The following is a 543,515-nucleotide window of genomic DNA, read 5'->3' as shown; positions in this document are numbered from 1 at the left end:
AAAGTAGAAAGAGCCAATCAATTCTTAAAATCAGCGATAAAAAAGATAACCCAGGAGACCTCCCTGGGATGGAAGGAGGCTTTACCAATAGCTCTCCTCCGCACCCCAATTGCCCCTAAGGAACAGGTTGGTCTTAGTCCTTACGAGATGCTATATGGGAGACCTTTTGTTTATGTTAATGACCTCTTCCTAGATCCAGAGGTTCAGACCCTCCAGTCTTATACCATGGCCATTGGACAATTCCAACAGGATATACGCTTGTGGGGTATGAACCAGGACCCAAAAGATTCTAAAGAGTCACCACTATATGCTCCAGGAACTCAAGTCCTAATTAAAGTCTGGAAAGATGGGTCCCCAAAGGCTCAACTCCAGCCCACATGGAAGGGCCCCTACCCTGTAATACTTTCTACCCCCACAGCAGTCAAGGTACCAGGACATGACTCCTGGATTCACTACTCACGAGTCAAGCCATGGAAGAAAACAGAAGAGGACACTCAATACACCTGTGAGCCCCTGGGAGATCTCAGATACCTATTCAGAACTACCAATGAGTGTCATTCTAATGAACACTCCCAAAATCTGGTTTCTGGGGCTAAGATTTCTCAGGATAACTCTAAGGAGCCAACACAGCTTGACAGAGACTGTACTCCAAAACAGACAGGAGATAGATCTTCTGATCCCTGAACAAGGAGGGACTTGAGCCATCCTGGCGATGTGAATTTAAAATTGACCAATGTCCCTACTAGTCCTTGTTATGCTATATTGATGATGCCTATGATTATTCCATGTACTATGAATTGTCTAACCTGTTTTGTCTCTGCCCAGGTCAACCAGCTACAACATGCAGTGCCAGTTCAACAAAGATATAAAACTACAGCTGACCACGGAAAATATCACACACCCTTGGACACTGCTATAAGGACTCAGGATTGAGACTAGCAAGAGGGGGAGGCCCAATACCCCTTGCCACCCCAGTTCAGCAGTAAGTAGCCAGAAAGACCTTGACGCCCCTATTTCCAAAGAATTGGGCCTCCCATCTCTTGAGGGGGGAATGTTAGGTAGGTAGAATAGGGAAAAGGAGTCCAAAATGGCAGTGGCTAAAAGACAAGGAAGGTCAAAGGAAGGTCCGAGGACCAGAGTGAAAACTTCAGGCAGAACAAACAGCACTCCTGGCTAAGCCCAGTTTGCATAGGGCAGGCCCAGGTGGAAGAAAAAACATATAAAAGGAGGAGCCAAAGCGCTTTCTCTCGGACTCTCTCTCCCTCGTGCATGCGCACGCTCTCTCTCTCTCTTTCTCTCTCTCTTTCTCCCTCCCCATGCACTTCTCCACTCCCTTCTCTTCGAGTCTTGGATTCTCCTGCTATCTTCTAAATAAAATGGAGCTGTAACACTGATTTGCCTAAGAGCTGTAACACGGTTTGTCCAAGACTCAAGAGCTGTGATGCACCAAGGGCTTTAATGTCCTTTGCTCTAAATCTTTGTTGTGACGAGACAAAGAACCGAGGAACATACACTTGCGTGACAAAAGTAAACCATCTCTCTGTCATGGGATTATGAAAAAGTAGCCTCTTAGAAAATCTTGTTCATCATAACCATCCATTGTGTTTCTTGACAGTGGTGGTGATGAGCCAGTGTTCTCCTAGAAAGACTCATTGACACTGCAGCCTGTGCATTTCCTGAAATTGGCATAAACTTCACTGCCCAAGGAAAACCCAGTCTCTTTTCTTTTCCTGGCTCTCCTGCAGCAGAAAGAACTGACTTCTTTAATGCTCTATTTCCCTCTATTATTCTGCTACCCTTTCCATGCAGTTCCCACAGGAACTCAGTTCTGGAAGACTCCGTTCTTTCTCCAACAGTGTTTTGTTGGATCATGAGGACAGGGGGTGTTATTGCTTTTCATGGGACAGGAAAGGGAATTATGACTGTCTCAACAGGAAAATAAAATTTTATGGTGGGTAATATTGGTTAGAGAACAGCATAAAGAAGAAACAGCACTCAGTTTTGAATGCAATTCAAATATGTTGCCAGGGAGAAGACATTCTCAGTCTGTACTAAGATAAAAAGGATGTAGACAGTATATACAAAATAATTGCATTTGCAAAAGTATATTTTTATGACTATCTTTGGTTTGAATAACCCTAAATATTTTTGTTGTTGTTGATTAGTGTTTATAGCCTTTTTTTTTCTTTCTGTAAATAAACTTTTGTTATTTGACACATTAAAACTGTAAAAAGATAACTGCAGGTGGGTTACATATTGGCAAGAAGACACAACATACACACGAATACCCTGCTGTATCTCCTCAATTTACCAAGCCAGGATTTCAGAAGTCATGGAAGTGAAGTAAATGCATAGAGCAGGAAAAGATGCATCTCACCTTGGCCTGGGTTTTCCCTCACCCCTGAGTTCCCTACAGGGTATGCAGATGGCCTACAGCATTGCTAGCCAGAGAGATTCCTAACAGAGCCCGGAAAAAATAAAAAGAGTTAAATTCTTGCTGTGCCACTGTCACACTTGATGTGACTCTGATCATTAGTCTGGTCCTAAGACACGGTCCAGAAATCCATTTCCCCCAGTAACACTGACACTGAATCCAAAAGCTCCCTTAACTTCATTGCAGCCATTTATAAATACGTATAGCACCTTTAAACTTAATCAATCTAAGTGTTCCATTAACCTCGGGGTACGTACAATACCATCCTAGATAAAAGGTTACCTAGATTATCCTAGGTAATACTACTATCTAGATACATTATCCTAGATAAAACAGGGTGGGGGCCAATGACTTTCCCATGTACCCCTCCATAAAACCTTGCCTCAGCTTTTACGGAGTTTAGACTGGGTAATCTTTACTACCCACAGTGAAATCCCAGGATTCCTCGTACCTGGCATGTCTCCTGACCTGACTCTTCAGTACTTCATTCCCTTTGTGCTCTTCTAAACTGTCAAGTCAGAGAAGGCAATGACACCTCACTCCAGTACTCTTGCCTGGAAAATCCCATGGACGGAGGAGCCTGGTAGGCTGCAGTCCGTGGGGTCGCTAAGAGTCGGACATGACTGAGCGACTTCACTTTCACTTTTCACTTTCATGCATTGGAGAAGAAAATGGCAACCCGCTCCAGTGTTCTTGCCTGGAGAATCCCAGGGACGCTGGGGCCTGGTGAGCTGCCGTCTATGGGGGCTCACAGTCGGACACAACTGAAGCGACTTAGCAGCAGCAGCAGCAGCAAACTGTCAAGTGGCTCCAGCGGGACTTTGAAAATTCATCATGCCCCTGGAAGATAGAGCAGTCCTTGCCTTAATGCACCATCAACTGGCAACGGTACGCTTTCACCTGAGGATAAGTGCAAGGTAGTGATTGGCTGGAGACAGAACATGGCTGCCCATCCATTACTTAAACATCTTGACTAATTCATAGTGGTTAAACACAATCAAAGTTGTTATGTACCTCAAAAGTGATGCCACTAAAGTGTGCTATAGCTTTTTTGACGTGAATGATGTGATTCCGCTAATGTAAAATAGTGAGTTAATTATTATCTTTTGTCCATCTGTGTTTTCTACTTTTTCTTAAATAAACCTCTATTCCTCCCACCATTTTGAAAATCTGAAAGATAATATCATACATTCGAAAGTGAACTTGATATCAGTGCTGCCATTAGCTAACATTGGTTATTTCTACATAACATTAAACATACAACTATTTTTGCAGTGCTTGGAGCATACACCCTCCATCAGGAAATGAATGGCACCATCCATACCAGATGCTGTGGGGACCAGGGCAAGGAATGAACTCATGACTCTGCCATGTGCTCATATAAAATATCTTGCTTTTCCTCCTTTTTAAAAACTCCCATGGCTTCAGTAGCCTTCACCACTAAACAGAAATCCCCTACTCCCTTTTTATGTCTCTTCCCTAATGCAGCAAGATCTACTCCTCACTCCCCTTTCAAGTATTCAATTCTTTCTGATATTCTGTAATTCCCTACAGTTACAGCTGTTTTCCTTTCTTTCTTTCTCTCTTTCTTTCTTCTTCTCCCTCTTTCTCTTTCTCTTTCTTTCTTTCTCTTTTGTTCTTTCTTTCTCTCTCTCTTTCTAGCTTCCACATGCCCCTTTTGGTAGTCCTATTCTTTTCTCTAACTATGTGGAACCAATGCTTTTTACTGGATTCTGAAGGCACATCAAATGGCAGTGACTGACCAGAGGCATGAAAAGGATGCAAGACTGCTTCCTCTATCAAGAAAATGTCTTAATTTCATTATCTGAGGTTAGAATTGAAGATAAGAAGAGACATCACCAAATTGTCAATACACTCCCCAAAAGCTATGCTACTAAAAAAATATTTATTTATAGATGACTCATATGGAGAAAGCCAAGACACCAATAGTAAGAATATATCATGCCATTTTTATAAAAAGAGATACTTTTACATTTTTTAAGTAAACACATAATGAATAAATTTATTTCATTTCTATTATCTACATTTTCTAATTATCTTCAAATAAACATGTATCATGGATGGTTTTAAATTTCAATGGTGAGATGTTACCTCTGAATAGAGCACATCATATCTGGTTATGATGATAATCACAAATAAATGGCCTATTGAACAGATCATGACCAGCAAGCATTTGTTAGCCTCAGGTTGCTGGCAAAACCTGAGTGCCTGGCAGGGGAGTCTAGTAATTCCACATCTAAGCTCCCCTAAACTTTCCTTTCCTTGGCTTTCACATTTTCCAGGTCAAGTAGCCTCTACCACCCCAGTGAAAGTCCGGGCTTCCTTTTTTTATCTCTTTTCATTCTATAACAAAACCAAACTCTCTCTTCCTCGTTTCACATTTCTTCTTGATTCTCTCCTACCATTTCCAGACAGATCCACTATAATTTTTAAATGTCCGTATGTTCCTTTAGGTGAGATCTGGTGCTTTCTGTCTCATATAAGGTCAGTACTGTTTGACACTCGGATAAAATAAGTGGAAGTGCCTGCTCTGAACTAGAAACAGAAGTGTTTCCCCTGTGTTTTCTCCCAAGAAAAAAAATCTTAACATGATTAAATTTGTTTACAGCAGAACATAAATAAAAAATAGTACCTCATTAACAGATCATTCTAAGCAGACCCCTCCGAAATATATTTCCAGCTGATTGATTACAGGAAAAAGCAGAACACAAACTATAGTCATCAAAAAAGTGATTTCATGTTTTTTAAAAAGAAATACTAACAATGCTATCTAATCTATGTGGAAAATGAATTAACTTTGTCATTTGTTTGTTTGTTTTTTAATTTTTAATTGGAGGATACTTGCTTTACATTGTTGTGTTAGTTTCTGTCATACAACAACGTGAATCAGTCATAGGTGATACATCCTCTGTATTGCTCTTCATCCTGTTCACAACACCAATTGCCTCACTGTCCACACTGTCCACACCGTTCGTGAACCGGGGGTAGGCAAGAGGCTGGAAGGAGACTCAAGGAGCCAGAGGAACTGCAGACACATTTATTCTCTTCTGTTTGACGCAGTCAGCTATAGCAGCAGACATAGCATAACACAACATAACCGCATACAACCTCTCTGCTGGCGGACGCAGCAGCTGTAGCATAAAACGTGCTATATTCTCTCCCTCCTGGAGGACCCATCGGACACAGCCCTGATGCAGCAATAACGCTGCTGCTGTTTAAGGTGGAGCTCATGCATGCGGACAGCACAAACTAGTCCTGACTAAGCTGTTACCTCATGATGCACATACACAGTGCTCTAAATAATCTCAGCTGTTACACAGTGTTTTACAAAATGTGGAACAAGAGAGCCTGAACCTGCCATCTTGACTAATTTGCTCTCTCCCCAACCCTCCCTCTTGAGCTTCCTCACACCACCCCTGCTCCAGCCCTCTAGGTCATCACAGGGTACCAGGCTGAGTTCCTTGTATTATACAGCAACCTCCCACTAGCTATCTATTTTACGCACAGCAATGCATTATTTTTCAATGCTGCCCTCTCAATTCATCCCACCCTCTCATTCCCTGTGTCCACAAGTCCATTCTTTATATCTGGGTCTCTATTCCTGCCCTGCAAATAGATTCAGCAGTACCATTTTTCTAGATCCCATACATATGTGTTAATATGTGAAATTTGTTTTTCTTTTTCTGATTTACTTCACTTTGTATAAAAGGTTCTAGGTTTGTCTGCTTCAGTTCAACTGACTCAGTTTCATTCCTTTTTATGGCTGAGTAATATTTCATTGCATATATGTACCACAACTTCTTTATCCATTTGTCTATTGACAGACATCTAAGTTGATACTCCATCCTGACTATTGTACATAATGCCACAATAAACACTGGGGAATAGGTATATTTTTGAATTATTGCTTTCTCAGGGTATATGCCCAGTTGTGGGATTTCTGGGTCATAAAAATCTACAGATAATAAATGTTGGAGACAATGTGGAGAAAAGGGAACCCTCCTGCACTTTTGGTGGGAATATAAATTGATCCAGCCACTACGGAGAACAGTACAGAGATTCCTTTGAAAACTAGGAATAAAACTACTATATACACTCTTATTTGTTGATTTTATGTAAGTAAAGCTGGGGATGGGGAAGAAAACAACCAAATTTTTGGTGTGCTACTGCCTTTCACACACTGGCATAAATCACCATTCACACTAAAAAATAATGATCCATGAATTTTTTAATTAGTAGACTTTATAAAACAGTCTTAGGTTTACATAAAAATTGAAAACAAAGAGTTCTCCAATCCTTACATTTTTGTTTAAAGAAATATTCAAACACATCAGCTTCTCCAAGAGAACTGAAAATATATGTTCACATAAAAAGGTTCATAGCAGCGTGATTCATTAAAGCCAAAGAGTGGAACTACCCAAACACCTGTCAACTGATGAATGGAAAAACAAAAGGAATATTGTTGTCTAGTCACTAATTTGTCTGCCGTTCTTTTGTGACTTTATGAACTGTAGCCTGCCAGGCTCCTCTGTCTGTGGGATTTCCCAGGCAAGAATGCTAGAGTGGGTTGCCATTTTCTTCTCTAGGGGATCTTCTGGACCCATGGATTGAACCTGCATCTCCTACATTGGCAGATGGACTTTTTAACACTGAGCCACCAGGGAAGCCCAGTATTAGGACTACTGTCACGAATTTATGGAAGCCTAACTAATCCCTTTGAATTGGTGTCTCTGTTCCAAGGAACAGCTTCTTTCCCACTCCTGGCATCTCTGCCCCTGAACCTGTGCTTGGAGAGCAGGGGAGGTTAGTGTCTGTGCTGCTTTCTCCAGAATACCACATTCTCTCTCTAATGAAGCTCAACTTTTCCTTGAGGTTTTGGCAGTCTTTTGTGTTAGCTAGACATTTAAACTTAATCCTGCTTTAGGTGAACTCATTTCTTTACTATTGTGTCTAATATGTGTACTAGTATATCACATGCAGAACTGATACTGTCTGCCGGATCTCAGAGGCATAATAAATGGCAACGACTCATTAGAAGCAGGGAGAAAACTGCCAATTTTAGTAAAAAAAAAAAACTTCAGTAGCTGATTAATCTCCATTAGAGTATAAGAGATAGGCATTACATTAATAGAGCGCTTCTATAATCACTTCACAAGAAAAGATGTTCACAGTTTGTCACAAAGGGGAAAACAGGACACAAACAATGTGCACAGTGTGATCCCATTTTTGTACAGAGCTATCTATCTTGCTATCTCTAATTAGTGCCATAGTGAATTATTTTCTTCTTTTGATCTTACCTATTTTCCACTCTTTGTAAAGTGCACATACATGTTTCACATAATTCTTAAAATTCAAAAATAAAATGATACCTACCATATTTCTGAGACATTTGTAATGACTCTAATCTGACCACCCTACGCAAACGTTTATTAGGCTGGGAGTGGATATACAACCCTTCCTCAGTACTTGCAGGTAGGAGGGAGTCACAACAGGTAGGGAGAGGAGGGAGAAACTAAAATCACACAGGTGAGCTCTGCCTGCTCAGATCTTACGTTCTGACAAATTGATGCTCTGCATCAGAGATGTTGCTGACATCTTAGCAGACTAATCTGCCTGCCCTTGGATTTAGTCATTCTTTTATTAGGATTTCCCTGGTGGCTCAGATGGTAAAGAATCTCCTACAAAGTGGAAGACCTGGGTTCAACCCCTGGGTTGGGAATATCCCCTGGAGAAGGAAATAGCAACCCACTCCAGTATTCTTGCTGGAAAATCCCATGGACAGAGGAGCTTGGTGGGTTACAATATATCAGGTTGCAAAGAGTTGGTCGCAACTGAGAGACTAACACTTTCATTCTTTTATTTATTTTTAAATATTTATTTGGTTGCACTGGGTCTTAGTTGCATCATGTGGGACCTTTTTAGTTGCAGCATGTGGGATCTAGTTCCCAGATGAAGGATCAAATCCTCGCCCCCTGCATTAGGAGCTCAGAGTCTTAGCCACTGGACAACCAGGGAGGTCCAAATTTTCATCCTTTTCTTCAGTGCAGTTCAGTCACTCAGTCGTGTCCAACTCTTTGTGACCCCATGAACTGCAGCACACCAGGCCTCCCTATCCATCACAAACTCCCAGAGCTTACTCAAACTCATGTCTATCAAGTCGGTGATGCCATCCAACCATCTCATCCTCTGTTGTCCCCTTCTCCTCCCACCTTCAATCTTTCCCAGCATCAGGGTCTTTTCAAATGAGTCAGTTCTTTGCATCAGGTGGCCAGAGTATTGGAGCTTCAGCTTCAGCATCAGTCCTTCCAAGGAATATTCAGGACTGATTTCCTTTAGGATGGGCTGCTTGGATCTCCTTGAAGCCAAAGGGACTGTCACAGTTCAAAAGCATCAATTTGGTGCTCAGCTTTCTTTATAGTCCAAGTCTCACATCCATACGTGACTACTGGAAAAACCACAGCTTTGACTAGACTGACCTTTGTTGGCAAAGTAATGTCTCTGCAAAATTTTTAATAGGCTGTCTAGGTTGGTCGTAGCTTTTCTTCCAAGGAGCAAATGCCTTTTAATCTCATGCCTGCCGTCACCATCTGCAGTGATTTTGGAGCCCAAGAAAATAAAGTCTGCCACCGCTTCCATTGTTTCCCCATCTATCTATTCATCTGTTCTTTTCTTAAGCAACATTTATTGAATGGTCACTCCTGAGGATATTGTCCATATCTTCAAGCAGTTCACATGAACACCTACTTTTTTTGCCCACTTTTCATGTGAGCACAAGATATGGCTTGCTCTTCTGGGGTTCCCAGCTTCATCTTGCTGTTCATTTATGACTGCTGTTAGATCCTGAACAAGCTGCCAAATCTGGATGTGTTGTTAAAGGTAGATCCTGGTAGAGAGACAAGACCCTGAGGAAAAGAAACTCCTTAAGACACATGTCCTAGACATCCCCAGTTCCTCCCCCACACTCACCTTGTCTGTGGGGACAAGTGAGAGGATAGTAACATCAATAAGAAATAGTTTTTATTCATATCCCATACCTGCCCACATGAGATCCCTAATGACTGCCCGACCCCCACCCTCCACCCCCATCCCCTTCCACACCCCTCAAGTCAGGGCTGGCCTCGGGTGAGCTCAAGAATAGGTCTGCATCCGCCCTCCCTGTCTACTGTCCTCCACTGCCCATCAGGTGCTGGGGGCACCTCGATACTGTATGCACCCCCAGTGTCCTCTGAGGAAGCTCCAGGTTACTAAAAATATGTCAAGACCAACTTTATGTAACTTTAATTTTTAAAACTATGCTGAAGAAGATTTAATATTAGAGCAATTCATAGTGACACTTTTATAAACTGGAAAACATATTTAGTATTAAGAAAATAATATTCCAACCCCAATTTACAAGTCTGCTCAAGATAGATTGTATAGGAGGTTTGCTCAAAATAAGGTTCACTCAGGGTTAAAACAGCAAAAGAGCAATCACAGAGAGCTATAAGCCTGTACATGATTCTACTGCAGACCTGCCCTGAGCCATGCTCAGGGGATGAAGAATAAATAAGTCATTTGGGTGATGCTCTCTAAATGTGTCCCTTTGGAATATAATCCACATCTGCGAAGGAGCAGTTTTATGTGTGCATTTAGTGTTTATGCATTTTCTCTACTTGTAGGAAAAACCAGTGGAAACTAAAATGGCAAGGGTCAATTATTCAACTCTCTCCTTCCCACAACATAAAAATATAATCCCAAAATGACATTTCTCACACAGATTTATCTCACAGACATCCAGCAACTTACCCAAACTTGCACAATCCCCAACCTAAACAATTTTCTCACTTGTGGCATTTCGTTTCTTTGTTCCTCTAAAAAATTGTATTGAATTTTTCCTCTGGAAAATAAAATATACTTCCAAACTGAAAGCTTCAATGTTCAAGGCTATGCAACTCCTTTGGTATAAAAATGAAATTTAAGAAAATTCAAGACCCTTCTAGGCTGTATTGTTCCTAGAATAACACATCACAAAAGTTTCTCAATATCTTTGATGTTACAAAGCAACTCTAAAACTGCTGTGAATTTGCACATGAACTAATTACATGTGCATGTGCCTATCAACTGTGAAAAATAACAAAAAGGTATATTTTAATCACATCAGATATAAAATTGTTGGTGCAAGATCACCAAATTATGAATTCCAGAACAGGCAGTTTTATAGCTTTTAGCTAACCATGCACCTTCAGACTGTCAAGAATTAGAGTAGGAGATGGTATTTGTCAGAGCTTTCCCTACCCATGGGAGGGGTGGGGTATCCTTTCCCTGAGGCCCAGTGAAGAATGGCTTCTGGAACTAAATATACCTGCTCTGAGTTAGGAAAACATGGTATTGGCATCCTACTCATGACTGAAGAATCTAAAAACTGAGATGCTGGTTGGATTGACTTATAGAGCAGTGCAGTCTCTGGAAACATTTGGGGAGTAAGTGAACTCCCATTCATGCTGTGTCAAAGTTGCAGATTTCCTATGGACCATGTAAGAGAATGAGGAAGCACAATTATAGCTTCCTTAAGATTGTATCCTACAAGTTCTGCTTTTTAGTATGCTAGTTAATCTGTGTGTGTGTGTGTGTATGTATGTATGTATGTATGTCGGAGAAGGCAATGGCACCCCACTCCAGTACTCTTGCCTGGAAAATCCCATGGATGGAGGAGCCTGGTGGGCTGCAGCCCATGGGGTCTCGAAGAGTCAGACACGACTGAGCGACTTCACTTTCACTTTTCACTTTCCTGCATTGGAGAAGGAAATGGCAACTCACTCCAGTGTTCTTGCCTGGAGAATCCCAGGAGCCTGGGAGCCTGGTGGTCTGCTGTCTATGGGGTCGCAGAGAGTCGGACATGACTGAAGTGACTTAGCAGCATGTATGTATGTGTGTGTGTGTGTATATATATATATATGGGGGGGTATATATATACATAAATAGTAAGTGTTAGTCCCTCAGTTGTATCCAAAGTTTTAAGACCCTATGCATGGCAGCCCACCAGGCTCCTCTGTCCATGAACTTCTCCATGCAAGGATACTTGCATTGGTAGCCATTTCCTTCTCCAGATATATGTATACATCCCTCTAGTGCCCAGGTCTTTTCTGAGACCCTCTTCCAGTTGGAATCTATCACAAATAATTAAGGCTTCAATTTTCCTCTAACCCCTGGCTGGCTGGCTAACTCTCTGAGGCTGAGTTTAGTATTGGATAGGACTGGATAGGAGTAGATTGGATTTCACTCCCCCTCTTGAGGACAGAATTCCTTGGCTCTTGTTGTTCTCACCTACCCGATCATGAGAAGGGGCATTCTCCAGCAGTCCCACACTCGTGTTTTCCTCTATGTTTATCCCAATCATTTCTTGTCTCTTTACATTGCAATGGTAGGCTGCCTCCTGCTCTAGTATTTGCACGGAGATAAACTATAGTTCTATGAGTTTGCTCTGGTTAGTAAATAAGTTTCAGAAGCGTCTGACCAGGACTTGCTTCTGTTTGATACTTTCCTAGCCTGTTGCTTCAGAGATGGGAAGTAGATCATGCATTTCTCCCTGTCAACCTGTTTCCTCAGCTGTTTGAGTTCTCCAGACTTTAAGAAACCTTTTCTATGAAATGCTTCTCTTTTTCCAAACATTTTTCCTCCTGTACCTGACTCCTCTATGATGTCCATTTCCCATGGTTGTTTCTTTGCCATCTTCTCAGGGTTAGGTGAGTTTGGATTCCTCTTTGTTTTTAATTTCTACTTGCCTTACTAGCAATCCCATTCCTTTACTATCCAATACGAAATTAACACTTTGCCAGATTGAAGCATCATTTTCTCTCTCTTTCCCATTGTTTTATGTATTAGTTACGCTTTATTTGTTGCAAGTTATAAATTCCCATATATTAAGAGAAAAGAGAGATTATATTAGTAGGATACAGAGTAATCCCTAAAATTGAAAAGGAATTGAACTACAAAGCCGAGGAAAGAAAAGAGTATGGGCTGCTCTGGGCTCTCAGCAGCAGCTGTTGGGTGTGTCTACCCTAGAGCTCAGTGGGTGGGAGGAACTCTATGCACAGACAATTTCATCACAGAGTTATCTGCAATAGACGGAGGTCGGGGGGTGGAAAGGACCCAAGTGTGCAACAGTCACCCCTACTGGTTAAGTCCATTTTTGCAAATATATAACAGTGAGTTACTGTGAGACCATTTCAAATATTTATAAAAAGCTCTATGAAAACATGAGAAATGCTTTATGGTAAAATATAATGTGGAATGTACTTTATAAAATGTAAAAACATATGCATAACAAAGCTATCATTTGTGATAAAAGTGGAAAACGTATACACATCATATTTATGTGACTGTATTTAAAGTATCTGTTGAAGGATACACAAAAATTAATCAATGGTTATCTATTGGGATTAGGGGTAGAACTGAACAGATATCATGCACAAATGGGCAAAATAATTTATCATATATCTTTTCTTAATTTTTTAACTGTAAGACTGTATTACTTATTCAAAACATCATACACTGTATATATATGTGTGTGTGTGTGCACATATACATGCATATATTAATGAAAGGCAATATACCAAGATAGTTAAGAGTAGATAATTTTCTTATTTCCACATGTCATCTAGATATCCTCTAAAGAAAAAAAAAAAAAAAAAGTTTCTTGGACAAGAGAGGAAGCCAAATATTTTATCCTTTTAAAAAAAAAAAAAAACTAACTCCTTGTCAGACAAGCTAGAGTGAATAAAGTTCTAAGAAAGGAGAAGAAAAGTATCATTTGTGGAGTTTCAAAGAAGTGTCAATAACTATGCCAAGGACATCACAAGCTTTTCTCTTGGGCAGCCAAGCCAGAGCATCAGGAAGGACTCGAAACAAAACACTGTTTCCATGAGTCTCTCTCATATACTACTATAGACTGTGCTCCTCAAACCTGATTATCTGCATCAGTTACTTGAGAACCTGGTCAAAATGCAGATTCCAGCTCTAAAGATCAGGGCGGGGGGTGGGGGCGAGGTGGGGTGGTGCTGTGATTCTGTATTTCCAACAAGCTCCCAAGTGATACTGGACGCTGCTGACCAGCAGACCATGCTTTTGAGTAGCAAAGTTCTGCTGTCAGTACTCCTAACTGCTGTAGCTGCTGCTGCTCCTAAGTCGCTTCAGTCGTGTCCGACTCTGTGCGACCCCAGAGACGGCAGCCCACCAGGCTCCCCCGTCCCTAACTGCTGTAGGAATATATATAAATACTTCTAATGCAGCTGAGTCCCCACTTGGAACTGGACCTCAGAGCAGCCCACAGGCAGAAATGATTAGCGATATTATTTTACTTAAAACTTTTAATTTAGAGAAAAATAAAATAAAAATAAATAAGAGATATAAAACAAAAAGATGTATTTTTATGGCCCTTGAAGCATCTTGTAAAACACCTCAGTAAAAGTTGACTGCTTTGGAAAAACAAGTACCTTGCCATTCCAGCCTGAACTGGGTCTTTAACAGCACTTAGGTAGAAGAAGAAATTCTCGTTCCCATGGAATTAGGGGTCCTCCGCAGCCAGATATGGTGCCACTGAGACATTTAGCTTCCAGTCTAAGCTCGGACATTTGGGAGCAGCATTCCTTAGGCTGGTCATTTCCGCCTCGGAGTATCAAGATTCCTCATGTCTGAAGTGTGGCTACTGAGCTACTGGTGAGAGTGTCTGGGCGGGGACTTCTGAAGCCGATGCAGCTGATTGGACACTGTGGAGGACTTCCACGCGTGCGCTTTATCCTCAGAGCCTACGGGAGGACTGAAGGCTTCAACATAGGAGAATAGCACAAGGCTACGCCGGGGGACTGGCGCAAGAGGACGAGGAGAACCCTACAGTTCACGTTAACAATTGGCCAAATGATGTTTAACTCTGTGCAGCTGCCAGAGTTAAGGCAAATTTCAATTACTGTCACCAGCAGAAGAGAGTCATTCCAAAAAGCCAGGCAGGACCTCTGTTTACTCTTCAAACAAATGGTTGGGTTTAGCAAACAAAGCTTTGATTAGAGGCCATTATGGAATATCGGTTATTGCAAGTGTTTAAATTTTTATAGATCTGCTTGAATTTTATTACATAAGCATTCCACGTCTGTGACTAAAACTCAGGGCTTTCATATGCTAAGGCCTGTGATCAAAGCATAAAATGTGATTCTCATTAACACTTCCTCTTGAAATTAATAATTACTACTATTACTTATTATGTAATCCCTTCTGTACCAGGTGCTTTACATGCATTGTCTCCATTTACTCTCACAGCAACGGCAATGAGATAGATATTGCTATGCCCATTTTATAAATAAGAAAGCAGACTCAGGAGGTTAATTAACTGGGCAGAGGTTGTATGGTTGGTTGAGCTCGATTTTGAACTCTGCTCTGACTTCTTGGCTCTTAACCTCTTGCTCATTTAAAGCAGAAACAAAGGACAGACGTGAATTTGTCAGCTGTTCATCACTCAGAAATCACCTGGTATTCCACCTATAACTACCACACACACAGAGTAAAGTGTGAACTCAATCTGTGAGCAGCCATGACTGTATCACATACTTGGTGAGAAGAGTCACAGTGTGAGTGACACGTCAGGTACTTTTAGAATATTTGTCAAAGAATGCATAATCTGGTATACAATCTTTTTTATATTATCAGTTTATACTTCTCTTTCGATGCGTATAGTTAATGTTTCAATATGTATCCAAATAAGTATGTTTGCTGTCGTATGGTAGATATTGGATATCTATGAATTCAGTTATCTCCTGTGCATGCTTAATTTGAGGGTCATAGGTCTGTGCATAGATCTTGTCTGATTGTTTTTTAAATACAAAGTTAACAGACTGATAAATAATCTGTGATTGTATTTCATAGGTACCATAGTGACATCTTGTGGGAAAAACATGGTGAGTTGCCACTGTGCATTTCTGAATGTTGCAAAACTACTTTGTCTCTTTATGAAGTGGAAATGGTCATCAGACTCCATTTGATCATAGAAATACAGTTTGGTCCTATACAAATTTAAGATAACAGCATTTCATACCCATTTCAGATACATTGAAAAATAAAAAACTCTTTCTGAATCATGAGTAGTCTAAACTGATAGAGTTGTGGGACATGATACTGAAAGAAATACTGCATGAGTTTTATATCTGTAGACATTTAAAAAGTTATCTTGTTTCTGTTTTCAGAATGTAAATGAAAATTTCCTCTGGGGATGGTTCAAAATAATTTAATGTAAAAGCAGAGAGTATTAAATTTTCTCCATGATAGAATTCTTATTTCCCCAGGATATCTTTTAAAGGATGCAAAAAATCAAGACATATTAGCACAAGATTGTCTACCAAGTACAAAGCAAGTAACCAAATTATTTATTGAGTGCTCACTATGTACAAGGTATTATGAAAACTTGCTCTTTTTTTCCCCTTACTAAAATCTATTGCTTTTATCAGCTGGCTAGAGAATGTTTGTTAATGAGGCTGAGGGTTGATTTTATTCACATGGCCATGGGTTTTCTTGTTTTGCTTCCTGGTAAATACAGTTGAAGAAGGCAATGGCAACCCACTCCAGTACTCTTGCCTGGAAAATCCCATGGATGGAGGAGCCTGGTAGGCTGCAATCCATGGGGTCGCTAAGAGTCTGGCACGACTGAGCAACTTCACTTTCACTTTTCACTTTCACACATTGGAGAAGGAAATGGCAACCCACTCCAGTGTTCTTGCCTGGAGAATCCCTGGAACAGGGGAGCCTGGTGGGCTACCATCTGTGGGGTCGCACAGAGTCGGACGTGACTGAAGCGACTTAGCAGCAGTAAATACAGTTGACCCTAGGTAACTAAGAAGGACTGATTCCAGGGCGCGTGCACACACACACACACACACGCACACACACCTTCCCCCATGGATACCAAAATCCACAGACACTCAAGTCCCTTATATAAAATGACAAAGGACAGTTGGCTGTTGATACCTGCAAGTTCAACACTGCAGATCAAAATCCACAGATGGGGAAGCTGCAGTTACGGAGGGCTGACTGTAGTATGACATCGTGGAAAGACAGTGGTCTTTTAAATCAAATATTGAATGTTTTTCTTTTCTCTCTCTTTTGACTAGATCCTAGATACACACACATTTTTTTCCTTACTCTCTTATTTATCCATTATATGTGTGTATTCTTTGACTAGTATTTTTTAATACTATGAGATATTTTTAAAGTTATTACCTTAACCTGGGAAGACAAAGCAAATATTCTTTTTATTATATTTAATCTATATAATGTCAGAACAGATGTATTTACTGACTGTTAAAGGGCCACTTCCAGATAAACTCATTTTCACCTCCTTTACTCTTGCCTGGAAAAGCCCATGGACGGAGGAACCTGGTAGGCTGCAGTCCATGGGGTTGCTGAGGGTCAGACATGACTGAGCGACTTCACTTTCACTTTTCACGTTCATGCATTGGAGAAGGAAATGGCAACCCACTCCAGTGTTCTTGCCTGGACAATCCCAGGGACGGCGGAGCCTGGTGTGCTGCCGTCTGTGGGGTCGCACAGAGTCGGACACGACTGAAGCGACTTAGCAGCAGCAGCAGCATTCAGATCAGATCAGATCAGTCGCTCAGTCGTGTCCGACTCTTTGCGACCCCATGAATCGCAGCATGCCAGGCCTCCCTGTCCATCACCAACTCCCAGAGTTCACTCGTCCATCGACTCAGTGATGCCATCCAGCCGTCTCATCCTCTGTCGTCCCCTTCTCCTCCTGCCCCCAATCCCTCCCAGCATCAGAGTCTTTTCCAATGAGTCAACTCTTCGCATGAGGTGGCGAAAGTACTGGAGTTTCAGCTTTAGCATCATTCCTTCCAAAGAAATCCCAGGGCTGATCTCCTTCAGAATGGACTGGTTCTACTTACTATTTATCACCACTAGAGGGCATCTGAAAACTGAGCTAAGTACAACGTAATGCGGTGAGTAAAATAAGCCAAAAATAAGACTACATGTTCCACCAAAAACACTAATTGTTTTGCGGCATAGATATTCAAAAATTGTTTGATGATAGTTTTATAATAAAATTAGTAAATATGCATGCACTTCCTACTAAAATGTTGAATTAAAACACTTCCTTTTCAATAAAATGCAACAGTTAATTCTATAATTAGAATTAAATTTGCAAGTGCCAAGTATAAGAATGGCAATAATGCATCAAATTGCATTTTCGACTACACCTGCCTACATTTTAAAAGTTGGTACACAATTACAAACAATTAAACATATAGAAATGAATGCAGAATTAGCACCATAGAGGATTGCTGGGAGGACCAAAGATAACGTCTGTGATGTGCCTGATACAACTGGCACACAATTTTTGAGAACTGTCATTACTATTATTACGTTCATGTTATGACCGATAGACTTAGAACAGACTCCATAGTCCCAAGCTGGAGACGACCAGGATGACACAGAGAGCACTAGCTTTCACTGTGTCGTGACAGATGAGATCTGGTGGAGAATACCAGCACCCTCTGCATCAAGAAGCAGACTGATCTTTACGCACAGCAACGGAGCTTCGATCGCTTGCAACTCTAACCAATGTATTTTCGTGCCTTTCTCCTCATTACTGAGTTTCTGTCTTTCTTCCTTTCTTTCCTTTCTTCTTTCTTCCTTTTCTTTTTGTTTGTTTTTTTTTTTTCTTTCTTTCTGTTATTGTCATTGTTAAGAGTATCACGGTGGGGTGGAATAATCATTTTTCTCTGTTAAAGATAGCATTCAAGAATGATATACGTCCATTTTGTCTGCATATTGGTTGGGGTATTTAATACATGAGTCTCAAGGATATTATCATACTCAGGCTTGATTTCCTAAAAATATATTTACTTAGAGGGTTGAACTGGATGAGATTCACAAATCATATTGTGTTTTTATTTTCTTAATCTTCCTTTTTATTACATTTGCTCAGAGCTGAAAAAGCAACCACAAAACCAAAACCAGATGGGAAAAACTAAGCCAAAGGAAAACCAACTCCTGATTACTAACAACTATTTAGATCATATTTTATCAATCTGTGATTCAACAATAATGAGCACGTATTTTGATAAGAGTATAATGTCTCATACCAAACTTCTCTATCTAACATCATAGATATTTGTATCATGACAGAGGATGAAATAATCCAGCAAACTGAGGTGGAGAGTTTATAACTCTTTTCCTCCCAGCTATAAAATTGTGTACTTTAGCAGATAAGTATCATGTGTACCCTGCCTACCAAGAAAGTCACAAAACAGATTCCTCCCTCGGAATCTCCTGGGGGAGAGAACCTACTGGAAGGTCTCACCTTCTTTTGTCCTAAACTGGCATATCAGGGCTTTATTTGGGAAGCAGCAAAAAAAAAATTCTAGAGTGATTTTTGACCTCCAGCTGGTGTGTGGATGAGGGGCTGACCTTGTTTTAAATGGAATCCAAGTGAAATGTGATGGGAAGACCTCAAAATTATGATGTCTTTCTTCTGTCCCCATGACAACTATCATCTCAGCAGCCATTTTTTTCATATTAAAGACAAAGCATTCTTGACACTCCAGATCAAATAGATTTGTTTTCAGCTGACATATTCCAAGTTGATCAAACAGCTTCTTTGATAAAATAAACTACCCACAAAGAGATCCTGGGTTGAGCACAATAAAGAAGGAAAGCTGGGATGGGAATAAAGAAGAAGAGAGTGTTATTTGATGATCTATCCTGTTGTTTATTTTTTCCCCTGTAAATACAATTGCAGTTAGAGCTATGTCTCTGTCTCAATGCATAAACTAGCTTTTCACAGGCAGTTTTATTTTAGTCCTCTACATCAGGAATTTGTTTCTGGCAAGAGCTGCGAACTCCAGTTGAGACAGGCTGCAGAGAAGGCAAGCCAGAGCTTTCCCTGACTGTGACAGTGATTAAGTGGAATCACACTGGGTGGAAATGCCACACGCATGCTGCAGGATTCCTGTTCGTCCAGGTGACACAGGAGAGGACCGAGGAATGTGTGACCTCATGCCACTGTCTGCGAGGGAGCAACAGAGGCCATGACTGTGTCCTGAGCCCACGGCTTCGGGAACTTGATCTATAAAAGCAAGGAGGGGGTTAAGCTTCACCTAGAAAATGTTGGTGGTAGTAGGCATCCTGCTGGGCTGTTGTTTACTCTTTGTCTCAACACTCCTTTAGATATTTCTTTGATCCACATCATTCTTTAGAAACTCATCTCATTTCTGAGATTAGCCGACTTTTTCCTATGATCAACATAGCCCAGCTTCAGAAATTTAGGACTCTTTCCTTTAACCAAAGAATGCTTCTTCCTTGGTCTGTATCATTGGCTGGCTGAGATCTAAGAGAAAACAAGGGCTAAACGTCAATACACAGTAAGTCCCCTACGTATGAACCTTCAAGTTGTAGACTTTCGAAGGTGTGAGCATGCACTTGCATTTTCAATCATATAAGTTAGTTCACATGTCTGGCGCATCCTGTCACGCATGTGCATCCTCTCCAAGAGGTTGTGTGTTTGCATATTTTACTATTCAGTACTGTATAGAGTCCAGGAGTACAGTATCTTTATTTCAAGCCCAGGGTATCCAGAAACAAGTGTAAAAACAGTGGTGATGTAGCTGAGACTGCTGTACCTTTTGAAGTACTGTACGGTAAGATTAAAAATGTTTTATTTTGTGTATTTGTTTTTTATGTACTATTTGTGTTAAAAGTATTATAAACCTATTGCTGTACAGTATTCTAAGTCCGATTGTGTTAGTTGGACACCAAGGCTAACTTTCTTGGACTTACAAATGTGCTTTTGGAATAGAACCCGTTGGTATGCTGGGAACTTGCTGCATAGCCATCCACCTCTGCTCTGAGAAGCCTCCCCACACTCCAGAGGTCACCTAACAACTCAAGGCTCAAGAGGCCTGCCTCCTTTTCTACACACCCTTACAAGATAGCACGACTTTCATGTAGTAGCTCATCAACATATCTGAATGTCTTCTCCATGCCAGGGAAGGCATTAGGCACCACTGGGACACAGAGATAAGAAAGGCAGCCCCTGGTATTGGCTGGCGCTCCGTACTGAATGTCCTTTCTAGAGAGTGTGCTTGTGCGTGCTAAGTCACTTCAGTCCTGTCCAGACTCTGCAGCCCTCCAGGATCTTCTGTCCATGGGATTCTCCAGGCAAGAACACTGTAGTGGGTTGCATTTCCTCCTCCAGGGGATATTCCCGATTCAAGGATGGAACTTGAGTCTCCTGCATCTCCTGCATTGGCAGGCAGATTCTTTACCACTAACACCACCTGGGCAGCCCCATATAATATCTATAGTTATTAAAGATTGCATAGATATTATATAACGCCTATCTAATATTTAATGTTCTCATGTGCTCAGTCGTGTCTGATTCTCTGTGATCCTATGGACGGTAGCCCTCCAGGTTCCTCTGTCCATGGGATTCTCCAGACAAGGACACTGGAGTGGGTTGCCATTTCTTCCTACAGGGGATCTTCCCTACCCATGTTGGGGTGGGAATCAAACCCACTACATCTCTTATGTCTCCTGGATTGGCAAGCAGGTTCTTTACCACTAGTGGCACCTGGGAAGCCTCTAGAGGGACTTAATTTGGGAGCCTGAGATGGGATTTGAGGAAGTAGATTGAAGGCAGAAAGCATGTATCTTCTGAAATTACGTGTGTGCATATGTATGTGGCCATGAGCCCTGTAAACATTTTTCTGGGCAAAGGGTCTATACCTTCCATAGTGTATGGAAAAGGTTACCATGAAATACCAGATATGTCCTTTGCCCTCTGGGGGGTAAGGAAGGGAACCAGAATATTGATGAGCAGGAGACTGGACAGGGTCAAGAGATATAATGAAATGTATAGCAGTTATTATTTAAATACATAATATCAAACTACTGACGGGTAATCTACTTCCTCCCTCGTCCTCTTCCCATCATCTTAGTGCTGTCAACTGTTTAAAAAATTAAGCAAAACATTTGATGAAAATAAAATTCCATTTTTATATAAAAGTATTTCAAAGGCCTATAATTAAAAACATGTGTTATACTTCATGTCTGGCAGCTTTTAAAAATAAGTTTCATAATTCCTTATGGGTTATCCTGTTTCTGAAAAAGATGTTTCAAATAGCATTTCCCCCAAAGTGAGCACTTCCTCTTCATCGAATCACCTCACACAATTATGGCAAAATGAATGCTATATACAGCATTAGATCAGATCTAGAACAGAAATAATACAGTAATTAAAACCCTAACTCCAGGGGAAAAAAAAGGGTGAATCAAGAACAACCATCCTACCTCTATTCTGAGGATGTTTTCCTAGTTTCATTTCAAGTGGCAAAGTTGGACAGTAACATGCCTTTTTCTTTTGAGCCAAAGCTGTGTTTTAGTTGGTCCAGCCTGGAGGCTAGGGGCTGGACTCTGGGAGTGTCTCTGGGTTTGCACATGGCGCTGGTCCCAGGGTCCTGCGGCACTCCAGCTGGATCTACTGACCATGACTCAGGATCCTTCAGCCCAGAACCGTTCCTGGAAGGTGAAACTAACACAACACCGAGGTAGAATGACCTCCTGCTCCACCGCCTTGCTTCATCCAGTTTCTTTTCCTGGCATCCTTCCTGATCAAAAACAATGTTTGCTCACTACCTGATGGAGAGAGAGAGCACCCTGGAGGATCTGCGCCTTGAGCTGAGGCTGGAAGGATGAGTGATCCCCCTGAGCAGATGGCTTCCAAGGCTGAATTCTCATCACCCTTGCCATCTCCTGAGGGATGGAAACTTTCCTTTCCATATCCTGCTTAGGGCCCCACAGGGAGGCCACAGAAGCTTCCTGGGGCCCCTTCATCTGCAGTTCAACCTTCTCTCCACCCGGACATCAAGATCTTAGGATCCGCAGATCCTTCTCATGCCTGAGATCCTACATCTCCTACAACTCCACCTGAATGCAAACCTCCAGGGTCCTCTCTTTCCTCTTACTGCCTTGTACTTCCACTCTTGGTTTTTTCTTTCCATTGCCATTTATCCCTCCCCAAAGCCTTTCCCCAGCATCTGCAGAATTTTAGCTTCATTGGAAATAAAGTCCTCTAAGACCCCTCAAACAGTGCACAATCTATTGTCTTTCCCTCTTCCTTCTTTGAATATTCTGAAGCCTGCTTTACATATAGTCCCACTACCACCTTGGAGATATCAAGTTGGTTCTCTTCCTCCCTTTGTTGCCCAAACCCTGTGGTTTGTCTTTTCAACCATCCTTCCAGCACATTCATCAGCCCATTCACCTACCTAACTTTTCCACTGTGGAAATTCTGCAGACTCTCAATCTTGGGTCAGCCCAGCCATTTGTCTTCTCTGCTCTTTACACATTGAATATGGGTGGAGAAAATCATCCAGCTGTTCAGATTAGCACCATTATGAAAACAAGTCTCCAGCCACAATTTCTTCAAACTTAACCACTCTTCTCAAGCTCCCTTCTCCTATTTTAATTTAACTTCCTAATACCCTAGGAAAAACCAAAGCTATGGTTCATATGCTCTCAAATATTTGCAGCCACAATGCAAGCTCCACTCCTGCAAGGTCCAAGAAAGACATGTCCCTTGTGTTCGGGGCTAACCCTCTTTCCTGTACTCTGGTCATCTCTCCTCCTACTCTTCAGAGACGATTCCGGTACTTATCCCCATCCCACCCCCTTCCTATAGCTTTAATATAGCCACTTTCTTTCACGTGTCTTTTATGTCAACTAATGAATGTATCATCTTTTCCAGTTTTGTGAGGAAAGCCTGACAATTCTTATTAGTTCTGTATGGTTCTCTCCCTAGCTGCTATCCTTTCCATTCCTTCCAAGGAGACCTTCCTGAAAGAGTAGTGAATATGTATTTCATCACCTCTACATTCTCACTTCCTTTCACTCCTTAACTTGCTACAAACCACATCATGCCCCAGGAACCACACTGACACTGTCCTCATTGAGATCATCAGTTATCTCCCAATGATATCAGTGGAGAGGGGTTTTCTCATTGCATGGAACCTCTCTATGCCTTATGACACTCTCTTCCTCCTTCAGTTCAGTTCAGTTCAGTTCAGTTGCTCAGTCGTGTCTGACTCTTTGCGACCCCATGAATCGCAGCACGCCAGGCCTCCCTGTCCATCACCAACTCCCAGAGCTCACTCAGACTCACGTCCATTGAGTCAGTGATGCCATCCAGCCGTCTCATCCTCTGTCATCCCCTTCTCCTCCTGCCCCCAATCCCTCCCAGCATCAGAGTCTTTTCCAATGAGTCAACTCTTCGCATGAGGTGGCCAAAGTACTGGAGTTTCAGCTTTCGCATCATTCCTTCCAAAGAAATCCCAGGGCTGATCTCCTTCGGAATGGACTGGTTGGATCTCCTTGCAGTCCAAGGGACTCTCAGTCTTCTCCAACACCACAGTTCAAAGGCATCAATTCTTCGGCGCTCAGCTTTCTTCACAGTCCAAGTCTCTCATCTATACATGCCTTATGACACCGTGAACCACACTCTCTTCCTTCTTAGCTTCCTTAATATCACACTCTTCTTATTTGATACCCACTCTTAGGCCAATTTTTTTCAACTTCATTTCCATAGATTACTATTTTTTTTTTAACTCATCCCTTAAATGTTGGTGTTCCCAGGTCAGTCCAACTTTTATTACCTCATAATGTACAAGGATAATGAAACTATTTCTAACCTTCTAGGATAAACTGGACACTATTTGGAAGTATCTATGGTATTGGTGAAAGAAGTAATTGCCTTCTCTTTATATTGTGTAATTTACAAGGAGAAAAAAGAGTTAGGAAAGATATTAAATACTATTTTTTTTTTTGCAATGCTGAATTTTTTTAATTTTTTATTCTTGAAATGGCTACTCACAATTTCTTGTCAAGGCTTTATAGTGGCAATTGCTTTATATTTTTGAGAAGTCACCATCAATAAGCAACTTTGTTCACACAAGTAGGTGATAAAAATATTTTCTTAATTTTGACAACCATTTGAATATGTTCAACAGTTATCATGTTTCCATAATCTAAGAACCCTTTCTTTTCTTTCCTTGAAAAATGGAAATGTTAAAATTTCTTGTGAACATGAGTGAATTTATAATCTGATTGACTGAACTTTTTCACATCAAGGATTTCAAAATGCTGATGCCTTCATCTGAAGTACTTGTGGTATCACTGATCATTTGGGTGCCACCCTGGCCAGAATCCAGCAGGCCTGCCCACTGTTTCTGAATCAGAGATTTGGAGCCACCACTTGGAGCTGCACCTGCCATCCTGTCTGCCTTCCTACCATCGTCCCACCTTTCACACTCCAGGTTTGGGGATTAGTTCCTCCAGAAATGCTATAATTGGCCACCTCCACTCTAGAATAGATACTGGGGTGGTGGATTATATGCCTGACTGTATTCTGGGTTTTGCAGCTTTGGAAGGTACAGAAGATTCTCATCATGCTAGGCAACCTCAAGACCACAACCCAGGGGACTGGGATGCTATGTCAAAGATCCCATTGAGGGTCCCTGGAAATGGCTGCCACACCTGGAGGCAATCTGCCCAAGGACTCTGGACATTGTTAATCCCATTCAGCTCTCCTACATTTGAAGGGCTCAATGTCTCATTGAAAATCAGTGCCATATTACACCAAAAGAAAAAACTCTGCCACTGAACTCTATTTTAGCCCTCTTTCCAATATATATACCTTTCTAGAAAGAGGACACTTGTTTCTATGACTGCAAAAGCCATTCATATGATGACAATTTCCTGACCTGTATGTCTGTCTTCTGAACCATAGACTAAATCTGGATGCTTCCATTTGGATGTCCCATAGACCAAGACTGTCTACAGTTGGACTTACTATCCTGAAACCTACATTCACGAAATTCTCCTTTTCAGTAAATGGCACCATCAATGCCTCAGCTACAGAAACTCTCGAGTTGCTTTCGGCCTGTCCCTGTCCTTTCCCACCTCTATCTAATCAGTCATCAAGTTGTTAGTTTGCTCTCAAATTTATACACCCTACTCTTCAGGATCTCAGAATGCCTCTACTGGATCACAGAAATAACCTCCAAGCTCACGCTATTGACTCTAACCTGCCCCTCCAGAGAGTTACCATGGGAATCTTCCTAATATACAAATCTGATGGTGTAAGTCTTCAGTTTAGAATTTTTCATGATTCTCCCATTGCCTCTGTGATAAAGACCAAATCCCTTAGTGTGAAATACAAAACCCACTCTGCTCTGGGCCTTAAATCATGTCTCCTCCCTCATTGTTCTCCCTTCCTTCCTCATGGTCCACAATGAACTATCTGTGGCATCTTTCTTTTTTAAAACAAATTTGGCTGCATCAGGTCATAGTTGCAGCTTGCAGGCTCCAGAGTACAGGCCCAATAATTTCAGCATGCAAGCTTAGCTTCCCTGCAGCACGTGGGATCTTAGTTCTCTGACCAGGAACTGAACCCTCGTCCCCTGCTTTGCAAGATGAATTCTTAACCACTGGACCACCAGAGAAGTCCCCTATTTGTGGTTTTTGGGGCAAGCCTGGCTATCTTACTTCCATGCCCTGGTTCAGGGTGATATCTCTGCCAGGATTAGCCTTCTATGTGTTCCTATTCATTTCCATAAGCTTCTCTCCAGACTCAAAATCATCTGCTACCTCCTCTGGGAAACCTTTCCTCATCATTGTAATCTCAGCTGCTTCTGATAGAATCACCCATTATACTCTGTCCTATCACAAGACGTACTGTTATAGCATTTGCTTTCCTGAATGTTCTAAAAAAATTATAAAGATTTATCCACCTAGTATGCAGTTCTTAGCACCAAGAACCCAGAGCATAGTGATCAGCCCAGACTTCTGAGTGCTACAGAAAGTGACAGAAATCTCTCGACTACAAGCATGGGGATAGGCTGACTTGAGAACTGCGTGCTGTGTGCTCATTGCAAGATCCTGCATTGCCAGGAGAGGAACAAGCTCTGGAGCTCTTCACCAAAAGAGTCCATTCATCCCACCTTTTGCCAGGCTCCAAATTAGGCCATTGTCCCCATGCAAGGCAATCCCTCTACAATTTTTTTTCTTCTCCTGTACCAGAGTCACTTTCCTATGAGTAAGGTCATTGTCAGACAGCCCAAGGAGTTTATGCTCTTTGTGACATGAGACAGATAGTGACTGTGGGTGTCATCAAAGCAGTAGACAAGAAGGCAGCTGGAGCTGGCAACATCATTGAATCTGCCCAGAAATCTCAGAAGGCTGAATATTGTCCCCAAATACCTGCCACCCCAGTCTTAATCAATGGAGGAAGAATGACCTCAGAACTGTTTGTCTCAATTGGCCATTTAAGTTTAACAATTAGAGACTGGTTAATGATAACAATGCATCGTAAAACCTTCTGAAGGAAAGGAGAATGCTTTGTGGACCATTTGTTTTGTTTGTGGCAGTTTTAAGTTATTAGCTTTTTAAATCAATGAGGGTTCAGGATGGGGAACACATGTATACCTGTGGTGGATTCATTTTGATATTTGGCAAAACTAATACAATTATGTAAAGTTTAAAAATAAAATAAAAGAAAAGAAAAGAAAAAAAAAAAAAGAAATCAATACTGTTTTTAGTGGCAACAACTTGACCAAAAATCTGTCACAGGATTTAAGACCCATGAAAAAAAAAAAAAGTTGAATGAAAACAAACTCCCTGGATACCTCTGGGTCAGTTGAGGACAGGCAGTCATCAGGATCTCGATAGTGATTTTATCAAAAAGCTTCAAACTGTGGCCATCCCCTGCCTCTGGTTGGCCAGATGTTATCAGAAGGCATGCCTACCTCAGAGCTCTGACCAATCTCACTTTGCCATTTAAACTCAGAACAGAACAGAATTGGGGGTGTGCGTTCAATATCCGTTCGACTCGCACTTTCTTTTTGGCTTTAGCCCTTTTCATTTGCTAACCGAAGCTGCACTCAATAAAGTGCTTGTTGATTGAGTCCCTTTGCTAGACAAGGTGGAGGGTAGATGCTACCTGAAGAAGGCTCAGAGGAGAGTCTGGAACCATTCTCTGAGCTAGGAAAGACAGGGGGAAAAGTAGGTTTGGAGGTAGAAATTAGATCAGTTCACAACATCTGGGGCTTGCTGTGCTTTTAGAACTCCCACACAAGCAAAGAGTATAGCCTAAATTTAGAGAAGTGACTCTAAACGCAGCTGACATTTCCCATCACCATGGCATAACCTCCCTGGATAATAACTACTTCACCTACTGTGAACCTGAATCATGAATTAAGAAAAAAAGTTTGAATTTAGAGTTACCCGATACAGAAAGAGACTATTTCCTGCTGTGGTGGGTGAACATCTGATCAAAAGGATGGAAAGAGGAATTTTACACAGAGGAAAGACTGAGCTCAAAAATTGTATAATCCTGTAATCATATTATCCAGTAACGTGTGTACTAAGTTGCTTCAGTTGCATCTATCTCTTTATAACCCTGTGGACTGTAGCCCACCAGGCTCCTCTGTGCATGGGATTCTCCAGGCAAGAATACTGGAGTGGGTTGCCATGCCCTCCTCCAGGGGATCTTCCTGACCCATGGATCAAACCTGCATCTCTTACATCTCCTCCATTGCAGGAGGGTTCTTTACATCACCAGAGCCACTTAAGAAGCCCTACCTATCCCGTAACAACAGGCTATATTCTTGGCTAATCTTAGAATCACTCGTAAAAAATAAATAAAAAGAAGCCTCAATTAGAAAGAGTTGGGAGACCAGAAGACAGTGCTCTCCCAGAGTCCAATAACAAGAAAAAAGACTTCTCTTTGCTAGCAAGGACTCAGCCAATGAAAAGCCATGCACTCTCTGTCTACTATAGCCCTCCCTATCTTCCTTTTCCCCTCTATAACAGCATTCTCCTTCCCCTACCCTACAGGGGCTTACACACTGCTTGATATGGTTGGGGACCCCAAATTGCAATTCTTGGCCGATTCCAAAGAAACCCATTTTCAGCTAAAGAAATAACTGGTAATGTTCTAATTTTAGGTCAACACACCTTATACTCACAGAGTTCTAATTAGGAAACAAATGTAAATTTTCCAGAATTGTGGCTTGATTTAATGCTGGTATCACATGCACTTACATTCAGGACAAAGGGATTGGAATGGAGTGCAGGGAGGATTTACAACAGTTTCATTAAATCATTCAAAAGGTTTTCTTGAGCATTAATCCATTGTTTCAAGACAATAATTTGATGACTGAAGAATAAATAAATCAGAAACATATGGATTAAATTTTCCTTGAAGTACACTTGAGTCCCAAAGTAAGGAAAAAGGCATTTGGCAAAATCCAGTCTGCCTTTGCCAAACCTAAAGTGTTTGAAAAATAATTTGAGAGGGTTTGCCAAACCCCAAATGCCACTGTGTTCTTCCATCCCACCCAGATCTCCAAAAGTGCAAAGCTAATACATCTACTCAGCATTCTAAATGAGCATGGGCATCTTGGTAAGAAATAAAACTACTTCATTTAGAGCCCCTGAAGAGATTCCTTAACATTTTTAGAAAGAAATCATTTGACTGAATGATCTGCTTCCTATCCATACTCTGATCTCTAAAATATCCATCTAAGATTTTTTTTAAAATTGTCCAGTAAGTGTGCTATGAAATCATTTTGAACCTTTAGCAAAAAGAATTTAGAGCAGAAAAGTTATTTTTAACTAAACTATCGGTGACTGCAGCCTGGAAATTAAAAGACACTTGTTCCTTGGAATAATAGCTATGTCAAACCTAGACAGTGTTTAAAAAAGCAGAGACATCACCTTGCTGACAAAGGTCCATCTAGTCAAAGCTATGGTTTTTCCAGTAGTCATGTATGGATGTGAGAGTTGGACCATAAAGAAGGCTGAGTGCTGAAGAATTGATGCTTTCGAACTACGGTGCTGGAGAAGACTCTTGAGAGTCCCTTGGACTGCAAGGAGATCCAACCAGTCAATCCTAAAGGAAAGCAGTCCTGAATATTCATTGGAAGGACTGATGCTGAAGCTGGAGCTCCAATACTTTGGCCACCTGATGCAAAGAACTGACTCATTGGAAAAGACCCTGATGCTGGGAAAAATTGAGGGCAAGAGAAGGGGGCAACAGAGGATGAGATGGTTGGATGGCTTTGTTGATTCAATGGACATGAGTTTGAGCAAACTCAGGGAGAGAGTGATGGACAGAGAAGTCTGGTGTGCTCTAGTCCATGGGGTCGCAAAGAGTCGGACACAACTTAGTGACAGAACAACAACAACAAGAACAAAACTTTATCAGAAGTACAGCAATATCTTCCTATTGGAATTGTGTGGGGGGGGGGAGGGGGGTGTCTCTCTTTCTATATGTTCATAGTACTGACAACCTGAACAATCAAATTTTATTCAAATCCTCTTTAAACTAAAACAAATTTTGCAGTTGAAGCTGCCAATGGGGAATTCCCAGTGACCTGAATTTGGTCATGATTGAACCAGTAAACAAAGCCTTTGGAGAAATCAAAAGCAAGTATCGGAATGTGGGTGGTACAAGCAAGTCTTTTCACCCTGCAAATGTCTCTATTTTTGAATGGTAATCTTAGCTATGTTGAATTTTCACCTAAGGGGTGCCTCTTTCTGGAAGGTTAACAGTAAGTGTCTGTCTAATGCACTTTGTGTTTGCAAAATGACATTTGCTCACCTAACAATGGAAAATCAATGTGGTACAGATCAGACGCTTTTCAGTTCCCAGGGAAACTATTCATAGGCTTTTTATTCTGAGGCTGAGGCAGTTGATATTCTTGTTTTCTTGCATTTTATTTATTTTTAATTGTAGTAAATCCCTGAAATTGTTATGAATACTTCATATTGTCATGTCTCAATATTTGTTGAAATTTAGATGAGAAATCCCAGAGACATTTTGATTATTCAGAAATATCTTGTATAGTTTTTAAATAATTTTTGCTTGAAATCTTTCATCTAGAGCACAATTTAAGATTGCTTAGAAACATTTTACTCAAGAAAAGAGCATACTTTTATTTTCTTTAAACTCAGATATGAAACAAACCTTCTTTACCTTGGACTTATACCCTGAAGCCCTCCAAGAACAGCTTGCTTGTTAGGGGTTAGCTTGCTATAAAATAGTTCTTTCTATAATAAGCATTCCATGTATGCTGTCCAATCTCATGTTGTAAGAACTAGCCTTACTGAAAATATGATCTTAGGGGCAACAGCTTCTGCTCCCTGGATGCTGTTGTAGAGAAGAAACAAGGCATCAGCAACAAACCCCTCAGATGCTGTTTCACAGAGATCATTTGGTTGCAAGGCAGATGAAACTATTCCAACTATCTCAATATAAATAGAGCAATTAGAAGGGTACAGCAGAATCTCATAGAGCCTAAATGCAGAAAATACAGTGTGTCCTCCTGAAAATTAAGGTCTTCATGTAGCTAATTCCCCTCTCTCTGAAGGGGCAAATAATCTCAGCTCCATTCTCCCTGCTTGTCTCCACAGACTAGCTTTTATATGTTGGTTTGTCATAACTGAATACAGGCATAAGTCCTGAAACAGCATGATGAGTCCATGGTTTACATCATCAAATACCAGTCTCCAGAGGCCAGGCTCCCATCAACCACAGAGCAAGACAGAAGAGGAAATGTTTAGAAAGGTCCTGGTAGCCTACAGGACCCATAAACTGGGGTGTGTATTATCATCTCACATTTTGTTTAATATCCCTGTTGTACTAGGTCCACATGATATACTCTTTGGCAAGTAAGCAGATTCATATTCCTTTATTTCACCAAATGTTATTAAAACAAGCCCAAGAGTCCATGTCTGGATTAACACATATACTAGTTACCTATTGCTGCATAACAAGTTTCTCTAAAATTAAGGTAGGGGGCTTCCCTGGTGGTTCAGTGGTTAAAGCTTCATGCTTCCAATATAGGAGGCACATGTTCAATGCCTGGTAGGGAACTAAGATCCCACATGCTGCCTGACATGGTCAACAATTTTTTTTTTAATTAAACTAAATTGATGTTTAAGATCTCTGAACATGTATTATTTCACAGTTTCTCTGAACCAGGAATCTGAGAGTTGCTTAGCTATGTGATTCTGCCTCACAGACTCTCATGAGGTTGTAGTCAGTTGGCTGGTGAGAGCTGTAGTCATCTGATGGCTAAAGGATTTGTTTCAAAGTGACTCATTCACATGGCCATTGGCAGCATGCTTAGTCTAGTTCTTTGCTGATTCTTGACAAGGACTCTACTCCTTGCCACATGAACTTCTCCGTAAGGTTGCTTGAGTGTCCTCATGACTCAAAGCATTAGTGATCTGAGAGAGAACAAGGAGAAGGGCACAATGCCTACTGCAGTCTCAAAAATCACAAGTCTTCACTTCTACCATACTTTCTTCATAAGAAACAAATCCTAAGGAAGCCCACGTCCAAGGTGAGGGGAATTGGATTCTGCCTTTTGCATGGAGTAGTGTTAGATAATTTATCAGCATATTTTAAAACCACCACCTCAGAAGATGCATTTTCATCCTTTTATGCTTGCCCTTGTCTTCTGTATCACATAGTACCCCCAAACAACACAATACAAGCATGAAGTCCAGGAACGGTCTAGTACAAACTGGGAAGAACCCCGGCATCTCCCTGGCTACTATGATGGTTATCTCTGCCCCCTAAAGCTTTGTAGAACCTCTGCTGAATGTTAGACTGGCATCACTGCGCCATGCACAGCACCATCTCTTGGCCCCAGGTCTCCACAGGGCCGTCTTCAGAGAAAGTGATGGCCACATTCCTTCTCTCAGTGTTAACAATGACCCAGTGGGCTTCTTGTAAGCTTCCTCATCCTCCTTGTCCCTTATCCAGTATTTCTCCTCCAGGAAGGCCCACTCTGTGCATGCTCAGATTCTTCAGATTGCATAAGTGCCCTCTGCTCCCCCATGGAATCTTCTGCTATTATTTTTTGAAGTTCCTGGGATATCTAGGACAAAAGAAGATTCCTTTTCAATATTAAAGTGTGTAAGGAGTCATACACAAGGCTTCCCTGGTGGCTCTGTGGTAAAGAATTCATCTGCCAATGCAGTAGACCTGGGTTTTGATCCCTGGATTGGGAAGATCCTCTGTAGAAGGAAATGGCAACCCACCCCAGGATTCTTGCCTGGAGAATCCCATGAACAGAGGAGCCTGGTGGACTACGCTCCATGGGGTCAAAAAGAGTCAGACACGACTGAGCAACTAAACAATAACAACGAAAGAGTCACACACACACACACACACACAAGGGCAGTTTCATACAAAACTTCTTCTGGGCTAGGTAATAATTTGTTCCTTGGATAAAATAATAAATCTTTTTTTGTTGTTTAAATGATAGGTGGTTAGAACAGTTATTTTATGTTTTTGGAAAATCCCATATAGACTACAGAGAAAAAAAAAAGACCTAAATTTTTTTTCAGGCAGGCAAGAGTTAGACTAAAAGTCCCTTTTGTGGGCCATGAATTGATGCAAGATATTCCCCTTATTGCACTGATGCAGCTTTAGTAGTAACGTTTACTGACTAGTCTCAGCTTACCAATTATTGAATCATTTTTGCAGCCACAACTCAAAAACTTAAGTCACAGAATTAATTTGGGGCTGGGAAGGAATTTAGGATACATCTGCTTTAATTATTTCATTTCAAAGTTGATATTAACTACCCTGGTGATTAAACTGTTGCTATCTGCCATGCTCATTAACTCATGATTGTGTGTCAGGACAAATAATTTTTTATGATGTGAATGCACTTTATATTGTGACTAACAAGTAGAATAATCAACCTTCCTGGTTTGCCCAAGACAGAGGGCTTCCCAAGACATGGGACTTTCAGTGCTAAGGCCAGGAATATTAAAGGCAGAGCAGGATTATTTAGTCACCCAACTAATATGTTGTATTTGTTAACAACTGCTACATAATAAATTATCCCCAAATTTAGTGAGTTAGAATAATGCAGGAGACCCATGTTCAATCCCTAGATCAGGAAGATGCCCTGGAGAAGGGAATGGCTACCCACTCCAGTGTTCTTGCTTGGAGAACTCCATAGACAGAGGAGCCTGGCAGGGTACAGTCCGTGGGATTGCAAAGGGTTGGACATGACTGAGAAACTAACACTTTTACTTTCTTTCTTATTTATCCTTTTCCTGGTGACTTAGATGGTTAAGAGTCTGCCTGAAGTGTGGGAGACCTGGGTTTGATCCTTGGGTTGGGAAGATCCCCTGCAGAAGGAAATGGCAAACTACTCCAGTATCCTTGCCTGAAAAATTCCATGGATAGAGGAGCCTGATGGGCTCCATGGGGTCACAAAGAGGCAGACACGACTGAGTGACTTCACATTCTTTTATGAGGGTTAGGAACTCAGGAGCAGCTTTCCTGGGTGGTTCTGGGTCCAGGTTTCCCATGATATTATTGTCAAGTTGAGGACCAGTACTGAAGTCCTCTGAAGTCTCATCTGAAGGCTCAACTGAAGGTGAAGGATTTACTCTGAAGATGGCTCACTGCTATGACTGTGGCTGAAGGTCTCAGTTCCTCACTGCATGGGCCTCTCCCTAGAGCAAACGATCCAAGAGAAAGAGACAGAAGCCATGACATTAGGGTTTTTTGGTTTTTTTATGATCTAACCTAGGAAGTGACATAGTGTTATTTGTCACATATTCTATTGGTTACACTGACCAATCTTGCCACAATGTGGGAAGAGCTAGCAACAGTGATGACTTGAGGATGTCAGTGCTCAAAAAGAATAAAGAAGGTGTCCATTCAGGGGAATGTGATGTTAGAGATGGGAGGTTGGTACATATAGGACATATGGATCCACTCAGGAAACTTGTTTAGGAGAATGGGAGCCAGGATTCCTAGTGTTGTGAAAGCAAGTTACAAATATGGAAAATGAAAGAATGAGACAGAAGGCTGTGGTGTTAGATTGAAATCTGAGATATCACTGTGAACTCATGGTTTTCAATAATACAAATATATAGGTATCAGATCAGATCAGATCAGTCGCTCAGTCATGTCCGACTCTTTGCAACCCCATGAATTGCAGCACACCAGGCCTCCCTGTCCATCACCAACTCCCAGAGTTCACTCAGACTCACGTCCATCGAGTCAGTGATGCTATCCAGCCATCTCATCCTCTGTCGTCCCCTTCTCCTCCTGCCCCCAATCCCTCCCAGCATCAGTCTTTTCCAATGAGTCAACTCTTCACATGAGGTGGCCAAAGTACTGGAGTTTCAGCTTTCGCATCATTCCTTCCAAAGAAATCCCAGGGCTGATCTCCTTCAGAATGGACTGGTTGGATCTCCTTGCAGTCCAAGGGACTCTCAAGAGTCTTCTCCAACACCACAGTTCAAAAACATCAATTCTTCGGTGCTCAGCCTTCTTCACAGTCCAACTCTCACATCTATACATGACCACAGGAAAAACCATAGCCTTGACTAGCCAGACCTTTGTTGGCAAAGTAATGTCTCTGCTTTTGAATATGCTGTCTAGGTTGGTCATAACTTTCCTTCCAAGGAGTAAGCGTCTTTTAATTTCATGGCTGCAGTCACCATCTGTAGTGATTTTGAAGCCCAGAAAAATAAAGTCTGACACTGTTTCCCACTGTTTCCCCATCTATTTCCCATAGGTATATATAGGCATAAATGCAGTTTGTATAAATTTCTTATGTCCGTGCACTTATATCCTTTTCTTATATCCGAGGAAGTATAGGAATAGCAGGACCCATAAATGACATAATGACATAAATGACACCCCTAGAATAAAGACCATCATATCATAAACACAAGCCACCATTAAAATGAAACAGAGCTCCATGGAGAAGTTACTGACTCCTGGGCTGTAGCAAAGGAAGTGTAAGATGAACTTGGATATCTTCTTATGCCAGAAAATAAAGAAATGCTCAAATGATGTGGACGTCAAATGTACAGAAAAGTCAGCTTTAAAGTGCTCCTACTGGCCAAATATGGGCCACTTTGTGCATCCAAATAAATGATAGTAATGAATTTTAGTCTGTAAAAGAAGATAGAAAACTATACTGAAAGACAGACAGAGAAAAGTTGTTGAGAAACAAGATATTACATTGTTTCAAAGTACCTCTCCAAAAAGCTCTTACAAATTACAAAAATCCAAGGGGCCAAGGTGGGGCAGGGGCTGGGGGGAGTAACTTTACAGTAGAGAAGACTGGTAGACAGATTGAAGGGCTGCTCCAGACTGAAGGAGACTAAGAAGTCATCAGAGCTAAATGCAACTTGTGATTCTGGACTAGGCTGGATGTTGGAAAAGTTTATCCATACTTGAATGGGACCTGAGAATTAGATACCAACCCGACTTAGTTTTCTATTTAATTTTTTTAATTGAAGTATAGTTGGCTTTCAATATTATATTAGTTTCAGGTGTACAATATAGTGATTTAAAAATTTTATAGATTATACACTATTTAAAGTTATTGCAAAATACTGGCGATAGTCCCTATGCTGTACAATATATCCTGGTAGCTTACTAATCAAGTTAAGTTTTTGATTCTCTGTATTACATTATGTTGAAAGGTGCCCCTTTTTAACAATCTGTTATTAACATGTTTTTCATCTTAGCCCATTTCCTTTAAGTTTCTTAAGTACTCTCTAAATTTCAAGGCAAATGTATATTGAAATTTAAAGGAGAACTTGTCATTTTAAACATATAATTTTATTTTAAATAATCAACCATGACTTGTCTATTTTTTTAAATAAATAAAGCAACATTTTTATTGTTCTTTTTGTTGCTACTTGTGAAATATGACTGAGGTAGGGTTCTAGAGGAAAATGCCCTTTAAAAAGATACACAAAACAGTATTTGGAGATGATGGAGCATTCAACCAACAATTTACTCTCAGTGACTCAATACATAAAAGTTCTTTATGTTGTCCTTGAAACATTTCTGTAATTAAGATTCTTTTAAAATGAACTACTTTTTAAAAGTAAAACATTTCCTCCAAATATTTTTGTTTCACCTCTTTTATGACTGATTTCTTTAGCATCATGCCAATGCATCATGTCAACTTTTGGTGTTCTTAGGCCGTTGGGGAGTACACTTATTTGTTCATTTCGTTTGTTAAATAAACAATTACTGATCACCCATTATGTCCCAAGTAACTTGCTGGACACTGAGAATTTAACTACAAATGAGATCCAGCACTTGTCTCTAGGGAGTTTCAGACTAATGGGGAAACAGACAAATAAGCAGATAGTCATCATAATGTCATGTGACATGTGTTATGTTCGGGGAAATACCAAGCGGAAGAGGAAAACAGAGGAGAGACATCTTAAGAGGTACTCAGGGAAAATTTCCTAAAGAGAGGGATTTGACGTCCTATCACAGAGCATTTCTGAGACCTGGTGGAAAACTCAGAATTATGTGAGAGGAAAAGCATAGCAGGTGTGTCCAGGCAGATGAAACAGCATATAGAGAGGAGCTGGAGGGGAAAGCAGGAGCATGGCCTGCTGGAGATACCCTGAGGAGCTGAGGATAACTGAAGCAGAGAACATGAGGCAGAATCTCAGGACATGATGCTGGGGAGGAGGAAGCCCAGAGGATGACATTTTGGAAATTCCTAAAGTACCAATCGCACCTGAAACCCCTGTATCACCCAGATTATTACTGCTACCTCCAGTAATCTAGTCACAGAGCTTGTTGCAGCCACGTCTTTACCTACACATCTTCCAAGAAGGCGACTCAGAGGAAAGCATGGTTTAGCCAGCTCAGGACTGTTTGATATTAGCAAAGACAAGCACATCATTTGCAACAACTTCCTTGACAATGTTAAGTTTCTTAGCCAAGTTTAGACAAGTGTTTGTTGAAAAGAGTTATTGGCGTGCTTGTTTGCATATAATCTTTCATCCCTGGATGGAAAAATATTTACAAATGATGTCTCGCAAAATAGAACGGGATATTTTTTCTCTTCCTAAAATACTTGCTGTATTCTAAACAGCCCCTCACAGTGCATTTCTCCTTGGCAACCTCATGGTTCCCTGAGTACATGCGTCCAATTACCCCAGTCTTTCTCTTGCATTGTGGCCTGTTTTCACTTTGGGTGGCAGACCTCAGTTCCCCGCTGCTCACCCAACAACACATGTACTAATTCCAGAACTCCTGAGCAAAGAATTCCTCCAGAACTGTGAGCTTTATTGTTAATGTAAAAGATGTTTGCTGGGTAGAAAGATTGCTTCATGTTCCTATAGTTGTGAGAATGAGAAAGAGACAATACTTGGTGAATTGATCCCTCCATCTGGTGAGGGTAGGATTATTCCCTGTGACAGATTGGCTGTGGTCAACTACACAAACTAAATGAAGTAAAGCCCAGACCATCTGTGCATGAAGCCATTTTCTGAGGAGTTAGTATGGACCCCTGGATAAGCACTTGCCCTGAGCAGCGAGGCTGGGAGCACCTGATGTCCATATGGAGCATCCATCCAGCAGCTGCAATCAGTTCCTAACTGGATCCAAGACAGAATGCCCTGGGTTTCTTCCAGCTCAGCTTAAAACATGTCAATAGTTCGTTTCTGGCTTCCTCTTGTTACTATTTAACCTATAGGGTATCTATGTGCGTCTTTGCAACTCCATTACTTAAGTTTTAAGAATAAAAGGACAAATCATAAAGCAAATAATAAGAGAAATAGCTACCTCTATTTTCTTTTTCCCTACAAGATGGCAGAGTAGAAGGACACGCATTCATCTTCTGCGAGAACTCCAAATTTACAACTCACTGCTGAACAACCATCGACAGGAGAATGCTGGATCCCATCAAAAAAAGATATCCCATGTCCAAGGGCAAAGGCAAACCTCAGAAAGATGGTAGTAAGGGCAAAATCACATTTAGAATCAGAGCCATACCTGCCAGAGACACTCAGAGGGCTCAAACAAAAGCTTGTGTGAACCAGGAGACCCCACAAAGACTGAGCCAGACCTGCCCCTCAGTGTTTGAGTGTCTCCTGTGGAGGTACGTGTCAGCAGTGGCCTGCCATGGGGGAAGGGGCTCTGGGTGCAGCAGACCTGGGTATGGCATAAGCCCTCTTGGAGGAGGCTGCCGTTAACCCCACCATAGAGCCACCAGAACTTATACAGGACTGGGGAAACAGACTCTTGGAGGGCACAATAAAAACCTTGTGCACACCAGAACCCAGGAGAAAGAAGGAGTGACCCCACAAGACACTGAACCAGACTTTCCTGTGAGTCCAGGAGTCCCTGGCAGAGGCATGGGATGACGGTGGCTTGCTTCAGAGTTGGGGCACTGAGAACGGCATGCACTGGACCTTCTAAAGGACGTTGCCATTTTCTTCATTACCTCCACCATGGTTTGGTCTCTGGTCAAATAACAGGGAGAGAACACAGCCCCACAGAAATCAAGAGAAAGCTGGATTACAGATTTACTGAGCACAGCCCCGACCATCAGAATAAATCCACTTTCCCCCAGTCAGTCTCTCCCATCAGGAGGCTTCCATAAGCCTCTTATCCTTATCCCTCAGAGGGCAGAAAGAATGAAAACCACAATCACAGAAAAGTAATCAAAATGATCACAGAGACCACAGCCTTGTCTAACTCAATGAAACTATGAGTCATGCCATATAGGGCCACCCAAGATGGACAGGTCATGGTGGAGAGGTCTGACAAAACGTGGCCCACTGGAGAAGGCAATGGCAAACCACATCAGTATTCTTGCCTTGAGAACCCCATGAACAGGATGAAAGGCAAAATGATAGGACACTGAAAGATGAAATTCCCAGGTCAGTAGAGGCCCGATATGCCACTGGAGATCAGTGAAGAAATAACTCCAGAAAGAATGAAGAGATGGAGCCAAAGTGAAGACAACATCCTGTTGTGGATGTGACTGGTGATGGAAGTAAAGTCCAATGCTGTAAAGAATAATATTGTAGGAACCTGAAATGTTAGGTCCATGGATCAAGGCAAATTAGAAGTGGTCAAGCAGGAGATGGCAAGAGTGAACATCAACATTCTAGGAATCAGCGAACTAAAATGGACTGGAATGGCTGAATTTAACTCAGATGACCATTGTATCTACTACTGTGGGCAAGAATCCCTTAGAAGAAAGTCGCTATCATAGTCAACAAAAATGTCCAAATGCAATGAAAGTGAGGTTACTCGGTCATATCTGACTCTTTGACACCCTGTGGACAGTAGTCTACCAGGTTCCTCCATCGATGGGATTTTCCAGGTGAGAATCCTGGAGTGGGTTGTCACTTCCTTCTCCAGTGCAATCTTAAAAACGACAGAATGATCTCTGTTCGTTTCCAAGCCATTTAATATCATGGTAATCCCAGTCTATGTCCCAACCAGTATTGATGAAGAAGCTGAAGTTGAACAGTTCTATGAAGAGCTACAAAACCGTTGAGAACTGACATCAAAAAAAGATATCCTTTTCATTATAGGGGACTGGAATGCAAAAGTAGGAAGGCAAGAGATACGTGGAGTAACAGGCAAATTTGGACTTGGAGTACAAAACAAAGCATGGCAAAGGCTAGCAGAGTTTTGTCAAGAGAACACACTGGTCATAGCAAACACCCTCTTCCAGCAACACAAGAGAAGACTCTACACATGGACATCACCAGATGGTCAACACTGAAATCAGATTGCTTATATTCTTTGCAACCAAAGATGGAGAAGCTCTATGCAGTCAGCAAAAACAAGACCGAGAACTGACTGTGACTAGATATGAACTGCTTATTGCCAAATTCAGACTTAAACTGAAAAAAAGTAGGGAAAACCACTAGATCTTTCAGGTATGACCTAAGTCAAATCCCTTATGTTTATACGGTGGAAATGACAAATAGATTCAAGGGACTAGAACTGATAGACACAGTGACTGAAGAACTATAGACAGAGGTTTGTGACATTGTACAGGAGGCAGTATTCAAGACCTTCCCCAAGAAAAAGAAATGCAAAAAAGCAATATGGTTGTCTGAGGAGAACTTACAAATAGCTGACAAAAGAAGAGAAGAGAAAGGCAAAGGAGAAAATTTGAAGTTGCACCCATTTGAATGCAGAGTTCCAAAGAATAGCAACAAAGAGATAAGAAAGCCTACCTCGGTGATCAATGCAAAGAAATAGAGGAAAACAATAGAATTAGAAAGACTAGAGATTTCTTCAAGAAAATTAGAGATACCAAGGAAACATTTCATGCAAAGATGGGCATAATAAAGGACAGAAATGGTATGGACCTAACAGAAGCAGAAGATATTAAGAAGAGGTGGCAAGAATACACAGAAGAACTGTACAAAAAAGATCTTCATGACCCAGATAATCATGCAGGTATGATCACTCACCTAGAGCCAGACATCCTGAATGTGAAGTCAAGTGGGCCTTAGGAAGCATCACTATGAGCAAAGCTAATGAAGATGATGGAATTCCAGCTGAGCTATTTCAAATCTTAAAAGATGATGCTGTGAAAGTGCTGCACTCAATATGCCAGCAAATTTGGAAAACTCAGCAGTGGCCACAGGACTGGATAAGTTCAGTTTTCATTTCAATCCCAAAGAAAGGCAATGACAAAAATTTTCAAACTACTGCACAGTTGCACTCATCTCACATGCTAGCAAAATAATGCTCAAAATTCTCCAAGCCAGGCTTCAAGATTACATATACCATGAACTTTCAGATGTTCAAGCTGGATTTAGAAAAAGCAGAGGAACCAGAGATCAAATTGCCAACATCCGTTGGATCGTCAAAAAAGCAAGAAAGTTCCAGAAAAACATCTACTTCTGCTTTATTAACTACACCAAAACGTTTGACTGTGTGGATCACAACAAACTGGAAATTTCTTGAAGAGATAGGAATCCAGACCACCTTACCTCCCTCCTGAGAAATCTGTATGCAGGTCAAGAAGCAACAGTTAGAACTGGACGTGGAACAACAGACTGGTTCCAAATAGGACAAGGAGTACGTTAAGGCTGTGTATTGTCCCCCTGCTTATTTAACATGCAGAGTACATCATGCGAAATGCCGGGCTGGATGAAGCCTAAGCTGGAATCAAGATTGCTGGGAGAAATATCAATAACCTCAGATACGCAAATGACGCCACCCTTATGGCAGAAAGTGAAGAAGAACTAAAGAGTCTCTTGATGAAACTGAAACAGGAGAGTGAAAAACCTGGCTTAAAAACTCAACATTCAGAAAACCAAGATCATGGCATCCAGTCCCATCACTTCATGGCAAATAAATGTGGAAACAATGGAAACAGTGAAAGACTTCATTTTGGGGGGCTCCAAAATCACTTCAGATAGTGACTGCAGCCATGAAATTAAAAGACGCTTGCTCCTTGGAAGAAAAGCTGTGACCAACCTAGACAGCATATTAAAAGGCAGGGACATTACTTTGTTGACAAAGTTCCATCTACTCAAAGTTATGGTTTTTCCAGTAGTCATGTATGGTTGTGAGAGTTGGACTATAAAGAAAGCTGAGCTCTGAAGAATTGATACTTTTGAACTGTGGTGTTGGAGAAGACTCTTGAGATTCCCTTGGAATGCAAGGAGATCCAACCAGTCCACCCTAATGGAAATCAACCCTGAAATTCATTGGAAGGGCTGATGCTGAAGCTGAAACTCCAATACTTTGGCCACATATTGTGAAGAATTGACTCATTGGAAAAGGCCCTCATGCAAGGAAAGATTGAAGGTGGGGGGAGAAGGGGATGACAGAGGATGAGATGGTTGGATGACATCACCAACGTGATGGACATGAGTTTGAGCAAGTTCCAGGAGTTTGTGATTGACAGGGAAAACTGGCGTGCTGCAGTCATAGGGTCACAAAGAGTCGGACATGACTGAGTGACTGAACTGAACCCTTTTTATTGACTACATACTACCTACCAGGTTTTTTGCTTAATGACTACCTCATGTCTAATTTCCCTAACAAATCTGTAAAACAATAATTACCCCTACTTTATAGAGAAGGAAATGGAAGTTCAGAGAGGTTAAGTAGCTAATCTGAGATCACAGCATTAGCAATCTGATTACCAGCAGTGTTCAAATTCAAAGCTGCCTTTAAACCTAAGGTCTTTTCACTATGCAATTACATCTCAGAGTTACCAATTAGCAGCTCTCCTTTGTTTATTTGTATGTTTTTTTTAAAAGTAAACATTATTGACGATTATTATATGATAGTCTCTAGTCTAAGATCCAAAGACATTTAAAACATTGTTGCTCTGCCCAAGGGTCACACAAACTAAATGAGGATGGTAGACATGCAAACAATCCACAAAATAATATAAAACATGTTGAAGCCCATAAAGGTTGTGCATAGTATCAGAAACATTCAGAAATGAGAGACCTATTCTCAGTGAAGTGACAAGAGAAGGCTTCTAAGGGAGCATTTGACGTAGATCTTAATGATGTTCAGATGGTAAAAAGAAGGAAATTCTGGGAGAGAGACAAAACAAGGTCCAGAGGCAGGAAAAAGCAGAAATTTTCCATCCAAAAAAGAGTAAATCCATTGATGTGGCTGGGATGTAGAAGATTCCTTGTCCAGCACTATCAGACTTTCCTACCCCTGTTTCTCCATTTCTGTCACGAAGGCATTCTACTGCTAAGCACTGCTACTAACTGTGAGACATAGCCATGATAAACTTGGAAACCATGAATGAGTTGAGAAATATACATTATGTAAAGTGGATGCAGAACACAAGAAATGAGACGTATGGTGGCAGCTGTCAGATCACTGTCTTGGTCTTCCCTTAGTCTTTCTTTCCCCAACAGTCAACTAAACCCTGAAAAAGCTTTTTGAAATAAAAATGCTGAGACATCTTCTATGAATTCATGCTAACTGATTCCAAATGTGTGCTTGCTCGTGCTTGCAATGCTCTCAGCCATCACTCACTGACTCCCAGTCATATCCCCCAAACCACTAAACCAAACTGCTTGCATGAGCATGAGAGTGTCCCCAGGAGATGGACACTGTTCACATGAGTTGCTGGGACTTCTTCTTGCTCTGCCTCTAAACTCTTCCATAATTCCACTAGTCTTTCCATACAAAACTCTTTTACCTTTCTCACATCAACATTTTTCTGTCCTCCTGACTTTGAGAAAAGGATTCATTCATGGTCATTTTTCCAAATCCAAACCCACCATTTTTTTTTTTAATATCTCCAACTTTTTCTGGCTCTTGTGGGCCTTTCTTTAATTTTCCTAATTCCTCTTTGTTCTTCCATCTCTCCCTACTCCCACTCAGTCTAAAAGCATGCATAGATCTCATTTATAATTTTTTAATTAATTGCAAAACCTCCATTTACCCTGTAATTCCTTCCATCAACCATTTTGTTTCATGTTTCACCTTCATCTCTCTGCCAAAAGTCTAAAAAAAAAAAAAAAAAAATTCTGGTCTAAACCAGATTTTTCCACTTCCTCACTCCTGCTCACTCCTTGAAGCCCTTATAATTTGGTTTACAGTATCTCTCACTTCACTTAGCTCACTCCCTCTAAATTCTCTAATGGCCATCAAACCCAGGGGCCTGACCTCATCAATTTCCTTCACTGCCCCTTGAAACTGGTCATGCTAAATCAAGAAGGGTCCTTTCTTCAGCCATTTATATGCTAAGTTACAGCACTATTTTCTCAGTTGCCTAAGGCAGAAACCAAGTACCTCTCATTTGCTGGGCTCCTAGAACCACCACATCTTGAATCCTCCATTCTCAGTAACACTGCAGTCATTTAATACTCATGTCTTCTTGTTGGATTATTGTAGCTGCCTCCTATTAATAATTGCACTCTTGCACTCTCTGCTTCTTGTCTTGGCCTCTAACAATCCATTATTTTAAAGTCCACTGCAGATATAGATATAGATAAGATCATGTCATACCCCTTGGTTAAATCATTTACAGATTGCCGAAGGCCTTCATGAACTCTTAAACATGGCACATCAGGAACTTCACATTCTGGCCTAGGCCAGTCCAGCTTCATTTAAACTCCCTTGCCTCACTTTGTGTACCATATTCCATAGCTTAATTTACAGTTCTCTGAAAATGCCATGCTCGCTCATATCTTCAAGCCTTTACACGTTCTGCACTCTCTGCCTAAACTGCTCTTTCTAATCTCTTTCAACTGAGTGATTCACTCTTGTTTTGTAAGCCTCAATTCAGATGTTATCTCCTCCATAATAGCTAATTTGATCCCCACTCCACTCTGTCCCAGAGCCTCAAAAGGAAGGTACCAGTCCTACGTAAGGATTTCCCTGGTGGCTCAGTGGTAAAGAATCACCTGCCAACACAGGAGACACAGGTTCAATCCCTGGGTTGGGAAGATGCCCTGAAGAAGGAAATGGCAACCCACTCCAGTATTCCTGCCTGGTGGGCTGCCATCCATGGAGTTGCAAGGCATCAAACATGACTTAGCAACTAACCAGCAGCAGCTGTCCTCTGTAATCCCAGGAATCTCACTGGTTATCTCTGCTAGCAATCATCACTCTGAAGTTTTGATCATCTGTAAAGGCTGGTAGTTAAAGCCATGCATAATGGGTAAGAATAGGCTTCCCAGGTTCGCTAGTGGTAAAGAATCCACCCATCAATGCAGGAGACATAAGTGACATGGGTTTGATCCCTGAATCAGGAAGATCCCCTGGAGGAGGCCATGGCAACCCACTCCAGTATTCTTACCTGGAGAATCCCATGGTCAGAGGAGCCTCCCATGACCATCCATGAGGTTGCAGAGTCCAAAGCGACTTAGCATGAATACACAAAAATTTCACTTGAAAAGAGATTTGGTGAGGGATAGGTTTGAAATTATGGTCCATAACAGATACTTGGTGCAAAAATTAAGGATTCCCATCTATCCAGTCTGAGTTTTGGGGGGAAGTGGCAGGGCCAGGGGAGAGATAATATACCCATACTCATGACTGTCTTCTCGGGTGGAGCAAAGAAGTGTCCTAACCTAACATCTAGACTCTGTGAAATGAGTACATACTTCATGTAATAATGAGTCATCCTATATGGGTTATTTTGATCTGGGATTTCTTGGTACACTTTGAGCCCATTTTCAAAGTGCTGAGATATTGCAACAGATTACTCTGATAAATTAGGCATCTAATTCATAAGCACCACCAAATAGAAATGGTGTTATATCTCTGCACATGGTGACTGCTTGCTGGACAAGTTAATGTTGGTGCTTCTTACTTCAGCAGAATACTGGGGTGGGTAGCATATCCCTTCTCCAGCAGATCTTCCCAACTCAGGAATCGAACCAGAGTCTCCTACGTTGCAGGAGAATTCTTTACCAACTGAGCTACCAGGGAAGCGCAAGTCTCATAAGGCTGTCCCCAGTTCAAACACCACTTGCAAGTACTACTTTCTCCAGGTTAACCACAATTCTGACTTGACTACAATTTGGGGATCCCCACAACCTCCTCATCAGGTTCAACATTTACTGTAATGGCTCAAGAACTCAGGGAAACACATTACTTATTACTAATTTATTTACTATGTATTTACTATTACTGGTTTATTAAGAGGAGCAACCCACGTCCAAGGAGCGGTGGCTGCACAGGCGCAGTAGGGCTGAGAGGAGATACTGAGAAGGAGACCTTCTCCACGTTCAAGGTCAGGAGGGGGGACCATTAGGAGATACCTCTCGTGCAAGGTGAGGAGATACCTCTCGTCCAAGGTAAGGAGCAGCAGCTGCTCTTAACTGCAGCAGCCATGAAGAGATAACCCACGTCCAAGGTAAGAGAAACCCAAGTAAGACAGTAGGTGTTGCGAGGGGGCATCAGAGGGCAGAAACACTGAAACCACAATCACAGAAAACTAGCCAATCTGATCACACAAACCACAGCCTGTGTAACTCAGTGAAACTAAGCCATGCCATGTGGGGCCACCCAAGATGGACAGGTCATGGTGGAGAGGTCTGACAGAATGTGGTCCACTGGAGAAGGGAATGGCAAACCACTTCAGTATTCTTGCCTTGAGAACCCCATGAACAGTATGAAAAGGCAAAAAGATAGGATACTGAAAGATGAAATTCCCAGTTCAGTAGGGGCCCAATATGCTACTGGAGATCAGTGGAGAAATAACTCCAGAAAGAATGAAGGGATGGAGCCAAAGCAAAAACAATACCCAGTTGTGGATGTGACTGGTGATAGAAGCAAGGTCCAATGCTGTAAAGAGCAATATTGCATAAGAACCTGAAATGTTAGGTCCATGAATCAAGGTAAATTGGAAGTAGTCAAACAGGAGATGGCAAGAGTGAATGTCGACATTCTAGGAATCAGCGAACTAAAATGGACTGGAATGGGTGAATTTAATCCAAATGACCATTATATCTACTACTGTGGGCAGGAATCCCTTAAAAGAAATGGAGTAGCTATCATGGTCAAAAAAAAGAGTTTGAAATGCAGTACTTGGATGCAATCTCAAAAACGACAGAATGATCTCTGTTCGTTTCCAAGGCAAACCATTCAATATCATGGTAATCCAAGCCTATGCTCCGACCAGTAATCCTGAAGAAGCTGAAGTTGAATGGTTCTATGAAGACCTCCAAGACCTTTTAGAACTAACACCCAAAAAAGATGTCCTTTTCATTATAGGGGACTGGAATGCAAAAGTAGGAAGTCAAGAAACACCTGGAGTAACAGGCAAATTTGGCCTTGGAATACAGAATGAAGCAGGGCAAAGACTAATAGAGTTTTGCCAAGAGAACGCACTGGTCACAGCAAACACCCTCTTCTGACAACACAAGAGAAGACTCTACACATGGACATCACCAGATGGTCAACACTGAAATCAGATTGATTATATTCTTTGCAGCCAAAGATGGAGAAGCTCTATACAGTCAGCAAAAACAAGACCAGGAGCTGACTGTGGCTCAGATCATGAACCCATTATTGCCAAATTCAGACTTAAATTGAAGAAAGTAGGGAAAATCACTAGACCATTCAGGTATGACTTAAATCAAAATCCCTTATGATTATACAGTGGAAGTGAGAAATAGACTTTAGGGACTAGATCTGATAGAGTGCCTGATGAACTATGGATGGAGGTTCATGACACTGTACAGGAGACAGAGATCAAGACCATCTCCATGGAAAAGAAATGCAAAAAAGCAAAATGGCTGTCTGAGGAGGCCTTACAAATAGTTGTGAAAAGAAAAGAAGCTAAAGGCAAAGGAGAAAAGGAAAGATATACCCATTTGAATGCAGAGTTCCAAAGAATAGCAAGGAGAGATAAGAAAGCCTTCCTCAGCGATCAATGCAAAGAAATAGAGGAAAACAACAGAATGGGAAAGACTAGAGATCTCTTCAAGAAAATTGAAATACCAAGGGAATATTTCAAAGATGGGCTTGATAAAGGACAGAAATGGTATGGCCCTAACACAAGCAGAAGATATTAAGAAGAGGTGGCAAGGATACACAGAAGAACTGTACAAAAAAGATCTTCATGACCCAGATAATCACAATGGTGTGATCACTGACCTAGAGCCAGACATCCTGGAATATGAAGTCAAGTGGGCCTTAGAAAAAGCTTCACTATGAACAAAGCCTGTGGAGGTGATGGAATTCCAGTTGAGCTATTTCAAATCCTGAAAGATGATGCTGTGAAAGTCCTGCACTCAATATGCCAGCAAATTTGGAAAACTCAGCAGTGGCCACAGGACTGGAAAAGATCAGTTTTTATTCCAATCCCAAAGAAAGGCAATGCCAAAGAATGCTCAAACTACCAGACAGTTGCATTCATCTCACACACTAGTAAAATAATGCTCAAAATTCTCCAAGCCAGGCTTCAGCAATACGTGATCCATGAGCTTCCAGATGTTCAAGCTGGTTTTAGGAAAGGCAGAGGAACCAGAGATCAGATTGCCAACATCCACTGGATCATCGAAAAAGCAAGAGGAGTTCCAGAGAAACATCTATTTCTGCTTTATTGACTATGCCAAAGCCTTTGACTGTGTGGATCACAAAAGAAATGGGAATCCAGACCACCTGATCTGCCTCTTGAGAAAACTATATGCAGGTCAGGAAACAACAGTTAGAACTGGACTTGGAACAACAGACTGGTTCCAAATAGGAAAAGGAGTATGTCAAGGCTGTATATTGTCACCCTGCTTATTTAACTTATATGCAGAGTAGTACATCATGAGAAACGCTGGGCTGGAGGAAACACAAGCTGGAATCAAGATTGCCGGGAGAAATATCAATAACCTCAGGTATGCAGATGACACCACCTTTATGGCAGAAAGTGAAGAGGAACTAAAGAGCCTCTTGATGAAAGTGAAAAAGGAGAGTGAAAAAGTTGGCTTAAAGCTCAACATTCAGAAAACGAAGATCATGGCATCTGGTCCCATCACTTCATGGGAAGTCGATGGGGAAACAGTGGAAACAGTGTCAGACTTTATTTTGGGGAGCTCCAAAATCACTGCAGATGGTGACTATAGCCATGAAATTAAAAGAAGCTTACTCCTTGAAAGGAAATTTATGACCAACCTAGATAGCATATTAAAAAGCAGAGACATTACTTTGCCAACAAAGGTCCATCTAGTCAAGGCTGTGGTTTTTCCCGTGGTCATGTATGGATGCGAGAGTTGGACTGTGAAGAAAGCTGAGCGCTGAAGAATTGATGCTTTTGAACTGTGGTGTTGGAGAAGACTCTTGAGAGTCCCTTGGACTGCAAGAAGGTCCAACCAGTCCATCCTAAAGGAGATCAGTCCTGGGTGTTCATTGGAAGGACTGATGTTGAAGCTGAAACTCCAATACTTTGGCCACCTCATGCGAAGAGCTGACTCATTGGAAAAGACCCTGATGCTGGGAGGGATTGGGGGCAGTAGGAGAAGGGGACGACAGAGGATGAGATGGCTGGATGGCATCACTGACTAGATGGACATGAGTTTGAGTGGTCTCCAGGAGTTGGTGATGGACAGGGAGGCCTGGCGTGCTGCAATTCACGGGGTCACAGAGTTGGACACGACTGAGCAACTGAACTCAACTGAACTGAACTGATAAAGGATGCAAATGAACAGTCATGTGAGAAGGCATATAAAGTAAGGTTCAGAAGGGTCCTTAGTACAGGTTCTGTCCCCATGGACTTTGGGGTGCACCACTTTCCTTTCCAAAGGAGAGCTTATGGGAGCTCTCCTTTGTTTAGAGTTTTTATGTAGCTTCTATTGTGCAGGTATTATTGATTAAATAACTGGTTGTTGATGATTAACTCAGGGGATGCAGTGAAAGTTCTAATCTTCCAGTCACACAGTTGGTTCTTCTGGCAACCAACCTTCACCCTTCGCCACCTCACTAGCATAAACTCAGGTATGGGTGTGTGTGTGCATATGTGTGTGTGCACAGGTGCTGAGTCTCTCAATTGTGTCCAATTCTTTGGGAGCCCATGGACTGTAGCTTCCCAGACTCCTCCATCCATGGGATTTCCCAGGCAAGAATACTGGAGTGGGTTGCCATTTTCTACTTCAGGGGATCTTCCCGACCTAGGGATTGAATACACGTCTCTTGCATCTCCTGTATTGGCAGGCAGATTCTTCCCCACTGTGCCACCTGGGAAACCCAAGGTATAGTTAAAAGGAACTTATTATGAAATAACAAACATACTCCTCTCATCTCTATCATTCAGGAATATCAAGGAGTTTTCTGTGCCAGGAACTAGGGACAGACACCAAACATATATATATATTATATCATAATATCACAAATGGCATTTGATAAAAGATTTTATGCAAAGCTCAATTTTTATTTTTCAATAGTTCAGTTCAGTCACTCAATCGTGTCCAATTCTTTGTGACCTCATGGACTGCAGCACATCAGTCTTCCCTGTCCATCACCAACTCCCAGAGTTTACTCAAACTCATGTCCATTGAGTTGGTGATGCCATCCAACCATCCCATCCTCTGTCATCCCCTTCTTCTCCTGCCTTCAATCTTTCCCAGCATCAGGGTCTTTTCCATTGAGTCAGTTCTTTGCATCAAGTGGCCAAAGTGCTGAAACCAGCATCAGTCCTTCCAATGAATATTCAGGATTTATTTCCTTTAGGATCGACTGGTTTGATCTCCTTGCAGTCCAGTGGTACATATATATACATATATCGTACATGAAAGCTCTTATTTTTAAATCTATTCAAAAAGATAGATTTTTTAGCAGTAGTATGAGAATTGTACCCTCAAAAAGTCAATAAACAGCAGATATTTCCAAATTAGAAAAGTTAGATTCCTGGAAACCTCAACTTTGGCAAAGACAAAAAATGATGGAAAACAGTGCTAGTGAAACAGAAATCACAAATGATTTTGTTAAAGTAAGTATAGACGTACAAATGTGATAACATTTATTCAAATAAATTATTATAGACAACACATTGAATAAAAAAACACTGACACTATTTTATATAATCAATGACTAACAATGGAAGGGTTTCCCTGGTGGCTCGCAATGGAAATATCTAAGTTAATTATTATTTAACATTTCATTTTTAACAAGAAATTTTATAAACTTCTCCTCTACAATGTCAATAAGATGCTTAAAATTTCTTTGCTTTTTGTAATGAATAACATGACAAGAGGCATTTTCCCTACCTCTGGCTCTCTATGTAAATGTTTATTTCTTGTCTATTATGATGGCCACCTTGATTGCTGTTTCCTCGATTTCAGCTTTTTAAAAATAATTCCTTACAGAATTAAATCATGCTTTAATTATAATAACTGTGAATTTTTAAAGGCTACTGAAATGGTATACTGACTTAAAAGTAATATGCTATAATTTCAATAAGGTAGGCATCTTAGAATGGATTGCTGCCACCCTTAAAGTCCTGGTGTCAACCACTGATCAGCCATGGTTAACCAATAAGAATGGTGATATTTAATAGACTAAACTGAATTATTCTGGGGAACTACAGAAATGTTCATGGGTCAGAACTCAATTCTGGCTTTAGATTTGCATCAAACGAAACAGTGCTAGGACTTCTCTTGTGGTCTGGTGGCTAAGGCTCCAAGCTCCCAATGCAGAGGGCCTGAGTTTAATCCCCGGTCAGGGAATTAGACCCCACTTGCTGCCACTAAAAGTTTGCACATCACTGCTAAGTCCCTGCATGCCACAACTAAGACCTGGCACAGCCAAACTGTTGCGTCCTTCAGTTGCTAAGTGGAGTCTGACTCTGTGCCCCCATGGGCAGCAGCACGCCAGGCTCCCCTGTAAATGCACATAGAACTCAATTTTGAGTTCTGTAAATTCCTAAGAAAATATACTTTCAGAGAGCTAACTGGCTCAAACATATCTCAGGGTTTTATCACATAGTTAGAAATTCCAGTGTAACCCAAGGATTTGTAAACTTGGTCTGAAAATTTATGAAAACTGTTTCTCTTTGATGAACAGAGATCTCCTTCAACTCTTTCAAATTTTCTTGAAAGTAAGTTATACTGTTTCAAAAGACGTATAGTAATTCAGAAACATGCAGAGGATTGCAAAATAATGTAATAGTGTGTCTTTTACTCTTCAAAATCTGTAACTTCTGAAATTGTAAGATTATAGTTATCAAATAATTCTACATTAGTTCAAAATCCATTTCTTCAGAGGAGAAATGGAATTATCAAAATGAAACTTCATTTCCATCTGCCATGTGTTCAAATCTAAATGACCAATTTGAATATATGTACATTCACAAATGAATTATCACTGCTCTTTTGTTCGAATGTAGTACATTAAGATATTTTATCAGTTAGGATGCTTTGGGCCGTAAATAAAAGAAAACTCAAATTACAATAACTTTAAAAACCTAGAGAATTCATTATGTCCTATAAATTATATATAACAAGGCTCCAGCATTGATATATTCTAGACTTGTGATAACATCAGGGTCTTGAATTCTTCCCATCTGTGACTGCTATCCTCAGAGAACTGGCTTTGTCTTCTGTTAAGATCAGACAAAATAGCTAGGAATAAGAAAGCCTGTTTCTTACTAAGGGTTTCTTTTTATGTGAGGAAACTTCTTGCAAAAAAAAAAGAAAGCAACAACAAAACAAAACTAACAATACTCCCTTTTATATTTCACTGGCCAAAGTTATATCACATGCCTATCACTAGGACAAACATTGGCAAGGGACTGGCTTGGACTAATTAGAATTTATCGCTGAGTTGGGACTAGGATCACCTACCCTTAGCAAAAATCTTGATTTCATGAATAAAAACAAAAAGTGGAAAAAGAAGTTATGTCAGCTACAAGTGTCATGAGCCAGTTAAGACCTAACAAGTTGATACTTTCAAAGCAGCTTAATTTTCTTGACATTGTTTATTTAGTAATGTTTATTGATAGCAACTTTCAACTAGCCATTTGACCTACCAATATGACTGCATTAAAATGAACCAAACCCTTATATTCTGATTCAGCTACCTCCAGTTATCACCATTAACTCCTTATGTTGATTATAGAAATAGGAGGAAAGGTTGCAATCTTGATTCTTTCCTTTCTCCTATCAGCAGGTAAGCCTCACAGGCAGCAATCACAGTAGAGCCTATAAGAATGATGCCAAGAAACAGAGAAAGAACTCTTCTCTGAAGAAACTCTTGAAATCTCTTTTGGTTTCTTTCTTTGCAGTTTCCTTGTGGCAAGTGAACTGATTTTCCAATGTTCCAATTAAAAGCTTCTCATTTCTTAGGTGGTTAAGTGGACTAATTCATGTGATCTAGCCAATCTTGTAAAACATTATTTTGCCAAAAATCTCAAACAAATTATGACATTGGCTTAGATGGACAGAACTTGAGTGCAGGCTCCATGAGACATGCCTTTGGAACAGAGAAGAGAGTCTAGGGAAAGCCTCTGTTTACCAGCCTTCTTCTGAAAATAGAAAGAGAACATCCAAATCTTGCATAGCTTTCTTATAATTAAAAACACTAAACACTTCTGTAACTCCCATAATTAGACTTGTCATTTATCTTTTTCTTTCAAGATGTCAGGATCATGGAATCCCTGAGGTCATCTGGAAAAAAAAAAAAAACACAGTATACAAAAAAGAATATGACAAATGTTCTTTATCTTCAAAACAAACATATTACATGTAAATGATTCTAGAAGGAAAATCACACCAACTGGCTCCAACTTTCCCAAACATGTGACAGTTAAAGAATAAACACTGATAGACTATGTATTATAAAAAGGTATTAATACTTCTGAGGAAAGTCACAATTTATCAACACAATTTAGAAACTACCATTAAAACACTGTCTTCTACTAATAGAGTAGAATCTATAGGACTATCAAAAAAAGCAAGAAAGCCCTTTATGTCCTTAATATAAAAGGATCTCTAAAATATATAGCTAAATGGAGGGGGGAAGATCTGGAGAGTGTATTTATGTATAGATATAGATATATACACACATGTAAGACAACAATGAAGTTTGCTGCAGGATGGACTCTTCCTTTCATTTGATATAATATATATGTGGCCACTTTTTATGTAAAACAGGAGGGGTAAAAACTTTATCATTTCTTCACATACATATAAAGAAACTCTGAAGGGATAAAAGGGAAACTGGGTGAAGTCAGAGTAGACATATGACAGAAGATAAACAAGAAAAAGTGACTTTTTACTATATAAGTCGTTATACTTTGTTGGTTTTAAATCAAGTTAATTCACTACATGTTCTAAAAAAAACAGTGAATTAGAAAATTCTCAGACTTCAGTTTCCACAAAAATGGAGCAAAGGTACATTTTGCTATTCTTTTCACTAAGTGCAACTGAAAAGTGTCGATATATGCAAAATGCAGGCATACCTTGCAGATATTACAGGTTTGGTTCCAGATCACAACAATAAAGTGAATATTGCAATAGAGTGAGTCACACTAATCTTTCATCCAGTGAATATAAAAGTCATAGTCGAACTACACTGCAGTCTATTTTATGCAAAACGTTTTGTCTAAAAAATAGTGTACATGCCTTAATTTAAAAACACTTTAGTGCTAAAAATGCTAGCAGGTGAGCCTTCTCTGAGCGGTCATCTTTCTGCTGGAGGAGAGTGTCTCCTTGAAGTTGAGTGCTGCTGACTGACCGTGGTGGTAGTTGCTGAAGCCCTGGGGTGGCTGTGGCAATTTTTTCAAATAAGACAACAATGAGGCTTGCTGCATGGCTTGTTCTTTCATGAAACGTTTCTCTAGAGCATACAATGCTGCTTGATAGCATGTTTCCCACAGTGGAACTGTTTTCAGAATTGGAGTCCATCTTCTCAAACTACTGCTTCTTCAACTTAAGCTTATGTAATATTCTACATTTTTGTAGTAATTTCAACAATCATCACAGCATCTCACAGCAGTAGATTCCTTGTCAAGAAACCATTTTTTTAATCATCTATATCAAGCAACTCTGCATTTGAAATGGCAACATTAGGGTGCAGGAATACAATCATATCTTCAGACTCCACTTCTAATTCTAGTTTTCTTATTATTTCCACTATATCTGAAATTAATGCCTTAACCAAAGTCTTGAACTGCTCAAATTCATCCATGGGTCTTGGATTATTTCTGAACTGTCTATTCTATTCCACTAGCCTAAGCATCCGGAGAAGGCAATGGCACCCTACTCCAGTGCTTTTGCCTGGAAAATCCCATGGATGGAGGAGCCTGGTAGGCTGCAGTCCATGGGGTCACTAGAGTCGGACACGACTGAGCGACTTCACTCTCACTTTTCACTTTCATGCATTGGAGAAGGAAATGGCAACCAACTTCAGTGTTCTTACCTGGAGAATCCCAGGGACGGGGAAGCCTGGTGGGCTGCCGTTGATGGGGTCACACAGAGTCGAACACGACTGAAGCGACTTAGCAGCAGCAGCAGCAGTAGCAGCAGCCTAAGTATCTATTTTTATGTTAAGTGTCAGACTGTTTTGGTAACTAGAGATTTATAATATACTTTGAAATCAGGAAGGGTGATGCTTCCAATTTTATTCATCTTTCTCAAGACTGCCTTGTCTACTGCAGTTTTTGTAATTTAGCTCTCTTTTCCAGAACTCCCCCTTCATTATCCAGTTGCTGTGGTTTCCTAAATTCTTACTTCTAATTCTTCAGGCTATAAGGACTATCTATGGGTTTTCAATAAACACTTTTAGTCACCGACTACGGCCTTGGGTTAAAAGACATAAGAACAGCAAAAACTCTCTACGGTAGTTTCCTTTCCCTTTGTTCAGGTGCTGATTTCCCTATACCTTTTAATCACTCTCCAGTACCTTCAGGTACTTTTTTTTGTTTGTTTATTTGTTTTATTTTGTTTTGTTTTTTGCATAGAGTTTATAGTTGGTATCTGCAGGAGAGTCACTATAATAGGGGTGAATTAGCTATCCTGGAAGTGGAGTTTTAAGGAATATTCTTTGAGGAATGAAATGTACTCAAAATTTTAATTTCCTTGACATCAAAGTACTAAAAATATATTTTGATGAGAGACAATAGTTAATACCTATAATTACCCAAAATCAAAGTCTTTTTCCACTTCAAGATTTTTTTTGGCCTTATAGAATTAAAAATTATACAATAGTTTCATAATTTATCCTTTTCTATAGCTTATTAAATAATAATTTCATTACTTGGTCTTATTCAGTGACTATTACAGAAGAGCATAGTTTTTGCCTGTGGATACATTGAAGGGTAAATTAGAGTATCTACCTTCAAGAAGCTCTATTTAACAGAGGAGACAAGTATTTAACAGAGAAGACTCCCACAAACGTTGTATCAGAGGTTATTAACTGCTATATCATTTTCATTGTTGTTCAATCACTAAGTCATGTCTAATTCTGTGATCCCATGGACTGCAGCACATCAGGCTTCCTTGTCCTTCACCATCTCCTGGAGTTTACTCAAAGTCATGTCCATTGAGTCAGGGATGACACCCAACCATCTCATCCTGTCTTCTCCTTCTCCTCTTGCCTTCAATGTCTCTCAGCATCAGGATCTTTTCCAATGAGTTGGCTCTTTGCATCAGGTGGCCAAAGTACTGAAGCTTCAGCTTCAGCATCAGTCCTGCCAATGAATATTTTGGATTGATTTCCTTTAGGATTGACTGGTTTGACCTCCTTGTTCAAAGGATTCTCAATAGTCTTCCCCAGCACTACAATTCGAAAGCATCAATTCTTTGGCCCTCATCCTTCTTTATGGTCCAACTCATTCATTACTATTGGGAAATCATAGTTTTGACTATACAGACCTTGGTCAGCAAAGTGATATCTCTGCTTCTTAAAATGTTGTCTAGGTTTGTCATAGCTTTTCTTCCAAGGATCAAGCATCTTTTAATTTCATGGCTGCAGTCACCTTCCACAGTGATTTTAGAGCCCAAGAAAATGAAGTCTTTCACTGTTTCCATTGTTTCCCCATCTATTTGCCATGAAGTGATGGAACCAGATGCCATGATCTCAGTTGTTTTAATGTTGTTTTAAGCCAGCTTTTTCACTCCCATCTTTCACTTTCATCAAGAAGCTCTTTAGTTCCTCTTTGCTTTCTGCCATTTGGGTGGTATAATCTGCATATTTGAGGTTATTGATATTTCTCCCAGCAACTTTGATTCCAGCTGAGATCTATCTAGCCCAGCATTTTGCATGATGTACTCTGTATATAGGGCTTTCCAGGTGGCACTAGTGGTAAAGAACCTGCCTGCCAATTCAAGACACTCAAAACACATGGGTTCAATCCCCATTTTGGGAAGATCCCCTGAAGAAGGGCATGGCAACCCACTCCAATATTCTTGCCTGGGGAGTCCCATAGATAGAGGAGCCTGGTGGGCTACAGTCTATGGGGTCACAAAGAGTCGAACATGACTAAAGCGACTTAACACAAAACATGCCTTCTGCATAGAAGTTAAATAAGCAAGGTGACAATATACAGCCTTGATGTACTCCTTTCCTGATTTGGAACCAGTCTGTTGTTCCATGTCTGGTTCTAATTGTTGCTTCTTGAGCTGCATACAGGTTTCACAGGAGGCAGGTAAGGTGGTCTGGTATTCCCATCTCTTTAGGAATTTTCCACAGTTTGTTGTGATGTACACAGTCCAAGGCTTTAGTGTAGTCGATGAAGCCAAAGTAGATGTTTTTCTGGAATTTCCTTGCTTTTTCTATGATTCAACAGATATCGGCAATTTAGTATCTGGTTCCTCTGCCTGTTCCATATCTAGCTTGAACATCTGGAAGTTCTTGGTTCTTGTACTGTTGAAGCCTGGCTTGAAGGATTTAGAGCATTACCTTGCTTGCATGTGAAATGTATCACAGATAAGTCCAAAGTGCCTTGGGAACACAAGGAAAGGTAAAATTAACTTTAGCTTGTATACTAGATGTGGAGGGATCAAGGAAGACACCATAGAAAAGATAATATTTATAAACCAAGTCTTGAAAGTATATAAACTTATGAATCTTGGAAGTCTTCAAGTTTTCAAGGGTATTTCAAAAAGAATACATATATATTCCATTTTATATATATATAGTATTTAAATATATTATATGTATTTACACTGAGGGTAAAAACTATAAATAGTTTGGACTTACCTTTTAATACTCTGATCATACTGTGTAGCTATAAAGTCAATCGATTTAATACTGCAATTAATATTTAAGGAGAGATGTGATTTCTTTAGGGAAGGCAATGATTTTTAATTCATTCAAAAAAACTTTTCATTTTAAAATATATATTTATAGAGAGTTGCAAAGATAATATAAAGAGTTTCTGTGTATTCTTCACCCATCTTCTCCTAATGGCCACATTTCATCTAATTCTCAGATCAGATCAGATCAGTCACTCAGTCGTGTCCAACTCTTTGCGACTTCATGAATCGCAGCACGCCAGGCCTCCCTGTCCATCACCAACTCCTGGAGTTCACTCAGACTCACGTCCATCGAGTCAGTGATGCCATCCAGCCATCTCATCCTCTGTCGTCCCCTTCTCCTCTTGCCCCCAATCCCTCCCAGCATCAGAGTCTTTTCCAATGAGTCAACTCTTCACATCAGGTGGCCAAAGTACTGGAGTTTCAGCTTTCGCATCATTCCTTCCAAAGAAATCCCAGGGCTGATCTCCTTCAAAATGGACTGGTTGGATCTCCTTGCACTCCAAGGGACTCTCAAGAGTCTTCTCCAACACCACAGTTCAAAAGTATCAATTCTTCAGTGCTCAGCCTTCTTCACAGTCCAACTCCCACATCCATACATGACATTCGAAAAACCATAGCCTTGACTAGACGAACCTTTGTTGGCAAAGTAATGTCTCTGCTTTTGAATATGCTATCTAGGTTGGTTGTAACTTTCCTTCCAAGGAGTAAGCATCTTTTAATTTCATGGCTGCAGTCACCATCTGCAGTGATTTTGGAGCCCAGAAAAATAAAGTCTGACACCGTTTCCACTGTTTTCCCATCTATTTCCCATGAAGTGATGGGACCGGATGCCATGATCTTCGTTTTCTGAATGTTGAGCTTTAAGCCAACTTTTTCACTCTCCACTTTCACTTTCATCAAGAGGCTTTTTAGTTCCTCTTCACTTTCTGCCATAAGGGTGGTGTCATTTGCATATCTGAGGTTATTGATATTTCTCCCAGCAATCTTGATTCCAGCTTGTGCTTCTTTCATCCCAGTGTTTCTCATGATGTACTCTGAATATAAGTATAATCAGGGTGACAGTGTACAGCCTTGGCATACTCCTTTTCCTATTTGGAATCAATCTATTGTTCCATGTCCAGTTCTAACTGTTGCTTCCTGACTTGCCTATCAGTTTCTCAAGAGGCAGGTCAGGTGGTCTGGTATTCCCACCTCTTTCAGAATTTTCCACAGTTTACTGTGATCCACACAGTCAAAGGCTTTGGCATAGTCAGTAAAGCAGAAATAGATATTTTTCTGGAACTCTCTTGCTTTTTCCACGATCCAGTAGATGTTGGCAATTTGATCTCTGGTTCCTCTGCCTTTTCTAAAACCAGCTTGAACATCAGGAAGTTCACGGTTCACATATTGCTGAAGCCTGGCTTGGAGAATTTTGAGCTTTACTTTACTAGCGTGTGAGATGAGTGCAATTGTGCGGTAGTTTGAGCATTCTTTGGCATTGCCTTTCTTTGGGATTGGAATGAAAACTGACCTTTACCAGTCCTGTGGCCACTGATGAGTTTTCCAAATTTGCTGGCATATTGAGTTCAGCACTTTCACAGCATCATCTTTCAGGATTTGGAATAGTTCAACTGGAATTCCATCACTTCCACTAGCTTTGTTCGTAGTGATGCTTTCTAAGGCCCACTTGACTTCACATTCCAGGATGTCTGGCTCTAGGTCAGTGATCACACCATCATGATTATCTGGGTCGTGAAGATCTTTTTTGTACAGTTCTTCTGTGTATTTTTGCCATCTCTTCTTAATAACTTCTGCTTCTGTTATGTCCATACCATTTCTGTCCTTTATCGAGCCCATCTTTGCATGAAATGTTCCTTTGGTAGCTCTGATTTTCTTGAAGAGATCCCTAGTCTTTCCCATTCTGTTGTTTTCCTCTATTTCTCTGCATTGATCGCTGAAGAAGGCTTTCTTATCTCTTCTTGCTATTCTTTGGAACGTTGCATTCAGATGTTTACATCTTTCCTTTTCTCCTTTGCTTTTTGCTTCTCTTATTTTCACAGCTATTTGTAAGGCCTCCTCAGACAGCCATTTTGCTCTTTTGCATTTCTTTTCCATGGGGATGGTCTTGATCCCTGTCTCCTGTACAATGTCACGAACCTCATTCCATAGTTCATCAGGCACTCTATCTATCAGATCTAGGCCCTTAAATCTATTTCTCACTTCCACTGTATAACCATAAGGGATTTGATTTAGGTCATACCTGAATGGTCTAGTGGTTTTCCCTACTTTCTTCAATTTAAGTATGAATTTGGCAATAAGGAGATCATGGTCTGAGCCACAGTCAGCTCCTGGTCTTGTTTTTGCTGACCGTATTGAGCTTCTCCATCTTTGGCTGCAAAGAATGTAATCAATCTGATTTCAGTGTTGACCATCTGGTGATGTCCATGTATAGAGTCTTCTCTTGTGTTGTTGGAAGAGGGTGTTTGCTGTGACCAGTGCATTTTCTTGGCAAAACTCTATTAGTCTTTGCCCTGCTTCATTCCGTATTCCAAGGCCAAATTTGCCTGTTACTCCAGGTGTTTCTTGACTTCCTACTTTTGCATTCCAGTCCACCTAATTATAGTACAATATAAAAAACAGAAATTTAACATTAGTATAATATGTGTGTGTGTGTACGGCTCTATGCCATTTTAACACACATATAGATTTGTGTAGCCACTACAGCATCAAGATGACAGGACTATTCCATCACCACAAAGACCTCCCTCATGCAACCCCTTTATATCACATGCACCCACCCCCGCCAACCAGCTCTAACCTCTGAAATCCACCAATTTCTCTTCCATCTCTATAATTCTGTCTCCCTGAGAATTCTATCCAAGTGGAATCATTGTATGTGCCCTTATGAGACTGGCTTTCTTCACTCAGCACAATGTCCTTGGGATCCAACCAAGTTGTTGCATGTATCTGTATTTATTGCTATATGGGTTTCTCTCAAGATTACTTTAGCTGCGTTCCTAAATGTTAATAGGTTGCGTTCTCATTTTCATTAAATTCAATATACATTTTTATTTCCCTTTAGACTTCTTTTCAAACCCATGGATTATTTCAAAGTGCATTATTTAGATTCCAAATGTTTGTAGATTTTCCTATAACCTAACTGTTACTGATAGTGATTTAATTCCATTGTGCTCAGAGGACATACTTTGTATGGTTCAACTCTTTTAAAATTTGTTGAGGTATGTTTCATGACTCAGAATAGGGTCTGTTTTAGTGTATATTCCACAGGTGCTTGAAAAGAGTGTGTGTTCTGCTGTTGTTGGGTACAGTGTTCAATTAAGTTCTCTTAGCTCCTGTTAGCTTATATCTTTGTTGAGTTCTTCTCTAGTCTTACTGATTTCTGTCTAATTATTTAACCAATTACAGAGAAAGGAGGTTTAAAACTCTCTATACCTGACTTGTCTATATCTCCTTTCACATCTATCAGTTTTTTTTAATTGAAGTATAAGTGAGTTACAATGTTGTGTTAGTTTCAGCTGTCCCACAAAGTGATTCATATATATATATGTATATATGGGTATGTACATTTTTTTTTCATTTTCATATTCTTTTCCATTATAAGTGGGGAGGGGCATGCTGTGAAGGAACAGAATAGAGGGGAGGAGGAGATATGAATGGATGTAGAGCTTTTCATACTAAAGTAAAGGAAGTCAACTGCAAACAAACAAATATCATATCATATTACTCATATGTACAATCTAAAAATAATTGTACAAAGGAACTTGTTTACAAAACAGAAACAGACATAGAAAAGAAACTTATGGTTAACCAAAGGGGGAAGCGGAGGCGGGCAGGGAGGGATAATTTAGGTGTTTGAGATTAACAGATACACACTACTGTACATAAAATAGATAAACAACAAGAGCCTACTATATAGCACAGGGAACTAGAGGCAATATCTTGTAATAACCTGTAATGGAAAATAATCTGAAAAAGTATAGATATAGATATAGTTAGAGACACATAGAGAAAGAACTGAATCACTTTGCTGTACACCTGAAACTAACACAGCATTGTAAATCAACTATATTTAGTAAAAAAAAAAAAAAATTACATATTAAAGAGAGGGTGGGTGAGAGGGACATACATTGTAGTGTTGGATTAGCCTATTGGCATTATCTCATTGTAAAAATACTTTTAAGTGTGAGGGAAACAGGAAAAGGATAGTATAGACCTCAGGGTGGTAAAACACTTTGAAGCCCACGGGCCTTAAATTAGTTGTTCATGAACCCAGAGGTTCCTCACTGACCTTGTGCTTGAGAGAAGTCCATATAGCAAAAAGTATAGACACATGCAACAACTTGGTTGGATCTCAAGGGCATTGTGCTGAGTGAAGAAAGCCAGTCTCATAAGGGCACGGTACGGTGATTCCACTTGGATAGCATTCTCAAGAAGACAAAATTATAGAGACAGAAGAGAGATTAGTGGCTTTCAGAGGTTAGGGCTAGTTAGCGGGGGTGGGTGTGTATGATATAAAGGAGTTTCATGAGGGAGGTCTTTGTGGTGATGGAACAGTCCTGTCATCTTGATGCTTTAGTGGCCACACAAATCTATATGTGTGTTAAAATGGCATAGAGCCATACACACACACACATTGCTGCTGCTGCTGCTAAGTTGCTTCAGTAGTGTCCGACTCTGTGCGACCCCATAGACAGCAGCCCACCATGCTCCCCGGTCCCTGGGATTCTCCAGGCAAGAACACTGGAGTGGGTTGCCATTTCCTTCTCCAATGCGTGAAAGTGAAAAGTGAAATTAAAGTCACTCAGTCGTGTCGGACTCTTCGCGACCCCATGGACTGCAGCCTACCAGCCTCCTCCGTCCATGGGATTTTCCAGGCAAGAGTACTGGAGTGGGGTGCCATTGCCTTCTCCAACACACACACATTACACCAATGTTAAATTTCTGGTTTTTATATTGTACTATAATTATGTGAGATATGACCATTGGGAGATGGGTGAAGAATACACAGAAACTCTTTGTATTATCTTTGCAACTCCCTATAAATATATATTTCAAAATGAAAAGTTTTTTTGAATGAATTAAAAATCATTGCCTTCCTAATGAAATCACATTCTCTCATTAAATATTAATTGCATATTAAATCAATTGACTTTATAGCTACACAGTATGCACAGAGTCATTAAAAAGTAAGTCCAAACTATTCAGTTTTTTACATCCATTGTGTGTGTGTGTGTGTGTGTAGCTTTTTAAATTCGTGAGTGCTTATATACTTTCAAGACTTGGTTTATAAGTATTATCTTTCCTATGGTGTCTTCCTTGGTCCCTCCACACCTACTCTACAAGGTGAAGCTAATTTTACATTTCCATGTGTTCCCAAAGCATTTTGGACCTATCGATGATATAGCAGTTAATAGCCTCTGTTACAATATTTGTTGATGTATTGGTCTGCTCTCTTAATAGAGCTTCTTGAGAGCAGATATTCTAATTTACCCTTTAACACATATCCACAGGCATGAACTATGCCCTCACATAACTGTCACTGAATAAAACCAAGCAATGAAAATAGTATTTAATAAGTTGTGAAAAAGCATAAGCTCAACAAAGGTCCATCTAGTTAAGGCTATGGTTTTTCCAGTGGTAATGTATGGATGTGAGAGTTGGACTGTGAAGAAAGCTGAGTGCCGAAGAATTGATGCTTTTGAACTGTGGTGTTGGAGAAGACTCTTGAGAGTCCGTTGGACTGCAAGGAGATCCAACCAGTCCATTCTGAAGGAGATCAACTCGGATTTCTTTGGAAGGAATGATGCTAAAGCTGAAACTCCAGTACTCTGGCCACCTCATGCGAAGAGTTGACTCATTGGAAAAGACTCTGATGCTGGGAGGGATTGGGGGCAGGAGAAGAAGGGGACGACAGAGGATGAGATTTGGACGTGAATCTGAGTGAACTCTGGGAGTTGGTGATGGACAGGGAGGCCTGGTGTGCTGCAATTCATGGGGTCGCAAAGAGTTGGACACGACTGAGTGACTCAACTAACTAACTATGAAACTAATCTATACTCTTTAATTCTAAAAGTCCAGGCAAAGTCTTGAAGGAAAAAAAAAAAAACAACTTGGTTTTGGATAATAATAAACAGTAACTATTGTCTGTTATTAAAATACATCTTACACTTTGATATCAAGGAAATTAAAATTTTACATAAACTTTATTTCTAAAAGAATATCCCTTAAAACTCCACTTCCAGGATAGCTAAATACATCTCTATTATATTGAATCTCCTGCAGATACCAACTATAAACTCTGTGCAAAAACAAAATAAAACAAATAAACAGACAGAAAATAATATACCTGAAGTTGCTGTAGAGCGGTCAAACAGAAGAAGGAAATCAGCGCTTGACAGAAGGAAGGGAGACTACTGTAGTCTTTCCTGTTCTTTTGACTTTTAACCCAAGGGTTAAGGCACTCAGTATCTAATGGATTTACTAAAACTATTTATTGAAAACCTATAGATAGTCCTTGTAGACTGAATATAAGAAAGAATTTAGGAAACTAAAGCAACTGGATAGTAAAGGGGGAAATTTGAAAAATAGAGATAAGATAGAGAGGACCCTCAGCTTCTCTCTCTCTCTCTCTCGCTCTAGTTGCACAGTTGTGTTTGATTCTTGTGACCCCATGGACTGTAGCCTACCAGGCTTCTCCATCCACGGGATTCTCCAGGCAAGAACACTGGAATGGGTTGCCATTTCCTTCTCCAGGGGATCTTCCCAACCCAAGGAATCAAACCTGGGTCTCCTGCCTTGCAGGCAGATTCTTTACCAACTGAGCTACAACTTCTCTCTATAACTGTGCTCAAATCTCTGTAACCCCTGAACCATGCAACCAAAATTCACCCACCTAATAATAAGGGAATATGCTTGAAACTGGAGCTTTCACCCAAGAGAAAGAGTTTTCCATTTTAATCCAAACAAGTTAACTGTCTGCTTAACCAGCAAACATTTTAAAAAAATAAACATCAAACAAACAAAAATCAACATTTCTCATAAGGAAGTAACAGAATTTGGAGCCACAACACATAATATGCAAAATGTATAGAATATAATGCCAAATCACTTTACAAATGAAGAATCAAGAACATATCAACAGTTCTCAAGAGGAAAAAAAAAAAATCGACAGAAACTATTTCCAAGATAACCTATGTGTGAGAATTAGTAGACAAAAATTTTATGCCTGCTGTTACAACTCTGCTCAGTGATGTAAAGGAAAATATGCTTGTGATGAATAAGAAGATAGAAAATATGAGCAAAGGAATTGAAACTATAAAATTAAACCAAATGTAAATTCTAAAATGAAAAAACGTGAAAAATGAAAAATATACCAGATAGGCTGAAAGCAGAAAGGATACCGTAATGGAAAGGACCCAGCAAACTGAAAGACAGATCATTCAAATTATATCCAATCTGAGTAACAGAAGAAAAGAATGAAACCAAATGATCAGGGTCTATAGAAAGAAAACAAAGTAGCTAACATGTATAATTGAAGTTCCAGAGGGAGAGGAGATAATAGAATAGAAAAAAAAGTTTGAAGAAATAATAAATTTAAAATTCTCAAGTTTTATAAATATATATATATGGATTCAAAAAGCTCAGTACACTCCAAGTAGAATAAGTGCAAAGAAAACCATATGTTTAGGGACATCACAGTCACACTGCTAAAAAAACAATTTTTTTAATCAGAAAAAAAAATGCAGTAAAAGCATCTGGAGAAAATATTATACATTATATATGCTGCTGCTGCTAAGTTGCTTCAGTCATTTCCTACTCTGTGCAATCCCATGGACTGTAGCCTACCAGGCTCTTCCAGCCATGGGATTTTCCAGGCAAGAGTACTGGAGTGGGTTGCCATTTCCTTCTCCAGAGTATCTTCCAAATCCAGGGATCAAACCCAGGTCACCCGCATTGTAAACAAGACGCTTTACCATCTGAGCCACCAGGGAAGGGGACAACAATTTTTCCATAATTCCTCATCAGAAATAACAGAGGAAAAATTGTTACCAAAAGGAATTTGTGGGTTTAGATGCTCACTGCCAATAAACAGGCCAAGTTGATGGAAAGGAAACTTTGCTTTATTTCAGATGTAAGCACTGGTCAGCGAATGGGGTGGAGACAGACATCTATCCAAAGGCCAATTCCCCTCCCTTGACAAGCCAGGGGTCAGAGCTTTTATAGACAGAGTGAGGGAAGGGTGTTCCATGCAGAAACAGCATAGTCATCTCCGACAGTCAACTCCAAATTGGTCATCAGTGATCTGACCAGCATCATCTTGATTGGTTCAGATACAATTACTCTTCAGTTTGAGGGTCCATTTGTTCCCATTGCTTTGTGGTCAATTCTCAGAATTGTGGCAGCTCATGTCCTGGGTACAGTCTGGTCATCATGTAGTTAATTTCTCCAACTGGCGTTTCAGTATCTATAAGATGACTCACAGGACATGACTCAGAATATTATCTTTAGCCACTGAGAAAGAGCTAAAGGTGCTTGACTATGCCTAATGACTGTATTATTATTATTTCATCTCCTTTGTCTGTTTTCCTTTGTTCAAGCATTTCACACTTCTTTGATTAAACTTATTCTTTGACTAAAGTTTTCCACAGGTAAAAGGCAGACAGAGGACATGGTATGTGTGGGGTGGGGAGGGAGGGGGGTTGGTTGTGTGTGCAAGGACCATATGGTCCTGCTCTGTTTCAAGAAGACAGGAGAACAAAACTCACAGATAAAGAACCAAAATCACCAAAAACTAATCAAACTGATCACATAGACCACAGCCTTGCCTAACTTAATGGAACTATGAGCCATGCCGTGTAGGACCACCCAAGATGGACGGATCCTTGTGGACAGTTCTGCCAAAATGTGGTCCACTGGAGAAGGGAATGGCAAACCAGTATTCTTGCCTTGAGGACCCCATGAACAGTATGAAAAGGCAAAAAGATAGGACACTGAAAGATGAACTCCCCAGGTCAGTAGGTGTCCAATATGCTACTGGAGATCAGTGGAGAAGTAACTTCAGAAAGAATGAAGGGATGGAGCCAAAGCCAAAACAACACCTGATTATAGATGTGACTGTTGATGGAAGTAAAGTCTGATACTGTAAAGAACAATACTGCGTAAGAACCTGTAATGTTAGGTCCATGAATCAAGGTAAATTGGAAGTGGTCAAACAGGAGATAGCAAGAATGAACATTGACATTGTAGGAATCAGTGAATTAAAATGGACTGGAATGGGAGAATTTAATCCAGATGACCATTATATCTACTACTGTGGGCAAGAATCCCTTAGAGGAAATGGAGTAGCCCTCACAGTCAACAAAAGAATCCAAAATGTAGTACTTGGATGCAGTCTCAAAAATGACAGAATGATCTCTGCTTGTTTCCAAGGCAAACCATTCAATATCACTGTAATTCAAGTCTATCCCCCAACCAGTAATGCTGAAAAAGCTGAAGCTGACCAGTTCTATGAAAACCTACAAGATCTTCTAGAACTAACACCAAAAATGATGTCCCTTTCATCATAGGGGACTGGAATGCAAAAGTAGGAAGTCAAGAGATACCTGGAGTAATAGGCAAATTTGGCCTTGGAGTACAAAATGAAGCAGGGCAAAGGTTAACAGAGTTTTGAAAAAAGAATGCACTTATCATAGCAAACACCCTCTTCCAACAACACAAGAGAAGACTCTACACATGGACATCACCAGATGGTCAATACCTAAATCAGATTGATTATATTCTTTGCAGCCAAAGATGGAAAAGCTCTATACAGTCAGCAAAAGCAAGACTGGGAGCTGACTGTGGATCAGATCATGAACTCCTTATTGCATAATTCAGACTTAAATTGAAGAAAGTAGGGAAAACCACTAGATCATTCAGGTATAACCTAAATCAAATCCCTTACAATTATACAGCGAAAGTGACAAATAGTTTCAAGGAATTAGATCTGCTAGACAGAGTGCCTGAAGAACTATGGTTGGAAGTTCATGACATTGTAGAGAAGACAGTGATCAAGACCATCCCCAAGGAAAAGAAATGCAAAAAGGCAAATGGTTGTCTGAGGAGACCTTACAAATAGCTGAGAAAAGAAGAGAAGCTAAAGGCAAAGGAGAAAAGGAAAGATATACCCATTTGAATGCAAAGTTCCAAAGAATAGCAACAGAGAGATAAAGTCTTCCTCGGTGATCAATGCAAAGAAATAGAGAAAAACAATAGAATGGGAAGCATTTAGAGATCTCTTCAAGAAAATTAGAGATACCAAGGGAACATTTCATGCAAAGATGGGCACAATAAAGGACAGAAATGGAAGGGAACTAACAGAAGCAGAAGATATTAAGAAGAGGTGGCAAGAATACACAGAAGACCTGTAGAAAATAGATCTTCATGACCCAGATAATCATGGTGGTGTGATCACTCACCTAGCCAGACATCCTGGAATGCAAAGTCAAGTGGGCGTTAGGAAGCATCACCACAAACAAAGCTAGTAGAGGTGATGGAATTCCAGTTGAGCTATTTCAAATCCTAAACGATGATGCTGTGAACATGCTGCACTCAATATGCCAGCAAATTTGGAAAATGCAACAGTGACCACAAGACTGGAAAAGGTCAGTCTTCATTCCAATACCAAAGAAGGGCAATGCCAAAGAATTTTCAAACTATTGCACTCATCTCACATGCTAGCAAAGTAATGCTCAAAATTCTCCAAGCCAGGCTTCAGCAGTATGTCAACTATGAAGTTCCAGGTGTTCAAGGTGGATTTAGAAAAGGCAGAGGAACCAGAGATCAAATTGCCAACAACCATTGGATCACTGAAAAAACAAGAGCGTTCCAGAAAAACATATACTTCTGCTTTATTGACTATGCCAAAGCCTTTGACTGTGTGAATCACAACAAATTGTGGAAAATTCTTCAAGAGATGGGTATACCAGACCACCTTACCTGCCTCCTGAGAAATCTGTATGCAGTTCAAGAAGCAACAGTTAGAACTGGACATGGAACAAACAGTCTGGATCCAAATTGGAAAAGGAGTACATCAAGGCTGTATATAGCCACCCTGCTTATTTAACTTACATGCAGAGTACATCATGTGAAATGCCAGGCTAGATGAAGCACAAGCTGGTATCAAGATTGCTGGGAAAAATATCAATAAACTCAGATATGCAGATGACTCCACCCTTATGCCAGAAAGTGAAGAACTAAAGACCCTCTTAATGAAAGTGAAAGAGGAGAGTGAAAACGTTGGTTTAAAACTCAACATTCGAACAGTGAAGATCATGGCATCTGGTCCCATCACTTCATGGAAAATAGATGGGAAACAATTGAAACAGTGAGAGACTACTTTGCGGTGTTGGGGGTGGGGGGCCTCCAAAATAATTGCCGATGGTTACTGCAGCCATGAAATTAAAAGATCCTTGCTCCTTGGCAGAAAAGTTATGACCAACCTAGACAATATATTAAAAAGCAGAGATATTACTTTGCTGACAAAGGTCCATCTAATCAAAGCTATGGTTTTTCCAGTAGTCATGTATGGATGTGAGAGTCAGACTATAAAGAAAGCTGAGCGCCAAAGAATTTATGCAGTTCAAACTGTGGTACTGGAGAAGACTCTTGAGAGTCCTTTGAACTGCAAGGAGATCCAACCAGTCCATCCCAAAGGAGATCAGTCCTGGGTGTTCATTGGAAGGACTGATGTTGAAGCTGAAACTCCAATACTTTGGCCACCTGATGCAAAGAACTGACTCAATGGACAGGACCCTGATGCTGGGAAAGACTGAAGGTGAGAGGAAAAGGGAACAACAGAGGATGAGATGGTTGGATGGCATTACCCACTCGATGGATATCAGTTTGAGCATGTTCCGGGAGTTGATGAGGACAGGGAAGCTCGGCATTCTGTAGTCCATGAGGTCGCAAGGAGCTGGACATGACTGAGTGACTGAACTGTATTGAGAACAAAACTTTAAATGTTATAAAATTCCCTGAAAACATTATTTCTTATAGTTATCCAAGGAATACCAAATAATTGTTAATAATTATGTTAACATGCAATTACATATACATGAAAATAATATTTTTCATTTCTTTTCACAAATTTTCATGTCTCATGTCACAGAACTCTTAAGTGAATATTTAGCACACTGTTAGGAGCTAGACACACAGTAGCATGTCTCCATATCAATTAAAACTGCCTAAGCTATAGATTCTAAATATCATGTGTCCTTGTTACTGTCAACAATCTAAAGTTTAACATTCACATAAGACTCCAACAGGGCATGCCAGTTTACTTTCTACATGTTTTTCACTAAATTTTCTAGTACTCAAACTACAATAGTTGTACTAAGCATTCCCTTTCTTCATGTTCTTTATCTTTCCTCTCCCTTTACTCCTGGTGCTTGATTTCATTCTGACATCAATACAGAGGAATTCTGAAGGAGTACAAACTTAAGGAAAGAAATATGAATTTATTCAGCTTTATCTGCTTGTTCATTCTATTATTTAATAAACATTTGCAATAAATTCCAAATGAAATTCCAAATGAATGAGGAAACTGCTAAGACAGCTATCTGAAATAAGAGGTATTGGGGGGAGTACCTTCCAAAGAGAGGCACTGGAGAAAGCAAAGACCCAATATGAAGAATGAGCCTGGTGTGTCTAAGGAGTGAGGGCCTGAATGCTGAGTCACTTCAGTCAAATCCAACTCTTTGCGACCCTATGAACTATAGCCCGCCAGGCTCCTCCATCCATGGGATTCTCCAGGCAAGGACTGGAGAATGGAATGGGTTGCCATTTCTACTCCAGGTGATCATCCTGACCCAGGGATTAAACCCATGTCTCCAGCGTTGGCAGGTGAGTTCTTTACCACTAGCGCCACCTGGGAAGGCCATGTGTCTGAGGAGACTCAGCCGTTTGGCTAGCAAAGTGTAAACAAGAGGAGACTGGAGCAGATCAGGGCTGAGAAGTAAACAGAGGCCCGCAAGACAATGAGAAAGGGTTGGGTTTTATTCTAAACGAGATGACAAGCCTTGGGGTTTAGGCTGAAATCAGTGTTTAAGCATTTCTAAAAATTCTGCCAGTTGCTGTATGACAGCAGATTAAAGAGGGTCCAAGAGTCAAGGCAGTATACCCACTAGGAGTGTTAAAGACCTCTGAGGTTTGGGTGTTGTAGACCTCCCTGGTAGTAGTTTATATTGACATGACTCAGCAAAGAGCCGCACATTAGGGTTGAGAAAAAGAGGTGGACTCCACTAGGAATCCCAGATTTTTGGCTTAAATCTGCATGGATGGTGGTGGAACAGGGTTACAGAGATGCAGGGGATAGAGAGAGGTACAAGGTGTAAGGGAGGGAAAGTTTTAAAAAGAAAAAAGAATGAAAAAATGTGATGAAGAACAGAGAGTTTATAAAAGAGACCTTTGCTGGTAGCTTATGTTGAAATATATTGTCATATGGGTGTAGTTTAGAGGAATGGATATGATTACCCAGTGAGTGTGTGTATATTGAGATTGTGTGGAAAATCAACATTTAAAAAGACTGAGAAAAATCATCTAGATGAGTTAAAGAAAAATTAGGTATTGGAAACAGAAGGAGGGTGCTTCAAAAAGAGAATAGAAAACTTCCTATAATTCTGAACACCCTATTATTTCCAGCTTGTAACTGTTTAAACCTTGTAACTACCTTACCTGCTTCCTGAGAAACATGTATGCAGGTCAAAAAGCAACAGTTAGAACCAGACATGGAACAATGGACTGGTTCAAAATTGGGAAAGAAGTATGTCAGGGTATATATTGCCACCTTGCTTATTTAAATTATATGCAGAGGCCATAATACCAGGCTGGGTGAATCACAAGCTGGAATTAAGATTTAAGGGAGAAATATCAATAACCTCAGATATGCAGATGACATCACCCTGATAGAAAAAAGCAGAGAGGAACTAAAGAGCTCCTTGATGAAGGTGAAAGAGGAGAGAGAATAAACTGGCTTAAAACTCAATATTCAAAGAGCTAAGATCATGGCAACCAACCCATCACTTAATAAATAGATGGGGAAACAATGGAAACAGTGACAGACTTTATTTTCTTGGGCTCCCAAATCACTGTGGATGGTGACTGCAGCCATGAAATTAAAAGATGCTTGTTCCTTGGAAGAAAAGCTATGACCAACCTAGAATTAAAAGCAAGGACATCACTTTGCTGACAAAGGTCTGTAGAGTCAAAACTATGATTTTTCCAGTGGGCATGTATGGATGTGAGAGTTGGACCATAAAGAATGCTGGCACCAAAGAACTGATGCTTTGAACTGTGGTGCTGGAAAAGACTTTTGAGAGTCCCTTGGACTGTGAGATCAAGCCAGTCAATGCTAAAGGAGATCAACCCTGAATATTCATTGGAAGGCTGATGTTGAAGGTGAAGCTCCAATACTTTGGCCACTTAATGCAAAGAACTGAATCACTGGTAAAGACCCTGTTGCTGGGAAAGGTTGAGGCAGAAGAAGAAGATGAAGTCATTGGATAGCATCACCAATATACTCAATTAAGTCCGTTGAGCATGACTCAATGAACATGAACATGGGCAAACTCTGAGAGATAGTGAGGGATAGGGAAGCGTGGTGTGCTGCAATCCATGGGATCGCAAAGAGTCAGACATGACTTGGCGACTGAACAACAACCAGCAGGACATGTCCAATTTGAAGTATTTCCTACTGGACAAAAATGTAATAATATAAAGAATAGTATTGAAACATATACATTGCCATATGTAAAACAGAGAGCCAGTGGGAGTCTGATCTATGACACAGGGAACCCAAAGCCAAAGCTGGTGCTCTGTGACAACCTGGAGGAATGGGGTGGGGAGGATGGTGGGAAGGAGGTTCAGGAGGTAGAGGACAGCTGTATGCTTATGGCCAACTCATGTTGATGTAGAGCAAAAACCATCACAATATTGTAATTATCCTCCATTAAAATAAATAATTTGTTAAAAAAGAAAAAATGTGATAATTTTAATATCAAGAAAACAATACTTTAATTGATAAAAACATAAAAATATTTTCAAATCCCTAAGTTCTTGATCATACTAAAAACAACCTCATTGCTCAATTTTGGAGGATGATAGAGAATCAGTTGTTCGATTCTGTACACTGGCAAATAAAACAAAAGTATCCATATTCAAGATATTGAAAGAGGCTGTCCAATTATCCACTGAGAGTCTTGGGGAGATATAATGGATATGCTAGGCAATTTCAAAAATGGATTTGGGAACATGAAAAATGTGAAAGAGAGCTTAGGTGGGAAAACATAGGATAACACATGGGGTTATGCTCATTTGCTCAGTCATGTCCAATTCTTTGCGACCCCATGGGCTGTAGCCCATCAGGCTCCTCTGTTCATGGGATTTTCTAGACAAGAATACTGGAATGGGATGCCATTCTCTTCTCCAGGGGATCTTTCTGACTCGGGATAAACCCTGGATATATGTCTCCTGCACTGGCAGGCAGATTCTTTACCAGTAGTACCACCTGGAAACCCCATATGGTGTTGATACTTTTATTCTGAGAAGGTTTTAGTTACTTGAGGTACTCATTAGCCATATTAGGAGCTGACCAAACATGCAATGGAAATTTTTACAACAAATGCACCAGAGAAAAGAAAGAAAACAAGGATTTCTCAGTGGAACAAGTAGTTGAAGATTTCTCCCCTCTCTTTATTTAAAAAAAAAAACAACTCTAATTTTGACATCTTTTCTTCTGACATCCAATTAGTTAACAATGGCCTCCATTTTTTTTTTCCTTTCTGTATAGCCTGTATTCCATCTTTATTCTCTTCCTTGTTGAATTTCTGGTAATGTGCAGTAGTGGTTGTTTATTTTTGTGATGTATACATCTGAAGGATCTACAAATGTGTGGTGTCATGTATTTACCATGGATCCATAGAGAAGAGTTCTGATCCCCAACCCACGCCCAGCCCCCCTGCCTCCAAATTCCCATGTGCTACACCATTAAAGACAACTCTTCTGCCCACCCAATGGTTCCAGACATCATTTGTTTGGACTTGATTTCCTTCCTATAGTTTTTCCTTTTGCAGAATGTCATATAATTGTAATATACGGTGTAGCCATTCAGATCTGAGTTCTTTCACTTAGCAAAATGCATTTCAGATTCATCTATGTTTACACATGAATTTATAGTTCATTTTTCTTATTGCTGTACAGTATTCCATTGTATGGATGTACCTCAGTTTTACTTTTCTAGTTACCTGTTGAATGATACCTATTTGTTTCCACTTGTTACTATTACAAGCAAATCTGCTATAAATATGTATAGGTTTTTGTTTGGGTCATATGGTAGGTACATGTTTAACTTTATAGAGATCTGCCATTCCACTTTCTAAAATGGTTATACTGTCTTACATTGTCACCAGCAGTATATGAGAGTTCCAAATGATCCACATCCATGTGAATACTAAAAAAACTTTTCAGTTTTTTAAATTTTAGATCTACTTTAGGTATGTTGCAGTTATCTTATTTTTGGTTTGATTAACATTTTCCTAATAATTACTGATGTTGAGCACCTGTTTTCAACTTTTTAAATTGTGAAGTACAGTTGATTTACAAGTTTATATTAATTTCAGGTATGTAACATAATTGTTGGAAATTTTTATAGGCTATACTTCATTTAAAGTTAGTATAAAGATACATCCTTGTATCTTACTTATTATATATATATATATGTGTGTGTGTGTGTGTGTGTGTGTGTATAGTAGTTTGTATCTCTTAATCCCCTTCCCCTTCTTCTGTTTTACCATATTTTTTCATTTCAGTTATAAGGTTTCCCTGGTGACTCAGATAGTAAAGAATATGCCTGCAACGCAGGAGACCTGGATTTAATCTCTGGGTTGAGAAGAACCCCTGGAGAAGGGAATGGCTACCCACTGCAGTCTTCTTGCCTGGAAAATTCCATGGACAGAGGAGTATGGCAGGCTACTACAGTCCATGGGGTCACAAAGAGTCAGACATGATTGAGCAACTAACACTTTCACTTTCACTGTATTCTTCAGTTCTCATTGGTTCTTTTTTATATTTTCTAGTTCTTTGTTGAAATTCTCACTTGCACATATACCGTTTTTCCAAGTCACTTAACATTCTTATTGCTATTTCTTTCAACTTTTTATCAAGTAAATTATTTATCTCTCTTTCATTAGGGTTTTTCAGGGTTTTTTCCTTGCTCTTTCATTTGAAACATATGCTTATCTCTTCTCATTTTGTTTACTTTTCTCTGTCTCTATGAAATTAGGTGAAACAGTTATCTACCCCAGTCTTGAAGGCATATCCTTGTGTGGGAGCATCCCTTTGCAGCGTATGTATGCCCAGCAGCTTTGGCAGGACAGCTGAATCTGAAATGATCTCAGACTGAATCTTCCCTCCTGGTGATCTGGCAACCATCTTGCTGGGAGGTTGGCCTGGATTCAGAAGGGCTAGAGTCAGAGCCAGGTATGAGCTAGGGCTAGAGGGCAACCACTGCCCTATCAGGTGTGGGGCCAGGGCCCAAGGAGCTGGAGCAGGAGCGTGGAGGGTGTTGGATTTCCTCCCAGATGTGATAGCCATCTCCATGATGATTGAGGCTACAGCTGGGGCCTGAGATCCTGGGGCTGCACTTTTGCACTCGCTTTACTATTTCCCAGGTGCACCATCTTTGTTCGAGACCAGGTCAGGACTGAAGGGGCTGGAATCACACTACTGAGCTGTTTCCACATGTTCCCAGGTCTGCATGTGGATGCGCATACCTGTGGTGATGGCCTCCACCCTGGAGCTGGTTCCACTCCCTCCCAAGGCTACACAGACTCCTACTCTGGTCAGAGGCAGGGTCAGGGCCCAGGTCAATTCCATTCCTTTCAAATATGCACAGTCTTCCTGGCAATGGCTGCCTCCATCTTAGCAGGAAAGCAGGAGATATTGGAGCAGGAGCCCAATTGTGCTGGAGGTCATGTCCAGGTGGTCCTGCAAGCTGGCCAGAACGGGAGGCAATTTTCAATATAGGCTCCAGTGTTCCCAGGAGGAAGCAAGACTATGCATGCTCTCTGAGAACAGATTCTGGGTTTCTTACAACCCTCTCGTAAATCTCTCTGGTTTGCAAACCAACTAAGGGGCTTGTCTTCCTGGTGTCAGATCCCTTGATTGCTGTGCCTAGTGTGTGCCTTGAACTCCTCAGTCCCCGGGGGGGATTCTCTGAGCCTATGATGCTCCTATTTTCTTTGCGTCACCCACCGGGAGTTCAGGTCCCAACTAGATCACTTCTCCCCTCCTATCAAGCCCAGCGTGGTTCTTTCTTTACAACCTCAGTTGTAGAGAGTCTGTACCGGTCTGCTTGTCTTCAGGTCCATTTCAGTGAAAGTTGCTCTATGTGTAGTTGTAGATTTGATGCCGTCAAGTGATATGACCTTCATTTTAAAGACTCTCTCTTCCTATGACTTACCTGCATCCTTTTAGACTGTTCCAGACCACTGCTCCCTTTCCTAGTCCCTCACTCACTTGCATCTTCCAGCCGCCTTCCTCCTGTGGTGCTTTCCTCTGGGCTTATAAGCATGCACCCCTTCTTTGTGCTGCCACTGAATGTAATTGCTTTCCAGAATTCTGCTCCTGAATCTCTTTTAAATTCTGTGTCAGTGAAATCAATGCACCATAAGGCAGGCATTTTCAAAACATGCTCCCCTGACTAGCAGCATCAGGATTTGCCTTGTTAGAGTAGTAATTTGTCTGGCCCCATGGTCTGCTGCATCAGAATTCATAGAAGTGAGGCCCAGCAATCTGTAGTTTAACAAGCCTGTCAGTTAATTCTGATGCATGTTAAAGCTTAAGAACCACTGCCCTAAAATGTAGCACACAGACTTTCTGCATAAAAAATCCTAGGAGTGCTAGTAGAATATATGAATGTCTTTGTCCCATGTGGATTTCTAAATCTACTGAATTAGAACCTCTGAGGTCAGAACCACCAACTCCAAAATATTCTCATTCCCACTAAAGTCTAAAAATCTGTGCTCTATGCTCTCAGAGATCTACTGAAAAGGCTTCTGCACAAATAGCACCTCAACATATACTGCCAGGCTTTGCATTCAATTTCTGTCAGACATGTCCACAAATAACTTTTCTACCACCTCAAAGTCATATATTCTAATACTGTGCTCATTACTCCACTTTTCCCTTCCTCAAATGACTTCCGACTTTATTTCTGCCACAATCATTCTGGCCTGAATCTTATTAACCAGGAGTTGTATTAGTCAAATATAACTCCCTTGATCACAAATCCAATTGGTCCTATTGATTTCTGCTTCATAACTTTTCTAAAATGCATTTTGCTTTTCATGAATACTGCTATTACTTTATTTCTGGCTAGAAATTACATCATGCTTTCTTTCAAGAATATTTTCCTCAATGAGTTAATATAATGCTATGATTCTGAGTCAGTTGGACCCAACTGGATTTGGGTACAAACTAAGAATTGTTGAATCCAGAACTGAAACTCAGGTCTTGCCTTCCAAATCTCAATTTCTTTGTAGTAATCAATGTTCTGCAAAATGTTTAATTTCTGGATAACTGCTCTTCATTTATTATTTGATGGAGAACAGAGTCTGTTATATAGCCAATCAATTATCCATGGGATTTAATAACTGCAGTACCTACCAACTCTCTGAATATTCTTCCACGAGAAATGTTAGCATATATTATTAGTGGCCAGAGTGACCTTAAATTTTGAATACAGTAACATATGGTGATTAAAGGAAAAAAATAGAGTACATTTCCCCATTGACAAATAGTTTGGGGGGTAGGGGGAGAAAAGACCTTCATAAAAATATAACAAAATTAATTCACATGGAGTGTTCTACAGCATTCATGATATCTCTGTAGTATTACCAAAAAAGCACTTCATATTTTTGAGCAGTTTTCCTTTAATTATACTTCTTACAACTGTTATAGTAATTACTTTCCAGGTTTGGTAGAGTTACACATGTCAGAGTTGAAGGGTACCTTGGAGGTCACCTGTTTCATACTCCACTTTGTAATGATGAAAGAAATTTAGGGTAAGGAAGGTAATAGGGTTTGCCCAGTGTTAATGCAGTTAGTCAGTGACTGAGCTGAGATTATAAAAATCCAAGTTTCTTGATGGTCAGCTTTTGCTTCATTGATCTTCCTTTGTGAGCAGGCCAGGAAATATGACAAGCAGAGAAGATAGAGAAGGGGTCAGGAGGAAAAGCTGTGAGGCAGAGCGAAGGGCTGGATAACCAGAGCAAAGAAAAAAGGAAATGTCACTGACGTCATCAGTAAGAATATAAATTGAGGGAGGGCAACACCAACATCTCCAACAGCTCTGCATTCAATTTCACAAAGTAAATAGATAAGACAACAAACCCAAATCACGTGCCTTTTTTTAAAATTGAGAAGCTTTATATGCAATATCTGGACTTCGCCCTAAAAATATCCTGACATTTCCTTGTGACATGTGATTGTGCCTATTTGAGAGGCAGTGAAGACTGCCACCAGCCCTCAGCTCTGTGTTGTGGTCAACAGACCAAAATTAGAACAATAATTTGACCTTTCACAGACAGCCTCAAAGGAGTTATTGCAGGTAGTCTAGGAAATAATGCATTTCATGGAATGAATATAATTATAGTGTTCCTTATAAATAATATGTGCCTTTTTAAAGTCCACAATTATGCCTAGAGTAACACAATATAATTGCTAGATATTTTACTTTCCCCGCGTGTACACAGATTTTGTTTTGCAATGTTCTCCAGGTTCCCAAATTAGATCCCAAAAGTAACTGTCTTTACCTCTCTCTCCCTCTTTCTGCTTTTTAACAGCTCCTTCAGGACAGAGTCATACTGAAAACTGTTGCTCTCTGCCCCTCACCAAATACTGTAGATAGTAAGCAGGGTTCAGATTTTCAACATCTGTGTATTCGATATCATACACACACCAAAAAAACCTATTGCCAAAACTCCGAAAACCAAAACATCTTTTATGACATCATATGGGTTCTGCATTAACAGGTCTGGACATCTTTCTGAAGGCAAGTGTCTGCTGAGATAATGCTGCTATTCCTCTGCTATATGTGTTGTATAATGGTAGACCTAGGGGCCAGCATTAAACTCACCATTTGTTTTTCTACACATGACAGTCTACTTTCCAACTAATAATTTTTATTCCACTACTGTGAAAGAATTGGGGCTTTCCAGGTGGTGCTAGAGGTAAAGAAGCTATCTGCCAATACAGAACACCTAAGGGATGCTGGTTTGATCCTTGGGTTGGGAAGATCCCCTGGAGGAGGAAATAGCAACCCACTCCAGTATTCTTGGCCTTCCCTGGTGGCTCAGAGGGTAAAGCATCCGTCTGCAATGCAGGTTCGACTCCTGGGTCAGGAAGATCCCCTGGAGGAGGAAATGGCAACCCATTCCAGTACCCTTGCCTGGAAAATCCCATGGACAGAGAAGCCTGGTAGGCTACAGTCCATGGGGTCGCAAAGAGTCGGACATGACCGAGCGACTTTACTTCCAGTGTTCTTGCCTGAAGAATCCCCATGGACAGAGGAGTCTGATGGGCTACGGTCCATAGGGTCAAACAGAGTCAAATATGACTGAAGTGACTTAGCATGCACATGAGGGAGTTGTGAAGTTAAGTTTCAGAGGCAGGAAATTTGAAAGACTATTCAGCTTCTCTATTGGTCAATAACTAACTAAAATTCACCTTCGATTTTGCTACTGAAGTTGGTGACCTAAAATACAGATCTAACCAATTGTGTCATTTTCATGCTCACAAATTCAAAAACTTGCCACTACCTGCAGGATAAAGTTCTACCTCCTTACATCAGTTTAGGTCCTCCTAATCAACCATAGGCCCTTGTCTCACAAAATCCCCACCAGCTTCCTCACCACACCATTTTCTCACTCACACCAGCATTCAATCTCTCCTTCACTTCTGTCCACACCTCATATATATTTCCTCCCTTCTTTCCCATTCCACTGTTGGGAGTTCATATCTTAAATGCCCTACTTGCATGAAAACGTTCCACCAGTTGGAAATAATCTCATCCTTATGCATATTCACAAGCCTTTTCTAAGAGTTTCCTTTCTAACGTATGCATCAAAGCCTGGGGACGCCATGGCAGAAATATTCAAACCTCAGACTTGTGGGCAAGATGTCCACACACAGACAGGCCAGATACCTCATAGTATCGGATGGTGCCAAGAGGAGGGGGAAAAAGCATAGTTTTTTTTAGCCTAAAGGATTTATTTTAAATATTTAGGCACATAGTATGTGGGCTTCTTGCTCTGGGTCCCCAGAATCTTAAAGATGGGCATGAACTCAATTGGGATTTTGGAAAAATAACAAACTCCTTACTTCTGCAATTATTCAAGCATAGATTAGGCAACCACTAGGCTAGGATTGTCTCCTTTCTTCTTCTTTCTTAAAACTTTAACACTATAACACCATGGGGAGGTTTGAATTTATAAATAAATCAGGTTTGAATTTATAAATCTCTTGCTCCTCTGTGGTCTGTGAAAATATGACCTGGCCCTGGGCCCTGACCATGACGTCCCTTCATTCTCTTGCCCCCTTTGCTGCCAGTCCACAATGTGTGTGTGTGTGTGTGTGTGTGTGTGTGTGTGTTGAATCCACAGACTATATGTGTGTGTTTTAAACGTGGAGAATTTCACAGAAGCATAAAAAATACTTGCAATCCCTCCATCCATAAAGATAGATATATACAAATATTACTGAAATTTTTTTCTTACAGTGCAAAAATGAAAATAACAAAATACCTATCAATAGAGAGTTAGATAAAAGCAGCCATTCAATGGACTCTTATTAAAATTATAAATATATATTTGATACAAAAATATTGAAATTACATTTAAAAAATATTTATTTACTTGGCTGTGTCATCTTAGCTGCAGCACGTAGGATCTTCTTTGTGGTGCATGGACTGTGGTGCAAGGGCTCCAGAGTGCACGAGCTTACTCGTCGGCTTGTGGGATCTTAGACCCCTCACCAGGGATTGAACCCACATCCCCTTCACTGCAAGGTGGATTCTTAACCGTGGGTCCAGCAGGGAATTCCTAGTATTTGGTTAGATATAATATGCACTGTGAATCCATGCTTGTAAAATGAATATTTAATCTGTGCCTCCCCAGTGGCTCAGGGGTAAAAAGTCCACCTGCTAATGCAGGAGACATGGCAGGAGCTGCGGTTTCAATCCCTGGGTCAGGAAGATCCCCTGGAGAAGGAAATGCAATCTACTCCAGTGTTCTTGCCTGGAAAATTCCATAGACAGAGGAGCCTGGCCGGCTACAGTCCCTGGGGTCACAAAAGAGTTGGGCATGACTTAGCGACTTATCAGCAATAACAAGCATAAAGTAGTCACATTTCTTGTGTGCACAATGTGCTCCCATGGTTGCGTTATCATATGGTGATGAAGGCACAAACCTTGGGATTTATCAGACTTCTTCTGTTCCTCCATTTAACTAGCTACATAATGTTGTAGGAGTCTCCGAGACCCAATTTATTCATCTGTAAAATGAGAATAATCATATTTGCCTCATGGAAGTTTGTGAGTATTTGAGAAGATGATATATGTAAACTGCCTAGCACGGTGCCTCTCTCTCTCTCTCTCACTCTCTCCTATACATGCACACATACACATATTCATAACTTGGAAAAAGACTGATCAAAAGGTCTAGAAAGTTGTGTTAGCTAAATGAGATTAAACAAATCCTATATAACAAATAGAGCAGTGGAATTTAAGGGTTATCTTTAGCTTGTTTATTTATTTTTGTTTAACTATACTTTCTAATTTTATGATAAACCATTTTAATTATGTACAAAAGATATGTGTTTGAAATAAAAGAAAAATCATTATGCACAGTGACTATTCTGATTAATTAGATGGGGAATCATGAATGTTTGAACTCAGGCTGTGGCAAGGAGAGTGAAAAATAAGGTAAAAAGTAAAATAAACATTACTTACAAGTGAGTGTGAACAGAGGGAAGAAGAATGATTGATTCCAAGAATAGTGGGAGTAAAGAAAGTAGAGATTGACTTGAGAGTGGTGAAAACATTAGCTTTGGTTATGAATATATTGACTAGATAAGATGACAGAGAACCAAGAAGAAATGAATTTTATATTCCTGAGCTTTAGATGTGGTGTCACACTGGAGATAGAGACTCACAAATTTAAATATATAACATATGTATATATTTTTAAATATTTATATATTTTACTGCAGCCATGAAATTAAAAGATGCTCGCTCCTTGGAAGAAAAGCTATTCCAAATGTAGACAGCATATTAAAAAGCAGAGATATCTTTGCTGACAAAGTCTGTATAGTCAAAGCTACACAGTAGTCAATTGTGTGTGTGAGAGTTGGACCATAAAGAAGGCTGAGCACTGAAGAATTGGTGCTTTTGCACTGTGTTTCTGGAGAAAACTCTTGCCAGTCCCTTGGATAGCAAGGAGATCAAACCAGTCAATCCTAAAGGAAATCAATGATGAATATTCACTGGAAGGACTGATGCTGGAGCTGAAGTGCCAATACTTTGGCCACCTGATGCTAAGAACTGACTCTTTGGAACAGATTCTGATGCTGGGAAAGATTGAAGGTGGGAGGAGAAGGGGAGCACAGAGGATGAGGTAGTTGGATGGAATCACTGACTCAATGGATGTGAGTTTGAGCAAACTCTGGGAGATGGTGAGGGACAGGACAGCCTGGCCTGCTGCAGTCCATGGGGTCGCAAAGAGTCAAACACAACTGACCGAAGGAACAACAACAACAAATACACGTATGCATGCTCAGTCACTACAGTCGTGTCCAACTCTTGGCAACACTGTTGACTGTAGCTCTCCAGGCTCCTCTGTCCATGGGGATTCTCCAGGCAAGAATACTGGAGTGGGCTGCCATGCCCTCCTCTAGGGGATCTTCCCAACCCAGGGATTGAACCCACGTCTCTTAAGTCTCCTGCAATGGCAAGCAGGTTCTTTACCACTAATGCCACCTGGAAAGCCCATAAACATGTATATCTACACACTTATGTTATGTATATATAAACACCCTTATGGCAGAAAATGAACTAAAGAGCCTCTTGATTAAAGTAAAAGAGGAGAGTGAAAAAAAACTGGCTTAAAACTCAACATTCAGAAAACTAAGATCATGGCATCCAGTCCCAGAACTTAATGGCAAATAGATGGGAAACAATGGAAACAGTGAGAGACTTTTTTTTGGCTCCCAAATCACTGCAGATGGTGACTGCAGCCATGAAATTAAAAGACGCTTGCTCCTTGGAAGAAAAGCTATGACCAACCTAGACAGCATATTAGAAAGCAGAGACATTTCTTTGCTGACAAAGGTCTGTCTGGTCAAAGCTATGGTTTTTCCAATAGTCATGTATGGATGTGAGAGTTGGACCACAAAGAAAGCTGAGCACCAAAGAATTGATGCTTTTGAACTGCGGTGTTGGAGAAGACTCTTGAGAGTCCCTTGGACTGCAAGAAGATCCAACCAGTCAATCCTAATGGAAATCAGGCCTGAATATTCATTGGAAGGACTGATGCTGAAGCTGAAGCTCCAAAACTTTGGGCACCTGATGCAAAGAACTGACTCATTGGAAAAGACCCCGATACTGGGAAAGATTGAAGGCAGGAGGAGAAGGGGATAACAGAGGATGAGATGGTTGGATGGCATCACTGACTCAATGGACATAAGTTTGAGTAAACTCTGGAAGTTGGTGATGGACAGGGAAGCCTAGTGTGCTGCGGTCCATGAGGGTCACAGAGTTGGACACAACTGAGTGACTGACTGATAGTAGGGATCCAAGAAGAAAGAAAACCTGAGCCATGAAACCAACCTTTGGGCCAAAGCCAAATATATATATTTTTTTTTTTTTTGCTGTGCAATATATCCTCGTACTTATTTATTTTATATACAGCAGTCTGTATCTCCTAATCCCCTACCTGATCTTCTCCCTCCCCTTCTCTCTCCCACTGGTAACCACTAGCTTTTCTTTATGTCATTTGAGTCTGTTTCAGTTTTACTATATTCATTCATTTGTCTTATATCATAGAATCCACATGTAAGTGATAACATAGATTATTTGTCTTCCTCTGAGTCATTCCCTAAGCATAATAACCTCTATACCTGTCCACATTGTTGCACATAGAATTTCATTTTTATGACTAATATTCCAGTGTGTGTGTGTACACATATTTTTTTTAATTACTGTAACTTACTATATGGACTTCCCAAGTGTCTCAGTGGTAAAGAATCCATCTGCCAAGCAGGAGACACGAGTTTGATTCCTGGGTCAATGCCCTGGAGAAGGAAATGGCAACCCACTCTAGTATTCATGCCTGGGAAATCCTGAGGACAGAGGAGTCTGGTGGGCGACAGTCCATGGGGTTGAAAAAGTCGGACATGATTCAGTGACTAAATAGCAGCAGCAATTTGCTGTATAGTCTAAAGACAGGGAGTGGCATACCTCCACCTTTGTTCCTTTTCTCAAGATTGCTTTAGCTATTTGACTCTTTCGAGGGTCCATATACATTTTAGGTATATTTGTTCTAAGCCTCTGAAAAATGTCACTGGTACTTTGATAAGGATAGCACTAGATATGTTGATTGCTTTTAGTAGGAAACACATTTTAACAATGTTAATTCTTCTAATCCATGAACACAAATCTCTTTCCACTTATTTGTATCACCTTCAATTTCCTTCATCAATGTTTCATATTTTTTAGAGTACAGGTCTTTGGTTAAGTTTATTCCTAGGTATTTTATTTATTTATTTATTTTGAGGACTTCCCTAGTGGCTCAGATGGTAAAGTGTCTGCCTACAATGCGGGAGACCTGGGTTCGATCCCTGGGTTGGGAAGATCTCCTGGAGAAAGAAATGGCAACCCAATCCAGTACCCTTGCCTGGAAAATCCCATGGATAGAGGAGCCTGGTGGGCTACAGTCCATGGGACCACAAAGAGTCGGACACGGCTGAGTGACTTCTGTCCCTCACTTTTTTATTTATTTTGATGTTATTTTAAATGGGATTGTTTTCTTGCTTTCTCTTTCTGATAGTTCACTATTAGTACATAGAAATGCTGTATCCTGAAACTTTACTGAGTTCACTTATTAGTTTGAACATTTTTTTGGTGGAGACTTTAGGGATTTCTATACATGGTGTCATGTCATCCACAAATAGTGGCAGTTTCACGTCTTCTGTTCCCATTTGGATGTTTTATATCTTTTTCTTATCTGGCTCTTGTGGCTAATCCTTTCAATACTACGTTAGATAAAAGTGATGAGCGTGGACATGCTTGTTGTGTTCCTGATTTTAGAGGAAAGACTTTCAGCTTTGCACCATTGATTATGATGTTAGCTGTGGGTTTGTCATAAATTTCCTTTCCTATATTGAAATATATCCCTCATACCAGCTTTGATGGGAGTTTTCACCAGGAATGGATGTTGAATTTTCTCAAATGAGATGATCATGTAATTTTATCCTTACTTTTCTTCGTGTGATGTATTACATTGATTGATTTCTGACTGCTAATCCGTCCTTTACATCCCTGAAATAATTTCCACTTGATGGTGGTGTATGATTTTTTCTATATCTTGTTGGATTCAGTTTACTAATAACTTGTTGAGAAATTTTGCTTTTATATTCATCAGAGATATTGGCCTGTAATTTTCTTTTTTCATAGTTCTTTACCTGGTTTTCATATCAAGGTAAGGGTGACCTCATAGAATGAATTTGGGAGTGTTCCTTCATCTCTAATTTCTTGGAATACTTTGAAAAGGATAGGTGTTAACTTTCCTTAAATGTTTGGTAGAATTCCCCTATGAAGATGTCCACTCTTGGATTTTTATTTGCTGAGGGTTCTTTTATTTTTCAGGTTGTCTATTTCTTCCTGATTCAGTCTTGGAAGGTTGGATGCTCCTAGAAATTTGTCTATTCCTTCTACGTTGTTAAATTTATTGGCATATAACTGTTCATTCCTTGCTTGCTTAGCTGCTCAGTCATATCCAACTCTTTGTAACTCCATGGACTGTAGCCCATTAGACTCCTCTGTTAATGAGATTCTCCAGGCCAGAATACTGGAGTGGGTAGCCATTCCCTTCTCCAGGGGATTTCCCAACCCAAAGATTGAACCCAGGTCTCCTGTATTGCAGGCAGATTCTTTACCATCCGAATCACATTCTCTTATGGTATTTTTGGATCTCTGTGATATCTACTGTTAGTTCTGCTGTTTTATTTCTTACCTTGTTCATTTGTGCTCTTTTTTCTTGATGAGCCTGACTAAGGTTTATCAACTTTGTTTGTCTTCTCAAAAAAACCTGGTCTTGCTTTCACTGATCTCTTCTTCTCTCTTTTCTTTCTTTTCTTTTTGTCTCTACATATTTCCACTCTAGTATATCCTTCTTCAGACTTCCCAGGTGGTGCTAGTGATAAAGAATCTGCCTGCCAATGAAGGAGGCACAAGAGATGTGGATTTGATCCCTGGGTCAGGAGGATGCCCTGGAGTAGGAGTTGGCAACCCTCTGAAGTATCCTTGCCTGGAAAATTCCATGGACAGAGTAAGAGCTTAGAGGGCTATATTACATGGGGCCACAGAGAGTCAGACATGAATGAATGACCAAGCATGTATCCTTCTTTTGCTGACTTTGGACTTTTTTGTTCTTCTTTTTCTAATTCCTTTGGATGGAAAGTTAGGTTGTTTATTTGAGATTTTTCTTGTTTCTTGAGATAGGCCTGTATTACTATAAAATTCCATCTTAGAACTACTTTTGCAACATCCCAGAGTGTTTGGAAAGTTCCATGTTTATTTTCATTTATCTGTAGGTATTTTCTGATTTCCTCTTTGATTTCATTGCAATTCATTATTTTTTTTTAGTATCATATTTTTAGTCTTCAGTATGTTGATACTTTTACATTTTTGTTTCTATAACTGATTTATAGCTTCATACCATTTGGTTGGAAAAGATACTTGATATAATTTCTATTGTCTTAAATTTGTTGAGACCTTTTTTTGGCCTAAAATGTGATCTGCCCTGGAGAACACTGCATGTGTACTTGAAAAAGAATGTGTATTGTGCTATTTGGGGATGGAAAGTCCTTTAGATATCTGTTAAGTCCAACCAGTCTAATGTGCCACTTAAAACCACTCTTTCATTATTAATGCTCTGTCCTGGTGATTTGTCCATTAATTTAAGTGGGGAGTTAGAGTAAAGTCCCCTGCTATGATCATATTACTGTCAATTTCTCCCTTTATGTCTGTTAATATTCGCTTTATATATTTAAATGTTGCTGTGTTAGATGCATATATGTTCAGTACAGTTCAGTCACTCAGTTGTGTCCGACTCTTTGTGACCTCATGGACTGCAGCACACCAGGCTTCTCTGTCCATCACCAACTTCTGGAGTTTACTCAAGCTCATGTCTATTGAGTCTATTGATGCCATCCAACCATCTCATCTCCTGCCATCTCCTTCTCCTCCAGACTTCAATCTTTCCCAGCATCAGGATCTTTTCAAATGAGTCAGTTCTTTGCACCAGGTAGCCAAAGAGTTGGAGTTTCAGCTTCAGCATCAGTCCTTCCAATGAATATTCAGAGCTGATTTCCTTTAGGACTGACTGGTTTGATATCCTTTCAGTCCAAGGGACTCTTAAGAGTCTTCTCCAACATCACAGTTCAAAAGCATCAATTTTTCAGCACTCAGCCTTCTTTATGGTCCAACTCTCACATCCTTACATGACTACTGGAAAAAGCATAACTTTGACTAGATGGACCTTTGTCAGCAAAGTAATATCTCTGCTCTTTAGTATGTCTAGGTCGGTCATAGTTTTTCTTCCAAGGAGCAAGCGTCTTTTAATTTCATGGCTGCAGTCACCATCTGCAGTGATTTTGAAACCAAAAAAAGAATAAAATCTCTCACTGTTTCCATTGTTTATCCATCTATTTGCCATGAAGTGATGGGACCAGATGCCATAATCTTCGTTTTCTGAATGTTGATTTTAAGCCAGGTTTTCCACTCTCTTTTTTCACTTTCATCAAGAGACCCTTTAGTTCTTCACTTTGTGCCATTAGGGTGCTATCATCTGCATATCTGAAGTTATTGATATTTCTCCCAGAAATCTTGATTCCAGCTTTTGCTTCATCCAGCCTGGCATTTCGTATGATGTACTCTGCATAGAAGTTAAATAAACAGGATGACAATATACAGCTTTGATGTACTCCTTTCCCAACTTGGAACCAGTCCATAGGTCTTACTGAAACTCCCAGGATCTTTCTATGCCATTTGGGATCTAAAAGAGGTCCAAACTTTGGCTCAGTGTCTGTAGGAATTTGCCACACCACGTTTTTATTCCAGCTGGTACAGTTGATATAGTGATGTTTTCCCAGAGGTCTGACCCATAAATGCTGCAAAAACCCTTCACTGTGACTTTTCCTCATGGCAGATACACCGATCAATCCTCTGCCACAGGGTCTTAGTCTAAAGGTAAAACCATTGACCACATTTGCTCTTCTGACCTTTGACTCTATTCATCCCATATGCCTCCATTTAGAAGACTCAGGCTTTCTTCCGTAAGGTAAGAACTGCTGCTGCTGCTGCTGCTAAGTTGCTTCAGTCATGTCCGACTCTGTGTGACCCCACAGACGGCAGCCCACCAGGCTCCCCCGTCCCTGGGATTCTCCAGGCAAGAACACTGGAGTGGGTTGCCATTTCCTTCTCCAATGCATGAAAGTGAAAAGTGAAAGTGAAGTCGCTCAGTCGTGTCCAACTCCTAGCGACCCCATGGACTGCAGCCTACCAGGCTCCTCTGTCCATGGGATTTTCCAGGCAAGAGTACTGGAGTGGGGTGCCATTGCCTTCTCCAAGGTAAGAACTACCTTATAACATCTCTTTAGAGCTCTCTCCCTGTGGCATATAGGGATCTCAACTTTTAACAAAGCCTGCAGCTCAAGACTATTTCCCTCCTAGGAGCCAAAAGCAAATGCTATTTGACAGCCAGAATTGAATAATGCCTTTATCATTCTAGTTCAACCCACCCTGTGTCTGAAACTCCAAAACTCATTGCTTCAAAAGGTGGGAACCTTGGAGCAGCAATATTTTCAAATATGGGAAAATAGCTGTAAATATTTTGTAATATCATTTCATTTAAGCAAGTTTTGGAAATGAGCTACTAAATAAAGTTAAAAAGATTTCTTTCATATGCAAAATTTTAAGATGGTTAATATGCTAGTGTGCACACTAATTCCAAGACAGTGATACAGTATACAGCATTTCTCAAATCTATCTGGTTAAGGAAACTTTTAAAATTATCATCTTGTGGAATCAATTTTCTATGGAATAAATTTTTGGAGACACTGAGTTACTCAGGAGAACCACAGTAGCATAGTATCCAGAGAGAGAAGACAGGAGAATTTTCTAGAGGCAAAGAATCACTTGATGTTGGTAGTTTCCATTTGTCTCCTCTTTCTCAAAACCCAAATTATTTTTATTAGAGAAAGTAAACTGACATTGACTAAGCAGATCCTCCAAGTATATATATGTGCTGCCTTATAGTAGCTTCACATTTTTTTTTTTTCTGCCATGAAGACGTAGCAATTCAGTAAGTTATCCCTTAGAGCATTAACAGTAACTTCACAGATTGAATATGTTAATGGAACTTTAAAAGTGCTTAGTTTAATTCTGTTGAGTAATTTATGCAGCAAGAAAATCTGAAAGAAAGCAGCTTTGTAAAGGATTATACTAAGCTCTCAATTATCTGCTTTATGGATTACTTTCCTGGAGCCAAGATCACTGTTTTGCATTTATCTTCTTTGACTTTCTCACTTGCTTCTTCTTTCTGATATCTACAACCTCAGAGGCACTATAAGGGGAGGTGTTAGTTGCTATTATGGCAGATTTTTATTTCAGTAGTGGGAACTATTCTATTCTCCTGCTGATATTTAAATTAGAGTATATATCCCCATAAAGTGGTCAAACATGGGCAAGCCCAGGGAAGCCTAGATTCTGTGGCTGTGTAGTGTGATCATGATATTTCCAAAGCAGAAGTCAGAATTGAACTTTACTGAAATCTCAACTTTGCTATTGCACTAGGTCTCTCCTTCTCTCAAAAGAGAAGCATCTGAGAGAAGCATCCAAGCCATAGCACTCATTTTCTTCTAACTTCAGCTCTGTTGTGTATCTCAGATTGACCAGACACGTGGTACAGCTGCCTCTCACCCACCTTGCTCCCAGCAGGTCACCATGGAGAGATTATGCTGGCTATAGGGCCAGGCTCAGAAAAAGGGACATTGTAGACAGGATTACACAGTTTTATGGGAACAATCAGAAACCAGTATAGCATGCAAGGCTATACTGGTTGAATAAAAATACTAATAAAAAAAAAAAAAACTGCCTCTGCTACTCTATTGCTAGGCTTTAAAAATATCAACAGAGCATCAATAATTTTGTAATTCTAATCTGTCCACCTGGAAAACTCTGACTTCCAATGGTATAAATAGTTCAACCATGTGATTTGTATACAGATTACACAAGCGTGACATAATATACATTATATATAACACTAAAAACATGTAAATAAATACCTGCATGACTGTGCAAGTGTTAGGTATATGTGTTTAAATGCTTGCCTAGGTCCTTAGCATATACAAATCTCTAGCTCAATGACACAATATTGCATTTTTTAAAAAGAAAAATTGTCAATCCAGAACACACAAAGGACCCTGAAAATAGGTGTTACCAAACTCAAAATGTAACCTAGGCAAAATTCTCTGTCACACATGAACTACTATTTTTCAAAAAAACATGGGTAATGTTGTCATGAAAAGAAATTATTGATTTATTTAAAAGCATTGCTGATGTCATAGTGATTTTTTATTCATTATATACTTGTTCAATCAAAATATTGAAAGTATAACTATTTTGTGGAGAATCCATAAAATGTTTTTATGTAAGAAGCAGCAGCTTTATAAAATGATAACATTAAAGTTGATCACAGTTTTCTTCCTTTAATTTTTTTTCATTTTCTCATTTTTCTAAAATAAATATGTGATACTCTTAAAACTTTACTCAAATATTTGGAAATCTATATGATAGATGTCAGGACTTATGTAATTAAGCACATTAGGTGCAAAGATTATTTGGTTTGAAGGTATTCCAAGCCTAGACAACAGGTCACCAAGATGTGGGGAGTAGGTAAGACTAAAGAGGAACTTTTAAGGGAAGGAAAAATTTAGCAACTGGAGAATGAAAAGAGTAGATGAAACAGTGACATCTTCAGTAAATGAAACAATGACAAGAAGGTGAGGTTCTGCCTGGAGACCAAATGATTTTTGGAAATTGTAGCATACATATGTTCTTGTGGGAAAATAAAGACACATGGGTTAGGAATGAACAGATACAATTTAGCCATGAATGCATAGATTTTAGGGAAAGATTTGTTGTTCAGTTGCTCAGTAATGTCTGACTCTTTGCAACCCATGGACTGCAGCACACCAGGCTTCCCTGTGCTGGGAAAGAAGGGCTACTGGAAATGCTTTTATTCAGACCTAATATATATATAATTTTATATATTTTATATTTTTATTTATAATATATAATCAATATATAATATATATTTATATAAAATAAATAATATGTTTATTTTATATAATTTTATATACATATATATGTAAATTATAAGGTCAGTGGGATAATAAAGAACAAGAACAAGAGAGAGCAGCTCCAGCCAGGCTGCTATTTCTCATACATGAAAATTGAAGCAGGCAATAACCCACATTGCTTTCAGGACATATGCAGGAAATTCCAAGTCACCTTTCAGTTAAGTTATAGAGCCTTTTGTTCTGCTGTAAGACCTTCATTGACTTGCCCCCCACAGTCTCCAATACCCTCAAATCTCCAGGGTGCCTCTCTCTATTCACCTCAGGCTTTAAATTAATCATTCCTGGCCATCCTCCAGCACGCTTCCCTTTCTGGAAAGCCACCTCCTGTGTTTTCATCAGGAGCTGCACAATTTCAAGAGCTCTCTGAAGAATGGAAAAAGCAGTCTGGAGAGCTGAAGCCAGGAAGGTGTTCCAAGCAGGTGGTCTAGCCTGGAAAACAGATCAGAAGAGGGAGAGGAGACTTCTGCATCTCAGACAATCAACTTTGAGCAGATACTCTGAAAGAGAGACAACTTTTCATTAGTGGTGGAGGTGGAGGTGGTGGGTGGGGAGGCCAAGCAATTGCCATTAAACCACCAAAGAACAAAGTTAAATGTTATTTCATATCACTTTCTTTTTCTCTTTATTCTTGTATTCATTCATGCATTCAGAGTACATTTACTAAATATTAGAAGTTATTTACAGAACATAAAAACTAGCTAGACATGGGAATAAACAGAGCAATGCCTAGAAATAGTACTCCTGAGTGACTTTATTTTTAATGCATGTTCCTTTCTCTGCAATGGCAAGCTTCATAAATCACAATCATATTTGTGAAATTCTCTTATATATATATAGACATGAGTGCATCCCTGTTGGAATGCAAAAAAAGTAAAATGAACATCAAAAAATAAACTGTGTTTCATGCTGAGGCACCACACAAGTTCGCAGTCCTATTCACATCACATTCTATGTGGTACGTAGAAAGTCACACCATGCAGCAAAGCCATGCGACATTTTATGCAAGAGAAAGTTGGATATCTTCATGAATTCAAGGATATTCTTCATGGATTCAAGGTAAAGTTTTTAAAAGGAGCAAAGTACAGGACTTCATACTTCTTTGTGAAAGAAAACCTTTTTTTATATTCTTGAGTGTTTTGCATATGGTGAGTCTTCAGATATTGATTAAATAAGCCAAATTGAGTGCAAGGAACTCAGTTGCAAGCAAAGGAAAGGAGTTGAGAAAACCCCAAACTGACCAAAATGAAGTTTCTGTTATTAGAGGGAATGGAGCTTGCAATGAAAAAATAAATTTCTTGCCCCTTGACATTTGGGACTGAGAATCATACCTGCTATGACACCTACTATGTTCATTTCCAAGGCAAGCCATTCAATATCACAGTAATCCAAGTCCAGGACCCAACCAGTAATGCTGAAGAAGCTGAAGCTGAACGGTTCTATGAAGGCCTACAAGACCTTCTAGAACTAACACCTAAAAAAGATGTCCTTTTCATCATAGAGGACTGGAATGCAAAAGTAGGGAGTCAAAAGATACCTGGATTAACAGGCAAGTTTGGCCTTGGAGTACAAAATGAGCAGGGCAAAGACTAACAGAGTTTTGCCAAGAGAACGCACTGGTCACAGCAAACACCATCTTCCAACAACATAAGAGAAGACTCTGCACATGGACATCACCAGATGGTCAATACCGAAATCAGATTGATTATATTCTTTGAAGCCAAAGATGGAAAAGCTCTATACAGTCAGCAAAAACAAGACCAGGAGATGACTGTGGCTCAGATCATGAACTCCTTATTGCCAAATTCAACTTAAATTGAAGAAAGTAGGGAAAACCATTAGACCATCCGGGTATGACCTAAATCAAATCCCTTATGATTATACAGTGGAAGTGACAAATAGATTCAAGGGATTAGATCTGATAGAAGCCTGAAGAACTATGGATGGAGGTTCATAACATTGCATAGGAGACAGTGATCAAGACCATCCCCAAGAAAAAGAAATACCAAAAGGCAAAATGGTTGTCTGAGGAGGCCTTACAAACAGCTGAGAAAACAAGAAAAGCTAAAGGCAAAGAAGGAAAGTAAAGATATACCCATCTGAATGCAAAGCTCCAAAGAATAGCAACAGAGATAAGAAAGTTGTCCTGTGATCAATGTAAAGAAATGTAGGAAAACAATTGAATGGGAAAGATTAGAGATCTCTTCAAGAAAATTAGAGATACCAAGGGAACATTTCATACAAAGATGGGCACAATAAGGGACAGAAATGGTATGGACCTAATAGAAGCATGAGAGATTAAGAAGAGGTGGCAAGAATACACAGAAGAACTATACAAAAAAGATCTTCATGACCCAGATAACCATGATGGTGTGATCACTTACCTAGAGCAACATCCTGGAGTGTGAAGTCAAGTGGGCCTTATGATAGATCACTACAAACAAAGCTAGTGGAGGTGATGGAATTCCAGCTGAGCTATTTCAAATCCTAAAAGATGATGCTGTGAAAGCACTGCACTCAATATGCCAGCAAATTTGGAAAACTCAGCAGCAGCCACGTGACTGGAAAAGGTCAGTTTTCATTCCAATCCCAGAAAAAGGCAATGGCAAAAAATGTTCAAACTACGACACAGTTGCATTCATCTCACACACTAGTAAAGGAATGCTCAAAATTTCCCAAGCAATGCTTAAATAGTACATGAACTGTGAACTTCCAGATGTTCAAGCTGGATTTAGAAAAGGCAGAAGAACCAGAAATCAAGTTGCGAACAACCACTGGATCATTGAAAAAGCAAGAGAGTTCCAAAAAAACATCTATTTCTGCTTTATTGACTATACCAAAGCCTTTGATTGTGTGGATCACAATAAACTGTGGAAAATTCTTACAGAGATCAGTATACCAGACCACCTGACCTGCCTCCTGAGAAACCTGTATACAGGTCAAGAAGCAACAGTTAAAACTGGACATAGAACAACAGACAGGTTCCAAATTGGGAAAGGTGTACGTTAAGGCTCCATATTGTCACCCTGCTTATTTAACTTACACGCAGAGTACATCATGAGAAATGCCAGGCTGGATGCAGCACCAGCTGGAATCAAGATTCCTGGAAGAAATATCAATAAACTCAGATACACAGATGACACCACCGTTACGGCAGAAAGTGAAGAAGAACTAAAGAGCCTCTTGTTGAACGTGAAAGAGGAGAGAGAAAATGTTGGCTTAAAACTCAACGTTCAGAAAACTAAGATCAAAGCGTCTGGTCCCATCACTTCCTGGAAAATAGATGGTGAAACAATGCAAACAGTGAAAGAAATCACTCCAGATGGTGACAACTGTAGCCATGAAATTAAAAGACGCTTGATCCTTGGAAGAAAAGCTATGACCAAGCTAGACAGCATATTAAAAAACAGAGACACCACTTTATCAACAAAGGTCCATCTAGTCAAAGCTCTGGTTTTTCCAGTAGTCATGTAAGGATGTGAGAGTTTGACTATAAAGAAAGTTGAGTGCTGAAGAACTGATGCTTTTAAACTGTGGTGTTGGAGGAGGCTCTTGAGAGTCCCTTGGACTGCCAGGAGATCAAACCAGTCTATTCTAAAGGAAATCAACTCTGAATACTCATTGGAAGGACTGATGCTGAAGCTGAAATTCCAACACTTTGGCTACCTGATGGGAATAACTGACTCATTGGAAAAGAACCCTGATGCTGGGAAAGATTGAGGGCAGGAGGAGAAGGGGATGACAGAGGATGAGATGGTTGGATGGCATCACTGACTCGATGGACATGAGTTTGAGCAAGGTCTGGGAGTTGGTGATGGATAGGGGAGGCTGGTGTGCTGTGGTCCATGGAGTCGCAAAGAGTCAGACACGACTGAGCGACTGTACTGAACTGAATGTTACATTCATATGTCTCATTTAATGCACTCTTTATAGAAACCCTGTGAAGAAGGTATGATACATATTATTACTACAGAAGAAAAAACTGAAGTTCAAGTACTCAACTCTAGAAATTCTACCTATTTTTTCATTTTGGTCTTGCTTATTTTTGTCCTACACTAATCATGTACTTCTTCCAGGAGCCCCACCTTCATGGCACTTTATGTTCTCTTGTGAATGTACAAATTGTTTCTCTCCAATTGTAGCCCAAGGTCCCAGTTTCATCCCTTGGATCTCTAGAAAAAGAAGCATATGACAGCCAAATCCTCATTCGCCAAAAGAAATAATCAGGTATTGTCAAGAAGTAATAAATCAAAAATTATAAATATAAATTTTAGAAATACAGAGGTGAATAACAGAAGAAAATTAGTAACAAGTGGTTAACCTTAAGGATTGAAATGAAATTGGGAAGATACATGGAGGGAGGCAACTATTAACAGTTTTTATTACATGCCTTACAGTACTATTTTTTAATGTGGAAACTACCACACAATTGCACTCATCTCACACTCTAGTAAAGTAATGCTTAAAATTCTGCAAGCCAGACTTCAGCAATACATGAACCGTGAACTTCCAGATGTTCAAGCTGGTTTTAGAAAAGACAAAGGAACCAGAGATCAAATTGCCAACATCCTCTGGATCATCGAAAAAGCAAGAGAGTTCCAGAAAAACATCTATTTCTGCTTTATTGACTATGCCAAAGCCTTTGACCATGTGGATCACAATAAACTGTGGAAAATTCTGAAAGAGATGGAAATACCAGAACACCTGACCTGCCTCTTGAGAAACCTCTATGCAGATCAGGAAGCAACAGTTAGAACTAGACATGGAACAACAGACTGGTTCCAAATAGGAAAAGGAGTACGTCAAAGCTGTATATTGTCACCCTGCTTATTTATCTTACATGCAGAGTACATCATGAGAAACGCTGGGCTGGAAGAAGCACAAGCTGGAATCAAGATTGCCGGGAGAAATGTCAATAACCTCAGATATGTAAATGACACCACCCTGTGGCAGAAAGTGAAGAACTAAACAGCCTCTTGATGAAAGTGAAAAGAGGAGAGTGAAAAAGTTGGCTTAAAGCTCAACATTCAGAAAACTAAGATTATGGCATCTGGTCCCATCACTTCATGGGAAATAGATGGGGAAACAGTGGAAACAGTGGCTGACTTTATTTTTCTGGGCTCCAAAATCACTGCAGATGGTGATTGCAGCCATGAAATTAAAAGACGCTTACTCCTTGGAAGGAAAGTTATGACCAATCTAGACAGCATATTAAAAACAGAGACATTACTTTGCAACAAATGTCCATCTAATCAAGGCTATGGTTTTCCCAGTGGTCATGTATGGATGTGAGAGTTGACTATAAAGAAAGCTGAGCACTGAAGAATTGATGCTTTTGAACTGCGGTGTTGGAGAAGACTCTTGAGAGTCCCTTGGACTGCAAGGAGATCCAACCAGTCCATCCTGCAGGAGATCAGTCCTGGGTGTTCATTGGAAGGACTGATGTTGAAACTGAAACTCCAAACTTTGGCCACCTGATTCGAAGAGCTGGCTCATTTGAAAAGATCCTGATGCTGGGAAAGATTGAGGGCAGGAGGAGAAGGAGATGACAGAGGATGAGATCATTGGATGGCATCACCGACTCGATGGACATGGGTTTGGGTAAACTCCGGGAGTTGGTGATGGAAAGGGAGGCCTGGCATGCTGCAATTCACGGGGTCGCAAAGAGTTGGACACGACTGAGCGACTGAACTGAAACATAAAATTTACCATTTTGAATGTACAATTCAGTGGCATTAGTATATTCATTACTACTATTTATTTACAGAACTTCTTCATCATCCCAAATAGAAGTTCTGTACACATTAAATAATCACTACCCAGTCCGTTTTATGGGCCTCCCAGGTGGTGCAGTGGTAAAGAATCTGCCTGCTAATTCAGGCAATGCAAGAGATACAGGTTTGATCCCTGGGTCAAGAAGCTCCCCTGGAATAGAAAATGGCAACCTGCTCTAGTATTCTTGCCTGGAAAATTCCAGGGACCGAGGAGCATGGCAGGCTACAGCCTATGGCATCCCAAAGAATCAGACATGACTGAGCACACACACACACACACACACATACACACACACACAGCCGCTTTTAATCTAGTCCAGTCTCTGTCTCTTTGAATTTACCTATTCTAGGTATTTCATATCAGTAGAATCATACAATATTTTTCCCTTTATGTCTAATTTATTTCATTTTATTTTAAAAGTTCATCTTGTTGCAGCATACATCTTAAATTCATTCTTTTTATAAAAGGCTAAATAATATTCTATTGTAGCATTATCTAAGTTCAGTTCAGTCGCTCAGTTGTGTCCAACTCTTTGTGACCCCATGGACCACAGCACACCAGGCTTCCCTGTCCATCACCAACTCCTGGAGTTTACACAAACTCATGTCCATTGAGTCGGCGATGCCATCCAACCATCTCATCGTCTATCATCCCCTTCTTCTCCCACCTTCAATCTTTCCCAGCATCAAGGTCTTTTCAGATGAGTCAGCTTTTTGCATCAGGCAACCAAAGTATTGGAGTTTCAGCTTCAGCATCAGTCCTTGCAATGAATAGTCAGGACTGATTTCCTTTAGAATTGACTGATTTGATCTAGCAGTTCAAGCGACTCTTAAAAGTCTTCTCCAACACCACAGTTCAAAAGCATCAATTCTTCAGCGCTCAGCTTTCTTTATGGTCCAGCTCTCACATCTGTCAGATCAGATGAGATCAGTCGCTCAGTCGTGTCCGACTCTTTGCGACCCCATGAATCGCAGCATGCCAGGCCTCCCTGTCCATCACCAACTCCCGGAGTTCACTCAGACTCACGTCCATCGAGTCAGTGATGCCATCCAGCCATCTCATCCTCTGTCATCCCCTTCTCCTCCTGCCCCCAATCCCTCCCAGCATCAGAGTCTTTTCCAATGAGTCAACTCTTCACATGAGGTAGCCAAAGTACTGGAGTTTCAGCTTTAGCATCATTCCTTCCAAATCCATACATGAGTACTGGTAAAACCCTAGCTTTGACTGGATGGACATTTGTTGGTAAAGTAGTGTCTCTGCTTTTTAATATGCTGTCTAGGTTGGTCATAGCTTTTCTTCCAAGGAGCAAGCATCTTTTAATTTCATGGCTGCCGTCATCACCATCTGCAGTGATTTTGGAGCCCCCCAAAATAAAATCTGTCACTGTTTCCATTGTTTCCCCATTATCTGCACTGTATTTATTTGTTGATGGACATCTGGGATATTTCTACCTTTTGGCTAATATGCTGGTGTACAAATATCTATTTAAGTTCCTGCTTTTTTAAAACATATGTCCAAGTGTCACTTCATTTAAAATACTTTTCAGGGACTTCCTTGGTGGTCCAGTGGTTAAGAATCTGCCTTCAGTGCAGGGAAAGTGGGTTCAGTCCTTGGTCAGAGAACTAGGGTCCCACATGCTGAGGGGCATTAAGCCCACACATAGCAAGCAGAGAAGCCTATGCACTGCAACAAAGACACAGTGCAGACAAAAAAAAATTTATTTCTCAAAGAATAATTATGGAAGAGAGCAGAAACTAAGGAACAAAGCAATGAAAGGACAAAGGAAGAAATGAATGAACCTGTAAGAGAAAGACTCAGCAATGAGGTTGGATGCTGCAATGTGTTGGAGAGAAGAGGGATTGGTGACCTGTGTTCCTTCCAGCCCTAGTCCCTTAACTCCACCCAAAGCAAACCAGGGACTTGGGCTTGAGATCAGCTATCTCAGTTTTGAATCTACATAGTACCTGTGGGAATACAAGCAAATTTACTTAACTTCTGTCATACTTTCTTCATCTGCTAAATGTTTGAACCCTTTTTTTTTTTTTTTTTTTTTTTGGCCAAGGCTGCATCCAGTCCTCTCTGATATTTCTCATGTTTAGTGTCAGTAAACATTGAGAATCTCTGTGTGCCTTTATTACCACTAGGTTCTAGAAGTAAAGAAATTAATAAGTGTGGTCCATGCTCTCATGAGGCTTACAGTCTCGGGGGAAGATGGCCTTGGGAACACACAAATGCAAGACTATGTCTACGGAGTTCAGGGGACACATCACACAAGAACGGGCAGATCCACTCAGGACAGCCGTGCTTTATACCATTGTTTCCACCCAGCATCTGTTCTGACTGGCTAGAGCTCATGTGTACCATCTGTTAAGCTCATTAGTTGACTCTTTTTGTTGTTGTTCTTTTTTTCCCATGCCATGTGACTTGTGGGATCTCATTTCCCCAGCCATGGATTGAACTTGGGCCATGGAAGTGAAAGCCCAAAATCCTAACCACCAGACCACCAGGGAACTCCCAAGTTCAGTACTTTAAATATTACTGATTTAACCAGTGTATTATCAAGTGAGAACTGTCAGAGAAGGAATATGATTAGAGTGTTAAAAGACAAGCGTCATTAGACAGAAGAGGGAAACACCACGTGGGTACTTTCTAAGCAGGGAGGTTGGCAGTGTTCTGTGCAGTTGAAAATGGTGTCAAAGAATAAAGCTCACCAAGTGAGGATGTTGGAGAGGTAAGTAAGTACAAAGGGCCCACAATGAACCACCTTCTACTCCAAGTTAATACTCAATATTTTCCTAGAAAGTGCAGAGGAGCCTCAGAAGTCTTTGCCTGCAAGTTATGGAATGTCTGATGAAAGAGGAGATGGCAGCAGGAGTTTAGAGGAGAAATGAAAGGTTTCCTGCTACTGCTAGAGCAACAACAAGATGCATATCAGGCGACTCCTAAAAAGAGTGTTGGGTCTGATAATTGCAGAGTCACTGTCAACCTTGACCAGCAGTGAAATGGAAGGCATACTGCTGAAGACTGTTGATTAAACTGCACAAAGCTCATTTCATATGTTCAACCTTGGGTCTCTTCTAGTCTTTTAAGAATTCTAGTGGTAGCTTACATATTGCCTAGTAAAATTTAGCTCTGAGCACCTACTTGAGTTGAAGTAGACCTATTTACTCTCCTGTGTACATTTTCACACTGCACCAAACGTCCACTTCTCTATAAATAAATCCTGACCTCGCTTTTCCTGATCCAAGGCAGTGCCAAGGCTCTGTCGAGGTGAGGTGCTTCCTCACTGTGGTAAGTGATACACTCAGTTTTGTCTTATCACAGATTGCATTAGTGATATTTGGGAACCCAGAACCTGACTGCACTGGCTCAGCCATAGAACTGAGACTCTTCCCGTCACTCACGTGCACACGTCACTATTCCATGGCATTTGAATAAATAGGCAACGTCGCTAGCTTGTATTTTGCATCATCATGCTGCTCAGACCTTACTGTCCTCAGAAGTCTCTGATAGCCCACTTACCCTGAACTCTGGAGACAAGCGTCTCCCCTCATGCTACCTTTGCAAATCCAAGGACCTCTTTTTAATTAAGAGCCTTGCCCAGTAACAGTTCTCCATTCTTTAACAGCCCCGAGAATCTGTCAGGGGTCTTAAGAAATTTCTGCCCCGAGTTTCCTTACAAGGCAAAAGAGTAGCATGGATATTTATTTTCCCATTCAGATTTACTAAATTCAGTGGGGAACCTTAAACAAAAGTGGCTTTTTCGGTTTAAACTATGAGACTGGTATTTTTTTCTGTTATACCACTCAGTATAATTGCTCTAATAGATGTATGCACAGGCTCAAAGGAGCAGCAAAGAAATTATCCAAGGCAGTCTGTGAAAATCTGGAAACACGTCTAGAGGAACTGCGATGTGAAAGGTGAACTGGCCATTTGTAGCAGAGGCAAAACACTCAAAAGAGTGGAGAATGTAATAATAATAGCTGTTAATAGATGCTGGACACTTCAAGTGTCCACCCTGTTCTAAGCATTCCATTTTCACTCTTTTAAGCAAATCACTGAATTTTCTCAACCACAATGGGAGGTCAGTATTATTTTATAATTTTCACTTTACAGATGGGAAAATTGAGGCACAAAGTATTTTGTAACTAGCTCAAGATTATACCTCATTTCTAGAGTCTATGATTCAAACCCAGGAGATTAGAATACACTGGATCACAATGCAAATCTTCCTTCTACTGAAAAACAAGATGAGATAAAAAATGAGTGATCTTGCTAAGGAGCTGGAGCATCAAGCACAAGAGACATAAAGGAGGGAGATGAGGATTTACAGAGTTGTCTTCCATCTTTGGGATTTTTGTCATTTATAGATTTCTCAGAATTTTCCTTGTGATTCTTCTCAGTTATCTTAGAAACAGAAAAGCTCACAATTCCGGATTGTTATGTCACACTTGCCTGGGGAAAGGATTCCTGTCACAAATTAGGTCCAGGAAGAGACCCACAGGATATAGGAAAATAATTGACCGAGAGTTTAGTGCTGACATAGAGCAGGCTCTGGGACCATTGGCAAATCTCAACCCTCTGCCTGCAGTGTTTAACAAAAGGATAAGGGTTGGAACTCAACAGTCTCTAAAATCCCAACAAGTTCCATGTCCCATCGCCTCCTACTGGCTTGCACTTGGATCTCCGCTTGCCAGCTGCCCGCCGAGTTCCCCACGTTTGTACTTTCTTACTCCTCCTCTCCCTCCTCTTGCTCTCATCTGCTGTCTCCCACTGGTCTGGCACCGTCTGTTGTTTTCATATGTCCTGAAAGCTCAAGAATGAGTTTTTACATGCAAAGTTTCTCTTTGTAGGAAAGACACACTTAAACAAAAAGAATTATGAACGTAGTCTTTCATCGTGGTCATTTTTTGTCCTTCAATCTCAATTTTTCCTCTTTGTAGTGGTTGTGGTATTAGGCACAATTGTACGTATTTACTGTAGCAAAGTTAGAAAAAAATACATAAGCAAACATTTTTACATGTGCCTTTGCAGACTCATATACATTGTCTTTTATTTCCAAATCCCAATTCCTGAGAAATTTGTTAAAACTCCTATTTTAATTGTGAGCAGGGTGCCTTCTGAGAAGTTATAAGAACAGTTGAAAAGTCAAACAAACTGGTAGATGAAATACATCAAATCTTGGATAAAATTGTTTCCCTCCAAAATGGATGAAATTTTAGTCTTAGAAACTCAAGCCTCACTTCATTTCATATTCATTATAGTTTTGTAAAAAACTAAAACTGTGTAGTACTTATGTGTGAATGCCCTGTACCACTTTCAAGAAATTCAAAGCACAGATATAATCTCATTACTTTTCATCAAAACCCCATAGAGTCCCCCAATGAAAGTGCTGTTCTCTCCACATCAGAAGTGTGTTATGAAGCTAAAAGTCACCAAACCTGTTCATGGCCTCCCATTTTATGTAATTTGGGATTAAAAATCATCTAAAATTCTATTCTGTCTATTATTACTACCCTATTGTTAACATAACCCTGATTCTATATTGTCTCTCTTTCAAAGGAAATAAATTCCATCAAACTGCAGGACAAGAGACAGCTCCCCAAATCATTGCAATTTTGTTTCTCTCCCTGGGAATACAGGGGAGCTATCAATGTAAATGTCACTAAAGCATTCCTAGGTCCTTATATGAGAAGTGTTAAATAGACATGTTTTCATCTGAGTCTGAAAAATGTGTTTACTTACAAACTTCCTATGCTGTTCTGATTGCTCTCCCAAAACCAGCTCCCTTCATCCCCACAGGGTTTCCTAGGGAGCCTGCCTGCTCTTGTTCTCGGCATTCTCGACAAGTGACCCACTCTTTGAGAAGGTTGTTTGTTTGTGCTGTGATGTATCATCAATTTTCCCACTGCAAAGCCTGCCTCTGCTCTCCCCATGACTCAGAGTGTGTTGAACCACCCCCGACCCAGAAGTCTTCCCTCCCCAACATCTCCTTCATAGAGGGTTTGCTTTTAACTAGTCTTTGACTTCTCCCCCGGTGCTCTTTCTTTAGGCCCAAACTTTTCTACCACTCCTGTCTCTTGCTTCACCCTACTTTAATCACAGAGAAACGACCCCTCTTTTCACCTTTTAAAAGGAGCAAATTAAAATTTTGTACTTATCTCCCCAGTCTCTCCCCCAAACAAAAAGAAGAAAACAATTGTATAAATCTCCCCAAGGGCAGAAACAGTAAACAAGGACCTATTCAGCTTTGCATCCCAGAAGCTCTTTGTACAGTGACTTGCAAGCAGTAACTTACAGTTAATTAGCTCTTGAATTGCATCTGAAGGCCTCAGTTTGGCCAGATAACAAATTCACAATAAACATAACAGTATAGATTATAATCTGGCCTCTGTAGTTCTACTCCCTCCTTAGTTAAAATCTTCATCTGCATGTAATTCACCATTTTCTGGGCTCCATTGTTGAAAATGAACATTTTACACTAAGGCATAAAAAGATTTAATGTTTATTCCTGTTCAGTTGTGACCCTATCCAGGATCCTCTGTCCATGGAATTCGCCAGGCCAGAGTACCGGAGTGGGTGGCCATTTCCTTCTCCAGGGGATCTTCCCTACCTAGCGATCAAACCCCTGTCTCCTGCATTGCAGGCAGATTCTTAACTGTCTGCGCCACCAGGGAGGCCCTAATGTTCCTTGGAAAGGGAAAGGGAAAGGGAAATTGCTCAGTCGTGTCTGACTCTTTGCGACCCCATGGACTGTAGCCTACCAGGCTCCTCCATCCATGGGATATTCCTGGCAAAGGTACTGGAGTTGGTTGCCATTTCCTTCTCCAGAGGATCTTCCTGACCCAGGGATCGAACCCAGGTATACCTTCATTGCAGGCAGATGCTTTACCCTCTGAGCCACTATGCTATGCTATGCTATGCTAAGTCACTTCAGTCGTGTCCAACTCTGTGTGACCCCATAGACAGCAGCCACCAGGCTCCCCCGTCCCTGGGATTCTCCAGGCAAGAACACTGGAGTGGGTTGCCATTTCCTTCTCCAATGCATGAAAGTGAAAAGTGAAAGTTAAGTCGCTCAATCGTGTCCGACTCTTAGCGACCCCATGGACTGCAGCCTACCAGGCTCCTCCATCCATGGGATTTTCCAGGCAAAAGTACTGGAGTGGGGTGCCATTGCCTTCTCCGTCTGAGCCACTAGGGAAGCTCAAATGTTCCTTAGGGAGATAAAATCTCCTACCAGTTCAATGTTCACAATTTCCTTATCATCAAAAGGCATCGAATGCCACATATTTACAATACTAAGACATATCTTTCATGATGTAGCTTTTCTAAAATAGTGGGGTTTTTTTCTTTTTAACTTATTTATTTTTGGCTGCAGTAGGTCTTCATTGTTGCACATGGGCTTTCTCTAGTTGCAAGGAGCCAGGCAACTCTCTAGTTGCAGTGCTCAGTCTTCTCATGTAGTGGTTTCTCTTGTGGAGCAGTGCTCTAGGGTGCTCAGACTCAGTAGCTTAGCTGTCCTGAGGCATGTGGAATCCTTCCCTGAGGCATTTGGACCAGGGATCCAACCCGCCTCTCCTGCATTGGCAGGCAGATTCTCAACCACTGGACCACCAAGGAAGTCCTGTGATGAATTTTATAATTGATGATGGTGGTGGTGATTTAGTTGCTAAGTTGTGTCCAACTCTTCCAACCCCATAGACTACAGCCCACCAGGCTCCTCTGTCCATGAGATTCTCTGGGCAAAAATACTGGAGTGGGTTGCCATTTTCTTCTCCAGGGGATCTTCTTGACCTAGGAATTGAACCCAGATCTCCTGCATTGCAGGCAGATTCTTTACCAACTGAGCTTCAAGGGAAGCCCAACTGATGCATACATTTAACACAATTATCATTGATGCATACATTTAACACAGTCATGCTGATCTTTCCCCTCAAGTATTAGTGTTGTTTCTTAGAAATACATGGTAAAATTTGGATTTCAGTGTTTCAAAATAGCATTTTTGAAAGAATGTTGCTTTTTTTGTTTTTTATTCTACCCAATGAATATTTTTCTCAGCAGTAAGAGAATAAATTTTTAGTCCTTGATTAATTTATCCTGCAGTATGGAATTAAATGCTACCTCATCATAAAATAACCAGTGACACAGCTTCCATTTAGCACCATCAACTGTTTTCTGCACCTTCTAACTTTCCAAAGCATGTTATGAACTGATATACTTGTTAGGGCACTTGCCAGGTTATGTTCCTTCTCCAGTTACATTTGACATTTAATTTAGGAGTTGAGCAAATGCCAGCTACTGCAGGCTGTGACTACCTATAACACTGAAACTAATTTCGATGGAATCAATAGCTTTTGCTTTTTACTTCCCAAAGAATTATCAAAAGTACAGGGATTCTAGAATTAAATTAAGGTATTAAAACCCTGCTTCAGCCTCTCGCTGATATAAAATGGGTATCATGGTGCCCAGAATATTAAATTTTAAAATAGTATATTAAAGGTATTTTCTTTTGTATTTAGAAAGATACATATTAAAAGACAGACATTATTATCCTCCTTCATAAAAGAAATACACAAATTATTAAGAAAAGTTTGAATGCTTTTTAAAGGAAAAGAATGAGAGACACAACAAATAACTCACCAAAGAAAAAAAAAAGGAACAATACATGTGTGTGTTGGCGGTGGTGGTGGAGCAGGGGGGAGTGCAATATCACTGTTAATGGAAAGCCAAATCCCAGAGCTACTGTTTTTTTTTTCCTTCATTGGTCCAGTTTTCTAGTAACTTTAGAAAAAAATAGCCTTACTGAGATAAAAGGAACTACAGTTTACAATACAGTGGTTTCGGTACATTCACAGACTTGTGCAACTATCACCACTGATTTTAGTGCATTTTGATTGTCCCCGAAAGAAACCACACACCCATTAGCAGCCACTCTCTGTTCCTCGTTCCCCCCAGCTTCTGGCAATCATTAATCTACTTTCTGTTTCCAACGATTTGCCTATTTTGGACATTTTACATAAATGGAATTATACAACATGGGGTCTTTTGTGATTGCTTTCATTAAGTGTAATGTTTTCAAGTTTCAAGCATGTGCTTGCTTGAATCAATACTTCATTCAGTATTTTGGTGATTAAACTCTCCCAACATTATTGTTAGGGCAATATATTGATATTTTAAAAGCCCTTTATGGGGAGCAATTTAGCTATCTATATTTTAAAATATATTTTAAAAATATTTAACTTTTCAGCCTGGAATTTCACCTCCAAGAAATCATTCCAGAGAAATAATCATGGATATGCGTGTAAATTAGTCTCAAGGGTATTGTTTACAGCTCTGTACTTGATTAGGAAATACTTGGAGCAACATAATGCTCAACAGTAGTGAAAATGTTTGATAAATCATGATGTGGCAATATCATGGATACTGCACAGCATTTGAAATGATGCTGGGGACTGTACAATAGGAACTTGCCCTGGAGCTGTGGGGTTGTCATCTTGTGGATTACAATCCCTTTTCTAATTAAATCAGATCACTAATTTTTTTTTTCAAAATGTAAAGTAAAATTGACTACATAATAGATAAAAGGGTTATGCTGCTTTGAAAATTAATTTTAAAACAACCTAACAGATGAATATTTTAAATTGCAGAAAGAGATTAGTGATATATAGCTGAGTGACAAATGAGCAGTTGGTTCCCATTTTTTTCTATAAAAAATTGTAGATGTGTATGTTAAAGGCATCATATACATATATGTTTTTACTTTTTGCCTCTGTGTTTCCTGTAACAGTTATGACTACTTATATGATAACAAAAACTTCAACTTTTTTTTTTACTCTGTACACAGATTTACAGCACATAATGCTTCTTTTTTTAAAAACATTTACTTTGTACACCATAAAGAAGCTTCTTAGTTTATTGCCTTAGAAGAAATTGAGCTACAACATCATTTCTATTTTGAATCAACTGGCTGTACTGCAATCTCTCCTTCATATTCTGGCTGATGATAAAATATTACTCAGTCAGATTCATAGATAAAAGTAGATTTCTCCCCTCATTCCATAAAATAGTTTGTACACCCATCTTAAAGGGAACACTGGACCCCAGAATCCAGGCCTGTGCCCTGACATTGCCAAAGCTTTTTCAGTCTCTTTAAAAGAACACGGAGGTTAAACCAGATTCCAAAATAAAGCAAATTCAGGTGGCTCTTAGTTTATGTAGATAACAAGACTACTCTCTGTATCCATAAAAAATGTGGAACACCTATTTTTTTCCAGCAATGAAAAATTCACTCAATCAGCCGATCTTGCCAATTACTTTGATATTTGTACTCCAGACATATATTTTTTAAAATAAATTATAGATATATGTGCAAATTTTCACTGAGCATCTTTAGTACAATATGTACCAAAAGATTCACTCTTTACTCCTTCAACCCAAGCAACACACACCATTAATCAAATTCAAGTTAATGATAACTATTGCAAACAAATTCTAAAGAAGCAAAACAACCACTTCCTCTTCCACAGGGCCCTGTGGATGCTCTTGAAGATCTCAAAATTGCATGCATACAATTTGTAATTAAAAGACTAATAAAGTTAATCTAGTCTGTTTATCCTTTCAAAGGTTGTCCAAAGCAAATGTTCCCCAGTTGACCATTAGCAGCTAAAAGCACAGGCACAACAGTTAAAGCCAGAGAATGTCATTGGTGATGGAAGTCAAAGACCTCAAAAGAAGATATGACCAGTAAATACTTGCAGGTATAAAAATGACATTTAAGCCATAGGGTGATTATTTGGGGAATGATTTCTTTCTTTTTCTAATTTCATTCATTTAAAAATACAAATCCTGGTTTACTTTCCACTGTGAACTTATAACATCCTCACTCTTTGTTTACTCTGCTAATGGCACCAGTAATGAAAAATTATTGTTTAAAAAGAATTTAGGAGATCATTGTTTAAAAAGAATTCTTCATGCAGTTTGAGTTTTGTAAGATTACAAATGCAGGAAAAAAAGTATGTGTCTCAACACAAAAATAATTTTAAAGAAATACTGGTTGCTATTTATACAGTTTTCTCTGTGAAATTACAGATATGGTTTCATTTTTTGTAGACCCCTTTTGCAATTAATAATATGTTTTGCCTATCTAATAAGTTACCCAGAGCAGATACACAATTATATAATTTACTCAAGATTACATAAATGAAAATTCATAAACATTCAAATAAATTGTTTTCATGAACTATATTTTAATCACATTTGCTTGTCTGAGGTAGTACAGAGATGGTGTAAACTGAGTAGAGTTATTGCTGCTGTTCAGTCACTAAATCACGTACAGCTCTTTGCAACATGTGCTGCTGGACTACAGCATGCCAGGCTTCCCTGTCCTCCATGATCTCCCAGAGTTTACTCAAATTCATGTCCATTGAGTGAGTCAGGCCATCCAATCATCTCATCCTCTTCTGTCCCCTTCTCCTCCTGCCTTCAATCTTTCCCAGCATCAGGGTCTTTTCCAATGAGTCAGCTCTTCACATCAGGTGGCCAAAGTATTGGAATTTCAGTCCTTCCAGTGAATATTCAGGGTTGATTTCTTTTAGGATTGACTGTTTTGATCTCCTTGTTGCCCAAGGGACTCTCAAGAGTCTTCCCCAGTATCACAGTTTGAAAGCTACTCAGCATTGATGCTATTATTATTGTGACTATTACTAGACTATTATTTATGAATGCTATGAACCAGACATTTTGTGCTGTCAAAAGGCAAGCAACCAATTCTGCTGACATTGAATTTGCCATTTTTCAAGGAGATAAATGTTTATCCAGAATTACACAAAAAAAATCTAAATTTACTACATTCCTATGAAGAAGAGGCATATAGTGCTGTGAGAATGTAAAATAAAAGACCTGAGCTATTCTTATCAGGAAGGTCAGGCCTCAGGGGAGGCCTTCCAGAAGTAGTGGTGTTTAAGATGAGATCAGAACAAAGACCAAACAAACAAAACAAAGGACAAAGATGGTGTGAAAAGGGGCTCCTAGAGAAAATAAAAGCACATTTGAGGCAGTGAAGGTCAGTGGGACACAGAAGAAAAATAAATGGATTCAATAAATATTTAAATAGTAAAATCCACATGAGGAAGTCAAGAATTGAACACAGAGGAAGAAAGAAAACAATTGTCAAGTGATGACTCCTAAAACCTTGCAAACATCACCTTGTCCAAAGGTTTGAAGTTATCCTCAGAAATGAACTAGCTGACTGAGAAGAATCCATTATCACGTCTGTGAAATTCCTATGCAGCAACATTTGAAAAACTGGATATCTATATACAAAATAAAGAATTTGGATACTAAACTATGTATCATATATCAAAAATGGCTCATAATGGATCAAAGATCTAAACATAAGATCTAAAACTATAAAACTCCTAGAAGAAAACAGAAAATGTTTCAAGACATTAGGTTCGGAAACAAATTCTTGGATATGACACCAAAAGCACAAGAAAAATCACAAAGCAAAAGAAAAAAATCAACAAACGAGACTTACATCAAACTGAAAAGCTTCTGCACATTAGAGGCAGAAGAAGATAGTGGAGGAGTAAGATGGGGAGATTGCCAACCTCCCCACATATACACCAAAAACTCATCAAGGCATGGAACAACTCCTACAAAGCAACCTCTGGACGACAGCAGAAGACTCCAGGCCTCCAGGGGGACAGGCTAAGCTCCCTGGAATGAGGTAGGAGAGAAGATGGAGACATAAAAAGGGAAAAGACAGAGAACGTCTGGGCAGGAACTTGTGCCCTGAGTGGGGCACAACAGCAGGAAGTGGAGGAGATCCCGGCATAGGGAAGCTCCCTGGCAGGCGGGCCCATCGGGGAGCTGCAGAGTCTTGGAAAACCCGGCAAAGCAGGGACTTGAGGGCAGAAAACAGAGAAAACTGCACTTCTCAGCCCGTTAACGGCTCATGAACTGTGGCCCCAACCAGATGGCAGGCTCCGAAACCGAGAGTGGGGAAGCATGCAAACCCCTCTAGTGCACACAACCCATGTGGCACAGAGGGCGGGCCCGGCTAGCTGAGTGTGGCGTGGCATACAAACCCCTGGAGCGCACACAACACTTACAGCCCAAAGGGCAGGCTGGGTGCCCTGGGAGGGGAGGCACACAAACTTGGGCAGTGCACACAACCCACGTGGCACAGAGGTGGGCCTGGGGAGCAGAAAGGAGAACACTTGGCCCTGTGACAAAGTGGGCAGGCCAGTGAGATGAAACAAGTGCACAAAAGCCCCACGACAAAGAGGGCGGGCCTTGGGAACTGAGACAAGTGCACACAAGCCCCGTGCTGAAGAAGGCAGGCCCTGGGAGCCAAGACAAGGGCACACAAGCCCCGTGACATAGAGGGTGAACTCAGGGGGCTGAGGGAAGCCCACACAAGTCTCCGTGATGCAGAGGGCACAAGAAAAGATCCACACAAGCCCCTACCCAGCCAGCTTCAGTCAGCGGTACAGGGCGGGACAACAAAACAGAAGCACCAACGAGGACCCCAGGGACAAGTAGGGGGCTTGGCAGCACTTCAGATATGCTTGAAAAGCAGAGACATTACTTTGCCAACAAAGGTCCGTCTAGTCAAGGCTATGGTTTCTCCAGTGGTCATGTATGGATGTGAGAGTTGGACTGTGAGGAAGGCTGAGCACCAAAGAATTGATGCTTTTGAACTGTGGTGTTGGAGAAGACTCTTGAGAGTCCCTTGGACTGCAAGGAGATCCAAGCAGTCCATTCTAAAGGAGATCAGCCCTGGGTGTTCTTTGGAAGGAATGATGCTAAAGCGGGAACTCCAGTACTTTGGCCACCTCACGCGAAGAGTTGACTCATTGGAAAAGACTCTGATGCTGGGAGGGATTGGGGGCAGGAGGAAAAGGGGATGACAGAGGATGAGATGGCTGGGTGGCATCACCAACTCAATGGAGGTGGGTTTGAGTGAACTCCAGGAGTTGGTGATGGACAGGGAGGCCTGGTGTGCTGTGATTCATGGGGTTGCAAAGAGTCGGACATGACTGAGCAACTGAACTGAACTGAACTCTGCCAAAACCAGAAGGACTGCCTAAAGGCATACTGAATCCATAGACACCCCAAGACCTACTACTGGACACTGCCCTGCTCTTCAGAGAGATGAGATCCAGATCCATCAACAGAACACAGGCACAAGCTCCCCCAACCAGAAAAATGTCAAGGACGCTAATCCAACCCATCCACAGGGACAGACTCCACAACCATGAAGAACTACAACCTTGAGAACCTTTTTTTTTTTTTCTTATAAATGACACTGTTTATTCCCCTAAACATTTTCACCTTCACATTAGCCTTTTGCAGTGCTGTGGAGTCTTTTGTGGAGCTCTTTGTGTCTCTTGTCAAAAGATAATTCATTTTAAGATTTTTTTTTCTTTTTTCTCATTTTACACCCTTTCTTGATGAGTTTTTTAATTTTGTTTTTGACTGATATTTGTTGATATCAATATCAATTGGTTAAATTGGTTGATATCACTTTTGGTTTTCCTTGTTAACCAAGTCAATCTCCTGTATTCTTTTCTATAGTCCTTTACCAGCCATAGCTTTTGCTGAATATATATAAATCTTTTCCACATACATCTATTCATCTTTGCTTTTCTATATTTTATTTTCTCTCTCTTTCTTACCCCTTTTCCACCTCCTCCTTTTCTCTTTTCCCTCCCTTCTCCTCTTTTTATTTTCTCTCACTTTTTTTCTTCTCCCTTTTTGCCTTCACTCCTTCTTTCTTCACCAAGTAAGTTAAATTGTTGAGCTCTCTTTGCTATATTCCCCAGTTGGCCCTCTGCTCATGTTCAGATTTCCAGATTCACCATTAGTTAGCTCTGCTTTTAACTTGAAAACTTTTGGTTTTCCTTGTTAACCAAATCAATCTCCTGTACTCTTCTTTAGAACACTTTCGTTATAACTGTGTGTGTGGAAATGTGTGTATATGTCCCGTTATTTCTGTAATTACCTGTTTGATCTGCTTGATCTCCTCCCACTAGAAAACAGGCACAAGTGACCCCTAACAAGAAATCAACAGAAACCACCACACAAACATTTCCTTACAAGGGAAAAAATCAAATGGAAGAAGGAATACAACCCTAAAGTCTGGGAAAAGGAGACATTAAGCAGAGCAAGTTAAAAAAAAAAAAAAAATGATGAAAAGACATAGAAATACAGTACAAATGAAAGAGCAAGGTAGAAACTCACAAGACCAAATAAACAAAGAGGAAATAAGCAATCTACCTTTAAGAGAATTCAGAATAATGATAGTAAAGGTGCTCCAAAGACTGAATATAGAATGGAGAAAATGCAAGAAGCATTTAACATAGTTAATACAGTCACCAAGGACATAGAAGAAATAAAGAATAAGCAAACAGAGATGAATAACACAATTACTGAAATTAAAAATATTCTAGAAGGAACCAATAGAATAACTGAGGCAGAGGGATGGATAAGTGAGATAGAAAACAGAATGGTGGAAATAACTGCTGAAGAGCAGAATAAAGGGAAAGGAATGAAAAGAATTGAGGATAACCTCAGAGACCTTTGGAACAATTTTGAATGCACCAACATTAGAGTTATAGAGGTCCAAGAGGAAGGAGAAAAAAAAGAAAGACACAGAAAATTTTTGTAGAAATTATAGTTGAAAACTTCCCCAACATGGGAAAGGAAATAGTCAAGCCAAGAAGCACAGAGTCCCTTACAGGATAAACCCAAGGTGAAACACATCAAGACACATATTAATCAAGCTAACAGAGATAAGCACAAAGAAAGAATATTAAAAGCAACAAGGGAAAAGTAGCAAGTAACATACAAGGGAAAACCCATATAATTAACAACAGATATTTCAGCAGAAACTATGCAGGGAATGAAGGATATATTTAAGGTAATGAAAGAGAAAAATCTGCAACCAAGCTTACTATACCTGGCCAAGATCTCATTCAAAATTGATGAAGAAATCAAAAGCTTTACAGGCGAGCAGAAGTTAAGAGAATTCAGCACCACCAAACCAGCCTTAAAACAAATACTAAAGGGACTTACATAGCCAGTAAACACAAGAGAAAGGAAAGACCTACAAAAACAAACCCAAAACAATTAAGAAAATGCCAATAGAAACATATGTATCAATGATTACCTTAAATGTAAATGGAATAAATGCACGAACCAAAAGATACTGACTGAATGGATACAAAATTAAGACCCTTATATATGCTGCCTACAAGAGATCCATTCAGGCCTAGAGACACAGACAGACTGAAAGTAAAAGCATGGAAAAAGATATTTTATGGGAATGGAAACCAAAAGAAAGCCAGAATGGCAATCCTTATTTCAAAAAAAAAATAGACTTTAAAATAAAGAATGATCAAGGGATCAATCAAGAAGAAGACATAACAATTGCAAATATTAACACAGCCAACATAGGAACACCTCAATATATAAGCAAACACTAACAGGCATAAGAGGGGAAATCAACAGTAACACAATAATAGTAAGGGACTTCAACATCCCACTTGCATCAATGGACAGATTAGCAAAACAGAGAATCAATAAGGAAGCACAAACCTTAAATTAAACATTATACCAAATGGACCTAATTGATATCTTCAGGATTTTCTATCCAAATACAGAATAATACACTTTCTTTTCAAGTACACGTAGAACATTCTCCAGGGTAGACCACATCTTGGGCCAGAAATCAAGCCTCAGTAAATTTAAAAAAAAAAGTTGAAATTGCTTCAAGTAACTTCTCTGACCACAACTCTATGAGACTAGATACCAACTATAGAAAAAAAAAAAAAAAACTGCAAAAAATAAACTCATGGAGATTACTAAATAACAAAGAGGTAACTGAAGAAATAAGAAAGGAAATCAAAAAAGTCCTAGACACAAATGACAATGAAAACAAAACAACCCAAAACATATGGGATTCAGCAAAAACTGTTCTGAGAGAAGTTCGTAGCAATACAATCATACCTCAAGAAACAGGAAAAGCATTGAGTAGACAATCTTAACTATTCATCTAAAGTTGCTGGAAATATAAGAGCAAAAAAAAACCCAAAGTGAGCAGAAGGAAAGAAATCATAAAGATCAGAGCAGAAATAAATGAAAAAGAAATGAAGGAAATAATAGCAAAGATTAATAAAGCCAAAAGCTGGTTCTTTGAGAAGATAAACAAAACTGAGAAACCACTAGCCAGACTCATCAAGAAAAAAAAGGGAGAAAAATCAGATCAACAATATTAGAAATGAGAAAGGAGAGGTTACAATAGACAACACAGAAATACAAAGGATCATATGATAATATGAGCAACTATATGCTAATAAAATGGACAGCCTAGAGGAAATGGACAGATTCTTAGAAAAGTTCAGCCTCCCAAGACTGAACCAGGCAGAAATAGAAAGTATGCACAACCAAATTACAAATACTGAAATCGAAACAGTGATCAAAAATCTCCCCCCACCTCTCAAAAAAAAAAAAAAGCCCAGGGCCAGATGGCTTCACAGAGGAATTCTGTCAAACATTTAGAGAAGAGCTAATGCCTATATCCTTCTAAAACTCTTCCCAAAAATTGCAGAGGAAGGAACACTTCCAAACTCATTCTATGAGGCTACAATCACCCTGATACTAAAATCAGGCAAACACAACACACACACACACACACACACACACACACACACACACACAAACTACAGGCCAATATTACTGATGAACATAGATGCAAAAATCCTTAACAAAATTCTAGCAAAACAGCACATTTAAAAGCTCATACATCATGATCAAGTCAGGTTTATTCCAGGGATGCAAGGATTCTTCAATATATGCAAATCAATCAATGTGATACACCATATTAACAAACTGAGAGATAAAAATCATATGATAATCTCAGTAGATGCAGAAAAAGCCTTCAAGAAAATTCATCACCCATTGATGATTAATACTCTTCAAAAAATGGCCATAGAAAGAATTTACAAGAACATAGATAAAGCCATATATGAAAAGCCCACAGCAAGCTTTATTCTCAATGGTGAAAAACTGAAAGCATTCCCTCTAAGATCAGGAACAAGACAAGGGCGTCCACTCTCACTACTATTATTCAACATAGTTTTGGAAGTCCTAGCAATGGCAATCAGAGAAGAAAAAGAAATAAAAGGAATCCAAGTCAGAAAAGAAGTAAAACACTCACAGCTTGCAGATGACATGGTACTATACATAGAAAACCCAAAAGAAACTGTCAGAAAATTACTAGAGCTAATCAGTGAACACAAGGTCAATATACAAAATTCACTTACATTCCTATAACTAACAATGAAAAATCAGAAAGAGAAATTAAGGAATCAGTCCCATTCACCATTGCAACAACAAGAATAAAATATCTAGGAATAAACCTACCTTTGGACTGTGAAGAAAGCTGAGCACCGAAGAATTGATGCTTTTGAGCTGTGGTATTGGAGAAGACTCTTGAGAGTCCCTTGGACTGCAAGGAGATCCAGCTAGTACATTCTAAAGGAGATCAATCCTGGGTGTTCTTTGGAAGGACTAATGCTAAAGCTGAAACTCCAATACTTTGGCCACCTCATGCAAAGAGTTGACTCATTGGAAAAGACTCTGATGCTGGGAGGGATTGGGGGCAGGAGGAGAAGGGGACGACAGAGGATGAGATGGCTGGATGGTATCACCAACTCGATGGACATGAGTTTGAGTGAACTCCAGGAGTTGGTGATGGACAGGGAGGCCTGGCGTGCTGCAACTCATGGGGTCACAAAGAGTTGGACACAACTGAGTGACTGAACTGACTGAACTGAAGGAGACAAAATAACTGTATATAGAAAATTATAAGACTGATGAAAAGAAATAAAAGATAACATAACAGATGGAGAGATTTTTATGTTACTGAGTAGGAAGAATCAATATTGTGAAAATGACTATACTACCAAATGCAGTCTACAGATTCAATGCAATCCTTATCAAATTACCAATGACATTTTTCACAGAACTAGAACAAAAAATTTCACAATTCATAGGGAAAAACAAAAGAACACAAATAGCTAATGCAGTCTTGAGAAAGAAGAATGAAGCTGGAGGAATAAGCTTTCCTGACTTCAAATTATACTACAAAGCTACAGTCATCAAGAGAGTATGGTACTAGCACAGAAACAGAAATATAGACCAATGGAACAAGATAGGGAACCCAGAGATAAAACCACACACCTATAGGTACCTTATTTTTGACAAAGGAGGCAAGAATATACAATGGGGCAAAGACAGCCTCTTCAATAAGTGGTGCTGGGAAAACTGGACAGCTATGTGCATGAGAATGAAATTGGAACACTTCCTAATGCCATAAAATGATAAACTCAAAATGGATTAAAGACATCAAGATTCTGTAAGACCAGAATCCATGACTCTTAAAGGAAAACATAGGCAGAACATTCTTTGACATAGATTCCAGCAACATCTTCTATGATCCACCTCCTAGAGTAATGGAAATAAAAACAAAAATAAACAAATGGGGCCTCAGTTCAGTTCAGTTCAGTTCAGTCGCTCAGTCGTGTCCGACTCTTTGCAACCCCATGAATCGCAGCACGCCAGGCCTAATTAAACTTAAAAGGTTTTGCACAGCAAAGGAAACTATAAACAAGGTGAAGACAATGCTCAGAATGGGAGAAAATAATAGCAAAAGAAACAACTAACAAAGAATTAATTTCCAAAATATACAAGCAGCTCATACAACTCAATACCAGGAAAACAAACAACACAATCAAAAATTGGGGAAAATACCTAAAAAGACATTTCTTCAAAGAAGACATACAGATGGCTGCTGCTGCTGCTGCTAAGTCACTTCAGTCGTGTCCGACTCTGTGCCACCCCATAGACGGCAGCCCACCAGGCTCCCCCATCCCTGGGATTCTCCAGGCAAGAACACTGGAGTGGGTTGCCATTTCCTTCTCCAATGCATGAAAGTGAAAAGTGAAAGTGAAAAGTGAAAGTGAAAAGTGAAAGTGAAGTCGCTCAGTCATGTCTGACTCTTCACAACCCCATGGACTGCAGCCCATCAGGCTCCTCCATCCATGGGATTTCCCAGGCAAGAATACTGGAGTGGGTTGCCATTGCCTTCTCTGATACAGATGGCTAACAAGTACATAAAAGATGCTCAACATCACTCATTATTAGAGAAATGCAAATCAAAGCTACAATGAGATACCACCTAACACCATCAGAATAGCCATTATCAAAAAGTCTACAACTAATAAATGCTGGAGAGGGTGTAAAGAAAAGAGAACACTCTTGCATTGCTGATGGGAATGTAAACTGAAACAGCCACTATGGAAGACGGTATGGAGATTCCTTGAAAAGCTAGGAATAAAACCACCATATGAGCCAGCAATTCCACTCCTAGGCATATACCCTGTGGAAACCAAAATTGAAAGAGATACATGTAACGAAATGTTCATTCAGCACTATTTACAATAGCCTGAGCATGGAAGCAACCTGGATGTCCATCAATAGATGAATGGATAAAGAAGCTGTGGTACATATATACAAGGAATACTACTCAGTCACAAAAAGGAACGCATTTGAGTCAGTTCTAATGAGGTGGATGAACCTAGAGCCTATTATACGAATAAAATAAATCTGAAAGAGAAATATTAATATCATATAATGATACACATACATGGACTATAAAAAAATGGCACTGATGAATTTATATTCCAGGGCAGTAATGGAGAAACAGATATAGACAACAGACTTATGGACACAGGGAGAGGAGAGAGAGCATGAGATGTATAGAGAGGGTAACATGGAAACTTACTATATCATATGTAAAATAGATAGCCAATGAGAATTTGCTGTATAACTCAGGGAATTCAAACGGGGCTCTGTGACAAGCTGAAGGGTGGTATGAGGAAGGAGATGGGAGGGAAGTTCAGGAGGGAGGGGACATGGGTGTACCTATGGCTGATTCTTTTTGACGTATGACAGAAAACCACAAAAAATCTGTAACAATTATCCTTCAATTAAAAATTTTAAAAATCTCCTGCAAATTAGAGGAAAGAATCAACAGAGTGAAATCTGCACATTAATGTGAAAGGATCAATACAGTGAAATGCCAGCCTATAAAATGGGAGAGATTAATTGCAAATCATATACCCAATATGGGTTATTATCCAAAACTATATATAAGGAACTCTTACAGCTTGACAGCATGAAACCAAGTAATTCAATTTTAAAAGAAGCAAATGATTTGAAAATATAACTTCTTCAAAGAACAAACTGTTGGAAATTTTTAAAGAGATGGGAATACCAGACCACCTGATATGCCTCCTGAGAAATCTGTATGCAGGTCAAGAAGAAACACTTAGAACTGGACATGGGAAAACAGACAGGTTCCAATTTTTTTTTTCCCCCTAGCACTTGTCCCCCTCTGTACCCATTCAGCTCCAACCATATACTGCTGGTCAATGGTCTGACCTTCCTGAGCTGAGCCACAGGGGTGCAGGGGTGCCTCCCTGCCAGAGGGCAGGGACTGCAACTCAGGAGCTACTTTATCGGGCCTTTGAGACCTGCTCAGAAGCCATCTGGTGGGATGAATGTTGGCCCTGGGCCTCAGCCCAGTGGTTCCAATTTTGGAAAGGAGTACATCAAGGGTGTATATTGTCACCCTGCTTTTTTAACTTCTATGCGGATTGCATCATGCAAAATGCCAGGCTGGGTGAAGCACAAGCTGGAATCAAAATTTCTAGGAGAAATATCAATAACCTCAGATATGCAGATGACACCACCTTTATGGCAGAAAGTGAAGAGGAACTGAAGAGCTTCTTGATAAAAGTGAAAGAAGAGAGTAAAAAAAAAAAAAAAAACTGGCTTAAAATGCAACATTCAAAAAACAAAGATCATGGCATCTGTTCTCATCCTTTCATTGCAAATAGATGAGGAAACAATGGAAACAGTGACAGACTATTTTTTTGTACTCCAAAATCACTGTAGATGGTGACTGTAGCCATGAAATTAAAAGATGCTTGCTCCTTGGAAGAAAATCTATGACCAACCTAGACAGCATATTAAAAAGCAGAGACATTACTTTGCCAACCAAGTTCTGTCTAGTCAAAGCTATGGTTTTTCCAGTAGTCATGTACGGATGTGAGAGTTGGACCATAAAGAAAGCTGAGTGCTGAAGAATTTATGCTTTTGAACTTTGGTGTTGGAGAAGATTCTTAGACTGCAAGGAGATCAATCCAGTCAATGCTAAAGGAAAACAGTCCTGAATATTCATTGAAAGGACTGATGCTGAAACTCCAATACTTTGGCCACTTGATGTGAAGAACTGACTCAATGGAAAAGACCCTGATTCTGGGAAAGATTGAAGGCAGGAGGAGAAGGGGATGACAGAGGATGAGATGGTTGAAAGGCATCACCGACTTGATGAACATGAGTTTGAGCAAGCTCTGGGAGTTGGTGATGGATACGGAAGCCTGGAATGCTGAAGTCCATGGGGGCCCTGAACTGAACTGATGCTTTGATTTGGCTTTCAGGTGCCTAACCTGTACTGTTCATCAGTGAATTATGCAACATCCCTGATCTTGAGTTCTCCATCTGATGACCCACCACTCACCGAATCATAAATGGACTAAATCAGATCTGCCTGGTCTTTGTCAGAGGTCACATTCTATTCTCCTCCTCCATTCTATTCCCAACTTAGGTATTCTTTTCTACCTGCAGAGGCTACATATCTGCCTCTATTCTTGATCCAGTTTTATTGCATATACAATCTATATCCTATTTCCTCCAATGCAAATCTTTATTCTTAATTTTCCTAGAAACATACTTCCCTGTGGCTCAGACAGTAAAGAAACTGCCTGCAATGGGAGAGACCCAGGTTCAGTTCCTGGGTTGGGAAGATGCCTGGAGAAGGGCATGGCTACCCACTCCAGTATTTTTGCCTGGAGAATCCCCAAGGACAGAGGAGCCTGCCAGGGTAGAGTCCATGGGGTCACAAAGAGTCAGACACGATGGAGTGACTAATACTTCACTTCACTTCATGAGGAGATCAGAGAATGTATAGGCCATGATATTTTGAATGATTATAGTCAGTAACTGAAGAAACTTTTGTTTCAGATGAGTTTTTCAAGGATAAGAGCAGAGCGAGAAGACTAGAATGCCTTAAGGATTTCCTAATATTTAACATATTAAATATTTAACTATTTATTAAGTTATAGAATTATATATATTTTAATATTAAAATTGAAATCTTCTTTAGGACGTTTAAAGTCCTTTACAACCTAGAGATGCTATGATTTTCTGAGTTACTGAAAATTACTTTTACCCTTGAGGAGAAAGAATTGATCAAACAAATGAACCATACCAAGAGTTCAGTTGACTTAATGACTTATTTTGATTATTATACAGCTGAAAGTTGCTGATTCACTAAATCACAGGAAAGGAAAACTCATCCTGTGATAGTGGCAAAATTAATGGCATTAATCCGGGGACAGTGGAAAACTTCATTTTTTCCATTACAAAAATAAAAAATATTCTTATTGAAACAAAAAACAGAAATGTAGAATATTATGAAGGCAATAATAAAAATCATCCATAATTTCCCTGACAGAATAAAACCTCTTAACACTATTAGCCATTGTTCTTTAATGATATAACCCAAAGAAATACTTATCTAACACATCCACAATCAGAAAAGATAAATATATGTTATATATTAGTAAAGAATCCACCTGCAATGAGGGAGACCTTTTCCAATCCTGTGGTCACTGCTGAGTTTTCCAAATTTCCTGGCATACTGAGTGTAGCACTTTCACAACATCATCTTTTAGGATTTGAAATAGCTCAACTGGAATTCATCACCTCCACTAGCTTTGTTCATAGTGATGCTCCCTAAGGCCCACTTGACTTCACATTCCAGGGTGTCTGGCTCTAGATGAATGATCACATCATCATGCTTATCTGGGTCACTAAGAGCTTTTTTGTATAGTTCTTCTATGTATTCCTACCACCTCTTCTTAATATCTTCTGCTTCTTCTAGGTCCATTCTGTTTCTGTCCTTTATTGTCTTCTCATCTGTTAGAGAGAATTCTACCCAGCTGTGATTGTAACTCTCCAGCTTGAAGGAGGGGACTGTGAAGTGAGAACATTATGTTTATTGTTTTCTAGGGTTTTTGTGTGGATTAAATAAGGTTACACATGTGAAGCTCTTAGCTATTATTATTGGTGGAGGTAATACAGGCCAGTATTAAGCACAGGAACCTTAAATCAGACCACCTGCATGCAAATCTCATGTATAAGAAATACAAGCTGTTTGTCATAGAAACTCTCTTTGCTTTCTTGTTATCACGACTGTAAGATGTATTGGAATTTATTAAATCTTACTGGAATATCAAACTGGACAATTTATAATAAGATGGGTGTAAATTCTCAAAACAACCTTAAAATGTAAATAGTATTCTTTTCTCCATTTTACAGATTAGAAAACTGAGGTACAGAGAGGTGTGCTAACTTTCTGAAGATCACAAATTTCGTAAGTGGTAGAACTTGTATTGACTCAGGATTCTCTGTAATATTTACTACCATATATAACATTATATGTTTTCTTTATCTCTCCCTGCCCACTAGAATATGTGTCATATGAGAACAATGATTTTTTGTTGTTGTTGTTAGCTTATTCACTAACAACTAAGAACTAACAACTCAGTCCTTCAAACAGAGCATGGGACATAAGAGGCATTGAATAAATATTTGTTGAGTGAAAATAAAACACACAGAGAGTCCAAAGAAGAATAACCATATTTATATATAATCTCACTTTGTGATGACCACGATGTTGATAAATAGGATAGGTATTATTTTGCCTGCATTTGTTATTTTAAAAAAAATGTTAAACAGGTGAAATCAGTGTATTGTTTACTACTAAGAGTACTATTGGCCTTCATTCACCCAGGTCATAGCTGTATTCTATACTTTTAATTTGGGTCAGAGTTCAAAAGAAAGAAGCCAAGAAAGTGTAAAAGGAGGAGATAGGTTCATGACAAAACCTTTGTGAGACCAGTGTGCTCTGTGGGCCAGAGTCTGAAGCCTTAAAGGCTGCTGTGGAACAGGCATAGTAGGAAATAATGTGTCGTGGGAAATAATAGGAAATATAGGAAATAGTGTGAATAATGCTGTGTCACCACAACGGTTGTGGCCGACTGAAGATGTCAGCATAGCTCTCTCACTAATCTGAAAATACGTAAAGATATAGGGTCAACTCTAAGTCAAAATTACTTAGTCAAGTTTTCTCTTTCCAGAAATCATGAATAAAACCTTAATTTGAAATCCATGGGAACAAGATAAAAATGAGTCTACTTCAAGTTTCCCAGACAGCGACAGAGTTATAATCACTAGTTAAACATTCAAAGACTTCAAAGCAGCATTTAGAGAAATAAGTGGTTAAATATAACCTGGTCATTGTACTTGGAACTTCACAGAGTTTTGTAAATCTCAATTAATTAGTGTTTATAAGCTACCATGAGATCATTGGATAAATAGTAGATAATAATAATTAAGCATTATTATATTTAAACTCTCATGAAAATTGCTAAAATGAAAAAGAATGTCAAATGTCAAAGCCTATAAAAATAATATTTAAATGCATATAACTTCTTTAGTTTGAGCCCTGGAAGATGTTTGAAAGTGGTTACTTGCAATGAAATCCTGAAATGTTTTTGTGGATAGTGAAATAGAAGCACAGAAATATAGAGCACAGCAAACAGAGAACTAAAGTTGGTGCTCTGTGGTGACCTAAAGGAGTGGGATGGGGGAAGCAGTGGGAGGTTCATGAGGGAGGGAATATACATAAACATATTGCTAATTTACTTTGTTGTACAGCAGAACTCAACACAACATTGTAAAGCAACTATACCCCAATAAAAAAGAAAAGTATTTTCCCTGATACCAGTCTTTAGCTAACACACAATTTCACTCATCTCACACAATAGCAAACTAATACTCAAAATTCTCCAAGCTAGGCTTCAATAGTACTTGAACTATGAACTTCCAGATGTTCAAGTTGGATTTAGAAAAGGCAGAGGAACCAGAGATCAAATTGCCAACAACCACTGGATCATTGAAAAAGCAAGAAAGTTCCAGAAAAACATCTACTTCTGCCTTATTGACTATGCCAAAGCCTTTGACTATGTGGATCACAACAAACTGTGGAAAATTCTTCAAGAAATGAGAATACCATACCACCTTACCTGCCTCCTGAGAAATCTGTATGCAGGTCAAGAAGCAACAGTTAGAACTGGACATGGGACAACAGACTGGTTCCAAATTCGGAAAGGAGTATGTCAAAGTTGTATATTGTCACCCTGCTTTTTTAACTTCTATGCAGAGTATATCATGCAAAATTCAGGGCTGGATGAAGTACAAGCTAGAATCAAGATTGTAAAGAGAAATATCAATAACCTCAGATATGCAGATATCCACCACCCTAATGGCAGAAAGTGAAGAGGAACTAAAGAGCCTCTAGATGAAAGTGAAAGAAGAAAGTGAAAAAGCTGGCTTAAAACTCAATATTCGATCCTCTCCCAGCTGTGAGCTTTGTACCAGTTACATAGTTCCTTCACCGAAAATAGAGATGCCACTACATACCTCCCTGATAACCATGTATATATGCATTTTGATGTTGGACTACATGCTTTCTTGGTCAGAGATCAAGCCCTGAGCCTTTGCAGTGGGAGCAAAGACCCTAGACTACCAGAGAACTAACCCTCAGTTCAGTTCAGTTGCTCAGTCGTGTCCAACTCTTTGCGACCCTGTGAATCGCAGCACGCCAAGCCTCCCTGTCCATCACCAACTCTCGGAGTCACTCAGACTCAAGTCCATTAAACCAGTGATGCCATCCAGCCATCTCATCCTCTGTCGTCCCCTTCTCCTCCTGCCCCCAATCTCTCCCAGCATCAGAGTCTTTCCCAATGAGTCAACTCTTCACATCAGGTGGCCAAAGTACTGGAGTTTCAGCTTTAGCATCATTCCTTCCAAAGAAATCCCAGGGCTGATCTCCTTCAGAATGGACTGGTTGGATCTCCTTGCAGTCCAAGGGACTCTCAAGAGTCTTCTCCAACACCACAGTGCAAAAGCATCAATTCTTCAGCGCTCAGTCTTCCTCACAGTCCAACTCTCACATCCATACATGACCACAGGAAAAACCATAGCTTTGACTAGACGGACCTTTGTTGGCAAAGTAATGTCTCTGCTTTTGATTATGCTATCTAGGTTGGTCATAACTTTCCTTCCAAGGAGTAAACATCTTTTAATTTCATGGCTGCAGTCACCATCTGCAGTGATTAACCCTAGGGACTATCAAATAGTGAGAACTCACACAAAGGAAACCACTTGAATACAAGACCCAACATCACCCAACCACCAGTAGCGCCCTGAGCAGGATGCCTCATCTAAACAAGTGAAAGTGAAGTCACTTAGTCATGTCTGACTCTTTGCAACCCCATGGACTGTAGCCTACCATGCTCCTCCATCCATAGGATTTTCCAGGCAAGAGTACTGGAGTGGGTTGCCATTTCCTTTTCCAGAGGATCTTCCCAACCCAGGGATCAAACCTGGGTCTCCTGCATTGGAGTCAGATGCTTTACCATCTGAGTCACCAGCGAAGTCACAACAACAAACAAAACAAAAATACAAATCCTATCAGCAGATAGGATTACCACCTCACTCAGTCGTGCCCAACAGAGGAAAAACAAACAAACAAACAAAAACTTAGCACAAATCTCACCCTATACAAGCTTGCACAAACCACTGGATCAAACTTAGGAGGGCAGAAACCAAAGGGAGGAAAGAATTCAACCTTTAAACCTGGGGAAAGGAGACCTCAAACAGAAGAAGTTAAAGAAAAATAATGAAAAGGCAGAGAAATACTACACAAATGAAGGAAAACCAGAAACACAGAAGTCCAAATAAATCAAGAGGAAATAGGAAAACTACCCAAAAAAGAATTCAGAATGATAGTAAAGATGATCATAAACCTTGAAAACAAAATGGAGAAAATGCAAGAATCAGTTAACAAAGACCTAGAAGAATTAAAGGATAAACATACAGAGACAAACAACACATTTACTGAAATTAAAAATACTCTAGAAGTAATCAATAGCAGAATATCTGAAGCAGAAGAACGAATCTGTGAGCTTGAAGATAAAATGGTGGAAATAAGTTCTGAAGAGCAGAATGAAGTAAAAAGAATGAAAAGAACTGACGACAGTCTCAGAGACCTCTGGGACCATATCAAATGCACCAACATTCAAATTATAGGGGTCCCAGAAGAAGAAGTGAAAAAGAAAGGGTATGAGAAAATTTTCAGAGATTATAATTGAAAATTTCCCCAACATGGAAAAGGAAATAGCCAATCAAGTCCAAGAGGCAGAAAGAGTCCCATACAGGATAAATCCAAGGAGAAACACAACAAGACATATACTAATCAAACTAAGACTAAACACAAAGAAAGAATATTAAAAGCAGCAAGGGAGAAGCAACAAGTAACATACGAGGGAAACTCCATATGCTTAACAGCTTATCTTTCAGCAGAAACTCTACAGGCCAGAAGAAGATGGCAGGATATAGCTAAAGTACTGAAAGGGAAAAATCTGCAACCAAGATTACTGTACCCAGCAAGGACCTCATTCAAAACTGATGGAGAAATAAAAAGATTATCAGACAAGCAAAAGTTGACAGAATTCAGTAACACCAAACCACCTTTACAACAAATATTAATGGGACTTATATAGTCAAGAAATAAAAAAGAAGAAAAAAGATCTACAAAATTAACTCCAAACAATTGAGAAAAATGGCAATAGGAACATGTATATCAATAATTACTAAAAAAAAAATAATAATAATAATAATTACTTTAAATGCACATGGATTAAATGCTCCAACCAAAAGACACAGACTGGCTGAATGGATACAAAAACAAGACCCATATGCTGTTTGCAAGAGACACACTTCAAATGTAAAGACACACATAGACTGAAAGTGAGAGGTTGGAAAAATATATTCCATGCAAATGGGAAGCAAAAGAAAGCTGGAGTAGTAATCCTCGTATCAGACAAAATAAACCTTAAAATAAAGAAGATTACAAGAGATAAGGAAGGACACTACATAATGATCAAGGGATCAATCCAAGAGGAAGACATAACAATTGTAAATATCTATGCACCCAACATAGGAGCAACTCAATATATAAGACAAACACTAATAGACATAAAAGGAGAAATTCACATTAACACAACAATAGTAGGAGATTTTAATGTCCCACTCACACCAATGGACGGATAATTGAAACAAAAAGTTAATTAGGAAACACCAGAGGAGATGGATCTCATGGATATATTCCAGACATTCCATTCAAATGCAGAAGAATACACCTTCTTCTGAAATGCACATGGAACATTCTCCAGGATAGACCATATCTTGTGTCACAAATCAAGCCTCAGTAAATTTAAGAAAAATTGAAATCATATCAAGCATCGTCTCTGACCACAACACTGTGAGACTAGATATCAATTAAAAAAAAAAAACTAAGAAACACAAACACATGGAGATTAAACAACATGTTTCTCAATGACCAACAGCTTACTGAAGAAATCAAAAGGGAAATCAAAAAATTTCTAGAAACAAATGACAATGAAAACACAACTCAAAACCTATGGGATGCAGCAAAAACAGTTCTAAGAAGGAAGTTTATAGCAATACAATCCTACCTCAAGAAACAAGAAAAGCATCGAATAGACAACCTAACTTTACACTTAAAACAACTGGAAAAAGAAGAACAAAAATACCCCAAAATCAGTAGAAGGAAAGAAGTCATAAATATCTGAGCAGAAATAAATGAAAAAGAAATGAAGGAAACAATAGCAAAGATTAATAAAACTAAAAGCTGTTTCTTTGAGAAGACAAACAAAATTGACAAATCTTTAGCCAGATGCATCAAGAAAAAAAAAGAAAAGAATCAAATCAATAAAATTAGAAATGAAAAAGGAGAGGTTACAACAGACAATGCAGAAATACAAAGGATTATAAGAGACTATTATGAACAACTATATGGCAATAAAATGGATACTCTGCAAGAAATGGACAGATTCTTAGAAAAGTTCAATCTTCCAAGACTGAACTGGGAAGAAATAGAAATTATGAACAACTCAATTACAAGCACTGAAATTGAAGCTGTGATCAAAAATCTCCCAAAAAACAAAAGCCCAGGACCAAATGGCTTCAACAGGAGAATTCTATCAAACATTTAGAGAAGAGCTAATGCCTATTCTTCTAAAACTCTTTTAAAAATGGGAGAGGAAGGAACACTTCCAAACTCATTCAATGAGGCCACCAACACCCTGATACCAAAACCAGACAAAGACAACAGAAAAAAAGAAAACTACAGGCCAATATCACTGATGAACGTAGATGCAGAAATCCTCAACAAAATTTCAGCAAACAGAATTCAGCAACACATCAAAAAGCTCATATACCATGATCAAGTTGGGTTTGCTGCAGGGATGCAAGGAGTCTTCAGTACACACAAATGAATCAGTGTGATACACCATATTAACAAACTGAAAGATAAAAACTGTACAATAATCTCAATAGATGCAGAAAAAGCCATTGACGAAATTCAGCACCTATTTATGATTCAAACGCTTAAAAAAATGGGTATAGAAGGAACCTACCTCAACATAGTAAAGGCCATATATGATAAGCCTGCAGCAAACATTATTCTCAATGCTGAAAAACTGCAAGCACTCCCCCTAAGATCAGGAACAAGACAAGCGTGTCCACTTTCACCACTATTATGCAAAATAGTTCTGGAAGTCCTAGCTATAGCAATAAGAGAAGAAAAAGAAGTAAAAGGAATCCAGATTGGAAAGGAAGAAGTAAAGCTCTCACTGTTTGCAGATGACATGATACTGTAAATAGAAAACCCTAAAGATAGTAACAGAAAATTACTAGAGCTAATCAGTGAATTTAGCAAAGTTGTAGGATACAAAATCAATACACAGAAATCACTTGCATTTCTATATACTAACACTGAAAAATCAGAAAGAGAAATTAAAGAATCAATCCCATTCACCAATGCAACAAAAAGAATTAAGTATCTAAGAATAAACTTACCTAAGGAGACAAAAGAACTGTACACAGAAAATTATAAGACACTGATGAAAGAAATCAAAGACAACATAAACAGATGGAGAGATAGTCCATGTTCCTGGTAGGAAGAATCAATATTGTGAAAGTGACTATACTACCAAACACATTCTACAGATTCAGTGCAATCCCTATCAAATTATCAGTGGCATTTTTCACAGAACTAGATCAAAAAATTTCACAATTCATGTGGAAGCATAAAAAACCCTGAATAGCCAAAGCAGTCTTGAGAAAGAAGCATAGAGCTGGAGGAATCAACCTTCCTGACTTCAGATTATACTACAAAGCTACAGCCATCAAGACAGTATGGTACTGGCACAGAAACAGAAATATAGACCAATGGAACAAGATAGAAAGCCCAGAAATAAACCCCTATACCTATGGGTACCTTATTTTTTGACAAAGGAGGCAAGAAGATACAATGGGACAAAGATAACCTCTTCAATAAATGGTTCTGAGAAAACTGGATAGCCCCATGTAAAAGAATGAAATTAGTACAATTCCTAACACCATACATAAAGATAAACTCAAAATGGCTTAAAGACCTAAATGTAAGACCAGAAACTATAAAACTCTTAGAGGAATACATAGGCAGAACACTCAATGACATGAATCAAAGCAAGATTCTCTATGACCCACCTCCTAGAATAACAGAAATAAAAACAAAACTAAACAAGTGGGACCTGATTAAACTTAAAAGCTTTTGCACAGCAAAGGAAACTATAATCAAGGTGAAAAGACAACCCTCAGAATGCCAGAAAATAATAGCAAATGAAACAACTGACAAAGGATTAATTTCCAAAATATACAAGCAGCTCATACAACTCAATACCAGAAAAACAAACAAACAAACAAAAACAAAAACAAAAAAAAAAAACAATCAAAAAGTGGGAAAAAGAACTAAACAAACTTTTCTCCAAAGAAGACATACAGATGGCTAACAAACACATGAAAAGATGTTCAACATTGCTCATTATTAGAGAATTGCAAATCAAAACTACAATAAGATATCACCTCACACTGGTCAGAATGGCGATCGTCAAAATGTCTACAAAAAATAAATGCTGGAGATGGTGTGGAGAAAAGGGAATACTCTTGCACTGTTGGTGGGAATGTAAATTGATACAGCCCCTATGGAAGATGGTATGAAGATTCCTTTAAAAACTAGGAATAAAAGCACCATATGACCCAGCAATCCCACTCCTAGGCATATACCCTGAGGAAAGCAAAATCGAAAAACACACATGTATCCCAATGTCCATTGCAACACTACTTACAATAGCTAGGACATGGAAGCAACCTAGATGTCCGTCGACATATGAATGAATAAAGAAGTTTTTGTACATATACACAATGGAATATTACTCAACCATAAAAAGGAACACATTTGAGTCAGTTTTGATGAGGTGATGAACCTAGAGCCTATTAAAGAGAGTGAAGTGAGTCAGAAAGAACAATAAATATATTCTAATGCATATATACAGAATCTAGAAGAATGGTACTAAAGAACTTATTTACAGGGCAGCAATGGAGAAACACACATAGAGAATAGAATTATGGACATGAGGAGAAGGGAGGAGAGGGTGAGATGTATGGAAAGAGTAACATGGAAACTTATATTACCATATGTAAAGTAGATAGCCAAAGGGAATTTGCTGTATGGCTCACGAAACTCAAACAGGGGCTCTGTATCAACCTAGAGGGGTGGTATGGGGAGGGAGATGGGAGGGAAGTTCTGAATTGGAGAGACTGATGCTGAAGCTGAAACTCCAATACTTTGGCCACCTGATGCAAAGAACTGACTCATTGGAAAAGATCCTGATGCTGGGAACAGATGAAGGCAGGAGGAGAAGGAGACAACAGAGGATGAGATGGCTGGACGGCATCACCAACTCTATGGACATGAATTTGAGCAAGCTTTGGGAGTTGGTCTTGGACAGGGAAGCCTGGCGTGCTGCAGTCCATGGGGACCCAAAGAGTTGGACACAACCGAGCGACTGAACTGACTGACTGAGTCCTTAAGTGAATCTAGGACAAAAGCTACAAAACCATAATTGAAGCAAGACCTACTTACCAAAGACAAGGAGGAAACGAGTTTGAAACTGTTGTAGGATCTAGTTGATAGCCAAAAGTATATGTTTTCTAGGCAAAAACTAGAAGGCTCCCAATTCGTCCCTCCTGCCCCTTATGTAAAGTAGATAATTACTGGGAACCTGCTGTATAGCACAGGGAGCTCAGCTCGGTATTCAGTGATAACCTAGGTGAGTGGGATGGTGGGCAGGTCCGAGAGGAAGGGCATATGTGTATAACTACAGTTGATTCACTTCCTTGTAGAGCAGAAACTAACACAACATTGTAAAGCAATTATGCTGCAATAATAATAAAGAAAAAACTAGTAGGCTCTTGTTCTTAAGATAGCTGCTTCTACTGCTACAGTCAAAGTCACTCCAAGTTTTAGTTTAAGTCATCTGAGTTTCCAAATTGGAAACAAATGACAGTGTAATCAGGTTTATGAGCTGAAGCTTGAAAGGTTTTCCAGTTTTGTTAAACCAAATGCAATTGTCTCAGTGTAGCTCTAAGATCAGAGAAGGCAATGGCACCCCACTCCAATACCCTTGCCTGGAAAATCCCATGGACAGAGGAGCCTGGTAGGCTGCAGTCCATGGGGTCGCAAAGAGTCAGACATGACTGAACGACTTCACTTTCACTTTTCACTTTCATGCATTGGAGAAGGAAATGGCAACCCACTCCAGTGTTCTTGCCTGGAGAATCCCAGGGACGGGGGAGCCTGGTGGGCTGCCATCTATGGGGTCACACAGAGTCAGACACGACTGAAGTGACTTAGCAGCAGCAGCAGCAGCTCTAAGATGGTTTATAGATTGAATAGTGAGGGTATACTTGCCACACTATTTCCTAGTCCCTCAAAAAAATCCTCATCACACATAAGCTTTTGTCCCTGCATCACTTAGGAAATAAAGAAACTCCTCTATTTTCAAACAGATGAAATACCAAGAAGCATATAAAAGTTGTTTTTGTTAGTCCATAGAGGTTTATACAAATAATAGCCAACACTGTGTTCCACGAGGGATCAGGAATCTTTGTTCCTACCTGGAAATTGGTGAGTTGAAAGTTTATCAAAGAAGGAAGCATTGAGCAATAGGTGAACATATTGATCCTCTGTCAATGCTTTTCCCTTGGGCCCTTCCAGGTGAGCCACTTGCTGGGCGCATCGGTCAGCCACTACCCAGTTGCCTGAATAAGCATCAAAGAACTTTCTGACTATACCAGAGTGCAGATAAGAATCCAAGGATGAGAGTGAGAGGGTCAACTCTTTTAAAAAAACCTCTGGCACTGTGTTTTTTACTCCTGCTGCTCTTGAAAACAAAAACTCATCTGATTCACACAAGAAAAGTTGGTGTAGACTGCCATTAGCTACTAAAATGTACAGTATTTCAGAAATATTTTTGAAAAACTGATAAATAAAAGATGAAATAACCAAGATTAGTATCAAATGTCCACTCCTTATTTAAAGATAAGTTATATTCATGAAGATTTTAGAAATATTTAAAAATATTGAAACTAACACATCTGTTATTTGTTGTTGCATATAAATTTGCAGACATTGTCTAATCTCCACAGACATGGGGTCAGTGTATTCCCCACAAATGATTTTGAAAATAGTGCTTATTTTAAACACATGTAGCATTTTTTAATTCTCCAGTGCCTGTTTTTTCTCTTTTTTTTTTAACACCAAAAACATTGTCCCATCTTCACAGTAAAAATCCACAAGGCTATTTTAAGTCCTAGGCTATTTTTGAGAAGCCTCTTAATTATGTGGTTAAAATTTTTTATTGCTTACAGAATATTTCTAAGTTATGGTCATTTTTTCTTGGTCAGACCTCAAGATATATAACACATGAATTTGCTTCCCTAAAACCATATACTTACAATTTATTTTGGTTATCTTATTTAATAAGGTTTCCCATAAAATCTAACACATTTTTCTTTACAATCAACATTGTAAGCCCACGGCAAAAAGTTGTACTTTTTTTCTCCTCAGTCCAATCTAATACTAGTGTTCTTCTCTATTTTCTTCACAAAACTTCTATCAATGATTTTGTAGTTTTTATTTTTAACTTCCTCATTTCTAGAGGGGCTATCTTGATGCTTCTGATACTTGTTAGGAAACTCTATAAGGCAAGAAAACTTATGATGAAATTATACAATAATCAATTGCTAAATTTGAAAATATGCCTTCATAATTAGGCTTTAGAAATTCTAGGATTTAAGGGAGAACAATCCACTGGGTTCATTGTTTGTCTCCATGAGCAGACAAAATATGTCAGGTGTATACACTTAGCTTTTTGACCAGACAGCTTGATCTCTACTGTGTGTGTGTGTGTGTGTGTGTGTGTATAAGTTGTTCAGTTGTGTCTGACTCTTTGCGACCTCATGAAAAATAGCTGGCCAGGCTCCTCTGTCCATGGAATTCTCTAGGCAAGAATACTGGTATGGGCTGCTGTTCCCTTCTCCAGGGGATCTTCCCAACCCAGGGATGGAACCCACACTTCCTGCAGGCAGATTCTTTGCCATCTGAACCACCAGGGAAGCCCCTATTACTATGACCTCTATTACTGCCTTTGTTCTCCTGGGCTTCCTCTGTCATCAGACCTGTATGGAGCTACCCCTTAACAGAAAGACTGCTTTCTTCACCTGGTTCTGCCCTTTCCCCATGTCATTTTGACTCAACTCTTTCTGACACCTCACCTAGATATCTCATATGAATATATATGGGAAAATGGGACAATGCAACTGCATTTTTAAAAGCACATTGTACTCCATTTTAAAGGGTTTTTTTCTGATAGTGGTGTTTTTTCAAATTTATTTTGAAATGATACCAACAGTAAAACTTTATAATTATTTTTTAGATTGTTACTTCCAATCAGGAAAAAAGAGTTACAGAAAAAGTTTGTACATTTTTGTATTTTGTTTTTACAATGCTTACCAGAAGCAGAAGATATTAAGATGAAGTGGCAAGAATACAGAGAAGAACTATACAAAAAAGATCTTAATAACTCAGATAACCACGATGGTGTGATCACTCACCTAGAGCCAGACGTCCTGGAATGCAAAGTCACGTGAGCCTTAGGAAGCATCACTACGAACATACCTAGTGGAGGTGATAGAATTCCAGTTGAGTTATTTCAAATCCTAAAAGATGATGCTGTGAAAGTACTGCACTCAGCATGCCAGCAAATTTGGAATACTCAGCAGGGGTCACAGGACTGGAAAAGGTCTGCTTTCATTCAAATCCCAAAGAAAGGCAATGCCAAAGAATACTCAAACTACTGCACAATTGCACTCATCTCACACGCTAGCAAAGTAAAGCTCAAAATTCTCCAAGCTAGGCTTCAACAGTATGTGAATTGAGAAATTCCTGATGTTCAAGCTGGACTTAGAAAAGGCAGAGGAACCAGAGATCAAATTGCCAACATCCATTGTATCATCGAAAAAGCAAGAGAGTTCCAGAAAAACATCTGCTTCTGCTTTATTGACTACACTAAAGCCTTTGACTATGTGGATCAAAACAAACTGTGGACAATTCTTCAAGAAATGGGAATACCAGACCACCTTATCTGCCTCCTGAGAAATCTGTATGCAGGTCAAGAAGCAACAGTTAGAACTGGACATGGAATACCAGACTGGTTCCAAATTGAGAAAGGAGTATGTCAAGGTTGTATATCACCACCTTGCTTATTTAATTTATGTGCAGAGTACATCATGTGAAATGCTGGGCTGGATGAAGCACAAGCTGTAATCAAGATTCCTGAGAGAAATATAAATAATGTCAGATACGCAGATGATACCACCCTTATGGCAGAAAACAAAAAAGAACTAAAGAGCCTCTTGATGAAAGTAAAAAAGGAAAGTGAAAACGCTGGCTTAAAACTCAACATTCAAACAACAAAGATCATGACATGTGGTCCCATCACTTCATGGAAGATAGATGGGGAAACAATGGAAACAATGACACACTTGATTTCTTGGGCTCTGAAATCACTGCAGATGGTGACTGCAGCCATGAAATTAAAAGATCCTTGCTCCTTGGAAGAAAAGCTATGACCAACCTACACAGCATATTAAAAAGCAGAGACATTACTTTGCCGACAAAGGTCTGTCTAGCCGAAGCTATGATTTTTCCAGTAGACATGTATGGGTTTGAGAGATGGACTATAAAGAAAGCTGAATGCTGAAGACTTGATACTTTTGAACTATGGTGTTGGAGAAGACTCTTGAGAGTTCTTTGGATTGCAAGATCAAACCAGTCAATCCTGAAGGAAATCAGTTCTGAATATTCATTGGAAGGACTGATGCTGAAGCTGAAGCTCCAATACTTTGGCTACCTGATGCAGAGAACTGACTCATTGGAAAAGACACTGATGCTGGGAAAGATTGAAGGCATGAGGAGAAGGGGATGACAGAGGATAAGATGGTTGGATGGCATCACCAACTCTATGGACATGAGTTTGAACAAGTTTTGGGAGTTGGTGATTGACAAGCCTGGTGTGCTGCAGTCCATGGGGTTTCAAAGAAGCGTGCATGACTGAGTGAGTGATTGAACTGAACTGAACTGAAAAGGAATATGATAGATTAGAAGATTTACTTTAGCTACTTGCCAGCTGCATGAATTTTAGCAGATCAATCTCTCTGAGCTTCTAAAATAGGAAAAACAATACCTCTTATATTATTTATGATAACAGAGTGGATATCTATCCTCAAATTCCCAGCAACCCTTTTTCCATCAGGGAACTGAAACTCTCTACCCCATACAGTTGTTAATTCCCAGAGTCCCACCAATCTCCTGATCATAAGTTTAGCAAGTGACAACAGTCTGGCCAGTTAGAATAGCTCAACCTTCTCTCCACTGTGATTGGTCCCAGAGGAGGGCAAATGACCTACAAAGGGCTAATTGGAGTCCTTCTTTGAGATTTGCTCTATAAAGACACAAAGAGAATCTATCCTCTAGGGTAACAAACACAAATATGTGAAGCTAAAGTTATGTGACTTTGAGTTAGCAGAGAGAAAAGCTGACCTGAGTTAGACACCTTAGTTCTGCCAGGTTCAAAGTCAGAACTATTCCTGAGGTTTTCAAGTGTGCCCTTGCCCTCCAAAAAGATCTCCCTTTAATTCTTTACTGGTTCAAAATGGTTCTTATCTCTTATAACTGAAGAAGTTGAGACTAATATAAAGGATTATAACTAAGATAAAGTATACAAAGTATAAAGATGTGTGCAGACATTACTGTTCAAGGATGACATCCCCCCAAATTATCATGGCTAGAAATTGGTGTCAGTGAAGTATAGTCAGGACTGGACCATGTGGGGATCACTTGGTAAATATGAACATCCTCATTACATGGTTTACAATCACATCCCATAACCAAAAATAAGCAGGAAAGGGGGTGAGGACTTTCCCTTCTGGAGATCACTCTGAATTTCTGGTGATAACATATGGATAAAGAAAAATCAGGCTGAGCTCTGATGAACCTTACCACATGATGTAAGTTTCAAAAGCTGGTCCTCAAAAGCAATCACTTAGATAGACTATCTATCACAGAATTGCTCCTGTTCCCTTAAATAATATTGTGTAAATATTGTTTTAGTCTTCAATGTGAATGTTCAAAGAGCACAGATTGCTATGATATTTTGTGTTTTTGTTTCTCCTATGACTATGATGGCTCTCGTCCTTCTCCCAAGTATTAAATTGGGTTGTTACCTTAAAAGGCAAAAATTAGTGACTATATTTGTCCCTGTTGTAATACGGGATAAACAAACTGTTGTGGTTAGTGCGTAGGCATTTAAGATGTTCAGAATGCAGATTGTGGCTTAGATATCTGTCTCAAAAATGGGATTCCCAGAATAAGGAGTCTGTTTGGAAATGAACGCAGTGTACAGGTGAAGCAAAGACATCAAGCAAAATAAAGTCTAGAAGGCTCACTCAGTTCTGTTATAAGTATAATGCTAGACAGTAAAATGCACAGTGATGTTAAATAGCACTTCTGTTCTGACATGTGGGTTGAACAATTTTCTGACACATCAGAAAATAAATGGGACAAATCTGTTTTTGTTCTGAGAGTTTTCCTCTTTACCTAATGGAAAAGGGCCCACGGTTTTTGTACCAAGTTCCTGTGTGTGAAACACAGATGACAGTGTTGGTGCAATAACTAGAATGACAAGTCTAATTTAGCTCAATTTAATAAATATTTGAACACACACTATATGTCAGGAATGGGGTGAGAGAGTAGGCCTGCAAACTCATTAATATTCTACCCCCAAAGAGAAAAATCAACTACAGAAGACCAATGTATAAGATGCAAGAATGATAAATTTCTCTACTTGGCCATATGGAGAAGGAGGGCTTGATACCACTTCTTTTGACTCCTAGTCAAGTGCTCTTTTCATTGCACCATGGGTTTAATATTCCACATGCCTACATTTGTCTATTCCTTCCCTGTTTAGATCAAGTCAACTAATAGAATGTTGTATATTAACTAACCTCATAAAAGATGTGAAACGAGTCCAGAGGAGAAGTTGAGTAATTCCCCCTGGGAATCGTTGGGAAGTTTTCTGAAGGAAAAACCCTGGTTAGGGTTTTGAAAAAATTATTTTCCCTTGGACAATATTTTAGTACTCTTCAGGGAAACCAAGAAGATTTACATAGAGATTTATTATAAGAAGTGGCTCATGTGATTAAGAAACTGAGAAGTCCCAGAATCTGCCATCTGCAAGCTGGAAAACCAGGACAGTCTGTAGTGTAATTCAGTCTGAGTCTAAAGACCTGAGAAGAGGAAGGAGAAGGGAAAGAGAAGGAGCAATGGTGTAAGTTTCAATGGAGCCTGAAGACTTGAGGGCCAGGAGGACCAAAGTCCAAGGACAGGAGAAGATGAATGCCCCAGCTCAAATGGAGAGAGCAAGTTCATCCTTCCCCAAGAGTTTCTTCTTTTTCCTTATGGCCCTCAGTGAATTAGATGATGTCCACTTACATTAGCAAGGGGCATCTGCTTATCTTTGTTCACCAGTCCAAATACTGATCTTTTTTGGAAATGCCCTCGTAAATACACCTGCCTGTAATGTTTTACCAGCCATCTGAGCATCAGTTAACCAAGTCAAGTTGACATAATATTAGCCACCACAGATAGGAAGGGCCATTCCAGGAAGAGGTAAGAAATTCTGATGAGCTTGGAGTACACTGTGATACTACTAGAGAGTCAAATAATAACTCAGAAAGAGTCGGAAGAGAAATCCCCAAGACTGTTTATTCTAAGTAGACAAATGTCCAATTGAAGCCATAAATGAATTAATTATACTCCAAAACCATTGAGTTGTACAAGTTTCCATGGCTCTGGGATCAAAAGAACATTGTTCTGATAATGACGTGGCAATGGCTATGCAGAATGAAAACCTAGTTCTGAGCTGTACCAGCCCAAATTTGTTCCATCAGAGCCATTCTCTCAAACAGTGTTTGCATAGCGCTACTGAAAGTGAAACTGTTAGTCGCTCAGTCGTGTCCAGCTCTTTGCAACCCCACGGACTGAAGCCCAACAGGCTCCTCTGTCCATGGAATTTTCCAGGCCAGAACACTGGAGTGCGTAGCCATTCCCTTCTCCAGGAGATCTTCCCAACCAGGAATCAAACCTGGTCTCCCACATTGAACACAGATTCTTTACCATCTGAGCCTCAGAGAAGCCCCATATTTTTATTTTTACATATGGACAGAAATGGTTGGAACTCATTTTGTGGTTTTTAGCTCTTTGTGCCAACCCCAACCCCAACCCCAATCCCACACTGTACATCATCCTGGTTAATTTAGAGACGGTCTTATTGGGAAGTAGGCCTCTTGCATATAGGCCAGAAAATCGATTTCACTGTCAAAAAAATAAATAAGTCAGGCTTTTTCCTGTTCTTAAAGGCATACTGGGCTTCACTCCCTCTTCCAACTCCAATGAAGGTGGTAACCAAAGCTGAATGGCAAAACCAAAACATGAGGAAGCTAGGGTCAGGAGTCTTAATGGGCTGCAGAATTTGTTCTGCATAACTGGAAGTTGAAAGTCAGCCACAGTTCCAGCTCACCCATAAATGTTTAACTGTTCTTTGGCTGGATGTTTGAGTGAAGATTTTTCAGTCTTTCCATTCTATTTTTAGTTCTGATGATGCATCGCCAAAATGTAATCAGTGTTTTTTTTTTTAACATAATTTTAAAACTCTCTAGGCTTTAACCTCAACAAGCAGGTCTCTGAAAAGTTAGTAAAAATACAGACTCATCAGCAGACACTCTAGGAACAAAGCTTTTCAGTTACTACATGGAAAGCAAATTGCATGTAGAAGAATATTATAATTATTTTATACTTTTAATTTTTTCACCCACAAATGTGAACACATGGTATGTTGACATATTCTTTCTTTCTCTCCAAGCAGAAGCAAGCCAAGTTTTGTATCTATTCATGCATTCAAAAACATTTACTGAACAAGTGTTACATCCCAAAAATTGAACAAATATGAAGAAGACAAAGACAAGGCCTTTTTCTTGGGATAGAAGAGACAGTCAACAAAATAAGCAAATACTTGCAATCAAATGTGCAGCAGCGTGTTAGAGAGGTTGTGAAAGAGATGAAAATAAGGCACAGCTGTAATATGACACTGACCACAGGTTTCTGAAAAAGAGCCATAAGGAAAAGTAGCTGTTTGCTAAATGGACATGGAAGGGGGCAAGGTTGGCAAGGGATTAAGGAGGGATTCCAGGTAGAGGTGACAGCAAGAACAAAGGCAAAGAGGTATAACTTGGCTTAGTCCAGTGTTTCTCAAACTTGAATAATATGTAGAACTCATAAAAGTCCTATTGTACCCTAAAGTCAAATTGTTTTTTTCTTAAGTGTAGACATAAAACTAAGTATAAACCCTAATGTTTATGATATTATATAATTATAAAGAAAAATACAAAAGTAATATCATTCCAAATATCAATTGAATGGTGTAAGTAATAATTTTTACTGTGACAGAGTTGTCTTAATTGCTGTGACTTGAGATTGACGTGCCTATACCCTATTCTGTATAAAATGATGATTCAGTTCTTCCATCTTTTTTTTTAACTAGAACCATTGCTAGATCTTTATTCATACAAGTTGCAACATCACTTGGTCTTCATTTGTAACCAATATGTCATTAAAAATATTAAATCTGCTTTCCTTCTTTGTTCATTAATCAATAATAACAAGACAATTTTGTGGTCGTACTCAATTAGAAAGTGATCATTCTAGACCCTTATTACTCAAAATATGGTCCACAGTGTAGCAACATTGGCATCACCTGGGAGCTTATTAGAACTGCCTTGGGCTACACAGGACTTACTGACTCAAAGTCAGCCCCTTTATGAGACCTCTAGGTGATTCCCAGACACATTAAAGTTTGAAAAGCACTATCTAGATGACTCAAAATGTGCTTATATTGTTTTTGAAGATAATGATCAGAATTAAAACAGGAAATAGAAAACTTCTCATAGGGACCTCTTGACCTCCTGAGGGTCTCTCTTGCTAGTCCATGAGTGGAATTTAAACAAATCCATAGGACTCCCCTGGTGGTCTGTTGGTTAAGAAATCCACCTGCCAATGCAGGGGACACAGGTTCAATCCTCGGTCCAGGAACATTCCAAATTCACAGAGCAACAAAACACGTGCACCACAGCTACTGAGCCTGTACTCTAGAGCCTGCGTGCAGCAACTTCTAAAGCCTGTGCTCTACAACATAGAACTCCTGCAAGAAGAGTCGCCCCCGCTCGCTGCAACAAGAGGAAGCCTGTGTGCAGCGATGAAGACCTAGAGCAGCCAAAAATAAAAATAAAATTTAAAAAAGCACAAAATCCAGTTTGACTGAAATGTGTTTACAGGGTTAAAAGATATGGCATTCAATAAGGTTGGCCTGGTGTGGCAAATTAAGGAGTTTGGACTCTATCCATTAATCAATGAGGAGCCACTGAAGGACTTTAAGCCCTGGAGAGAATGATGAGATTTGCTTTTTTCAAAAGATTACTCGGGCTGCAATCATGGATTAGAGGACGGCTGGCTGGAGCCATGGAGACAAGCTAAGGGCTTACTTTAATTGCCCCAGCAACGAGGGCTGACCTAGCACAGAAGCTGGGGCTGAAGGGAGGGCGGGCACCAGAGATAGCAAGGAGGCAACTTGGTGACTGATAGCATGTCAAAATGCTTTCTCAGCCAACTAAGGCCGGAAAAGCAATTCCAAGGGCAGGTTTAGGAAAAAGGATTCAACATAGAAAAATGTACTTACTGGATTCGAGGAAACTTTGGAATATCCACTGCAGAGATGTCCAGTGAGCAGCTGTGACAAAGAGTCTGCCTGCATATGTAGGTTTGGGAGGGGTGAAACGATTACAAGCAGAATTATCAGGAAATAACTTATGGAGAAGCGGTGGAATTTAAAATTATTGCCTTGCTGCCATATAATCTACATATTAAAATGGACTCCCAGTGTTTATGAAAAATCTACTTTAGTTCTACACTCTTGGACATAATTATGATTCTTTCCATATTGTCACAGCTAAGGGTCTTGACTCCTACAATAACAAGGATAAACGCATTTTTAAAGAAAGGATTTAGCTACCAGTTGTTTTTCTCATTTTTGAAAGTATCCTGAAATGGCTTAGAACTGTGAGGTCTTTTCTTATTTGAGGGAAAAAAAAAATTATGTTTTACGTAACACTCTTCCCTGCTTTAGAGAAGGTTCATCTTTAGCCATCTTCTTTGTACAAAGTAGCAGTCTCCTTTGTTCATACATCAGCCACTACAAACTCTCTAGAAGGGCAGAAAGAAGCTATAATCAGAAACAAAATCTCACCAACAGGTGCACATGGCTTTTAAGAAAGACGCACAACCATTCTTCACTTTTCCTGTTCCGTCACCCTCAGTCACCTGGAGTCCACCTGAGCGGCAAAGATGTCTTGGAAATCCCTCCTCTCTGCTCTCCCACTGTTGTCAAATGCACTCTCAATATTTTTTTTTCCCTCTTCCACTGACTTCATCTCTAGCATGAAAGAAAAGTCAGGTCATTCAGGTCTTGAGCCTTCTGTCTACTTTTTGAGTAAAGCATCTATAAGACAAGATGCCAGCATACCTGTTTCAGGCTGATACTGCCCTTAAACCTAATCCAGAGAGTCATTGTGGAAACGAAGGCTGTCCCTCCCCTGTCTTAACTAAATTTTATCCCAAGGGAAGGGACCGGACCAGGAAAAGAAGCTCATCCTGTCAGGCAACTATGTCTGTCTTTCCTGCCTAGTCCCATTCTTTCTGTGCCTTTTTGGCCTCTCCTCCAGAACAAGTGGAACCCATCTGGATGATATAGCAGGTGTACCAGTGCTTAATGGTTCATAGGGAGACTTCTTCTTCACACAGTAGGCTGTGAGTCCCTGGAGAGGGGCCCTGTCCATTTTTTTGGGAGTAACTTAAAACACCTGCAGTGTTCCCTTGGCTCGCAGTGCTGCACCTACCCCTCATCCAGAGCACTTCCTCATGTTGTCTCCATGCTTCTCCTCAATTAGAGAGAGAGAGAGAGAGAGAGTGTGTGTGTGTGTGTGTGTGCGTGTGCATGCGCTTAGTTGCTCAGTCGTGTCCGGCCCTGTGAGTCGGCAGAGGGACTGTAGCTCGCCAGGCTCCTCTGTCCACGGAATTTTCCAGGCAAGAATACTGGAATGGGTTGCCATATTTTAACCCCCAAGGCAATTTAAAATTTGGCACATTGAGAAAGATTTAAAAGAATGAAAATCGTAGCATTAAATTTTCAGGTAAATGTGCTGCTGCTGCTGCTGCTAATTCGCTTCAGTCATGTCAACTCTGTGCGACCCCATAGACGGCAGCCCACCAGGTTCCCCCGTCCCTGGGATTCTCCAGGCAAGAACACTGGAGTGGGTTGCCATTTCCTTCTCCAATGCATGAAAGTGAAAAGTGAAAGTGAAGTTGCTCAGTCGTGTCCGACTCCTAGCGACCCCATGGACTGCAGCCTACCAGGCTCCTCCATCCATGGTATTTTCCAGGCGAGAGTACTGGAGTGGGGTGCCATTGCCTTCTCCGCAGGTAAATGTAGTTTGATATTTTATATACCTGTAATGTTTATGAAGTGAGTTTGAGTGAACTCCGGGAGATGGTGATGGACAGGGAGGCCTGGTGTGCTACGATTCATGGGTTCGCAAAGAGTTGGACATGACTGAGCGACTGAACTGAACTGAACTGAACTGAATGTTTATGAGAATTTGTTTTTCTGGAGCCTATTATACAGAGTGAAGTAAGCCAGAAAGAAAAACACCAATACAGTATACTAACGCATATATATGGAATTTAGAAAGATGGTAACAATAACCCTGTGTACGAGACAGCAAAAGAGACACTGATGTATAGAACAGTCTTATGGACTCTGTGGGAGAGGGAGAGGGTGGGAAGATTTGGGAGAATGGCATTGAAACATGTAAATATCATGTATGAAATGAGTTGCCAGTCCAGGTTCGATGTACGATACTGGATGCTTGGGGCTGGTGCACTGGGACGACCCAGAGGGATGGAATGGGGAGGGAGGAGGGAGGAGGGTTCAGGATGGGGAACACATGTATACCTGTGGCGGATTCATTTTGATATTTGGCAAATCTAATACAGTTATGTAAAGTTTAAAAATAAAATAAAATTAAAAAAAAAAAAAATAAAAATAACTTCATTTTAGAAAGTTTAAGTTGCACTGAAATTTTAAAAATTTTATGAAAATACTAGGATATTTAAGAGAGCTTGTGATCAGCCATTTTTAAGTTTATGGTACTAAATTTATATAACTGTTCAGATTCAGAAAGATTTTGTTTAGGTAGAAGACTGAAGATCTAAACAGGGAAAAATGAATATTAAATGTTTAAATATTGGTCCATTAAATTGTTGTTAATTAGAAGGGTGTTTACATTTGTAAATGAAATCAAATATTATTCAAAGTTTCCTTAAGAATGATTGCTAACATTTGCTATACTTACAAGTAGAATACTGCCATTTGTAATTTTAACTCAGAAGCCTATGACAAAACCATTTTTAAAAAATAAATCATACAAGCACACCTTGAAGATATTGTAGGTTCGATTTCAGACCATTGCAATAAAGTGAATATCACAAAAAATAAAGTCACACAAATTTTTTGTTTCTCAGTGCATATAAAAATTATATTTATACTATACTATAGACTATTATGTGTGCAATAGCATTGTGGCAAAAAACAATGTATATACTTTAAATAAAAATTACTGTATTGTTAAAAATGTTAACCATCATTCGAGCCTTCAGAGAGTTGTAATCCTTTTGCTCGTGGAGGGCTTGAAATATTGTGAGAATTACCAAAATGTGACATAGAGACACTGAGTGAGCAAATGTTATTACAAAAATGGTACTGATAGACTTGGTCAATTTAGGGTTGCCACAAACCTTCAAATTATAAAAAATGCATTATCTGTGAGAAGTAATAAATGCAGTAAAACAAAGTATCCCTATAATTTTAATAGTGTCAGTTATTAACATTAAGAAGTAAAACACTCTGATCAACTTTTCTGCAGATAAAAACTACCTGCAAGTATACCAAAAACTCACATCAACAGTGAGAGTGAAAGCAAGATCATTAGATATAAACAATGTCACTGAAACTTGGCTTCTTTCTTGTCAGCTACCAGCAAAGGCCCTGAGTGCAGAAGATATTGGCATCTTTAAACATCTGCTTGTCATTTCATTTATCTTTTCTCCTAAGGCTACATCCTCCACTCTGTTTTCTAAGACTCCTCTTCCATCTTATGCCTACCAGGAATAGCTCCAGATCAGCTGTTCTCAAATTTCTGTGTGTGTGTGTGTGTGTGTGTGTGTTCAGTCATGTCCGACTCTTTGTGGCCCCATGGACTGCAGCTCACCAGGGTCCCCTGTCCATGGAATTTCCCAGACAAGAATACTAGAGTGGGTTGCCATTTCATTCTCCAGGGGACCTTCCTGACCCAGGGATTGGACCTGCATCTCCCGTGTCTCCTGCATCGCCAGGCGGATTCTTTACCACGGTGTCACCTGGGTTCCCTCTCAAGCTTTAGCCAGCATCAATCCTCCAGGTAATATTGATGCTCAAATTCTAGCCAGCATCAATACTACCTGGAGATTTTGTTAAAATACAGATGCTAGGTCTCACCAGGAGTTTCTGATTTCATAGACAGACGTGAAAATTTTGTATTTCTAATCAGTTCTCATGCAATTTTGATTCAGTTTGTCTTCTGTCTGCCACAGTATTTCACTTATTAATTTAGTCAAAAAATATTTACTGATCACACACTGTATGACAGACAGTGTATTTTGTGTAGCATTCTCTTCCCCTGGGGCAGTCCTCTCCCAGAAACCCTCAGTGACAAATTCAGGGGCTTAGGGATTTTTGACATGGTTCTCTTCAACACAGTCTTATTCCACTAATATGATTAGCCAATGATTAGCAAACAGTTTCTTCTGGACAGTGAGAAGGGAAACCTCATATAATCTAGGCTCAGTTATTTCAAATTATGAATTAGTGAAATGATAATTGATGAGCTTGTTTTCTGTCCTCCAAAATAGTATTTTGTGGCTATATGGGCTGTTGATTATGACTCAGTTTGGAACACTGGTTAGATCCTGTTTTTTTTTTTTTTTTTTCCTTAAGCTATAGAGAATATTTATGGAACAATGGGATATTTGATGATTTTTTTAATAATATATTAATTTTATTTAAGTTTTAGTCATTTGGAGAATGTCTTCATTCTATATGTCAAGATATCTAATATTAACTTTAAATCTTTCAGAAAAATATATGTATACATTATATTGTTATATCTATTTATATATAGATATCTATTATATTATAAAAAATTTCAAACATACAGAAAAGTTGAGAAAATAACATTATATATTTATATATATATATAGTTGGTTGGAGTGCTCAAACTAATCTATATATATGTAAAATTAGGAAAGAGAAACAAATATGGCAAATGTGAACATTCTTTGAATATAGGTAGAGAGCATGTAGCATTATACATATAGTTACAATATATATAATCTATTTATAGTATCTATATGTTATGAAGAAGTATAACTTTTTACTTTCTGTTATATATAGTGAGTAAAATGTTTTATATATAGATATTGTAGATAGATAAATAGATTATATATATTACAGCTGTATGTATAATAAATACCTACATGCTCTCTACCTGTATTCAAAAATTGTTCACATTTTGCCATATTTGTTTCTCTCTCCTAATTTTATATATATATAGATAGATAGTTTGAGCACTTCAACCAGCTATATATATATAAATGTAGTCTTATTTTTTCAACTTTTCTGCATGTTTGAAAATTTTTATAATACAAATGTGAGTGGAAAAGCAGGTTTAGAAGAGTTAAAATAATTAATCAAATATGTGTCTCTCATACCAAAGAGATTTTCAGTACATGGTAAATGTTGATGTACTTGACACCATAATGTAACACAGTTCAGAGACCTTCACAAATCTTTGCAGCATTCTGCAAAAGATCACAGAGGAAAGGATTAGAAAGGCAAAATGTGCTGGAGCATTAAGTGAAATCCAGACCAGTTAGACGACTTTTATTTATCTAGTAAACTAAAGTCTAATCTTTGTAAGTCATGTCTGTCTCAACAAAAATGTATAAACTGGCGGCTGGAGGGGGAAAAAGAATTCATTAAGAAGTGTAAAAATAAGAACTCACCCCTTCTGAAAATAACTTTGTCATTATTACATATATGATTTTGTAAAATTTTCTAATTCCATTATCAGATACAGTTCACTCTGACAGAATGTAAGTGAATGTACATTTTCAGGAATAGTAGCATACACTTCCTCATAAACTTCGTTGCCACTGGGACCACAGATTGCAGATTCTCTTGCAGATTTGGTCTTTTTTTCCATCTGAAATGTTCGACCTATGGAGAGGGTGGGTCTGTTCTTTTTCAATTACCCTTCTTATCACATTCGTTAATATGGTTCCCTCTGATTGAGTTATGACTTCTCCCTGCGGGGTGTGGACTCATTCATCTGAGTTAGTTTCCTTAAGCTCCTTCCGCGCTTGTTTTCTTCATCGCATTTTTCACCGCATTCGCCCGGGCCTGTTAGAGCGGGCTGGGCCCGGTGGTGGGAGCGCGGACACGGGGGACCCAGGAGCGTGGACGATGAACTCCAACTGCCTTCCACGCTCAGGGAGCCCTCCGAGCCAAATGGGAGGACCCTTCATCTGTGTCCCTACAGATCTGCGCAGGCACCTCTACCCCAAAAGTCAAGACACTATTTAGAAGAAGGTATAGGTGTTCTCTGTGGGTTGCTCGTGTGTGGAGTGCAAGAGATACAAACGAGAAGACATGGACTGAAAGTTTAGAGTCTAAAAACAGAGGATGTCAGTGTGGAAAAAGCTATATACAATTTATATACCCCAAACGTGTATCATAAGCATCCTAACAGAGATGTTCACAGTTGTGTGGTCTGGGAGTCAAAGAGCTGCTTATCCCAGAGGGTTGGCTTGTTTGTGGGTTTTCTGAGTGTCCTCATCTTCATTATAAAATTCTTACCTCCAGAGGTGGAGAGCAGAGTGGTAGGCTGAGTGGGTCAGCACTGCTGCAGCTGCTCAGTCGAGGCTTGCTGTGTGCCTTCCTCTGGGTCTGCTGGTTGCTGTGAAAGCCAGAACCACCACCTCTGCAGGGGTTGCAGTGAGAGAGAAGGACATTCAGAACTTTCTCTCCAAACAGCAGTAAGTCTCTCAGGACACATGGGTGAAGTTTCAGAAATACTCTACCCATAATTTATTCTTTGTGAAAGTGTGGAGGAGATTGCCCATCTTAACTCTGAGGCCCAGCGATGTCTCTGATACAGAGCTAAAAGGGACCTAGGTCAAACAGTGGATGCAAAGGAATCTAAGTGAAACAGTGAATGCAAAGAGGTTAGGACGGTGACTAGCCTGTTGCAAGTGCTCAAAATAACCACTATCACTCCTGATTTTATGTTTAGGGGACACAGAAAGCCTGACAGGTAAATTTGCCTAAGTAACATTGCTAACAAATGGCCTTTATGCAACCATGTGACTAACGTCTCTACTATAATTCTCTAGAGCAGGTATGAGCTGAGTTTATGTTTATCCTTGTATTCTCAGCATCTATGACAGGACAGGTATATAACTGATACCAAAACTTCCTGTTGAGGCCATTTGGTTCTTTAAAGATGGCCCTTGGGTTGAAATCCCAATTCTAGTACCTTCTAGCTATTTCACCACTTTTAGTCATGATTTCTCCACCTATTAAAAATGAGACTTGCTGTTGTTGTTGTTGTTCAGTTGCTAAGTTGTGTCCGACTCTCTTCAACCCCAGGGACTGCAGCATGCCAGGCTTCTCTGTCCTCCACTATCTCCCGGAGTTTGTTCAGATTCCTGTCCATTGAGTCAGTGATGCCATCCAACCAGCTCATCCTCTGCTGCCTCCTTTTCCTTCTGCCTTCAATCTTTCCCTGCATCAGGGTCTTTTCCAGTGAGTCACCTCTTCAAATCAGGTGGCCAAACTATTGGAACTTCAGCATCAGTCCTTCCAATGAATATTCAGGGTTAATTTCCTTCCAGATTGACTGCTCTGATCTCCTTGCTGTCCAAGGGACTCTCAAGAGTCTTCTCCAGCACCACAATTTGAAAGCATCACATCAATTCCTCAGCTCTTCTTCCATAAAGAAGATATCCACACATAACTCCTGAAAAAACCCATAGCTTTGACTATATGGACCTTTGTCAACAAAGTGATATCTCTGCTGTTTAAAACACCATCTAAATTTGTCATAGCTTTCTTCCCAGAGCATGGCTGCAGTATCATCTGCAGTGATTTTGGAGCTCAAACAAAATAAAATCTGTCACTGCGTCCACTTTTTCCCCTTATATTTTCCATGAGCTACCCACTCTATTATTCTTTCCTGGAGAATCCCATAAACAGAGGAGTCTGGTGGGCTACAGTCCATGGGATCACAAAGAGTCAGACACAACTGTGTGACAAAGCACACACACACACACACACACACACACTTGCCATAAAGTGATGGGACTTGTTGCCATGATCTTCATTTTTTGAATGTTGAGTTTTAAGTCAACTTTTTCACTCTCCTCTTTCACTTTCATCAAGAGGCTCTTTAGTTCCTTTTCACTTTCTGTCATTAGAGTGGTATCACCTGCATATCTGAGGTTGTTGATATTTCTCCTGGCAATCTTGATTCCAGCTTGTGATTTATCCAGCCCAGCATTTCTGTATATAAGTTAAATAAGCAGGGTGACACTATATAGCCTTGTTATACTTCTTTGCCAATTTTGGCATTTAATGGATCAAGCCTTATCAGGACAAGGGGCTTACATAGCTCAATGAAGTTATGAGCCATGCCATGCAGGGCCACCCAAGATGGAAGGGTCAGAGTGAAGAGTTCTGACAAAACCTAGTTCATTGGGGGAGGAAATGGCAACCCACTCCATTATTCTTGCCACAAGAACCCCATGAACAATATGAAAAGGCAAAAAGATATCATACCAGAAACTGAGCCCCCCAGATCAGAAGGTGTCCAATATGCTACTGGAGAAGTTGTTCAGTTGCTCAGTCATGTCCGCCTCTTTGCATCCCCATGGACTGTAGCACATCAGGCTTCCCTGTCCTTCACCATCTCCCAGAGCTTTCTCAAACTCATGTCCATTGAGTCGGTGATGCCGTCCAACCATCTCATCTTCTGTCGTCTGCTTCTCCTCCTGCCTTCAATCTCTCCCAGCATCAAGGTCTTTCCTAATGAGTTGGTTCTTTGCATCAGGTGGCCAAAGTATTGGAGCTGCAGCTTCAGCATCAGTCCTTCCAATGAATACTCAGGACTGATTTCATTTAGGGTTAACTGGTTGGATTTCCTTGCAGTCCAAGTGAGTCTCAACAGTCTTCTCCAACACCGAAGTTTGAAAGTATCAATTCTTTAGCACTCAACCTTCTTTATGGTCCGACTCTCAAATCCATACATGACTAGTGGAAAAACCATAGCTTTTACTAGATGGACTTTTGTTGGCAAAGTAATGTCTCTGCTTTTTAATATGCCATCTAGGTTGGTCATGGCACCCCACTCCAGCACTCTTGCCTGGAAAATCCCATGGATGGAGGAGCCTGGTGGGCCGCAGTCCATGGGGTCACTAAGAGTCCGACACGACTGAGCGACTTCACTTTCACTTTTCACTTTCATGCATTGGAGAAGGAAATGGCAACCCACTCCAGTGTTCTTGGCTGGAGAATCCCAGGGACGGGGGAGCCTGGTGGGCTGCCGTCTATGGGGTCGCACAGAGTCGGACACGACTGATGTGACTTAGCAGCAGCAGCAGGTTGGTCATAACTTTTCTTCCAAGGAACAAGTGTCTTTTAAGTTCATGGCTTCAGTCACCATCCACAGTGAGTTTGGAGACAAAGAAATCAAGCCTGTCACTGTTTCCATTTTCCTCCCATCTATTTGCCATGAAGTGATGGGACCAGATGATCTTAGATTTTTAAATGTTGAGTTTTAAGCCAGGTTTTTCACTCTTTTCTTTCACCTTCATCAAGAGGCTCTTTAGTTCCTCTTTGCTTTCTGCCATAAGGGTGGTATTATCTGCATATCTGAGGTTCTTGATAATTCTCCCAGCAATCTTGATTCCAGCTTGTGTTTCATCTGGCCTGGCATTTTGCATGATGTACTCTGCATATAAGTTAAATAAGCATGATGACAATATACAGCCTTGATGTACTACTTTTCCAATATTGAACCAGTCCATTGTTTCATGTTTTGTTCTAACTGTTTCTTCTTGACCTGCATACAGATTTCTCAGGATGCAGGTAAGGTGGTTTAGTATTTCCATCTCTTTAAGAATTTTCCAGTTTATTGTGATCAAGACAGTCAAAGGCTTTAGCATAGTCAATGAAGCTGAAGTAGATGTTTTTCTGGAAATCTCTTGCTTTTTCTGTGTTCCAATGGATGTTGGCAATTTGATCTCTGGTTCCTCTTCCTTGAAGAGTGGAGGGCAAAAGTGAGGCTATCAGTCCATAGACAATACCTATCTCAGAGGCTCATGGAGAAGTTTAGATGAGGTGACACGCGTAAGCACTCTGTGATACATAAATTCATTCTTCTTATCAAACTCAACACATGGAGGTGCACAGGACATTTTTGTCCCTTTAGCGTTTGCTCTTTTTATGATTTTCTGTCAGTTTTTGTCAGCAAACATAATGGTTTGCCACAAGGGGGCAATACTCAATGGAAATTGAAATCTTTACGAAAAGACCCCAAAACACAAATAAACAAAAAACCCATACCAAAAAATCTCCCTGAAGTAGTAGTCAGTTTCTCCCCCAACTCCCATGTCTCTCTTTCTGTCTCTCTCCCTGTATCTTCTCCCTGGTAAAATCTTCTCCTGGTAAATGTAGTTAGTTGATGATAATGGTCAATTCATATTAGAATTCTGTTCTTTTCCTCCAGCCTGTTCTTCAGAAATCTGTCATTATCATAAAATCTTAATTTTATTCTAGAAGGGAATTTTAGAAGTCATACTATTATGTGGGACAAATCTACCATCTGCAGTTATTCCTGCTTCCTTAGTTGGTGGTCTTGACTTTGCTGCTTCCACGGCCCCACTAACTGAGTCTTGTCTTCCTTGCTTCTCTAATTAATAGTGAAATTATCTAAATGAAATAAGCCAGACACAAAAGACAAATATTGTGTGATTTTTGCTTATATAAGGTACTTAGAAGTCAAATTCATAGAGACAGAAAGTAAAATGGTGTTGACCAGGGGCTGGGGAAAGTGGGGCATGGAAAGTTGTTGAATAACAAGTTTCAGCTGGAGAAGATAAAAATGTTTAGGAGTTGGATGCTCGTGATGGCTGCACAACAATGTGAATGTATTTAATGCCACAGAAATGTACACTTAAAGTAAATAAAATGGTAAATTGTATGTTTATATATATACGTGTGTGTGTGTGTGTGTGTGTGTGTGTGTGTATGTTAAAAATTGAATCATGCATTTTGCATATTTGGAGTGAATGTTGTTTTTCTAGACCTTACAGAAAGTTGAACCAGAATGATATAAACCCATTTCCAAGGAGTATGCTTTGAGAAAGGAGAACACCCAGATGTGAATGCAAACAGGAACATGGAGAGGGCTGAAGGGTGCATTTAGTCTTCTTGGGTGCATTCCCCTTCTATTTCGTCATCTCTTACTAAGCCATGAATTTAGCCTCAGAATATCTTAGTCTAGAAGGCCCATGTCTACAAAACTAATTACAATTAATAATACCCAACAGTTTCACTTACTAAGTACAAATTAAGCACCAGGCTTAAGTGCCTGACATAATACAGGTCAACAAAAATGTTTTAGGTAGATTTACAAATACATATTAGTTTACTATCCTTACCTCATTATTTTGCTCTTTAAAATAAACAAACAAGCAAAGCCCACATACCCCATTTCGGGATTAAGCAAACAGCCATTTCTCTGAGCCAGTAACCATGCCAATGTGTATGTCAGCCAGTAGGGTTTGTGAAACTCACCATGCAGTTGACAGGGTCACATACCATGAAGTAGAAATTTCTGGAGAGGCTACATTTCAGTCCATTAAAATTTCCTATGAAAAAGAGCTTGCAGATATGGACACTCTTTTTTTTTTTTTTTTTGGAAAATTAGAAAGAATCTGTTTTTATCATTATGATAGGGAAATAGAACATGAAAACAACTACAGTCAGTTCAAAACTGACTGTAAATCCACCTTAAAGCAAAACCATTTCTGGTGTCTCTCAAGCGTCTGGGTTAATGTGGCATATGAGAAAGCCTGACTAGCAGGTATAATTAAAGTATGAATCACAGGAATAAGTCATGGGTAACTCTGAAAATACAGGGGAAAAGTCCATTATAACACACTAAACTTTAGAGGTTAAATGATGGAGGGTGGGAGGAAAAAATCCAAACTCTATATAAACGAACTGATGATGAAATAAATCATTTCTCTGCCCAGATCCTAATAATGTATACAGTAGGCATAAAGCATGAAATTACATACATGAATGGGTAAATGGTAATGTATATCTTAGAATCTAGATTAAATTTGTCCTGACATATAAGACTTTTAAAGAAAAGGTGAAAATTGACGTCCAACTTATGTAATGTTACATATCAAGGACTGTTGATGCATTTTTAAAGAATTAATCATAGGACTTTCATTTAATGATAAGCAGGAAGAGATTATTATATTTTATCCTATTTCATATCTCAGCAGTTGGCATTGGATTTAGTTGCTTGTAACAGCAACATGGCAAAAGTTGAAGGGGAACTATTTGGCCCGACTAATTTTTTCTTTCAGGCTGTGCGATGAATAGATGTAAAATCACCTCAGGGGAAAATCAGTCCCACTGCAGCTTGTATCACACCATTAACTGACAAATAAATTGTTGCTCTCCACCCCACCCCACCTTCCCAGAAGAGAAGTATTCAACTGACAGGTCAACTACTAAACGTTAAAAGGATTCTAATTGTGACTGGCCATTCTGCCAATATTTTGACGTCTAATGATGCAAACATGGATGGAAAGTTAAAGTCCAACTTCCTTGGCTCAGAAGAATTAAAATCAAAGCCATCAAATACACTGTTTACATCATCTTATCTTGGTTTAGTTTCCATGCTATTTTTAATGTTCATGTGTATTTAAAAAAATGAAACTAAAAGTCCTGACAGATTCTGAAACTTAATTGGGAAAAATGTAAAGCACTTTAACGGAATTTTTCCCATGATCTGTAGAAGATTTTCTTTTAACAGATGGTTCAAATGGACAAAGCAATGAAAACATAGAAATTAAAAGCAGATCCTTAAGAAAAATAACTGAGTTCTCAGAAATCCTATAGATGATGGCAGGACTAGATGTAAGGCAGTAGTTTCTTTCGCTGTCAAGGTTTTCAGAGAACGGAAATTTATTAGGTGAGCCTGTACCAGAGGAGAGGTAACTGCCTCTTGGTACGAATTAACTTTTCATTTGGAACTTCAGCCAACTTCGACAGTTTGAAAAATCTCCGTGCTTGTAGGCTAATTCCCTCCAGGTGAGGCGACCATAAAAGATATAGTATTGTGATGCAAATAGTTCCTCTTCTAGAGGAGGAACACCTAAGTCCTAGGTGCTTGTTTGTGGAATAAAAACGACCTAAAATCCTCCCACCTTCACAGCAACTAGGAAAAACAACAACCACAAAACAGCCTTTGGGCCTCTGTAGCTTTTCGTTTAGAGTATTAAAAACAAACAAACAAAAACCAAAAAACTTGACTCTCTTAAGATCAAGGCCGTGAACGGTGGGAAAGAGAGGAAAACTTTTCAACCTGGAGTATACATGCATTGCAGTGCAGACGTGAGAAGTAAAATCTAAACGAACGCTCCAAAGTAGCATCTTCAAAACCTAGCTTTAAACTTTAGGGAAAATTAACGCTGGTTCAAGTCAAGGGAGCGGGTGGTGAAGGGCAAAGAGGCGTGTCGGGAATGGGGGATCGTTTTGTGGACTGGAGGAACCCGGAGTGTTACCGCGGGGCGAGCCCCCACCCCCAGGCAGCGGGAGTAACGCACGGGAGCAGGCGGAGGGCAGAGCCGGGAGCGCAGAGCGGGCGGGGCGGGCGGAGGGCGGGGCGGCGCGGGCCGGGGGCACGGCGGCAGGAGGAGGGTCTCGGAGCCGGCCCGGCGGCCGGCGCGCTGAGCCTGCGTCCGGCGCGGGGGCGGGTTTAGGCGGCCCGGCCGGAGCGGCGGCTGGGCGCTGGCGGCTCCCGGCGCAGAGCGCTGTCGAGTGGGCCAGCGGGCGGAGTTGTCGGGAGCGTTCCTGCGCCGCCCGAGCGCGTTCCTCGCCGGCCGAGAGCGTCCCTGCGCCGGCCGAGAGCCTGCCTCCCTGCGCCGCCCGCGGCCCGGGACCCCGCCGCCTCCGCGCTCGCGGCGACGATGCGCCCGGAGGACGGCGAGCTGAGCGGACCCGCCGCCCGTGCGTGCGCGCGCTTCCCCGCCGGCGAGGAAGCCTGAGCCCCGATCCCGGCGCGGGAGGCGCGGGACCAGCTCCCCCTGCGCTCGCCCGCGCGGCCCGCCTCGCTCCACGCGATCGCGCGCCCCGGCGGCCGGCGTTGGTCGCCGGCTGTGCCCGCCTTGACCGCCGGCCCCGACGCGTTCCCGGCGGCCGGTGGCCGTGCCGCTGCCATGGGGCTGCCGACCCTGGAGTTCAGCGACTCCTACTTGGACAGCCCGGATTTCAGGGAGCGCCTGCAGTGTCACGAGATTGAGCTGGAGCGAACCAACAAGTTCATCAAGGAGCTTATTAAGGACGGCTCCCTGCTCATCGGCGCGCTGAGGAGTGAGTGCGGCCGGCGGGAGGACAGGGCGCGGGGACCGGGGGAGCCCCCGCGGGGTGGGGGGTCTCAGGGCTGGGTTGGAGGAAGCGGAGCTTCTTTTGTTTGAATGGGTTTGGGGACAAAAGCTGAAGAGCTCCCCTGCTGGTGGCCAACAAAGTTTGTTCGGAGGTGTTCTTCACTTATTTACTTCCAAGGCTGCAGAGAAGCGAGCGGTCTCTGCTGGACCCCGGAGCGTATCCTGAGGAACGTTGTTCGGCATCTTTTTGTTTAACGCTCCTGGAACAGTATTGGGGACTGTTGTCATTTTTGTAACTTTATTCTGCCTAGTTTAAACGCTTAAAAAAAAAAAAAAAGCCCTTGAGGAAGGACTCAGGAGTTTATCTGAAGGATAAAAATGAAGCTAGCTTATTTAGTGATATTAAAAGAAATGATTAAGTTCTTAGGTACATCAGCGACTCATCATTGCAATAAATCATTGCATTGGTACTTTATAGATTTGTAGCTTTGCAAGATGAAGACAGCATGGCACCAGTGGATTTTATCTCTTTTCAAGGTTTTTTTTGGTGCCTCTTAATTTTTGGTTTGCCTTCTAACTCGGGTGTGGTGAGTCCCTAGTGGCTAAAGACCAATCAGAACTTCTGATGATCTATAGAAAGTAAAGACTGCCTCAGTTTAGGAACTTTTCCCACCTCCTTTCCCACACACCTCCCGTTCAGATTTTCTGTGCATCTTGCATTCTCTGAATCTTCACTTTCAGTTACTAGCACAAAAGAGAGCCTTGGGCTTTCCAGGTAGCTCGGTGGCAAAGAAATCGCCTTCCAATGCAGGAGACTCTGATTCGGTCCCTGAGTCTGGAAGATCCCCTGGAGAAGGAAATGGCAACCTACTCCAGTATTCTTGCCTGGAAATTCCCACGGACCGAGGACTACAGGACTACAGGCAGGCTACCTCCATGGGGTCCCAGAGAGTCTTAGTAAAAGAAACACTAGAGCTTCTCATAGAGAATTGACTGACTAAAGGATAAGGCTTTATAGGTTGTTTTTCTGAGGACCTATTTGCTTTTTAATAGAAAGCCTCTGAAATGCAGCCCTGGAAATTCCGGTCTCTCTTAGATGAGTGAGGTATTTTTGTTAAGGTGAAGAGTCCTTTGGTTGACATGGCTACCCTAGGAGATAGGTAGGGGAAGCATCATTGTGTATGTCATTAACAACATTATGGATGTGTGTGTGTGTGCCAGAAACTAAGACGACATTAGCATCTGATCTCTATTTAGAAGCATGTATTCATGGTAAAGATGAACCTTAGCAAAATGTCTTGAAATTAGTATGCTCCAAATCCTGTCTATTTAAACCATCCTAATTGCTAAAACATTTACTTATTACTTGTGTTAACTTAGCCAGGGTAAAGAAAATATGTTCTGTACCTACATTCATTTAATTTCTGAATTTGACGCTGCTACTGATAATAATAGTATTTACTGATTTGTAAAAAAAATACGAGTTTATCTGTAGTTCTGTCCATCTTGTGTATACAAAGGTGAACTTAGCTTCCATCTGATTTACAAAGCCCACTTGAGCCTCTTTGCATCTTGGAGAGGATGATGCTTCTTTAAAAAGAGTTTCCCTCTCTCAGAGCACTGATTCTTGCTCGAGCTGCCAGATGGTCTACAAATGACATTTTCTTCTCGTTCTGCCAGAGATCAATTCCAGTGGTTCAAAAGTGGAAAACACTTCCATAGCTGTGGTAAAATCTCTGAAATGTACATCATTTTACTAGTAATCTTATTAACTGTATTATGATTGAATCTAGCCTTGCAACTATCAGGTGCTTCCGTTGTAGGTTTGTTCTTCCATTTATAAGTGAGGATATCTCGAGAGTGTAAGTTCCTTGAACACACAGACCCTGCCTCATAAACTTGACCTTCTACACATAAAATGTACAATCTGTCTTTCCAGGATTTGTGAGGAGAGTGCATTATATTAACATTTGGTTATTGCTTTTCTTGTAGTGGAAAGAAAGCATTTATTAAAAGAATATCCAGCATTAGCTGCCAAGCAGGACAGATCTGGAGCCGAGAAACCCTTTAAGTCATATGAGGGCACTTCTTTTTTTCCCAGCAAATGACCTCTGTCCCTTGGGGAAGATGCTCTGGGGTTCTGCTGCAGCTGCTAAATGCCTGCTTTCTGAAGCTGGTCCTGTAGGAGGACAGAGTGTGTCTAAAGACTTGAAGCTGCCATAATTCTATCCCACATCCACCAAGGAGCCCTCCTTTCTTCAGTTCTGCCCCTTCTGTTTTTCCTTTCTGCCTTAGGAAGCCTTCAGTTTTCCCCAGCCTTAAACTATGCCTTTCTATTCTCCATACCTGTTGTTTCTGTAAGTGTATCCATTATCCACTTCAGATTTATATGTAGCACTTTGCCGTCGTTTATAATGAATGGTTTCTTAATAAAACTTTCCTGAGCTGACAATCTTCCATGCATTTCTAAGCATCTTATATTATTTCCAACCTACTTAATAAGTTTTCTGCTGAAAGTCTTGGCGAGCTCTCTTGGGTAACACATGTTTTACTGTTTCAGTGAGAGTCACATGTGCTCCTTCAGCTTGGGTTCCGAGTGTGCATTTTTTTAGGAGCGAATTTTGAATGATCATTATAAATGAGGACCTTGACTAGATGATTTGAATTTTAAATGTGTAAGGCATTTAACATATTTTTAAGATGGATGTGAGAGTTGGACTATAAAGCTGGGCACTGAGGAATTGATGCTTTTGAACTGTGGTGTTGGAGAAGACTCTTGAGAGTCCCTTGGACTGCAAGGAGATCAAACCAGTCAATCCTAAAGGAAATTAGTCCTGAATATTCATTGGAAAGACTGATATGAAGCTGAAACTCCAATACTTTGGCCACCTGATGTGAAGAGCTGACTTACTAGAAAAAGCCCTGGTACTTGGAAAGATTGAAGGCAGGAGGAGAAGGGGACAACAGAGGATGAGATGGCTGAATGGCATCACTGACTGGATGGACATGAGTTTGAGCATGCTCTGGGAGTTGGTGATGGACAGGGAGGCCTGGCGTGCTACAATCCGTGGGGTCGCAAAGAGTCAGACACGACTGAGCGACTGAACTGAACTGAACTGCATTTCACTCTCACATCCACTCAGAGAAAATGGATGACAGTAAACGAGTTAATATAGGGATTAATGTAGACCTGAGTTTACGTTCTGATGCTGTCAAATGCTGTGTGATGCTTCGCAAGTAACAACCTCTGGGTCCTACCTTTCCTTACGGGGAGGGAACAGCTATAAAGATCTCACCACTAGGACTGTTTGTTCATTTCGTTACATGCCATCTAGTCATTTGGTGAGTGGTATTTGAGAATATATGACACTGGTGAATTGGGTTTTAGTTCATGCTGTATGACTCACAGTCTCTACTCTTCTTATCAAATGTTAGTCTGTGAACTTTGTTCCTTTAACAGGTGCCAGTTTTAAATTTTGGGTTGTGAAGTTATAGGCTCATTTTGCTTATTAATTTTCTCCTTTTATAGACCATATCCAAAGAAACATTTCAAAGTGTCTTTCTCATATAATTCCCCCTTTACTTCGTATAAAATATAATCTCCCCTTCAAATAAAATTTTTGAATTCAAAACTTTGTATAAAACCTTTTGAGTTCAAAGAACCATCTTTAAGTAGAACATAGTCTTTCCAAGACTAGACAGACCCTCCCTCCAAAGAAAAGAAGAGGAAAAGAGGGGGAAGGGTTGAAATGCAATTGTACTCATTAAATAGAATTGATTATGTGGAGAGCTTATCAATATTCTTTCCTCCCATCTAACCTGCAGCATCTTGGCCATCCCACCCTTCTTGTAACTATCTATTATAACACTTCCTCTCATCACCTTAAAGTAGAATTGGTCAGTTTTTCCCTCTACCTTTAAAAGAGTGTTTCTTAACCTTGTGTGGCTGAGCTTCTTTTAAAGAAAAAAAAGTTAATGGACTCTAATATAATTTATTTTTTATGACAGTTAAATATATTCATGAAACTAGTTTTCATGCCATCTTAAAGGCAGATCAACTTACAAATTAAATATAAATAATACTGTGAATACAATATAAAACTTACAAAACTACATTTAATCAACCTGGGATTTCTTTGGAAGGAATGATGCTAGAGCTGAAACTCCAGTACTTTGGCCACCTCATGCGAAGAGTTGACTCATTGGAAAAAACTCTGATGCTAGGAGGGATTGGGGGCAGGAGGAGAAGGGGACGACAGAGGATGAGATGGCTGGATGGCATCACTGACTCGATGGACGTGAATCTGAGTGCACTCCAGGAGTTGGTGATGGACAGGGAGGCCTGGCATGCTGCGATTCATGGGGTCGCAAAGAGTCGGACATGACTGAGTGACTGAACTGAACTGAATGGATGATATTATTTTGCCAAAATGACATTTTCTCATCTATAAAGACTGCTGATAATATCTTACATATTGTTGATGATTCATTTTCTTATCGCTTTTCCTGATTGAAAGTGCAGGTTTTCAAAATCTACTTGTCTGTTTGATGGCCTTCTCTGACTCATAAACCTTATTTCTTCGTCTGTTCTTAAAGTGGTTGTTCTAGCACTAGTGATCCATGGCACAAACAGGGGCATGGTAGAATGGTAGGAGTTGGTTGCTCATAAATTGCTACAGAATATGCAGTTTATTAAGACATTAGCAAGAGGAAGCACACAATTTCTTTTTTTTTTTTTTTTTCAGATTTATTCAAGTATAGCTGGTTTACCATGTTGTGTTACTTTCTGCTGTACAGCAAAGTGATTCAGTTATACATTCATATGCATTCTTTTTCACATTCCTTTCATTATGGTTTATCACGAGATAATATAGTTCCCTGTGCTGTACAGGGGAAGCTTGTTATTCATTATTTTCTGTGTAATAGTTTGCATCTGCTAATCCCAAACTCTTGGCGCATCGCTTTCCCAGCCTCTCCTTCTCCTTGGCAACCACAGCTGTGTTCTCTGTGTCTGTGAGTCTGTTTCATAGGTGAGTTCGTCTAGGAAACACACACAGTTTCTTAGAGGTGTCTGCGTTCAGTGTCCACAGCCTCAGTTGGAAGCATGCTGCTGCAGTGCACTTGCAGTCTGGGGATAAAGTAGATGTTTAGCGTGAAAGGAAACCCTGAGTGCACAGGCTGCATTCAGAGATCTTGGAGAGGCTGAGATTGAGAGACTCCTGCCTTCCATTTGCTGTGTTTGACTCGGTTTTTCACTTTAAGCCCGTCTCTATTTTGTGTGTGTTCAGGGTCCACTTTGCTACCAGTGTTTGGTGGCACAGGGAAGGAGTTAAATAAATGGAAGGAACAGTGACAAATTTAAGGAATTTGAAAGATGTTCTGTAGTTACTGCACTTTTTATTTGGTCATCCTTGAGATCTTAGTGAGAGCTGCTATTGTTGCAGGCTATTTTTGGTGTTTAAATTTGGACCTAGATTTTGTTTGGTTTACCACAACTCAGTGCAGATTCCCGTTTACCCTGCAAGAGCTCCTTCACTCTTGCTTATTCCACTAACGTTATTTTGCTTGTTGAGCTGGGCAGCCTTGTCAGAGATGTGGATGTGTAATTACTTCCACCGTTTTTCTGGTTCTTACAGTCATTCATTAGAATCTGAGTTAAATGAGCAGAAATAATTGTATCTTTCAGATGAACTGTAATTAATTTAGGAACGGGTAGATTAAGAATGAAGTGCTCTAAGGTTCTGCTTCAGAGCCCTGTACAAGTAAGAGCAGTTCGGTTTGTGTTCATTTAAATGGGAGCCTGGGCATTCATTAAAGTGGAATTAAATTCAGCTGGCTGAGAACTTCCGTCTACCTGTCTTCTGATTGTCTACATGAGCTTGACAGGTGTCCTCTAACAGTATCTTTAGCTCTGCTGAATGTCTTTCTCTTTTTAAAATGACACCTTATTTATTTGTGGTTGTGCTGGGTCTTGCTTGCTGCACTCGGCCTTTCTCTAGTTGTCCTGAGCCGAGCTACTGTTCATTGCATTCACTGGCTTCTCATTGTGGTGCCTTCTCCTTGCAGAACACAGGCTCTAGGCGCATGGGCTTCAGTAGTTTTGGCTCCTGGTTCTAGTGTGTGGGCTCAGTAGTTGTGGAGCATGGGCGTAGTTGCTCCGTGGCATGTGGAATCTTCCCAGACCAGGGATCAAATCCCTATTCCCTGCATTAGGAGGCAGATTCTTATCCACTGTACCACCAGGGAAGTCCTGGATTTCCTTTTTCTGCAGGTAGTAACTGAGGAGCTGCCTTGTTAGGAAGGAGTGGGTTTCTGGGAGAACAGAACCTATTTCCTGTCTAGTGGAAGAGGCTGGTGTGGCAGTAACCACCTCTTACATTGCCTCCTGTGATAGGGTACTCTGAGATGCAGAAAACTCAGGTAACCACAAAACTTTGAAATCACTGAAAAGCTGCTTCAACAGACATGCTTTCGGTTACTAACATTTCTTAGAGCCCAGTGTTAATCATGTTCATGATGATGCTGAAGAAGCATTTCTCAGATTATATAAAAAAAAAAATAATAAAGCTTACATTCAGTATTGCTTTGGTGCCAAGTATATTCAAGTAATGTATGCATGGAATGGCAAAACTTCTCTAGATTTATAAAGAGAAATGCTAAAATGTTCAGGCTGTTAAGCCACATTCAGTAAATGTTATGCATCAATGAAATGTTTATTGTGGACAGATGAGAAAGGGTGAAGAAAAGGGGGTTATTTAGTCTTGAATCTTTTTCCAGAGTATTGTTTCTTACCAGAGCTGTGGTTGCCACCTGTTCTGGCCCCAGCCATCCCTGTTGTCTTGTCTGGATGGTAATTTCCACTCATTCCAGCCTCTTGGCAGGTGCCAGACTCCCTGTTGGTCCACCTGCCGCCCACCCGGTTCAGTTGGCAGCCCTGCCAGCCTTCCCTTTCCCTCCAGCCTCCTGAACCTCTGCCCAGCATCTCAGCATCCTTGGAGCATATCCCCAGCAGCTCTGGCCTTATCAGCTGAGGACTTGCTACCTGCTTCTTGCTGACTTTCATCATGAAAATGAAAACCAGTTGCTGAGCTCCTGGCTCTCCAGTTCAAGGAATCTGTGCGTCAGCTTTTGCAGCTGCCAGTATTCTGACTTTTAATGGCTGGGTTTCATATAAGTGTAGTGACTTCCATTGAATTTGTTAATTTTAATGGCCCTTCGGGTAGGATAATAACAAGATAGATAATGGAAGTTTAGTTATTTTAACAGATTTGTTTTTGGCCAGGCATATTTAAACACTGGCTTGGATATTTCCTGTATGGTGGAACCTCCTCTCTAGGATTCCAGCTAACTGGAATGTTTGGTTCATCAGAATGTGCCATTGTTCATATCTGCAGTTTTCCGATTTTATAATCAAGAATCTAGTTATAATGTTGAAGAAAATGTTGCGGCAAAACCTGCATGTATAATCCTCTGTAAGGGAAGTGATTTGTTTCAGGAAAAATGAATTGCAGACTAGTAAGGTGCCACACAGGCATCCGTGGTGGCTCAAGAATCTGCCTGCAATGCGGGAGATCTGGACAGCAGAGCCTGGTGGGCTGTGGTCCGTGAGGTTGCAAAGAATTGGACACAGCTGAGCGACTAAGCACACATACAACATACCGTACGGTAGCTGATCATCTGTCAGTTTTTCCAACCTTTTTCTTTTGTTGCTGAAGAGTATATTCATAAAAGAAGAAAACATAAGCCCTACTTCTCTAGAATTTAAAATTTTTTATTTGAAAGTAATTCACCTACTTGTAATTTTTACATGGAATATGGTGGGGAAAAAGGTTAGGATAAGACTAATAGTTAACACTTTGTAGATTATTTTATATTATTTATTATAGATTTTTGACATGCAGTTTTTAGATTTTTAATGGTAAAAGTCTCCATGCCTAATGGTATTTCTAAATATACATTTATTTATTTGGCTGTGCAAATTCTCCGTTGCGGCATGCAGGATCTTAGGTTGTGGCCTGTGAACTCTTGGTTGTGGCCTGTGGGAATCTCATTCCCTGACCAGGGATTGAACCCAGGCTCCCCGCATTGGGAGAGCAGAGTCTCAGCCACCGGAGCATCAAGAAAGTTCCCCAAATGTTATTTTTAAAATGTCCAAACATGACATTTTATATATTGTCATTTTATGTAATTTGGATGATTATCAGGTGCAATATATTTTGTGAAGGATGGGGAACTATCCTGGGATGATTCTCAGTGTTGGGTGGTAAGAAAATATTGGGAAGAAATGCACAATTTACACACATTTGTTACATGAATAGTACTCTCTTGAACCTTGGCTTTATTCTGGTAAAAAGTGGATAGACACAAAATGACCCCTTTCGTTTGAAAGTCAGACACATTTCTCAGTAGTGGAATTTCTGTATTTCCTTGCACAAATCTAAAAAGCCATACTGCTTGCTAGTTTATGAAAGACATGCCAAAAGTATTCCCTCATGTGTAAACATATACTGGAGTTTATCCAGATGAAAGCCCCAGCTTCAGTTGTCTCTTTAGTACACAGGAAAAGTGATGATTTAATTTAGAAAACTGATATGTGTTTGTAAAATGTGAAATGAGTATTGTATAGTGTATCTCCTTTCGAATGGAAGCTATGTAAATTGATTACTTTGCTGTGGTGAGACTTTTTTCTTTTTCATTTATTTAATTTTCTTATTCCTTAACATGTTTGAAAGATAAGGCCTCAAACAAAACAAATACAAAAGGAGTGGTGGTAGTGGTGGGAGGGATTAGCAAGGAGTGGCAGATTAAAGTGAGTTGTGAAAACAATTTAAATAGTGTGGTTTTGGAACTTGTATCAGACTTCTTTGTGCCTTCTGTGAGCAAGTTCTTATGTGACACTGAACGGTCAAAGGAGTAAGAGGTTACAATTGTTTTAAAGGTTGGTTTCAGAAAGTTTGAGGGCCAGTGTAAAAATTGTCAAATAAGAGAGAATTGGTGTGAATTTTTAAGGGGTACACCATTTGGGGAAGATTTGAGAAAGTTGTGTATTCCTGAAGACATGTCAGCATAGGTGATAGGAAGGGACGGTCCTGGTTTTCCTCAGGTGATCCTTTTAAAAATGTTATTACTGCCTCTAGATCCCAGCTGCTTCATGGCCTCTTTTTTTCCACAGTGTACACTGTTGCAGAATCCTTCTTCCTTATTGCGTCTAGCCTTCTCTTCAGTGTTGGTAGTGTGCAAGGGGTCCTTCTGCTGTTTGCTTTCCTTGTGTGACAACATCTGCCCGCAGGGCTCCAGCTCGGACCGTCTTCAACCAAGCTCTGAGTCTGATTTTCAGCATCCTGCTACCTGTCCCCACCTGGGCGTGCTGCGGGCCCTTCACATACCACGTGTCCAGCCAAAGCTTGTTCTTTGTGTTCCCGTTCGGTCAGTTATTTGCTCACCCACCTGGTTGTCTTAGAGAGAAACCACTTTCTAATGCTTCTGCTTTCCTTCTCCTCTGGTTTGTAAACTCCAGTTTTAAGCTAGCGTTTTGTTTTTTTTTTTTCATTCCACCCAGATTCCAGCATTTGGTTGGTCCTGCAATTTTCTGTGCTTACACTATCTTGAATGTGATGTTCTCTGCCTGCACCAATAGTCCTTAAGTGTGTGCGTCTCTGTGTATGTAGATACGAAATAATTTTTTTCTTAGCATAAAATGTTAGAAATATTTCCTCTCACAGCTCTGGAGGCCAAAATCCGAAGTCAAGGTGTCAGCAGAGCATGCTCTCTCTGAAGGCTCTAAGTGAAAGTCGCTCAGTTGTGTCCAGACTCTTTGTGACCCCAGGGACTATACAGTCGGTGGAATTCTCCAGGCCAGAATACTGGACTGGGTACCCTTTCCCTTCTCCAGGGGAATCTTCCCGAACCAGGGATCGAACCCAGGTCTCCCGCATTGCAGGCGGATTCTTTACCAGCTGAGCCATCAGGGAAGCCCAAAGGCTCTAAGGGAGGATGTTTTTTTGCTACTTCTATCTCGTTCTGTTGTCAGAACGAGACATCAAGTCCAAGACATCCTTTGCCTTGTAGCTGTATTACTCCAGTCTCTGCCTTTGCAGTCACACAGAGTATTCACTGTGTATTTTTGTTTATTAAATTTTACTCTGTCTTTTGAGTATAAACTTGGAGGGGGCTTGTATATCTGTATTCTAATTTGACTGCATTGTGAATAGTCAGTAATGGTGAACATGAATCAGTTTACATTTTACTAAGAACATGATATGGAGAAGGATTTTGATTATCTGTGGAGCAAATGAGCCAGGAAATGGGGACTGCAAGTTTGCTCTTGAATATTTCTCCTGTCAGGGTCATACTGACTTTTAGGTCTGGGTAACCTGGGGACGGCAGATGGCATCTGGATTTGGGGCTTCATCCTAGTCCTGCTGCTGACACTAAGTAGTGTCATGGGGAGAAGCCATTTGTCCCAGGCCCTATTTTCAGAAAAAAATGGGAATATATTTGCCATAGATTCCTTGTAGGATTTTTATGTGGCCAGTAAACAAAATGCCTAACAACATGATTTAAAATGTGGTATTATTTTCACTTGCTTTAGGCAGGATCTTTGTAAGCCAGATAACTTCAGCTTTTTTCAAGGCTTGACTTGAATAGGTTCTTGTCAGTGTTATTATCGTAGTCCATAGACAAGATGATTCAGATAGAAATGCTTTAATGGAATGTTAAAGCATGTGTTTGTCCCCAAATTAAATCTTTTTGGTAGGAAGTGATCATGAGATGTGGCATGGTTTTGATTTAGCTTTTTACTTTTAAACAAATAATTATCTACTGTGATCTGGGAACCAAGGAACAAGGACACACTGGGTTGGCATTTAGGGATAATCATGAACTGGTAGTGTAGATTTTGAGACTTTATTGATGTGTCTGCTGCTGCCTTGATGCTGTTGGCTTAGGTCATTGGTCTGTAAAAGTTGTTAAAAGTGATGTTGTCAGAAGTGAAATAAATACTTGGGTCATTTCATGTACTATAACAGGTCAAAATGGAGAAGGGAGGTTTTTTTCCCCACATTGATTCATGCATTGCAGGCAGACAGTGGCTTAGAAAAGTGCTTTCTGAGGTATTTCTTATGCTACACAGATGTTTTGTAAATGTAATTATGTTTGTGGTGATATCATTTTAATGGTTATTGGTAAGAAAAGAATGATGAGATTGGTAGGGTGTTGCTGGAGGGTCTAGGAGCAGGAAATTATGGGAAAAGACAATGTTGAATTGGGAATTGAAGAGGAAGATTCAGTTGGCTTAGTGAGAAAATTAAATTGAACCTGTAAGCCAGTTGATCCAGGAAAAAATGGTGTGAGTGAATAGGTGTCAGAATTGCTGGAAGAGGCTATTTAGATGGTACCCTAAAGATAAGACGGGGCTTCCCAGGTGGCACAGGGGTAATAGAATCCACCTGCCAGTGCAGGAGACATAAGAGCTGTGGGTTCGATCCCTGGGTTGGGAAGATGCCCCGGAGGAGGGCATGGCAACCCACTCTAGGATTCTTGCGTGGAGAATCCCGTGGACAGAGGAGCCTGGCGTGCTACAGTCCACAGGGTTGCAAAGAGTCAGAGACGACTGAACTGACTTAGCACAGCACATAAAGACAAAATAGATTATTTAAAGTGTGTATGTGTGTGTGTGTTTTCTCCTTAAGGAATCTGTGAGCTTAAGAGAAGCTCTACCCAGGGGCTGCAGCAGGAAGTCTGGACTTTGGGGACAGTTTGGAAAGTAAAGCAAGGGCTGAAAAAAGCCAGTCTCAGGGGATAAAGAAAGAAAATAAAGATCCTGAATAATCCTGAATAAGGAATAGTTGTAGCAAGTGAATGAGAACTTTCAGACTTGTCAGGTTTAAATCCTGTTGGATGCATTTTTTTTTTTCCCTGTCAGTGTTGCCTTGGCTCTTCAGACTGCTCTTATGGAAATGAGGATTCAGTGAGTATCTGTGACTGGCTGACCTTGAGGTTTTGTGACACTCTCTGATGAGGGGAGGAGCAGGGAGAAACAGATGTCAGTTTCTCTGTACTCGTCCCACTTTGAGTCCTTAGGTTACAGCTTAGGCCCACTTGTTTCTTGTTTGAGATGGAGTTTTGCATTTCTGTCAGAACAGATATTCATTTAAGGTAATCCCAAAATATCCAAATAACCTGAATATTAAATCTCGCTTAAAGAAACAGGAATGGGTGAATTTAACTCAGATCACCATTATATCTACTTCTGTGGGCAGGAAACCCTTAGAAGAAATGGAGTAGCCATCATGGTCAACAAAAGAGTCCGAAATGCAGTACTTGGATGCAATCTCAAAAACGACAGAATGATCTCTGTTCCTTTCCAAGGCAAACCATTCAATATCACAGTAATCCAAGTCTATGCCCCAACCAGTAACGCGGAAGAAGATGAAGTTGAACGGTTCTATGAAGACCTATGAGACCTTTTAGAACTAACACCCAAAAAAGATGTCCTTTTCACTATAGGCGACTGGAATGCAAAAGTAGGAAGTCAAGGAACACATGGGGTAACAGGCAAATTGGGCCTTGGAATACTGAATGAAACAGGGCAAAGGTTAATAGAGTTTTGCCAAGAGAACACACTGGTCATAGCAAACACCGTCTTCCAACAACACAAGAGAAGACTCTACACATGAGTTGCAAGAAGATGGATCCCTTCCAGGGCCTGAAACTGGGCTCTTGTCTAACAAGAAAAGAAATGAATTGTCCTCAGAGACACATGTGCTGACAAAGCAAGAGATTTTATTGGGAAAGGGCACCTGGGTGGGGAGCAGTAGGGCAAGGGAACCCAGGAGAACTGCTCTGCCGCGTGGCTCGCAGTCTCAGGTTTTATGGTGATGGGCTTAGTTTCCAGGTGGTCTTTGGCCAATCATTCTAATTCAGAGTCTTTCCTGGTGGCGCACTGCATCGCTCAGCCAAGATGGATGCTAGCGAGAGGGATTCTGGGAAGTGGACGGACATGCGGTGTCTCCTTTAGACCTTTCCGGAACTCTTCTGGTTGGTGGTGGCTTATTAGTTCCTCATCCCTTATCAGGATCTCCTGTCATAAAACAACTCATGCAAATGGTTACTATGGTACCTGGCCAGGGTGGGCGGTTTCAATCAGTGTGCTTCCCCTAACAACTCCCCCCGAGAGACTTCATACTCAACATACTTCTTGGGAATTGGGGCGGAGGTCTCTTTCTTCTGTAACTTCTTCCTGCTGTGCATGGGCGTAGGCCTGCCTAGCAGAGCAGAAGCCTCTCTCTACCTGATCTAAATTGGGGTTTTCCACATCTGAAACCAGCTTCCACCCTTGTAGTAACAGCAATTTAGTTTGAAACTGTTGGCCCCTCTCAGAGATAAACTAGACAAGGGCCAAACAGGAGACCTAACAGGATGGTCATCTCTGGTCCCCGGAAACAGAAGGCAACATTTAGGGTGAGGGTTGCAGGATTTGTGACCCTTTTTGATTGGTTGGTGGTGAGGCAATAGAGCTGTGCTCCAGGAATCTTGTGTTCAGTCTGAAGTTACCATCCTCCACCTGGGTGGGGGCTCAAAGACACTGTTATGTATATTTCTTTGGGTAGGAACCGGGACTCTGTCTGGAGGCTGTACCAACCTTTCATTGTTTCTCCTGTTTCTGTATCCCCTCCCTTCCCTGATTAGCAATTGTTTGAATCCACACTTTGGAACTCGGGGAAGGTCAAGGAGGCTGAATGAAGCCTATATCCTACAGGCAAGAAATGTGTGGAGAACACAGAACTGATCTCTACTCCAGAGCCCCATAGAGTTCTACTCAGTTTTAATTTAGGGAAATAGGCAACTATGACTGTGATAACTTCCTTTCAAAATGGAGCATAGGACTGCCTCAGCTTGGAGTATAGACACTGAATTGGAAGTATTTCTGAGTTCCAAGTTCTAGATCTGAGTCTTGTATGATTAAAACCTCAATCCCTTGGTCTACCATTTTGGTGTAACAGACCCAGTTAGAAGTAGTTGGAGGAGTGATAACTGGAATTTAGTAGACAAAATAAATCTCATTTCTTTTTAGAAGAATAGGCCTGAAACCCAGTCTGGACCTGGCACTTCAGGGAGACTTGTAGCCAGTTGCCTGGTTTTATAAAAAGTAAGGTTGCAGCTACTAGCTTCCAGCAGACATTGTTTTGAGAATGGTGGCATCCAAGCCTGACACGACTCAGAAAACTCAAGTGTTTAGCAATACAAGGTCTAATCTGAAAGTACACCCATAGCATCACCTAGTTATTTCCCAGGATATCTGAACAATAGCTACTCTATTTTGACTTTTAATTGTAAACTTTTCCTTAACAGCCAAAGCAGATTTCACCGTTAATGATGTCAGTGTTTCTCTAGGTATGAGAAGATGCAAGAATTGGGACTCATAAAATCTTCTCCTGAAAAGATCTAACTATCTGAAGGCCTTTTCTGCCAGTTTTTCCCAGAGCACAGAGTGCCTCATTCCTGGTTTTCATCCTGAACTCCTTTCAGGGGCATTGAAAGTCAGCAGTTGCAGCGGCCATGATTTAATCTTTGTAGATGTAGATGGCAAGTGTCAGTCTTCAGTTGGCAGAGCCCCTTTTTGCTCATAAACTTGACCATGATTTTGAGGGGGGCATTTCATGACCATTTTATCTCATGGTGCTGAGAATGTCCATTCTCAGGTTTGGCAAAGATTTTGTTGACAGGCCACTCAATGTGCTGTTACTGGACTAGGCCATAAAACAGTATCCAAAATTCTCTGGACCACCTGTTTTTCTAGCCTCTTGGTCCAGGAAAATATTCCCTCTTTTTGCTTCTTCCCATATATAGAGTTACAGTGTTACCATCATTGATCTCATATGGGGCTATATATTATTCTATTAGAGGCCTCAGACACACATTTGACAGTGTAAGAAACAGCAATTTTGTAAAACAGGTGAAATACAAATAACATAGCCAGCAGTATTAGTAAAGTCACAAGTAAGACTTAAGAGCTTCCATTAAATGTAGCCCAGTATATCTCAGGTCATCTGACTTAGTCTGCTCTGTAGAATCTTTATCTTCCAGGGAAATTATATATTGGCACCATCTATAAGGCACATAGCCCCGTTTTCTAGTGTTACTAGACTGATTGTCCTTAGTATGATTTAATTGTTTCCAACACAGAGGAGACTTTAGACCTAAATTACCATAGCCTGGTGTTATCGATATAAATCCATCCCATAATTGTGGGAGATTTTTTTCCTCCTTTCCTGAAACCTTTCTTGTTGCCCTGATTGAGCTTGAGTAATAGAAAAAAGCTCAAATTTATGGCCAGAGTCAGAGCAGGCAGTATTAATTGTCCCGGTGAGGGGATCCCATCTAGTAATATCACAGTAACCTGAATATGACTATAATTTTTTTTTTTTTTAATTAAATTTTCTCAGGGCCATCCAGTTAGAGTCTTGTAGTAGAGAAATTTAACAAAGTAACCCAGAACTAGACACAGGTAATTGACCACAAACCCAACAATTGAATTGATTTCTAAAACTAGCATAGAATCAGGCCTATGATAGAAAAGCATTTGATTTATATGCAAAGGTCTAAGAAGTCAAGAAAACATAAATGATCATACAAATCAGGTCCAGCATCTTGGGCAAGCTGTCTACCTCTGATGTCGTCATCTTCTCATCCTGGTGTAGTGTAGTTTCTCCTGCTTGAGCATCATTTTAAGGTGAAATCAGGTCAGCTGTCCTCTCTATAGACCAATCCACTGTAGGGGCCTTTGGAAGTGGGAATTAATCTAAGAGTTAATTTCCCTTCAGTTTCATTGTGCATGAGCTAGTTAAGAGTACCTGGTAAAAAAGTCCTTCCATCCAGGTTGGAGACAGTCCCTTAAATTATGTCTTTTTCCAGTCCTGGTTGCAGGTCATGAGGCATCTGGTCTTCATCCAAAGATAGATTACTGAGATAAGCTTCAGAAACAAACTTAGGGTGTTCTTTAAGAATTCAATTAAATTTTACATTAATATCACATAACAGCAAAGAACTATCTAAGAGATGAGTCTTACTAGATGCAGACCTGCATTAACAAACTGGGATTTAATATTTTTTGAAATATCTTTTTCTCCCTAAAGTTACCCTCATTTTAATCAGATATAACCAAATTAAGGCTAGCTTGTTTGCAAAATAGGTCTGTTCTCACTAATTTTGGTCTGATGGTTTATATAACCATAATTGATCATAGACTTTTTATTTTGCTGAAACATTTATAGAGTCTCAAGCTGAACATTTTAAATAAAACAGGGCTGGGAAACTCATACCAAAGGCTTATCACAGATTTTGCCTAACAAATCTGGGTGATTTCTTCCCTTTTTAAGGTCTCAAAAATTTCTTGAGATTTTTGTACCCGTGAGATAACTTTCCTAACTCATTTGATAAACTTACTCGAAACCTAAGAATTTCCAATTTTTGGAGGAGTCAGATACAGAGAAAATATAATTATTTTGTTTATAACGTTTAATTTTACCAAAGTGTTGTCATAAGTTTGAGAGGAAGGTTTTCCCTACTCCCTAAAAACATAAGATTCAAACCCATAATTTTTCAGATAGAAACCATAAAAGTTATAAGCATATTCGCTGGTTCATTCAGTCCTTTTTTTTTAACTTTTGTGAAGTCATCAGGTTTTCCATTAGAATACTAGGACATATCAGAATGTTAAGAACTCCATATAATTTCTAGGATATCTGTATTAGTAATTTTACCATACATTATAACATGAGCAGATTTACTACTCATTTGATAATCTTTTTCATGTAATTTAACCAACCAAATAAACACAGTTTAATATCTCTCTTTGGGATGTTTCAGGGGCCCTCTGAAGCATCCCAAAGCTAGTTAGAGGTCAAAAGAACTTCAGAAGAATTCTATTTAAGAAGTTTTATCGAAAAGATCAATTAAAAGGGTTTAGAACATTTGTCAGATTTAGTCAGTGTTGATGGGTGTATCATTTAGCTTGTTGATAAGTCACAATAGGCCTAAATACCAAGGCTCAAGGTCTAGTGAAAGTCAGCTCCGCCATCTTGGACCTAGTTGACTCTAACCAGTTTTCTTATGGCTGTGTCATGTCTAACAAAATCCATTTATCTAACTAATTGTAATCCAGTTTTAGAAAATCCTGATCGTGCATAACTCTTTTTAGTATTTTTCATAACTTTTTCTTTCTTTCTTTTTTTTAACTGAAAACACACTTCCTACTTTCATTTAGCAACCAAGAACTAACTTTTATATTAGCATTTTACAAATTGGTGAGCATAAATGCCAGTGATAATTTCTAAAACCCTTGCTTTCTTAGAACATTTTAGGATGGCACCAAACATTATTCATTTATAGTCCCAAATCTCTTTAGTTTCTCTGTAAAAGGAAACTAGTGTTTAGTAGTAAATGTTTCAAAATCTTATTTTATTTGGAAATGACCTAACTATTCAGTAGACTTCCCACACTTAGCACACTTAAGCACAACCGTTAGAAACTTAAGTTACGCCAATCTGGAGAGACTATTTTAGACAGATATTTCTAAAGAATAATTATTCTTAATAGAGTTTATATAAAAGCTCATATCTCATTTACATTTTTAGAAGTTTCTTCACTCGAGGTAATTTCCTTATGACAAACTTGTAACAGATATAATATTTAACTTATATTAAACCTAGGTACAATGAAAATATTCTACTTAATGTTAATTACTCTAAGACATGTCTATATTAGATAGGTCAACAAACAAACATTAATATTAGGTATTTAATACTGAATATTTCCCAGTTCACATGAACCTGGAATTTATTGTTTAATTTAGAATTATTTGATTTGTAAGCGCTTACCTCTTTTAAGCCAGTTAAATAGAGCTCATTTACAAATTAACCTCAAAAATATTACCCAGAGACAAAGACATACCAAAACATATTTAGACAGACACAGGGCAAGATCTGGCTTCATTTTCTAAGTTTAGTCATGAATTAGATATTACAATATAAAATTTACTAGTTTATAAAAAAAGAGTTGAAATAAATAAAAATTTTAAACTCTTTTTCCCCTTTTCCCTCAGTCTCAGGACTTAGAGATGGTCTAGATAAGTGTTCCTGAGAGCCCTGGTCTCAAGGCACAGGGAAAGAAAATCAAGTTCTAGCAAAATGGCAGCAGGTCTAAACCAAATGGTGGCCAGACAAAGCAAAATGGCCATAAAAAATCACAACACAGAACACAGAGTTAAAACACACACGTGTAAACCTGGTAGTCCTCATCAGACACTCCCTTAAATACAAGAATTCAGTCTCTCAGAAAACCTCCTATAGAGACACAGAACTTCAGATCCAAGTACTAACATCAAAGATTTCAAAGGGAGGAAAGGAAGCCAGGTTGAAAGAAGAAGGGGGAGGAGGAGGGAGAGGGGGGCGAAAGAGGTGGCCTTACAGATGTCTCCTGCCACCTACAGATACCCAGGCATTATGGGACTTTTCCCTGGGCCTCCAGAGAAGGGAGGACTGAAACTCGGCCCTACCAGAAATCAGACCAGACCAGAACCAGAATTTGAGTTCTCTGCCAAGAGGAGGTGATCAGTCTCCAATCCTCAGCTCAGGCTGAGGGCCCTTTGACCAGATTCCTGCGTCCAGGACCAGGGGACTAGAAAATCAGAGAAGGCTAGCAAAGGTTAAGGAGAGGAAAGAGAGGGAGAAGAGGAGAGAGGTCAATAAAGTCTTTCGTTCCTTACTGGTCGGGGTACTCTGGCCAGTTGTCCACGTCAGGAGGAGACCAGGGACAAAAGGGTTCCAGTTTCTGCCACTGGGTCTGGTCCATTGGCAGGCAAGCTGGCCCCTGAGTACCCCGAGTGGTCAGGATGTCAGTCTCAGCGAAGAAGAGTCCCCTCCAGAGTCGCCATTTGTTGCAGGAAGATGGGCCCCTTCCAGGGCCCGAAAATGGGCTCTTGTCGGAAATGAATTGTCCGAGGAGACACATGTGCTGACAAAGCAAGAGATTTTATTGGGAAAGGGCACCTGGGTGGGGAGCAGTAGGGTAAGGGAACCCAGGAGAACTGCTCTGCCGGGTGGCTCGCAGTCTCGGGTTTTATGGTGATGGGATTAGTTTCTGGGTGGTCTTTGGCCAATCATTCTAATTCAGAGTCTTTCCTGGTGGCACACGCATCACTCAGCCAAGATGGATGCTAGCGAGAGGGATTCTGGGAAGTGGACGGACATGCGGTGTCTCCTTTAGACCTTTCCCGAACTCTTCTGGTTGGTGGTGGCTTATTAGTTCCTCATCCCTTATCAGGATCTCCTGTCATAAAACTACTCATGCAAATGGTTACCATGGTACCTGGCCAGGGTGGGCGGTTTCAATCTGTGCTTCTCCTAACACATGGACATCACCAGATGGTCAACACCGAAATCAGATTGATTTATATTCTTCGCAGCCAAAGATTGAGAAGCTCTATAAAGTCAGCACGGAGAAGGCGATGGCACCCCACTCCAGTACTCTTGCCTGGAAAATCCCATGGACGGAGGAGCCTGGTAGGTTGCAGTCCATGGGGTCGCTAGGAGTCGGACGCGACTGAGCGACTTCACTTTCACTTTTCATTTTCATGCACTGGAGAAGAAATGGCAACCCACTCCAGTGTTCTTGTCTGGAGAATCCCAGGGATGGGGGAGCCTGGTGGGCTGCCATCTATGGGGTCGCACAGAGTCAGACATGACTGAAATGACTTAGCATAGCATACAGTCAGCAAAAACAAGACCGGGAGCTGACTGTGGCTCAGATCATGAACTCCTTATTGCCAAATTCAGACTTAAATCGAAGAAAGTAGGGAAAACCTCTAGACCATTCAGGTATGACCTAAATCAAATCCCTTATGACTATACAGTGGAAGTGAGAAATAGATTTAAGGGACTAGATCTGATAAATAGAGTGCCTGATGAACTATGGACGAAGATTTGTGACATTGTACAGGAGAAAGGGATCAAGACCATCCCTGTGGAAAAGAAATGCAAAAAATCAAAATGGCTGTCTGGGGAGGCCTTACAAATAGCTGTGAAAAGAAGGGAAGCAAAAAGCAAAGGAGAAAAGGAAAGATAAGCATCTGAATGCAGAGTTCCAAAGAATAGCAAGGAGAGATAAGAAAGTCTTCCTCAGTGATCAATGCAAAGAAATAGAGGAAAACAACAGAATAGGAAAGACCAGAGATCTCATCAAGAAAATTAGATACCAAGGGAACATTTCATGCAAAGATGGGCTCGATAAAGGACAGAAATGGTAGGGACCTAACAGAAGCAGAAGATATTAAGAAGAGGTGGCAAGAATACACAGAAGAAATGTACAAAAAATATCTTCATGATCCAGATAATCACAATGGTGTGATCACTGACCTAGAGCCAGACATCCTGGAATGTGAAGTCAAGTGGGCCTTAGAAAGCATCACTACGAACAAAGCTAGTGGAGGTGATGGAATTCCAGTTGAGCTATTTCAAATCCTGAAAGGTGATGCTGTGAAAGTGCTGCACTCAATATGCCAGCAAATTTGGAAAACTCAGCAGTGGCCACAGGACTGGAACAGGTCAATTTTCATTCCCATCCCAAAGAAAGACAATGCCAAAGAATGCTCAAACTACCGCACAATTGCACTCATCTCACACGCTAGTAAAGTAATGCTCAAAATTCTCCAAGCCAGGCTTCAGCAGAACGTGAACTGTGAACTTCCAGATGTTTAAGCTGGTTTTAGAAAAGGCAGAGGAACCAGAGATCAATTGCCAACATCCACTGGATCATGGAAAAAGCAAGAGAGTTGCAGAAAAACATCTATTTCTGCTTTATTGACTATGCCAAAGCCTTTGATTGTGTGGATCACAATAAATTGTGGAAAATTCTGAAAGAGATGGGAATACCAGACCACCTGACCTGCCTCTTGAGAAACCTATATGCAGGTCAGGAAGCAACAGTTAGACCTGGAAATGGAAAAACAGCCTGGTTCCAAATAGGAAAAGGAGTACATCAAGGCTGTATATTGTCACCCTGCTTATTTAACTTATATGCAGATTACATCATGAGAAACGCTGGGCTGGAAGAAGCACAAGCTGGAATCAAGACTGCCTGGAGAAATATCAATAACCTCAGATAAGCAGATGACACCACCTTTATGGCAGAAAGTGAAGAGGAACTAAAGAGCCTCTTGATGAAAGTGAAAGAGAGAGTGAAAACGTTTGCTTAAATCTCAACATTCAGAAAATGAACATCATAGTATCTGGTCCCATTACTTCATGGGAAATAGATGGGGAAACAGTGGCAACATTATTTTTTGGGCTCTAAAATCACTGCAGATGGAGATTGCAGCCATGAAATGAAAAGACGCTTACTCCTTGGAAGGAAAGTTATGACTAACCTAGATAGCGTATTAAAAAGCAGAGACATTATTTTGCCAACAAAGGTCCATCTAGTCAAGGCTATGATTTTTCCAGTGTTCATGTATGGATGTGAAAGTTGGACTGTGAAGAAAGCTGAGCACCAAAGAATTTATGCTTTTGAACTGTGGTGTTGGAGAAGACTCTTGAGAGTCTTGGAGAAGACTCCTTGGACTGCAAGGAGATCCAACCAGTCCATTCTAAAGGAGATCATCCCTGGGTGTTCATTGGAAGGTCTGATGCTAAAGCTGAAACTCCAGTACTTTAGCCACCTCATGCGAAGAGTTGACTCACTGGAAAAGACTCTGATGCTGGGAGGGATTGGGGGCAGGAGGAGAAGGGGACGAAAGAGGATGAGATGGCTGGATAGCATCACCGACTCGATGGACATGAGTTTGGGTGAGCTACGGGAGTTGGTGATGGACAGGGAGGCCTGGCATGGTGCAATTCATGGGGTTGCAAAAAGTCGGACACAACTGAGCAACTGAACTGAATTGAAAGAAACAGAGGGCTTGCTCTTCAGCTAAGTTTAGCATTATCATTGACACATGTGCAGTGCTAAAAATGTTTAATCTTTAATTATTAGAACAATTAAATGTTAAGTAGGTTCATTGCAGATTTAACATTAATAGCAGTCAGCCCGGTGTAGTTTTAATAGAAGGAGCCTGGGCTTTAGAATCAGACAATGCTTTTCAGTCCCAGTGCCATCACTTATTCGCTACATGGCTGTGAGCGAGTTATTTGGCTTCTTTTGTAGTTTTCCTTGTCTATAATATGGAAGGAATGTTTGGTTCGTATGCATATTTGCAGAATTAAGTAAGATAACACATGTAAAGTGTCTAGAACCATGTATGATACTTGATATTAAAATTAATCTTCTCATCTGTCTCATTTGTAGCTCATGTTGAGATCAGGTTATGAATAACAACTGTCATTATATTTTATTCAAAACAGAATGTGAGGTGGTTTTTCTAAGCAAAATCTCTACCGTACCGGGGAGATGTACAAGATATGTTGAGAGAGCACTGTGCTTAATGTTGATGGGAGAGCTGTGGCCGTGGAAATTTATCATGTTTCCTGACTTGGTATCATTCATGCGGCTTGCAGTGCGAAGTAAGTCGTTGCTTCCATGGAATGGTGTAGTTATCTTTTTAAGACATCTTTTCCATGTCAGAGATGTTGTGCTTTCGTAGAAAACATGGCATCCATCATGCTTTAGTTTGCTCATTTGATTATTTGCTTGTTTTTCTCTCTAGGAGGTCAGCTGTGTAAGAACTGGTAGCAAGTCTTTGGGACTCTGGAGCTGGACACATGATCTGTTTTTTGTCAATGCCTGTTATATGACCGAACTTATAGCAAGTGGTATCAAACTAATGTTTGGAGATAGAGAAGTCCACAGGTTGTCACTGCATTTAATATTGAAATCAATTCCAAAACTTTCTATTAGAAAATAAATATCTTAATGAAAAAGCCAGTTGCATGGGATGTAGATTTATCAGAATGAGAGTGATTTGAACAGGCATATTCAAGGAATTGATATTTGTATTAAAGAATGAATTTTCTCTTCAGCAGTGACATTAATATGTTAGTGGCTCTAATACAAAAGATGTTGCTAGGAAAGTGTAATTGCACAAATGATTTATGTTGTCTCCTATTTGTAACAGAGTATTGCATGTGTTATTTTCAAGATGCCATTTCAAAGTGTTGATTCTGTGTGGAAATGCTTTCTTTTAAAAATGTCATTTGCTTTTTAAATAGTATTATTGAAATACAGTTCACTGCCGTAAAATCCATCCATTTTAAAAGAATACAATCTGGTGGGTTTTCTTATGTTTACAGAAATGTGCAACTATCACCAATGTCTAATTTTATTACATGTTTTCATCTTTATTGAGGTACAGTTGACAAGGTGTATATACTTCTATTTAATATGTATATGCACTGTGAAAAAATTCCAACAGATCCCTGCTTGCTAGTTGTCCGTCATCTTGCATACATGTTTATTTTTCATTTTTTTGTGAGACCATTTAAGTTCAGCTCTTTTAGCAAATTTCAGTTGTCCAGTAGTGTTACCAACTATGTTTTATGTTATATTCTCATAGTTGATTCATCTTATAACTTAAAGTTTGTATCCTTTCACCAGCCTCTCCATATTTCTTCTACTCCCCTAGTCCCAGGCAGTCACCAATTTGCTTTCTATTCCTATGAGTTTGATATTTTTTTTTTTGTTTGTTTAACATGAGTGATAACATGCAGTATTTCTCTTTCTCTGTTTGGCTTATTCCACTTAACATACTGCCTTCTCTGTTCATCTGTGTTGTCACAAATGTCAGACTTTCCTTTTTTCTCATGTCTGGGTAATATTTCACTATGCATATGCATCCTCTTTATCCATTCATCCATTAATAGACAACTAGGTTTTCTCATATCTTGGTTACTATAAATATTGCAGCAGTGGAAATGCAGGTACCTCTTGGATAACTTGTTTTCATTTCCTTTGAATATGTACCCAGAAGTGGGTTTGCTGGATCATATGGTAGTTCTGCATTCAGTTGGGTATATCTTTTCTTTTCTCTTTAAAGTGCTGCACTCAATATGCCAGCAAATTTGGAAAACTCAGCAGTGACCACAGGACTGCAAAAAGGTCAGTTTTCATTCCAGTCCCAAAGATAGGCAATGCCAAAGAACGTTCAAGCTACCATGCATTTGTGCTCATTTCACATGCTAACAAGGTCATGCTCAAAATCCTTAAAGCCAGGCTTCAACAGTACGTGAACTGAGAACTTCCAGATGTTCAAGCTGGATTTAGAAAAGGTAGAGCAACCTGAGAACAAATTGCTATGTTGGATCATAGGAAAAGCAAGAGAGTTCCAGAAAAACATCTACTTCTTCTTCATCGACTCTGCTAAAGCCGTTGACTGTGTGAATCACAACGAACTGGCAAATTCTTTAAGAGATGGGAATACTGGACCACCTTATCTGCCTCCTGAGAAACCTATATACAGGTCAAGAAGCAACAGTTAAAACTGGATGCAGATCAATTGTTCAGAATTGCAAAATGAGTACATCAAAGCTGTATATTGTCATCCTACTTATTTAACTTCTATGCAGAGTACATCATGCGAAATGTGGGGCTGGATGAAGCACAAACTGAAATAAAGATTAGCAGGAGAAATATTAATAACCTCAGATATGCAGATGATACCACTCTAATGGCAGAAAGTGAAGATGCACTAAAGAATCTCTTGATGAGGGTAAGAGAGGAGAGTGAAGAAGTTGGCTTAAATCTCAACACTGAGAAAACTAAGATCATGACATCAGGTCCCATCACTTCATGGCAAATAGATGGGGAAACGGTGGCTGACTTTATTTTTTTGGGCTCTAAAATCACTGCAGATGGTGATTGCAGCCATGAAATTAAAAGACGCTTACTCCTTGGAAGGAAAGTTATGACCGACCTGCTGCTAAGTCGCTTCAGTCATGTCCAACTCTGTGCGACCCCATAGACGGCAGCCCACCAGGCTCGCCCGTCCCTGGGACTCTCCAGGCAAGAACACTGGAGTGGGTTGCCATTTCCTTCTCCAGTGCATGAAAGTGAAAAGTGAAAGTGAAGTCGCTCAGTAGTGTCTGACTCCTAGCGACCCAATGGACTGCAGCCTACCAGGCTCCTCCGCCCATGGGATTTTCCAGGCAAGAGTACTGGAGTAGGTTGCCATATGATCAACCTAGACCAGCATATTAAAAGGCAGAGACATTACTTTGTCAACAAAGGTCAATCTAGTCAAGGCTATGGTTTTTCGAATAGTCATGTATGGATGTGAGAGTTGGACTGTGAAGAAAGCTGAGCGCCGAAGAATTGATGCTTTTGAACTGTGGTGTTGGAGAAGACTCTTGAGAATCCCTTGGCCTACAAGGAGATCCAACCAGTCCATTCTAAAGGAGATCAGTCCTGGGTGTTCATTGGAGGGACTGATGCTGAAGCTGAAGCTTTGATACTTTGGCCACCTAATGTGGAGAACTGACTCATTTAAAAAGACCTGATGCTGGGAAAGATTGAGGGCGGGAAGAGAAGGGGATGACAGAGGATGAGATGGTTGGATGGCATCACTGACTCAGTGGACATGGGTTTGAGCAAACTGCCAGAGATAGTGAAGGAGAGGGAAGCCTGGAGTGCCGTAGTCCATGGGATCACAGAGTCAGACGTGACTTAGCAACTGTACAACAATGCTATTTCTATTTTTAATATTTTGAGGAACTTCTGTAGTGTTCTCCATAGTGGCTGAACCAGTTTACATTCCTACCAAAAATGCCCCGGTTCCCTTTTCTCCATATCTAGCCAGTGCTTGCCCTCTCTCTTCTTTTTGATGATAAATATGCTAACAGGTGTGAAGTGGCTTTGATTTGCATTTCCCCAGTGATTAATGATGTCGAGCACCTTTACATGTACCTCTTGGCCATTTGTATGTCTTCTTTGGAAAGATATCTGTTCAGGTTCTCTGCTTATTTTTGTCCGATTTTGATTTTTTTGTGTGCTATTGAGTTGCATGACTTTTTTGTTTTTTTCCTTAATGTTTATTTTGGAACTACTGCCTAATTTTAGAATAGTTTCATTGCCCTCAAAGAAATCTCACACGCATTGGCTGTTACTCCTTTTCTCTGTCTTCCCTCTGTTTCTACAGATTTGCCTGCTCTGGACTTTTTGTGTAAATAGAATTATACAATTTGTGGCCTTTCGTGAATGACTTCTCTCACTTAGGATGTTTCCAGGGTTCTCCTGTATTTTGACATGTATTGGCACTTTATTCTTTTCATTGCCAAATATTCAATTGTTAATGTACCACCACATTTTGTGTATCCATCCATGAGTTGATGGACATTTTGGCTGTTTCCTGCTTTTTTTTTTTTTTTTTTGCCATTATGAATAATGCTATAAACATTCGTGTACCTGTTTTTGTGTGAAAGAAAGTTAGTCTCACAGTTGTGTCTGACTCTTTTCGATCCCATGGACTGTAGCCTGCCCTAGCTTCTCTGTCCATAGTGTGGACATACGTTTTTATTCTTTTGGATATATCCCTTGGCATGGAATTGCTGGGTCATGTGTTAACTCTGCGTTGGAACTCACCATTATAAATAGAAATGTAATAGCTTTATAAGCATTTATGTTACATTCTTATGATAGAAAGCACTTTGAGATCTAAATGTATATTTAAAGCTAAGGTATAAATTCCCATAACAAATTCAGTGATGGCCTTTATGTTTTGTTGGAGAAAGCAGAATCATTTGGTGGATGTTTAAAGAGGAAATGTTCCCTTGTGCTTTTATTTTTCATTATAGGTGAATAAGTATTTAAAAATCTCATAATGTAAATACAGAGTAATAATACTTTTTGTGTATATGCAAAGAGTACACATATACATAAAAAGTATTATTCTGATATGCAAAGAGTGGCGAGAGAAGCAGAGGGAAGAAAACAAGGAGAAAATGTAAAGGTCACTCTGATAAGCCAGAGGAGGTGTGGAGAAGAAAGAGGAAATGGAGTTTTACTCACATATTCATTCAGCATGTTTATTTAGCACTTGCTGTATCTCATACTGTTCTAGGCCCTGGAAATAGAGCACAGACTGAGGCCCAACTCTTCTGGGTTCTTCACATTGCCAGAGATGTGCTGCTGATGCTGTGTGCTGTGTAGCTTGTTCCTGCTTGGACTTGGTGGTACCGTGTATACACTTTGTTTCCTCTAGACACCGTTTCTCTTTCACAGAGTGGTTTTTCCAGTGGTCATGTATGGATGTGGGAGTTGGACTATAAAGAAAGCTGAGCGCCGAAAAATTGATGCTTTTGAACTGTGGTGTTGGAGAAGACTCTGGAGAGTCCCTTGGACAGCAAGGAGATCCAACCAGTCCATGCTAAAGGAGATCAGTCCTGGGTGTTCATTGGAAGGACTGATGCTGAAGCTTCAATACTTTGGCCATCTCATGCAAAGAGCTGACTCATTGGAAAAGACCCTGATGCTGGGAAAGTTTGAGGGCAGGGGGAGAAGGGGACGACAGAGGATGAGATGGTTGGATGGCATCACTGACTCAATGGACATGAGTTTGAGCAAGCTCCAGGAGTTGGTGATGCACAGGGAAGCCTGGCATGCTGCAGTTCATGGGGTCACAAAGAGTCGGACACGACTGAGGGACTGAACTGAAGTGAACAGTTATAGCAGTCAATGCAGCATAGGGATCTCATGTGAGACTATGGGTGTCCATTCTTCATTCATTCGGATCTATTCAGGAAACTTAGGGATTGTCTACCACACTTCAGGCACTTGATACTATGTTAGATATTGTGTGTGTGTGTGTGTGTGTGTGCGCGTGCGCACAAGCACACGCATGCCTGTATGCTGACTGACTGTAGTAAGTCACTTTCCTTCTTAAGCCCTGGTTTCCTCATTTTAATAATGGGATTAATAGCAGTAATAATAATCCCTGCTTTTGTTTTTTTATGGGGATTGAAACTCTTGTTAGATATACCTAGCCATAATGCCTGGCACACGGAAGTCAGCCAGTGTTGGTATAGTAATCACATTATATCTTTTAGCAGAAAAAAATGAAGTAATCCTGATATGAAGGATGTTTAAAATGGAAATGTTTTCAGTGCCTTTCTAGGTCAATAAACTATTTTTAATTTTGCCTTCCATGTCCACATGAATATACTTAAAAATATACAATAATGTACATACCATTTATATATAAATTAATACCATAATGTCAGATACTTTCCTTGCTTCTGCATATTTTTATTATTACCATATTTATGGCCAAAAGTCCTTAGATTGAAGGTGATGCTTATGTGTAAGTAATTTAGAGCAGTCTACATTTGAAATGTAAGTAAAACCAGAGTGGATTTCATTTTGTATAAAGAAACATCTGCAGTATACTGCACTTCACTAAAAAGAAATTGGATCATGTATTAGCTGTGTGATAGAATAAGACTTTCATGTTTTAAAGAATTTTTCCTGTCCAAAATCTGCATTCATCTATTGTTCTGAAATGAAACCTGTGATATATACCTTGTGACATGAATTTGGGGAGCCCCCACGTACTCTGTCTTTGAAGTGTAACTGTGGCATCTGCTGAACTTGACTAGAAATAAAAATTAACTATTTTAAAATCTTCTTCAGACATTTAGATTGCTTATTTACCTTAATGTGGAGAACTTAGTCTTGTATGTTTCTTTTCAGGTCCTAAATTAATTAGTGTATTTGAATGATAAATTACTTTATCTTTTTTATGTTATAAATGCTGTACATTTTAAGGGAGTTAACTTCCTAATTAGAGAGGAGAAACTCATTCCTTTGGGTATTTTTTGGCTTTTCATAGTCTTTCTGACCACTTGTTAAATTTTCCCCTGCTGCTCCAGCACCCCCCTCAAATTGTACATGTGTACACGTTTCTATCTAGGACCCTCTAAACTACGGTCTATATCTCTTTGTGTCTAGTACTCTGCCAGGTACATATTTATGGCCAGGTAACTGTTGAATGAATACACAGTTATGTTAAGCCTGTGGAAATTTAACACTGATACATTCTAAAGCTTAGAACTCTAGTGACCACTTGTGAAATCTGAAGGACACTGTGGTTGTCATTGTACTGGATTGTGGTATATTTAACCCTGCCAGTCACTTTTTGCTTCCTGAAGCTTCTTCTCGCTTGACTTTTGTGGAGCCTTATTCTCTTAAGAATCTTCAGTCTTCCAACTTTTTCTGTTTAGTTTTTCAGAGTTCCCTTACCTCTTCTTTCCTCTTGAATGTAGGTGCTCATATTGTACAAAGAAAGCTTTTTTCAGTAGGTGTAAATTTATGGTAAGGAATATATATCCAAAGCCAGATGGTTTGTGTTTGTAAGATAAAAGGAGGGAGAAGGTTAGGAGGCTTGTAGATAATTGAGCACTAGAACTCAGTATGGTTGATTAGCTGAAGGATAAATACAGTTGCTAACCTTTATCAGGAGGAGTCAGAGAAATACAAATGAATATGAGTAAGGTATCCATTTTCTATTAGCTAAAATATTAAAAAAAAAATACCTTGTTTTAATTAGGGTGTACTAAGGCACTTACTTTCATTATGCTGCTGATAGTATTGTAGATTAGTAATTTGCTTTAAGACCCTTAAAGGATTTAGTGAGTACAGTGTTACAGTGATCCCAATTTTGCTTTTTTTCCTATAGTGGGTAATGTTGATTTCCCACCCATTGTCTGTGCTGTAAACACACACTGTCTGTGTGTTTCTTTCTGTAAGAACCCTTTATTTATTGGGTTTATTCTGGAACACACCCCTCTCCCCCAATCAGGGGTAAATCCTGATTTGTTGAGTTACACATCTGCCCTTGCCCATAACCCATTTCTGACTATTTTGACTTAAGGGACATCAGCTCTGTTTCTCTCAGGTTTCAGTGACTAACAGCGCCCCCCCTGAGTTTTTGGTGGTACTGCATGCAGTTGGGGAACCCTGATCACAAACTTCGTCAGTAATTATGATTTACTTAGAAAATAATTAGCAATGACTTAACTAAATTTGTAAACGTTGACAGTCATTACTTAAATAGCGAATTCAAGAGAACCCTGGGGCTATAAATCTAAGTTAATGAAAAACAAGGTACAGAAATGTGTGCTGCTTTCATCATTGTATGAAAGAAAAAGATGCTTGTGATAGTATAAGAAAGAAATGGCTGTACATAAGCTTACTAGGGTGGTGAGATGAGAGAGAGTCCCTCGCGGGAGGTGTTGGAGAGCGAGTCCTAGGCGTCTGCACCGCTCCTTCCCGAGAGCTTTGCAGCTGAAGTTGCAGGTGTCCTCGCCGTTTTCCAGGGGTCGGAGGTCGAGTCAGAGGCAGCCTGCTCTCAAGCTCCAGCCAGTTACCAAGAGCTGATGAGGTAGTGGAGATAAATACTGTCCTTACTCTTCAACTGCATTTCTTTCCAATCCATTAACAATTCCCTGTGAATAATTGGCTGGTGACTTCTTTCGTTTATACTCCTCACATTCTTTCCCTCCCTGCTTTCCCACCCTGCAGTTTCTGGCTATTTCATTTGCTTTCTCTACATTTATCCATTTGTCTTTGAGCAGCTTCTCTCTTTATTCCTTTAAAAATAGCATACTGAGGCTATCCTAAAATACACATGGGCTTCCCACAGAGCTAAGTGATAGAGAATCCACCTGCCCATGCAGGAGACTCTGGAGACGCGCGTTTGATCCCTGGGTTGGGAAGATCGCCTGGAGGAGGAAATAGCAACCCACTCCAGTGTTCCTGCTTGGGAATTCCTGTGGACAGAGGAGCCTGGAGGGTTATAGTCCATGGGGTCACAGAGTCAGAGGTGACTGAGTACAGCACAACTAAAATACACATGTACAAGCCTGGCCTGTTTTGTTTGGTTGAGCTAAACACACTGTTTTTATGGACAAATTAATTATGCCTCAGTTCTGTTCAGTTGCTCAGTCATGTCCGACTCTTTGTGACCCTATGAATTGCAGCATGCCAGGCCTCCCTGTCCATCACCAACTCCCAGAGTTCATTCAAACTCATGTCCATCGAGTCGGTGATGCTATCCAGCCATCTCATCCTCTCTCGTCCCCTTCTCCTCCTGCCCCCAATCCCTCCCAGCATCAGAGTCTTTTCCAGTGAGTCAACTCTTCGCATGAGGTGCCCAAAGTATTGGAGTTTCAGCTTTAGTATCATTCCTTCCAAAGAACACCCAGGACTGATCTCCTTTAGAATGGACTGGTTAGATCTCCTTGTAGTCCAAGGGACTCTCAAGAGTCTTCTCCAACACCACAGTTCAAAAACATTAATTCTTCGGCACTCAGCTTTCTTTACAATCTAACTCTCACATCCATACATGACCACTGGAAAAACCATAGCCTTGACTAGACGGACGTTTGTTGGCAAAGTAATGTCTCTGCTTTTGAATATGCTATCTAGGTTGGTCATAACTTTCCTTCCAAGGAGTAAGCGTCTTTTAATTTCATGGCTGCAATCACCATCTGCAGTGATTTTGGAGCCCCCCCAAAAATAAAGTCTGACACTGTTTCCACTGTTTCCCCATCTATTTGCCATGAAGTGATGGGACCAGGTGCCATGATCTTCATTTTCTGAATGTTGAGCTTTAAGCCAACTTTTTCACTCTCCTCTTTCACCTTCATTAAGAGGCTCTTTAGCTCCTTTTCACTTTCTGCCATAAGGGTGGTGTCATTGCATATCTGAGGTTATTGATATTTATCCCAGCAATCTTGATTCCAGCTTGTGCTTCCTCCAGCCCAGTGTTTCTCATGATGTACTCTGCATAGAAGTTAAATAAGCAGAGTGACAATATACAGCCTTAATGTACTCCTTTTCCTATTTGGAGCCAGTATGTTGTTCCATGTCCAGTTCTAACTGTTGCTTCCTGACCTGCGTATAGGTTTCTCAAGAGGCAGGTCAGGTGGTCTGGTATTCCCATCTCTTTCAGAATTTTCCACAGTTTATTGTGATCCACACAGTCAAAGGCTTTGGCATAGTCAATAAAGCCTAGTGTTGTGTTAAAAAAAAAAAAAAAAACAACAACTAGTATTAGCAGTAAGGGTTCTCCTGAAAATAGACTCAGCTTTTAATTATGTTGGGAGTATATTTCTGGTCAAGGTTTAAGCATTAGAACCTGGGCTGAGTTTGATTTCTTTTGTAACATTTTATAAACTATAAGAAACAAATCTAGTTCCTGTGAAAATCCCGTAGAGGAACCGTAGAGGAAAAATGTGACTTTATTAATCTCTGAGGTAACAAATATCAGAGCAGATGGGTCAGAGTTAAAAGGAGAAAGCTTGATAATTAAATCCATTCATTTATCAGATAACTGTTAATCATCCACTGTAGATCAGGCATTGTGCAAGGAACATAGTATTTTAAATTAAATTCAGATTATCATGTATAGAATAACAGTAAAATGATAACTTGGTTCTCTTTAGTTTCTGCTAAAAAATTCTTGGAAATTTTAAAGCATGTAGTTGAGAAGAATTTGGAATAATAAAACATAAACAATTTTTTGGCTATACTTTGGGGATTTCTTTAGGGAATCTGTGAAAATTTGTTCCTTTGGAAGTATTACTGTAAGTGGTCTGCTGTGTTCATTGCCTTTCTGTGCCAAGCTTAAATTTAAACAAATTTGTTGCATTCTGTTAACTTTGGTAATTCATGGGTCTTTTATTTTTAATGTGATTTGAATTTCATTGTATTTATTAGTCATCCTTTCTAACAAAGTTATGCCACAGTTGTCTTTTCTATACTTTTTTTTTTTTTTAATGAAAAAGAAAAAATAATCCAAGGCAAGAATTTTGGCTGATGGGCTCTGTCTGGCCACTCTGGCCAGGTATGGTTTTGTAATATGGTATCAATATCCTGTGAATTCTGTTATTTAAATCATGAGTAACCATAGTGGGCAGAATGATGCAAAGATTTCTGAAATCCTGTTTTTGTGGAAATAAGCGGAATCTTTTTAGCAGAGGTTTTAAATGATCTAGAGAGACTACGAAGTGATCTGCTTAAAGAGGTTTAAAACGTGTTTACCTGTGAAGTCGGTTCTTCAATGCTGCGTTGTGAAAAGGCTTTTGTTAATGGCATTTCATTTTCCCAGATTTGCTAAAGTTTATAAAAACACTTCAAAGGATGAACACAGAAGTGAATTTTATGTCCATTTATATGTAAAGGTTACAAATTATTGTGTGTTTTCTCTTGTGTGATATTTGAGATCATTTACTGCCATATGAAGCAGCCATTCCCACTGAGCCCCTACTTCCAACGTTGCTGAGGTCCTTTAGCTTTCTTTTTACCACTGGTGGGAATGGGAATTCAGAGTTCCAACTTGAAGAGAATTTTCTGGAGCAGATGTGACAGTCAGCCCTCTCATCTAGAGGTGATTCTTGGGCCTGATGAAGAGATAGCAAACATCACTCAGAGAAGACAGGAGATACCTTCTAGGCTTCTCAGATTCTTTTTCTTTTTCCTTGTTCAGGTTGAACTCCAGGAGACAGATCTAACCCAATTCTTATTTAATTTTGACTTTGGATCCCAAGGTAATTGTACCCTTGTGCAGTCTTGTTGAACTCTTGTCTCTGGTTTGAGAATAGGGGGACCCAACTTTTCTCTTTTTGTCCTTAAATGCTCTGGGCTGGGACAAGACTTAAAACTTGGTGGAAGCAATGATCTGCTTGTGAGGGGACTCCCCATCTCTATTCCACTTCCTCTTCTGCTTGCTGCTTGGGAACATGTTTATCTGAAGATGGTAAGAAGAATAAACAGTGCAGGTCCTTATGGCTCTAGGTAAATGTTTGTTTTGATTTATGAGATTATTACTTCTTTTTCACTACTCTGCTGCTGCTGCTAAGTCGCTTCAGTCGTGTCCGACTCTGCGACCCCATAGACGGCAGCCCACCATGCTCCCCCATCCCTGGGATTCTCCAGGCAAGAACACTGGAGTGGGTTGCCATTTCCTTCTCCAATGCATGAAAGTGAAAAGTGAAAGTGAAGTCGCTCAGTCGCTACTCTGGGCCCTACTAAAAAGTTTTCTTTTTTTTTTTTTTTTAAATTAAAACTATAATTGAATGGGTAAGCTAAATATCAACACAAGGAAAGCTAAATGTCAAGAGGATTCACCTGCTATTTACCAGGGAAACTACAACTATACCAGTTGTTAGGGGCTTTATAAGCATTAAGAAGCAGTGATATCTGTTCCTGAAAAGCTTACAACCTAAGCAGAGCAGAGATGTGAAGAGAACAAAGTGGATTCATTTTGGAAGGTGAGAGGTCACTAGGGGAATTGCAGTCAGCATGTCTCGGAGAGGGTGCTGTGTTCAGGTTGGACAAGTGTGAAGAGAAAGGCCAGCTGTGCACGGATAGTGGCACTGAAGTAGAGAGGAGGGCTGGCAGATTGATTTCTTACATTAACTGAAAAGTGAAAGTGAAGTCGCTCAATCATGTCCAACTCTTTGCGACCCCATGGACTGTAGCCCGCCAGGCTCCTCCATCCATGGGATTTTCCAGGCAAGAATACTGGAGAGGGTTGCCATTTCCTTCTCCAGGGGATCTTCCCGACCCAGGGATCGAACCCAGGTCTCCCGCGTTGTGGGCAGACGCTTTACCATCTGAGCCACCAGAGAAGCCCCTATATTAACTGAAGCAGGTAACAAATAAGAAAGGGAAGAAAACTGGGGAGACGCATATTGTGGATGTTTTTGAAAATGACCCTGACTAAGAGAGTCCACTAGATGTGAGCTCCTTGGGAACTTCGCTTGCTCTGTATTTTGATTCACTGCAGTTTCCGTCTTTTGAACTGAGCTGAATCCTCGAGGGGTGTGGAGTCAGATGTTGAACACTGGCCCTGACCAGCAATGTGGCATGTATCAGTGTATGCATTTTAGTTAAAACTCCTTTGTGGTGTGTTACAAGGGATATTTTTAGGCTTAGATAATTAAGGCACAGAAACTTAATATATGTAAGTGAAAAAAGTTGGTGGATCCTGGGTCAAAGCAATGCTGTAGTTCATTAATGAATATAATAAAACTGAGTACTTAAGTCAAGAAGTAAACCAGTAGAAGTTTTCCAGTTAGTGAGTTTACTGTTGATTTCTGAAGCATCAGCTCTTTCTCCTGACTTACTGGTTGATCGGGTCTTCCCTGGTGGCTCAGCAGTAAGGAATTTGCCTGTAGTGCAGGAGACACGGAGACATGGGTTTGGTCCCTGGGTGAGGAAAATCCCCCGGAGAAGGCAGTGGCAACCCACTTCAGTATTCCTGCCTGGAAAATCCCATGGACAGAGGAGCCTGGCGGGCTATAGTTTGTGGGCTCACAAAGAGTCAGACAGGTCTGAGTGGCTAAACAACAACAACAACAACATGTTTATGACATGAAATAGAACTGTATTTTTATGATTTTATATCCTTTGGGGTTAAAGTGTGTTTCACTGGGGGAAGATAACTGTCTCAAGGTTATTTTGAGAATGAATATGTTGAGTGGAGAGCAACAAGAAATATTAAATAAGCAAAGAGAGAAAGACAGTGGTTATCAGTGCAGAGCCCCTGAAGTGAAGGAGAGAGCCAGGAAAGAAAATTCCAGGATGAGCTTTTAGGGACTTCAAGCTATAGAATTAAGTATTCATGGGGGATTTCAGCAGCTCAAACATCTGTTGAATAACAAATATCACTGAACATTTATCATCTCAGGATGATTCTAGATTATGTAGAGGACGTGTTGATAAAAGGAAACCATGGAGAACCAGTCCTGGTTTTGTTTCTTGCAAATAGTGAAGGAAATATAATTTTAGCTTAATGTGAATTTGGTATTTACTCTTCACAGAGCTGCCTTGAGTGTTAATACTGGCACTGAAGTTCACTCATGTAAAATATTATATATTCAGATTTTCCTTTGGTTTTCTGACTGTGAGTTGGGATCCTAGAGGGTTCTTAAAATAGATTTGGTGATTGAACTGGTATTAGGAAAAAAATAGAACAAATAAGATATCACAGTGTGTTGAATGTATTATGGGAAAATATTGTTTAATGAAACTTATTTCTGTTTTATAAGTACATGTGAATGAGTAGACAATTTTGGATTCTAAAATATGTTTCTTACTGTGAGTCGTGGACACAAATGTAAAAAAAAATCACAATGTTTTTTCAAGAATTGTAAAAAAAATGAGAAAGCTATTTCATGAATTAAGGTGCGTCTGTGTAAGATGTATGTGGTGAAGGCTGATTAAGTTTTCTTTAGGCAGGTGAATGGTCAGGTGCAGGGGGAAGAGAAATGCTTTGTTGCTCCCAGGTGTTTTGAGGTCACAGAGATCTTGGCAAGTGGCACATCGCTTGGGTCCTGTGAGGCTCTTTAAAGCAGATCCTGGTCAACTCCAGTGCAAATAGCTCTTGAGGGCGGTCACAGCTACAGTACCAAGCTACTGACATGAAGGGCAAGAAAGAGAATATATTTAGTTCTTGAAAGCAGGTATTTTCTGTGTGAATGCCTATACTTCTAAAAGAAACCATGTCTTTTTATTTTGTCCTATTGAGCATATTTCACAGTTTTGGAGGAGCATAGCTTGGTTGTTAGAAGGAAGATTTATAAGTGAGTGAGTCAGAAACGGTGAGCAAAGGTGATCTTACAAGGTTAGCAGAGGATAATAAATTAGACACAACTTGAATACATCGAGTAAAAAAATTAAAGTTACATATAGGTAGGATATTTAAAAATGGATTTCAAAGAGGAAAATAAAAGTGTCTCTGAAGAATACAAAATTTGATAAAACTGAAATCATCTACTATGTGGTACATAGTAATTTCTCACTTAGGGATATGTTTATATATTGATGCACATATTGGCAAAAAATATGAGTTAAATTGAATCTTATATTGAATAAACTATCATGTAAATTAGTTTCTTGTGCAAATAATGGTTCAGTATTTTATTTAGCATAACTTATTTAAACATTCATTGCATTTGGTAGATCCTGTGGTACTTGATTCAAACTTCAGAATGGTGTTTGTGATGGAGGAAATTAGGGGAGGTTGTAATGATTCATTGCACATTTTTATTTATGTGACTTATTGAACAGAGTGACTCCATAGTAGGTTGAAAGGACTGTGAAAGTGAAAATAAAAGTCGCTCAGTATTGTCTGACCCTTTGCGACCCATGGACTATATATAGTCCATAGAATTCTCCAGGCCAGAATACTGGAGTGGGTAGCCTTTCCTTTCTCCACGGCATCTTCCCAACCCAGGGATCAAACCCAGGTCTCCCACATTGCGGGTGGATTCTTTCCCAGCTGAGCCACCACGGAAGTCCAGGAATACTGGAGTGGGTAGCCTATCCCTTGTCTTGGGTTCTTCCTCACCCAGGAATCAAACCGGGGTCTCCTGCATTGCAGGCGGATTCTTTTCCAACTGAGCTATGGGGAAGCCCTGAAAGGGCTATGCATCTTTCAAAGAAAACCGGTATTACTGGAAAAGTATTGGAAAGACCTTTGAATTAATTGAAAAACTAAAAATAAATACTTAGTGCTGGATGAACTTAAATGTCAGGACAGAGCTAAATGAACTCAGATTTCTTGCTTCCACTGGATGTTGTCCTTTTCTTTTTGCTGAAATACCAGCCATGTTGCATATTATCAGAAAACAATTGAGTGTTCAATGATAGTTTCAGATTAGACAGATCTTATTGCAGATGAAGGCTATGACGATAGGATTTGGTCCCTTTGACCTCGGTTGGCAATTTTGGCCATGATAATTATTTAACATCAGTCTGCATGGCAACAAGGAGGAAACATCTAGGCAGGCAAATAGATTGTTTCAGGGGAATGTAAGTGGTCCTGTCCAAGAGGAGCTGGGAGCTGGCCTTCTCTGGGCATCCTATTAGCATTTTCCTTAGCTTACGTGCGTCTGCCTGAACTCTGCAGCAGGCTGGAGGGTAAGTCTGTGCTGCAAACATAGCCTTTCGCTCCAGGTTCTGGTATTTGCTCACAGGCAGCCTCACCCATGTCTCTGCTTCCCTCTCTGCCCTCCTCTTTGTGTGTGTGCTGCCCACGTGTGTGTGTGTGGGCAAGTTCAGACTAACAGACGGTGAAATTGGCAGCAAAGGGACACTCTTGGCTCATACCAACTCTGCCTGTCGTTCAGATATTGCACGTCCTAAATCTGTTTTTTTACAAAGAAGAAAAACGAAGCCATCTTTTACACTCATAGAGACAGGTGCTTGAAAAAGAAAAAAGAAGCCGAAAAAGCCTATAAACAAAGTTATTTATTACTTCTGCATCCCAGGCTCTATTCCAAGCCATGGTTTCACTGCCAGCCTTGCCTCTTGTGATGAATTTGGCTGGTGCAGTGTCTGCTATGGGATGAGTCATCATGCCCCAGCTGGCTTGGTGTTGCAGTCAACATTTATAACCTTGGAATCCTTGCTTTAGAGCAAGATCACTGTTCTTTATCTGTCTCTCTGGGGGAAGTGGTCTCCATGCTTTGGTTGTGATGGACCTATATTGTGGTTTTCCTAAATTGGACACACAATGGTTGCTGGCTGTGTGGTAAGATGACCTGGTGTATATGAGGCTGGGAAGTCTAAACAAATCCCCTTGATTCAGCTCCAGTCTGTTACTGAGTACCCAGAAACCAGAATGACCTGATTAATTAAATGGATTATTTTGCTTAAGAGCTAAAGTGAATGGAAAGTTTAAGTTGACTTTCAGGGATTCCTTATTTAAATTATTAATGTGTAACAGTTGTTAATAATGTTGGGGAAAGATTGGAAGGTAGTTCTGATGATGAGAATATAATTTACTTTTGTTTTTTCCCATTTTTCTTTAATGTTTCATATTGCTTATGTAATAGTAGTAATAGTTCTTAATAATAACAGAACTGGTTTTTTTCTTGTAGGAGAAAAAAGCCCAAGATGAAAATTACATATTTATTAATATAAAAGTAACATGCTTAGATTCTTGATCTTGAAAAATCTTTCTAAAAAACAAAAAACCCAAGAAACTTAAAATGTTGACTTTTTAAGGTTAATTTTATCTGAGTGTTGTTTGAAGTAACATTGTTTCTTTTCTGACTATCTGATATTACGGAGCACATATTGCTTTTAACAATTTAAAATGTAAATGTAAATGATCTTCTAACTAGGATTTTGCTTTATTAAAATTTTTTAGTACTTTTTATCTAAACATTCAAGCACACTGAAAATTAGAGAGGTTGTTATAATCAACAACCATATAATTATCATTCAGTTTTTATGCACATTTAAAAAAGCCTATTTACTAAAATTGAGCACATAATATATAGAGTTCCTGTATTATTCACCCCTTTCCCACATCCACACACACATACAGGTACCTGTATTATTAACATCTTTCTTTAGTGTGGTACTTTTATTTGAATGAATGAATTAGCATTGATATTATTATTAACTAAAGTCCATAGTCTATATTTTCATGTGCTGTTTATATGGTATGGTTCTAAGGATTTTGACAAATGCATAAAGTCATTTATTCATCATTATAGTATCAGGCAGAGTAGTTTCACAAGGCTAAAATATGCCCTGTGCATCCCTTAATAAAACCATTTGTTTCTCCTTTTCTCCCAAACCCCTGGTAAGCACTGATCTTTTTATTACCTCCATAGTTTTACCTTTTCAAGAATGTTATATATAGCCTTTTCAGATTGGCTTTCTTCACTTACCAATATGCTTTAAGGTCCTTCTGTGCTTTCCTGTGGCTTGATAGCTCCTTTCTTTTCATTGCTGAATAATAGACCATTGTATGAATTTATTACAGTTTGTTTATCCATTCATCTACCTGAGGACATCTTGGTTGCTTCTAAGTTTTGGCAATTATAATAAAACTGCTATAAACGTGTGTGCAGATTTTTGTGTGGACATAGTTTTCACATCCTTTGGGTAAATATTAAGGAGTGTAATTGCTGGATTGTATGGTAAAAGTACGTTTAGTTATGTAAAATACTGCCAAACTATCTTCCAGCATGGCTGAACCACTCTGCATTCCCACCAGTAATGGATGAATGAGTGTTTCAGTTGCTTCACATTCTCTCTAGCATATGATGTTGTCAATGTTTTGGATTTTGGCCATTCTGAAATGTACGTAGTGGCATCTTGTTGTATCTTTTATTTTCCAATGACATGATGTGGAGCTGTCTTTTTTTTCCTTCCTTCCATGTGTGTGTTTGCCACCTGGAGATCTTCTTTGCGGAGGTGTGAAGCTCTTTGGCCCATTTTTAAAAAACTGGGTTGTTTGCTTGTTGAGATTTAACAGTTTTTGTGTATTTTAGGTATGAGTCCTTTGTCACATACATGTTTTACGAATATTTTCTCCCAGTCTGTGGCTTTTTATTTTTCTCACAGTGTCTTTCACAGAGTAATTTTTTTTTTTACTTTTAATGATTTCAAACTTACCAATTTTTTTTTTTAATGGATTGTGCTTTGGGTGTTGGATCTAAAACATCATTGCCAAAGCCAAAGTCATCTACTTTTTCTCGTATATTATTTTCTAAGAGTTTTATGTTTAGGATACACTTTGAGTTAATTTTTGCTAAGCATGTAAGATCTATGTCTAGACTCTTCAAAAAGTTTTTTCTTTTTCTTTTTTTGGCATATGGATATCCAATTGTTTGAGCATCATTTGTTGAAAAGGCTGTTCATATTCTATTGAATTTCTTTTGCTACTTTGTCAAATATCATTTGAATTTACTTTTGGGGTCTGTTCTGGGCTCTCTGTTCTGTTCGGTTGATCTATTCATCTTTTGTTAATGTTACACTGTCTCAATGTTAATGTCTCTTAACAGTCTTGGGCTGGACTGCCAGCACTTCTTTCCCTTAACTCCAGGTCTGTAGTCAGTTCTAAATTAGAACCAGCCCTGCAGTCTGAAATATATTGGCCTAGAACATTTTATCCCAAGTAAATAGCTTTATACTAGTCTTGTATAGCTTTATACTAGTCTTGTATAGCTTTATTTGTAGCTTTATACTAAGTCTTGAAGTTGGCTAGTTTCAGTCCTCTGGCTTTGTTCTTCTCTTTGAACATTTTGTTGGTTATTCTGGTTGTGTTGCCTTTCTATATAAATTTTAGAATCAGTTAGGCAAAGTTACTTGCTGACCCTTTTGATTACGATTGTATTGAATTTATAGATCAAATTGGGAAGAACTGACATCTTGACAATATTGTCTTCCTATCCATGAACATGGAATATCTCTCCATTTATGAAGATCTTCTTTGATGTCTTTCATTAGAGTTTTGGGATTTTCTTCATTTCTAAATGAAGGAACGTGTGGTGCATACACGCTCTTCATTTAGAACGTGTACATTTTTTTTGTTTGTTTTTAGATTTAATGCTTAATATTTTACTTTTTGGCATTAGTGGAAATGTTTTTTAATTTCAAATTCCAGTTGTTCTTTTCTGTATATGAAAAAGCAGTTGATTGTTATATATTATTCGTGTATCCTGCAACCTTGCTCTGGTTTCTTATTAGTTCTAAGAGTGTCTTTGTTAATTATTTGGAACATTCTACGTAAATAGTCATGTTATCTGTAAACAAAGTCAGTTTTATTTCTTTTCAAATTGTGTACCTTTTATTTTCTGTCTGTCTTATTGCACGAGCTAGGATTTCTAGCATGATGTTGAAGGATAGTGAGAAGGAACATCCTTGTCTTGTTTCTGGTCTTGAAAAGTCTATACGTTTCTTACCATTAAGTATGATTTTAGCAATAGATTTCTTTTAGATGTTTTTAAACCAAGTTGTGGGAGTTCCCCTCTATTCCTAGTTTACTGGGTTTTTATTATAAATGTGTGTTGGACTTTGTCACATGCTTTTCCCACACCTATTGATGTGATCATATGATTTATTTTTCCTTCAGATATTGGTGTAATGGATTACATTAATTTATTTTCAAATATTGAATAAGTCATATATTTAGGATAATCTTAAGTTGTTATTTTATAATTATTGGATTCAATTTTCTGATAGTTTGTTGAGGGTTTTTACATCTATATCCATTCAAAAAACGAAGATCATGACATCTGGTCCCATGGCAAATAGATGGCGTAACAATGGAAACAGTGACAGACTTTATTTTCTTGGGCTCCAACACCACTGCAGATGGTGACTGCAGCCATAAAATTAAAAGACACTTGCTCCTTGGAAGAAAAGCTATAACAAATCTAGACAGTGTATTAAAAAGTAGAGATGTTACTTTGCCAACAAATATCCATCTAGTCAAAGCTATGGTTTTTCCAGTAGTCATGTATGGATGTGAGAGTTGGACTATAAAGAAGGCTGAGAGCCGAAGACTTGGTGCTTTTGAACTGTGGTGTTGGAGAAGACTTGAGAGTCCCTTGGACTGCAGGAAGATCCAACCAGTCCATCCTAAAGGAGATCAGTCCTGAGTGTTTATTGGAAGGACTGATGCTGAAGCTTCAATACTTTGGCCACCAGATGCGAAGAGGTGACTCATTAGAAAAGACCCTGATGCTGGGAAAGATTGAAGGCAGGAAAGGGGATGACTGAGGATGAGATGGTTGGATGGAATCACTGACTCAATGGACGTGAGGTTCAGCAAGCTCTGGGAGATGGTGAAGGACAGGGAAGCTTGGTGTGCTACAGTCTATGGGGTTGCAGAGCTGGACACGATTGAGTGACTGAACAACAACCATGAGAGAAGTAATTTGATTTTATCCTTGTCTGGTTTGGTTTTATGATAGTGCTGGCCTCATGGAATGACTTGGGAAGTATTCTTTCAGCTTCTATTTTCTGGCAAAACTTTTAGACAATTGTTACTATTTCTTTCTTAGATATTTGATAGAATCCACCAGTGAAACCACCTAGGCATGATGTGTTTTTTTCTTTGGGAGGCATAGATTTTAAATTATTGATTTACTTTCTTTGGTATTTATAGCTCTGTTCAGATAATGTTTCTCCTTGTGTGAGATTTGGTTGTTAGTGTCTTTCAAGGAATTGGTGAATCTCATCTAAATTACCAAATTTGTAGGCATAGAGTTGTTCATATTGTTCCTTTATTATCCTTTTAATGTCCATATCATTAATAGTGATTTCTCTAATTTTATATTTGCTCAGCTTTTGACTTTATTTTTTTCCTCTATTGATTTTTTGTTTCTAATTTTATTTGTTTCTGTATAATATTTATTATTTCGTATTTTCTGCTTGCTTTAGGCTTATATTGCTCTTCTTTCTCTAGTTTCCTAAGGTGTCAGCTTATTTATTTCAGATATTCTTCTCTAATATTTGCATTCAGTGCTATAAATTTTCCTCAGAGCATTCATTGCTTTCCACAATTTTTTTTTTATTACATTGTTTATTTTCATTTAATGGGAAATATTTAAAAATTCCTCTTGTGACTTCTGTGATTCATGTGTTATTTAGAAACGTGTTGTTTAATCTCCAAATATTTGGGGATTTTATATGATTCCATTTTCCCTCCTCTATTGCATGCCATTATATTTTTTTAAATTATTTTTAAAGTGTTTGCCCCTGAATCTACAGTATACAACTAGTGCAGGTCCACTTTCAAATAACATTATCCTGCATCATTTGTAGTACATGCTAAGTCACTTCAGTTGATTCTGTGATCCCATGAACTGTATGTAGCCCACCAGGCTTCTCTGTCCATGGGACTGCAGCCTACCAGGCTCCTCTGTCAATGGGATTCTCCAGGCAGTTACCTTATATCTGAGTATTCCCAATTTCTCCTTCTTTAAAGAAAATAAATGTTTTGTTTTATGTTTATTTCTTCTTTTTTTTTTATGTAGGACTAAAGAACTAACATTTCTTGCAAGACTGGTCAACTGATGACACAATCCCTCACTTTTTGTTTAAGAAAGTCTTTATTTCCGTTTCACTGTTGAAGGATAATTTCATTGGATTCAGAATTCTAGGCTAGTAGTCTTTTTCTATTAATATTAAATATTGAAGGTAAAATTGTTGTTGCTGTTCAGTTGCTGAGTTGTGTCTGACTTTTTGCAACCCCATGAACTACAGCACTCCAGACTTCCCTGTCCTTCACTATCTCCCTGAGTTTGCTCAAACTCAAGTCCATTGAGTCAGTGATGCCATCCAATCATCTCATCCTCCGTCGTCCCTTTCTCCTCCTGCCCTCAATCTTTCCCAGCATCAGAGTCTTTTCCATTGAGTCAGCTCTTTGCATCAGATGGCCAAAGTATTGAAGCTTCAGCTTCAGCATCAGTCCTTCCGATGAATATTCGGGATTGATTTTCTTTAGGATGGACTGGCTTGGTCTCCTTGCAGTCCAAGGGAATCTCAAGAGTCTTCTCTAGCACCGCAGTTTGAGAGCATCAGTTCTTTGGCACTCAGCCTTCCTTATAGCCCAACTCTTACAGACATACATGACTACTGGAAAAACCATAGCTTTGACTAGATGGACCTTTGTCAGCAAAGTGATATCTCTGCTTTTTAATATGCTGTCTAGTTTTGTCATAGCTTCCCTTGTGGCTCAGCTGGTAAAGAATCCACCTGCAATATGGGAGACCTGGGTTTGATTCCTGGGTTGGGAAGATCCTCTGGAGATGGGAAAGGCTACCCACTCCAGTATTCTGGCCTGGAGAATTCCATGGACTGTATAATCCATGGGGTCACAAAGAGTTGGATATGACTGAGCAACTTTCACTTTCACTTCACTTTTGTCATAGCTGATCTTTAAAGGAGCAAGCATCTTTTAATTTCATGTCTGCAGTCACCGTCTGCATTGATTTTGGAGCCCAAGAAAATGAAATCTAATGCTATTTCCACTTTTCCCCCATCTGTTTTCCATGAAGTGACAGGACCAGCTGCCATGATTTTCATTTTTTGAATTAAGCCAAGCTTTTTCACTCTCCTCTTTCACCTTCATCAACAGACTCTAGTTCCTGTTCACTTTTTGTCATTAAAGTGGTATTATCTGCATATCTGCAGTTGTTGCTATTTCTCCCTACAATCTTCATTCCAGCTTGTGATTCATCCAGCCCCACACTTCACATGATGTACTCTGCATATACGTTAAATAGGCAGGATGACATTATGCAGTCTTAATGTACTCCTTTCCCAATTTGGAACCATGTTGCTTGTCTCTTGTTCCATGTCTAGTTCTAAATGTTGCTTCCTGTCCTGTATACAGGTTCCTCAGGAGACAGGTAATGTGGTCTGGTATTCCTATATCTTTAAGAATATTACAGAGTTTGTTGTGATCCACACAGTCAAAGGCTTAACATAGTCAGTGAACCACAAGCAGATGCTTTTTGAAATTCCCTTGCTTTTTCTATGATCCAGGGTATGTTGGCCATTTGATCTTTAATATTAAATATTAAAGGTAATATTAAATCACCTTTTCATTCAGTTCATTTAGCAGATAGAAAGTACCATGACTATGCATTCGATAGAATAATCAACTGGATTTTGAATAAATTATAGTTAACTGGGTAGAGAGTACTCAATTTTTATCAGTGTGACATATATGTAAGTGCTTAACTGTCTATTTCATTCTAATTTCATTTGTAAATGAAACTTAGTATGTTTATACTGCCATTCTTCCACATAACATTATAGTTTCCAAAAATAGAAATTGTGGAAAACCAGTAAAGGTGGGACCTTTTATTGTCCATTCATTCATTTAACCTTAGTGTTATTGAGAGGGGACCACGTGATGAAACCGTAGCTTCCAGTATGCCCAAGTGTTTGCTGTTTTAACATTTCTTGCTAGTGTTTCACTTCTGAATGTGTTCTATGTAAATGTGTATCTATTGCTTATTTAGTATGTATTTCTACTGGATTTATAGATTTTGATAATTCTCTTTAAACTATTATATGCAGGTTTTATTTTCAGAAACAATGTAAAAGCATACCACTGAATCTTCCATTTTAAAATGTAAGCAGAATCATTATATATAAATGAGTAGGAGGCATCAAATCAAATATTTGATGTGAGATTGAAGTAAAGTGAAAAGTTAAGGCACAACATACAAGCTGATAAGCATAAATAGAAAAACAAGGTATGTCATTGTCCAGGGTTAATGGCTGGGTATAGTAGTGGGAGCTGTGAATTGAGCGGGTGGATAGATCACTTTGGCAGCGGAGCTAGTCCCCATAGACGGATTTGAGAGGCCCTAAATCAGGGAACCTCACCACAGTATCAAAGTGCTGAAATTACAATACAAAGTGCTAACAACTGATTGACTTCCTTTTCCCGAGTTTCTTTCTCCAAGTTTTCTGAACAGTCTGTCCAAGTTGTTGACCAAATGATTGATTAATTATTTAGAATTTAGTGGAATGGAGAATTAACTGCAGCCTGAACTAAGGAGTAGAAATGAAAGGTTCTTACCTTACAGATGAAATAAATGTACTCTGAGGATCTTAGAGTAGTGAACAAAGTCTCTGGTTTTGTCCACTTGAGAAAGTATCTCCGAAGTCTTGACAGGTAAGGCAAGGGGATTGAAATCCAGGCCCTTTACGTCGCTGGCTCTGTTCTCTGTTAAATGTAGATGTACGGATGATGCTGATGGGTTATGGTGATTAAATGGAGGTAAAGTAATTAAGTCAGTTTGTCACCCAGCAGGTACTCAGTGAATGATCACTGCTATTCAGCAATTGTAATAAAACCCAAACTCGTGTGTGCCACATAACTGCTTTGGGTAAAAGATATCTTTTTTGTTCATTTTTAGTGAATGTAAACTAATGAGTTAAATGGCAGCTACTGTTTTGTTTAGAAAAACTGTGTCATGCAAATGAAAAAAGGACCAAAACTTTTTTTTACTTCTAAGGAAAATTGAGTTTATTTGCAAAAGAAAGCATTATTATTTGGGAGCTGTATTTCTGTATCTGTAATTTACATGGAACTCTACCAGAGAGTCTTTATAGAACCTCACCAGGAAAGCCCTGCATATTTCAGCTCCTTCAGAGCTCTGCTGTCTCCGTTGTTGTGGAAATGATTGGAGTTGCATTCTCTTAAGTGGCTGAGCTCAGCTGGGTGACCATCTCATGGTACTTTTGTGTAGAATTGTATCGTGCTAGCTGGTCTTTATTTGGCATTCATCTGAGGTTGCCCAGTTTGAAGTCATCTTTGCAAGGGGGAGGTGAGGTGATCCAAGAGGGATGGAAAGTTGAGGAATGCTGCAGAATTGTCTTGTCAACTTAGGGGCATGATTTCAGTACAGGTTGATTTTAATTCCTCTGCTCCTCAGCAGGGATCAGTGAAAATGAGTGCCTGCCTGCTGCTGTGTGTTTGAAGAGCTACAGATGAAAGAACGGAAGACTAAGAGAAAGTTATTGTTTTATTCTGAAAAGCTTTTTTGTTTTTCTGATAAACAGTTTGATTTGAAACAGTTTTGTGCAACATACCTGAAAATCACTAACATTTATTGCATGGGTTGATACTGATATATGCTATTGTTGTTCAGTTGCCCAGTCATGTCCAACTGTTTGTTACCCCATGGACTGCAGCATGCCAGGCCTCCCTGTCCCTCACTATCTCTCAAAAGTTTGCCCAAGTTGATGGTCCATTGCATCTGTCATGCCATCCAACCATCTCATCCTCTGACACCCTCTTCTTCTGCCCTCAGTCATTCTCAGCATCAGGGACTTTTCCAATGAATTGGCTGTTCACATCTGGTGACCAATATACTGGAGCTTCAGCATCAGTCCTTCCATTGAGTATTCAGGGTTGATTTCCTTTAAGATTGACTGGTTTGATCTGCTGTCGAGAGGACTCTCAGGAGTTTTCTCCAGCATCACAATTCAAAGGCATCGGTTCTTTGTGCTCTGCCTTCTTTACAGTCCAGCTCTCACAATAGTATGTGACTATTGGGAAGACCAGAGCCTTGACTATATGGACCTTTGTCAGCAGAATAATGTCTGCTTTTCAACACACTGTCTAGGTTTATCATCGCTTTCCTGCCAGGAAGCAGTTGTTTTCTGATTCCATGGCTGCAGTCACCATCCACAGTGATTTTAGAGCCAAAGAAGAAGAAATTGGTCACTGTGCTGTGCTACGTCGCTTTAGTCATGTCCGACTCTTTTGTGATGCTATGGACTGTAACCCACTAGGCTCCTCTGTCCATGGGATTCTCCAGGCAGGAATACTGTAGTGGGATGCAGCGCTCTCCTCGAGGGGATCTTCCCAACCCAGGGATCAAGCCTGTGTCGCTTATATCTCCTGCATTGACAGGTGGGTTCTTTACCACTAGCACCAACTGGGAAGCCCAGTCACTACTTTGACTTTTTCCCCTTCTGTTTGCCATGAAGTGATGGGGCTGGATGTCATGATCTTAGTTTTAAGCCGGCTCTTTCACTCTCCTCCTCCGTCCTCATCAAGACTCGAGTTTCTCTTCACTTTCTGCCACTGGAGCGGTTTCACCAGCATATATGAGGTTGTTGATGTTCCTCCTGCCGGTCTTGATTGCTGCTTGAGACTCATCCAGCCCAGCATTTCTCATGATGTGCTCAGCATATAGGTTGAATATGTGAGAGCAGACAGCCGTGTTGTACTCCTTTTTCAATTGTGAACCAATCAGTTATTCAATATAGGGCTCTAACTGTTGCTTATTGACCTGCATACAGTTTTCTTAGGAGACAGGGAAGATGATCTGGTATTCCCATCTGTTTAAGAGCTTTCCACAGTTTGTTATGACACACTCAACGGCTTTAGTGTAGTTGATGAAACAGAGGTAGATGTTTTTTCTGGAATTTCCTTGCTTTCTTTAGATCCAGTGAATGTTGGCAGTTTGATCTCTGCTTCCTCTGCCTTTTCCAAACACAGCTTGGATGTCTGGAACTTCTTGGTTCGTGTAATGTTGAAGCCTAGCATGCAATGATATATGCTGGTAATTGCTAAAAATATACATGGGCTTGGTTGATAAATTTTGTTCCTGTCTGAGAAGACTGCATGTATTGATGCCTCTGTCAATGAGCCTGCTAAGATTGAAGCTCCTTAATCATGCAATCAGCTGATGAAAAGGCTACACCTGGGTTTCCACCTGCAGGAGAAGTAGGGGTGGGATAATTATATTAGGTGGTGATTTGGCAGAGAGGTGGAGGTTCATGGATAGGAGTTCCAGAGCTTTCCTGTTTAATCGTTGATTCAGGGGCTAGAAGCATTTTTGTTGAGAGAGTAAGAATGACTCAGGAGAGAAACAGTAACACTGAAGAATATGGAGTTGCATCTTCTCCCTTTTCCTCTGCAGGAGTAGCTGCCAGTTGTGGCACTTACACCGTGCATTGCAATTGTTTACTTCTCTGTTGTCCTCACTGTAAGCTCCATGGAAGTAGACAACTATGTGCTTGGTACATAGTAGGTCTAAATAAATCTTGAATAAATGAAATTATGTGAGCAACTTTCTTTATATATATATATATTTTACCTCCAATAATAGAGTCAGAAAATAAAGAGTTAAAGGTTTCTCTTGGTTGCATGCATGCTAAGTCACTTTGGGGCTTCCCTGATAGCTCAGTTGATAAAGAATCTGCCTGTAATGCAGGAGACCCTGGTTCGATTCCTGGATCAGGAGAATCTGCTTGTAATACAGGAGACCCTGGTTCGATTCCTGGGTCGGGAATATCCGCTGGAGAAGGGGCTGACTACTCACTCCAGTATTCTTGGGCTTCCCTTGTGGTTCAGCTGGTAAAGAATTCTCCCACAATGTGGGAGACTTGGGTTAGATCCCTGGGTGAGGAAGATCCCCTAGAGAAGGAAATGGCAACCCACTGGAGAATCCCATGGACAGAGAAGCCTGGCAGGCTACAGTCAATGGGGTCGCAAGAGTTGGACACTGACTTAGCTACTGAACCACCAAGTTGCTTCAGTCATGTCTGACTCTCTGCAACCCACTGGACTGCAGCCCACCAGGCTTCGCTGTCCATGGGATTCTCCAGGCAAGAATACTGGAGTGGGTTGCAGTGCCCTCCTCCAGGGGATCTTCCCAACCCAGGGATCAAACCCATGTTTCTAACATCTGTGTTGGTAGCAGGTTCTTCGCCACTAGCGCCATCTGGAAGCCCTCTCTGGGAAGCCCTCCCTTAATTAGCCCAAACATTTAATTTTCTGGTAACTGTAACAAAAAATAGACCAGTGTCTATATCATTAATATATTGGCCAAAGGATGTTTGGTGACTTTAAGATGACACACTCACTTACTGAGGAGGGGTAAACCATGAATCATGACATTTCAGCAGATGTTAGTAGGCATATCCACATTTCAAGAGGCAAAGGAAACCTGGGCATCAAGAAGTTGAAAATTAAAGCATAAGAAAACCATAGCTGTTATCCGTTAAGGAGATTTTGCCCCTGTCCTGGATTTGGCCTGGTTTTAGGGACTATGCCAGGTGAAGTTACATTTCAGGTCTATGAAGAGAGTCTGTGCTGCTTGATCATCATCCTCCAGCTGTGCTTCATGTGAGTTTGCTCGTCACTAAGAGAAAATGGTGTCTGTGCACGTACATTTTATAGATAAATGAAGATAACTTTCAAAAAGTCACAGTTTAAACCTTTCTGAAATGATGTACTTGTGTTCATGTTAGCTAACGCAGAGTCTATGAATAGATAAAATCTTTGGTTTTGATGCCAGGTAGGTGTGCACTGGGCTTCACTTTTAGCTCAGTTGGTAAAGAATCTGACTATGATGCAGAAGACCCAGGTTCAATCCCTGGGTTAGGAAGATACCCTGGAGAAGGAAATGGCAACCCACTCCAGTATTCTTGCCTAGAGAATCCCATGGACAGAGGAGCCTGGCAGGCTACGTCCATGGGGTAGCCTACAGACTCAGGCTACAGTCGCAAGAGTTGGACACAACTTAGCAACTAAACCACCACCACCATAGAAGCGCCTGAGCCTCTCTGCACCACGCCGCCCCCGCCCCCAACTCTGTGACACTGGTGATGCGCAGCAGAGGTCTCAGAAAGCAACGGGGACTCATGGCCTCCCGCTTCTGAGCCCACAGTTTACTCTTCCCTTTTCTTTATGTCTGGAGTCATCTATAACACTCCACTGCTAAAGAGTTATTTTAGAGAGTAAACAGAGCATCTCATGGAGGTGTGCTTTCCCCTACCTCTCACTATACCGTGGCGGTAGCTTTTACCTTTATAAAAAATGTATTTATTAATAATTAGTAACAGTTGTTAAATGTCAAGACTCAGAGTTTACAAAGTCAATAAAACCACTGACTAGTAAATTTGTCATGTACATTTCAAGATTAGTGTGACCGAATACACGAGGTGGCAGCTTTCTACTTTGGGAAGGTTTGATATATGGTGGATTGTGTAGCTGCATTTTCCACCTGGGTGTCATGATTTCCTTCATCAACTGCACAGCAGGGAGACAAACTCAAAAACTGTGTCATGGGTTTGCTCTCTGCGGTACATCTTTCTGTTCACTGCTAAGCAGCTGCAGTTGAATTCTCTTTAGGCAACGATCAGCTGTCTTGCATTTGAGCTCAGAGGTACTTTTGGCTATTAAAGCTTGTATATTAATGCTGCTGAGTTTGTGGGTGAGTGCAGAGAAGTCCTCTGACCAAGAATGGCCTCTTTAGCCTGGAATTTATTTACAGCTGGAAAGCCAATCCTGCTTTCTCACAAGGAGATTTTTAAGAAACACTGAAGATGCACGTCAAAGCTTGAATTCCTTTCCTCTCAAGGACTATCAGAATGGCGTATGTCTTTGATTAAACTTCATGCAAATGCTGACAAAGGCCATATCAAATAAATTAGTTTGAATTGCAATTTTTTCCCTTCAAATGGGTTGCTTCAGTGATACTTGGTTTTTACTTTTTTTTTCTGTATCATTTCATGCTGTCTTTCAGTATTTTTTTCACCTTTCAGTATAAAGGCATTTTGAATACCCTTTAAAATAAGAAATGATGCTTTGCCTTACCATATAGCATGTACTTAAATCTTTGTGTACTTTTAAAGATTTGAAGTCAAGACTGTAAAGAATTGTATTTTAGTGACTCTAAATAACTGGGAAGATCTCTTCATTTTGCTGGATATCCAGCTCTGGTCAATGGGAAGGTACTATTTCTGAGAAATGGGTTCTTGAACTTGGAGAGGGGGGACTGGCTCTTTGTGGGGCTAGTCTCAGGGCCCAGGGAGCTGGTATGGTTGGAGCTGTCTATTGAGGAAGCTGAGAGCATAGGGCTGACTTATGCTGAGTCTCTAAATAAACTGCTGACAAGAAAAGAATCTTTGTGTAGCCAGTTGCCCAGTGCCGTGAGCAGTTATATGAATGCATAGCTTCTATTTGGTGAATATTGTATTTTATCAGATCTTTGTTCAGAAGTTGCTTTCTCAGAGAGCCCTTCACTTACCATCTTATAGCTGAGTAACTTTCTCTCATCATCCACTTTCCTACCCCTCCCATATAGCACTTAATCACCAGCTGACACATTATGTGTTTCTCTTTCTGCTAGAAGGTAAGTTCATGAGGGCAGGAGTTTTTATCTTTTGTTTACTGCTGGATTTCAGTACCTAAACAGTGCCCAATAAATGTTTAATGAACGATGATTGATGATTAAATTGATGTCACTAGTTAGAAGCAGATGGAGTCAATAATCTCCACTCTTGCAAATTTGTTCAGTTCAGTCACTCAGTCATGTCCAACTCTGTGACCCCATGGACTGCAGCACGCCAGGCTTCCCTGAGCATCCCCAACTCCTGGAGCTTGCCCAAACTCATGTCCATCCAGTTGGTGATGCCATCCAAGCATCTTATCCTCTCTCATCCCCTTCTCCCGCCTTCAATCTTTCCCAGCATCAGGGTTTTTTTTCCAGAGAGTCAGGTCTTCCCAACAGGTGGCCAAAGTATTGGAGTTTCAGCTTTAGCATCAGTCCTTCCAATGAATATTCAGGACTTATTTCCTTTAGGGTGGACTAGTTGGATCTCCTTGCAGTCCAGGTGACTCTCAAGAGTCTTCTCCAACACCACAGTTCAATAGCATTAATTGTTCGGCTCTCAGTTTTCTTTATGGTCCAGCTTTCACATCTATACATGACTACTGGAAAAACCATAGGTTTGACTAGACAGACCTTTGTCAGGAAAGTAATGTCTCTGCTTTTTAACATGCCGTCTAAGTTTGTCATAGCTTTTCTTCCAAGGAGCAGGCATCTTTTAATTTCATGGCTGCAGTCACCATCTGCAGTAATTTTGGAACCCAAGAAACAAGTTTGTCACTGTTTCCATTGTTACCCTATTTACCATAAAGTGATGGAACCAGATGCCATTATCTTCATTTTTTGACTGTTGAGCTTTAAGTCAGCTGTTTCACTCTCCTCTTTCATCAAGAGGCTCTTTAGTTCTTCTCTGTTTTCTGACATTAGAGCGGTGTCATCTGCATACCTAAAGTTATTGATAATTTCTCCTGGCAATCTTGATTCCAGCTTGTGCTTCATCCAGCCCAGCATTTCGCGTGATGTACTCGGCATATAAGTTAAGTAAGCAGGGTGATAATCTACACCCTTGACATATTCTTTTCCCTATGTGGAACCAGTCTCTTGTTCTATGGCCAATTCTGTGCTTCTTGACCTGCATACAGATTTCTCAGGAAGCAGGTCAGGTGGTCTGGTATTCCCTTTAAGAATGAATTCTTAAATTTATTATTCTTAAATTTAAATTCTCTTTAAGAATTTTCCACAGTTTGTTGTGATCCACCCAGTCAAAGGCTTTAGCATAGTCAGTGAAGCAGAAGTAGATGTTTTTCCGGAATTCTTTTGTCTTTTGTATCATCCAATGAATGTTGGCAATTTGATCTCTGGTTTCTCTGCCTTTTCTAAATCCAGCTTGAACATCTGGAAGTTCATGGATCACGTATTGCTGAAGCCTGGCTTGGAGAATTTTGAGCATTACTTTACTAGCGTGTGAGATGAGTGCAATTGTGTGGTAGTTTGAGTATTCTTTGGCATTGCCTTTCTTTGGGGTTGGAATGAAAACTGACCTGTTCCAGTCCTGTGGCCACTGCTGAGTTTTCCGAATTTGCTGGCATATTGAGTGTAGCACTTTCACAGTGTCATCTTTCAGGATTTGAAATAGCTCAACTGGAATTCATCACCTCCACTAGCTTTGTTCATAGTGCTGCTTCCTAAGCCCCACTTGACTTTACATTCCAAGATGTCTGGCTCTAGGTTAGTGATCACACCATCATGGTTATCTGGGTCATTAAGACCTTTTCTGTATAGTTCTTCTGTGTATTCTTGTCACTTCTTCTTAATAACTTCTGCTTCTATCATGTCTTTACCATTTCTCTCCTTTATTGAGCCCATCTTTTTATGAAATATTCCCTTGGTGTCTCTAATTTTCTTGACCGGATCTCTAGTCTTTCCCTTTCTATTGTTTTCCTCTCTTTGCACTGATCACTGAGGAAGGCTTTCTTATCTCTCCTTGCTATTTTTGGAACTCTGCATTCAGATGCTTATATCTTTCCTTTTCTCCTTTGCCTTTAGCTTCTCTTCTTTTCTTAACTATTTGTAAGGCCGCCTGAGGCAACCATTTTGTCTCTTTGTATTTCTTTTTCTTGGGGATAGTCTTGATCATTGCCTCCTGTACAGTGTCAGGAACCTCCATCCATAATTCTTCAGGCACTCGATCAGATCTAATCCCTTGAATCTATTTGTCACTTTCACTGTATAATCATAAGGGATTTGATTTAGGTCATACCAGAATAGCCTTGTAGTTTCCCCTACTTTCTTCAGTTTAGTCTGAATTTTGCAATAAGGAGTTCCTGATCTGAACCACATTCAGCTCCTGGTCTTGTTTTTGCTATCAAGTTTCTCCATCTTTGGCCACAGAGAATATAATCAATCTGGTATGCAAACTCATACAAGTAGGTATATTGCTTCAGACCAAATTTAGCCAAAACTGTGGGCTTTTAATTGTAAGTAGGAGCAGCTATACCTTCCCAGGTGGCTCAGTGATAAAGAATCCACCTGCCATTTCAGGAGACACAGGTTCCATCCCTAGGTTGGGAAGATGCCCCGAAGAAGGAATTGGCAACCACTCTAGTATTTTGCCTGGGAAATCCTGTGTACAGAGGAGCCTGGTAGGTTATGGTCCAGGGTTGCAAAAGAGTCAGATATGATTTAGCAACTAAACATCAAGGACCAGCCATGTTTGGCTGTGGGAATTCCTCATATAGGTCCCTCAGTTAAAATAAACAACACCTTACGTGAGAGTTTTTCTCTAAAGCAGATGCTGGGACATTCTTGGGACTAGATTGGTAGGTCCTCTGATCAGCTTAAGCGGCCAGGATCTTTGATGTGGAGCCAGTCCAAGAAGCTGTGGATTGGAGAGCTGGGCCTGTGGCATAGTGAGTGTTTTATTCATTTAAAGAAGAGGAGGAACTTCACTGGTGGTCCAGTGGCTAAGACTCCACAGTCTCAGTCCTGAGAGCCTGGTGTCCATCTCTGGTCAGAGAACTAGATCCCACGTGCCACAAATAAGACCTAAGACTCTGCACAGCCAAATAAATTTAAAAATAATCAAAGACTGGGGGCTTTTATTCCTCTGCAGATCCCTTACCCGAAGCAACAGTGTTACCAATGGAAAAATTATCTCTTAATTCTTTTTATGCCAGGCCTAAAATCTTGAGAGAGACTTTATATGTGAATTATCTAACATCGAGATGTTGATTCACTTAGGACACTTTTAGCTCACCCCAAGATGTTTTCAGATTAACTTATTCACGTATTTCATTTTACTCATAATGAAATAACTAATTTCACTGCAATCCAGTATAACACATACACATGTAAAGTCTGGAATTTGCCATGCACTCAGTTTATGCAAACCAAGTATGAAAATAGCATAGCGGTTAAAAGCCCTGATTCTGTAGTTTGACTGCTGGATTCAGATTTAGGTTCAGACTTAATATATCTAAGCCTCAGTTTCCATATCTATGACATGGCATGAAAGCACTTAACTTATAGAGTTGTCATGAGTATGTAAGATTTCTTATAAAGCCCTTGTCAAAGTGCTTAGCACATAGTAAGTGTTCAGCAAATGTTAGCTTAAATATAGTCACTTGTCGAAGATCCTTTGTGTCTACAGCACTGTAGAGTTAAGAAAGGAAACAGACTTGTAAAACCACATTCTAAGCACATACTTTGGTTATGAATGGTTTGATGAGTGAGATGCCATAGACAGATTAAGAGCAGAAATCATTAAGTGATCAAGCTCTCCTTGTATTTTTAAGATGAACTTTACTTTTACAACTTAGATGTACACAGTGGTTTCTAGAAAACTCCTTAAGTAGTAAAGAAACCGTTCCAGCAAAAGCCAAGGTTTCAGGATTGTTCTTTCTTTAAATGATCTTTGTTATTAAATCAAAAGGTTTAATGCAATATGGAGTGCTTTAGCTATTTAATTTTTAACCTTTGTTGAGACTAAGAGGAGGGTGGAATAGGAAAGCACAGGGCTGAATTTCTGGTTTTGAAGGAGCAGGCCTGAATACATTTGAAGGTCCTAAAAGATGTGGATACAGTTTCCATCGCCTCTGTCTCTGCCTCCTTCACTGTTCTTGGTGCCTTCCCTCATCTTTTCTCTTCTCTAGTTCTCTCACATGCACTTTATCAAGAAAGCATTTACTTTAGAACGTATCAAATTTCGTTAATTTTTTTGTACTGTCATATAAATGTAACAACTACTGTGTAAATATTAGATGTATTATGCACTGCAACTTTTGCTCAACAGGGTAATGCTTGCATGGTAAAGAAACTGCAAGATGATACCTTAACCCTCAGTATTTAAAATCATCACTAAGGCCAATTTCATAAACATGAAACTATGGAGTATCGTGGAGCCTATGGATTTATCTTAAGTATCTGGCATTTGTTCTCAAGTGAGCTCTAATTTTAAAAACATAGCAGTAAATATTATATCCCATTCAGTTTTAACCATGGTTGAAGTATCCTATAAAATTTTTTATTATACTATAAACAAAAAAGCTTAAATTTCAGGAAAGTATTTATTAAATAGTACATAGCTTATTCATAGAAGATCAAGGATTTCCTAATAATGAAGACTCAAAATTGTCTGCTGAAATGGGTTTCATTGATTCAACAAATTCTTTTTTTATATGCTGCCAAAAGTAGATCAATGGATAAAATGTACTTTCATTTTAATTATCTCTCCCTCTATCCCTGTCTCTCCTAGTAATGTGTGTTAGAAGAAATGTTCAGAAAGTGCTTAGCCCTAAATTCTTCAAAAAAAAAAAAACCCCTGCTGATGTGTGTGTGCTCATTCGTGTCCAGCTCAGATCCTAAGAACTGTAGCCCGTCAGGCTCCTCTGTCCATGGGATTTCCCAGGCGAGACTACTAGTATGGGTTGCCATTTTCTACTCCAGGGTATCTTGCACATCCAGGCGTCAGACATGAGTCTCCTGAGTCTCCTTCATTTGCAGGAGGACTCTTTACCATTACACCAGCTGGGTCAGGAAGATCCCAGTGAACAATTGTGTTTCCTAGAGACTTGCTGCTCAAACAGTGGTTCATGAACCAGCAGCATCCCCATCAACCCAGCAGCTTTTGTTTAATGTCCTGAACTCATCAGGGCCTGTGCTAGACCTACAGATCAGGATCTGTGTTTGACAATGGATACAAATGCTCAGAAAATTTTGAGAAGTGCTTAGACTATATATAGAGAGAACATACTGAACAGTTCTCATGCAAATGTGCAGTACAAAAGGGTAGTTTGATTTTACATGATTTGATGGATTTGTGAAACCTGAATATCTTATGAATTTGCTTTTTCTCACAGACAGGTGTTTCTGCCATAGTGAGACGTTGTAGTTTTGAAAATACATATGTCTTATCCTATTGAGATACTGTACACACCTCCACACACATACCTCTGCAAGTATCAGGACTTACTGGGAATAAATAGGGTTAAGGGCACATAATTAAAATGGTCTGCAACTTTAACTAGAGCATCAAGAAAAGCAAACAGTTCTGATAAAAATACCAGCAGAATTAAACTGGCATTTGTACCCACCACCAGTAGATCCCATGCAGCCTTAAACTCTGGCTCTTTTGCTTTCTTCAGAAAATCTGCTCCATAATGTTGATTTTTGTTCTTAATATAAACATGCAGAGTCTGCATGTACAGCTTTACCAAATAACTTAATGCTGTGGAAGTGTAGATACTGAATCGACCAAATCCCCCACTTCTTACACCAAAAGACAGTTCTGCAGGATTTCTGGCTTTTCTCTTTAAGTCTTTCTGTATGGGTAAAAAAACTTTTTAGTTGTGAAAAGGCCTATCCCTGATGTCTTTAAAATGTCAGTGTGTTGAGGAAAAAAAAAATCACACTTGAACCAATCTGAGTTTCATGTCATGCCTTATCTGTTAATCGTGAATGGCTTAATTCGCATTACAGAAAGACATTATAGCAGAATAGACTGAAGTTTTCCATTTTCTAATTTTTGGAGATGTCCAGTGTGCTATGAAAACAGAAACTTGAATGTGTTCAGTTCCTCAGTATAAAGAGGTAGTTGGCTCACAGTGATGGAAGAGAAGGAAGTGGAATACAAATACACATTAAAGACAGCGTGAAATAGCTTAAAAAAAAAAATAGCAAAAAAACCCACCGGATATGAAATTTTCTTCCCAACCCTTTGGGCTCCTCACTGTGAGGTGAAGAGTTAGGCCTGCCAAAACAAGCTCTAATTTCCCATCTTGCTTTGATTTTCTCTTGTAAATACATTTTTGTTTTAATGATTCCTTTCAATTTTATGTGTTTGGGGTTTAATGCTAAGCCAAAGCCAGTGCCAGATCAAATGAATTCCTGCCCCTTCTCCTAGTTTGGTTTCTCTCAGGGAGTGAAATCCCCCATTTTGTCCCTGGCCTCATAATACGCTTGCTAAACTATGGAAGAGGAAATGCTGAAAATGACTCTAATGCAAAGTCACTTGACGTCATTTTCTGTGTCATTGCTTATTCAGGGAGAAATCTGTATGGAAGCCGGTCTTTTGGGGGCTCTTACCAGTTAGAAAGAAGAAGAACTTAGGACGGAAACGGGTGAGGAGAGGTCTGTGATAGGATAGTATCTCACTGACGCCATTTAAATGCTGTTTCATATGCTACTGAGTCTTTGAGTACGTAGGTAATTTGGAAAGGCCATTCATACAGTGCTCAGAAATCAGAAAGGAAAGGAAAACGGTAGAAAGTGAAAGTTAGTTTTCAGAGTTGGGACATGTTTTTCTTTAAAGTCATGGCCAACTACCTCTCCCGGGACTCGTCTAGAGAATGTGATGGGAGAGGACATATTGTATTGAATCCAAGGTTTGATTTTTTTTTTTTTTTGAAAGCTGAGGCCTCAGTGGATTTGAGCAAGGAATAGGGTTAGAGAACTTTCGACTTATGGAGCTTTGTGAACGTTTTTCATTCTTCTCCATTTTCCACAGTCACCTCTGTGGACCCGCACCAAGGGCTTCCTGATTATCACTTGAGGATGGCTCTGGTGAGAGGGAAAACTTGGTGGAAATCCCCTGAGCTGCCTTCCTGGAATAAACGTGGGTTGAGAAATCATGGATCTCTGGGCACATAAACTGTGGAGTTGCTATCAAATGTGACAGCCTGGGATTGGGCTGTAGAGACAGAGTCACACCCAAGAAGAGATCTTTGAGTGTATTTTTTCTAACAACTCTTTTTTTTTTTTTTCCTCTCTGTTAAAAGACACTTACTCCTTGGAAGGAAAGTTATCTATGACCAACCTAGACAGCATATTAAAAAGCAGAGACATTACTTTGCCAACAAAGGTCCATCTAGTCAAGGCTGTGGCTTTTCCAGTAGACATGTATGGATGTGAGAGTTGGACTGTGAAGAAAGCTGAGCACTGAAGAATTGATGCTTTTGAACTGTGGTGTTGGAGAAACCTCTTGAGAGTCCCTTGGGCTGCAAGGAGATCCAACCAGTCCATCCTAAAGGAGATCAGTCCTGGGTGTTCATTGGAAGGACTGATGTTGAAGCTGAAACTTCAATACTTTGGTCACCTCATGTGAAGAGTTGACTCATTGGAAAAGACTCTGATGCTGGGAGGGATTGGGGGCAGGAGGAGAAGGGGACGACAGAGGATGAGATGGCTGGATGGCATCACTGACTCGATGGACGTGAGTCTGAGTGAACTCCAGGAGTTGGTGATGGACAGGGAGGCCTGGCGTGCTGTGATTCATGGGGTCACAAAGAGTCGGACACGACTGAGTGACTGAACTGACTGACTGACAGAATGACTGAATCAGTTTAGTCAAGAGTCAGTGGCTTGGGACACGAAGGAAAAAGAAACAGGTAACTATTCTATATTAAAAGGGATTTAAGAAGTTTAAGAGATGTAAGTGAATGCAATGAGTAGATTTTGCTAGGATCCTTATTTGTAAGCAAGTAAGAAAACAAATCTTAGAGGTAATTGGAGAAATTTAAATGTGGACTAGCTTTTGATGATATTAAAAAATCATTAATTTTGTTACAAATGATAATAGCCTTATGGTCATGTAAGAGCACCCTCTGTCTCCCCATCCACATGGCACAAGTGAGACAAGTCCGTTAACCTCTCCCAGGGTCAGTTTCTGCATCTGTGAAATGAAGATGATTATCGTGGAGGCTTTTGTAGTGTTGATGTGAATATAGAATGAGGGTCCCAGCACAGTCTGGCCCGGGATTCTTACATTTTGTTGCTGTTACTGCTTTCATTATTATTATCACTAAGTGAGTTTCAAGTATCATTTTAATTCTAACGTGAGCTTGTTCTTTAAAACGTTTGTACACTTCCCTATTGGTGAACATGTTTGTGTCCTCACCTTCAGTACCTTGACAGTTATCATAGATGGCCTGTTGCACAAGTCTTAGACATCTTGGCGCATCTTGGCTTTGTTCACTGTACTCTCATCACCAAGTTTTATCAGGGCCAGTGACTTGCTTTGAATAGATGCTTAATATTTTGTTGAATGAATAAACTCTACTTTCTGTAAAACTTACAGAAGACAAATTAATCTTTATTGAAATGCTTATTATTGGTACTGAATGATCCTGGGCTTACACTGACCAACCTGCTGGGTGAGGATATAAAAGGGGCTTCCTGGATGGTTCAGCAGGTAAAGAATCCACTTGGAATGCAGGAGATGCAGGAGAGAGGTTTGATCCCTGGGTCAGGAAGATCCCTGGAGGAGGGCATGGCAACCCACTCCAGGATTCTTGCTGGGAAAATCCCATGGACAGAGGAGCCTGGAGGGCTGCAGTCCATGGGGTCACAAAGAGTCAGACATGACTCAAGCAGCTGAGCACGCACACATGCATACTCGAGCACTGTAGTGGACACTGGTGTCTGGACCCTCACATTAGTGTTTCATTCATTCACTTTTTGCCCAATCAGGACCCTTCTTCTTCTTCCTCAGAAAGTGCTCCTGTGGCCATTCTAATTAGATTATAAACTGATTCTAATTAGGTTATAAACTCATTATAACGTGAGGAAGAAATCATATTAGACTCCTTTCTATAGTTTCTTGCACAGAGTAGGCAGATGCTAGATGTCAAAGAAGGCTGTATATTTTGTACTGGAATTGTTCTTGGATATCTTCATGGGGAGTCAGGAGAATATGTGCTATAAGAAGTGATTTTAAGTGCTTAGAGAAACTGTTTAGTTGTAGAGATATTGTTGTGGTCTGTAATTGACAGCTGTCAAATATTGATTTGGTTGTAGTTGTAACCCTTCAGAGGCAATTATTTTCCTATGTTTTCTCTCTTCACCTTGAATATTAATAATTGGGGGTGAGTGGGAAAGAGAGTTCTTTAATGTAGGCTGGCATTCATGTGTAGAAAGACTAAAAGCCACTGGAATAACAAGGATATATTAGATGCTTATAATTCAGATATGCTGTATGTTCAGAACCTCACAGCACTGTGAGGGAAATCCTGATGTCTGAATCTAACAGCTAAGTGCTGGCTTTGTTTCAGGTTTCAAATATTAGCCATGTAAAGGATCTGACATTAGCTTAAAGATATAAAACAAGCGTAGTTCAATAATTGTAATGAATTTTCTTTTCTTCTCATTTTGCAGTTTGATCAGAACATTGCATGTGAGCATCTTACCTTTTTAGTATGTAAAGGAAAAGGTTTGATTTTCATCCATGAGTGTAATATGTGTGAAGCTGGTAAACAATATATTCTTCTACATAAAATGATAGAGTATGTTATACAATTGCTGCTGCTACTACTACCAAAGAGTGAAATGCTGTGTTACAAGTAAAGCAAACATGTGGAGATCTGTATTTTTACATTTCAAGTTTGGATATTTGTTTTCTTTTTAAGAAGAAGCAGAGGGGGAGATAAAACTATGCCTGTGGCGTTCCATGCCGAGGTCGGTTCTTCATATTTTGTCTGTTTAGTTTAATAACACTCAAGCATAACAGCAATCAGGAGCACACTCTCCTTGGTAAATCCATAGCTATAAAGAAAGCATGTACTTCAGAATTTAAGAAAAAAGTTGCTTGTTGCGCCCAGACCTAGTTTGACATATTTTTGAAAAGTGCTTATAATTCTCCAGATTTCCAGGATTAAAACCAGGAAACACAAAATAGAAATATATAGATTTGGCTGTGGCTCCCCTACACCTTAGGTTGAATTGTCTTAGACCCTTCTTTTTAAAAAAACAGATAGCTAGTCTTAGTTGAATAATCTGAGATTTGTTAACTGGCTGTCCTTTGTGAATTTTTGCAAGGTCCAGTGTTCTTGCCTAGAGAATCCCAGGGACAGTGGAGCCTGGTGGGCTGCCGTCTATGGGGTCGCACAGAGTCGGACACGACTGAAGTGACTTAGCAGTAGCAGCAGCAGTATAAAAAGTGAGGCACTGTTGACCCTTGGTAAATAAAATGCTCTTGAATTTTACATCAACTTCAGGATATATTCACCTCCTTTTTAAACTATCTTGATTTAACATGATGAATTCTAGGTTTGAAACTCTGAAGTCCTGAGAAATATTTTTTTCTATAACTCCTAAAAATAATTCCAAATTACATTTTTTTCTTCAGAAATGTGAAATAGATATATCATGATTGTTTTCTTCCTGATTGAGTTTCATTTGTGTGATTGACACTAATAAAAATATTCTAACTTAATTCAGTTCATTAAAGAGGTAAGGATATTTTGCACAATGAAGCATGATATAGAAGATGTTTAAACTTTCTGGAGTTTTAAAATAAAAATTTTAAAAGTGTACATAATTTATAATCTGTGTGTACGTATGCATTGATTCTCCCTGCCCCCCTTCATCTAATAAGCCCCTCTTTTCCTGTTCCATCTTGTAAACATGAGTTGCTTATGGCTTGCGTACTGAAAATGCTGCCAGGAAGTAGGGTGAGCAAAGCTTCTTTTCCCATGACCCTCGCTCTAATGTTGTTCCAAGGTTCCGTACTTAGAAATGCCTTGATAACCACATTCATTCCTGACATACCCCACCCCCAGCACACTCAAAGCTGCTGAGTGCCATCTGACCCAGAGTCCAGCTGCAGCTTCTTACGGCACTAGTGGGGAAGGCTTTTACCTAGAGTAGTGAATATCTGTGAAGGCATTTTGTGTGTGATATATTGCATGTATATAGAAAATTTAAAAAAAAAAATCTGTTGCTTGGTGTGATCCTGGAAGCTACAGGTTGACTAGTGTCTGTTTTTTCTCTCTAATTTTGGACTCACTGAAGCTAGTATGTATGTGTGTGCCTGTACATCCTTTTTGTATTATTTCTGGAAATTTTGCTGCTGACAGTGAAGTCTAGTTGCTAAAACATAACTTTAGATTCCCTTGTTCTGTGTCATTTATCATGAACATAAGAGTTTTCTAAATGACCAGGTTATGCTGGTCACAATCCATTCCACCCTCCACCTCAGTTCTCATGTGATGAACTACATTTCTTCTTTTGTTATAACGGGGAGAGAAACATGTTTGTTTGAAAAACTGAGTATCTCTAAACTTCCCACTAACACTCTGAAGTAAGCAATAGCATTGTTTTATTATATATAGAAAACTGAGACTGCAAAGGAAAGCTTAAGTATTTTGCCCAAAGTAGCAAAAAGCTAGTCAGTCGTGGAACTAGGTCCGGTCCTGTAGGAACTCGGTCCTGTAGTCCAGTGTCAGACTTTGCTGCCTCAGGAGAGAGTCCTCCAGCCCCGATCCTGACCCTGAGGCTAACCCTAACCCTAACGCTAATCCAGTTTTGGGAATTGATTGTTTAAGAGACATACACATAAAGGGAATACTCGTGATGATACTTGATTTCACCTGTCCTAAGGAGACAGGAGGTGTCAGGGTTCTGTATGAGTTATTCCTGGAGCAAGGATGTGAGCCCCGGGTTCATCTCACTGGGCTCGGGTGGAAAAGCAGGCAGGTTTATTTGATGGACTACAGGCCACTTGGGTCTTCCCTGGGGTCTCCATGGGGAAAGAATCCTCCTGCCAAGGCAGGAGAATCGGGTTCAGTCCGTGGGTTTGAATGGCCTTCCACTCCGGTATGCTTGCCTGGGAAATCCCACGGTCAGGGAGACTTCCAGGCCGCAGTGCATGGTGGGGGTTGCGGAAGAGACGGCCGTAACTGCGCAGCAACAACGCCAGGCCGCTGTGTGGAGTACAGGTTGTAAGAGAAGAAAGAGGGAGTCTTACTCTTGGACTTAGTGAGATGTGAGCTTCCTCAGAAGCTGCTACAGGGTGTGAGGGTTGAGCATGTGTGAGGAGAGCAGTGTGGGACCCAGGAAGCTCCGCAGTGGAGCGCTTCCTGTTCCAGCCTGTCAGCTGCGTCACTGACCTCCGACCAGCCCTGGCCGCTCTCTGCGGCCGTGGCCGCAACTGAGGAACACGGAAGGTTGAGCTTCCTTGTTCTGTCTCGGTTACTGTGAGTCTGGATGATGGCCACCCTGGTTAACTGCTCTGCGTCTGAATGAAAGGGTTAGAGGACACTTGTCCCTGAAATGCTGCCTGGAAAGCAGGGTTTCTCTTGTAGAAGACTTTTTCCTCTGTGGTGTTCCACGGTGAGAGTAGAGACAAATTTTGGTAAAAACGACTTAGTGTGAGAAATACTTCTCTTAAGCTGAAAATGTGATTCTTTTCCTTAACCAAGTTGAGAGCATGAATTACGTTGTATTTATGCTAGTGATGGGCCATGTGTAGTTCTGGCGTGTCCGGGCTTGAGAAGGAAATTCAGCAGGTGGTCTGCTTTAATCTGAGACTTTTTGTTTTTTTGAGGAGGATTAAAAAAAAATAAACTTTAGAGAAAATCTTAGTGATCTCAGTAAACAGAAAGTGAAGGGCAGCTATTCTAAACAAATGATAGCTAGTCTCCCCCCACCCCCCCACCCCGTCCTCCTACACCGCCCTTTTCCCCCCAAGCAAGCTCATGCTCATGAGTCAAACGGTCTCTTTGTGCTTCTGTCTCACCGTGAGTCAAATTCTATCATCACACGGATCCTAGAAATGAAACTACTGTTTATTCTTTACCAGTCTATTTACTCTGGATGAGAGACAGGATCTTATCTTTTGTATAACATAATAGGTAGGGCTTTGTGTTTCTCATGTTAACCAATTATCATTATTGAACCAGAACCAGTGTCTTCCTTCATTTCTTTTGAAAGTTTGCCAGGAAGCTGGCCTCTGGACTGAAATGGCCATGACATCTCTAGCAGTGACTGTAGTTTGCAGTTCACTGTCCTATAGGAACGCGGTGCAGGAGCCTGGAGTTCCAGATAACAGGGGCTTAACTTTTCAGTGCTGTGACTAGCCGAGGTTTCAGGCATGTGACCTGTGGTTGGTGATGCTAATATATTTGAAGTGCTTTGAGATTCGTTTGGAAGAAAAGTGCTTAATAATTTGAAACAACAGATCCTAGCAATTAGAAAGCCTTCATTGAGTTAGTGATCACTTACTTCATGCCAAAATGAGGTTCCCCCTCAGACCCAGAGAAGTAAGTGCATAGTAGCTTGTCATTCAGGGCCATGTGGTAAATACCAGTGGAACTGGGACTGCAACCCTTGACTTCTGACACTCTGTCCAGTTATGTGTGAGTAATAATCCAAAGTCTACGTATTTTTAAGTTTCATGAGGTATAAATGTTTTTTGTATTAGATGAGCATTTTAATTCTAAATCTGTAATGAGTTAATTCCCTTCAGAACTATGTATAACCACATGATAAAACGAATATAAATGAAATTTAAGCTAGCCGATTGGGGGGGTTTCAAAAAAATTATTCTCATCAAATTGGTAAGGTTTTTGGAGCACTTAAACATAGTAGTTTATTTAAATAAATACAGATTTTTACTAGTCGTTGTGAACAAGGGTACTAGTAGATTGTGGAGGAGAATTAAAGAATTGGAATTAAAACTGAGCACTGACCTAGACATCAGACATGTTTAAAATCTTTACTGGGAGGCGGGGGCGGGGTGGGGAGAAAGACTAAATAAAAGATTTTTCATGTAACAAGTGCTAAGTTTAAGATGTAGAAGAAGACACAGTTGATTGAGGATGGCCAATTTCCTCTCAGAAACCACTTAAGGAAATTTGAGTTCAGGCCATGTCCTTTTTTTTTTTTTGTCAATTCCTGACTATCTTCTTTATCCGTGGCTAAGTTCTATTCCATACTTGTAGGAAAAAAACTGAAAATTTTAGTCTTTAAATACTTGATTCACAGTAGCTTTAAAGAAGATTCCTTAATAGCGGGATATGTAACTGGGAAACACATTTCTTTTCAAGTGTGTTAAAAAGTGTAATTGTTTCTATTGGCTAAGTTTTAGTTCCAAAATGTTGCTTTCCACATGTTCCTACAATATTACTTCTAAGAGGAAACAACCCATTCTAAACACCTACTACTCTTCCCTACTTGACTGATCACTAAATAGCTCCATTCTGCCTATCACAAGCGACACCTTCTTTTGAGTGTTTTTGTTTTTTTTTTTAATAGCTTTCTTTCATAATACTTTTTTTCCCTAATGAAGTGTTAGGCTTATCCTGTATTCCTCCACTACACGATACACATATCCTGTTTTAAAATGGGCACTATTAGAGGTTTTTACTACATGCTTTTTTATTCTTTCAACTCTTTATGCAAAACTAAATATCTTTCATGTATCAGGCCCAGAGCTGTTTGTTGAATAGTGAACAAAAAAGGCAAACATTCATACTTTCATAGAAATTATATTTTAACTAGGGGAGGGAAATTAATGAATAAAGTGTATTGATCAGGTCAACATCATGGCAACGTGGGATGCTTTCACTGTCTCTTATCTTCAATCTATAACCAATAAAACATCCATAAATCAACAAAGGTTCCTCTGTCCAACGTACCACCCAAGTAAAGTTGGGTAAACTAGAAGACCAGAGGAGGTGGTGCCTATGAGACCAGCCAGGCTGACTGAGCCCAGAGCTGCAGAGAACTTCACTGGTAGCAGCTACAAGGTGGTGTGGACAGCCCTAGATTGCTGGCTGCAGGGGTACCCATGGTCACAGGGAACCAGGGGGCATGTTGACCTGTGATCCCATCCCTGCAGCAATCAGTTCAGTTCAGTCCCTCAGTCGTGTCCAACTCTTTGTGACCCCATGGACTGCAGCACACCAGGCCTCCCTGTCCATCACCAACTCCTGGAGCTTACTCAAACTCATGTCCATTGAGTTGGTGATGCCATCCAACCATCTCATCCTCTGTCGTTCTCTTCTCCTGCTTTCAATCTTTCCCAGCATCAGGGTCTTTTCTAATGAGTTGCCTTTTTGCATCAGGTGGCCAAAGTATTGGAGCATCAGCTTCAGCATCAGTCCTTCCAACGAATAGTCAGGACTGATTTCCTTTAGGATAAACTGGTTGGATCTCCTTGTAGTCCAAGAGACTCTTGAGTCTTCTTCAACACCACAGTTCAAAAGCATCATTCTTCGGCAGGGGCTCTGGGTGCATCAGACCTGGGTCATGTAGCCTGTGGCAGAAGCCCTCTTGGAGAAAGTTGCCATTAGCCCCACCATAAAGCCACCAAGAAGATGACCCACAAACTGCAGAACAATTATATCAAAGAAATTCTTGCACTGTTAAGAAAGTTCTAGGACCCACAACAGATTTCTCAACCTGGGGATCTGACAAAGGAACAGAGAAGACCCAGGGAATTTGACTTTGGAGGCCATTGGGATTTGATTACAGAACTTACACAGGACTGGGGAAACAGGCTCTTGGAAGGCACAAACAATACCTTGTACACATCAGAACCTAGGAGAAAGGAGCAGTGACCCCATAAGAGACTGACCCAGACTTGCCCGTGAGTGTCCAGGAATCTTTGGGAGAGGCATAGGTTGGCGGTGGCCTACTGCAGGGTCAGAGACACTGAGTGCAGCAGTGCCTGCATGGGACCTTCTGAAGGAGGTCACCATTATCTTCATTATCTCCACTATAGTTTGGTCTCAGGTCAAACAACAGGGAGGGAACACAGCCACGCCCATCAACAGAAAATTGGATTAAAGATTTACTGAGCATGGCCCACCTATTGGAGCAAGACCTGGTTTCTTGCACAGTCAGTCTTTCCCATCAGGAAGCTTTCATAACCCTCTTATCCTTGTATATCAGAGGGAAGACAGAATGAAAAGCAACATTACAGAAAACTAATCAAACTGGTCACATGGACCACAGCCTTGTCTAACTCAATCAAACTATGAGCCATGCTCATATGACCCGATCGAAAACAGATGGGTCATGGTGGAGAGTTCTGACAAAACGTCGTCCACTGGAGAAGGGAATGGCAAACTGCTTCAGTATTCCTGCCTTGAGAACCCCATGAACATTATGAAAAGGCAAAAGATGTGACACTGAAAGATGAGCTTCCCAGGTCGGTAGGTCCCCAATATGCTACTGGAGAAGAGTGGAGAAATAACTTCAGAAAGGATGAAGAGATGGAGGCAAAGTGAAAACAGTGCACAGTTGTGGATATGACTGGTGATGGAAGTCAAGTCTGATGCTGTAAAGAGCAATATTGCGTAGGAACCTGGAATGTTAGGTCCACGAATCAAGGCAAATTAGAAGTGGCCAAACAGGAGATGGCAAGAGTGAACATTGACATTGTAGGAATCAGTGAACTAAAATCAACTGGGATGGGCGAATTTAACTCAGATGACCATTTTATCTACTAATGTGGGCAAGAATCCCACAGTAATTGAAAGAGGATAGTGACAAAACTGGCTTAAAACTCAACATTCAAAAAACTAAGATCATGGCATCCGGTTCCATCACTTCATGGCAAATAGATGGGGAAACAATGGAAACAGTGACAGACTTTATTTTCTTGGGCTCCAAAACCACTGCAGATGGTAAGTGCAGCCATAAAATTAAAAGACACTTGCTCCTTGGAAGAAAAGCTATGACCAACCTAGACAGCATATTAAAAAGCAGAGACATTATTTTGTTGACAAATGCTTGTTTAGTCAAAGCTATGGTTTTTCCAGTAGTCATGTATGGATGTGAGAGTTGGACTATAAAGCTAAGTGCCGAAGACTTGATGTTTTTGAACTGTGGTATTGGAGAAGACTGTTGAGAGTCTCTTGGACTGCAAGGAGATCCAACCAGTCCATTGTAAAGGAAATCAGTCTTGAATATTCACTGGAAAGACTGATGCTGAAGCTGAATGTCCAGTACTTTGGCCACCTGATTGTAAGAACTGACTCCTTGAAAAGACCCTGATGCTGGAAAAGATTGAAGGCAGGAGGAGAAGGTGACGACAGAGGATGAGATGGTTGGATGGCATCACTGACTCAATGGACATGAATTTGAGTAAACTCTGGGAGTCAGTGATGGACAGGGAGGCCTGGCGTGCTGCATTCCATGGGGTCACAAAGAGTCGGACATGACGGAGCGACTGAATTGAACTGACTGAAATTCTCATTTGAGGCTTCCCTGGTGGCCCAGCTGGTAAAAAATCTGCCTGCAATGTGGGAGACCTGGGTTTGATCCCTGGGTTGGGAAGATCCCCTGGAGAAGGGAAAGGCTACCCACTCCAGTATTCTGACCTGGAGAATTCCATGGACCGTATAGTTCATGGGGTTGCAAAGAGTCGGACACGACTGAGAGACTCTCAGCGATTCTCATTTTAGTGATTTTTAGCTAGCTGGTATACTGTTATTATTCATCTCTCACTGCCTTTAGAATTTGAAGGTGATTCTCAATTTAGTTGACAAACTCCCCTTACAGCTGATTGTTTGGGGTTGATGAAAGTAGTTTCTTTAGTTTCTGTAATCCTGCAAAGCTTGTTCTCCACCTACCTCTAGTAGTCATGGAGCAGTTTGACATTCCAGATCACTTCAGTTCTTTCTTACCAGTGGGTCTGGGTGATAGGAAGTTAGATCTTTGTAGAACCAAGTGGCTTAGAAATTTCACAGATAAGGATGTTAATACATACCTTTGAATTGACTGTATTAGCTTATGTGGGAAAGTTTTGATAAAAAGAACCACTTTGTTGTTTTTTTCCTCTATTGCATCATAACATTTTCAATAAGAAACTCATTAACTTGTTTTAACTGAGGATTCATTGCCATTATAACTAATGCAGGGTTAAATCTTGCCTTTTCTTAAGCAGACAGTTTCTTTAAGGTGCAAGTTCATAGCACAAAGATTTGTTTGCGGGAAAACTGTCAAGGGATTTAGTTGGAAAATCTCTCAAGCCCTTTAGAAACTACCATTTAGGTTTAATTGATGTTTTTATAAATTAATGAAACCTAATTATTTATCAGGTTTCCAATTTAGTAAAGGTAAATTTCTGCTTGGTCAATACTTCTTTACTCTTTTAGTTTGAGTCATCGTGATTGAAGAAATCCACCATTTAATTTCACTGAAATGAGCTAGTAAGTTAGATATGTAGTTAGTCTGATATTCAGTATAACTTTGCAGTATTACTATACTAGCAGATACTAGTCACTAAAAGGCATGATTTCTAGGGATTCTCAGAGAGAAGTTTAGGTTATACCTTTCACTGTTCTGATGTAGCTCAAGTTACTAGTCAGCTAAAGACAATACTTAGCTTTGCCCTAGCCTTAAAGTGACTAATGCACAAACTTGACTTCATGACTGTCAGAGACCCTGAATCACAATGTGTTGCCTCCTAAACTGCACTGCATTGGAACTGAATGTGAGTTTTAGAATATACAGAATTTTTTACACTGAAAAAGTTAAGTTCAGGAGCATGTGGAGCAAACAGAAACAGTATACACAATTTCATTTCTTGGTTTTTATCTCTTTCATGAATTTTCTTCCTGAAAATACAGAGGGAGTCTCCAGTGTATCACTGTCTTGTTCACTATCTGTATAGCCCTTGTTGAAATAGTGCCCACAGTCCCATGGTTACAGTATTTCTGGTGGTCTCAGGTGGCTTCCACGAGCACACAGCTGCTGGAAGCTCTCTTTGGCTCTTATTTTAGGCTTGGAGCCCAGAAACAAGCCCAAGGGACAGGGTGGCTTCAAGGCTTCAGGCCTTTTATATGTCAAAGAAATGAGAAGCTAAGCTAGAGAGCTGATTTCTTATTTCTCACTCTCATAATGGGTACGGACAACTGAGATCCAATATTTCTGACACAGGCTTTTCCTGGTGGTAGGTTTTTGTAGCATTCAGAGTTAGAAAAAGGCCCTGGAGGCAATGCACTGTGTGCTGGCTGTTTCTGTAGAGGATTAGCTCCTTGAGGTTGGGGGTACAGTGTCAAATGCTGCAGAAGATGTCTTGTTCAGTGTTACTGGGTGAAATATAAAATATAAAGATACACTGAGGCTCAGGGAGCCAAAATTGTAGTTTTTATTTATCTCTATAATTGGGTAGGGGACTTACACTTTAGCATGTTAGAATGTATGCTGCTGCTGCTGCTGCTAAATCGCTTCAGTTGTGTCTAACTCTGTGCGACCCCATAGACGGCAGCCCACCAGGCTCCCCCGTCCCTGGGATTCTCCAGGCAAGAACACTGGAGTGGGTTGCCATTTCCTTCTCCAGTGCATGAAAGTGAAAAGTGAAAGTGAAGTCGCTCAGTCGTGTCCAACTCCTAGCGACCCCATGAACTGCAGCCCACCAGGCCCCTCCGTCCATGGGATTTTCCGGGCAAGAGTACTGGAGTGGGTTGCCATTGCCTTCTCCGGTTAGAATGTATAAACTACAGTAAATAAAAATTATAGCACTTTAAAATTTAGTAGCTGAGAAACTAATAAATTTTGAAGTAGATAAAACATACCAGGTTAGAAGACTCGAAAGCGACATACATGATTTCTTTTCTTTTTTTTTTTTTATTATTGGAACTCACTTTAGTTTTTAATTAATTTATTTTAACTGGAGGCTGATTACTTTACGGTATTGTAGTGTTTTTTGCCATACATTGACATGAATCATCCATGGGGTCACACATACACGTTTTTAAGTTTGAAATTGAATGATGGCCTCATCATGGGTTGACTGTGTGCTGTCTGATAAGAGCCTGGCGTAAATTATGTGTATCGTTTCTATAAAAAGTCTCTTTATTTGCAGCAATAAAATAATTAGAGACAATGTGTCTCCCAGGGTGTGGGAAGCTCTGAAGCCAGACAGAGTTGCACAAGTTGACACAGTTGGAATTCCTCAGTTGTGACTGCTAAATAAAAGTCTTAGCTATTCAGAGTCACAGCAGGCAATTGCTGACTGTGTACTGATCATTGTGCATGCGTATTGGAAACTCAGCATGGTATTTAGGTGAATGAGTTTTAGTTTTTGGAATAAAAGATTGACATTTATTTTCAGGTTTTTTGATGAGTATAATCAGTCACCCTTAAAACAGTATACATCATATATTTAAAGTATTTTCTTCAAAGCCACTTAAAGCATTTTTATAATGACCATGCCATCTAAATATATGAAACACCAACAGTTAAAACTGTTACATAATGGAGATGCAATAAGATCCATAAGAATAAGAAATTGTCTTTTCAAGTGAGGAAATGATAAGAAAACTGCAAATGATCTGGTTAAAAAAAAGGTTTTTTTTCAACTTTAAGATAGTGAGATGACTATAATAAGCCATTTAATTAAAAGCAGAATATTTGAATCTTAAAGTAGAACAAAAAAGTAATAAAATAATGTATCCCAACAAAATTTTCTCCATTGTGATACCTTAAAGATGGGATGGGCTCAAAGGTGCAAAATGAAAGCTACACTGTTAAAACCCAAGTTTTCCTGAAATATTCTGAGACATTGCTTTAATATTTCAAAATGGGGCAGGACAGCAGAAAAATGAAGTCTGTAAACATGTGGGATAGCAAGTTTATTGAAAACAACTTACAAAAAACATTGTGTAAATGGAGAATGATGATCTTTGTGCCCTTACTTCCCTGGCAGCCCAGGCTCAACTGTGTTTTGCAGTGTTATTCTTTTCTGTTCTTTTTGGAAGAACAAGGCAAGATGCCAGCATACTTCCACATCTTGTCCAAGACAGAGGCTTATGTATTCGGCTTTCAATTACTATTCATTATAAAATGTTTCCAGTTAACTTTAAGAGGACGTTAGCCTTGTTGCTATGTGAAAAACTTATTTTGCCATACTAGACTGTTCATGTGTAGTCATGATATTACACAATATAATGCACTTTTGTTTGTCCAAAGAAAATAAGTAAATAAAAATAGAATAATGTAAACCCAAATATGTGCTCACAATAAACACAGCCAGCCACATTAGAATGCTAGACCCACATTTTGCTCACCAGTCCATTAAATTGAACTTAGAACATTTTTGGAGGTTCACATATGTTAGATTGTTTCTTTGCTTGATCAGTGGCTCAGTGGTGAAGTCTCTGCTGATGCAGGAGACACTGGAGACATGGGTTCGATCCCTGGGTCAGGAAGATCCCATGGAGAAAGAAATTTAAACTGCTCCAGGGTTCTTGAGTGAAAAATCCCATGGACAAAATCCCTAGCAGGCTCCATGGGGTCGCAAAAGAGTCCAACAAGACTTAGCGACTAAACAGCAACAACAAAATGTTTTCTTAGGGGATGCTGGAATGTGGATAATCTGTTAACTACTGAGATGATACTTTGAAGTTTCATCAGCAGCAATATGAGTGTCATATAACTCTTATTAATGTAATGGTGCCTGATCTAAACTAATGATGGGAAAATATTCTCGAGCAAATGATAAATTTACCTTTGGAATAGAGACAGTTGACTGTTACGATGTTTGATGTCCCTTGACTGTTTTCTAGGTTGGAAGGTACTTTGGTTGCATTCAGTTTGGTGCCATCCTAAAGTGGTAATTGTCTTTTTAGGTCCTTAGATGTAAGCTTAACCTAAGAGTAGTAACGAGGAACCAACAGTAACATATCTTTCTAGCCAATGATTTCTTCCTTAAAAGTAACAGTGGTTTTGATTATGATAGTTTACCACGCTCTTATTATGTACTTGACATGCATGATTTCATCTGGTCATTGCAACAGTTTTACAAAGTAGGTGTATTAATATTATACTAATTTTATAAATAAGTATATTGAAACTTGAAGGGTTTAAGTAACTTTCCTATATATAGCAAAAATGGTAGTCTGTTTGACACCAAAACCATTGGTCTTATCATTTTTTAAAATGAAACTTGTTTGTATTAGAAAACGGTACAAGGAAATAACCTGGATTAGCTTTCTCTATAGTGATTAAAGTTTGTGGAACTTTTAGTTGTTTTTTGCTTATTGTTGTTGTTTTTTATTTAACTGGATGCTCTCTCCATCAAGCTTGATTAGATTACCAGAATCATTTTTAGAGGTGGATTTTTTCTAAAGCAATACTGAAATTTTAGGTTACCACCTAAAATATCTGGTCTGCTTCTGTCAACTTCCACTCCTTTGCCTTTTGTAAAGCTTGTCAACAGATCCTAAATGAAAGAAGCTTATAGCCATTCCCTCTGGCCCTCTGATTTCATTTACTTGACTTAATTCTTAGGTGTGTTTGTTTGCTGGGGCTCCTCTGTTCCCATTACAGCTTTTATAGCTAGAGATGGGGCTGAGTCTAACCACCTGGCTTCTTATCTCTAATTGATCTTTGCCAGTCCTGAAAAGACCTTAGTTTTACCTTTTCTAAATACTCTAAATTCTTGCAACCTCTTATTTTTAAAGCCCTGTGCCTGAGGCAGTAAAGACTGGAGAGGTTCCCTGTCAACCATGGGCTTAATGTTTGGTGAGGGTAATGGGACTTAGACACAAATGTTATTAAATATATAATATAATTATAGGGTATTTCAGTAGTCATGCAGAAAGGTGCTAGATTATGGTAGTACAGTACTTCTCAGAGTATTATATCAGAGTAGGGGAAAAATGCATTCTCAGTAGTCTGGAAACATGACCCAAACTAGCTGCCTCAATGGAAGTGACAAGAGTCAAGTTCATTCATATAAATTCTGCGATATTGGCGATATGGTACATTTTTTAAAAATGTAAAACAGGATAAAACTGCTTTGCTTCCTTCTCTGTAGTTTTCTAATAAAAGTTGTAGTGCCAGAAAAACACACTGCAGGTATCCATGGCTTCTGTACTCCTGCTCCTGGTACACTACTGTGTGTGCCATACGGCATGCCAGTATTTGGTATTTATAAGTATCAGCAGATGTGTGGGCCTGGTTGGATTACTTAGGGTGGGACTTTCTAATTAATCCAGAAAGAAGCTGATCTTATAGGTGCTGAAAAAGGTGTAAAGGAAGCTCCATGTACTGTCCTCAAGGATAGCCAGATGCTCTTATAAAGTACAATCCAGTTTCACAGTGGAGCTGTGAGTACTGGCTTATTGGAAGGCATTTGAAGGTCACAATAGAGACAAATGGGTGCTTCCAACTTGAAGAATGGCTTTGTGGATGTTGAGACAGCAGAAGTTTAGATTCTTTGGTTTGGCTAAAACATTGATGGTGCAAAGACCAGTTTGAGAAAGAAGATGGCCTTAGAAACATAGAGGATAGATGATGTGCTTTAATTAGTTAGTAGGTAACAATTTAGACCCTGATGCTGGGAAAGATTGAAGGTGAGAGGAGAAGGGGACGACAGAGGATGAGATGGTTGGATGGTATCACCGACTTGATGCACATGAGTGTGAGTAATTTCTGGGAGTTGGTGATGGACAGGGAGGCCTGGCGTGCTGCAGTCCATGGGGTTGCAAAGAGTCAGACACACCTGAGGGACTGAACTGAACAATTTAGTGTGGTGCTTTAAAAAGGAGATAAAACTAGTTAGATCATGATTTTATTATAAATGTGTTTGTCGTATGATACCAAGAAGGAGCTGATGGAAAAGGGAGGTAAGTTTTAAGAGCTGGAGACAGGCTGATGGGTGACATAAAAAAAAAGTAACGCCAAGCGCTCTTCCAGAGTCATCATCTTGCATAGATACTTCAGGTAGGTGAGAGAAAGGAGGGCTGGAACACTCAGCACTTTCCATTACCAAATCTATTGATAAGGGCAAACGTTGTAGATGCCCAGCAAACAAGGCTTGGCCTAAGGAAGAGGTCATGTGTAGGAAGGTAGACCAGGAAGTTCAGTAAAGTGTGCCAGACCATACCTGTGTTGCTGATACGCTTAGGAAAGCTGGTTTTCTGTGCTGGATAGCTCAATATTTTTTAGTTAAGTCAAAAAAAGGCAAGGGAGATAGTTCATACATTTTTGTTGGCAATTCCAGCATCCAGACTTAATGGCCACTCAGGAGTTGCCTGCACATAGACACACAGGTAGTGCTTTTTAAAGAAAACATATATTGAACTAGAACAAGGTAGCTAAAGATTGGTTTATCTGTCCTGAAGAATAGTGTATGAGGAAGATTATCAACAGAGGCAGGAGAGGAAGGCTCAGTCAGGAAAAGAATCCAGAGAAACTGCAGTGTGTGGTTTCTGTTCACCCTGCTATCCCCACCCCTGAGATTTATCCCCAGGGTTGGGAGATGGGTGGTTTAGTTCTTCCTTTAAACTTTCTATTTTTAACTTGGGTTGTAGCAATAGTGAAGTCTTTGTGGTTTTTCATTTTTAATTTTTATGGAATTTGTAGCTTTATAGAAATTGTGGATAAAATCTGGCCAAGTGTTGGTTCCTGTTTATTGTTTTTTGGCTGGAATCTTCTGGAACTGCTTCCCAGACACATATCATTTATAGGATTACAAACTGTTTGGTCTTTATTAGAGGCCAGCACCACTGTTTATTTTCTCTGAAGCTATTGTGAAGATAGTAATTTAATACACATTAAATGTTATGCCTACAATGAAAATATTTCATATTCTACACTTGCCATCATAACAAACAGTGGTTTACAAATAGTTAACATTTGTTGAGGACCAGAACTTCAAGTTTCTCTTCTGTACCAGACACTGTGTTAAGTTCATTTCATGTAATGGTCATGACATTCTTGTAAGGGATTAGTATCTTCCCTTTGTACAGGAGGAACCTGAGATTCAGAAAAGCTAAGTGCTTGTTCTAAGAATATTGCAGTAAGTGGTGGACCCTGGATTGGTGTCCGTGTCTGAATCTTGTGCACACTTAGTCCATACATGAAAGAATGATTGATTTGAAGGAAGGATTTTTTTTCTCATATCTGAGCACATCCCTTACATAACCACGATTGCACATTTGTGTACCAAAGTGGGCATTTTCAAACTTTGTTCAAATAAGAGCCATAGGAATGATTCCTATTGACAAGAGGGTCTCATGATGTTTTTTTCTTACACTTATAGTAACACACCCGCTGTTGTGTTCCTCTGACTTTTCTCCATCTTACTATCTAACACTTGAAGTTCTGTGAAAGAATATTAAAAGCATAACTGCAGATATTAAAAGCCAAGGGTTGTTTGGTAATTGCTTGACATATCTTCCTATGTAATACACGGTCTGGTTTTTATTAAGTGAAGGCCTGCAGTGATCCTCATTCATGTTCCCAGTACCATAAGCTTTTCAGTAATTTATCTCTGGTGGATTCTTGTGTCATGAATCCACTGGTAGTTGGTGTACACTTTTTCCCTTTGGGTCCCTCTGTTCTCTGTGTCTGTTTTGCTTTGGGCACTAATTGGGAAGAGAGAGGAACAATAGATACCTACCTTTAACCAGCTTAGAGAGAAAAGTAAGTGCAAGAAGGCAAAGTGGTTGTCTGAGCAGGCTTTACAAATAGCTTGAGAAAATAGAAGTGAGAGGCAAAGGAGAAAGGTAAAGATGGATTCACCTGAATGCAGAGTTCCAGAGAATGGCAAGGAGAGCTCAGAAAGCCTTCTTAAGTGAACAATGCAAAGAAATAGAGGAAAACAATAGAATGGGAAAGACCAGAGATCTCTTCAAGAAAATTAGAGATACGAAGGGAATATTACATGCAAGATGGGCATAATAAAGGACAGAAATGGTAAGGACCTAATAGAAGCAGAAGAGATCAAGAAGAGGTGGCAAGAATATACAAAAGAACTATACAAAAAGAGTCTTAATGACCCAGATAACCATGATGGTGTGGTCACTCACCTAGAGCCAGACTTCTTGAAGTGTGAAGTCAAGTGGGCCTTCCTTAGGAAGCATCACTGCGAACAAAGCTAGTGGAGGTGATGGAATTCCAGCTCAGCTATTTCAAATCCTAAAAGATGATGCTTTAAAGTGCTGCACTCAATATGCCAACAAATTTGGAAAACTTGGCAGTGGCCACAGTACTTGAAAAGGGCAGTTTTCACTCCAATCCCAAAGAACGTCAATGCCAAATAATTTCAAACTATCACACAATTGTACTCATCTCACATGCTAGCAAGGTTATGCCAAAAACTCTTCAAGCTAGGCTTCAGCAGTACATGAACTGAGAAGTTCCAGATGTACAATGATGTACAAGCTGAGTTTAGAAAAGGCAGAGGAACTGGAGATCAAATTGCCAACATTCGTTGGATCATAGAGAAAGCAACGGAATTACAGAAAAACATCTGCTTCATTGACTATGCTAAAGCCTTTGACCATGTAAATCACAACAAAATGTGGAAAATTCCTAAAGAGATGGGAATACCAGACCACTTTACCTGCCTCCTAGGAAACGTATTTGCAGCCAAGAAGCAACAGTTAGAACTGGACATGAGACAATGGACTGGTTCAAAATTGGGAAAGGAGTACAACAAGACTGTATGTTATCACCCTGTTTATTTAACTTATATACAGAGTACATCATTCAAAATGCCAGGTTGGGTGAATCACAAGCTGGAATCAAGATTGCAAGGAGAAATACCAACAACCTCAAATAGGCAGATGATACCACTCTAATGGCAGAAAGTGAAGATGAACTAAAGAGACTCTTGATGAGGGTAAAAAAAGGAAAATGAAAAAGCGGACTTAAAGCTCATTATGAAAACAGATCATGGCACCTGGCCCCATCACTTCATGGCAAATAGATGGAGAAAAAATGGAAACAGTGACAGATTTTCTTTTCTTGGGCTCCCAAATCATTGTGGATGGCGACTGAAGCAATGAAATTAAAAGATGCTTGATCCTTGGAAGGAAAACTGTGACAAACCTAAACAGTGCATTAAAAAGCAGAGACATCAGTTAGTTGGCAAAGGTCCATATAGTCAAACCTATGGTTTATTATGGTTTTTTCAGTAGTCATGTATGGAGTTGAACCGTTAAGAAGGCTGAGTGCCAAAGAATTCCTGGTTTCCGATTGTGGTGCTGAAGACAACTCTTGAGAGTTACTTGGACTGCAAGGAGATCAAAACAATCAATCCTAAAAGAAATCATCCCTGAATATTTCTTGGAAGGACTGATGCTGAAGCTGAAGCTCCTAGAGCCAACTCATTGGAAAAAACCTTGATGGTGGGAAACATTGAAGGCTAAAGGAGAAGGGGGCAGCAGAAGATGAGATGGTTGGGTAGCGTCACCAAATCAATGGATATGAATTTGAGCACAGCTTTGCGTGCTGCAGTTCATGGGATTACAAAAAATCGGATATGACTTACTAACTGAACAACAAAAAGAAACTGAACACCTCTAACATTATTCAGTTATCTTGTGGCTGCTGCTGCTAAGTCATGTCAGTTGTGTCCGACTCTGTGCGACCCCATAGACGGCAGCCCAACAGCCTCCTCCGTCCCTGGCATTCTCCAGGCAAGAATATTGGAGTGGGTTGCCATTTCCTTCTCCTATCTGTGGCACTAGAAAATAAAAGAATGTGCATTTCTTTTGACATTTAGACTATCTAATTAATGCATTTTGCTGATAGCTTATTCCAAGCTAATAAGTACGCCAGATGGGGAAACAGTGGAAACAGTGTTAGACTTTATTTTTTTGGGCTCCAAAATCACTGCAGATGGTGATTGCAGCCATGAAATTAAAAGATGCTTACTCCTTGGAAGGAAAGTTATGATCAACCTAGATAGCATATTAAAAAGCAGAGACATTACCTTGCCAACAAAGGTCTGTTTAGTCAAGGCTATAGTTTTTCCTGTGGTCATGTATGGACGTGAGAGTTGGACTGTGAAGAAAGCTGAGTGCTGAAGAATTGATGCTTTTGAACTGTGGTGTTGGAGAAGACTCTTGAGAGTCCCTTGGACTGCAAGGAGATCCAAGCAGTCCATTCTAAAGGAGATCAGTCCAGGGTGTTCTTTGGAAGGACTGATGCTAAAGCTGAAACTCCAGTACTTTGGCCACCTCATGTGAAGAGTTGGCTCATTGGAAATCAGTCTCTGATGCTGGGAGGGATTGGGGGCAGGAGGAGAAGGGTACGACAGAGGATGAGATGGCTGGATGGCATCACCTACTCGATGGTCGTGAGTCTGGGTGAACTCCTGGAGTTGGTGATGGACAGGGAGGCCTGGCGTGCTGCAATTCATGGGGTCACAAAGAGTCGGACACGACTGAGCGACTGAACTGAACTGAGATCACTCCCATGTTCAATACACAAAGTCTTACTAGCTTAGATTTTATACAGCAGGTAAGGGATTAACTAGATGTCATGTAAAGGTGGCACACTTCCTTGTTTTAATCTCTTTGGGAATTGACTATGACATATAGTAGAAAAAGCCTCCAATTTTGGAAATAGAAGACCTGTCCAGATTGGAGTTGACGTCTTAGACCCTGGGCAACTTAAGTTATTACCTAACTTTTCAGAACTTTAGCCCTCATAGCTTTGTGTGATAATTAAGGAAAATATGTGAGGACTTGGAGCGAGTAAAATGTCATACCAACACTATTGTTATCATTATTGTAAATGTATGTGAAATCTTCTTTTAAATAGTAAAACATCTTCCTACCTTGGAAGATGGATAAGTAGATAACTCGTATTTTAAATGTGGAAGGTTGGAGCATTTATCCATCTTGCAGAAATTAATGGTTTCAACATGAGCTCTTGTACAGATGATATGATAATGCATACTTGGAATATGTTCATTGATGGTAAAGTTTTCTGCCTTTAAAACACTATTTAAAATAAGGTGAATAACCTAGGTTCATGGATAACTTGATAAAAGGTAAAATAGAGAAAGCACAGCAAGAGTGTCACAGCGTGTAGTGGGATGTATAAAGGAGGAGATAATGCCAGGGTGGAAGGGATCAGGAAGAGCTTTTTGGAGGAAGTAGGGACTTGAGTGAGAGAGAGAGAGAGATCTTGAATCAGAACTTGAGAGAAGACTCTTGTCCTTACAAGGTGGAATAATGATATAAAAATAAGTACAAGAGACTGAGCAGTCTGTTTCTGGTGGTAACCAGTCCTCTGCTTGATGTGAGTCTTGTTAGAGGTTTTTGGATGTGTAGGCGGAAGCTGCCTTTTGAAAGCTTCTGGACATCTTGTTAATTTGGCCTTGCCTATTGTGTCGTCACACCTTTCAAGTCCCTGCGTTGATTCCTCTGAGAAGCCTTGCACTATGCACTCAAGCTGGATTGGGCCCTTATTTGCTACTTCTGTATGCAGAGCAGTTGTGGTTAAGTGGAGTCTCTGGAGCCATTCTCCCTGAATCAAAATTCTTGCTCTGTCCTTTACTAGCTTGAGCAACCTTGGGGACGCCACTTAACCTCACTCAGTTCCTTCATCTGTAAAATGGGAATGATGATACCTACTTCAAGAGGCTGTTGTGATGATTAATGGCTTAATTTACAATAAGTTATAGGATGAGTTTCAGGCACATAGTAAGCTCTGTCTGCAGTGATGTTTTTATTAGCCTCTGTTGGAGGTTTTATCCATTGTCCTCTGATATGATTTATTTACATCCCTCATGTCCCTACGGGGCTGTGCCTTTTTGAGAAAAAGACATATCTTGTTTTTACCTTTGTATACCCTTCATAGTCTACCTTCTGTACAGTAGTATGAAGATGGTAATTCTACGACACATATGTCTGCTTCTGTGAGTCTTACTTAAATCTAATCCCAGAGCAACCAGATTTCAAGAAAAACTGCCTTAGATCAGTGGACCAGCTGGTTGTACTTGTTCTAAGATAAATATAGCTAACATTGTGACAGTCATTCCATTGATACTTCTAAAGTAAGAAGTAACTGCAGCTCTTAAGTGTATGTGTAAGGAGATGTAATTAAATATTTGCCAAGTGTTTTGTATTTCTCTAATGAGGTTGAAGTATTTCTAATGAAATGAAACTTTTAATGTTTCATTAGCATCATCTAATCATGAGTGCTACAGGTTAACTCCTTGATACAAAAACATCGCTGGCTAATTAGAGCCTACTGTAATTTCTTCAAAGTTATAATGTGAATACATGTGAAGACACCCTATGCTTAAGTTGCAGCTTAGGTAAATAGAAAGGGCTGTGGTATGAGTGATGGTCATAGCATCTTTACTGTGTACAACTTTGACCCCTAGTAAATGATATTCCTCCCCCTTCACCTTGAATGTAGCCAGGATGGGATTTTTCCCTTGTTTGTCCTCAAGTTCTAATAGATGGGAAGAAGTAGGGAGAAGGAGACACTCTTGCCTAGACTAGATTCTCTGCTTGTCATATTTGAGACACTCGATCTTTCATTTTGTTTTTAAGAGAAATGTTAACTCCTATCATTACACAATTTGAGACTTTGAAATTCAACAATAAACTTTAAGAACTGAATTAGGTTTTACATTCAAGGTCCATGTAATCATATGTGAATCAGTTTTATTTACAAGGACCAGTACTTCTGTTTTGTGCATCTGACTGCTGTTTAGAAACTTTAGACAATTAGGGAAGAATGTGTTCCATGGAGTGATGTCAGTGAAAGGTGTTGTTCTTTTTAGTTCAGAATTACACTCAGTGGGGGATGGAGTCAATATTAAAAGGATGATCTGGATTCTTCATTTTTCAGATTGATCCATATGATTGCCAGAAAATATCATAAGATAATGTTGTCATATTTTTTACCTCATTGTCACTTTGGTTTTTAGAAAATGAGAACAAATAAAAGGAAAATGAGGATCCCAGGCACTTGAAGTTGAAAATAAGTCATTTTTTGAACTTCCCCTGTATTTTTGGAATTAATCTGAACTAGTTGAGAACCATATTTTCCTGTACAGTCCTGTCTCATTACGCTTCAAAAAGGATCATTCACGCATTCTTGATTCTTTCCAGCATTGAAATAGATGCCCATCCTTCATGCAGAAACACTGAATAATCAGGTAGTCTGTTACGCTTGACTGCAGTGCATCAAGAGAGAATTTGAAACTGCAGTCAACAGACTACTTTATTGAGCTCTTGCCAAGGTTACCTGAGGCCTACTAGCTGCCAGCTTCATTCCTGAAAATTAAACTTTTCCTTTCTTTTTTGAGACGCTCAGCGTGGAAATAGCCAACACTTTTCAAATGCTTTCGCTATGTGCCAGACACTGTTCTGAGTGCTTCATCTGTATTAACTCACTTAGTCCTCACAGTGACCCTGGGAGATGGGTTCTGTTCCCCTTAACAGATGAGGTCCAGAGGGGCTATGAAGGCGGCCCATGGCCATGCCACACTGCCTGGTCGAGGTGGGAAGCCAGTCCACATCATCTGCCACTGGAGCCCGTACTCTGGATTGATGGTGGGCTCCTGTGTTCTTCTTTCGGACGGGAATCTGTACAGTGTCCTTACTGAGATCTCAGTGAAAAGATGAAGCAGCTTGCCTTTCTCAGTCGAGAAGCAAGGCCACGGGAAGCAAAGAATGGTCCTGGAAGACATGTTCTGTTGTGAGGGTTTCTGTCAGGAGTTTCCTAGGACAGAGCTTCCAGGTGGCTCCTTGAGTTTGCGGGGAGATGCACAGGAACTTGTGATGAGGGGAGAGAAGGAAGGCTATCTTTTCCAAGCTTCCTAAGCTTCCTGATGCACCCGTATTACCCACTACCCCTTCTCTGCTATAGGAATTCCATCTATGACTTCCAAGTCCAGTTTAGCATAAGGACTATTATACATTATAGGTAGAAAAATAAATACATACTACATGGAACACTTTTCCAATGCCTCAGGAAGGGTGCCTGCACACAGCTCAGCTGAAAAATTATCTTAGGAGTCTGATTTGTTGTGTGTGTGTGTCTTCTCAGAACATTTACTAGAGGTGTTATGATTTCTTTACCCTTAGCCAGAGCTATGCAATATCAGGTAACTGCATACCTTTGCACACACGGGTCCCTTCTGTCTGGTGTGTGCATGCTCAGTCGCTTCAGTAGTGTCCCAGTCTTTGCAACCCTATGGACTCCTCTGTCCATTCATATCCTCTCCAGGGGATCTTCCTGATCCAGGGATTGAACCCGAGTCTCCTGTATCTCCTGCACTGTAAGGTGGATTCTTTACCGCTGAGCCACTAGGGAAGCCCCTTTCTGTCCGAAAAATCACTTAACTCTTTCACCTTTTGAGCTGAGCTTGAATGATAACAATTGATAACATTTATTAAGTTGCCTTGGGAAAAGGACATGGCAACCCACTCCTGTATTCTTGCCTGGAGAATCCTGTGGACAGAGGAGCCTGGTGGGCTCCTGTCCACAGGGTTGCACAGAGTTGGACACGACTGAAGTGACTTAGCAGCGGCAGCAAGTTGCCTAATATGTACCAGGCACAGACCTCACTTCATGTTTATAACAACCTCTGAGATCTATATTGCTTCTTTGTTGCAAAAGTAAGAAAAACAGGCCTTATTAAGGATGAGTGATTGCCTAAGGTCTCACAGCCAGCGGGGGAGGTCTAGTTCTGATGAAGCCTTTGTTTTCCTCATTGACTAACAATCCACTAGGGAGGCTCTTTACAGTTTTCTTCCTGAGAACCCAAAGCAGGACCATTCTTGAGCTGGTAGATAGACCATTCCATTCCATTCAATTCAGAATACTTCTTAGGTAGAATGTGCAGCTGGCCACAAACCTCTGTCCCTCTTTTGGGGAGAGGTGTTAGTTTGTGAGTAGTAACACCGTCTTTCCAGAGCATGATTTATTTTTTCAAACAAGACTTAAGAAAATCTGTCTCTCATGTGTATGTGTGTGTGTTAAAAGCCTCTCTGAGGCTCAAGGCCTATGGTCTTCAGAATTGTCAGTGGTGGGGGTGTTGGTAATTTCTGGGTTCACATGGGGCATTAAGTGACCTTCGTGTTTGGAAACCTAGTCTCCTGTGGGTCCTTACTGTGATTGTTAGGTGGGCTTGAGGTTTCTGAGTGGTGGGTTTTTACAGTTAAGTCCTGGTGTCAGGCCTAGACACCAGGCCACAGTTCTTCTCTTAAGGAAAAAAAAAAAAAGATTCCAACTCTAGTTACAGTGGTAAGGAGGACTTTACTCAGGACTTGCTGTAGATATCAAGAGTGTTACAGTAGGGGAGAGGGTTCGGGTTCAACTCTGAATGCAACAAGAGCAAATGAGGATTTAAGCAGCCAAGGAACCCTCTGGGTGGTGAGCCCTATCAGTGGATGGAAAATCACTAAGGGAAGACGTAAAGGGTTGGAGGGTTCTTGGTGGAGGCAGGTCGAGGACTTCAGCATCAGAGGTGGGGTGAGGAACTTGGTCAGATATCCAGTCGAGAATTTGTCTACACTGACTTGGCAGAATTTGTGCTAACACTAGGATTGGTAGGCTCAGTGAGGATAGGGAGCCCAGGTAGAGGCCTGGACAAGAAGGAGGCTCCGAGGAGCCTGATGGAAGACTGGTCAAGGAGAGGGTCTTCGTCAGGTGTGACTGCTTGAGTTCAATGTTATGCATTCAAGGTGGCAGATATGAACCCCTGGGAGATAACATTAAATGAAGTGTAGAGTGAGGGCCGTTTTCCACTGTAAAGTCTTCTTTTGAAATCAGAATAAAACTTCACCAAATTACCTCAACACGTATGAGATGCCTTTGAATAGAAAATTGACTTTGTGACTAATATGTATATATATTCCTCTTAAGTTTCTAACAGGCAAAAATCACACATATGTGATGTGTTCCCACCTATTCACCTTTCTGTATCTCATATCATTTGATGTATAATAGCTGTGCTCAGTGGGCTTCCCTGGTGGCTCAACTGTAAAGAATCTGCCTGCAGTGCAGGAGACGTGGATTTGATCCCTGGGTCAAGAAGATTCCCCGGAGAAAGAAATGGCAACTCACTCCAGTATTTCCAGCCTGGGAAATTCCATGGACAGAGGAGCCTGGCGGGCTACAGTCCATGGGGTCACAAAGAGTCAGACATGACTTAGCAACTAAACCACTACCACCAGAGTGACTTCTAGAGAAATGCGTATTCCTACTGGCAGACTTGTGTGAAGGATTAGCGTGGATGATCACAGTAGCCCTGAAAGGAGGGACCTTTAAAGCTGCCCTGATGCTGCACTGTCAGATTGATTTTTAATTTTAGTTAACAAACATAAATAGTGCTTATTGTCAGACTCTGTTCTAAACGCTTTGCAAGTGTTATGTTAATTAATCCTCAAAAGAACCCTATAAAGTGGTTATGCCACTGTTGTTCACTCTTTATAGATGAGGAAACAGAGGCCCAGAGGAGTTTAAAAATTTTGCCCAAGGTCACATAATGAGTTGGATTTCAACCTAGGCTGCCTGGCTCCAGTGTCTGCATTCTTAGTCTCTGTTAGGTTGCATCCTAGGCTTTTGCCTCCCAGGGATTCACTTCTCATTATTCTGGGCTTTTCTTTATTCTCTCCATGAATAGAGAATTATTCTTCTTCTGGATTTAGTTACTCTGGACTTTGTTCAGACTGAAGTCAGGACTGAGGAGTCTGTTTAACATGAGGTCTCCTATAAATCACAAGGTTATTCATAAACAACTTTTCAGGTGTATTTTCAATTTTTAAGGAGAATGTGTTTTTTGGTAAAAGTACATTCCCTGTCTCCTCCACAGTCTGTGTAGAATAACATCAGTGACACTTTCTAATCAAAGATTCGATGCTTCCCCCCCACCTCCACTAGTAACCCCAGTAGAATTCTTTATTTCTTCTTCTTCTTTTTTTTTTAAAATATAAATGGTGCATTTGTAGTGAATAGTAATTCTTTGATAAAACCTTTGGGAAATTGACTTCCAGATAATGCACAGCTAGCACCAAAACTTTCTTAAAGGGGCAGATCTCCTTTGGAAGCAGAAGAGATCTAATCCCTAAAACATTTCTTTTGTAGTCTCTTTAAATTTTGTTTAAATTTGTCAAGCTGGTATTGAAAAAGGTTCTGGTTAATATAGCATTAGCAGCAAAGTTATATAAATACATGCGGAAAATCTTGAGTATTTCATGGTATCTTCACCTTAGGATTTTTTTAAAACTAAAGTTTTTAAACTTTTAATTACAGATCTGTCTATGGCAGTACAGAAATTTTCCCAGTCGCTGCAGGATTTCCAGTTCGAATGTATTGGTGATGCTGAAACGGATGATGAAATTAGTATCGGTAAGTACTGCTGTTTTTCAATATCCTAGGTAATAATTTTAAAAGTCTTACTTCAGATAATAACTTCATTGAAATCAAACAGATAACACACACTCAAATACTGCTGCTGCTGCTGCTAAGTTGCTTCAGTCGTGTCCGACTCTATGCAGCCCCATAGACAGCAGCCCTTCCTTCTCCAGTGCATGAAAGTGAAAAGTGAAAGTGAAGTCGCTCAGTAAGTGTCCAACTCTTCATGACCCCATGGACTGCAGCCTACCACGCTCCTCCGTCCTTGGGATTTTCCAGGCAGGAGTACTGGAGTGGGTTGCCATTGCCTTCCCCGCCCAAATACTAAGTATGTCAAATATTCTGACTTTGATAAAAGTGTAAGGGTGATTTCTGGTTGCTGTGGAACAGTGTTATAAATTGTTTTAAAATTGAGGTCTGTGGTTTTTTCCATAAGGAAATTAATCATTGTATAATTCAGCTCAGCCCTTTGAGACAATGTGGATAACATCCTTTTTTCTTGCCTAAAAGTGAATCATTCAGGGAATTCCTGGGCAGTCTAGTGGTTAAGACTCTTCATTCTCATTGCCCAGGGCCTGGGTTCAATATCTGGTCTAGGAACTAAGATCCCACAGCAGCAGGTTGTGGCAAAACCAAAACAAAACAGAAAACAAAAGTGAATCATTCATTCAAACAAATACATATTGGTTATCTACTATTAAATATACAAGGTATTAGTTTAAGAATTATCTCACTTTTTTTAATCTTACTACTGATTTCTCTTTTAACTTCAGTATTTCTTAATACTGAAGTTAAAAGAGAAATCAGTAGTAAGAGAAAAAAGTATCAGTCATGATGTGTTAACCAATATTAGTGTAGGACAGAGAATGTTACTGGGATCAGAAGACTTGAGACTTAATCTGGTTTTCCCTCATATTTAGCAATCCAACCCTGGTGAAAGCATGTCCCTTCCTGAATCGGGTGGTTTCATTTCCCATTAGTGAAAAGGTTGGGTTTCGTGATCTCAAGTTTTATCTGTAGCTGAGTTTTTACTGGTTGAAGGTCTGGTTCATGTAGCATTCTTTCCCCCACGTTTTAACAATCCCTACTTGTCAGTTTGCAGACATGGGATCAATCTGTAGGTTGGGTTAGAGTCAGGCAGTCAGCTGTGCCGAGTGGCTTCATTCGTATCGGACTCTTTGTGACCTCATGGACTGCAGCCCACCAGGATCCTCTGTCCATGGGATTTTCCAGGCAGTCAGGAGACTGTATAAAATATGTGTATACATTTTAGAGAATAATACATCAAGTGTACTCACATTCCAGATAAAAATAGAATATTGTAAGGATTTACGATAGACTCCTGAACTGTAATATGTATATGATACACGTGGCGATATCATTAAATGCCGACTGTGATTCAGAAGGTCTCAGGTGGAGTGTGGTTTCCGCATTTCTTACACACCTGAAGGCTGGTCCACGGACCTCTCTTTGAGTAGCAGGACTTTGAAATCCCTGACACGCTTCTCCACAATCTTATTTCTCTCCTTCTTCTGAATTTTCTTTTTCGTTTATAGTTTTGTCAGGTATATACGTATTTCTCAATATTTTTATTGTTTTCGAAAACCTAAAGTATCAAGTCCAAACCCCACTGTGGAAGGACAGGGCTCTCAAGAAGAAAAGCTGGAAGAGTTTCTGATTCCTTGGGTGGCTTTAGCTTGTGACCGTCACTAAGGTCCCTTCTGGAGAAGTCACCTGCACGTCCACAGACACGCTACTCCTGCTGTGGGGTTCATGTCGTATGGACCCTGAGTGGCCAGGCCGGGCTCTTGCAGAGGCCCCTGCCAGGCAGTCGATGATTTGCCCACCCCTTGGTACTCCGGTGTGGATGTGGCTGGTGTTAGGATCGCCAGTGGCTCCCTCTGCCCTCAGGTTTGTGGAGGAGGGTGGCTGAGCCTGACTTGGTGGAGGTGTCGGTAGGGAGCCTCTCAGAAGGAGGAGAGGGCTGCCAGGTGGACCCCCGGCGACATGACTTCCTCCTATTTACAGGACGAGCGGGGCATGGTGCGTCAGGGGTCACATGACACCCACAGCCGGAACGATGGCGTCATCCTGTGTGTCGCTTCGTGACGTCTGTATCATAAGTGTCTAGCCCCCAACATAGGTTTTGTAACACATACCTCACAGACAAAACCTAGACTGTATTACTAAAATGTTAATATAGTAGCATTGTTATTTAGAAAAAGAAAGAACACTCACATACTCATATAATGGCAATTATTTCCACTTAGTAATGAGACTGTAAAAAGCAGAGACATTATTTTGCCAACAAAGGTCCATCTAGTCAAAGCTATGGTTTTTCCAGTAGTCAGGTACGGATGTGAGGTTTGGACCCTAAAGAAAGCTGAGCACCAAAGAATTGATGCGTTTGAACTGTGGTGTTGGAGAAGACTGTTGAGAGTCCCTTAGACTGAAAGGAGATCCAACCAGTCCATCCTAAAGGAAATCAGTCCTGAATATTCATTGGAAGGACTGATGCTGAAGCTGAAACTCCAATATTCTGGCCACCTGATGCGAAGAACTGACTCATTGAAGACCCTGATGCTGGGAAAGATTGAAAGCAGGAGGAGAAGGGGACAACAGAGGATGAGATGGTTGGATGGCATCACCGACTCAATGGACATGAGTTTGAGTAAGCTCCGGGAGTTGGTGATAGACACGGAGGCCTGGCATGCAGCAGTCCTTGGGGTCACAAAAAGTTGGACATAACTGAACAACTGAACTGAATGAGACTATAAAGTGCAAGAAGACAGAGGCCAGATCTTTTCCTTTGTTTTTTTTCTTTCAGTCATTTCACTTTAGCACCTGATCCAGGGTCTGACTCTTGGTAAACTCTTGGTTAAATTGTTGAATAAATGACATAATTTCGCTTATAAACTTCATTTTTTTCATTTATGTGTATCTTTTTCTAATACAATTATATATAGTTATACTGCGTATAGCTATATATTATATAAAATTTATTTCTTCTTTATAAAGAGCTTTATAGAAAATACTTCTGGATTTTTTTATAGGTATTATACTTTTTCATTTTATGATTTTAAAATATTACATAGGTTTTTATACATGAATTTGTGAAATACTCTGTTTGATACACTCAGGTTGCTTCTAGTTGGTCTTTTACTTTTTAAAAGTACAATAAATACATTTCTTCATAATTTCCATTAAGTGTCTTACTTAAAAAACTTTTTTGAAGCCATATGGTGTAACAGCAGAGGTAGGGGACTTGAATCACTACGCTCTTCAACCGTGCAGGCGGGTCGACGGTAGGCAGTTTTCCCTGGCTGTGGTGAACTTGATATCTCAACTGTGCTCTGTCTGTTTCCACTTTGACTGAATGGATGTTATTATTTTGGCTCTTGCAGTTTAGATTGGAAAGGTGTGAATTGATCAGGATATGAAGGCTTATTCAGTCGCTAAGTTGTGTTGACTGTTTGTGACCCCATTGACTGTAGTCTGCCAAGCTCCTCTGTCCATGAAATTCTCTAGGAGAGAAGACTGGAGTAGGTTGCCATGCCCTCCTCCAGGGGATCTTCCTGGGATCAAACTTGCATCTCCTGCATTGGCATGAGGATTCTTTACCACTGAACCACCAGGGAAGCCAAGACTATGATAGGCAATGAATATTAAGTTCCAATGCTTTCAGGGCTTTTTGGAATTAGATCCAAGCTGGGCAAGTGGAAGGTGAATACTACATAGGGGAAAGATATTATTAAATATTTTTTAATTATTATTTTTTAATAATTTTAAATTATTATATTATTATTTTTATTATTTTTTAATTATTCACTATTTTTAAATCAAGAGACTTATTTAGCTCCTACTGGGAATCTGATTTAAACACCAGTGCTTTGATAGGAAAACCTAATTTAGAGCACAGAGATTTATAAACAAAAATTATCTCTGAAACTATTGTAAAAATATAGATATATTCCCATATCCTCACCATTCAGCACTTTTTATCCTTTTACTACACCACCAAATGCACTGTAAATTGTTAAAAATAACTAGGATATAATAATAAAAAAAAAGACTGTGAGGCTACCACAGCTGTTTACCAAGGACAGTGGTCTAGGAATGTATCCCTGAGAATAATGGGTAAGGCGGGTGTGGATGGAGTGCAAGAACTATCCTTACCTTCATCAGCTCCAGTTCCACTTGGGAAGATGCAGTTTCGGCTGTCTTTAAGACAGCTAGTTGAAGCCCCAGTTTCAGGTTCTTCTTTATTCTTTTGACTTAATGAAAGAGGCGTGAAGTGGGGACAGCTGTGAAGGTTCGGGCTAAGTAATAGTCACACTATCCTCAGCCAGAGCAGCCTTGAGACTTACAATGATGTAACCACTGCAAAGAGTGACTTACAAAAAAAAGCTCACCTTTTATAAGCAAGCGGTGTCTCTGCAAAATAACTTATAAAGACATTTGTGAACTTTTCTGTGTACAAGTTATGGTGGTGAGAGTGGGTGAAAGATGAGTAAGATGTCTGCTTTCAGTGTGCTTATAGTAGAATAAGGTGAAAAACAGATTTTGAGCAAAGTAAGGAAAAGAGAGTGCTGTTACTGTATCAGGGTCACAAGTGAACCTGTGCAAGCTGTTCCGGGAGTTTGTGAGATGTGTGGGCCTGTGTCTGTCCTGTAAATCAGACCCACTCTTCAGCTGTCCCTGTCTGCTCACACCCTTCTGGCCATGTGCTTGTTGGTTTGTTTGTTTGTTTTCTTGGTGCCAGTGAGACATTGCTGGCTTGGAAGGAAGCAAAATGGGATTAGTCGTCTGGGACCCAGTGGGGAATTCCTGTGGCTCACAGAGCAGGTCAGTTGTTTCCAGAACTGAAGTGCTAAGCAGCACAGCACCCTGCACTCTACCTGGAGCACCTCCTTCTCATCCTAGAGCAGCAAGAAGCCAGTCCTCCTCCCTCCTCTGAGGATGGTTGAGCTGCTTCTGAGCATTTGATTGCTTCCTTTTATCTGCCCACCACGGTGCTGGCCCAATGGGAGGCCATCCAGCTTAACTTCCTACAGCTGTTCTAATTGTCCATTTTTTATGCTGCTTTGTTTTTCTGGACTGAGGAAAGACGCTGAGTTAGAAATACGTTAGGACTTGATTAGCTGGACACTTGGGGCTTAGAAACTGATGATGGAGGAGAGAAGAGTGATCACAAACTGGCGAAAGAGTCAGTGCTCCTCAATAACCTGTTTATATGGTTAGTTGTTGTTTAGTCTCTCTTTGTGTCCCCAGGCTCCTCTGTCCATGGGATTTCCCAGGCAAGAATACTAGAGCAGCTTGCCATTTCCTTCCCCAGGGGATTTTCCTGGACCAGGATTTGAACCTGCGTGTCCTGCATTGGCAAACAGATTGGGGCAGACTTGATACAAAATGTATCTATTGCATAACCATAATTATACAGAAGATAATACCTGCTGCGTTAACCCTGGTACATACCTGGAAATTGATGATGTTATGTGTCCATCCCTAAAACCTTACTAGTAGTTAATAAAATACTCTCTACAGAACATAAAAACACTAGTCTTTTGAAAACTCTATAGTGGTTCATTCAAGCAAGTAGAAGCTCAAAGATATTACTGTGAATCTATCTGAGGTGGTGGTTTTTACTTGGTTAATTTAGCACTTTAGAGTATGGGATAATAAAGGTCTGTAAATCTTAGTGTATCACTTCAGAATTTATGTCCATACCAAGTTTGGGGCTTGTAAGTGACTATATTTTTTTTCCTGCCTATTCATGCCTGTAGTTTGAAAACACTTTTAACCAAGTCTTAAAAGAAGTCTAGATTAAAAACAAAATCAAATATTGTTAGTCATGCTGAACCAGTGCCAGTAAAAATATTAGTCATTAATATGAGGCAAAGCTCATTCATTCTATGTAATCTTGGAAACTATTGGAAAGTCCAGTTGTGGTTTGTCATAAACAGCTTGGTTAGTGATGTTCTGTGATGGCCTATCGCAGTGCTCAGGAAAGTCCTGGCCCATATGACCTTTGCACTCAAGAGATTAAACATTTACCAGGAAGGAGAGGCAGTTTGCTAGTAAATATTTTAGGTGGGGACTTTCTCCTTTAGACACACCTAAAGAGAAAATTCCTTTGGTAGAGACAGGCAACATCCAACCGCTTGTCAACTAAGGTTATTGCTCTTAACTCTGAGTGGAGAAATGAGGCCATCAAGTAGGTGATTCAGATCAAAATATATTTCATAATAATTGTCCAGATAGGTCTGACATAACTCATGTGTCTGTGTTCAGGTCTCTGTTTTGAATGCAGATATGCAGACATAGCCATAACAGTGGTGAGTGCTTAATAGTTCTTAGAATGAAGAGCATAATATATTTTTTAAAAGCCCTTTTACATGAAACTCTACATGTGAATCATATCTGTACATATTGACAGATGGTAACTTGAACTCTTAAGTTTTCTATACTGAATTGGCTGGAGTGTGCCTTATATTTTGAATTCTTTTCTGACTTTAGGAGACTGCACTGAAAGGTAAGATTATAGGAGACGAATTTAAAATACTGACCTTTTATGTCACAGGAACTTTATTGTATCTTCCTGAGAAAACAGTGCTTTACCCAGGTGCAAATATTTGTTGTTAGATTACCTTTCTGAAGCTAAGTGTGCACCAGTGTAACACAGTGATTAAGTGCAATTGCCCAAGAATACGAACTGAGGCCTGAAACTGATCATTAATGCCTTCTCAGAGGGTGTGAAGTAGAAGACATTTTTCAGGGGAGTATTTGAAAATTATTTTCCTTTTCCTTGTTAGAGGAATTGTGCTTAGTTGCTCAGTCGTGTCGAATTTTTTGCAACCCCATAGATTGTAGCCTGCCAGGCTCCTCTGTCCATGAATTCTTCAGGCAAGAATCCTAGAGTGAGTAGCCATTCCCTTCTCCAGGGGATCTTCCAGACCCAGGGATTGAACGCAGGTCTCCTGCATTGCAGGCTGCCCGCAAATGCATAACTCTTTATCAAATACATCCATTGCCTTTGAGAATGCATCTGTTAGGTCTCATGGAAAGGTAGTGTTTGATCCAATTTTCCAAGTTATAAACAAGAATATGGTCTAGTGTGGGAGGTATGCAAACAGTTTTCTTTGTGTGTTTTGAGAGGATTCCTTTATAGAATAGAAACACTTTGAGAAATAGGAGCCTATATTTCAGATTAAAAAGGATCAATATATTTATAAATCCCAGGAAATTCACTTAAACAAAAACAAATAAAATCATAAATGGTTTTAGCTAAGAAAAAAACATACCTATTTTCTTCAACTTAAACTAATAAAATTCAGTTATTAAGCTACTAAACTGAAAATGCTTCTGTAAAGATTTTCCTAAGGATTCAGTTATGAGCTACAAATCCTCATCCATAGTGATCACTACTATCTGATGATGGCAGGATGCATAAGGTAGAGCATGGCCTGAAACTCTTCTTGGGCCTCTCTTAGGAAAAAGTTAGCAAACTAGAGACAATGCCATTACCAACCACAACTGAACTCTTTAAAAAAAAAACCTGCGATTTTATTAAATTCTAGGAAACAAATTACCTTCTCATTTGCTGAGTCAAAAGAAAATCCATCAGTTATTACAGACCTTCATTACAACCCACTTAAATGTGGTTATATAAATCAGGAAGTCCTCTATTAGAGTGGAACATTTCCAAATGCCTAAATTGTTTATATAAATAACATTTTCTTTTGAACTCTGTGGAGAAAGCATATTTGACTTTTTATGGCTCTCAGTTGGACAATTGAATTATTGTTTTCCATTTTCTTTTACCACCCTTATTTTTGCACCCACACAGAAACCACCCACAATTAAGGATTGAAACAGCTGGGAAAGTTGCACATTTCAGGTGGAGTTCCTGTCTTTAAAAAAACATGCCATTTGGGAGAGATGTTTTCATCATATTATCTCCATATTTTAAAGAACTTTATTTGATTTAATTTGAAATTCAAAGGCTTAGATTGTTTTTCCAGAATCTGAAATAAAAAAAATAAACTTTTCATGTTAAAAGGCACATCTAAAAGAAAAAAAATTGTCTTTTAATTTATTGATGTACATTAGAACCCCTTTCTGTCTTTTGTGAGTTGTTCTACTAAACAAAAAGTGGTTGGCTTTTTCATAGTAAACGCAAGTCTCTTACCTTCTCCAGCAAATTATATGCTCTTTGAGGTCAGAACGTTTTCTCACATTTAGATTCCTGCAAAATTCTTTAGCACCTTGTTTGTAGCAGAAGCTTAGTAAATATTTATTACATAAAAATCCACCTGGAAAATCTAGTAAATGTTTATAGAAACAAATCACTTTAAGGTACATAAATAAAATTTTAGGATCATATGTTAAAAAATAAAATATGTACATATTTGCATATATCTAGATGATTCTTTTCAGCATGGTAATAAACTAAATTTTGAGAGGAAAAATATATATTATAGCCATCCCTCAGTATTCACCAAGGGTTGGTTTCAGGAGCTTTCATGGATACCAAAATTCTTAGATGCTCAAGCCCCTTATGTAAAGTGGTGTAGTGTTTGCATGTAACTTACACAGTCCTCTTGTGTATATACTTTGTTATCTCTAGTTTAGCTATAATACCTAACACAATATAAACACTACGCAAGTAGTTGTAATTTTGATGTAAGTGCTATATAGATAGTTGCCATCAAGTGGCAAATTCAGGTTTTGCTTGTTGAAAAATTTTGGAATTTTTTTATCCTCAAATATTTTCAGTTTGCAGTTGGTTGAATCTGACTGAGGGTGCTGAACCTGTGGATAGAGAGAGTCAACTGTATTCATTCACAAATATAGCACAGACATATAAGCAGCTTTTGCATATGATTGAGAATGATTTGGAACAAATATCTTAATATTTGTAAATATCTGGACCAGAGCTAAATGTTTTAATATTCTTTAGTTTATTCAATGTTTGCTGACTACCTATTAGGTGAGCAGCTCTGTGCCCATCCCCAGTGACTTGGTGGTGAAAGAGTAGTCAGAGCTTTTGCCCTTATGGAGTATACAGACTAAGGGATAAACTGGGAGCAGTATCTTTTCTTTAGAGGACAACATGACTTAAAAAAGGCTTATTTCAGGGTGATTAGAGGTTTGCTGATTATTTTCCTTATGTAGGGGGCTTCCTAGGTGGTGCAGTGGTAAGGAATCCACCTGCCAATGCAGGAGACACAAGAGATGTTTCCCTGGTTCAGGAAGATCCCCTGGAGGAGGAAGTGGCACCCCATTCCAATATTCTTACCTGGAAAATTCCGTAGACAGAGGAGCCTGGTGGGCTACTGTCCATGGGATTGCGAAAAGTTGGACACGACTTAGCATGCACACATACAAGCTTCCTTATATGGAACAAAGGGAATTTTTAGAAATTGGTAAGTAACTTGTGCTGAGCAAGCCAGGGTGATTGGTTCACCTGCTGCTGCTGCTGCTGCTGCTAAGTCGCTTCCGTTGTGTCGGACTCTGTGCAACCCCATAGACGGTAGCCCACCAGGCTCCCCCGTCCCCGGGATTCTCCAGGCAAGAACACTGGAGTGGGTTGCCATTTCCTTCTCCAATGCAAGAAAGTGAAAAGTGAAAATGAAGTCGCTCAGTGGTGTCCGACTCTTCATGACCCCATGGACTACAGCCTACCAAGCTCCTCCATCCATGGGATTTTCCAGGCAAGAGTCCTGGAGTGGAGTGCCATCGCCTTCTCTGAGATAGGCCTTATTTTTTTGGGAGAGCCAGCATGGAAACTTAAGTTTTGGCTTGGTGATGTGGAGTTTTGCACAGTTAGCACAGTTCAGTCACTCAGTCATGTCCAACTCTTTGGGACCCCATGGACTGCAGGACAGCAGGCTTCCCTGTCCATCACCAACTCCTGAAAGAGAGAAAGAGAAGTGAAGTTGCTCAGTCATGTCCGGCTCTTTGCACCCTGTGGACTGTAGCCTACCAGGTTCTTCTGTCCATGGGATTTTCCAGGCAAGAATACTGGAGTGGGTTGCCATTTTCTTCTCCAGAAGCTTGCTCAAACTCATGTCCATCGAGTCGGTGATGCCATCCAACCATCTCATCCTTTGTCGTCTCCTTCTCCTCCTGCCTTCAGTCTTTCCCAGCATCAGGGTCTTTTCCAAGGAGTCAGTTCTTCACATCAGGTAGCCAAGGTATTGGAGTTTCAGTTTCAGCCTCAGTCCTTCCAATGAATATTCAGGACTGATTTCCTTTAGGATTGACTTGTTTGACCTCCTTGTAGTCTAAGGGACTGTCAAGAGTCTTTTCCAACAGCACAGTTCAAAACCATCAATTCTTTGGCGCTCAACTTTATAGTCCAACTCTTACATCCATATATGACCACTGGAAAAACCAAGCTTTGACTAGACAGACGTTTGTTGGCAAAATGATGTCTATGCTTCTTCAATATGCTGTCTAGGTGACATAGTTTTTCTTCTAAGGAGCAAGTGTCTTTTAATTTCATACCTGTAGTCACCATCTGCAGTGATTATGGAGCCCCCCAAAATAAAGTCTCTCACTATTTCCATTCTTTCTCCATCTATTTACCATAGATGCCATGATCTTAGTTTTCTGAATGTTGAGTTGTAAACCAACTTTTGAGGCTCTTTAGTTCCTCTTCACTTTCTGCCATGAGGGTGGTGTCATCTGTATATCTGGGGTTATTGATATTTCTCCCAGCAATCTTGATTCCAGCTTGTGTTTCATCCAGCCTGGCATTTTGCTTGATGTGCTCTGGCATAGAAGTTAAATAAGCAGGATGACAATATACAGCCTTCATGTACTCCTTTCCAAATTTGGGACCAGTCTGTTGTTCCAGGTTTGGTTCTAACTGTTGCTTCTTGACCTGCATACAGATTTCTTGGGAGGCAGGTTAAGGTGGACTGGTATTCCCATCTCGTGAAGAATTTTTCACAGTTTGCTGTCATCTACATAGTAAATGGCTTTGGTGTAGTCAATAAAGCAGAAGTTGGAAATCTGTTGGTTTTTCTATGTTGGCAATTTGATCTCTGGTTCCTCTGCCTTTTCTAAATCCAGCTTGAACATCTGGAAGTTCACAGTTCATGTATAGTTGAAGCCTGGCTTGGAGAATTTTCAGCATGACTTGGCTAGCACATGAGATGAGTGAAATTGTGCAGTAGTTTGAACATTCTTTGGCATTGCCTATTTGAGATTGGAATGAAAACTGACTTTTTCCAGTCCCGTGGCCACTGCTGAGTTTTCCAAATTTGTTGGCATATTGAGTACAGCACTTTCACAGCATCATCTTTTAGGATTTTAAATAGCTCAGTTGGAATTTTCACCTCCACTGGCTTTGTTCGTAGTGATACTTCCTAAGGGCCACTTGACTTGGCACTCCAGGATGTCTGGTTCTAGGTGCGTGATCACACCATCCTGGTTATCTGGGTCATTAAGACCTTTTCTGTATAGTTCTTCTGTGTATTCTTGCAACCTATTAATATCTTCTGCTTCTATTAGGTCCTTACTGTTTCTGTCCTTTATTATCCTCATCTTTGCATGAAATGTTCCCTTGGTATCTCCAATTTTCTTAAAGAGATCTCTAGTCTTTCCCATTCTGTTGTTTGCATTGATCACTATTTCTTTGTGTTGATCGCTGAGGAAGGCTTCCTTATCCCTCCTTGCTATTCTTTGGAACTCTGCATTCAAATGGTTATCTCTTTCCTTTTCTCCTTTGCCTTTTGCCTCTCTTCTTTTCTCAGCTATTTGTAAGGTCTCCTCAGACAACCATTTTGCCTTTTGCATTTTTTTCCCCTTCAGGATGGTCTTGATTGCTGCCTCCTGTACAGTGTCATGAACCTCTGTCCATAGTTCTTAAGGCACTCTGTCTATCAGATCTAATCCCGTGAATCTATTTGTCACTTCCACTATATAATTGTAAGGGATTTGATTTAGGTCAAAGTGGTTTTCCGTACTTTTTTCAATTTAAGTCTGAATTTGGCAATAAGGAATTCATGATCTGAGCCACAGTCAGCTCACGGTCTTGTTGTTGCTGACTGTATAGAGCTTCTCCATCTTTGGCTGCAAAGAATATAATGAATCTGATTTCGTTGTTGACCATCTGGTGATGTCCATGTGTAGTGTCTTCTCTTGTGTTGTTGGAAGAGGTGTGACCAGTGTGTTTTCTTGGCAAATCTGTTAGCCTTTGCCCTGCTTCCTTTTGTACTCCAAGGCCAAATTTGCCTGTTACTCCAGGTATCTCTTGACTTCCTACTTTTGCGTTCCAGTCCGCTGTAATGAAAAGGACATCTTTTTTGGGTGTTAGTTCTAAAAGGTCTTGTAGGTCTTCATAGAACTGTTCAACTTCAGCTTCTTCAGCGATACTGGTTGGGGCATAGACTTGGATTACCATGACATTGAATGGTTTGTCTTGGAAACAAACAGAGATCATTCCTTTGTTTTTGAGATTGCACCCAAATATTGCATTTTGGACTCTTTTGTTGACTATGGTGGCTACTCCATTTCTTCTGAAGGATACTTGCCTACATGGTCATCTGAGTTAAATTTGTCCATTCCAGTCCATTTTAGTTCACTGACTCCTAAAATGTCAATGTTCACTCTTGCCATCTCCTGTTTGACCACTTCCAATTTACCTTGAATCGTGGACCTAACATCCCAGATTCCTATGCAATATTGTTCTTTTCAGCATAGGTTTACTTCCATCACCAGTCACATCCACCCCTGGGCTTGTTTTTGCTTTGGCTTTGTGGAGTTTTGCACAGGTGACCCCATTTTCAGCCTTAGCTGGTTATTTTAACCAGCCAAAGAACCAGAGATTAGAGTACGAAACTTGATTTTGTAGCTTTCTTCCATTTTTTTTGACCTGTTTATGCTTCTATTTCCTACTGATGAAACTTATTTATTCTCTAGATATTCAAGTGCTAACCACACTAAATTACCATCTATGGCTTAAGTAATTTGTATTTGTTTTCATTGGATGCATGTGTGCATACTAAGCTGCTTAAATTGAGTCTGACTGTGTGCTGCCCTGTGTGCTGTAGTCTGCCAGGCTCCTCTGTCCATGGGATTCTCGTGGTGAGAGTACTGGAGTGGGTCGCCATCTGATCTTCCTGACCCAGGGATCAAACTCATGTCCTTTAAGTCATGTGCTTTGGTGAGTCATCTGGGAAACCCTTTCCTTGGGTGACCAGCATTAAATACCAGTTACAGTTTAGTCGCTATTGTGTCGAATGCTATAAATGTAAAATACATTATGCTAAGAGAATATATTTAAGATAGACCAGGGCTGAAAGTGAAAGAGGAGAGTGAAAAAGCTGCCTTGAAACTCAACATTCAAAAACTAAGATCATTACATCTGGTGCCATCACTTCATGGTGAATAGATGGGGAAACAGTGGAAACAGTGAGAGACTTTATTTTCCTGGGCTCCAAAATCACTGCAGATGGTGACTGCAGCCGTGACGTTAAAAGATGCTTGCTACTTGAAAGAAAAGCTATGACACACAGAGACAGCATATTAAAAAGCAGAGGCATTACTTTGCCAACAAAGGTCTGTCGAGATAGAGCTATTTTTTTTTCCAGTAGTCATGTATGGATGTGAGATTTGGACTATAAAGAAAGCTGAGCACCGAAGAATTGATGCTTTTGAACTGTGGTGTTGGAGAAGACTCTTGAGAGTCCCTTGGACTGCAAGGAGATCCAACCAGTCAATCCTAAAGGAAATCTGTCCTGAATATTCATTGGAAGGACTGAAGATTGAAGGCTGGTGGAGAAGGGGACGACAGAGGATGGGATGGTTGGATGGCATCACTGACTTGATGGACTTGAGTTTGAGCAAGCTCTGAGTGTTGGTGATGGACAAAGAGGCCTGGTGTGCTGTAGTCCATGGGGTTGCGAAGAGTTGGACACGACTGAGCGACTGAATTGAACTGAAGTCTGGTTAAGTGAGTAGTAAGATGAAGGAAAACTTTTCTAGAAAAGTGATGTTTAAATCAGTCTGAAGGAAAGGAGACAGCCAAAGGGGAAAAAAGATTATGTTTTTTGAAGGTTATGGGCAGGTAGACAAGAGCTAGGAGGCCATTGCTTGGCATTAATCAGAGAAATGACATATTTGCATTTAAAAAGATTACTCTGACTGCCTTATGGAACATTTAAGAAGGCTGCCCCAGATGAACTTTCTTACAATGTTGTACTTGACCATTTCTCTGGGTTTATGCGCAGGAGAAAATGTTACAGGGAAGAAGAAACTGACTCCATGTTGCTTCCTGTTGCTTTTGTTATGGTGTCTATACATAATGTTCAACCTCGGGGAACCATACCCCTCTGCCTGAATGGTGAACCGAAGTGCCTTTGTTCAGGGAACTAGCCTGACCCTGTCCACTGCTGAAAGGCTGTGAGAAAGAAGAGCTTAACACATCTCTATTCCGATTCTGCATATTCCAGGAGATATTTGCACAATTAATGTCCTTTTACTTTTCTTCCTTACCTCCTTCCCTCTCTTTTCGAAACTGGCATCCAGACCCGGATAAGATGGTTACTTTTTGATCCTAGTCTACCATCCTGTCGGTCTGCTGACTTTCTAAATAAAGTCATTATCCCTTGCCCCACTACTTCGTTTCCAGTTTATTGGTCTGTCTTGCAGCAAGCAGAGTGACTTTGGACTCAATAACAAAGATAGGGCATGGGAAGCTTGGCTTTAGAGCTTAATAATGTGAATACTTGGTTGGTTTGTTTTAATGCACTTGCACTGAGCCACAGAACCACTTTTGGAGTATATTTCTTTGAAGTATGAATAGAATGGCCTTGGAACCATATGATTAGTTTATACTTTTAAGTCTGAAGGAAGGCATACTCTTGATGACATTTTCATCATAATTTTTTGCATAATAACAGAAATATGTTTTATTGCATGTCAGTAAATATCAGGTATCGGAAAGGTAAGCCATGGCCCATGTGTATGGTAGGTGCATAGTTTGCACTTTTGTTGGTTCAATTTCTGCTTTGCTTAATAGAGTTTATCCACTGTGTAAATTCTATATCCACTTTGAAAACAGCTTTTGAGGACAGTATTGTGTCACAGTTATCTTCTTGGTGTGGAGTATATATTTTTCTATTTGGGAGCTTCATTTCTTTAGTTCTAGGATAATTCTTGTACTTCCTTTATGTACCTGTGAGAGTGGGAAGTTGCACAAGCTATTTTTATTACTATTTTTTTTTTTTTTAAGTTTTCAGAAAACACTGCTTCTAACAGAAATGTTAGCTTGGTTTCTTAGAATCCCAAGCTTAATATCTTAGAGTAGAAAGAGACCTTGGAGAATATGAGAGCTAAATCTGTCATGTTGATTTCAGTTCAGTTCAGTCGCTCAGTTGTGTCTGACTCTTTACAACCCCATGAACCACAGCACGCCAGGCCTCCCTGTCCATCACCAACTCCCGGAGTCCACCCAAACCCATGTTCATTGAGTCGGTGATGCCGTCCAACCATCCTCATCTTCTGTCGTCCCCTTCTCCTCCTGCCCTCAATCTTTCCCAGCATCAGGGTCTTTTCATGTTGACTTAGGCGAAATGATTTTATAAAGTCACACAAGTATTAGAACCTTGATTGCCTGGCTCCTAGGTAATGCACTTTGTGAGTTTACTTGTCCATTCATTCAGTAAAGCACGTGTGATTTGTTAGACACTGTTTGGGTGCTGGAGACACATCAATGTGCAAAAGAGAAAGAAAACATCCCCACCCTAATGGGTTTGCCATTTGTTAGAGGAGTTAGATGATAAAATATATAACTTTATTATGTATTAAGTTCGACAATAAGTGCTGTAGAGATACAAAGAGAAAGGAGATTGCTTAAAAGTTTTCTTCAGCATTTTTAATATACAGGTACCTAATTTTAAGATAGTGATTTTACTGTAAACTGCCTATAAAATGAACTTCATTTTACCCTCCATTCCCTGTGTGATCAATAAAATTTGCATGATCATGTGAGCATTGACCTGTTTCTAGATTTGAACCAACTGGTGCAAAAGACATAAAGGTGCCTTCCTAGTCAGAGTACAAGGATTGGTTTCCAGAGAATATCACAGAGGGCTTAGCCACATAGTCTCAAGTTTAGTTTGCATGTCCTCAGGAGACACTTCAGGCTTGATTGAAGCTGCCTTTATAAGAAGTTAATTCTGGACTGAGTATATGTGATAAATTATAGCACGGAAGTCTTGGCCAGTTCAGAGTTGAGTCAGAGATTGCCTTCGTCAGCATTTTTTAATGGACTGGAAGAGAACCTTTCTGAATGTGAATGAAATCATAAAAGTTACAGTTCAGTTCTGACGTAAGAGGTTTGGACCAGACAGGCAACAGTCCTGAAGACTCTGTCTGAAATAAGTGAGTTAGAAGGCAGGGCATGGGCACTCAGAGACTGATGGAAAACTCACTGACAAAAGGCAGGGGCAACAAGGAGCAATGGACACAGATTTGGGAGGAAGAATGCAAGAAAGCAGTTAAATAACAGGCCTGTAAAGGAAAGAAAAGCTCACCCTGGATAGTTATCAAGGAATATGTGGCTGGGACAAGAGCTAAACTGGAGTAATCTCCCAGTCATTGGGAGAATGATGGGTGCTGAGTCATGGTTGGAGGGCTGTAGGGAGAGGAGGTCTGGGGCCTTCCCGAGTCTTAGGACTCAGACCTAGTGTGTGTGTCCTCCAGAACAGTGAGGGCTATGAGTCTACTTCTGCCGTTGAAAGTACAGATTTGCTCTCAAGGACAGTGTTACAAACCTCAGTTTAAAAAATCACACACACACATACATATGTATATACTACTTTAATTCCTCATCCAAAGCATGCCTTCCTACCCCAACCCACCAAAGTCAACAATTGTCAGCTGCATACCATCAGAGTCACCAATGGGGAGCCTTAAAATGTTGATTCTTGAGCTCCACCCCCAGATGTGAACTAGGGTAGAATCCCCTGGGTTGAGAGTTTAGGAGCCTTTCATTTTATGGAGATACTTAGTGTCTTACCTAGCCTGTGGAAACCATTACTCTAAACAATATATGTGTGCTTTATACCAAGGGAAGGAGGCACAGCTGAGGAAGGTACTAAAACTGGGAAGAAGTCTGTTCCAGAGGTGTGCTCTGTGGGTCACCAGACCCCTGATGCCCAGCATTTTGCTATTGGAGCCAGTGAGGCCATAGAAGCCATGTGTTTGTGGGGAAACCTGGTCATCTGTTGCTCCATTTTCCTTCACAACCTAGAAAAAGTTTTGGTTTATGCAGACAAAATATCTGCCTAACTGCCTATCTATTTTAGAATGAGAGACAGTGTTCATGGGCTAGTGTAGATGCTGTGCAGATTTCTTGGGGATGAAAAACACAATCAGCTTTTCAAATTAAAATCACATGTAAGATGTAACTTAGTTTGTGTTCATATAGATGTTGGATTCTTTAAAATTCCCTACTAACAATATTTTCTGAATGCAAAGAACCTTTTCTGGTACATACAAACATGAATAGGATCTTCGTGTATCCTTGTTAAGCTTAGAAAATAGAAGGGGGTCTAAAAATAGCTTTATGATACAATCATTGTAATACTCAAGAGAATGTGCTGAGTGCTTTAGGTATAATAGTAACAGAAATGCTGTGAGATCCCCAGAGCTGGAAAAAGGGACATCAGAAGATGCTCGGAAAGGTGATATTTTAACTGGGTCCTAATGTCTAGGTAAGGGCCAGTTTAGGATATGTGTATTAAAGGAAAGACATGGAAGCGGGATACTATAGGAATGTTGCTGCTGCTGCTGCTGCTGAGTCACTTCAGTCGTGTCCGACTCTGTGCAACCCCATAGATGACAGCCCACCAGGTTCCCCCGTCCCTGGGATTCTCCAGGCAAGAACACTGGAGTGGGTTGCCATTTCCTTCTCCAATGCATGAAAGTGAAAAGTAAAAGTGAAGTCGCTCAGTCATGTCCGACCCTCAGTGACCCCATGGACTGCAGCCTTCCAGGCTCCGCCGTCCATGCGATTCTCCAGGCAAGAGTACTGGAGTGGGGTGCCATTGCCTTCTCCGATAGGAATGTTAGTAGTTTCAAAGTCCTAAGTTAGACATTAGAAGTAGTAACATCTCAGGGTAACGTAATTGGAAAGGTACTTGTTATGGCTGTGTCATGGAAGCCTCAAATCATTTGAAGCCTCAGCACTTTGGACTTGATTCACTCATTCAGCTTTTGAGTTGGATAATGACATAATCAAAGGTGCACTTTAGGAATTTTATTCTGACCATCAGTGCATATGGTGAGTTGGAGCTGTAGGAGCTGGAAAACCAGTAACTAGGCTGTTGTAGCAGCACTGCAGAGATGAAGTGTTTCCCTTACGTGGGTTTGGGGAAGCGTAGAGGAGAGAGAACAGCAGCCTTTGGTGATGGGATGTGTGGCAGGAAGGACGGAGGATAACCCATCACTTGAATTACAGGAGAGTTGTGTCCATTTATATGTTTATATGTGGCCAGTGTTCCTGGGGGTGGAGCAGAATCATGAGTTAAGTTTTGGTACAAGTTAAGTTTTGAGATTCAGACAAAATTCCTAATGGAAATTCCAAGGATGTATAATTAGATTTGTTAAATTTAGAACAGTGAGGTGGTGTCGTGGGACTCTGCCTCGAGTAGACGGACATTGTGTAAGTTTCAGGTGAGCTACTCTGAATTTAAAGTTCAGCTCTGCAAGCCATTAGCTCCATGACCTTGCATACTATTTAACCTGGATATGTCAGTTTAATATTTGAAAAACAGGAGAATGGCTGTGGAAGATCTGGGAGTTTTAGTTGTGAGTGCCTCCTAGGGTGTTTTGAGGATGAAATAGCCATGCCCCATGCTGGTGTGGGTACCCAGTCTGCTGTTTCCCCAGCCCTGTCTTCCAGCTCTTTCTCTAGCCCTGTCTTCCAGCTCTTTCTCTTTCGTGAGGATGGGCTTCAACTGGAGTCAGTTTGGGACTAGGAGAAGGAAAAATAGCTTGTAAGGAGAGAGGGTGATGGTGGGGAAGTCAGAGATACGGAGACAGAAAAGTATAGCTGGAAATGGAAAAGGGTGAGACCGGAGGCTTGATGGAGAGCTGTTAACTTTCGAGAGGAAGAGGGCCCCTCCTCTGAGACAGGCAAGTTGAGGAGAATGAATGGAGACAGTGTTGATCAGAGAAGCAGGAGGCCAGGCCATCTGGTGTGAGCGAGGGAAGTTTGGGGCTGGGTTCTTGAGAAAGGAGAACATTCTTCTTAGATAGCCACTGTGGGAAATAAGATTAGGAGTAAACTAGAGTTGAAGAAAAAGACTGCCAGGAAGCAGAGGGGTTAGATCGCTTGACCTCTTCGTGTTCTTGTGGGTGTGTAAATGACAGAAGCGAGGAGGTCATTGGGGGTTAAGAGGTTGTGGAAGAGAGAGGTTGCATATTGGACGAGGACGCAGATGTCTGAAGCTTCAGTAGGTGGTGGCAGGAGGTTTGGGTGCAGAGGAGGGGGATGATGGGGGTGCTCGAGGCTTTGTGGAATGTGAAGGAGTGTTAGGTCAGTTCCTGACGGCAGTAAGGATTGGAGGGGGGGATTTGGTGTAAGTGCTTGTTTGTCAGCAGCAAGTTACTGACTGTTCCCTTTAAGCCCGGATACTTGGCGCCTGATTATCCTCTGAGCACAAATAGCTCTGGCTCTGTTTGCCTTTAGAGATGATAAGCCTGTTATTTCCTGTAATATAGCTGGGTAGTAGGCTGGCACTACCTTTTATCCACTTACCTCCATTGGCAATAATGATTTGCTGGAGGAGAACAGACTTTGGAATCAGTCAGAACTGAATACTTGCTTCTCCACTTACTAACTGTGATATCATCGGACAAACTACGCCAGCTGATTGCCCCTTTCCTCATGTGCAAAATGAAGATAATGCTTACTTCCGTACCTCATATCATTGAGTTCAGCTCTGCCCGTCATTAGTTCCATTCAATGACCCAGTTTATGTAGCATCTCTACCTTTTGGAAGAGGCCCTCCAAAATGGGAGTGGTCTACATCTTAGGAAAATGCTTTCTGAATTGGGAGTTGTTTTGGCTTTGGGAAACAGGTCAAACACCACAAAACAAGAGCTAAGACAAAGTAACATCAGAATTGCACAGTGCTTCATTTTTTAACTAACATGTGTGCCCGGAAAGAAAACTAAATGAATATATGTGACTTACAGACCATGTTATACACAACAATGTTTACTATATCAACACAAAATCTCTAGTTGAAAAAAAAAAAAAAAAATCTTAACTAGGAATCAGATGAAATTAATTTGAAGAAATGAGTAGTGTGATGAAGTCATGAGAGAAAGCAGCTGGAATCAAATTTTGGAATTGTGTAAAAGTGAAAGGCTGCCTTTCTGTATTTGTATGTATTTATTTGTCAAAACTTGGACTTATGTGAATTATTATTTACTTTATATCTAATTATTATTTGCTTTATATCTAAATCTTACTTACTTTATATCTTGTTATATGAAATAACAAATCCTGTCTATATATCTACATCATCTATCTGTCTGTATAGAGAGAAAATATTAGAATTCTCAAGCTCCTGGTAATTTGACAGTTTTAAAGCAGATCTTACTAAAAAGTCCTATTCCTATTCAGAGAGACTGTATGAAGGAAAATCACTAGACCTATAGTCTAGAATTATTTCTGTGCATCCATTGTGACTTTCATCTTAGCATCATAATTCTCCTGTATTTTAGTCGTTATCTTAACAATCTATAACAGTAGTAGCAGCAGTAGCTTTCATTTGTGGGTGAAGCCCCTGGTTTACAGGATATACAGTTTTTTTTCAGTCTAGTTGTTAAACCAGTGAGGAAAAGAGAAGCCAGACTGTGTATCTGGTTAGACCGGAAAAGAGTGAAAGGTTAACAGTTTGGCCACAAGTTTTGAATCTCAGCCCAAAGGTGCAGTGACAGTTAATGTTGGGACCCATATTGATCAATCAAAGTCTACCAGAGGTTAGTGCCTGGGGACCCGAGGAATGTGTGAACCCAAGTGTGGAGGGAGGCGCTAGGATCGGGAGTCGGGAATTTAAAAGGAGACTGTATTACTGGTTATAACCCCTGCAAAACTCTGGGTACTCTTAGAGGATCAACAGGAACAAGAGAAAGCAGGAAGCAATCACTTGATATTAAGCCAGTGGATTCCAAAGTGAGGATTCTGCCCTTGAGCCTGTTCGGTATCTGCATTGGCATCCAAGTACTGCCCAGATGGCTGATAGCTCAGCTGATGGAATAATGGAGCAAGTGAAGAAGCAGGGACAAGGCAGCTCCTAACTCTGGGCAAAGTCCCTGGTCAACTAGATAAAAGTTTAATTTTATAACTGTTTTCATTTGCAGGCTCTGCATTTCTTCCAGTTCTTTAATACTTAATTAGAAAATTGCACAGTGATAGTAATTTCTTATTACTAAAATAATATCTACTATGCAGCAGAAGAGGTGGCAAGAATACACAGAAGAACTGTACAAAAAAGATCTTTACAACCCAGATAATCACGATGGTATGATCACTCACCTAGAGCCAGACATCCTGGAGTGTGAAGTCAAGTGGGCCTTAGAAAGCATCACTAGGAACAAAGCTAGTGGAGGTGATGGAATTCCAGTTGAGCTCTTTCAAATTCTGAAAGATGATGCTGAGAAAGTGCTGCACTCAATATGCCAGCAAATTTGGAAAACTCAGCAGTGGCCACAGGACTGGAACAGGTCAGTTTTCATTCCAATCCCAAAGAAAGACAATGCCAAAGAATGCTCAAACTACTGCACAGTTGCACTCATCTCACACACTAGTAAAGTAATGCTCAAAATTCTCCAAGGCAGGCTTCAGCAATACATGAACCATGAACTTCCAGATGTTCAAGCTGGTTTTAGAAAAGGCAGAGGAACCAGAGATCAAATTGCCAACATCCGCTGGATCATGGAAAAAGCAAGAGAGTTCCAGAAAAACATCTATTTCTGCTTTCTTGACTATGCCAAAGCCTTTGACTGTGTGAATCACAATAAACTGTGGAAAATTCTGAAAGAGGTGGGAATACCAGACCACCTGACCTGCCTCTTGAGAAACCTATACGCAGGTCAGGAAGCAACAGTTAGAACTGGACATGGAACAACAGACTGGTTCCAAATAGGAAAAGGAGTACGTCAAGGCTGTATATTGTCACCCTGCTTATTTAACTTATATACAGAGTACATCAGGAGAAACACTGGGCTGGAAGAAGCACAAGCTGGAATCAAGATTGCTGGGAGAAATATCAATAACCTCAGATATGCAGATGACACCACCCTAATGGCAGAAAGTGAAGAGGAACTCAAAAGCCTCTTGATGAAAGTGAAAGAGGAGAGTGAAAAAGTTGGCTTAAAGCTCAACATTCAGAAAACAAAGATCATGGCATCAGATCCCATCACTTCATGGGAAGTAGATGGGGAAACAGTGGAAACAGTGTCAGACTTTATTTTTTGGGGCTCCAAAAATCACTGCAGATGGTGACTGCAGCCATGAAATTAAAAGACGCTTACTCCTTGGAAGAAAAGTTATGACCAACCTAGATAGCACATTGAAAAGCAGAGACATTACTTTGCCAACAAAGGTCCATCTAGTCAAAGCTATGGTTTTTCCTATGGTCATGTATGGATGTGAGAGTTGGACTGTGAAGAAAGCTGAGTGCCGAAGAATTGATGCTTTTGAACTGTGGTGTTGGAGAAGACTCTTGAGAGTCCCTTGGACTGCAAGGAGATCCAACCAGTCCATTCTAAAGGAGATCAGTCCTGGATGTTCTTTGGAAGGAATGATGCTAAAGCTGAAACTCCAGTACTTTGGCCACCTCATGCGAAGAGTTGACTCATTGCTAAAGACTCTGATGCTGGGAGGGATTGGGGGCAAGAGGAGAAGGGGACGACAGAGGATGAGATGGCTGGATGACATCACTGACTTGATGGAAGTGAGTCTGGGTGAACTCCGGGAGTTGGTGATGGACAGGGAGGCCTGGCATGCTGCGATTCATGGGGTCGCAAAGAGTCAGACACGACTGAGTGACTGAACTGAATTGAACTGAATTCACTTGAGTACAGTGCTACACAAGGATGCATTGGCAGGGTGTATTGATAAAAGAATTTAAATTCATGTTTAAATTCATTTAAAGGGGCTTTTTTTCAAGGTTAATCTTGCTTTTTGATGTATTTGGCAATTAAAGAAAACACTAACCTGGGGACATTGTGGAGAACCCAGTTCAGTTACCTCAAAGAGAACTAAATGTGCTTGTGAGACCTTGGATTCCACAGGCCTGTGAAGCGCTAGAAAAAAGATCAGTTGCTCTGAGTACTGGTGTATATTATTGTGACCTGCCAGAATTCCACAGCGGGCCTGTGACTTTTTTTTCTGTTGGTTTAGGAAGCAATTTATTGACTTTGCAACTAGGCATCCATGGAGCTTGAAGCCACAAATGGAGTGGAAAAATCTTATTTGATGTGTGGCTTTCAGAAAAGAATAGCTAGAGTTTGTGGTTGCAAATAGTGCCAGTATTGCAGACAGAGTGGACAGCCCATCAGTAGGGATATTAATTGTTACCAAAGACTTACAATATCTGGTGGGAGAATTGTTGTCATTTTTTCTATCACTCTGTCTGTTTTGCAGACACAGTATTTATTATTCAGACATACCACAGACTGACCATGCTGCCTGCTCTGGTTATGGGTTAAATTGTTCCTGAACCAACAAAACTTTCTATTGGATACTTCAGCCAGTATGCTACCTTTGATCTTTTTAGTGTTCAAACAATGAAAACTCCCTCAGTGGGAGTTCCAGCTGTGAACTGCTGATGTGATACCCTGTTAGATCATTGCATGCTTGTGTAGTGCTGGGGTCCCTTGGCTATGTAGGTTGATTCTGCTCTAATTTTTCTCCATGTGGCCCAGAAGGATATGATGAATTCACCTGCTTTGGCTCACAACCTCAGTTCAGTACTGATGTTTTACTGCCTTGCTACTATTTTTCATGAAAAGTCGGTCCCAGAGAAAGAGCTTGACAGAACCCACTCACACCTAAATAGAAAAGTCAAGGGCATCATCTGGATTACAAAATGTGGTTGCATTGGTTCAGTCTGACTTTTATAGACTTTTACAGGTTTTCATGTTTTCCTTTTGGTTTATCCAAGTCTAAATCCTACTGCTAACCCACTTCCCTCTATTCATCAGCATATCTGAACTTCATAAGTGATTTGCTCACTCTAATAAAGTGAGAAAAATGTGTTGTGAACATAATTCTGTATATCACTGAATTTGTGATCTGTTCTTTGTTTTTTTGTTTTTTTGTTTGTTTGTTTGTTTTTGAGTATGTATCTTTGTTTAAGTTTGAGGAAAGGCTCCTAGAAGAAATACTTAGCACATCATTGTCTGACTATAATATAAATGATGGTTAGATGCAGGGGAGATACTCTTTTTCATTTCTTCTAGTTGTGAAATCTGTAAAGCCCAAGCTGTTAAATTGTTAAAATATTTAATAGAGTATAATGCTTAGTTTTTAAGGTAGTGGAATTTATATCAACAATGAACAAGGACCAATTTTCTTTATTCTCACTCATTCTTACTCCCAGACTCTGAACAGGTTTTCTACAGTTGAAAATAGTAGGATGAATTTAAGCTTCTTGAAAAGAATTTTAGGAAATAGATATTTTAGATAGTTCATAAATGTTTCAGAATTTATGGTATTAGTAAATATAGAAGCCATTATCATACTTCTTCACCATCTAGGTAGAATTCAGCTGTTATCTTTGTGAATGTTTATGCTCTTGGGGCTGTCGTAAATGCATCTGAGTAATGGACTTCTTTTGTTCCAAAAGTGTTTTTTCAATATCACATTGTAGAGATAAAAAGGAAACCTATAGCAGTGTTCTTGACCTCAGTAATTTTTTGAAAGTTAAATTTTATATATAAAGCTATATTTTGATTGCTTTCCAGTAATCTCATAGTCCAGATGGTCAGGAAGGGGAAAGATTATTACTGGTGAATACAGCCAGGAAAGCTTCACGCAGGTGGCAAGAATGTGAATAGCTAACATAATTTTTCAGTCTCTGGCCTATTCTTTTCATAATATTTTATGTAGCCTAGAATAAGTTGGTATGTTTCTCCTTACAGAGAAAATAGCTGGTGGGAATGTTTCCTTAAATCCATCTATTGAAAGCCCACTGTGTATTAAGTATTGTTTTTGGAGTATTACTCTCACTAAATCAAACTCCTGTCATACCACCTCGGTATGGTCAGAATCTATAATTGCAGGTGTGTGTGCTCAGTTGCTCAGTCCCGTCTGACTCTTTGCTACCCCATGGACCGTAGCCTGCCAGGCTCCTCTCACCATGGGATTTCCCAGGCAAGAATACTGGAGTGGGTTGCATTTCCTTCAGAGGATCTTCCCAACCCAGGAATTGAACCCAAGTCTCTTGAGTCTCTTGCATTGGCAGGTGGATTCTTTACCACTGCATCACAGGACCAGCTGTTATATTCAGTGTTAGTTTGAACCTCCTAAATCAGATAATGCAGTGGTTTTTATTTATGTGGATATTAAATTAATAAAATATGGAGCATCACAAATAATTTATTATAAGAGAAAATGTTTGGGTATCAGAAATTTGCATGTAATAAAAAATATTTTCAGATTTTGCTTAAGCAAAATTTTCAAAAACAGTGGCTCAAGCAGTTACAAAATCAGTAGCCATTTTGTATAAGACCCTGTGATGAGTGTTGGAAGAGTCATTTTGTATATGTGGTGTGCCCAGGGCCTGGTGGAGAAGGTTTGTTTTCATCGTCGCTTAAGGCATTTGTGGGTCCCATGCATTGGAGATTCTAATAACTGGCTTCTAATCTCTAGATTGTTGCTGGGATACACTGGGCAGCTTGAATCTGCCTGATTTGTGTCAGAGGTACCTGTTAGACTTTGAGAGTGGGGCAGGCAAGTGAATGACTCTCCATTAGCCCCTTCTCCTAAAACCCAATTTATGTGATAATACTTTGAATTGTTTTATTCTTGTCTTATAGGATTGTTAATTCCTGTTTTTATTCTGTGGTATATTGTGCTTAGTAAACTGCTTATGTGATACTTCAACATCATAAATCTAAAGATATAGGGAAAACATTAGGTACAGGTTTAAAAATTAGTTGGCCAGTGCCCCTAATTCATGAAATAAATTACTAATATTTAGTATCCCTGGGCTGTTGATTGTCTTACAGAACAAAAGATGAACCTGAAAGCTTCATTTGGACCAAGAAACAGTTTGATTGTATAGAACTAGGACTATAATCTTTAAAGAGAACAATCTTAGTTTAATTTTTATGAAGTCATTTCCCTGAAAAAATCAACCGAAGAAAAAGAGGGAGCAAAAGTTATTGTCAAATTGGGGCAGACCCAGAAAACTGCTGGAAGGCGAGTAGCTTTTGTTGTGAGGAGCCAAACATGCATGTGCTTCTGCAAGTTAAGATTTCTCTTCCGACTTTCTTGTTATAATCTACTGTTATTGTACTGAGCCTATAAATAGTATTTATAAGGGAAGCAGATCAGAAAACCACTCAAGTAAAGTATAAAATGGCATCATTAAGTTTGGATGTAGAAATACAACAGCAAACCGAGAACTTGAGTTTCCGTGTGTGTGAGTGTGTGTGTGTGGGTGTGTGTGGGTATGAGTGTGGGTGTGTGTGTGGGTGTGTGTGTGTGTGAGTCACTCAGTGATGTCTGACTCCTTGTGACCCCGTGGACTGGAGCTCGCCAGGCTCCTCTCTCCACAGAATTCTCCAGGCAAGAATCGAACCCAGATCTTCTGCACTGCCGGCAGATTCTTGTAACCAAAATCTGATTTAAGACAACTCCACAGAAGGGAGGAGCCAAGATGGCGGAGGAGTAGGACGGGGAGAACACTTTCTCCCCCACAAATTCATCAAAAGAGCATTTAAACATCGAGTAAATTCCACAAAACAACTTCCGAATGCCGGCAGAGGACATCAGGCACCCAGAAAAGCAGCCCAACTCTTCGAAAGGAGGTAGGAAAAAATATAAAAGACAAAAAAAGAGACAAAAGAGGGAGGGACGGAGTTCCGTCCCGGGAAGGGAGTCTTAAAAAGAGAGAAGTTTCCAAACACCAGGAAACCCTCTCACTGCCGAATCTGTGCCGAGCTTTGGAAGCACAGAGGGCAACATAAAAGGGAGGGGAAAAAAAAAAAATAAACAATTAAAAATCGCGGATTGTGAGCCCTACGGGAACTCCCCCAGCGGAGAAGCAGCGCAGACGCCTGCACACGGCATTAGCAAGCGGGGGCTGGGCAGGGAAGTGCGGCACAGGCTGTGTCCCTTAGAGTAAGAATCGGGCCGAATGTCCTGAGCGCTATCTGAGCGAAATAATTTGGGCTAGCAAACCAGACTGTGGGATATCTACCACGCGAAAAGCCAGCCCTAACCTAAGACACCGCCAGGCCCGCGCACAGAACAAAGGACTGAACAGAGATAGCCGGCTGCAGACCTCCCCCTCCGGTGACAGGCAACCAGAGCCGGAAGGGGGCAATCGCAGCCCCAGAGAGACACTATCTATAAAACTGTAAGCAGGCTTCTTTGCTAACTAAAACTTCTTGGGGGTCTGGACGGTCAACATTTGCCTGAGAAGGTGCGCCGGTTTTACACCCAGATAACCGAGTGGCGGGGAGGCGATAAGTCGCAGCATTGGCGCCCGCCAAGCACCTCATCGCCTGAGCTGCTCGACCTGGGAAGAACACAAAACGCAGGCCCAACCGAGTCTGCGCCTCTGAGGACTACCCGAGTGCCTGAACCTGAGCGGCTTGGACCTGGGAGCTCAGTCCAGGGCCGGCCTCTGATTGTTCCCGGCGGAACAACCTAGAGCCCAAGCAGTGTGGGCAGGGAGGTTACACGCGCCGTGAGCGGGGGCAGACCCAGTGTGGCCGAGGCACTTCGAGCGCACGCCAGTGTTATCTGTTTGCAGCATCCCTCCCTCCCTCCCCACAGCGCGGCTGAACAAGTGAGCCTAAATTAAAAAAAAAAAAAAAAAAAAAATAGGGTCCTCCACCGTCCCCTTTGTGTCAGGGCGGGAACCAGACACTGAAGAGACCAGCAAACAGAAGAAGCTCTAACAGAGGGAAACGCCTTGGAAGCTACAGGCCATAGATTAAAACCCTGTGGTTACTACGGATTACATAGGAAGGGGCCTATAGATCTTGAGAAATATAAGTCGGACTAAGGAACTGCCAAAAATGAACTGAACCCACAATACTCACAACAAAACCAGAGAAAGACCTAGATATATTTTTACTATTTTTACGATCAATCTTTCTTTCTTTCTTTTTTTTTAATTAAAAAAAAATTTTTTTAAGTCCTCTATTGTCCTTTAATTTTCACTTTTATAACTATTACTTTGCAAAAAAAAAAAAAAAAGACCCTATTTTTTTTTTTTTTCTTCTTCAGCAAACTTCATATATATATTTTATAATTTTTTGACCGTGGTTTTTTTTTTTTTTTTTTTTTCTTTTTTCTTTTTTTTTCTTTTTCTTCTTTTCTTTAACATTGCATTTTTGAAATTCCAAACTCTACTCTAGATTTTTAATTTTAGCCTTTTGATATATGTTATCAATTTTGTACCTATAGTTTTTTTCATAATTGCTGTGACTTTTTTTTTTTTTTTTCCTCTGTTTCTTTCTCTTCTTCTTTTATATAACATCGTATATCTGCAATTCCAAACTCTACTCAAGATTTTTAATTTATGCTTTTTGGTATTTGATATCAATTTTGTACCTGTATTTTCTTTATAATTTTTGCGACATTGTTTTTGTTGGTTTGTTTGGTTTCTCTCTTTATTTTTCTTCTTCTTCTTCTTTTTTTTTTTTTTTTTTTTTTTAACGTTGTATTTCTGAAATTCCAAACTCTACTCTGGATTTTTAATTTTTGCTGTTTGGTATTAGTTATCAATTTTGTACCTGTAGTTTCTTTATTACTTTCACGACCTTGTTTGTTTTTCTTTGTTCGTTTTTTCTCTCTTTCTTTTCCTTCTCCTTTTCATTAACATCGCATTTTTGAAATTCCAAACTCTACTCTAATTTCTAATTTTTGTTTTTATGTATTTGTTACCAATTTTGTACCTTTAAGAACCCAATCTTCAGGACCCATTTTTCACTAGTGTACGAGATTACTGGCTTGACTGCTCTCTCTCCCTTTGGACTCTCCATTTTCTCCACCAGGTCACCTGTATCTCCTCCCTAACCCCTCTCTACTCTACCCAACTCTGTGAATTTCTGTGTGTTCCAGACGGTGGAGAACACTTAAGGAACTGATTACTGGCTGGATCTGTCTCCCGCCTTTTCATTTCCCCCTTTTATCCTTCTGACCACCTCTGTCTCCTGCCTCCTTCTTCTCTTCCCTGTATAACTCCGTGAACATCTCTGAGTGGTCCAGTTGTGGAGTGCACATAAGGAAGTGACTACTGGCTAGCCCACTCTCTCCACTATTGATTCCACCTCATCTCATTTGGGTCACCTCTAACTCCCTCCTCCCTCTTCTCTTCTCCATGTAACGCTGTGAACCTCTCTGAGTGACCCTCACAGTAGAGAAACTTTTCATCTTTAACGTAGATGTTTTATCAGTGGTGCTGTATAGAAGGAGAAGTTTTGAAACTACTGTAAAATTAAGACCGATAACTGGAAGTAGGAGGCTTAAGTCCAATCCCTGACTCCAGGGAACTCCTGACTCCAAGGAACATTAATTGACAGGAGCTCATCAAACGCTTCCATACCGACACTGAAACCAAGCACCACACAAGGGCCAACAAGTTCCAGGGAAAGACATAACAAGCAAATTCTCCAGCAACAAAGGAACACAGCCCTGAGCTTCAAGATACAGGCTGCCCAAAGTCACCCCAAAACCATAGACATCTCATAACTCATTACTGGACATTTCATTACACTCCAGAGAGAAGAAATACAGCTCCATCCACCAGAACATCGACACAAGCTTCCCTAACCAGGAAACCTTGACAAGCCACCTGTACAAACCCACACACAGCGAGGAAACGCCACAATAAAGAGAACTCCACAAACTGCCAGAATACAGAAAGGACACCCCAAACTCAGCAATTTAAACAAGATGAAGAGACAGAGGAATAGCCAGCAGATAAAGGAACAGGATAAATGCCCACCAAACCAAACCAAAGAGGAAGAGATAGGGAATCTACCTGATAAAGAATTCCGAATAATGATAGTGAAATTGATCCAAAATCTTGAAATTAAAATGGAATCACAGATAAATAGCCTGGAGGCAAGGATTGAGAAGATGCAAGAAAGGTTTAACAAGGACTTAGAAGAAATAAAAAAGAGTCAATATATAATGAATAATGCAATAAGTGAAATTAAAAACACTCTGGAGGCAACAAATAGTAGAATAACAGAGGCAGAAGATAGGATTAGTGAATTAGAAGATAGAATGGTAGAAATAAATGAATCAGAGAGGATAAAAGAAAAACGAATTAAAAGAAATGAGGACAATCTCAGAGACCTCCAGGACAATATTAAACGCTACAACATTCGAATCATAGGGGTCCCAGAAGAAGAAGACAAAAAGAAAGACCATGAGAAAATACTTGAGGAGATAATAGTTGAAAACTTCCCTAAAATGGGGAAGGAAATAATCACCCAAGTCCAAGAAACCCAAAGAGTCCCAAATAGGATAAACCCAAGGCGAAACACCCCAAGACACATAGTAATCAAATTAACAAAGATCAAACACAAAGAACAAATATTAAAAGCAGCAAGGGAAAAACAACAAATAACACACAAGGGAATTCCCATAAGGATAACAGCTGATCTTTCAATAGAAACTCTTCAAGCCAGGAGGGAATGGCAAGACATACTTAAAATGATGAAAGAAAATAATCTACAGCCCAGATTATTGTACCCAGCAAGGATCTCATTCAAGTATGAAGGAGAAATCAAAAGCTTTTCAGACAAGCAAAAGCTGAGAGAATTCTGCACCACCAAACCAGCTCTCCAACAAATACTAAAGGATATTCTCTAGACAGGAAACACAAAAATTGTGTATAAATTCGAACCCAAAACAAGAAAGTAAATGGCAACGGGATCATACTTATCAGTAATTACCTTAAACGTAAATGGGTTGAATGCCCCAACCAAAAGACAAAGACTGGCTGAATGGATACAAAAACAAGACCCCTGCATATGTTGTCTACAAGAGACCCACCTCAAAACAGGGGACACATACAGACTGAAAGTGAAGGGCTGGAAAAAGATTTTCCATGCGAATAGGGACCAAAAGAAAGCAGGAGTAGCAATACTCATATCAGATAAAATAGACTTTAAAACAAAGACTGTGAAAAGAGACAAAGATGGTCACTACATAATGATCAAAGGATCAATCCAAGAAGAAGACATAACAATTATAAATATATATGCACCCAACACGGGAGCACCGCAGTATGTAAGACAAATGCTAACAAGTATGAAAGAAGAAATTAACAATAACACAATAATAGTGGGAGACTTTAATACCCCACTCACACCTATGGATAGATCAACTAAACAGAAAATTAACAAGGAAACACAAACTTTAAACGATACAATAGACCAGTTAGACCTAATTGATATCTATAGGACATTTCATCCCAAAACAATGAATTTCACCTTCTTCTCAAGTGCACATGGAACCTTCTCCAGGATAGATCACATCCTGGGCCATAAAGCTAGCCTTGGTAAATTCAAAAAAATAGAAATCATTCCAAGCATCTTTTCTGACCACAATGCAGTAAGATTAGATCTCAATTACAGGAGAAAAACTATTAAAAAATCCAACATATGGAGGCTGAACAACACGCTGCTGAATAACCAACAAATCACAGAAGAAATCAAAAAAGAAATCAAAATTTGCATAGAAACGAATGAAAATGAAAACACAACAACCCAAAACCTGTGGGACACGGTAAAAGCAGTCCTAAGGGGAAAGTTCATAGCAATACAGGCACACCTCAAGAAACAAGAAAAAAGTCAAATAAACAACCTAACTCTACACCTAAAGCAACTAGAAAAGGAAGAAATGAAGAACCCCAGGGTTAGTAGAAGGAAAGAAATCTTAAAAATTAGAGCAGAAATAAATGCAAAAGAAACAAAAGAGACCATAGCAAAAATCAACAAAACCAAAAGCTGGTTCTTTGAAAGGATAAATAAAATTGACAAACCATTAGCCAGACTCATCAAGAAACAAAGGGAGAAAAATCAAATCAATAAAATTAGAAATGAAAATGGAGAGATCACAACAGACAACACAGAAATACAAAGGATCATAAGAGACTACTATCAACAATTATATGCCAATAAAATGGACAACGTGGAAGAAATGGACAAATTCTTAGAAAAGTACAACTTTCCAAAACTCGACCAGGAAGAAATAGAAAATCTTAACAGACCCATCACAAGCACGGAAATTGAAACTGTAATCAAAAATCTTCCAGCAAACAAAAGCCCAGGTCCAGACGGCTTCACAGCTGAATTCTACCAAAAATTTAGAGAAGAGCTAACACCTATCCTGCTCAAACTCTTCCAGAAAATTGCAGAGGATGGTAAACTTCCAAACTCATTCTATGAGGCCACCATCACCCTAATACCAAAACCTGACAAAGATCCCACAAAAAAAGAAAACTACAGGCCAATATCACTGATGAACATAGATGCAAAAATCCTTAACAAAATTCTAGCAATCAGAATCCAACAACACATTAAAAAGATCATACACCATGACCAAGTGGGCTTTATCCCAGGGATGCAAGGATTCTTCAATATCCGCAAATCAATCAATGTAATACACCACATTAACAAATTGAAAAATAAAAACCATATGATTATCTCAATAGATGCAGAGAAAGCCTTTGACAAAATTCAACATCCATTTATGATCAAAACTCTCCAGAAAGCAGGAATAGAAGGAACCTGCCTCAACATAATCAAAGCTATATATGACAAACCCACAGCAAACATTATCCTCAATGGTGAAAAATTGAAAGCATTTCCTCTAAAGTCAGGAACAAGACAAGGGTGCCCACTTTCACCATTACTATTCAACATAGTTTTGGAAGTTTTGGCCACAGCAATCAGAGCAGAAAAAGAAATAAAAGGAATCCAAATTGGAAAAGAAGAAGTAAAGCTCTCACTGTTTGCAGATGACATGATCCTCTACATAGAAAACCCTAAAGACTCCACCAGAAAATTACTAGAACTAATCAATGACTATAGTAAAGTTGCAGGATATAAAATCAACACACAGAAATCCCTTGCATTCCTATACACTAATAATGAGAAAACAGAAAGAGAAATTAAGGAAACAATTCCATTCACCATTGCAACGGAAAGAATAAAATACTTAGGAATATATCTACCTAAAGAATCTAAAGACCTATATATAGAAAACTATAAAACACTGGTGAAAGAAATCAAAGAGGACACTAACAGATGGAGAAATATACCATGTTCATGGATTGGAAGAATCAATGTAGTGAAAATGAGTATACTACCCAAAGCAATCTATAGATTCAATGCAATCCCTATCAAGCTACCAACAGCATTCTTCACAGAGCTAGAACAAATAATTTCACAATTTGTATGGAAAAACAAAAAACCTCGAATAGCCAAAGCGATCTTGAGAAAGAAGAATGGAACTGGAGGAATCAACCTACCTGACGTCAGGCTCTACTACAAAGCCACAGTTATCAAGACAGTATGGTACTGGCACAAAGACAGAAATATAGATCAATGGAACAAAATAGAAAGCCCAGAGATAAATCCACGCACATATGGACACCTTATCTTCGACAAAGGAGGCAAGAATATACAATGGATTAAAGACAATCTCTTTAACAAGTGGTGCTGGGAACTCTGGTCAACCACTTGTAAAAGAATGAAACTAGAACACTTTCTAACACCATACACAAAAATAAACTCAAAATGGATTAAAGATCTCAACGTAAGACCAGAAACTATAAAACTCCTAGAGGAGAACATAGGCAAAACACTCTCTGACATACATCACAGCAGGATCCTCTATGACCCACCTCCCAGAATATTGGAAATAAAAGCAAAAATAAACAAATGGGACCTAATTAACCTTAAAAGCTTCTGCACATCAAAGGAAACTATTAGCAAGGTGAAAAGACAGCCTTCAGAATGGGAGAAGACAATAGCAAATGAAGCAACTGACAAACAACTAATCTCGAGAATATACAAGCAACTCCTACAGCTCAACTCCAGAAAAATAAATGACCCAATCAAAAAATGGGCCAAAGAACTAAATAGACATTTCTCCAAAGAAGACATAAAGATGGCTAACAAACACATGAAAAGATGCTCAACATCACTCATTATCAGAGAAATGCAAATCAAAACCACTATGAGGTACCATTTCACGCCAGTCAGAATGGCTGCAATCCAAAAGTCTACAAGTAATAAATGCTGGAGAGGGTGTGGAGAAAAGGGAACCCTCTTACACTGTTGGTGGGAATGCAAACTAGTGCAGCCACTATGGAGAACAGTGTGGAGATTCCTTAAAAAACTGGAAATAGACATGCCTTATGATCCAGCAATCCCACTGCTGGGCATACACACTGAGAAAACCAGAAGGGAAAGAGACACGAGTACCCCAATGTTCATCGCAGCACTGTTTATAATAGCCAGGACATGGAAGCAACCTAGATGTCCATCAGCAGATGAATGGATAAGAAAGCAGTGGTACATATACACAATGGAGTATTATTCAGCCATTAAAAAGAATACATTTGAATCAGTTCTAATGAGGTGGATGAAACTGGAGCCTATTATACAGAGTGAAGTAAGCCAGAAAGAAAAACACCAATACAGTATACTAACGCATATATATGGAATTTAGAAAGATGGTAACAATAACCCTGTGTACGAGACAGCAAAAGAGACAGTGATGTATAGAACAGTCTTATGGACTCTGTGGGAGAGGGAGAGGGTGGGAAGATTTGGGAGAATGGCATTGAAACATGTAAATATCATGTATGAAATGAGTTGCCAGTCCAGGTTCGATGCACGATACTGGATGCTTGGGGCTGGTGCACTGGGACAACCCAGAGGGATGGAATGGGGAGGGAGGAGGGAGGAGGGTTCAGGATGGGGAACACATGTATACCTGTGGCGGATTCATTTTGATATTTGGCAAATCTAATACAGTTATGTAAAGTTTAAAAATAAAATAAAATTAAAAAAAAAAAAAAAAGACAACTCCACAGTTTTTGAGTAGTAGTTACCTTGGGGAAGCCTTTGGACTTCTGAGTTCATCATCCTGAAATACACCCCAGGACTACTAGGGCATGCTACATGGGGTGGTGAACGTTTTCTGGGTTGACCAATTGGGAGTTTCTGGAGTATCACTGGTGGCTCAGATGATGAAGAGTCTGCCTGCAGTGCAGGAGACTTGGATTCAGTCCCCAGGTTGGGAAGATCTCCTGGAGGACAGCTTGGCAATCCACTTCAGTATCCTTGCCTGGGGAATCCTGTGGACAGAGGAGCCTGGTGGCTACAGTCTATGGGGTTCATAGAGTTGGACACGACTGAGCGACTAATACACACACACTGTGTACCCCTGCCAGTCTAACATTAAGTTATTGTCTCATGTGTTTCAAAAATACCTGCTGATAGGCTTTGGTGTGCTAGATATTTATTTAACCCTTTGAGAAAATTAATAATACCTGGTCTGTGCCTGCTTGTGGTGTTGGCTAGTAGGGAGGTAAAGCATTTTTATTTGCAATTTTGTTTGAGAAGTTACAGATTTATTTTCAGCTTAACAGAAACGAGCAATCTCCATTTCTACCAGTCCCTGCCACTAATTCCACAGAAGGACTATTGCAGGAGAATGGGGTGCTAGAAGATGGTTATGCCCCGGGTCTTGGACAGGTCCCTGAGTGAGGGTCCTTGGCTTCCATCAGGAAAAATTTCAAGAGCAAGTCTTAGTTAAATGAAAGCACATTTACTTTGAGAGATACACACTCCACAGGCAGAATGTGGTCTGTTTCAGAAGGCAAGATTGCCCCAAAATGTGGAGTGGTTAGTTTTATAAGGCTGGGTAATTTCGCAGGCTAACAAGGGGCAGGATTATTCTAACTATTTGGGGGAGGGCGTGGAGATTTCCAGAAATTGGGCCGCTGCTTGCTTTTTGGCTTCAGAACTGTCATGGCACCTGTGGGTGTGTCACTTAGCATGCTAATTCATTACAATACATGTATAATGAGGCTCAGAGTCCCCTGAAAGCTAAATCTTCCGCCATCTTGGAGTTAGTTGGTTTTAACCAGTTTTTGTGGTATCCTGTTCTTAATGACTCTGTCAGTGTTTATATTTCAGTGACTTAGTACATATTACTCACAACTCTGTTATCTGAACTATTTTGATAGTGTTAGCTGTATCACTTTGCTTTCCCAAGAGTCAATACAGTTGTTCCTTGGTATTTGGAGGGGATTGGTTCCGGTACTCCCGGATTCCAGACTCCCTGACTGCTCAAGTCCTTTATGTAAAACCTTATAGTATTTGCATATAACCTGTGCATACCATCCCATACTATATTAAATCATCTCTATGTTCCGTATACTGCCTAATACAGTGTAAATGCTATGTAAACATTTGCTGCTGCTGCTAAGTTGCTTCCATCGTGTCCAACTCTGTGCGACTCCATAGACGGCAGCCCACCAGGCTCCCCTGTCCCTGGGATTCTCCAGGCAAGAACACTGGAGTGGGTTGCCATTTCCTTCACCAATGCATGAAAGTGAAAAGTGAAAGTGAAGTCGCTCAGTCGTGTCCAACTCTTAGCAACCCCATGGACTGCAGTCTACCAGGCTCCTCCACCCATGGGATTTCCCAGCCAAGAGTACTAGAGTGGGGTGACATTGCATGTAGCAAATTCAAGCTTTGAGCTTTCTGGAATGTTTCCCCCCTGAATATTTTTGATCATTAACTATAATTGTCTTTGAATTTTCTTTAAAAAAAAAAAGGAATGTAAATTTCTTCTCATTGCATTTAGATGTGTCAGGATATTGATCAGTTCTTTGTTTTCTTTCTCTGGAGATCTTTCCTGGAGCTTCTAATCTGTTGCCCCAATGTAGACAAAAGCCTTTGGAAGTTTGGCACAACTGTTGTTCTGGAATAGTTTTGTATTGTCCTGAGAATTCATTTGCTTTTTTTTTTTTTTTGCTAGAATTCATATCCTTTGCTCTTGTTTTGTTCCTGTGTTTCAGTAGAGTGTGTTAACCCAATAGCTTTTGATAAAAAGAAGCATATGAGGGTAAGGTTCTTTGTTTTTGTATGTTTTTGATACTTATTAAAAAGTTTGGGAGACATTGAGTTAAAAATCTGGGGGTAAAAGTGCTTCTTTTCAGACTTTGAACCACTCTTTATATCTCCTCTTGTCTTCTCACCTCAGGAGTGCCTGCTGCCTTCAGTGTCTCTTGGCTTCTTTCTCTGTAGGCATTATAACATTACCTTTCACCATCCAAACTTTCATGGGGCTTGTTTTTCCAGATTCTTCAACAGATCTTCAGTTGGCAGTAGATAGTTGCCAGATGGTGTTTGGATACTTTTTGTTTGTTTGTTTTTTTACTGAAGTTACAAAAATATAATATGTTATTGCACACACCAGTTAAAATCGTCTATTTGTATTAATAAAATGTTTTTCTCTTCAGCTTATTGTTGTCAAAACTGAGTTGTATCGTATTATAATATTTTAAAGGTATTTTTGCAGAAATGAAAATCACATTTTCTAAACACTTAAAAAAGTTACACTTAACTCTAAGGCCATTCATATGTTTATTAGATTAATCTGTCCTGGTAACTGAATAAAATACAGTGTGAAGTTATCATAGAGGTAGCATTTCAAACCAGTTTAGTTAATGTAAACCTAGTAATTCTGAGAAGAGAGAAAGAAAAAAAATCCAAGTTTGTAATTTTAAATTCTTGAATAGAAAGCATTCTTATAAGCATTCAATAAGTTTTGTTGATGAGACTCTTGATTTATTATCACTACTCACCTGCCTTTATTATAGACTTTATGCCAGAATTACCAAACTTCTGGTCTCATGGTATTTTCACTATTAATGTGGATGAAGAAAGAGGTGGGAGCCTAAAGAATAAAGACATAGATGGGAAGGGTCTAGCTTAAATCAAAACAAAATTTGCATTCACTATTTCTTTTGTTAGTTTTGTACTCCAAACATTCTGACTTTACTTAATAATTTATATTAATGTGGATGAATTCATCTTTCACAGCTCTGTGCATTTTTAAAGAATATGCTGTTTTCACTTTTTTAATTTCTTTGTTTGTCCTTCCATAGTTTTTGAATACTTTGCAAACCACAGCAATACAGTTTCAGATAGTTTTCTAAAGTAATGCTTCTCAACTTTAATGTATAAAGGAATCACCTGAGGATCCTTTTAAAATGCAGATTCTGGGATGAGGTCTGAGTGTCTGTATCTCTAACAAGCTCCCAAAATACTGATGCTGGTCATTCTCTGACCACTCCGACTAGCGAAGGTCTAAAGTACCTTGGATATGAGAGTAATACAGCGAGACAGAATACAGAATCCATTTCTAAGTATTTATACATGTTGAGCTTCTAGAAAGAAGTCAGTAGGAGACTTTGCATTACTAGCTGCTACTGAGTATAATGAGCTTCCCTAAAAGCTCAGTTGGTAAAGAATCCACCTGCAATACGAGAGATCCCGATTCAATTCCTGCATCAGAAAGATCCACTAGAGAAGGGATAGGCTACCCACTCCAGTATTCTTGGGCTTCCGTCATGGCTCAACTGGTAAAGAATCTGCCTGCAATGTGGGAGACCTGAGTTTGATCCCTGGGTTGGGAAGATCTCCTGGAGAAGGGAAAGGCTACCCACTCCAGTATTCTGGCCTGGAGAATTCCATGGACTGTATATCCATGGATTCGCAGAGTCAGACACGACCGAGTGGCTTTTACTCACTTTAACTAAGTATAATACATCCAAATAGAACTGGATTTATTGCTTCTTATAGATGGTGCATTTAGATTTAATGAATTTATTATTTGTAAAAATTTTATTTAGAAGTGATTCCAGTACAATACTTTTGTTTGTTAATGTGTAAATTTTATTTATTAAATTTATAAACTATATTTCCCTAGTGCTTATGAAGAACAAATATTATACTTGGTATGTGCTAAGCTTCAGTTTGTAGCCATTTCTTACCTATAACTTTTAGTCGTTGAAATCCATTGTATATACTGTCTTGTGCTTATAAAAACATAAAACCACAGAATATATACAAATTTATGAGTATCTTTATTGTAATGTTTATTCTTGTGCAATTATCTTTTAAATAGCTCAGTCACTAAAAGAATTCGCAAGACTACTCATCGCAGTAGAAGAGGAAAGGAGAAGATTGGTAAGTCTCTTCCCCATTTCTTAAAGAATAAAGCTTTGTTTGAACATATTGAAAAGAAGAATAGGTCTTCTGAATTACACTCAGCCATAACTCATTTTATAATGTGATACACGTACTGAATAATACAGAAAAGATTTGTGAGTATGATGATCAAATATTGCTAATAAGATATACCATTTCTTTTTGTTTTATTTGGCCAGTAGTTATAAATTTCATTCATTTTACTTTCCATTTAATTGTTCTGAAAATTAAAGTATTGAACAAACTGCCATTAAGAAACCCATTCTAACTGAGCAGTCTGCTAAATAACCTTAGTGTTGTAGTGAAGACACATTACAAGGATTAAAGATAGTTCTCAGAAGGAGCAACTAACTTTGCCAGGGTGTTATAAGGAGACTTTCTGAAAAGGTGACGTTTGAATTGGGTCTTGAAGGCTCAGAAGATTGTGCTTGACTGGGAAGAACGGGAAAACTTTCTACTTTGACAGATTAACTAATAAACTAATAAATAGGATCAGAGCATAGTTATTAGGAATACATTTATCACTAATATAAATGTATTAAGAATACAAATCACAGAGATAGTTTTGTACCCATTAGGCCCCTGTCTATGAACCAGGCTGCCCATTTGTGTATGGGAAAAATAGTAATATATAGTCCACAGGATCATTGTAAAGCTTTGTCTAAGTACCTGGCACATAATGAATAAGTGTTGATGGAGATAAAGATGTTGGTTGTCAGTTACAATGAGGATTACAGGCTTATTTAAAACATCATCTTTGATATTGCTGGCCTCACCACCTTGTTGAGATTCACGTACATAAAATAGTCAGGCTGTGAATTAAATGTGCTGGGAAACCAGCACAGTTTGGTGTCATTTCGCCCACGGATGAGGAAGTGCAGTTTGAGGAGAGTGTCCTTAAGGTGGCCCTGACTTCTAGAGAGCATTGTCTGAGTTGAGGGAGATCACACAACTAGGGCATGGTAGTTATGTAAGTGACCCTGAGCAGGGGCCACAGGGTGAGAAAGTACTGTGTACATTTGTAGAATAAGGCAGAAGGTTCTTAGAAGGTAGTAGTAGAAGATTGGTTGGTAGTTTGCGGAATATGTAGGGTTTAAGAGCTGGGCTAAGAAGTTTTATTTTTATTTTTTGTTACCAGTTCAGTCACTCAATCATGTCCGACTTGTTGTGACCCCATGGACTGCAGCACACCAGGCCTCCCTGTCCATCACCAACTCCCAGAGCCTGCTCAAACTCATGTCCATTGAGTTGGTGATGCCACCCAACCATCTCATCCTCTGTCATCCTCTTCTCCTCCCACCTTCAATCTTTCCCAGCATTAGTGTCTTTCAAATGAGTCAGTTCTTGCCATCATGTGTCCAAAGTATTGGAGCTTTAGCTTCAGCATCAGTCCTTCCAATGAATATTCAGGACAGATTTCCTTTAGGATTGATTGGTGGGATCTCCTTGCAGTCCAAGGGACTCTCAAGAGTCTTCTCTAACACCACAGTTCAAAAGCATCAATTCTCTGATGCTCAGGTTTCTTTATGGTCCAACTCTCACATCCATACATGACTATTGGAAAAACCATAGCTTTGACCAGACAGACCTTTGTCAGCAAAGAAATGTCTCTGCTTTCTAATATGCTGTCTAGGTTGGTCATAGCTTTTCTTCCAAGGAACAAGTGTCTTTTAATTTCATGTCTGCAGTCACCATCCACAGTGATTTTGGAGCCCAAGAAAAGAAAATCTGTCACTGTTTCCACTTTTTCTCTATTTATTTGCCATGATCTTAGTTGTCTTTTTTTTTTTTTAATATAAATTTATTTATTTTAATTGGAGGTTAATTACTTTACAATATTGTATTGGTTTTGCCATAAATCAACATGAATCCACCACAGGTATACACGTGTTTTCCATCCCAAACCCCCCTCCCTCCTCCCTCCCCATACCATCCCTCTGGGTCATCGCACTGCACCAGTCCCAAGCAACCAGTATCATGCATCGAACTTGGATGGGCGATTCGCTTCATATATGATATTATACATTTTTCAGTGCCATTCTCCCAAATTATCCTACCCTCGCCCTCTCCCACACAGTCCAAAAGACTTTTCTATACAACTGTGTCTCTTTTGCTGTCCTGCATACAGGGTTATCATTACCATCTTTCTAAATTCCATATATATGCGTTAGTATACTGTATTGGTGTTTTTCTTTCTGGCTTACTTCTCTCTGTATAATAGGCTCCAGTTTCATCCACCTCATTAGAACTGATTCAAATGCATTCTTTTTAATGGCTGAGTAATACTCCATTGTGTGTATGTACCACAGCTTTCTTATCCATTCATCTGCTGATGGACATCTAGGTTCCTCCCATGTCCTGGCTATTATAAACAGTGCTGTGATGAACATTGGGGTACACGTGTCTCTTTCAATTCTGGTTTCCTCAGTGTGTATGCCCAACAGTGGGATTGCTGGGTCATAAGGCAGTTCTATTTCCAGTTTTTTAAGGAATCTCCACACTGTTCTCCATAGTGGCTGTACTAGTTTGCATTCCCACCAACAGTGTAAGAGGGTTCCCTTTTCTTCACACCCTCTTCAGCATTTATTGCTTGTAGACTTTTGGATTGCAGCCATTCTGACTGGCGTGAAATGGTACCTCATAGTGGTTTTGATTTGCATTTCTCTGATAATGAGTGATGTTGAGCATCTTTTCATGTGTTTGTTAGCCATCTGTATGTCTTCTTTGGAGAAATGTCTATTTAGTTCTTTGGCCCATTTTTTGATTGGGTCATTTATTTTTCTGGAATTGAGCTGCAGGAGTTGCTTGTATATTTTTGAGATTAGTTGTTTGTCAGTTGCTTCATTTGCTATTATTTTCTCCCATTCTGAAGGCTGTCATTTCACCTTGTTTAGAGTTTCCTTTGATGTGCAGAAGCTTTTAAGGTTAATTAGGTCCCATTTGTTTATTTTTGCTTTTATTTCCAATATTCTGTGAGGTGGGTCATAGAGGATCTTGCTGTGATGTATGTCGAAGAGTGTTTTGCCTATGTTCTCCTCTAGGAGTTTTATAGTTTCTGGTCTTACGTTGAGATCTTTAATCCATTTTGAGTTTATTTTGGTGTATGGTGTTAGAAAGTGTTCTAGTTTCATTCTTTTGCAAGTGTTTGACCAGTTTTCCCAGCACCACTTGTTAAAGAGATTGTCTTTTCTCCATTGTATATTCTTGCCTCCTTTGTCAAAGATAAGGTATCCATAGGTGCGTGGATTTATCTCTGGGCTTTCTATTTTGTTCCATTGATCTATATTTCTGTCTTTGTGCCAGTACCATACTGTCTTGATGACTGCGGCTTTGTAGTAGAGCCTGAAGTCAGGCAGGTTGATTCCTCCAGTTCCATTCTTCTTTCTCAAGATTGCTTTGGCTATTCGAGGTTTTTTGTATTTCCATACAAATTGTGAAATTATTTGTTCTAGCTCTGTGAAAAATACCATTGGTAGCTTGATAGGGATTGCATTGAATCTATAGATTGCTTTGGGTAGCATACTCATTTTCACTATGTTGATTCTTCCAATCCATGAACATGGTATATTTCTCCATCTATTCGTGTCCTCTTTGATTTCTTTCACCAGTGTTTTATAGTTTTCTCTATATAGGTCTTTAGTTTCTTTAGGTAGATATATTCCTAAGTATTTTGTTCTTTTCATTGCAATGGTGAATGGAATTGTTTCCTTAATTTCTCTTTCTGTTTTCTCATTATTAGTGTATAGGAATGCAAGGGATTTCTGTGTGTTGATTTTATATCCTGCCACTTTACTATATTCATTGATTAGTTCTAGTAATTTTCTGGTGGAGTCTTTAGGGTTTTCTATGTAGAGGATCATGTCATCTGCAAACAGTGAGAGTTTTTCTTCTTCTTTTCAAATTTGGATTCCTTTTATTTCTTTTTCTGCTCTGATTGCTGTGGCCAGAACTTCCAAAACTATGTTGAATAGTAGTGGTGAAAGTGGGCACCCTTGTCTTGTTCCTGACTATAGGAGAAATGCTTTCAATTTTTCACCATTGAGGATAATGTTTGCTGTGGGTTTGTCATATATAGCTTTGATTATGTTGAGGTATGTTCCTTCTATTCCTGCTTTCTGTAGAGTTTTTATCATAAATGGATGTTGAATTTTGTCAAAGACTTTCTCTGCATTTATTGAGATAATCATATGGCTTTTATTTTTCAATTTGTTAATGTGGTGTATTACATTGATTGATTTGCAGATATTGAAGAATCCTTACATCCCTGGGATAAAGCCCACTTGGTCATGGTATATGATCTTTTTAATGTGTTGTTGGATTTTGATTGCTAGAATTTTGTTAAGGATTTTTGCATCTATGTTCATCAGTGATATTGGCCTGTAGTTTTCTTTTTTTGTGGCATTTTTGTCAAGTTTTGGTATTAGGGTGATAGTGGCCTCATAGAATGAGTTTGGAAGTTTACCTTCCTCTGCAATTTTCTGGAAGTGTTTGAGTAGGATAGGTGTTAGCTCTTCTCTAAATTTTTGGTCGAATTCAGCTGTGAAGCTGTCTGGACCTGGGCTTTTGTTTGCTGGAAGATTTCTGATTACAGTTTCAATTTTCATGCTTGTGATGGGTCTGTTAAGATTTTCTATTTCTTCCTGATTCAGTTTTGGAAAGTTGTACTTTTCTAAGAATTTTTCCATTTCTTCCACGTTGTCTATTTTATTGGCATATAATTGCTGACAGTAGTCTCTTATGATCCTTTGTATTTGTGTGTTGTCTGTTGTGATCTCTCCATTTTCATTTTTAATTTTGTTGATTTGATTTTTCTCCCTTTGTTTCTTGATGGGTCTGGCTAATGGTTTGTCAATTTTATTTATTCTTTCAAGAACTAGCTTTTGGCTTTGTTGATTTTTGCTATGGTCTCTTTTATTTCTTTTGCATTTATTTCTGCCCTAATTTTTAAGATTTCTTTTCTTCTACTAACCCTGGGGTTCTTCAGTTCTTCGTTTTCTAGTTGCTTTAGGTGTAGAGTTAGGTTATTTATTTTACTTTTTTCTTGTTTCTTGAGGTATGCCTGTATTGCTATGAACTTTCCCCTTAGCACTGCTTTTACAGTGTCCCACAGGTTTTGGGTTGTTGTGTTTTCATTTTCATTCCTTTCTATGCATATTTTGATTTCTTCTGTGATTTGTTGGTTTTTCAGCAGCATGTTATTCAGCCTCCATATGTTGAAATTTTTAATTGTTTTTCTCCTGTAATTGAGATCTAATCTTACTGCATTGTGGTCAGAAAAGATGCTTGGAATGATTTCAGTTTTTTTGAATTTACCAAGGCTAGATTTATGGCCCAGGATGTGATCTATCCTGGAGAAGGTTCTGTGTGCGCTTGAGAAAAAGGTGAAATTCATTGTTTTGGGGTGATATGTCCTATAGATATCAATTAGATCTAACTGATCTATTGTATCATTTAAGTTAGTATTTCCTTGTTAATTTTCTGTTTGTTGATCTATCCATAGGTGTGAGTGGGGTATTAAAGTCTCCCACTATTATTGTGCTTCTGGTTTTCAGTCTTATTTTTACAGTAGTCTCAAGACTTCTCCTTCTATACAGCACTGTTGATAAAACATCTAGGTTAAAGATGAAAAGTTTCTCCACAGTGAGGAACACCCAGAGAGGTTCACAGAGTTACATGGAGAAGAGAAGAAGGAGGAGGGAGTTAGAGGTGACCCGAATGAGATGAGGTGGAATCAATAGAGGAGAGAGCAAGCTAGCCAGTAATCACTTCCTTATGTGCACTCCACAACTGGACCACTCAGGGATGTTCTTGGAGTTATACAGAGAAGCGAAGAGGGAGGAAGGAGACAGAGGTGCCCAGGAGGATAAAAGGGGGGATTCAAAAGGAGAGAGACAGATGCAGCCCGTTATCAGTTCCCTAAGTGTTCTCCACCGTCTGGAACACACAGAGATTCACAGAGTTGGGTAGAGAAGAGAGGGGGTAGGGAGAAGACAGAGGCGACCTGGTGGAGAAAAAGGAGAGTCCAAAGGGGGAGAGAGCAGTCAAGCCAGTAATCTCGCTCCCAAGTTAAAATGGATACTGAAGATTGGATTCTTAAAGGTACAAAACTGATAACAAATACCAAAAAGCACAGATTAAAAATCTAGAGTTTAGAATTTCAAAAATACAATATTAAAGAAAAGACGAAAAAAAAAGAAAGAGAAAAAAAAACAAAGTCACAAAAATTATAATATATATATATGTATATATGAAGTTTGCTTTTAAAAACTAGGGTCTTTTTTTTTTGCAAAGTAATAGTAGGTTATAAAAGTGAAAATTAAAGGAGTAATAGAGGACTTAAAAATTTAAAAAGTTAAAAAAAAGAAAAAAAAAAGAATGATCGTAAAAATAGTAAAAATATATCAGGACTTTCTCTGGTGTTGTTGTGGGTATTGTGGGGTCAGTTTAGTTTTGAATAGTTCCTTGGGCCGGCTTATATTTCTTAAGATCTATAGGCCGCTTCCCATGTAGTCGGTACTAACAACAGGGTTTTAATCTATTGCACCTGTCACTTCCAAGGCAGTTCCCTCTATTTTAGCTTCTTCTGTTTGCTGGTGTCTTCAGTGTCTGATTTCCACCCTGACACAAATGGGGTGGTGGTGGACACTTTCTTTTAGGCTCACTTGTTCAGTTGTGCTGTGGGCAGGGAGGGACGCTGCAAACAAATAACACTGGCGTGTGGTCACAGTGCCTCAGCCACACTGGGCCTGCTTCCGCTCACGGCGCATGTGCCATCCCTTTCCACACTGCTCAGGCCCTAGGTTGCTCCTCCAGGAACCGTCCGAGGCCGGCCCTGGGCTGCATGCACCTACCAGGTCTAAGCTGCTCAGGTTCAGGCACTCGGGTAGCCCTCAGAGTCGCATACTCGGCTGGGCCTGTGTTTTGTGCCCTTCCCGGTCCGAGCAGCTCAGGTGATGAGGTGTTTGGCGAGCGCAGTCGCTGCGACTTATCACCTCCCCCGTCCCTGCCCCTCAGTTTTCTGGGTGTACAACCAGCGCACCTTCTCAGGTGGATGTTGACTGTCCAGAACCCCAAGAAGTCTTAGTTAGCAAAGAAGCCTGCTTGCAGTTTGTTAGATAATGTCTCTCTGGGGCTGCGATTGCCCTCTTCTGGCTCTGGCTGCCTGTCACCGGAGGGGGATGGTCTGCAGCCAGCTATCTCTGTTCAGTCCTTTGTTCTGTGCATGGCCTGGTGGTGTCTTAGGTTAGGGCTGGCTTTGTGCGTGGTAGCTATCCCACAGTCTGGTTTGCTAGCCCAAGTTAGTTCCCTCAGATTGCCTTTGGGTCATGCAGGTCCGGTCCTTACTCTAAGCAATGCAGCCCGGGCCTCCCTGCCCAGCCCCCACTTGCTAGTGGTGGGTGCAGGCATCTGCGCTGCTGCTTTGCTGGGGGAGTTACTGTTGGGCTTGTAGTCTGTGGGTTTTAATTATTTATTTATTTTTCCTCCCTCTTATGTTGCCCTCTGTGCTTCCAAGGCATGCCACAGACTCGGCAGTGAGAGTGTTTCCTGGTGTTTGGAAACTTCTCTCTTTTTAAGACTCCCTTCCCGGAACGGAGCTCCATCCCTACCTCTTTTGTCTCTATTTTTTGTCTTTTATATTTTTTCCTACCTCCTTTCAAAGACAATGGGCTGCTTTTCTGGGTGCCTGATGTCCTCTGCCAGCATTCAGAAGTTGTTTTGTGGAATTTACTCAGCGTTTAAATGTTCTTTTGATGAATTTGTGGGGAAGAAAGTGGTCTCCCCGTCCTATTCCTCCACCATCTTAGGACAGCCTCCCTTAGTTTTCTGAATGTTAAGTTTTAAGCCAGCTTTTTCACTCTCCTCTTTCACTTTCATCAAGAGGCTCTTTCATTCTTCTTCACTTTCTGCCATAAGGGTGGTGTCATCTGCGTATTTGAGGTTATTGATATTTCTCCCAGCAATCTTGATTCTAGCTTATGCTTCCTCCAGCCAAGCTTCAACAGTCTTGTTGGATTCTAGCTTTTGCTTCATCCATCAAGATGGTAGGAGGGGCGAAATCACATTTAGATTCAAACGCCATACCTGCCAGAGAAGCTTGGAGGGCTCAAACAAAACCTTTGCACACCAGCACTTCAAGACCCCACAGAGACTGAGCCAGCCCTGCCTTTGAGTGTTTGAGTTGTGTGTTATAGTTTGTGGGAAAATTGCTAGAGTTTTTTGATAGAAGGAGAGGATCAATGTGGGATTTACAAGAGATTAATTTGGTGGCTCTGTTGGGGAGATACGATCGAGGAAGAAATGTTGTGGAGGAAGGGTGACCATATTTTATCAGGAAACATCAGCCTACCTAGGTCTAGTCCCATCAGAGAGGCAGCCATGCGGTATAATCTAGGTAGAGATCAGTCACTGTGGGAGACTGACTCACTCTGGCTCAGTCTGTGGAGGTGACTCGACACTTTCAAATGCTTTTAAGTATAATCTTCACTCTGATTTTCTGAACTTCACAGTAGAAGTTCAAGTACCATGGAGAGTTGTGGGTAGTATGTGCACTTATGGCTCAGATCACAAGCTGATGATGGAAGTGGGAAAGAATGGTTAAGGAGACGTGAAAAAAAAAAAAAAGTTGGAAATTACATGGGAGCCAGGAAAATATAGTTGACCCTTGAACAGCATGGGATGAAACTGCATGGGTCCAGGTATGTGCAGATTTTTTTCAATATTAAATACTGCAGTTCTATATGATTCACTGTTGGCTGAATCCATGGATGTGGAGGGCCAACCATCAGTTGCACGTGGATATTCCACTGTGCCCCTAACTCCTGTGTTAGTTGGGGTTCTGCATTGAGCAAGTTAAATCTTGTGCAAATAGTTGAGGAGAGTTATGAGTTTGATCTTGGGTGGCCTCAGCCTGCAGCAGCTTGAAGCAGGATTTCGGTTACCACTGGAGACTGAGGCTGGGTCACAGAAGTGAGAGCTGAATCCTAGCCACTAGACCACTAGGCACCAGTGACAAGGCCCTGGCCTGCCAGCTGTGTAGAGAGGAATTTCCACACAGAGATGGAAAGTAGTGAACAAAGTGTTTATTAGAAGAAGAGTGTGTATGGTTAGATACACTGGTAGACTCAGAGAGAGAGCCACGCCCTTGTGGTAGTTGGGGTCACTTTGATGCGGTGTTTCTTCTGGGTCTCTTTTGGTCAGTCATCTTGTTCTGCCTGGTCCTGAGTCCGCATTTAGTATATCTCAGATCTTCCCATGTGTGCACGTGTCTCTCAGCCAGGATGGAGTCTTGCGAAGCAGCATAAGGCTAGGTCGACATCACTTACTATGAGGTGATGCCCTCTCTCTTTGACCTCCAAGGAGCCTTTCTGTGCGTACGTGCTCAGGAAAGTCTTCTTGACTTCAAGAATGAAGAATATGTGGGTTTTTTATCTCTTATCTGGGCAGGGCTCAGCTTCTCTCGAGCTCCTGCTTATTTGGAGTATCTGTCCACAGGGGACAGACTCCAGCTTCTTAGCTTGGAGGCCCATCTGTCTCCTGCCTCAAGTCAACTAGCATGGGCTATAATTTTAGAAAATGTATAAAGAATATGTGAAAGTGTGTTGCAGCTTGCAAGAGGAAGATGAGCCTAGAGAATGTTCTTATTGCACTGAGGGGAGGCCTGCAAACATCAGGGGGAAAGCTGGGACAAAAAGGAGGAGGATTGACTAAAACACAGATCTTTGGACAGTAAATTGGTTGGTTGGACAGATAGATAATATTGTTAGGAAGAAATGGTCATCTGCTGAGAGAGGAGTTAGTAGAAATAGTTTAGAACAGCCAGGAACAGTTTCTACAAGAGGAGAGGGACTCCTGCCTAGGGATAAAGAGACGCTGAAGCTAGACATCGTGAGTACGTCCAGGAAAGATTAATGACCATGTTTTCACAGATATTTCTAACAGTATCCAGAGCCCTGGGTTGTGAGTGGTAAGAATAGTTGGGAAGTCAGGGGTTCAGGGGGTGGTTGGATTAGAAGACGTGGTGTTGGATTACAGGGCCGTGGGTTTGTATATATATATAATGATATGAGTACAGTGATGATTGAGGCAGGAGGATACTGATGGCCTTAGGAAGCAGAGAGGGCAAGCATGATGGCTTAATTGTATTGAAGGCTACACTAGGATCACAGGAGAGACAAGGAAGCTGTGGTCAAGAGGGGGAGTTGAAACAGTGAACTTGGCCATGGCGCTGGTTTGCATAGTGATAAACTTAAGGTATAGCTGCGTAAAGAGAAAGTCCTTAGAAATTAAGAAGGCTGAGCTTTGGCATTTGGATGTTTTATGAGCAGGATGTTGAGATTTAATATGATGACAGAATAAAGGGAGAAAACCAAGAAACAGTGGCTGAGGAGTATGGTACCGTATTTCATAAGCAGTGGAGATGGAGATTGGCCTACTAGCTCATGGTGTTTCAGGGATCTATATTTCTGCCCTCAGCGGTGTCTCTCAATGTTGGGGCAATAAGGGAATTCTGTATTCATGAGTGAAGTCCTGTTGAGGGTTTTGATTGCCTTACTTGTTGTTTCAGAGAAGGTCTGAGATAAAAAAAGGCAAAATAATGAAGAAAAGTTTGAAAATACCCATTTTAGAACTTGTGTGGGCATAGTTTATTCTCTCTCATACTTCTCACTCAAAAGTCTATCTTCCGTGATTTGACATTCCCCAAGAAGCCTTTTGACACTTGCCGTCAAGTGGCTATGAGAGGACAGCCTTTTAACAGCACAAGTGTAAGAAAGAATTTAATAGCCTTTTGTAATGACTTTAGTAAAATTCTTATACTCGAAGTCAGGATATGGTATTGATTAGTGACATAGGCTTTTTTTTTTTTTTAAGTGCATCTTTATTGGAAATGTTAGGATTTTCCCCTACAGAGTGCATCACTTGCGTGCTTTTGATTAGAGATGTCATAGATCGGATGTCTTGGTGGAAATATTTTGAGACGATCCCGAGTGCAGAGAGGGAATTCTCAGCCAAATAAATTTCCTGGTAAGATCGCTTCCATTTCCATACTTTCATAGGAACTGCTCTATTTTACTTCAGATCACAGCTGACTGGGCCATGAAAATGATACCATTTTGCCCAGACTGTTCAAAATTAATATTAACATATCAAGAGACCCCTCTGGAGAATAATGAAATGCTCAGTTGAAGCCCTCCAGAAGAGATCTTGGTAGCCTTCTCTTTGTCATTTCTGTTGAAGCGCTGAATTTGACCCTTTCTCCTGTCGGCCTTTGGTCTTGACATCCCCTCTCCCAGAATCTCTGAAACTATCCTTCGCTCCTTCTCCTGCCATTCCTGCCTTCTCAGTACTTTTCCTCTGTTTTCCTATTCTCCATCCTGCTGGGTTTTCTTTCTGCTTCTAGTGTGTGTGTCTCTCTACAAGCCTCATTTGAATTTAGACCTTTGCATTCATCATTTCTTCTGCCTTGAGCATCCTTATTCGTATCCTTTCATGAGAGTTTCCATTTTCTCCTCCAGACTTCACCTCCTGTACCTTGTGGGGGCCTGCACTTTCCATACAGTTTAAATCAGTCTCCTTTGGTTCTTATGTATTACAATAGAAATAGCTGCATTCATGCAGTTTGCAGTCTGCTGGGAAGAAACAGACATGTCAACAAATTAAATCTGAGGGAGGTAAATGCTAGAAATAAAACTAATGTAGCTGATAGAATATGTTGCCATTTATTGGGATGAAGGAGATGAGGAAGAAATGGTTAAATGTTGGATCTATTTAGATGCCTACTGGATATCCAAGTAACCTTGTCAAAGGAGTGTATGGATATATGAGTCTGGAGTTCAGGGGAGCAGGTGGAACTGGAGATATAAATTTAGACATTGTCAACATGTTGAGAGTGTTTAAAGCTGTGGGAATGTATGAGCTCACCCAGTCTGTGAGCGTGCAGACAGAAGAGACGAGATGGGAGGGTCAAGCCCTGAGGTGTAGAATCCAGACTTTGTTCAGATGGGGTAGAATCAGCAAAGGAGGTGTGGATCTGTAGCAGAATCAGGAGAAAGCTGTTTGGACAGCTTCTTCAAAGTCCCGTTTATTCTCCTGGTCTTAGTGGAGATGTCGAGTGATAATAAATAGCAACTCCCAGGCTGTGGACCAGTGGCTTCCGCCTTCTTTCAGGATAGAGGCTCCACATCATCTGGTTCACTCTATGCTGCTCCTCCACCCCTGCCTCTGGGGCCCTCACTTTCTGGGGATTCTCAGTCCCTCACCTTGACAAAGAAAATTTTTGGTGTGTACGTGTATTGTTCGGTTGTTTTGGGTGTGGATGTGTGTGCGTAGCAATGTAGGTTTTGTCTCCAATTAAGGAAACAAAGCCAACTTTGTCTCCAGTTAAGGAAGCCGCAGCTTTGGAATATTGTAGCTTGTGTTTACCATGAACAGTTTATTCAGGTGAATTTGTTTCTTATAGTTTTCATTTTGATTAATGTAAGAAACCTCTTATTTTGACTGTTATTACCCATAGCATTTAACATTTACATTGGACCTGTGTGAGTTACAAATTTTGCTTTAGGTTTGTTGACTTAAAAAAAATACACAACGTGAGAGTTGCGAGTTAAGTTTTATTGGGGACTTCCCTGGTGGCTCAGACGGTAAAGCGTCTGTCTACAATGCGGAAGACCCGGTTTTGAGCCCTAGGTTGGGAAGATCCCCTGGAGAAGGAAATGGCAACCCACTCCAGTACTATTGCCTGGAAAATCACATGGACAGAGGAGCCTGGAAGGCTACAGCCTATGGGGTCTCAAAGAGTCGGACACGACTGAGCAACTTCACTTTAACTTTTCACTTTCATAGGAGGACTACAGCCTGGGAGACAGCACCTCAGATAGCTCTGAGAGACTGCTCCAAAGAGGAAAGGGGGAAGGTTGGTATATATGTGATTTTGTTAAAGGGGCAGTACATGGAATCAAGCACATGTATTTTTTAGGAAGTTTCTGCTGGCCTCGTGAAGCTGCTGCTTGTCACAAGAAAGTTGTCACCGTGAAGGATTTTAGTGTTTTTCTAGACATGAGGAGATACAAGAACTGGGCTTAGAAAACCAGCTCCTGAGAATATCTAACTGTCTGAAGACCCATCCTGCCCGTTTCTGGGAGCACAGAGGGCCTCGTCCTGCTCTCCACCTGGAACTCCTTTGGGGCTGTTGGAGGTCGGCAGCTGCTGCAGTGCGTGATTTAATCCTTGTAGGGGTGGATGGCAAGCACCCATGGCCAGTGCCAAGCCGTGGTGGACGGGTTTCTTGGGATTTATATTCTTTCTCCTCAGTGCCAGTGTTAATCTTTTTTTATTCTAGGGCAATGAAAGTACTTTACTGAAATGGGCTAGGTGTCAAGGCAATCTTTGGAAACAACAACAGCAAAAAGATGAGATACTAGGAGGGAAAATGTATAACTTTAATAATTACTTCCTTTGTAAGAGTATTGAAACTTTTCCCTTGTTATACGTTGTTGTTGTTGTTGTTATACTTTTTTAAAAAAAGCATAATCAGTCCTGTTGTTGTTGTTATTTGGTCTCTAAGTCGTGTTCAACTCTTGTGATCCCATGGACTGTAGCCCACCAGGCTATTCAGCCCCTGGGATTTCCCAGGCAAGATTATTGGAGTCGGTTGCAATTTCCTTCTCCAAGGGATCGGCCCAACCCGGGGACCGGACCCTTGTCTCCTTCATTGGTAGATGGATTCTTTACCACTGAGCCATCAAGGGGAACCCCATAATCAGTCCTATACAAGAGTTAATAAGGGATGAAATCAAAATAGTTTTAGATTGGCATTAAAAAAGGGAAAATTGTGTCAAATATAAGTTACTTGATTTTTGATGTAAGATTTTGGTCTCTTATATGGGTTTTTAGAGGGCTTCCCTGGTGGCTCAGTGGTGAAGACTCTTCCTGCTAATGCAGGAAACACAGGTCCAATCTCGGTGGGGAAGTTACCCTGAAAGAAGAAAACGATAATCCATTCCAGTATTCTTACCTGAGAAATCCCATGGACAGAGGAGTCTGGTGGGCTACCGTCCATGGGGTTGCAAAGAGATAGACGTGACTGAGGACAGGCACAAATTTAATCTTCGAGCAACCCTCTCAGGTGTATGTTATTAACAGATCATTTTAAAGAGGAGAAAAGTCAAAGTCACATACGATGAGTGGTACACAAGTGTTCAACGCCAGGCTTTTGGGCTTCACAGCCTTCACATAATCCATACAGGTACAGACTAAGACTTTTTAAAGTAAAAACTGTACAACAATAGCAAAACATATGTTATAATACAGTATGTGAAATGCTCTATTAAGTGCTGTAGGTGTAGTAGTTTAGTATCTTACGAAACTTAGGGAAGAACACAGGTATTACAAGTTTTGAAATTAGATTTTTCAGTTTCTTCTTATTTAAACAGGCAATTAATGCAGTAATCCATTAACAGTTTTCTCATTACATTTTGACATGTGAGAGCCCAAGTCTTTCTCCACTCCTTTGAACCAAGAATTCATGAAATTGAAGAATATTTTAAATGTTGAGGAAATGGCACATCCTTATTTCTCTCAATGCAAGATTTTCCTTTGTTAAATGGAAAATTTGCTATAAAGTTTTGCATTGCACATATGCTGTCCGTAGATGATATTGATTAGTCTCTGAGTTTCTGGCATTGATGCTGTTATATGCTTAAGTCCGATTATCTGTGAAGTAATCCAGTTCCTTTCATTATCTCAGATAAATAAATGCCAAAATTCCACATATACGAGTATGGATTACGTTTCTGGTATGTGCTAGGTTAACATTTATTAGAAACAAGCTAGATATGCTTGCCTACATGCCAACATTTTTATATAATGATGTCACCTGAAATTAAAAAAAAAAAACAAAACCCAAACTCAATGTTCTCCATGTAGAGTTCTAATTTTTCACTTTATTGAATTGTAGAGGCTTCCCATGATTTCCCTGATTTTCAGTTATTTGGTGAAATATTAAAATGTAGGATTGGCAGGTCATACATAATTCATCAAGCCTGCAATGACAGTGGCTTTTATTCATTATCACTGATAGACCCAGGATTGATTTATAATTTTTAGAGTGTGCAAAGTGCTTTCATATATATTTTTATTTGTCCTCTGAGAACCTGAAACTGAGCTCAGACTCTGAGTGAGGCACTGAAAGTGATACATGCCACTAGTAAGTGACAGAGTCTAAGACATAGGACTCAATTTCAGCTCTTTGGACTTCAGCCCACTGTTCTGTTGCATCCTGTGTGTTCTTTTTTACTTAAATTTTAAACACTTTGAGAACAGAGGCCTGATCTGCTTTGTATTCTTTTTCTTTTATATATCAGGTGTTCTGAAAACTACCTTGGTTGTCCAAAAATTTACTCCTTTACAGAAAAAGAAAAGGTGTCTTTGAAAGTCCTTGCAGTTTCTCATTTACCCTTTCTCAGATTGTTTAGCTTATTTCATTATGGTTAAAAGGGCAATGGCAACCCACTCCAGTACTTTTGCCTGGAAAATCCCATGGACGGAGGAGTCTAGTTGGCTGCAGTCCATGGGGTTGCTAAGAGTTGGACACGACTGAGCGACTTCACTTTCACTTTTCACTTTCTTGCATTGGAGAAGGAAATGGCAACCCACTCCCGTGTTCTTGCTTGGAGAATCCCGGGGATGGCGGAGCCTGGTGGGCTGCCGTCTATGGGGTCGCACAGAGTCGGACATGACTGAAGCAACTTAACTTAGCAAAAGGGCAATAAAATTTTGTTAATTTCGTGTGAAGGCCTTGAATAGAATAATTGCTAGGGTTTCAGAAAATGCCTCAAAGTGTTGATATTTGTGAATTATGTCTTTTGCTTCTATAACTGGAAAAGACTTAGCACACTTAATGATTAGAAATGTCTGTAAAAATTCTGAAAAGATCTTCAAATAGTTGTAGTATAGGTGTCAGACAGGGAAGCTGTCCTGGCAGGCTGCCTTCGAGCCATTCCCTGCTTGTTCATGCTTCTGCACACGCTTCTGCACACGGTGTAGGAAGAGGGATGAAGGACAGGAAGCAGAGACTTGACTGTCATGATCCATACTTGCTCTCACAGAAGAAGAAGAGCAGCCTATTCCTTCTGCAGTTAAATGAAGGTTTGTATGCTATTGTAAGTTCTGCTTTCCTGGCTAGCAATCAGCAGAGGGAACTGAGGTAGCCCTGATTTTGGACCATATTTGCATTTACGTATACCACTTTCATTAACGTTTGGGCATACTTTTTTTTTTTTTTTCCATTTGCTTGACACCATTCTCATAGCTGGTATGTCATGGCTGTCTATCAAATGGCTAGATTTAAAGATTTGTAAATGGATACGTGACAGTAAGCTTCCAATTTTTATATTTTCCTATTTCCCAAGACCTCTTTTATTTTTTTAAGATTAACCTTGACCGTCTGGAAGGATTTAAGGGCACTTTTCCACCAGATAGTGCTATTTTAAAAGCCATCAATTTAAAATAGGATACATGAATAACAGACGTTTACTTTTCTTTTTTTCCTTCCTCTCAAGACATAAGCTGTATTGAATATATCCCTTTTAGTTTTACTTCATACTTTGGCATGAACCTTTGGGTGTTAGGTGGTGTTTGTGCCTGCAAGAGTCTGCTCCTGGGCACAGCACCTGTGCTCCCCATGTCTTCCCTCCCGTCTCTTGTCTTCCTGTCTTCCTGCCTTTGCCATTGACCCCAGGTGGATAGGCTTCACTTTGAATTCTGACAATTGTGTATGTCATGTTTTTAAAAATACATTTATTCTGTGGGGTTGGTCATCATATTTTACTGATAGAGTTGGGTATGTGTTAGTCTTTACTATGTTTATATACATCTATATGTTTTGATTTCTTTTTTGATAAGCACAAAGGTACTTTGATATCATAAATAGTAAATGTAGGGTCATTTTGGCAGCATACCCCAAAGTTTTAAGATCTGGATTGGGCATTTAATTTTAAAAGGCAAAGAAAATAAACCTAAGTAGACATAAGTTAGACTAGAAAATCAGAGGTAAAAGATAAGCATGAGGATAAGTTTTGCAAGTTATGACAAAGCTGTTGATGGTTTGGAGATATCAGTGGACAGATCAAACAGATATTCAGAAATAAGAGGTTGGGATACTCTTCAGTGAGCAAAAGGTTTTTGTTTTCATGATTAAACCACAGAGTCATGTTGTTTCAGCTTCACAGAAGAAATTGCACATTTAATTACCATCAAGATAAAAGAGAATGAAAGCTTTTTTAATTATACTTTAAACAAATTTTTGAGATGATTATAAATTCATGTGCAATTGTGAGGAATAACACAGAGAAATCCTGTGTATTTTTTAACCAGTTTCTCTCAATGGTGACACTTTGTAAATATACAGGGTAATAGCTCATTACATCTTACTTTAAGTTGTAATACTAACTTAAAATAGCAGAAGTTCATAAACTTGCCATTTGTCCTAGAATCAGGACTCATCATCTCAAGACAAAGTCTGACTCTTAGTGGATTCTTACCAGCATGCTTTGTGTCCCTGCAGGGCGGATCTGTCATTTGTGTGTCATTCAGGACACTCATTTGCAAGGCAGACAGCACACTGGCAGGGAAGACAGTGGGATGTCTCAGTCATCTGTGGGAAGGCCTGGGTTGCACGCGGCATCCAGGAACAGCTAGCTTCATCAGCTCTTTCAAAAGAGAGGGCTTTTTTGTCTCCTTCATGTGCTTGTCAGTTTCATTCTCTCAGTTGGCTTCTTCAACATGGAGATTCATAAACATTGCTTCCATACCTCACAGACATTGTTTCTGGAGGAGGCCTGTCTAGTTTCCATTGCGGGGTGTGTGTGTGTGTGTGTAGTTGCTCAGTTGTGTTCAACTGTTTGTGATCCCATGGACTACTGTAGCCTGCCAGACTCCTCTGTCCATGGAATTCTCCAGGCAAGAATACTGGAGTGGGTTGCCATTCCCTTCTCCAGGGGATCTTCCCGACCCAGGGATCAAACCCAGGTCTCCTGCATTACAGGCAGATGCTTTACCTCTGAGCCACCAGGGGTGGTGTTTCCATTGGTAAACTATTAGTTAAAAAAATTACAAACTCCATTGGTAACTATTACAAATTCCATTGGTAAACTGTTAATAAAAAAAATTTTTAAAGACTCTGATTGGCCCAGTCAAGATCACTTAAAGACCCTTGACCAATCACCCAAAGCCCAGGGGACTGAGTATGTTTTATGTGTTCCTCTAAATATGAGTATTATTTTCAGAAATGAAGAAATTACTGTAATTTAGATAATTACCCAACTCTTATCTGTTATAGTATGGTCATGGCCTTAGGACATTTCCAGTTAATGTTGTCATTTAAGCAGAATATTATGATAGTGAATTGTGCCTGAACTGTGTATACGTCTGACATTTTATAGGACTTAGAAACATAATACTCAGCATCCAAACATTAGAAACATTCACAGGAGTCAGGCAGGGATTGTGTTAGTCGCTCAGTCATGTCCAACTCTTCCCGACCCCATGAACTGTAGCCCGCCAGGCTCCTCTGTCCATGGAATTCTCCAGGCAAGAATACTGGGATGGGTAACCATTCCCTTCTCCAGGGGATCTTCCCGACCCAGGGACAGAACCCAGGTCTCCTGCATTGCAGACAGATCCATGAGCGTCCTTATATACTACTATTAATACTACTTAAATTCATTATTATTTTGGAGGGGACCTAATCTATGGAGTAAAATAAAAGCAGAGGCATAGAAGATCTAGGACTTAATTTTGTTTCCTTCATTCTATAATTTATTGATGTGATTTTCCCACATAGAACATCTTCAATAATCTACAGAGAATTTATTAGAAATATGAGCCTAGCCAGGTGGATAAAATATATATGTATATGAATGTATATGAATATATATAATATAATTCATATATATAATTTATATACCAATATAATTCATATATATGAATTATATTTCTGTACACCATCTCAAAACTGCAACAAAAGAATAAGATATTTAAGAATAATTCAACAAAGGATGTACAGGACTTTTATGTGTGAAATTCCAGTGCTTTATTTTAAGGAATTAAAGGATAACTAAACAGAAAGCAGTACAGTGAGTCAGTTAAAAAGAATGATTTCAACCAGTATTCCTTTTCCCCTCAGCTATACCAGACAAGAGAGTTTTACTGTAACAGTCTAACTTAAGCAATTTGATCAACTTTTTACTAGTGTAGTGGTAAACCACAGGCTATTCCTAAAGATAGTGTATTTCCTTCTTTCATTTGGAAAATGTGGTCAAGTAGGAAACCTTACTTTAATCATATTTCTAAATTTCTGCCAAACCTTTGGATCTACGATATTTTCAGCAACAGAAACACTGTTGTTTGAAACGCTGAGGCGCTCTTCATTTGTGTAACCGTATCTAACTAAGTTGGTGGTGGAACAGTGCTTTACATAGTTATTATTATATTTCTATTCAAGCCTCTCATAGTAAAATATCCCCACTGATCTGAAACTTTTAATTCTATTCACATTATATTTCATTCACAGTATAATTTCTACTTGCCACACATAACAGAATTCTGTTAAAGCGATGCAAATAAAATCTATTTTTCCTACTCAGCATGAAACCAGAACGCAGAGTTGGAAAAATCTTGATTCCAGTTGTTGACATCAAGTAAAGCAGTAAGCTTCTTAGAATTATGTTTTCTTTTTTATAAATGAAGAATATTCTGTGTTTCCCAGAGTGTAAAATGGAAACCACCAGCAATATAATTAAGCATTATATGAATGAAAAATTTACATTTTAGTAATTCCATACTTATTTTAATGTGTACTAAATAAAGAACAACTCTGGGTTTAATGGAAATTATTGCTTTGCAGTAAGCATAGTAAAAGAAGTGGATCAATTTATAAGTAAAAATATAGGACATGGATATGGCCAAAACTGTGGAAGTAGTATATGAGTGACTGAAATTTTGGAATCCATGGAATAGGTGATATGTGTGCTATAAATGTTCTGGACTGTGATTGCCTTCTCTGACTGAATACTTTGCTAGACATAGCCAGTAATTACCCCCCAAGTTCACCACCTCATTTATGGAGCTCATATTGAAAAAAAAAAAAAAGAACTATGCCCAAAGCTATTTGATTTCAGTTTCTTATGAAAGAATAAGCCTTCATATAGTAAACACATAAGTGATAGGTTAAGCCAGATTCTGCTTGTATCTTACATAAAAAAATTGAAGCTGTCAATAGTAGAATTTGGATACCTTTATAAACAAAGCAGGTGGTAGACCAGTGTGCATAGCGTGGTTTCTTTTTTTATTTACAAAGCAAAGCTTCTGTAATGTTTTACACTGAAGTAGTTGGGAAAGATAGCAGTCATTTATTCACCAAATGCTGATTTTCTTCTCCAGGAGCTAAGACACAGCAGGGTGGTTATCTCCTACCTATAAATACCAGTCAGGAGACCATTTTAGTTATTTCATTGGGTTGGAGACCATGGTAATTTGCACCAGGATGAAAGCGTTGGAAGCAGTCAGGTTCTGGGCAAAAAGACTTACCTGTCTTGCAGTTGGCAGGAGCAGACAGTGTCAGATGGTAACAGGTGCTCTGGACAAAGGAATGTGAAAGAGAACGGAGAGCAGGGAGGATGCAGGTGTGTTTTAACATAGGGTGGTCAGAGGAAGGCCTGTGGTTAGGTGTCATTTAAGCAGCAGCCAGACAAAAGAAAGAGCGGTTGGTTTTTCCTGCAGGTATCTAGTGGTGGTGCAGATGGCTCAACAAGTGCAGAGACCTTGAGGCTGGAGAGTGGCTGGGGCTTGAGGGACAGCACTTGGGCCAGTGTGGTTGAATCACAGGAGCAAATGGGAAAGTGGGCAGAGGGGCCGTGGGTGGGGTGGGATGTGAGGAGTGTGTCGGGCTTCGCAAGGGGTTGGTCTGTTGCTCTGTGGAAGGGTCACCAGAGGATGGACGTGAACTGATCTAGAATTTGAAGTGACTACCTGACTGTTATATAGTGTGGACGACACAGCTAGGTGGTTATTTCCTAACTATGTATACCAGTCAGGAGGCTATTTTAGTTATTCCAGTAGGTTGGAGACCATGGTCATTTGCACCAGGATGAAAGCGGTGGAAGCCGTCAGATTCTGGGCTTATTTTGCAGGTGATACTAACATGGCTTGCTGCTTGATCACATACAGGTTGAGAGAAAAAAGGCAACTCTGCTTCACAGACAGAGCTTCTCCACTTCAGCACTTTTGACATTTTGGGCCAGATAAATTTTTGTTATGGAAGTGTTCCTGGTGCACTGTAGGATGTTCAGCGAGATCCCTGGCCTCTGTGCTCTGGATTGACATGCCTCTTTCCTTTCCTTCCAATTTATGATAGTGAAAAATGCCTTTCAGACCTTTTATACCCTGGGAGACCAAGTTCACCCATAGAAAACCACCAGGTCTTGGCCTGATGGGATTGAGAAATGGAGTACTTCCTGCCATATCAGTAAAGAAAAGACGTCACAGTCATCAGCTACTGCAGCCACCAGGATGGTGAGCCCTGAGGGAATTCAGGAAAAAAACAAAGAATACCTGCCATCTAGCAGACATCAAGGGCTTTTCCCATGGCTCACCAGGTAAAGAATCTGCCTGCAGTGCAGGAGATGTAGGAGATGAGGGTTCAACGCCTGAGTTTTGAAATCCCCTGGAGGAGAGCATTGTAATCCATTAGAGTATTCTTGCCTGGAGAATCCCATGGACAGAGAAGCCTGGCAGGCTACAGTCCATAGGGTCACAAAGAGTCGGATATGACTGAAGTGACTAAACATGCATAATTGACAATTATAAATATGTAGAGAATTTTGAGTTAAAGATTCCTGGGACTGCCACATTGAATATTAACAAGACAAAGTTTTAATTGTGGAGAGATCTCTTCAAGAAAATTAGCGGTACCAAGGGAACATTTCATGCAAAGATGGGCACGGTAAATGACAGAAATGCTATGGACCTAACAGAAGCAGAAGATATTAAGAAGAGGTGCCAAGAATACGCAGAAGAACTGTGCAAAAAAAGATCTTCACGACCCAGATAATTACGATGGTGTGATCACTCACCAAGAGCCAGATATTCTGGAGTGCAAAGTCAAGTGGGCCTTAGGAAGCATCACTATGAACAAAGCTAGTGGAGGTGATGGAATTCCAGTTGAGCTATTTCAAATCCTAAAAGATGATGCTGTGAAAGTGCTGCACTCAATATGCCAAGAAATTTGGAAAACTCAGCAGTGGCCACAGGACTGGAAAAGGTCAGTTTTCAGTTCAATCCCAAAGAAAGGCAATGCCAAAGAATGCTCAAACTACCACACAATTGCACTCATCTCATATGCTAGTCAAGTAATGCTCAGAATTCTCCAAGCCAGGCTTCAACAGAGAACTTCCAGGTGTTCAAGCTTGATTTAGAAAAGGCAGAGAAACCAGAGATCAAATTGCCAACCTCCACTGGATCATCGAAAAAGCAAGAGTTCCAGAAAAACATCTACTTCTGCCTTATTGATTATGCCATAGCTTATGAATGTATGGATTGTAACAAACTGTGGAAAATTCTTAAAGAGATGAGAATACCAGACCACCTGACCTGCCTCTTGAGAAATTTGTATGCAGGTCAGGAAGCAACAGTTAGAACTGGACATGAAACAACAGACTGGTTCCAAATAGGGAAAGGAATACATAAAGCCTGTATATTGTCACCCTGCTTATTTAACTTTTATGCAGAGTACATCATGAGAAACGCTGGGCTGGATGGAGCACAAGCTGGAATCAAGATTGCCAGGAGCAATATCAATAACCTCAGATATGCAGATGATACCACCCTTATGGCAGAAAGTGAAGAAGAACTAAAAAGCCTCTTGATGAAAGTGAAAGAGGAGAATGAAAAATTTGGCTTAAAACTCAACATTCAGAAAACTAAGATCATGGCATCTGGTCCCATCACTTCCAGGCAAATAGATGGGGAAACAGTGACAGACTTTATTTTTTGGGGTTCCAAAATCACTGCAGATGGTGACTGCAGCCATGAAACTAAAAGACACTTGCTCCTTGGAAGAAAAGTTATGAACAAGCTAGACAGCATATTACAAAGCAGAGACATTACTTTGCCAACAAAGGTCCATCTAGTCAAAGCTATTGTTTTCAAGTAGTCATGTATGGTTGTGAGAGGACTATAAAGAAAGCTGAGCGCCAAAGAATTGATGCTTTTAAACTGTGGTATTGGAGAAGACTCTTGAGAGTCCCTTGGACTGCAAGGAGATCCAACTAGTCCATCCTAAAGGAGATCACTCCAGGGTGTTCGTTGGAAGGACTGATGTTGAGGCTGAAACTCCAATACTTTGGCCACCTCATGTGAAGAGCTGACTCATTGGAAAAGACCCTGATGCTGGGAAAGATTGAAGGTGAGAGGAGAAGGGAATGACAGAGGATGAGATGGTTGGATGGCATCACTGACTCAATGGACATGAGCTTGAGTAAACTCCGGGAGTTGGTTTTGGACAGGGAAGCCTGGTGTGCTGCAGTCCATGGTGTTGCAAAGAGTCGGACATAACTGAGCGACTGAACTGAACTGAACATATAATGGCTTTTTTCACTTAGTGTAATATCCTCAGTGTTTGTCCATGTTATAACATGTATCACAATTCTTCCTTTGTAAGACTGAATAATATTCCATTGTATGTGTATACGGCATTTTGTTTGTCCAGCTATCTGTTGATAGTTTCCGTCTATTGATAGAAGAAGCTTGGGTTGCTTGTACCTTTTGACTAGTGTGAATAATGCTTCTGTAAGTATAGAGTGTAAATTTCTCTTTGAGAATCTGCTTACAATCCTTTATAATTTTATGAGGAACCACGGTATTGTCTCCCATAGGGGCTGTACCATTTTACATTCTCACCATCAGTGCATAGGGGTTTCTGTTTCTCTACATCTTGGCTAATATTTACCCTAATGCTTACTGTTTTCCATTTTTTTTTGATAGTAGCCGTCTTATTTGGTGGGTTCCCCTGGTGGTTCAGATGGGAAGGAATCCACCTGCAATGTCAGAGACCTGAATTCGATCCCTGTTTTGAGAAGATCCCCTGGAGGGGGGGCATGGCAACCCACTCCAGTATTCTTGCCTGGAGAATCCCATGGACAGAGGAGCCTGGCAGCCTACAGTCCATGGGGTCACAAAGAGCTGGACACAAGTGACTAACACTTTTACTTTTCATCTCATTTGGTGTGACAACTTTAATGTTTAAGTTTGCTTCCAGGTATGGTTGGGGTGGGCAAGGATATATGCTTTATATCCATGAATTTACAAGGTTAACAGGTAGTGAATGTTTTAAAGCAATAGGAAATGCTGAATGTTTCAGAAGACACTGATGCAGAGTATGCTTTGTGATAGGGTAGACAATGCCAAAACATAAAAAGAAAAATTAGTATGCATTTTAAGTTATTAAATCATTAAGAATGATGATCATTCTGGAAACAAAAGTCTAAAGTGTGTTTACTCAATGGATAATTGAGTCATTTGAAGCTTCGTTATTTTAATTGACAACAGTTAGGTAACAGTAATTTACTTTACCTTTTATTCTTTTCAGTCAAAGATTTAAAAGGTTTTACTGCCAGCTTCAAGAAGCAGGCTATAAAAATTAAGATAGTTTGATATTTTCATACAGACCATCTGTTGTTTTAACTGGACCTTGAGCAGGGCTGAGATGCCATAATGGGGGAAGATAAAACCAGGAGGTTTGGCAGCTTCATAGATCTGATCGTGGCATAGTTGGGCATGTGTTGACATGTGGAAGGGTAGGCCGTGAACAAAGGGCGGTAAGTCTGCAAGAGAAACAACTATTACACAAGACTGGTGGAGTGTCACACTGCCAAAGCCTGTTTCATCAGAAGTGAATCCAAGCAGTCGGTAGAGATGTGGGGCCTGGATCTTCAGAGCAGAGTTGTTTACAGTTGGAAGAGAGCAGTGATTCTTGACCTGGCACTGTTGACATTGGGCATAATGATTCCTTAGTGTTGAGGACCGACTTGAGCATTGTAGGATGGTCAGGAGCGTCTCTCTCCTCTGCTAAATGCCAGTAGCACACGTCTGCTCCGGGGCCCCCAGTTGGACAAGCCAAGATGTCTCCAGACATTGTCAGATGTCCCCAGTTGAGAATCAGTGGACTAGGTATTTACTCGGAGAAGACAATGGCACCCCACTCCAGTACTCTTGCCTGGAAAATCCCATGGACGGAGGAGCCTGGTGGGCTGCAGTCCATGGGGTCGCTAAGAGTCGGACACGACTGAGCAACTTCACTTTCACTTTTCACTTTCATGCACTGGAGAAGGAAATGGCAACCCACTCCAGTGTTCCTGCCTGGAGAATCTCAGGGACGGGGGAGCCTGGTGGGCTGCCGTCTATGGGGTCACACAGAGTCAGACACGACTTAAGTGACTTAGCATAGCATAGCATAGGTATTTACTAGGGAGCCATTCTCATATACCTAGTGTGTGTGTGTACATGCGTGCTCAGTCACTTCAGTTGTGTCTGACTCTTTGTGACCCTATGGATGTAGCCCGCCAGGCTTTCTCTGTCCATGGGATTCTCCAGGCAGGAATACTGGAGTGGCTTGCTGTGCCCTCCTCCAGAGGATCTTCCTCATCCAGGGATCGAGGCTTCATCTCTTATGTCTCCTGCATTGGCAGGCAAGTTCTTTACCACTGGCACTGCCAGGGCAGCCCCAGTGTATCTACTAGTCACTCCTTAACGTGATCTGACTTACTATAGTTAATTGGGGATGCTTACTGGCCTTGTCTCCTAGACTTAAAAATTCTCAATTTCTTACCTTTATTCTCTTTAGTGCCTAATGTTGTCTATTGTATAATAAGTTGAAGTGCAGGAAATGGTTGCTGAATTGATTTCAGAAGTATTTCAGCAAATGTTATTTTCTCCAACTTGATTATAAATTTCTTAAAGTCAAATAAAATGTTTTACGTGCTTATACAGTCACTAATGTTGCTTAACCCCTTCTTGTATGCCAGACCACTGTTAAGCACTTTGCTTGCATGTACTTATTTAATTCTCACCTTTACTGTGTGAGCTAAGTTCTAGTATGATCTTCATTTTTTTAAATTAATTAGTTTACTTATTTTTGGTTGCGCTGGGTCTCCACTGCTGTGTGCAAGCTTTCTCTAGTGGTGGTGAGCGGGGGCTTCTCTCCGTTGCGGTGCACGGGCTTCTCATTGCGGTGTCTTCTCTTGTTGTGGAGCACTGGCTCTAGGCATGTGGACTTCTGTAGCTGCAGCACGCAGGCCCAGTAGTTGTGGCACTTGGGCTTGGTTGCCGCACAGCATGTGGAATCTTCCCAGACCAGGGATTGAACCCATGTCCCCTGCATTAGCAGACGGATTCTTATCCACTGCACCACTAGGAAGTCCCTATCTGGATTTTTATATGTGGAAAAATTGAGACCTATGTATTGTTGATGTTTATAGGTAGCAGAACTGAAAATTCAACCTGTATCCAGAAGTGCAGCTCTAAACTGCATTCACGACTATTTCTGCAGCCAAACTGTTCTCAGGTCCTTGTGTGAGGTCTTCAGTGAATGACTACATAGAACCAACCCAATATAGTAGCCATCTGTCTGTAGGAGTGTCATCAGAGTTCCAACCTAGCATGTCAAGAACTTTCATTTTTTCCCAGGTATTGCTTTTGTGAAACCATAATTTCATAAGTTACAAGCATTCCTGTTGGCTCCAATAGACTAAGGACAGGTTGGAGACCAAAGGAGAAGGGAAGTATATTGCCCACCATTCTGCCTCTTTTGGAGTTATCTGGCTCACTTTCTTTAATGATGTTAGCTTCTTGACCAGGACCAACATGGAAATGCTATCACCCGTTACCTGATACTCATCCGTTCTCACTATCATAGCACAGAACTCAGCAAATGATAAGTAATTGGAAATGAGTAAGGCAAGTGTCCACTTTTGAGCTGCTGAGTTACTGGTGGAGGTGTATGGAAATAGTGTCAACAATGTACCAACTGGTGAATGCTAGGAGAGATGTGCAGGAACAATGTTATGACAACTCAGAAGAGGGAGAAGTTCCTTCTAACTGGAGGATTTGGAGAGGCTTCATGGAGGAGACTGCATTTGTGACAGGTCTCAAGCAAGATACACCAGCCACAACAAATGGAGGAGAAGCAGAGAGAAGGGAAGAGAATGCCAAGTAGTGTGAAATACAGGGAGAAGGGACGGTTCAGCTGAGCCACCTCTTCTTGAAGTTAAGTATCAGAGAATGTATTCGTCTCAAAGGAGAAACTTAAATGTGGTTTTGTAAATCAGAACTTGTTTGCAAATAGGGGAATGCAAGACAGATGGGTATGTCCTATGTGGTCCAAGGTGCTAAGGTTCTTGGTCTGTGGGAAGCTGTTGTCCAGCTGGGAATATTGAGAAAGCTGTGTGGTGGTAGTTCAGCTGTGTGGGTGGGACTTCAGCTAGACTGCGTGGAGGTGGCAGAGACAGTGTTGTGATAGGAAAGAGAACACAGACACAGGGGATGTCAAAGTGTGGGTGGATGTAATAGGGAAGACTGGGGTTGTATGAAAGAGTGGGAAAAAACTTAGTGTTGTGGAAAGCCTGGAAGACGGGTGAGGAGTTTGGACACAGTTCAGCCAACAGTAGAGCTTCAGTGAGTGTTTTCAGATTACCTGATCAGAGCTGGAACACCTGTGTTGTTCCCTGCCTCTCTGCAGCAGGACTTTGATTCTTTTTTAATTTCACAGCACTTAGCAAGGGACCTGGTTTGACAAATGCGTACGGAGTTAGTTTTATTGGTGGTATTGAGAACAGATCATAGAAGACCAGAGGCAGGCCAAATTAGTTATAAGGCTGTTGTATTAATGCTAAGAAGAATTAGGTCCTAAATGACTCTTGAGAGTCCCTTGGACAGCACGGAGATCTAATCAGTCAACCCTAAAGGAAGTCAACCCTGCATATTCATTGGAAGGTCTGATGCTGAAGCTCCAATACTTTGGCTCCAATACTTTCCAATACATTGGAAAAGACCTTGACCCTGGGAAAGATTGAAGGCAAAAGGAGAAGATGGCAGTAGAGGATCAGAGGGTGAGATGGTTAGATAACATCACCGAATCAATGGACATGAGTTTTAGCAAACTCTGGGAAATGGTGAAGGACAGGGAAGCCTGGCATGCTGCAGTACATGGGGTCACAAAGAGTTGGACACAGCTGAGCGACTGAACAACAAAATGATAACACTACAAGTGGAGGTGGAGAGGAACAATGTAAGCAAGTGGTGGGTGGGAAGAGAAGTTAAGGGACAATTGACTGTGGAGGGGGCCAGTGGTACAGGGCGGGAGAGGCGGGAGAGACGGAAGATACGGATGTGGTGTGAGAGCAGTTTACATAGAGGATGAGGATGTCATTGCACCTCTAAGGAATGCTGGACTGGGAAGGGCGAGGAAGGTGTTGAGTTTAGCCTGGGGTGTTTTAGGGGAGCCAGCATAACGTAATAGTTAGGAGCACAGGGTTTGTAATGGACAGACCCTGGATCTGCCCTGTAAAATTAACTGTGTGTGACCTCACGTACATGTATTTCTACATTCAGTTTCCCAATCAGTAATAGGATAAGAATCCTACCATTGTAGGATTAATGTTTGTGAAGGTCTTAGAACAGTGCCTACTGCATTAAGGCTATATCCTTATTTGTTAAATAAAATCCAATTACTAGAGAGTTCTTCAAATCTGTATCTAAATACAGACTAATGAAGGAGATTAAGGGATGGAACATGAATGACTTGATTTTTAAGCTAATGGGCTACTTTTTCTCCCTGATACTCAAGAATTTTTGACTAAAGAACATTCCTTTTGAGTTTAGCAGCACAGAAGTATTTTTCCATCCTTGGCATTTCCCATTTCTTTTTGAATATGAACAGTTGGATTTTTTCATTAATAATATCTGGTGCATATATTTGGTGTGTCCTGAAGAAGGAAATAGCAACCCACTCCAGTACTCTTGCCTGGAAAATTCCATGGACAGAGGAACCTGGCAGGCTACAGTCCATGGGGTCGCAAAGAGTCAGCCACAACTGAGCACATCAGCACATATTTGGTGCATATGTTTGGTGCAATATCTGCTAGTACACCTAATTCTTGTTGGAAGTAGATGTGATAAAATATTAATACTAAAGCCATAATCAAGTATTGAGTTTCATGTTCACATTGGTGGTCCCTAGACAGTACCTCTTAATTACCACAGGAGGGTGTTTATAGATTCTTTTCCCTAATTTTGAAGATACTTCTTAATTTGTAAAGACAATTTACTCCTACTTCTGAGGTTCCTGGGTAACTGAAGTTGGGAGAGTTGCAATAGGATAAGCCAGAAACAGGTGAAGACCAAAGTCATAGTATGATGTCCTTAGGGTGTTTCGAGGGTGCAGTAAAGGTTCAGTTTATGATTTCCTGCAATAAGTTGTAACCAGCACACAGGCTGTCTGTGTTTTGGAAGAGAATTCTTTTTGAGTAATTGCCAGTTATCAGGTTTTTAATATTTTTATTTTAAACCATTTTTTTACCTTAAGTACTTCCCGTTCCAGCTCTTAGAGGAAATATGAGAAAAGGATTTGACTTAACTTTGAAGTAAGATTTAGTGTCCACTTACAGAGAAAAGGGTTTCCCTGATAGCTCAGTTGGTAAAGAATCCACCTGCAATGCAGGGGATCCAGTTGGATTCCTGGGTCAGGAAGATCCCCTGCAGAAGGGATAGACTACCCACTCTAGTATTCTTGGGCTTCCCTTGTGGCTCAGCTGGTAGAGAATCCACCTGCAATGTGGGAGACCTGGGTTCAATCCCTGGGTGGGGAAGATCCCCTGGAGAAGGGAAAGGCTACCCTGTCCAGTATTCCATGGATTGTACAGAGCATGGCCTCTCAAAGAGTCAAACACAACTGAGCAACTTTCACTTTTCACTACAGAGAAAAACATAAACATGCAACATTTAGAAAACACAGAGAATTGGAATGGAGTGAAGTCACCAGGTCTTATGGTGACCAGGACTGGGTACGATTTTGGTTTGAAAAGACCAGGTAGATTCTAGACTCTTTCAGGTGGAGGAAGTCACAGCCGTGAGGAGCAGGACCTTGAGAGGGTATGTTGAAGACATGTCCCTCCTAGAGCCAGAGTGGAGGGGAGGGAAGGAAATGAGGACCTGTGGCTAGGGCAAGGCTTCTTTGTTATGTACTGTTGACTGAAAAAAAAAAAAACAAAAACGCACAAAGTGAGAGTTGTGAGTTAAGTTTTATTTGGGACAAAATGAGGACTGTAGCCCAGGGAACAGCCTCTCAAATAGCTCTGCAGAGCTGCTCCAGAGAGGTAAGTGTAGAGGTCAAGCCCTCATTTTGGCAGAAGTTTCCCGAAAAGGTTGCTGCTGGTTACGAGGAGCAGATGCCTCCATTAATGATTTTAGTGCTTTTCTAAATATGAGAAGATGCAAGAAATTGGGCTCATAAAATCTTCTCCTGAAAAGATCTATCTGAAGGCCTTTTCTGCCAGTTTTTTCCCAGAGCCCAGAGTGCCTCATTCCTGATCTTCACCCTGAGCTCCTTTCAGAGGGTGTTGAAGGTCAGAGGATGCAGTGGCTAGTGACTCCATCCTTGAAGAGGCAGATGGCAAGTGACAGCATTTAATCGGCAGGAGTTTGGAATTACCATCTCCCAGTTACCAGATCGTCAAGTTTTGAGTGCTGAGAAACTGTTGCAGGGAGGCAGATGGAGCATGATTTTGGACAGAATGTTGAAAACTGTGAAAGAACTGCCTCGTGTTGTATCAGAGGAGTGAAACATGGCTGTAAACTTGTGCTTATATTCCTGAGAAAGTTACTTTCCTCTTTCCCTCTTCTCTCCCCACCCCACAAAAGGAGTAAAATGTAAAAGAAAATCAAAGCAGCAGCAGATATCCCTCTCTTTTATTGCATTTTTTAAAAATATAAATTTATTTATTTTAATTGGAGGCTAATTTTTTAGCCTTTACAATATTGTATTGGTTTTGCCATACATCAACATGAATCCACCCTGGGTGTACACGTGTTCCCCATCCTGCACCCCCTTCCCCATACCATCCCTCTGGGTCATCCCAGTGCACCAGCCCCAAGCATCCTGTATCCTGCATCGAACCTGGACTGGCGATTTGTTTCATATATGATATTATACATGTTTCAATGCCATTCTCCCAAATCATCCCACCTTCGCCCTCTCCCACAGAGTCCCAAAGACTGTTCTATACATCTGTGTCTCTTTTGCTGTCTCGCATACAGGGTTATCGTTACCATCTTTCTAAATTCCATATATATATGTTAGTATACTGTATTGGTGTTTTTCTTTCTGGCTTACTTCACTCTGTATAATAGGCTTCAGTTTCATCTGCCTCATTAGAACTGATTCAAATGTATTCTTTTTAGTGGCTGAGTAATACTCCATTGTGTATATGTACCACAGCTTTCTTATCCATTCATCTGCTGATGGACATCTAGGTTGCTTCCATGTCCTGGCTGTTATAAACAGTGCTGCGATGAACATTGGGGTACACGTGTCTCTTTCAATTCTGGTTTCCTCAGTGTGTATGCCCAGTCAGCTGGGTTATCCTTTTCACTATCTTATTTTTTCTATTAATTCTTCCTTCCTATATATTACAATTCTTTTCTTTCCAACACAGTTTGAAGCAACAGTTTATTACTATAACTGAAGTAGCTTGAGCAATATGTGTATATGTGTATGCATTCTTATTTTACCTTAATCCAAACCACATGCTCTGGTGGCTATTGATGGGCTTATTACTAATGACTCTAGATTTAAATCATTTCCATTTCTACTAAATTGTATTTTTCTCCTGTTTTCTTCATCTACATAGATACTGTTCCTGATGCTGAATACCCAGTGATTGTCCTTGAAAGTACAGAGAAATGTTTGAGTAAAACATTTAGTTATGTGAAATTGTTTTACCAAAGCCTAAAAGACAGTCTTTCCATGAGACTTAGATGTCATGAACTCTAACTAGAGTGTGGTGTTTGATACTGTGGTGTTTGATTAATTGGCTGCACGATTTACTATTTGTCCAGAAAGAAAATATTTTCAGTAATTTGGCCCTGGAATAAAAATTAGAGTTACCTCAAAGCAAAACATTAAGTCATTTATAAATTTTAGGCTGTATCTTCAGAAAAATTTCAGAATTTTCTTATGAGTATTTTTCAATGTATTTTCTCATTTATTTTTCTATCATTACCCAGATGAATTTCTGTTGAGTCACTGGTAGCCGATAGAGGTCAGTCATGAATAAGTGCATCCAGTCTTAGTAATAAAACTGATTACTATTTATTTCACTGTCATTTTCCATAATTCCATTGGTTTTCTCATTGTTTTTTTAAATAGTTAGTCGGATGTTACTTCCAAATTGGTTTCTGAAAACTTTTTATCCCTCAATTTCCTCAGCCATGGTGGAAGTGATTGAATTATTTCCACACTATTTGTAGACTGTAGTTTTTTAATCTGAAAGACTTCCAGATGCTTTGAGGAGAGCAATCATCCATCATTATAAAATGCTTATTAGCTCTGTGCCCGTGTGGCCTGTGTGGTCTCATTCTACAGTGTGTGCAGTTTCCCCCCAACAGATCAGTGAGTTTTGCACTTGACAGATGTAATTACTTGTGACCAAAGGGTGAGAAGCCTTTAGATAATTTAGTAGCAACAGAAAGCTACCCTCCAAGAATGAATTAACACATTCATCTGTGCATAACAGTCTGTGATACAAAAACGATGCTTTTGTTAGCCAAAAGTGAATGAGGGTTAAGGATGCTTTTTGAAGTGGAGTGCCCACTAGTGGTCCCATTTAATAGAGGAGCCTGGCACCCAAACAAGTTGACAGTCACACCACTGGTGGGGGTTATAGAATACTCAAGACCAAATAGATGTAAATTTGGACAGTTTGTGACCTTCACTGATGTCTATAACTAAGGGTTTATTAATGGGATGGGGATTATAGCAATGACTAGTCATCAGGTTTCCAGCTCTTTCAGTCTGGTTGCCTTCCCACTGTACTACACTGTCTCAAAGCTCTTATTTTTGTTCCCGGATATTATAAACTATAAAATATAGATAAGTAAAATCTATAAATAAATATAGATATTAGGCAAAATAAACATGAACCTTAAGCTTGGAAGCCCAGACAGTGGGTAGGGTCACATGAAAATCTTTCAGATGAAGAAAGAGTTAGAAACGAACTTACTCGTTTTTGGTCGAGGAGCATAGTTTGCTTCATTTAATTTGGTTTGTTTTACTAGAAAGCATCTGTGCAATCTTGCCCTGAAGGAGAGCTTGGAGGGTTGTCTCTGTTGTTCTGTATTTTCCCCAGGCTTCTCTGAGTTGGGCGAGCAGCACCACTTCTGGTTCAAGGGCTCCTCAGGAAAAGGATATTTCAGAGCTGTCTTAGTAACTAGTGCAGACAGGGGAACAGTAGATTTTCTTTTTTAGTTGGCATCTTTCCACGAAATTTATTTGGTTGAGAAACTAACATACATATGGTTCAGCTTTATATTGTAGAGGCTGTGTCTAGTTGAGGCTTGCAATCCCCTAATGTCTTCATTGGCCATAACATTCAAGTCACCATTTTAATCCAAGTATTTCTAGAGGGAATATTTTATTTGGAGTGCTTTGCAAGCCCTTGAAGTAAGCAACAGCCAGTGAAGTCTGAGATATTTTTCTAACCGGAAAAAGCCTCTCTTATTAATCCTTCAGTCATGAATCTGGCGGATTGTCAATTTAAAACACTGTGTTGATTAGTTTATAAGATATATACCATTATTTAATTGTCCTCATAAATTCTATCCTCCTTTGAGAAGCTCTCCAGTTGGTTCTGTGATGAAGTCATTGGTCAAAACAAAGAATTGCCTCTAATAACAGTCATTCTTTTCCCCCTGAAAACCACACCTGCATTTAAAGTCTATAAATGTCATCTTTGAGGGTATTTGAAAAGAATATGCTATTCTGGTGGCAATTTCAGAAGCAAAATATTAAAACAAAGGTTTTCAAGTTAAGCATTGCTGAAAAAAATTTGGGGCATAATTTGGCCAAGAGTTTAACCACTAGTTTATTAGTTTGTTGTAATTGAGATGGGCTGTTTGTGCTTTTGCACAGTAGGCATATCTGAAGACAGCAGAGAGAGGGGAGCAGTGTAGCCTTTGGATGTAAAGCTTGAGGAATGCCTGTCTGTGAGAAATCTCCCAGATAACACGAGGTTGTTATTAAACTGGTCGGTGGCCACATAGCTACTGTATATGTTTATATACATTGTGTGGTCTGCCCTTGACCCTTTTTTTCCAAATTAATGTTTAGAGGTACTCACCTGAGGGTTGCCCTTATTGTTTTTCATTCACAGTAACAACTCAAGTCATTTTCAATGAAAAGGGAAGACAAGAAAGGCTAAGATAGACAGGTTAGAAATGAGAATAAAGGATAGAGTGTCATTAAAATTTCAGAGGATCAGAGCATAGAGACCATTGCACTAGCTGCTTTGCTTTTCAGTATGAATGCGGATCTAGGAAGCATATGAATTCAGTAACGAGTTGTGGGTATGATGGTGACTTTTTTGTCAGACCTTCATGAACTGTGAGAAAGGAATTTATAATGTGAGTCTCGGCTTCCATTATTTTAGCTGAGATTCTGCCACTAATCAGTTATCCGATTAGTGAATGATAGATTTAATTTTGGAGTCCGTGCTCTTTAATATTGTGATTTTAAATAATGTCCCTCCCTAATTCATGAGTTATATAGAAACTTACTGTCTAGGAAAGCAGTTTGAAATCTGTGGAGTTTTGAATAATGTGCACCTCAGTTGTACATTTTGCTTTGTGTTTCTGTCATTGCTTATTTTTTGTTTCCTCTTCTAAGCAGTAGGCTCCTTGTAACTCTTATGTGTTTCAGAATCCTTAGCACATAGCACAGCTGGGCTAAATCATTTTGATGAGTGAATATTTGTATAAACTAATAGAGAAACAAAGGAAAACAGTTAATAGGATTGGGGGTATTGCACAGTAATCACAAGAAATGATGTAACTCTGCAAATAATAGTGGAAGTACCTTGTTTTTATATACTTAAGAATTTTGGAGAATTCTCCTGGAAAATTGAAATACTTCATAATTACTCAACTAATGTGGACTAACTACTCATTTAATAATTGTTGAGTAGTGTAAACTCAGATTTTACATGATAATTTTTGTTCATATTATGGTCTGTGTTTATTTCTCACATGATACCTTGTTTCTTAGCCAGTTGGATGTTAATTCTGCTAAGTTTATGAGACGAGGCCATACCCATCTAATCATATAAAGGGTTAACACAACTGTAATTTAACTTCATAGGGCAGTTGAAAATTTCCCATTTAATATTTGGAAAATGCTAACTCTAAAGCCATTAATGTAATGACATTAAAATGTTTCGTTTATATCAGCTATCCAAATAAAAATACTTTTGTTATTGTTCAGTTGCTAAGTCGTGCCTGACTCTTTGTGACCCCATGAACTGCAGCACGCCAGACTTCCCTGTCCCTCACTGTCTCCTGGAGTTTGTTCAAACTCCTGTCCTTTGAGTCAGTGATGCCACCCAACCATCTCATCCTCTGTCGCCCCCTTCTCCTCTTGCCTTCAGTCTTTTCCAGCATCAGTCTTTTCCAGTGTGTTGGCTCTCTGCATCAGGTGGTCAGAGGATTAGAGCTTCAGCACCAGTCCTTCAGTGAATGTTCAGGATTGATTTCCTTTAGGATTGACTGGTTTGATCTCCTTGCAATCCAAGGGACTCTCAAGAGTCTTCTCCAACACTGTAATTCGAAAGCAGCAGTTCTTCAGTGCACACTTTTACCGTTCCCTTAATTCCCAATTTATTTGTAGAAAACGGTTGGATCCTGGCATCTGACTGTGTGATCTTGGGACAGAGTGTATACAGATGGTGCTGCCTCTTCTCTCAGGCTGTGTTGGCTACATGTGCAGTAGCATGATTTTTCTGCATGATTGAAGTGAGGATGCCTTGTATCTGTTATGCAGCATGCATCTTAAATCTCTCTGCAAGGGCCACTCCCAGATCTCTTCTGTTTTGCATTCTTTGGTTGAAGTCTTTACAAGTGCAGCTTGTGTGGGCATGTACCCACATTCAGTGTGCATGTGTTCTGTGGCTTCAATTTAGGCAGCCAGTTTTGAAAACAGTCTTTTGTGTTTGTTCATTTATGTATTTGTTTCAAATTGCTCAAGATTGCTAGAGAGCTCAGGACCTCATAGGATGAGGAAAACCATGCGGTGACTGAGATTCTGTTATTGTCAAATGTTTCACTTCACTAGTCTTTGATCTCACATTAGAAGCTTTATATCCAGGATTAATGAGTCTAAGTGATGGATGAATTATGTTTATTATAGCTGGTGAAAGGTTCTTTATTTCAAACTCCCTCTCTCTCTTTCAATGTATTTTTGAGAGCATAGCATTGAAGGGATCCATCTAACATTTATGTCAGAGTTTTCATGATTTGCTGCAAAGTATTTTAAGAAAATATTTTTGTGGCTTGGTGTAGAATACATCCTAAAATTTCCTGTTGGGGCAACACATGAATCAGATGGTTATTGAATATGTATGTTATCCATTTTGTGGCCTTTTTGTAGTTTGGTTTTGAAGTTCTAAACTGACCACCCCTGTTAATCCAGGATGCTTCTGAATGTATTTACTCCCTTTGTACTTATCCCTCTTGACTCTGACGTGTGTATCCTGGATATCCAAATTAACTTTGCTATTATCCAAGGGACAGTATCGTTAGAAAGTAATTGATATACTGAATCATGTAATACTCAAAACCAAATAAAGATAAATTTGGATAAAATTTATGGGCTACATTGATGTTTATAAGAATTTATCATATTAATATTTCAGTAAGGTGAATTAGTATAGCTCTTATCAGGTTTTGAGTATTAATAAAATTGTATTAAGAGTAATAGCTCGTGTTTTACTGGCTTGCTGCTCCAATCCTCAAATTACATGATTTCCAGACCCCCAAAGTTCTTTTCTTACCTACTGATTTTTAGAAATCCTAGGGACTGTCTTATATATTTCCAGAGAAATGGCTCCTGCTGTTGTTACCACTGCCTTTCTGGGGCATGCACTTCTTTCTGATGCTCAGCTGGGAAAAATGTTTTGCTGTTGATGCCCTATCCAGAGGTGAGATAAAAGACCAAGCTACAGATTTTCAAAGAAAGATCACAGAAACTGATTACACAATTTCTGTATTCCACATGGATGAAGGAGAGTGGCTCTGGAGAGAGGATTTGGTGGGAAGGATTCCTTGGGAGAGCTTTGCTGTGAGTCTTATATCTTTCAGTAGAGTAATGGGAGATTGTCAATGGAACCAATGGATCTTGATATGATTTTCTTGTAGTTAATGGAGGGCACAGTGGTCTGGTGTCTAACTCATCCTTTAGGAAACTGATGTAGACTGTGACTCATGAAACAGACAGCTGATCCTCTAAGGGAATGACTGTATTTCTAATTGGTGGCATCTTAAACATGTGTGAATGCTAAGGATGTGTTGGGGAACCTAGGATAGAAATGTTTACCTGTTCAGTTCAGTTCAGTTCAGTCACGCAGTCGTGTCCGACTCTTTGTGACCCCATGGAATGTTTACCTATGATCATTTAAAGAAGGAATCATGCCAGAGGGTAGGGAACCCCTCAGTAAGACACTGCAGTGTATATTCCAGGGATGGAAGCTGAGGAGGGAGAGGAGTGGCTAGCAAAGGAGAGACATTAGGGAAGCCGCAGGTAGAGGGACTTTAGGGGAGTGAGTTTCTAAAGAACCTGTATAAATACCCGCAAGAGAGAGTTGGCCTTAGCCACTTCCCTGGCAAGAGAACAGGAGTCTTTAGTTATTAAGTATCAAGTGGGAACTTTCATCCCTAGTAACCCCCAGTAATCCTGAAAAATGGTTATTAACAGAAAGAAGTAAATGGGAAAATTAAGTTTGTGGAAAAGAAAAGAAGTTGGCTAGGATTTACACTTTACATAACATAGGTTTAATTTAACTCTGCAACAGTATGGGATGGGAGGGTAGGGGATTTAGAGATTTCTGTCTTCCTGAATGTCCAGAAAAGTCCTGGGGACTGTCCAGAGTCTTATCCTGAGAGCTGGTGAAGGACTGTTCCCTCTGAGCAGATTTAGGACAATGGAGGAAAAGTCAACTGGCTTTAGCAGTACATTCACGCTTAGGGTCCCAGTGGTTTTTTGACTTAAATCAATTCAGATTTCTCACTTGACCAATACTGATTTATAATGGCAAAAATGTAGGTTAAACTTTTCTCCTTTTGGGTTACACCCTCTAAGAGGAGGAGGAGGAGTTATGTTTTATTTCCTCAGTGCTTTGCAAAGTTCGATGGAAGACTTTGAGGCTTTTACTTAGAGCTATTTTTATTTCAGACCCTTCAAGCTGAGCCAGGGACACATTTGAAAAATTGCTGTCATACAGGCTATACTCAGAAATCTAGTAGAAGCTTTTAGTTTTTGTACCAGAGTACATACCCGTTTTAAATATGCTCGTGCACAGTGTCTCACCAAGAAAAGAGTGGTAGCATGTAACTCTGCCCAAACTTGACCAGCATTATACCGTGCTCTTTGGAAAGTGCTGACCATGAGGCAGCAACAAATTTAGGAATGTGCAAAGTAAAAATACCATTTTGATATGGCAGTTTAGAAAAGGATACCATGCCACTGGGGCTACCCAGGTGGTGCTCATGGTAAAGAACCTGCTTGCCAATGCAGGAGACATAAAGAGACATGGGACTTCAATCCCTGGGCCAGAAAAATCCCCTGAAGGAAGGCATGGACACCCTCTCCAGTATTCTTGCCTGAGAGGAATCCCTTGGACAGAGGAGCATGGCAGGCTGTGGTCCACAGGGTTGCAAAGAGTTGGACATGACTGAAGCAAGTTAGCAAGAAGGCATGCACCATGCCATTTAAGATAAATGTTGGCCAGCTGGGACTGTAATTTGAAGAGTCTGTGCTTTTCTTTTTCTGCCATGAACTGAATGATCACTATTGAGAGGGTGAGCTATGGTGCAGCAGTGTCAGAGCCAACCTACGACATGTTAGAAATGCAGGATCTCAATGGCCTGGACCTATTGATTGAGAACCAGCATTTTAACAAAATCTCCAGGTGTTACTTGTAAATCTTAAAGTGAGAGAAGACCTGAGCATAGAGTGAACCAGTTATCTAGACTTGGCTTAGTGCCAGCTATAACAGTCACGTCATACAATGACCCATTATTTGGCGTTGTTGGGAAATGGTTTGTCAACTCTGGCAAGGTCAACATCCTGCTTAGAGCAATGCCAGTGGGCACCACATGTTACTATTTCAGAACCAAAGGGAAAATGTGGAGGGAAACATTCTTGGAACATTATTTTTTTTTTCCCCTTCTCAAAATATCATGAGTAATGTATAGGGTGCTGAAAAGATGGGAAACAGGTCATACTTTAAATTTTATTTTTAAGATTATTTAACTCGATTTCATAAAGTACTTGCAAATTTATTAGTTGGAATTGTCTGTGCTTGCATTTCAGAATCAAATCTGTTACAGTGGGATCCTTTCCCCACCACATTCTAATCATGTGAATTTGGGCACATTACCACAGTGCCCCTAGCCTGAGTTACTATGTGTGTGACATCGGATCAGTAACATCTACCTTAGAGGTCAGTTTTCATTCCAGTTCCAAAGAAGGGCCATGCCAAAGAATGTTCAAACCACCACACAATTGCACTCATTTCACTTGCTAGCAAAGTGATGCTCAAAATCCTTCAAGCTAGGCTTCAACAGTGCATGAGCCAAGAATTTCCAGATGTTCAAGCTGAATATAGAAAAGGCAGAGAAACCAGAGATCAAATAGCCAACATTCATTAGATGATAGAAAAAGCTAGAGAATTCCAGAAAAACATCTACTTCTGCCTCATTGACTATGCTAAAGCCTTTGACTGTGTAGCTCACAACAAACTGTGCAAAATTCTTAAAGAGATGGGAACAGGACCACCTTGTCTGTCTCCTGAGAAACCTGTATGCTGGTCAAGAAGCAATAGTTAGAACTGGACATAGAAAAATAGACTGGTTCCAAATTGGGGAAGGAGTATGTTAAGGCTGTATATTATCACCCTGTTTATTTAATTTGAGAGTACATCATGCAAAATTCCAGGCTGGATAAAGCACAAGCCGGAATCAAGATTGCCAGGAGAAATATCAATAACCTCAGATATGCAGATAACACCACCCTTATGGCAGAAAGCAAAGAGGAACTAAAGAGCCTATTGATGAAGGTGGAAGAGGAGAGTGAAATAGCTGGCTTAAAACTCAAAAAAACATTTAAAACATTAAAAAAACGAAGATCATGGCTTCTGATTCCATCACTTCATGGCAAATAGATGGGGAAACAATGGAAACAGTGACATACTTTATTTTCTTGGGCTCCAAAATCACTGCAGGTGGTGACTGCAGCCATGAAATTAAAAGATGCTTGCTCTTTGGAAGAAAAGCTATGACCAATCTAGACAGCATATTAAAAAGCAGAGACATTACTTTGCTGTCAAAGGTCCATGTAATCAAAGGTATGGTTTTTCCAGTAGTCATGTATGGATGTGAGAGTTGGACTATAAAGAAAGCTGAGCACCAAAGAGTTGGTGCTTTTGAACTGTGGTGTTGGAGAAGACTCTTGAGATTCCCTTGGACTGAAACAAGATCAAATCACTCAATCCTAAAGGAAATCAACCCTGAATATTCATTGGAAGAATTGATGCTGAACCTGAAACTCTAGTCCTTTGGCCACTTAATGTGAAGAGCTCCTTGGAAAAGACCCTGCTGCTGGGAAAGATTGAAGGCAGGAGGAGAAGGGAATGACAGAGGATAAGATGGTTGGATAGCATCACCGACATGAGTTTGAGCAAGTTCCAGGAGATGTTGAAGGACAGGCAAGTCTGGCGTGTTTCTTCCAAGGACTCGCAAAGAGTGGGACATGGCTGAGCGACTGAACAACAACAACCTTGCCAGGCTGTTATGAGGATTAAATCGCAGAATGTACTCTCTAAGGCACAGCTCTGCAATGCAGGAGACCCAAGTTTGATCTCTGAGTCAGGAAGATCTCCTGGAGAAGGAAATGGTAACCCACTCTAGTATTCTTGCTTGGAGAATCCTATGGACAGAGGAGCCTGATGGGCTGTAGTTCATGAGGTTGCGAAGAGTCAGACACAACTGAGTGACTTCACTTTCACTTTTCACTTTCATGCATCGGAGAAGGAAATGGTAACCCACTCCAGTGTTCTTGCCTGGAGAATCCCAGGGACGGCGGAGCCTGGTGGGCTGCCATCTATGGGGTCGCACAGAGTCGGATACGACTGAAGTGACTTAACAGCATTGTACTAGAAAAAACTAGTTAATAGGTTTTGTTATTTTTAATTCAAGATAAAACGTTCTTACGTCAGTGACTGATGGGTATTCTGTAAGCACAGATGCTCTTTGGGAAACTAGCCCGCCTGCCCTCTGAACTGCTGCTACTGTGGATTATGGGTTCCTCCTGGAGGTCTTTGTGCCCCTACTGATGGTTGCTTGTGGAGAGTTCCTTGTTTTCACCCTGCTGGTCCCAGGGCATGATAGCCTATAGGTGGTGAGTCTCTTTTTTTCTGAATCACTGGGAAAAGAAGGAAAGAGGCATTCCCAGCTTAAATACTTCAACTATAAATGGTTTAAATGCACCAAGAACCAATTTAGCACATGGGAAATATATTACTTCAGTGGGAAAATGAATTCTATGCCCTAATCAAACTTCAAGATCAAAACTGACGTGAGGTGGACTTTTAGAACAAAATCCATTTGGAAACTAAAGAATCTCTCTTTCTAATTGATCAGGAGACGATTTAAATGATGGTTTGGATTTTAGTGGGCTTGGACGTTGGTCTGTTTGTGTCAGTAGGTCCCTTTCCCCGAGTGTCACAGCAGCTCTCAGCCCATGGTGGTCACCTGGCCCTCTTGTCAAGGAGGCTTTGTGGGCCCGTGGCCAGGCCATTCAGCATCAATATTTCCATGTTAGCCAAAGGCCTCAGGTAGCATGGTTGTACTCTTGCCTGGGAAATCCCATGGACGGAGGGGCCTGGTAGGCTGCAGTCCATGGGGTCGCTAAGAGTCAGACACGACTGAGCGACTTCACTTTCACTTTTCACTTTCATGCATTGGAGAAGGAAATGGCAACCCACTCCAGTGTTCTTGCCTGGAGAATCCCAGGGACAGGGGAGCCTGGTGGGCTGCCGTCTATGGGATTGCACAGAGTGGGAAACGACTGAAGCGACTTAGCAGCAGCAGCAGCAGCAGTATGGTTGTGCAGATGACAAGGATTTGGGTTTGATTTTATGTGCAGAGGTATTCTCTTTGCTCAATCTGAACAAGGAAGGTCTTTAGTCTGTTGATGGCTCTCCTACAGGGAGCTGTGGGTAAAGCTGACATTCTGGGCAGAGAGGTGAAGAGACTGGAAAACCCTGAGTCTTTGATGATGTCCTTCACTTTCTGGATTAGCCAACACCGAAGCTTCTCTGACTCCTGTGTCTCCTGTTTTTTGGACTGATGTGTTCATGTCATTTAAACCACTTTGAACTGGGTTTCCCATCTCTTGTTTTTAAAACCTTGTAACTGATTTAAGAATTAGAATAAAGCTCTTCTAACGCAACATGTGGACATAAGCTTTTAGGATCTTGTAATCCGTAAGAGTCACGAATTCTCTTAGGATTGGAGAGTTTGGATAAAAGTTTTGTTTGCTAGAGTATCTGACAAGCCTTTGTCCACTATATCAGTGAACTCTTGAGTTTGATTTCTCGTAGGTTATTGATTGTATCCTCTGACTGGTAGGATTTCCTCTCTCTCCTCTTCCTTGATCTCTCGAGAAGTTAGCTCGACCAGATGTGGTGCCCTCCTGGGCACTGCAGGGTGCAGGGTGTGGACTGGAAGGAAGCAAGCCTGTTGGCAATAAATCCCTTTCGCTAAAAAAAGACTGGGCCTGAATCCACGCAATTGATTGTGACATATGAGGTGGAGGGCTTCTGATGGGTATGCTGAGCAGACAACTGGGCTCCTTTTCAGTTTAACAGGAGGGAAGTATGGTGCTTGGCATCACAGCTGACTAGAGTGTGGGCTTTATATCCTGTGAATACAGGCTGCTGACAAAAACCTTGACTCTGTTTTTGCATACTTCTATATCTTAAGTTGTCTGAATAGCTACTCTTTTCCCTTGCCCCAGAGGTTGTTTTGACTCTTAATGCTTTATCTCTGCTGTAAGACTCAACACTGAGAATAAAGTTATTATCCAGGATGGAAATAGAAATTTTTACATTTTTATTGGAATGGATAGGATCAGCCTGTTGCTGAAAGTTCTCAGTTTTAGGGAGTTTGAATACATTCTTAGAGATTGTTACTTTTTTTCACTCTGTCTTATAACTGCTGTCCAATATTTTAAGATGTGGATAAGCGAGTGTTCTGATTTTTCAGTGCCATGTAACAAACCAACTCCAATATTAGTGGCTTGAAACTGCACTGTTCATTTCACTCATGAGCCTGCAGTTTGGGCAGGGTTCGGTGGGACTGCTCCTCACTGTTTTGCTCAGTGTCCCCTAGGGTGATTGTGAAGGCAGAGGGGAGCTGCAGCCATCTGAAGGCTCACTCATATCTCCTGGTTGGTGCTGAAACTGGCATGGGGTTCCTTGGGCATTTCTTTCTCTATGCTCTCTCTTCATCATGGTCCTTTAGGGAATAGACGTCTTACATGTACAATCAAGTCTTCCAAAGTTCATATTCCAAGTGAAAAGAGAGCCAGAAAGAAGCTGTATTGCCCTGCTCGCTGCTTTGGCTGCACTGGGCCTCTGTTACAGAGTGTGGGGACTTCTCTCGTGGTGGTTTGCTGCTCAGTCGTTGCTTGCATGGACTTAGCTGCCCTCCAGCACCTAGGATCTTAGTTCCCCGACCAGGGATCAAACCTGTGTCTGTTGCACTGGAAGACAGATTCTCAACCACTGGACCACTGGAGAAGTCCCACATTTTATTTTAAATGTTAATGTTCTATTTAAAGTTTGTTGAGTATAGGAACTGTGTCACATCACTTAGGCAGTTAAATGCAGGAGGACTGGAATAACCTTATTTTTAGATTATCTATACATGGCATACTTTTTTCCATACAGTTTTATTTATATACCATAAAATTCACTCATTTTAACTCAATAATTCAATATTTTGAAATAAATTTACACAGTCCATTTGAACTTAATAATTCAGTGGGTTTTATTTTATTTTATTTTTTAGTGAATTTATACAGTTGTCATAGACATTAGCACAATCCAGTTTTAGAATATTTCATTACCGTAATAAAATTCCTCATTTCTATTTACAGTTAATCCACAGTCATAGGCAATCACTTAATCTACTTTCTGTCTTCCCAAATTTTCTTTATTGGGATATTTCATGTAAATGGAATCATATGTTGTATGTCATTTGTTTTTGGCTTTTTTCACTTATATACGTTTTTGAGGTTCTTCCATGTTATAACATCAGTGAGTACTTCGCTCCTTTTTATTGCTGAATAGTATTCCGTTGTATGGACATACTGTATATATTTCTTAACCATTCAGCAGTAGACAGACATTTGAGTTGTTTTCTGCCTTTTGGCTATTATGAATAATGCTGCTGTGAACACTTGTTACAAATTTTTATGTAGACAGATATCTTTATTTCCCTTTGCTATACACCTAGGTGTGAGACTGCTAGGTGTATGATAAATGTATGTTTAACTTTTAAGAAAATGCCTGTTTTTCAAAGTGACTGCACCATCTACATTTCTGTCAGTAACTTATGAAGGTTCCTGTTGGAATAAATCTTTTTAAAGTGTTTTGAAGTCAGTTCTCTGGGTTCATTCACAAATGAACTTAGTTTGTGGGCAAATATATTTTTTGTCATTTTCAGGCAACAGTTGAGGGAGTGTGACTGCTTTCACAAGAAAGGTGAAACAGGAAAAGTAGAGAAAATACACTGGAGGGAAAGAAAAGACAGTTTTATCCTCAATTATTTGAACAACCACTGTTTAGTTTTTATTGTTGTTGTCGATGTTGTTTTTTTTTTGTTTTAGTGAACTGACAGCATTATAGTAGCTTGGATGTACCACATAATAGGACTTCCCAGGTGGCGCTAGTGGTGAGGAACCTGCCTGCCAGTGCAGGAGACGTAAGACACGTGGGTTCAATCCCTGGGTCTGGAAGACCCCCTGGAGGAGGGCATGGCAACCCACTCCAGTGTTCTTGTCTGGACAATCCTGTGGACAGAGGAGCCTGGTGGGCTGCACTCCATAGGGTCGCAAAGAGTTGGACATGACTGAAGTAACTTAGCACACACACATGTACCACATAATGGTTCAATATTTGTGTATACTGTAAAATGATCACCACAATAAGTTAGCAACCATCACTTCACATAGTTACAGGTTTTTTTTGTTTTGTTTTGTTTTTTACTGTGATGAGAATTTGAAGATCTACTCCATTAGCAACTTTGAAATATGTAATTCAGTATTATTAGCTATAGTCACCATTCTGTACATTACATTACTAGGACTTACTTATTTTATAACTGGAAGTTTGTACCTTTTTACTGCTTTTACCTATTTTGCCCACCTCTTACCCCTGCCTCTGGCAGTGACCAGTCTGTTCTGTTTTTACTATTTGGATTTTTTAAGATTCCGTATATGAGTAAGAGCACATGGTACAGTATTTATCATTCTCTGACTTATTTTACTTATGTTCTCAGGGCTGGCCATGCCTGCAAGATTTCTTTCTTTTACATGACTGAATGATATTCCTGTGTGTGTGTGTATATGTGTATCATGTTTTTTAAAAAATCCATTCATCCATCAATGGACACAAGTTTTTTTCACATTATATATATTGTGTTTATGTGTTAGTTGCTCAGTTGTGTCTGACTCTGTGACCCCATGGACTGTAGCCTGCCAGGCTCCTCTATCAATGGGGTTCTCCAGGCAAGAACACTGCAGGGGGTTGCCATTTGCTCCTTCAGGGGATCTTCCTGATCCAGGGATTGAACCTGGGTCTCCCACATTGCAGACAGATTCTTTACTGTCTGAGCTGCCAGGGAAGCCCCTAATAGTAGCTCTGTTTTAATTTTGGGGGAACCTCCATTACCTCTGTAATGGTGGTACCGATTTATATTTCAAGCGACAATTCATAAGGGTTCCAGTTTGTCCATGTACTCACCAGCACTTGTTATTTCATGTTTTTTGATAACAGTGATTCTAACAGATGGAAAGGGGTATCTCATTGTAGTTTTTATAAGCATTTCCCTAATGAGTAGTAATGTTGAATACTTTTTCATGTACCTGTTGGCCATTTGTAAGTTTTTTCTTTGAAATAGTATCTATTCAGATCTTGTGCCCATTTGTTAATTAGACATTTTTTTTTGCTGTTGCATTGTACAAGCCTTTTATATATATATATGGGATATTAAAACCTTATCAGATATGTATGAGTTGCCAATATTTTCTCCCATTTGGTAGGTTTCTTTTCATTTTGCTAATGGTCTCCTTGCCATGAAGAAGCTTTTTAGTTTCATTCAATTTCAGTCTGTTTTGCTTGTGTTGCCTTTGCGTTTAGTGTCAAATTCTAAAAACTCATTGGTGAGACAGATGTCAAGGAGCTCACTCCCATCTTTTTTGGGGATTTTTATGGTTTCACTTCTTATGTTTAAGTCTGTTATTTATCTTGATTGATTTTTTGTGTATGGTTTAACAGTTTCATTCTTTTGCAAGTAGCTGTGGGTTTCACCTTTTGATGGGAGGAATGTTAATCAATTTGAAGACTTTTTTTTTTTTTTTTTTTAAATGAGAGAGGTAAGTGAATGATATTAAGTATCATTAGGAAGTTGTGATACTTTCTGGAATATGATATTGTTTCAAGAGCTCATAGTAAAAGCTTGCTTGCTAAATCACTTCAGTCGTGTCCAACTCTGTGCAACCCCATAGACGGGAGCCCATCAGGCTCCCCTGTCCCTGGGATTCTCCAGGCAAGAACACTGGAGTGGATTGCCATTTCCTTCTCCAAGGCATGAAAGTGAAAAGTGAAAGTGAAGTTGCTCAGTCATGTCTGACTCTTAGCGACCCCAAGGACTGCAGCCTACCAGGCTCCTCCATCCCTGGGATTTTCCAGGCAAGAGTACTGGAGTGGGGTGCCATTGCCTTCTCCTACAAGTTCCTTAGAAGCTACAAAAAATAGAACAGTCCTTTCCATCAGCTCGCCTATCTCTTTGTAAATGGGAAACAGTCTTCTCAAGGTCAAGACTTTTCATATGCCCACACCAGAGGCAAGCAAGGCCCTGGCCCCTCCTGCCCTACCTCTACCATGTGACAGGGTCAGCTTGTCCTGGGCCCCAGGGACACCCTACCCTGATCTACCAAGCCCTCCTGGCACCCTGTCCCAGCCCACCCATCTTCTAGAACCCCACCCCAGGGTTTCCCAGCCCCCCACCTCCTGTTCCTCTGACCCCACTGGTCCCTCATGGCCCAGGGCCCCTCCTCTCCCACCTCCAATCTGCAGCCCTCAAGGGCTTAGGTTTGGAAAAATAAATATGTCCAATTTCTAATGGACCAAGTTGGCGCTCTATATGGTGGGCATTGTTCTAGCACTTTATATTTAACCTCGTTTAAAACTCTCAAGCTGTCATTTACAGCTATATATGACATAAAGTTTTATTAAGGTGATTATTATTCTCATTCTATAGCCGGCAAAATTTAGGCTTAGCGAGGTTAAGGTAGGTAGACAGCAGAGGAATTGGATTTGAGCCCAGGTCTATCTATTCCAGAATCAGCTCTCATAGCCTGTTTGCTATATACTCTCTAGACCCAGAGCATTCCTTGTTTTTGAGGAGGGGGAGTGTCTTCTATGATTAGTAGAAAATTCCCTTTATATGGTGCCGAGCTTAGTCTGCTTGTGTTGTTTTGATCCATATAGTGTATACTGGGCTATTGAGGCCAAGTCCAGGACAACTTTTGTGGTGTCTCGGTTGAAATATGGCTTCAGTTTGTAGATTGAGACAACTACAGAAATCAGACCTGGGATGGGTTGTCATTAGGTACTGAAGCCAAGCCAAAGAATATGAACAGCAGGTTGGAAAGACATAAGAAGATTCAAATAGTGAAGGCAGAGACAATCCTGAGGATCCAAAGTTCAAACTCACATCATGAAGAGATATCCATTAATGCTGAAGGCATCATCAGTAGTAAAAAGGAAATGGGCAGAGATCCAGACAAACTGTAGCAAATCATCTAAAGAAGAGGATGAGAAATGCTATGACCAAGATTTAAACAAAGTGATGGGGGAGAAAGAGGAGAGAGTAGGGGAAGGAGGCAGTGTGTGTGCTGGGCCACCCCTCTACTTCAGACGGGGAGCTTTTGATATTTGAGTCCTCGATCCAGTACACTGAAGTGATTATTCTTGACTTTTGAGTGGGCCTTCCTGCCTAGAAACCTTGGTTTCAAACTTTATAAAGACTTAGAAACTAATTTTGGGATGACTTCACCTACGCAATTTCATAAACACTTCATCTGAGTGAAATAATATTTAACATTAAATTGTACACTTTCATGAAAAGTCTGAAATGAGTCCACTAGCATAGAGGTTCATCTTTACATCTATGTGTTTTATACTGTTGAAGTGGAAAGTCCTTCTCCAAGGGGTTTGAATAAAAAAGTGAGGAAATCAACCTTGAAATCCCTCTTCCTCTGTAGTTTGTTGTTCCTGCTTAATATCCTACAAGAGACGTCCAGCTTTGTGTGTATTATTGAGTTTCAAAGGAATTACATGAGTTTGCATCATTTTGTAGTCTGTATCTACATTCCCTTTACTCACAGTTATACATGAACACTATAATCTTCTAATTTAATCCTGAAGATTCTTGAGTATAACACCTTAATAAGACCCATGGTGATCTTGATTTGGTGCTTCATCATGTTCTTATGTGAATTTTGTGATGGTGATGCTTTTTTATTCTTAAATACTGCTTTGCATTGTAACTTTCCTTAAAATCAGTTTTTTCTTTTGGCCAGACTCATTTCATGGAAGATTTGAATTGAACAACATAAGATTCTCAGATACTGAGACTGGGAAACTCATGGTAACAGTACCTATCGCAGCCACAGTACATGTTATATATAGCTGAAAGTATTCCAGAAGTTGTGTGGTTTAGATCATCTTCATCTTAATTATCTGCATATGTCTATATTATTAGCTCAATTAAATGTTTAGTTTCCATTCAGTTATAACAAACATGGTTTGTTTGTATATTATATATTTATATATATTCTATTAGATTTCTAATTGGTAGCAAGAGCTAATTGCTCTTTCCTTGTTTTAAGGCAGTATTTGCCAGGAATGGTTCTGACTTTGAATTTCACCAGTGTGTTTGAATGCTTTTCATCATATGGTTAATCATGCAGTTCCAAGCTTGCACTACACCTGTAATTATCTAGTTACTGTGATTATAATGGCTGCTCAATGAGGAATTCTTCTTGTGAGTTTTTGGTCATTCATCAGAACCAAGACAAAAATAGCAGATAAGAGCATATTTAAGAAAGAGTGACAAGTCACCTCAGATATGAAGATGACACCACCTTTATGGCAGAAAGTGAAGAGGAACTAAAGAGCCTCTTGATGAAAGTGAAAGAGGAGAGTGAAAAAGCTGGTTTAAAACTCGACATCAAAAAACTAAGGTCATGGCATCTGGTCCCATCACTTGATGGCAAATAGATGGGGAAACAATGGAAACAGTGAAAGACTTAATTTTGGGGGGCTCCAAAATCACTGCAGATGGTGACTGCAGCCATGAAATTAAAAAGACGCTTGTGTCTTGGAAGAAAAGCAATGAGAAACCTAGACCTCATATTAAAAAGCAAAGACATTACTTTGCCTACAAAGGTCCATATAGTCAAAGCGATGGTTTTTCCAGTTGTCATGTATGAGAGCTGGACAATAAAAAAGGCTGAGCGCTAAAGAATGGATGCTTTGGAAGGACTGATGCTGAAGCTGAAGCTGCAATATTTTGGCCACCTGATGTGAAGAACTGACTCACTGGCAAAGACTCTGATGCTGGGTAAGATTGAAGGCAGGAGGAGAAGGGGACGACAGAGGATGAGATGGTTGTATGGGATCACTGACTTGATGGACATTAATTTGAGTAAACTCTGGGAGTTGGTGATGGACAGGGAAGCCTGGTGTGCTGCAGTCTATGGGGTCGCAGAGTCAGACACAACTGAGCGACTGAACTGAACTGACTGACAAGTCACTAGAACTTTGAAAATGACTGATGAGAAGTTAGTTAGTTTTAAATCTCATTCTTTAATAGATAAAGAAACTGAGCCTCAGAAAATTCTAATTATTCGCCCAAGATCATTCAGCCAGTTATTAGTTTAATCTTCTAGTTTCATAGTTCCAGATCTTTTTCCTAATTGTTCACATGTCAACTTTTACTTTCCTATGCTAATGGAATTCTGTAGGTTGTGTAAAGCGGTGGATATGTTAGTGGTTCCTGAAGGAAGGTTAGAATTTTGCATTATATAGACCTTTTAAAGGTAGAAAACAAACTTTCCATCATGGACAATCAGTCCTTTTGCTAAAGTTAAATGCCAATGTTTAGAATTTAGGTCTGAAATTGAGTGTGCAATATTTATGAGGTCAGTCAGGAGAACTCTGAGTTAAAGAAATGTGAAGTATAGTTGGAAAATGTCAAGTTTAAATGAGCAGGAATTTATGTTTCAATGTTCTCTCCGCTTTTCCTAATGATTTAAATTTATAGATAAATTTTGTCATGAATGGTGACATTCATTTTACTTTGTAAAAATTTTTGGGTATATTTAGGTTTTCTTTGTGGTAGAGTGATGAGTATTCTCTTTTAAATCTGATTTGAGACATGTACGGTGTGTTTTTTTGCAAAGGCAGTGTTGTTGTTAGCTAAACTAAATGAAAGACCTCAAAATACATAAAAAATATACAAAGATAAGTTAAAGATCCCACTAAATATATATCTTAAAAACACCTTGCTGTTATTTTCAGTCTGTCTCTTTTGTACAGTTTGAATGTTATGGATTACTTTCTGCTTTATGTCCTGTGGATGTAGCTATATCATGACTGAATAATTTATAGGAAAATGTTTTTGGTTTGTAGAAGTATATGAGAAGAGTATTCAAAATTTTACATTTCTCACGTTTTCATTCTTAGTCATTAAAAATCTTTAGCTTTTCATTTTGGAATAATTTAAATTTTATTGAAGAATAGCACAAAAGTCTCCCATGAACCTGTCACCAAGATCCACTAGTTATTAACATTTTGCCAAATTTGCTTTAGTACTCTTTCTTGCTCTCGTAAGTGGCCTCCACTGTGCTTTTTTAAAAAACATGCCAATAAGTGTATATTCCCTAAGACAGAGACGTTCACTTATGTTACTACGTTGTAGTTATTCTCATTAGGAAGTTTACACTGAGAGATTACTGTTACCATAGATTTTTTGAAATGTTGCTGTCATAATTATTCCTTGTATAGAAATTTCTTCTTGACCTTGACCATGAACATCTGGAATGATTCTTCCATCTCCTTTTCGTTTGTTTGTTTTTCATGACACTAACATTTTTGAAAGGTTTGTGCTAGCTTCTTTGTAGAATGTACCTCAGTTTGATTTTGTGTCTGCTGTTTTCATGTAAATAAATTCAAGTTGTAAAGTTTTGGCAAGAATTAAGTTACTCTGTCTTTTTACAGTTGTTGTAAACTTTGATCTCTTGATTAACATGGTATGTCACATGTTTCTCACTATAAAGTTCCCTTTACCCTCTTTGGAATTAGTAAGTCCCTTGTAAGAGAAGACTGTGTGTAGACATCCTGTTTCCTAATCAAATTTTCACCCACAAGTTGAATATCTCTTAATAATTCTAACAAACAAAAAATATTTTCATGCCTTTCAATCAGTTTACCAAAAGAAGTATAAAGAAATAGTACTCCACAGAAGAAACATGTAATGACTTTCATGTTTTTTGGTAATACAAAGGTGCGTACATGCTAAGTCGCTTCAGTTGTGTCCGACTCTGTGCGACCCTGTGGACTATAGCCCACTAGGCTCCCCAAGAGCCTCTTCTCCAGGCAAGAATATTGGAGTGGGTTGCCATTTCCTTCTCCAGGGCATCTTCTTGCCCCAAGGATCAACTCACATTTCTTACTCTCCTACATTGGCAGTCCTGTTCTTTGCCACTGGTGCCACCTGGGAAGTCCCCAATACGAAGGTGGTAAGAACTAACCATTAGCTCATGTCACATAAAATCTAAGGATGAAGCTTTGGTAGTCTTCTGCTTATGGCCAGCTGTAATGTTTAAACCTTCTTGAGTTCTCTTGCTAGACCTTGGGCACACATTCTATTTGTTCATTTCACATCACCATTTTTTTCTTCCCATCCTTGTTCTACTTTTGCTTTATTTTTGACCCTGTTTTAAAATTATTTTCTCTTGCCATGTGGTAGCATCTTTGAAAGACATTTGGAGATTCTGTTTTAGAACATGGTAGTATTTTGTTGTCCAGTTGCTACATCATGTCCGTATGTCAGTCCAGGCTTCCCTGTCCTTCACCATCTCCTGCAGCTTGCTCAAACTGATGTGCATTGAGTCGGTAATGCCTTCCAACCATCTCATCCTCTGTTGTCCCCTTCTCCTCCTGCCTTCAGTTTTTCCCAGCTTCGAGGTCTCGTCTAATGAATTGGCTCTTCACATCAGGTAGCCAAAATATTGGAGCTTCAGCTTCAGCATCAGTCCTTCCAATGAATATTCAGGATTGATTCCCTTTAGAATTGACTGGTTTGATCTTCTTGCAGTCCAAGGGACTCTCTAGTCTTCTCCAACACCACAGCTCAAAAGCATCAGAACATGATAGTTTAAAGAAGAAAAAAAGAGGCATATTTAGCCTGTTTATAGAGTACATAACTCTTCAATCTTTGACGGTCGACAAGAAAAGAAATAGAATGTTTCCAGTAATGGCCCAGCTCACTTCCTTGGGAACCATCCTGATCTCCATTTTTGTTTGTTTGTTTAGTCTTGGGCCAACATTCATTGTCTGGAACAATCTCTCATAGTTTTTCTAGTGTCTCAGTGAAATTATAACCTGTTTAGGACATGTATTACATACTGCTTCCATGTAGTATATGCTCTAGTGTACAGCCTACATATCATCTATCAGATCAGATCAGATCAGTCGCTCAGTCGTGTCCGACTCTTTGCGACCCCATGAATCGCAGCATGCCAGGCCTCCCTGTCCATCACCAACTCCCAGAGTTCACTCAGACTCACGTCCATCGAGTCAGTGCTGCCATCCAGCCATCTCATCCTCTGTCGTCCCCTTCTCCTCTTGCCCCCAATCCCTCCTAGCATCAGAGTCTTTTCCAATGAGTCAACTCTTCGCAAGAGGTGGCCAAAGTACTGGAGTTTCTGCTTTAGCATCATTCCTTCCAAAGAAATTCCAGGGCTGATCTCCTTCAGAATGGACTGGTTGGATCTCCTTGCAGTCCAAGGGACTCTCAAGAGTCTTCTCCAACACCACAGTTCAAAAGCATCGATTCTTCTGTGCTCAGTCTTCTTCACAGTCCAACTCTCACATCCATACATGACCACAGGAAAAACCATAGCCTTGACTAGACGAAGCTTTGTTGGCAAAGTAATGTCTCTGCTTTTGAATATGCGATCTAGGTTGGTCATAACTTTCCTTACAAGGAGTAAGCGTCTTTTAATTTCATGGCTGCAGTCACCATCTGCAGTGATTTTGGAGCCCAGAAAAATAAAGTCTGACACTGTTTCCACTGTTTCCCATCTATTTCCCATGAAGTGATGGGACCGGATGCCATGATCTTCGTTTTCTGAATGTTGAGCTTTAAGCCAACTTTTTCACTCTGCACTTTCACATATCATCTATAGAAAACAGCTATATCATGATAACCTTAGCATCGTGATAATCTCTTGGCATCTAGCAAGGTATGGTAAGCAAGTAAGTGTTCAGTTCTTATGGAATTAAATGGAGAGCAACTGACAACCCTTGGCTAGCCATTAATATTACGTACAACACTTGTGTTCCTGAGATGTGGCAGTATCTGCAAATCCTAAATTTATCTCATTGATATTTTATGGTCATTCAGATAAATCATAAATTGGAGACAAGGCTCCTTTTTCTTAAAATATTAACTTTTTATGTAGTCAAAAAGATGAATATAAGTGAGTTTGAACATAACAGTTTTAAAGTTGTCATTCCCTGGTTAATTGGGACAAATATATTATACTATAACTTGCACTCCTCCGCTAACCAGGATCTACTCTTACCAGGATCTACTATAAAGAAAATGGAAAGGAGTAGCTTGAGAATATTTGGAATAAAGTCCTGAGATGGCACAGAGCAGAAGTACCGTCACCCAAGGTCAGAATTGATATCATGTGAACCACTGCCATAGAAACTAATTGATAATCAGGCAGTACGTTCAGTTTTATGTCAAATAATTGATGATTTCTAAGATGTAAGGAATGATGCTAAGGCTGAAACTCCAGTACTTTGGCCACCTCATGCAAAGAGTTGACTCACTGGAAAAGACTCTGATGCTGGGAGGGATTGGGGGCAGGAGGAGAAGGGGACGACAGAGGATGAGATGGCTGGATGGCATCACTGACTCGATGGATGTGAGTCTGAGTGAACTCCGGGAATTGGTGATGGACAGGGAGGCCTGGCGTGCTGCGATTCATGGGGTCGCAAAGAGTTGGACACAACTGAGTGACTGAACTGAACTGAACTGAAGATGTAAGAAGCAAACTAAGGGCTGGAATGGTTTCTCAGATCTCTCCTAAAAGACCATACAATGCCGGAGCATCCTGTCAACCCTAGGTGTGCGGCGTAACCCGAGGCCTTAGTTTTTACCTTGTGAATTGTAGGTTAAATCAGAAGTAAAAACTATGAACTAGCCTTTAAATTTTACATTGTTATGAAGTAATAATATTAGAAAGGAGGAAAGAACCTCTAAAAGCATATATTGAATATGTGCATTAAACGTACAGTCCACAACTTCTTAAAACAGTAAAGTCACACAGCACTTGCCCTTTGTTCTCTGTTTCAGCTCATCGGAGGCCCCTGTCTCACTTCTGTCATTCACGGCGTCTTTCTAGGGCAGTAATTTTCAAAGAAGAGACTGAGTTTGAAAATGTTCCTCCATCCCATGAGCATTTCCTCCCACGAGTGGCTCAGGAAACTGCTCATGACTTCCCACTTTTGAACACAAATAACTAAAGGCCTTTGATATTCAATAAATAAGCTATATACATTGGAATTATCTATTTTTATAATGCTAATAACAATACTAAGCATTTAATATTTAATGCTGATTTCTTAAAACTTTTTTGATTAAATATGTTGATTTTAGAACATGTCAAGAAGAGAAAATATAGCCTCACTTTCTCTTTGCTTCTCTTTCTCTTTCTCCCTCTTTTTTCTCTTTATCTTGCTCATATGCTGCCAGTTGGAATGGTTTAATAAAAGAAAAAAACAAAGAGACAGCGTAAGCATTCATGTTTTAGGATTCTTGTATTTTTGTGTAAAGCTGTCTTTCTCTGATGAGGTACCTAATTGCTTCTTGATAATGTGGAAGAGTGCTTAAAATCGTCCTCAAGTTTGTATTAAAGTGTTAGTAAGTGATCACGGAGTGAGGACAGGCATGAGTTCATTCAAGTTCAGTGGGTAAAAGGCACTACGTTAGTCTTGAATGTGCTATTCAACATGTGTGCAGTTTTACCTCTTTGGGCTCCTTTTGAATGGGATGATAGGGGATGTGATCATCTCAGGGCTGCCCTTAGCTCTAGACTGCTTTCAGTTTGCTTTAACCTTGACATATGGAAAGTAGATTCAACTTGTAGATATATCATGAAATATAGTCTCTTGGCAAATCAAGGCTATACACTGTTGTGTATGTAGACACGTACTTTATTATTACATGACATTGAATGTGATAAATGGAGGTCACCACTCAGGTTAATTCAGATACAAAAACCCCCTTTCTTTCACCCTAGGAAGCAGTTGCTTTAACCTTATCTGTGTAGCCATAGAGAAAAGCTAAGAGTATTTGGGTTTATCTGATGGGAAGTTCTTGGCAGTTAATACCAAAGGGTTTTTCCATAGCTCTTTTTGTTGTTTTTGCTTTTTTGGTTTGTACAGGAGTTGAGTTCAACTTAGGGGCAGAACTTCCCTTCAACTCTCAGTGGAGATCACTCTTCTTTGCAGTGACAATAGCTTTAAAAACCTCAGGTTCAATGCTTTCATCAATAATAATGCATGCAATAGTGCAAATGGGAATTCTATTTTGAGTATAATTTGCATTCCTTTGTCATTTTAATCCCAATCGGTATTTCTGTGTCTTGTATCAGTTCAGTTCAGTGGCTCAGTTGTGTCTTGGCTCTTTGAGACCCCATGGACTGCAGCACACCAGGCCTCCCTGTCCATCACCATTCTAGGAGTTTACTCAAACTCATGTCCATGAGTCGGTGATGCCATCCAACCATCTCATCCTCTGGGATACGATAAACATTTCATACTGTGATTTTCAAGGCCTTGCATGCTCTGGACTCTGCTTTCATCTTAGGCCATTCTCCATTGCCTTCCCCTTGCTTTAGTCGTGCTGGTCTTCTCCTTCCATCAACATGTCCAGCATACTTCTGTCTTCAGATGCTTGCCCTTGCTATTCTCCCTGCCTGGAGTCTTCCTCCCCATCTTTGGGTGGAAATTACAGAGAGGGAGGAGTTATTATAACTCATGCCTCAGTCCCCGAGGTGCTTCTTCACTGAGCCTTTAGCTTACCACTCAAATTCAGATCTCTGCTGCCATAGTTTTTTGTCACATCAACTTTTACCATTTTCTTCACAAGGGCTATCATTATCTGATATTATCTTATTTATTTTTGTTTAATTTGCCTGTCTTTCTGAATTATAATGGTGTCACGAGAGCAGGGCCTTTGTATTCCGTAGTAAATATTTGCCTGAAAACCATTTGAGCTCAGGAATTAAGTCATGAATTACAGCCTAATGATTGAAGTATTTTATTTATTTATTAGTGTATGTTTAGTGTCTCTGCTGTCTCAAGTCTCAGTTGTAGCACGTGGACTCGTTGCTGCAGTGCAGGCTCCTCCTCCCTAGCTGTGGCACACGGGCGCTCTACTTGTGGCGTGTGGACTCTGTGCTCTGTGGCCTGTGGGGTCTTATTTCCTCCACCAGGGATCAAACCCACGTCCCCTACGTTGGAAGGCAGGTTGTTAACAGTGGACCACCAGGGAAGTCCGTGATTGTATTTTAAACTAAATTTTCAGAAACGTCTAGGTTTGGTTTACAAGCAATTCATTTGTGGTTAATTTTAAGTTCTCACTTGCAACGTTACGAAGAATAATTTATGTGTTGTGTTGCTTCTGGATGGACAAGAAACATCATTGAAATGGCCTATTAATCCTGTATTCACTATCATCTATATATATCTAAGCCAAGAAGGAAAAGCATTGTTAGCATGCTATCTTGAAATGAGCCTAGCCTGCAATTAAGTTGTCATTATTTCAGACAAGAAGCCATTCACATTTTGCCACACATGTAGATATAGCAGGCAACTATTTTTTCCCAAGTCCAGTTCTCAGAGGACCATGCGTGGCACTGAAATCCCCACCCCTGGGTTGTCATGCTGCCTTATGTTTCCCAAGGGCCGATGGCTTTCACACGAAGATTAGCACCTGTCAGTGAGCAAGATTTACTGGTTGTTAGGAAGCATGGAGAAAAGTCTTAATGAAAGAAGCCAGAGAAGTAATAAGACTTTATTGATGGGCCAATGAGTGTGGTAATGGTTGGAAATATTTAGAACTTAGATTCCCTGGGAGGTGTAATCTTTGGTGAGGGGCTCCAGTGTGAGAGAAAGGAGATGGTGAGGCATGGTCTGAGTAAACACGCTGGAATAAAGGCCAAATAAAGCCTCTGTGGTGGCAACTGAAGAGGTACAAGTTTCTGACAACAAGTTTTACCCACTTCACAACTTGACGCAAGCGTGCCCTTGTTTTTTGCCTTTTGTCCTAGATAAATGCTCTAGCTGTAACACAGTAGTGTAGTTTAGTGCCTTCTGAATGTAGATAGTATGCTTCCTTGCTGGTAAGTTCAAAGTCCACAGGAAGTTCTGTGTTTCATTCCTCATTCTTTCCAGGGTGTTTATAAGCCTAATTGAAATTTTGGCACAGGGTAGCAAGGCATCTTCCAACGATAAGACAGAAGGCATTGCTTATTCATCCCTAATAAACATTTAAGGAGCTTGGCTTGCCAAAGAGTATCCAGCTTGCCTGCTCTCCCTCCCGTATCCCCAGAACTTACTCAAGATTTCTTTCCAAATGGTAGCTAGAGAAAAGAATCAGGATAAATTACAGAAGTTTATTTTATCCATTCACCTTTAAAAGTAGAAATGAAAATTTATTGTTGTAATTAACTTTCGTTTGTATATATAGTGAAAATCTATACCCTGGTGTGCCCAAGTAGAAGATTGTTGTTATTCAGTCGCTCAGTCATGTCCGACTCTTTGTGACCCCATAGACTGCAGCACTCCAGGCTTCCCTGTCCTTCTGCATCTCCCAGAGTTTACTCAAACTCATCAGTTGGTGATGCCATCCAACCATCTCATCCTCTGTCATCCCCTTCTCCTCCCACCTTCAATCTTTCCCAGCGTCAGTGAAGTGAAAGTTGCTCAGTTCCATCCTACTCTGTGACCCCATGGACTATACAGTCCATGGAATTCTCCAGGCCAGAATACTGGAGTGAGTAGGCTTTCCCTTCTCCAGGGGATCTTCCCAACCCAGGAATCAAACCCAGGTCTCCCACATTGCAGGCGAATTCTTTACCAGCTGAGCCACCAGGGAAGCCCTTCCCAGCATCAGGGTCTTTTCCAATGAATCAGTTCTTCGCATCAGGTAGCTAAAGTATTGGACTTCAGCTTCAGCATCAGTCCTTCCAATGAATATTCAGGATTGATTTCCTTTAAGATTGACTGGTTTGATCTCCTTGCAGTCCAAGTAGAAGGTGAGCTAGCTTCATATCTGTTAAAATCCTCCTTCTCCCCAAAGAGACAAGGGTGGGGGATCTTTAATACTGATTTCTATTTGCTTCCATTTTCTTCTTCTTCAGGAGTGTCACTAGTTCACACTCAACTAGTATATGAATGCATAAAATATTATTTCAGATCAAAACTAGTTTATAAATAGGAAAATAACAGTTTGTATGAATGCGAAGTCTAGGATTGTTCATCTTACTTCAGTTTGATCTTGGCATTTTTTATTTGCTGACTTCTGCTTCCTTTCCCCACCTGCTCCCCCACCCCTGATTGCAGCCAATGTGCTTGTACCAGGATACATTTTTGGCCTGTGACAGTATGCCTCAGATGCTACTCTGGGATGTGGAGGATACACAAGTGAAAGCTGGAGGCACAGGCATTTTCTCAGAAATACTCATAATTTGGTGGAAAAGACAGACTGGTGCAGGGTGGCCTGCAGTGTTCTGTGATCTGCTGAGACAGTGTAGGATCACAGTCCTCCAGGAGTTGGAGAAAGGTCCTTAAAGTCCACAGTGGAATGTTATTCAGGCATAAAAAAGAATGACATAATACCATTTGCTGCAACATGGATGGACCTAGAGATTATAATACCAAGTGAAGTAAGCCAGATACAGACCAATCCCATATGATATTGCTTATATGTGGAATCTAAAGAATAGTACAAACAAACTTATTACAAAACAGAAATAGACCCACAGACTTAGAAAACAAACTTCTGGTTACCAAAATGGAAAGGGGTGTAAATTAGGAGCTTGAGATTAACACATACATACTCATATACACACACACACACACACAATAGATAACCAACAAGGTTCTACTGTATAGCACAGGGAACTAACTTAGTATTTTGTAATAACCTATAAGGGGAAAGAATGTGAAAAAGAATGTGTGTGTCTATATGTGTATGTGTGGGTATAATTGAATCACTCTGCTGTACGCTTGAAACTACCACAACATTATAAATCAACTATACTTCAATAAAACAAAACACCTTACACTTGGGAATATTAGGGAAAGCTTACCTAGGAGGTGACACTTGGGCTGAGGTTTAAAGGATACACGAGAGATACATGTCTCAGGCTGTCTGCTGCTGTCAGCAAGGGAAGTAGTTCCAAGCTTGATTTTCTGGAAAAGAATCTTAACATCCTTTGACCCAGTTATATGAACTGAATGTAATTCAAGCCATAGCCTGAGGGTAAACCCCAAAGAGGTCAGATGTTAATGATTTATTAAATGATTGTATTTTCTATTGGGGCTTCCTTTTCACAGATAAGGAAAAGCGTATTGTTTTTTTTATGTTTGTCGTGTGTTGTAAAGAAGACTTTCTCTAGTATTGACATATCCCTCATATTTCACATGATATAAGACCTCACAGAAAAGGCTGAGTGAGGTTCTTTACTTCATTGGGTAAGAAAAGTTTTTGACAGCTGTACAGTGTGGTAAACTAGCTCATAGTTTATGACCAGATCTGGGTTTTGGAAAAGACCAGGAACGAGAGTTGTAACATATGGAACTTATTTGAGAAGTAATTCTTAGCTATGACTAAGAGCCTGTGCTCAGATGCCTGGGAAAGTTTAAAAGAAAATGTTTGCAAAATAAATCATATCTCTTGCTTGCTAAATTGTAGGACTTAGATAACTTTTGGGTACTCATGGACTTCTGTAATTCTGTATTAAAGCTCTGAAGGTTTCTCTTTTAAGCCATTTTTTTTCCGGTTTTATTTTTAACAACACTGTGATTCGGTTTGTTGGTTTATTCAATTAAGGAATTATTTATTTCAAAAGATTATCTTCTCTTCCCCCAGTCCCCAGAGATCCTTAAAATATTCACATACAAGCAGTTGCTACAGTGGTAGTTTATAGGGAAGATATACTGGGTGTGTATGAGCTTCTGGTCCTTTTTTTTTCTGAAATGTACAAGTCCCAGTTACAATGTTTCCTGTATTTATTTATACCAAGATAGTATGTGACATAAACATCCCAAGTAAGTGTACCAGGGAAAGTGAACTAGGAAAAGGCAGTACTATTGTGGTTATGTTTCTGAATGAATACTCCTTTTTTTTCATTTCCTAAACTTTAGTTGGGTAGAATTATGTGGGAGTAATGCTCTGATTTTAAGTTAATAGTTGCAATAATCTCTTCCTAATCTTCCCTGTGTCTATGCTGATTCTTATCTCACCATTACATTATTATAACTTAGCATTTCTTTTTTTAATATAAATTTATTTATTTTAATTGGAGGCTAATTACTTTACAATATTGTATTGGTTTTGCCATACACTGACATGAATCCACCATGGGTGTACATGTGTTTCCCATCCTGAACCCATAACTTAGCATTTCAAGAGCCAAGAAAATCTTTATTATTCAACTTAGCTTGACCTTTTATCACACACTTAAATATGACATCAGCGCAACAATGAAATTGTTTGGGGATGCAATAGAAAGTGTGTATCATTTTCCAAAAAAGATCTGGAATAGGGAAAATAATGTATCTACATTTCAGAATTTATAAATTAGTAAATAGGAAAATAATCATCTCATCGCTCTAATGCTATAGCCCTTTTTTCAAGTTTTCCTTTGTTCAGTGATAGCCTTACTCATATTTCATATAACTTTGTTTGGGGGCAAGACTTACTTTTGGTCACGCAGTGTGTTCTTATTGTCTGAGACTGTGCAATGTGGTATATATCGTTAGACTACTTGGGTTCATGGTGTGCTCCTGCCACCTACCAGCTATCTGGGACTTTACGTGAGTTGCTTAGTGTCTCTGGATCTCAGTATCCTTAACTGCAAAATGGGAATAATAATAGTACTTTCTTTAGGGAGCTGTCGTGAGGCCTGAAGGAGAGCTCCCTTGGCCCACAGGCAGTGTTGCCGAACTGCTGTGCGTGTGTACTGTGGAATGCATTTTCCCAACCTTTGTCTGATGGTTCTGATCTGTCTGCTTTTCTCCTCCATGCTTGCAGCCTGTGTTGCCTGACTCCCCTGCTCGAAGCCCTGTTCTGGTTTCCAGCTAAAATCTAACAGATCCATGTGATTTTGCTTCTCACGTTTTCAGTTCATCACAACAGTGTAACCAACCTTAAGGATGGAGGAGTAGGAAGAATTTGGATTGTGGTTTGCATTTCTTATTTCGAGGAGTTACTGCTCTTTTCATTTTAACCCACTATGGCAGTTTGTATAATGATAATTTTCCCTCTGTGGCATTTTGACTTGAAGCATAATATTGCTTTATGTTTTTGCAAAACTGATTTATAAGTGAAGAACTTGTGTGAATGTAGTAGAAGTCATTGTAAATTAATGGTTATTTGTTTTTTTGTGTGTGACTGAATTTTTTTCTAAAGATAATATTGATTAGCTTAGTTTAAGATTGCTACCCGTATAGTTATAGATTGCTACCTATGTTATACAGCATATATCAAAATTATATTTTATAAAATACTTTTCTTATTTTCAGAAATACTTAGTTTCCTATAGGTAGGTTGTTGTCCACAGTAATATTATCAGGAACGGTGTTTGTTACAGAAATTCATTGCAGGTACCAATTATGGCTACTGTAAATAACTTAAGGGGCTTCCCTGGTGGCTCAGCGGTTAAAGCGTCTGCCTGGAATGCAGGAGACCCGGGTTCGATCCCTGGGTCAGGAAGATCCCCTGGAGAAGGAAATGGCAACCCACTCCAGTACTCTTGCCTGGAGAATCCCATGGAGGGAGGAGCCTGGTGGGCTACAATCCATGGCGTCGCAGAGAGTTGGACACGACTGAGCGCTTTCACTTCACTCACCAATTATGGCTACTGTAAATAACTTTATTAATTTAGCAGTAGTGTGTTGAATTTCCACTATGGCAAAAGCACTTTGCTAGGGAATGACTATTCAAAAATCAATAAGACATTATCTCTACCTTTACAGGGCCGGAAAGATAGATGTATGAATAACCTGCATCATGAATGCTGTCGTTCTTCCTAGCACGAGGTGTTTAGAGCCAACATCTTGTGATCAGCCTGCAGTGTCCAGGTTTAGCTTCAAAATCGATTAAATCGGCACTACAGAAACTTCCTGTTACTATGGTAGCCAGGAAATACAAAATCCTTGTTTCATGTGAAAGTAAGTTTAAGTGTAAGGAAGTACAAATGAGTTTAAACTTTTAGGTATTGAGAAAGACATACTAAGTTGGTACTATTTTAAGCCCACAGATACATGTTTTAAAGAGATGCTTTAATAACTAGATAAAAGGAATCTTGTATAGTTAGCATTCTTTACTGTAGTTTATGATTTAATATTAGTGCCTTCCCAATACACGTTTAACTCTGAAACAGTGAGGTGTGGTAAAAACTAAACTGCCAACTCTTAGGGAGCACTGTGTGTGTGCGTGTGTATAAAACCCTGATGTGTAATGCTGGCCTATTTCAAGGTATAGAAATCTTTACCTCAGCTGAATTTGGCCCAAGTTGCTGAATGTAGGCTGGGAAGAGATGCCTCATAATGGACCCCAGGAGCCACTGTGAGCCTTCCCAGCGCCCCTGCCCAGCACAGCACTCGCCCGCCACCAACCACCTTCCTAAGCTTGCTCAGTCACTCCTTGTTCAAGCTAGGTCATTCTCGGCTTTGTTTAGATGAATCTCTGTCCAGATAAAAACTTCTTCCTCCCTCTGTCCTCTGTCCTGGCCTTCTCTTCTCTTCCAGCCCTCCTGTTATTGCAAAGGCTGCAATAAGAAATTTAAGAAATTGCATATACATTGGGATATCTTAAATCTTTCTTAAGGCTCTAACAGTCTCCCATTACATAAATACGGAGCAATTATGATTAAATACATTAAGATCCAGCTACTAAAATATAACTGCCATAAATTAACTGTGAATTTGTTTAATGAATTTTTATTTATTTTATAAATTTTTATAAACTTCTATTGGAATTTTCCTTAAATTCACAAGCGCACCTTTAAAAAAAACACATGATTCTAATTTCTCTCTCTAAAGATGTTTTTAGTAGGGACTACCTAGAAGGGTATTCCCATCTCTTTCTAAAAGAGATGGGAATACCAGACCACCTGACCTACCTCTTGAGAAATTTGTATGCAGGTCAGGAAGCAACAGTTAGAACTGGACATGGAACAACAGACTGGTTCCAAATAGGAAAAGGAGTACATCAAGGCTGTATATTGTCATCCTGCTTATTCAACTTATATGCAGAGTACATCATGAGAAACGCTGGACTGGAAGAAGCACAAGCTGGAATCAAGGTTGCTGGGAGAAATATTAATAACCTCAGATATGCAGATGACACCACCCTTATGGCAGAAAGTGAAGAGGAACTAAAGAGCCTCTTGATGAAAGTGAAAGAGGAGAGTGAAAAAGTTGGCTTAAAGCTCAACATTCAGAAAACGAAGATCATGGCATCTGGTCCCATCACTTCATGGGAAGTAGATGGGGAAACAGTGTCAGACTTTATATTTTGGGGGGCTCCAAAATCACTGCAGATGGTGACTGCAGCCATGAAATTAAAAGACGCTTACTCCTTGGAAGAAAAGTTATGACCAACCTAGATAGCATATTGAAAAGCAGAGACATTACTTTGCCAACAAAGGTTCGTCTAGTCAAGGCTATGATTTTTCCTGTGGTCATGTATGGATGTGAGAGTTGGACTGTGAAGAAGGCTAAGCGCCGAAGAATAGATGCTTTTGAACTGTGGTGTTGGAGAAGACTCTTGAGAGTCCCTTGGACTGCAAGGAGATCCAACCAGTCCATTCTGAAGGAGATCAGCCCTGGGATTTCTTTGGAAGGAATGATGCTAAAGCTGAAACTCCAGTACTTTAGCCACCTCATGCGAAGAGTTGACTCACTGGAAAAGACTCTGATGCTGGGAGGGATTGGGGGAAGGAGGAGAAGGGGACGACAGCGCATGAGATGGCTGGATGGCATCACTGACTCGATGGACGTGAGTCTGAGTGAACTCCGGAGTTTGTGGTGGACAGGGAGGCCTGGCGTGCTGCGATTCATGGGGTCTCAAAGAGTCAGACACGACTGAGCGGCTGAATTGAACTGAACTGGCCTAGAAGGGTACAGGAAAATTAACAAGAAGAAGTAGCATTAAAAGGGGAGGAGGTGATAAACATGGAGTTACATAAATTATCAATTTGTTGAGGCTCCTTCCCTCTGACTCCTCACTTGAAGCCACTTTGACTCCTCTACACTCTGGGATAAAACCTGGAAAAAAAAAAGTCTTACTTGGGACAATGATTCACTTAGCTCAGGATATACGGGGTTTCTGATTTTTAAAGTGGGGGAGAGGGGCAGAGGTATGTTTCCATCAGCAGGAGGACACTGATATACACGGGAAAGCTGTGTTACAGGAAAATCTTTGGTCATCTCCTATAGAGTTGAGAAACATGAGAGCATCATAGAAATTTAACCAATGCCACTAGAGGTACACAAATTCAGGGGACGATGGGGTTTCCTGAGAATGGCTAAATGTAGAGGACTGCAGAAGTAACTCCACCAGTTTCTGTGCATAATGTTTTCACCTAGTGGGGAGTGCAGAGCAGTTATTTAATACCTTGTAACAACCGAGGTGGCAGTATTTCCTACATTATTTGGAGACTGTGTTCTCAAAGGTAGGTTTAACGTCAACATTTTCCTTATATGGCCTTTGAGGTAATGCAGCCATATAATCTATAGGAGTGTTTTCCTAAGTGCATACTTTTTGGTCAAAATCAAAAGAAAGGTATTTGTTACAATGAACATATATGCAGGATGTTTGGAGCAATTGTTTTAAGTAATTTTTAAGATGTCAGTTTTAATTGGATCCTTCATATATCTGTTATTTATAGTTGAAGTATAGTTTGACCTTTTGTGCTGTTTCTTTAAGCCTCCATTATGGGCTTCCCTGATAGCTCAGTTGGTAAAGAACCCGCCTGCAATGCAGGAGACACCAGTTTGAGTCCTGGGTCAGGAAGATCCCCTGCAGAAGGGAAAGGCTACCCACTCCAGTATTCTGGCCTGGAGAATCCCATGGACTGTATAGTCCATGGAGTTGCAAAGAGTCAGACACGACTGAGTGACTTTCACATGATAGTTATAAATGTAGTAATCAGGATGGCAATAAGTAGACCCAAGTTTGTGAGGGGGCATATATTATGGTTAGACCTCTTTACAGATTTTTTCTACAATGCTTGAAATCTTTAAAAGTATCTTTGGTTTAATCTACCGTTAGAGATTGCTGGATAAGAAAGAATAAAGCAAAAGTAGTTTAAGAGCAACAAAAAAATCTAAGAAAAATAACTTACCTTTCTAGTCCAAATAACTCAATATTCAGAGAATTTCATTTGGTACAACCTAGAGTTATGACACTATTAGATCACAGTGAATTCTATGAAATTTTGCAATTTACCCCTCTCTTCCACTTTCTCAGCTATACTATGAAAATGGTCAATTTCTTCTTGGATGAATGCTTTTCTGCTCCCTCGTCTTATGAGTATAGATGGTTTTTTATTAAAAAATAGCTAACTTTACTTTGAGTTATATTCAGGACAGTCATAAGCTGTAGAAGCAGAGAGGATTGGTTCCCATTTAGCCTACTAGCCACTGTGTTCTGTTTAAGAAGTCTTGGCATCCAATACCTGCAGTGAGATTTCACTCTTTTATTAATATATGAAACTGCAGTAGCAAATTCCTAAGTCATTTTAAAAAAATATTATTGTTTTACAGTTGACCTACTCAAAAGATGAATTTAGTTAAGAAGCAAGTACAACTTTGTATTAATAGACTCTTATGATCATTATATATAAAATGTAAAAATTTTTGTAAACAGGCTATGAGATAAAGGCATATTTTCATCTTTACATAAAGGAAACAGACATGGAGTGTTTGAATAATTTGACCAAAATCACACAGTTTTCATGGGATAATTCAAGAATTAAATACAAACCCATGCACTTTCCTAGAGAGTATATGTCTACTTATCCTCTGAAGTAAAAAATGGGATTCCTATAGCAGCATTCTCCAAAAACTTAAATTTCTTTTTCTAAATATATTCCTAAAGTATTATTACTGGTAGAAGTAAAGGTGAAACTAATATTAAATATAAGTGTGTTGGATCTAAATAGATGAAGTCCAATGAAGTAGGATTCATCATAGAACACTGACTTAATAAGTAGAATCAAAACATCCAATATTGAAGTAATAAGTGACAGTCAAGTAGAAATTTAATGGATTATGGTGGTGGCCAGATAACCTTGCATGTTTTTAAAAGATGAAGGCATGATTTTTCAGAGTATGTTGTTATTCACATTAAAGGATAGAAAGTAAAATGCATTTAGTTTTTACTTCATATTACTTATTATATGAAGGTCTTGTTCATATGTCTGTCCTCCGCTCTTTCTGTGAGATTTGGGTTTTGAGTTCTAGTTTACTTGGTAAAGAACCTGCCTACCAATGCAGGAGACACAGGAGATGTGGGTTCGATCCCTGGGTCTGGAAGATCCCCTGGAGAAGGAAATGACAACCCGCTCCAGTATGCTTGCGCAGAAAAATCCCATGGACAGAGGAGCCTGGTGGGCTACAGTCCGTGGGGTCACACAGCTTGTCTGAGCATGTATGCACATGACAATTAGAAAAACTGTGGGTTTACTGACTTAGATGAATGCCTCTTTTGAGGTTGTGGAGAGCTAACTTTACCAGTATCTAGGAGTGAAACTCAGGCTATCCCAAGACCACCTGCCATAGCTTTATCCAAAAGGGCAGGCGGGAATAGGATAAGGGGTTGGGACAAGCAGCGAAGAGATACTTGCTTGTAATCCCAAGGACTCTGATCTGACTTCCCCAGTTATAAATACCCATGAGACAATGAGTCAGTCTTACCTCAGCCTGTTTATAGGTGTCTTCCACATTGATTGTGTTCAGTCTACTCAATATACGTGCCTTTGTGATATTTTCACTTTGTGTGGATTGATTATAATAGCCATCTCAACAGGAAATTGTTTTTGCAGTGGGCTACATCATCCATGCTTTATTTCTATAAATAGCTTGTTCTTTGTAGCCTTCTCAAACAGTTGCTTTGATAGCAGAAAATCATTAGATCTCTTCAAAAGTATTAGTCGTTCAGTTGCGTCCCACTCTTTGCGACTCCATGGCCCATAGCCTGCCATGCTCCTCTGTCCATGGAATTCTCTAGGTAAGAATACTGGAGTGGATTGCCATTTCCTTCTCCAGGGGATCTTCCCAACCCAGGGACTGAACCCAGGTCTCCTGCATGGGAGGCTGATTCTTTACCATCTGAGCCACCAGGGAAGCCCCAATCTCTTCAAAACCTGGAGTCTTTTAGAGCTTTTAGAGGTAGAGAATTATCTTACATCCTGGTGGGATACTGTAATCATTGATTTGTGATGAGCTGTGACTGGTACCAACAACAGTCAAGTTTAACCAAGACATCAAAGGGGAAGAGAAAGTAAAAGTGTAAGAAGAATTACTTTTCAGATTTGTTTTATTCCATCACTACTCACTTCCTTGGACAGACAAGTTATGGTAAGGGTCTCTGCAGTGGAAAACAAGCATTGAAAATTCCTATAGGATAGCTCTTGAAAATTCATGGTCTGTAGAAAATTATAATTCATGTGTACTTGGAGAGAAAAAAACCCAAACATGTTTAGATAATGATTCTTCTAACCACATAAAAACATTTTTAGCCATTACTTTTGAGTGATTTATGAGCACTCCCTTGTGGCTGTTTATTAGAATCACTTGAAATAGCAAAAGAAAAGCAACAGGAAGCTGAATTGCCTGGTTTAATGTAATACACCCACAGTCAAAGTGTGTCTACTCAGTAAATGCAGTATTGTAATGTCTTATTACCCAATATTAGATTTGCTGCTCTGATGCAGAAAATAAGTGAAATAGCTGTGATTATTTTTGAATTTGAAAATGGACCAGTACTTACAAAAATAAGTTTTTTAAAACCAAGGTTTAGATAATGGTTAAAAATTATAAAATAGTTAACCCTTAATTACTGAAATACGAACTTTTTAAAAATTTATCTTATCAATATCTAGGGAGAGCATTAAAATTGCATTTGTATTTTTCCTAATGCCTCTTAATGAGGTCATACAAAGTAACACATTCCAGAAATATTATGGAAGTTTGAATCTCCTGAACTCTGTGACTTGGTTCCATACCCTATCCCCCGCCCCATCCTCTACTATTACCTTTTGGAAGGAGTCTGCGTAAATTTGAGGAGAAAGAGTTCCATGTGAGCCAGAATTTCATTTCTCTAGATTGCTTTTTAAATCTTGAGACAGTCACCAGTGTTGTACCCCAGATTCAGATTTTTAATTATGGTTTCTTAACATTTTGTATGTTATTTTCCAGTATTATTCAGTTGTAACAGTAACCCTTTTAAACCTACCTAAATTTTAAATACCTTCTTTACTTCACACTTGGATTACGTCAGAATTGGAGAATTTCATCCATGTGATCGACCAGTGTGCTGGGATAAAAGGCATTCGTCCCGTGGGGGGTGTTCAAAGCTGAGAGTCAGGAGCAGACAGTTGGGTTGTAAATCCACTTTGCGCCCTATGAGTGTTGGCGTTCCCATTTTGATCTCTTGAATTTAGATTCACATATTGTGAACAGCAGCCCATTGACTGCATACAAGAGAAGCATCATATGTCAGATGTAAAGCCACACATATGTTATTATGGTTTATGGAAAAATGTAGGTTCCTATTATCTAACACTGCAGATGGGTACTCTGAAAAAGTTTCTGTTAAATTTATTTGGATTTCAATTTCTCCCTTTTGAATAACTACCTTTTAAATCATCTTGGAAGTTCTCAGACTGCTGAGGATGGCTCTGAACTCAATAGTTGACATTGTGAATTCTGTGATGAAACAAACATTTATTGAAAGCCTGCCATATGCCGAATCTATGCTTGCAATTTTTGAATATGTGTATTTTTCCTTTGATTTTTATGAAATTCTTAAGAGATACAGAGATGAAGGCATTGTGTCTTAGCAGGTTAGGTGCTGAGATTCAAAGTGGAACAGGGTCTAACTTCAGCATTCACATTCTTAATATATTCCAGATGATTGTTAGGTTTTGAACTTCATTATTCATATGAAATCAACTTTAATCTAGATATTGTGAAGGGCTTAGCATAGTACTTGGCACACATTAAACACTCAACAAATCATATCTCTTGTTATCTCTTATCACTCCTTTGGATGTTTTCCTTTCCCTTCTTTTTTTTTTTTTTCTGTTTAGTACCTCTGGAACTTATATTTTTATTCCCTAAGTTTCACATTAATAGAATGAGAGCAGGGGGAAGAAAGAAGGAAATTGAGCAAATCCAAAACAAAAGAAAGAGATGAAGAAATATGGACGAACTATAGATAGGACGGAGAAGGCAATGGCAACCCACTCCAGTACTCTTGCCTGGAAAATCCCATGGGCAGAGGAGCCTGGTAGGCTGCAGTCCATGGGGTCGCTAAGAGTCGGACACAACTGAGCGATTTCGCTTTCACTTTTCACCTGCATGCATTGGAGAAGGAAATGGCAACCCACTCCAGTATTCTTGCCTGGAGAATCCCAGGGACAGGGGAGCCTGGTGGGCTGCCGTCTATGGGGTCGCACAGAGTCGGACACGACTGAAGCGACTTAGCAGCAGCAGCAGCAGCAGCAGAGATAGGAAGTAATACTTGCCCACTGGATGGTTGTTAATTATCACATTTGGCTCAAGTTTATATTCTCACGTTTTGTTTTATTCCCAGGCCATATTTACGTAACAGCCAGAGAATAGTTGTGGCGGAGATTTGAACTATTGGGTATGAGTGTGAGTGCTAGCGTCTTAGCACATGGATCCGCCATCCACTCTTTTGTCTGGTCTTTCCCAATTAAAAAACATTTCATTCGTATTGACTAGTTCCATGTTTTGAAGTGGGATACTCTGATATATCCGTAAATCTTTCATGGAATCAAAAGTAATAGGTCCAAAGTGAAATTCATTGTCATTATTCTTTCTCTACCAGACATACTCCCTGCCTCATTTACCCTAGTTCTTAAAGTTCTGATAGAGTTCCAGTGCCTGAGGCTGAAAACTTAATGTCACCTTTGATTCCTCTGCCTTTGCAGTTCCCTGCTACCCATCTGTCAACACCACAGGCCTCTGACCTAGTTGTCTCTTCAAACTTGTGTTCTTCTCCCAGCCATTTACCTGGCATATCTTGTCCTTATCTCTTCATTCTCAAAGTATCCTGCATATTACTTCCTAGAACAAGTTTTTACGTTAATCCTCTTTTTAGAAACCAGCAGTGATTCCATATCCAGGTTACTTTGCTTAGATTATGGGTATTCTTTCCTTATTGCAGTTGAATTTCCTAATAGTAATTACACACTTTTCTCCAGTTAGATAATGTTAATAGCTAATAACACATGGAACCTGCTCTGTGCCAAAAGTTTTCAACATACTTTATATTCACTGTGCCATTTCCATTTTTAAAAAGGTAACTGAAGGCCTGTAACTTGGTTGGTGCACTCACAGTCAGGATGGACTGTTAACGAACGGGTAGTAAATGCTTCTATTTAACCCTGTGCTGTACCCCCCACCCCCCACCCCCGCCTCATATTTGCTTAATTCTATCTCTTGCCTTTTTTATGGTGATGCCTGTTCCTAGGATATTTTTTCTCTTTGGTGTATCCAGTTCATATCCACTTCCTGTTCACCTCTATCCAATACTTCCTATTCACTATCCAAATACTACCTTGACTTATTTAGTTCTCATGGATCTTTTCTTTTGTCAAAATTCTGATGTGTTTGTGATGAATTCTGCATAGTTAATCATGTAACTATTCTCAATGTACTGTGATCAGTTTTGTCTCAAATTTTCCGAAAATTTTGGCAGGACTTTATGACATTAAATACTTGTTGAATGAATTTTTTTTTCCTCCTTTTCACAAGTAGTCATCAACTGTCTAGAAGGTATAGTCCATACCTTAGTTTTTTTCTCTTCCCCACATAGCTCAGTAGTGTGCTTGGCACATATGTAAGCACCTAGTGATTGAATGTGGGAATGTCTAGGCCATCTGTCTTTTGTGACATTCATAGAAAATACCTTCTCATAATGTGCACATAGATATACTTCAACCAAAAGGGTAGTATAGAAGATTCGGATATAGAAGTGTATCAGGTATATCATTACAGACGGATATATGTTATATATGTTTATTTGAAGATATTAAAAACTATAAATTTTGAGTACTTTCTGGACATAAGGCACTGAACTAAGTGTTTTACATTCATTATCTTCATCCTTAAAATCAAGTTGTTAGGTGATACAGCTGGTGATCAGAATGTTTAAATAGCAGTTCATAAGCTATGGAACTGTGTTGAAGTCAGCCATTCTTGATTTTAAATACATGTACTTAAGAGTTGTGCTGCATATCTTGTTATTCAGCCTCATTGTTTGAGTTTTCACCACTTGAGAAATATCTCTTTGTTTAAGATCATTAACTGTAAATACATTAGGTCATGCTGATTTCCAGCATAAAGCAAACATTCGGTAACTGTTGGCCTTTATTGTTGCTATTTTTCCAAGTTACACTAAAGTGTCCATGACACTGTCTTTCCTTATGTGAACTTTAAAGGCAGAATCCATTATTTATTACCTCTGTAACATCTGGAGAAATATATATGTGTGTGTTTCAATGTATTTGGAGTTTCACTAGGGCAAAGAGGATTTAGAGAGTGAGAATTAAAAGTGAGCTACTTTGCTGCTGTTCCCAGTCATCTCTCTGTAGTAAAATGTCTGCCCAGTGTATCTTGAGGAAGGCCTGTCTGAGCTCACAAAAAGGAAGGTAGGTGACGGATGGCAGAGGTATCTGTGCTGGCTGTCAATGTCTTGGGAAGGATTTTGAGTATTGATCTACTTTGTATGTTTTCACAATGGAGGATTTTAGGTACTTTTCTCAAGAAGTCATGTCATTTTCCTACAAATTGGAAAATGACAGAATCATGGGAAGCATTATTTAGTTTTTATTTTTGTGAATACTGTCTTTGTGTGTTAGATTATGGAATTTAAGAAATAAAGCTTGACTAGAGAATAACCAGTTTAGTGAAAATAATTGAAAGTAAAACCCATTTATTGAAATTTTAAAATTGTGATATAATGTCAAACTTATTTGAAATTAAAAGAATAATATAAGGAGCTCCTGTATATGCTTTAACCTATTTTAAAATAGTGACTTATTAGAAAAATAGATTTTTCTCTTCATCTTAGCATTTGCTAACTATGTAATAGGTCATAGTATTATCACAGCAGTAGAATGAATGGTAATTTTGTTAACTGGGGCTGCCTCCCCCCCCTCAACTTTATTGGTATATAATTGACATTATATAAGTTTAAATTGTACAATATGTTGGTTTGATGCATTTATGTATTGCAAAATGATTAATACCATGACATTAGCTAATACCTCCATCTTGCCACATTATTATTTCCTTTTGTTGTGAAAATATTTAAGATCCTATGTTTAATGTTAATGCATATTAAAGTGATTTTTTTAAAAGATCAAGATTTCCTTCCAGCATGTTGCTTTCCTTAGAAATATGTCTTCTGTAGCCAGTCACTGCCCCTGACCCAGCTTGAACCCCCTCACAGTATTCGTACAGATTGATTTAAAGATTTATCTGTTTGAAAGTTTAAGTGAAACCCAATTTGGAGTCTTGGACTAAAACGCCGTTCATTGAAATAAAATCAGTTACTGTTTTAGTGTGGTTGGAAATATTATGAGAATATGCAGGCAAAGCCCAAGTGTAAGGAATCTAATAAAATAGGGAAAAAATAAGCCTGATTTTATTTTGCAGCTGTACAATTATAATATTCTAGCGGCAAGATGGAAAGCTTTTATATGGCTCAATTTTCAAATGATGCTTGAACTGACTACATTAAACCAGTATAATTAAAGGTATCTTAAAATTTAATGTCTGATGTGTAGTTAAATTTTAGAATATGAAATTTAAATATTTAAGATCTCACTATGTGTACTTGTTTTCACATTAGTCACATTATTGCTAGGATCAAGTGAAATAATTTGTGAAAATTTAATTATAAAGTAGAAAGCGACTATATGACATGTGTGAGGTATTTTTTATTTCATTTATAGAAGCAAAAGGGAACAAAAACTGTTTATTTAAGTAAGTGGAATAAGGGAGTTATCTTTTTTTCAATATTGTTTGCATGAATTATACAGAATTTAATGTATTTGTATTTTTAATTTCAGATTCAAAATGCTAATGATGTATTAATTGCACCACTTGAGAAATTTCGCAAAGAACAAATAGGTGCAGCAAAAGTAAGTGTTACATTTTATTATTCTTCATATATTCTCTTGATAATTAAAGATAATAGATGTAATTTCAGATGTTAACAGTTTTGAAATTAGAATGACCTTTTAAAAATTCTGTACGTCATTTAAAATTTTTGCACAGAGCCTATTACAAAGACTGGAATTCTTTTAAACAGAAGAAAGATATTATTCTCCTACTGAATAGAGAAAAAGTCAGCATAAGTGAGTTTCTCCCATCCCAACAGTGGTAGGACATTAGCAGTTTTAAAGAGGGTAAAATCATTGTAAAAATATGGTAAGTATTACAAACACCTATATAAAATAAAAATTAGGTATGTATGTTGAAAATTGAGGCAGTAATTATAAAATCGCTTTTATTTTTTCTATTTTTTATTCTTAATAAAAATATGTGTTTGTGGATAACTTTAGACATCTTTGTCATGCCTCTGCATTAATGTTTAATTCCTTATGGATCAATTAAAATTTCTCTGAGCCTAATAATTTCTGAAATTTACTTGCAATTTCTTTCCTAGTTCCATGTTTAACTACATTCTCAATGTCATGTAAGGACTTAAAATTTGAGTTTCTAAAACAGAATTCATCATCTGTCATAATGCCCCCATCCTTTCTCTGTTTTGGTTTTCCATTCAATCAATGACAAACCCTTTTCTCCTTTGAGCAGTGTTTTCATTCTCCTGCAGACATATTTCTCCTTCTATCCTTCTCCCTTCTGTCTGAAATTTTTCCCCTCCCTGGAATATTTCCTACCCTTAACTTGTTGAAGTCTTGCTAGCTCTCCATGGCTTATTTCATATCTCCACACCAGAAAAAAGCCTTCCTTTACATGGGTCTTTGCTTATACGTCTGTTCCTTTCCAGAATTGATTTTTTTTTCTTAGAGGATCAAGTAATCTGTATGTTTATTTCTTGTGAAAAGCTATCACAGTCTGCCTTGAATTAGAGTTTTATGTGCACTTACCCACCAATTATGAGCCGTTATCAAGTCAAGAATGAAACCAGAGCCATTCTGTGTTAATTAATTCAGCAAACATCTATCAGTATCTCTGTTGGCCCACTTACAGTGTTCATAAGATTAAGGGATACAACTGTAAACAGGACAGACAAGCTCCCTGCACTTGTGTCATTTATTATCGTTTGTGTGTTTACAAACGCACTGAGGATTGTGGAACAGAAGTGCACGGTGCCTTGTGAGAATATAATTAATGGAACTGACCTTGTCCAGAGAACCAAGCAATGCCTTCTGGAGGAGGTATTGGTTAAACTGAGAGCTGAATGATAGGAAAGAAACAGCTGGGAATGGGGATACAGGGAGGGGAAGAGGGAACAGGCTGGATATGAATGAAGGCCTTGAAGAAAGAGAGAGCCTGGCATTTTAGAGTAAAATGTTTTAACGTGTTTGGAACATAGAGGACCATGGGGATGGAGGACATGTGCACACCTTTATTAGTGGTTCAGTGTTTACTCCTTATTCTGTTTTACTCTTATTCTACGTAGGTAGAGGAGTGATTATACTTGCGCTTTAAAACATCCCTCTAGTTGGACTGGAGGAGAGGGGACTGTTTGAGCGAAGCCAGTTTGGGAGTTAGTCGCTAGTGGCTGTGGGTTCAGAAGGGGACGGAGCCATGGAGACAGCAGAGTATATTTCAGACATAAAATGGAAAGAGTAGGAAATGGGTTACAGACTGAAACGTGAGCAACAGGACATTTCACAGATAACTCCCAGGATTCTGTGTTGTAAAACTGGGCATTTTTTTCCAGCCGGTTACTGAGGTAGGCAGCGTTTACATTTGAATGGCAGAAATGTGGAGTTTGGCCTTGAGGTAGGATGACTGAACCCAGGGTCTCACCACACCATCCAGGTGGAGACAGTGACTTGGCAGGTATGTGTTCAGATCTGAATTAGAAATGTGTTTGGGATCATTCTCCAGATGGTAATTAAAATCATGGGAGTAGGTTAGAGCCCTTAGGGAAAGAAGAGAGGAAGAAGAGGACCTAAATTCTTGATGATCTGAGAACTCTCAACATTTGATGTTTGGAAAGAAACAAAGACAGAGAAGGAGGCTGAGAAGGAAGAAGAAGGAAGAAGCAGAAGAAGGAAGAAAATACAAGAATGTGGTGGTTTAGAGCAAGCAAGAGCCTTTTCAAGAGTAAAATAGCTGATCTTCCTTGAGAACCAGACTGCAGGGGTTTTCACTGAGTTATTAAATCTGTGACCTGATTAAATCCTCACAAGCAACCTGGGAGGTGAGTGCAGGTGTTAGTTACATCTGCTTTACAGTGAGGAAAATGGTGAGGTCACCTGCATGCACCAGATCCCCGAGCTGGGAAGTCAGACCCTGGGTATGAAATCAAGCCATTTTCCTTCAAGGTCTTGGTTTACAATATTTCATTTCATCAGTGGGCTTCCCTGGTGGCTCAGACGGTAAAGTGTCTGCCTGCAATGCGGGAGACCCGGGTTCAATCCCTGGGGGAGGGAGATCCCCTGGAGAAGGCAATGGCACCCCACTCCAATATTCTTGCCTGGAAAATCCCATGGACGGAGGAGCCTGGTGGGCTACAGTCCATGGAGTCGCAAAGAGTCAGACATGACTGAGCGACTTCACTTTCATTTCATCAGTGATGTTTTTATAATATTAAAAAGCTTTGTGAAGAATTCTTTTTCTAGCACAGAATATTCCAAGTTTGGAGATCATATAAAATAGTAAATTTCACATTTGTATAAATTCTTATTTGTTTACGTTTGCTACAGGGGTAGTAGCATGAGCGAATACACTCATTTTATTTTGTTTTTTAAGTATCTCAGTTGCTGAACAGATCAGCTGGGAGCACACAACAGCCTTCTACAATCTTGCCTACTCATTGGGAGGTTAAACTTACGATCGAATCCAGATGACATCTTGAGCAAAAATGCGATTGTAATGGGCCTCCTGGTGGTATTGATTTTGTGTATTTTAATTGCCTGATAGCTCTTAGTAGTATATTGTTTCTCGGCTTCTAAGTAATCCTTGTATAGTAAAGTGAATAGAAAGCAGGAATTGTTTTCTGCAATATTTGTTTAGGTCATTATCTTTTTTTTTCTGGTATTGCAGAAGCATCTTGGTAGGAATAAAAATCTTGAAGATGGCGATTTCTTTCTATCACTTTACTTCCTGTTGTACTTAGTTATCTTTTTACTTGGTAAATAAAGTTAATTCTACAAATGATACTCAGCTGCTTTTCACAGTCTTGACAGTGGAGGTTTCGCACAAGTGAGTTCAGGCCTGTGAGGGAGCTAGAGGAGAGGGTCCTTACAGCAGGACATGCACAGTTGGTGCTGGTGGAAAATGCTGCATCCAGTTGGCCCTTCCTCATGGGCAGATGGTCCTGTTTAGATGAAGTGGACAGAATCCATGGACCACAGACATTCCCTGTGTGAAGTGTGTTTTTATGGAGCTTTGAGACACCTGATCCTTTGCTGTGGAAAGTGAGGCCCTGAGTGACTTACAGTTGTTGAGAAAAATAAAACCAAACAAAACAAACCACTGCATCTGTGAGAGACATTAGAAAAGATTAATGATGAGATTGTTGAACTGAAGGACAGGGGAGATGGGTCCTGCTTTGTGAACAGCTAAAGATTAGAAGAATTATCCATAAACACTTGCCAAGTGTGTATTTATTTTAGAGGTTCTTATTCTGAGGGTGTACACAGAATGGAATTGTATTGCAGGGCTCACCTATTTACTACACACGTCCGAGTATAGAAGTGAATGTTGGGTTTCTTTAATTTGCCTCCTGATACACTGCTGATTTAAATTCTAGAAATGAGTGGAAAGTAGGTATTCAGAACAATTAATCTAGCTAGAATTCCCATGATATGAATGTACCTAGGGTAGCATTATTGTAGAACATAACTTTTTTTCACATTTTTTGTATACACTGATGGATATATTTCATTGCATTGGAAGTGTTCTCCTTGCCCCCGGAGAGAATGAATTGTAAGTCACATCTGCACACATGTTCCTGCACAAACTGACTCCAAAATATTGGTAGAATTTCATACCTGAGTTCCTAATCAAAGACACATGTAGGGAGAAATCTCTGTCTGGCTCATTTTTCCACATATAAACAGACTGAGCAGGTAGTTGGGGGCAGAGTAAGGACCAGAGCTCAGTCCCTTGGACCATCGATCTTTTGATTCCTCCGTGCTGCTCTTTAGAATACTCTTTTGTGAATTTTGTTTTTTTCTCTACCATTAGCAAATAAATGTTTCAATGTGAAACATTTTAATGATAAAAATGTTGCAAATAAGCCCAAAGATGACCACTTTGAAGCAAGCCTAACTAATGTATCTCCCTTGATTTAAAAATTCCCCAGCATACAGTAGGCAGTTAACTTGGGCTAGTTTTATTAGATAAAAGAGACATGAGGAATACTACCCGTTAAAGTTAAAAGGTACATTTTCATTTTATGGGAAATGTTTTTAAAACTGGTTTTCATTTTCACTTAGACTTTACTGGAAATCATGTGAACATTCTTCCATGGTTTTAAAACAAAAATAAATGATATAATGTTAGTAATGTAAAAATAGAACTTGGTTTTCTTTACATTAATTTCATAGTGAAAACTAGTAGAATTGGATAATTCTTGTCCCTTTGTTTTGTCCATAGAAGAATTGGTTCTGCCTCTGAACATTGTTAATTACATGACAAGGCATGTTAATAATTTTAGCATATGGTGCCTAAAATATATCTGTGGATAACTGTCACAATTAATTACTATACAACCTTAAGATTTCCTTCATGTGGAAACTGATTGCATCCTAATTTGTTGTCTCAAATATGCAAGTGGTTTAGGGAATCTAGAAGAATTACAAATGCTTTCAAATTTAAAAGAATTTGTCACTAAGCTGAGTTATTCATCTAATTTAAAGCATACCAAGTACTTGAACTCATGTTAAGAACAATCCAAAAGCGAATCCCCTAGTGGTCCAGTGGTTATGACTCTACTCTCCTACTGCAGGGGGCACTGGACTTCCACGCAATTATCTTTTGGATTGTTCTCATTATGAATCCAAACTTTAAATTAGATGAGTAACTCAGCTAGGTGACGAACTTATGGTTACCAAAGGGGAAAGCCAGAGGGGCAGTGGGGGATTGGGAAATTGGGATTGACACAGACACACTACTTCTCTGGTGGTGCAGATGGTAAAGAATCCGCTTGCAACACGGGAGACCTGGGTTCAATCCCTGGGTTGGGAAGATCCCCTGGAGGAGGGCATGGCAACCCACTCCAGTATTCTTGCCTGGAGAATCCCCATGGACAGAGGAGCCTAGCGGGCTGTAGTCCATTGGGGTCGCAAAGAGTCCAGCATGACTGTGCGATTAAGCACAGTACATACGTAGAACAGGTAACTAATAAGACCCTACTGTATAGCATAGGAAACTCTATTCAGTACTCTGTAATGACCTGTGTGGGAAAAGAAGCTTAAAAAGAATGGATATATACTGATTCACTTTGCTATACAACAGAAACTAACACAACATTGTAAACCAACTGTGCTCCAATAAAGATTAATTAAAAAAACAAAAGGAAGTTGTTTATAGGATCAGACTATGGAATTAAATCTACTTCCCACTTGGCTTCTTAATATTTCCAATGCCCCTTCTTTATGAAGTTCTCAAGGCAAGAATCCTGAAATGGTTTGCCATTCCCTTCTCTAGTCGACCATGTTTCGTCAGAACTCTCCAACATGACCTGTCCATCTTGGATGGCCTTGCATAGTGGCTCATAGTTTCATTGAGTTAGACAACGTTGTGATCCATGGGATTATTTTGGTTACAAATAGCTTACAAATAGCTGAGAAAAGAAGAGAAGCAAAAGGCAAAGGAGAAAAGGAAAGATATACCCATCTGAATGCACAGTTCCAAAGAAGAGCAAGGAGAGGTAAAGAAAACCTGCCTCAGTGATCAGTGCAAAGAAATAGAGGAAAGCAATAGAATGGGAAAGACTAGAGATCTCTTCAAGAAAATTAGAGATACCAAGGGAACATTTCATGCAAAGATGGGCTTGATAAAGGACAGAAATGGTATGGACCTAACAGAAGCAGAAGATATTAAGAAGAGGTGGCAAGAATACACAGAAGAACTATATAAAAAAGATCTTCATGACCCAGATAATCATGACGGTGTGATCACTCACCTAGAGCCAGACATTCTTGAAATGTGAAGTCAAATGGGCCTTAGGAAGCATCACTACTAACAAAAGCTAGTGGAGGTGATCAAATTCCAGCAGAGCTATTTCAAATCGTGAAAGATGATGCTGTGAAAGAGCTGCACTGAATATGCCAGCAAATTTGGAAACCTCAGCAGTGGTCACAGGACTGGGAAAGGTCGGTTTTCATTCCAATCCCAAAGAAGTTCAGTTCAGTTCAGTTGCTCAGTCATGTCCGACTCTTTGCAATGCCATGGACTGCAGCAAACCAGGCTTCCCTGTCAATCACCAACTCCCAGAGCCTGCTCAAACTCATGTCCATTGAGTCGGTGATGCCATCCAACCATCTCATCCTCTGTCATCCCCTTCTCCTCCTGCCTTCAATCTTTCCCAGAATCTGGGTCTTTTCCAGGGAGTCAGTTCTTGGCATCAGGTGGCCAAAGTAGTGGAGCTTCAGCTTCAGCATCAGTCCTACCAATGAATATTCCAGACTAATTTCCTTTAGAATTGACTGGTTTGATCTCCTTGCAGTCCAAGGGACTCTTAAGAGTCTTCTCCAACACCACAGTTCAGAAGCATCAAATAGCAAAGAAAGACTATGCTAAAGAATGTTCAACCAAAGAATGTTCAAACTACCACAAAATTGCAGTCATCTCATACATTAGCAAAGTAATTCTCAAAAATTTCCAAGCTAGACTTCAACGGTACATGAACCGAGAACTTCCAGATATTCAAGCTGGATTTTACCTGTGGCGGATTCATTTTGATATTTGGCAAAACTAATACAATTATGTAAAGTTTAAAAATAAAATAAAATTAAAAAAAAAATAAAAAAAGGCAGAGGAACTAGAGATGAATTTGCCAACATCTGTTGGATCATAGAAAAAACCAAGAGAATTCCAGAAGAACATCTGCTTCATTGACTACACTAAAGCCTTTGACTGTGTGGATCACAACAAACTATGGAAAATTCTTAAAGATGTGGGAATACCAGACCACCTTACCTGCCTCCTGAGAAACCTATAGGCAGATCAAGAAGCAACAGTAGAACCAGACATGGTACAACAGAATGGTTCCAAATTGAGAAAGCAGTACGTCAAGTCTGTATATTGTCACCCTGCTTATTTAACTTACATGCAGAGTACATCATGCAAAATGCCAGGCTGAATGAAGCACAAGCTGGAATCAAGATTTCTGGGAGAAACAGAAATAACCTCAGATATGCAGATGACACCACCCTAAAAGTGGTGAGGTGCAGAAGGTGAAGAGGAACTAGAGAGCCACTTGATGAAAGTGAAAGAGGAGAATGAAAAAGCTAGCTTAACATTCTGCATTCCAAAAACTAATATCATGGCATCCGATCTTGTCACTTCATGGCGAATAGATGGGGAAACAATGGAAATATTGAGAGACTTGATTATCTTGGTCTCCAAAATCACTGCAGATGGTGACTGCAGCCATGAAATTAACAGATGCTTACTCCTTGGAAGAAAAGCTATGACCAACCTAGACAGCGTATTAAAAAGCAGAGACATTACTTTCCGACATAGGTGCATCTAGTCAAATCTATGGTTTTTCCTGTAGTCATGTATAGATGTGAGACTTGGACCATAAAGATGGCTGAATATTGAAGAACTGATGCTTTTAAACTGTGGTGTTGGAGAAGACTTGAGAGTCCCTTGGATTGCAAGGAGATCAAACAAGTCAATCCTAAAGGAAATCAGTCCTGAATATTCATTGGAAGGGCTGATGCTGAAGCTGAAGCTCCACTACTTTGGCCACCTGATGCAAGAAGCCAACTCATTAGAAAAGACCCTGATGCTGGGAAAGATTGAAGGCAGGAGGAGAAGAGAACGACAGAAGATGAATGGTTGGATGGCATCACCGACTGAATGGACATGAGTTTGAACAAGCTCCAGGAGATGGTGAAGGACAGGGAAGCCTGGAGTGCTGCAGTCCATGGGGTCACAAAAAGTCAAGACACTTCTGAAGCAACTGAGCTTGTGCTCAACGGACTTAGATCATCTTACTTTCCTCCTGTTTTGAACAGGTCCTTCAGGGAATGGTCAGGATTTTCATGTCTGCTTCTGGCCACTGAGTTGAGTCTCTCTCTTAGATATTCTCTGGCAATGACTGTATTGGGACTGAGTTTCTTGGCAAACTAGAAACCATTTGATAGTTGATTTGAAATTACTTGCAATTCCCTTTACTGTACCTTCTATCAGTAGATTCTGTTATATAGAGTGACAGAATAACTGATTTTGTTATTTGGTCATGTTTCTAAACAATATTACTCTTTGTAATAGTTAACCAAGTACTGCCCTAAGCATGTTCCATGTAGCGGTGGTGGTAGTGCCGGTGCTTTAGTTGCTAAGTTGTGCCCAACTCTTGTGACCCAATGGACTGTAGCCTGCCAGGCTTCTCTGTCCATGGCATTTCCTGGGCAAGAATACTGGACTGGATTGCCATTTCATTCTCTAGGGGGTCTTCCCCAACTAGGGATCAAACCCACGTCTCCTGCATTATAGGCAGTCTTCTGCATTGCTGGCAGATTGTTTACCGCTGAGCCAGCAGGTGAAACTCATTTAAGCCTCACAACCGACAGATAAGAAAACTGCTAAAATTGATAGATAAAGAAAATGAGGTGCCGAAAGGTTCAGCAGATGGGCAGAGGTCACATAACTAGAAAGGCGTAGAGTTCGATTTTAGCCGGAGATGAGATCAAGCCTGCAGAGTACTTCAGTAGCACCACCACATGTTTGAGGCTGAAGAAACACAAATCCCTTTTCTCTACACTGGTAAAAGGAAACGTTGTCTGGTTAGCTTGTTTAGAGAGCAAGATTACTATCTTTTAATTGTTTAACAGCCAGTTCTGTAGAATCATACAAATTTGAGATCAAAACCTGGCATTTAATACATTGGAAATGTGAACTTGGATAATTACTTTCTAAAGCCTTGGTTTCACCCTCAGAAAAATAGTACAATGTTAATTGTTCATATTTTATCATTAGTAGTAATACTTTGTGTCGGCATTAATCAAAGTATTGCAGTAAAAATACTGTTCATGTAGGTTAATTTGTCTTACTTTGTTTTATGGACAGAGACAAATGCAAGGTCATTGCTAAATATTTACATAGAGTGATTCATGGGGCTACCAAGCAAGAGGCTCTTTAATGTACATTACTTGTAATTAATAACACTGTACACTCTCTGGAGCACTATTGCTTATCACTGATAACAGTCTTACAGAGTCGGAACTATCACCATTGTTCAGATGACTGAGACCCAGAAGGATCGAGTGCTGTTGCCAGTAACCCCAAGGTTACTGTGCTCTGCCTGGGACTCAGATCCCGGGCTTCTGTTACCTGATTCAGTAACCTGCCTCCATCATGGAATGTAAACCTTTTTTTTTTTTAATATATAATTTATTGTGTTTTCACAATCCTTTACAGCATTTTGTAAGGTTACTATCAGCCCTAATTGACCCCATTGCCACCACTAGAGAAACAAATCAGACCACTTTCTTTGGAGACAATGAATCAGTAGTCATTTCTGTACAGGTGGTACCATTCAGTGTCTCTGTGTACTTTGAAAATTCTAAATGTGCCGTGTTTTTATGTATATATCAGAATCTGACAGTCATTGGGAAAGCTGAGCTTCACATAGACTTAGAATTCTGGGTAGGAATGTAACCCAAAAACCATTTTGCTGAACAAGTCAATTTATATATATTACATCTTTCTATATTAGGGGCTTCCCAGGCAGTGCTGGAGGTAGAGTCCTGCCAATGCAGGAGACGCAAGAGACATGGGTTCGATCCTTGGGCTGGGAAGATCCCCTGGAGGAGGAAATGGCAACCCACTCCAGTATTCTTCCCTGGAAAATTCCTTGCACAGAGGACCTGGTGGGCTGCAGTCCATGGAGTCACAAAGAGTTGGACATGACTGAGCACACACACATACATTGGAACATTATGTATTGAATGTCTCTGTGTGTTTACATACATATATAGATTATTGTAAACTTCATTAAGTGGCTCCTGTTTGCTCAGATAAGAAGATATGCTCTTATAATTTGATGATAATAGATTGTAGTTGAGATTATCATTATTTTTCCGCCTAATTATTCTTATGTTGATGCCTGAAGACTGATACTTAAAAAATATTTTAAGATTCCCCATGATATATATTTTTACAAAAGATTCTTATGCTAAATTTTTAGGTCAGTATATAAATTTTAAAAATTTTCACACAGTTCACAAATACCATATATAAATAAGAACTGATAAAATACAGTGGAACCTTGCTAAGGAGCATCATTGTTAAAACCAGCATCCAGAGATCTGGAGAGTGAAATCTGTTGTACAGTTCAGATTCCTTTTATTCTTCAGTGGTCAGCCTTCTTCAGTGAGAATCAAACCTGTTTCCTTATAATGAAATCTCCGTAGCAAATCCAGTTACTTAGGGTTAACCTGATGGAGGGAGAAACTCTAATGAAAATTTTCTAGGTCTCTTGCTTCTACATAGGGCATCTGTGAGTAATTCAAAAGCTCCATCTCCACAGAGCAAATTGCCCTAGCTAACTTTGTATCTTCTCCAGATAACAAGGTGGTTCTGAGACTTGGTGTTTTTATTTCTAGATGCATTTTTCCTGTACCCTTTGTACTGGCTACTCTGCTGCAGAAGATTTTCATACATGAGTTTATTCCTCGAATTCATTTCAGCATACATGTGTTGGTTCTGAGCATTACTGTGCATGTTGCTATTTTTACTTCTACCTTGTTTGTTCAGGATCACTGCCTTCCCTGTGGTCCTTGAGATGCTTGGAAAGCTATCTGAGATTTACTTTTTTTTTTTTTCCCCACAGTTAAGTGGTTAGAAATATTGTGAAATATTTAGGGAACTTGATACTTACTTCTATGGACAACTCAAAGAAGAAGACAGTAAAACTGGAAGCATTTTATATTATGTTTACATTTTTTAATTCGAAGCAGTTGCATATACAAACAGAAGTCTGTTTCAAGCATTAGGAATAGGTTAGTGTCTAGTAAGCACCATTTGTTGTTAACTATGGATCTCTGATAAAATGACTATCATCAGTGATCTAAGGTATCCTGTATTTTACTTTACAATGTAATAGTTGCTTGTTTTTTGGGAAAAATAACAGAGAAATATCAGAGTTTATTACCAGGGTAAACTAAGAAAGAAAATGAAAGATGAAGGATTTTCTAAATCATTTTATAGAATACTAATTCTATAAACATTATACATTATAAAACATTATACATTATAACCTATTCTTTGAGTGTTTTACAAATGAGTTATGCCAGCATTTCAATTTTAATGGTTCTCTATTGGTCTGTTCCTGTTGCCATCACCTGTATTTTATGTGTATCAAATTAGAATTAAAACTTTATAATATACATTGACGTAATTAGAAACCTTCTTAAGACTATGAAGGGCTTCCCTGGTGGCTCAGTGGTAAAGAATCTGCCTACCAATGCAGGAGACACAGGTTTGATCCCTGGGTCTGGAAGATCCCCTGGAGAAGGCAGTGGCCACCCGCTCCAGTATTCTTGCCCAGGTAATCCCATGGACAGGGGAGCCTGGTGGGCCACAGTTCGTGGGGTCACAAAAGAGTTGGACATGACTTAGCGACTGGACAACAACAAAGATTATGAATTAGTGTGTTAAATATTAAATATTTAGAAAATTCTAAATATTAAATATTTAGAAAACTTATACAGATTTAAATATTTAGAAAATTCTAAATATTAAATATTTAGAAAACTTATACAGATTTAAATATTTAGAAAATTCTAAATATTAAATATTTAGAAAACTTATACAGATTTAAAAATTATGAAGAATCACAGGCTACTTCCTCTAAAAAATCAATTAAAACCTTTTGTTACATTGGAAATACAGAACATGTTCATGTCTAGTTCAGGAAAAGAAAAAAGAAAAAGTTCCTGACTACCAAATGTGAAAATTGCCAGGAAGCATCTGAATTTGTTCAACATCCCTGTTAAGTTTTGGTTCTTCTTTTTTTTTTTTTTTTAATACCATGTTGGTTTAACTTACCAACTCTTGTTTTCTATGAACAGCTTCATTTTTTCAGCATTCTTATTAAAAAAAAATTAGCAGTGTGAACTGAACATGAAGCCCCTGAGTACCTCATTTTAAAAAGTATCAATATTGACTAGTAAAATTATTTACCTTTTCACTGTTCATGCCACTTTGTTTCTTCCAGTCAAAATAAAATCTCAGCGTCTATTAACTGGAGTGCTTTGAGTACGTGCTTGCCTGGTAGACTTTTGGGATTTGGTTGTGAAACTTATGTTTCAGTTATTTCATCCCAAAGTCATGAGTTTTTTGGCATCTAGAGTTTATCATCTAACATATTGACAGGTTCTCTACTACCTCATTCTCCTTTCCAAGCTGAGTCATTAGAAATCTGATGAGCATCAGTCATCTTGCCTTAAGTTTTTGATACAAAAACATTCAACTGCAGTATTGATCTGCTTTATACTAACTAGTCATGGTGTTCAGTCTTGTGGACTCAAAAACAAAATATGATGCTTACCTTCATGCAGCTAACCGAATAGCAGAGGAACCCCTAAGGACACCGGTAATTAAGATGGAATGGGATTAGTGGTATATCTGAAATATGCCTGCAGTCTTATATATGCACAGTGGAAGAAACAATTTATTCTGCCTAACAGGGGAAGGCGGGCTGGCATAGCCCTTTGTGAAATTTTGATATTCCACAGGTGCAGTTTAAAGGCTTGCAAATAGCATCCTTGACAAAAGAAAAGTGGTAGTGGCAAAAAAATTTGCAGTGTGGCTTAAAACCTTAATATATTTTAGTGTGATTAGAGCTATTGCTTTTACCACTTTTTTAACAACAACAAAAAACCATGAACTGCGTTAAGAAATACACTTAATATCACAATTCATTGAGTATATGTGCACAGAATAACTGAGGCAGAAGAAAGGACAAGTGAACTGGAAGGTAGAATGATGGAAATAGCTGCTGTGGAATTAAAAAAAAAATGAGGACAGTCTTAGAGACTTCTGTGACAGTATTAAATGCACCAATATTCAAATTATAGGGATCCCAGAAGAAGAAGAAGAGAAAGAGATAGGGTCTGAGAAAAATATTTGAAGAGACTACATTCAAAAACTTTCCTAACTTGGGAAAAGAAATAGCCACCCAAGTCCAGGAAGCACAGAGAGTCCCATACAGGATAAATGCAAGGAGGAACATGCCAAGACCCATATTCATAAAACTAACAAAAACTGAAAACAGAGAAAAAGTATTAAAAGCAGCAAAGGAAGAGTAACAGATAACGTGCAAGGGAAGGGAGCGGCATGATATATCTAAAGTGATGAAAGAAAAAGGCCTGCAACCAAGATTACTCTACCCAGCAAGGATCTCATTCAGAGTCAATGGAGAAATCAAAAGCTTTACAGACAAGCAAAAGCTAAGAGAATTCAGCACCACCGAATCAGCTTTACAATAAGTGCTAAAGGAAAGAAAGAAAAGGAATCCAAATTGGCAGAGAAGTAAAACTGTTATTGTTTGCAGATGACATTATACTTTACATAGAAAATTGTAAATATGCTGGCATAAAACTACTAGAGCTCATCAATGAATTTGGAAAAGTTGCAACATTCAAAATTAAGGCACAGAGATCTCTTGCATGCCTTATTTTTTTTTTTTTTTTTTTGTCTCTTCTGTTCCTATATGCTAACAGCAAAAGATCAGAAAGAGGGATGATTAAGGAAACAATCTCATTTACCATTGCATCAAAAAGAGTAAAATACCTAGGAATAAATCTACCTAAGGAGGCAAAAGACCTTACTCAGAAAACTGTAAGATACTGATGAAAGAAATCAAAGAAAACACAAAGAGATGGAGAAAGATAACACATTCTTGTAATAGAAGAATCAATATTGTGAAAATGACTCTACTACCAAAGTAATCTACAGATTCAGTGTGATCTCTATCAAATTACGAATGGCATTTTTCAAAAAATTAGAACAAAATTTTTTACATTTTATATGGAAACACAAAAGACTACGAATAATGAAAGCAATTTTGAGATATAACAGAACTGGAAGAATCAGGCTCCCTGACTTCAGACTATACTAGAAAGTTCAGAGATAAACCCATGCACCTTAATAAAGGAGTCAAGAATATACTATGGAAAAAATAATATTGAATAGTCGCTTCAATAAGTGGTGCTGGGAAAACTGGGCAGCTACATGTGAAAGAAAGAAATTAGAACACTCTCTAACACCATCCACAAAAATAAAGTCAAAATGGATTAAAGACCTAAATGTAAGGTCTAACACTATAAAACCGGAGAAGGCAATGGCAACCCACTCCAGTACTCTTGCCTGGAAAATCCCATGGATGGAGGAGCCTGGTGGACTGTAGTCCATAGGGTCTCAAAGAGTTGGACACGGCTGAGTGACTTCCCTTTCACTTTTCACTTTCATGCATTGGAGAAGGAAATGGCAACCCACTCCAGAGTTCTTGCCTGGAGAATCCCAGGGACGGGGGAGCCTGGTGGGCTTCCGTCTATGGGGTCGCACAGAGTCGGACACGACTGAAGCGACTTAGCAGCAGCAGCAGCAACACTATAAAACAGATGAAAATATAGGCAAGAATACTCTTTAACATAAATCAAAGAAAGATCTTTTTCAGTCCACTGCCTAGAGTAATAAGAATGAAAACAAAAATAAACAAATGGTACCTAATTGAAACTTAAAAACTTTTGTAGATCAAAGGAAACCATTAGTGAAATGAAAAGACAACCTTCAGAATAGGAGAAGATATTTTCAAATGAAGCAACTGATAAGGGATTACTCTCCAAAGTATATAAAAAAACAAACAGCCAATGAAAAAATGGGCAGAAGACCTAAATGGAGATTTCACCAAAGAATACATACAGACAGATGGCCAACAAACATGTTAAAAGATCCTCAACAGCATTAATTATTAGAGAAATGCAAATCAAAACTACAACGAGATATCACCTCACACTGGGCAAAATGGCCATCATCAAAAACATTTACAAGGTAAGGAGAGACATGAACTCTTCTACACTTTGGTCAGAATGTAAATTGGTACAGCAACTATAAACAACAGTACGGTCATGCTTAGTCCCTCAGTCGTGTCCAAGTCTTTGAAACCCTGTGGACTGTAGCCCGCCAGGCTCCTCTGTCCATGGGGATTTTCTAGGCATGAATACTGGAGTGGGTTGCCATGCCCTCCTCCAGGGGATCTTCACAACCCAGGGATCGAACCCAGGTCTCCCACATTGCAGGCCGATTTTTTACCATCTGAGCCACCAGGGAAGCAGAGAACAGTATGAAGTGAAGTGAAAGCGCTCAGTCTTGTCCGACTCTTTGTGACCCCATGGACTAGACAGTCCATGGAATTTTCCAGTCCAGAATACTGGAGTGGGTAGCCTTTCCCTTCTCCAGGGGATCTCCCCAACCCAGGGATCAAACCCAGGTATCCCGCATTGCAGGTGGATACTTTACCATCTGAACCACCAGGAAAGCAGAGAACACTATAGAGGTTCTTTAAAAGACAAAACAGATGCTATGACCCAGTAATCCCACTCCTAGACATATATCCAGAGAAAAGCATAATTTGAAAGGATGCCTGCGCTCTGATGTACATTGCAGCACTATTTACAATGTCCAGGACATGGAAGTAACCTAAATGTCCATTGACAGAGGAATGGATATAGAAGATGTGGTACATGTGTACAATGAGATATCAATCAGCCTTAAAAAGGAACAAAACTGCCATTTGCAGAGATGTGGATGGACCTAGAGATTGTCGTACAGACAAAGTAAATTAGAAAGAGAAAGACACACATTGTAACATACCACTTGTAAGTGGAATCTAGGCAAATGGTACAGATGAACATATTTGCACAGCAGAAAGAGAGTCATTGATGTAGAGAACAAACTTATGGTTACCAAGCGGGTAGAGGGGGTGGGACAAACTGGGAGACTGGGGATGACATACATACACTACTATATATAAAATAGATAAGGAGTGAAAACCCATTGTGTAGCATAGGGAATTCTACTCAGGGATCTGTGGTGACCTACACGGGGAGGAAATCTGGAGAAGAGGGGATATGAACGTGCATTTTGCTGATTGACTTTGTTCTGCAGCAGGAACTAATACAATATTGTAAAGCAACTTTACTCCAATAGAAAATAAAAACAAAACACAAACAGCGATTATGTGTCCAAAATACTTCTATATACACGATGTAATCTGATATTTTTTACTATGCTGTAACCCATAGTATGAATAAATATTACATCTGAGCTTAGCCTGTGTATGAAAATGGAATACGTGGGTAAATTAGTGAAAAATGGGGCAGTAAAATTAGTGAAATATACTAATTAGTGAAAATTTCACTCAGGAGTAAATCAGTGAAAAATACTCAGCTGGGGCAGAATAGTGGGGAGTTTTGTGCTGCACCAGGGAGTTATTTGGTTAATGATAATTATGATGATCAGGATAGGCTAGATAATGATCATTTATGTCAGACAGTTTGCTAGGGAGCTCATATATTCTTTTGTTTAATCTTTACAACAACCCTATGAGTTAGGGGTTATTGTTTTCACCCTCATCTTTCCAAAGAGTAAACTGGGCCACAGAGAAGGGTAATCTAATTTGCCTTGGATAAGGTAGCTGAGTTCAGTTCAGTTCAGTCACTCAGTCATATCCAACTCTTTGCAACCCCATAGACTGCAGCATGCCAGGCCTCCGTGTCCATTACGAACTCCCGGAGTTTACTCAAACTCACGTCCATCGAGTCAGTGATGCCATCCAACTATCTCATCCTCTGTCGTCTCCTTCTCCTCCTGCCTTCAGTTTTTCCCAGCTTCAGGGTCTTTTCCAGTGAGTCAGTTCTTCACATCAGGTGGCCAAAGTATTAGAGTTTCAGCTTCAGCATCAGTCCTTCCAATGAACATTCAGGACTGATTTCCTTTAGAATGGACTGGTTGGATCTCCTTGCAGTCCAAGGGACTCTCAAGAGTCTTCACCAGTACCACAGTTCAAAAGCATCAATTCTTCGGCGCTCAGCTTTCTTTATAGTCCAACTCTCACATCCATACATGACTACTGGAAAAACCATAGCTTTGACTAGATGGACCTTTGTTGGCAAAAAGCAAATGTCTCTGCTTTTTAATATGGTGTCTAGGTTAGCCATAACTTTCCTTCCAAGGAGTAACTGTCTTAATTTCATGGCTGCAGTCACCATCTGCAGTGACTTTAGAGTCCCCCAAAATAAAGTCTGTCACTGTTTCCATTGTTTCCCCATCTATTTGCCATGAAGTGATGGGCCAGATGCCATGATCTTAGTTTTCTGAATGTTGAGCTTTAAGCCAACTTTTTCACTTTCCTCTTTCACTTTCATCAAGAGGCTCTCTAGTTCTTCTCTTTCTGCCATAAGAGTGGTGTCATCTGCATATCTGAGGTTGTTGATATTTCTCCAGGCAATCTTGATTCCAGCTTGCGCTTCCTCCAGCCTGGCATTTTGCATGATGTACTCTACATAGAAGTTAAAGAAGCAGGGTGACAGTATGCAGCCTTGACATACTCCTTTCCTGATTTGGTAGCTAGTGTGCAACAAATCAGGGGTTGAACCCAGGCAGTTGGGCTCTAAGGCACATGTCCCTGATCATGAGCCTGTTCTCATGAGGCCAGTTGAAACTTGAATCTGTATTTCAAGAAGATAGTTTGTGAGCATTGTGAGAGGCAGAGTCAGAGATACCAGGCTACCAGTCAATAATTCATCAACACCTTCAGTAGAATATTCAGGATATATTTGGTTAAACCATCAAGGCCTCCAATCATGCCTGTGTACTGCCTGCCATACAAGGCTTGGAATAGAGAAGCTCCCCAGCAGGAGGGCACCAGAGAAGACAACCTCAAGCCTGTGGCAGATCGCAAAGGTGTTTGACTGTAAACTCCCACTGACTACCCTTCAGCACATTACAATCCGCTGGAGTCCTGATCTTTTCCGTGAGGTTCACAGAGGAGTCTCTTTGTTAACCCTACATTTTCTTTCTGGCACTGCCTTTCTCATTTTCTGCTTTGATTCAGTTGCTGTTGCCATTGTAATGCTTTTCAAGTCAGTATAGTTCTCCAGTCTGCAACATGTTTCCTTTTAAAATTTACTTCTGGTATACATGTGTATACTTGTGGCATATTCATTTTGATATTTGGCAAAACTAATACAATTATGTAAAGTTTAAAAATAAAATAAAATTAAAAAAAAAAATAAATAAAATTTACTTCTGTCCTTCCCTTTGGGCATGAGAAACTTATCTCTCTGTCTGTGAATTCTACTGTTACCAAGTTCCCCAAGGAAGGGAGGCACAGGAGGACGTGAGCCTACCCTCCTGTGAGGGGTTTTGCCAACTTTTCTGCAGCAGCACCAGCTCAGAGCAAGTGTCACAGTGGAGACCCAAGTTCTTCCATTCTACCTTACAGTGCTTTCCACCCTGAAGAGTTTAGGGGTGTTCTTTGTTTCCTTTCTTGAGCTGAGAATATACTTTTATTCTTTATGTTTAAGGATTTGCAAACTGAGCCAAGTCTGGCCCTGTCTCTTTCCTGCAAACTGGAAGTGGTTTTATATTTTTAAATGGTTTTTTAAAAATTAAGGATAATATTTTGTGATAAGTGAAAATTATGTGACATTCAGATTTCAGTGCCTATAATTAAAGTTTTATTAGAACACTACATTGCCCATTTGTGTTTTTTACGTGCTCTTACCTTACAGCTGCACAGTTGGGTAGTCGTGTCAGAGACCACATGGCCCACGAAGCATACAATGTTTTTTATCTCTTCCCTTGCAGAAGGCAGTTTGCAATCCTTGGTCTAAAGCATGAGACAAATTTCATTTTTTACCTCTGCAGTTTCTTAAGTCTTCATTCAAATGGAACCTTCTGGAGGAAACCATAATTTGAAAAGATACATGTATCCCAATGTTCATAGCAGCACCATTTACAATAACCAAGGCATGGAAGCACCCTAAATGTCCACCAATAGATGAATGATTAGAGAAGATATGATATATAAAACAATATGTATAATATACACACAATGGAATATTACTCAGCCATAAAAAAGAAATGCCATTTGTAGCAACATGGATGGACCTAGAGATTATCATACTAAGTGAAGTAAATCAGATGGAGAAAGACAAATGCCATATCACTTATATTTGGAATCTAAAAAAAGTATACAAATGGACTTATTTACAAAACAGAAATAGACCCACAGACATAGAAAACAAATTTATGGTTACTAAAAGTGAGAGCATGGGGAGGGATAAGTTAGGAGTTTGGGATTAACATATATATAATGATGCTGCTAAGTCGCTTCAGTCGTGTCCGACTCTGTGCGACCCCAGAGATGGCAGCCCACCAGGCTCCCCCGTCCCTGGGATTCTCCAGGCAAGAACGCTGGAGTGGGTTGCCATTGCCTTCTCCAATGCATGAAAGTGAAAAGTGAAAGGGAAGTCGCTCAGTCGAGTCTGACTCTTAGCGACCCCATGGACTGCAGCCTACCAGGCTCCTCCGTCCATGGGATTTTCCAGGCAAGAGTACTGGAGTGGGGTGCCATTGCCTTCTCCGATATATATACTACTATACATAAAATAGATTAAATAGATAACATATATATATATATATCTCAAATAGATAACAACCAGGACCTACTGTATAGCACAGGGAAATATACTCAATATTTTGTGATAACCTATAAGGGAAAAGGACCTGAGAAAGAATAAATATTTATGTATAACTGAGTAACTGTGCTGTACATCTGCAACTAGCATGACATTGTAAATCAAGTATACTTCAATAAAAATAAACAAAACCCCAAAGAGCAAGACCTTCTCTGATATCACAGAGTTAGTATGCGTATCATAATTAAGCTTCCTATGTTGGAAAACTACAGAATTTTCAACAAGATAAAATTGGGTGTGACCTTCAGCACATGTGTGCTTGTGCTCAGTCACTTCAGTCGTGTCTGACTCTTTGTGACTCTATGGACAAGTGACTCAAAGTCATGTATGTAACACAAACCAGAGTTTTTATATGGAATATATTTATCATTTTGTGAGTATTTTACCTTTGAATCCAAGTACATATGCTCAGTTCATGGCTATGGTTTGGCACACAGGCCATTTATAAGAAGAAGGTGAAAAATCCTTATTACATCTGAAGGAGAATGTATTTAAATACGTAATACAAGGCCAAGTCAAAACCACTTACAATTGCAGGCTTTTGTTTAGGTTTCAAATACAAGCATGCACTGCTACAGAGGGTGGACACCCCTTCTCCTAAGAGTGTCATTTGAAGTAGGAATGTGATAAACTTCATCATAGGTTTAACTTTCTGTTGTCCATGTACACAGTTGCACTATACAAAAACAGTCAATTAAATGGGGAAAAATGGAGGGAGGACTCTGCATATAAGATGATTCATTTTTTAACCAAGATTATTAAAATTTGTGGATATGTTTGTGTAGACTCAGTCCTAGATAACAAGAAGCATGTTCTGTAACTGGACAAATATATTAAAATAAAGTAAGATCTGCCATTTTTATTCACAATGGTAAGCAGCTCTCACTGATTTTATGAATAGATTTTGCTTCATACAGCTTCCTGCTGTTCTGCCTTTAGAGTAGATTTTGTGTCTTTTTCTTCTGTATACAGTCATTAATAAAGCCAAACCGAATGCTCTCCAGGGACTGTGTGCCTTCGTTTGCATGGAAAGCCTGGTGATTTACTGGCCCTGAGGTGGAGAGATGACCTCTACAATTACTTTAGAAACCCAGTGAGAAGTGAAGTGAGCTCACTGTAGAAAGATTTTAAGCATTGGAAAAACTTGCCTTATTTGGTAAATGTGGTTAACGGGTCCCAGCTGGTAATGTTGGTGAGCTCATTGTGAGATGTACTGTCTCCTTAAGCTAAATTCTTGTATTTTTTTTTTTTTAATCCATTAGAATTAGAGTGTAAAATGGTATTTGGGTAGTGCTTCTTGATGTGCTGTGGACTACATCAAATTTGAAAGAACAGTATTCTTCTTTGAAAATTAAAACTCAGATACATTGACACTTTGTAAATTTTCTTTATGTGTTTTCTGGTCTACTGTGCTGCTTACCTTACTTAGGCTCTGGGGCAATTTTTTTTTTTTTTTTGGCTTTGGGGCAATTTTGGTTTTAATGTTTACCTTGAAGAACAAGTCTCCTTTGGGAAGCAAATTTGTGTTTACTTTTTGGCTCTACAGTATTTACTGTATATGCTCATGTAAGTTTACTCTGTATGTTAGAATTTTGCGATGGAATCTTTAATTGCATTTCCTTTAGTTACCCTGTAGGACTTCATGTTTAGGAAAGAGAGGCTACAGCTTTACATGGTTTCTCCTTAAAACTCCTGCCTCAAGATTGGCTGTCCTGAATTAGACTTTTCAGAGTCAGTTTCTTTAGAGGAAAAAGTCAGATAGACCTTTTGAGTCTTTTGAGTCAGATAGACTTTGGTTTGATGTGAACCACCGTCATCTCTGGCTGGGTTGTAGTTGTCAGCTCCTTCAGAGAAGGGCTGTGTGTGTGTGTGCACACATGCACGCACATGTGTGTGAAGATATTAAGTGCTCACCAGTGTTGCTGGGGGTTTCTTCTTGCGGCAGAAGATTGCAGACTGTAGTATCACCATTCCTTTTGGTCTGATTCTCATCTTCCATCCTCAGTCCCCCAATTTACATTTTCTGCTTTGTCACTTACATTCCTGCAGACTCTGAGCTCATGATGTTTGGTTAACTTTAGGACAGTTCCTAAACGTTCATGACAATAAAAGGAGAATCCCGTTCTTCCCAGGATTTGTGAGAGTGAATGTGTGTGAACGTGCCAGGTACAAAACTGATGCTTAATAAATGTCAATTCCCATTCATTCTGTTCCAGGAGTGGACTAATTCCAGCTTTTCCTTGGCCTCACTTTAAACTACCTCCTTTTAGATTGTATTCATATAATCTGGCTGATCATCTCTGCTCCTGTCATCAGTTTTCTATTTTGTAGCAGAAAAAGGGTTCTCCATATTCTTCTCATTCAAACCGCTGCCCAGCAGCATCAGCTCAGTGCTTAATAGAAATCCAGAATCTTTGGTCCCACTCCAAACTTGTCAAATTAGTATCTTCATTTTAACAAGATTTCTAGTTAATTCAAATGCACGATAAAGTTTAAAAAGCACTGCTCTGTGTCACTTCCTGGGGATCTGTGGCTCTAATGAGGTCCTCTCTATGTTGGGGATTATCCCCGGGTTTTGCAGTAATTAACTGGCTTCAGAGAGATGACTCAGGAGATATCTATGAAAATTATTTTTCCCAGCTGTGTGCTTAATTGTCAGTTCCGCATGTATGTGAACTTGTCTGCTTGTACCACCATCATCTCTGGCTGGGTTGTAGTTGTCAGCTCCTTCAGAGACGGGCGCTGTGTGTGTGTGCACGCATGCGCGCACATGTGTGTGAGCATATTAAGTGCTCACCAGTGTTTCTGGGGGTTTCTTCTTGGGGCAGAAGATTGCAGACTGTGGTATCACCATTCCTTTTGGTCTGATTCTCATCTTCCATCCTCAGTCCTCCAATTTACGTTTTCTGCTTTGTCACTTACATTCCTGCAGATTCTGAGCTCATGATGTTTGGTTAGTTTTGATTTCTCTCCTTCTTCCCTGGCTATGTTACAGGAGTTTTTTTCTCCCTGCTTTTCTTGTTGTTGTTGTTCACTCGCTCAGTAGTGGCGGACTCTTTGCTACCCCCATGAACTGCAGCACACCAGGCTTCCCTGTCTATCACCAACTCCCGGAGCTTGCTCAAACTCATGTGCATTGAGTCGGTGATGCCATCAAACCATCTCATCCTCTGTTGCCCCCTTCTCCTGCCCTCAATCTTTCCCAGCGTCAGGATCTTTTCTAATGAGTTGGCTCTTCACATCAGGTGGCCAAAGTATTGGAGCTTCAGCATCAGTCCTTCCAATGAATATTCAGGGTTGACTTCCTTTAGGATTCACTGGTTTGATTTCCTTGCTGTCCCAAAGGACTGCTTTTCCTAACTGTTGATAATCACCCCCTTTCTCCTCTCTTCTAGCTTGCTTTTGGTCTCCTTCCTCTTCTCTGCCATTTTTTTCCCTCTGTCTTCAGTATGGTTTTCAGGTGAGAAAATCATCTGGCAAAAGGGTTAAAATCTAAAACTAAAATCTTTTGGGCTCAAATTTTAAGATTGCCTCTTAGTCTGGAGTCAGTGGGCTTTAGTAGTCACTGAACTCTCCTGCTCAGCATGCTGCCTCTGAGCCAGGCTGTAATTTATCTTCCTACATGCCCACCTTCGTCTCCTGACTGAGCTCCTGGAAGACAGATTATTGATAGCTCCAGAGCTTGGCACAGAGCAAGAGAGTATAAATGTTGGTATTGAATATAGCATGTCTGTTGGCTCACTAATAGCAAAATTCTGAAGACTGAGGAGCTGGATGTTTGATTTGGGAGATGAAGATTGCTGATAAAAATACTTAGATAAGAACAAGGGACGGGCTTAATCCTTGGGGTCAACAGGAGGGAAGATAGGACTCTCTGTGGGTCTTTGTGAGGTACCTGCATAGCCCTAGAGATGAGTGTGGTTCTCTGAGTGCAGAATGTTTTTAGAAGATAATATCCAGGGTAGTTTATCCTGTCTGTACAATACTGAACATTTTGACACTAGTAATTTTACATTTATGACAACAGTTTGTGCACACTTGTCACCCGTAAACTCATCCTTGATACTACTTTAGGCATAATTAGAATGAGAACTTTGTGGCTGTTCCCACTCCTGCACTGGCGCTTTCATTTTATTCACTTTGTACTGTTCAGTCCTGCCTTTATTTGTGGTCTTACGACTGTGTCCTCATTATAGGATATAATGTGTAGTTGCTTAGTTCCTTGACTGTAACATAAAACCTACCAACCTGGGATTGGTACCAGTTGGTTTTCCCTGGTTACTATAAATTGCTCAAGTTATTGTTTCAGCAAAATTTATAACCACCATAGTAATTAAAAGTTAAAACTTGTCTTAAGAGCAGTAAGCTTTTTGTTGGTGGTAGTGGTTTTAAATTTGCCGCACAGGGACTTCTCCACCATCCGCTGGTTAAGACTTCGTCTTCCAGTGCCGGGGGTGTTGTGGGTTCGATCCCTGGTCAGGGCACTAAGATCCCACATTCCTCATAGCCAAGAGACCAAAACATAGAATAGAAGCAATGTTGTAACAATTTCAATAAAGACTTTAAAACTGGTCCACAAAAACAATACGCCGCATACATCCTTTGTGAATGTCCCCAGATCCAACCCAAGGCTTTGATGCAGCCTTCTTTCTGTTACTCTGTTGTATTTATTTTGAGGGGGCTAACATTTCAAAGTTAGAAATTCAACTTCATAAACAATTCTATGTGCCTAATAAACTCAAAAGATGTTGAAAGTAATCATTTAATGCTAGCTAGCAAATTAATACGGAAATGTTAAATAGAAGCCAAAATGGAATCATTAGATGACAAAGTCACAAAAATGAAAATGTCATTGATGAAACAAAATAGATTTATAGCACTTCACTTGCCGTTTCATTTGAGTTCTGTACCCCCGGTCCTACCTCTCAAGTTTCTTTTGCATTATGACTTCAGTGACATTTATTGTTCATATTTCAGAGGATCTCCAAATCCTTTCTGGGCACTTACCTCTCAAGAACTAACAATCAGATAAAGCAATTTGTGGATTCGAGAAATACTGAGTTTTATTATGGTACAAACTGAGCTGAATCCTGCTGCAAGGCCCCGCCCCAGAAAGAATGCTAAAAGCAGCATATCTTAAAAATGCCCAAGAAGACTGAGAGCCTGGGTGGTCATATGATGGTGACAATACGAAATTTTAGGGTTGGGTGTCATCACAGGTTCAAATGAAGCCAGTTCTCCCTGCCTGCTTTTCCCTGGCAGTGAGCCTGAGCATCAGTGTAGGAGTTACTTTCTCACCACAGAGTATTTTTCCTTCCTCACTGAGTATGTGGCACATTCAACAGTTGCCAGCTTAGATCCAGCAGCACCCAAAGATGTCCTGGTTTGGTCATAGAAAGATGAGGCAGAATTTATTAGATGGTGGAGTTGGGATGTGGATTCCGATATACTTGAAAACTCTGGTTCTTCTGCTGTGCCTTGTCATATGAGCCTAAGAAAATTTAGCAGCAGCTGTTTTCCTTATGCCAGACAGGGCATTGGGGCAAATTAAGTTAATTCAGTGATTGGGTCCTATGATTTCACCATCTGTATTGGTGCCAGAAAGTGTAGGGAGCTAAATATGTTTGTTATGTTATCCCAGGTTGATTCCCTATAGAATCTTACAGAATGTTTCATGTCAACCATTGGCTTTGATTATTTATATATCACTTGCCCTGCTGCCTTAAAGCTTATTCAGGGCAAGCATCAAATTCCATTTCTCATTGAGTCAGATTAAATCAATCCCGTTATTTTCACTGGAATATCAAATGCTTTTGTCCTAACTTACACTTAAAAAACAAAAAAAGCAAAAACCTTTGTGTTTGAGCTTGAGTATATTTATTCAAAATTGGCTTTATGAAGTCCAATTCATAACGAGTTTCTTTGCAAAACTACATTTCTGTTAACTTCTTTAACACATTTTGTTGTTGACTTATCACATGTAAGTACTTGGGCTTAATTATAATAAATAGAACAAAAAGTGCATTGTCTAAAACTTCAGATTGGATTTTTATAATTTCTTTGCCCAGGAATAAATGCAACTACAAGAATTCATAACATATTTTAAATCAGATAAGATGACTGGAATCAAAATGTGTGCATAAATTTATGCAGACATATTTCAAATTACTGAATGTAAATCCTTTTCAAACTTTGCGAATATAAGTGCATTGCTTCTCTCTAAAAGCACTGTGATTTAAACAGTTCTCAATGGAGTAATTTTAAAGCCAAGAGGACAAGTTGAGCTTTTACTTAACCTCTTTCAATGGGTAACATCTCTTGCATTAAAGTTCTGATGGCTGCATTCTTTTTTATTTTAAAGCTTTAAAGTTGGATAACTTTAGGAAAGTTTGTATCAAAAAATACCTCTCATCGCCATCTCTTTCTGCTTTGAAAGAACCAGATGAATTTTCTAATGTGAAATGTTTTGTGAAATCTGAAGTATTATTCAACTGTTAGCTATTATTCTTTTCCATTATAATGAGCTTATTTCCAGCTTGTCCTTTTTCAAAACAAGCATTTTTTTCTTGTGATTTATTTTAATCTAAAAAACATAGCTATCCTACAGGGAACTGACTTTCTTGAAAAATAGTGAGGCAAAAAGTTCCTGCAGAGGCTGACTAATCATCTGTAGGGAATATGGAATAATACTTTTCTTTACAGAGTGAACTAAATGACCTCTTAGTTTTCTTCAAACTGTAGGATTCTCTGATTGCTTAATTTTGTAAATTTTTAGAAAAATACTCCCTTTTCTGTTCCTTGGTTTAGAAATTATCCCATGACTTTTGGGAGTAACTCTTTATTCCTTCTAATTTTTTAATGATGGTCACAAAGAATTTGCTTTTGTATCTGGATTAATTTTACAGATCAAAATGAAGCCCATGTGCCTGTTCGGGGGTTACATATTATTTCAATGATTGATACATTATCCATTGTATTGAAAATTATAAATTATAAGAAATTATATTATAAATTATAAAAAATTAATCATTAGAAATCATAAGAGATTAATCAGAGTATCTTTTTTACTAGCTGATCCACCTAAAGCCAGATTAACAGTAAAATTGTAGGTATTTGCAAGATTGCAGTAATGGTTTAACATTTTTGAGAAGAAATAAATTATAGTGGGCAGAACACTCAGTTTTATACTTTATGTAGATTATCCTCGATTTAAAATGAAGATTTCTTTCAGTACCATGTTAAATTGGGTAGTTTAAAAGAAAAGCACTAATTAGGAATTAGGAGACTTGGACTTTGAGTCATGGCAGCTCCCAAATGGGGTCTTACCATGTAGTCCAACCACCTGTCTGCCACAGCCTTTCCAGTCCCCTCCGTTAGTACTCACCCTGTCTTCTACTCAGGCCAGAGGGGAAGACACTCCTCGGAGGCATTCATTTCGGCTGTCCACAGCTCTGTGCGGAAGTTCTTTATTGAACATTTCAGTTTTTATGGACCTAGTCTCGTTTTGAATACTGGCCACACATTGACTTCAACTGTCAAGTCCAGGTTCTTAGGAAGCTCCCCTCTGGATCTCTGTAGCTTCCCTTCTCCAGGCTCATACAGAGCTGATGGAATCTAATCCTGTTCTCTATCATATGCCACCAGATATTTATCCCATCAGAGATGAGATATCTTTGCTCACCTTCATTCAAACCCCTTGAACTCTTCTGTCTTTGTTTTCCACCTTTTGAAATGAGGTTAGATGACTTCCCTGGGCCTTCTCTAGCTCAAAAAGCCCTGCCTTTCTTACATTGTAATTTTAACGTTTTTATTTGAAGCCTTTGCCTAAGGTGTGGGCTGTGATGCAGTATAACTGCGTGAAGTCAAGTGATAAATGCGAGATGCACCACCCAGATCCCCCTTCGCGGGGGACTTGCCATCCCTGCTGTTGGAGTTCTGTCGTGAGCAGACACCCATGGCTGTCAGCTTCTTCCCAGCTCATGGGTTTCTCTTGGGTAGGGACACAGTCAGGCAGCCCACAAGCAGTGGATGATAGAAACGGGGCTAAAAAGGCATGGAGAGCCTGCCCCAGGACAGTTGGAACTGATGATTCTAGCTCCAAAGGCTCACACCTTGTGAGCCTTGGCCTGTGTCTCACGTCACAGTTCCCATCTCTCTATCCATTCGTAGATAGAACCTATGTGATGGCAGCTTTATAAAACTGCTCTCTGTTACCCTCTCAAGTCCCATATCTTATTTAATAATGCTTTTTCATTTCTTTCTTTCTTCTTTTTGTTTTTTCTTTGAAAGCTGTTTTCAGACTAATAGAACCTTCCTCAGGGTGAAAGGGTTAAGACAGAGAGACATGGAAGCATTTTAAATAAGAAGGTACGCTTCACCATGAAGTTTAATGCCACACACGTCATTTAGGGCTTCACTGTCTTTGACCGCCATGAAAAACAGCCTTTCCCTTTTCAGTGCTTTTCCATAATTTAGCTTGACATATATCCGCAGGCTGCACCAAACTTTTTGTCCATAATCATCATTTCAATCTTTGTAAAAGTGCCCTCAAAATGACAATTGAGATATATTTTAGAGAAAACTTGGGATTTTATGAAGCATTGCATAGAGAAGAGTAGAATAGTTGACCTAAAACAAAATGGAGGGTGCTGTGAATGTGTGTGGGAATGTGTGCAGGTTTTGTTGTAATTGTACATATTACTTTTCCTCTAGTGCTGGCATTTTTTGCTCACTTATTAAAGTATATTTTAAGTGCCTGTGGAAAATGTAAATTACCATTAGTTTCATGGCATTTAAAAGGATTCTGTTGACTAAACGGAACCAATTTTTTGTTTTATCATAAAAAGGCTTAAAATAACATTCCAAGTAGTTTACCTTTTAGAATTATAAAAATAGTTGACTCTTAATTGTTTACAGAGTAAAAAGGATTTAGTAGGGTTCTTCAAAAATATGTAACATTGTAGAAGAAGCAAGAGTATGTTCTTCCTGATATGAAGAAGTGTGCTGGTATATTCCAGAGAAGGCAATGGCACCCCACTCCAGCACTCTTGCCTGGAAAATCCCATGGACGGAGGAGCCTGGTGGGCTGCAGTCCATGGGGTTGCTAAGAGTCGGACATGACTGAGCGACTTCACTTTCACTTTTCACTTTCATGCATTGGAGAAGGAAATGGCAACCTACTTCTGTGTTCTTTCCGGGAGAATCCCAGGGACAGGGGAGCCTGGTGGGCTGCCATTTATGGGGTCACACAGAGTCAGGCACTACTGAAGCGACTTAGCAGCAGCAGCAGTAGCTGGTATATTCAGTGGTGATGGTCACACTGGTGTTGGTGGTATAGTTCTAATATCGTGTTTTTATAATGTGTGAAAATCTACTGGGTGTGGTATTTTCACTTCAGAAGCCAGTCTTTTATCCTCTGGGTTCCAGGGCACTTTATCAAAATTTCTGTTATGGTATTTGCTATAGGAATTTCTATTGTGCTTTATGGAAATATACATACTGAATTCTCTCCTCTACTTGAAAATAAGATCTTTGAAATAAAGCTGTGTCTTAAATAATATAGTTAGAGACCATAGTAAGTGATTAGTGAATGTATAATGAATCACTGAGGTAGATGAATGTGTTAGGCAGTATGAGAAAAGTGAAGGTCAGAGAGGTTAAGAAACTTTCCTTTTGTTAGTACATTTAATAAGTGGTCTGGTCTACACTCTAGTTTTCAGATTTAATCCAGTTCTCTTTTATTATTACCCTATAGATATTTAAAGTTTTTTGTTTTTTTTTTTTTATTCTGAAAGATGAAAATAAGACTAGTCCTGACAAAGTCTGTATGTTCTCTTCAGTCTTTTCTCACTTCTAGCAGTACATTTTGTTAGTTGATGTATGTACACACTTTCCTCATTTCCTTAACTTAATTGTTATCCTTCCTTGTCTATCATTCCATGTTCTGGCCATTCTTCAGAGTCCAATTTCTCAGATCTGTGTCTAGTGACAGATAGTTAAGGCCAGCTTTTAAGACTTAACCATATTCAGAAGGCTTAAAAACTTGGCGTTTGCTGGCTGAAGTTAAGTCAGGAAAGGAATAGGATGGTAAGAAACAAATTTGAAGAAATAAGACACAAAATCCAAAGGATGGGGAGATGGCCCAGACTTAGGGAACTAAGCAATAAAGGCAGCACTCTGATAAAGGCAGTTCTGAAGAAGCCAGAGACAGATTTTTGTCATGTGCTCACATCTTTAATTTTTTAATTGAAATATAGTTGATGTACTGTATGATATTAGCTTTAGATGCATAACACAGTGATTCCAACATCTAAACACATTATGAAATGATCAAGAGAAGTCTACTAACCATCTGTTCCTGTATAAGGTTACTACAGTGTTATTGGCCTTACTCCTTACGCTGTTACATTATATTGCTGTGACTTAATTATTTCATGACTGGAAGTCTGTACCTCTTAGTTCTCTTCAGTTGCTTGCCCAGCCCCCTACCACCTTCCCTGCAGCACCTCCCATTTTGTTCTTTGTATCTGTGAGTCTTTTTAAATTTTGTTTGTTTTGTTTTATAGATTTCACATTTTAGTGTGGAACCCTCAATATCTTCTCATGTTCTTGCAAATGGCAAGATTTCTTTTTTTATGGCTAAGTGAGACCCAGGTTTGATCCCTGGGGCAGGAAGATCCTCTAGAGAAGGCAATGGCAACCTACTCCAGTACTCTTGCCTGGAAAATCCTATGGTCGGAGGAGCTTAGTAGGGTACAGTCCATGGGGTTGCAAAGAGTTGGACCTGATTGAGCAATTTCACTTCACTTTACTTCAATATTCTATTATATATTTATATGACACATATATATATATATGCTTCCCAGGTGGTGCAGTGGTAAAGAATCTACCTGCCAGTGCAGGAGACGCAGGAGACGTGGGTTGAATCTCTGGGTCAGGAAGATCCCCTGGAGTAGGAAATGGCAACCCACTCTAGTATTCTTGTCTGGAAAATTCCATGGACAGAGGAGTCTGGTGGGCTACAGTCTATGGAGTTGCAAAGAGCCAGACACAACTGAGCACACACATGCACACACACACACACACACACACACATATATACACACACATACATACATACACACACACTAATCTTCTTTATTTGTGTATTAATGGACACTAAGAGTTCTTCCACACCTTGGCTATTATAATTATAAGTAATGCCGCAGTAAACATTGTGCATATATCTTTTTTAATTAGTACTTTTGTTTTCTTCAAGTGAATACCCAGATGTGAAACTGCTTGATCATATGGTAGTTCTATTTTGAATTTTTTGAGGAAACCTTATACTATTTTCTATCGGGGGCTGCACCTATTTGTTATTACCAACAACAGTGCCCTAGGATTTCCTTTTTCTCCACATTCTCACCAACACTTGTTATTTGTTGTCTCTTTGATGATAAGTCATCCTAAGAGGTGTGAGATAATATGTCATTGAGTCTTTGATATGCATTTCTCTGATAATTAGTGATGCTGAGCATCTTTTTATGTGTCTATTGGCCATTTCTGTGTCTCCCTTGGGGAAATGTCTATTTAGATCTGCCCTTTTTAAAGTCAGATTTCTTTTTAATATTGAATTGTATGAATTCTTTATATATTTTGGATATTGACCCCTAATCATATATATTATTTGAAAATATCTTCTCCCTTTCAGTTGGCTGCCTTTTTGTTTTATTGATAGTTTCCTTCTCTGTGAAAAAGCTATTTAATAGTTTGATCTAGTCCCGTTTGGGGACAGATTAAAAAATATATTGCTACGACCAATGTGAAAGAGTGTACTACCTGTTTTCTTCTAGAAGTTTCATGATTTCAGGCCTTATGTTTAAGTCTTTAATCCATTTGAATTTATTTAAAATCATTCATAATGTGTAACTCTTTTATATGTATCTGACTAGCTTTCCCAGGGTTCTCTGATTGCTATGGTTAGGAATTGCATACTATACTGAATAAAAGTGGTGAGACTGGTCACTCTTATCTTGTTTTTGATCTTAAGAGGAAATGCTTTCAGCTTTTTGTGGTAAGGTATGATGCTCATTGGGGGCTTGTCATATTTGGTCTTGCATGTTCTTCTTTTCTTAGTTCTTTTAGGTGTAAGGTTAGTTTAATTTTTTTGTGGTTTGTTTGTTTCCTGAGCTAGGCCTGTGTCACTATAAACATCCTTCTTAGAACTGCATTTTCTGTATCCCATAGATTTTGGAACATTGTGTTTCTGTTTCATTTTCATTTATCTCAAGGGTTGTTTTTTTTTTTTTTTCCTCTCAAGATAATTTAAAATTTTCTCTTGATTTCTTCAGTGACACAATGCTTGTTTATTACCATATCCTTTAGACTCCAGGTGTTTGTGCTTTTTCCCCTGTAGTTGATTTCCTGTCTCATACCATTGTGGTAGAAAAGGATGCTTGTTATGAGTGCACTCTTAAATTTACTTAGACTTGTTTTGTGGCCTAGCATGCGATTCATCATGGAGAATGCCCCATGGGCACTTGAATGTCATTCTGGATGAAATATTATTGAATGGAATGTTCTATAGATATCTATTAAGTTGATCTGGTCTAATGTGTCATTTAAGGTCCTTTGCCCATTGGGTAGGATCTCTGCTGTTGTGCTGTCTCACCCATTTGTGGGTCACTGACCTGGGAATGTGTGTCCTGACTAGACCACATCTGTCTCCCTCCTGCCTATCTCACTGTAACTCTATCTGTTGCATCTTTAGTTGGGGAGCACCTTTTCTGCTGGACTCAGGTCATTCTTATAGACAGTGGTGGAAGGTAGGTCAGGGCTGCTCTCAGTCTGCCATCTCACTGTGACTTCGTCTGCTGTGTCTTTGGTTGGGGGGCACCTTCCTGCTGGTCTTCAGGTCATTCTCACAGACAGTGGTGGAAGGTATGTCAGGGCTGCTCTCACTCTGCCATTCTGACCCCACCACTTGCCACTGTTTCTCCTGAAGGTCTGTGTTTTTGCCTCCACTGATGGCCCCTCATGATCTAAAGCAGCTCTGCAGACAACACCTGATCCTTAGTGTTTCACTTCCCCCAAGTTTCAGGCCTGTGATCTTTCCAAAGTTCTTTTATGTTTATGTCCTTTCATGATTTAAAGGTCTAATTGGCTTTTGATGACTCTGTATATTATCCTATAAGTTCCATAAGTACCGAGTATTCATTATGTGCTGTGAACTATATTGGTTTGTCCAAAAAGTTTGTTCTGGTTTTTCCCTAGGATGTCACACCCAAAAGAACTTTTTGGCCAACCCAATACTAAATAATTTATAAGAGATTGCCTCAGTTACTTTTTTAAAGGACTTCTTAAAAGTAAAAGAGAAATTATTAGTCTCTCAGTCACATCGAGCTCTTTGCAACCAGCCCACCAGGCTCCTCTGTCCATGGAATTCTCCAGGCAAGAAAACTGGAGTAGGTTGCAATTCCCATCTCTGGGTAATATTTACAACCCAGGGATCGAACCCAGGTCTCCTGCATTACAAACAGATTCTTTACCATCTGAGCCACCAGGAAGCTGAAGGACTTCATAGTTAGCACTATTTTTATTTCTATTATATAGATGAGGAAAATTGAGAAGTAAAATCACCTGTTAAGGCTTCCATAGCTATTAAGTAGTAGAATCAGGATTTGGAAGCAGACTGTATGACTTATCACTAAAGGCTGTGCTCATAACATATTATATGGTATAGATATAATATACTATTTTTATGTAATATTATTTTTTAATCAATAAGACAGATTTTAATGGTTTTGAAGTAAAAATTTTGTTTAAATGCTACCTGAACTATCCTTGTGTTCTGTGCCTCTGGCAAAAACTAGTATTTTATTAAGTGTAGATCAATTTTCCTCTTTCATAAACTCCATTGCTGAGCAATGGGATACCCTATTATCAAGGATACTCATTAAAATAATCTAGTATCTAGAAGTCTTCTGGGGAGGTGGGTATACGGCAGTGTGTTTTTCAAGAAAGAGCTCCAAGTCTTTGAGTGCTGAACCTGCTTCACAGCTGTGTCATCTCATCACCATGATTCTCTCCAAGAGAGATGTTGTGGTTGATAATGAGAGGGCTCTTAGCATCTCAGGGCAGACAAGGTAAATGAATGGTGGCATCTCTCCCTTATCCACAACTACTTCCTGGCTTTGAGATTATTTTCTGGATAAATCTGATTTTTCTGAGGCATATGAGACCGATGAGAAGGAATAGTACTCTTCTGATGTAGGTAGTTTTCCTATACCACCAAGCAGCTCATTTTTACACTACCTGTGGAATAGTGTCAGATCCCACAGGTTAAGGGTTCAGTCCTACAAATCTGTAGCATCCACCCCCCCCAATCCCCAGACACCAATGGCAAGTTCAAATTGTCACCTCTGCTTCTGACTGACTCACTGTGGTGGGAGGTTCCCATGGTCCTCTCCTTGAATTTGAATAATTGTCTAGAACAGTTTACCGAACTCAAAGAAGCATTGTACTTACTATATGACTCGTTTATTATAAAATAATACAATTCAGGAACAACCAGATGAAAGAGATGGGTAGGATAAGTCACATGGGAATGGATGCAGAGCTTCCATGCTCTCCTAGAACCTCTACAAGTTCACAAACCCTGAAGCTCTCCAAACCCTGTCATTGTGAGGTTTATGGGGGCTTCATAACTTAGGCATAATTGATTGCATCATTGGCTATTGATGATTGAACTGAATCTCTAGGCCCTTTCCCTTTCCTGGAAGTGCGGGGTTGGGAAAAGGTGGTGGAATTGAAAGTTCCAAACCTCTAATTACATAGTTGGTTCCATTGACAACCAACTTCCATCTTTTGGGGCTTTTTAGAAGTCACCTTATTAACTTAAACTCAGGTGTTAATGAAAGAGATGTATTATGAATATCAAGATATATTTATCATTTTTATCACTTGGGAAATGCCAAGGGTTTTTGGAAGCCCTGTGCCAGAAATGGGAATGAAGACTATATATTTCTTATTATAAATCATAATATCTCAACTCTTAGCCCCTCCCCCCAAAAGGAAAGTATTTACTAAAATATGACTTTATTTTAGTTCCAAGCAGATATTTCATAAGACTTTTATCCACAGAAGAATCAAGGCCAAAAATCATTATAATCTGTAGCAAATCCCTTTTCTTTTCCTGTCCTTGTCTCTTCTGAACCCAGTTCCCCAATTCACTCAATTCATATATATTTCTCATACACTTTCGTCTAAAAACATTTACTGACCTTCTGCAGTAAAGCTAAGTCTCTTCAGTCGTGTCCGACTGTGCGATCCCATGGACTGCAGCCTACCAGGCTTCTCCGTCCATGGGATCCTCCAGGCAAGAACACTGGAGTGGGTTGCCATTTCCTTCTCCAATGCATGAAAGTGGAAAGTGAAAGTGAAGTCGCTCAGTCGTGTCTGAATCTTAGCGACCCCATGGACTGCAGCCTACCAGGCTCCTCCATCCATGGGATTTTCCAGGCAACAGTACTGGAGTGGGGTGCCATTGCCTTCTCCCTTCTACATGGCAGGTAGATATTTTTCTTAGGCTTGAAAGTACAAAGATGAGTATGTTGTAGCAAATAACTCAAAGTCAGTAACTACTGATGGGTGAAAGAGACAGTGTACATATGTGTACATGTGTGCATGCCCAGTCGCTTCAGTCGTGTCTGACTCTTTGTGACCCCAAGGACTGTAGCCCACCAGGCTCCTCTGTCCATGGAATTCTCCAGGCCAGAATACTGGAGTAGGTTGCCATTCCCTCCTCCAGGGGATCTTTCTGACCCAGGGATTGAAACGGCATCATCTGCCTCTCCTGCATTCCAGGTGGGTTCTATATCCACCGCTGCTGCTGCTGCTAAGTCGCTTCAGTCGTGTCTGACTCTGTGTGATCCCATAGACGGCAGCCCACCAGGCTCCCCCGTCCCTGGGATTCTCCAGACAAGAACACTGGTGTTTGTCATGATAAATGCTGGGTTAGAGGTATATGCATATGGAAGGACTGATGCTGAAGCTGAAGCTCCAGTATTTTGGTCATCTGATATACACAGACGGCTCATTGGAAACGTCCCTGATGCTGGGAAAGATCAAGGGCAGAAAGAGAAGAGGGCATCAGAGGATGAGATGGCTGGGTGGCATCACTGATTCAATGAGCGTGAACTTGGGCAAACTCCAGGAGATGGTGAGGGACAGGGAGGCCTGGTGTGCTGCAGTCCATGGGGTCACAAGAAGTTGGACATGGATGGGCGACTGAACAACAACAGAGGTGTGCATAGGTACATAATGCTTTGTGGACACAAAAGGCACTTGATCTAATGTGGAAGCCTAGTCTCTGGAAAGGTAATGCCTGAGTTGAATCGAAAGTGAGAGTTTGCCAGGGAAGAAGGGCCTTTTGGGCAGAACAGAGCATAGCAAAGCAGGCAAGAGGTGATGATGGTTTGTGGGCAGAACTTGAGGTCTGCTGGTGTTACCAGAACATAAAATATAAAGTTGGAAGTGTTGGAGATGAAATCAGAGAGCTATGTCGGTGCTGCATTACCAAAGGTCTTATTTGCTTTGCCAAGAGTGGACTTTTTTTCTGTACTTTTGGGAAAATTTACCTAGGGAAATGTGATAGTAAAAATTGTGTTTTACATTAATTATTCTAACTGAAATATAGATAACCAGTAGGGACAAGAATACCATCTGCAGGAAGACCAGGTCAGTGCTAATTAGTTGGAAGTTTAGCTGGGAGACCTGAAGGCCCTAAATTATTACAGTGAATTTGAAATCTAGAAAGGGAATTTTGAAATATACTTTGAAGGCAAAAATCATAGGTAGGACACATAGATGTTGTTGTTTAAGGAAAGGGAGCAATCTGAAGAGGTTTCCTGTCTTAGTTTTTAGACAAAGCTGTGTTTTTCCCCAGCTTTGTGTTCGTTCACACATGCTGACACCCCTCATGTCCATACAGTCACCAAGTCACGAGTGATTTCCTGAATTGGTACCTTGGTGCTTACTCCTGTATTTTTTTTTTTTTTTTTTAAATTCAGACTCCAGTTATCTCTTGGCTCTACTTCTACTCTCAAATGCTTCTTTTGTTTTGCTGCCAGAGAAATATCACTTAAAATAAATCTTATCTTTCTCTCTCCCTAAGTTCAGTTTAGCCGCTCAGTCATGTCCAACTCTTTGCTACCCCATGGACTGCAGCACACCAGGCCTCCCTGTCCATCACCACCTCCTGGAGCTTGCTCAAACTCATGTCCATCGAGTTGGTGATGCCATCTCATCCTCTGTTGTCCCCTTTTCCTGCCTTCACTCTTTCCCAGCATCAGGGTCTGTTCTAAATAGTCAGTTCTTTGTATCAGATGGCCAAAGTATTGGAGTTTCAGCTTCAGCATCAGTTCTTCCAATGAACATTTAGGACTGATGGCCTTTAGGATGGACTGGTTGGATCTCCTTGCAGTCCAAGGGACTCTGAAGCGTCTTCTCCAGCACCAGCAGTTCAAAAACATCAATTCTTCAGCACTCAGCTTTCTTTATAGTCCAACTCTCACATCCATATGTGACTACTGGAAAAACCATAGCTTTGACTAGATGGACCTTTGTTGGCAAAGTAATGTCTCTGCTTTTTGTATGCTGTCTAGGTTGGTCATAGCTTTTCTTCCTAGGAACAAGCATCTTTTAATTTCATGGCTGTAGTCACCATCAGCAGTGAGTTTGGAGCCCAAGAAACCTCCCTCCAAATAAAAATCTACAAATGATATAAAGCATAGTTTTTAGGGTCTAAAACTTTTCAGCATGTGCAAAAATCTTATTCTTTGGCAGCCATGATTTAACTCCCAAATAGCCTCTTTGCACTTTGAAGTAGTCAAATAATTTTTGGTCCTGACCCATGTCTTGATTTACATTGATTGTGCACTGGTCCCCTTTGTCTGACTAGTGCATTTTATTTTTTGCTTTGCTTTGTCCCTTTACCCCTAAACTATTCGGGCCTTAAACATACACAGTATGTCTTGCTCATGTTTGTCCCCTAGAGACCTGATTACTCAGTATTCATTGAATGAATAAATCAGAGTGTTTGGAAGGGAAGGGTAGTCTTCTCTAGATCATTCCTAGAGAAAAGCACTAAAGAAAAAAAAAATGTATGTAATAAAATGCCCTGAACCAAAACCCCTGTGTAATGTGGGCAGAGGCTGAACAAGTTGCAGCAATGGAAGTACCTGAAAGATATGCTTTTCATTGTTTGTATTTTTGAACTAGCATGGTGGGGCAAGCTAGCTGTGTCCTCGGAGTAATCTATTGCTCTGAAAACAGATACTTTGTGGCTCCTGATCTGCATCAAATTATAACCAACAGCAGTTTCTTGAATAGTCTGCTTACTAATTGGTAAAAGTGATCCTGTAAGCTTATCCCTGATTCACATTGTCAAATCTGGTGTCTGAGTCCTGTGTTTAGAAAGTGTGATAAAAAGAAGTCATTTTTGTATTTATAAATGGAACTGATTATGTATGACATCTGTCCAGAACCAAGTGAAGAAGAAAATAATATTCTCAAAGAAGGACTTGTAATTGCTTCTAGACAGGTCTTACAATACCAGGGTTCTAGTCAGTCACCATAATTCCCTTGTACTGTCAAGTTAGCTATTGATTTTCTCTGCCTGTAAAACAGAAGCATTTTTTTTATCTCTGGCTTTCCATGTAAACCCTGTGACTGAGCTCTCAGAAAGAAGATTCCTGGCCCGCTCTGTCCTATTTATTAGTTGTTAGTACCTCATGTCTACCAGCATTGTCAGATATACTAAGTACTTTAAAAATTCTTCCCTATGACTAACCTAAATAACTCAGGTGTAGTCCATTTCCTTCTGCTGTTTTCTCAGCTGGAGTTGGAGAGCAGGTGGCCACCATGTGAAATACTCAGATTTTACAAGCAGCTGAAAGAACTTGTACATTACTTCCTTCACCTTAGATTTCCCTCCTGTGCTCATCCCTCCAGGATGCCAGAAGTGTTTGAATAACGTGGTTTCAGGTTGAGGGATCATTTTATAAGAAATGACAGAATCCCTTTGCAACCAATGCCACTCTTTAGAGAACATGTAGCAGGGTGTGTGTGTATGTGTTTCTTTATGGGATTAAATTAGAGCTTTTTGAGTCTTAGGGTTTTAAATTGTACCTTTAGGCTGTTCTAAATTTATTTTATCCAACTTAAATTTATTGAACTTAAGGTTGGACTTATGGTAAAGAGAGAGGATATTTGGAATCTTGTTGCTGTTGTTCAGTCGCTCAGTCGTGTCTGACTCTTTGCGACCCCATGGACTGCAGCACGCCAGGCCTCCCTGTCCATCACCATCTCCCGGAGTTTACTCAAACTTATGTCCATCGAGTCAATGATGCCATCCAACCATCTTTTTCTCTGTCATCCCCTCATCCTCCTTGGACTCTGAGAGAGAACAAATGGATAACTCCTATTCTTAGCCTTTGCACTAAAATGAACTTTTTAATAAACTCTAAGTGTATTATGAATAATATAAAAAGTAGATTTGGTTGGGCTAAAACATTCCTTTTCACTAATTTGGAATGACCACAGTGAATGACCCAAAGGCCATCAAATAAGAGTTAAGGGGAGAGAAAACTTGGAATCAAAAATAATTGACAGAGAGCACAGATGGCTACTATTTTCATTTAATTCACTGAAAGAAAATTATATCCTTTGGTGTAAAATTTAACTTCCTTTGAGAAGTAAGTATTTTTGGATATTAAATCTATGAAAATTATAATACCTAAATATTTCTGTTGATTGGCATGTCAATAGTTGGAAGAAATAATAATATAAATTCATATTAATCAATTTTGGAGTTTTTGCAGCTGCAAAACTAAACTTTTAGGAACTACTTTTGCTAATTCTATTTGGTAAGCTCCCTGATAAAGAATAATTCTATTTCATAAATCAAGCTCTATGTACACTTGGTGGAAAAATTTAATTTAGCTTTCTTCATTGTTCACTTTAACATCTTGGTTGTTTTAAGGCTCAAAACTAAACTAAGATTGTCATTAAAAATATTTGTTAATTATTTCTTGAGAAATAGTGAATTACTCCATGCCTGGGAATTAAGCTCACATTTTACTAACCAAAGTCTTTTAGTTTTTCTATGTTATTTGATAAATGAGAAAGAGTTAAGCATTGTTTGTGAGTTATGTTTTTCAATTTTAGCGCAATTGCATTCCATTAAAAATAATGGAGATTGGAGATCCCTAATAATGGAGATTTCTCAGTTATCCACTCTTCTACTCCTATGATCTGAAGAAGTGTCTAAATGTATTCTGCCAAATAGTCCTTCAGGGTATTTCAGTTTAATAGCATCAGGTTTGACCAGCCCTCCCCTAGTTGGCGTCATTATAAATATGGTCTAAACTTCAGGGAGCTGTAGGAATGGTAACTTTGGTAATGTCGCAAGAGGCGACGATGACTCTAGACTACACAGACTACATCTCACAAGTGTACTCATCGTGTTTATAGGATGAAACACAGAGACTTCTTGTTTATAAAGCAGAAGTGATACGTAGCTGTTTAAACTTCAGGCACAAACAGCACTGCATGCTCAACCCACGCAGTGAAGGGTATATTTTTGTGAATGAAAATTGAGATTTATTCTGAAGTTTGTGGCTTAAGTCACGTGGCTTGAAAGTAGCCAAGTGGTAGCAGTACCCCCCGGCCTCCACATTTAGCTGCCGAGTGGACGGCTTCCAGCGCTGGCAGCTTGCGATGCTTTCTCTCCTTCCTTTAAGCTCTTCGTGTTCTTGGCAATTAGTGTGACATTTTGAGGATTGGCTCTTATCTTTGGAGTATAAAACCCTAAGCTCAATAAGACTAAGGAGCAACTAAGATTATAGTAGCTGAAAGTGAACGGGTAGCTATTTCTCACTAATTGCTACCTTATTGACTGCTGATATTGATCTTTTTATATCAGGGATTGTTTGCCAGCTGGCAGGCCCACACCATCAATGGCCATCCCTCCGAAGTGGTTCTTTTGGTGGGTATACCTAGGAAAAGCTTTGTGTAGAGCAATGCAGGAGAAATAATCATGTTTGTGTTTTCAGTAATCGAGCACTTCTTTATATGCTACTTGCCTCCAGAATGTCTAAGCTGAAGTCATTGAGTCCAACTGTTAGGCGACAGATAATATGACCAAGGCCCCAGAGTTATTCAGTGTTCCAGGTAATACAATTGGTGATCAATTCTAGAGGATGGCCATGACTATGTGACAGTGGTTACAGAATGGGCTGGTTATAATTCGTTCACTCGGCAGTTACACATTAAGACTTCTCTACTGGGAAATACCGCATTAGCTGATAGCCTAGTAAAGGATTTCTCAGCCTTCACACTGTTAACATGTTGGGCTGAATCAGTCAATCAGTATCTCTCTCTCTCTCTGACTCTATCTCCTTGTCTTTCCACTTATCTGTATCCTAGGGAAGTCCTTCAGTCTGGCTGTTGAAATTAGACCTTTAGGCAGAAATACCTGCAATAATAACTTTTTCGTGGAACTGTTCTCATGAAAGTACAACTCTTTTTAAGAGATGAACCTAATGCTGGAAGTCAGGGAAGGCAGAGCAGAGGAAATGAGCAGAAAGGACATATTCTGCAGTGCCCCATCAGACCCTTTTCTTCCTTTGTGGGAGCAAAGGTTGAGGGAGGAGCACCAGGCATTTCTGGGAGGCTTCTGGAAGCCACCCCCACTGCAATGCTTCTGCTCCTATTCTTCAAACAAAACTTACTCACATGGACACATCTCCTTGGTAGGAGATTGGGAAATGTATTCCGTATTTGTGGCAGCTGTGTGCCCTGCTATAATCTGGGGTTCTATTACTGTGAAAAAGGATGGCACGCAGCCAAAAAGGGCTTTTGATAAAAAGCAGTAGAAATTTAGAATTCCATGAATTCTGCACACAGGAGAGGGCTGTTCCAAGCTTGGACTCATGTGACTAATTCTTTGACCTTGACCAAGGCACTTCAATCCCATGGAGGATGGGGATCATTTTCTTTTAAAATGTTAAAACTGAGCAGTTGTGTTAGTTATGCTCATGTTGAGAAAGATCTTGTAGTTTAGTTTGAACTCCACCCTTCTGCTTGCTGTTTGAGTGCCTATGGTTAATTTCCATGAACCTCTTTTTTCCACAGTATAATATGGGAGTCATGATAACGTACTCTTTCTTTCCTATTTATAAACATGATCTTCTTGAAAACCCTCTGATAGCAAAATATACAAAACAGGCTCTAGAGAACAAGGTTGTGAATGAGTCTGCAAATCCCTTGAAAATGTTACAGTTTCATTATCTAAAGTTGCAAATATAGCGCCCTCAATAAAGATAAAATCTTATATCTGCATCTTAGGAATGTGTGTGTTATTGTTGGGCACAGTTTATGCTCTTCCCAGACCCTTGGGGTTTGCTCAGAAGAGAACTCTGGCCGAGGATTATCGCTTCTTATTCCTCACAAGCGATGCACAGCCTCGCAGTCCCGTTGGCTCTTCCCCATCGTGTCTGGACCCTTTATGGAATGCCAGGGGGGCCCTGGGTTCTGGCCCCTCACACAGCTGTTGAGCAAGCAGATGACAGTCCAATAGGACACAGGAGAGTTCTTATCCATGGGGCAGATGTTGACCAATTAGAAAGTGGCAGGTAAATCCTTGCTAACCCAACTGAATTGTCCAGAGGTGTGTTGGTTTTGTGAAACCTGAATGGAGGTCTGCCTTATTGCATGAGCAACTGGCTGTTTCTCCTCCTGTTTCTGCAGTTAGTTCAGGAATAAATGCTTGTATTTTCCTTCTTCCTTTCCTGTCTCTCTTCCTTCTCTCTCTCTCTCTCTCTCTCTCTCTCTCCCCCCCCCCCACCCCTCCCCCCCCTCCTGCTCCCCAGGGATTGCATCCAAGCTGTAGCAGGCAAGCTTTGCCTCTGGCTCTGTTTTCTAGGAATTTTGCTCTAAAAAAGTATAATATTAGCATAATATGTGAAATTAAATTCTACTTGCTATGACTTTCACCCTGGGAGTTAAGGAAAGACACCTCTCTCTGTTTCAGTCAGATGCAGGCTTCTCATGAGCATGCTCTTTCATAAGTGTCAGTCTTTTGTCCTCAGGTTAGTTCTTCCTTACATGTTATCAGTGCTTTTTGTTTTTTTAACTGAATATTTAATTTCATTCTCCAAGGTCTCTGTCAAGCAAGAAGAAGAGAAATTTGAATGTGGGTGTAAAGCAGAGCTTTGTGTTACTTTTAATTAGGAAATCCCTATATTCACTCAGGATAATTTTCCAAACTTTCTGTCTGGAGTGTGTTCCACACACCCTGCCTGGAGTTTGCTCAGTTATGTAACTCAGTTTTATCCATGATGTCATGCCAGAGCCCATAAGATTATAGCGACTCCAAGTACTATCCACCCACCCAATCCCAGTCCGCTCTGTCTTCACACAGCCCAAGAGACAGTTAACAAGCAAACATCATCAGAAACTGTCAGCAGCATTCTCTGTCTCTCCCACGGCCTAAAGTGGCATTATAAGTTCCTCCTCCGCTTCCCACTCTTTCTGTTTCTCATCTTTTTTCCCCCTTTTTTCCTATTTCATCCATTTGTTCTCTTTAATGTTTTTCAGTGCAGTAATTTTCCCTATAAACATTGACTTTGCTGTGTCATACACATTTTAACGTTTAATTTTAAATCAGTTCAAAATGCTTTTTTAAAATCTCTTTTCAGATTTCTTTAACCCACATGTCATTTAGAAGCTTCTTTAATCTCTAAGTATTCTGTGATTTTCCAGCTATCTTTCTGTCATTGATTTCTAGCTTATTTCATTGTGCTCTGAGAATGTTATTTTGTTATTTTGTTTTGTTTTTTTTTTTGCCAGTAAACAACTTAGTCTTTTATTTGCCCAAGGCCAGCTGTTGCAGGCACTGAGGCCCCAAGACTTCCAGAAGGGATGGGGATGGGGGGAGTCACCCTGCCTCCCAGGTGCTGCCAGCCCCATCCTGCTTCCTGCAGGAGATGGGAGAGTAGATAAAGTGTGCCCTTGCACCATCAAGTATCTCAATTTTGTGTGTGTGTCAGTCACTCAGTCGTATCTGACTCTTGAGACCCCATGGACTGTAGCCCACCAAGCTCCTCTGTCCAAGGGATTCTCCAGGCAAGAGTACTGGAGAGGGTTGCCATTTCCTTCTCCAGGGGATCTTCCCAACCCAGGGATAGAACCCACATTTCCTGCATTGCAGGTGGATTCTTTACTGTCTGAGCCACCAGGGAAGTCCCCTCAGTTTTTAGATATTCTAAAAATTCAATTGTCATTAGAGAGGAAACTGAGGCACATTGACCCCCCCATCCCAGGCCTCTATTTGCCAGTCCAAGGTCTAGCGTACACCCTCCCGCTCTCCACCCCCAGTGGAATGAGCTGCACATAAGCAGTCTTTTGCCCTGTGTGTGGGGGGGAGGGTCTCAGGAGCCCATCTGGTGGCCTGTGTAGGGGAGGCTGGCTAGGGTCAAGGGCTGTGGGTGGGGGAGCAGCTGCTGTGTGTGTGTGGGGGGGGTGGTCTGCACTGAATAGGGGACCCCAGCTGGGGTTCCCTAATGATATCAATGGGGATCAGGCAGAGCCCTCTGCTGTCCAGATGGGGAAACTGAGGCAAAGGCTCCTCCTGTCTTTGAGAGGGGAGGGGCCTGCCATCAGCTAGTGAGGTTCATTCCTCTTCCCCAGGAAGGCACCGCAGCCCAGGAGCGGCAGTGCCTTGTCAGCCGTCACTCAGGGAGACACAGGAGGGGCAGCAGCTGGGTCACCTGGCCGCACAGACCCCCTCCACTCCGGCCATGCGGAGGGGTACCCTCCCCTACCTCAGCTGCTGGGAGGAGGAGTGCCCGGCTCGGGCGCCTGCCTTCCCCTGCTCACGTGCCCAAGAAAGGCTCATTTTTAGCACCTGGCCTCTTTTCCCTGCCTGGAGGGAGCTCAAGGGACAGAGTAGTGAAGAAAGCAGCCAAGGGGGACAGGAAGATCTGGAAGTAGGGCCCCAGGGGATTGTCTGATTCTTCTGTTCTCCCGACCCCAAGGGGGCCCAGGCACAGAGAGGGGCCCTTAGCCGTCGTGCAGCATGGAGATGAAGAGGACGCTATCTTGGTCCTGAAGCTGGTAGTCCAGCTCACCCAGCAGTTCCCAGTCGGCATCGTTAACCAGCACCAGAATCCCTGGCCTCATGCTGTCTCCTTGGATGAACAGCTCTGGCCGCTCTTTTAGCAAATTCTTCTTGATCCAGACAAGGAGGCTGCGGATGTCCCAGGGATCCTCCTGTCCAGGCAAGGTGACCTGATGCTTCTTCACACCGTCAAACAGGAGCTCCGCACCACCTCCGAACTCCACCTCCACTGACAAGGGCGCTGCCATGTTGAGGAAGCCGAGCTCACCGAGAATAATTTTTATTATTTTAAATCTGCTAAGATATGGCCCACAGTGTAGTTTGTGTTGGTAAATGTTCCATGTGAGCTTGAGAAGAATGTATAATCTGCTGTTCTTAAATGAAAAGCATTATATCCAGTTGGTTGATGGTGCTGTTGAGTTCAGCTGTGGTCTCACTGATTTTCTACCTGTTGGATCTGTTCATTTCTAGTAGATGGGTGTTATAGTCTTCATCTATGACAGTGGATTTACCTATTTCTCCTTGAAATTCTGTCAGTCTTTCCTTCACATATTTGATGCTCTGCTCTTATGCTCTGCATACACATTGATGTATGCATATTAAGAATTATTATTGTTTTTGAAGAACTGACCTTTTAAGCATTATGTAATCCTCTTTATCTCTAATAACTTTCATTGTTTTGAAATCTGATCTATCTGACATTAATATAGCTACTCCTGCTCTCCCTTTTTTAGTGTTAGCAAAGTTTATCTTTCTCTCTCTGCTCTAAATGCATATGTCTTTACATTTCAAGTTGGTTTCTTATAGAAAACATGTAGTTGAGTCTTGTTTTTTGGATTCACTATGACCATGTCTGTGTTTTAATCGGTGGATTTTACCATTCACTCTCAAAGAGATGATTGATATAGTTGGATTAATATCTACCATATTTCCTGTTGTTTTCTACTTTTTCCCCTTGTTCTTTGTTCCTATTTTTTTCTTCCACTATTTTTCTGCCTTTTGTGATTTTAATTGGGTACTTCATATGATTTCATTTTCTCTGCTTTCTTACTGTATCAATTATACTTTTTTAAAACATTTTTTAATGATTGCCGTAAAGTGGCATTATAAATTCCTCCTCTGTTTCCCACTCTTTTCCATTTCTCATCTTTTTTTTCTCTTTTTCCCTATTTCATCCATTTGTACATTCACAAATTTGTACATTTGAAATGTACATTTAAAACTAATCCAAATCCACTTTAGATATAATGTTGCACTGTTTCACAGGCAGTGTAAATACTTTAGAGTAACAAAATTCCTCCTGTCCTTGTACCATCGCTGTCATTTAGTTCACTTATACATAAACACACATATATACATAAAGGAGGGGGAGACTTCCTTTTTTTAGAGTGAATAGTTACCTTTAAATTTTGCATAAAAGTCTCTGTTCCCAAATGCGTTAGTGTAATTACAAAGCGCATCTTGATACATTTGTATACATTGAATATCTTCTCCAGATTTTTTAAAGACACATCCCTTCTGGGACTCTAATCTTAACTGCTACTTTAAAGTTCATAGGCTTATTTGTCTGTCTGTTTTCACCTAAGGTCATATTACCATTTTCTTGGAAATTTTCGTTGCCTCTTTGAACTGTTGTTTTCCTAGATCTCATGTCTTGATTTTTTTTGGTTGATTCCATCATTTTAGTTGAGCACATACCTTAGTATCTTTCTGAAAAATGGTACAAATTTTTAGATATTAATAATTTTGAGACCCTGTATGTTTGTAAATATTTTTATACTACCATGAATCTAGATTGACAATTTGGATATAGAAATCAGAGTTGGAATTCATTATTTCTCAGAATTTTAAAGGCACTGCACCTTTGTTTTATAACTTCCTGTGATGTTATTGTGAACTCATTGGTTTCTGATGATATTTATTCGACCTCTGTTTTTAGATTTTTGTTTTTAATCATGGTTTTGTAATAGTGTATGATATATCTTGCAGATATTTTCTCATTTATTGTGCTTTGTATATATTGTGTCATTTTAATATGGATACTTTTTTTATTAGTTTTGGAAATTTTTGTGTTTTTTTTTTTTTGTAATTCCTCCCTTCATTTTTCTTTCAGTACTTCTGTTAGTCAGAGGTTGGATTTCCTGATTGATCTCCTAATTCTCTTATCTTTTCTCATCTCTTTTCTTTTTTAGTTCACAACTCTTTTTTTTTATTCTTTCACTCATACCTCATTCACATTTTCTTTCTTATACAGCAACCATTCTCATAAGTTTAATGTGTATATATTTGTCTTACAAAATTGATATTATTTTTCTATTCATGACTTCAATTTGCATAAATGATTTTGTGTTACTTACCTATTTTGTGTTTTGTGGTTTTCACTCAGAATTATGTTTTAAGATCCATCTACTTGTAGTATTTACTTCATGCCTGCCACTTTGTGGTATGCTTCTAATGCATTTTTATTTACCAGTAAATACCCTGGCTATCTTCCTGTTCCAGACGGATCCTCTTTCAGGTTTGCTTATGGACTTTTCTGTGAGGATATTTTTGGGATGTGCACCCAGAAGCTTGTTTTTAAGTCATGCATATATACCACTTAGAAATGTTGAATGCAACATTTCTCTTCAGAAAGGCTGTACCTGTACCCCTTTATGAGTTCCTGTGTTTCCACCATATGTGAGTTCCTATGTTTCTACATGCATTCAACCTGTTATTCACCTTTATAACTCTTGCCAACCAATATCTGATACATATAATGTGATATCTCAGTATTTTAATTTGCTGTCCTCTTAATTATTGAATTCGAAAAACTCCGTATATGCTTGTTAACCTTTTGACTTCCCTCTTCTGTTGGTTATCCCTTCATATCCTTCATCTGTATTTTTATCTGTTTGTTTTTCTATCTTTCCATTTTTTAAAAGTGAAAGTGAAAGACACTCAATCGTGTCTGACTCTTTGCGATCCCATGGACTATAGAGTCCATGGAATTCTCCAGGCCAGAATACTGGAGTGGGTAGCCTTTCCCTTCTCCAAGGGATCTTCTCAACCCAGGGATGGAACCCAGGTCTCCCGCATTGCAGGTGGATTCTTTACCAGCTGAGCCACCAGGGAAGCCCCATTTTGTAGGAGTTCCTCATATAGGCAAATATGAAACCTTTGGCTCTTAGGACTCTGATCACCTGGTGGTGGTAGTGCAAGATAACTGGAATAGGGAAGATGTGGTGAATTATATTGGCGTAACTCTGAAGAAGGAAGCCCTTTTGAAATGTCTATATTTCAGCAGATTGAGGAGGACAGACATGGTGGGGAATGGTTTGGTGCAGTTACCTGCAGTTGGGATGTTGCTGTGAAAGCTGTATTAAGGGTCTCAACAACCTGAGTTTCTGGACACCAGGAATCTCTTGGGTCTAAGAAATATCTAAGCAGCTGTTCTTTCTGAGACTTAAAAATTATGATGTCACCCTAGGTCACTCTTCCAAGCGGTGAGGAAATCCCACTATCAGAGAAGGAGGAAGTCTAGCCAAGACTGGTAGTTAGGGCTGTATCTTGTCCTCTCAATGCCTAGCACAGTGCCAGTTTATAAGAATTATGCATTTGTGAAATAGAAATTTATCGGTATTTATTATTACTATTTCTGCTACTGTGCACTCACTTAAAAGGATTTTAAAAATATATGCTTAGTGCTTATTTAGCTAATTGTTTTACTAATATGGTAGCATAAATAGTTGCATGGGAAATTTTCCAATATCCTGTGTTTCAATTATAACCTTGAAATTGTCTTAAAAATTGGATGCATAAATCCTAAATGTGTGCTTCCTTAAAAGAAATATAAAAAATATTTTTTCATTGCCTCTACTTAAAAAAAAATTGATCATGATAATGTTAAGATAAAGGTTGCTAAAATAGTTGTTTAAACAAAGCTTTGCAGTTGTCTTTTATAGAGAAAAAACAATTGGATAAAGCTTGAAATATATCTCTTTGTGACTTTTTAGGTATTGTGGTAGTCTATTCCCTTTGGTACCCTCTTGTGGTCAATAGAAGGTGTTCATTTGGCCTTGTATTTAACATTTGTGTATAATTTGTGATAGACATATTGTTTATATGAGTATTTTGACTTATTTTTTGCCTATTTGTTTGTTATATATCACAACTTTAAGACTGACACTTGGAGTTTTTTTTCCCATTCCTTAGCTCAGGGGATATGAAAGTGCAACATAACCTCAGTTGCTAATCTTATATGCTAAATAATAATGTGATCATGTGATCAGAGTAAATACAGTGTAGCTTGGAACACAAATTGATTACAGACCTTGAACTTATCTTACACATTTGCCACTATGATTGGGTTTGGGGATTAACTTGCCATTTTTGATGGCATTTTTTAAAGATTTAAAAATATATACATATAAACATATCACACATACATATGACCTCATTGTACATGACTACCTGGTTCAGATGCACTTATTGTGGATCTACAGAAAACCATTATACCATACCATTATAACATCAGATCAGATCAGATCAGTCACTCAGTCGTGTCCAACTCTTTGCGACCCCATGAATCGCAGCACGCCAGGCCTCCCTGTCCATCACCAACTCCCGGAGTTCACTCAGATTCACGTCCATTGAGTCAGTGATGCCATCCAGCCATCTCACCTTCTGTCATCCCCTTCTCCTCCTGCCTCTAATCCCTCCCAGCATCAGAGTCTTTTCCAATGAGTCAACTCTTCGCATGAGGTGGCCAAAGTACTGGAGTTTCAGCTTTAGCATCATTCCTTCCAAAGAAATCCCAGGGCTAATCTCCTTCAGAATGGACTGGTTGGATCTCCTTGCAGTCCAAGGGACTCTCAAGAGTCTTCTCCAACACCACAGTTCAAAAGCATCGATTCTTTGGCGCTCAGCCTTCTTCACAGTCCAACTCTCACATCCATACATGACCACAGGAAAAACCATAGCCTTGACTAGATGAACCTTTGTTGGCAAAGTAATGTCTCTGCTTTTGAATATGCTATCTAGGTTGGTCATAACTTTTCTTCCAAGGAGTAAGCGTCTTTTAATTTCATGGCTGCAGTCACCATCTGCAGTGATTTTGGAGCCCAGAAAAATAAAGTCTGATACCGTTTCCACTGTTTGCCCATCTATTTCAGTCAGTAATCACATATAGCGTTTAGCGTAAAGATTCATGCATTATTTTCCCTTCTTTCTGCAGCACTGGTTTTGGAGAAAATTCTTAGCTTGATATCTGCAAGTACATAATAGACAATCGATAGCTGTGTGGTATTAAGTTACTAAAACCAAATAGGACCTGACTTACATGAGAGTAAATCATGGCTTTTGGGGGTAGATGTGAGTCACAAAAAGTGCTCTTTGTTTTCAAGAATATGGTTCCCTAGACTATAGTGGTCCTTCATATGCCCTCCTCTTTCAGTTCAGCTCTTTAATTTTATACTAGAACTGAATGTGTTTGTGTTATCTGCATCTTTGGAACCTTTGAGTAGATCTCTTTTGTTGGCCTGGTGGTGTGAAGGGCCAGGGTTTGATTAGGAGTCCAGGAAGTTCTTCTGGGAATGATTTTTGTATTGCCAGGAATGCTGGTCTGTTGGCACTGAATTAACATTTCCAAAAATGCCAGCAAACACTGAAAAACAAAGATGCAAGTGTAGTTGCCACAGCTGTGCTCCCTTCTCCCCCACCTCGTTTCTTCTGCACACAGTGAGAAATTTTAAGCCCCCTATTGTAGGATGAAAGTGAGTCAGTTTCCCGTACTCGTCTCTAAGGCAGCTGGTGGCCCCCCGCCCCCGACAGTGCTCTTGTATCACAGGGATTGAATTGAGGCCATTTGTGCAGAATCGCCCCCTGTATCATGGATATCAGTTTTTTGATCAAATGGAATGTTTGTGAGGGACTGTAATGCCCACTGTTACAAGAGGAATAATTTTGCATGTTCATTAAATATTTATTGAGCACTCTCTCAAAATTTTAAGAAGCATAGGAGATATATATATATATATGACGTAAATTTAGGATATGCATTTCCCTGCTGCAATGTAGGGCTTGAACACAGTAAGAGACCCATTTATAAAATTAGATGAACAGTTACAAAGCAGAGGAAACTCGTGAAGCGGACTTGTGAATGAGGTCTGTTTAAGCTGGATGCGAAGAGTAGCTCTAACTTGAAGCTGTGGCTCTTAGAAGAAATAAGCATTTATATTTATAGTCTGTAGAGAAAAAAGAACAGGTGCTCAGAATGGCTAATGAGAGAGGCTTTTGGAAAGATTGCTTGAGCAGGTCAGCTGTGGGCATAAAATGCCAGATTGAGGAGTAGACAATGGAATGTTCACTCAGGTATCTTTCAACAGCAGAGGGACAAGCGCCTCCCGTCCTGAACCTTGGACTTCTTTGCTTCCTTTTGGCTCCTCTCCACCACATTTTGTTGTGCGAGTTCCTCCACCGACCCCTTTTTTGGATGGGAATGCCACTTGGTATTTTCCAATTGTGTTTCGCCTAGTAGAGCCACATTTTCTCCTTAAATGATAAAAATCCTTTGAAGATGTGACTCCCCTGCCTTATTTACAGGTATAATACAGCAATGCAGAAACATTCCCTCACTTCTTCAAAGGTCTAGAACGTTTACAGCAGAACCCTACTTGTTCTTTTCATTCAATGAAACTTTACCAGTTAAGTTTCTAAAGTTCCATCCATGCAACTAGATCATGATGGGTTCCTGGAAATATAATTAAGTGGATAAAAATTTAGAGTGCTACTGGATCAGGATAGAATACCTTCATCTGTTAGTCTGGATCTGACAACCTCAACTGTGAGACAGACAAACCAGAGGCCTGCTTGTCTTCTCCTCTTTTCCCCGCTTCCTCCCAGAGTCTCTCCTCCTCTCCTCATCCATCCATTCATCCATTATTTTTAATTAATCTCTTCCAAATATTTACTGATTCAAATAAATGAAAACCATTATCCATAATAATCACAGGTCTTGTTAAAAAGACCTGTCTGAATCTCTATATGAGGGAAATAGGAATCTACATTTTTAGTAGCCTTTAAAATACTTAACTTTGATTAATGTGGTCTAGACATTGCACATCAAGAAACACTGAGATAAAAGGAAGGAGTAGTACTTCTTTGGCCAGTGAAATTTATGACTGTGGTCATGTAGTATTTATTTCATATGGACTCATAAATGGAAAAAACATACCTGGTGGATAACATATTTATAGTTGGAGAAGATCATATGTCTAGGCATGTCTTGTTCTCCTTAGAACTGTATTCTGTTTGCATTTCTATAGAAGTATGCCTTAGGGGAAAGGTATTCTCTTCCAACAAAGGGCTAGCCTGGTTACAGCTGAACCCATAAAACAATGTCATTTTAGGCATTGCAAAGATCAGTGATTAAGTTATGTTGAGTGTATGATACAGATGATTCTAATCCTTTTGATTTGACTTTGAACTGGTCTAATTATTTCACACCACCAGTTTGTGAAGATTTATTTTCCTTTTTATCAAGAATGTGCTGTTTGAACAGCTCAGCCAATGTGAAACTGTCAAATTAAACCCTTGAAAAGCCACTATACTTCAAACTCCCAATTTCCTCCAGTGGACTTTTTGTTTATAATAGCCCCTCCCCATCTCCCCTTCTCTATAAAAGAATTGTTGTTGTTTAGTCACTAAGTCATGTCCACCTCTTTTGCTACTGCATGGACTATAGCCCACCAGGCTCCTCTGTCCATGGGATTCCCCAGACAAGAATACTAGAGTGGGCTGCCATTTCCTTCTTCAGGGGATCTTCCCAACTCAGGAATTATTGAATCTGTGTCTCCTGCATTGGCAGGTGGATCTTCACCAGTGAGCCACCTGGAAAACCCATAAAAATGTATTCTACTTAAAAAAATGAGAATGACTTGTTTGAAATATCAAGCATCTTTTTTTTGACTTGGGAAATATTATGATTCCTTGCAGAGTTTGTGAGTGGTCTATAAACTGTATGTTAACTCATCTGAATCACCAAAAAAGCCTAAAAGAGACATTTTTCTCTTGGCTATGCCCCAGACTTCTAAGTCAAAATTTCTTGAGAATCAGTTATAGAGTGCTCAAAGGGATTCTACTATAGGCAGCCTGCCCCCTCCATACTATAGTTCTGTGAACTTCTTTGAGAGCAGAATACATACTCAGATGATTTTGCTTCATACCCTTCTTCCTACTTCATCAAGTTTTCCACATAGTTGAAGCTCACTGAATCTTTATCAAATAATTTTATTGGACGCTTGACAGGAATGATGGAAATCAAGGTTATCTTGATTCTCTGATTTGAATGTTTTGTTGTTTTTGTGATCTCCTAGGATGGAAAGAAGAAATTTGACAAAGAGAGTGAAAAATACTATTCCATTCTTGACAAACATTTAAATTTGTCTGCAAAGAAAAAGGAATCTCATTTGCAAGAGGTAAGTTTTTCCAGTTGAAGTGTGAAAAGAGCATTAGCATTGTCATGTGAAGCCCAGATTTCCAAAAGTAGACATTATCTCAGAATCTGCTCCTGTTTAATAAAATAATGATAATAAGAATATTTAAGCTAATTGAGCATTTGGTATAGATAGACAGGCATGGTGCTGAGCATTTTACGTGCTTTGTGACATTTAAAATTAACAGTTCCAAGAGAAAGATTAGTATTTCCTTCAATAATGAAAAAGAGTGAAACAAGGCTATTTCTTTTTCTTCCTGTTGGGCATATTTTAAATAACTGCTGCTGCTGTTCAGTCACTAAGTCATGCCCTACTCCTGTATGACCCTATGGACTGAAGCGCACCAGGCTTCTCTGTCCACGGGATCTCCCAGGCAAGAATCTTGCTGTGGGTTGTTATTTCCTTCTCTGGGAGATCTTCCCAACCCAGGGATTGGACCTGAGTCTCCTGTTGTGCAGGGTGATCCTTTATCACTGAGCCACCTAGAAAGCCATTCTAAATAGCAAGACCTACCAAATTCATGGTGTAACATTTATATTAAATTAAAAATATCTGTTCTTCAATTGTTACATCAGCATTAAGGGAAAACAGATACACAGTTACATGTTTTGAAATCTTCATTATTTTTTGTCAACTTAAACAAGTCAACAGAAATACTTTACTAATGTGGACAGTATTCTCATACAAGGAATATTTCTTCCTTTTTTCCTGAAAATTTGCTCTTCTCATTGGTAGTGTTTTAACTATAGTTAGCCAGATAGAAAACTCTTACTGAGGAGTGATGCAGTTTCAGCTCTAGTGATAGCATATGTTTTGTTTGTTTTTCTAAATGGCTCTGTTGTCTTTCACCATGCACACGTTCCCCAGCGTACAGCAGTGTGTCTCAGAGCTGAACCGGGACTTGTTGAGCACCAGCAGCTATCACTGCCCCCAGCCCGCCCCAGGGAATCTTGCATGGCGCTGAGCCTCCTGCAGTCTCTTCTTCATCTCTTCTCTGTATTTCTAGGGATTGCATCGTTGAACTCTTTTAAATGTCTCATTCTGATCCTCTAGCAAAGTCACCTTTCTTCCTGAACTGTTGTTCAAGTTCAGCTTGGTCCTCCACCCTACTTATTCGTATTCTTATTTCTCTGACCTTCTTGTTCAGCCATGAGGCATGCTTGACGAGTTCAAGTGCAGTGGAACTGCAGTCAAAAAGTCATGGAAGAGTTACTTCTGATTCTTTTTTACTGTATTTTTATGTTCCCCTAGAGGGAATTGAATTTCCTCACTTAAAATGTTGAACATTGGAAAGATTTGTATTTCACTATAATAAATAACTTGTTATTAATACCTGCTATTAAAATAGGATAATTTAATAGACCGTTGGGTGCCTATGGAAAGATTTTGGGGTTAATGTGAAGTGGAGAAAAATCTGTTATTAAGAGAAATTATATTTTTAATTTTCATGGACATTTTTAATCTTATATAGTATACTATGTTCTTTAATATTGTGTTCACATATTTCTAACTCCTTAAATGTGTGTCTATTTAAACTTTTAAACATTTCTTTAGAATAAACCTGAGAGAGAATGCAATATGTAGATGAAGTCATCTGTAGAAAGGCTCCCCCAGTTGTTACCATCATGTACCAAAGACCAAGGCCAAGTCACGTTCTAGAAATCAACTGCCTCAAAATTAAGGGCAATGCATAGTCTCTGAAGACTTATCAGATTCTTGGTGAACATGAGAGGCTGCCCTTGGCTGGTTGACTCTTTGCAGCCCTGTGGACTGCAGCACACCAGGCTCCCCGTCCTTCACCATCTCCCAGAGTTCCCTCTCACTTAGGTCCGTTGAGTCAGTGGTGCTGTCTCACCGTCTCATCCTCTGCCACTCTCTTCTCCTTTTCCTCTCAATCTTCCCCAGCATCAGAAACTTTTCCAGTGAGTCAGCTCTTCTCATCAGGTGGCCAAAGTATTGGAGCGTCAGCCTCAGCATCAGTCCTTCCAGTGAATATTCAGGACTGATTTCCCTTAGGGATTGCTTGGTTTGACTTCGTAACTCTATCATAATTGTAAAGTCCTCTAGAGGTTATGCTTTATTTTCCCTGACAGTGTAGCTCAATATTTAATACTTGTTAGTGGCTCCTAATCCCTTGGGATATGATGGAATAGAATATTCATTCTGGTTTTATATTTAGTTGGATGCTAGAAAAAACCCTTAACATGGTTAGTAGCATCTTCCATTTGCCCCACCACACACATAGACACACACACACACACACACACTTTTTTCCAGGAGGCACAGCCCATGATAGAATATGACACAAATACAAATACAACACAAATATGGTGTAAAGCAACTCCTCGGAGCATATAGTGTAGAAAAGGAAAAATGTAGTTTGTTTTTTACTTTTTCCTCGGTCCTTCCAGTAGTCAAACCTGTTACAGGGAGATGCTGCTACGCACATGTTTAATTCTGTAACATGGCATTAAATTCATTTGTTCACTTCCAGAGCAGCTCTGGTCCTTCTGTCGGCACCAAGCCTATGAAGTTGTTCTCAGAAAGACCCTTCTGTGTCTTCTCACTGACACAGCTGACTCTTTGTTCGTTTTGCTCATGGAATGCGACTGACTACCCATTACCAGGACTGAATTAGGGGTCAGCTTGTATTGGTAAAGCTCTAAGGCCATCTATTAGATGGACCATTGGAGTACACAGAATTGGAAACAGACTTGTCAAAATTATGGACTTTACAGTAGACAAAAGAAGTAACATTTGAAATGTGAATAGATAATTTCTTTCTAAGCATAAACTATGAGGAAGAGATCATGAAGGAAATGTAAAAAGACCAAAATGCATAAAAGTAATCTGTCTCTTTCAAAAGACCTTAAATTAAAAGATGAAGTATTAAGGGACTTATATAACATGACACAGGATAACCATCTCCTATATATAAGATGCTTTTGGAAATCAGTGTGGAAAAGATAAAGCTTTTAGTGGAAAAAATGGAGTAAAAATATGAAAGGGCATTTCCTCAAAGAAGAAATATAAACCATAATAAATATTGTAAGTTTCTATATCATATATTTTTAAAGTATAATTTAATAGTAGCACATTAATTTATTAAAAGATAATATCAATTGTTAGTGAAGGTATGGGTAACTAAGCAGACTTTGGCTTTTCTGGTGGGAATATGAAATCATTCAAAAACTTTTGAGGTATATTTGACCATATTTCAATCAACCTTATATGTCCAAGAGAGCTGAAATGATTTCTGTTGATAGGAATTTGACCAGAAGAAATGATCAGAAATGAGTATAAGAATAAATTGTGTAAATATGATGATCCAAGAGTTATTCACAATAAAAATTTTAGAAACATCCAAAATAGCACAAAAGAATGATTGGGATAAATACACAAATAGAGCTTGGCCAAAAACAGAATTGATATGACTGTGAAAGTTTTATTTGGAAAAGCATTTAAAGATATTTGGAAATATTTGTTAGCCTAAGTGTGGAATAACAGGATTTAAACCAGAATATATACTATTATTCATGTCTTTTAAAGTAATTTTTTGTGTGTGTGTTGTAAACATTTATAGTGAGCCCGCAGTTAATTTATTATCTTTACATTTCCCTGTTTAATAATGAACAATGAATAAACATATAGTAATGAGTATCTATTAATTTTATAGTTAGGAGAATAGTATAGGGGTTACTTTTAGGAGCCAAGAGTTTGGGTTTCTGTTAATATCTGTAAGTAAAGATGCTTTCAGCAGGTTCTCCTCTCCCACCTCCTGAGTGAAGGGAATCCCTCAGGTTCTGCTTACTGCTATTTTTGTCCTTCTCTGTGTCCCCAGTGGTTCTACGCCTTTCATATTGTTGGTAACATCTCAGGGAGTGTTTCCCACCATGTGAGTGTTGCCCACCATATTTCCCATCCTGACCATCTTTGCACTGTCCACTGACGGGTTACTATGACACCATACTAACACATCTGAAAACCTTCTCCAATTTGACCCTGTTTCTCACTTCTTTAATTCTGTTAATGCTTGGTGTTATTTCTTATGTCAGAATTATCTTTGACTTCTTCCCCCTTTGCTTCTCACACCTGCGTCCTCAAGCTTGTCTTACTCAGATCAGTCACTCAGTCGTGTCCAACTCCTTGCGACCCCATGAATCACAGCACGCCAGGCCTCCCTGTCCATCACCAACTCCCGGAGTTCACTCAGACTCATCTCCATCGACTCAGTGATGCCATCCAGCCATCTCATCCTCTGTCGTCCCCTTCTCCTCTTGCCCCCCATCCCTCCCAGCATCAGAATCTTTTCCAATGAGTCAACTCTTCGCATGAGGTGGCCAAAGTACTGTAGTTTCAGCTTTAGCATCACTCCTTCCAAAGAACTCCCAGGGCTGATCTCCTTCAGAATGGACTGGTTGGATCTCCTTGCAGTCCAAGGGACTCTCAAGAGTCTTCTCCAACACCACAGTTCAAAAGCATCAATTCTTCGGCGCTCAGCCTTCTTCACAGTCCAACTCTCACATCCACACATGACCACAGGAAAAACCATAGCCTTGACTAGACGTACCTTTGTTGGCAAAGTAATGTCTCTGCTTTTGAATATGCTATCTAGGTTGGTTATAACTTTCCTTCCAAGGAGTAAGCGTATTTTAATTTCATGTCTGCAGACATCATCTGCAGTGATTTTGGAGCCCAGAAAAATAAAGTCTGACACTGTTTCCACTGTTTCCCCATCTATTTCCAATGAAGTGGTGGGACTGGATGCCATGATCTTCGTTTTCTGAATGTTGAGCTTTAAGCCAACTTTTTCACTCTCCACTTTCACTTTCATCAAGAGGCTTTTGAGTTCCTCTTCACTTTCTGCCATAATGGTGGTGTCATCTGCATATCTGAGGTTATTGATATTTCTCCCGGCAAGCTTGATTCCAGCTTGTGTTTCTTCCAGTCCAGGGTTTCTCATGATGTACTCTGCATGTAAGTTAAATAAGCAGGGTGACAGTATACAGCCTTGACGTACTCCTTTTCCTATTTGGAACCAGTCTATTGTTCCATGTCCAGTTCTAACTGTTGCTTCCTGACCTACATACAAATTTCTCAAGAGGCAGATCAGGTGGTCTGATATTCCCATCTCTTTCAGAATTTTCCACAGTTTATTGTGATCCACACAGTCAAAGGCTTTGGTATAGTCAATAAAGCAGAAATAGATGTTTTTCTGGAACTCTTTTGCTTTTTCCATGATGCAGCGGATGTTGGCAATTTGATCTCTGGATCCTCTGCCTTTTCTAAAACCAGCTTGAACATCAGGAAGTTCACAGTTCACGTATTGCTGAAGCCTTGCTTGGAGAATTTTGAGCATTACTTTACTAGTGTGTGAGATGAGTGCAATTGTGCAGTAGTTTGAGCATTCTTTGGCATTGCCTTTCTTTGGGATTGGAATGAAAACTGACCTTTTCCAGTCCTGTGGCCACTGCCGAGCTTTCCAAATTTGCTGGCATATTGACTGCAGCACTTTCACAGCATCATCTTTCAGGATTTGAAATAGCTCAACTGGAATTCTATCACCTTCACTAGCTTTGTTCGTAGTGATGCTTTCTAAGGCCCACTTGACTTCACATTCCAGGATGTCTGGCTCTAGGTCAGTGATCACACCATCATGCTTATCTGGGTCGTGAAGATCTTTTTTGTACAGTTCTTCTGTGTATTCTTGCCCTCTCTTCTTAATATCTTCTGCTTCTGTTAGGTCCATACCATTTCTGTCCTTTTTCAAGCCCATCTTTGCATGAAGTGTTCTCTTTTTATCTCTAATTTTCTTGAAGAGATCTCTAGTCTTTCGTGTTCTGTTGTTTTCCTCTATTTCTTTGCATTGATTGCTGAAGAAGGCTTTCTTATCTTGTACTTGCTATTCTTTGGAACTCTGCATTCAGATGTTTATATCTTTCCTTTTCTCCTTTGCTTTTCGCTTCTGTTCTTTTCACAGCTATTTGTAAGGCTTCCCAGACAGCCATTTTGCTGTTTTGCATTTCTTTTCCATGAATATGGTCTTGATCCCTGTCTCCTGTACAATGTCATGAACCTCATTCCATAGCTCATCAGGCACTCTATCAATCAGATCTAGGCCCTTAAATCTATTTCTCACTTCCACTGTATAATCATAAGGGATTTGATTTAGGTCATACCTGAATGGTCTAGTGGTTTTCCCTACTTTCTTCAATTTAAGTCTGAATTTGGCAATAAGGAGTTCATGGTCTGAGTCACAGTCAGCTCCTGGTCTTGTTTTTGCTGACTGTATAGAGCTTCTCCATCTTTGGCTGCAAAGAATATAATCAATCTGATTTCGGTGTTGACCATCTGGTGATGTCCATGTATAGAGTCTTGTGTTATTGGAAGAGGGTGTCTGTTACGACCAGTGCATTTTCTTGGCAAAACTCTATTAGTCTTTGCCCTGCTTCATTCCGTATTCCAAGGCCAAATTTGCCTGTTACTTCAGGTGTTTCTTGACTTCCTACTTTTGCATTCCAGTCCCCTATAATGAAAAGGACATCTTTTTTGGGTGTTAGTTCTAAAAGGTCTTGGAGGTCTTCATAGAACCATTCAACCAGCTTCTTCAGCGTTACTGGTTGGGGCATAGACTTGGATTACTGTGATATTGAATGGTTTGCCTTGGAAACGAACAGAGATCATTCTGTCTTTTTTGAGATTGCATCCAAGTACTGCATTTTGGACTCTTTTGTTGACCATGATGGCTACTCCATTTCTTCTGAGGGATTCCTGCCCGCAGTAGTAGATATAATGGTCATCTGAGTTAAATTCACCCATTCCAGTCCATTTCAGTTCACTGATTCCTAGAATGTCGACATTCACTCTTGCCATCTCTTGTTTGACCACTTCCTATTTGCCTTGATTCATGGACCTGACATTCCAGGTTCCTATGCAATATTGCTCTTTACAGCATCAGACCTTGCTTCTATCACCAGTCACATCCACAGCTGGGTATTCTTTTTGCTTTGGCTCCATCCCTTCATTCTTTCTGGAGTTATTTCTCCACTGATCTCCAGTAGCATATTGGGCACCTACTGACCTGGGGAGTTCCTCTTTCAGTATCCTATCATTTTGCCTTTTCATACTGTTCATGCGGTTCTCAAGGCAAGAATACTGAAGTGGTTTGCCATTCCCTTCTCCAGTGGACCACATTCTGTCAGATCTCTCCACCATGACCCGCCTATCTTGGGTGGCCCCACATGGCATGGCTTAGTTTCATTGAGTTAGACAAGGCTGTGGTCCTGGTGTGATTAGACTGACTAGTTTTCTGTGAGTATGGTTTCAGTGTGTCTGCCCTCTGATGACCTCTTGCAACACCTACCGTCTTACTTGGATTTCTCTTACCTTGGGTGTGGGGTATCTCTTCACGGCTGCTCCAGCAAAGCGTAGCCAATGCTCCTTACCTTGGACGAGGGGTATCTCCTTACCGCCGCCCTTCCTGACCTTCAACGTGGGATAGCTCCTCTAGGCCCTCCTGTCCCGCACAGCCACAGCCTGGGGTTGGTCCTCCCGGCCACTGCCCCTGGCCTTGGGCGTGGGGGCATGGGGTAGCTCCTTCCACGCTGCCCCTGGACTCAGGCTTAAGGGAGTGGGGTATCTCCTCCCGGCTGCAGCCCCTGACCTCGGACGCGGGGTAACTCCTCTTGTCACGGCCCCTGACCTCGGACGCTGGGTATCTCCTCTTGGCCACCTCCCCTGACCTTGGACTTGGGGTAGCTCCTCTTGGCCACTGCCCTTTGGGCATGGGGTCCTCCCAGCTTCTGCCCCTGACCTCGGACGCTGGGTATCTCCTCTCGGCCACCTCCCCTGACCTCCGACATTGGGTAACTCCTCTTGGCCGGGGCCCTTCAGGCATGGGTTCCTCCCAGCTTCTGCCCCTGACCTCAAACGTGGGGTAGCTCCTCTCGGTCACCCGCCTGCGCTTTAGCGCGCCCGTCGCAGCCGCCTGCGCTTTAGCGCGCCTGTCGCAGGCGCACAAGCTTGTCTTACTAGGATATACCAAACACCTTCACCCGTATCAAGTAAGAGGTCTCCTTATATTCAGGTGCACCCAGCTTCACCGTTGAGTAGATGCATTCTACACTGCGCACACACTAATCTTCTAAGTTTCTTGAAGTCCAGCTCTGATCCTGACCACACCTTCCTCCAGTTCTTGTCTGGTTTATAAGATGAGTGTGTACTCATTCTCTCTGTGCTGCCTCAGCTCTCACTTCTGACAGTTTCAGACAAACCCCTTTGCTCCATCTACGAGAACATAATCTCTCCTGACTTTAGTCCCTCACTAAAATTCTTACCTCTACCTTCTCTGAACCTCTCCATTCCTCAGCATCCAACTTAAATCCTTTTCCCTCTGGGAATAAATCAGCAGCTGTCACCTGAATGATAGTTTTTTTTCACTATTCCTTTTTCCTCTATTTTGAACTGAGACAGCTTAGGGTGTGTGGGGAAGAATTTAGGTATCTGCTATCTGCTGAACTGTGTGGTTTTCTTATGTACCTAATTTGATTTCTTACTGGGATGACTTTGCTATGTAAACAACAGCTACTTAAGCAATCTATTGTTCTGGAGTAATTACTATTCCCTTTCATTTATAAACGTTTGGACTATGAATTACAGAGAAGTAATCTTACTTCTCCAGTACAAAATACTTGACCACAAAATACTTGTTAATGAGTGTATAGCAACTGATACATGCTATGAGCTCAAGGACTAAAGGAATTCATCTGAGGTAAAAAATGTCTTTCTAAATCTGGTACTGAAAAAAAAAAAATTAAGCTATTGTATTCTGTTAGAACTGTGCATTCTAGATGACCTTTCAAAGCAGGTTTGTATATTAAATTTAGCTGTCTATGTCTAAGGGAAACCAGGCACAAGCGTCTAAGAATCGTCTCCCAGAGGAGACACACAGGACTTAATTCCCTCAGCAACGAGTCACGACAACACCTGTGAAATGGTATCTACTAGAATCTCGTAGACTGAGAGCCAGTGGTTTTAACTGGAGGCTGGTCATGTAGACACCTTCTTCTTTTCATGTAGGCAAATTCCAGACTCCCACATACAAAGCAGGGGTTCAAAACAGCCCATATCACTTGCACAGTTTTAGCATTAGTGAACTACTTTCATCCGTTAGGCGGGTGGTGTCTCGCTGTTCACACTGTTGCACAGTGTTCGTGGAACCCAAGATAGGCAAGGCGCAAGCAGGGAAACGGGAAGAAAACTCAAGGAGCTGTTGGAGCCGCGAACACATTTCTTCTCTCCCGACTGGCGCGGCAGCCAGAGCAGCAGACACGCCATCTTCTCTCTTCTGTGTTGACCCAGGCTGCAGCCGTGACTCAGCCTTCGACCATAAGGTGGCCCCAGGGGCTCTTTCAGGTGGAGCTCACGGATGCTTCCGGAACACAATAGCCCGTGGCCAGGCGAGTTCGCTGTGACGGGCACGTGCCTGCGCTGTAAGAGCTCTCAGCTGTTACACAGTCGTGATTTACAAAACATAGGGTGAGAGCTAGAGGATGTGGAGGGGAGAGCTGGCCACACCCTCTTGCTCATTTGCTCCTTCCTTTCAGGTGGGAACCCTCCTAAAATCCACATTCCCGTAGTGTTGGAGCATTAGTCATTGCTTAGAACCTCTGCTCCTGGAAACTCTGCTACCAGTATTAGCTCTTTAATCGAAGCAGGCCTTTCAATGGCTAGCGTGCCTGCTCTGTGAACTCTTTTATGCACAGCTCTGTTAACCCAAAATAATAATTTTAGGCTCTAACAGTGTTTCAAGCATTCAGGTTTGTTCCTGTGTGTGAGTTGACACAAAGATCATCTTTTAAAGTAAACAGAAGCTTCAGAAATAATTTGTTGGATAGACTATTAACTCTGAGACTGAAAATATTTTTGCATCTTTTACACCCTGTGGTGTACACTGGAGCTTTCTCTTGGAGGACCGACCAGTTTTCTCATCTCTTTCTCATTGCTGGTTCAGTGATGTTGTATTTGTGCTTTGGAACTGGTTATTTTGGGAATATTTATACCACAAAAACCAGCAAATAGTATAAATTGGGATTCCACCCACACCCCCCCCTCCCAAGGAAGCCAATTGTTAAACTTTATTAGCATACCACCACCTGTATCCCCTTACCATTTATTCTATAGTGTGTTCCTCTAAGGGGTAGGAATAAAATGTATGTAATTTGTGTGAAATACTAACTTAGGGTACTGAAAAGCTACTGGTCCAAATTTCCTGCTTGGTTTATATTATTCTTTTGATGTATTGTGGCTTCCTTCTGTGGCTCAAACGGTAAAGAATCTGCCTGCAATGCGGAAGACCAGGGTTTGATCCCTGGGTCAGGAACATCCCCTGGAGAAGGCAATGGCAGCCCACACCAGTACTCTTGCCTGGAAAATCCCATGGACAGAGGAGCCTGGTGGGCTATATAGTCCACGGGGTCTGCAAAGAGTTGGACACAACTGCATGACTGACACTTTCACTTTCTGATATATTAGTCTATAAACCTGGAATTCTCAAGTTTATCCATCACTAATGAACTACTTATTGGGTTATTTTTAATTATGTAAGTATTTTTAAAAGTCCTTCTTTCAAATGAAGTTTTAAGATGCTATGCTGTCAAAGCCAGAAAACCTAATTTTATCTTTCTTTAAGCTTTTGTTTGTTAAATTATCAGTGTAAGATGGCTCCAAAGCAGTGTCCTATTCCCAAATTGTCGCTGGCAGATACTTAGTATTCTGGAGAGGCCATTCTACTCATCTGCCTTTACTAATCTCAGCTGGCAGTGAGTAGTAGTGTAGTTGGGCAATGAAAGTAAGGTAAAATCATGCCTTTTTACTGAACCAGTCAGTTCTAAAGACAGCATGCGAGGATGATGATGAGCATAGAAGAGGGAAGAGAATGGGCACAGCGTTGTTGCAGCATGAGTCATTGCTTAGAACCTCTGCTTTGGGAACTCTGCTACCAGTATTATCTCTATAATGTGTGTGCTTAGTCACTCAGTTGTGTCCAACTCTTTGCAACCCCGTGGACTGCAGCCCGCCAGGCTCCTCTGTCCATGGGCATTCTCCAGGCAAGAATACTGGAGTGGGTTGCCATGTCCTCCTCCAGGGAATCTTCTCAACCCAGGAGTCGAACCCAGGTCTCCCACATTGCAGGTGGATTCTTTACTGTCCGAACCACCAGGAAAGCCTGCTGTTGAATATTCTGAGATGATTCTTCCTCAATTAAATCAAGACATTATGCAGTTTTCGGGGCTTCCCTCATTGCCCAGGTGGTAAAGAATCTGCCTGCAATGCAGGAAACCTGGGTTCAATTCCTGGGTCAGGAAGATCCCCTGGAGAAGGAAATGGCAACCCACTCCAGCATTATTTCCTGGAGGATCCCATGGACAGAGGAGCCTGGCAGGCTGCAGTCCATGGGGTTCTAAGAGTTGGACACGACTTAGTGACTAAACCACCACATGCAGTTTTCAGGATCTTTTGTAGTGTTATTCCAGCCTTGCCTCTGCCTCCTTCCCTCCACTACTCTGAAGGCAGACTCTGTCAGACTTTTTCATGCCTCTTTACATTTTCATGGGAGTGACCCCTTTGTTATATTTGACTACTCATGGCCAGTTATTCATCTTAAGATCCAACTCAGAACACCACCATTCTTTTTCCAGAATTTAGACTCTCTTTTGTGATTGCTTAGATTTTCATATAGATTTGTGTACCGTTTTATAATCATTTTTAATTTAATGAATGTTGTATGTTTGCTCTGTGTGTGTGAGTGTGTGTGTGTGTGTGTGCGTATGTGCATTTTCTTCCCATTCCATATACTATAAGCTCTCTTGGACAAAGACTGTGTTTTCCTAATCTTTGTATTCCCAAGATACAATTGCTATATTCAAACTTTTTGTAGGACTTAATTTTTAAAAAAGGTTTCAGAGCAGAATAATATTTGATTCCCTCTCTAACACAGAACCTTCAATAATCACTCTCTATGTCATGATTTGCCTTTGTGTGCTTTTTAGGCAGATACACAGGTTGACCGAGAACATCAGAACTTCTATGAGTCATCACTAGAATACGTCTTTAAAATTCAAGAGGTTCAGGAAAAAAAGAAGTTTGAATTTGTCGAACCGGTAAGATCTATTTTCTGTATAATAATAGTAGCTATAATACACCTTCTAAGAAAAATTTGCAGTTTTTTTCTGTTGACAATTATGGTTTTTAAAAATAAAAGGAGAGAGAAGCATGGGAGAGTATGTAGGTGGAGCATGGAGCACTTTAGGGCAATGAAATGCCCTAATCTATGGGACACTGTAATGGTAGATACATGTTATTCATTATACATTTGTCAAAACGTGTGTAGCAGGTACAATACCAGGAGTGAACTGTAATGTAACTATGAACCTTCATAATAATATGTCAGTACTGGGTTATCATTTTGTAACCCATGTGCTGCACTGATGCAAGGTGTTAATAATGGGAGCCCGTGTGGCTAAGGGCCAGGGTGGGTGGTGAGCTCTAATTTCTGTTCAGCTTTTCTGTAAATCTAGCACTGCTCTGAAATAGCCTGTTGATTTAAAAAGCCTAAAATTTAACATTAAAGCATGTATAGTACATACACCTAAAGGAAAACACCTCACCACTACAGTGACCCATTTATCAAACCTTTAGTTGAAGGGAGAGAAGGTAAGGCTGTATTTCTTCCTTTGTTCCACTCTGCTTCCTTACAAGGCGGGGACCTGCCTGACTTTCCAGTGAAGTCATTTATTTTCTTAAGTGAGTGTAAAAAGTAATGGATTCCCTAATGTAAACTGCATTGCAGAAAAGAACAGGTGGCTGGTCTTTATAAACTTACTTCGTTTTCTTGGCATTTTTTCCCAAGTAATACCTTAATATATTACAATATTGCCTGAATAGGCATTTTCATGAGGAATCATCTGTGACTGAATAAGGGTAAGTTCTATAGTCAAGATGATAGGGTATTGATCATAAAATATATAAGAAATCAAATATATAATTTAATCCATCTTTTCTTCCTATGTCAGTTTATTAAAAAAAAAAACTACTTATTATGAGCAATAAAATACCCTATTTCTAATTTAGTGGACGATAGGGAGAAGGGGAGATACATTTCTAAATATATTTGGAAATTTTATTTCCTGATGAAAACCCATCAATGATTACCTAAAGGTGATGGGAAACTGGGACAGAGAAGAGTCCAGGTAGAGTCTTAGCCCCTGCCTGGCTCTGTACCCCTGCTTCACTCCTGTCCCTTCAGCTAGAGCCACCTGCCTTTCTGCTGGCCACTTCACAAGTTTCCAAGACCAACCCTTCACCTCCAACGCTTTAAGGGACTGAAGACCACACCACAGGCTCAAGAATTTAACTTTATATAGCTCAGTTGGTAAAGAATCCACCTGCAACGTGGGAGACCTGGGTTCGATCCCTGGGTTGGGAAGATCCCCTGGAAAAGGGAAAGGCTACCCACTCCAGTATTCTGGCCTGGAAATGTCCATGGACTGTATAGGATCCATGGGATCCATGGGATCGCAAAGAATCGGACACGACTGAGCAACTTTCACTGTAATGACAGCCTTGACTCCAAGTTCTGTTTCCAAACACTAAGTCCTTAAACCCCCTAGTTTGAATTGATAGCCTCTTATTTAGCAGATCCTTTGGGGTCTGATAAACTTTTACTTGGCTTTCTGAAACTCAGCTGGGATTCTTGGACATATGGTCAGCTTGACAAGCGATCGTCAAGGAAGATGACTAATTCTTAAAATTCCTACTCCTCTTCTCATGGAGTAGGTCCTGCCTCTGAGTCGTATCATGGGTTTTGAAGCCTGTCTCCTTGTTGGCACACTTCCCCATCTGGCCTGCCCCTTGGGATTTCTGAATGTCAGCTCTTTGTTAGAGTGCCCCCATTAGTTCTGGTACTTTCCCATCACCCTCCTTCCTTGTGTGTTCCCATTCCCTGCAGATACTCTGCTCATCTGCTGTGCGGGTCTTCCTCGCACCTGGAATGATCCTTCCACAGCTGTAGTAACTCTCTCCTCTGAAGAGGCACGCGTGTAGCCCGTTTCCCCATCCAAGATTCTTTTATAGCCCATCCTGTCTGGGAACAGTGAACCAGACCATTCTGTAAGATGACATCAGGTAATATAAGGAAAAGGTTATAAAATCATTTGCTCACAGGTCACAGAAGGAATGCTAAGTATTTGTGAATTCATGTGACAATACAGGTAGAGAAGTGGAAACTGTCCTTCAACTGAAATGTTTCTTCCTTCCCTCTGTGGTATCCCATACTGGGATGGTCTGATAAGTCTTCTGTAATGCATGCCTTTCTGGTGACACCACAGTCAAGGTCGATGTTAAATTTGTTCTTCTTCCAAAATATTTTCCTGGCTGCTGGATTTTTCTTATTAGAATGTCTGGCCAAACCAAATAGTGCTGTCAGTTTAGTCTCATTCCATTTCCAGCCACAAAGTCTCATCCATGGGATTTTACTTAATTTCCACCCCCGTACTGAGAAGAATAGAAACGGGAGCACTAGAACATGGGGTTGCTGCTCTTTAGGTTATACATTTACAAATTAATTTAGAGGAAAAAAGCCTTTAAGATTTCAAAAACAAAGCCCCCAGGAGCTATAAAGATAAAAACACATGAGGATACTTTAATATCTTTGAAGGTTATTTCCTGCAGAAATCCAATTCCTGTTGTGTAAAGCTTTATATTGAAGAAATGAAGCAATCTATGCTAGTTTAGCTGAGATTTGTTTGACAAAAAAGCATTAGAGTAAAGCAAAGTACTTTAGGGGTGCGACTTAAACAGATGCTGTGATAGCAAGTAGAAAATATAAATAGTCCTGTTGATTCCCATTAAATAATATTCTTACTTTATGATGATCATTTGAGACTAATTTTCCATGATTTCAATTAACGTCAAGATCCTCTTATAGTTGACCTTTGAACAATACAACTTTGAACGGTGTGGATCCCACTTATATGTGGATGTTTTTCAATAATTACCACAGTACTAAACAGTCTGTGGGTTGGTTGGGTCTGCGGATGCAGAGCAACAGATGCCACAACTGGTCTGTAAAGTTTTACACAGAGTTCCAAAAGGTGTGTGTGTGTGTGTTGTGTGCACACACATGCATATAAGCATATAGGCATCCTTCATTACCACATTGTTTAAGGGTCAACTTGTACTTATGATAAAATGTCTACAGAATATTCAGGTGGTACCAGGAAAGGATGTTCCTACAGCTTCGTTATTCTTAGGAGAATCTGGGTCTAATATATGCGAAAAGAGGGGCATTTATAAATTTTTTATAAATTACTGCTTTTGAAGTATACAGAAAGCCAGCTTTTTAAACTCAGTTCTCCAATAGTTATATGATTTTAATGGCCTTTTCCCCCTGTTTATCATAGTTTATTTGGAATGCAATGGTAGCTAATTCATGATCTCTAGACTCGCACTACTCAGTGTGGTAGCAACTACTTATGTATGACTGTCAAACCCATGAAATGAGACTAGTGTAGATTAAGATGTGCTCCAAACCTGAAACACATACTAGATTGCAAAGGCTTAGTACAAAAAAGAAAGCCTTTCTTTTTTAAAGAAATATCATTAAATCCTTTTATATTTATTACATGTTGAAATTGTAATCTTTGGAATACACTGTATAAAATATTAAATTTTGCTTGGTTTAAGTTTCTTGTGACTACTAGAAAATCAAAATTTTCACATTCGTTTGCCTTTGTGGTTTGTGTTATATTTCTGTCTAGCAGTGCTAGACTGTGTTCTTTCAGATTTGCCAACAAGATATGTGAGTTCAGGTCTGTAATGGGGGAGAAGAGATCAGAGAGGGAGAAATATGATTTCCTGATTCTTGATTGTAAGATCCTCCTATTTCTCAGAGTTGCCCAGATTTTATGAGAATTTTGAGGGATTAGGAGAAAAACCTTGAGAAGTAGCTGAACATGAACAGCCTACATAAGAGAGTTGAATACCCTGTCTTGAAAGTCTGTTATGGAACATGAAGTTTGTGGCTCAGAAAACCAAAATAATCTTTTTATAACTTAACTCCCTTACGGTTCATTCAGCTGCAGTTGGTGGATGTTTTGACTGTATCCCGCAAGCGTACATAGTTGGGACTAGAGTTTTGTGAGCAACTACTCTGTGTCCTGTGTTTTCCGCATTCTCCCATGTGAACCACACCATGGCTTTATTATTGGTAGTTTTTATCCTTCAAGATGAGAAACTTAAGTCACAGAAAGAATATTAGTTGCCTGAGGTCACAAACCTAAAGAGAGGGAGAACCAGGAAGCCAGAACCCAAGTCCAGAGTTAACTATTTCATACTGCCAACAGCCTTAAGGACTGCTTCGTTACAAAAGTTAGTTCTTATTGCTTGCTCTGACCAAATAAAATGGATGACCCTAGAAAACTGGACTGTAAAGCTATTTTAATTCCTCAAACATTAGAAGAAGAAAAGAAGAGATTTTTCTTCACTTTGGTAAAGATGATTGAGTCCATGCACATATCTGTTCATTCATTCACTTGTTCTTCCATCCTTCTTTCATAATTCTGTTTTAAGTTGTCTCCCGAGGCCACAGGAAACTGGCCACTTTTCATGTAGAGACAAAGTATAATGGCTTAGTGACTATAAGTTGAAATTTGGCTTCAGCCTTGCAGCTCTGTGAATTTGGAATGCTTTTCCAATTCTGTGATCCTCAGGTTTTTATCTGTCAGTCGGGGATAAACTTTGTGTGTAGTTCACAGAATTGTCACATCTGATGCAGGTAATACACAATGTACCTGGTTCGTCATAAGCATCAATAAGCTAGTGTGAGCTTGCACGTGGACTGTTATCACTAGATAAGAAAAGAATATTGATGAGTCATTTATCAGTGTGCTTCAAAGCCAGATAAAGCTTTTTCAAAACCACATTTTTAATTTTAACATGCTTTAAAATATGCATCTAAATTCTATAAGAACATTTTAACTTTATTTTTTTAGACTTCAGTCTTTTTGTATTATGTTTAAACGTCACGTGGAAAAGTGAAAATAAGCAATTAAATATAAACTGAAGCATGCTCCTTTTAATACTCATCCCTTAGACTGTTAAATTTATTTTTAAATCATTTTCTGAAAAAAATCTAAGGTAATTTAGTTAACATGCTTTAGCTCTTTAGCTTATTATATGATGAAGTATACTTATAAAATGCTTTTTAGCTTTTCTAATAGATGTGAATAATTTTGAAACTAAACAACTACTTGCTAAGTTAAAAAGGTCTATCAGATAGTATGTAGACATTCAGGTCCTTGGTTAACCTTAGTATAGAAAATTTAGAGTAGATTAAAGTGAGAAAATAAGACAGTATTATTTTTTTTAAAAAGACATTGTAGGACTAAAAATTAGATTTCTATTCTGCTGAAAATCTAAGTGCAGTCATTCTATAAAAATGAAACAATAAAGCTCTCCTCAGGTTGCATACATTTAAATAAAAGCTTCTTGGCCTTTGGATTTAGTTCTAGGTACTGTTACTGAAAGTTTGAAGTTTGCAGTGACTGTTAGACCATGAAGAATTTTGGAGAAGTCAGAAAAATGCATTCTATCTATTTAACTGACTGATCTCTTATACTTAATTTTAGAAATCCATCATGTAAAGGCCTGGTCTAAACATAGCTTCTGCTGGATTTTATCACATTGATGGCCACATTACCTTCTTCATTCCCATTTAGTTGAAAAGATAAGCTGACTATTCCTTATTGCCTTGTTTCTTTCCAAAGAAGTTTCAGCCCTATCTGTTTCATCTGAATTGCATCCCCTTGAAATATTAGAAATTCATCTTTAGTAACTCCAGTGAGTCTTCACTGCTGAGGCAATATATACCCATGACTTCAGAAAGTTTTGGCTTTTTAAATTACTTGAATCTGTGTTCATATCTGTTCATTCATTCATTCATTTGTTCTTCCATACTTTTTTCATTGACTTCCCTGGTGGTCCAGTGGTTAAGAATACACCTGCCAATGCAGGGAATATGTGTTCAGTCTCTGCTCTGGGAGATCCAACGGGCCATGGGGCAACTAAGCCCGTGCACCAGAACGGCTGAGCCCTTGAGTCTAGAGCTGGTGCCCTGCAACAAGAGAAGCCACCACATTGAGAATCCTGCACACTGTCACAGAGTATTAGAGTGGGAAAGATGAGAGAGCTCTTCAAGAAAATTGGAGATACCAAGGGGACATTTTGTGCAAAGATGAGCACAACAAAGGACAGAAAAGGCAAGGATCTAACAGAAGCAGAAGAGATTAAGAAGAGGTGGCAAGAATACAAGTGTCAGAAGAACTATACATAAAAGGACATAATGACCAGATAACCACAATGGTATGGTCACTCACCTAGAGCCAGACATCATGGAGTCTGAAGTAAAGTGGGCTTTAGGAAGCATTACTACAAACAAATCTAGTGGAGGTGATGGAATTCCAGCTGAGCTATTGAAAATCCTAAAAGATGATGCTGTGAAAGTGCTGCATTCAATATGTCAGCAAATTTGGAAAACTCAGCAGTGGCCACAGGACTAGAAAAGGTCAGTTTTCATTCCAATCCCAAAGAAAGGCAATGCCAAATAATGTTCAAACTACTGCACAATTGCACTCATCTCACATGCTAGCAAAAAATGCTGAAAATTCTCCAAGCCAGGCTTCAGCAGTAGGTAAACCAAGAACTTCCAGATGTTGAAGCTGGATTTAGAAAAGGCAGAGGAACCAGATATCAAATTGCCAACATCCGCTGGATCATGGAAAAAGCAAGAGAGTCCCAGAAAAACATCTACTTTTGCTTCATTGACTATGCTAAAACCTTTGACTGTGTGGATCACAATAAACTGTGGAAACTTCTTCAAGAGATGGAAATATGACCACCTGACCTGCCTCCTGAGAAATCTGTATGCAGGTCAAGAAGCAACAGTTAGGACTGGAATGGAACCACAGACTGGTTCCAAATTGGGAAAGGAGTATGTCAAGGCTGTATATTGTCACCCTGCTTATTTAACTTCTCTGCAGAGTACATCATGAGAAATGCTGGGCTAGATGAAGCACAAGCTGGAATCAAGACTGCTGGGAAAAGTATCAACAACGTCAGTTATGCAGTTGCTAACACCCCAGTGGCAGAAAGCAAAGAGGAACTAAATAGCCTATTATTGATGAAGGCGAAAGAAGAGAGTGAAAAAGCTCGATTAAAACTCAGCATTCAAAAAATGTAGATCATGGCATCCAGTCCCATGACACTTCATGACAAATAGATGGGGAGAAAGTAGAAACGGTGACAGATTTTATTTTATTTTTTTTTTTAATTTATTTAAAATGGCTTCCCTGGTAGCTCAGATGGTAAAGTGTCTACCTACAATGCGGGAGATCCAGGTTTGATCCCTGGGTCAGGAAGGTCTCCTGGAGAAGGAAGTGGCAACCCACTCCACTATTCATGCCTGGAAAATCCCATGGACCGAGGATCTTGGTGGGCTACAGTCCATGGGGTCACAAAGAGTTGGACATGACTGAGTGACTTCACTTTCTTTCTTTATTTTTTTTGGACTTCAAAATCACTGTGGATGGTTGACTGCAGTCATGAAATTAAAAAACGCTTGTTCCTTGGAAGAAAATCTATGACAAACCTAGACAGCGTATTAAAGAGCAGAGATATCATTTTGCTGACTAAGGTCAATATAGTCAAAGCTATGGTTTTTCCATTAGTCATGAACAGATGTGAGAATTGGACCATAAAGAAGTCTGAGCACCAAAGAAATGATGCTATTGAATTGTGGTGTTGGAGAAGACTCCTGAGAGTCCCTTGGACAGCAGAGAGATCAAACCAATCATTCCTAAAGGAAATCAACTCTGAATATGCATTGAAAGGACTGAAGCTGAAGCTCCAATACTTTGGCCACCTGATGTGAAGAGCCGACTCATTGGAAAAGACCGTGGGCTGGGAAAGATTGAGGGCAAGAGAAGGGAGCTGCAGAGGATGAGATGGTTAGATAGCATCACTGACTCAGTGGACATGAGTTTGTGGAAACTCCAGCAGATGGTGAAGGACAGGGAAGCTTGGTGTGCTGCTGTTCTTGAGGTTGAAGAGTCAGATAGGACTTGGCAACTTTGCAACAACACAGCTTCTCTGATTATTACCCTCTTTGACAAGTTGTCCCCCAATGCCACATTGACTGACCACTTTCCAGCCATGACTCTTTTTCCTTCGGTTTTCTCATTCATTGCATTAGATATTGATACTTTTTCATTCCCATTCAGTCTATACATTAGACTTAAAGTACTCTGTGGTCATTCAGAAGCTATCCCTTGTGATTTTTCTCTCTGTTTTCCTCCAAGTAAAGAATAGCAAAGACTGCAGGATTATCTTCTAGGCCAGACACGTGTACAGGATGAAAATTTATGCCTTACCTGTGCTCTAGTTTTCCAGTCTTCTTGGAGATTTCAGTGGCCAGATGTAGACATCTGTATCAGACTTTGATCTCTTTTAGTACATTACGATGCTCTGTTTATGAGAAGTGTTTGTATTTTTAAAAAACACTCTTACTGGGATGTAATACACATGCTCTTCAGTTCACACAATTTTAATTAGTTTTTGTCTGTGGTCTGAGGTAGGCATCCAACTCCATTCGTTTCCATGTGGCTCTTCAGTGGTCTAAGAATTCTTTGTTGTAAAGACCATTCTTTACACATTGTATGATCTTGGCACCCTTGTTAAAAACAAGTTGTTCATAGATATCTGAGTTTATTTCTAGACTCTTAGTTCTCTTCAATTGATGTGTATGTCTGTCCTTGTTCCAGTATCACACTGTGTTCATTATTCTAGTTCTGCCCAGTTTGGGCATCAGTCATGTGAAATTACTAAAATTACTCCAGATTGCTTCAGAGGCATGCTCCTCACTCCCATGCTAGCTGCTGCTGCTAAGTTGCTTCAGTCGTACCCGACTCTCTGCGACCCCATGGACGGCAGCCCACCAGGCTCCCCCATCCCTGGGATTCTCCAGGCAAGAGTACTGGAGTGGGTTGCCATTTCCTTCTCCAATGCAGAAAAGTGAAAAGTGAAAGTGAAGTCACTTGGTTGTGTCTGACTCTGCAACCCCATGGACTGTAGCACAACAGGCTCCTCTGCCCATGGGATTCTCCAGGCAAGAGTACTGGAGTGGGTAGCCTTTCCCTTCTCCAGGAGATCTTCCCAACTCTGTGATAGAACCCAGCTCTCTAACATTGCAGACGGATTCTTTACCAACTGAGCCACAAGGGAAGCCCAAGAACACTGGACTGGGTAACCTATCCCTTCTCCAGCGGATCTTCCCAACCCAGGAATAGAACCAGGGTCTCCTGCATTGCAGGTAGATTCTTTGCCAACTAAGCTGTGACCTGGTGATTAATCAGCTGAAAAATTGTGAATAAGCTATTCCTTTGCTGACTTGCTATGGGTTTTGCTAAATGATTCAGTTCAGTTCAGTTCAGTCACTCAGTCGTGTCTGACTCTTTGTGACCCCATGAATCACAGCACGCCAGGCCTCCCTGTCCATCACCAACTCCTGGAGTTGAGTTAAACTCATGTCCATCGAGTTGGTGATGCCATCCAGCCATCTCATCTTCTGTCATCTCCTTTTCCTCCTGCCCCCAATCCCTCCCAGCATCAGAGTTTTTTCCAATGAGACAACTCTTCGCATCAGGTGGCCAAAGTACTGGAGTTTCAGCTTTAGCATCAGTCCTTCCAATGAATACCCAGGACTGATCTCCTTTAGGATGGACTGGTTGGATCTCCTTGCAGTCCAAGGGACTCTCAAGAAGACTCTCCAACACCACAGTTCAAAAGCATCTATTCTTCGGTGCTCAGCTTTCTTCACAGTCCAACTCTCGCATCCATACATGACCACTGGAAAAACCATAGCCTTGACTAGATGGACCTTTGTTGGCAAAGTAATGTTTCTGCCTTTGAATATGCTATCTAGGTTGGTCATAACTTTTCTTCCAAGGAGTAAGCGTCTTTTAATTTCATGGCTGCAGTCACTATCTGCAGTGATTTTTGGAGCCCCCCAAAATAAAGTCTGACACTGTTTCCCCATCTATTTGCCATGAAGTGATGGGACCAGATGCCACGATCTTCATTTTCTGAATGTTGAGCTTTAAGCAAACTTTTTCACTCTCCTCTTTCACTTTCATCAAGAGGCTCTTTAGTTCTTCTTCACTTTCTGCCATAAGGGTGGTGTCATCTACATATCTGAGGTTATTGATATTTCTCCCAGCAATCTTGATTCCAGCTTGTGCTTCTTCCAGCCCAGCATTTCTCACGATGTACTCTGCATAGAAGTTAAATAAGCAGGGTGACAATATACAGCCTCGACATATTCCTTTTGCTGTTTGAAACCAGTCTGTTGTTCCATGTCCAGTTCTAACTGTTGCTTGCTGACCTGCATACAGGTTTCTCAAGAGGCAGTTCAGGTGGTCTGATATTCCCATCTCTTTGAGAACTTTCCACAGTTCATTGTGATCCACACAGTCAAAGGCTTTGTCATAGTCAAGAAAGCAGAAATAGATGTTTTTCTGGAACTCTCTTGCTTTTTCCATGATCCAGCGGATGTTGGCAATTTGATCTCTGGTTTTCTAAATCCAGCTTGAACATCTGGAAGTTCACAGTTCACGTATTGCTGAAGCCTGGCTTGGACAATTTGAGCATGCCTTTACTAGCATGTGAGATGAGTGCAATTGTGTGGTAGTTTGAGCATTCTTTGGCATTGCCTTTCTTTGGGATTGGAATGAAAACTGACCTTTTCTGGTCCTGTGGCTACTGCCGAGCTTTCCAAATTTGCTGGCATATTGAGTGCAGCACTTTCTCAGCATCATCTTTCAGGATTTGAAATAGCTCAACTGGAATTCCATCACCTCCACTAGCTTTGTTCGTAGTGATGCTTTCTAAGGCCCACTTGACTTTGCATTCCAGGATGTCTGGCTGTAGGTGAGTGATCACACCATCTTGATTACCTGGGTCGTGAAGATCTTTTTTGTACAGTTCTTCTGTGTATTCTTACCACCACTTCTTAATATCTTCTGCTTCTGTTAGGTCCATACCATTTCTGTCCTTTATCGAGCCCATCTTTACATGAAATATTCCTTTGGTATCTCTAATTTTCTTGAAGAGATCTCTAGTCTTTCCCATTCTGTTGTTTTCCTCTATTTCTTTGCATTGATCACTGAGGAACGCTTTTTTTTTAATCTCCCCTTGCTATTCTTTGGAACTCTGCATTCAGATGCTTTTATCTTTCCTTTTCTCCTTTGCTTTTCTCTTCTCTTCTTTTCACAGCTATTTGTAAGGCCTCCTCTGACAGTCATTTTGCCTTTTTTCCATGGGGATGGTCTTGATCCGTGTCTCCTGTACGATGTCACAAATGATTTTTCATCTATAAATGCAGTATCAGTTTTTATATTTGGTCAGTTTGTTGCAGTGGTGAGGTAAATTGATTCTAAAACCCTTGGGAATGATAAAGTGCTATATGAGTTTTTCTTGATGGTAAAAGTGCCTTAATATTAAAACCTAATCTACATACTGGCTTATTGTTATTGATATTATCATTTTAAATGTCAGGTTTACTTTAAGGTAAGCTGAGACAATAATCTTTTTCCTACCACTGCACCCACCCAGGCACATTGAACAAAGAAAGTGACACAGGGGAAATGCAATTCCTAAACTGTCAGGCTGTCCTGTTAAGTTTCCTTGATGTAGCATCATGGAATTTGTTAAGGATAAAATGAACTAAACATTTAACTTTGCCACCACCTAGAGGCAATTATGTAATACATGCTGTCTTGATTAAACTTTCTCAAATACTGCTTTCAGAGTAGATGTGGAACAAAAGTAAAAGGTGGATAACTCTTTGTATATAATTTTCTTCTACACCCTAAAGAACTGTCCTTTCCCTAGTGGGTTCTCAGCATGCACTGTGAGATTAAAACATACTTGTTTACGACTAAGCAAATCTGAATTTTACCAGAAGTTGCCAGTAGGAAATGTATCTCAAGGAATTGGGTGTCTTAACGGAATATTTATTGCAGATGTTCTTAAAGTATCTCCTTTGTAAGTTGAATTCTCTATACTTTGCATAATATTACAATAGTGTCTTTCTTTTATGATATCCAGTTCCTAGTAAGACAGTATAAACATTAAGAAATGAAACAAAATTCATAACTACTATGCAAATATTTAGAAGGCTACTCTTGCCTAAGTATATACCTCAAAGGCTTTTTCTTATTTTGTCTCTGAAAATCTCTAAATTTACATATCTATGCCATGGTTAATTAAAGGTTTTTTAATACTATTTTAAGATACAGTTCTTTTAAATTGTGTCCCAATATGTACAGACTATTTATCTTATATTATTGAATAATTTAATAAATGTATGTAGCATCCTTTTAATAAAGGGTTATCTATTAAATCTTTAGTTTCCCTAATAATTATTTGTTGATATTAAATTGACAGCATAAAATAATTCTAAAATTACAGACAATGTATTTTGACACATCATCAGGAACTGTTGAACAAATAAAGGAAATTCCTTAAAATGTAACAACTTAACACCAATTCGAAAGTATATGCTTTCCAAAACGTGTATGATTTTGTAAGAAGTTAACTTGTTTAGGAAGAGAAGCATTAGATCATTGCAGAACCAGTATTTAACTGTTGGAAATCATAACACACATACCAATTGATGCTTGACTGAATCCTCCTTCTTCCCCAGACAGAGGAAATGACAGGATATTATTCACATATAAGATGATTTCAAACTGTGTTTCTTTCCTCATATAAAATAAAAGTTTACAGACACGTTATGCTGTTTGAATTAGAAAAATATTAGCATCTTCTCAAATGTGTTTTCTAACTTTATTGTAGGAAGAAGTTATGGAAGAGATTGAATTGATAGACATGTATATGGAATAAAATCCCAGGAAATTAAATGAAAAAATTAAATAAATTATTTTTCAGTTATAACATTTCATATAAATGACCATGTCTGATAACTCCTTGGACAGCTGCTCTTTACAAATAAAAACATCATAAATAAGTGCATATGAATGTGGGATTAGAAAGCTAGGGTCATGGAAATTGTGCTTTTGCAAAGAAAATTTTATTTTAACTCTTACATGAAAAGATCTGTATCTAGCTCCATGTTTTTGCTCAACTCTTGCTTCTTTTTTGAGTTCTTCCTGCTGCTTGCAAAAATACTGTCTGTTTATTACATAAGCCAGTACTGCCACCTCATGATCTTTTACTGAATTTCACCTGGCCATCCTTATTCGTTCTCTTTGGGTACTTCTTATTTCTGGCTTACTGGTTTAGTATTCCTCACATCTGCACATTTTTGATCTCTGACTTCTGGTTAGAATCTCTTCTAGGGTTAGTTAGTTGCTGTTAGTTGCTCAGTCATGTCCGACTCTCTCTGACCCCATGAACTGTATAGCCCAACAGACTCCTCTGTCCATGGGATTCTCCAGGCAAGAATCCTGGAGTGGGTAGCCATTCCTTTCTCCAGGGAATGTTTCCGATCCAAGGATCAAACCAGGGTCTCCTACATTACAGGGAGATTCTTTACCGTCGGAGTCACCAGGGAAGCCTGTTACCATTTGGACCTAACAGAAGCAGAAGATATTAAAAAGGAGTGGCACGACTACACAGAAGAACTATACAAAAAATATATTCATGACCCAGATAGCCATGATGGTGTGATCACTCACCTAGAGCCAGACATCCTGTAATGGGAAGTCAAGTGGGGCTTAGGAAGCATCACTATGAACAAAGCTAGTGGAGGAGATGGAATTCCAGTTGAGCTATTTCAAATCCTAAAAGATGATGCTGAGAAAGTGCTGCACTCAATATGCCAGCAAATTTGGAAAACTCAGCAGTGGCCACAGGACTGGAAAATATCAGTTTTCATTCCAATCCCAAAGAAAGGCAATGCCAAAGAATGCTCAAACTCTCACTCAATTGCACTAATCTCACACACTAGCAAAGTAGTGCTAAAAATTCTCCAAGCCAGGCTTCAACAGTATGTGAACTGTGAACTTCCAGATGTTCAAGCTGGATTTAGAAAAGGCAGAGGAATCAGAGATCAAATTGCCAACATCTATTGGATCATCAAAAAAGCGACAGGGTTCCAGAAAAACATCTACTTCTGCTTTATTGACTACACCAAAGCCTTTGACTGTGTGACTCACAACAAACTGTGGAAAATTCTTAAAGAGATCAGAATACCAGACCACCTTACCTGCCTCCTGAGAAATCTGTATGCAGGTCAAGAAGCAATAGTTAAAACTGGACATGGAACAACAGACTGATTCCAAATCAGGAAAGGAGTACATCAAAGCTGTATATTGTCACCCTGCTTATTTAAATTATATGCAGAGTACATCATGAGAAATGCTGGCCTGGATGAAGCACAAGCTGGAATCAAGATTGTTCGGAGCAATATCAGTCACCTCAGATATACAGTCCATGGGGTCGTGAAGAGTTGGACACGACTGAGTGACTTCACTTTCACTTTTCACTTTCATGCATTGGAGAAGGAAATGGCAACCCACTCCAGTATTCTTGCCTGGAGAATCCCGGGGACAGAGGAGCCTGGTGGGATGTCGTCTATGGGGTCGCACAGAGTCAGACATGACTGAAGCGACTTAGCAGCAACAGCAGCAGATATGCAGATGACACCACCCTTATGGCGAAAAGTGAAGGAGAGCCAAAGAGCCTCTTGATGAAAGTGAAAGAGGAAACTGAAAAAGTTGGCTTAAAACTCAACATTCGGAAAATTAAGATCATGGCATCTGGACCCATCACTTCATAGCAAAAAGATGGGGAAACAATGGAAACAGTAAGAGACTTTGTTTTGAGGGGCTCCAAAATCACTGCAGATGGTGACTGGAGCCATGAAATTAAACGACACTTGCTCCTTGGAAGAAAAGTTATGACCAGCTTAGACAGCATATTCAAAAGCAGAGACATTACTTTGCCAACAAAGGTCTGTCTAGTGAAAGTTATGGTTTCTCCAGTAGTCATGTATGGATGTGAGAGTTGAACTATAAAGAAAGCTAAGCACCGAAGAATTGATGCTTTTGAACTGTGGTGTTGGAGAAGACTCTTGATCATGGGGTCACAATGAGTCAGACATGACTGAGCGACTGTACTGAACTGAACTGTGTTATTTTCATCTTTATCCCCATTAATTCTCTCCTGAATATTTTGTCAGTGCATTTGAAGAGTAGTTAACATGACAACTGTCCATGACAAGACCTAAAAGTTAAATCATGTCTGCCAAAAAGGAAGTAAAAATTAGGTTCCATGGGTTCTGTTTCATATCTGTAATTCTAGTGCCAACTTAGCTGAGGATATTTAAAACTTACTAGCTAGAGGAATTAGAATGAAATATAATTTCTCTAATTTATTTTATTTGATGATCATCCTTTTAAAAAACACATTTTTATGGTTTATTTTTTATCTCTTTGTTTTTGCAGCTTTTATCATTCCTTCAGGGTTTATTTACTTTTTACCACGAGGGATATGAACTCGCCCAGGAATTTGCACCATATAAACAACAGCTGCAGTTCAACTTGCAGAATGTAAGACTATACCTGTTCTCACTGCCTCTCCTTAGTTAATCAGATGATCCCAGGGCAACTGAGTTATAGCCAAGCTGAACTTTGGAGTCTTTCAAAAACTTATCTGAGTACAATAAAGCCTCACTCATTTAGAAAAATCACTTAATAAATTTATTAACTTTTTAAAATAAGAGCTAATCTCATGTTTGAAAAATATATATTGCCAAATTTCATGAAAATGAAAATATCTGAGTGCAGAAACCTTGGAAACTGTTGCCTTTATCTAGTATTTTCATTATTTTGCTGAGTGACCCTAGGCATGCATATTTCCTGAGAGGGCAGTATTTCTATATTTGTGAAAGGAACTTTCACAATGGACTTTCATGCTCTGTCCCTTTCCTCCCTGAAGCTGTTTATTTTATAGCTGATATTTACTGTTTTCTAAAAATGTGGCTTTCAAGCATCCATAAAAGCTGCTTTAAAGCTTCAGGGAGAATTATTTAAAAACACCCTATCTATTTCTGGGACAGTTTACTTTGTAAAGTTGTCCAGTAAATGCTTTTAATATTTGATTGCAGTTATACGAATTCTGATTTACATGTACTGAATACCAGTTACACTTTCAAAAGGTAGCCAATCCTTTCTGTATTATCAAATTTGTTGTTCGGTTGCTAAGTCATGTCTGGACTCTTGGCAACCTCCTGGACTGCAGCACACCAGGCCTCCCTGTCCTTTCACTATGTCCCAGAGTTTGCTCAAACTCATGTCCGTTGAGTGGATGATGCCAATAACAAAATCTTAATTGCTGAGGATTTTGTGTAAATGAAGAGTTATTTCTGAAACCGTGTCTGGTACTCTAGCTAAAATAGTTTGTGAAGGTTTCACTTAATTTTCTATAAAAAGCATGCCTTTCACTCCTTACCTGATTTTTGCCATTGTAAAGATGCTCAGCAAATAGAAATATGTATTTGGAGTGTACCATGAGAAATAAGTAATTGCAGTTATTCTACTTGTGTTTTGCATTTAGCTTTTTATTTAACCTAGATTTTCTCACAGAATCAATTTCACATGCAGTTCATTCCATTGTTTTTCAATATGGAATCCATTTGAGCTTTCTCAGTAAATATTAAAAGGGAAACTTATAAACCCAAAGTATTTTTATTATTTCCATATTAAATGCAATTGCAGTAAGATTCCTGGGATTTGAGAACAAGAGACAGGTAAAGTATTGGAAAAAGTTCATATCCTTATATTTCAAAGGGAAAAGCAGCAAAAGTGGCAATTAAGAAAACTTTCCTGACTTTACTTTGAGATTCAGATCTTTTATTAGGGGCCATAACAAAATGGTCATCATCACTGTCTCATAGGTTGGTGATTATTCTTATGTTTCCAAGTGCGTATTGTTGAGATAATATGACCTGAATGCAAAATTGATTTTCATAGAGAAAAGCCATATACTTTCTATATCTTCCCTTAAGTAAACTTGCTATGGTGTAAGTAAATTATTTCCTACAATACAAGATGTTAGAACTTGGAAACCTCTTCATTTTTATGTGTTAATTTATGCATTGACCTCCTGATAACTATGTTAGGATTTTGGGAAAACAAGGTAAGTGATATTTCTTCAAAGAGGTGTTTGGAATAAAAATGATGAACCTTTTTCTCGATAAGTGGCACATATATCAAAATTATGTGAGTTTATTTTAACCCTCAAAACAAATTAAGTTGTTGTGTATCTGCTTTTTTTTATCTTAGGTATTATGGGATATAAAATGTTATTTTAATTAATATCTTATATTTGTAAAGCTATAAGTTGTTCCCTAGATAATGTTAAGTGGGAAATTGGATAACATACACACATACACAGATTCAAAGAGAAACATGCAGAAGGTCATTCAGAAAAGTTTCACTAAAGCAGTTCAAAATTAGAGCATAGGATTCAGTGTAGATGGTGGTGGATATGGTGAACAGTCCTGAAAGAGTCAAGGTTATCCTTTGCACCATTTGTAGTTTTGAAACCTTAGACTGAGTGTTCCTCAAAACTGGTAGAAAACACTGAATGAAATTGTTGTTTCTATTTACTAAAGACAAGGAATAATTTCGAAAGTACTCGACAAGAGGTAGAGCGATTGATGCAGAGGATGAAATCTGCCAATCAAGATTACAGGCCACCCAGCCAGTGGACAATGGAAGGCTACTTGTATGTCCAGGAGAAACGTGAGTTGCAAAGATGTAAATTAATGTCTCTTAAGATTAACATTCTGTTTCTATGAGATGTGAGTTGGTTACTTGCTTTTCCTTCAAGAAGGAAGACTAAAATTCCTAACAGCTTTATCCTATATGGTCTGCTTGGCCAGCGACTATCACTGAATGTGGAAGTTTTTCCACTTTTCACCATTGGATTCTCTAAGCTGGTATGTTGTTAAACTTGGAACTTAGAATTTTCATGATGAAACCATAACATGAGTTCAGTTTTAGAATTCAGTTATGGTGTCTGATCTCAATGCAAAGTTTCATGGAGAATTAAAACCCAAAGCCTTTATCAGATGAATCATCTTGCTGACTTTGGTAGTGGTTTTCCCCTTCAGCAGCATTATTTCATTTAATTCTGTGCTCTGACAGTTTTCAGGAGTAAAACTGGCAATTACATAACATCAAACTGGCACTGTTTACTTCCTGGTATTGAGAAATAAGCTTCAGATCCAATAGAGCATTATTATAATTGCCTCACTCTGAGAAAGTTTTTCTCACAAAAGTTAATAAAAGCCATTCAAACTTGTATAACTAGGGTCCTTTTTTGTCATTAAGTGGAACGAGTGATTAAATTAACTCTCTGTTTCAAACCAGAATGCCCTAAAGCACTCTCTTACTCGTGTTGAAGGAACATTTGTTTGCATTTCCAGTGCATCATGGGCCAGGGTCTTCATAAAACACAGAATCACGTGCGTGGATTGTGCAGTAATCTCAGATTGCTCTAAAAGTTGGTAAATGCCTATTTTCACTTTCTGTAGTTTTTATCACATGTGTGGACTTGAAGATGACATGAAGTAACATTGCCCTAAGTCTCCCCATCTCTAGACCATAGATCAGGGTAGTTTTCTTGAAGACATTATAGTTAAAGGGTTTGAGATGTGGAAGCTGTAGATGTTGACTGTGAAAGTTTTGGGGGCATAATGCAAAATGATCACTAATATGCCAAGGTAGTTTATATTTGACATGATCAGATGATTGTCATTTGTTCCTTAACAGTACAGAAGCAGATAACAGTTTGATCCAGTAGTCTCAGCAAACAATTATTACTACATTGGTGATAGTGGGCTGCTGGCTCAGGGGATCTGGTTTCAGGATTTTCCCTCTCATAGCTATCTACCTTGACCAGTCTACTGTTTTCAGATGTTAAAATGATGAATCGAATGTCCTGCCTTTATAGTCTATAATTAAAATATAATAAATAGGTTTTTCCAAAATTTCTTGAGAAAAGACCAATTCATTGATCATATATGCAAGAGTATATGGATTTAACTCAGGACCCTAAGAAAGATTCTGCATACTGAATAGTTTTTCCATATTGGAGAGCCTCGGTGTGAGGGTACATGGAGAGGAACTTATACTGTGCCTAGTGGAGGAATATGTGGATAATGAGGCTTGTCAAATCTGCATCTGGTAGAGGAGGTGCGATCCTGTTGCCCAAAGATTTTTTGTTCATTGCAGCTCAGCAATACTTTATTTCTTGAGGTCCCCCCTCACCCCTCTTGTTAACACAGTTGCTAAAATCATTGTGGGTATACAATATCATGTTCTAATCAAAAAAGCTTTGGATTACCTAGCAAAATTCTTGTGTACATAATCTTCACATATGTCCTGTTCAGCCATGACTTGGTAGCCCATCCACTGGATGGTGCCAAGGTTTGCTTACCTATTCCCCAGCTGTTGGACATTTGGATCATACTAAAAGCATAAGCCCTTGAATAATCTGGGGTCTGGATGCATAGACAGAATGCAGTGTTTTATGCACCTGTCTGATGTTGATATCTTTTATTCTCAGATACCTGACTTCTTCTCTGGGTCAGTCTGAAATGATCATAAGGCCCTCTGTGGCACTGACCTTTTCTCTGAGAGTTCCTATCCCTCTAACATCTGCTTTAGGCTACAGAACTCAGGTAAATCTTCAATTCCAGTGTCTCTGTAGCCTGGGACCAAATCTGTCTATCTCCTAAATAACCTGTGAACCTGTACCTTCTCTCCATCTCCATAGTCTTGCACTGGCCTCCTTACTGTTCTTTTTTGCCTCCAGGCTTGTCGACCTCAGTCCGTTCTCAGAGAGCTTCCAGCAGCTTCCTCTGCAGTGCTTGCTTGGTTGTGCCTCTCCTGTGATGGCCGTGGTCAGGCATGGCATTCAAGGCTCCTCTCTATTTGTAGCATCCTCTCTTATGACATTCTTCCTGTTCCCAGGACAGCATCCATCTCCATTTTACTGTATATCTGCCTGTGCTGTTTTTATAGCTTTAGTGAGGCACACTTGGCATGCAATAAATTGCACATATTTAAAATGTACAGTTTGATCAATTTTGTCACTTGTATCCACCTATGAAGCTATCACCACAGTCAACATAACACATGTATTCATCACTCTCAAAAGTGTTAATTTGCCTCACTGTAATCCCTCACTCCTTTCATTCCCACTTACCACCCTCACTTCTTCCTTTTGCCTAGGGATTTAAAAGGGAAAATGAATGGGATTATATGCTTTGGAATTATCTTTCTATGAGGAAAAAGTACTCAAAGCCCCTTTCTTCTTGGAATCTTTGAGAGCATTTATATTAAGAAAATCTGACCATTTCACTAAGACACACTGCTTGTGCTCTTGCTATCACTGAGTAAGTCTTGTGGAGAACAGAAGAGGAGATGAAGAATATGGCTCCAAGATGTTAATTCAGTTGTGGGAGGTATAAGACAGATAGACTTACACAATTAGCAACCAGTGATCAATAGTAAATATCAGAGCTATAAACTGATTGATAAATGGAGATGGATGTAATGGGATGGTAGCAGATGATTGCTATTTAGACACAGCACTCCACTTCATCTGAGTATGTGGTTTGTATGTTACCCACCTCCAGGTATACAGTGAATTGCATTCTGGTAGATTCCAGTTTAAGCAGGAAGAGCATGGGGTCCAGAGTCAGATAGAGCTATATTGGAATTTTATGCCACCTGTTAACTGGGTAATTCTGGGTAAGGAACTTTCTGAGCTCAGTCTCCTCATTTTTAAAAGAGGGATATTTATATCTAATCTCATAATAACATTGTAAGAATTAGAGATAATGTATCTAGAATGTCTCTGTTATCAGTAGTGGTGCATAGTAATACCACTGTACTTCCAGGAGCCCTTATTCTGTGCAATTTGTATTTATATCATTTAATTCTTAAAACAACTCCTGAGAAGTATTGTTCCTCTAAAAAGAACAACTCCAACCACATGCCCTCTTAATGAAGAAAGCAGCACCATCTGCTGCTCTTAAGCTTTATTTTCTTTTATGTAAAATGCTCTTTATAATGTCTGACTTTGAAAGTTTCTAGATAAAATGTTGACTCTTAGTAGGTATCCAGTGAATGTTAATTCCCTCCCAATCCACAGACATCATCTCAGCAACCTCAGATGATCACTGGATAAGATAATTAAACTTGTTTTGGTTTGCAACTTCAGAGCTGTAATAAATTTTATTTTCCCAGACTTTTTTTTAGGGACTTCAGAATCACTTGCCTAAGAACATCTGCACTGGCCTGGTGCCAAGCAACTTTAAAGAAAGCAGCATGTCTGTGCAGCACTGTTGAAGACCAAATGCATGGGGTTCTGAAGTTAACATAGAGGCAGGATGAAAGGTCTTGGGTCTAATAGGTCATCAGAGTGTTGTAGCAGCTTTATTTAAAAATTATAGCTAATATTGCTTCATAAATTGATTCCTAAGTAGTAAAATCACTATAAGGATTTCTATCCAGCCACTCTCCACTAATAAAATATAAGCCTTTAAGTATTTTACACCACATGTAACAGAGTTATCAACAAGTATTATTAAGTATTACAGTGTGAAATAGTCCCAAAACAGAATTGAAGTTAATTGCAGTAATCCTTTGTGATTACCAAGTATAGAGCTGCACCCCATAATTTTAAAGTCTGGAGTGGTTTAAGTATTCAAGCTACATATGACACCAAGGGCACTATTATTACAGAAAAAAATTCAAATGGCTCATGAAACACTTTTCTCAAGAGGTACATTTTTACAATTCTGTTTCTTGGTTTTGAATACATTGTTATAAAACCCAGCCAGCAATAACATTGTATATAATTGTTGCTAGAGAGATCCAGGTGTTAATCCAGACAGGCCCCTGTGTGAAGAAGCTTTAGGAAACAAGCTCCACTTTCAACCCACTCAGCCCACTGGGGCACTTGGGTGCAAGATAATTGGCTTCCCTGTGGGAAAGATGAAGTCTTTTACCGAGGTCATGAGATAATTGAACTTGTGATTCATCCGTTTGCCCAGGTGAAGCAGCATCAACCAGTTTTTAAGGAGAACACTGGATGACAGAGTGGTATGCAGTGGGAAAGGGTTGCATACCCCAGCGAGGTTATATTTATGGGAAAAAGAAAGTGAACATTATACATGCATGCATGCTAAGTTGCTTCAGTTGTGTTTGACTCCTTGGACTGTAGCCCACCAGGCTCCTCTGTCCATGGGATTCTTCAGGCAAGAATACTGGAGTGGGTTGCCATGCCCTCCTCCAGGGGATCTTCCCAAACCAGGAGACAAATGCACATCTCTTACAGCTCCTGCATTGGCTGGTGGGTTCTTTACCACTAGCACCATTGACCCTATGGTCTGTAAGCCCACAGGCTCCTCTGTCCAAGGGATTCTCCAGGCAAGAATACTGGAATGGATTGCCTTTCCATTCTCCAGGGGATCTTACTGGCACAGGGATCGAACCTGAGTCTCCTGCATTGCAGGTGGATTCTTTAGTGTCTGAGACACCAAGGAAACCAACCCTTCATTTTAAAGAGAGATTTGAATTTAATTTTTTCAGATTAGTGTTAAAAGGGAACAGCTCTGTGGTCAATAAAGTCTTAGAGAAAGATGAATAATTCATTCCTTCATTCATCAAATCTTTATTGAAGAGCAACTATGTGTCTGGCCCTGTTCTATGGATTAAGAATATGCTATTCCACAGAACATCACTTGTTCCTTCTCTCATAGAGCTTTAGATTCTAGCGATGGATGCAGACAGTAAATAAGATGAATTAGTAAAGTGTTGATCATATACCTGTTAACTGCTGAGAAGAAAGTAAAGCAAAAAAAAAAAAAAAAGAGAGAGAGAGATAAGAAATGAAATATCATGGTGAAGGTGTTGTGATTTTAGCTATCTCTACAGAAAGGGCCATTTAGGAAAAAACCTGAAGGAAGTGACAGTGTAAGTCATGCAGGCATCTGAAGGAAGAGTCATCCTGTGAGTGGAAATGCTCTGGGGTAGAAATGCATTCTCCATGTTCAGAGACCAGCACGGCCCAGTGTAACTAGCATTGAGTGTAGGAGGCAAAAGGCAGTAAGACCAATAATATCCTTCTATCCAGATCATTTGGAGCCTATCTGGGGAGATGTGGGAAATGACTGGAGAGTTTTGAACAAAAGGATGAAATGACCTGGCTAAATTTTGAGCAGGGTATTTCTGGCAATTTTGAAAGTAGACGATAAAGGAAGATGTAAGGAGACCTGTTATAGCACCTCAGACTGTTCCTTCTCATCCTTCCCACATCCATGGGTAAACCACTTTCACAGACGAGATAACTGAAGCTGAGAGCTAAAGTAACTCTTGATTGTACCAATTACGTGTCAGAGCTGCAAATTAAGCCAAGTTGTCTGGTTGCAAGACACTCTACCCTACACCACTCTAGCTACAGACTGGCCTTTCTCACTCACAGTAAGCATTCCTGACTTGCATGGTCTATGGAAATCCTCAGTTGTACTTCATAGCATCGAAAACTGCACAAACTTGGATGCAACTCATATATTAACAGTCTGTATTGTTTGTTTCCTTTCATTAGGACCTCTTGGTTTTACATGGATTAAACATTATTGTACATATGATAAAGGAAGTAAAACTTTTACAATGAGTGTTTCAGAGATGAAGTCCAGTGGGAAAATGGTGAGTCATTTTTTTTTCTATTGTTTTTTAACTGAACTTGTTATTTAAGTAATGGAAATAAAAATCTTTTGCACGTATTTTTCTAATAAACATGTTCACAGGTTTTAAAAATTGAAAAGTCACAAAAGTTTTCTTTCACTTTAAATGACCTTGATGACTTAAAAAGAACAGCCAGTACTTCTCTTTCACTTTGGCCGTGAATCTTTATACGCAGTTACATTACATGTACGGACACCTTGGTGGATGGCATCTCACATTCCTGGCAGCAGAGTCGTTTGTGGTGTTGGTTTGCCAGCAGCCCACAGAGGTTGTCAGGGGCAGGTTGAGGCTCACGGAGTCCACCTCTTTCTTCCCGGTGGTTTCCTGTGGGAGCCCGTGTTTGTCCCTGCATGCCACAGTCCCTGCAAGCACTGAGTCCTTCTTACTGAAATGCTGGCCAACAAAGTTTCTCAAAAGAAATCAGTGAGTGCTCATTTACCCCTGAAGTCAGTCAGTCACTGAATGTCTCACACGGGTGGTGAACGGTACAAACTAAGTGCACTTTGTTTGAGGAAGTGCCACCGAGTGCAGCACCTTTATTGCATGTAGTCTGCAATCTTTTTGTGAGTTAAGATATGAATATGGCAGACGATGAGACCTACAGATAAGATGACTGAGCCATCATCTGAGAGTCCTAGAGCTGGAAGTCATCCTAAAGATTATTGAGGCTCGCCTCCTTTTAACGAACTAGAAGATAAAGATGGTAGAAAGTAAGTGACTCCCCACCTAATTTGTGGTATAGATCATGGAGTAGTAAATGTTGACCTAATTTAGGCACATATTCAAATATATCAACTGAAACTTATTGTGCTTGGGCATTCAATAGAGTCTAATGATTCAAAGTGACAGATATAAAGCAAAGGAGCACATACCAGAGAAAAAGAAATCTTAGATTGCTATGATCACGAGAAGTTGTTAAATGCTGTAAATCACACCTTAGTTTCTACTCAAGTTTTCGTAAGAAAAGCTGTTGCCCAGAAGTGAGTTCATTGGACAGTAGTGAGATAATAAACAGACCAAGCCAGAGTTCTATTAATAAATCTATAAGATTTGCAACCAGAGACAATAGAATTAACCAGGCATTAGGTAAATAGTCTCCTTAAAATTGAATGGCTTTTCAGGTATAGAAGAGAATTATGACTTGAGCTTATGTTGGATTCTGTGCAAAGAGGTTTAGTTTCAGAAGCAGACTAGCAATTGGTTACCAGCAGAAGAATCACATGGTATGCATGATAGTAATAGCGTTATAACAAGTATCTACTAGAGCTTTATTATTTTGGTAACTCTCTTGAGATTTGGAGTCAACTGTCAGCTGTCATTTAAAACTGCACAGCTCTCATTCAAATATATACACATTATAGTATAATTTAACATGATAAGTAAATATGTTGAAGGGTGATAGGCACAGAATTCTCAGAATTCTTTGAATAAAACATATATATGTGATTAATTTATTAATAAATGCTTTGTTGTATTACAGTTGGGAAGTTAACACTAGCCAGACATATTTGTATTAATATTTATTGAAACAGGGCATAATTATGATCTTTATACATAAACTGTACTCTAAGTTATTTTAATATGGAAACTTTATATGGTATATTTAATATATTTCAGTTCACTCTGTCATCATGTCAAAAATATGTTCCACCTCTTGTTTCAGAATGGCCTTGTTACTAGCTCACCAGAAATGTTTAAATTAAAATCTTGTATCCGACGAAAGACAGATTCAATTGATAAACGATTCTGCTTTGACATAGAAGTGGTCGAAAGGTTTGAACTTTTCACTTTGTATTTTTTAATTTGGTTTAGATTAATGTTTTTCTGTGTATAGCTATAAATATGAACCAGCATAAAGTGCTTGTTTTTCAGTCTCTTTTTTAAAAAGCAATATATGTTTAATTCATTCTCTCACTTGTTTATTCAATAAATATGGATTACATGATGCTTTCAAAAAAATAAATTATACACCGAGTGCTACCAAAGGGTAATGTCATGCAGTGAAGAATCTGAAAAATCGTGTAAATGACTGTCTTGGTCAAAAGCACACATTGTGGACTAAGCTCCCCTTCCCAGTGAAGGAGCCTGACAGCATTGTTCATGGCTCCTGGGCCAGCCTTTCTGTGCAGTTTTGAAACCTAGTGGCCTTGTGCCAAAGTATGAAAAAAGACACTGCTGCATTTGCCGTAAGCTTCCTTCGGCCAGTGAAATTCCGTGCCTTCCATGCACACAGCACTGTTCTGGGCATTCTTAGTCACAGGATATTGGGAGAGACATAAAGGTTGTGCAGCCAAGCTCGTCGTCTAACTGAACTGTTTAGCTGTACTCATTTATCATTTCAAGTAGAATAGAAACAAAGTCAGGAAAAGTATGTAAGTATGTTTCTTGATCTCTGTTGTATTCCATAATCTATTCTTCCCCTGTATTACCACCATACTTCTGAATACTCTAGCTTTGCGCATGAATATATACCACATATATATATAACATTCTGACATATTGTATACACCGTTATATACCATAGCTTACATATACTATAGACTATAATTATTTAGTAGGACATGGCCCCATTCTTATGCTTCTTTAAAACAGTATTAGCTGCTTTGGCCCTGTGTTCTTTATACTTTGTAGATCTGCTGAGCAAGTTTGCTTTTCTCTCCAAAAATTCCTTCGGGATTTTTGACTGGAGTTCTATTAAGTTATTAGTTAAACAATGGTGAATTGAACTCCCCTTAAGATTTTATATATCTTTTTTTTCCCCCATTTTGTTTTTGGGTGTCTTCTTTTCATTGAAATTTTGAATAGCATTCTTTCATTAGTAGAAACTCATTTTTGTTTTATGGTTGAAACTGCAGTGCAAAGATGAATAATTTTTTTATATATCAATCTATGTCCATTGGTTTTAATAATTTCGTGATAGGAAGTTCTTGATTTTTCTGTGTAGATGAAAACTAACATATTAGTGATTTTTCTTTTCTTTTTTCAGTGCTTTCTAGATATAAAACCTTGGAGCATGCTGTTAAACCCTGTGCTTCAGTTGTTTCATCTGTAAAACAAGGCTAGTCACTACGCACATCAAAGGGTTGTTGTGAGGAATAAATAGGTTAATGAAGGAGACATAACAGTGCCTGGCACACAATAAACAGCCTACAAGTATTGTTGTTATTACTCCTGTTTTAAACTGGCTTAAATTACCCAAGATAAAATTACTTTGATCTTTCTAATCAGTTTCTCCATTTCTTATCAATATAATGATCCATTTTCCTGTATCCATGAAGACATATCCCTTTGTCACAGTTTTAGCTCATTCTAGGCTTGTAATTGGCTTCCCCATTACACAATATTTAAATGAGATTTCCTTCTTGTTTACCTTGTCACAGAGCCCTCTAAGCTTCTGTTTATCCTGTGAACAGCTTGCATAGTTCATTAGGTTAATTTCACTTTTTTCCTGGATTTTCTGTCTTTTTCTCTCATACTGATTTCATCTCTCCTTTTGCTTGCTCTTTCTTGAAGCACATCCTCAAGTAGCTATTTCAGAATGGGCACATGGGAGAGAGTTGTTTTTTGAAGTGTTAATGGTAATACTGTGATCATTGTATAAACACTTGGGTCTTATTGTCTTCTGTAAAATTAACTAGTTATGGTATAAGGCTTCTCATATTGCTGTATGAAACTGAAATGGCTCAGTCATGTCTGACTCTTAGCAACCCCAGGGACTGTAGCCTACCATGCTCTTCCATCCATGGGATTTTCCAGGCAAGAGTACTGGAGTGGGTTGCCATTTCCTTCTCCAGGGGATCTTCCCAACCCAGGGATTGAACCCGGGTCTCCCACATTGTAGATAGATGCTTTACTGTCTGAGCCACCAGGGAGGTTCACATTTCTATATATTCATTATCATTATTTTTAGTGACTAGATGATAATACCCTGGGTCATATTCTTAATTATTCACATCTTATGGAATGTTTAGGTGGTTTTGAAGTTTAATGACTGTGGCTCTGTCATCCTTTTCATTCATTTTAGGGGAATTAGTTTGAGACTAGCCTCCTTCAGACAGTCTTATACCTAAAACACTTAGAATTTCTTTTCAATTTTTTAATTTCTTTTTTTCTCTCCTATCTATATTGTTTGCTCTCTTTTCATTGTTTTATCTTTCCTGCTTTTTCTTCAAATTTTAATTTATTGTTAACTAAGAATTTAAATAAACAGCATATGTTTAAAGGCATAAATAAGTGAATTGAATATATATAATACTTACTTTTAATAGGCATGGGATCATCACACTGCAAGCCTTTTCAGAAGCTAATCGAAAACTCTGGCTTGAAGCCATGGATGGAAAGGAACCGGTAGGAATACAACACATTCTCTAATTTTGATTTTATTGTTTTAATAATTGCAAAGTACATATAAAAAAATTTATATGCCTATATATAGTATATTTGAAAATATTAAAATAGCAAATCAGGAGTAGAGACTCTTACTGTTTTCTAATGTTGTGTCACTGGCGCATAACAACAACTTTTGAATTTATTTTTCAGGGAGACTTCTAGGACTAATTTAAAACCCTAAAATTACTTTCAAAAAGTAATTTTATTTGGCTACATTGATTGGATTGCTTTATTTTGCTAGTTCTTGAGTGTCTACTCTTTGCAAGGCCAGTGTGAGGTATTATGATCAGCATGATGAACAAATTTCAGGGTAACCTAGACCACAGGTTAGAAGTCTCCTTTGATAAAACTGTTTGTAACTTGACATTTCCCTCAATCCAGATCCCCATTTTTCTCATAGATATTTTGATGTTGACATAAATTTACTGGAAATGATCAGGGAGGCTTATATAAAAAAGGGAATACATCACTGATGACGTCTGTGATGCACACGGCACTGAGGGCTTAGAGGGATGAGCTCACAGAGCCAGTAGAAGACACCAGCCTGTCTCTTGAAAACTGTCTTTTAAATGGCAAAGAACTTGTGAAAAGTGCCTGTGCAACAGCAGAGCTACACAAAGTGTGGACCCTAGATTTTGAATCTATCCTACAAACTATTACCAGGCTACACTGAGTACAGAGATTATGATTAAGGATCTGGAAAATTTTGTAGCAATTAGAAGTCATTTTATATCTGTTGAATTTAATAATAAAAAAATTTAGACTGTCTATTCTTGATTGTTTATTACATTTACTTTTTTTTTTTTTTGGTAATTTACAAAATAATCTGTCAGTGATGGATTAAAAATTAAAAACAAAGCAACTTGTCTCTTTACTGCTAATAGTTGAGAGGCAAGCCCTGACCTAGAGGAAATTTAGAAGACAGTGTGATAGCTTAACAAGCACAAGTTAGGGTACACGCTGAGAAAAAACGCCAAGCAGGTAATTTGAGGAGGAAACAATCAGGTGCATCCATCATGAGGTACTTCCTGAAGAAAGTAGATTGTGCCTCGTGTTGGAAAATAGAATGAAATGCTTAGATCAGAGGGAAAGGCATAAACCTTTGCCGAGGGCAGGACAGCAAGGGAGGAAAAGGAGTGGGAGGCAAGACTGGAGGAGGGCGTTGTGCACACAGTAGTGGTAGAACCTGAAATCAAGACACTCCCTGTTTATATCACTGAACCAGTACCACCCTGGTCATTGTCTGTTGTGGCTCCTTAACTGCAGATGACTGGCTGACTTCTTTTGTTTTTTAGATTTATACCCTGCCTGCGATTATTAGCAAGAAAGAAGAAAGTAAGTTGTTTTAATAATTATTTGAAATGTTATCATGTAGATTTTTTTTTTTTTTTTTAGTTGAAGTAAATGGCAGTCCACTCCAGTATTCTTGCCTGGGGGATCCCATGGATAGCCTGGCGGGGTACAGTCCATGGGGTCTCAAAGAGTCAGACAGGACTGAGCAACTAAACCACAACAACAAAAATAACAAATTAGTTTCAGCTGTACAACAAAATAATTAATTTCTGTATAAACTGTAAAGTGATTACTGCAGTAAGTCTAGTACCATCTGTCACCATAAAGTTGTCCCCCAGCCTCCAACCCCTTCCCTCCGATAACCATGAATCTGAGTTTGGTTTCTTTTTTCTTTGTTTTATTTTTTATATTCCACATATAAGTGAAATCATATGGTATTTGTCCTTCTCTGACTTATTTCACCTAACAAAATGCCTTTGAGTTCCCTCCATATTGTTGCAAATGGCAAACAAAAAATTTACTTTTTTATAGCCGAGCAGTAGTCCATTTTGTGTATATACCTTATCTTCTTTATCCAATTCTCCCATCAGTGTCAATTCAGATTGTGTTCATATCTTAGCTATTGTAAATAATGCCACAATGAATATAGAGATGGATATATCTTTTCAAGTTAGTATTTTTCATTTTCTTTGGAAAAATCCTCAGAAGTGGTATAGCTAGATCTTATGGTAGTTGGTTCTTAAACCTTGGGGTACCTTTGTACTATTTTCCATAGTTGCTCCTCCAGTATACATTCCCACCAATAGTTTACAAAGTTTCCCTTCTCTTCACATTCTCTGAAAAACTTCTTTTTTTGTCCTTTGGATAATAGCCATTCTAGCAGGTGTGAGTGATATCTCATTTTGATTGCATTTCTCTGATGATTAGTGGTGTTAAATGTCTTTTCATGTGCCTATTGACCATCTGTATGTGTTTTGAATAAAATATATAAATCCTCTGCCCATTTTTAAGTAAATTGTTTTTTACTATTCAATTGTTTGAGTTCTTTATATATATTTTGATATTTACCCCTTATCATATATATGATTTGCAACTATTTCCCCCTCATTCAGTAGGTCACCGATGCATTTTGTTGATGATTTACTTTGCTGTACAGAAGCTACTCAGTTTCATATAGGCCCACTTGTTTATTTTGGCTTTTGTTGCCTTTGCTTTTGAGGTCAGATAAAAAAATCCATATCAACACTGATACGAAGGAGCTTATTGCCTACATTTTCTTCTAGAATTTTTATGGATTCAGGTTTTATGTTTAAGTTGTAATTCATTTCAATTTGATTTTTTGTGTGTGGTACTATATTCATTTCTTTGCAAGTGTCTGTCCAGTTTTCCAAGCACCATTTATTGAGGAGGCTGCCTTTTCTCATTTTATATTCTTGACTCCTTTGTCATAAATTATTTATCCATGAATATATGGGTTTATTTTTAGACCCTTTACTCTCTTCCATTGATTTATGTGTCTGTATTTATGCCCTTTCCATAGTCTTTTGACTACTGTAACTTTCTAGTTTACTTTGAAATCAAGGAGTTTGATACTTCCAGCTTTATTTATTTATTTACTCATTTAGGGGTTTGTTTTTCTGATGATTCTTTTGTCTGAAATCTGCCTTATCAGATTCTTCCATGGTTCCATAAAATCATTGATTATTAGTTCTAATTCTGTGGTAAATGCCTTTGGTAGTTTGATAGGGATTGCACTGAATCTGTAAATTGCATTGGCTAGTATGATCATTTTAATGATATTACTTTTTCCCATTTATAAGTGTGGTATACCTTTCCATTTGTGTCATCTTTAATTTCTTTCATCAGTGTCTTAGAGTTTTCAGTGTATGTCTTTCACCTCCTTGTTTAAATTTATTCCAGGGTGTTTCTTTTTTATGTAGTTGTAAATGTGATTGTTTTCTTAATTTCTTTTTCTGATATTTTGTAATGAGTTATAGGAATACAGCAGATTTCTGTATATTGATTTTGTATGATGAAACTTTACTGAATTCATTTGTTAGTTCTAAGAGGTGGTTTGTTTTCTTTTTTTGGTGGACTCTATAGTTTGTTTTTTTCTATATAGTATCATGTCATCTGCAAATACTGACATTTTTTTATCTTCCTTTCCAGTTGGGATTCCTGTTATTTCTTTTTTCCCCTAACTGCTGTGGCTAGAACTTCCAATATTATATTGAATAAAAGTAGTTACAATGAACATTCTTCTATATCGTTCATAATCTTAAAGGAATACCTTTCAGCTTTTCACCAATGAGTATGATATTATCTGTGGGCTTGTCATATATAGCCCTTATTATGTCAAAATATGTACCTTCTATGCCCACTTTGTTGAGAGTGTTTATCATAATAAGATGCTGAATTTTGTGAAATGCTTTCTCTGCATCTATGGAGACAGTACATTTTTTATGATTCGTTTGTAAGTATGAGTATCATGTTTATTGATTTGTAGAGGTTGAACAAGCTTTGCATCCTTGGAACAAGTCTCACTTGATGATCATGATCATCCTTTCCTTTTTTTTTCTTTTTATTTTCCTCTTTATTTTAATTTCATATGTGGTTGAATTCAGTTTGGCTTTCCAGGTGGCACTAGTGTTAAAGAACCTGCCTGCCAATGCAGGAGACACTAGAGAGGAGGGTTCAAAACCTCGGCCAGGAAGATCCCCTGGAAGAGGGCATAGCAACGCACTCCAGTATTTTTACCTGGAGAATCCTATGGACAGAGGAGCCTTGTGGGCTACAGTCCATAGGGTCACAAAGAGTTGCGCATAACTAGCACACAGTCGTGAAGCAACCAAGCATGCAGCATATACGAATTCAGTTTGCTAATATTTTGTTGAAGACTTTTACATCTATTTTCATTGGAGATGTTGGCCTGTAATTTTCCTTTTTTATGTGTCCTTGTCTGTTTTTGTTATCAGGATAATACTGGCTTTATAAAATGAGTTTGGAAATGTTCTGCCTTCTTTACTCTTTGGATTAGTTTGAGGATAGATATTCAGTCTTGAATGTTTGATAAAATTCACAGGTGAAACCGTCTGATGCTGTACTTCTGTTTGTTGGGATTTTTTTTTTTTTTGCAATCGCTTTACTAATAATCTATCTATTCAGATATTTTATGTCTTTATATTTCAGTCTTGAAGGTTATATGTTTCTAGGAATTTATCCATTTGATCTAAGTTGTCCAATTCCTGTGCCCCAACCAGTAATGCTGAAGAAGCTAAAGTTGAACTCTTCTATGAAGACCTACCAGAGAAGGCAATGGCACCCCACTCCAGTACTCTTGCCTGGAAAATCCCATGGTTGGAGGAGCCTGGTAGGCTTCAGTCCATGGGGTCGCTGAGTCGGACATGACTGAGCGACTTCCTTTCACTTCTTACTTTCATGCATTGGAGAAGGAAATGGCAACCCACTCTAGTGTTCTTGCCTAGAGAATCCCAGGGACGGCGGAGCCTGGTGGGCTGCCGTCTATGGGGTCGCACAGAGTCGGACACAACTGAAGAACTAACACTCCAAAAAGATGGATTTTTCAATACAGGGGACTGGAATTCAAAAATGGGAAAACAGATACCTGGAGTAACAGGCAAATTTGGCCTTGGAGTACAGAATGAAGCAGGGCAAAGACTAGCCGAGTTTTGCCAAGAGAACACACTGGTCATAGAAAACACCCTCTTCCAACAACACAAGAGAATACTTTACAAATGGACATCACCAGATGGTCAATACTGAAATCAGATTGATTATATTCTTTGCAACCAAAGATGGAGAAACTCTATACAGTCAGCAAAAACAAGACCAGGAGCCTACTGTGGCTCAGATCTTGAACTCCTTATTGAAAATTCTGATTCAAATGAAAAAAGTAGGGAAAACCACCAGACCATCCAGGCATGACCTAACACAAATACCTTATATTATACAGTGGAAGTGACAAATAGATTCCAGGAATTAGATCTAATATACAGAGTGCTTAAAGAACTATGGATGGAGGTTCATGACATTGTACAAAGGCAGTGATCAAGACCATCCCCAAGGAAAAGAAATGCAAAAAGGCGAAATGGTTGTCTGAGGAGGCCTTACAAATAGCTGAGAAAAGAAGAGAAGCTAAAGGCAAAGGAGAAAAGAAAAGATATACTCATCTGAATGCAGAGTCCCAAATAATAGCAAGGAGAGGTAAGAAAGCTTTCCTCAGTGATCAGTGCAAAGAAATAGAGAAAACAGTAGAATGGGAAAGACTAGAGATCTCTTCAAGAAAATTAGAGATACCAAGGGAACATTTCATTCAAAGATGGGTGCAATAAAGGACAGAAACAGTATGGACCTCACAGAAGCAGAAGATATTAAAAGGAGGTGACAAGAATACACAGAAGAGCTATACAAAAAATGGTCTTCATGACCCACATAACCATGATGGTGTGATCACTCACCTAGAGCCAGACATCCTGGAATGTGACATCAAGTGGGCCTTAGGAAGCATCACTATGAACAAAGCTAGTGGAGGTGATGGAATTCCAGTTGAGCTATTTCAAATCCTAAACAATGGTGCTGTGAAAGTGCTGCACTTAATATGCCAGCAAATTTGGAAAATTGAGCAGTGGCCAAAGGACTGGAAAAGGTCAGTTTTCATTCTAATCCAATGCCAAAGATTGTTCAAAGTACTGCACAGCTACACTCATCTCACACACTAGCAAAGTAATACTCAAAATCCTCCCACCAGGCTTCAACAGTACATGAACTGTGAACTTCCAGATGTTCAAGCTGGATTTAAAAAGGGCAGAGGAACCAGAGATCAAATTGCCAACATCCACTGGATCATTGAAAAAGCAAGAGAGTTCCAGAAAAACATCTACTTTTGCTTTATTGACTATGCCAGAGCCTTTGATTTTGTCGATCACAACAAACTGGAAAATTTTTAAAGAGATGGGAATACCAGACCACCTTACCTGCCTCCTGAGAAATCTGTATGCAGGTCAGGAAGCAACAGTTAGAACTGGACATAGAAAACAGACTGGTTCCAAATAGGAAAAGGAGTACGTCAAGGCTGTATAATGTCACCCTGCTTATTTAACTTACATGCAGTGTACATCATGTGAAATGCCAGCCTGGATGAATCATAAGCTAGAGTCATGATTGCCGGGAGAAATATCAATAATCTCAGATATGCAGATGATACCACCCTTATGGCCGCAAACAAAGAGGAACTAAAGAGCCTCTTGATGAAAGTGAAAGAGGAAAGTGAAAAATTTGCCTTAAACTCAGCATTCAGAAAACTGAGATCATGGCATCTGGCCCATCATTTGACGTGTAAACAGTGGAAACACTGAAAGACTTTAATTCTGGGGGCTCCAAAATCACTGCAGATGGTGACTGCAGCCATGAAATTAAAAGACGCTTGCTCCTTGGAAGAAAAGCTATGACTAACCTAGACAGGTTATTAAAAAGCAGAGACATTATGTTGCAGACAAAGATCCATCTAGTCAAAGCTATGGTTTTTCCAGTAGTCATATATGGATGTGAGAATTGGACCATAAAGAAACCTGAGCGCTTAAGAATTGATGCTTTTGAGCTGTGGTGTTGGAGAATACTCTTGAGAGTCCCTTAGACACCAAGGAAATCCAACCAGTCCATCCTAAAGGAAATCAGTCCTGAATATTCATTGAAAGGACTAATGCTGAAGCTGAAACTCCAATGCTTTGGCCACCTGATGCGAAGAGCTGACTCATTGGAAAAGATCCTGATGCTGGGAGGGATTGGGGGCAGGAGGAGAAGGGGATGACAGAGGATGAGATGGTTGTATGGCATCACTGACTCGATGGACATGAGTTTGAGCAAGTTCTGAGAGTTGGTGATGGACAGAGAGGCCTGGCGTGCTGCAGTCTGTGGGGTCGCAAAGAGTCAGACACGCCTGAGCAACTGAACTGAACTGAACTGATCCAATTTGTTGTCATATTATTGTTCTTAGAAGACCCCCATGATTCTTTGTATTTCTTTAGTATCACTGCAATTTCTCCTTTTTTCATTTCTTGCTTTGTTTGAGCCTTCTCTCTCTTATTGGTTAGTCTAACTAAAAGTTCGTCATCTTTGTTTATCTTTTCAATGAACTAGCTCTTGATTTTTATCCTTTTTATTATTATAGTTTTAGCCTCTGTTTTATTCATTTCCACATTAATCTTTATGATTTTCTTCCTCCTCTTACCTTTGGACTTCGTTTTTCTTTTTCTAGTTAGATTGTTTGAGATTTGTCTTTTTTCTTTAGGTAGGCCTGACTTCCCTCTTCCAGGACTTAGTTGGTGGTCCAGTAGTTAAGAATCCACCTTCTAATGCAGGGGATCCAGATTTGATCCCTGGTAGGGGTACAAAGATCCTATATTCTGCAGGGCAGCTAAGCCCACTCACCGTGACTACTGAGCCCCTGTAGTCTAGAACCTATGAGCCACAAATGAAGATGACCACTCGCCATAGTGAAGACCCAGGGCAGCCAAAAATAATAGTTTTTAAAAAATTGCTTTTGCCTTGTCTTGGATTTTGAAATGTTGTATTTCTGTTTCCATTGTTAAAATTAGTTTTGAATTCCCCTCGGATTTCTTCATTGACATTGGTTGCTCAGTAGTGTGTTACCTAATCTCCACATATTTGTGATTTTTTTCAGTTTTCTCTTAGTTCTAGTTTCATACCATTGTGGTTATAAAAAATGTTTGACATGATTTCAGTCTGCTTAAATTTATTGAAATTTGTCTTGTTGCTTGAAATGTAATACATCCTGGAGAATGTTCCATGTGTACTTGAGAACAATGTATATTCTGCTGCTTTTGGATAGAATGTTCTATACATTATCTATAAATATAGCTGATCTAATATGTTAAGGCCAATGTTTTCTTAATAATTTTCTGTCTGAATGATCTGTCCATTCATGAAATCAGGGTGTTAGCGTTCCATGCTATTATTGTATTCCTGTTATTTTTCTCCCCTTAGGTGGGTTAATATTTGCTTCCTATATTAAGGTGGCCTTCTATTAGTTAATATATGTTCAAACATATTATGACCTCTTGTTGGACTGACTCCTTTATCCTTATGTAATGCCCTTCTTTGTCTCTTATTACAATCTGTGTTCTAACTTCTATTTTGTCTAGTGTAAATATACCTACACCAGCTTTCCTTTTGCTTCTGTTTGAAAGAAATATCTTTTTTCATCTCTTCACTTTCAATCTGTTTGTGTCCTCAGATCTAAATTGAGTCTCTTGTAGGCACTATATGATTGTGTGTTTTTTAAAATATGTTTAGCCGCTCTGGCTTTTGATCAGAAAGTTTTGTCCATTTAAATTTAAAGTAGTTATTAACAGGAGAATGGGAAAGACTAGGGATCTCTTCAAGAAAATCAGAGATACCAAAGGAACATTTCATGCAAAGATGGGCTCGATAAAGGACAGAAATGGTATGGACCTAACAGAAGCAGAAGATATTAAGAAGAGATGGCAAGAATACACAGAAGAACTGTACAAAAAAGATCTTCACACCCCAGATAATCATGATGGTATGATCACTGACCTAAAGCCAGACATCCTCGAATGTGAAGTCAACTGGGCCTTAGAAAGCATCACTACAAACAAAGCTAGTGGAGGTGATGGAATTCCAGTTGAGCTATTCCAAATCCTGAAAGATGATGCTGTGAAAGTGCTGCACTCAATATGCCAGCAAATTTGGAAAACTCAGCAGTGGACACAGGACTGGAAAAGGTCAGTTTTCATTCCAATCCCAAAGAAAGGCAATGCCAAAGAATGCTCAAACTACCGCACAATTGCACTCATCTCACACGCTAGTAAAGTAATGCTTAAAATTCTCCAAGCCAGGCTTCAGCAATATGTGAACCGTGAACTTCCTGATGTTCAAGCTGGTTTTAGAAAAGGCAGAGGAACCAGAGATCAAATTGCCAACATCTGCTGGATCATGGAAAAAGCAAGAGAGTTCCAGAAAAGCATCTATTTCTGCTTTATTGACTATGCCAAAGCCTTTGACTGTGTGGATCACAATAAACTGTGGAAAATTCTTCAAGAGATGGGAATACCAGACCACCTGATCTGCCTCTTGAGAAATTTGTATGCAGGTCAGGAAGCAACAGTTAGAACTGGACATGGAACAACAGACTGGTTCCAAATAGGAAAAGGAGTTCATCAAGGCTGTATAGTGTCACCCTGTTTATTTAACTTATATGCAGAGTGCATCATGAGAAACGCTGGACTGGAAGAAACACAAGCTGGGATCAAGATTGCTGGGAGAAATATCAATAACCTCAGATATGCAGATGACACGACCCTTATGGCAGAAAGTGAAGAGGAACTCAAAAGCCTCTTGATGAAAGTGAAAGTGGAGATTGAAAAAGTTGGCTTAAAGCTCAACATTCAGAAAATGAAGATCATGGCATCCGGTCCCATCACTTCATGTGAAATAGATGGGAAAACAGTGGAAACAGTGTCAGACTTTATTTTTTGGGGCTCCAAAATCACTGCAGATGATGTCTGCAGCCATGAAATTAAAAGACGCTTACTCCTTGGAAGGAAAGTTATGACCAACCTAGATAGCATATTCAAAAGCAGAGACATTACTTTGCCAACAAAGGTTCGTCTAGTCAAGGCTATGGTTTTTCCTGTGGTCATGTATGGATGTGAGAGTTGGACTGTGAAGAAGGCTGAGCACCAAAGAATTGATGATTTTGAACTGTGGTGTTGGAGAAGACTCTTGAGAGTCCCTTGGACTGCAAGGAGATCCAACCAGTCCATTCTGAAGGAGATCAGCCCTGGGATTTCTTTGGAAGGAATGATGCTAAAGCTGAAACTCCAGTACTTTGGCCACCTCATGTGATGAGTTGACTCATTGGAAAAGACTCTGATGCTGGGAGGGATTGGGGGCAAGAGGAGAAGGGGACGACAGAGGATGAGATGGCTGGATGGCATCACTGACTTGATGGACGTGAGTTTGAGTGAACTCTGGGAGTTGGTGCTGGACAGGGTGGCCTGGCGTGCTGCGATTCATGGGGTCGCAAAGAGTCCGACATGACTCAGCAACTGATGTGATCTGATCTGATCTGATTAATACTTCCTGTCATTTTGTGACTTGTTTTCTAGTTGTTTTTATAGTTTCTCTGTTCCTTTCTTCTCTGGTTCTCTTTCCTGTGATTTGATGACTTTTTTTCACATTATGTGTATATATTATCTTTAGTGTTTGTACAATAGGTTTTTGGTTTGTGGTTTCTATGGAATTCATATATAAAAAAACATATGTATGTATGTGTGTATAGTAATGTATTTCAAGCTGAGAGGAAGTTAAGTTTTGACACATTCTAAACATTAAAAAAATTTTTAGTTCTCCCACCCTCATTTTATATTTTTGATGTTATATATTGTTTTTGTTTCCCTTAATTATTGTAGTTATTGTTAATTTTACTTGCTTTTGTCTTTTAACCTTCATTCTAGGTTTATAAATGGTTAATTCACTATCTTTACTATATGTTTGCCTCTACTCATGAGATTTTGACTTTCTTATGTTTTCTTGTTACTATTTAATGGCTTTCTTTGTCATCTTGAAGTTCCTTTAACATTTCTTGTAAGGCAGATTTAGTGTTGATGATGTTTAGCCTTTACTATTAAATAGTAGAAAACTATTTATTTCTCCTTCTGTTCTGAATAGTAACCTTGCCTGTGGAGTATTTTTGGTTGAATGGTTTTTCTTTTCAGTACTTTAAATATATTATGCCATTCCCTGTGGCTTGTAAATTTTTTGCTAAGAGATCAGCTAATCTTATGATGTTTCCCTTGTATATAACAAGTTATTTTTTCTTCTTGCTTTTATGATTCTCTCCTTGTCTTAATGTTTGACATTTTAGTTATAATGTGCCTTCGTGTAGATCTCTTTGGGTTCATCTTACTTGGAATGCTCCATGCTTCCTCAACCTCAGTGTCTGTTCTTACCCCTAGTTAGGGATGTTTTTAGGCATTGTTTCTTGAACTAAATATTCTGCCTCTTTCTCTCTCTCTTCTCTTTCTGTAACTCCTACAATGAGGATGTTATTCCTCTTGATATTGTACCATAGGTCTCTTAAATACTTTTATTTCTTCTGATCTGTTACGATGAATTCCACTTTCCTGTCTTCCAGGTTGCTGATCCTTTCTGCTGCTTCATTTAGTCTGCTAATGAAACCCTCTAGTATATTTTTCTTTTCAGTTAGAGTATTCTTGAGGTCCATGATTTATTTGTGGTATTTACTTATATTTTCTATCTTTTTGTGGAAGTTCTCATTGTATTCATCTGTTCTTCCAAGAGATCAGTGAGCTTGTTTATGTTCATTAAACTATCAGGTAAATTACCTGCATTTCAGTGAGAGATTTTTTCCCTGAATTTTCGTCTTTTCTTTTGTTGGCGACACATTCCTCTGTTTTCTCATTTTGCTTGTCTCTCTGTGTTTGTTTCCATGAATTAGGCAAAGCAGTTACTTCTAATCTTGTTGGAGTGACTTGTAGGAGATGAACCTTCTTTTTCAGCCCTGCCCTAGCTCTTTGTTGTCTCTGGAGCATTTGTAATTATCTAAGTAGTTTAATTTTATTCTTGATAGGTCACTATCAGTGTTTCACAGAGAGGGATCTAATTCACCACTTAGCTTTAGGCTGTTTGGAATGTAGACCTTTGGGAATCAGCTTTTAAAAAATGTGTGTGTATGTGTGTATATGTATATATACACAGTTTTATGTGACCGCTGTTATAACCCCTGCTAGCTTCAAGTGGTTCTGAGGTGTTCCCTTGGTGACAGTTGCCAAAATGAGAGCTCCAAATGAACGTATAAGCTGCTCTCTGGCAGGTATAGGTGAGCTGTTACAGGCCAAGGAACGGTGTGAAGATGGCTCCCGCAGTCTGTGTTCTCTGGTCTGGGAGCTCCTCTGCAGCTTCTAGATATGTGGTAAACTGGAAGCCTTCCGCTCACTTGAGCTCTGGGACAAGTAATTAGAGCTTTTTTCACAGGAAGTCCAGGGGTGTGTTTCAGTCTACTGTCTATATTGTGGTGATGGTTCACTACCATGAACTGTCTCTTCAGTTGTTTCAGACCCATAAGGCCCAGAAATCCAGTCATCTCTGGATCATGGCCAGGTGGTCAAGGTGTGTCTCCTGTATGGAGTGAACATTCCTGACAGCTCAGTGGGCCCCAGGAGAGCCTAGCGTGAGATTGCTAACTGCACCGGTGCTACAAGAGTGCACGGTTGCCCACTGGCCACAGTGAGGCCCCAGGAACATGGGGGGCAGGTGAGATCACAGGCTGCAGCAGGACCACAGGGACATGCGGGTAAGCCCCCTGGCTTCAGTGGGACCAGGGAGCACGTGGAGAGAAGGCAAGTCCTATGGCTCTAGCAGTGTGATAGGAAAGCCCAAAAATATCAGCTCCTCTGTCTCAGGAGGTTCTCACAGACCTCTGCATTCTGGGCAGAGACTTCAATCTTAACTAATGGATCTCCTTCATATATGGTCTAGGAGCTTTCCACACTGTTGGGTTTGTGCTGAGTCCTGGTGTGAGTTGCTCTGCATGAGGGAACTTTTCAGTCCCTTCAGCCTTTTGCATCTTCTGAACATCTGCCCTGTTGGTTTTCAAAGCCAAAAGTATTGGGAGCTCATCTCTCCCATGCAGGTTGTAAGGTTTGGGGTGCCTGATACAGGGCACAAACCCCCAGCTCCTCAGGGAGAAGTTCCACATGTGTGAGGTCTCTTGCACCTCCGGGTTGCTGTGCCAGAGGTGAGATTTTGGGTGAGACTGCACCTCTGACTCTCCTACCCATGTTGATGTTGTCCTTTAATCCTTTGTTGAGGAACGTTTTAGCTAGTTTTTTGGGTCTTTTTCAGAGGAAATTGATCCATTGTATAGTTGCAGATTTTGTGTGCCTGTGGGAGGAGGTAGAATCAGCATCTTCCCAAGTCAGCATCTTGATTCAACCTCCATCACATAGTTACTTTTATCACAGAGGTATTATGTAATATTAGGAGTTAACTTTGGAAAATATTAGTAATACACCTTTGATATGATGTTATTCAGCAAATTTGAAATTTTCATTCAAAGAAGTTTCTCACATTAAAACCACTAACTACTGGACTTGATAGTAACCTATTTAATTATTTATTTAGTATTTATTACTTAGAAGTATATACCCTACTTTATCCCAGAAAGAGATTTGAGGCAATTAATATTTAGTTTGATTTTCTTTAAATGGCAATAGAAGGCTTCTTTTATTTTTTCTGCTCCAGTTTACAAGATTGAACACATGAACACTGCTAATTTTAGGAAATTGTGTACAAGATCTTGAGGTTTAAGGACATGGTCAAAACACCTGGGATACATAGGAAAACATGTTGTCATTGTTTCATTACTGAATCCTTAGTATCAAACCATTCTGAATGAACACATTTTATGTATTTCCCATCATAACTCTGAATCCTTTTTAATCATCTGCCACCTTTAATCCTTGGTTAGTTTAGAGTATTTTCATATGTAATTTATAATATTCAAATTATTTGACATTTAAAATCAAGTTTTATATGTTTCTAAGGTTGTATGTATATCCTTTAAAGCACTTTCAAATTTTATTTGACTTAATTGACTTTCTCTCATAATGTCTAAATTTATTTTTAAAACAGCCTTAATAACCCTGACTTTTATATTGCTATTAAAATACGTTAGAATGGAGCATAGATTAAAAACTCGGAAAGCACTCATTTGAAAGTCATAAATATTGAGTATATGCAAAGCCTGTCATTTTATCTGAATGAAGTGCTTCCTAGTGGTTAATTTCAAAAATTACCAAAAGAAAATACATAATTTTAAATACCTTTAATGTTAAAGATTTTAAAAATATTCCCAGTTTTTATTCTTGTATTTCTTTCTTTATTGACAATCTGAGTGATTGGTATATCTTTCATTGCCCACTTTTATCTAATCACAAAAACATTAACCAGCCATTAAGAGGTTTATAAGTACTGAATGTTCATTCTAAACAATTACCTAAAAAGTAATCTGTTGTGTAATTTGCATTTGTCTAGAGTTTGAAATGTGTTTTCTAATACTGGTTTCATTGTTCAAATCCAGTATAAAGATAGTCCTTTCAAATTCAAATGAACCTTCTCAAGGACAGTCCTCCCTGAAAAACAAATGAACATCTGTATGATACTGAATAGAGCTTTTGAATAGGATGTGATCAAGTCAGTCAGAATATACATGATACTTAATGCACCTTGGAACTAGTGTTGTTTTTTTTTTTTTAATCATAATTAGGTAACTTGAATGAGAAAGTTATCACATATACTTATGCTGTGATGGAGGGAGATTATACTTCTTCTTGTAGTAAAGACTTTTTCTTTTGGAAATCAGCTTTCCTGTAGTCTTAGGCACTTGAAGCATCTCTTTGCCACCAGGTATAATTATAAATTGATATGTCTTTCAGAAAAATGGCACTTCAAGGGTCCATGTGTTTGCATAATTTATCACATCCTGAGTGCTAAAGAATTGATGCTTTTAAACTGTGGTGTTGGAGAAGACTCTTGAGAGCCCCTTGGACTGCAAGGAGATCCAACCAGTCCATTCTGAAGGAGATCAGCCCTGGGATTTCTTTGGAAGGAATGATGCTAAAGCTGAAACTCCAGTACTCTGGCCACCTCATGCGAAGAGTTGACTCATTGGAAAAGACTCTGATGCTGGGAGGGATTGGGGGCAGGAGGAGAAGGGGACGACAGAGGATGAGATGGCTGGATGGCATCACTGACTCGATGGACGTGAGTTTGAGTGAACTCCGGGAGTTGGTGATGGACAGGGAGGCCTGGCGTGCTGCAATTCAGTTCTGTCAGACTCTTTTCGACCGCATGAACTGCAGCACGCCAGGCCTCCCTGTCTATCACCAATTACCGGAGCCTACTCAAACTTATGTCCATCACATCAGTGATGCCATCCAACCATCTCATCCTATGTTGTCCCCTTCTCTTCCCACCTTCAATCTTTCCCAGCATCAGGATCTTTTCCAATTAGTCAGTTCTTCACATCAGGTGGCCAAAGTATCAGAGTTTCAGCTTCAGCATCAGTCCTTCCAATGAATATTCAGGACTGATTTCCTTTAGGACTGATTGGTTTGATCTCCTTGCATCCAAGGGACTCTCAGGAGTCTTCTCCAACACCATAGTTCACAAGCATCAATTCTTTGGCCCTCAGCTTTCTTTATATTCCAACTTTCACATCCATACATGACTACTGGAAAAACCATAACTTTGACTAGACAGACCTTTGTTGGCAAAGTAATGTCTCTGTTTTTTAATATGCTGTCTAGGTTGGTCATAGCTTTTCTTCCAAGGAGCAAGGATCTTTTATTTTCATGGCTGCAGTCACCTTTAGGGAGAAGAGAAAAGGTCCTGTGGGAACCATGAATGCCCATAAATGCACTCATTTTCTTCTGTTTCTTTCCAGCCACATGTACTATGATATTAGTTGTGTGTGATAGGAGCCTTTTAATCTGAAATGGCAGATTAGAAATGTGAATTCAAAAGTGAAGGCAAGTGTTGCTTTGTTTTGTCAATCCTGGTAATGTATTGTAAGGCCAAGTAGATTACATCTGTAAGGAAATGCTGGGTTTTTAATTACTAGGAAATTAAAGATACAAGGACTTTGACTTTTAGCTGCACGGAAGACTATTCTTTTTCTCATGGCTTTTGGAATTCTGTTGAGATTAATAGCTTTTTGTTTTGCTAAACTGCCTTTTGAAAACTTTACTTGGATTTCAGTAAAAACTTGAGCCTTCATTAGTTATCACGGGAAAAATAATAATGTTTCTCTTTAAGTTTTGATTGAATAAATTGAGTTCTTTAAGTTAGCCTATCTTCTGCTTTACCCGTTAAAGCCAAGTATTATTAATACTATAGGATTTCAAATCCTGGAAATTTGTGATAGTTGTATTCTGCCTAACCCTGGTCTTCACAGAGAGATACAGTGCTGGGGTAAGAATCCTGCAGAGTTGACCAAAGCAGCTTCTGTTGGCTGATAAGCTCTAACCCTTGTGGAAGCCAGAGGGTAGAGCAAGTCAGCTACAAACCAGTAACTAGCCAGCCAGTGATCAGCAAGCATTTCTTGGGTGCCTGCTCTGTGAGGCTTTGAGCAGTCCACGTTTCATACAGACAGCTATACTCCCCTCTCTACTGCTGCAACAGGAATACTTGCCCTCCACTAAAGAAAAGTTAGTATAAATTATCAGCCTTCAATGCTGTGATCTTACTTAGGAAGAACCCCTTACACTGAGTTTTTCCATCTGAACACTAAAGAGTTCCCAGTCTTTCTTTTATAAGCTATAGAAGTGAAGTGAAGTCACTCAGTTGTGTCCAACTCTTTGCGACCCCATGGACTGTAGCCTACCAGGCTCCTCTGTCCGTGGGATTTTCCAGGCAATAGTACTGGAGTGGATTGCCATTTCCTTCTCCAAGGGATCTTCCCAACCCAGGGATTGAACCCAGGTCTCCCGCATTGTAGACAGACGTTCTACCATTCTGAGCCACCAGGGAAGTCCTGCATAAGGACTTTTATAAGCTGTAAAGACCTATTTTTGTTGAATTCTCTTTAGCACTAGCATACTAAGTGGAATATAGCCTACATGGCTTTGGAAGATTGAAAGGATTCCTTTACAGAATGTGTTCCTTCCTTACTTCCCTCAGAAGTGGGAAGTAAGGGAGGAACTTCCTTGGGACTTCCTCCTACATCAGTCACCTGGAGACAGAGGATTCTGGAGCTTGTTTAAGCCATATCATCTTCTTCTCCTCAGACTCAGCAGAAACTGCTGAATTCTTATGTGAAGGCAAGAGTAGTAGTTTGTAAGGCAGCCACGAATGGGTACTGCTATTATTGCCTTTTGATGTCTTTTTGTAGGAATTGTCAAGTCAATAGCCAAAAAACCTCTGCTACATTCCAGTTAAGCAAGTAAAAGCTAAGAGTGTGGGATTGGCTTTTTTTAATTTAGTCCTTTTTGAGTAGAAAACTGTTGAAGTTATATATAATTAAATCAGAAACACCAGGTTATGCTGTGGTTGAGAGGCTTACCACAGTGAAGGTTCATGTCTTGATCATGCTGTGATTCTCTTGTTTATAATTTTTACTCTAAAATCCAAGCTTATGGAGTACCTTGTCTCTCTAACTTTGATGATCTTGTGCCAGAGGGGACTAGGAAATGTCAAGCTCCTACATATCAGTTCTTCCTGATTGGTGGATGATAATGTTTGTCACTTCCGTGCATGTTTCATTGGCTAGTATACATCATATGACCAAACTGTCTTAGTGAGAGCCGAGAAACACAACCATCCTACAGGAAGGGGCAACAAATATAGGTGAACGGTAGTCCCAAGCTACTGTAATCTGTTTAGTTCCAATGAGAGAATGTGTCTGCTCATTGTTATTTATAGTAAACACCCTCTTCCGACAACATAAGAGAAGACTCTTCACATGGACATCATCAGATGGTCAACACTGGAATCAGATTGATTACATTCCTTGCAGCCAAAGATGGAGAAGATCTATACAGTCAGCAAAAACAAGACCAGGAGTCTACTGTGGCTCAGATCATGAACTCCTTATTGAAAATTCTGATTCAAATGAAAAAAGTAGAGAAAACCACTAGAACATCCAGGCATGACCTAAAACAAATACCTTACATTATACAATGGAAGTGACAAATAGATTCAAGGGGTTAGATCTGATAGAGTGCTTGAAGAACTATGGATGGAGGTTCATGACATTGTACAAAGGCAGTGATCAAGACCATCCCCAAGAAAAAGAAATGCAAAAAGGCAAAATGGTTGTCTGAGGAGGCCTTAGAAATAGCTGAGAAAAGAAGAGAAGCTAAAGGCAATGGAGAAAAGGAAAGATATACTCATTTGAATGCAGAGTTCCAAGGAATAGCAAGGAGAGATTAAGAAAGCTTTCCTCAATGAACACTGCAAAGAAATAGAGGAAAGCAATAGAATGGGAAAGACTAGAGATCTCTTCAAGAAAATTAGAGATACCAAGGGAACATTTCATGCAAAAATGGGCACAATAAAGGACAGAAACATGGTCCTTTAGGTCCTATGGTCCTAACAGAAGCAGAAGATATTAAGAGGAGGTGACAGAATACACAGGAGAACTATATAAGAAAGATCTTCATGACTCAGATAACCACAATGGTGTGACCACTCACCTAGAGCCAGATATCCTGGAATGTGAAGTCAAGTGGGCCTTAGGAAGCATCACTACAAACAAAGTTAGTGGAGGTGATGCAACTCCAGTTGAGCTATTTCAGATCCTAAAAGATGACGCTGTGAAAGTGCTGCACTCAGTATGCCAGCAAATTTGTAAAACTCAGCAGTGGCCACAGGACTGGAAAAGATCAGTTTTCATTCCAACCCCAAAGAAAGGCAACGCCAAAGAATGGTCACACTACCGCACAATTACACTCAACTCACACGCTAGCAAAGTAATGCTCAAAATTTTCCAAGTCAGGCTTCAGAAGTACATGAACCATAAAATTCCAGATGTTCAAGCTGGATTTAGAAAAGGCAGAGAAACCAGGGACCAAATTCCCAACATCCATTGGATTATCAAAAAAGCAAGAGAATTCAGAAAAACATCTACCTCTGCTTTGATTACGCCAAAGCCTTTGACTGTGTAGATCAAAACAAACTGTGGGAAATTTGTAAAGAGATGGAAATATCAGACCACCTTACCTGCCTCCTAAGACATCTGTATGCAGATCAAGAAGCAACAGTTAGAACTGAACATGGAAAAACAGACTGGTCCCAAATTGGGAAATGAGTGTGTCAAGGTTGTGTATTGTCACCCTGCTTATTTAACTTCCATGAAGAGTACATCATGAGAAACACTGGGCTGGATGAAGCACAAGCCTGAATCAAGATTGCCGGGAGAAATATCAATAACCTCAGATACCAGATGTCACCACCCTTATGGCAGAAAGCGAAGAGGAACCAAAGAACCTCTTGATGAAAGTAAAAGAGGAGAGTGAAAAAGCTGGCTTAAAACTCAAGATTCCAAAAAATTAAGATCATGGCATCCAGTCCCTTCATTTCATGGCAAATAAATGGAAAAACAGTGGAACCAAGTGAGAGACTTTATTTTCTTGGGCTCCAAAATCACTGCAGATAGTGACTCTAGCCATGAAATTAAAAGACACTTGCTGCTTGGAAGAAAAGCTATGACCAACCTAGACAGCATGTTAAAAAGCAGACGTTACTTTACTGACAAAGGTCCATCTAGTCAAAGCAATGATTTTTCCAGTAGTCATGTACGGATGTGAGAGTTGGAATATAAAGAAAGCTGAGCATCAAAGAATTGATGCTTTTGAACTGTGGTGTTGGAGAAGACTCTTGAGATTCCCTTGGACTGCAAGGAGATCAAGCCAGTCAATCCTAAAGGAAATCAGTCCTGAATATTCATTGGAAGATCTGATGCTGACGCTGAAACTCCAATATTTTGGCCACCTGATGTGAAGAACTGACTCATTGGAAAAGACCCTGATTCTGGGAAAGACTGAAGGCGGGAGGAGAAGAGGACGACATAGGATGAGATGGTTGGATGGCATCACCGACTCAATGGACTTTAGTTTGAGCGAGCTCCGGGAGTTGGTGTGATGGACAGGGAGGCCTGTTGTGCTGCTGTCCGTGGGGATATGACTGAACAAGCGAACTGAACTGATGCCTCTTTGAAGAATAATGCTCCAAGCAGATAGTACCTCAATCCCCAGTGATTTCATCCCTGCCCAAAGAATGCCTTGTTCATGTGATTTGCATATTTAAATTTTACATTCTCCTCTAGTCAATAACAATGATGATGATGGTAAGAGCCAACACTCTGTAGCACTATATTCTCAGTACTCTTCTAAGAGATTTGCAAATGTTAACATATTTCATCTAGGAATAGCCCTATGTAGACAGTATTACTGTTATCCTTATTTTATGGAAGAGGAAAATGAGATAGAGAAAGAATCAAAACTATCCCCAGTAATACAGTTACTAAGTGGGAGAGTAACTATTGTCTGTTTCTTCTGCTTAGCACTAGTGGCTGACTTTTTTTGTTGCTGTTTTTATCATTTCTTCTGTTTCTGTGATGTGTGCATAGCAGCACATGAAGAAGGAATCCAGCATCTAATTATATTTATTCCATGCTTGTTGCTCTTCCATAGTTCATGTGGTTTTGTCTTCATCTTACTGCAACCCTCTAAGATATGTAGTGTGATTTCCCTCATTTTTATTTATTTATTTATTTTACCTAGTCCCTCTTTTTCTTTCTTTATTTTTTTAATCTCAGTTTTATTTATTTATTTTTTTACTTTACAATATTGTATTGGTTTTGCCATACATTGACATGAATCCGCCATGGGTATACATGTGTTCCCCATCCTGAGCCCGTCTCCCACCTCCCTCCCCATCCCATCCCTCTTAGATGAAAGGATAGTGTTCATAAAGGTTCATAGGCACGCTTCCATCATAAAGCCATGGAGTTGAGATCCAACCCCAGGTTCACCTGGCTCTAAGCAAAGCTAGTGTTATGTGTATCCCAGAACTTCCATATACTGGTTCAGGCAATAGCAAAGGAAGTTCAAAGGCAATAAAACAAAAACGCAGGGTTATTTTGGTGAACACAGTTTATTCTTTCACATCTTGACAATTACTTTGCAATATTATGATGGTTTTTGCCATACATCAGCACGTATCTTTTAGAATTAGTGTTCCGTGTTTTGTTTTTTATTCCCCCCCAGGAGTAGAATTGCTGGGTTATATGGTAGTTCTATTTTTTTCCTTTTTTGAGAAACCTCTATACTGTTTTTCACTGTGGCTGCACCAGTTCATATTCCCACCAACAGCGTACACGGGTTCTGTTTTTTTCCACATCCTTGCCAACATTTGTTCTTTGTTTTGTTGGTGTGTGTGTGTGATGGCCATTCTGATCAGTGTGAGGTGACATCTCAGTGTAGTACCTCTAGTTTTTCAATTTCTCATTTCTCATCTCAGATTTCTCAAACCTTTCAGTCAATTCAGTTTCAGTGATTTTCTATGCCTAGGATTTCTTCAAAGTTTTTCATCTTTCCTGGCACCTTTTTCTAGCCTCATTTTCTAGATGTATATTTTTTGTGGATCTATATCATTACCTGTATGTGTTTAATCCACCATTTTTAAATGGAAACCAGTTTTAATTTTTTAATGGTTTGTCTTTGTCTTCATAAATTATTATTTGGGAATATTAAAGAGATATCATATAGTCACTGTATTTGGTAAAAATTTGTATTATAGTATCAAAACTTTTTGAATTTTCCCTGTGGGTTATTATTTGGTATTTTTAAATCCTTTCTCCTTAAACAAGTAGTCTAATTTGATCTGACTTCTAAACCTTAAGAAAAACTGTCAAAAAGCAATGAAAATAAATTGCAGTTTTGTAATGGAGGATCTTTGAGAGGATTTTTGTGGCTCAGACGGTAAAAGTGTCTGCCTACAATGCGGGAGACCCAGGTTCGATCCCTGGATTGGGAAGTTCCCCTGGAGAAGGAAATGGCAGCCCACTCCAGTATTCTTGCCTGGAAAATCCCATGGACAGAGGAGCCCAGTAGGCTATAGTCCATGGGGTCGCAAAGAGTCGGGCACGACTGAGCAACTTCACTTCACTTCAATGGAGGATCTTTGAGAGGATTTTTAGTGGACTTACTATGCATATTTTGAACTATTTTGAATATGATATGAAATGAAATAGAATAGTACATAGAATTCAGGAGACCTGAGTTAAAATGTGGCTCTAGACCTTAGAACAAAAAAAAGCAGTTTTCAGCAACTTGGTAAATCACCTAAAGATTGCAGTGCTTTATCTATACCGCATAATGTTGTTTGGAGAATCTCATGGGAAAAACACATGAATACCTCTGTAATATAATTATTAACACACAGTAAAAGTTTATTTTTATTGTATTTGCTTCTATCATCTAGAAAAATATATAGTAAAGGATAATGCTAATTTTAGGGGAAACGGATGGGCTCAGTTTTACATATTACTTTCGGTGAAAGATCTGTGTTTCTAATGAACCGAGTTGATATAAAAACATTCATGAATATGAACCTCCCTCTTTCACTTCTACCCCCAAATAAAAAATCAGATGCTAACCAAAATATTTGATAAATTCTGTAACAACCTATGTGCCATCAAGCCCTGAAACAGTAGAGCCTACTGAAGCAATAATGTTAGTTCATCATAAACACTTAATATGGTTTTCTTTTATTTTCAGTGTACTTAAATGAAGCAGGGTTCAACTTTGTGAGAAAATGCATCCAAGCTGTGGAAACGAGAGGTCAGTGCTGCTTGATGGGTACACCGTTACTGTTGTGTGGTCCCTTCTTACATAGAATCTGCTCACAAATCAGGATGTACTTTGCTATCAATAGGAGCTTAATTTTAAGAAACATATGATTTATAAATTATACAAACATGTAAATAGCTGTACTTTGAACTTCAGTTTGCCAAAATCATACTACAAACATACTTCTTTTTCATGAAGTTTCATGATACAGCCTCACTTTACTTTGATGGACCGATATTATTATTTTTTTCCAAGCTATAGGAAATAAGACTCCCGAGCAGTTTGAATTCAGCTCTCCTCCTTCCCTGCATTATATCTCAGAGTAATTTTCGTCACCATCACAAATTCAGCACCTGTCTTCATTCTAGTCATGACCTCTGTCCTGAAGTCCACTCTAGTTGCCTTTTACTTCCAGGAAAACTTGCCTAAAGCAAAACCTCCTATCAGGCTTTGGAATTTTTTAAACTTAGATTCAAAGTTTGGTGCTGCCATTTAAGTTTTGAGAGGTCAAGTTATTTCCTTAAAATCTCTGAATCTGTCTTCTCACCTTTATTTCTGTTTAATTTTTATTGGGGTATAGTTGATTTACAATGTTGTAAATTTCAGGTATATAGCAGAGTGAATCAGTTTTACACATTCATATATCTACCACATTTTAGATACTTAACCCAAATAGACAATTATGGACTATTTAGTAGAATTCTCTATGCTATACAGTAAGTCCTTATTAGTTATCTCTTTTTTACATAAAAGTGTATATATGTCAATCCCATCCTCTCACCTTTAAAGTGAAGTTAGCAATTCCATCCAACTGTTCAACATCCGTTCAACACATAGGACTCCATGATTGAGGAAACATAATATGAGAAATACTGATCATTTTTTCTCATCTTGGATGGTTTTTTATATTCAGGTAGTGGTGAATAGACAGCTGTACTTTGCCATTTTAAAGCTCTTCATAGACTTTCAAATCACTGTTCATTGTCTTCTCTAAGAAATATATGTCTGATGAATATTTCCAGGGTAGGTTTGCTAAAGTTAGACTGTAAAATTGGATGCATACCTTCCAGATTTTATGTAGGCATATATCTGAGTTTTTAACATTCTGTACTTGAAACTTGTGTCTTATGCCGTTTTCTTGTGATTTTTTTCCTTCTCACTAGGCATCACCATTTTAGGTCTCTACCGAATAGGAGGAGTGAATTCCAAAGTGCAGAAACTCATGAATACCACATTTTGTAAGTTTTGGCTGAAGCCCGTAACTTAACTTTTACATTATTATAGAAAAGTCAAACCATAGGCTTTTTTGAGATATAGATTATTGCTTGTCTTTGAGTATTTTCAAGTCATATCTAAAATTAATATTTGTATTCATTTTTAATGTCCATTATTATAGATGACCATCAGAATTTGTAAAGGGGCCCTTTTTATAATGTTGAATTTTTCTTCAAGTATTCTTTGATTAGCTTGAGGTACGGTAAGATTTATGGGTGCTGGGATTCAGATGGCCTGAACTGGACTCTTGATTCAGCCACTTTAAAGTTCTGTGGCCTTGGGTAATTTGCTTAACCCCTCTGTGCCTTCACCTCCTCGTTTATAGAGGAGTCTCATTGAATTATAAGAATCTGATATGTTAACCCATATAAAGCACTGAGAAGCACACCCAGCACTTGGTAAGTGTGCTGTGATGTTAGCAATTAGCAAACATCTGATTTAAGAAACTGCATTCCATAAGAAATCTTTGAGGTTCATTGTCAGAATGAGCTTTGCACCAACTCAGGCAAACAACAGTCTGAAAGTTAACTCGGCTGGCCTTCTAAAAAATACATGCCTCTCTCTTTGATCTACTTTTGTCTGAGTCCATCTTCTTAATGGTGCTCGTGATATTTTGAATTGCACAGTTTAAACATCTTACTTTAATTCTTTTCAGCTCCTAAATCACCCCCTGACATGGACATTGATATTGAACTGTGGGATAATAAGACAATAACAAGTGGACTGAAAAACTACCTCAGGTGAGGTGGGCCTGCCTGCTGCCGCTCTGCTGTGGTCTCTCGGTCACCCCTGTGGGCTGGCACCTTGGACCGCAGGGAGCCCCATGGGGTCCTCTTCCCTCCTTAGCACAGCTCGTTCACTTGAGGTCGACTAGCACAGAGTGGTCACAGTTACATTCAGTGTTCTGGGATTTATATGTGCTTGTTTCAAACAGTAAACTTTGCCATAGTTTATGAGTGCTAAATAATAATTTCTATTTCATATTAGATTCAGATTCAGGTCTTCATATATTTTTTTATAAAACATCACAAGCTGAATTGCAAATTAAAAAAAAAAAAACAAAAACAGAAACTATTGCCCCCATATCTGAGAGTGATTTGTTCCTGTAGTCCAATAGTTCTCACAAAGTATTAAAAAATAATTCCCCAGTCTCTCCCATTTTAATACAGTGACAGCAAGAAGTGCTCAGGACATGGGTATCTTTGAGGTCTGCATTTTAGAGCTACTTGTCGACTCCCTGGTAGGACTTTATTGTACATGTAGTCACCCAGTTCTCACAGAAGCACTGAAAGTTCAGGGGAAATCAGAAGGTAACTGCTCTTCTAAAATCTGCTTCATTCTCTCTTGCAGGTGCCTTGCAGAACCACTGATGACTTACAAATTACACAAAGATTTTATTGTTGCTGTTAGTAAGTATATTTCCATTGGATGCATTGTAATTGATGTAGTTTTATGCTGTTGCTGCTAAGTCACTTCAGTCGTTTCCCACTCTGTGCGACCCCAGAGACGGCAGCCCACCAGGCTCCCCCGTCCCTGGGATTCTCCAGGCAAGAACACTGGAGTGGGTTGCCATTTCCTTCTCCAATGCATGAAAGTGAAAAGTGAAAGTGAAGTCGCTCAGTTGTGTCCGACTCTTAGTGACCCCATGGACTGCAGCCCACCAGGCTCCTCTGTCCATGGGATTTTCCAGGCAAGAGTACTGGAGTGGGGTGCCATTGCCAGAGGTTGTAAGTTTAAACCTGCTAGTTAACATTTTCCTACCTATGGCTTAAGAAATTGTCATTCTCATAACTAATAGTTTACAATATGGTTATGAGAAGTCACAGAATGAACTAAAATACTTTGTTACTTAGTAAGACTCTTTGGGGTGGCATATATGGTGTGATTAGAAAGAGCTGTGAGGAATTAATTACTCAAATTACATTTTCTTTGATTAATGAATGTCAGTTTCTTACAAGAGCGACTTCATGGTTAAATAAACAAGACCACAAAGAGGTACAATCAGTTATGCCCCTGCCTCCACTGTGCTCACACGCTTTGTTCCTAAATCTGGAGAAAGAGTCAGCTATTTTTGGCAGGCAACAACACCTTTTCTCTCTTATTATATTTATTGATGATGATCAGATGCTGCAGCGGTAAAGAGTCTGCCTGCCAGTGCAGGAGATGCAGGTTGAATCCCTGGGTGAGGAAGATCCCTTAGAGTAGGGAATGGCTACCCACTCCAGTTTTCTTACCTGGAAAATTCCATGGACAGAGGAGCCTGGCGGGCTACAGTCCATGGGGTCGCAAAGAGTCAGACATGACTGAGCACGCACACACTCACAAACTCATCAGGTATCTGTATTGTTTCTTTAGATCTGTGACTGCCTTAATGTTATATGAATAAACAGGTTTAATTCAAAATTGTGGGGAGCAGGGGAGGGGGCCAGTGACAGTCACGTAACCTGAGCAATTAGAGTTGTGTAAAACACTGGGCTCAGGGGCTAGGTCGCCATCTGAGCCAGTCTCAAGTTGTAACAGTTAAGAGTTGGCATTTCATTGTTAAGATACATGAGATATGACTGTAATAAGAGTATTTTTCACAATCCAAGAAAGAAATCAACTGCATTAGTTTATTACCATACATTGTAATGTCACAGGAGGTGTTACCTGCTGCTAAAAGTGTCAGATAAAGCTGAATGGCCTTGATGTGCAGCCCTGCATGCATGACTGACCACATGATCTCATGAACATCTATACCATTTAGCTTTCTCCTGAAGGCTCTGCACTCTACTTCCTCTTTATAGAAATCCATCCTTGTAAGAACAATGAGACCTTAGAAAGTACATAATCCAACCTCATTTTATTAACGATGAAATCACGACCCAGAGGGGGCAAGTGATTTTGTCCAAGGACACTAGTAAATTCAAAGCAATATCAAGACTACAAGCCAGGTTTTTTGACTCTTAACCTAGAACACTTTGTTACAAGAAATTCATCTTATAACAAATGTGTTTGATCCAGTTAGCTAGAATGGCTCAGTGAGCTGGTTGTTTTGCTGCCAACATTTGGTCACAAGATTTTTTTTCTTCACTTTTGTGGCAAATAGTGATCATATTATTCACTGCTGCTAATGCTAAGTCGCGTCAGTCGCGTCCGACTCTGTGCAACCCCATAGACAGCAGCTCACCAGGCTCCCCTGTCCCTGGGATTCTCCAGGCAAGAACACTGGAGTGGGTTGCCATTTCCTTCTCCATTGCATGAAAGTGAAAAGTGAAAGTGAAGTTGCTCAGTCATGTCCGACTCCTAGCGACCCCATGGACTGCAGCCTACCAGGCTCCTCCATCCATGGGATTTTCCAGGCAAGAGTGCTGGAGTGGGGTGCCACTGCCTTCTCCATATTATTATTCACTACCATGATAATTAAAGCACATCTCATGTATAAGAATCCATCTTCTGTCTGGGTCAATAGAAATAGGTATCATTTGGCTTCAAGCAAGAGAAATTTAGCTCAGGAAGAAAGGGCAAGTTACTCAGAGTCTAAGGGGAGTCTGTCAGAACTCCTTGGCAGAGAATGGGTCCTGCCTACTGTGGTCTGCACCCAGGAACCGCAAAGTTGGGAATAGATGTTTCCAATCCACCCTCCCAGCTCTTTTCACATGTCTCTCATTTTTTTTCTCTGCTGCATATCTACCTCATTTGCAGACAGATTTTTCTCCACTTGGGAGCACATTTGGTGATGGTCTGCCTTGTTTTACATGATCTGCCTTTGCACGAATCCAGCAGACAGATCAGAGTTTTGGTGTCTCCATTCCAACTCCTGGGATAGACTTCATGTTTAGCCTAATGAAAACCAGGCCCTTTCCTCACCTTGTGTGCAGATAGCTGTGCCCAGAAGAGATGAAGTTCCCATTTATAAACCCTGTGCAGTGGGCACTTTCTGGAGAAAGGGCTTGGCAGGGTGGGCAGTCACCCTAGAATTTGTTTATTGTAGTAAGAGACTGTAAAATAGATTCCTTTTTCTGAAGCATTACAAGTTTCTCTAGCCAACTTGTCAGCCTCTTGGCTTTTTCCTTGCAGACTGAATCTGCTTGAGATAATTTTTTTTTTCAGGTATACCATGGTCAGCATGGGCTTAAAATCTACTAGGCCTTTGGTTGTGCAATTATCCTGACACCTGAGAAAAATAACTCTCTGCTGTCTTTTAATCTATGAAATTTAGAAAAGAGTACCTCCTTCCTCTGGTCTGATAGAGTCACTCAGAGGTTTCAAAGTGATAAAGTGTATTGTGGTGTCTGGCACATTAGACCAGTTGTAACAACTGCTGCCATCGCTCATATTACTAAAGCTGTATCCTCTCCTTTTGTAACAAAACCCAAGGAGGAAATGAGTTATGACTGTATAGAAGTATGCAGTTCAGAGGCTAAGAGCATAGGTCTGGATTAGATAGAACTGAGTTCTCTACTTAGTGATTGCAGATCATGGACAAGTTACCCAGTGACTCTAAGCCTTAGGAAATAATAGTGGTAATACTTACCCCTGTGAAGCAGTGCTTACAAGGCATGACGGATGGAAGTGGTTATGATGTTTACATTATTAATGTTTATATGATTAGAATTTGAATATTCGCAACCTTTTTTTATGTTACAGAGTCTGATGACCAGAACTACCGGGTGGAGGCTGTACATGCACTGGTGCACAAGCTGCCCGAGAAAAACAGAGAGATGCTGGACATCCTGATAAAGCACCTGGTCAAGTAATTCTCTGACTTAGATTGCTCACTTACCTGTTCATCTGTTAAACTTGAGGATATTCATGTCTTCTGAAGGGGGTGCTAGAGCTGTAACTTTGCTACCATAATCAGAGTCCATTTAATTGCTTGAAAAATGATGCAGCAGTTGGTTTTTAAGATATAATCTACGTGTGTGTGTATCTGTGTGTTTATGACATGCAAATAATTATATCCCTGCAACTGTTATAATGAAATGTCAACTTAAAAATATGTGAAGGAGTATATAGTTCTTTCCCAGTTCTTTTAGGTGCATCGTAAACCTGAAGTTTGAAGACCAGGTCTCTGTTTTACTAGGGTCACCAGGTTCCACCAGGTCAACATGCCACTGGAATATTAGCTTCCTTCCCCAGATTTCTAGTGTCTTTGGTTTCTGAAGATCTTTTTGACTCTTGTGTATTTAAAAGTTTTGATAAATATTGTATTAATCAAGTTTCTTCAGAGAACAGAACTAATAGGTTGTTGTATGTGTGTCTGTGTATACATACATATATATGTAAGAGAGACAGACTGGTTGCAAGGAATTGGCTGCACAGTTGTGGAGGCTGAATCAAGGCAGGCTGGAGACCCAGAGAAGTTGATGTTGTGGTCCAAATCCAGGCAGTCTGGAGGCAGAATATCCTCTTCCTTGGGGACCTCAGTCTTTTTCTCTTAAGACCCTAAATTAATGTTTAGATGAGGCCCACCCAGGTAATGGATGGTAGTCTGCTTTACTCAGAGCCTACTGATTTAAATGTTAATGTCATCTAAAAATGCCTTCACAGAAACATCTAGAATTATGTTTGACCAAATATTGGAGTACTGCAGCCTAGCAAATTTGACATGTAGCATTAGCCATAACAGATCTATCTTGATTCACACACACACATTTAATTCAGAGATTTCAGTTCAGCTACCATGCTGCTGGAAACAAAAATCCAAATTCAGGTTTTAAACTCACTTAAGAATTCCCTTATAGTCTGATTTACAAATGGGAACAGTTTTTGTCTTAATGAGTACTGCAGTTCACAGTCAAATGATTAATCCTTCCTTGTTTGCTACAAGTAGTAACCCAATTTATGCTAATGTGAGCCATGCACATTTGAAACTGTGCTCTGTATTAATCAGTCTCATCTTAACTTGCAGGATTTAAGATAATATGAGTTGGCCATCCTTGAAATAAGAAGGAAATCCACTAGGAATGATTTCATTTCAAGTTCAGTGTTAACGATTGCCCTTGTCGGCATTTAACTAATGAACAGGGACTCACTATCCTTGGTCTGAATTACATAGTCTTGAATTATGTTTTTGAGTTGTGTGTCCTTTTCTTGAAACTTAACCATACAACATTTAGTGGGCATTCTCTTGCTACATTCAAGCTAATTTTTTAGCAAAGCCTTTTAAAATACACTTTAAAAGCTTCATGAGTGTCACATAAAATTTTTCCTTAATTATCCAGAATGTTAGATGAACACAAGCTTCACCTTTAATTGTGACTGTAATACAGGAAATAGAAAGAGTATATCTAGCCACTAAAGAGTACTGAAAATTCTTCTGCCCAACCTTCACCACCATTCCTAGCTGAACCTAAAAATGTCATTCTCCTTTGACTGAGCAGCAGCAGTAGAATGTGTGCTCACATCACCAATGACTTACTTAATTCTTCTTGTGGTTCATTCACTAAGTCAGGTCCAACTCTTTGCTCTGTGTTCCACTGTGTCCCAGAGTTTGCTCAAATTCTTATCCGTTGAGTCAGTGATGGTATCCAGCCATCTCATCCTCTGCTGCCTCCTTCTCCTTTTGCCTTTAATCTTTCCCATGATCAGGGTCTTTTCCAGTGATGTGGCTCTTCACATCAGGTGGCCAAAGTATTGGAGTTTCAGCTTCAGCATCAGTCCTTCCAATGAATATTCAGGGTTGATTTCCCTGAGGATTGACTAGTTTGATCTCCTTGCAGTCCAAAGGACTCTCAAGAGTCTTTTCCAATAGCACGGTTTGAAAGCATAAATTCTTCAGTGCTCAGCCTTCTCTATGGTCCAACTCACATCTATACATGATTACTGGAAAAACCATAGCTTTGACTCTATGGACCTTTGTGGGCAAAGTAGTATCTCTGCTTTTTAATATGCTGTCTAGGTTTTTCATAACTTACCTTCCAAGGAGCAAGTGTCCTTTAATTTCATGGCTGCAGTCACCATCCACAGTGATTTTGGAGCCCAGGAAAATAAAATCTGTCATCCCTTCCACCTTTTCCCCTTCTATTTGCCATTAAGTGATGGGACCAGATGCCATGATCTTAGTTTTTTGAATATTGAGTTTCAAGCCAGCTTTTTCACTTTCCTCTTTCACCCTCATCAAGAGGCCCCTTTAGTTCCCCTTTACTTTCTGCTGTTAGAGTGATGTCATCTGCATGTCTGAGATTGTTGATATTTCTCCCAGCAATCATGATTGCAACTTGTGTTCATCCAGGCGGGCATTAGTAGTTTGCTTAAGTAAACTAGTAGCAACTGATAACAATCTTGGTCCCTGGCCACCTTATTGACTTAGGGGAATTTAAAATCAATGACCTAGATTGCTCACTGGCCTAAAGGACCAATGACTGATTACAAATCGCCAGTAACTAGCTCTGAAACATGGTATAAATCATTGACTTCTTTCTGAGAATGCATTGTCTTTAAGACAAGGCCTTATGTGGTCTCCTCTATGACTTAAACTTTACATTTTTAAAAGTGCAGTTCAGAATGTGCTTCATATACAAGTGGAGGGGATGGAGTGCCGAACTGGCTGAAATGTGGGATGATAAGAATCTATATCAGCTGACTAGCCCAGCAGAAGGGAAATTCAGTGAAGAGGAATATGGTGATCAAATTATTTCATCTTCCAAAGAATGTGGTTATCAACTTCATTTTCAAAATAGAGCAGATTTTTTTTTTATGATTTCTAAATTTATTCCCAGTGAGCTTCATATTAATCTTATACTAGGTTATGTATACTACCAGGCACTCTTACTTTTTAGCAAGAATACCCAGAGCCAATTTAATTACAGAGAAGAATATTATTTTAAGATCATATTTTATTTAAGTCATTTTATTTAATTTTCTCAACGCTGCTATCAGGGTTATTATTCTTATACTTTACAGATGAGGGAACTGGAGCCTTAAGAGAGATTAAATAACAAGGCTGGTTGCACCCAGCTTCCACATTGGAAGGACCCAAGCTTTAAATCCAGACAGGCCCACTGCCTTTACAGATGATGTATTAGGCTAATACTTATTAAACAATTAATTTATAATATTTGGTTGCATTAAAAGGAAACTTAGAATGAAATTCTTCTTATGCTAACCAAGAATCTTCTTAGCTAACGCTGTCTTGGGCACAAGGGGTAAATTCAGTCAATGGGACAGTCGGCTCTTCCTGCCCTACATCAAATGTTGGGTGAATAATCCAGAATCCTGGATTCCTCATAAAATTTTACTTTTGCTTCTAGAATGGAGTTAGTGTGCATACTCAGTCATATATAAACATTATCTTGTGTTGTGCTCCTAACTAGAATTTTTCATCCTCACAGCTCCACTGGAGGTAAGATAGAAAAGGCAGTGGTTACCCTAGAAGATTGGCTAAATAAAATGAGGTTACCGCTTAAGAATGCATTCAGTCTCCAAATTAATTAGTTAACTAGTCAAAGTTGTTTTTGAGAGTTCACTGGGATTACTTTGCTAAGGTCAGTAATCTCAGAGACTCTTTATTTTCAAGCCAGTACTAATGCTTCCAGATCTCCTTGTCTTGCTGTTTGCCTAACACAGTGCTGAGCACTTGGGAGGCCCTCGGGAAAGTGGGAGATGGATGGATGGATGGATGGATGGATGGATGGATAGATGGAAGACAGGATGGGAACATGCCCTGATCAGTCATCTGACATGGGGAGCTCAGGGACTCTTGACTTGTAGTCAGGAGATCTAACTTGAAACAAAATTCTGTGTCCCTAATTTGCTATGACCTCAGGTACATCATGCTTACTTTAGGAGCTTCTTGTTTTAAAATCTGTACAGTAGGAAAAACTGACTTTTTTGAAAATTAAGTACAGTGTTATCTGTGAAAATGTTTAGTAGTAGTTTCTTAATAATGTGTTTGGTAAGTCCAAATATAATCGCAACCAGGCTCCTCTTACCCATTTGTTCTAAAAGAGTATACTACCATAGGGCTTGCCAAACAGTTGGTAGTTTCCTGGGGGCAATTGTACTTGATTTAAGAAAACAAGATTTCTTTTTCCTTTAAGAGATTAACCTTAGTAATTATGTTTTATTGCACTAATGTTTATTAACTTTTTACATCTATTTATACTATACTCCTCTAATGCCAGCTGGTAGTGGCTGAACCTGACTGACTGAGAAATTTAGTCTGTAGTGGCATATTTACATCTTATGTATCATATTTACATCTTTATGTATCATACATACTTAAAATATATCATATTTACATCTTACCATTATTTGGTAGATGAGAACATTCCATAATTATTAAACATATAACTTAAAATATTTTTGTTGCTTTTATTTGCAGAGTGTCCCTACATAGCCAACAAAATCTCATGACAGTCTCAAACCTTGGTGTTATATTTGGTCCAACTCTAATGAGAGCACAGGAAGAAACTGTGGCTGCCATGATGAATATTAAGTTTCAGAACATTGTGGTTGAAATTCTGATAGAGCACTATGAAAAGGTAGGCTGAATTTGCACCTGGAAGTATAACATTTTGTTATCTTGTTTCTAAGAAGCAATTTTGCACTTGTATCATCTATGATCTCATTGTGCTCTCGGGTTCCTATATGGTGTCAGTCTTATAAATTCTGTATAAATTATTTATGCAGACTTTTATTTTCTTTTTTTCTTATTCAGTTTTTACATACTTCTCAAAATCCTCTGGTAGATGGTTTCCCTTCTTTCTACATCATTTGCTTGTCAATATTTTCTTCCTTAGTATTTACAAAATTAAGTTTTTACTCAGTATTCAGAAAATACTTTAGAATCACTTTATGGTTAAATCTATTGTAACTTTTTTATCTCTTTTGAATTAGATTCTCATTATACAGTAGAACTAATATTTTAGATAAAAATCAGAGAACAGTCTTGAAATCCTCTTTATATCCAGTCACTAAGCAGGCTTTCTTTAGGAGTGAGATCTTAGAATAATTATGAAAATGAGAAAATGGGAAGACCAAAATGATCTGATTGTTAAGTGAACTCAGCCATTGAAGGTCTAAACATTGTGATTTATTTATGTCTGACACCGTCCTTGTGAGAGGATGGGGGTGCCTCTTTCCTTCCCAGTTGCTTTCTAGTGCCTGTAGGATAGGCTTGGAGCCTTGCTCAGACTGGAAGTGCTTTCATATCCCTGGAGTCCACAGCTGCATCTTGTAGCCATGCTCAGACGCCTGCCTGCAGCTTGTCACATTCTTCGCAGCTCAGGGCCAGTAGCATGCCAACATCTTCTGAGAAGCCAGGGGCTGCTAGCTGGGGAATGATAACAGCAGGGTTCTCTTCCCCTCAGGTTATGTTCAGGATGAAGGGGAAGAGTGACTGTAATAGTGAAAAGAATCAGCCTGTCTTGACATAGACATTCCTTGCTATTTGACACATTTCTTTAAAATATTGGAATATCTGAATTTCAGTGCTGAGGAATAGGGAAGAATAAAAAACCCAGAGGAGAAGCATTATTCAGTGTAAATGGAAAAGAAAGTTGTAATTGCTCTAGAAAGGTTATTTCTTGCCGGGCAACTGATTCAGGAGCACAGAGTTCTAAGATCATTTAATAACACTCAAAGCTTATTTTATGATGAAAACGTCAGTGTCACCCTTCTGTTGACCTCGGTCCATGTTTCTTCCATGTAGATTTTTCACACCGCCCCAGACCCCAGCATCCCTCTTCCTCAGCCTCAGTCTCGATCCGGATCCCGGAGGACACGTGCAATCTGCCTCTCCTCGGGCTCCCGGAAGCCCAGGGGGAGGTATACACCGTGTTTGGCAGAACCCGACAGTAAGTGTCCCACCCTCAGGGAGATGCCGTCTTCGTTAATTCAGCTCTATCCCACCTTATGGGCAATTAAATTGGGTAGAAAGAGGAAATGTCCTTACTGACGCTGTCTCCCAACACCAGCGCCCTCAACCACATAGAATAGATCTTGGACAAGCCAATTCATTCCTGCTGCAAAGGGGAAAAAAATAGGTTTTGCTCAGTGCCCTTTCCTGTAGCTGATTAAGTACATCGGGTGCTACTTTGTAGCAGCTTTTGTCCTGTTGTCAAAGTGGTCGGGAAGAAAGCCGGGGAGCCTGGCCCAAGCAGTCATTTTCTTTCTTTCTTTCCTTCACATTATGTTCTTAAAGCATCATATCTCCGGTATCAAAGTGTCTGAAAGAGAGAGAAAGGAAATAAAAAGAGATTCTGCACCACACATTATCCCTAACTTCTTATTCTGAGCCAAGCCCCACCATAAGATGGGTGGCAGCTTCAGCTCAAAGCATGAGTTCAACTTTGGCCATTTTCGTTGTATTTTGTACACCCAGCCCTCTCCATCCACCCTCAGTTTTCCCCACAATTGCTGTTTAGATACAGTATTTGAATATTCCCTTACTGTTTCTCTCATGTTTTTTCTTACACCTTAACTTTTAGAAACATTAAAAAATACACCCAGTTAAATAGAAAGTTTTCTTATGTTGGTATATTCTTAGCAGGGAAAGGAAAGAAATCCTTTCCTATTTTCTTCCACAAGCTTTCCTTTTAAAAATTGTAAAAAAAAAAAAAAAAATGATAAAAATAAAAATTGTGGAGCTGCTGACATTTAATAGCACCTTTTCTACCAGGAGGACCCAGATACATGGTAACTCGGAATCACCTAGGATCATAAAAGTAGAAGGCAGGAATATGTCTCAGTATTCCCCCTTTCCATTGATTTCTTATTATATCATCAAGGCATCTTGCCTCTCCTACTGGTGAGTCCTATTTCAGAAGCACATTTTGTCTGATTTCAAGTCAGCCTTGCTGATGCTTCAAGAAGAAACATGATTTCATAGGGACACATACACAACCTCCCTTGAATAGTGTAGTTCAGATGCATGTTTTAAAGCGTTTCTGCACAACAGGACAGTTCTCTAATCCAGGTCTGGCACTGCAGTGGGGTCAGGTGGCTGCAGAGCATTTGGGAGGTTGAGATCAGAAGGGCCCCATCCTTGACTCTCCTGTTTCTGCCCGGCCCACCCAGGCGATTCCTACAGCAGCAGCCCTGACAGCACACCCATGGGGAGCATTGAGTCCCTCTCCTCTCACTCCTCCGAGCAGAACAGCACCACGAAGCCTGCCTCCTGCCAGCCCAGGGAGAAGTCCACCGGGATCCCTTGGATTGCGTCCCCATCGCCCAGCAACGGACAGAAGAGTCTTGGTCTCTGGACCACGAGTCCCGAGTCAAGTTCTCGAGAAGATGCAACCAAAACGGACGTGGAATCAGACTGCCAGAGCGTCACCTCCGTCACCAGTCCCGGGGACGCGTCTCCACCCATCGACCTGGCCAAGAAGGGGCCCTATGGGCTCTCAGGACTGAAAAGAGCCTCGGCTTCCTCCCTCAGATCTGTCTCTGCGGCCGAAGGTAAGCCAGGATTGAGCCTGGGCTAATGTCGTGTCTCTGCGTCGCCTCCCGGCGTGTGGAGCTTGATGACTCAGGAGGGGGGCGTGAACAGCAAGGGCACAAACGGTGTTTCTCCACTTTGTCCCTGAGCTGGGAGCTTTAAACCTCCTGTGTGCTGCGGCATTTTTCCTGGACCTCTCCCTCTCTGAGCGGTGATGTATTTGCAATTACTTCCGATTGTGATCTCCTCCCCTTAAAGACGGGCTGCTGGGCTCGGAGAACATTCTGTGCCTTCTCATTTGGACACAGAGACAAGGGCTTCCTTTTGTTACACCTGTGGACTGTGTTATTGCTATTATTTTGTCTAATAGCACCTCGCCTGTTTTCTTGGGCTTTCTTTTCAGGAAACAAGAGCTACAGTGGATCCATTCAAAGCTTAACTTCCATAGGTTCCAAAGAGACACCCAAAGCCACACCAAACCCCGATCTGCCTCCAAAAATGTGCAGGAGGTTAAGGCTGGACACCGCCTCCAGCAACGGCTACCAGCGCCCCGGCTCCGTGTAAGTGTCAGGGTGTTTGTTTGGAGTTTTCTGTGTCTCCCGTGGGTACACAGGGCTTGAGCATGTGCAAAAGAACCCTCAGGGTTCCCACAGCCGAACACTCATCCGTAGAGTGGGTACCACCAACTTCTGCAGGACCCTGTCCTCTTCTGCAAGTGGTGTGAACATTAGTACACACTTCAGGCACTTTCCTTGGAAGCAGGCTTTCTTTTAAGGATGTGAAAGCCTGTGTATAATATAGTGGTTTGGAGTCTGGAAACGAAACACCCACTGCTCGTATCCTCAGTCCTACCTCTTCGTTAGAAATATGGCTGTTTTCTAGCCTGGGTGATCTCCTCTCCTCTCCATTTGTCTCCCCAACCTGAGTACTCACTGATTTAAACAACTCCTGGAGAACAGGGAGCAGGAAAGGCAAGAGAGTGTGCTTCTAAGAGCAGGATACGACCCTGAAGTGTAAAGGCCAGGAGGGTGGGGTGTGTAGACAAGAGCAGTGAGGGCGCAGATGGGAGAAAACAGGGTGCGGGGTAAATTCGGAAGCAGAATCCAAAGAAGGACATTCTTCCTCCTTTTCCTCTTACGTTTCTGACTTTCGCTGAGCTGTTCCAGATGCTGCGGGAGCTATTACTGACCGTCCTTGTACATGTTTTTAAGGACCACAGTGTCCTCCTGCAGGAGGCAGTATGAACGCTGTTTTAAAGATGAGGAGAACTCATCCTGGGAAGTCAGGGAGCCAGTCCACACTCACTCAGCTAGTAAGTGGCGGAGCCAGGATTCTAACCTGGGGTTCTCCAGCTGAGTCTGTGCTGTTCCTCTTATGCCATGCCCAGTTGTAATGTGGCGGTGTTGCTGACCTTTTAATTATTCACTGAAAGTCTGGTAAGACATTTCACTAAGCCTGTTTCCATAGGAACAACATCTTACATTCATTCATTCATCCCATTAACAAGAACCTTTGGTTTCAGAGTGAGTTTCACATATGTTCTATCTCGTGGTTGGAAATCCAGCTCCCACAATATTAGCCAGATTTTGTGTAAGTTTGTTTATTCCCTGGTATGCATAGTTCTATCCCTTAAGGGAAATGAGTTTTAAGCCAAATGTGTAAAAGGAGACGAGAAAATATAAACTTTATTCTTTGTGAGGGAAATAGAAGAGCTTCTATTTTGTGATTTACTGATAAAATAGAACTTAAATTATAGACAGTGTTTGTTCTGCGTTAGATGTAAAATGATCCTGCAGATTATCAAATGACTCAGTTCTGGGAGAAGGGTTTGTCAATTCAAGAAATAAGGTAGGTTTTAAATATTTAGTTCATTAAAACATCATTCAAAGAAATTTATATTCTCTTCTAGTAAATATAGGAACTTATCTAATTAACTAGGTTGCATTGGTTTTAATTCTTTTCATTCTACCCTATAGTCTCACTTTTCATATAGTAGCCTTTCCCTTGTCATGCTTTGAAACAAGATTTGAATCCACAAATTTACTTATTGGTCATATTTTCAGAGCTCTCTCTTTTCACTTTATAGGAAGTATGTTCAAGTATTTTAAAAATACATGAAACAGTTTTTGAATTTGTTTTGTCTTAACTATAAGAATACAAAGCAGCTCTTGTTTTGTCTTGTGGATGTGACTCTTCCCTTGTGGCTCCATGGAGTCCATAGCAGGACTTCCAGAAGTGGAGTGGGGAGATAAAAGGTTCCTTTTCTTCTGCTCCCCCAGTTTTCTGAGGTGCAGAAAATGCAGACAGTGCAATCCCCAGAGGAAGTAGATATAGGTTTATTCCCATCTGGTACTCGGTGAACTAGAAACTAGATCTAAAACTTACTTCTGTATTAAAACAGTTAAAATTCAGTTCATATTTTGGGGACAATTTTTTAACTCATTTTTTTATTTGGTTAACTGCTAACTCTGAATTTCGCTTTGAGCTGTGTGATTCTCTAATGGATTTTAATGAAACTTGCATTTTGAAATTATTTTTCAGTGTGGCAGCAAAGGCCCAACTGTTTGAAAACGTTGGTTCAGTTAAGCCAGTTTCTTCTGGGCGGTAAGTTCTCAACTTCCCAGTAAAAAAACATAAAATAGTGGTGACATGGTTTTGTGTTGACCTGGCAGGTCATCTCTGAGTGCTCTGCCCCTCACTTCTGCAAATGGTCAAATTCACATCTGTTATATCTTGACAAGGGAATAAATGGTCATGACCATATATATAGCATTTAGCATCTCAGTGTTACTGCAGTACCTTGTTTGTTAAAACCTTCACAAAGGAAGAATTCCAAACAAGCAGGTTTTCTAAAAGACAAGTTACAATAACTCTTTGTACACCGAAGACTTTTTTGATGACAGTTTGTGGAAATTATTCAAATGTATATTTGGTCTTGTAAAATTTAATGTATTTTTTTTTTCTGTAAGAAGCTTCATGAACATGCACCAAAACTGCATACTTTTTCTTTTTTTTAACTTTGTTTTTTTTTTTTTTTAATTTTATTTTATTTTTAAACTTTACATAACTGTATTAGATTTGCCAAATATCAAAATGAATCCACCACAGGTATACATGTGTTCCTTGGGGTATAGCCAATTAACAAACAATGCTGTGATCTTTTCCGGTGAACAGCGAAGGGGCTCAGCCGTATACACATGTGTCCATTCTCCCCCAAACCCTTCTCCCATCCAGGCTGCCACATAACACTGAGCAGAGTTCCCTGTGCTGTACAGTAGGTCCTTGTTGATTGTTCATTTTCAATATAACAGTGTATCCATGTCCATCCCAAGCTCCCTCGCTGTCCCTTCCTCCTCCTCCTCCCACTCCCCACCAGCAACCATAGGTTTCATTCTCTAAGTCTATTTTGTAAGTAAGTTCCTTTGTGTAATTTCTTTTTCCAGTTCACGTATAAGGGATGCCATACCATACTTTCCCTTCTCTGGCTGGCTGACTTCACTCAGTGTGACAGTCTCTAGGTCCAGACTGACTATGCTCATTCTTAGTGGCCTGTGGTGCTGAGGAGCTGATTACCCCAGGCGGCACTGGGGTTTGAGTACTCTGCCTCATTCAGGGTTTCCAGATTTTATCTTCTGCTTCATTGTTAACAGGATATGAATTATTATGTCTTGCTGCTATTCATTTGCTTGCTTCTGAGGTTCCTGCTTCCTCTCCTTTTAGTATAAATTGATTCTCTCTTCTTCGTTAGACTTTGGTTTTAATTTTGAATGTGTCTAAACTATTGGATTTTTTTTTACCATCAGCAACCAGTGCAGGTTGCAAGTATTCAATAAATGCTTTTTGAAAGGGAATATAAATGGGAACATTTGAAGGACCAACCTAGGTTTTTTTTGTTGGTGGTTTTTTTTTTTTTAATTTTTTTTTATGTACTCAGGAAATTTTGAGCTTGCCACAACCAGTTAATTGAGGCTGTGAAGGAAAGGGGTCAAATATGATTAAAGTATTACTACATAGTTCTTTTAGAAGTTATTTAGCCATAGCATTTTTATTGACCTTACAAAAGTATGTGGACCTTTTCAGCAGTTCTTAAACACCTACACAATATAAGGCTTGTCCTACTTACAAGAGACAACAATAAACTTCAAACTCTGTTTTCAAAAGCTTAGTGAGCACGCTCGTAAATTAGTGTTTTTAGAGAAGAGCCACTTTGGTGTCTTACTGATGGTTAATGCCTTGAATTTATATAGCAAATCCCAGCATACTTGCATGTACCTTACCTCTATCTTCTGCCTTTTTATCAAGGCAGGGTGAAAACTAGGCACTGTGCAGCTCAGAACAAACATTTCCCTGAAACTATCACCCCTGTCAGGCCTTAATATAAGGGATTTAACCTTGCTACCTTCTGTCTTGCAAAAATGATTGAATTGCTCCACTAGATGGAGCCCTTTCATTAGGAAACTCTCACCAATCTATTAAGTACTGGAATCAAAGAGAGAATCTGTTAAGAGCTTGAAGACAGCAAGGTATTCATGAAATAAATTAGTATGACAGTAAATTAATGAAGCTGTTATACAATAAGTTTACTCAAATGTTCAAAACTCATCCTATGCATTTAAAACATACTTTTACACTCCAAATACTCTAAATCCACTTCTAATACGCTGTCAGCATAAATTTAGAGCTCACTCAGTGATACACTGAAGATTAAGTCTTAGTCCACAGTACTTGTGGACAGTGTCATAACTTTTCACCTGTCCTTTTATTTTACTTAACTTTGTCTGCCATTATGCATTTAAGTAAAATAGTTACCTCTTTAAGCCTTCAAAGGGGAAGCTTAAGCGGCGCATCCCTGTACAGACTGTGTGTGTCTAGTGCCTTTGTTGGAAGAGGTGGGTTTGACATGGACCTGAGTCACCTCTTTTCTCAGGATGTGCTGGCCACTCTCAGCTTGCTCAGGGATGTGGCTGGTGCTGGAGGAGCCAGAGCCTCTGCAGAATGTGAGTGAAGCTTCTCCTCTGCTCAGTGACCATCACTGCCCTGCCAGGGACTGCAGCTAATCTCACTTTCGTAGAGCAGAAATCCTGATGGTCTGGCCTGACCTGGCTCTGTCCCCTTTAAAGTGAAGTCGCTCAGTCGTACCCAACTGTTTGCAACCCCGGGGACGGTAGCCCACCAGGCTCCTCTGTCCATGGGATTTCCCAGGCAAGAATACTGGAGTAGGTTGCCATGTCCTTCTCCAGGGGATCTTCCTGATCCAGGGATCCAACCCAGGTCTCCCGCATTGCAGGCAGACTCTTTACCATCTGAGCCACCAGGGAAGCCCTGTACCCTTTAGGGGTGTGCTTTTCTCTCTCCCTGCATTGGAACTCTTGCCTCTGAGATGCTAACGCAGGTGGGACCTGGGCTGACTCCCAGCCCATGTCAGCTGCAGACCGAGGCCCGATGTGCTGTTTGTGCAGACTCCCATGGCTCTGCTCAGCCACAGCCTCTGGCGCAAGCCCCGTTTGTTCCTCATGGCTGCTCACCAGCCTGACTTCACAAGGTCAGCAGGGTCCACATGGACCCTGTGTGCATGGGCTAGGGTGGGAAGGAGCCGTGGTGGAACGGCCACCGTCAGAGGTCTGGGTAGCTTCTGATCCACTGCTGGAGTAGGCGCTCTGCCCCCCCAGGCTCTGCTGGGCACTGGCTCACCTGAGCATCCCACAGTCGAGTCTCTTCCCTAGTCATGGGAGAAGTCGAGAGCTGCGCTGGAATGTGGAGTCAGTGGCGATGGAGCGTTAGCTTGGGTTGAGCAAGGAGATCGCAGGAAACCCTGCAACTGCAAGGGTCGACCTCTCTCCTTCCTGCCCTCTCAAGAGGAGTCAGGCTTCCCCCAGTCCCCCAGCCAGCCAGAGTTTTTTCTCCCACTCAAGACCTCAGGACTGGGGTCCCCAGGCTGTGGCTCAGGTGCACACTTCCTGGACAAGTCCCCACCCAGGAGCACGAGTTCTGATTCATATGCTTTTCTTCCCTTCATTACATGTGTATGTTTCAGCCTGGGTTGTACAGGAGTTCTTCTGCCAGTTTCTGGTTAATTTTCAGTGAGAATTGTTCCACATGTAGATGTATTTTTGATGTGTTCATGGAGGGAGATGAGTTCCACATTCTCTTACTCTGTCACCTTGGTCTGAACTCTGGGAAATCTACTTTTTTAAATCTGTAAAGTGAAGGTCATGATTCCCTTTTTGACAGATTATGAGTGTAGGAAGCAATGTATTTGAAGTACACAGTCAGCTCTCCATATACTGCCTTTGCAGGATATAATAGCTAATATTGTTATAACTATTATCATTGAAAATACTTAAGGTATTCAAGCCTCTAATTAATATGTGTTGGGTTTTTGGACATTTATCAGTCACTTGAAACCTTTTTGTACCATTAAATGCAACTGAACAACAGAAAATGAGGATATTTCCCTTACTGACCCCCCCACAATACCTATTTTGATTTCCTTCTGGGGAACTTAGGGTACTCTTGAATTATACCTCAAAGAAGGATGAACCAGTAGTGGGTCATAGGGAGACCAGCCATTATGGGAAATACCACAGTTGGGAGATTTTAGTGGATGGTCTTGAGCAATAGAAAAGTAACACCTCTGGATTAACTGCAGGCTCTGGGAGAGCTTCCCTGGTGGCTCAGATGGTAAAGCATCTGTTTGCAATGCAGGAGACCCAGGTTCGATCCCTGGGTTGGGAGATCCCCTGAGAAGGAAATGGCAGCCCACTCCAGTACTCTTGCCTGGAAAATCCCATGGACGGAGGAGCCTGGTAGGCTACAGTCCATGGGGTCACAAAGAGTCGGATACGACTGAGCGACTTCACTTTCCTTTCCTTTCTGGGAGTCATTGAGCAAAGAGCTGATCTAATCAGTGAAGCACTTGATCAGATAATTGAGGTGGCTTCTCTAGGAGGTTGTTGATGGGAAGAAAACCATTTAGGATGGAACAGGTGATACTTAAAAGACCTTAATTAGGACATTAACAAAAGCATGATAAACTGTAAGCAGAATTTTATGGATAGAACTAGAGTCGAGCAATTGCTTTGATACTGGGAATGAGAGACAGGTAAAGAAGATTCTAGGTTTTTAAGACTAACTGCAAGAAAGAATGCTGATTTAGCTTTTGAGTTCAGCTTGTGTGAGTACACAGAAAGGCAAGGAAAGTTTTATCCCCGTTGTCTGAGAAGGCTGAGGAGCGCTGAGAGGCAGTGAGAGACCTGTAGCTGGAACCGGGAGAGAGCGTAAAGCTTGATGCCCCTTTGAGAGACTTCTGCACAGCAGCCACACTGCATAGATGCAGGTGGGGTTACCCACTGATGGGTGCTCACAAAAGGTCTAGGAGATCATTAGAGGAGGGCATTGGTTTTTACCTCTAAGACCTCACTGGAAACCTTTCAGAAATTGGGTTTAGTGGAGTGGGAGGGGCTGCTCTCTCTGTCAGAGGAACTTTATGTGCCAGACTTGTTAAAATGAAGATTCTTGAATTTGCTTAGACTCTATACACTGTAGTGTCTGAGACTGAGGCCTAGAGAATATGTATTTTTGACAACTTCCCCAAGTGATCCTTATCCTTTGAGAGCCATTGGAATAGAGAAAAATGCCATAGTACTAAATGTTTCTCTTAACCTATAAAATGCTTTCAAGAGGCAAATGGAACTAGGCTCTGTCTCAGCATTACAAAAGCCTCTGGAAAACAGGACCCTTAAAGCTTTCACCTCTGTCTCAATCAGTTACAGTTGGGCAGTGGGGAAATACACTTTAAAGTAGTATAATTTAGGCAAGGTATACCAATATCTTCTGAAGGTTTAATTGAGAATTACATGCTTGAGAATTAAGAGAATTAATTAAGAACTGAGAGCTTGACTCATTATAAGCAATCAAATTTTCTGTTCAGTTCAGTTCAGTTCAGTCACTCAGTCGTGTCTGACTCTTTGCGACCCCATGAATCGCAGCACGCCAGGCCTCCCTGTCCATCACCAACTCCTGGAGTTCACTCAAACTCATGTCCATTGAGTCGGTGATGCCATCCAGCCATCTCATCCTCTGTCGTCCCCTTTTCCTCCTGCCCCCAATCCCTCCCAGCATCAGAGTCTTTTCCAATGAGTCAACTCTTCGCATGAGGTGGCCAAAGTACTGGAGTTTCAGCTTTAACATCATTCCTTCCAAAGAGTTACAATAATCTAAAAACAATTTTTTTTTTTAGAATTACAAAACAAACCTCAGCACAGTCTTCTCGTCTAGTGAATTTGTCCATTTAAAAGGCTGTAAAGGAACTTCCCTGGTGGTCCAGTGGCTTTGATTGTGCTCCCAACGTAGGGGGCCCAGTTTAATTCCTGGCTAGGAAACTTGATGCCGCAACTAAAATTGAAGATCCCACTTGCCACAGCTAAGTCCTAGCACAGCTGAATAAATAAATACACAATTTAAAATAAATAAATAAGAGACTGTAGGTCACTGGTTCAGAGCACAGTGACGCATGTAAGACACCCGGGATAGAACACTCATAAGGAAGACAAAGGAAGCCATGGCTAGGAAGAATAGCTTGATTTTTCTGTTTTTAAGAGAATATGAAGAATACTAAAATGCTAAAAAAGTGAATGAAAACCACCACTCATTTCATCCCCTAAGGATAACTGCATTTTGATGCACAGCCATCTAATCTTATCAGTTGACAGTGGTTCTCAAAAGCTTTTGGTCTCAAAACAACTTACACAATTAAAAAACTTACTGAAGATCTCCAAAGAGCTTTTGTTTGTGTGAATTATATCTATTAATATTTGTGGTATTAGAAATTTAAACTGAGAACAGTTTTAAATGTTTATGAATTTAAAATAAAAATAAGTTCATATAACTAAAACATAACAATAGCACTGTGTAGATGTGATTATTCACTCTCATTAACAGTCAACTGTTATTGATAATAGAAGTGATTTTCTCAGTGACGTTATCTTGGGATTTTACAGATGACATTTAAGTGGATTCACCAGGTATTTCACTAGGTCAGCAATTAGGAGATGTAGGTTTTAGCCTGACTCTGCCATTATGTTAATTTCTCTTGACCTTCATTTCTACATTATAGAGGTTAAGCCAAGGAAATATGTAGATTTCATTTCAAAATCCAAACTCATTATATGACTGAAATCATCTGGATGATCACAAGACCCCCAGTATATGGGGATCACTGTTTTCTGTAAAACCTAGTTAGAAAGTTTATGTGCCTGCCCCCAAGTCCTAATAGGGTCTCACCTTCCCATTTCTTCCCTCTTCCAAAGGTCATATTTCTAAGACAACAGGAGTTGTTTCTCCTCTTCCCCTGAGCTAAGCCACACAGAAGTCTGCTCCTCTGCTGTTCCCATGCACCCCCATGCTGCAGTCAGCTCTGTCCCTTAATGATGCTCATTGCCTGGAACTTGAGAACTCGCATTATTTTACGTTTCTGCAGATCTCCTAAATATCTGCCATGAAAGTGTCAGTCAGTCATGTCTGACTCACAACCCCATGGTTGTAGCCTTCCAGGCTCTTCTGTTCATGGAATTCTTCAGGCAAGAACACTGGAGGGGGTTGCCATTCCCTTCTCCAGGGGATCTTCCCGACCCGGGGATCAAACCTGGGTCTCCTTCATGGCAGGCAGATTCCTTACCGTCTGAGCCACAGGGAAGCCCTAATATCTGGCATAGTGGAAAGTAAATGGACCCTCATACACGTTCCATTAGCTGTCAGAGCAGTGCCTCTCAGGTCCCACCTGCCCCTCCTTCCAGATTCCCTTGAGTGCACTTAGAGACCCACTCCTCTATAATGAGCACAGAAAAGGACCCACGAAGGTGGTGCTCATGGTGTTCCTCTTACATTGGTGCCCAACAAAGTAGACGCTCAACAGAGTTGCTGGGTAAATAGATAAAATATACATTTTAACCTTAAAAGACTTTGTTATTCATGTGTTCAGTTCATTTTTATTAGAGTTGCAATATTCTTTCTTTGACATAGCAGCTTTAACTCTACAAGCTCACATGAGAGATTAGCTTTGAGGCATCTAACACTCAGATATCCAAGCCAGAAACAGCTCATTTTTGTTGGCAAAAACCTAAGAAAAGGGTGTGTAACTAATTTTAAAAAATCTCCAACCAATGACCAAGAAGCAAATGTGTGTTTATTGCATTATTTATGAGTATTTATGGCAAATTATCTTGGGCAGTTTAGAGGTCTTGCCAGTGACTAATTTTTCTGTAAAATATTTGCCTTACATCCTAATACTGCTCATGTATGTGTTCTTCTGTAGCTTTATTCATAATAACTACCTACTAATTTATTGAATTTGGCATATTTTATTTATTAAATTCTCTACTGATGAACACTTAGATTGTTGTGATCTGTTTGTTTTTAGCTTTGCTGTTGTGTATGTTACTTCTTTGCTACCCTTTTGACTATATCTTCTACTCCCTCAGAAGTGCATTCCTGCTCTCTTCAGAAGTGAAATTCTTAGCATACAAAAAATATATGTGAGAGATGGCATATGTGTGTGTGTGTGTATCATTGTTAAGTGGCCCTTCAGAAAACATTGTATCAGTTTTTATGTGAATTTTTTATTTTGCTTATGATTAAGATGAGTATTGTGAATTTCGCACACTGACCTTGTCAAACCTGTGTGAGTTCACTCATTGGCATTAGACAATGTTTAGTATTAGGAATGGGGCTTGTGGACAGATCATCTTCAAAACTATAAGGGAAGAAATGGGCTTTCAGGATAGCGAACATAATCACCTTACTCTCCAATGCAACAGGAAGCAGGATCCTCAAAATCCTTTTCAAAGGATATTAGAATCTTGTGAACAGAGACTCAATAGGTGACAGTGTTATTTTCACATCTTCTTCAATACACCAAGACAGTAAAAGAAAAAGCATTAACACCTGGAAAGAAAACTCCACTGTCACAGAATTCTACATTAAATCATCAGAGCTCTGAACTGAGCTGTAACCTGTAGTTATAGATCTCAGTGGAAGAAAATTATAGTTGTTTAAGTCACATGCACAGATAATTGGAAAATTGTAACAGATATTACTTTGTGCTGTGTATTTTGACACATTTAATAGTATCCGTTAATTTAGTGATATTGTTCTGTGTGTGTTCCCTCACCATCCAATCTCATACAATACTCTAAGCACACTCATATCTGAAATATTATTATAAATTAATTAGGTTGCATTTGAAGTATGAGCTATATCATTGCAAGAATTACTGTATCTTAAACATTTCTATAACTCTGGAATTTGTTTCCTTATGTATCTCTTAATTTATTTTAATGATTCAAGGTAATAAGACAGTATTTATTGGTGGAAATCATTGCTGCTAGAAATTTTGACATTTTAAAAAGTCTTTACATATTTTTAGAGAAATGGCTCTGCAACTTTTAATTGTATCAGATATCAGATACAATTATTTTTTAATAAATATATCCAGTTTTTATTTGTCAATCATATCTCAATGAAGCTCAGAAAAAAGAACAGTCACCTAAGGTTATATTTTTAAAATAACAGTTCCCAACCCCCACTCCCATACCTGAGATTCTAGTGTAAGAAGTCTGAGAGTGGTCCCTGGAAAATGCATTTTTAAAAACTGAATATTATATAAGTTTCAGGTTTATAGCATAGTGATATAATAGTTTTGTACATTATACTCCATTTAAAATGATTATAAAATAATGGCTATTTGCCCCTCTGCTGTACAGAGTATCCTTGTTGCTTATTTATTTTATACAAAGTAATTTTTATCCGTTAGTCCCCACCCCTGTTTGACCCCCCTCCCATTTCCTCTTCCCACTGGTAACAGCTATTTGTTCTCTGTAACTGTGAGTCTGTTTCTTTTTTGTTATATTCATTTGTTGTTTTTTTTCCTAAGATTCCATATATAAGTGATAGTGAAGAGTATTTTTCTTTTTATGACTATCAGATCAAGATACACCAGATTATATCAGATCAAATGAGTATACTTGACTGGAAGATTTCTATGAAAAACTAACGTTCTTTCTAGGTCAGGTCCTCAGAGTCTCATTATCAGAAGTCTTCGTAACTTGGCGGCACCCTCGGCTTGCCCCCAGACCTTGTCAGCCAACACACCCACGTGCAGCATGCATGCGCATGGCTGCTCTTTAGTGTGAAACTCTGTCCTTCTTGGGCTGCGTCTGCTTCATCAGCTCTTCTTTTAAACCACATTTAACTGGCAAGTGGGATTGTGTGGGCTGGTGGTCCTTCTTAAACCTGCTTGCTGCAGACTCTCCTAGCCAAGTTCTTGAAAGTACAGCCTGAGACCCACCTCATGTGAAAAAGACTCCAGGGGCAGGGCCATAGTTCTCCTCTCTAACCTTTCTGATCTTCAGTAGCTACTTGGAAACCCTGGTTCAGGTGACCGAGCCTCATTCTGGAAGTATGGAGATAAGATCCAGAGTTTTGTTCCAACAGAGAAATGTAATCATCATGTTACACTGTTGCTTTGAGAGCATGCAAATGCAAATACTGCTGATGCCTCTTTGCAGATCAAGTATTGGGACCTCAGGCAGGAAAGACAGGGTACCTTGAATCTTTGAAAGGACTCATCATGTAAAAAAAAGAATCCAGAGCAGAGGTCCCCAGCCTCCAGGCCACAGACTGGTACTGGGTGGCAACCTGTCAGGAAGGGCTGCACAGCAGGAGGTGAGCGGTGGGCAACCGAGAGAAGCCCCGTCTATGTCTACGTCTGCTGTCCATTGCTCTCATTATCACCTGAGCTCCACCTCCTAACAGATCAGTGGCGGAAATGTAATGTGCTTGAATCATCCTGAAACCGTTCCTCACCCCCCACCCCCAGTCTGTGGAAAAATTGTCTTCCATGAAGCCAGGCCCTGATGCTGAAGAGGTTGGAGACCGCAACATCTCCCCCCCCCTCCTTTTTTTTTTAACTCATTCATTCAGCAAATATTTACTGAGTTACTAGTTAGCATCAGGCATTTTTTGTTCATAAAGGTTACATTCAAGAACAACAACAGAGTACCATTCAGACTTAAAACCGGGGAATGTGAAAGTTACCTGGGAGCTGCTTAGAGTGTGTTGCAGGGAAGACCTGGCCTTCAGTGAAACTCAGGAGATTTAAGGTAAACTAGAAGGCTAGAGCTGAGTGAAGATGAGGAAGACTCTCAGCTGGCCCTGAGGAGGGAATGGGCTTGGCGTGTTTGAAGAGGAGAAGGCGGGCCAGTGTCACTCACGTGCAGCAGGTGCATAGAGGCAGGAGAGCCCAGCAGGCGCCTGGTTGGGCACAGCGTGGAGGCCGGAGTTGGGAACCAGTTGACGGGTTGTTTTCAGGGAGATCACGTGATCATCAAAACCTTTCAAACCGCTCTCTGGTTGCTCTGCGTAGAAGGGATGGCAGGGGGACTGGAGAGGAAAGAAATGCGGAGGATTTAGGAAGTTAGGGTGCCGTTCAGTGCGCTATGGTAGAGATGATATTGGCTCGGATTCTGGTTGAAGTAGAGATGGTGAGAAGGAGTGTAGTCAGGTCATCAGATACTGCAGAGTAAAAGCAACTTTGCTGATTAGATGACTTGGTTAGCAGCCTCAGAGGATGGCTTTTTATTGTTCGCTCAGATTGTTTTAAGGAGGTCTCATACAAAACTCGGAAATTCTGGCTCCTGTTAAAAAAAGCCAGAATATCTGCCTACACGAAGACTGAACTCCCATATGGGAACAGATGTCGGAGATGAGTACTGGCTTCCCTTTTAAAGAGCTGCGTATACTGTGGTTTACAAAGACACGTCTTCATGTCTCCCTGACAAGTGAGGCTGTTGTTGGTTCCCCTATATCATCAGCTTATCCTATTGTTTTTCTTAGCATGCCCACTTAATTTTCCATACCTTGTAGGCCTTTTAATATGTGGAGCTCACATCTGATGCTCTGAAATTAAAGTGGCAAGTAAATACATAGTGCTTTAACATACCTGTGAACCCCTGTGGAGCTGAAAAATAGCCTCTCTAGCAGAATACTAACAAATCCTGGCATTCTTTAAAACTAGATTATTTCATTTCTTCTAAGACAGGTGGTTACTCTTAGGAGCGTTGCCTGGAAACATGAGAAAGGCTTTGTTTGTGCTATCGGTGTGCTCTGGTTACATGGGTGTGTGCACTTTGTGAAATACACTTATGCACGCTTCTGTGTGCACACTGTGTGTATTATGCTTCAATTGTAACTGAAAACTAGAATCATTTTTTAAGAGTAGTGTCCAGTGCAAACATCCTTGAGTATTGTGGTTTTCACAGATTGCCTCTTGCTCTTTCAGCCAAGCCAAAGCCATGTACTCCTGTAAAGCAGAGCACAGCCATGAGCTTTCCTTCCCACAGGGGGCGCTATTCTCCAACGGTAAGTCCACCCATTCCCTGCGCTAAGATTACAGTCCTGGAAGGACGAAGGAGCAGTCTAAAGTAGAACAGGAGACTCAGGATCCAGCCCAGGCCCTGCCTTTTGTAGCTGTACAAATAAACACATCAAATTCCTCTGGAACAGATTTCCTGTCCTGTGTCAGAGAGAGAGAGAGTGAAAGTGTTGGTTGCTCAGCGTGTCCGACTCTTTTCAACCCCTTGGACTGTGTAACCCACCAGGCTCCTCCACCCATGGGATTCTCCAGGCAGAAATACTGGAGTGGGTAGGCATTCCCTTCTCCAGGGGATCTTCCCGACCGGAGTGATTAGTTATGTGAATGCAAAAGGCATTTCCAGCTTTACAGGTCCCGTGACATTGTTTTGACAGCTAGAGTATATGCATACAATCTGATGTGGATTTTTACCCATTTGTGTGTGTAATTATTTGAAGCTAATGTTGACTGAGTGATATTTATTAATGTATTTTTATCTTTGCCAGTGTACCCATCAGTGGAACCAGGATGGTTGAAGGCAACTTATGAAGGCAAAACAGGACTCGTCCCAGAAAATTATGTTGTCTTCCTCTAATGCTATTTAGTGGACAGCAGTATCTTCATGGTATCCATGGTAACAAGTAATAAGTGATATGATTTTATCTGACATAGATATGAGGATCAGCCCATTAAAATGAAAAATAATCCATTTCTAGCCAGTTTCCAAAGCAGACTATGTACCTCTATTAACGGAAAGGGAAAAAATGTTTAAATTGTTTGCCATTCTTTTTATCTTGGGCTGATTTCTTATTTTGAAATAGCTTATCCCCATCCCTTGCTTTTTTTTTTTTTTTTTAATAAATAACTCTCCACAATGTTTCTCATAAAATTTATAAAAATCTCAAATACTGTGTTAAGTACTATTTCCCAGAAATTTGGAAACCAGAAATCTGCTATAAGACTTTTAAGACCTGCCCTTTACTGTCTGGTATTCTCTGAGAAACCTTGAAATCATTGCTAAAAAAATGTAATTTAAACTGTTCATTTATTATTTTTTCTTAAAAATATAGTGCTTTTATATATGATTGTTTTGCTGGTCCTAAACATTTCAAGGAAATAAGGGTTTTTTTAAAACATAAGTTTATTTTTATTTGTTTACCAAGTAGATGATAATATTCAAAAGCAATAATGTATATGGTGTCTGTAAATGAAACCAAGTTAAGTCATACACTGATTCCGCTGTAAACACTCTGTCCAACATTCCAGATGCTGTCTATGGGCTTAGAGCAGGGATCAGCAAACTACTTCTGCAGAAGCTTAATAGTGAATATTTGGGGCTTGGCAGGACCTGTTGTCTCCATCACACTGTCCATACTGCCATTGTAATGGAAAGCAGTCACAGACAGCATGTGAATGGGTGTGACTGTGTACCAATACAGCTTTCTTTCAGAATGCTGAAATCTGAAATTGTAAATCTGTCATGCCATAAGATATTAAGCTTCTTTGACTTTTAAAAAATCATTTAAAAATAGAGATTTATAGCTGATGTGCCACACAAAAGCAGGTGGCAAGCCGGATTTGCCTTATGGGTCATGGTTTGCTGATCCCTGGTTTGGAGGATGTTTAAAACTGTCTGTATTACTTTGAGATTTTATTAAATTTTATTCCATTAACATATAAATACTGACAAGTGATATGCACATATCCTCTGCTAGAGTCATTATAATGATATCACAAATGTATAATTACAATGATAGGAAAATGATGGAAAAGTACAGTATACAAGCATACAGCTTAAATTCTACTTGTTATTCTGTAAAGTGTCCAAGGATTTTATTGATACCCTTTTGGCTCCAAATGATAAAGATGATGTATTAAGACAGTGATTGGAACACTGTGCCTTCTAAAGTCTATGATTAGTTGAGGCATAATCTTAACATAAAGGTACAGGATTCTTAAATTATTTTGAAATTATTTCATCATCTTGAGCAGGAATAAAATCATATATAATTTTCCATTATGCCTTTCGATTTACAGCCTTTAATAGAAATTTCACTGTATTTATAGAGCATAGAAATAGGTATTTACTGTCCATTTATATATACCATAATTATCTGGTCAAATGTTGACCGCTTCTATTATTTCTATTTAATAATCCTCATATTATTTCTAACATATCTGCATGTGGCAAAGAGCCTTTCTTCTCAAGATTCCCAAAAACTGGTTCTCTGCCATCGATTGCCATAGCACTGGTCCCCTTGGCCATGGTATTGTACATGCTACTTCAGAGTTCTTCACTGTATAGACACTCAGGTATTGACTATAGACAGTTCTTTTTACATGATACTGATTTGTAATCTCCATCTCTTCTACTTTAAGTTAATGTTTCTAGAGTTAATAGGTTAAATTATATACATACACATACACAACTATGCCTTGGAGCATTTATGCTTTTAAAATTTAAAATGGAATAGTGGATTAGGATTTAAAGGTAAAGAGAATAACAGTAGGCAGAATTACAACCGGAAATAAATATCAGCATGGAAATAAAGAAGTTGAAAATATTTAATGTTGTAAAAATTAGTAATATAATGAAAAAATCTGGTACATTTGTCTCTTTTTTTTTTTTTTCTTTTTTACCTGCTACTGTTGACTTTTGTACACTATGATATGTGTTGCTAGAGCTTCTTGACCTCTAGATCCTTGGTGGTCCTTAATAATTGCATTGCTGACATCCTGACTGCCCTCTGCTGGAACAGAGGTGGTCTCCCTAGGGGACCAGGCCCTTCATCCACAACACCCTCAGTTTAACCACCCTTGCTAGCATCTGGCATCCTGTTAAATTAGAGCCTCTTAAGGCAAATTGATTTTCTTTCAAAGACCAACTTGACTCTGAAAAGTGATTCAGAGTCCTACTTCACTTGCTGCTGCAGAGAGAAATCTCAACCTTCATTTTCCTTTAACACGGGCCAGCGTGTTCCTGCCTCTGAGTTGTCTATGAGCTAATTCTACAGATGCTCAGTGAGGAATTAAACCTTTTGCTCTAAAAGTCATGGGCATGAAGCCCCTCTCCTTCCTCATGGTGAGTCATATATTGTGACAGTACTTGATATGGTCCCTTTTTTGAAACAAGCTGCAAAAGTGCTTGTTCCAATTGTGCTTTTATTTGAAGTTTTACTCTCACAGATTTGTGAGAATGGTTCTTTTCCCTTCACATTGATTATGTGTGGAAGCAAGTCATGGCCCTATGCTAGCGCTCAAATGAAGCTGCCTTTCCCTAGAAATGTTTCCAACAGATAAAAGTATTCAGGAACATTGAGAAAACCAGGGCATGTGCTCTGATCACGTGGAATATTCATCTCACCACAAGGTACATGTCAGTCACTACAAGAAGATCACATTTGAAATGACAACAGTGTTTCAGTAATGAAACCATAGCCTTTCAGAGACTTCATGAAGATACCACAGAACTGCCACATCCACACCTTGGAAACAGGCCAGGTGGGCACCCTCATCACCACTGACAGTGAAACAAGGCGGGTGAGACTGATGAGTCCAAGTCAGTCAGCTCACCTGTTAGATGAAGATGTCTTTGAGTACAAAACCTTGCTGTGTTTCACAGGTGACTCTTGTACCATATCTGCTGGCTTATAAGCAGTAGTCGGTTAAGTGAAGGCTTTTTGTTTTGTGTAAATGCCCGAGCAGTGAAATGATCTCTGCATCGCTCTGAAGTCTGGGAGGCGTGAGGAAGTACCATTTCTCCTTGTTTGACGGGAGTGGTTTTACCCTTGTATGCGCTCTCTGTGCCTCGCACTGTGAATGGGTATAACCAGGCATCCCAACAGTGGCCCACCTGATGGCTCTTCCAGGAAGGGTAGAGATTTTTTTTTCAATGCACCTTCCAAACTTTCCAGGTTCTCAAATAGGAAAAGAAGGCAAAGAGGCAAAGTGATTTGGGGATTATTTCCTGTTCTGTGGTAATAGCTTTTACTTAGTGTGGCATGCCCCCTAAAAATCCACCATGATGTCAGGAAACTGAATCTGCACTGCAGTCATGGGAAATAGAACCTGCTAGCCTCCTCACTCCTGGCCTTCTTCAGGTCTGTGCGTGTCTGATGTGCAGGGTCTTATTCACAAGGATGCTGGTTTACAAGGGTCCCTCAGAGCCTTTCTTCAAACCCCTTCCATTTTTAGTATGCCTCCCCCAGTTAGATATTTGGCATGCCTTAATCAGCAGGTAGAACCCCTTCTCAATTTGTACTTTGTTGACTGAAGTTAGAGGTGGACTCATTTCAGAACAGGTTTTGTTCTTTAGTTTTACAATGCATTTGTAATTTGCAACTGTTTCTATGACCTAACATCACTGAGTTAGACCCCAAAGTCATGTCATTTGCTAAAGGAAAAAAGTAGAGACTTAATTACTGTCCAGAAGTTATTTTCTTCCTTAGTATAATTTTCCCACTGTGAGTAGATATTGCTGTTAACTTTTGCCTCCTACCCTGTTTGCTTACCTTCCAAAATCAAAACACTTTTCCCAGAGAATTATTAGCCTGTTGAATAGACTTCTGAATAATCTGTATCCTGACTGTCTCCTGTTAATCCTCAGACATAATTCAGGTATTTGTCAACGACGCTCACATCTCTTCACCACATTCACTGTATCCATTTGTTGTCACCAGTATCTCCCTCCCCCAAATCTATTTGGTAGTAACCTTGGACAAATTGACATTTACGAATGGCATGGACTTTTAGAGGATCAGATCAATAAATAGGATTTTTCACTTTTTTTTTTTGGACTGTTGCGTTCACTGTTTTAAACAAGAAATCTCAAGTACATGCACAGCACTCACAGCAAGCCATAGGCAGAAAACTGATTACATGTTCTCGACCAAAGTTTAGAAGTCATTGTGTGACTTAGGGCGTCTTAACAGGTCATCCTCAATCCTAGCACTCACAGGAGAGATGCCACATTCAGAGGTTGGACATTCTTTCTTTGGTGCCATAGGGAGAAATGGAGTCTCTGTGTTTTCTGAAGAGTCTCAAAAGGCAGTGCCATTTACAAGGATCACAAACACACATATCCTCACCATCCACGATGGTCACGTCCAGGGCCACGTGAGGACCTCTGGTGTTGGAGGAGGTGCCTACCCCACCTTAGTTAGATGATCATTTTCTCCCCTTTGTACCATTTCTTGACAAGGTTTCCCATGGTCTTTACCCTTCCAGAGCCCAACTTTGCCTTGAATCCATTGTCTCTTAGATTAATAGTGTGCGTTGTTTTTTATATGCAGAATGTTGGAGATTTTATGTCTGCCTCTGTGTCTTCAGTCATGATATATGCTTAACAGCTGAGAAGTCATCACAAATCGAGGGCTGTGATTTCAAGAGTCTTTTTGAACTCTAAGCTGAAGCCTTTACAATAAATTGGGAGTGTGGCAGGGAAGATGACTGTTGTTTTTTTTTTTTAATTCAAATCCTATTTATATACTGTTAAATTTGAGGTACTATAGTTTATATAAAAGTTGAATATTTAGATGATATATTTCAGTATTAGGAATTTTTCTGAAGCCATTATTAACATGACAAATTAAATAATAAGTATGAAAATGATTGTCAGTAAATTATCATATTGAATTTTTTGTTTATTTTGTAGTGTCTTGTATTTATCTGCACTTTGTGTGTATATATATATATACACACACACATACATATACAAACATGTAAATAACTTCATGTTATTCCTTATCTGAATTGCCACAGTTTCTTTAATGTATGTTTACACTGTACTTTAAATTACTTTAAAAATAAACTATGTTTAGCACATTTTAATTTAGTCTTTGTATTTGAAAACCCACCGTGTTAGAGGGCAGCTGTCTTGGATTCATATAGAGAAAAATCAAAGTTTCAGGTACTGTGAATGGTCATTTTGGGTATGGCTGAATGGAAAAATCATAACAGAATTGATAACTTTTTCCTGATAATTGGACCCTTTCCTGAGCAACTGTAATGTTGGTACTTACTAGTAATGCAGGTACTGGACTTCCCTGGTGACACAGTGGATAGGAATCTGTCTGCCGATAGAGAGGACATAGGTTCAATCCCTGATCCCGGAAGATTCCAGGTGACTGAGCAACTAAGCCTGTACACTCTAGAGTGTGTGTTCCTCAACAAGAGAAGCCACCTCCATGAGAAGCCCGTGAACCACAACAAGACTAGCCCCTGCTTGCTGCAAATAAAGAAAGCCCATGGACTGCAACAAAGACTCAGGGCAACCATAAATAAAAATAAATAAAATTTTAAAAGTAATAATAATGCAGATGTCTACAAGAAAAAGAAGCAAATAAATCATAAACAAATTATCAAAAAAAAAAAAAAAACCAGGTATGTAGGCTTACCTGAAATAAAATAAATACATGAAAGTTCACAAGTGTTCTGTGAAAGAAGAGCATGCGTGCTCAATCATGTCTGACTCTGTGACCCTATGGACTGTAGCCCTCCAGGCTCCTCTGTCCATGAGATTCTCCAGGCAAGAGTACTGGGGTGGGTTGCCATGTCCTGCTCCAGGGGATCGTCTGACCCAGGAATGGAACTCATGTCTCCTGCAGCTCCTGAATTGCAGGCAGATTCTTTACCACTGAGCACCAGGAAGACGTATCAGCATACGCATCATCCTCTTAGATGTTTATTAGTTCTGTGACCCTTTTGGTCATTGTTTAGCTTCCCAGGCAGTGCTAGTGGGAAAGAATCTGCCTGCTAATGCAGGGGAGGCAAGAGACAGGAGTTTGATCCCTGGGTTGGATCCCCTGGAGTAGGAGCTATTCTTGCCTGGGATGGAGGGGCCTGGCAGGCTACAGTCCTTGGGGCTGCAAAGAGTCAGACACAACTGAGCACGTGGTCACTCTGACATCTAGCTAGAAATTTTACTTTTCTCCCTCAAAAAAGAGAATCATGTGTTTAATTTTTGGTGCTAAGTGGATTATTAGATTGTAACAAATCACACTGCAAAAACTAAGCCTGATGGGTTAGTAACAGTCATTGGGCATACAACCTGATTTGTTTAAATTTCTTCCATGTCAAGAGGAGAAGCAATAAATTCATGACAAAGATCTGTTGGAATAAAAAGATAATGTGAATAAATTCCCATATGATTAAGCAGGAAAAGACTGTAGGATAGGTACTAGAGATCATTGTGGATCAGCTACTGTTTGAGAGTGTTAGGTTAGAAGAAACTGACCTAGATGGAATCTCTAATAACTGATATTTTAGAAATAATTTTTTTAAAGTATTTTATATATATATATATATATACACACACACACACACACATATATATATATATCCTAACAGGCAAATCTGGAATGCTTTAAACGTCAAAATAAGTCATGTAGCATTGCCTAATTGGATTATAACCCGAAGTGTAAAATGTCCATAACCACACTGATGCAAGGAAATGGCAATAAATTTCATTTATATAAATAAATGTAAAATAGAGAAGAGACAAATATTCTGTACAGAAGAATTTCAAATAACAATTGATATTTTATTATTTTTTCCTGTAGGGATTTGAGTTAAACCCTTCCCCACTTGAGGATGAGCTAGGCCTAATGACTAGCTTCTAAAAATAGAGTTCAGAAAAATTAATTGTACCTTTACAGAGAAGGCTGACAGACAAGATCTTAACCAAGTGATAAAAATTATCATCATGGATATTGTGCAGTTGTCTTGTAACCTTTAAGATGATGTGATGGGAAGAGCATATCACCTCTGTGGTTTTCTTTCCCAAAACCCATAACTCCAGTCTAATCATCAGAAAAATGTCAGGCACATCCAGATGGGGAACGTTTTACAGGATGGATACTAGGTCAGTACGTCTCAAGATTGTCAAAGTCTTGAAAAATAAGGTAATACTGAGAAAGAGTCACAGATCAGAGGAGACTTGGAAGACTAGACCCCTGGATTGCACTCTAGAAAGGAAAGAAGATATAAGTGGAAAAAATGATGATGTCCAAAGAAAATCTAAAGTTGAGTTAATAATGTAAAAAATGAAAACAATACCAGAAAGTAGCCACAAGATAGCGACATGAACTTGGGGTACCTTATTTCCTTTGTGGAATTTAAGTTGCTTTTGTTCAAGACAAATATTTTTACTTGTTTCCCCCTTCTAAATTGGGATCTGTGTGTGGGACATGTTGCCTATTCATCACTGAATCCAGGCACTAGATCAGAGCTTGGTCTACAGTAGGGTCAGCCCCTTTCATTAAATGAATGAATCTACTAATAAACATTTCTAGAGTTTAGAGAATCCACCTGTGTTGCTTTTGTGTCTATGTCTCCTTGCCCAGGAGTAATGGGATTCATTCTTTAACATCCGTTAAATGCATGGTTCTACCCTGAAGTTATTTATATATTAATGGAGAAAACATACCCTTCCTCATGATCATTATATAATGTTCTTACGTATAGAGATTATACAAGACTTGATCTTCTTTGAAGGGAAAGGCTACCCACTCCAGTATTCTGGCCTGGAGAATTCCATGGACTATACATACAGTCCATGGGGTCACAAAGAGTCAGACACGACTGAGTGACTTTCACTTTCACATCCATACCTGACTACTGGAAAAACCATAGCTTTGACTAGACGGACCTTTGTTGGCAAGGTAATGTCTCTGTTCTGATAGACCTGTAAATACTTGAATTAAGCTGGATGATTTGGCAGTGATGTGGAAGTGCTCAATTTTCTAAACCATTCCATACAAAATAACTCCAAAATTTGAAAATTAAGCTATGCTAAATTTAAAATTGAATTTCTTGAGCCATAGAAGTTGAGTTCTTAAAACTGAAAAACACAGCAGTTCTTCCTATTTAAAAAAAAGACAATGTAGATGAGAACATTTGAAGAGGTGTCCCCTCTTCATATGGGACACCCTTGGGAACACAAGTTCCAAAAATACTAATTGAATACTTACTTACAAATGCTGTTTCTGGGTGTTTCATGTCAATGAGCCAAGCATGGCATTCAGCAGGGCTCTGCTGGTTGATAGAAATAAGTTACCTGAAACTTTCTACCTTTCCAAATTACCAGGAGCTAGTCTACTAAAGAAGATTCCCTTGGTCAGCCTGGGCTAGAGAAAGGAAAATAATAACATATTTCCCAATACCCATTATGGATTTTGATATCACTGAGTCACGTATCTACAGACAAGCTTATTTTTCACAGATTGAGTGCATTATATGTTGCCTTAGCAATTACAGTTCAAATGTCTGTCAAACATTTTTGAAGCAACAAAAGCAGAAATATTTTTTCAATAATTCATGCTTGGAAGCCAGTATGTTAAACACGTGAGCCTAGCTACTAGTGGGTACATCTCCATGTGTTCCCGCATCCAGGCCCACAGCCTTTGGCATCTAGAATCCTTGAGGCTTTTGAGAATAAGATTTAGAAATGAGTCAGAATCTCTCATATCACTACTTAGAAAACTGAGGGCCATGTCAGTATGTTTTCAGTGGAATCCTGGAATCCTCTGCTGTGATCTGACCACTAATTTTTAGATGTGTGGGGAGGACAGTTTCTTATATGCTTTGACTTTGAAAAGTCTTAACTTTATCTGGAAAGGATATCCTCTGATGAAGGGTGTCTTCCCTGAGGGGTACACATGCAATGGGAAGGCAAAAGATAATATTCACTAGCATTGGCTATTATAAAAGGAAGAAAAAAAATTATCTTCGGTGTTCAAGAATTTCTGAAAAGTAGATATAAAATATCTAGCCCAATGCCTTGAACCTAATAGATATTACTGGATAATAATTATTATTAAATTAGGCATATGACGATTTTGCAACTTTCTGAAGTAAATGGCAAAAGAACCAGTGAAACCTTAAATTGTAATAATAGACATTAAACAATGGCACCAAAAACATGGTACATAACCAGAAGTCCATACTGTCTTATGATCCTCTGATCCTTCCAACTACTAGACACAGACATTGGATGTCTTTTTTTTTTTTTTTTTAAGAAAACTGAGACTAAAAGGTTATTTTCTCCAACTTCCCAAAGGTCAGATAGTTGATAGTGGTAGCTTGGACTCAAGCCCACGTGTCTGCTTTGAAATCCAGTACTCTACAATCAGCGTGTTGTTGTTTAGTCACTGAGTCATGTCTGACTCTTTCTCGACTCCATGGACTGTAGCCCACCAGGTTCCTCTGTAGATTTCCTCTTCCAGGAGATCGTCTTGACCCAGGGGTCCAACCCAGTCTCCTGTGCATCTCCTGCATTGCAGGCAGCTTCTATACAGCTGAACCACCAAGAACGACACTTAGTGGGGTGTGGTAAAAACTCACTGACCACTGCATTTGAAAGAGGTCTTTGGCAAACTCAACCTTACCCAGAAGAAAACTGAAGATGGTGAGAGGATTCAAGCCCTGTTCTCTAACAATTGTTTTAGACCAGAGAATTGCTACTCCATGTGTAACCTTGAAACCATCCAAGAGCTGTTTAAAGATGTAGACTCTCAGGCTTTCTGAAGCAGCATCTGATTGTAATAAGATTTCGAGTGCTTTTGTATAAACACTACACTTGAAAAGCACTGATTTATTGAAAGTTTGATGAGGCTTTCAGGGAGATCCAAGGGCAAGAAGAGACAGAGCTTATGTCTTATTATTCTAAAGGCCAAAGATAGGACCCCTTGGAAGAAGTCACAAAAATTGATGCAAAGCTTTTTTAAAAGTAGTTTTATCACTAACACTTCAAGGAATGAAGTCAAAGCACAGCTTTCCGTCATAGTGTTTAAGTGCATCTGGATGACTCACCATTTGTCAGGGCTTCACAAAGAAAAACAGAAAAACGAGAATTTAGACAAGTCTCAAAAGACAATCACTGAGCACCAGGACCTATGCAAATCATTGGAGAGCCCGAGTAAATGAGACGTTATTCTTCCTTTCAAGAGGACCGTGGTTTATTGGGGTAATAGATAAATCAATGAAATGTCAAAATGTTGAGAAGATGGAGCACTGTGTGCTGTGAGAGCACAGAGGAGAGGCGCTGTTCTGAATCCAGGAAATGTAGAGGTAATGATAAGGAATACACTAGTAGATTGTATACAGAGAGAGACTGGGTGATTGTGCCTGGATGCCATCCATCCGAGTTTGGCCAACTGAGAAGCTGAAGGGGGCAGGTCTCTGCAGGCAGGTGGGAGTTCCCCTCCTGCAGAGGAAGGGCTCACAGTGAGGGGTGGGGAGAGGGAGGGATGAGAATGGGGAGTGGGGAAGGGCTGGGATGAGCTGCACTTCCTCTCTTTCTGTGTCTTCATCCTTTCAAATAACAAAGCATAGCACCAAGCAGTGTTCTAGTTGCTCACCTTTTAAAAAAATAATAGATATGGTCTTTGTTCTCAAGTCCATAGCTCAAAGAGGGAGACCAACATGAGTTAAAAACAATGGTACAAATGAAGAAAGTGTGATAGAGAAACACATGTGAAAGCTTTTACACATGAAGGGAAATGTCCTCAGTAGACCTTCAAGACGGAGAAGGCAATGGCACCCCACTCCAGTACTCTTGCCTGGAAAATCCCATGGACAGAGGAGCCTGGTAGGCTGCAGTCCATGGGGTTGCTAGGAGTTGGACACGACTGAGCAACTTCACTTTCACTTTTCACTTTCATGCATTGGAGAAGGAAATGGCAATCCACTCCAGTGTTCTTGCCTGGAGAATCCCAGGGACAGGGGAGCCTGGTGGGCTGCCGTCTATGGGGTCGCACAGAGTCGGACACGACTGAAGCGACTTAGCAGTAGCAGCAGCAGACCTTCAAGAATGGAACATGGGTGAGGAATCAAGGGAACAGAGACCCAGAGACTTCAAGGTGAGGGGGTGGGGTGAGCTGGGAGATTGGGATTGACGTATATCCACTTGTTCTGTTGTTTAGTCGCTCAGTAGTGTCCAACTCTTTGCAACCCCATGGACTGTAGGCTGCCAGGCTCCTCTGTTCATGGGATTTTTGAGGTAAGAATACTGGAGTGGGTTGCCATTTCCTTCTCCAGGGGAGCTTCCTGATCCAGGGACTAAACCTCCATCTTCTGCAATAGCAGGCAAATTTGATACCCCTGAGCCATCTGGAAGCCCTATATATGCACTACACTGTATACAATAGATGACTAACGATTGCTGACTGTACAGCCCAGGGAGCCCTGCTCAGTGCTCTGTGAGGACCAAATGGGAAGGGAATCCAAGGAAGAGGGGTATGTGTATATGTGTAGCTGATTCACTTTGCTGTACAACAGAAATGAACATAACACTGTAAAGCAGCTGAACACCACCACCAACAAAGAGTTGAGTGGGGTTTCTCCCATTCAAGATTAAAGGGAGATGGTGGGAGGACAGGAAGAGGTACAAACGAGCAGAGCTGATTTCATGAGGAGGGCCAATCTGGAGCGGCAGGAAGGCTTTATGGAGAGGGATGTGATCAGATTAGCTTTACGGAGACCAGAATGCAGGGTGAGCTTGTGTTTGAGTGCCGAGCATGTGTATCAGGCCCTGCAAGCTGAGGAGGCAATGTTACCTCAACCCTGAAAGACAAACAGGGTCAGTCCAAGGAAATGATTCATTCCAGAGGTCGAAGTGACATGACATGGCCATTGTTTGAATGAGTAATTTAGGGGATTCAAATGTGGCTCAGATGTCTGTAGGGTACTGGGGAAGGAACAGCAGTACCGGCAATGGGCAAAGCTATCAATGCCAAAAGAAACAGCCAAAAACCCTGGGCACTGTGAGTGGTGGCCGTGGGTGACAGGCTCACCTGAGCCTTTCTGATGGACAGCCCTCCAGGCGCTGACTAGCGGCAATGCTTAAGAGATTGATTGCTTAGTGCAGCCCACAAAATCAGGGGCTTTAACTGGAATTTAAAGGATAGGATTCCTGGGTTGCGGGGGGGCTGTGAACTCCCTAGGCTGTCAGTATATGCACGTTTTCCTCTCAGCAAGAGGTTCCATAGGTATGATCAAACTCTCAAATTTCAGCGCGCAGTTGATCTGCCTTCTCCAATATCAAGAATACTAAATGCTGCTGCATACATGGACGCTAACATTTGTGACCAGCGTGTCTGTCAGAACCAGGGATTGACCCTGAAGGTGGGAGTGGAGTTTGAGTGGGGACACCTTGACCCAAGGAATGAGGCTCTGTTGACTAAGCTCGAAAGCTCATGCCAGCCAAATGCTGCAGCTGCTTGATGAGGAAATGCTGGGACCACAGCACACATCGAGGGGGATGGTCCTAAAGGGGGCCAGAGGCAGCTGCAGGGGGTTTAACTCCAGTGTCAGCCTGTTGCCTGGGGCCAAGTTATGACCTAGAAGCTGAGGAGGTGGCCTTTCTTCTGCTTTGGGAACTTATGAGATCCTTATGCCAGAAGGAATTTTCTGGTCCTTGCAGAGCAGAGGGCCTTCACACTCTCTCCCTGATGGTGGGCGTCTCGGGACTCCTGGGGCAGACCAGTCTTCCCTCTCCCCAGGGGGTGTTGGGTGGTGTGAAGCACAAAACTCAGGGGTTGTAGAGTGAGTGAAACTGCTGAAGGTGGCGGAGGATTTTATTTTTAATTTTGTCATAGCAATGTTTATGAAGTTTGGCTTTGAGATGTTAGCCATTTTCCCCCAATATATATTAAAAAGAGATATATAGTTATCAGGTCTTTTTAGGTGAGAAACATTGCCTTAAATAAACCAATACCTCTTATAATGGATGCTTTAAAAGAGTTGCTTTTCTTAGTGATAATAAAACTTGATTCATGGAAATAGTGGGGAATTGCTTAAGGACCATCTGGCCTCTACCTTCTGCCTGTTAAAATTGCAAGGGGTGGGGGAAAGGAGAGGCAGGAAGAATCAAAATCCAAACTGTGCTTGGTGAGTGCAGTAAATAGTCTTCCAGAAGTGGCAGACAGTCTTCACTGCCCATGTTCTCTCCACCCTTCCAGAGTTGGAGCAGGTCACTCTCCTCCTGAATCTAGGCTGGCTGTGATGAGTAGAATGTGGTACAAGGGCTGTGCCAGTTCTGGGCCAGCTTGGGGATGCTAGCCCCTCACTGCACTGTGAAGAAGCTGAGACTAATACAAGCAATTATTTGAAGCCACAGGAATAGGATGTAAGAAGTAGCATTGTCGTGTGCTCCAGCTCCGAAGCCAGCTCTGTGTGGCCCAGACAACTCCTGCGAACACAACAACGCACTTGTTCAAGTTCTGAGACATAAAAGCAGAACAAATATTGAATTCTTTTAAGTCACCAAATTTTGGCACAGTCTATGTAGCATGGAAACAATAATTATGGGACCACATAGATCATTGACTGAAGAAGGCAATGGCAACCCACTCCAGTATTCTTGCCTGGAAAATCCCATGGATGGAGGATCCTCGTAGGCTACAGTCCATGGGGTCGCAAAGGGTCGGACATGACTGAGCAACTTCACTTTCATAGATCACTGAAACAATAATTATGGAACCAAGTAGATCATTGAACCAATAATTATAGGACTATGTAGATCATTGAAACAATACTTATGAGACCAAAGCACTGGGAATCCTGAGTTCCTGGGCTTTGTAGCTGAGTATGGTGAACACTGTCGGTTCCCAGCACTCTCAAAGTCCTCCTTTCTCTCACAGTAATAGGAACCCCATTTTTTAGCTTGTGAAATGGTAGCTCAAAAGAAAATTACATTTTCCAGCCTTCTTTGGTGTTATGAGTGGCTGTGTGATTAAGTTCCAACAAAGCAATAAGAGAATAAATAATTACATCTTCCTTCTTGGCTCTTAAAGATAGGAGACAATCTCTTCTTCACTCTGTTCCTGCATCCTGCTTCTTGAAAGATGAGTGCTTTTGTGCCACGCAGGAAGTGTGGCTAGAGGAACAAGATAAAAGTCAGAGTCCCCTCATGACTTCATGGAACAGAACCACCATCCTCCTAGACCACCTGCTTGTTACACGAAAGAGTAACTTCTCTTTCGTTCAGAGCCTCTGTTGCATTTGTATGCTAACAAATACATTCATTTTCTGCTCACCTACAGACCTTGGAAGCAGTGATACCAGGAAGAGGAACACAGGGCAATAAACCCAGGGGCTTCCCTAGTAGCTTTCCAGGAGGTCAAAGGGCAGCCAAGGGAATAACTGGAAGTAGGCATGATTGGCTTGGAGAAGGCAATGGCACCCCACTCCAGTACTCTTGCATGGAAAAATCCCATGGACAGAGGAGCCTGGTAGGCTGCAGTCCATGGGGTTGCTAAGAGTTGGACACGACTGAGCGACTTCACTTTCACTTTTCACTTTCATACATTGGAGAAGGAAATGGCACCCCACTCTAGTGTTCTTGCCTGGAGAATCCCAGGGACAGAGGAGCCTGGTGGGCTGCCATCTATGGGGTCGCACAGAGTCAGACAGGACTGAAGCAACTTAGCAGCAGCAGCAGCAGCAGGCATGATTAGCTACTTAGCTTGGGGAGTTAGTCACTAGAACCTGTAATCCTCATAGGTAAACAAAAGCCGTGTCCTACAGCTGAGTATATATAGCTTCTGTGCATGCATGCTAAGTCACTTCAGCTGTGTCCGACTCTTTGCGACCCATTGGACTATAGCCCAGCATGATCCTCTGTCCAAGGGATTCTCCAGGCAAGAATACTGGAGTGTGTTTCTATGCCCTCTCCTGGGGATCTTCCTGATCCAGGGATTGAACCCTTGTCTCTTGGGTCTCCTGCATTGGCAAGCGGGTTCTGAATCAGGTGACCTGAATCACGTTTTCATCACAGAGTATACCATCTGGGTTGTATCTCTCTGTTAGCTATTTGTGAGTCACTAGACTGTGAGCCCACAGAGAAGGCAATGGCACCCCACTCCAGTACCCTTGCCTGGAAAATCCCATAGACGGAGGAGCCTGGTAGGCTGCAGTCCATGGGGTCGCAAAGAGTCGGACACAACTGAGCGACTTCACTTTCACTTTTCACTTTCATGCATTGGAGAAGGAAATGGCAACCCACTCCAGTTCTTGCCTGGAGAATCCCAGGGACAGAGGAGCCTAGTGGGCTGCCGTCTATGGGGTCGCACAGAGTCGGACACGACTGAAGCGACTTAGCAGCAGCAGCAGACTGTGAGCCCCAGGAAGCCACGTTCTCTGAGCCCGGGGAAGGAGCACTGTGTAAGTGGCCTACCTAAATCTGATCTTCCTCCATGCTTATGGAACTTAAATTTCCTTTAAGGAGACAGTGGGCTTCCCTGGTAGCTCAGCTGGTAAAGAATCTGCCTGCAATGCAGGAGACCCTGGTTCAATTCATGGCTTGAGAAGATCCCCTGGAGAAGGGATCGGCTACCCACTCCACTATTCTTGGGCTTCCCTGGTGGCTCAGATGGTAAAGAATCCGTCTGCAATGCAGGACACCTGGGTTTGATCCCTGGGTCAGGAAGATCCCCTGAAGGAGGGCATGGCAACCCACTCCAGGATTCTTGCCTGGAGAATCCCATGGACAGAGGAGCCTGGCAGGCTACAGTCCATGGGGTCACAAAGAGTCAGACACGACTGAATGACTAAGCACAGCACAGCAAGGAGACTATCTGATACAGTTTCTGCCACTAATATGTAAATAAAAGTTATAAATGGGAAGTTTCTATGCAGGTTTCAGTTTGATTTTATTTGATTTGATTTGATTAAGTGCTACACCCTTTTTCACTGTGATTTCTCTTCTTATTCTTCCTGCCTGGAAATTAGATGAGGGCCTGGATGTGAAACAACAATTTTGTGGCCCTAAAGGTGAAAGCAAGAAAGAGCCTGGGTCATTTATGTTATTGTGGAATATAACTGCAAATTGTGCTGTTTTGTGAGGAAAAAAACCATATTGGTTAAGCAGTGTAGTTGAGTTTCAGCTACAGTCAGCCAAATCGAATACCTTCTTCCTCCTCATTCTACTAAACCATTTGCAGAACTGAAGAATATCAATCATGAAGAAATGCTGTGCTTAACATACATGGTGGCTGAGTACTGCTAATTTCACCTGCATTTTTGAAGGAACCAGGAACCTTGATATAAAAGGCTCAACGTTTGTGAGATATGACTTACCATGCATATGTATGATTGATGAATGTACCCATTTCAGACCATCACTGTGTTATGCTTCTCTCCCCATTTACATGTTGAGTAACTGAAATCACCAATCCAATTATGTCATATAGATTTGCAAACTAACCTTTAAAATTAGTATTTTGCTAATAATGATGAGTTTTATTTGTGATTCCATAAGAATATGATGAAGCTGCTTTAAAAGGTATGTATTACAGCAAATGGCCCATAGGAACACTTTTCACCTAGAGAGAGTTCATTCTCTATTATAAATGTTTTCTCTGTATTCACCTCTAAGTACTTTCCAGAAGGATGCTCTACTGCAGATGGACAGAATAGACTTATGACAGAAAGGCCAGGGAAAACGTTCAAGTCAGAAAAGGTAGACTTGGGAAAAGAGGGAGAAGGGAGAATGAAGAGAAAACTTAGGGGTTGCAGAGTGACAGAGCTGATTGTCTCTGAATAGAGAATGCTGCCACTTATATCTGAAGACTGTTATAAAATTCTGAATACACAGGGAGGCATGGAATAAACAGGAGACCTTTTCAGCTGCCTGCAGTGCAGAGACCTGGGTTTGATCCCTGGGTTGGGAAGATCCCCTGGAGAAGGGAAAGGCTACCCACTCCAGTGTTCTGGCCTGGAGAATTCCACGGACTGTATAGTCCAAGGGGTCACAACGAGTTGGACACGACTGAGCAACTTTCACTTCACTTCACCTCACTTCACTTTCATGCTGTTACCAGTTAGAGTTCTTGGCCTCCCCCAGTTAATAGAAATTGGCTAGAGGCCAGACAAGAAACCCATGCTGGGCTGGTTGGGGCCCCTGCCCCGACAAGCAGGGTGGAGCCAGAACAAACACCAGGTTCCCTAGGTGCCCCCTTCCTGCAGGTGAAAGTAGAGTGAAGGTAGGATGGCCCAGGGGTTGGGCCAGAGGGCTGGCTTGTTTTTGCCCACCCCTTAGATGGTGTGTGTGCGGGGGCTGTGTCAGTATCCTGCTTTTGCTCCCAACACCCTGTTTTTGACCCCAGGCTCCTCAAGAGTAGCAGCTGGGTGTTTGGTCTCTTTGTATCTTTTGGGTCCAAAATTTGCCCCAACTGGGCATGCACGCAGTTATAGTTCCACACAGTTTCTTTGTATGCTGTCGCTCAAGGAGCGGTGTGCTCAGGTGCAAGCATCGTAGCATGGCAGCAAAGGGCCCCCGGTCCCAGGCCTGTCTCGAAGTGACCGGGTGAGTGAGTGGAGGGGTCTGCTGCCCTGCCTCCCGGCTCCCAACCCAATGTTTCTCTCTGCAGTTGTGCAAAGCCTCAGCTCTCTCACTGTCAAGGAAGACTGAAGTCCTCCTTAGCTTTTCATGGCATGTTTGCTTATTAATTTCCAAGTATAAATTGTATTTTAGTATATGTGTTGATTCGTGCAGTCATTTGGTTCCTGTCACCAAATGTCTTGACACAAGCTTCAGTGGTCAATAGGAATTATACTTAAATGGAGATAAGGCTGATCTTGGGGTCAGAAAACCAGGTTGGAGTCCTCATTTAGCAGTGGACTTCGTTGTCTAATTCTGTGCAGCTCTCCTCTGTTAGCCTCAGTTTCTCCATCAGAAAAAATAGAGATAATATCTATCATATAGTTTGTTATGAAACTTCTATAGACTAGTGTACTTCTCCTCCCAGAGTACTCCCCAGCAAAATTTAAAAGGTGAAAGACCGAATCTACTGACAGGGATATGGCCAAGAAAGCATGGGTTAGCAGGGATCTTACAGCCAAACTTAGAGTTCAGGCAGGTAACATAAAAGTGCAGAGTGAGCCAAGTGAGACTCACGATTTACAGAATGCTGTACCTAAAAGGCATAGACCTATTAACCTCCACGTGCTTAGCTGCTCAGTTGTGTCTGACTCTCTGGGCCCCCGTGGGCTGTAGCCTACCAGGCTCCTCTGTCCATGGGATTTTTCAGGCAAGAATGCTGGAGTGGGCTGTCATTTCCTCCTCCAGGGGATCTTCTAGCCTCAGGGATTGGACCCATCTCTCCTATATCTCCTGCATCAGCAGGCAGATTCCTTACCACTGAGCCACCTGGGAAACCCCCGAAGGTCTACCTACCCACCTGCAAACAGGTAGGGCTGGAGGGCAGTAGGGTTCCCCTGGCGGCTCAGTGGTGAAAAGCCGGCCTGTCAGTGCAGGAGACATGAGAGACGTGGGTGCAAAGGCAATGGAACTCAGGGGCTCAGGAGCCGGACTGTCTGCACTCAGGTCCCGGCCTCAGTTTCCCTCTCTTTAGAATAGATGTACTCTCATGGCATTTACTTACTGTTGGAGGATTAAATAAGTGGATGTTGCCATGCAAAAATGTAGGCTTTTCTGATTTTTTGAGAGGTGCTGAGATCTGGGTATTTGTCTGTAATCCCTTGCTTTCAGAGTGTTGGCAAATATTTCAGAATATTGAAAGATTTGTTGGACCAAGCAACACAATCTTAAATGCAGCTAGTGGGCTACCTGTTCCTGATCGTTGGGTTAAGTACATTTAGGGGAAGGCTTCAGCCTTTCTGTTCGTTTCTTCCGGTTGAAGAATAGGTCTTCTTGGATGAGGAAACTCTTACCAACGCCTGAAGCCCTTGGCACCAACACAGCTTCCTCATTTGCCTTATAAGTAAACAGACAGGCTCCACTGGGGGGAAAAAAAAGTCTAGTTGGCAGAGTTGAACGCAGATAGCTGTGAACAAACAGGAGAGCTCAGCAGAATCTAAAGGTGCTGAGGAAAAGTTGCATTATCTCATTGGCACAGTGAGTGGGCAGAGGAAATATTGGCTTGTGTGTGAAATCAAGATGATTGTGTGTAACCAGGAGGTGGCCAAGAACATGAACATTTTAAACAGTCATCTAAAATAGGCTTACTGGGATCTCAGAAAATCTCAGAAAAAAAAAAAAAAAAAACTTGAATTTTTTACCCAGTGTCCAGCATCTTTCAGCCTGAGATCTTCAGGTTCAGGACGAGTCATAATCAATATCATCAAGTCTTTGTGAATGTGAAGCACACTTCACTGAAATATTATTGCCTCCACATTTTAACCCATATCGCTACCTTCTGTTTTCTCGTTAGGAGCATCCTTTCAGGAACGGTGGGGGGAGAGGAGTTTTCTCTGCCGCTTCTTTGTTCTGGTGAGGGCCGCCAGATACCTGTGCTGAGGTGGGATTTGGCAAATTCTTCTTAAAACATAGATTAAATCTATTAGAATTAACTCTTCAAAAATTAAAAAAAAAAAATCCTCCTGGTGTGGGTTTGCTTCTTTCTGAGTAAGAGTGGAGCATGGCCACTGCAAAGAGAAGGAAGGGCCTCACCGCTTGGATGCTGATGTCCCGGGCTCTAGGCTGCCTGTCTCCTTAGTCATTTCATTTCAGGCGTGTAGATCTGGGGCCCTTTAGACTCGTGACAAGAAATCCTGTAAGCTGCTCATTTCCTTTTTCATGCAATGATAGGCAAAGGGCTCAATAATAAAAAAGGGGAAAAAAAGAACTTTCTGTTCTCTGGATAAGGACTTTACATTTTCATAGAATTCTTCTACTTGACTGTTTTTCCTCTTGTGGTGTCACCTGCATTGATGGTTTTATTCTGTCAGTATAATCACCTCACAGAGGGCAGAGAGACTTGTGGTTAAACTCCAACTTTCTGGATTTGAATCCTGATTTTCTAAACCCTAATATTCTAACTTATAACACAGGAACACTAATAAAATATCTCATAGATTATTAGTAGTACAAGAAGTGGTCCTTAGGCTTCTCTGTCCATGGAATTCTCAAGGCAAGAATACTGGAGTGGATAGCCAGTCCCTTCTCCAGGGGATCTTCCAAACCCAGGGATCGAACCCAGGTTTCCTGCACTGCAGGTGGATTCTTTACCGTCTGAGCCACCAGGGAAGCCCCCTTAATAAACAGTTTCTATTATTATTAGTTCTTATATCGATCCTAGAAAGAAAAGTATTATCTAAATTTTACAGATGTGGAGTGAATTTAAGAAACTGCAGTAACAAGAAAGGGTTATTTCCCTGGTGGCTCAGACCTTAAAGAATCCGCCTGCAATGCAGGAGGTCTGGGTTCCATCCTGTGTCTGGAAGACCCCCCGGAGAAGGAAATGACAGCCCACTCCATTATTCTTGCCTGGAGAATCCCATGGACAGAGGAGCCTGGTGGGCAATAGTCCGGGGGGTCACAGAAGAGCCGGACACAACTTACAACTAAACAACAACAACAAGAAAGTATAAGTTTAAAAGTCTTTATTTTTTTCTTCATAACTAGTGCCTCTCGTGGGAAATTACAGATTCTTGTTGCTTCTTTTAGCCCGAGTTAAGGCATAATTTCCACCAATATTGATGATAATTTTCCTCTTAATCACGATACCAGAAGTGGCCTAATGTGTGCTGGGTTTCTTGGTTGTATTGAGTGATTTGGCTTAGAAATGCATTACAAGATGCAAATTTAATAGGTATGCATTCTCAGATGAGAATCAAAAATACTAAATAAAAATCTTCCATGTTGCTAGCACTGCTGGGTGGGATAGCATAGATGAATAGGATAAATATAGTTTTAAATACCAGACTTTCAAAACCTTCATTTAATGGTGGAGGAAAACACTACTAGGCATGCTTGTTCAAAGCTTTTCACATGGTTTTAAAAAAATTCTAGAAAATGGTTTACATTTAAAAATTAAATCACACGGGCATCCTGACTGGCAGCCAGCATCTCTATGAATGTTAAGAATAGAGAATTATGATTGTTCTCCAAACTGACCTATTTCAACAAAGAAGAGACTAGTCTAACAGTAAGCAAAGATGGAGCTGAACAAGGGGAGAGGAATGGACTGGGAGAGGGACGAAAGCCACATTTCCTTCTCACGCTCGGCTCGTTACCATTGGACAAGGCGGATCAGCATTCTGAGTTTCATTTTCTGTACTTCAAAAATGTAGTGATAATAAATTCTTGCTTGCCATCAGGGATGCTTTTCCAGACAACACATGAGACAGTGATTGTGTATGTTTTTCAAATTGAAGAAGTCAATCCAAATATGAGCAATTATTAATATGTCAACTGCTGCTTGAAGAAGTGAAGAAGGCATGCTAAATTAAATTCTAATGGTATAAGAATCCATAGGCATTATTTAAGGAGAGAAGTTGAATTACTACTTCTATTTCATTATGTGTTTTGGTTTTTATTTTTTTTTTTAATTTTATTGAAGCATAGTTGATTTATAATTACTGCTATACTGCAAAGTGATTCAGTTATACATATATATATGTTCTTTTTCATATTCCATTAAAAGATTTAATACCTATTTTGTTTTTATTCCTGGTGCTTTAAATCTCAAAGATACCTGAGTCTTATTTAAAATGAAAGACAGTCCTATAGGAAATATAATATTAATAGATAAGTAGAGTAAATAGTATGAGGTAGGAAGGAACAGCTTAAAATATTTGGATTTAAAATTTTTTTAATTTCTTTATAAAATTTTTAAACAAAGACTCTTATTTATTAAAACCTTTCCATAGAGCACAATAGGTATTTCATGGGATATTTTAACAAAAGAGTCAGTGATGTTGAGAAGCAAACCTGACTGGCTAGTGTTCGCCCTCTGTCTCTCAGCAAAGCCTCGCTAATGTTTCTTGGTCTCCTGTGTCAACTTCCTGTGGCTGCCACGCTAAGAAGGTCTTCCTAGGAAGGAAACATTGTTCCTTACTAAAAGGATTAGGGAAATCATCCTAGGAATCCTTAAAGGATAAAAAAGACTTAAAAGACAAATAACAAAGCAGAGGAGGACACTCATGGGAGATTGTTACCATTGATATCATTGTTCTTATTTCTCTTCACCTGTTTTAAGAATTATACCTAATTTAGTATGTCTTAGTGGTACAACTTGCCTACTTACATGGACACTTGATATATGTTAAAACTTTCTTTTATATTGTAGAATTTTTTAAAAATATATTACCTGAATTAATGTACTCTTAAAAAGTATATTTCTAGTTGAAGCACCTCTTTTTGGCCTTTTAAGAATGAAAACAAAACAAAACAAAAACCAGAGCACATTGCAAGTTCAAGGAATGGCGTAAGTCATAGGTGCTGGCTGGACCCATGGCGCTCTGAGCTTAGCTCTGATTCACTCTGAACTAGTTCCCTTCAAAACCCAACTCATAACACCCACAAATCTGCCAAGATGGGGGGAAAAAAACAAACAAACCAGGTTTCACTTTCGTTTCCTTTGAAACTTCTGAAAGTTTCACGATTTTTACTCAAAGGGCAAAGAGGAAGGGCCCCGGTCCTTTCCTGCCCTAAAGCCCTATTATTTGTCAGATGTTTAGACACTTACAACAATAAACATGAATTGTGGACTCTAAACACATTTACTGCCTTATTTACTTCTCAAGTTCTCCAACAGACCCTAAGAAATAAATACACATTTATGGGGAAGCATTTTCAGGGCCCGCTTGTGTAACAGTTTTAGTCTCATTGAAAAGTATTTGCGTCTTCTCTCATAGCAGTAACTGGAGAGATGTTAGACCTTCATTACTCTGGACTGTTTCTAGCCATAGGAGCCCTCATCAACAAAAAATGTAATCTTTTCAAAAATACCTTTTTATTAAACTAAATTCCAAGACCTCACTATCCAGGAAACCTTTCCTCAAGAGGCCTATGCTTAGTACAGAAATCACACTATTTCCTATGGATAAGACATGTTTTCCGTTATGAAATGGATGTGACAGGAAGGTGTATTTTTTTAATTTATTCACTTCTTAGACTATTAATTGATCAGTTGCTTCCTATGAAGCAGTTCTCTGAAAATGGATTTGCAGGGAGTGAATGTGGACAGGTATAGTGTGCAGCAAATACCTGGGCGGGGGGAGGCTCGTGTGCCTGGGATTGACTGAGTTCCCAAAGCCCCTGCAGACACGTGGAAGATGCCGTAAGGGAAATGGCAGAGACACAGTAGCAGTGTGGGTGCAAAAGGCAAATCTCTGTTTTCCCAACTCTCTGGGATCACTTCTGAGTCTTTGGATGCCATTAATAAATGTGTTCATTCTTTAGCAATAGTGTAAAATTAGCTGGCTTTCAATTGTATTTACAGTAACTACCTATAAAGCCCAGCTAACCCAGAGCCACTTCCTTTGCCAAAGTTCACATTGTACTTTTGATATAAACACACAAAGATTCATGGGAATGGTCATTGACCTTCACAGCTAGAACACAGAGGAGTGTTAAAAGTACTGTACATAGGAAGCTAAAACCTTTGTTAATGTAATTGAGAAGCTGATGTGTTACATTTTCTTTCAATTGCTTCTTCTGGCAATGAAAGGATCTGACCCCATAAGGGACCACAGTCTGCTATGGGACCAACTCACCTACCCGCCCCCCCACCTCCAGCATCTGTTCAGGGTCTTTTTCTGTCTCTCTTTGGGTTGCTTGTAAAGTGAGTGGCTGCTCTGTTGACATAGTTGGGTTTGCATTTCTCAGATGTTGAAATTTTTATTTGGAAAAGAAACATAAAAATAGGTCATAATAGCAGCGACAGAGCTTTGAGAAATAATTAGCTATTAAATAATTCTTAAATGAAAGGCCCTTGCAGATGACTGTGGGGACAAAATTTATTTACTGTGACATTTTTCATGTGACAGTACAGTTTAATTCTTTTTCAAGTTCTAAGTTTTCTCTTTCAATAACCTTTCCTGTTTTTCTTATTTATTTAACATCTTTTTTTAATGACACTGTCAAACCATGGTAGTTTTCTTAAGATACTTGTCTTAGGCCCCTTCTTTCACTGAACTGGTGTTTTCATAATATGCAGTTCTCAGATACTCAAGCACTGCTGTTTTCATTGGCTTTTTCATTGCCCTTGTTCTCCAAAGACTTTGTCAAAAGTTTGCATCTTTGAAGCATTTCATACTACCACTTTGATTTGCTATTTCCCTTTTTGTCAACCTTTCCAAGCCCAACAGACCCAGCTCCAGATTACATTCCTTTGGGCTACATTAGCCTCTCTCCCTTCCCTGAATTATAACACTAGAATTGAAACCTATGATTTAAGATTTAGTTATAAAATGGCATAAATTTCCTTGAGTTTTTATCTTGTGCGCAGCATTCCTCAGCTCTAATAAGATCATGAATTAAATGTGGATGGACTTTGTCTTCTACTTAGATAACCCTTTAAGATCTTGAATGGCACATGATACAACCTTGAGGTATGTTGGTTAATTTCTTGGGAACTGTGGGGGACATTCCATCTTGCCATTTTTCAGGTTCTTAGATGGTCTGAAGAAATGTTTTCTATTTCATTCCCCCCCTAATCATTTTAAGCCAATTTATAGACCTTCATTCATTAAAATAGGATTCTATTTTAAAGGTCATTAGATCTTTATTCATTCATTAAAATAGACCTTCATTCATTAAAATAGGATTCTATTTTAAAGGTCATTAGATCAAGCATTTAGTTGACAACCTACATCTTCTTTTTTTCCTTTTTTCTTTTTTATCTTGGTTACTTTTGGAAGATAATGAAGTTTCATTCCTCTTCCAGGTTTACAAAACTGTGATTTTAAATACTTGAAAACATAAAATATAGAGAGAGATCATTTACTGATTCATTTCATATATGAAATCACTCTACTGAATTTTGTGCAAATTAGTGATGAGATGTAGATAAGTTACAAATTTCTAGAACTAATAAACTCTTCATTAAACTTTATTGTGATCTTTGCTTTTGTCTCCCTTTTAGCCTGAGAAAATAAGAAAGTAAAAGATTTCACACATTTATTGATGAATAGGTCAAAGATAATCATCAGTGGAGCAGAAATGCCTACTTCTATCATTTTATCATTGTTTTTGGTTGAGAAAAAAGAATGATAGAAGTTTAATGTGTCCCAAAACAACATTTATCTGCAGAAATATGAGAAATTCATTTCAATTTTTCAATAAATCCATATTTTATTGCTATACACATTAATCCATAAAATATGGATAGCAAATAATAATTATCTTATAGTTGTATCAAAATAATATTGTGATGCTAACTGAAATGGGAGGCTAAATTCACTAACTCAAATCTATGTGAACAAAATTAAAGGGAACCCACAATTTTCCAGCCTCTATATCAGCTGAAAACCCACTTCTGTCAGGAGTTCTACCTGAGCAATAACATTCAGTGTTCAGCCTACAAATTGGTACCTCACTCCAACTTTTACAGTCACAACCTCCATGACCTTGGATGACTTGTAAACTCATTTGAGCTTCAGATTCTTTATTTGCAAAATGAGGTGGTTGAATTGATTTGTTTCCTTACAAATTTTTGTTGCTGTTGCTCAGTTAAAAATGAAAGCAATGGAAGACACACGTACATACGGACACTAAAATTATATACAGACTGTGTTGGGATTTAAGCTGCTCAAAGCCACTCCTTGAACCACAGATACAGAACTCATGAACCAGAGGATTTGTAAAGGCCAGTGTAACTCTAATATCCTATGACTCTCTGAACATACTTTTGCTTTAAATCACCTTAAATAGTATAATGAGAAAAAAAAAGGGAAGAAACATATTACATATATAAGCAAAAAGATAATTCAAGTACAACATATATCTGGGTAAGAGGATCAATTTAGATACTAGATTGTCATGTTTGGAACATGGTTAAAATAATGAATTTGATATGCAGAAGTGAATAAAATATATCAGCACTAATAACGCATTTTAACAGTAATGTTTTAAATGATAAATTTATATTTATTACAAGATGAATTAACTTATACATCTCTAGAGGTACATTTTCTTTTCATGTCATTCAAAAATTCCATATAGAAAAATATACTGATTCAGAGAACAATTAAAACATAATGACGTTCAAATTAATACAGAAGACATTATTAATTTGAAATACACATTTTGAAGATGATTTTAAATAACTAATTTTTACCTTTATCATGCACACTGTTAATTTTCAGTTGAAATTATTTCACAATTAACTTGGACTTAATAAAATGAATTCCCATCTAAACCATTTATCCTCGGGGTATATTTGAAGCTATTCGCTTATTATTTTAAGCAGTTATAACAATAGGATTATATGAATATAACAGGGAAGAATTAAAATGCAAATTAACATTTTGAATTATAACATTAAAATCAGCTTCAAGAAAGTATAAAGGAAAACGTAATTTGTTTTTCAGAACCAAGGTGTTATTAAAGGGAATGTGTAGAGAGGAGATGGAAAGACGAAAGGAATATTGTTTTTGCGTATCAGACACAAATCACTATTTCAGAGAATTAGAATTTACTGACAATAAAGTACAGAAAAGTAGGTTTTAATGCAGGAAAAATACATTAGGTTTGAAAATATCACAAGTCAATATTTTAAATTTCATTAGTGTTATATACTATAGCTATCCAATTTTATAACTGAGAGGGTAAAAATCACTCTGGGGAAATTTCTGTAAGTACCATAATTTTCAGATTATTGATAGATGTGTAGGAAATAAAGAGTAAGTTTCCCTTTCATTTTTTCAGAAGTTAAATGGAAACACTCAAGTTCAAATTGCATGAGGTTAAACAAAGCCAAGATATAAATTAAAAATCTGTTAAAAGTTAGATTGAACTACTTTTGTCTAGATTTCAATGTAAAGAAAAGGCAAAGTTAAAGAGTCTACAATGCAGTGAATGGAACTGTAAGTTCCAAAGCTTTTGAGATACCTGTATATCATATGTCCTCATTTTTCAGATAGGGAAAATGAGGTTCAGACAGGTTAGGTAATTCACACTGGCGCAGTAAGAAATGTCAGAGTACAGCATAGAACACAGTCTTTTAAACTTCCAAACTATTTCCCCCGGTATTTTAGCCTGCACTGATGACCCTTGTTCTCTCTTGTAAAAGGAACCTAGCTACATCTTTCTCTAGATTGCCGTGTACGCGAGCTTGCACTCATGCATGCATGTGGAGTTGAGACATTCTGCATTCCAGAATACTTTCAACGTAAGCCCTACTTCAGTATAGATAACTTGACATTGCAGTAAGTTAAAGAGTTATGGCTCCACATGATCCATGCAACTTAATTCTGTGCAAGAAAGTTATTAAAAATATGAAAATGATGTAAAGATAAATAGCCTCTGAATTGAGTATTTTCTTAGTTTTTGGAAGAAATTTATTTTGTATCTCCACAGCAAAGGTACAATGAACCAGCAGACAAGAGTCTTAGATGGCCAACTCAGATAATTTAGAAACAAACAATAACCTCTTCCTGTCCCCAGATCACCTCTACTCGGGCCGGTTTCCTCACTGCAAAAACATATTTGTTATTAAAAAACACTCTATTAACTGAGCTACTTGTAGAGAAGATATTAAGTATACATGAACATTAAACATGGAATTATTTTGTTTTCATAAAATGTGCTTTAAATGAAGTCCTTTTAAATAGTAGTCATGAACATGAGTCTCCATTTGGAAGGAAGAAAAATTCACAGGATGTGCAAACAACCATTTTTGACAATATTCTTTTTTTTTTTCTTTTTAAGAAAAAACCCTCTTAGCAATCACCTATGACAGGTCGTGGTCGAGCAGACTGAGCAGGTCCACAAACTCAAGCCTGAGCTTAGCAGCCTGAAGGTGCGCAGACTGGGGAGCCCAGCCCCCAGGCGGGCTTCCACACACACTGCCTTCTCTCACGTGCTTCTGTGCCCAACCAGCATTCTCATTTGCAGGGTGAGGATTTTCACTTTTATGGCTTTTCAACAAATAAGGAGCTCTATCAGTGAATTTATTGGTTTGGTTATTAAAAATCATATTTATTTGGCCACCAAATGTTGATTTACTGTTACCTACCTACATCATAAAATATATGTTGTAACTATTAAGGATTTTTAGCATGTGCTTATCTATTTCTTAGAAAAAATATATCTGTATAGTGTTTTACAGTGTGCAAAGGAATTTTATAGACATCTCATTTAAAAGCAAAGCTCTGTGTTGAAATATTCTCTGCTAGGTGGGTGAAGACATTGAGCTTCAAAGAATTGAAGACAGATACTATGATCACAAAGCATTACATTTTAGGGAACTGACGAATCTTTTAAAACTAAGTGCAATATTGCTGTTTGCTTTTTCTACATGTATTTGGGTAACTTTAAGAACTATTTGAAACTGGTCCTTAGACCTCTACTTACGAGATAAACAAGTATGCATGTTCGGGTTCATTCCATGCTTACCTTTTTTCAACCAGGTCATCATCATTATTATTATTATTATTTTTTAGAAACGCTTAGTGATAATTATCCTTTAATAAATGAACAACATACTTCAACCAAAATTCCTAAATTTGACCAAGCTAACTGTAGATCCCCTGGCTCAATTAACGTGAATATAGTAGTTCTCCCCTCAGCTTAAATTTTGTTGCATAATTTATAGATTTTTCCCCTTTTCTATATTTTCTCATATTTTGTGGGAATTTAGATAATATTAATTTCTTACCACACATAATTTCAATAATTTACATGTCATTTAGGAACTTGAATAACTGTACTAATGGCTTATAAACTATTAAAATTTCACAAAAAATCTAATTCTTTTTGGACATTGATCCAAATTCCTAAAATTATTCTTTCCTTTGATAAATTATTTACGACTCTATAATGTTTCAGCAAGAAGAGTACATCTTTAAATCAGTCACCGTTAGGAAATGTGTAAAATTTGTGAAGAACAAAATAAGTCTGACAAATAAAAACATTTCTTCTATTTCATATCATCCACATTGGTCTGATTTAAATCTTACTTAAAGGAAACAATTTCATCGTGCAGTTCTGCTAAAACTCAATAAATTCAGGAAGAATTTCAAAATTTAATTATGAATTCTATGAATAATTTTATATTTACCACAATTGTTTCTCTTTATCTAGAACATGGTCCAACTTTAAGTAATTTTTAACAAAAATACTTTGTGTCTATATCTGTCTTGCCTTTAAATAAAGATTATATGGTTATTTATCTTAACCTTCTGGTACACAAGGATTAAAACATAGAGCAAGATATTTGAAGTAGGACAGGCACTAAGGCATCAATTTATCAAAACCACTTAGTAAATATAATAATAGAAATATTGAGAATATATCCTCAAAATTCCAACCATTAAAAAGCACTCATTGCCAAGGCACTTGGAGCCACCCTGAGGCTACAAATCAAGAAACTTTGACTTTTAAGGATGTATATTATACTCCCTAATTTCACTTTGAGTGGGATTTTAAAATATACTTTAATATGTATATATTTTAAAAGGCACTGTATTCTAGTAATTTTTAAGACCTAGAAGCTATCAGTGAACTGTTCAATCCAAAGTTATTTCTCTATCAATAAAAGACCCGTTTTTACAACTACACAGACCATGTCAATTAACTGCTTGCACAAATCTCTGTCTATATATAATTTCTAGTAATTAAATCTGACTTAAATATTTAGTAATAAATTTAATACGGGAGGAGTTGAATTTCTTTTGATATTTGATGAATTCCTGAACAGAGGCTATAATGTTGGGAAATTGATGTTATTTATATTTTGGATTCCCCAGAAAAGTGACTCCCCATTCCAGAAGCTTTTTATACTTCTAGTAAGAATTCCAAAGCCAATTCACCTTCATGAGATTTAAACATACAGCACATCTATTAATAAGGATGTTTGTTTCTTCATTTCTTAAATAAAAACTATTACAAAAGATTTAATATGTATGCCAGGAAAACTAATTTAATTTGGAAAAAAGTGACACAATGTTCTTTTTTCCCTCTTTTTTTGAAGATCACTAGTGCAAGAAATTGTTTTTCAAATTTAACGAACTACTCTGAACCTCTGTCTTCTCTACTGTAAAATGGAACTCAATATTTAACTTGCAAAGATTACTGTAAGAACTAGAGATAATATATGTAAAACTCCTTCCCAATACAAGGCCTGTGCATAGCATCTACTCAAGTAGCAGGTAAAAGGACTGGTAATATTTATCAAATGCATATTGATTCCTGATCTAAATAAACAGGAATTGATATCAACACAGATTAAAAGAAGTAGAAGCAGTGGGATTCTATGAATTAAGAATGAATATATACTCACACCGTACTCTTGCCTGGAAAATCCCGTGGACAGAGGAGCCTGGTGGGCTGCGGTCCATGGGGTCGCTAAGAGTCGGACACGACTGAGCGATTTCACTTTCACTTTTCACTTTCATGCACTGGAGAAGGAAATGGCAACCCACTCCAGTGTCCTTGCCTGGAGAATCCCAGGGAAAGGGGAGCCCGGTGGGCTGCCGTCTATGGGGCCGCACAGAGTCGGACACGACTGACGCGACTTAGCAGCAGCAGCAGCAGGGATGTTTGGAGAAGGAAATGGCAACCCACTCCAGTGTTCTTGCCTGGAGAATCCCAGGGACAGAGGAGTCTGGTGGGCTGCTGTCTATGGGGTCGCACAGAGTTGGACATGATTGAAGCGACTTAGCAACAGCAGCAGCAGGGATGATTTTTGATCTTACAAGGAGCTATCAAGGGAATGTTTTTACACAACTATGTATGACTTCAACAGGAACTTATTTACCAAAGGAGCATATTTGAATATGTCCAGTATTAAATTATATTCATAGTAATGAAACCAAATTCACAGTAATTGTCTGAAGTACTTTGTTAACAATTAGATTACATTATTTTCACTTTAATGTTAAATGCATTAAATTTCATATGAAAATCAATAATATTTTGTATAATAAATATTAAACCTTTTACTTCACCAGTGTGATACACTGCATTATTGAATCTTATTAGAAAACAGTTGAGTGCATTTTGTCTTCATGAACAATTAGCTGGGTTAAATGTAATTGTCTTGAGAGTCAGTCCTTGATTCATTAAAACACACACAGTCAAGTATATTACCTATATAATATATAACCTATATAATCTTACCACATTCACTACCATACAACCTGAAATGTTGATCATAAATTTAAAGTGACTGATGATTTTATGCATCTTGTATATAACTGTATTGAGGTTTCGGGTGCACTAATTCATTAAGAAAGACAGATAGAAGTGCTTATTTTAATATCACACAGACTAATTAATTAGTGGTAAATTGTTGTTTGAAAAATATATTTCTTTCACTTTCAAACTACCAACCAATTTAATGTCAGAGCCCTGTCAAGTGGAACAGACTGACTCAGTTTTTTCACGTGACTCACAAAATATTTTCTCTGAAGTCTACCTCTAGTGTAGAAACAAAGCGGAGTTCTGAACATTAGATTGAAAAGAAGCGCGTGACGCGATCATCAGGCACTCACTATCACCTGATTCTTAGTTTTGCATTTGTCACCCGACCACCACCAGGGAACCAGTGCTAGCCAAACACAAAAGGAGAATCTCATCCTCACTGTAAGAACCTCAGATGAATTTCAAATATTGTCTCTCTGCTTAAAAATGAGCTAGGAGTGTGGAACTGGACTCAAGAAGTATATCGGGGCTAAAATATCTTTCAAGGTATAAATCTTCTGTATTAACACTACAATCTACTGAAAATAGGATAGTAGCAATGGAAACCTAAAGGGGTATGGATCTTGAGAGAGAAAAATGATGATTCCTTGTATCTCTTGCCAAATATTACACTAGTTTAACTAACAAGGAATAGAGAGGATTTTTCATCAACTTCAACATAACAAAATGTAAAAATCAACTATGTGTCAAGAAGTCTATTAAATCTTTCAGGTGAGTACAAAGCATTAAAAATAAGTATGTGATGATGCCATTAAAAGCCCACTATGCTATAATTTTTATAGGTATGCATTTGTTACCAACCAGTAATTCCATGGACAGAGGAGCCTGGAGGGCTAGAGTCCATGGATTCACAAAGAGTCGGACATGACAGAGTACACACACATACACACAGAACCAGGTGTGTACAGGGGAAGGGAGAGTCTCACCCTCTTGACAGAAAAATTCATATGATTCCAAAAGCACATCCAAAGAATATATTTATTGAGATATATTTTGTGTTTCTCTTTTTGACACCTGGTCCTAGTCAGTTGGAAGCAGCCATGTTGCTCCAAGAAGAATTAGAAATGTTACAGCAGAAATGCTTAAAGGAAGTTGACATTTACCTTCTGATTTCACAATTGGTCCTTGAAATCTAGAGCAAGACAAGTCTGGAGGATGGGACTTTCCAAGAAAAAAAAAAAATTTCTCTAAATCTCAAAGACATCCTCAAGCGGTGGACTCAAACAGAAAGGATTCCCAGGAATAGATGACGAAGACTCAGTCTAAGACCCAGGGGAAGCCTCCAACAGACAGGAAGAGGAAGTGAGAAGCGTCTGTGATTCAGAAGAGGGAACTGGAAGAGTAAGATCAGATGATAGCGTCCCAGTTTTGAAGGAAGTGGGATGAGCAAAAGAACACCCAGACTAGTCAGGGGAAATCCAAGAAAACCATGGTGTTAGTGCAAGGATATAAAGTCTGCAAACATCTCAGGAAAGCATGGATTCAACATGGTGCTGGCTGGGTGGGGGCTTTGCAGAAAAGGTGACCACACACAGAAGCCAGATGGGGAAAGCAGCTGGGTCTCAGAAGGATGTGCTGAACCAGGAAGGAATGGAAGATTCCTTCAAAATCAGACAAGTCAGACAATCAGACAAAATCAGACAAGTCACAAAGAGGTCACAGCCCCCTGCATCCTGGACAAAAGAGAACAGATGTGATTATGAGCCGGTGTCTTAAACAAGAGGTGGCAGCAGTGGGTTCTGATGACCAGGCGTGGTGAGGGACGGGCGAGGCCACTGAGGTCCAGGAGAAAGAAGACCCCTTCCCATCGCCACTGCCCCCATGTAAGTGTCTTCCTTTTCCCAGTTGTCATGGGTTAGCGGAAGGGAAAAGGAAGAACAGCACTGGGTGGAAACTGGGGGAGATAATTCAAAATAAGGCTCTGTGAAATGAAAAGCCATAGATAGGCTATTTCCATGTGCCAAGTTCATTCCCCACTCTCTCACTCACCAGCCCTCCTTCCTTGACTCCACTCCCTCTGTGAAGGTGTCACAAAGAAGTCTTCATGAATAAGACATCATCAAGAAGTCAAGACTCCTTGCAGAGAACTAAGCATTTTTGTACGTACTATTTTGCCATTATACTGAATAACAGCATCTGAAGAAGGATCTATACAAAAGATGTCTTTATTTTTTTTTTTAGCTGAATACAGCTTAGTTTCCCTTTCTTTTCCCATTTGCTGATTCTTAAGCTGTTCTAGTTTTACCTTTGTGCAAAAACCAGGATCTTGAGATTTAATAGATGTGCAAAGGTAAGGATATTGGTAGAGGGGTAGAGATTGTTTGATAAAATTCTAGAACTTGGTATACTAAATTTCTTAGTTTTGTATCATCTTTTTTAATGAAAAATTTGAAATTTCAACAGTGACAGAACAGGCATCTGACCTATGTTTGAAATGTATACGGTATATTTTACCTATTTCCATAAACTCTGTCAATTCTTTTTTTTTTTTTTTTAATCTCTGGAAAACTAGGGAGGAGGAAATGATCACCTCCAACTCTTATGTTTATGGCCACTATTTTCCACTAGAATACTGCACTTCCTAACAAATGTTCTGTCTCCAGTATCAGCCACCTCCAATTCTGTTCTCCAGATGGCAGTGAGGGTAAGCTTTCTTACACACCAATCTGAATTCTGCTGCTCTCCTGTTTAAACAGGCATCAAGACTGCACGATTGAACATGGTTACAAGACCATTAATTTCCTGGACCTGGTTTTCTTCCGTCTCATCATCAGCCCCCACCCATCCTCTCACCATCAGGTCTGTGCCTGTGCCGTTACCTCCTGCCTGGAATACTCTTCCCTTCCTGCCTTGGGCGTTTGTTAATTCTGCATGGTCAACTAATTATTAAACCACTTTTAGATCACGACTGAGAAACCTTTTATCAAGATGCCTTTGTCCACTCTTAAATTCAGCCTAGGTGCCCCTCATGTGCTCCGATGGCTCCTTGTACTTTCTCTACCATGACATTCAATACACAACATCATAACTATCTATTTACCTGAATCTAGTCCCCATCCAACTGTAAACTCAGAGAAGGTAGGATCGCTGTCTAATGTATTCACTGCTTATCTCCACATTCTGGTAGAATAACTGACATGCAACACAGTAATGTTTGTAACTGGTTGGTGAAGAACAAAATGATTCCTAAATAAGATAAATTTAAAAACTGACTCCTAAAGTAAGACTTTTCAACTTTGCAAAAAAAAAAAACAAAAAACCCACATTTTTTTTGTTTTTGTATTTCAGAGCTTTTTTTTTCTTTATATTAACATAGATAACTGAGGGTCAGTTACTTTATATTAATGTAAACTATTAATAAAATTTTAGTTTCAGAGTTGAAATGGATAATTTGTTCCTAACTTTTTCCTTCCTCCCCCTTCCTTCCTTCTTTCTTTCTTGTAGTCCCTCCTTCATTCTTCCTTTCCTGCTCCCTTTCTCTTTCTTTCCCTCTTTCTTGTCTCTCTCCCTGTCTCTTTCTCCCCTCTCCTTTTTCTCTCCCTGCTTTTTACGTGTTGACACCTAACTGGTAGCTAAACAGAAACTTAAAGATCAGTGATTTTTTTCTAAACTATTTATCCTCAAGTTAGAAAATGGGCATCTTTATTAAAAGCAAAAAGTAAGCTTCTTGGCATATTTATATTTTATATGATTGGAGAGTATGTGACTATTTTTCTAACATTTACCATTGTTATCATTGTAGATAATCATGTTTTGTATCATCAGCATAATTGTTCACTCAATAACAAAGGGGAAAAGCTACTGTTTAGAGTACTTCTCCATTTCACTTCTGTAAGTTGTATTTACTCCTTGCAAAATATGAAGAATTTTTATATTTTTCTTGTTTTTATCCCAAATTTCAACATGAAAAACTTAAAAAAAAAAAACTCTATGTCCTGACTTTTCTTGTGGCTGTACATGTATCAGAAAAAGTGAAAATGCACATTGTACTCAGTTCATAAGAAGAAACTAAATTGGTTACAATGATGAGTTCTAAAGACTGCCACTTGAAAAATCTCTTTCTACCCTCAGTTATATCAAATACAGGACTCACCATTTTAAGTAAATGTTGGATACTATTCTTAGTCTATAGAGAATAAGCAGAGCTGCGTATCTCTGTTTTGATGAGAATATGGTATGATTATATTAACTTTACATAAAACTTCTGATGTTTCTCATGAATTTTAAAGCTCTTAGAGAAAGCAATGATAGATGCCCATTGATTATTTTTCTATTACATATTTTAAAAACATTTTTTCATTTACCCAGTGAAAGTTGCACAAAACCCATTAAATCAGTGTGGACATGATTGTTATGCTACTCAGCAACTCTAATTGATATGTCTTTAAATAAAAAATGTGAAGAAAACAAAACAATTATTTCTTAATAGGAATACAGTTTGGTGGGGAGATACTTAAAAATCTAGCTTTCTGAGGGTGGGGGTTCGTAAAAGTTTAATGGCAAAAGTTTTAAACAACTGCTTTCTATAAATAATTCATAACAACAACAAAAACCTCTCACAAGTAAGTAGATTTCATAGAAAGAAGTGTTAAGCTTTATATGTAATTGACAAGAGGAAAACATTTTAAGTACGTTTCATTTAGAAAAAGTTATGCTTGCTAAATTGGATATATTAGGATTTGATGTATTAAGAGCAATTTCAAAAGATTACAATATCATTTGAATAGTTTGCTCATATATATCTAAATGTTGACCATGATACTGATGTCGCGCTGCAGTTAATAATTTAATTTTCTTTAAAGCAATGGAGAGGGCAAGCTTTCTTAGCTGCTTAATTCACATTTCTCTGTAAGTCTTTTGTCAGTTAAAGCTTTCAACCAGCTTTAGCTTTCAAAAGCTTAAAGTAATGCCTTCCCATCTCTCTGCGAGTAGAAAGAAAGCAAACAAACTCATGTAAGGTCAGCATGACATAAAGCAACAAGAGCCAGTAAATTGAAAATGAGGTTGACATTTTGGGGCTAATCCAGCAGTCCTGTAACACTCTTCCAAGCTCCACAGCTGCACAGGGCTGTGGACAAGCCGGGGCGCAGCCTCCAGGCAAGTGCCCGGAGCGCTGCCTTGGAACGCGATCAACTCCAAGAAGAGGAGCAGAGCCCTCTGAGATTGTCTTTGCTTCGGCCATAGGATATTTAGGTAACGTATGTGTTAAATCACTGCCACTATGAACTTCAAGGAGAACAAGTCACTCAATCCTAAAGGAAATCAACCCTGAATATTCATTGGAAGGACTGAGGCTGAAGCTCCAATACTTTGGCCACCTGATGCGAAGAGCTGACTCACTGGAAAAGACCCTGATGCTGGGAAAGATTGAAGGCAGAAGGAAAAGAGGACAACAGAGGATGAGATGGTTAGATTGCACTGCTGACTCAATGGACACGAATTTGAGCAAACTCTGGAGACAGTGGAGGACAGCATGGAGTCACACAGAGTCAGACAGGAGTTAGCGGCTGAACAACAACTACGAACTACTGCCCTTTAACTTACCAATGCCCCCTTCCCTAAATTCTCAAATCTTGTCTAATGGTAGAGAGTACAAATTATTAAAGAAAACAACTCTTAGCCTCTTTTCTTTCACGTTTTTAAGGCCATACTGTTTCATGCCTAACTCTGGACGTACAGGTTTTATTGGCCCCAAGTAACTGACGGTCTGTAAGGACTTTTCCTGAGTTTAAATGGGAATGTGAGCCAACCTGAATGCAGTTATCTAGACCCAGTTCACATTCTGGATTCATATGGACATAGATCAATCCAGGTTGGATTGGATTCCATAATATGAAGCAAGCAGTCATTTATTTTACTGCTTTTTGTCCATCTTGTGAAATTTGATAATTTGATAAGGACCAGAGAGTGTGGAATAATGGTATATTAAATAGATAATGGATGCAAGGTTGAGAGATAGAGACTGTCTTTTTCACTAAACTTTGAGTAGGAAAAACATAGTGAAACCACAGAAATCAAGCAATATTATCTTCATCAAAATCATTACATGGCTTAGTCTAGTGTGGATAAGCAATTTAGGACTTGGCAAACCTGTGAGATTTTCTGGCTATGTATTTCCTGCAAAATTTAAGAGCTGCAAAAATTCCCCATATCCAACTGGTAGTTACCCTTTCTTGGGTTGTCTGGTTATCCATTAACTTTATCAATGGAGACATGGCTGACGAGTTCTCAAGTATAAAAATAAAATAGCTTTAAAATTGAAAAAATATGTTCTTTTGAGTACTTATACACCATTGCTGGAGATTATATGAATATTTGAAAGAATTGATATTCTATTCTGAAATCTGGTATGCAAAGAGTACATGTACATGAGAGAAATTGCTCAGGTATTCACAGTAAAAACTCTAGAAATTTAATAGCTTTCTTACCAAAACAATGCAAGATCAAAGCAGACATGAAGATCTCTTCTGGGAATTTTATAACATAGCCTTAAGGATAGGAATGATTTTTAGGGAGCTGATGACTTCATTATGATTTCCAGACCCATTGTTCTTTTATGCAGAATTATTACCACAGTAAAAATAATCTGAGCATGAACTATATAGCATAGATTTTTGGAATGGCTGTGTTTTAGTCAACCTCTCTATATTTTAAAGAAATACTTTTTTAAAAAGGTCAATATCAGTACCTGTATTCTTTGTATTATAATGAATGGAACCAGCTCTTTAGATTTTTGATAAAGCAGGCCACAAACTCAAAAGACTATATTTTTTTCAGAGGAAGAAATTAACTGAATACTTTGAACTCTAATTTCAAATCAAGTATTTTAAATATTCATATGCACACAGAGGTAGCAATAAAGCAACTTCATTTTCTAAATTCCTCGGTTTCACTATAGAATATACCAGATTAATCTGATAAAATCATAACCCAAACTATGGCTTAAAGAAAACATAAAAATGGCAGTTACTATTTCTGAACACTTGTGTATTTCTTTTCATTTTCATTTCTATTAATCACAAAACAATTGGCACAGGCAATTTTAATCAGACTTGCTCAGCCAAGTATTAAACAGCAGAGAAAGGGAGAGCGGGTCTAGATCAGCTCTCTACACAGTACTCGCTATCCACTGTAGCTGTTTAGAATTTACAGGCTGACAGGGTATGGCTATTGGAGAAAACATACTACCTACCATATTTGCATATTATCTGCGCAGCAACTAATTATTTTAATGTGAAATATGAAAAATGATAGTACTGCCTAATTTAAAAGTGCCATTTTAAAAATAAAAACACAATTGTTATGTAACAACTGACACTGGAGGTATAATTGCTTCAGACCCAAAGGGCTTCTCAAACCTTTTTCAGGGAAATATTTTTATTAACTCAATAATCTATTTCAGTGTCCTTCAAGTACTGTCTGATATACAGCCTTCTTCGTGTGATTTAATTTCACTTTAGAGCCTCCAGAAAGCACATGACCTATAAAATTAAGATAAAAGTTATGCGACTACATCGGAACAGAGACATTAATAAGCAGAAATTTGTAGAGGAAAAGATTTAGAGGCTACATATCTTCCATTTGGTTATGTCATGTTCTTTTTCAAAAGCTTTAACTTTTTTAAACCTTAGCTTGAAATATTAAATCCTAGGATTTAGACACCTTCATTTTCTTCTGCTATAACAGGCACTCAATAAATATTTATTGAATGAAATCAGAGATGAGAAAATTTTGTATACTGAGGTTTTTAATATAAACCTCAATTGTATTTAGAATACAATTTAGAGCTACTTATATTTTCTTAAGAAACAATTATATTTGTGGAATTTTTCTTAGGGAGGGAAATAGTACTCCATTCTGTTTGAAAATTTAGAACAGGGAGCATAAAGTGTGTTCTTACTAAATGAAAACTGTACTTATATTTTCTATGTTACAGTCAGTACAAGGAGAAAACTCACAAAGCAGCAAAAGAAAAGGTGGAATATTTAAAGAGTTGAAGTTAGGGGCCATGGGAAGAGAAAGTGATCAAGTCATGCACACGGAAACACATCCTGATGCAACAAACCCACGTGGGATTCATTGTAATACCAAACCCAGAGAGCGTGTCATTCAACTCCCTGGCAAGGAACATGACTGTCCTATATCAAAGTGGCTCTCAGACTAGTAGTAGAGTAAGAATATAGAATAATGCACTATTGTAATCCAGATCTGCGCAAAATCTGCAGAACCTTAGGAGAAAAAAAGTCACTCTCTGGAAGATGCAGGGAAGATACGACAGAAGTGATGTTTTGCTGAGCCTTGAGCTGAGACAGGACTGGTATCAAAAGGGGGAAATAAAGGCAGAAGACTGATCCTAAAGATTTGTGTGGTTGGAATAAAAGATGAATGTATGACAGGGGAGGATAAAGAGAGTCAAGTTACAGGAACCCATGTTTGAACATCATTTCAGAGTGACTCCTATGTCACTGCATTGATAAGAAGAGTGGACCAATTAAAATACAATTTTTGAAGATGGAGCCCAGGAAAGGATATTTGTAACAAGCTCTCCTAGAGATTGTAGTGAGCTTCCCTGGGAGATCAGACAGTAAAGAATCTGCCTGCATTGTGGGAGGCCTGGGTTTGATCCCTGGGGTGAAAAGATCCCCTGGAGAAGGGAATGGCTACCCACTTTGGTATTCGTGCCTGGAGAATTCCATGGACAGAGGAGCCTGGTGGGCTACAGCCCAGGGGTCACAAAGAGTCAGACAGTTGAGCGATTAACTCTTTCAGACTGTAATGTGCAGCTATATATATAGTTGAGAAACACTGCAGTGGGTGACTGGAAGTCAATGAATATTTTCCAGTGAGGAAATGGCAAAATTAGATCCATTTTAGGAAAATAACTTTGGCCTGGAGAATGGAGAGAGAATGAGTCTGTGTGTTTAAGACTTTGAAAGACTAGAGAGCAGTCAGCATTGCATCAGAACACACTTGTATTCACTGAAAAAGACATGTAGACAGACACACTAAGGAAGAGACCTTTTTTTACTACTGTTAAGACTATTTGAAATTCTTGGTTTAAACTCTTATTGAACGTTATAACCAAGCATTATGAAATTTGTTTATTACCTGTTTGGGACATGGACCTAAAGAACTCAAGCCATGGGTCCTGGTTAGAAATTGTTTTAATCCCTATTTCAAATGCCTTATGAAGATTCACTGTTTACAGTTGCTCTATATCTAATTCATTCTGAAAATGGAAGAAGTTATTGGCAAGAAACAGTTATGGTAACATTATGATCTGCCAGGTTTTTTTGGTCAGATGAAATCACTTTATCTTGTTTTGGGGGTTGTATTATTATTCATTAATTGATGATTCTGTTATTGCCCCTTGGTAAACTTTAAGTATCTATCAGTTTAAGGGAATGGGTAATTTAAAAATGCATTAAGAAATCAGATGCTTTAGTAAATGTTTCCTATATTGTTTTCAAAGTTTTTTTTTCTCATTAATAACTATTAATCTGCATAAAGTAGTATGCTTTATTTATAAGGGAATGTCCAAT

General features: G+C 39.8%; 1 protein-coding gene, 4 long non-coding RNA genes and 1 other non-coding gene across 13 annotated transcripts; 4 read left to right on the top strand and 2 right to left on the bottom strand.

Annotated features, from left to right (window-relative positions):
• Positions 1 to 6,665: 6,665 nt before the first annotated feature.
• On the bottom strand, positions 6,666 to 14,288 carry LOC129628179 (uncharacterized). 2 transcript variants are annotated; one of them, XR_008702737.1, is made up of 2 exons: positions 13,927 to 14,288; positions 6,666 to 9,357 (listed from the first exon to the last, which is right to left on the bottom strand). It is a non-coding gene; the product is annotated as an uncharacterized LOC129628179 (long non-coding RNA). The 2 variants fall into 2 exon arrangements; XR_008702736.1 differs by having other exon boundaries at positions 6,666 to 9,338; positions 13,927 to 14,245.
• Positions 14,289 to 154,608: 140,320 nt separating this feature from the next.
• On the top strand, positions 154,609 to 507,692 carry ARHGAP42 (Rho GTPase activating protein 42). Of its 7 annotated transcripts, XM_055547592.1 has the most exons (25): positions 154,609 to 155,235; positions 242,876 to 242,971; positions 282,420 to 282,481; positions 357,087 to 357,158; positions 402,445 to 402,489; positions 410,679 to 410,780; positions 422,849 to 422,959; positions 438,380 to 438,484; positions 440,551 to 440,680; positions 446,559 to 446,659; positions 448,362 to 448,471; positions 450,967 to 451,045; positions 452,383 to 452,422; positions 473,746 to 473,808; positions 474,981 to 475,055; positions 475,748 to 475,832; positions 476,443 to 476,501; positions 479,722 to 479,827; positions 484,400 to 484,559; positions 485,729 to 485,873; positions 487,096 to 487,476; positions 487,860 to 488,016; positions 489,998 to 490,060; positions 501,792 to 501,871; positions 502,370 to 507,692. In XM_055547592.1, the coding sequence occupies exons 1-25, from the start codon at positions 155,082 to 155,084 to the stop codon at positions 502,456 to 502,458; spliced, it is 2,670 nt and encodes an 889-aa protein (XP_055403567.1). In that variant the 5' UTR covers positions 154,609 to 155,081; the 3' UTR covers positions 502,459 to 507,692. The 7 variants fall into 7 exon arrangements, with proteins under 7 accessions (XP_055403567.1, XP_055403568.1, XP_055403569.1 ...); XM_055547593.1 differs by lacking the exon at positions 402,445 to 402,489 and having other exon boundaries at positions 154,610 to 155,235; XM_055547594.1 differs by lacking the exons at positions 154,609 to 155,235; positions 242,876 to 242,971; positions 282,420 to 282,481; positions 402,445 to 402,489 and adding an exon at positions 319,718 to 319,794.
• LOC129628169 (uncharacterized) lies at positions 168,035 to 174,140 on the bottom strand. Its single transcript, XR_008702735.1, has 3 exons — positions 174,016 to 174,140; positions 170,884 to 171,031; positions 168,035 to 168,330 (listed from the first exon to the last, which is right to left on the bottom strand). It is a non-coding gene; the product is annotated as an uncharacterized LOC129628169 (long non-coding RNA).
• Positions 345,395 to 345,467, top strand: TRNAS-GGA (transfer RNA serine (anticodon GGA)). The gene has a single exon. It is a non-coding gene; the product is annotated as a tRNA-Ser (tRNA).
• A 22,824-nt stretch (positions 507,693 to 530,516) lies between the features above and the next one.
• Positions 530,517 to 535,207, top strand: LOC129628156 (uncharacterized). Its single transcript, XR_008702734.1, has 5 exons — positions 530,517 to 530,569; positions 530,650 to 530,665; positions 534,281 to 534,459; positions 534,756 to 534,871; positions 535,002 to 535,207. It is a non-coding gene; the product is annotated as an uncharacterized LOC129628156 (long non-coding RNA).
• A 495-nt stretch (positions 535,208 to 535,702) lies between these two features.
• Positions 535,703 to 536,889, top strand: LOC129628154 (uncharacterized). The gene is made up of 2 exons (XR_008702733.1): positions 535,703 to 536,072; positions 536,670 to 536,889. It is a non-coding gene; the product is annotated as an uncharacterized LOC129628154 (long non-coding RNA).
• Positions 536,890 to 543,515: the final 6,626 nt, after the last annotated feature.

Source organism: Bubalus kerabau, chromosome 15, assembly GCF_029407905.1.
Source record: "Bubalus kerabau isolate K-KA32 ecotype Philippines breed swamp buffalo chromosome 15, PCC_UOA_SB_1v2, whole genome shotgun sequence".
Taxonomy (NCBI): domain Eukaryota; kingdom Metazoa; phylum Chordata; class Mammalia; order Artiodactyla; family Bovidae; genus Bubalus; species Bubalus kerabau.
This window is presented reverse-complemented; position numbering and strand designations above follow the sequence as displayed.

Coding starts and splice junctions, on each gene's coding strand:
- ARHGAP42 (XM_055547592.1), top strand. CDS start 155,082: ATGGGGCTGCCGACCCTGGAGTTCAGCGACTCCTACTTGGACAGCCCG. Junction 446,660..448,361: donor TGAAGTCCAGTGGGAAAATG/GTGAGTCATTTT, acceptor CTCTTGTTTCAG/AATGGCCTTGTTACTAGCTC. Junction 479,828..484,399: donor CTGATAAAGCACCTGGTCAA/GTAATTCTCTGA, acceptor TTTTATTTGCAG/AGTGTCCCTACATAGCCAAC.